The sequence below is a fragment of the Myotis nattereri genome, assembly GCF_964212035.1.
Source record: "Myotis nattereri genome assembly, chromosome: 2".
NCBI classification, from domain to species: domain Eukaryota; kingdom Metazoa; phylum Chordata; class Mammalia; order Chiroptera; family Vespertilionidae; genus Myotis; species Myotis nattereri.
The window spans coordinates 88,302,918-88,762,963 of record NC_138076.1 but is presented as its reverse complement, the minus strand read 5'-3'; the positions used below and the strand labels follow the sequence as shown (position 1 = coordinate 88,762,963).

The 460,046-nt window shown below is 41.2% G+C and overlaps 4 protein-coding genes and 1 pseudogene across 14 annotated transcripts; 3 read left to right on the top strand and 2 right to left on the bottom strand.

Annotated features, from left to right (window-relative positions):
* Positions 1-26,153: 26,153 nt before the first annotated feature.
* LOC308513767 (SIN3-HDAC complex-associated factor-like) lies at positions 26,154-27,082 on the top strand (annotated as a pseudogene). Its single transcript has 2 exons — positions 26,154-26,445; positions 26,658-27,082. The product of its transcript is annotated as an SIN3-HDAC complex-associated factor-like (transcript).
* Positions 27,083-37,272: 10,190 nt separating this feature from the next.
* RCBTB1 (RCC1 and BTB domain containing protein 1) lies at positions 37,273-105,700 on the top strand. The gene is made up of 12 exons (XM_081082790.1): positions 37,273-37,385; positions 57,583-57,749; positions 58,119-58,269; positions 68,677-68,843; positions 72,136-72,294; positions 77,453-77,560; positions 77,950-78,092; positions 81,409-81,599; positions 89,819-89,945; positions 94,669-94,820; positions 95,372-95,502; positions 103,257-105,700. Exons 2-12 carry the CDS (start codon positions 57,624-57,626, stop codon positions 103,395-103,397), a joined length of 1,596 nt encoding a protein of 531 aa, XP_080938916.1. The 5' UTR covers positions 37,273-37,385; positions 57,583-57,623; the 3' UTR covers positions 103,398-105,700.
* Positions 105,701-107,075: 1,375 nt separating this feature from the next.
* On the bottom strand, positions 107,076-211,467 carry LOC308513013 (histone-lysine N-methyltransferase SETDB2). The gene is made up of 21 exons (XM_081082789.1): positions 210,052-211,467; positions 200,295-200,654; positions 193,219-193,344; positions 191,550-191,615; positions 185,385-185,481; positions 172,704-173,267; positions 163,144-163,260; positions 162,183-162,352; positions 160,234-160,453; positions 158,599-158,698; positions 156,980-157,073; positions 134,244-134,365; positions 130,235-130,342; positions 125,918-126,048; positions 119,241-119,284; positions 118,980-119,051; positions 116,502-116,566; positions 115,201-115,267; positions 114,401-114,532; positions 109,487-109,558; positions 107,076-107,306 (listed from the first exon to the last, which is right to left on the bottom strand). The coding sequence occupies exons 2-21, from the start codon at positions 200,308-200,310 to the stop codon at positions 107,170-107,172; spliced, it is 2,520 nt and encodes an 839-aa protein (XP_080938915.1). The 5' UTR covers positions 200,311-200,654; positions 210,052-211,467; the 3' UTR covers positions 107,076-107,169.
* Positions 210,772-362,639, top strand: CAB39L (calcium binding protein 39 like). 8 transcript variants are annotated; one of them, XM_081082799.1, is made up of 12 exons: positions 210,786-210,821; positions 232,540-232,618; positions 233,743-233,816; positions 252,075-252,211; positions 272,765-272,906; positions 276,310-276,474; positions 306,385-306,503; positions 313,521-313,689; positions 325,600-325,659; positions 327,842-327,907; positions 342,860-343,003; positions 360,524-362,633. In XM_081082799.1, exons 5-12 carry the CDS (start codon positions 272,796-272,798, stop codon positions 360,701-360,703), a joined length of 1,014 nt encoding a protein of 337 aa, XP_080938925.1. In that variant the 5' UTR covers positions 210,786-210,821; positions 232,540-232,618; positions 233,743-233,816; positions 252,075-252,211; positions 272,765-272,795; the 3' UTR covers positions 360,704-362,633. The 8 variants fall into 8 exon arrangements, with proteins under 8 accessions (XP_080938922.1, XP_080938924.1, XP_080938928.1 ...); XM_081082798.1 differs by lacking the exon at positions 232,540-232,618 and having other exon boundaries at positions 210,774-210,821; positions 360,524-362,639; XM_081082800.1 differs by lacking the exon at positions 252,075-252,211 and having other exon boundaries at positions 210,792-210,821.
* A 22,224-nt stretch (positions 362,640-384,863) lies between these two features.
* CDADC1 (cytidine and dCMP deaminase domain containing 1) lies at positions 384,864-456,264 on the bottom strand. 3 transcript variants are annotated; one of them, XM_081082787.1, is made up of 10 exons: positions 456,061-456,264; positions 455,049-455,146; positions 447,081-447,155; positions 435,657-435,834; positions 424,206-424,775; positions 419,558-419,607; positions 410,842-411,011; positions 406,528-406,717; positions 396,747-396,807; positions 384,864-385,302 (listed from the first exon to the last, which is right to left on the bottom strand). In XM_081082787.1, exons 1-10 carry the CDS (start codon positions 456,122-456,124, stop codon positions 385,229-385,231), a joined length of 1,530 nt encoding a protein of 509 aa, XP_080938913.1. In that variant the 5' UTR covers positions 456,125-456,264; the 3' UTR covers positions 384,864-385,228. The 3 variants fall into 3 exon arrangements, with proteins under 3 accessions (XP_080938913.1, XP_080938914.1, XP_080938912.1); XM_081082788.1 differs by lacking the exons at positions 384,864-385,302; positions 396,747-396,807 and adding an exon at positions 404,633-405,320; XM_081082786.1 differs by lacking the exons at positions 384,864-385,302; positions 396,747-396,807 and having other exon boundaries at positions 406,273-406,717.
* Positions 456,265-460,046: the final 3,782 nt, after the last annotated feature.

The following is a 460,046-nucleotide window of genomic DNA, read 5'->3' as shown; positions in this document are numbered from 1 at the left end:
ATGAACTAGGAGGTCACGGTTCCATTCCTGCTCAGGGCACATGCCTGATTTGTTGGCTCCGTCCCCAGTGTGGGGCGTGTAGGAGGCAGCTGATCAATGATTTTCTCTCACCATTGATGTTTTTATCTCTCTTCCTCTTTGAAATCAATAAAAAATATTTTTTAAAAATGATATTTTAAAAGGAGGGTAAGGAGGAAATATAATTTTCAAAAAATTGTTCCAATGAGAAGCTGTTGATTCTGTAGTGATCTGATTTGGATCTCGAGTTGCAGTGATTTGGCTCTTGTAACCAGTAACATTTGTGTAGCACTTTCTGCTTTCCACACATCATTTCACTAAACCGTCAAGAACCAAGTTGGAGTTATAATTCTCCCATTTTACAAATGAAGAAACAGGCTCAGACAAGGTAAACAATTTGCTCATGATCTTGCTGGGATTTCTAAGTCATCTCTTTCTCTTTGAACATGAGCTACTCACTGAGCAAGTGCTTTGTAAACAGCAAACACCCTATAGCAATTGTTGTTGTCAGGCTACTGTATTTAACAGAAGGAAGCAATTAGGAAAAGTCAGAAACAGAATGTGTTGTGCATACCACTGTGTTTTGCTGTTCTTGATGTTATGTTCTTCTGTTCTTCTGAGTGCCTGGTTGTAGGCTGTAGTCCTTTTGCAAGGGCCAGGGTGTGTGGTGAGAGAAGGGAGAATGGGGGTGGAATTATTGGCAAATAAAAGCCAGAGTTGGAGAGTAGCTGAAGCCCTAAAAACATATTTTATTCAAGACTATTGCAATAGGGGGAAACAGACCTCACTGTAGAACTGGGCTCAATTTTGAGTACAACATGGGCAAGTAGGGATTTACAGCCAAGGAGTAGGATGGGGTCAGTGGATGAAAAATTACTAAGAGGAAATATCAGGGATGGGGGGGGGGGTGGCTAAACTGAATAACAGGATTCTTGCTGAAGGCAGGCCAGGGTGCTCAGACATCACCTGGGAAATGATGGGGGAAGAGGAACCTGACCAGATATAGAGGGTGGTCAGATATCAAGGATAGGGTGTCTGGTTATACTGACTTAGCAGGGTTCTTGCAAAACTGGATTTTATAAGGAAGTGCTCAGATGGAGCTAAGAGAAGGTCAGGAGCCTGACTAAAGTTTGGTTAAGCTGAGAATCTCTGTCATTATCCCAGGAAAGCCTCAAAGCAAAAAGCACGGTCTGGAGGAGGGCTTGTCCTTCTCCACGGGACCAAGTTGGGACTCAGTCCTACCCAGGCCTAGCTGGCAAATTGGGGGATCCTGCCAGGATGTGATTGACAGGAGGATTGGGGTTGGCAGAGGATAGGAGGCAGCAGGCTGAGGATGAAGTGTGTTTGGAGCCTGGGGAACCAGAGGCTGCTACCCTGACTGTTTCCCCATGTCTGAGCTCAGGACTGGAGGGGAGGCAGGCAGAGGCTGAAGGGACCGTTGACTTGAGGGGCTCAGAGGCACCAGACCAGGCTGTTTGGGTGCTGAGTGACCCCCAGTGACACAGTTAAGGAAGGAGCACTCCCCACCCTCCTGCCCCAAGGATTCCAGGGATGCCTGGGGTCACATGGCAGCATACAGGGCTCTGGAGGCCCCTTTGTGACACCCATGGGCTCTTAGAGAGGCCCTGCCCTCCTGAATGCCAGGGCTACTCAGGCTCTCCCCGACATAGAGGAGCCTCTCCTGAGGCTGAGGCCCTGTATTAGCTGGAGAAATGGGAGCTGGGAAAGCAACAATTACTGTGAATACGACCCAAAGGCCACGGTGGCCTGAGTTACCCTGTCCCTTTCTTCACTCAGTCCCATCCTTGCAGCTCAACAAGAAGAGGAGTTTTTCCTTGGACACCCTTGTGTGCGGGGCTTTAGAAGGGCTGCTGTCCGCAGAGGCAACGAGGAGCAGAGGGTAGCAGTGTGGGCTTTGATTCCGGCTGCCTGGGGGCTTGGCCTGTACTACTTAGTTACTATGTCACCTCAAGTTTGTTCTTGAAGTTCTCTGTACCTCGGCTTCTTTTTCTGTAAAATGGAGATGATGATATTAATAATAGCACCTACCTTGGAGGGTTATTGGGAGGGTTAACTAAATTAAGCCACATCAGATACTTAGCCCAATGCACTGCATGGTATCTGCATTCAGTAGTTTATTCCTGCTGGGGGTTCAAAGGACAGTGCAATATAAATTCAGTCTCTGGCATCGTTGGTTTTCTTGGCTTTGTGCAGGTTAAACCTGGTATTTTTATTGAAACATTATTCTTACAGTTCTTACTCTTCAGTTAGACATAAGTAATCCTCAGTAGGAACTAATACTTGTCTTTTTCTAGGGTGTCTGAAATTAAAAAACCAGGCAGATCCATCTACTCAGACCCTAACCATGGCCATAAAGTAAATTGCTTGAAGAAATTAGTTCCCAACGATTATAGGTGCAGAGTTTTTGAAGTATGTCCATATTCAAGTGTAGATCAAAGAAGCTCAACTAAAAGGATTGTGGACTGACTGAAATGACATCAAGATTGAGAAAAAAAGGGAATAAGATGATTAAGACTCAAACTCTGGAGGAACTAAGGCAGTGGAAGAACTCAGAACATGTGAAATTCCTTAAATAAAAGTTCATCAACTTTAAAAACAACAACAACAACAAATACTTAGCCCAAATCCAGGCACCTAGTCCCAGGTTACTAGTATGAAATGAGGAAAGAGGTATGGCCCCGGCTGGGTGGCTCAGTTGGTTGGAATATCATCTCACACACCAAAAAGACTATGGGCTTGATGCCCTGTCAGGGCACATACCTGGGTTGTGGGTTCGATCTCTGGTTGGGGTGCGTCTGGGAGACAACTGATCAATGCTTCTCTCTCTCTCTCTCTCTCTCTCTCTCTCTCTCTCTCTCTCTCTCTTTGTCCCTCCCTCTCTCTAAAATCAATGAACATATCCTCAGATGAGGATTAAAAAGAAAAAAAGGAGAGGTGTGTTTGGTAAGGGACACAACCTTTGTAAACCTGTGGCTGCAGCTACTGGAAGAGGAGCTCTGCTACACTCACTGGCACCAGGAGAGACCAGGGTCTTGGATCCCATCTGTACCATCCCCAGGAAATTAGGCTTCCCAAGAGGGCCCCTGAGCAGAGAGCCCCGTAATTCAGACTGTAAGTTTACAAATAAACTTTTGCCAATTCTCATACAGGTAGTCAGGTCTGGAGGATCAAGGCATACTCATTTCACTCACAAAAAAACCCCAACCAATTTATTAGCCAAAATACAACTTTTCACATTTCCAAGGAGATCCATTTAGGCCCTGAAGTATGGTACCTATTTGCTTTGTTTAACAATGGACAGGTTACTTTGATTTTCTAAATTGTATAAGTCATCCCATTCGATTGAATGCCTTATCGATTGAATGACTATTCCATCTATTGTTATCATACTGGTCCTAGAGAGCACATTCTACTGTACCTGGAAACAGGACAGCACAATTACCCTAAATTGTTTTAGTGGCCACAGGTGGTGCATTCCAGCTGACTCAGTGGTCCCGAGACCAGGACAGCACAATTACTCTAAATTGTCCTGACAACTCAGTGGTCGGGAGACCCGAGGGCTCTAGATAATGTGTTCCTATCAACTCAGTGATCCGGAGACCCAAAACTGTAATTTAGATAACATGCCTAAATTTAACCCAGGTTACCCAAGGACTCTAGATAATGCATTTCTGTCAATTCAGTGACCCCGAGACCCGAAACTGTAATTAACATGCTTAATTCTGCATCTGTAATCTGCTTTTTTGCAAGCCAGGTGCCTCATTCCAAACCCTGAGATGTAATCAATACCTTTGTGATTTTTGCCTATATAAGTCTGGTTTTGCCACCATCTTATGGCTATGAGATTTGGGAATGCCCCCTCATAGTCCCGGATTGCAATAAATGTGACTCTTTAATTCGACTTCTTGAGGCGTCCTTCTGTGATTCGCGGGGTACATTACAACAGCCCAAGATCAGGAACCAGTGTTCCGTGGAGCACCCCCAGAGCAGGCAGCAGGGGGAGGAGCACCACGTGGCAGGCACACCCGACACTGAGTAAACGAACCACGGAAACCACGTGCAAACCGGCTCTTTGGAAACAATGGAAAGTTGGTGGTTTTGAAGGATTGTTTATCATGGAACAAAGCCTGGTGATCACTTTCTTTTCTCCTTTCTACAGATAGGTCCTAAGGAGGAGAGGGCTAGAGTCAGAACTGTGTTCCCTGGAAAGTGCTAGCAAAATGCTGACATATTCCTCCTTCCCAGCCCCCTTTTGTCTGGGCTCCATAGTCCCCCTGCCTGTCTGTCATTTTGTGGCCTCATCTCTAGTCTATCAATTTCTCAACTTGCAATACTCAAGTTGATAACTTACCAACGACTGTGTCTATTAATAATCAGGTGTTATTTATATTTCAAATTATCCCTACACAATTCAAAAGGTACAAAAGGGTAGAGAGTCAAGGGAGTTCTTCTCATGCCTGTCCTCCAGCCGTGCAGGTCCTTTCCTGGAAAACAACCCACACCATCAATTTCTTAGGTATTTTCCCAGAGATGGTCTGTGCATATGTAAGCAAGTTTGTCATGTTCATCTTTTTTCCTCCCCTAATGGTAACATACTTGGAGGAATTTAATCACTTTAGTAAGTCTTTCAATTAGAATTTCTCAGCCACCTGCTCTGTCAAGGATCGGTGGCAGCAGCCCAGGGATTACCCAACTTCCCCAGCCTTCACCCCCTCTCCTCCCGCTCCCCCAGTGAGTGATGAGAGGGAGCATGCGCAATGTGCAGGTTGTCTTTGGGAGGTATTGTGGTGAGAATCAACACTTTAATCACGCTAACGTTTAACATTCTCTGAGACGTTTAACTCCATCTATCACTGTCATTTATTAGGCAATCCCGGGGACCCTAAGCAGTACAGTTGATCCTTGAATAGCAGTGGGGTTAAGGGTGCTGACTTCCCATTCAGTAAAAAAATCATGGATAATTTTGCTCCCCAAAACGTGGAAACCTTATTGATAATATAAACAGTCGATTAAGATATATTTTGGGTTTTTTTGTTTTTATTGATTTCAGAAAGGAAGGGAAAGAGAAAGAGAGATAGAAACATCAATGATGAGAGAGAATCACTGATTGGCTGCCTCCTGCATGCCCCTTACTGGGGATCCAGCACGCAACCCAAACATGTGCCCTGACCTGAATTGAACCCGGGACCACCTGGTTCATAGGTCGATGCTCAACCACTGAGCCACACTGGCTGGGCTAAGATATATTTTGTATGTTATCTGTATTATATACTATATTTGTACAATAAAGTAAGCTAGAAAAAAGAAAATATTATTAAGAAGAAAATATTATTATAAATATATTAAAAAGAAAATATTATTATTATTAAGAAAATCATAAGGAAGAGAAAATACATTTGCAGTACTAAAAGTATTTATTGAAAAAAATCTACATACAGGTGAGTGGACCCTCACAGTTCAAATCTGTGTTGTACAAGGGTCCACTGCATACCAGAAGCTGGACGGCTGCCACAGGTGCAGCTTACGGTGCCTGTCTTCAGGGACATGTGTCTTTGGTTAAGCTTTCCCCAGAGAGCACGAGGTCAACTCCAAGATAATTCTGCAAAAGAAAGAATGTTTCTTGAATTTGAATTCACCTTTTGAATGACCCAGACATTCATGTAGTTTTTTAAAAGCTCACTCTTTAAAAATTATCTGATCCTAGAACCTAATTTTGTTTTACCGTATATGTAAACCCAGACTATTTTCTGCATAGTTTCACATACATTACATTTTCCAGAAATGAGACTTCTATGTGAACTGAGGAAAGCTTGCACTGTTTTGTTGGGAGCTTTAGCATGAGCTGTTCCCCATTCTAGAAAATCACATCGCTGACAGCAGCACTGCCTGTGGCATTTAAGTTGCTAATAATACCCATAAGAATGCTGTATCAGGCCCCATTGTGGCCACATTGATTCTATTTGACATTATAGGGATAAATAGATTCTATTACTTATGATTTTCATTTCTAGATTTAAAAGTATTTGTTATATTTGGGGGGAAAAGTGGTGAGTTGCTCTGTTTTAGGGCTCCTCCTAGAGGAGGAGATAGTTGGGTAGAGGAAAGGATGAGTAAGGGACCAGTAGTAGCAGAGCCAGTGGACCTGGGAGTTGGGGAGGAGGGCAGCTTATAATGGAAAAAATAAAATCCAGCGTGTCAGTGCTGACAATGGGAGACCTCGAATTGGAAGCCATACCTGGTGACAGCCAGAGGTTTCATCTTCTCGCTCTCTGAGTCAGGGAGGTCTGTTTCTTCACGGGAGCATGCAGTCTCATTCCTACATGGAGCCTGGCTTCTAACTACATCCTATGGACTACCTTGTAGCAGAACACAACTTGTCAATGTGTGCAATGATTGCATAGGGCCAGATGCAAGAGCTGCTTACAAAATGGCAAGACGAGCACCAAAAAGAACACCAAATTGTAATAGCTGTATGCCCTTCCATGCTTTTCCGAGGCAATTGGTTTTACAAAATTTTACTGACGTATTGCTTTGCACAGAAAACCTGAGAAAAAGGAAATCTATCTGCCTACCTATGCTTTTCTAGTGCCCGGTCATGCAGCACATAATGGACTACATATACAAATGTGGTCCCATAAGATTATAATGGACCTGAAATTTTTCTCTTGCCTAGTGACACAACAGTCCTAACACTGTAGCATGCTGTGTTAGTCCTGTGTTTACAATGATGCTGAGCTTAGTATTGAGCTTCCCAGTTGTGGAAAAGCATAGCCCATACAATTGCAGTAGTCGACTATCCCGTCTAGGTTTGTGTAAGTGCATTTTGTGATGTCCGCACAAGGGTAAAATGGCCTAACAATGCATTTCTCAGAACTTATTCCCATAATCCCCATAGTTTAGCAGTGCCTGACTATACTCTGGCCACAAACAAGATCCCCAGTATAGAGAATCAATAGAAAATATTCTACAAGGACTACTTATCCTGCAAATGGCATGTGGAAGCTGTTTCCCAGTGTTTTCTAAATTCCAGGTTTTGGAAGCTCTTTACCTCCCTCACAGTGTCTGGAGAGCTGAGACGTCTCCCTCATTCATCTCCCCTGCTGTCGCAGCTGCTGGCCAGTCTGTACCTTTGCTGTCCCGCCTTCAGCTCTGTACTCAGCTGCCTGGACTATTTTGAAAACCACCTAATGGCCTTAGTGGAGAGAAAGCAACGCCCTTTGTGTGCCCCACTATTATCATTGTCATCTTATCTTTCCTGCCCTCTCTGGCCAGAGTGTCTTCAACGATCCTCAGCCCCCTTATTTCCTGTGTTCTGCCAGATTAGTTAACTATGGTTTGCCAATTACAGTCCAGCCTAAGAATAACTGTGTTCCACGTGGTTGTAACCAGAGTGTACATACACTTCTATACTCTGATTTTTTTTTTCATTTAAACGTACGTTGAAATTACACTGTCTTACTCCAACATAGTCTCCAATAAAAAATTTTGCGTTGGCTCCAAAATTATATTACATCAAGGGGGAATATTACGATTTACTTCCACAATAATGCTGAATTAAATATTGTGGAACTAAAGCTTTTCTCTTCATTTGGATTATTTACATGGGCCAGATTGCCAGTGTTGGGGTTTCAAGGACAGAAGAAATGAACACCCAATGGCTTGCTCAGAACTTTCAATATGCCATCATGTTACAAAAGTTGTGCTTTTATTTTACACGCTGGATTTTGATTTTGATTTTTTCCATGATAAGCTGCCCTCCTCCCCAACTCCCAGGCCCACAGCACCCGTGCCTTGAGTTCCTCAGCATTCGGAGAAGAGATAGCATTGGGGTGTACCGTCCCCAGACCTCTGTTGTAGGGAAAAGGTTCCAGATGCCATGGAGATTGTGGAGTGGAAAAAACATTCCCACTGTTGGGGATTTTGATGTAATATAATAATTATAATCATTACTAGAAGCCCAGTGCACGAATTCATGCATGGCTGGGAACCTTGGCCTGGCTGGCTATCGGGCTGATTGGGGCCGCAGGAGCTTGGGGGGCGGGGCGAGGCTGCGGGAAGTTGGCTGTGGGAGCGCACTGACCACCATGGGGCAGCTCCTGCGTTAAGCATCTGTCCCCTGGTGGTCAGTGCACATCATAGTGACCAGTCGACTGGTTGTTTGGTCGTTCAGTCGCTTAGGTTTTTATACATATAGATGATATTGGTAGCTATCAGTTATTGAGTTCCTTTATATTAGACATTTTATTATCTCATTTCCTCCTCAAAATCACCCTGTCAGGAAGGTCTTGTTATCACCATTTTATAGAGAAAAAGCTGAGGCTAGAGAAGCAAAGTAACTATGCTTTCGGCTACCAGTTACAGAATAGCAGCTGTAGTGGCTGAAGCAGCAAGGTCTTCTTCTTACCTCACATGACCCCAAGGAAGGAGGGGGGTGCTTCCAGGTTGGTTTGGCAGCTCAATAGTGCCATCAAGAAGCCAGTCTCTTTCCATGTTTCTGCTTCAGCATCAGCAACTTATGGGTGCTGCTTCCTTCCCTCGGTGCAGCAACATAAAGTATCTGATTCTCACAAACTGAATGAAAAGCGGGAAGAAGGGAAAAGGCAGCAGCCTTCTTGTGTGTTTGTGTACATGTGTGCACATTTATTTTATCAGGAAGGAAATATTTCCCCAAAGCCCCTCAACCAATTTCCCCTTATATCTCATCAGCCAGGAGGAAATGATTTGGTCTGACCAGGCTGAGTTAATCTGTGAGCATATTGCCTCCACCTCCCAATTGCTGACTAAAAGTGCATATTCTTAGCAAGAAGAAAGTGGGGATAGTGTTGAGTGGGAAACAATGTCTGCTAATTCCCTCAACATTCCATGGTAGATGGTTCTCTTCTCACAATACAATGCTATCTTCCAAGACCTTTGTCTTCTATGTCTTTTAAAAGTAAGAAATCAGAGGAAATGCTGCAGTAATTCTTGCTGCTATCTTGCAAATGAGAGACAGGGCAGGATGGTGCGGCTGGGTCAGTGAGGCACCTTCATAATGACGAGGAAGGCAGGTTAAGAACTAGGAGATGTGGACTCTAGCCCCAGGTCTGCTATTTTCTATCTGTTACCTTGGGTAAATTACTTAATCTTTCTGAACCTTAAGTTCTGATCAGTAAAGCAAGAAGGTTGAACTAGGTGATCTCTAAAGTTTTGTTCAGCTCTAATATTTTACTGGTAAAATGCAATTTTTATTGAGCAGCTATAAGCAATGCTCTACAGTCTATCATTATACAGTGGGGCCTTGACTTACGAGTGTCCCAACTAACGAGTTTTTCAAGATACGAGCCGTCTCTCGGCCGATTTTTTGCTTTGAGTTGCGAGCTAAAATTCGGGTTACGAGCCAGCTTCAGATACCCCACCGCTAGTTGGCGCAGCGAATGTCACAGTGAACACCACAACATCAGCCCAGCATCACGTGTCTCACTCGTTCACTTTATGATTTGACTTACGAGTAATTTGAGTTATGAGCTCTGTCACGGAACAAATTAAACTCGTAAGTCAAGGCCCCACTGTATTTTTAAAAACACTATTCAAGATGCATCTGCATGCCATGTGAATGTGTGAAATCAACATTATTCTTATATATGAAGATTAGGATATCATACAACAGCCCAGTGACCGCTATGGGAGAACGACCAGAACCACCGGAATGACTGGTGGCTATGACACACACAGGGGCAGCCAACCAGCCTGATCCGGGCTGATGGGCCCCTCCCACCCGCGGGTCCCACCCCCAATTGCCCTCCCCCCCCCACCACCTGCTGGTCTGGGACACAGGGAGCACATGACTGAGCTGTCCGCACCCCTTCTGAGGGGAGACGCCCACCAGGTATACAGAAGGTATACAGAAAGCACTCAGCAAGGAGTCCCCGGGTGATGTTCGCACCTTCATGCTGTCCCCCCCACACCACCACCACAATGCCGAGGAAGCCTGATTCAGGAACCCCGTGCTGACCCCACAGAGAAACAGCGTGTATGAACATCATGTCCCCCAGACGCCTGAATCCGCCTCAAGAGGAAGATGGTACAGACGCTGAGCGGGAAGATCCGGACTGAGACCCAAGGTCTGGGAAAAGCAGGGCTGTGGATGGCCCTGTTCTGCATTTGCTGCCCGACCCTGCTCCCTGGCCCCCTCTGTGTGCGAAACACCTGCATCACCGCCCTGGGATGGAGGCCTGTGAGTGAGTGAAGAACTGTGGCTGTGCCTGTGGCTGCGATCAGCCTCCTGCCCGCGTGGAAACACATTTACGTGCCAGAATCTAAAACCCTCTTTATCGGTAACAGCGCAAATAATGCAAGACCCACACGTGTTTCTAAACAGGACTCTGTCCGGCTGCGTGTGAACCCAGATGAAGGTGTGCTCTCTGCCGAGGAGGCTGCAAAGTCTATTCCTCTCTCGAACGCACACAACCTGGAGAGGTTTAACGGGAAAAGGAGATTTAAAAAAATAGCAACAAGCTCTGAAGCTGCTGCCGATGCCGTCAAATCCTCCGCGGTGGTGATGTCAGAGCCCATCTCCCCACGCCTGGGGCTCAGACAGCTGAGCCGTTGACACCTGCCAGGTCGCCTGGCCTCATCGACGCGGCCACTTTCAACCTCCCGCCAGCTCCTGGAGGCGGGTGGGCTTGCGATGGAGGCTTCAGTTTTAAAGCAACCCTGTTGGTGTAGCACAGACACGCGTGGGCTTTTTGGTGAGAGAGAACCCATAACATCCCTGTATGAACGTGTTTTTAACTGTTCTGAGATCACCCTCCCAGCCTTGGTGACTCTCAGATAGGCCTCAGCGATTCCACTGGCCCGATGGAAAGACTGACCCGGGTTTCAAAGAAACCAAACCCTCGCCCCAAGCAGCCTCCTCCTTTCAAAAGGAAGATCACCCTGGCTGCAGGTCCTTGCTCTTCCTTACTTTGAATATTTCTTGCCACGCCCTTCTCTACCCAGCAAAGTTCATTTAGCATTGAAGGCCAGCTAAAGAGCTTCACAGACAAGGAAAAGCTAACTGAGTTCATCACCCTGATCGGGGGCGGGGCCCACAGTCCTTCCCCTGGCCAGCCCAGCCCTATCGTCCAGATCAGGCAGCCAGCTGGACCCCACCCGTGCACGAATTTGTGTACCGAGCCTCTAGTAGAATATAATATTGCAGACTTTTAAAATATCTTTATTTTGCATTACAATTGTACTTAGAATTATTATCACTTTAAGTGACTTGTGTTTTACATTTACAGCACAGTTTATCTTCCAGAACTTTCCTGCTATTTCCAGTTTTCATTTTATTAGAGATGCCACCTCCACATAACTGAATGAGGAACATGGCAAAGCTGGGGGAAATTTCTGTGCCTGTCTCTTTTTGCTCTTTCTTCCTCTGAACAGAAATAATATCTTGGCAGCGTATCTCTTTGTCTGTTAAAAAAAAAAAAAGGCAGGAAAAGGAAACAGCAGTGGCTGGTCTGCTTTCTGAAACAGTTTAAGAAAGATCTGGAGGATGTTTGCTTTGCACTGAAGCAGCTTCAACTTCTGCTTTTACAGTATCTGCAGGAACTTTCCCGAGACTAAGGGGGGAGCAACAGCGGCCAGAGACTGTCTCCTGCAAACGTGAGATGAGTGTGAGCCGAGCCTCAAAACAGGAGCTGCTGCGCGTGAGCTGTGCTGTTTTCCTTCCACAGTTGTTTCCATACGCAGAGGAGGTTCTCTGCGGCAGCCGCCACTCAATCAGCCACATTTTCGGAACTGGATAGTGTATTCTTAGTTGACAGGAAAGTAAACACTTGGTTCAGAAGGAGGTTGGAAGGTCGCTTAGTAGTTAGAAGCGGAAATCAGTACTTTTCTCCATTTTCCAAAAGAGTTCCTGTCTGTGGGCAGCAGCGAGCAAAGTGGTTACTTCCATGCTCTCGCTCTCTCTTTTCAATCCTTACCCGAGGATACGTTTATTGATTTTTTTTAGAATATATTTTTATCGTTTTCAGAGAGGAAGGGAGAGAGAGAGCTAGAAACATCAATGATGAGAGATCACCATTGACCGACTGCCTCCTTCATCGACTGGGAATTAAACCGTGACCTCCTGGTTCATAGGTCGGTGCTCAATCAGTGAGCCACACCAGCTGGACCGTTTAGAGGGCGAAAGAGAGAAACATCGATGTGAGAGAGAAATATTGCTTGGTTGCCTCCCATACAAACTCTGGCCAGGGCCTGAGCCCACAACCCAGGTACGTGTGCCCTGACCAGAAACTGAACCTGAAACCTCCTTGGTGTACAGAACGATGCTCCAACCAACTGAGCCGCCCGGCTGGGCGCACGGTGAACTCTGTAAGCAAAGCTAAGCGGCCTCTGTCCCTACGCCCACATTTATCACCTCGGTGATAAGGAAAGATTGGTCTGGAGCTTATGGGCCAAAGAGAAGGACGGGCAAGACCAGAACATGTGCTCCAATTGTTGGAGCCGAGCTATTGGAGCCCGTGCAGGAGAACCTGCTAAGACAGAGAGTGATGCACTCTTCCCTGGCTGCATGGGGAGTGGGAAGAAGGGAAACCAATGGGCACTCTAGAGGGAAGGCAGAGCATTCCTCCAAAGGATGAGTGTTTACATAATATAGGATGGTTCATGTATGTTCAGCCACTAGAAAACATAGCTCAAGTAGTGTTCTTTACTGTGGTACACACCCATACTTGGGGAAAATGTGGAGGCTGGGGAGATGAGAAGGAGGGGAGCAATCTGGAGTGTAAAGAAGCTTTGGATGTCCATTGGTACTCCTTCTTTTCCTAAAAATACTGACATTCAATCACTGGATTAAATTCATGTTCCCATCTCAATGACCTCACTCATTAGGTGGGAATAACAAGTTTACATACCACTGTGTGGGCTTATCCTCCTGAACCTCCCACCATGGGGCCAGAGGTGTGGATGCATGGAACAGAATAACAGATCCCAGTGTACAGGGCGGAGGAGGGGGGACAGGAAGAGGTTAACCAAAGAGCATATATGCATATATGCATAATCCATGGACACAGACTGTTATGCCCAGATTTCAAGATTCCCAATAGACCAACAGGGAGCCAGCCAAGTCCGATGCAAAAGCAGAGAATCTTTTATTATTATTACAGACTCAGGTCTGGCTCCCAGCCTCTACCAATGCAATGGCAAGATGAGAGAGCCCGCCCGTGGGAAAAAATGGGGTTTTAATAGGGGGGTGGAGTGAGGGGAGGAGAGATGACTGTGGGCCCTGCCGATTTTCTAGGTGCAAGTCGGGTCTTGTTACACAGGATGTGGTCATATCCATGGCATGCACGTCCCCTGATTGTCATTGGTTAGTTTAAAAAGATTCTGGGCATGGCCAGCAGAGGCCTGGGCTTCCGGGAAGAAGGTACTTTCCTGAGCACATGGCTGCTGCCCCAACATGGAGGATACGGGGCAAGATGGAGGGCATAGCCCTCGCCCTTTCACAGACAATAAATAGCATGGGGAAGACCTGGGGTAGGGCAGGGGTTGTGTGGAGGGGGGCAAAAAGGGAGAAAATGGGAGACATCTATAATATTGTCAACAACAACAACAACAAAAAAGGAAAAGAAAGGATGATGTAGAGTTTTTTTCACCCTCAAACATTTAAAAACTTTTTCCCCTTTAATTGCTTTCCCCAGTGACTTCAGGTGAGTTATATGTAACACGAATATTTCAGATTTTGTAGTGGTAGAGAAAGAAAGAAGTAGGAATAGGGCCAAAGGAAGGGAGAGACATTTAAAAACTATATCAGAATATGAGTTGCCAATGCCCTGCCCCCAATCATTTGGATGTTTTATCCATATTTGAACAGTCCTTGATATGCCTATTGTATGATTGGGAATCTGCCTTCTAAGCTGGCTCATTAACTTCTGAGTTTTGTTTTTTCTTGTTTATGAGGTGCTGAAGTAGTGCTCTTGTGAATGTCCCTCGGCTACATTTTGAAAGTTGGTTACCCAGTGGCAGTGTTATTGGTGAAAGTGAAGTATTTACCAGTGGAAGTGGGTTTTAAAAGTCCCATTTCCCTTAATTCAGAACTGGAAGAGGTGTAGCTGGGGATTCAGCAGAGCTAGAAGCAAAGGCAGGGTCCAAAGTTTCCATCCTATGGTGACCTGGGTCTAGTTTAGCATTAGGCTAGTTACAGTCCATCAGTCCATTGTGTGTGGGAACCTCATGGCTGTGGACCATGTGGGCAAATGCAGGGGAGCCAAGAGCATACAGCCTGCAACAAGAGTCCCAAGAATGCAAGAGGCAAGGAAGCAAGAGAGAGAATTTCTTTGTTTAGGAGATTAAGTATCTCAGATCTTCCCACCCTTGCAGTGGCCATGCCTACTCTGGTCAATGACCTGCTCCCAGGTGTGACTGATAGGCAAGCACCTTCCCTACCTCACCCAGACTTTACTGGGCATGCATCTGTTCTTCCCCTGTCCAGTGCCTTCCCCCAGATCAACTGGGGAATGTCAAAGCTGCACAAATGAATGCCTATATTTTTTGGCCTTTCCTTCACTACTTTCCAGTTATTAATAACTGGGTTATTTAGCCCTACCTGGTTTGGCTCAGTGGATAGAGCTTCGGCCTGCAAGCTAAAGGGTCCTGGCTTCAATACTGGCCAAGGGCACATGTCCGGGCTGCGGGCTCGATCCCCAATAGGGGGCATGCAGGAAGCAGCCAATCGATGATTCTCTCTCACCATTGATGTTTCTATCCTTCTCCGTCTCCCTTCCTCTCTGAAATGAATACAAACATATTTTTTTAAAAAAACTTGGTTATTTACAACAGTATCAACAGGTTCAGAAATATTGCAATAATTTTAGAATTGGATACAGGAATGTATCTTGAGCTCTGGTCCGTGTTCTCAGTGGCTAGAGCATTGGCCCGCAGACCAAAAGCTCACAGGTTTGATTCCTGGTCAAGGGCATGTACCTGGGTTTCAGGTTTACTCCCCAGGCCCCTCCAGGGCAGGAGCAAGAGGCAACCAATCTATGTGTCTATCTCACATCGATGTTTTTCCCTCCCTCTCTTCCACTCTCTCTTGAAATAAAAAGTACTCGGGAGCATTTGAGATCTTGCTCCCTGACATATCTCATCAGTTTGGCTCAAATAAACTCATAAAAATTTCCTACAAGCTTGGACATTTTTTGTTGTTGTTAATCCTCACCAGAGGATATTTTTTCCATTAATTAAAAAAAAATTATTTTATTGATTTCAGAGAAAAAGGGAGAGGGAGAGAGAGAGAGAAACATCAATGATGAGAGAGAATCATTGATTGCCTGCCTCTTGCATACCCCCTACTGGAGATCAAGCCTGAAACCCAGGCATGTGCCCTGACTGGAAATTGAACTGTGACCTCCTGGTTCATATGTTGACACTCAACTGCCAGAAGCTGGTCCATTCTTGCTGTTGACACAGTCGCTGCAGGGAAGAAACATCTGCACAGCATATGTTTCAAGGGATCTGGCGTATATGGCATACTGTTCTTAATATGTTTGCTCCCCTTCTTAGCGCTATGTGTTTTAACCAAGGTCACCTCTCCAAGAAAGGTTGTTTCCCCAGGTAGGGATTTTCCCCTGGAGTTAGGGATTAACAGGACTAAGGAAGGGAATAAATCAGTAAAACCCCTTAACTAAGTGCCAGGCGGGTAGTTAATCACTTTAACTATGAACAATCACGCTTAAGCTACATAATCTTTACTTAGGAAAATCTCCTTCGGTTACTTCCTTGTAGTTTAACAGAACAATAGAGTAGTGACCTTGGAATGGAGATAACAAATGCCCTAACCTTTGGAATAGAATGGATAGGATTAAAATCAACTGGTATAAATACAGATGTAACAGGAGAAGAAGACAGAACCTGGCTGGAGAACCTGGCTAGAACCTGGCTAGAGAAGCTGGCTATGCTGATTAACTGAACACTGTCCCCGTGTCCTTCCTTCTTCACCGACTCCGTCCACACCTTTGGGAACCCCTGGACCTGCTGGGGCTGGAACCCAACACTCAACCACTGCGCCACACTGGCCAGGCCATTGATTATTTTTTAGAGAGAGTGGGAGGAAGGAAGGGAGGTGGGGGTGGGAGAGAGAAACATTAATGCAAGAGGGGCACATCTATTGGTTTCCTTCCGTGCATGCCCCCACCAGGGCTTGGATTGAACCTGCAACCCAGGTACATGCCCTTGACTGGGAATCAAACTGGTGACCCTTTGGTGCATGGACAGATGCTCTAACCACTGAGAAACCAGCCAGGGCAGCAGTTTGGAATTTTATTGTTGACATTTATTTGACACAGTATGCCAGGATTCTAAAAAAAAAAAACCCCACCCAGGACTACCCTACCTATCTGGACCCAGTGGTGCTAGGTACAAGCACGGGCCATTGTGCCCCACTAGTTCCCTGCTTTGCATCAGGTGAACTTGGGTGAGTTTCTCTCAGAATTCTGCTTCAAGTAGCAGGCCATGACTTTATCTGAGCTGTCCTTAGAAAACCCTTGGGGTAGATAAGGGTTGAATTAACCCAGGGAGAGGGAAAAAAATGGTTTACTGCTTTTATTTTGTTTTTCCAATTCTTTTCTTTTTTTTAAATTGAATTTATTGGTGTGACATTGGGTAATAAAATTAGATAGGTTTCAGGTGTATGGTTATATAATACATCAACTGTATATTGTATTGTGTTCACCACCCCAAATTGAGTCTCCTTCCGTCACCATTTATGCCCCTGCTTTTAATCTCAGCTTTTTAATTGGATTGCTTACTGAGACTATGAACAAATTATTTGCTGGTTAAATGAGAGACTGAACTCTCTTTAGCTCCAAAAAAGAAAGGACACTTGCTTCCCCATCCCGAATAGCCAGTGGGGTGACGACAGCTGTTCAGACATCCAAAATCAGAGTGACAGAGATGGGTGCGGAGAATCGTCCAGTGCAGTAGCGCAGCTGGCTCTGGAGAAGCCGGCGGAGCCCCAACAGGAAGGGCAGGGTGCCCCAAAATGGGTTCACCCCAAAGAGGGGCCCGAGAAAGGGGCCTGTGCCTTGGAAAGAGTCACAGGTCCCATGGATCAGGTGAGCTCTTGCTGGCCCTTGCTTGGGTATTCTTAGGTAACTAAGAGTCTCTGTGGGGTTACCTGAGGAAAAACTTCCTCCAGGGTGTAGAGCAGTCCTACAGGGATATTCACTGCATTTAGCTTCTCCAGAGACCTGCACGTCAGGGCTGCTTTTCCCTGGAAGTTTCTGAAGACTCCACAGATCTCAGCATTAGCAGGGGGAGTCATGCCTCTGAGGCCAACAAGCCCCATGATAGTCAGCCTTCTATTTATGTAGCTACGACCGCCAAGATGAGGATCCCCCGATGCCTCTAATCTTTTGCACTCACCATTAGAAAAAGCCGGCTATGAAACTAGGCAAAAATAATGGAAAGCACATTTAATTGGTCTCTTAAAGCTTCAAAAAAAAAGGATTTACATAAATGGATCAACCTATGATGTCATTTAGGTGTCAACCCAATTTTTTGAGGTATTAAATATGACTGTCCTTATTTTAAAAGGGGAAGGTCATTTGGAACTTGACTTGCCAAGCTAAAGAAGATATATAAAATAACGTGCAAGATCCTTTTCATATGTTATACTAGATACCAAATATGAAAAAATGAGACAGTAGTAAAACTCAGATCATGATAGTTTACAGGATAGAAATGATCCATTTACCTGCCCTTCCCTTTTTGAGAAAATTTGGCTGCAATTCATATCCCATGGTTACAGTATTGCCCCATCCTCAATGGTCAATAAGAACATTGTTGCCTAGCTGGTTTGGCTCAATGGATAGAGTGTCAGACTGCGGACTGAATGGTCCCGGGTTTGATTCCAGTCAAGGGCACATGCCTGGGTTGCAGGCTTGGTTTCCAGTGGGGGATGTGCAGGAGGCAGCTGATCAGTGATGAATCATTGGTGTTTCTATCTTTCTCTCTCTCCATTCCTCTCTGAAATCAATAAAAATATTTTTTAAAAAGAACATTGTTTATACTGATATTTTTTCATTTAATGTTTATTGTTGAAAGTATTACATATGTCCTCTTTTTCCCCCCACTGACCCCATTTACCCCAGGACTTCACCACCCTATTGTCTGTGTCCATGGGTTATGCATATATGCACACAAGTTCTTTGGTTGATCTCTTCCCACCCACCCACCCTCCTCCGCCTTCCATCTGAGACTCCACAGTCTGTTCTTGCTTCTATGTTTCTTGGTCTTTTTTGTTCATCAGTTCATTTTGTTCATTAGATTCCACATATGAGTGAGATCATGTGATACTTGTCTTTCTCTGACTGGCTTATTTTGCTCAGCATAATACTCTCCAGGTCCCTTTAATGCTGACTCAAGGGGTAAGAAATCCTTCTTTTTCACTGCTGCATACTATTCCATGGTGTAAATGTACCACAGCTTTTTTATCCACTCATCTGCTGGGTACTTGGGCTGTTTCCAGATCTTAGCTATTGTAAATTGTGCTTCTTTGAACATAGGGGTGCATACATTCTTTCTGATTGGTTTTATGGGTTCCTAGAGGTGGGATCATTTGGTCAAATGGCAGTTCCATATTTAATTTTTTGAGGAAACTCCACACTGTTTTCCATAATGGCTACGCCAGTCTGCATTCCCACCAGCAGTGTACTAGGGTTCCCTTTTCTCCACATCCTTTCCAGCACTTGTCATTTGTTGATGATAGCCATTCTGACAGGTACAAAGTGATACCTCATTGTTGTTTTAATTTGCAAATATCTGTTGATCAGTGACTTTGAGCATTTTTTTATGTCTCTTGGTCATTTGAATGTCCACTTTGGAGAATTGTCTATTTAGATCCTTTGCCCATTTTTCAATTGGATTGTTTGTCTTCCTTTTGTTAAGTTGTATAAGTTCCTTATATATTTTTGGATATTAAATCTTTATCAGATGTATCATTGACAAATATGTTCTCCCATACAGTGGGCTCCCTTTTCATTTTGTTGATGGTTTCTTTTGCTGTGCAGAAACTTTTAATTTTAATGTAGTCCCATTTGTTTATTTTCTCCTTAGTTTCCTTTGCCCTAGGAGATGTATCCATAAACTTATTGTTATGAGAGATGTCTGAGATTTTGTTGCCTATGGTTTCTTCTATGACTTTTATGGTTTCACAACTTACATTTAAGTATTTTATCCATTTTGTGTTTATTCTTGTGTATGGTGTAAGTCTAGTTTCATTTTTTTTTGTTTTTGCATGTATCTGTCCAATTTTCCCAACACCATTTATTGAAGAGACTGTCTTAACTCCATTGTATATTCTTGCCTCCTTTGTCAAATATTAATTGAGTGTAATGGCTTGGGTCGATTTCTGATGTCTTTGCTCTATTCTATTGAGGGTGCCTACATTTCCAGCCGTCTCTGACTGGCAGGTAGCAACCCTGCTGCTTTTCATAGCCAGGTGTTTTGCGGGCACCTTTCTCAGTTCTGGTGCTCTGGGATGGAGAACCCAACTTGAGGTTTAGATCCCTGAGTTCTCAGTGGAAACCCCCCACAGTTGAGGTATCTCTTCAGAACTTAAGCTGCTGTCTGTGGGAGCCTGGCCAACCCTTTCGCACCTCCGCTCTTCCTACCAATCTCTATGCCAGTGGCTCTCAACCTTCCTAATGCCGCGACCCTTTAATACAGCTCCTCATGTTGTGGTGACCCCCAATTTCATTGTTACAAATTGAACATAATTAAAGCATAGTGATTAATCACAAAAACAATATGTAATTATATATGTTTTCCGATGGTCTTAGGCGACCCGTGTGAAAGGGTCGTTCGACCCCCAAAGAGGTCGCGACCCACAGGTTGAGAACCACTGCTCTATGCAGTCTCTGCTTTCTGTCCTTGCTAGTCTTTAGTTGATTTTTCAGAATGGTATGTTTGTATTTTAGTTGTATTTCCAGTTTGGTCCTGGGAGAGTGTCAGTGTAGCTTCCACTTCACCACCATTTTTAATCCCCTATTATAATGAGACTTCTTATAAATGAGCCTTCCTAGTACTGTGAGACCACACTATCTGACCAAAGGGTTGGTCATCAATGCATTCTTTGGATTGATTTATGACCAAAAGGGGAGACTGTGGATAAAACAGGGAGGGGGCTAACCAGTTTGGCTCAGTGGATAGAGCATCCACCCGTGGACTGAAGGGTCTCGGGTTTGAGTCCTGCCAAGAGCATGTACCTCGATTGCAGGAAGGTTCATTCCCTGGCCCCGGTCAGGGCACATGCAGGAGGCGACCAATCAATGTGTCTCTCTCACATTGATGTTTCTCTTTCTCTGTCTCCCCAACCTCCACTCCCCATTTCACTCTCTCTAAAAATCAATGGAAAAATATCCTTGGGTGAGGATTAACCATACAAAAAAAAGGATGGGTGGTTCTGTGGAAAGTAGCCTCATAGGGTGTTCTGATCATAAATTTTTTTTAAATATATTTTATTGATTTTTTACAGAGAGGAAGGGAGAGAGATAGAGAGTTAGAAACATCGATGAGAGAGAAACATCGATCAGCTGCCTCCTGCACATCTCCCACTGGGGATGTGCCCGCAACCCAGGTACATGCCCTTGGCCGGAATCGAACCTGGGACCTTTCAGTCCGCAAGCCGACGCTCTATCCACTGAGCCAAACCGGTTTCGGTGTGATCATAAATTTTTAACCAGGCAGGTCATGGTGAGTAGTCATACCTCAGGCATATAAATTCTTTACTAAAAGGTTTATCTTTGCCTTAAGCAAGGCCTGTCCATCATTTTTTTAAAATATATTTCTTTATTGATTTCAGAGAGGAAGGGAGAATGAGAAATAGAAACATCAATGAGAGAGAATCATTGATTGGCTGCCTCTTGCAAGCCCCCTACTGGGGATTGAGTCTGTAACCCGGGCATGTTCCCTTGGCTGGAATCGAATCCGGGACCCTTCAGTCCACAGGCTGACACTCTATCCACTGAGCCAAACCGACTAGGGCCTGTCCATCATTTCTGTGCATCTAGGTTAACATACCTTTGAAATAAACTATAACTACTCTCAAGAGAGCAAATAATCTTGTTGGCTATCCTGTAATCCAATCCCCACCTTACTTTCTTCAATTTCCATGTAATCTTCTTTAATTCCCTCCTAAATTTCAAATGCATAAGAGAACCTGCAAACTTATTCTTGGGAGCACTTGAGATCTAGCTCCCTACTGTATGCCATCAGTTTGGTTCAAATAAACTTTTATAACATTTTTAAAAAGAAATTTAAAAGTACAGAAGCCTATAGAATTGACCATAGCTGGGTGTGATTTTCTTTTCGGGCATTATCAAATCTAGGTTAGTAAATAAACTAGAAGCAAACAAAATAAATGGGACTAAAACATCAGTTTTGGCCCAGGCCACATGGTGGCAGGCTTACTCTGTGTTGTGCTTCCTTTTCAGGACCAAAAAATGAAGAAGAAAAAAAAAAGTGGGGAGGAAACAAACTTAATTAAGAAATAAGTCTTACTGGTTGGATTTAACTGCATTAAGCCACATCTTTGAGGGACTTAACTTTTAGAAAAGATGACATAACTGATTAGTTTTTCAAGATTATATTTTTTTACAAAATTGTTCTTTACATTTTATGGTACCTGAGCAGCAAAGATTTGGTCTTCAATAGGACATTCTGCTTCTAGATCTCAATTTCTTTATCAATAAAATGATGATTTTGGATTACTTACAATTCTAAAATCATCACACCTCTCTTATAACTAACAAAAAAAAAAGCTTAAATATTCTTCTTCAGTAATGAACTTCAGTCATATTGCAGTTAACTTGGTAAGTAATATGATTTTCAAATTATATTGCCTAGGTTTGTGTTTGAATTCTGCCATTCATTAACTGAGATATCAGGCAAGGGATTTAGCTTATCAAAAATGTTAGTTTCCTTATCTATAAAGTAGTACAAATTATAGGACATATTTTATTGGGTTTGTTAGAATTAAAAGGGGAAAAAATGTGTGACCGACTGGCAAATTGCTCACCAAACTACTGCTTTTTTATTCAAGCAAAAACAGCTAAATCACATTTTTCATCCTCACTTGTAGTTAGTTTGCCATGTGACTGGATTCTGGCCGATGTGAGAGGAAGAGAAGCATTCTACTTCTGGGCTCAGCTCACATGAATCTCCCATTGTGGCCCCAGAATGGAAAGAACTGTGGCCCCCGAATCATGGCTTGGTGGAGAGTTTTATGCCTATTAGGAACACTTGTTTTGGACTTTATATGAGTAAGAAATAAACTTCTGTTTTGTTAAATCACCGAGATTCCGGGGTTTATCTATTATGGCAGCTGGCATGAACTAAAATAGCATGTAAGGCACTTAGTACAATAACTGACACAATACTGCTTAATAAATGTTAGATGTTATAATATAATTGAAAAGAATTTTAGAGACAAAACAGGCAGGTTTAGGGAGCCTTAGAGATAAAGAGGGCCCATGGGAGAGGAATGCATAGATGGGGGCTTGAAGACGCCAAAATGCTTATCTTACTTGTACAGAGGGTAAAGAAATGCCACAGGAAGCGGGGGTCCAGGCAGATGGAAACATTTCTGGCCTGAGCAATTAAAACAGCCATTACCCAAGGACAGAGGTATCTCTGGCCTGAGCAGCTGGGAGATCAAAGGCAACTCCAACCAGCAAGATAAGGGGGAGAGAAAAAGGGGCACCACCTGGGCTTTAGATTTTGAAACTAACACTATGTAGCAGAATGACCAATGAGGAAAGCACGAGGGTCCTAAATTTAAAAAAAGGGTCCAATTAGAAAGGGTCAGGCTCAGACAAAGAACTGCAGCCTTTATACATCTGGAGACAAAGAGAATCAGCAGATTTCAGATTTTACAGATTCAGGTTATTTAGATTTTTTTCCCATTAGAGAGAGAGAGAGCAGGCTTTTCCCATTTGGGGGCCCTGCCCAGGGGTCCTCTTTGGGAACACCCCTGCCCAGAAGGAGTTTATATCTGCTTCCAATAAGCTTCTACATTTTTTTAAATTAACAAAACCTTTTTATCTATGAGTTTATTCTTCAAACTTCGTGAGGACAAGGACCCACAGGAAAAATCTGCACCCCAAAACCCATGATTTCATCATGATTCTTCATAATACAAACCGAGAACTAAACCCCTGAGCTTGACACACAAGCAGTAATATGGAATCCTTTCTGCAGTATACAAGATTTGGCCTTTTTTTTTTTTAAAGCTAGAAATAGTCTAGAAAATAAAGTTGTGTGTGCAAATAGTAAAAATCTGAGCAGTTCATGTATGTAACTTATAAAAAGCCAATATTTTGTATTTATAGTTGCTACACTTTTAAAACATTAACAAAATATAAATAAGGAAAAAAACAAATTAAAATACTTTAAATTATTTCTTCTGAGGATTTCAGTCTGTGTTATGATTCATTCAATGATTTCTCTCAATATTTCCCACAATGCTTAGCCTTTTTTCTGTGGACGAAAGGGGCCACATGCTGACCTGACAGGCTCAGGGGAGGCCTGCATGGTGGTCTTGCAAACTCAGAGACCTAAAGTAACCACAAAGGATGGTCTGAAATTAAACTTTAACTAAAAGCAGTTATGGTGGGTAGTTACATCCTAGGCCAGTATCTTCACTGACCTTTACCTTAATTGAGCCTATCTGTCTTTTTGCATCTATAACAACATACCCCTGAAATGTCTGGGTAACTTGTAACTTCACTTTTTGTGGACTCCTTGGGGCACAACCTAATGTGCTGGGCACCAGGACAGATACCACAAATTCCTTCATTATCATGTTAATTGTTCCTGCACCCACCTAAGTATGTGTCCATCATTTTACTTTTTATCCAATCCCAGGGGTTTCCCTGCTTTGCTTTATCCCACCTCCTTAATCTATCACCAATGGATTTCATGTAACCCACCTACCTCTCTTCTTTGATTACAATGTGTAAATACAGATGTAACCCGCCAATCTCCGGAGCATTATTTCAATTCGTTGAGGTACTGCTTCCCGGTAGATGTCGACAGTTTGGCTCAAATAAACTCACAAAAATTCTTTACAGGTTTCACTGCTTTTTTTAACGTTAACCTTTCTTTAAAATGTCTTCTTTTTCGGCTCCTACACCTTTGTATATTTTGTTGCTTTTGCTCAGGCTTATTCCCAGTTTATCTAATGAAATTCTACCTTACAGCCCAGATCAAATTTCACATGTTCAGTTAAAGCCTTCCAACTCATCCTGCTTGGAAGGGACCCCACTTGCACTTAACTGTAATATTTATACAATCGAAGGCTCTTAGTATTTGCTGTCTTCTACCCCACGGTTTATTCTCAGGTGGGTTTATATAGCTTGCTTCTCCCTACTCAGGTTGTAAACTACCAGATCACGGGGACTGTGATTTTTTATTTTGTATTCCCCACAGAAAATAGAGTTTTGTGCAAATAATTATTGATAATTGATTCATTGGTTTGAAAACCCCAAGTATGAGATTTCAACTAACATTTTAATATCTTTCTTTCCTAGAGTTTTATAAGAATGAAGAACAGCTCTCAAAGTTTTTCTCATAGATGAATAATAATTTTGTTGTGCCCAGATTTCAAGATTCCCAAGGGCCCACCAGGGAGCCAGCGAGTCCAATGCAAAAGCAAAGAGTCCTTCATTTCAAGCTAGCTTGAGCTCCCCGTCCACCACATTCACTGACACAACGGCAAGCCAAGTGGCCGAGAGAGCAAAGCCTGATGGGACTGTGGGTTTTATAGGGGGGTGGAGTGAGGGCAGGAGAGGGGACTGTGGGCCCCGCCGATTGGCCAGGCGCAAGTCGGTGTCTCATTACACAGGATGTGGTCATAGTGATGGCGTGCACTTCCTTTGATTATCATTGGTTAGTCCAGAGAAATCCTGGGTGTGGCTAGCAGAGGCCTGGGCTTCCGGGAAGAAGGTACTCTCCTGAGCACATGGCGGCTGCCCCAAAAATGGAGGACCCAGGGCAAGATGGAGGGCGCAGTCCTAGCCCCCGCCAGGGCGAGCTGAGCCCGGGCTCCAGGGGCCAGTCCGGTTGCTGGGGGTCCAGCAGATCGACCAGTTCCAGCCCAAACAGGAAGTCCACGTCCTCCGTCTCGTCCCCGGGGGCGCCGGCGATCGCCTCCTCCTCCATCTCCTCAGGGAGGGCACGCGCCCCGCTCCGCCGCCGCCGCCGCTACCTCGCGGGTCCGGTCCGGGGGCGGCGGGTGGGTGGTGGCCTGCGCCAGGCTCCCGTCGTGGGCTGGGCAGTCGGTGCCCGAGGCCGCCAGCAGCGTGGTCAGGCTGTGCCTCATGGGGCCCGGCGGCCGGCCCACATAGGCCCCGCGACGACTTGCCCTTTCAAATTTATGGTTGGGGGACCTTAGTGGCAAAGTGGTATTTTATGGTCAGTGGTCTGGTAGAAAGAATAAATCAGTGCCCAATTTTTCATATTCAAATGAGGACAATTTTATGTGCATAACCAGTAACACTTATTTTGCTTTTGGGGAGAGGGGTCTTTCATCATAATTACTCACTTTCTTTTTTGGGGGGTCTTTCATCATAACTATTCCTTTCTTTTCTGCATAATTGCTTAATATGTTTTCCTTAAAATATTAAAAGTTATAGCTGAAAATTTTAAAAAACATTGTATATTCAACGTAAGTACCTTGAAGTGTTTTAACTCTGAATCCTGTCTTTCATTTTCAGCTGATTGCTATGCAATACTCTACTTTCACCCTATGTTTATCCTCTAAAAATTAATAAATTTTTTGGTCAATATTTACTTAGATTTACTAATGTGTCTACTAACTTATTTGTTCATCATTGATTCTTGCATTCTAACCTTTCCTACTGGGTTTATATTTCTTCCTTCTGCAGGGTCTGTGTGAAAGAAATTTTCTTAGTCTTGGTTTAAAATGTCTTTATTTTGAGAACTGCAGAAGCAACCTTTCTAGGCAAGGCAGTTGAGAAGGAGGGAGCAATTGAAGAGGTGAGGGGTTGGCCTGGAGTGCACTTCACACCTCGGGAACAGTATTGCATGCGGAATGACTGCTTTGGGAAGACTACTGCCCAGAAGCAAAGATGTTTGGTTTTCACAAGCCAAAGATGTTCCCAAAATATAGAGGGATGATGTATTTGCAGAGCTAAGTCCTCCAGTTCCTGATTCACTGACAGTAAACACTTTAAGAACTGTTTTGGGTTGCATAAGACTCCTTCAGGAGACATCTATAATGCCTGTGTCCTGCTTATGAAAAGATAAATGAAATTGCTGGCAGGATTAAGCGCGCGCGCACACACACACACACACACACACACACACACACACACACCCTGGAATCATGTAGTAGATGCAAGGTCAGGACCCAGTTTAAAGACTACATTGAGTCACTGACCAGGTAGCTTAGTTGGTTGGAGCATCGTCCCTATGCTCCAGGGTTGCAGGTTTGATTTCTGGTTGGGGCACAAACAGGAATCAACCAATGATTGTATAACTAAGTGTAACAACACATCTATCTCTCTCATTCTCTCTCCCTTCCTCTCTCTCTAAAATCAATCAGTAAAAAAGATAATAATAATAATTTTAAGACTACATTGAAACCAATGAAAGGGGAAACTCTATCTGGAAACAGGATAAAAAAGCAATCAGATCAGCAAACTGCAGAAGTAATTTAAAGGTCGCAATTTCAATGCTCATAGTACCACTTCAAGTGCCTCCCCAGCTCAATCTCCTTGTTACGGTAACTAGTCAGATGATGGCTCAGATACAGAGATGGCTTCTGGCTCTAACAGAATGCCAGGTTTTTATTTTCTTTTTAGATCTCACATACTGGAAAAGAGAGAAAATATGTTGAGGGATTATCTATAAAGGCCATTTTGGGGAAGTTTGCAGTGGCACACATCTATTGAAGCCTGGTTGCAGCAATAAGAAAGCAGCTGTTAAGAAACGGGAGGAACGGGGGCCAGAACCTTTGCCCATCTCCACTCAGGAGTGGTGGCTGAGGTTTATGTAAAAGAGGAACAAAAATGATTTAAATTTTTTGGGAAAAAAAGCAACAAAATGACCCTTCTATTTTTAACTTGGATACCAAAAGACAATTCTGCCAAAAGACAATTTCTAGAACTGTTTTGAGTGTATTATTTTTCTTTCAGTGCCACAAGTTCCACAAACTCTTTCTTTTAGCTCACTAAAAGGGAAAAGAGGGGGTACATAATATTTAATATGCTGAGTATTTCATAGAAAAACTGAGTGCTGCTGTGAAGTGCTCTTTAAGTCTTTTTAAACCCCCGTCTACTGCGTGAACTAGGGGATGTCAGGGGACAGGGGCTGGATTTGGTGTGTGATGAACCGATGTAGTTTTAGTCCTTCTATGTGGAAAAGCAGTGTTGGGGCATTTTAAAGATTGCTGGCTACACCTGTTTTCCTTCACGATAATAAATTTGTCATTACTCAGAAACATGGACTTGCCCCTACAGGCAGTTGTTAATAATTTTGAAATATTATGGTCTTGCCAAAGTTCTAATGTTTCAAACCTGAATATTAAGCAGGACAATCTAAACTCTCTGGTGTAAATACCTTGAAGGAGTAATTTCTAAATATAAAAAGAGGTAACTGGACTGTATATGTTGTACTACGGATCACTCTCCTCATATTAGTACTTAATAAAGGTTTTAATGTATATGAAACTTTTAAAGCAGAACCAAAGCTCCTCTTGTGGAAATATCAAGTCCGTAAGATACGTATTCTTGCATGAATAGTACCAACGTTTTACCACATGGTAAAGAATGCACTCTATTAAAAATGTTAAATTATCTGAAAATAAAATGTGCAAGTCTTCAGGATGGCATAAAAAAACCAAAGGTTAATGCTTCGTGGGGCACATTTCTCAGAGGACTTGCGGAGTGTGTAAATAATTGACTTTCTGTTTGTGTTACATAACTGGTGACTGCATTGCAAATCTGCACAATTCAGTTTTAGCTGTGGATTACTTCAGTTGACCTTTGTAAAGGCTTTATCTGTAGAGTGGTGATTTGACTTGCTTCAACCTATTAGAGTTTTGGGTTTTATTTTTTCACTATATTAAAGTAAAATTCTAATAAAAGAAAAGAGGTGTGCTAATGCTGAGTGGATTGGTTTGGGATTGGCTTCTTTCAGTCAGGCTTTCTGAACATTGAGATGTTACATGATAAATCCACAATGTGGAGCCCTTCAATTCTAACATTTTTATGAAAAGACTATTACTTGAACCAAAGCCAAAGTACCCTCATTCCGTCTTTTCTAAAAGTTCACGAAAGATATTACCAGTTCAGACTTTTCATAATGAAGGAGGAGCATTTGCCTACCTTAGAATAAAACTCAGTTCTTATTTTTAAAGATGGACTTTAAAAATTGGATAGTAGAAATAACAATAAGGAGTGAACCACTTTTTATGGGCACCCTGTAGTTTACAGTTCTTAATCTAAACGTACAATTTTATACGCCTTCGGAAGAAGCTACAAGCCATCCCTAGGCATGCACTAGACAATGAGTTGGGTTGGCTCTCCCACAGCCTTTAAGGTGTATTACAAGAGTCCCAGACATAATCATCTTCCTCCTGAGTTATTTTGAAATGGCTCTTTTTTATTTTTGTACATTTTGGCTGCAGTATTGGTAGAATATAATTATTGGTAGAACTATAACATGGATCATCTCTACTTCTATACTTATTTATTTATTTATTACTAGCCCTCAATCACAGTCTTCTTTCCCCCCTCCACCTCTCTTTGCCTGTAGGATGTACTGCATGTGGTCATGCACTTTGTATTACTATATTAGAAATTTACAAGTCTGTTTTATACGTTTTATACTGTTGGATACTTATAATCAAAACTTTTACTAGGCTATGGAATAAGTTTAGTCTTATTAGAAATTTTTTTATTTATTTTTATTTACTTTTTATTTATTTGAAATATATTTTATTTATTTCAGAGAGGAAGGGAGAGAGAAAGAAACATCAATAATAAGAGAGAATAATTGATCAGCTGCCTCCTGCACGCCCCCTAACTGGGGATCGAGCCTGCAACCCAGGCATGTGCCCTGGACCAAAATCGAACCTGGTACCTTTGAATCCGCAGGCTGACACTCTATTCACTGAGCCAAATCAGCTAGGGCAGAAAATTTTTTTTTAAAATGTCTTTATCTTTACCTTTGAATGCTAGTTTGATTGGATAGAGAATTCTAGATTAATAGGTACTCCTCCTATCGTTTTGAAGATATTATTCCATTGTCCTCTGACATCTACTGCTTGTGATAAGAAGCCAGCTTTGTCTGTATATTATTTCTCAGTAGGTAATGTGATTTTCAGGCCATCCCTAACATTTGTAGAACCTGGGGCAAAATTACAAATGGAAGCCCATATACCATATGTCTAAAAAGGTATAAGTTAAAAATTAAGCCAACAACTACTTAAATAATAGGTTCTATCCTTCTATATTTATAAATATAGTTTAAATGTAGCATTTCAAAGACCTAGATGGCCAAGCCTTGAATTTAGGATTCTTGGAATTCTTGGGGTTCCATACTGGAACTTGGCAGGGTAGGGAGAACTTACCATCTGGGCTCCTGCCCTATAGCACATCTTCCTTTCTTTTTCCAATCTGGCTTCATCAAACACTGGGAGGGACTTCACACATGTACTGTGGACACTACACTTCCAAGCCCCACAAACAGTCACTCCCTGGCCACTCCATGACTCTAAGGCAGTGGTTCTCAACCTGTGGGTCGCGACCCCTTTGGGGGTTGAACGACCCTTTCACAGGGGTCGCCTAAGACCATCGGAAAACACATATATAATTACATATTGTTTTTGTGCTTAATCACTATGCTTTAATCATGTTCAACTTGCAACAATGAAAATACATCCTGCATATCAGATATTTACATTATGATTCATAACAGTAGCAAAATTACAGTTATGAAGTAGCAATGAAAATAATTTTATGGTTGGGGGTCACCACAACATGAGGAACTATATTAAAGGCTCGTGGCATTAGGAAGGTTGAGAACCACTGCTCTAAGGTATGCAGTCTGTTCTTGGGGAGATGGGCATAGGGAAGAGGCCAATGCAGGTCCTGGAAGTGAGCTGGGAAGCCCAGGGTTCTGGGCACACAGGATGTGGTTTGGAGGGAGTGGGTTAATTTTGGGTGGCTTCTTGATGTTGCAATAACCTCAGATAGGTTCACACTGTATCACAGAGAAGTTTTTAAAAATGCAAATCACAGCCCTATCCATTTTGGCTCAGTGGCTAGAGCTTCAGCCTGTGGACTGAAGGGTCCCAGGTTCAATTCTGGTCAAGGGCATGTACCTCGATTGCACCCCAGACCTGGTTGGGGCACATGCAGGAGGCAACCAATCAATATGTCTCTCTCACATTGATGTTTCTCTTACTTTGTCTCTCCCCTTCCCTTCCACTCTCTCTAAAAAGTCAATGGAAAAATATCCTTGGGTGAGGATTAACTAACAAAAAAGTGCAAATCACAGCATTTTATTCTCGTGCTTAAAAAGCTATAAAGATCTCCCATTACATCTATATGAATAAAAGGCTAATATGCAAAGTGTCCCCTCAGGAGTTCAACCAGGAGACCAGGAGTTCAATCACTCGCTATGACATGCACTGACTACCAGGGGGCGGTGCAGAACGAGGGAAGGCCCTGACCAGCAGCCGGAAAGCCCTGATCATCCCTGATTGCCAGCCAGGCCTAGGGACCCTACCCTACGAATTTCATGCACCAGGCCTCTAGTTTGAAATAAAACTGTTAACATGGCTACAAAGGTCTTGGTGGTACTTCAACATTGGAAGCTCTTTGGGAAGAGTTTGTATCCAAGATTTTTCTCTTTTTGAAACATACTCTCCTTCCTACTCTTCACATGGCTGACTTCTATTATAAAATTCTTAGCTTAAAGGTCACCTCCTCTATAAATATACCTTCCCGGTTATTTGCTATCACTGCATTTTGTTCATTTCCTTCAGGGTAAAAATACAAATTTATTTTACTTGTTTGATATTTCTCCCTCCAAATTGTCATCTACACTAGAAAGAACGTCACAGATAAGATTTCCTGAGAAGTAGAGTCCGAAGTGGAGATTAGCTTAGGAACTTTATTAGGAAGTACTCCAATCAATACCTGCTGAGCAAATGAAAGGAGGACTGGACATCAGTTAGTCAGTGAACACTGGCTGCCCAGAAGGGGCCTGACTTTGAACAAAGCAGTTCTATTTAGTTGAAGCAATTCCTACGAGGGCTGACAACTATGGTCTAGGCAGGGCAGGATAGCATCCAGGATGGCCCATGCCTTGTGCCCTCAGACCCTGTTCCTTATGAGTCCTGGGAGTAGCTCCTTCAGGACACTACTTTTCTTGGGGAAACTTGTTAGTAAAGTGAACTACAGCCCCTGCTGCTGTTGCTGTTCTTGAGACTGTAACTTATAGTCATCCTTTCCCTGCTCTGTTGTCCATTCTAGATTCTCCTCACTGTCAATTAGTGCCTTTAAAGGTTTAGAAAGGTTTAGCTGACTTATCTAGTGGACTAAATCAGACTCTCAAATCTCTCAGGTTGCATCTGCTTCACTTGCCCAGTTGCCATCAGAATTGTACAAGACAGTACTTAAAAGATGTCCAAATTGTATATCTAGGTGCAAAATATATGTCTCCGTGCCTCTATTGTGTAACAATAGCTCTACTGCCTCTTGATGATAAGAGTCAATTAACCCCATCAAGATCTTTTTCTTGCCTGTTGATCCTTGCGTGGCTTGAGGGGCCAAAAAGTATTGCATGGTGGGGTAGCTTAAAGTTCAATGAAGACTCTTGCTGTGTTCCTGAGTAGAAATGTTACTCCTTTGGGAATCAAGACCTTTAAACCTGGGTTACAGTTGCGAGGATGAAAAGCCTAAATTTCTCAGTGGGGCGGATGGTAAATAGGGACACTCCTGCTTCCACACCGTGTATTCTCCTTTTGGGGATGCAGCATCATATAATAGTGATTGATTTAGAGCATTACTGTATCCTGCAGGGTAGCCCTTTGTCCTCACAGGGCACCAGCTTCAAGCTGGCACTTCATCCAAGCTTTCAACACGCTGCTCCATTTCTTAAGCCAGTGGCTTCTGGGTGTTATGCTATGCGAAAGGTCCAATGGATTCCATGGTCATGTTCCCACTACTAGTACGACATCTCTTTTGCTATAAAGTGGGCTCCTTGGTTGAATGCAATAATATGTGGGGTATCATGCTGGCGTACCAAATATAATATAAGCCCTTGGATAGTCATGGTAGTTGAAACTCTGCAGGCAGGAAAGACAAACCCACAGAATATGTATCTCTTCATGTTAAAATTAATGACCACCCCATCCAGGGCAGAAGGAGTCCAATATGGTCACCTTTCCACCAAGTGGCTGGTGTCTTTGATGGAGAGTGTGGTGATGGGTCTCAGTAATGGTTTTTGTTGTTGGCAGGTTGGTAATTTGGCCATAGCACTAGTTAGATTAATCTTGGTGAGTGGGAGCTAATGATGTTGGGCCCATGTATAGCCTTCCTCCTTGTTATGATGTCTTTTCTGTTTGTGAATCCATTGTGCCAATAGTGGGGTGGCAGATGAAAAAGCTGAATGACACCAACTGGCTGAGTCATTCTACGTGGGTGTTTGCATGGTGAGAAAAGGAAAATTCATCTTGTTCTTGGGGTGAAGGAAAAAGGAATTAAAATAAAATTTTTTCAATTTTCCATTACCACTTCTTCCATTATTTTTCCACATTTTATATTATGTTTATTTATCCCACTATAAGAGCAGAAATTATCCCCAAAGTAGATTTTTAAATTTTTATTGTTGAAAGTATTACAGATGTCCCGTTTTCTTCCCCCACTGACCCCTTCCCCCCACTCCCTCCCTCTCCCCAGGCCTTCACCACACTATTGTCTGTGTGCATGGGTTATCTTCCCACACTCCCTTCCCTTATCCCCAAAGGAGTTTGATCCATAATGATTAAAGTTGTAAAACTTACTGTGACTGATCGTGTTTAACTTGTTTAGCTAAAATCAAGGAATCTCCCTCTAGATAGATTCTATATTTTATTACATCTGCAAAATGCTAAAGCAGTTATGTCAACCTCAATTCTCAAAATAAATTTTATTATCTTTGAGACTATTAGATTTCCTGTTTGTTACAAAAACAGGTAAGCAATCTTAAATAGTGACCTAAATGTTCCCTATTTACTAGTAACCATTGTTGGTGGTTCTCCAGCTTATTTCTCCTAATCTTTTTTTTAATACTCACTCGAGGATTTAAAAAAAATATATTTTATTGATTTTTTACAGAGAGGAAGGGAGAGGGATAGAGAGTTAGAAACATCGATCAGTTGCCTCCTGCACACTCCCACTTGGGATGTGCCCGCAACCCAGGTACATGCCCTTGACTGGAATCGAACCTGGGACCTTTTAGTCTGCAGGCCGACGCTCTATCCACTGAGCCACACCGGTTAGAGCCGACGATATTTTTTTTCCATTGATTTGTAGAGAGAGTGGAGGAGAGGGAGGAGAGGGAGAGGCAGAGAAACATCGACATGAGAGAGGTATCGCTGGGATGTCCCCCACTGTCCCCACTGGGGTTGGGGAATCCGTAATGAGGTACGTGCCCTTGACCCAGCATCAAACCCAGGACCCTTCTTACGCTCTAACCACTGAGAAAAATGGGCCAAGGCTATTTCTCTTAATCTTGACCATCCCCAAGAGGAGGGAAGGAACAGAGAAGATGAAGATAATCTGGGTTCTCCCAGCTATTTCTCTGTGAAGAAATAATATTCAAGCCTTTGCAGAAGTAACTGAAATCTCTTTTACTTTTGCTCCCCCAATATCAACAACCTTGCAGTGGCCTATGCAAAACAACTGTCCACGTAAGGGACCTTTAGATTTTCTTAGCAAAGAATATTGTGTAAGAGGTGCATTCAATCAGAGGTTCAGGGGTGGGGAACCTTTTTTTCTGCCAAGGGCCATTTGGATATTTATAACATCCTTCGCTAAATATAACTCACTGAATATAAATTCATGTTGCTATGAAAAAAGCTCCTAGATTTATTGAATTTCAAGTCCCACCTGCAGTTGCCTTGGCAGGGCCAGACCAAATGATTTTGTGGGCTGGGCTGGACGTCCCCCACCTTGGGTGAGATAGTCCAGCTGAAGGGAGTAGGGCTGGATTGGCTGACCCACAATGGCCTAAATTGACATTCACAGAAGAGCATAGTGGAGAAAAAGGGAGCAAACACAAGACAATGTTTAATTTTCCATTTACTGAGAGATTAACTTTTTAAATAAATATATTCTTATTGATTTAAGAGAGGAAGGGAGAGATAGAAACATCAATGATGAAAATCATCCATAGGCAGCCTCCTGCAACCCTACCGGGGATTGAGCCTACAACCCAGGCATGTGCCCCAACCAGAAATCAAACCGTGACCTCTGGTTCATAGGTGAACGTTCAACCACTGAGCCATGCCAGCTGGGTGAGAGATTAATTTTTGAAATGTAATTCTGAAGTCCCCAAGAGTGATTAGATTTGTTCTCTTATGTCCCATTCCAACTTAAACTTTACATTAATTGTATTTCATTAGGTTCTTGGCAGATACTTTTTACTAGCATAGTCATCTATTAGCATGAACATAAAGAAGAGTAGTCCTTCCCCAACTCTGGAGGTAGAGTCCAGTTTTTTCCTTAAAGTAGTGCTTGTAACTTGAATTCTTTTGCCCTGTAGAAAAAGTTCATTGTTGGAACAAATAATTTTGTTATTTTTTATATAAGATTTATAGAGAGCTTTTGGAACTAAAGAAAAAAAAGGTAAAAAAAAAAAACCACCTATCATGAGTCCACAGGCCAATTTTAGGTGAAGAGCTTATAATTTGTCTGATGGAAAGTTACTCAGTCCAATAAATAATACTAATTGATATGTCATTCTTTCAAGTTCATCAACATTAACTAAATAGGCCTTTGTTGTCCCAGAGGTAAATAAGGCCACTAAACCCAGCCATACAGTGTTACTTGCTTATCCCAAATAAATAACAATGATTCATGCCTCCCTACCTTTGAACACACTGCTCTCTTTCCTGGAAGGCCTTCTCCTCCCTTCCTAATCTACCTATTATTTGTCCTCTATCAAATACTTGATTACTCAAACCCCAAACCCTCATTTTTTTCTCTTACATAAACATGTTTTACAGAAGTTCTATTGATCAGGTTATAGCCTAAAGAAGTTGACTTCAGTTTCTTTGAGCAAACTAGACCTTTTTTTTTTTTTTTTTGGTATTTTCACTGAACTGCTATGATCTTGGTCAAGCCCCTACATTTAGTGGGTATTGAGGGCACTGCACTAAGCCCAGACGAATTTATAATCCAAGGAAGACGACAATGATAAATAATTTACCCCTTACAGGAAATGCACAGTACATTTTTGGGCAATGTGAGATTTATGCATCAGACTATGTACAGCATCCTAGAAATCAGGGAAGTTACAGTTGACAGTGTCGAATGAACCTCAATCGATGATGCTGTTGGATCAGGGAAGATGCAGGGGAGACAGAAGTGGTATTAGACCTGGATTTTTTTAAAAAATATGTTTTTATTGCTTTCAGAGAGGAAGGGAGAGGAGACAGAAATGTCAAGGATGAGAATCATTGATTGGCTGCCTCCTCACGCCCCCTACTGGGGATCTAGCCCACAACCTGGGCATGTGCCCTTGACTGAACTGAACACAGTCAAGGCTGACGCTCTATCTATAGAGCCAAACTGACCAGAGCCAGACCTGGATTCTTAACAATGACTAGGAGACTGATGTGTACCTGGGGGTGATGTTAAAGATAACCAGAGTCTGACAGTAGTTAAAGCTGTAAAAACTGTATTTCATTAGGTTCTTGGCAGATACTTTTTACTAGCATAGTCATCTATTAGCATGAACATAAAGAGGAGTAGTCCTCCCACAACTCTGGAGGTAAAAACAGATTTTATTCAGAAACTTAGGGGAAAAGAACCCTCAGTATAGAACTGGTCTCAATTGTCCTATTGCAATAGTTTCTGATAAAAATGTTTTTACAGTTTTAACAATTGTTTGGTTCTGGTTTTCTTCAAGGAGGGAGAGGGGAATGATTCCAGGTATTTCAGACAGAGGCAAAAGAATGAACAGATGCAAAAAGGAGTAGAGCAGCTTAGGGAAAAAGTAAGTAGTAATCCGAAGAAAGCTCAGTGGTCAAGGAAAAGAGGCATTCTCTGCAGCCAGAGCCTCTAGACTACCGTTGAGGAAGTGCCGAAGAGGAGGAAAAGGAGGCTTCTTTCAGTAGACAGTGGAACTGTTTGGTGATAACTAGAAAATGAAGTGTTTTTCTGTTTATTCATGGGAGCACAAGGGGAAAAGTAAGTTTAAACAAGATTACTTGGAAAGTTACGCCAAGAAGTTTGAACTTTATCCCGCGGAGCCCACTGGGACTTTTCTGAAATAACTTTTTTTTTTTATGAAGGTGCTTTGGTCTCCGCAGATAATAGGCTGGAATGGCATGAAGCATCCTTTCTCTTGGCCTTGGTTTACTCATTTATACTAAGAAAAGACATGTTTCATTTGCCGTCTTAGGTCCCTTCCAACTTGACAGCCAGGTTCCCTGACTTCTCCCATGACCTGGGCCTGTGCTCCACTCCCTTCTCCTCTTGGTGCAGGTGTCACCTCCCTCCTCCCTCCATTCTTAGGTGCTTTTTAGGCCGGTGTGCAGGCAGGGATGCGGGGGCACGTCTCTGGAGTAAAACAAGCTCTCCTCCTGAGGCCCTTCATCCCAGGCAGCAGCACGTGGAGAGAAGTTGCCAGCCGCTTTTCTGCCCTGATCTCTAGGGGTGGCTGGCCGACCCACCCCGGGCCACGCCACGCCATCCGGGCGGACAGCCGGAGTCCGCCCCTCGCGCGTCCCTGGCTCCCTGCCGGACCAAAGGCTGTGAGCTCCGCGGCCACCAAGCTCCACCGCGACCCTCCGGAGGGCTGGGCTCCCAGCCTACCGGCTTCCGCGGACGCCGCGGGCCTGCGGGCCCACAGCCAAAGAGGCGGCAAGGCCAGAGGGGCAGCTCCACCCGGGAGCTCGCCGGGCGCGCGGCGTCGGTGTCACGTGAGGCGGCCTGGCCACGTGACCCAGAGGCCCCGCCCCGCGCCCCCAGGCGGCCCTCGGCAGTGAGTCTCCTGCAGCCGAGCTTCCGAAGTTCCCGCGGCGCTCCCGGCGGCTGGGCCCGGCGGACGGCGAGCGGCAGCGGCTGGCCTCCAGGTAGCGGGTGAGTCGCGGGCCGAGCTCGCAGAGGCCGCTCTCGCCCCTCCCCTTCTCTGCTGCGTTCCCCGCCGCCGCCGGGCCGCGTGCCCCGTTACTCCCGCTCCCTCCCTTCTCCCCTCCGGCAGCGGGTTCCGGCCCGCGCGTCCGCGCTGTCAGCACCTCCGCTGGCGTGTCTTCCAGGTGGAGGAAAGGGGTGCGGTGAGGGAAAGTTTTCCTGGAGCTGCAGGGACGCGGTTTTGCTCCTAGTTGGAGGCTGTCGCAGCTCTGACAGACACCCGCCTCGACCCTCCGCGTCCCCCTTCGGCCCTGGCTTAGAATCTAGTCTAGATCCGAGCATCTCCGCCTCCGCAGGGGCGGGTAGTGGTGTCACGGAGCATAGTCTTCGCTTTTTCCCGTCCTCCACAACACGGACTCCACGAAGGGCCGTTCACACAGTAGGGACCTTTATGCAGGCGTGCGGTTAGCGGAGTGAAATGACATTTCTCTAGTCCTGCCTCAAATGAACTACCTGTTCTATCGAAGGGAGGCACGCTCTGTTCTGCTTTCGGAAGTGGCCTTTGTTTATATTTATTTGCACGTGAGACACTCCGAAGTCATCTGCTGCAGAACTTTCTGCAGTTGGGGTTTGCAATTTTGTAAGTCAATATTGTAATAATGCTTGAAAAACCTAGATTCGTTGTCTTATTTGTCTTTGGCCTATTCTTTTTGGGGAGAGAATTATAGCCTTTGGAGGCAAAAACTGAGTTTCTGAAACTGGTGTGCATTGTGGGATCATAGCATCAAAACATCCAGGTAAATAATGCTGAAAGGAATGGAAAAATGATTCAACCCTGACGGTGGTTTACAGTGTGCTTTAAACTTCAGTAAGTATCCATTCGATGTGAGCACTGGCTAAATTTCACCTCTTCGAACTTCTCTCGGGTTGAGTATGTAACTGTATATTTAGATTCTATTAATATAGCAGTTAATCTAGGGCCCAGATATCTTTTAATCCATTGTGTGAATACCAGTCTATTTATTAATACTTTTAGACAGTCTACCCTCTAGTCTCTTTCTCTTAAAGAGGAAGGATATTAGTCATTAAAAAGATTTCCGCAGTGATTGAGTGTGATCCAAGTGATCCAGTTCTGAGAGCTTCAGAAAACAGCCATAAAAACCAAAGTTATCAAGTTTTCAGCTTAATTTAAAAAAAAACCTTTATTTTTAAATTAAAGAGTGCCTGCACCTTCCAGCAAGAGCTTGGCTCCATCTTAATAATCAGCAGCTCAAGCTGGAAAGCCTGAGACAGTGTTCTCCTTTAACTGAAAGTCAGTGTGGTGATAAAACTGAAGGGAAGTCAAAGACCTTTATTATTATTATTATACTATTACTTCTGTGTGTACTACATTCAATGTCATCCATGGAAACAAGCTTTGGGCTCTTAAGGAGTCTAGAGTCTAGGCTGGGCATTAGAACACACTTTTTAGATACTCTGTGGTTTAAAAAAAGTCTAAAAGTGTTTCATATTGTGTATGTGTTGAGGAATTCACAGGAGACACGTGATGACTATTGTCTGCATTTAACCAGAATAGACTTCATTGAGGAGGTCAGTTAATCAAATAATTATCTAAATCAATTATGTAGTTGATCTACTGTATGAACTTAATTTTTAAAAATTTCCAAGTACATTAAGTCCACAATATAGACTTATTTTTTTTAATTTTGGAAAGAAAAAATAAAATTTAGAAAATATGAAGCAGAAAGAATGTACTCACCTGTGATTATACTATCTAAAAATAACAACAGTTAACATTTTGGAGTATAAGTCCTTTTCACTATGCATATTTAATGGGTTGCCATATTCAGATAGTGAGATTTCAGATTATAAGAGATACTGTGATATCCAAACCAAACTTATTCCTGAGTCTAGGAGAGCCAGTAGCAGAAGTTTGAGTATTGAAGAACTTAGCCAAATCTCTTTGATTCTTGAGTTTTGATAGATTTTGGATAGCAAGAGTTCAAATAGCTGGAGATACTTCTATATCTTTTTTAGTGTTATATACACTTTTAAAAATGAGATCATACTCATGTACACATAATAATTAAAAAGTGTTAAATCACTTCTGGAGATGAGGAATCCCTTCCAGGTAGACTATACTCAGGCCACTCTTGCAGGGTAGCATCTGTCTTTCCCACAATCCCCAAAAAGGTTTCTCAGATTAGCAGGGGAAAAATCTTTGCTGAGATATGCTTTTCAGTGCTTAAGGAAAAATTCTAGTTTTGGAAATAGACAAAGCCTATCCTCTCTCTAGTGCAGTGGTTCTCAACCTTGGCTGCACATTAGAATCACCTGGGAATCTTTTTAAAATCCTGATTTCTGGGCCTCATCCTCCGGAAATTCTGTTTCTTTGTTACTAATGTTGTGGCCTCACCCCATAACAAAGAAACAGAATTTCCGGAGGATGAGGCCCAGAAATCAGGATTTTAAAAAGATTCCCAGGTGATTCTAATGTGAAGCCAAGGTTGAGAACCACTGGTATAGAGGCTTGGAGGCTTGGGCTAAACTAGGTGCAGAGTGAGATCACCTGAAGTGGCCCAGAGAGCTATGCCTGTTTCAGCCCCAGCTAAGTTCCCCCAGTGCCTGTCACCTGAGGAGTAATCCCAGCTGAGTCCAGTCAAAACACAGGACTGAGAGATATAACATTGTTTTAAGCCACTGAGTTTGGGGATGGTGTATTATTTAGTAAAAGATAACTGAAACAGAGAACCAAGATGGTGGCATAGATCAATGCTGGTACTTGCTGCCTCCTACAACCACATCAAAATTACAACTAAAATACAGAACTGCCTGAAATCTGGCTGAATGGAAGGCCTTCAACTAGAGAAGTAAAGAAGAAAGTACATCAAGATTGGTAGGAGGGGTGGAGGCACAGGAGGGGCTAGTCCCACACCCATGTGTGGTGTTTTTTTAATTGGGAGGGATATCTCCAAGCCCTCCTGTGAGAAGCAGAGGGTCCCAGCCCCACACCAGCCCATAGTCCAGGGTTCCAGAGCTGGGAAGAGAAGTCCCTGTAACTTTGGACTATAAAAACCAGTAAATATTGTGGTTGAGTGACACGGAAGCTGCTGGAGTCCCAAGTGTTCCTCTTAAAGGGCCAGAGCACAAACTTGCATGATCCCGCCTCCTCTGAGCTCCAGAGCTGAACGGTGACATTGGGAGAATCCAGGGACATCCGGGGAGGAACTGAACTATCTGGCATCAGGACAGGAACTTGGGGGTGGCTTTCTCCCACATAGGGGTACTCACAGGATTCATTGTTCCTGTGCTGGGACCTCCACCATCTGAGAGCTGACTGGCAGTCATATCTCAGTTTCCATCAGTGTGGCTCACACTGTTCACTCTTGTGATTCCCTGAGATCCCATCCCATCTTATTTGCAACCACACCCAAGCTGTTTGCAGCGGCTTTTCCATATGAATGGCCTGTCCTGGCTCAGACTTCAGACTTTTCTAAAATCTCTCAAACAAGTAGCAGCTGGCATCAAACCTATCAATAAAGGCCCAGGACTAGGCACTAGCAGTAGCCTACCTTGCTTCACAGCTGGGCCTTGCCTGGACACTTCCTACCCCAATACAAGTAGCAGCCATCTACGTATCTCTCTATAGCTCCTGCCAGGTGGCCCCAGGCAGTGGCTGACTTTGCACCTCCTGGGATGCACCAGAGCCAGTACATCTATTGGGCAGCTTCAGACTATACCAGGTTGCAACTTTACACATCCACACTCAAGGCCCCAAGGCCCCATTGAAGCAAGTCCTGCTCCATAGGGATGTCTCCTGCACAGCAGCTCTCCTACTGTAGTCACAACTGGTCCTCACATCCAGTTGGCCTGGAGGTCAACTCCTCCCAGTGATGCCAACAGCAATCAAGGCTCAACTACAGCAAGACTGTGCACACAGCCCACATAGGGGCACACTTAGAGTGTCTAACTCAGGTGACAGGAGGCTGAGCCACTAATACACAAGGCCACTCTACCAATTCCAGGAAACATAGCAGCTCTACCTAGAAATACATAGAAACAGCCAAAATGCAGAGACAAAGAAACATGTCACAAATTAAAGAAATGGAAGCAAGCAAAATATTGGATACAGAGTTCAAAACAATGGTTGTAAGGTTACTCAAGGGTCTTAATGAAAGCTATAAGGGACTTAATGAGAGCTTCAAGGAATTAATAAGAGCTTCAAGGTACTTAGTGAGATTTTCAAGGATCTTGTGAGAATGTCAAAGACATGGAAAAGGATCAGTCAGAAACAAAGTATATACTAACTGAAATCCTATATTATAAAAGCCTAATATGCAAAGTGTTTGGTTGACCGGTTGGCCGTCCAACCAATCAAAGCATAATATGCTAATGATATGCTAAGGATGCTCAACTGCTTGCTATGATGTGCACTGACCACTAGGGTGCAGATAGTGAGTGGGTCAACCAGTTGCTATGATGTGCACTGACGACCAGGGGGCAGATTCTCCAATCAGTAGGTTAGCTTGCTGCTGGGGTCCAGCCAATTGGGACTGAGCGAGATGGGCCAGATACACCCTGGAGCTCTCCTGTAGTCCCTCCCTGGCTGGCCAACCTCCCACATTCCTCCCTGGCCCCGATCGTGCACCAGTGGGGTCCCTGACCTGGCTTGTGCCCTCTTGCAGTTTGGGACCCCTTGGGGGATGTCAGCCAGTTTTTGGCCTGATCCCGCAGGCCAGGCCGAGGGACCCCACTGGTGCACAAATTTGTGCATTGGGCCTCTAGTAAAGAATAATTTACAGGGATTCAGTAGTAGAGTGGAGGATTCTGAGGACCACATAAACAATTTGGAATATGAGGAAGCAAAAAACATCCAACAGAAGAGCAAAACGAAAAAAAATCTAAAAATATGAAGATAGTGTAAGTAGCCTCAAGGACAGCTTTAAGCATACCAACATTCGCATTATAGGCGTGCCAGAAGGAGAAGAGAGAGAGCAAGATATTGAAAATCTATTTGAAGAAATGACGAAAACTCCCCCTACCTGGTAAAAGAAATAAATTAACAAGCCCAGGAAGCACAGAGATTCCCATACAAGAGGAACCCAAACAGGCCCACATCAAGACATATCATAATGAAAATGCCAAGGGTTAAAGACAAAGAGAGAATCTTAAAAGCAGCAAGAGAAAAGCAGTTAGTTACCTACAAGGGAGAACCCATAGACTGTCAGCTGATTTCTCAACAGAAACTTTGCAGGCCAGAAGGGAGTGGCAAGAAATACTCAAAGTGATGAATAGCAAGAACCTACAATTAAGATTACTGTACCCAGCAAAGCTATCATTTAGAATTGAAGGTCAGATAAAGAGGTTCACAGACAAGAAAATGCTAAAGGAGTTCATCGCCACTAAACCAGTATCATGAAATGTTGAAAGGTATTCTTTAAGAAGAGGAGGAAGAAGAAGATGGAGGAGGGGGAGAGGGAAAAGAGGAGAAGCAGGAGAAAAATATGAACAATAAAATGGCAATAAATACATATTGTCAACAATTGAATATAAAAATCAAACAAAAAAGAAATCGAACAGAAGAAACTGATGTATACTAGTAAATAGAATCTGAGGCATAGAAACATGGAACAGACTGGTGAATCTCAGAGGGAATTGGTGAGGGGGGTGCAGGAAGAGATTAACCAAAGATAAGACAATAGGGTGGTGAAGGCCTGGGTTGGGAAGGAAACCAGTGGAGGGAGGCAATGGAGGGAAAAAGCAGGAACTTATGTAATACTCTCAACAACAAAGATTAAAAAAAAAAAAATACAGTGGGGCCTTGACTTACGAGTGTCCCAACTAACGAGTTTTTCAAGATACAAACTGTCTCTCGGCCGATTTTTTGCTTTGAGTTGCGAGCTAAAATTCGGGTACGAGCCAGCTTCAGATACCCCACCGCTAGTTGGCGCAGCGAACGTCACAGTGAACGCCACAACATCAGCCCAGCATCATGTGTCTCACTCATTCACTGTTGATTTGACATACGAGTAATTTGAGTTACAAGCTCCGTCACGGAACGCATTAAACTCCTAAGTCAAGGCCCCACTGTAATTAAAAACTAAAATAACAACTAGTGCCTTGTGCCATAAAATCCTTGATTTAAATCTGGTTCACATATAAGTCAGACCCAAGATGTGACCCCTGAGCACAAAACTGATATGCAGCAGCATGCTTTATTGATATATTTTTAAATTAATTAAATATATTACATAGGGATGTACTTATTGAATTAGTTAAACCAGACTGGCTATGTCTCATACTCCTCAAAGTAAAATAAGTAAAATATTATTTTCTTTTATGTAATTGTTCATTATTTGTATACTAGGGGCCCAGTGCACGAATTCGTGCACCTTGAAAGGAACTGTAGGCCACAAGGCTGCGGTGGGCACAGGGGCAGGTCTTGGCCCATCCTCCACACCCCTGCCTTGCACCTTCCGCAGTGGCCCCTGGTCCCCTGTCTGCCGGCAGCCCCACTCCCATGCTGCTGCTCCCACATGCTGACAGCGCTGGTCCCACTCGAACCCGCTGATGGCGCAGAGCGATTGGGGCCGGTGCCGGCAGCGGGTGCGAGCAGCAGCTGCTGCCCCAATCACCCCTCAGGAGCAGGGGGAGGTGGAAAAGCCCTCAGGGGCGATCGGGGCTGGCAGCCACTGCTTGCACCCACTAATGGCGCCAACAGTTGGCACCGGTGCCAGGTGCCGACAGCAGGTGCGAATGGTGGCTCCAGCACCGGCTGTGGGTGCGAGCGGGGCCGGCGCTGGCAGTGAGTGCAAGAGGTGGCTGCCAGCCCCAGTCGCCCTTCAGGAGCAGGGGGAGGTGGAAAAGCCCTGTGGGGCGATTGGGGCTGGTGCTGGCAGTGAGTGAGCGGCAGCTCCAGTACTGGCAGCGGATGCGAGCGGGGCCAGTGCTGACAGCAGGTGTGAGTGCCGGGCAGGACCATGGTGCGTGGGAGCAAAGAATTTTCAGTAACTACCAGAGGCTCACCCCAGTGACAGCAACCGATGCCCCACCTTGGTCTGGCTCCCCCACTCACCTGTTCTACCATCCCACCGCGGCTGAGCGCCATGTTCTGCACTCTGCTGCCTGCTGCTGACGCCTGCTATGTTCTGCGTGTGCCCCCTGGTGGTCAGTGCATGTCATAGCGACCGGTTGTTTGGTTGTTCGGGTCTGCCGTTTGGTCCTATTAGGGTTTTATATATATATAGATATGATTGTTATTATCAGTTTTAAGTTAGTGTTTTGTGATATGATTCTGACATGTTTTAAAGGAATTACTCATTGTAATGACAGATGTGTGGTGTTTCTTTCAGTTTATATTTGATGAATTTAGCAACTGATGATTTTAGACTAAGTACAAATGTCAGATCTGCTGCAGAGGACACATGTGGTCAAGGAGAGTGAATCTGATGTAAACTTTCACTTCCAAAGTGTATGTTACAGGACTTTAAACACAAAAATGATGGAATTTTTAGGTGCACTTATGTCATTACTTCTAAATGAGAAAATCCTCTGAGCAACTTCCCATTCAAATTCTGGTTAGATCAGTTAAAAACAAACAAGCCATGACCAGTGTGGCTTAGTTGTTTGGGCATCATCCCATGCACCAAGGGGTTGCCGATTCAATTCCCAGTCAGGGGACATGCCCGGGTTCCGGGCTCGATCCCTGGTTGGGGGCATGTGTGAGGGAGCTGATCAATGCTTTGCTCTCACATTGGTGTCTCTGTCTCCCTCTCCCGTTTTTTCAATCTAAATATCAATTTTAAAAAATCTTTAAAAATAAAATAAAATTTTAAAACGCAACAACTCTTTCCTGGAGAATGAAATCTCACAGGAGTTCAGATGGGTAGGATACCTCTACATACTTATGGTCTCCTAATTTCCACTGGGTTTCACTGGGTTGTCTCAACATATCTTCAGGTTTCCCAGTGCTCTTTCTCATCCTCCCTGGTGACTGCTTCAGGCTTCACCACCTCTTTTTGTTGCTATTCCACTCCACTTTCTATTGCTACCTCCGCTCTTACCATTAACAGGAAACTTGCTTCACTGGGAAAAATAGGGGATGTGCCCAAATGCAAATCAAACCACTAGAATGACTATAATAAAAAAGACAGTGTTGGTGAGATTATTGAGAAATTGGGACACTCATAAATTGCTGATAGAAAAAAAAAGCAGACTCAGTGGACTATCATTAGATGGTTAGATAGGGGGGCCGGGATGGGGGGAGGGAGGAAGGAATTGTTCCAACTTCTGGCTCCCCAACCATTAAACTCATTTTCATTCATATCCATCCTTTCCTTTTTCTTGTGTTTTAATGGAATATTTACCCCATCCCCCCCCTTTCTATGGCTTACCTACATTTCTGCTTCAGATCCCATTCCCTGTTACTTTCTCAGAAACCTTATTTAGTTGTCTTCTCTCTCTTTCTACTGGGTCCTTTCCATTGACATTTAAACATTTTCACATCTCTAACATGTTTAAAACAAAAAGATCACCTAAAGTGTATCCTTCAACCCTAGCCCATTTTTCAATTACTACCCTATTTCACTTTTTCCCTTCACTTGAACAAGTTGTTTATACTCTTCTGCACTTTCACACGCTCCTCATCCTGTTGCAATCTGGCCTTGTCCACCCACAACCTCCCTGAAACTCTTCTAGTAATCTCCTTTGTGTGATGCTCATGTCCCTAGGCTTCCATGGCACTCTTCTGGTTTTCTTCCTACTCTGCCTGTTTCTGCACAGTCTCTTCTATGGAATATCCTTGTCCCTTTGCTGTCGGAGTTTCTTAGAGTTCTGTCCAAGATCATCGTCTCTTCTTATTCCACACACTTTTCCAGATTTCCAAATCTCCAATCCATATCTCTTTGTTGATCTTCATGTTTATAAATCTATCTCTTGGACATATCTACTTTGATATCCCACAGGTAGCTAAACTTAAAATGTCCAGAGAATCATTCCCCATTTCCCTTTGAAACTTGCTGTATTCTCTGTTAGAGTGAGTGGCATTACAGTTCACTCAGTTACTTAATTTGACAGTCTGTGTGTAATCCCTTGGCTCTGCCTTTCTCTTATCTAGCTCCTTTCTCCCATTCAGTCAATTACCCTTGAGTCTGTCTCTTGTCCAGTTTTCTCCATTTCCCCCATATAGGCTTCCATTCTTTCGTGGCTTACTGCAGCCACCTTAGGCTCCCTCTAAGCACTCCTACTTCATCCCCATCTAATCTCTACATTCAGCCAGAATAATCTTTAACAGACATACATCTAATCATGCCAGTTCCCTGCTTACAATCCTCCAGTGATTACATGTTGCTCTTAGGATAAAATCTAAGCTTTATGGCTGCAGCCCTGCTAAATTTCTTTCAGTTCCTCCACCAGACCTTTACCTGGCATGTATATTCACTATTCCAGGTGCCTGCCGTCTTTTCAGGTAGTTGACACTTCCCATTTCTGATACTTCTATAGCACCCGAACTTCACCATTGTAGCACTGGCCACACTGTGGTGAGCATATGTTTATGTCTAGACCCCGTTACTGCATGTAAGTTCTGCTGGGGGTTCAGGTGGTGGTAGTGGTGTTGGCTCTGTGTTCTGTTTACCTAGAGGACATTCGGTAAACATTTCTTGAATAAATACAGTATGGTTCTGCATGTCTGTTGCTGGAATTTTAGTTTGGTTTTAGGCCAACATAGGGTACAGCTGGTACTTTTCATACAGCAAAAACTAGTAGATAAAATCACTTTAGAGTGATCCATGTAGAAAAGGTTCATAATATCATAAATAGATTTGAACTTAGGCCCCTCCATTCCAGCCTTGGACTCACTAGAAAAATAAAATGATGTATTCTTGTGTTCAAGTCATTCCTTTAACTTGTTGACCCATCTATTTTTATTGTGGACTATTTTGTGGCCCCTGTGTGTTTGGTGCAACAAAAAACAAAATTGTGGAAGAACATTATTTTGAATGATGGTGGTTTTTTGTTTGTTTCCTTTTGAAAATAAAAGTATCTCATAAAAGCAATTCTTTTATAAGATCACAGTCAGCTTCACAATCCTGGATTGTTATTTTTTGCTGCTAATACTATTGCCATTTGGTTTGTTTGCTTTTCTAACCTGAGCACATAGCTTCTGTAGAATTATTTCTTCACTTACAATGAGCCGTCAAATTCCCTATATACTAGAATTGCCTAAAGTTTTTGTGCAATGAAATGAAAACAGTCCCTTGGATAATGGGGCTGAAGAATTGCTTCCAGAGGCCGTTATTACAAATTGTGCTTCAAGTCAAGCCACCTACTGGCAAAGGAAGTGACAGTTGTCCTTTTAAATGAGTGATGACTTTGAACAAAATTAATGAGACAAGGAGCAGTCACTGTGTTAGGAAATTCTAAAACAAGCAGTGGTGCTGTTTTTAAGTGAAGATAGGATAACTTTACCTCCTGTACAGCTACATCTTTATGAAGGTTGGCATAAAGTCTTGGAGAATGTTACATCCTCAGAGCCCTTTAGTCTTTGTGAAATTTGACAAATATTCAGGACATTCCTTCTTTCCCTTTCATTATTTTAGTATGGTTAGTTTGCAGAAAAGAGAAGTGGATGACAGCTGTTTTAGCAGCTGGGGCAGTAACAACATTACTGTCTTAGCAAATCTCTGAAACTTTGTTTCTTTGTAGTACTTATACTATAGAAAGGGTGAGAATTTTGAGGCTGATCCTATCTTAAGGGTTTGTCTGGTCCTGGGAAATACATTTTGTGTCTAAATCAGTGGTGTAGCATCTGCTCATTCTCAAAAAGCTCATCAGAATAAGTATGGAAGAGATCCATAAGAGTAACATTTGGCTCTTCTGTGATCTGAGAGGTTTTTTGAATTGCTTTTGCTGTAACAAGTTGTAAAGTTGTACCCAAAATTTTACCCCAAACCCTCGAACTCCGCTATTTGAAAGTTTTCCTAGAATTGAAATATCATGCATTCAGAAACAGAAAAGATCACCACAGCCTTAAGTCTTTTTTAAAAAAATTATTGTCTAAAGTTTTACATATGTCTCCTTTACACCCCCCCCCCCCTCATTGACTTCCCCCTCCCCGCTAGCCATTCCCACCTTGGGCAAGCCCCCACCGCCCCAGTGTCTGTGTCTATTGGTTATGCTAATATGCATGCATTCAAGTCCTTTGGTTGCTCTCTAACCCCCCACCTCCCCTGCCATTTGTCTCTGCATCTATTTTTGTTCATCAATTTATGTTGATCATTATATCCCATATATGAACGAGATCATGTGATATTTATCTTTCTCCAGCTGGCTTATTTCGCTTAGCATAATGCTCTCCAGTTCCATCCATGCTGTTGCAAATGGTAAAAGTTCCTTTTTATAGCAGTATAGTATTCCATTGTGTAGATGTACCACTGTTTTTTAATCCACTCATCTGCTGATGGGCACTTAAGTTGTTTCCAAATCTTAGCTATTGTGAATTGTGCTGCTATGAACATAGGGGTGCATATATCGTTTCTGGTTTCTTGGGATATAGTCCTAGAAGTGGGATTACTGGGTCAAATGGGAGTTCCATTTTTAACTTTTTGAGGAAACTCCATACTGTTTTCCACAGTGGCTGCACCAATCTGCATTCCCATCAGCAGTGCATGAGGGTTTTTCTCCACATCCTTGCCAGCACTTGTCGTTTGTTGATTTGTTGATGACAGCCATTCTGACAGGTGTGAGGTGGTATCTCATTGGTTTTTTTTTAAAATATATTTTATTGATTTTTTACAGAGAGGAAGGGAGAGGGATAGAGAGTTAGAAATATCGATCAGCTGCCTCCAGCACACCCCCTACTGGGGATGTGCCCGCAACCAAGGTACATGCCCTTGACTGGAATTGAACCTGGGACCCTTCAGTCCACAGGCTGATGCTCTATCCACTGCGCCAAACCGATTAGGGCTCATTGTTGTTTTGATTTGCATCTCTCGGATGATTAGTGACTTCGAGCATATTTTTATATGTCTCTTAGCCTTCTGTATGTCCTCTTTCGGAAAGTGTCTATTTAGGTCCGTTGCCCATTTTTTTTTTTTAAATATATATTTTATTGATTTTTTACAGAGAGGAAGGGAGAGGGACAGAGAGCCAGAAACATCAAGGAGAGAGAAACATTGATCAGCTGTCTCCTGCACACCTCCCACTGGGGATGTGCCCACAACCAAGTACGTGCCCTTGACCGGAACCGAACCTGGGACCTTTCAGTCTGCAGGCCGACGCTCTATCCACTGAGCCAAACCAGCCAGGCCGTTGCCCGTTTTTTGATGGATTGTTTATCTTCCTTTTGTTAAGTTGTATAAGTTCTCTATAAATTTTGGATATTAAACCCTTATCTGAAATAGCATTGGGAAATATGTTCTCCCATGCAGTGCTTTCTTGTTGTTTTGTGGATGGTTTCTTTTGCTGTGCAGAAGCTTTTAATTTTTATGTAGTCCCGTTCGTTTATTTTCTCCTTAGTCTCCATTGCCCTAGGAGCTGTGTTGGTAAAGATATTGCTACGACATATGTCTGCTATTTTGCTGCCTATGGAGTCTTCTAGGATTTTTATGGTTTCCCATCTTACATTTAAGTTCTTTAGCCATTTTGAGTTTGTTTTTGTGTATGGTGTAAGTTGGTGATCTAGTTTCATTTGTTCACATGTATCTTACAAAATTTCCCAGCACCATTTATTGAAGAGACTGTCTTGACTCCATTGTATGCTCTTGCCTCCTTTGTCAAATATTAATTGAGCATAATGGCTTGGGTCGATTTCTGGGTTCTCTGTTCTGTTCCATTGGTCTGAACTGTGGCTTGGTAATACAGTTTGATATCTGGTATTGGGATCTCTCCAACTTTGTTCTTCTTTCTCAGGATTGCTGTGGCTATTCAGGGTCTTTTTTTATTCCAGATGAATTTTTGGAGAGTTTGTTCTAGATCTTTGAAATATGCTGTTGGTATTTTAATGGGGATTGCATTGACTCTGTAGATTGCTTTGGGTGGTATGGACGTTTTAATGATGTTGATTCTACCAATCCATGAACATGGTATGTTCTTCCATTTGTTTGTGTCTTCCTCTATCTCTTTTTTCAATGTCCTGTAGTTTTCTGAGTACAGGTCTTTTACCTCCTTAGTTAAATTTATTCCTAGGTATCTTAATTTTTTTTGGTGCAATGGTAAATGGGATTTTTAAAAATTTTTCTCTTTCTGTGAGTTCATTATTGGTATATAATAAGGCCCTAGATTTCTGGGTGTTAATTTTGTATCCTGCTACATTGCCGAATTTATTTATTAGGTCTAGTAGTTTTTTGATGGAGTCTTTGGGGTTTTCTATGTACAGTATCATGTCATCTGCAAATAAGGACAGTTTTACTTCTTCTTTTCCAATTTGGATGCCTTTTATTTCTTCTTCATGTCTGATTGGTACGGCTAGCACTTCCAGACTATATCAAACAGGAGTGGTGAAAGTGGGCATCCCTGTCTTGTTCCTGTTCTTAGGGGAAATGAGTTTAGTCTTTGCCCATTGAGTATGATATTGGCTGTAGGTTTGTCATATAGTCTTTTATTATGTTGATGTATGATCCCTCTATTCCCACTTTGCTGAGAGTTTTTATCAAGAAAGGGTGTTGAATTTTGTCAAATGCTTTTTCTGCATCAATTGATATGATTATGTGATTTTTGTCTCCCAATTTGTTTATGTTATGTATCACATTTATTGATTTGCGGATGTTGTACCAGCCTTGCATCCCTGGAATAAATCCCACTTTGTCATGGTGTATGATCTTTCTAATGTAATGCTGGATCCGATTTGCTAGAATTTTGTTGAGGATTTTAGCATCTGTATTCATCAAGGATATTGGCCTGTGTTTCTCTTTTTTTATGGTGTCTTTACCTGGTTTTGGTATTAGGGTGATGCTGGCTTCATGGAAAGAGCTTGGAAGTGTGCCTTCCTCTTGAATTTTTTGGAATAGTCTGAGGAGGATAGGTTTTAGTTCTTCTTTGAATGCTTGGTAGAACTCCCCTGTAAAGCCATCCGGACCAGGGCTTTTGTTGGCTGGAAGATTTATGATCACTGCTTCAATTTCTTTCGTAGTTATCGTACTATTCAGCTTTTTCAATTCTTCCTGATTGAGTTTTGGGAGCTTGTGTTTTTCTAAGAATATGTCCATTTCACCCGGGTTGCCCATTTTGTTGGAATAGAGTTGTTCATAGTATTTTTTCACAATCCTTTGTATTTCTGTGGGATCGGTTGTTACTTTACCTCTTTCATTTCTGATTTTTGCTTCTTGGTGAGCCTGGCTAGAGGTTCATCAATCTTGTTTATCCTTTCAAAGAACCAGCTCTTGGTTTTGTTGATCTTTTTTGTTTGTTTGTTTGTTTTTGGTCTCTATGTCATTTATTTCTGCTCTGATCTTTATTATTCCCTTCCTTCTGCTTACAATGGGCTTTTCTTGCTGCTGTCTTTCTAATTCTTTGAGTTGTAGGGTTAGATAATTTATTACCATATTTTATTGTTTTTTGAGATAGGCCTATAGAGCTATGAACTTCCCTCTCAAGACTGCTCTTTCACTCTATTCCATAGATTTTGGATTGTTGTGTTTTCATTGTTGTTTGTTGCCAGAATGCTTTTTATTTCTTCTTTGATCTCTTTGGTAACCCAATCATTGTTTAATAGCATGCTATTTAGCCTTCAGATGTTGATTTCTAATTTTATGCCATTGTGATCTGAGAAGATGCTTGATATGATTATCTTCTTGAATTTGAAGAGACTTTACCTGTGCCCCAATATGTGGTCTATCTTTGAAAATAGCCTTAAGTCTTATGTGCTCAAATGGGAACTTCCATTGGTGAAAAAGGAAGAAGGCTGTGAAAAACACTTTTTCCTGTAGGAAACTAGATGATGTTCAGAGGAAATGCTTATATTTTGTCATCTGTTAGAGTTCTGAGAATTTGATTTCTTGAATTGCATATAACAGTTTTCTGGGATATATAATGTTTATATACTTGTAACTTGTTTAAATAATTTTTTCCATTTACACAGCATGTATCACATGAACTATATATTTGCATGTTGTATCCCATAATTTACTTAGGTATTCCACTTACACTTGAATTCTAGGTTTCCCCTTACTAGGAACTAGCTTTTTATTAAACCGTAAGTTCCTCAGAAGCAGGGGTCATGATTGTATTGTTCTTTATGCTTTTCCCCAGCATTCTTGGTATTTGGGGTCATCGTCAGCAAAAGAATTAATGTGCTTTTATTTTGTTTGCATTATCATACATTTGTTATGTACATTTGATTAGGTAGTACTCTTTATCATTTTGTGGTAGAGAGTCAAATAGTAAGAGTAAGAAGTTGATAGAATCATGATACTCAGTATGATTTCCTTCTTTTTTAAAAATTGTTGACACTATTACAGGTGTTCCCATATTCCCGCCCCCTTTGCCTGCCTCCACACAGCCCCCACCCCCTATTATCTCTGGCCATCACCACACTTTTGTCGTGTCTATGGGTTATGCCTATATGTTCTTTAGCTAATCCCTTCACCTTCCTTCATACAGTCCCCTCTCCACCTCCTCTCTGACAGTTGTCGATCTGTTTCCTGTATCCATGCAGTATGATTTTCTAAACACTGCCACTGCCCCCAGGAAAATGGAGTAATTAAACATCTCACCACAATAATTTACTTATAATGATGATGGTGGTAATTTTGAGTTAATTAGAAAATTTTGGTGGTATGGTATTTATGCTTACATTTACACTGTGCTGCCTTACTAAAGATATGCTATATGCCCAAGCTCAAGACTGTGATCTGTTGTTCTGTACATAGCACATCCTGGGTTTTAATACCTCCACAGAACTTCTTGGAGAACCTTGTCTGAATTCTGAGGATCCCTTGTTCATGTCATCACTTGCCAGGCTGAGCATAGTCTAATGAAGACATATTTTGTACCTTAGCAGTCTCACACAGTGCCTTGTGCTCACACAGTCCTGTGAGCTCCCTGAGGACCTGGCCTGCCTCACAGTGGCTTTTGGAAGAATGAAGGAATGAATAACATTTGTGAGGCTTAACCAGGCAAATTTAGACAGAGGCGCATTTGGGGGTGTTTTTTGGGAAGTGCTTTTTATATTTGAAGCATTTTTAAAACACTTGCTGGTATACATTTATGAGACTAGATAAAATCAGACAGAAATAATGTTGGAGAAGGTTAGCCATTGGAAAGGCCAGGACTGATGTTTCTGTAAGAAGAATCAGAGAGGTGGGAGTTGAATCCTGGCTATGCCACTTACTTCCCTGTGTCCTTGGGAAGTCATTTCACCTTTGAGTCTCATTCTTCATCTGCTGCTAAGAATGGGTTATGGTCTCTTCCTTATAAGAGTATTGTGAAGATTAAATGAAATAGTGTATGTGAAACTACCTAACACAGTGTCTACAACAAAGCAGGTTCTTTTTTTAAAGAAAATTTTTAATTGATTTTAGAGAGAAAGGGAGAGGGGGAGAGAGAGAGAGAGAAAGGTCAATGATGAGAGAGAATCATTGATTGGCTGCTTCCCACATGCCTCCTACTGGGGATCAAGCCTCAAACCAGGCATGTGCCCTAACTGAGAATCGAACCATGACCTCCTGGTTCATAGGTTGATGCTCAACCACTGAGCCACACAGCAGGGCAACAAAGCAGGTTCTTGATCATTGTTAGTTTCTTCCTTCCTGCTCTTTATTTGCTTGTGTTGCTAGGAGTAATTACTTGCTTGACCAACATTATTGCTTTTGTTCTTAGGCTTTCAAAAATCCCCCATAGCTTCTTCATTTCACCTTAAACTTAAAATTATAGATTTTTACAGAAGATAATTTTTAGAAACCCAGGCTCAAAAAGATAAGTCGCATGCCATTCTGATTGATTACAAGTAATTAAAAGTAAATCTAGAGCTTAAACACAGGACTCATTCCTTTCCACCATGCTACTGGTGATGCTTTCTGCTTTTATGATGGGTGCAGACGTGGTGTAGGTGGAGGACTTGGTTTTTATATTGACTCTTAAATTACAAGTCTTTGGAGAAGTATCTTGTAAAATAAAGCTTCGAGTAATTTAGCAATGTGGGTAAACTCAGTTCATATAATAAGCCATCATTATGAAAGTTAGCTTGAGTTTTCTGTAGATTGCCACACCCTTGGGGCAGAGTTGCCCTGTAACTAATTAATAATTTCAGAATAATTATACTGCTGTCAGGACATTATATAATTTTGAGTGGTAATAAAACTTTGTATTGTAATTTTAAAGATGGCGAATCATATATTTTGGCTAATTAATTTCCCCCTTCCTCCCTATTTATTTATTTAAAATTAAATTCTATATTACATTAAATATTAAATTTTGAAGACTAACTTTTTAAAAAGAATATGTTTTTATTGATTTCAGAGAGAGGACGGGAAAGGGAGAGAGAAATAGAAACATCAATGATGAGAGAGAATCATTGATCGGCTGCCTCCTGCACACCCCCTACTGAGGATCGAGCCCACAACCAGGGCATATGCTCTGACCAGGAATCCAACAGCGATCTCCTGAGTCATAGGTTGACGCTCAACCACTGAGCCACACTGGTTAGGCTTGAAGCCTAACTTTGATATGGTTTATATTCTAGGAAAATTTGCTTCTGGATTTTCTTGGAATTTTTCTACTTTATAGACATCTACACTGTTTTACTTCTTGATACTCCTTGTCTGTTTTGTATGAGGCACAAAGTCCATGGTGGAGGGCATCTTTTTGTTACTTCTAAAAGCATTTAAGACAATCTTCTTATACAATGAACACTTATAATAAATGTAGAACAAAGAAAAGAACAACAGTCTAGTAGAAAAAAAAGGGACTTCATGTAGAAGGATGGTATGCGGGCCCTTAAGCATCTGAGACTGAGAGGTGAAGAGTACACATGCTGGCTCTGGACTGCATGGCTCAGGGCCTCACTCTGCCACTTGCTAGTTTGAGCACATTCTTAATATCTCTTTGCCTTGGTTTCCTTGTCTCTGAAGTAAGGATTAAATGAATTAATAAATGTAAACTATTTAGAACAGTGCTTGGTGCAGAGTACTCAGGAAATGTCATTTGTTATTGTTGCTATAATTGTGATTATTTCTAAAAATGATGCCCTACTTCACTCATCATAAGAGGAATTCAAGTTTAAACAAAACTGAGACATCATGATAATACACTGTGTAGTAAGGGTGTGGTAAACAGTTGCTGCCATACATTGATGGTTATCTTATATATTGGTACTACTTCAGTAGAGGACCATTTGAAATAGCTATTAAAGGCAAACTGGCTGTTGAATTTTGAACTGGCAAGTACATTTTTAGGAGACTGTCTTAGGAATTTATGTATAAAAAGACATGTATATTCAATAATATGTGCAAACAATAATTGCAGTATTGTTCATGTTAGCAAAGGCTGAAAGTGACTTAAATGTCTCAGTGGAAACAGGTAAATTGTTATCCTCTATAGTACCATCAAAAAGTGAAGTAACTCTACAGAATGATCTGTAAGATGTGCTGTTAAGTAGGGTGGGAAAGCTTCCACACATACTTACATATAATGCTCATGTAAGTATACACTATCTTTGGAGTGAATTAAAACAGCTACTAACAGTGATTGCCTTTGAAGAGACGGTCTAGAAGGGGAGGATAGGGAGATTTACTTTCCTATACTGTTTTGTACTATTTGAAACAAAATTTTTTAACATATTTATATATTAGTTTTTACCCTTTCCCACACCCTTTACCTTTTCCCGCCAACATACACACATATGCAAGTGTGTGCGCACACACATACACACCCTTGGGTGCACAATTTTCAGAATATTCAAATGTCATTCCAGGAGTCTGGTTGTGCAATGACAGGTAATAGTGTTTAAAGCTTATTGACTATGTGGTGTGATACTTGGGGCATAACTGGAACCCGATCCTTGTCATCCAAATTGATGCTGATGGAAAATATCACTCTGGATCGTGGAAACTGAGGCCTTGGCTAAGCGTGCTCAAGCTCTGAGGCTCGCTTTATAGGTGCTGTCATAGGTGCTGGAGCCAGAAAAGGACCTTGGTCTTGGGCCTGCCTCTCTTGGCTATATTTAGAGGTCTGAGAACAGAGTGAGTAGGAAACTGTGGTTGTATTTATCAACTGTTTGGTTCTATTTCAGTTTCCAGAGGTGAGAGCCAAAATGGAAATTCACTTGGTATGATAGGGTTTTGTGCTCGTGCAGCCCCCTGGAATTTGTAGAATTACTTTTTAACCCTAGAAGAATTGGAGCCATGACCAGGATTCTTTGTGTAAAACTCCTTAAAAAGATCAACTTTAGTTTTATACATCTCTCTACTTTTTATTGGGATTGGGTATTTTTAAGCTAATTGCTATTTGTATAAAGGCTATAGTCATCACCTCTAGCACCAGATTTAGGGCAAATTGTCTTGTCTGTGTTCAAATAATGTTTCTCAATGTGAAATGAAATATGGTCTATATATAATGTAGGAAATGTGGTCATGTAAATTAGGATCAGAACATAATGCTTTATTTTATGGTTTCATCCAGTAAATGTTAAACTAGTGTTTCTTAATATTTTTGCCACTCTAAACCATATGAGGGATGTCCCATTCCCTTTATTAACAGTGGCTAGATGTGGCAGTGATATTCCACACGGGGTGGGGTCTTTTAGTGCATTCTGGCAGAGGTAGTGGGAGAGTGAGGAGGTAGAGATAATGATTCTCATTTTCATAACACGCACACACACACACAAACACAATCACACACTCACCATGACACTCATCCTCCTGGAGAAAATATACCCGATGAGAAACCCTGGTTTCATCCAGTTTGCATGTCTTCCCTCCATTATTGCTGTCAGCTTGCATGTAAGCATGTATGTAACAGATTAGCACTGACTTATATAAGTCAACTGGTTCTAGCAAGTTTCCCTCCCATCATAGGAAAAGGCCCAGGTCTGAAGGTGCAGGAAGGGTTACACACGTTGCTGGGGTAAGCGAGCAGTCTGTTTAACCAAAGGTAGGGGGACAGTTCATTCTGGAATTAGCTTTTGTTTTATTTTATTAACAGTGTCTTTTAACAATTAGTTTAGTGGTTGTTTAATTTTTTTTCTTGGATTCCTTTTTGTTTGTTACAGCAGAGATGCCAGCATATTTATAGGAATTGCTTGAAGCCAGAGTCATGGTGGATGTAGGAAAGTGGCCAATCTTCACTCTGCTCTCACCTCAAGAAATTGCATCTATTCGGAAAGCCTGTGTCTTTGGCACCTCAGCCAATGAAGCACTGTACGTTACTGAAGATGATGAGGTAAGAAAGAATCTCTTAAAATCCAGAGTTTAATTTTAGGGCTTATTTTGAGATTGAGCTTTAAAGTTGGAGAAAGGTCAGGGATAAGAGAACCTGAAATTCAAGAAGACTGTATCTTTGATATAATTTGCCTTTTCTTTCAGTTTCTTGATTTAATACCACTCCACCCCTACTACTCTTTGGTTTTCATAGTATAGCCAATATCGTAAACATCAGCAGAGGTTGACTTTTTCTTAATAACTTTTTTAGTCTCTTCCCACCCACCGAGCTGTCAAACTAAACTTGAGTGTGTCTCATTTTCAGGGTAAAGAAGGGAGCCTTTGTGTAACGTTAGGCCAAACATCTCAAACAGAACTATTTGTTTTCCAGGTCTTTGTATTTGGACTGAACTATAGTAACTGTCTAGGAACTGGAGATAACCAGAGTACACTTACACCCAAAAAGCTAGAAGCCTTATGTGGAAAGAAGATTAAAAGCCTTAGTTATGGCAGTGGACCACATGTTCTTCTCAGCACTGAAGGTAAAGAGGGAATAAGTCCAGCTTTTCAGTTTGTGGAAAATGGAGCAGTTAATTCTAAGCTAAAAGGAGGTAGGGCTGGGTCAAATAATTAATTTCTCATGGTTTGTTCATTACTTTCTGAGTGGTAAAAATTAAACACTTCAGGCTAACTGGAACAGCCATCGGATGACTTGCAAATTAAGCAAACTTCTGAGGTTTTAGGCTACTTATGTACAGTTGTGAGAGATTAGTTATAGCAAGGAAGTGGTCCTTGCAGCCTAATTTTTCAATAGATTTGTGGTAACAAGGCAACTTTAAGGTTTTACTTGGTACATTTTTGTAAATAAAGATAAAACTGGTTTTCCTTTCTTTGTGTAATTCCTGAACCTTGAATTCAATAAATCTTAGTTTATTCCCTGGCATTCCTGTGGGTGCCTTATGGAAAAAATGTGAGATAGAGTCCTCTCCCTTTCTCTCTGCCTCTCCAAGATCACTAAAGAAGGAGACTGTTATTTGTCTTTGGTCATTTATCTCTATTGTGGGCAACCAGAACTCTGAAAATCTGTTATTTATAATTTAAGTTCTTCCTTTTATATTTTAGGCACACTAGCGTGCGTTCTCTCTCCCCCTGCCCCCATCTCTCTCCCCATCTCTCTCCCCATCTCTCCATCTGTAGCAGAGGTCCTTAGGTTTTTGTTGGGTTATCCTATTGGGTGGCATTTGGGAGACAGTTTACTCCTTGCCTTTTTGTCTCCAGACTAGGAGCTTCCTTGGATGTTGCCATAGGTCTTCTTGGTATTGAGCTTTTTAATTGCTTTTAACTTATATCTGAGTCCACTCCAGCTTGTCTGTGTCTTTCTCAAGCTGTGAGATCCAGATCTGAGCATGATTGTTTAGTAAGAGTATAATGTGTTGAGCATAATGAGGTGATTGTCTCACTTCCGTGTTATGTAATCTTGCCTTTCTAGAATTACACTGGCTCTTTCAAGCAGTTACAACTTTGCTGACTGGTTCAGCCTGTCATCCATTGTGACCTAATGTTTTATTTTTTTCCGAATGCATATCAGTTTTAACTAGTGATTGATTTTTCACCGTAAATTCCTGAGCCAATTATTTAGAGCAAATATACTAAAACATGTACATTCATATTTTTTGTTTTTTTTTTCAAAGTGGTGACCTTAGGAAATTATAACTCTTCTTTTGAATTATTTTTAGCATCCAGATCATACAGTTTTAACTATCTTGAATGTTACAGTTGAGATGTAAATATCAATAAACAGGCCTGGCTGGTGTGGCTCAGTGGTTGAGCATTGACCTAGGAGTAAGGAGGTCACGGGTTTGGTTCCCAGTCAGGCCATATATCTGGGTTGTGGGCTTGATCCCCAGTGTGGGTCATGCAGGAGGCAGCCGATCAATGATTTTCTGTCATCATTGATGTTTCTATCTCTCTCCCTCTCCCTTCCTCTCTGAAATCAATAAAAATATTAAAAAATAAACAATAAACGTAAATATAAATATCTGATTTTCTCATGGGCATGTTTTTCATTTTGTTTTTAATTTCGTTTTGATCATTATAATACATTTTACACAATATACAGTAAACATGCGTGTATTATGTATCTCTATGAATATATATATTTGTGTGTACTGTATGTTGACAATCATATAGTTTTAAAAGAATTTAACAAAAACAATAAAACAATTTAACACTCGAAATCCTCAAATAGTTTATGGCTTTTCGTAAAAAGCAGGATCTTTGTCCTATCCGTCTTCACTCTTAGAAACTGCTCTTCAGAAGGAACCACTTCTAACTCTCAGATGTTTCTTTTGATATTTAACTCAAATTTTTAAATTGACATGCTTATACTGCTATTTCCAAATTTCTCATTTTAGATATTATCATTTGACATTTATAATGGCAGATAGAATTTAGCTCTCTTTCCCTTCCCTCTCTTCCCTCTGCTTATCATTTCAATATAGTGATATCATCACCATTTTGGTGAAATCGGTGTTCAATGTTTACTTAGAACTCTATAAGCATTATTTATATCTGAGCCCACATCGTTTCTTATACACTGTTTGTTTTCCTGGAGTTCTTTTATACTTATCATTAACATATTCCAAAGCTCTTCTACGGAGCAGTCTTGCTTTACAGTACATCTGAGCATATCAGGTCATTTCTGGAGCCCTCTGTCCCCCTGCTGCAGCCTGGTCTGTCACTCTAGACCCAGCCGTGGGCAAACTACGGCCCGTGGGCCAAATCCGGCCGTTTGAAATGAATAAAACTAAAAAAAAAAAAAGACCATACCCTTTTATGTAATGATGTTTACTTTGAATTTATATTAGTTCACACAAACACTCCATCCATGCTTTTGTTCCGGCCCTCCGGTCCAGTTTAAGAACCCATTGTGGCCCTCGAGTCAAAAAGTTTGCCCACCCCTGCTAGACCAGTGGTTCTCAACCTTCCTAATGCCGCTACCCTTTAATACAGTTCCTCATGTTGTGGTGACCCCCAACCATAAAATTATTTTTGTTGCTACTTCATAACTGTAATTTTGCCACTGTTATGAATCGTAATGTAAATATCTGATATGCAGGATGTATTTTCTTTGTTACAGATTGAACATAATTAAAGCATAGTGATTAATCACAAAAACAATATGTAATTATATATGTGTTTTCCGATGGTCTTAGGCGACCCCTGTGAAAGGGTCGTTCGACCCCCAAAGGGGTCGCGACCCACAGGTTGAGATTCGCTGCTCTAGACCTTCTGCACAGCTGTCAGCCTAGAACTTCATTTCACCACTATCCCTGGAAGTCTCCTCACCTTTGTCCTCTCTGAATCTCCTATTGTTTGTGTCCTATAATCCTCCTTGGATTATACTCCCATTTGGGTAAAACACGTTCTCTAGTAGTTTACCAAGGAAAGGGTGTGAGAGAAGTCTTTGAGACCCTGTCTTAAAAGGTCTTTATTTTACGCTTGCAATTGAGCAATGGTTTTGGGGGATCTTAGAATTCCTAATTGGAAATCATGTTTTACAGAATTTAAAAAATTTTATCTTTATTGTTGAAAGTATTACAAGTGTCCCCTTTTTCTCCCCTCTAACTCTAGCCCACATCTGCCCCCCCCACCCCAGGCCTTCACCACACTATTGTCTGTGTCCATGGGTTATGCATATATGCATATAAATTCTTTGGTTAATCTCCTCCCACACACCACACATTCCCCCCCCCCCCCCCCCCCCCCCGCCTTCCCTCTGAGATTCAACAGTTTGTTCTATGTTTCTGTGTCTCTGGATCTATTTTGTTTCTCAGTTTATTTTGTTCTTTAGATTCCACATATGAGTGAGATCATGTAATACTTGTTTTTCTCTGACTGGCTTATTTTGCTTAGCATATTACACTCCAGGTCCCTCCATGCTGTCTCAAAGGATAAGAGATCTTTTTTTTTTTACTGCTGCATAGTAGTACTCCATGGTGTAAATGTGCCACAGCTTTTTTTTTTTTTTTTTAATCTACTCATCTGATGGGCACTTGGGCTGATGAAAATTGCACTACTAGGGACATGCAGGTGAATGCATTCTTCCTGATTGGTGTTTTGGGTTTCTTAGGATATATTCCTATAAGTGGGATCACAGTTAATATTTGACAAAGGAGGCAAGAGCATACAATGAAGTAAAGATGGTCTCTTCAATAGTGTTGAGAAAATTGGACAGGTATATGCAAAAAAATGAAACTAGACCACCAAATTACATCATACACAAGAATAAACTCAAAATGGATAAAAAACTTAAGTGTAAGTTATGAAACCATAAAATCCTAGAAGAAACCATAGGCAGCAAAATCTCTACATATCTCAGACCAATATGTTTGCTGATATATCTCCTAGGGCAAGGGAAACAAAAGAGAAAATAAACAAATGGGACTACATCAAAGTAAAAAGCTTCTGCACAGCAAAAGAAACCATCAATAAAACGAAAAGGAAACCCTCTGTATAGGAGAACATATTTGCCAATGATACATCTGATAAGGGGTTATTATCCAAAATATATAAGGAACTCATACAATTTAACAAAGGGAAGGTAGTCCAATTTAAATATGAGCAAAGGACCTAAATAGACACTTCTCTAAAGTAGACATACAGAAGGCCAAGAGACATATGAAATAATGCTCAAAGTCACTGATCATCAGAGAGATGCAAATTAAAATGACAATGAGGTATCACCTCATGCCTGCCGGAATGGCTTCCATCAACAAATTAACAAATGAGAAGTGCTGGAGAGGATATGGAGAAAAGGGAACCCTAGTACATTGCTGGTGGACATGCAGGCTGGTGCAGCCATTATGGAAAACAGTATGGCATTTCCTCAAAAGATTAAATATGGAACTGACATTTGTTTCAGAATTTTGAAGTCATTTTACCTTTCAAGTTTCAAGGGTTGCTCTTGAGAATCTGATGCCATTCTGACTTTTGCTCTTTTGCTAAGACTTTTTTTCCTCTTTGGAAGCCATAAGGATCTTTTCTTTATTCCAAGTGTTCTGAAATAACCATGGTTATATATTCTGGTAGGGGTAGTTTTTAATTAATGGCATTGATTATTCTACTGGTCCTTCAATCTGGAAATTCTTTCATTTCTAGAAAAATTTCTTGTAATATTTCATGGACAATTCCCTTTGTTTTCTCTGTTCTTTTCTTTCTGGAATTTTTCTTAGAAAGATGTTAGAGATTCTAGATCTTTCAGGGAAATTTCTTCAACTTACCTTACAAATTCTAACATTGTCAAATTTTAATATTTCTGCTATTAGATTTCCAAGTTCTCTTTCTTGTTCTGTAAATGTTCTTTTCCAGAGCTTCCTGTTCTTGTTTTATGAATTCAGTATCTTTTCCTTGAGACTATACTAACTATACATTATTTTAAAATTATTTTCTGTTCTCTGCATTGTTTTATTATTATTATTATTATTATTATTATTATTATCATCATCATCATCTCCCTAGTTTCTTGTTTTTATTTGTTTTGGTCTCTGACTTTTAAAAAATGTTTAGTTAATTTATTTAAAAATGTTTTTATTGATTTCAGAGAGAGAAAGGAAGAGGGAGAGAGAGATAGAAACATCAGTGATGAGAGAGAATTATTGATCGGCTGCCTCCTGCATGCCCCACACTGGGGATTGAGCCAACAGACTGGGCATGTGTCCTGACCAGAATCGAACTGTGACCTCCTGGTTATAGGTCAACACTCAACCACTTAGCCACACCGGCTGGGCTGGTCTCTGACTTTTAAGTTGGAGGCTTTCTTGAAAAGTTTAATGATCTGTCCTGTCCAGATGGCTCAGTTGGTTGGAGCATCTCACCTACACCAAAAGGTTGCGGATTCAGTTCCCAGTCAGGGCACATTCCTAGGTTGTGGTTCCATCCCTGGTCTGGGCGCCTCCAGGAAGTAATCAATCGATGCTGCTTTCAGAGCCTCTCTAGATTATTTTTCCAGCGCCCTCATTCTAATTTTCTTTGTTGTGTTATGTGGGGAAGGGAAGGTAGCAGGTTTGGGCAAAGGGTAAAGTTGGGTTACTATAAGAAATTCACATTAAGTAAAATACTGTAAGTCTCTTGTCTTTTTCCAGGGTTGAGGAGGGGTAGTTGCCTGACCCCATAGGAAGAGGAGGAGATTTAGGGACTAACTGCTGCGGTTTTCAGTTGACCCTGCCGTTGTATCTCCTGTGGTCCCTGGGCCTTTGTGAGATTTGGTGCTGGAATTGGCTGCTCCTTTTGCTGCTATAGGTGTCACCTGCTCTGATCTGCTTTGCTTCTTATTACATCCATCTGCTTTCCAGTTCCCAAAATTTTGTTGACATGTCTCCTGTTGTATTTTCTTCTTTGTTGTTCTTTTCCTTGAGTGTTTATGCCTTCCTCTGACCCCTTACTGTCATTTCAGTAGGATTTGGGGAGTGAATGAAGATAAAAACTTGTTTTCAGTTTTTATTTGCCTATGTGGTATTTCTGAAGGGCATTTTAGGAATATTTCAAATAATGATATGTTATTAAATTGAACATATAGCCCCACCTGGTGACAGTTCTGAACATAAGTATTCATTTAGTATCATTACTTCACATATAAACCTAGGGCTTATGGATTTCTCTTTGTCTTCTGAAACAATATTAAATTAGGTTACTTATAAAATTACTAGAGGCCTGGTGTATGAAATTCATGCACTCAGGGGTGTGGGTGTCCCTCAACCCAGCCTGCGCCCTTTTGCAGTCCAGGAGCCCTCAAGGGATGTCTGACTGATGGCTTAGGCCCTCTCACCCCAGGGAGTGGGCTTAAGCCATCAGTCGGACATCCTTAGCGCTGCCGCAGAGATGGGAGAGGCTCCTGCTACCACCGCTGCGCTTGCCAGCCGTGAGCCTGGCTTCTGGATGAGCGGTGCTCCCCCTGTGGGAGCGCACTGATCACCAGGGGGCAGCTCCTGCATTGAGTGTCTGCCCCCTGGTGGTTAGTGCACGTCATAGTCACCAGTCGTTCTGCCATTTGGTTGATTTGCATATTAACCTTTTATTATATAGGATTTCTTCTGGTCACTTCTTCAACCCAGTGTCCAGTCTGTGAAGGCTATACTGAGTTTCCTTGAAAGTCAGAGATTTGTGGGATGCTTCTTGGTCTCCCTCTACACTCTCCCTTACCCACTCCCCACTCTTCCTTCTAGTTTGGTATTGTTTCACTGGCACATCCTTGGGTAAATTTGCTTGTCTCTTAATCCTCAAGAGATCCTGAAGCTTCATCCTTGGTCTGTTAGAGGCAGCATGGCAAGTGGACAGTGGCATCCAGTTGGATTGATTGGGTTGCTTTGAATATTTCCTAGGAATTTTTACTAAGAGCTATCCCATGAAGGAATTAAATTTTCCTATGCTTCATCAAGTAAAAAAAGAAGAAGATGTATGTATACTATTTTAAAGAGTAAAATAATAACAAGAAAGTAATTGCCAAGGGCAAATCTGGAGAGTACTTATAGTAGCACTGTCAGCGTCTGGGAAGTAAGACCTTAATCCTGAGGGACACATGGATGACACAGCACAGCTTTCACTAGGTCTCTGTCATGTACTGCCAGACCTTCAGGATTCTGGTGGGCCTCTTTTCTTAGGGAAAATATATAAAAAGATCTTTACTGGGATATATTATAACCTCTGCACTGTAGCTGGTCTGTTGGCCACAACTGATTCTCATCACCTTTTTCCTCGAACCTCTTCTAGATTTTTTTCACACTTGGCTAGCACCTGGCTTGGGTGGCTCTCCTGATTGTGAGACCCAGTCTCTCATCTCTAAGGAGTCCTAGCCCTTGACCATGTTGTACTCTGGCCATGACTGCTGCACATTTCTGTTTACTGTCACTATGGGGCAGGTAAAAAAGGACTGCCAAAGGACTGCCATGTGTGACCTGGGTGCCAAGCCAGCTTGTCAACGCTATCTCAGCCAGCAGCTCTTGGATGCTGCAGTGTATGACAGGACCAGTGAGCCCTGCTGCACCGCTTTTGCTATGAAGTGAGTCTGATCAGATGTTTTGTGGGATCCTCTATCAGTGGATTACTCTGTAAGCCCTCATATAGTGGTGCTGGCTGGGGCCCTGTGTGCAGGAAATCCATATCTGGGTTAGATGTTGATTACTGTCAATGTGAATGGCTGCTCTTTCCAGGATAGAATGGGTCCATTTGGAGTCATCTTGCTATCAAATAACTAGTTGGTCTCCTGAGGGGTGGTGCTGTATCAGGAGCTCTGCAGTGGTTCTGTTACTGGCATAGTGGGCATTCAGCAATGGTAGTGGGTAGGTCAGTCTTGGTTAGTGGAGTCTGATCTTCCATTATTTGCATTTTCCTCCTTATGAATGAGGTTGAGCATCTTTTCATACAGTTAAGACCCATTTACATTTCTTTCATTGTGATCCATCAATGAAGTATATACATATATACTATAGTATAGTATACTAGAGGCCCAGTACACGAAATTCGTGCACTTGGCGGGGGGTGTCCCTCAGCCCGGCCTGTGCCCTCTTGCAGTCTGGTAGCCCTCAGGAGATATCCGACTGATGGCAGTTGGACTTCCTTAGCCCTGCCACAGAGGCAGGAGAGGCTCCCGCCACCGCTGCTGCTCTCACCAGCCATCAGCCTGGCTTCTGGCTGAGCGGTGCTCCCCCTGTGGGAGTGCATTTACTGCCAGAGGGCAGCTCCTGCATTGAGCATCTGCCCCCTGGTGGTCAGTGCGCATCATAGCGACTGGTTGTTCCATCATCTGGCTGACACCGGCTCTTTGACATCCCCTGAGTGGTCCGGGATGGCGAGAGGGCACAGGCCAGGCTGAGGGACCTCCACCGGTGCATGATTGGGGCCAGGGAGAGATGTGGCAGGTTAGCCAGCCGGGGAGGGACTGCAGGAGGGCTCTAGAGTGTGTCCAGCCCATATCGCTGAGTCCTGATTGGCTGGACCCTAGCAGCAAGCTAACCTACTGGTCAGAGTGTCTGCCCCCTGGTGGTCAGTGCACCTCATAGTGAGCAGTTGAGAGGCCTTAGCATATCATTAGCATATTACGCTTGGATTGGTTGAACAGCCGACTGGACGACCGGACACTTAGCATGTTAGGCTTTTATTATATAGGATATGTATACAAAAAGTACACCTCTTAACTCATACATAGATTGTCCTTGGTTATTGTTGTTGCCAGACAGGTGGTCCTTAAAAAGTCAGGATGTTTTATTACCATGAGAAAGACATGAGAAAAGTGTGTAACTCTGGGATATCTCCTCTTGATACTATTCATTTTTCTATAGGGGTCTTGGTTGTTTTCTTTTGTATTTTTTGAAGCTTTTTTTATATTAAAGATTATCGCTTAGTAATAGAAATTGCAAATATTTTTTTCCCAATATTACCGTTTTTCTTTGCTCATAGTGTTTATTTCCTTGTAAAGTTTTTTCAAAAATATAACTAGATTTATCACTCTTTTTATTGCATCTGGATTTTGTGTTATAGGTAAGTTTTCCCTACTCCCTGGTTATGGAGGAATTTACTAATTTTTCCCTTCTAGTTCTTGTATGGTTTTATTTTTGTACATTTAAAAATGATTTATTGGGAGGTTATGATACATGATGTAAGGAATGAGTTTAATTTTTCAGTATGACTGCCCAATTACCGTATATCAGTACAACTTGTAAAAAGTCCATTTCCCCCAACTGACATAGCTTTCTTTTCCATATACAATTGGTTTATTTCTAGACTTTGAATTCCATTTCATTGGTTGGTTTGTCCATGGCCTAGTATTAATTTTAGTTTTAGAAACTTCTTATAGCTTAATAACTGATGGAGCTAGCTACCTTCTAGGTTCTTTTTAAAACGGTGTTTTTTCTTGTTTGTTCTTTCCATTGAACTTTATAATCAATTTGTCTCACTCCAGAAAGTAACTTGAAGCATTTTACTATCATTATGTTACATTTACAAAGGAAAAATTTGTGAGACATACATCAGAGGTTCTCCAGATCTGGCTTGTACTGGAAGAGAACTTTGACTTTGTTGAGTTATAGTTCCTCTAGAGTAGATAATAAGAAACCTATGAGTGCCTGTCCTTGATTGCTTGGGGACTGTTGTCAGTGAGTCAGCAGCCTGACAATAATACTTGGATTTCTGCTGTCTCTCTTGGATTTTGTGGTTGCCAGACATAGATTGTCCTTAAAAAGTCAGGATGCTTTATTACTATGGAAAGACATGAGAAAAGTGTGTAACTCTGGGATATCTGCTCTTGATACTCATCATGCTGTTGGAGGAAATGCATGGAACAATGATACTTCCAGAGTGGGACAGATAACAGACAAGTGACCTCTATCAGAATCCCCAAAAGATAAAGTAAAAAAAAAAAATTCAGTCAGATTTTATGCCACTAGTCTGTTTGAGAGAAGCCTGTGATTTTTATGTATAGTTTATACAAAAAGTACACCTCTTAACTCTTGTAAGTAGTACACCTCTTTCCTCTATACTTCGTGAGTGAGTGACACACACACATACCCCCCGACAGTTCCATGAAACTTGGCATTTGGTAAAATGATGGTAAAGATTAGTATTGAACTTTCCTGTGTTTTCCCTTTTGCTTGGTACCTGACACAGAAACTATTGAGATGATTCAAAGTGTGTAGAAGATCAAATTTTTTAATATATAAACTGACTTCTGACCACAAAGCTGATCTTCTTTCTATGTTAGTCCTTTCTTTAACAATTTTGCATCTGTCTATCCTGTTTTCTCTTTCCCTCACTCCTCATCAGTGGTTACTTTGTAGGGAGAAGGGCAATGTGAAAAAATTAAGGTAGGAGAATGAGTTGTGCAAAATCTGGGGGAAAAGTACGGGGATGCTATTTCTTCTTGGAGCTGATTCTTTGTGTGTGGCCATCTTCTATAGATGGAGTTGTTTACGCCTGGGGCCACAATGGATATAGCCAGCTTGGGAATGGGACAACCAACCAAGGCATTGCTCCCATCCAAGTCTGTACCAATCTCTTGATCAAACAAGTGGTTGAAGTAGCTTGTGGCTCCCATCATTCAGTGGCTTTGGCAGCTGATGGAGAGGTAAGTACCTTGCTTTTATTCTTTATTTTCTAAATTGTGCTAAAATACACATAATATAAAATTTGATATCTTAACCATTTTAAGTGTACAGTTCAGTGCCATTAACTACATTTACATTGTTGTGTAACCATCACCGCCATTCACCCACAGAACTCTTTTTATCTTGCAAAACTGAAATTTTATACCTGTTAATCATTAATTCTCCATTTCCTCTTTCCTGAGCCCTTGGCAATCACTTTCTGTATCTATGAATTTAACTACTCTAGGTGCCTCCTATGAATGGAATCTATAGTATTTTTCCTTTTACGACTACCTTATTTAACATAGCAAAATGTCTTCAAGATTTATCCAGGTGGTAGCATGTGTCAGAATCTCCTTCCTTTTTAAGGCTAAATATTCCATTATATTTATATGCCACATTTTGTTTATTTGTTTATCTGTTGCTGGGTATTTGGCTTGTTTCTACCTTTTAACTATTGTGAAAGTGCCAAAAATATAACGACCACATTGTATTTGGTATAGTGTGAACATAGTAGCTCTGTGTGTGTAGCTAAACACAATGTAGGAACATACTCTTTTTCTAACACATCCTGTATTATGTGATCAGGAACACTCTTTGATGATGGTAGATTTCAGTCTTAAAGCAGTTGCGTCTCGTGCTGTTTACTAATACTACAAATTAGAGGTGTATGACAGTGTTCTGTACTTTCTTTTTTTTTGAATTACCCCATCCCTTAGGGTGTATTTTTTTTTTTTTTCAGTAAATGTAATGATGTCAGAAAATAACTTTACCAACATTCCAGTAGGAACTGTACTATTTGTTTACCCCACAAGTTCCATGTTTATCTTAAAGGTTACTCATCCTGTTGACTCTACTTTCTAATCTCATATCATTTTGTTCCTCTCCGACTCCATAATCTTAGGTCAGGCCTTGTTACTCTGATGTTTTATTCCACAGCTTTTTCATTGGTCTACCTGTCTAGTATTATTTCTCTACCTCCTGTGATTTCTAAAACACAAAGCAGGTCATATTGTTCCCTGTTTAAAGTTCTTCAATTGTGTTACAGTGATTTTACTACATAGGATGTGTTATGCATGGAGAAACCAAAGAAGCTCAGGGAGATCAAGGTTTCATAGCTGGGATGGGGTGGAGCCAGGCTAGCATCTAGGCATTATGCCCCGGAATCCACTGTTTCCTAGTCTGCTTCTTGGTTAGTAGAACTACAATCCCCATCTCTATATATAAAAGCCTAAGCAACTGAATGACCATTTGACTGGTCACTATGATGCGCACTGACCACTAGGGGGCAGACGCTCAATGCAGGAGCTGCCCCCTGGTGGTCAGTGCATTCCCACAGCAGGAGTGCCGCTCAGCTGACTGAGGGACGCCAGACGCCGGGCTCACGGGCTCACAGACGGTGAGCGCAGCTGCGGCGGCACGATCCTCTCCCGCCTCCTCAGCAGCATGCTGCCAAGTGGCAGTGGCGGTGGTGGCAGGCACCAGCAGGGCCGGGATGAGCGGGAGCGATGCAGTGTCCGGTCTCCTCCCCAGCTGCCTGCTGCTTCGCACACTACTACATTCCTCAGGGGATGTCGGACTGCCAGTTTTGGCCTGATCCCCACAGGTCAGGCCGAAACTGGCAGTCTGACATCCCCCGAGGGGTCCCGGATTGTGAGAGGGCACAGGCCAGACCGAGGACCCCACCTGTGCACGAATATGTGCACCAGGCCTCTAGTTTTTAAAGTAAAAGACAGTCGCATTGCAAGGGAACTAGAATATTTGAGAAGTGCCAGAAGAATGATTGTTGAAATTGGAACTTACTAATTTGTACAGTTTAGATTCCTGGTAATTTTTACCTTAAGCATATGTTACTTTGGATAATTGTGCTAAATATTTGCATTATTATCCTAGACTAGTAGTCCATCGTGCAATATTGCACGCAGTAGGCTGCCCGCCACTTCCGGGGGAGCCCATGGGAACCGCAGCGCTGCTTCCGCGGGAGGCGGAAGTGAGCTGCTGGCGTCCATGGGAGCCCGGAGGGAGCCCCCGTTGCTTCTTCGGGAGGCGGGAGGGAGCCGCACTGCTTCCGTGAGAGGCAGGCCCGCTGTCTCCTCTCCGGGCCTGCGGTCCTGTGCTGGACTGCGGAGGCTGTGGGCCGGCGCCCCTGTCCCTGTCTGTGTCCACTCCAGGCTCCAGCTCTGGGAGGCTGGCCTGAGCTGGGGCGCGGCAGCTTGCCAGTCTCCCTATCTCTGCGTCCGTCTCTGCTCCAGACCTCACCTGCCCACACAACCTCTTCCTGTTCGGTCCTGACCTGTTATGGCATCCTGGCCTAATTTGCATATTTCTTCTTTTTTTAATATGTATATGTATATTTTTCTGTGAATCTACTTTCAGGAAGTGTTCCCTAGTGTAGAAGTTTATTTTCTCTACTGCCAAAATTCCCCTTCCCCTAATTCTCCTCTCTGATCACACTCCTGTTTGATAGAATGTTTTGGTAATTAACCTGAAGTGATGTTTTGGTTATTTTTCATCTTTGTTACTAGATTTTAACCAGCTTAGAGATCTGTTTATGTCTCTCTCTTTCTTAGAAAGACGGTTTCAGGTTATGGCAGATCACAGGCCAAAATTAATAAGCAGAATGCAGAGGAACTGTTAGCAAGAACAGACTAACAGCTTGGTGTCATTTCTGTAGAGATAAATGTCTCCGCAGTGCTTCCGGTCATTTCTATGTTATGATGTGGAACTATGATTGATAATTATAATAATGATGGCCCTGGGTCATTGGGAAAGGTTATGAATGTCCAGTATTGGACAGGGAAAAAGCATAGTATGGTTTTGAAAGTTTCCATAAAAAAAATGTTATGACTAAAGAGTTAAGCAGGTTTTCTTCATGTCACAATACTTATGTAGCATATACTTCATTTTTAATTGATGCCAGATTAAAAAACATATATGGCTGCCATAATTATATAGACAATGCAGCGTAGTGGTGAAGAGCACAGCTGGACTGTATTGGGTTCAACTTCCACTTCTACTACTTGCTAACTCTGGAACCTCGAGCAAATCACTTAACCTCTCTGCATTTCCATTTCCATTTCCATGTGTAAAATGGGGATGGTAATAGTGTCTACCCCGGGGTCACAGTACAGGTTACTATGATGATTGAATAGGTTAATGCAGTAAAACACTCAGCCATTTAGCACATTGTAAGTACTTTGTTAAGTGGGTTTATTTATGATTGTAGAATTTTCACCCTTACCATTATCTCCCCCCCTCCCTTCTTTTGTGTAGGTATTTGCTTGGGGCTATAACAACTGTGGCCAGGTGGGATCAGGATCTACAGCAAATCAACCAACTCCTCGAAAAGTTACCAATTGTTTACATATTAAGAGAGTAGTAGGCATTGCCTGTGGTCAGACCTCATCCATGGCTGTTCTTGACACTGGTGAGGTGAGCTATCTTTGCATTCCCCTTTTTCCTCCCCCCTCTTCTTATAATGAAATGTCTTTTTTTCATAAGGTGAGTGTATTAGATTGTGGAGGCAAGAGTCCTTTTTTTTGATAACCCCATTGATAGCTAACTGGTTACTGACTGAGGAGTAACCAGAGAATGTTTGCTCCTCAGTGTGAATTTTGTTTCTAATTGATTTTAGAGAGAGGAAGGGAGAAGGGAGGGAGAGGGAAGGCAGGAGGGGGAGAGAGAGAGGGGGGAGGGAGGGAGAGAGAGAGAGAGAGAGAGAGAGAGAGAAACATTAATGCGAGAGAGAAATATTGATTGGTTATCTTCCACACTCACCCCAACCAGGGATCAAACCCACAACCCGAGTATATGCCCTGACCAGGAATCGAACCCACCGCCTTTTGGTGTACAGGACTATGCTCCAGTCAGATGAGTCATACTGGCCAGGGCTTTAGTGTGAATTTTTTAATTTATCTGCAAGTAAAGATTCTAATGTGTCTAAATTTTATTTTTGTGGAAGATCCAAGTAGCTTAATGTTTATAGATATTTGTTTGTGATTTAATCAGCCAATTAAAATTTTACATACCTCATTCTTCCAATGAAAAAATCAATTGTGCACTTTTTGAAGTTCGCTGGTGATGTTTATAGGCAGTTGATGATTCCAGTGGGCATGTTGTCTCTGTAGAACTACCTGCCTATATCTGGAATGTTCATTCACAGGAAGAAGCAACTTGCAAAAGCAGAATCTTTTTTGTCATGATTGTCGTTGGCTACTTTTAAAAACCCACCTTTCAGTGACCCTCTCTCATGGTCACCTTCGAATGAATGGTTATTTTTAAGAAATTATTCTGGTTGCAACTTCTACTTAAATGGACCAGTCACCACCTCTGCATGACTTAGTACACAAAAATTACCCAAAAATACATTTTTGGGCACACACATGTGGAATCGTGCCTTGGGTGATAGAGTGCTCCCCTGTGTTTATTTATTTTTGGAATCAACCCTGATATCCTGGATGACTTAGAATTCCTTGGGATAGTCATATGACATCTCCAATTCCAAGAAGGAAGTATTCTTCACTTCCTTTTTAAAAATAAATTTAATTTTAAGAAGATTATTATGTGGTTATTTTAACAAAGGAAAACAAATGAAATGAAACATATAAAGTAAAATGTGAATACCTTTTCTCCAATCTTGTTAATAGTTTGATGTATATCCTTTTGGACTTTCTTCTATAAATAATTATATATGGATAAATATAATTACCTTTTTAAAGAACGGGATTATTATGCCTACTGCTTTGCTCTGTTATTCTGTAAATCCCCTATCTAACAACATGTGTTATACCTGAATCTATTCTCAGACCATCTGTAGCTGCTTTTTATACACTAACTAGAGGCCTGGTGCACAAATTCGTGCATGGGTGGGATCTGGCTGGCCCTCCCTAATTGGGGCTGATCGGGCGGGTGACACCCCCTGCCCCTGATCAGGGTTGGGGGGGGGCCAATCAGGGGCGGGGCCGGCCGGGGGGCGGGGCCTGGAGAAGACCCACTGAGCTGGAGCTGAGCATGGGCCCCAGGGTTCCCAGGGAGGACAGCCTCAGCAAGGAAATGGAAACCACCAGAAGGCTCTGCAAACAGGGCCCGAGTTCCCTTTGGCCAGGTGGACTCAGAGCTGGTGTCTCTGTGTGTACCTTAGACATAGCCGGCACTTGCTTTGGTCTGTTGGTCAAATACATTGCATCAAAAAACTTGATTCCCTTCTTCTCTTTGGGCCCTTACAACAAATACAATGACCTGGAATTTAGGCCTAAGACAACTGGGTAGCAATCTCCACAGAACAGAACACACTGTTTTAGAGTCTTAATTCTCCTCTAAAATGTGCCCAGTTGCTCCTCTTTAGCTGGGATAGACTGAACTAAGGAACCAAAGACCGAGTTTCCTTTGAGGTGTGATCCACCGGGAGCCGGCTGGTGGCAAGGCCCCTCATAGGCGGCTGCCTTTCCTCCAAGCTTTGTGTACTCTGAGCCAGTCTGTTTCTGGTAGTGCTGGGTCCTGGGCTGCTGGTTGGGTGGCAGTCCACAGGGTTTCTCTCCACCACCTTCCTGGCCTCCCAAGCAGTACCCTCTGGCCCGGCGTGCCAGGTGGCTGTCACTAGACCTGGGACATGGAGAACAAAGGAGCTGGACCTGCAGGTGGCTAGGCCGCGCCCCCTCACCCCGCTTCTGTCTTGCTCTTGTGGATTGAGCCAAAGCCCACTGCCCGAGACTGGCACCATGTGGGGAAGGTTGCAGCAAGGAGAGGGGTGCCCTGACCTGCCAGCCTTGATGACGATCATCTCGGTGCCCAGCTGACTGAATTCATCCCACAGAGCCTTCATCCCACGCTGGCCACCTTCGTGTTCTTCTTTACTGGCACGTTGGTGGCGGCCATGCATCTGGCCCTGGGGTCCTTGGGCTCAGCAGCAGTGGTGGTGGTGGCCCCTGCAGCCGGTGTGTCATAGCAACCGGTCGTTCCGGTTGTTCTGCTGGAATGGTCACTGGGCTTTTATTATATAGACTAGAGGCCCAGTGCATGAATTCGTGCACAGGTGGGGTCCAGCCGGCCGGGCCCCAATCAGGGCAGATCGGGGCTGGGCCTACTGGGAGGAGGAGATGGTGGGAGATTGGCTGGCCAGCCTGCCCCGATTGGGGCTTGATTAGGGCCAGGCCGGCTGGGGGGAGGGGCCGCGGGTGCTTGGCTGGTGGACCCTGTCCCCTATTGGGGTTGGGGGACCAATTGGGGATGGGGCCGGCCATGGGGAGGGGCTGTGGGCCATTGGCCAGCTGGCCCTGCCCCTGAATGGGGTGGGGGTTGCCGACTGGGGGCCATCGGCCTGTGGGAGGGGCCATGGATGGTTGGCCAGCTGGCTCTGTCCCTGATCCGGGTGGGGGGCCGATCTGGGTTGGAGCCGGGTTGGGGGAGAGGCTGTAGGCTGATCAGGGTTGTGGGGGCCCATAGGGGGTGGAGCCGGCTACGGGGAGGAGCTGCGGGAGGTTGGCCAGCTGGCCCCGCCCCCTGATCGGGCCGGTTTGCTGGCCACAGTGGGCATTATAGCGACTGGTCATCCCGTTACAGCATTTCGGTTCCTGGCTTTGTATATATAGACGGCTGCTTAGTGTTCCTTGTATGGGTGACCAGAGCTCTACTGATAGACATTTCAGTTGTTTCTAATATTCTGTTGCTACAAACAATGTTGCACTGACTTTCTGTGTAACTCTGTGTGTGTGTGTATCTTTGTACACTTAGGCAAGGATTTCTATAGAATAAGTTCTCAGAAATAAGATTTCTGGGTCAGTGAGTATGTCATTAAAATTTTTGATGTCTATTGCCGTATTTATCTCCAGAAAGTTCAAACCTGTTGCACTTCTGATATTGAAAGTGCTTTTTAAGCATATGTTGCTAGTACCAAAAGTCCATGTTCCCTTGTTCCCCTCTGTCACATCGCCCTGAAAAGCCCTAGCTGCCCTGGTTGGTGTGGCTCAGTTGGTTAGTGTATCTTCCCATACACCGAAAGTTTGCAGGTTCGATTCCTGGTCAGGGCATATGCCTAGTTTGTGGGTTTGATTCCCGGTCAGGGTGCCTACAGGGAGGCAACCAGTCAATGCTTCTCTCTCACACTGATGCTTTTCCCTTTCCCTCTCTCTAATATCAATAAGCATGTCCTTGGGTGAAGATTGGGGGGGGTGGAGGGGGTACACGCCTCAGCCTATTCTTATTTGCCCTGCATTGCCATGGGGCGTGGTACCACCACGCATCTTGGGTTTCTGATTTGATCTAGACCCTTTATTGTTCCCTGGTCAATAGTTTCTCCTATGTCCCACGCTGGCTATTCTAAACTTCTGACAGTCCTGTCCCACCTATACCCAACCCTGCTACTTTCAGCTGATGACTCCCCTTTCACTCCACATCTCTATCACCACATTCTGTCACATCCCCCTCTTTAACTTAGTTCCTACCCATTCCCTCTCTCTTGATCCCTCTGCCACTATGTTGGTTTGGAATGCCATCAGAGCTCATCTGTTTGCTAAAGAGAGACCAATTTATCTACTGACTAGAGTCCTGGTACATGAGTTTATGCATGGATGGGGTCCGGCCAGCCCGCCCTGACTGGGGCCGATTGGGCCGGGCCAGTCAGGGGGAGGGTACACAGGAGGTTGGCTGGCCGGCCCTGCCCCCGACTGGGGTGGGAGGAGTGGTTGGGGGCGGGGCTGGCCAGGAGGAGGGGCTGCAGGCAGTTGGCGGGGCCAGCCCCGCACCCAGGTCCAACTCTGGTTGAACTCCCGGTTGAGGGGACAATTTGCATATTACCCTTTTATTATATAGGATTGGTCTTCCTGCCTCTTCCTTCTAACCACTCCAGTTCCCCTTCATGCTGCAGCCAGCATGATCTTTCCAAAATGAAAATTTAAGCGTATTAATTTCTGTTTTTTAAATATTTCAGTGAAAGACCCATAGAAGCATTCCACTTTCCCTGGTATGTTTTTTAACACTTTATCCCCTTGGCCCTTACCTTTCCTTCTAGTCTTTTCTCCTTCTACTATCCCATGTATGTCCAGTCAGGCCCACCTACTTGTCTTCTGAACCTGCCTCCAACACATTCTGTGTCCCTTCCCCCTCATCCGTCATTCAGCCCTGCCCAAATCTCCACTTTCTCAAAAGTCTTTCCTTCACTTTCTTTCTGTAGCCAAATCCTTTCTCCTCTCTGCTCCTACAGTGCCTAGATTATATCTCTGTTATAGCAATTGCCACTTGGCTACAGAAAATTTGCATAGTTCATCCCCGCTGTTAAACTGTGATTAAAGATGCATTCCTAGTACCTTTCACAAGGTCCTAGGTGCTTAATAATTGTTAATGAACCTCAGTTTCCTCACGTGTAAAACAAAGATTAATGACTTGCCCAAGATTATCCAACTAGTAAGTTATGGAGTAGGAACTGATGCAAAACTCTGTTCATTCCCCACCCCTAAAACATCTGTTTGGAGATCAGTGTAGAATCACACAGAGCAGAATATGGATGTTGGAAGTGAAAAAAGTGTAACTGATTTGTTTATTTGTTCCCTCTTATTAGCACTTTTAAAAGCCCATTCTCTCCCTTTTTCTCTCCAAGGTGTATGGCTGGGGTTACAATGGCAACGGTCAGCTGGGCTTGGGAAACAATGTCAATCAGCTGACCCCTGTGCGAGTGGCAGCTTTGCACAGTGTGTGCGTGAACCAGGTATGTGTGGTAGACTCTTGGCTGCTGGTCTCCATCTAGCTTCCCTGCTCTGACTTGGAGGAATATTGGAAATTTACTTCTCAATAAATATTTTAGGGTAATACTCTGTCCCTGAGTCTTTCACGTGCAATATTATATCTTCCCTAAATTCTGATGATGAAAAGGAACACCATGGTAGTAGCACATCAGTATTGATGAGTAAAAATAAAGATTGGAAAAATTCAGTAGTCTCAGGTTTAGGCTTTCCTAATGTTGTTTTAATGTTTCAGAGAATGTTACTCCTGATGATGAATTGGCATTCTGTAGAAGCTGGCTGTAATCTTTAAGTAGATGTTTTCCCTGTCCTTCCTGTTTTCCTGTTTATGATAATCATTTAAATTTACTTGCAGATTGTCTGCGGCTATGCACACACTCTAGCACTAACAGATGAGGGCTTGCTCTATGCCTGGGGAGCTAACACGTATGGGCAGCTTGGAACTGGCAATAAAAATAACCTGCTAAGCCCAACACACATCATGGTGGAGAAAGAAAGGTAACTTGGCTGTAGTGTGTCTTGGGGTTGTGTGTGCATTGTGGACTTAGGACTGTGTGTGCTGGAGCTGTGGTGTTTGGCTTTGTAACTCCTGTTTATTAACATTCTAATTTTGAACAAAGAAACAGAGTTGTAGTACCAACTAGAATGAGCATAAAGTTGATATGATTCTTATGAGCTTTCTAAAATAATCTCCTGATTGACAGGCATTAATACATCTGGTGTAATTCCTACAGACTTCTTGTTGCCCATTTAGTAGGGAAGTAAAATAATGTCTGTCACCATGTTGAAGTACAAACTTTTCTGTTGAGCCAACTAAAACAACATCTAAATAAATAAAATCTGCCCTTGAAAGGTCATTATCTGTTTAAATATTGATTTGATGTAATGTGTGTTACTGGAATAGATGCTTAGTGTTTATTCAGCCAAATTCTGAGGTTTTACTTGCTAAGTTTTAGAATGTCGACTTCTGATTCTGGGTCCCTGCCTAAGAAGCTGTCTGAGAAATGGAGTAGCTTTAGCTTGATGTCCATTTGGCTTTGGGTGTTCAGAGTTCATGACCCCTAGATCAGTGCTTATCAGCCTAATGAGTGTTGTGAGCTCTGTTAGGGATGAGAGAAAAAGTTGTATTTGAAAGGAAATTACCATTTCGAAGACAGTATTTTTTTTTTTTTTTTGCTACAGTTTAAGCTGCTACAACCGTCAGCGTCAGCACATTTTGTCAGAGTCCACTTTACTCATTTACTTTGGTTTTGTTAGGTCTGATCAAATAATTGAATCAATACTCTCTCCCCTGGGAACTGACTTTTAGGCCACTTCACAGTGGACATTGGTAAGGGATTATACATTTATTAGGTCATCTGGATACCAGATGGACTGAGCCCCGAAATGGTGCCAGCCCATCTGGTACCCAGATGACCTAATCCTATCTAATAAAAAAGAAACATGGTAGTTAGCGTACGACCGCTACCCTTCCCATTGGCTAATCAGGGCAATATGCAAATTAACTGCCAGCCAAGATGGCGGCCGACAGCCAGGCAGCTTGAAACTAACATGAGGCTTGCTTGCTTCAGTGACGGAGGACTCCAGCGTTCCCCGCCTGCCGCTGCAGGCCTCTGAGCTGCAACTCTAAGCAACTATGTTACAAATATAGAAGCTAAACAAAACCCCAGAAACATGCTTTAGTCCGTCCGGCTTCAGCCAGCAGGATCGCAACATTGTTTCAAATACAGAAGGTAAACAAAGGCCAGAAACCTGCTTTTAGCAGTGGAGGCCTAAGAGCTGGAGCCAAGCCTCAAAGCTAAAGCTGGCCCAGAATAAAAAAATAAAAAAAGATAAAAAGGAGTGGTTGGGAGCTTCAGTCACCCACCAGCCTGAAAACAGCCCTCAGCCCCTCACCCAGACTGGCCAGGCACCCCAGTGGGGACCCCTACCCTGAATGGTGTGTGACCAGCTGCAAACAGCCATCATCCCCTCACCCAGGCTGGCCAGGCACCCCAGTGGGGACCCCCACCCTGATCCAGGACACCCTTCAGGGCAAACCAGCCGGCCCCCACCCATGCACCAGGCCTCTATCCTATATAGTAAAAGGGTAATATGCCTCCCAGCACCGGGATCAGCGGAGCTGAGAGGCCTCCCGGCACCGGGATCAGCATGACAGGGGGCAGCGCCCAAACCTCCTGATCGCCCTGCGGCTCTGTGTGTGACAGGGGTCGGGGCCACAACCTCCCTATCCGCCCTGCTCTGTTCGTGACAGGGGAAGGCGGCCCAACCCCCTGATCAGCCCTACTCTGTGCCTGATAGGGGGGAGCTCCCCAACCCCCTGATCGCCCTGCAGCTCTGTGTGTGACAGGGTGCGGCGCCCCAACCCCTTGATCGGCCCTGCTCTGTGTGTGACGGGGCAGCGCCCCAACCCCCTGATTGGCCCTGCTCTGTGTGTGACGGGGTAGAGCCATAACCTCCCCATCGGCCCTGCCCTGAGTGTGAGAGTGGTGGCGCCCCAACCCCCTGGTTGGCCCTGCTCTGTAGGTGATAGAGGGCGGCGCCCCAACCCCCACCCCACGGGCCCTGCTCTGTGTGTGATGGGGTAGAGCCATAACCTCCCCATCGGCCCTGCCCTGAGTGTGACAGTGGCGGTGCCCCAACCCCCTGATCCGCCCTGCTCTGTGTGTGACAGGGGGCGGTGCCCCAACTCCCCTATCGGCCCTACTCTGTGAGTGACAGGGGGGAGCTCCTCAACCACCTGATTGGCCCTGCTCTGTGAGTGACAGGGGGAGGTGCCGCAACCTCCCCATCAACCCTGCCTTGAGTGTGACAGGGTGCGGTGCCCCAACCCCCCAATCGGCTGTACCCTGAGCGTGACTAGGGGTGGCATCGCAACCTCCAGATCCGCCCTGCTCTGTGCATGACAGGGGGCGGCGCCCCAACTCCCCAATCGGCCCTGCTCTGAGCCCGACCAGGGGCTGCACCTAAGGATTGGGCCTGCCCTCTGCCACCCGGGAGCAGGCCTAAGCCAGCAGGTTGGTATCTCCCGAGGGGTCCCAGACTGCGAGAGGGCACAGGCCGGGCTGAGCCCCCCCCGCCCCCCGTGCACAAATTTTTGTGCACCGGGCCTCTAGTCTATATATATAAAAGCGTAAGTGACCCTTATGACCGAACGACCGAAACAACTGGTCCACCAGTCGCTATGATGCACACTGACCATCGGGGGCAGATGCTCAACCCAGGAGCTTCCCCCTGGTGATCAGGGCACTCCCTCGGCCAACCTCCCGCAGCCCCTCCTGTGGCCCCTTCCCCACCCTGGCTGGCCAACCTTCCATGGCCTCTCTTCCTCAGCCAGCCAACCTCTCCCAGCCCCTCCCCCCAATGGCCAACCTCCCGGGGTCCCTCCCCCTGACAGCCGGCCCCCCGATAGGCTTCAATTGCTGGCCAGGCCAAGGGACCCCACCCGTGCATGAATTTGTGCACCGGGCCTCTAGTAAATATATAACCCCTTACCACTTTGGCCTCATGTGTGTTCCTCTTTTGGCGACCCTAACAGGTTTCTGTTCCCTTTTTCCAAGTTTTCCTCAATAGTTATGCATTATTTATCTTAGAAAGAGGTTAGGATGAGAAGTTAGGGGCACTCAGGAGAGGAGAAATACAGTACTCTTGCTCTGATCTTTTGGTTTTGTCTACAGGACATGATAGCTAATGTTTCTCAGTCTTGAGTTATTTTTTGAGGTGTTCTAAGCATGAACTTTTTATTTACTTTGTGTGATATGTTGTGGGCTTTTGTAGTATAGACGTGACATCCATTTTTCTTAAAATTTTTCAGAGTAGTAGAAATTGCAGCTTGCCACTCTGCCCACACATCTGCTGCCAAGACCCAGGGAGGGCACGTGTACATGTGGGGCCAGTGCCGGGGCCAGTCCGTGGTCCTGCCTCACCTCACCCACCTCTCATGCACGGACGATGTGTTTGCCTGCTTTGCCACTCCTGCCGTCTCCTGGCGCCTCCTATCTGTAGGTAAGAAAGCTCAGGGCTATTTCCACCCAGGAAAAATAGTCCTATCAGCTGACCAGTTTGCTTGCATATTTCCTGTTGTGGGCTTTTTTAGGTTCTAGAATGTTTTATTTTTTATTAAATTTAATATCTTTCCTCAAATTAGATTTGCATAATAAAATTTATTAATATGTTATGAAACATTTTATGGATTATTTTCTCCCCTTAAGTGCTTTCATTTTAATTGAGGTGAAATACATATACATAAAATTAACCATTTTAATTCAGAGTCATTTGTCACATTCACTGTGTTGTGCAACCACCATTAATATCAAGTTCTAAAACAGTTTTATCACCCTAAAAGAAAACCCTGTATCTAGTAAGCAGCCACTCTCTATTTTCCCTTCTCCCCCCAGCCATCGCCAATTTGGTTTTTGTTTTATGCATTTTTCTATTTTGGATATTTTATAATAGCATAATACAATATGCAACGTTTTATGTCTGGCTTCTTTTACTCAATGCTTTTGAGGCTCATTCATGTTGTAGCAATTATCGGTACTTCATTCCTTTTTATAGCTGAATAGTATTCCATTGTATGTATACACCACATTTCATGTATTTGTTTATTGATGTATATTTGGATCGTTTCCATCTTTTAAACATTGTGAAAAATGTTTTTATGAACATTCATGTACAAATATTTGTTTGAGTAACCTGTTCCTAAGTGCTTTTATTGTTATACTGGTACTTGATTTATTACATAATTCAATATAATGTGATACAAAATTGAATTTTTAAAAAACTGAAGAACTTGTGGTTTTTTAAGGTGCTGTTTTAATCTTTCTTTCTCCCTTTTTCTTACAACCAATCTCAAATACTTTTATTTTAGAAGGGCATCAAAACTGTGGTGTTTGAAAGGGTAGTGGAATTCAAGGTGGTTTTTGGTTACATAACCTGTCCATTTTCTGAATACTATTTCCTTTAAGAGTTCATTATTGGTTGAAAGTATTAAGCTGTCATAAATCTGAGTAGCTCTAAGATATTTTAATCTTTTAATTTTATTTTGTGTTCATTTCTGCCTTTTTGCAAATGTATTTCTTCTAAGTTATTCTATTGTTAAAATGAAGAGAAAATAAATAGGTCATGATGCCTCGTGTTTGAACATTAGCATAGCTCTTGACCACCAAGGGGTTTGGGTTACTCAGCAATTGATACTGAAGGCTAGTCTTATAACACATGTCATGTTGAGCTGTGTCAGACAGCTGGAGCTGTCCCATCATCAGGTGACCAGTTTTTAGGTCACCTGGATGCCAGATGGGTTGAGCCCCAAAATGGCGCCAGGCAGGAATATGTTTAAGAAGAGTTAAGCTGCTGCTCAACTTAAAGCGAAACATTGAACATTTTCATATATATTTTGTAATAAAGCAAGTTTTACAGTGAATATTGTGATTAGAAAAATTAAGTTCACCATAAATATCCTAGAAGAAAGCAAGCAGTAAAATCTTGAACATTTCTTGAAGCAGTATTTTTTTTTTGATATATAGCTTCAGGCAAGGGAGTCAAAATAAAAATAAACAAATGGGACAACATCAAAATAAAAAGCTTTTGCACAGCAAAGGAACCCATCAAAAAAATGAAAAGGCAACATACTGAATGGGAAAACATATTCGCCAATGATATATCTGATAAGGGATTAATATTCAAAATTTATAAAGAACTTACACAACTCAACACCAGGAATACAAACAACCCAAAAGAAATGGGCAAAGGACCTAAATAGACAGTTCTCCAAAGAGGACATACAGATGACCAGTTGAATATGAAAAAATAATCAATGTTACTAATCATCTGAGAGATGGAAATTAAAATGACAATGAGGTATCACCTCACACCTGCCACTATGGCTGTCATCTACAAATCAACAAAAATAAGGGCTGGCGAGTATGTAGAGAGAAGGGAACCCTGTTGCACTGTCGGTGGGAATGCAGACTGGTGCAGCCACTATGGAAAACGGTATGGAGTTTCCTCAAAAAATTAAAAATGTAACTGCCTTTTGACCCAGTGATCCCACTTCTGGGAATATATCCTAAGAATTGTTAAACACCAATCAAAGCATATATGTTCACCCTTATTTTCATGGCAGTATTATTTACATTAACTAAGATCTGGAAACAGCCCAAGTGCTCATCAGTAGATAAGTAGATAAAAAATCTGATAATTGATGGAACCAAGATGGTGGCATAGATAAATTCCAATACTTGCTGCCTCCCACAACCACATCAGTATTACAACTAAAACACAGGACAACCATCATTCAGAACCGCCTGCAATCTGACTAAATGGAAGTGCCACAACTGGAGAATTAAAGAAAAAAGCACATTGAAACTAATAGGAGGGGGCAGAGGCACGGAATGGGCTAGTCTGACACCCATGTGTGGCATTTTTTTAATCAGGAGGGATATCTCGACTGTGGAGGCCTCCTGTGAGGAGCAAGGAGTCCCAGCCTCACACCAGACCCCTCAGCCCAGGGTTCCAGTGCTGGGAAGAGAAGTCCCCTAACTTTGGGCTGTAAAGACAAGTGGGCATTTTTTTTTGTGGCTGAATGATGAGACTGCCGGAGTCCCAGTAGTCTCTTAAAGGGCTGGTGCATGGACTTACTTGGACTCCCTCTCTCTGAGCTTCAGCGTTGAGGCAGTGGCTTGAGGAATCCAAGGACATATGGGGAGGAAAACTGGATTGTCTGGCAGCAGGGGTGCTCATGGGATTCACTGTTCCTATGCTGAGACATCCCCAGTCATAGGGCTGATTTGCAGGTGCCACATCTGAGGCTCCACCAACCTGGCTCACACTTCACTCTGCCCTGGTGATTCCCTGAGACCCCACCCCATCCAATTTGCAGCCCCACCCAAGCAGTTTGCAGTGACTATTCCTTATGAATGGCCTGTCCTGGCTCAGGCTTTAGACTTTCCAAAAATCTCAAACAAGCAGCAGCTCGAGTGAGTGTGCCCCAAACCTATCAATAAGAGGCCCAGTCTTGGCACTAGCAGCAGCCTACCTTGCTTCACAGCTTGGCCTCTCCTGGGCACTTCCAAGCCCAACACAAACACAGCCATCTGCAGATTGCTCTGTAGCTCCTGCTGGGTGGCCCCAGGCAGTGACTGACTTTGTACCTCCTGGGAGGCACCAGAGCCAGTGCACCCAGTGGACAGCTTCAGACCATACCAGATTACAGCTCTACGCATCCACAAGTGACACATTCAAGGAGCAGACTCAGTGAGCACCAAAGCCCCACTGAAGCAAGTCCTGCTCCATGGGGTATCTCCTGCACAGCAGCTCTTCCATTGTAGTCGCAACTGTTCCTCACCGCCAATTGGCCTGGAGGTCATTTCCTCCCAGTGACACCAACAGCAATCAAGGCTCAACTACAACAAGACTGTGCACACAGCCCACACAGGGGTACACTTGGAGTGTCTAACGCGGGTGACTGGGGAAGCTGAGCCACTGGGCTCTACAGAACACCTACTACACAAGGGATTCTGCCAATTCCAGGAGACGTAGCAACTCTACCTAATACATAGAAACAAACACAGGAAAGCAGCCAAAATGCGGAGAGAAATAAACATATCACAAATGAAAGAACAGAAGAAATATACAGAAAAAGAACTAAATGAAGTGGAAGCAAACAAACTGCTAGATGCAGAGTTTAAAACAATGGTTATAAGAATGCTCAAGGGTCTTAATGAGAGTTCAAGGCGCTTAGTAAGAACTTCAGAGACATGAAAAAGGACCAGTCAGAAATGAAGCATAGACTAACTGTAATAAAGAATAATTTACAGGGATTTAACAGTAGAGCAGAAGATGCCAAGAATCAAATCAATGATTTGGAATATGAGGAAGCAAAAAACACCCAATCAGAAGAGCTAAAAGAAAAAATAATTAAAAAATATGAAGATAGCCGAAACCGGTTTGGCTCAGTGGATAGAGCATTGGCCTGCGGACTGAAGGGTCCCAGGTTCGATTCCGGTCAGGAGCATGTGCCTGGGTTGCGGGCATATCCCCGGTGGGAGATGTGCAGGAGGCAGCTGATCAATGTTTCTCTCTCATCGATGTTTCTGACTTTCTAGCTCTCTCCCTTCCTCTCTGTGAAAAATCAATAAAATATATTAAAAAAAAATGAAGATAGTATAAGGAGCCTCTGGGACAACTTCAAGCGTACCAACATTTGCATTATGGGGGTGCCAGAAGGAGAACAGAGACAGCAAGTTATTGAAAACCTATTTGAAGAATTAATGACAGAAAATTTCCCCTACCTGGTGAAAGAAACAGACTTAAAGTCCAGGAAGCAAAGAGAGGCCCACACCAAAAACATTATAATTAAAATGCCAAAGATTAAAAACGAAGAGAGAATCTTAACACATTTCGTACCGCTCAGGAGTTTTCTCATGTTTCGCGCGCCATCTGTTAAGGACCGCTCACGAGTGTTCTCGTTTTTCACGCCCATGGAAAAAGGAGCGAATCTAGATACTTATGTAAATTTTGTTTGGCCCCTCTTCATAGAGGAAAATGTTTTACGCAGTACCATACGTTAAAAAAGTACTAGGAACTTTAATTGTTTAATTGTTTTTGTAAATAAAAATGTTGTAATTGTTGAAAAACAACACCTAAAGTGCATTATGATGATTTAAATAACGTGCAGTTTGCCCAAAAACGTGTGGTCCCTGGCGTATGTCTTAGAGATTTCTATGCAGTACGCAATGTGTTAAAAGCAGCAAAAGAGAAAAGCAGTTAGTTATATACAAGGGAGCACCCATATGACTGTCAGCTGATTTCTCAACAGAAAGTTTACAGGCCAGAAGGGAGTGGCAAGAAATATTCAAAGTGATGAATAGCAAGGACCTATAGTCAAGATTACCCAGCAAAGCTATCATTTAGAATTGAAGGTCAGATAAAGAGCTCACAGACAAGATAAAACTAAAGGAGTTCATCACCACCAAGCCAGTAATAAATGAAATGTTGAAGGGTATTATTTTTTTCCCGTTTTTTAAATATATTTTTATTGATTTCAGAGAGGAAGGGAGAAGAAGAGAGAAAGAGAGAAACATCAATGATGAGAGAGAATCATTGATCAGCTGCCTCTTGTAGACCCCACACTGGGGATCAAGCCCGCAACCCAAGCATATGTCCTGACCGAGAAAACAACGATGATCTGGTTCATAGGTCGACACTCAACCACTTAGCCATGCTGGCTGGGCTTGAAGGGTGTTTTTCTTTTAGAAGAGAAAGAAGAAACGAAGAAGGAATCTAATGAACAAAATAAACTGGTGAAGAAAATAAAGCCAGAGGTATGGAAACATGGAAGGGACTGACAAATCTCAGAAGAAAGCGGGGTGGAAGAGATTAACCAAAGAACTTATATGCACATATGAATTACCTAAGGACACAGACTTATATGGTGGTGAAGGCCTGGGGTGGGGTGGGAACCAGGTCGAGGGGGGCAGTGGAGGAGGAAATGAGAGACTTGTGTAATACTCTCAACAATAAAGATTTTTGAAAAAGTGATGGTACATTTACACAATGGAATACTACTCAGCCATGAAAAAGAAGAACATCTTACCCTTTGCGACAGCTTGGATGGACCTGGAGAGCATTATGTTAAGTGAAATAAGTTCACTCGTGTGGAATCGAATGAACAAAGTAAACTAACAAAATAGAAACAGACTCATAGAGAGAGAACAGCCAAAAGCTGTCAGAGGGGAGAGGATTTTGGGGGATGAGTGAAAAAGTTGAAGGGATTAAGCAACAAACAAACTACAGCCCTTCCCAGTGTGGCTCAGTTGGCTTCGTCCCATGCACTAGGAGGTCTCCAGTTTGGTCAAGGGCACATGCCCAGGTTGTGGTCCCAATCCCCCGGTGGGAGGCATACAGGAGTTGGCCGTCGATGTGCTCTCACATCAATATTTTTCTCTCTCCCTCTCCCTTTCTCTCTCTCTTAAAAAGAAGAACAAAACAACAACTTGTAGATAAGGTGATTACCAGAGGGATAGGGCGTCAGAGGAGGTGAAAGAGGATAAAAGGGGGATAAATGGTGATGGAAGGGGACTTGACTTGTGGTGAATACAATACAGTATCCAGATGATGTATTATAGAATTATACACTTGAAACCTATATAATTTGTTAACCAATGTCACCCCAGCAAATTAAATAAAAAAGCAAAGAAAAATTTAGTTCACAGATGGGACTATTTGGCCATAATCACATATGTGTGTCACACCAAAGCACTCTGTCCACATCTTCAGATTCTCATATACTACTTAACCTGGACCTGTTATAAAAAGCTTCCTCAGGTTTTTGTATCTTAAAATCCCGATCCTGAAAAGGCATCCTTTTTAGAACATCCTAACATTTTTTAATGTTAAGCTTGGAAAAAAAATGTGGTCATTGAATATATTACTTTGATGACTTCTTTCCCTCTACCCAGTAAGTCTGAGGTTTTCTTTCCTCTCAGTTTATTATTTCAGCTGAGCGATAGGAAGAAAGTCAGTTGGTGAATTCACACGTCAGAAGAATATTTCTTCTGTGAAAGAAGGTATACTTGTTGCCAGGAATTAAGAGGAGGGAAGGTGTATTTCAACCCTGACTACTAGATTCAGAAGTGGAGGCATTGATAAGAAGCTCGTTTTGGGATGGGTGAAGTAGCAATCTAGACTACTGGACTCTCTGTCTATCTTAGTGATTTCCTCCCCCCCCCCTTTTTTTTTTTTTTACTCACTGTTATAGGGTCAAGGGCAACCTGATTTTTGAGAGATTGTTGACCTTCCCTCCATAGCCAAGAGAGCTCTGCATTATGTGTGTGCTAGGTTAAGGTAACAGGGCTCAGGCAAATGATATTTCCTTGGGAGATTCTGATGATAAAGCCCATGGATAAGCTCATTTGTTAGGTTTAGCCTAGGTTTTAGGAGTTGTCCCTCCTCTAAGCATTCCCTTGGTAACACCAGGCTCCTGAGAGACATAGCTCAGTTATTTGATGAAGTCACCATTCTTATCTTTGTGGGCAGTCAGAACCTGTCTCTGTCCATTGAACCTGCATTCAGTGCTGATGCGGGTCCCTGTTAGCCTTCTACTTGTTTTTCTTTGTCCATGCATATAAAACACAAGAAAGTATTACATGGATTTGTACAAGTGGCTTTATATATTTGTTCTTTTTTTCTTTTTTCTCAGGGGTGAGGGAGCTGGAGAGGGGCAAATGGTGATGAAGGGGGCTGAGGCCTTGGTGATTTTGATGGGAGCGGGGAGGTTGACAGATTCTCTGCCCCTTATTTAATTTATTTTAGAGAGAGGAAGGGAGAGGGGTAGAGAGATAGAAACATCAATGAGAGAGAAACATAGATCGCTGTCCCAAGCATGACCCCTGCTGAGGATTGAGCCTGCAACCCAGGCATGTGCCCTGACCAAGAATTGAACCAGCGACCTTGTGATGTATGGGACAGTGCTCAACCATTGAGCCACTCCAGCCGGGTCAAGTGCCTTTACTGTTTTTCCTTTATAATAATAGATCTACCTGTAATCATAACAGCACTTCTTCTCATCAGGCAATGAGATCACGTTTTTGTAAAACTGTTGCCTTTGAGTATGCATTGTTATTAAGTAAATTTGCTTTGTTTTTAGATAGTGTGTAAGGATTATTTTTTGTACATTAATTCTTATGGTTAAGAGGGATGTTTAGATTCTAAATACTGAAGAAAAGGGGTTTCTCTATGTAAGAATATGACTGCTTAGTATTACCACGTAATGGTGAGTTTGTTTCTTGGGATTCTTTGATTAGAATATAGTAACCCCTTGGAACTACCCCAAAGCTGGGCAAAGGTGTTCTTAACATTCCAGTCAAGGAAAATTGGTATGTTTTTAGCCCTGGAAGAGAGTCACTCAAGTTTTGACCAAATAGTTATGTAATCATGGACTACCTATAACTTTTTCTTTTTTTAAAAAAAGTATACATTTCTGAGGACTAATAGTATGTAAGACTAGTATTTGATCTTACTAAACATGTATTTTTTTGTAGTTTATACACTCAGATACTTATTTTCATACTGTGAAATTGATTTGTCAAGTAAGGCATGATCTCTTTTGAAAAAAAGGCAAATGGAATTATCCCCCTCGTGTTAATGATTATCTTTTGAAGTCTATTAAATTTTGAGTATGTTTCCTGAGTTTTTTGTATTTATAATGTGTTTGTTGCCTTCAGAGCATGAAGATTTTTTAACAGTTGCAGAGTCCCTGAAGAAAGAATTTGACAGTCCAGAAACTGCTGACCTAAAGTTCAGAATTGATGGGAAATATATCCATGTCCATAAAGCTGTTTTGAAAATCAGGTATTTTTGCATGAGCTTGAGATATCAATAACCTTCTTTTCTTTTTATAATATCTGTTCCCTTGTTACTCCATAAAATGGGGACTAATAGGAAACAGCCTTGGCAATAGAGGGAAATGACACAGCTTCATATTTTTGCAGATAGCCTCAATCCATTCATTATTGAAGAGTTTTGCATGCACACATGTGTGTGCATGTGCACATGTCTTTTTTAAAAAGCATAATGTAGTAGTATAATTATTTGTCTATATATATTTTTATAAATATATTTTAATTGATTTTTTTAGAAAGAAAAAGGGAGAGGGATAGAGAGATAGAAACATGAATGAGAGAGAAACATCCATCGGCTGCCTCCAGAATTGAGCCCACAACCCAGGCATGTGCCCTGACCTGGAATTGAACTGTTGACCTCTTGGCTTATGGGCAAATGCGCAACCACTGAGCAACACTGGAAAGGCTGTCTATATTGTTTTTAAATGAAGGATCTTGTGAATATTTATTTCCATCAAAAGCCTTATTTACATGGTCAAAAACCCCCATAAAAGATTGTCAAGGAAAAGTATATATATGCCTCCTTTTGCTGTTAATTAAAAATTTATTTTTCTCAAGCAGGAAACTCTGGAATTGTGGTCTTCTGGCTCGAGGGACATCTAATTCCCAATTAAAGACGTGTTGTTTAGCTATATGTCAGGAGTTCTTTGTATAAATGTGAGGGAACTTTGTATTTATTAGTAATTGTTTGGACTGTTGCTCATTAAGGCTGCCTTTACAGAGACCAGCGCAAACAAAGTCAGTCCATTGAGAATTGAACTGGCCACTTACATGTCTTTTTGTAAATTTAGTCAAAAACCTATTTACAAAATAACGTTAAAGGGAATTGAAAAGTCCATATATCATTCATTACTTAAGAGGTAAATATCTGCACCAAAGTATTAATTGAAAGATGACCTGGAAATGTTTGTGTCTGTGAACCTGTGGACAACCAGTCTATTCCTTTCATGTATAGTTTTCTGATCCATTTTATCTACTATTCCTTGCTTAGATACCCATTTCTTTTTATTTCTCAGATGAAGTAATTTTTTAAAAATGTATTTTATTGATTTTTTACAGAGAGGAAAGGAGAGGGATAGAGAGTTAGAAACATCGATGAGAGAGAAACATCGATCAGCTGCCTCCTGCACACTCCCTACTGGGGATGTGCCTGCAACTAAGGTACATGCCCTTGACTGGAATCAAACCTGAGACCTTTCAATCCACAGGCCGACGCTCTATCCACTGAGCCAAACCAGTTAGGGCAATTTTTTAGGTAAATGGCCATTTTTTTTTTAGTATTCTGAATGGATTTTGAAAGTATTTTGTGTTTATTTATACTGTATCTCATTTTAAAAGGATTTTAAAAGATGGTTTTTTAAACCTATAAAGTATGTCATACTTTAAGAAAATCTATATTCAGAAATCAGTTCTTGAATTTATGGGTAGATTTGTACATGTTATACAATACATATTTCATAAAACCCCTTAGGTTTTCTTGAAATATATGACTATAAGTAAACTAGTGTCTCAGTGCACAGATTTGTGCACATTGAAGGAAATTAATTAGAATAAATATTTTAATATTGCTATTCATATCTTGCTAATGAAAAGAAAATAGATTCTACCGAGTCTCCTATCTTCTTACTGCAGGACTTCTGTGAGGATCAAATGAGATGAGGTACAGGAAAATGCTTCACAAACATTTGGATAAACTGTAAAATATTTGCACCTGGCTATAGAGCAAGTCAGGTTCCTGGGCTGAAGAAACTCCAAGGAGGCTAATTGCTATGTGACGTCATTACCTGGCACCCACAGCAACTGTTTCTGGGCTGGGCTAGGCAGTGGGCCGCATTTTGCGCCATGGGTTCTTGGCAGCGTTGGCTGCGGTTTGGTGGGGTGTTGCTCTGGGGTGGTGGCGGGGCCTGTGTCCCACTCGGGGGAAGCCGAGTGTTGGTTTGTCAGCGCCAGGTCCGTGGTGCCATTTATTTTTAAATGGCCAGTGTGTGTCACGGTAGCTCCTACGTTGAGCATCTGCCCCTGGTGGTCAGTGCATGTCATAGCTACCAGTTGGATGGATGGACACAGCCTTTTATGTACATAGATTGGTAACAGCTTGGAAAGAGAGGAAAGGGGCAAGGCAAAGCAAAGAAACAAAATAGGAGTGGTAGCCATTTTGAAGACTAGTCAGAAAGAGGATAATTGTCATGTAAGGTAATGGAACAATAATCAGTTTAAATGCAATGCAGTTAACATTTAAAACAGTTTTAAGAATATGCTGATTAGCATTGTTCACAGTGGCCAAGACATGGAGACAGCCAATGTGTCCTACAATATTGGATAAAGAAGATGTGGTACATATTATACTATGGAATACTACTCAGCCATAAGAAAGGATAAAATACTGCCATTTGTAACCACATGGATGTACCTTGAGAATATTGTGCTAAGTGAAATAAGTCAGGCAGAAAAAGCTAAGCACCATATGCTTTCACTCATATGTAGGATATAAAACTGAAAATCATAGACATAGACAACAGTATGGTGGTTGCCAAAGGGAAGTGGGTAGGGTCCTACATGGTAACAGAAGATGATTTGACTTTGGTGGTGAGCACACAGTGCGATATACAGATCTTGTAACAAAGAAATGCACACCTGAAGCCTGTATGCTCCTATTAACCAATGTCACCCCAATAAATTTGACTTAAAAAGATTAAAAAATGAATATGATGATTATATTAAAAACAACAACAAATAAATGGCCTAGCCCAGTGGTCAGCAAACCGCGGCTCACGAGCCGCGTGTGGCTCTTTGGCCCCTTGAGTGTAGCTCTTCCACAAAATACCACATGCGGGTGCGCACGGACAGTGCGATTGAAACTTCGTGGCTCATGCGCAGAAGTTGGTTTTCGGCCTGGGCGAGTCTATTTTGAAGAAGCGTTAGAAGAAGTGGGGGGTGTCGGTAGGGTGGGTGATGGGAGATGCGGGCGCCGTTGGGCTGCGGGATACGCAGTGTGGGGGAGGTAATTGTTTTGAGGTACGTTCGCTGAGGTCGACCCCTTCCAACTCTCCCATGCACACTCGTCTATCTGAAACAAGTAGCCAAGACGAGTGTGGATAGGAGAGTTGGAAGGGATCAGCCTCAGCGAACATAGCTCAATCAGATTGAGGACGTTTTTAGCAAAGGCCAGCTTAGGAGTACCCTAATTAAGTTAATAACAATGTACCTACCTATATAGTTTAAGTTTAAAAAATTTGGCTCTCAAAAGGAATTTCAATTGTTGTACTGTTGATATTTGGCTCTGTTAACTAATGAGTTTGCCGACCACTGGCCTAGCCGGATTGGCTCAGTGGATAGAGCATTGGCCTGTGGACCAAAGGGTCCCAGTTTCGATTCCAGTCAAAGGCACATAACCTCTGTTGCAGGCTCCTCCCCAGTCCGGACCCTGGTCAGGACTTGTGCAGGAGGCAACCAATCAATGTGCTTCTCTCACATCAGTATTTCTCTGTGTCTTTCCCTCTCTCTTCCACTCTCTCTAAAAATCAATGGAAAAATATCCTCGGGTGAGGATCAAAAAAACCCCAAAACCCACAAATGAATCATTTAAATGTGTTACTTTATAGTGATATGTTTGAACTCTTATTTTTTAATTTCCTTTAATTTCCTTATTTAAAATGCATTCCTATACATTTTTAAAAATATATATTTTTATTGATTTCAGTTAGGAAGGGCGCGAGAGATAGAAACATCAGTGATGAGAGAGAATCATTGATTGGCTGCCTCCTGCACGCCCCCCTACTGGGGATCGAGCCCACAATCCAGGTATGTGCCCTTGACTGGAATCGAACCTGGGACCCCTTAGTCCCCAGGCTGATGCTCTATCCATTGAGCCAAACCAGCTAGGGCTCCTGTTGTTTTAAAAAACAAGTGAGCAAGATGTCTTGATATGAATGGGGATTGTCAAATGGAAACAGCAGTAATGCACAAGCACTAGGCACTCCTAGGCTCTACATAGAATTATTTTTTAAAATATATATTTTTTATTTCAGAGAGAAAGAGAGAGGGAGAGAGAGAGATAGAAACATCAATAAATAGAATCATTGATTGGTGGCCTCCTGCATGCCCCCTACTGGGTATTGATCCCACAACCCGGGCATGTGCCCTGACCAAAGTAAAAATGTGAGCTCCTGGTTCATAGGTCGATGCTCAATCACTGAGCCACACTGACTGGGCTACATACAATTCTTAATATTTCATAGGAAGCATTCATCAGAAATGAAAGTCATGCCCTGGTCAGGTGGCTCAGTTGGTTGGGGTATCATCCCATACACCAAAAGGTTGTGAGTTTGATTCCTGGTCAGGGCATATACCTAGGTTGTGGGTTCAGTCCCTGGTCGGGGCGCGTACCGGAGACAACCAATTGATGTTTCACCTCACATTGATTGTTTCTCTCTCTCCCTTCCTCTCTCTCCCAAAATCAATAAAAACATATCCTTGATTGAAGGTTTAAAAACATGAAAATGAGTGTACATAAAAGGCAAATATAAAAATTCTTGCACATGGAACTTTTTTTAGAGTGCTAGCTAAAGATCCATGACCCTGGCGTGTGGAAGCCCAAATATAGTAGTTAAAGATACCTGTAGTATTTGTTTAACTGATTTCATCAACTGAATTGACTTCCTGTTCCATTTTAGGTGTGAGCACTTCCGATCCATGTTTCAGTCTTATTGGAATGAGGACATGAAAGAAGTGATAGAAATAGACCAGTTTTCTTACCCAGTGTATCGTGCCTTTCTTCAGTTCCTCTACACAGACACGGTGGACCTGCCACCTGAAGATGCTATAGGTACTCAGCCACATTGGGACTGGCCATATCATATGGTCAAAAATATAGCTCCTCATCTTTTTATAGTATTGAAACATGAAGAGTTTCAGGTTTATTGGCTTTTAAAAAATATTTGAAGTAAATATCTTTAAAATAATATTGTATAGTTATGATTAATAATTTTGGACATAAGTCCAAAATTATTTTGTGGACTTATTTTAATTTTTTAATACTTAAGTATAACTTGATAATGGATTTATCATGTCATTTTAGAAAAAAATGAGTGGGAAATTTCATTTTTTGCCTTTCTCTGTACTGTAGAAGAAATTGTATAAAGTGAGTAGAAGAGAGGTTTGTTTGGGGAGTTGGGGAGGTAAGGAGTAACAAAGAGAACTTAATAAAATTCAAGTATTATTCACTAAGAAACTTCTGATTTACCTACATTACTCTGTGCACCAGAAACAAAATAAATACATATACATATACACACACACACACACACATATGTATATGTTTAAATTATGGGACATTATCGTAAACTTTATTAAAACTGCTATACTTTTAACTTGTAGGTCTTTTGGATTTGGCGACATCTTACTGTGAAAACAGACTGAAAAAACTTTGTCAGCACATTATTAAGCAAGGAATCACTGTGGAGAATGCCTTTTCATTATTCTCTGCTGCAGTCAGATACGATGCAGAGGTAATGTAAAACCACAAACAGAAACTCAAACCACCCCTCACTCCCTGTATGCTCCTTTCTCTCTTTTTTTTCTCACTTCAACAGGACCATGATGAGTAACTTCCTTTCTACTAGGAATCAATGAAGTGACTGATCCCTGAACAATGAAATCTGGCCTTCTTTATTTTCTGTTCTTAGTTTCAAAATTATTATTCCTTTCTTTTCCTTCTTAACTAAGATAAGAAATTGAGGTCCCAGCAGCTGTACTGCTGGTTGGAATATGAAGTGCACACCTAATTGGCCTAACAAACCACATATTTTAGTTCAGGTATTTCTCAAGGTCAGCATATATGTTTTTTTAAGACCACTTTGCTGTCCCTCCGCTCTACCATGTCGTACGCCATGGATGCCATATGATTTATATCTGTTTATGCTCTGAAATTCTATCATTGTCTAACTATAACAGTTATTCGTGTGTTAAGAACTTGCTCTGGAATCCTTTTTGTCTTTTTTATTTACACTGGATTGAATTCTTAATTTTGGGATTCATGGATCTCTTAAGAGTGTGATTGAAAGGGCTTTGGGAGTCTGACATTTTGTATTCATGTGCATTTTCTTGAAGTGAAGAACCATAGCTCCTCATGAGCAGGAACTGGGTCTTACTCATCTGTGCACCCTGTGGTGCCTGGCACATCGTAGGCTCTGGATGGTAAATGTTTGTTGAACCACCCAAAGGGAGCTTTAGGGATGCTTAGTGAACTAAAGGTTGGTATGGTTGGTTTTACAAATTCACAGGGAATAAAAGGTAGAGAGCAGTAGCTTTGGAGTTCGCGACGTCTAGTTAAGATCTCCACCCTAAGGGGCACAATTTGTCTAGTATTGTAAGTATTCTGTCATCATATTATGCGACAGAATACCTGGTTCCAGGGAATTTACCAAACACCTGCAAGGACCTGCAGCTGTGGCCTTGGAGAGGTGGTGGAGGACAGACTTCCTCCTTACCACACTTAGGGATCGAAGTGCGCCATTATGTCTTGTGTTTTCAAAATGTGTACTATTTTTATTTGAGATTATGTTACTATTATAAATATTTGATAAGGTCAAATATAGCTGACTTTCTCTGTAGCCTTTTCAACAGATGGAATAATGATCAAAAGATATTTCTAATAGAAAATGGAAGTATAGTTTTTCCTCCTGCCCTTTCTTTGATAGGAGCTTCTTTATTAGAAATGCTATTTCTGCCCTGGCCAGCTTGGCTCAGTGGATAGAGCGTCAGCCTGCAGACTGAAGGGTCCCAGGTTCGATTCTGGCCAAGGACACATGCCTGGGTTGCGGGCTCGGTCCCCAGTGGGGAGTGTGTAGGAGGCAGCCGATTGGTGATTCTCAAATCATTGATGTTTCTATCTCTCTCTCCTTCTCCCTTCCTCTCTGAAATCAATAAAGAAATAAATATATTTTTAAAAAAAGAAATGCTATTTCCTTAGATTTAATTCCCACCCAATGATCTAATTTTAAATTGCCAGTGTCTTTTCTCTCCATGTTGTGATTGATTTTTAAAATCTTGTCTGTGTCTCTCCATATTCCTCCCCATTGCTAATGAGTTCCACATTTTGGGGGTGGGATCTTGCTGACTAAAACCATCTGGACAGAGGTAAACATCTCGGCTCTAGTTGCTGAAACTTTCTTCCTCACTTCTAGCTAACATGTATCCCAGAAAGTTTATAGAAAAGTCTTATGTTAGCTGATCATTTCCTTGACTATTTTTTTTCTTAATTAAATATAAACACATTAAAAATAAAACCCATTATTTGAGACCACAAATGCATGGGATCTCCCAGAGTCTGCCACAATATGGGCATATAGTTAGTATTAAAAAATATACATTGAGTTAAATTCACGAATGAATGTATTTGAAACACGTAATCATGAAGATGTGCTTATTAAAAAACTTTAAAAAAATATACAAATATAACACATTCAATATGGAAAAATTATAAAATAGAGAGGAGACAGAAATAAAAAGAATCACCCTTTTTTCTCCCTGCGTGATCTACAATAATAATCTGCTTTGTGTTGATATTTACTGCTGTGTTGCTAACAATTACCTGAAAGAGAAGTTGGGGTGCTTCACTGGGCTGGAAAAAGTTTAGCTAAATCAGAAAGCAGGTCTAATTAAGCAGGTTTATCTATATATATATATATAAAAGTCTAAGTTGACTCGCACATGAGCAATATATATAAAGCTCTCGCTGGCAACAGTCTTTATTGAAGCATGCATGTGTTTCAATCTGTCATTGTCAATCATGAATTTGGTTGACACTTCTATTATAGAGAAAGGGCGAATAGTGATATTAAAATATTTCTTCTAATTAATTTCCTTTAATGTGCACGAATCCATGCACCAGATCACTAGTACAAATATAACACAGTCAATATGGAAAAATGATAAAATAGAGAGGAGACAAAAATAAAAAGAATCACTTTCTTTGGTGGTTTTTGTTGTTGTTGTTGTTCTGATAGGAGTTACATAATTGACAAATTTAATTTTTATTTTCTTAATGTTATTGAACGTAGTAAATGAATAAATGAAGTCTTTAGAATATAAAAATAAAACACACTTACTATATCTGAAATTAGCTGCAAAAACTGTTATTTTCAGAAGCTCAACTTGAGGATACTAGATGCCTTTGCCTTCATTCTGTGGGTTGAAATGCTAGGAAGATGGAGACCACCTGCTTCTCATGTTTCTTCCCTTTTCTATAAAAGTTATTATTGTTCCTCCATACACCCTTTGACAAGATAATCTTTAAGCAAATGTGCACACATAAAAGCAACAAAAATGTATTGACTCACTACTTATGAAGAGTTTTTAAAATTAACTGTTGTGGGGTCCTGTCATTATGAATGAAACTTTCTATAAAGTAAAGAGGGACTTGGAGAAGGAGCACTTAAGTAATCCTCTAGCATAAATCTGAATAAATACTGACATCAAGGGAGAAAATGTGAGTAAAACATTGTCTTGAGGTACTTCTGTGTCACATTATAAAAAACTTGAAATGTTTCTGTTTATACTGTTTCAGGAAAGTTTTGTTTTCTATGTATATTTGAACTTTAGGAGGAACAGTTGGGAAGTATTATTTGTTTAATCAGATTAGAGAATTTTCCAGAAAATCCTACTTGTTGAGTAACTTGTATCTTAGGATTTTGTTTTTGTTGGGAAGCCATAAATATGAGCCCAGAAATGTAATTCCAAAAGTGGTTTGGGATGTGAGTATTGGAAAACTTCACGCTAAAGTCAGATGGTCAGCATTTTTCTTCTTCTTTCTAAGGGCCAGATTACAAGTTTTCTATGACCAGTAGACTGTAAAATATGTTTGGGGTAATGGGAGAAAGCATCTTTCTCTATTTTTCCATATGGTAAGATATTTAAATACATTCTTAGAAAAAACACCCACTTCAATATGAAATATTTTGTACTTGACATATAAAGTGAATTCCAGACTTACGGTTTAGGGGCTTTGTTTTACAATTATTTTAACAAGTTTGGACAGTTAGTTATGGTTCGCCATCTCTTGTCACTTGCATGTGTCTCAAGGGTGGCTTGTGACATGAAGGCAGCCTGTCTTACTGTGGCCAAGTGCCCTTCCACAGGAAGTCTTAGCATTCAGCTATTTTAGTTTTGGTATTTTAGGACTGAATAACTCCATTAAATAAAATTGCATTTTTAAAATGTTGATATTAAGCCATGGCTAGGTAGCTCAGTTGGTTGGAGCAACATCCCGATATGCCATGGTTGTAGGTTCGATCCCCAGTCAGGGCACATACAAGAATCAACCAGTGAATGTATAAATAGGTGGAACAACAAATTGTTGTTTTTCTCTCTGTCTCTAAAATCATAAGTAAAACATTTTTTTTAAATTGATATTAAGACCATCAATTCTCTTGTTACTAAAGAAAATCTGTGGGAAGGAAGGAAAAACAACTTGTTTTTTGAGTATGTATAGTGACTGAAATAATTAAATCAAGTATTAAAAATTTGGAATGAAATTATAAGTTATTTCAGTATAGCAGTTTTTAATTTTGATCTTCCTTGCTAATTGTGCTAGGGGCAGGGGCCTGACAAAGAAGAATTACTAAGTAGGCTGAGGGGCAGGGACCATGGGAGAGAAAAATTGCTAATTATCTCGCTAGAAAAGCAATGTGTTATGATTGAACCCAGCCAGGTGTGACCCTGCTTGTAAATTTTATGTAAACTTTTTACCCTGCCAGTACCAGGAACGGCTAATGAACCACTTTGCAGTTTGTTTTTTCTTTTTTTAAAAAAATACTTTGTAGTGTTGCAGATAAAAGGTCTTGCTGTACTCTCAGTCGGCACTGCAAGCTGTGGGGCTCTTACGGGAAGGGCACGGCTGGCAGTCAGCTGACCAGCTTAATAAAGGCTCTTAAAATTTAAATTCTGAGTCGGTGGTCTATCTCGCTGAGCTAACCCATAACACCAATTACAACAAATCTGATGTTTTATGCTATTTGCCTTTATAACAATTTCACCACAAGATGTCATAAACATGGACGTCAGTTCTAAAATACTAACGATAACACCGTGTTAGATTTTGCATCTCCCACTTCCCTATTCAATGGGCCTTGAGAAAACTCTTTCATTCTGTCATTCTTGTCCTTGGAAAGGTTTTATTTAAAGCCCAGCAATCCTGTTATAGTTGCTATATTGATTGGGTAAGAGTTGCATTTTCTTTTCTAAGCAATAGAAGATCTGATCATTTGCAGAATGCGATGAACAGATCATGTAGGTTCTTACAGTATTTAAGAATTATCAGAAAGATGTTTATCTAATTCACACATTTAAGGCAAAGTGGTTCAGGGCATTGGTTGCTCAATGAATTCGCTTGGCTATGCCACTCTCAAATTCATGCAAATGAATTTGCATATTCCAGTTTCTCTTTCCAAGTGCTTTCAATGCTTCCTTTTCCATAGATCTGCCTTCACCAAGGTTCAATTAGTTTCTTAAACAATGGATATTTAGATTATTTTCAGTATTCCCTAGTTAGACTTTTGTTTTTAAGCCTCACCTGAGGATATTTTTCCATTGCTTTTATATAGAGTAGCGGGAAGGGGGGGGGGCGGAGGGGGGAGAGAGAGAGAGAGAGAGAGAGAGAGAGAGAGAGAGAGAGATTGATTGAGATTGATGTGTCCGCAGATTGCCTCCTGCACACTCCTGGACTGGGACTGGAGAATGAACCTGCAGCCCAGGTACTAGTATGTGCTTTTAACCTGGAATGGAACCTGCCACCCTTCGTGCGCGGGACCAATGCTCTAACCACGGAGCCCTACCAGCCAGGGCCCTAGTTAGACTTTTAATGTTTGAAACTGTTAAACATATGTTGAATATTGAGAAATCTCACCAATTCAAAGGCAGATTGATAGAACTATTTTTATTGATATATGAACTGATTTGTAATTAGAAGCACAGTTTGCATTCTTTTTTTTTTTTTTATGTTTCTATTGATGAAAGAGAGAGACAGACATTCAGACATCGACCTGCTGCCTCCTGGATGTCCCCTATGGGGAGGATTGAGCCCACAACCTGGGCATGTGCCCTGACTGGGAATAAAACATGACCTCCTAGTTCACAGGTCAACACTCAATCATTGAGTAACACTGGCCAGGCTTCTTTTCCTTTGAATTTGAAATTATATAATTAAAACGTAATATTTAAAGATCCTTATCTGATATATTACATGATTTGAAGAACTTTCTTGCTCATGACTGGCTACTTCTTCCTAAGTTATGGGTAAACTAGTTTTCTATTTTTGATAAATAAGATCAAAGTATATCTTCCTGTGGAATAATTTAGTCCCTAGAGCTATTTATTAAACTTTGGGTTATAAAATACCAGGAGTAGTGCTTTTTCTTTAATATTAACGTTAGAGAGAATGTTTTATATAGTTTAGCATTTTAATTTACTATAATACTCAGAGCATTCAGTTGTACATTTATTCAATCCACTCGCTATCTCTTATTAAAAATATGGATTCAGCCGAAACCGGTTTGGCTCAGTGGATAGAGCGTCAGCCTGTGGACTGAAAGGTCCCAGGTTCGATTCCGGTCAAGGGCATGTACCTGGGTTGCGGGCACATCCCCAGTAGGAGATGTGCAGGAGGCAGCTGATCGATGTTTCTCTCTCATCGATGTTTCTAACTCTCTATCTCTCTCCCTTCCTCCCTGTAAAAAAAAATATATATATATCAATAAAATATATTTTTTTTAAAAAAATGTATGGATTCAGCCCTGACCGGTTTGGCTCAGTGGATAGAGCGTCGGCCTGCGGGCTCAAGGGTCCAAGGGCATGTACCTTGGTTGCGGGCACATCCCCAGTAGGGTGTGTGCAGGAGGCAGCTGATCGATGTTTCTCTCTCATCGATGTTTCTAACTCTATCCCTCTCCCTTCCTCTCTGTAAAAAAAAATCAATAAAATATATTTAAAAAATATGGATTCAGAGATTGTGCTAACATTTTAAATGCATTTTGAATTATCTAGAAAATAAAACTCTGGCAGTGGCTGGCTGGTATACACTAGATGGAGTTTATCTCCTACTGGTTATATTCCTGGAGGGGAGTATCCTTCTTTCAGTGGAGACAGAGGCTCCTCAGGATAAAGGGAGTCTTTATTCGCAGAGGTCTGCACCGAGAGAGCAAAAAAGGTGTGTGTTCATATATTTGTGTGAGTCCTTCCCCATTTTGCCTAAAATTCTCATTTCATGGTTGCTGGAAATGTGAAGTCAAGACTGTACCATTTAAATGTTGTTGAATTCCCGGTTTGATAGGACCCTGAGTACCTCCACAGTATCCAGCAAAGTGATAAAAGTCAAGCTATTTGTGATAAAAGTTATTAGTGGGATTTGCTTTTATATACTGAGTCTTGGTATATATTCCTGGTATCTCATTGATTTAATATCTGTTCCAACATACGAAGGAACAAACAACATTAGAGTCTTGCTGGGGATGACAGGTTGTACTAGTTAGGCAGAAATCGATTTTTAAATTGTTCTGGTTTACCATTTGTATATATTACTTTCCCGAATGGTGGTGGTTGGTTACTTCCATTTGTCTGACTGAAAATCCAATCTCTGAATATTCTTCTTTCTGTTAACCATCTATCTAAGAAATTGGTGTGATGGAAGTTGTTGAGTATTATTCTTGAAGGCATTTGTATTTAGGAGAGCAGGAAAGTAAATTCAAGGCCCTTGGAAATTTTTTTAATGCGTCACTTTAGGTTGACTGCACCTCTCCACCGCTTTTCTAATTCTTATCTTATAGTCTCCCCCCCCCCTTTTTTTATTTTTTGTAGTCTCTGCCTTAAATAACCCATATCTTAGTTCTTTTCTCTGACTTCTTGAATGTGGTAAAACATATGATCGGGACTAAAGTTGCATTAGCTTTTTAAAATCATGTTAAGTATGACTAGACTGTGTGATAACCATGAGGAAACGTCCCTCATGGACTGTGTGTGCATGTGGGTATGTTTTGAAGAGTCAGACGAGATAGGGAACCGTTGCTTTTACTGTGTTGTGAGTAAATAGCATGCGCTTTTCTGACACCTATCTGTGGCCACTTGTTTGCCTAATTTGAGGTTTCTGGACTCAACTATCCTTTCTGGGGGAGGGGGAGGTACTTGGGGTGAAGGGTTTGGAGAGAGTAATTCAATTAAGGTTAATTTAAAAAGGCCTCTTCTTGTTTTTATTTTTGTTGTGTGTGTCCAGGATTTAGAAGAATTCTGCTTTAAGTTTTGCATCAATCATTTGACAGAAGTTACACAGACTGCAGCATTTTGGCAAATGGATGGCCCTCTGCTAAAGGAATTCATTGCTAAAGCCAGTAAATGTGGAGCCTTTAAGAACTGAAGCCAAGGCTGCTGGGCTATGTGTGAGTGCTCTGGGCACTGGTGATGGTGTGTCTTTTGTGCTCTGCTGGTGATATGCTGCAGGTAAAAACCATCAGGTTGTCCTTTCATATCTGGGAGACAGTTCTCTGTGTAGGAATATATGAAGGATATACGGCTTTTCCTGAACTTATTTCTTTTCATATCTGAGACACAATTCTCTGTGTAGGAATATATGAAGGATATATGGCTTTTCCTGAACTTACTTTAAACAACTCTTGTTTCCAGACATGTATATTTTAAATATGACTATCGGTTTGTCTGGAACACTATAAAAGTGTGAAAGTTTAGCTGGTTGTTTTTTTGTTTTTCATTAGAGGAATTTATGAACTTGGAAAGGGGACGTTTGTGACAACTCTCCTGGCTCACTTATCAACAATCCGTTTGACACTAGGGGTGGTGATAGTTAGTGAATTGTTAGACATAGAGGCCCCGCCATGAATTAAAGATGCTGACTTTGGGGCTTACTGAATTGCTGCGTTAGTTGCTAGCTCAACTGCCTTACTGTGAAAGAATAGCTGAGATATTTTGAGGCTTTTTTGTGTGTTTGCACTGTTGGACTTTTTCTTAACTTCATGGTGTATGAAAATAATATTAAGTTTAATATGAGTTAAATCTATTGAAATGATAATTATGTTAAGATAAATTTTTAGATTAGCCAAGACTTCTCTTAAGACTTAAGCACATAAAGAGTAGTAATTTAGAACTGTCTGTGAAAAGTTGATAATGAAAGAAATTTGGACAAAGGTGAATGTTTTATAACTTAGAATCTCCACTACTATTTAACGATGTTTTATTTAAGATAAAATTTGAGAACTCAAGTTTAAATTGCCCCTTCCTCCACACACTTTTTCCCCTATAAAAATGACATATTCAGTATACTCTTGCCTTCCTAAATTGTGGCTGCTAAATCATCAGATCTGCTACATATGATTCAAAGAAAAGGTTCTTAAAACCAACTCTCTTACAGGACTTAAAGGAATTAGTTTCATCTCTTATCTAGACCAAATCCATCACCAATTCGCTTATTTGAAACTTTGCCAGCTTTTACTTTTGGTTTTCCTCTCCTTTTAATTGTGTTAGGTCTAATATTTAGCACAATTGGACCTTGAAAAAGGATCAAAATTATGGGATTTTTTGTTTTGTTTTTGGGGGTCTGGTTATGAAGTGTGATTTGGAAGGTAAGAATATTCAACTCTTAAGCTTTGTCGTGTGTGTCAGTTGCTTTAAGAACAAAGCTCTGTTCTGCCCTCCAATCCACGGACTCATTTCCATTTGTGGGAGTTCTCTTAGCAAATTCTGTTTCTTGCCTAGAAGGTCCTCCCATCTGAACTTGGAGCCTAAATACATTTTCAGATCAAATGTATTTATAAATTAGAATCTCCACTACTATTTAACGATGTTTTATTTTATTGAGATAAAATTTGAGAACTCAAGTTTAAATTGCCCCCTCCTCCACACACTTTTTCCCCTATAAAAATGACATATTCAATATACTCTTGCCTAAATACATTTTCAGGTTAACGAGAGGGTGAAGAGATGCGGCAGCTGTTATTTTTAGCAGTGTTTCTGAGTGTGTGCGGCAGGGAGTGAGGGCCCGAAGCCAGAAATCCATTGACAGGTAAAACACATGCAAATCCAGAAGTCCCAGCCCCCTTTTCTTGACCGTGTTGCTAGTGATTGAAGCCAGTGATTAGGTTAGAACTGGATCGGTAACATGATAGAACTCTTCTTACTAGGTTGATAATAGATATTAATTTGATTCATTATGGTGGGTAGTGTTTTTAACAATCACTGTTCTGTAGGCTTATTTTGATCTGGACAAAACATGAACTTCAGTATGTTTACTATTGCTCTTACTTGAAAAAAGGACTATGAAAAGCACAAATTAAAGTAGTAGGTCCATTTCCATACATGGTTCATTCATTGAACAAATATTTGTGAAGAACCACTTCTCATATTATTGAGTAACTTGTGTGAGTATGTATGTAGTGAAGAGATCAGGAATAAGTCCTTCAAAATTGTTTATCTTTTTTTAAAAATATATACTTATTTTTCTACTTGGTTTTGTTGTTAATCATAGAGATGAAAACTATTCTTTGAATTGCTTTTTTCATCTGATGTAATAATGCAAGCCAAAGTATTCATATTTCCTAAAATAGCCCTAAATGTACTGTTGATCTTCTTACTGGAACAATGTTTGATACTCTAATGTATAGGTTGTATTTATGTAATGTTTAGAATGACATATTAATAAATAAAGCTGTCTGTTAAAAAGAGGCGTGTAGTTGTTCCACCACTCCCCTCAAAAATCAGTGATATGCAGCCATAAAAAGAAAGTCTGACACATGCTGCAACTTGGATGAACCTTGGAGACATTACACTAGGTTCACTAAGCCAGTCACCAGACGACAAAGACTGTATGATTCCACTATGTGAAGAACCTGTCACAGTCAGAGACTTTCAGAAAGTAGGTTGTGGTTGCTAGGGACTCCAGGGAGGAGGAAATGGGGAGTCACAGTTAACAGAGTTACAGCTGTGCAAGATGAAAAGAGTTCTATGGATGGACAGCAGTGGGGGTAGCAAAACAATGAATTTACTTAACGCTACAGAACTGTGCACATAAACATAGTTAACATGGGAAATTTTACAACTTAAAAAAATCCGTACTGTGAGTCTTAGCAGGTATCAGGCTAAAAATAGATACCACCATGAACATGTGTCAACTGCGTCTAAACTGCACACACACCCCTATAAAAATCCTTTGATTTATTTCTGCTGAAAGATAGTACAGCTGAACTGTCACAGCAGAAAAACCTGAATCCTTTGGGGTACTTATAAGTGAAGGGAAAGACATAAATAGTCCCTGTTTATTTTGAAGATGATGTATTTCTATGTGATGACTATGGCTGAGAAGAAATTTAAAAAGCAGACTTTGTGACAAGAAGACAGGCAAATTTGGTACAAGTAAAATAAAATATTCAAATTTATTATATCTAAGAGGCATTATGGGCTAGAAATAGTTTCAAAAGATAAAAACAGTTTATTTATTGAACAAACATTTATGGAGCATGCTGGGTGCTTGGGAATGTGATAGTAAGCAAACACAGAATGGTTAGTTCCTGCCCTCAGAGCTGGTACTCAAGCAGTGTGATGTAAGTACAGTGGATTATACTAGAAAGTGTTAGGAAGGAAAAGTACTCTCAGATGGAATAAGTGGGAGGAACATGTATAATAAGATCTGCAGAGGGAGCAGTTAGAGGAAGGCAAAAGAGCAGTTAAGACTTCACAACAGGATGTGCTAAAGGCCCTGGGGGCAGGGGCACCTGGTGTGTTACTGGAATCAACCTAGATCAGCGGTTGCCAACCAGAGGTCCGAAAGGTTGGCGACTGCTGACCTATTTCACTGGACACGGGTGGAGGCAATGTGTCAGCAGGAAGCCACAGAAAGGGTTTTAGTACAGAGCTTGGGAGATATGGGAGGCATGATCCAATTTACTCAAGTAGAATCTGAGAAACATTTTGTCAGAGGAGAGGTAGGAGAAGTGAGATCATAAGAGGGAGCAGTAAACACCCAGTTAGGCATGAACAGGTTTGAGCTGGTGAGGATCAAAGTGTGCAGACGAGAGAGAATGAGACCTTGTGCTAGAGATGTGTGGCTTTCCCAGGCCTGGCCTCTAGTTCTCAGCCTGCTTGCAGCTATGCCCAATTTCTGGCTTAGGAAATGGGAACTCTTAAGAAGATAAAGAAGATACTGAAGCACTGTTTTCTTGAACAGAGCACAAAGTTTGTTTTAAGTCCTGAAGTAGCTCAATCTCTTCCTTCATCTGCTGCCATTTTTCTTCGAATTGCTGAATGTTAGTCTCTAATGCTGTGTGTGATAAGAAATAAAATGATTTCAGGTTATTCAGAAGTTATCTAAAAAATGTTAGGATATCTAGCCCCTATTATTTGCAAGAGCATACATAGTACATGATGCTGTGCCCCAAGTGAAAAGAATCTAGGATCTTAAGAGGAACTGGTTCTTTTGTTTGCTTCCTCTTCTAATTCAGGATAGAACTCTAGTATTTTATTTCACATAAAGCTGATCAGTAAATCTTTAAGGTTTTGTACATATTTGTAGCAGAAAAAGGCACTCTGTGTATCTTTGAAAACTCGAAAGCAGCCACTGTATAACCTTCATGCTACACTATATACATCTGTTGAGAGATGATTAGCGAGAGCATGTGATTATAATATCAAGGATCAGGGCAAGCCTTTCATAAAAATGCATCCAGTTTTTAATGTTAAAAGATTTTGATTTTATTTAGAAATAGGAAGGCTTTTAATGTGGAAATTTAGGAACATTACTCAGAGGCAATGTCATTTTTTAAAAAAACTCAAAACTGAAGAATAGTAACATACACAATCTTAGAATACCTACATACCTGTAGTTAATGTTCTGGAACATTAGAAAGGCTATGTTAAGTCAAAGAATCTTTATTAGTTGGGTGTCAAAAGTTAAAGCCTTTTGCCCTGACCAGGTAGCTCAATTGGTTAGAGTGTTGTCCCAATGCATCAAGGTTGCGGGTTCGATCCCCAGTCAGGGCACATACGTACAAGAAGCAACCAATGAATGCATTACGTGGAACAAGCTGATGTTTCTCTCTCTCTCTCTCTCTCTCTCAAATCAGTAATTTTTTTTAAAGTTAAGTCTTTTAAGTTGGTTCTCATGAGATTTCAAATAGTGTCTCCTCCTAGTGCCCCACCCCACAAATATTACACTATAACCTATATACTCCCACTCATCCACCCAAGTAGTGACCTGTGTCATGTTCCAAAGATGTAACCTTTTATACAAAAAAATAAACACAGTGAAAGTCCCCTACAAAATAAAGCTTTTTAGAAAAATATTTAAAAGGCTGCTTAAAAAACACACACGGATATTCCCATGAGCAGTCTACAGACATCCTCAAGAGACTGTTAAAAGATACTCTATTTTTGGTAGACGTTAAGAAATATTTTTTCTGCGGATTATAAATGTAATACAAAATTCAAATAGAAATATGTAATATGAAAACAAAATGAAAAGCTTGTGTATACTGAGACAGGGATATGAACTACCTGGTAATATTTTCTCCACAGGGAAAACCTATTGTCCTAATACCATTTGCTGGATAGACAAATATAACTTCAGAGAAGCCATTTGCAAAAAACTCTGTGTGACTCTGGTCGCCCCCCCTGCCCCCCATACCGCACCTAAACACACACACTGGGATGTGCAGTGCACCCCTCCCAGTTGCGTGTGGCAGCCTTGGGGAGAAGTCAGATCAGACTCACAAGTGAAAATTTAGCCTTGTTTTGAAGGCATCTTAAACAATGGCAAAAGGACCTACTCAATAAATGGTTGATATTTTACAGAAAAGTTAAGTCTCTGCCCTCACAAGGCTTTTTTCTTTTTCAAAAATTTCTTAGCTATTCTTGTTCATTTTCTTTCTCATAAGCTTTACAGTTGATCTAGAACTGGCCATTGGCTTTGCAGATTGATGTTGGGAAATTAAAATATGTGTACATCATACCAGGTGAGAGGGAGGCAAACGGCAGCTGGAGTTGTCGCAGCCTGGCTGCCTGAGGGCAGTGGCCAAAGAACGGTTCATCTGTTCCTGCGATTTCTGAACATGGTGCCCAAATGTTCTGCCATTTTGCAATCATTTTTTGTTGTTTCTACCTAAAATATTACTATATGTAGGCTGGAGATTGTGGAAAATACAAAGAAAAACACTAACCCAGCCGCCTACAGATAAATACTGTTTCCATTTGGTTCAGTTTTTCTGTGTGCACATGTGCCTCTGTATTTATGTATTTTTTTTCTTGTGTGTGTGAGAGGTCATACTATTTTGCAGTGTCGCTTTTTCATTTAATAAAACTGTGTCTAATATGTAATACTTTCAATAAAGAATCATAAAAAATAAAACTGTCCATTGAAATATTATTTTTATCACCTGAATAGTATTACATTATTTCAATATTGACAAATATTTGTAAACTTGGCTGCTTGATTCTAACTCATACCTTCTTGAAAATTTACAAATGCGTCTTCAAACAATCTACAGTCAAAAAGTGAAGTCCCGATTTCTTCATAGTCTGGAGGGAGAAAAACATTTTGTTTTAATTTAAATATTTTATGTAGGCAGAAACACCTCACAAAATAACCCTCGAAAATGAAAAGTAAACAGAGCAGTTATCTACTGGGAACTTGTTAGAAATGCAAATTCTTGGCACCTCTACTGAACAGAACCTCAGGGGGGAGGCCCAGCTATCTGTGACTTAACAAGCCTTCCAGGTCAGCTGTTGCCAACCTTTCAGACCTCAGGGACCACTGGTTGGTGACCGCTGCTCCAGGTGATTCTGAGGGGCATGCTCAAGTTTGAGAAGTGCTTGGTCTAGACCAGGGGTGGGCAAACTTTTTGACTCGAGGGCCACAATGGGTTCTTAAACTGGACCGGAGGGCCGGGACAAAAGCATGGATGGAGTGTTTGTGTGAACTAATATAAATTCAAAGTAAACATCATTACATAAAAGGGTATGGTCTTTTTTTTTTTAGTTTTATTCATTTCAAACGGGCCGGATTAGGCCCGTTCGGCTGTTCTATCCGGCCCGCGGAGCAGGAAGAGCGGAGGGTTCTCTTGCTCTCCCCTCCACTCCTTCACCAGCAGCAGTGTTAACATGGCAACGTCGGGAAACACGGCCGCAGCTCCTTCTTCTGAGTCCATTCGGTAGAAGGAACAACCTCTCAATCTTCCAGAGGCTCCTTGTAATGCCCGCAGATGCGTCTCCCGACATCACCCTGGGAATGCGTAGACACGTTATCGCAGTGATGTAGGGAGACACGCCCTTGGAGAGCACAGTATCAGAGCCTTTCTGAGGTAAGATTAAGAGCTCTACTCAAACACAATTTTTTCCTGTTCCCACATTCTGTACATCACAATGACTTGTTAATAAAACAACAAAGACTTTCAGCTGTAAAAATGCGTGCTACAGGGCATTTGTGTTAACATGCACCACTGCACATTAGCATCAATGCAAACATGATGGAAACCTGTGTACCCTGCATTAACCCTAGCTGCGCTGCATTGCAGTACTGCACCACACTGCAACGGCAGCACGGCTAGTGTGAACGGACCCTAATTCAGTGGGTTGAACAAAAAGATTGTATAGAAATGTGATGAACTAAAGATTTTATTACAAAATCGCTTAATTTCAGGGTTTCAGAAGTAATTGGACAAATGAAAAACTGAAAATCAAATGTTCATATCTAATACTTGGATGAAACCCTTTCCTGGTAATGAAGCCTGAAGTCTTGTACTTATGGACATCACCAGATGCTGGGTTTTCTCCTTTGTAATGCTCTGCCAGGCTGTCACAGTAGGGTATATATATAAATATCCTGCCATTTCCAGCTTTTAATAAGAAAAACTGTTGCAATGGGCATTTAAAAGTGGCACTTGGTTGTTTTTATAGAGTCCAGTGGATGCAATCTGACATTGATAATGGGCTCTTTCACACTATGTGCACTGCGGCTGTTTTTTGCCAGTAACGGAAGTGCTAGTGGTAACTACTGGTTACCCATGTTTTGCACTGCCCTAGCACCTCCCATACAAGTGTGTCTGGAAGACACAGCAATGTGCAGCTATGTGTGTTACCATAAACAAAGGGCCTGTGTGAAAGATACACAGGTTTCCTATGGAGGAAAGGGGTTGTTCTCTATGGCAGGGTGTGCCTCTGTCCCATGTCTGAACTTTTTCAGATGATTTTGTTATATATATTTTTAGAAGACCAAAAATGTTATAGTAGAGCAAATTTAATCACTTGTTTTTATACTTTACTGTCTTATTTTAGTAAAGAATTTAATAAGAGAACGGTACTGCTGGTTTTAGCCCAGTATTAAACATGAGTGGACCAAAAAAAAAGGAAAGTGGACAGTGAATGCCGAGTGTTTAAGAGGGAGTGGACAACAAAATATTTTTTCACCGAAGTCCAATCAATGCTGGTATGTCTGATATGCCAGGAAACACTTGCAGTCTTGAAAGAGTACAATCTCAGCCGTCTCTTTGCCACAAAGCATGGCAACTATGCTAGCAAGCAGTCACCTCAAGAACGGGAGGCTACTGCACAGAGGTTGATGGCTAAATTACAGGCTCAGCAAAATGTCTTTCACAGACAAACTGCAAGTCAAGAGACAACTACCAAAGCAAGTTTTATGCTATCATTCAAATTAGCAAAAACTAGCAAACCTCTCTCTGAAGGCGAGTGTTTGAAAGAATGTATGATAGAGACAGCAGGTCTCTTGTGTCCAGAGAGCAAAGGCAAGTTTGAAAAACTCAGCTTATCGCACAGGACAGTGACTCGTCGAGTGGAACTGATTGATGAAGACTTGGCCAGCAAGTTAAATAGTAAGGCAGCGTTCTTTAAATTTTATTCACTAGCATTGGATGAAAGTAATGACGTGAAGGACACTGCTCAGCTCTTAATTTTTATCCGAGGGATTAGTGACAATTTCAAAATTACGGAGGAGTTTTTAGCCATGGAGCCACTGAAAGGAAAAACACGGGGAGAGGACTTGTATGACCGGGTGCCTACTGTCATCGAGAAAATGAAGCTACCATGGAGTAAACTTGCTAATGTCACGACAGATGGATCTCCAAGTTTAACTGGAAAAAATGTTGGACTGCTAAAAAGAATTCAGGATAAAGTGAAAGAGGAGAACCCTAACCAAGATGTTATTTTTCTTCACTGTATTATTCACCAGGAATCATTGTGCAAGTCTATATTACAACTTAATCATGTTGTTAATCCAGTCGTAAAGCTTGTTAATTTCATTCGAGCAAAGGGACTTCAGCACCGTCAGTTTAAGTTTCTGGAGGAAACTGATGCAGATCACCACGACTTACTTTACCTCTCGTGTCCGCTGGTTGAGTTTGGGCAAAGTTTTCCAAGGAGTGTGGGAGCTCAAAGAAGAGATTGGTGCATTTTTGAAATTAAAGGGGAAGTCTGACGAATTTACTGAGCTGAGTGACAAGAATTGGGTGTGTGACTTTGCATTTGCTATAGATATATTTTCACATTTGAATGAGCTAAATGTGAAGCTACAGGGAAAAGATCAGTATGTACATGACATGTACACTAATGTGAAAGCCTTTAAATCGAAGCTGATTTTCTTTTCCAGACAAATTTCAGACAAAGTCTTCACTCATTTTGCCACACTAGCCACACAGAAGGAGACCATCCAAAACGTGAATAAATACCGAAATCACTGGATGACCTGCATGCAGAATTCTATCGTCGGTTTTCTGATGTTGAAAAAATTGACCAGTCACTTCAACTGGTGGCCTGTCCTTTGTCACAAAACCCTGAAACAGCACCAGAAGAGGTGCAACTGGAACTCATCGATCTTCAGTCTGACTTTGTCCTAAAGGAGAAATTTAGCTCTCTTGAACTAAGAGACTTTTATGCTTCACTTAATGAAGCCACTTTTCCAAACATCCGGAGGATGGCACAGAAGATACTGGTGCTGTTTGGGTCAACCTATGTATGTGAGCAGACATTTAGCGTCATGAACATCAACAAAGCCCCTCACAGATCCAGCTTAATTGACGAACACCTCAGATCTATCCTGAGAACAGCCACAACAAAACTAACTCCAGACTTTGATGCATTAGCTAAAAAAGGAGACCAACAACACTGTTCCCCAAAAACCTTCCAACCCAGTCTACATTGCCATCTACATCTACGTCCCGGGCATAATTTGGAAGTTGCACTAAAGAAAATGTTTAATTTACTGTTTACACATTTTGTTCTTTCCTATTTGTTTTAGTTTTAAATTATTTTATTATATTTAAGTTTAATTTGAAAGGCTTTTGTACCTTTCCTTTGTTAGGCAATTTTATTTTGCCTTTGCCATCTTCAATATAAGGTATGTTATTGTGCTATGATTCCTCCATTTTTTGAAGTTTCAAATTATAATAATTAGTGTTTACATTTTTCTTGTTAAAATGTTTGAAATGAATAAAACTATTGAAATAAAAAAAAAAGACCGTACCCTTTTATGTAATGATGTTTACTTTGAATTTATATTAGTTCACACAAATACTCCATCCATGCTTTTGTTCCGGCCCTCCGGTCCAGTTTAAGAACCCATTGTGGCCCTGGAGTCAAAAAGTTTGCCCACCCCTGGTCTAGATAAAAGAATGCATTGAATGAGCTTTAAGATATGTTTGCTCTTAATTTCATTTTTTGGTTTTGTCCTATAGAAAATAATCCCTTTCAAATAACCATTTATTTTATACTACTGCTTAAAATATAGACGATCACGCTTTTTCTTACAAAATAGCATTATTTATAATAAAGGTTTTACGCTCATAGGAGAAATGATAAGAAGGCTAAGTGGCTATATATCTGCACATACGAATGGAACTTCAGCTTTCCAAAGAGTTCCTAATGAAAGGTCACATTTAACTAAGTCAAACATCAGTCAGAACAGTAAAATTACTTCCATACTTTAAACTTGAACATACCAAAAAAGATACTTGGTTTACTAAGGAACAGAATTTGAGTCAAATCAAAACTAACATAATGCCATTCTCAGATCTTAGCAACAAGTGTGCTCATCTGTGGGGGTGGATGTGTGACTGAGTTTGGTTCTGAAGTGCCCATCTCTTGCTGGTTACTCTCCGCTATGCACACCTTTGGAAAATACTTTAAAACCTTCATGGCATCAGGATACTTTTTACAAAATTAATGAGTTTGTGAATTGCCCACATCCTGTAGATTTGTAAAAGACAGGAGATCTGGAACAATGGATTTTATTAAAGAATGAAAAAAAAAGGAAAATAATACTTCAGATAGAAAATGTGTACAGGTTTTTGGTTTTGTTTTATATGTAGGTCTGTGAGAAGTCTCTGTATAGGAATTTTGCTATTTTAGTACCTGATTCTGAAATATTCTCATCCATGAGTCTTTCCTGAATCAAATGAAGTTTTTGTGATATTTCTTCAAATAAATCATTAAGAAGTCCTGCTTCCTTACATTTCTTGAGAAAAGCAACTTTCACAATTGCATCTAAGAATAAGAAAAACATTTTAGAAGGAAACAGTGTTAGGGAAGCTGTTATAAATCACTTCATAGTCTTCTTAAGACATTGCCTAGTGGTAGATGAGCATAATTAGTTAACATATACAGTACCTTTAGGTTGTCTATTAATTGTAATTTCATCAAACCTCATTTTTTCTAGCTGAAACAATGAATGAAATGTTATGAAAATGTGAAAAACTTTGTTTAGAATAATTATATGAAGCAAGACAATGTTCTCAAATTTAGCTTCAACTCTTTTGAGATGACAGCCTTTGTTGTTTTTCTGTCACAGTGACTTGTTATAGAACATCTATCTGCTTAAGAACAGAAAGCTGCCAGTACTGGCTCCCGGGGAGCAGGGAATCTCAGTGTGAGGGTGGCACATTACTGTATTCTAAGCTCACACTATCTTGCCTTCTTTATCAAAGACAATATCCTCTCAATACTGAAGAGTGATGGACTGTCCCAACCTAAGTTATTTTGATCTGCTGGGGTTATGATAAAAAGGATTATTAAGACAAAAAATTTTATTCTTATAAATTAGTTATTACAGGTCTAGAAGAATAAAGTGGGATACCAACTTTGAAACACATGGCTCATCTTTTTTTGTAAGTATTATAGGTCGTATTTGTTACAGAAAAAAACTTATAGCAAACCTGTGTGTCTGCTATCCTCCTCTTCCATTTGTTTTTCGGGCCTGTTTACTGTTGTTAGTTTAGGTACCTAGAAGGAGAGAAAAATCAAGGTTACTTTATACTGATTTTACAGGGCACTGAATTGAAACAGAAATTTTAGGGCTAAAATAAGACAGGTTTAGGAAATTTTAGGGCTAAAATAAGACAGGTTTAGGAAATTTTAGAAATTTTGGAAATTAAGGGGACCATGGAGAAAGCAGAGTTGCAGAGCAGCAGCAGGTGTATTTCCATAGAATGGGGAAGCTGAAAAGCTGCAACAGGTACATTTCCATCGAATGAGGGTGGGACCAGCAAAAGGTCTATATTTACAAAATAAAGAGAAGGAAGCCCTGCATTCAGGGGAGAAGAAAGCCCAAAGGGAATAGGAAACCAATAAGGAAGGAGGGGGGGGGGGAGAACCTCACACTTTTGAGCCTAGGAGTTACTATAGTAACCAGTCTTAAGGAAATAGTGACCAATCGGAGGGGATATCAAGGCACCAGGATCTGCAGCCTTTATAAGCCACAGGGAAAGGAACTCAGTGGAACCCTTCATTCCTCCCGTGGGAATCCGTTCTGTGGGACTCTCCCCCTTCCCTACGTGGAAGTCTGTACTTGTTCTTTAATAAATTTCCACCTTTGCTATACCACCTTCTGTCCGTGGATTCATTCTTCGACTCTGGCGGACAAACAATCCGGGTTCCAGTCCAAAAATTCCATTTCAGAATGTTGTATAAAATGCAAACCAATCTTTTTTGTATAATTCAGTGATATGCCTATGGTGAAAATCATGCCCCATATTCATCTGTTGATGTAAATATCATATGTATTTTTGTTTTGTATGACAAAACATCAAGAGTTGTGACAAGTAACTCTTATATAAACAGGAGAAAGGTGAAGGTTGCTTATATGACCTGGTGCATAAAAAACTTTTTGAAATCCCCCAAACATTTTCATATGCTTTACACACAACAGTAATCCAGAAAATTATAAGTTACAAATTAGGTCAAGTATGGAGCATGCAGCTGGGAAATACTTGGCCAGGTAAGGATGCTCGACCTTACCTCTAATCATTTTAAGATCATAAGCACTATACGGGTTCAGATTCTTCTTACTAATTTGGTACCAGGGGATGTGTTATAGGAGCTATAGGACTGTCACATCTAACTTCTCTTTAATATTCATTTCATTAAGGTTCTATCATTTCACCTGAAATCCAGAATGGTTAAAATGAGGACTTTGTAAGCAGAAACTTAAAGCTATAATAAAATTAAGTCAAAGTACCTGTACAGACATGCTTGTTGAGTGATCTGCCTTCTTTCTTTTTCTTTGTACTCCTGAAAAATGAGCTGAAAACGTAAATCATGTAGAAATCAGAATCCATAAAGGAAAAGACTGATGCTTGATTACATAAAATGTAAAACTCTTACATGCCAAAAGTTATTACAAAGTCAAAAGATATGCCAAACTTGGACTAAATGTTTGCAACATCTATGATAAAAGGCCAATTTAAAAAATATAAAAAGATCTCATAAATCAATACCAAAAAAAGACACTGGAGTAGAAAAATGGGCAAATTGGGAGCCCTCTGGGGAGAGGGTTCATTGAATAGGAAAACAGACTGGGTGACAGGAAAATAAATATAATTGATCAAAAGATAGGGGAATACACTCAATTTCACTCAAGTAAAGATGCAAAGTAAAAACAGACTGACAAAGACGAAGGTGCTCAGTATCTAATGTTTGCAAGGATTTGGGTAACTATGTGCGGCTGGTGCAGCCTCTCTGGAAGATAACTAACCAACAGTTACTCAGTTTCATTTTTTATACTCTTTGACCCAGCAATCTACTGAAAGAAAGTTTTCCTAATAGTATAGTTCATAAAGGCACGAAGTTGAATGGAGAAAAATGCTAACTACAGTATTAAATGTGGTAGAACAACTGGAAGTAACCTAAATGCCCATCACACAGAGACAGTTCAGTTATGTGACTAAATAATGTACACAGTGGGCCATCATGCAGCCTTTTAAAAGTGAGGCAGATCCACTTGTGTTGCTATGGAAGGATCTCTAGAACATATTGAGTGAAAAAGCAAAGTAGAGTAGTAGGTAAGTTTGTATACACAGACAATTTTGGGAAGAATTCAAAAGACAATCTTCTGGGGAGAGGATTCACTACCAGTGTTATAATCTGCTTTTTAAAACTAATACATTATTGTTACCTTTCCTGTCAATAAACAGTAATTGACAACAGGGTTTTTCATAGTATTTCTTAATAAGTTAAAAGAGTAATGTTTTCAACAAAAAAAAAAAAGTAAAGAAAAGGATATTGTATTGAAATGGCATTTAGTTCTGAACAGATTATTTTATTAATACCCAGTAATTCCTAAGAAGTGTACTTTATATGTCTCTAGTCCACCCTCATTGGGACCTAAACTGTGGGCAATGCTTGCTACATATGAGGTGTACCGAATTCCTGCTAGCAACACATATTTCAAAATAATGTAAATTTATGATTTTTTATTCTTCCCCAAAAGATCAATCCATTCTTTTTAAAAAAAGGTACTCAAACAGGAATTTTTAGGGGTGAAAAAACAGGTTTTAGGAAATTTTAGAAATTAAGAGGACCATGGAAGAAGCACAGAGTTGCAGAGCAGCAGAAGGTATATTTCCATAAAATAGGGGAGCTGAAAAGCTGCAACAGGTACATTTCCATAGAACAGTGATGGTGAACCTATGACACGCATGTCATAGGTGACAGGCGAACTCATTTTTTTGGTTGATTTTTCTTTGTTAAATGGCATTTAAATATATAAATATCAAAAATATAAATCTTTGTTTTACTATGGTTGCAAATACCAAAAAATTTCCCTATGTGACATGGCACCAAAGTTAAGTTAGGGTTTTTCAAAATGCTGACAAGCTGAGCTCAAAAGGTTCACCATCACTGCCATAGAATGAGGGAGCAGGGAACAGCAAAAGGTCTACATTTACAAAATAAAGGGAAGGAAGCCCCTCATCCAGAAGTAAAAGCCCAAAGGGAATAGGAAAACAATAAGGAAGGAGGGGGGAGAACCTCACATGTTTCATGTGAGGTTCTACCTTTGAGCCTAGGAGTTACTATAGTAACCAATCCAAAGGAATAGTGACCAGAGGGGATATCAAGGCACAGGCTCTGTAGCCTTTATAAGCCACAGGGAAAGGGAACTCAGTGGGACCCTTTTCCCCCCTCCCGACGTGGGGTTTTGTACTTGTTCTTTAATAAATTTCCACCTTTGCTATACCACCTTCTGTCCGTGGATTCATTCTTCGATTCCGGCGGACAAAGAATCTGGGACATCCTGCCCAGGGAACAAACACCGTGTGCTCCAGCCCAAAAGTTTTGCTTCAATAATGACTCAAAAATGAGGGTAATGATATTGGTTGGGTAAAATGAAGTTGGCATGACAAAGAATTGAGTCTTTTCCAAATAGGTCCTAACTCCAGTCCACAAGGAGCATTCCAGATTCTGTGCTAGAAAGATACTGCTTTTTCTGACAGTACGTGGAAACCATTCATGAATGAATGTCCATCCCATACTTCCATTCAGACAGGGTCCAATTTTAGAACTTAATTGCTAACCATTAATTAGAACTGAAATGCTAACCATGCATTCTTAGGACACTTTCATTTAGGGGCCATGCAGCACTTTATCAATTTTATCTACTAAAAATTCTGATATTCTTTTAGAAGAGAAGCAGTCACAAAAAGGCAGAGCTTTTTACCTTGCTGTGAGACAGTCTTCTGAATGCAGTGAGGATGGAAGACACGAGACAAAGGCTTTACAGAGAGGAGGCCTAGTTCACAAAGAAAGCTTAGTACATTATATGATACACTGTACAAAGAAAATGACAATTTTATGTGTAAAATTTTTAATTCAGAAATTTTTATTTTAATTCAGTGAGGCTAGTAAATCAGGTTATTTCATGTCTTACCTAAATGATTACTTTTCTTTAAACCCACGATACTAAATTTTAGAGACTTACCAGATTGAGTTTCTCTCGATGGATCATGTTCTTGGCAAAACACTCTGAAAATGCAATTTCAAAGAATTGTTAAATATTTTTACTTACACTTTTCAAATATTATGCCTATTTTCGTGATTTAAAAAGGAATTAAACTATCTTTATGATAGTATTGCCCTAAATATTTGTTAAAGAAAAATGCTGTTTGAGACTTCCAGTCAAGATGAAAATATAGGTAAACGCTGTGCTGGTCGCCTCCCATGGCCACATCAAATTTACAACTAAATTATAGAACAACCACTCCTGAGAATCACCTGAAAGTCTTAGCTGAACAAAACTCATAACTAAGGATATAAAGAAAACCCATGTCAAGACTGGTAGGAGAGGCAGAGATATGAAATGCGCTATGCCCACACCCATGTGTGGCTATTAAGAACTGGGAGGGATATCTTGGCTGTGGAGGCCCCTCACTCCTTAGTCCCACACCAGACTCTCCAGCCCAGAAGACCAGAGCCAGGAAGAGGAGACCCCACCACGTGTGGCTGTGAAATCAGCAGGGACCCAGTCTGGGTGTGGAGGAGGGCTGTTATAAGACCCAGACAACCTCTTAAAAGACTTGAGTACAGACTCACTCACCCTAAGTTTTAGAGAAGGGAAAGAAGCTTAAAAAGTGCCAGGGACATATGTGGAGGAACTAGTCTGGCTTCAAGTAAGACCTGGAGGAGTAGCTCTCTCAGGACAAAAGTGCCATCAGGCACCATTGGTCTGTTGTTGACTCCTCCCCACATACAACCTGCAGGTGCTGGTGGACAAAAAAATCTGAGTCAACCTGGCTAACAGAGTTCACCCTGGCCTGGTGATTCCCCGACACCCCGCCCCACCCAATTCCCACACCCACCCGAACACCTTTCAGAGGCTAATCCACGCAAGCTCTGTGGAATTTCCTAAAATTCCTAAAAGATCCACAAACCCCAAATGAACACTGACTGGCCTCAGCTTTCCATGTACCTCTGGCCACCAGTCCCAAGCCTGGCGCTAGTAGAAGCCAGCCTCTTTCCACAGCATAACCACTATCACGTGCCTCCACTCCCAGCACAGGCAGCTACCAAACTCAGGCCACTCTGCAGCTCCTACCAGGTGGCCTCAGGCCAAACAGCAGCTGACCTTGGCCTGCACAGGAGCCCCTCCTAAGAGGCCCTGGAACCAACACACCTGGGGGCTGGCTTCAGACCATACCAGAGCACCACCAATTAGTGCCACAAATGACACCCAAATAGTGGTCTCAGCAGGCACCAGAGCCCTGCTAAAGGAAATCCCACTTTGTGGGGTCAGCCCCTGCACAACAGCTTTGCTGTAGTCATTGCCAGTCCTCACAATCTGTCAGCCTGAGGATCAATCCCACCCACTGATGTGCCAACAGCAATCAAGGTTCAACTCAATGGAAGGGCACATAAAACCCACACAAAGGACACCACTGGAACACCCAGTTCAAGTGAACAGGGAGACTACGCCACAGGGCCCCACAGGACACCTTCTACATAAGGCCACTCTGCCAAGACTGGGAGATACAGCAGTTCTACCTAATACATACAAGGAGGCAGCCAAAATGAGAAGACAAAGAAACAGGTCCCAAATGAAAGAACAGAACAACATTCCAGAAAAAGAATTAAACAAAATGGAAGCAAGCAATCTACCAGATGCAGCATTCAAAATAATGGTAATAAGGATGCTCAATGAACTTAGGGGAAGAGTAGATGGTATCAGTGAGATGTTCAATAAAAGATAGGAAGCTTAAAAAAAAAAAGAGATAGAAAAAATAAAGAACCAGTCAGACATGAAGAATACAAGAACTGAAATGAAGACTACATTAGATGGAATAGCAGATTAGATGAAGCAGAGAATTAAATCAGTGATATGGAAGACAAGGTAGCAGAACAGCAAAAAGAAAAAATAATTTTTAAAAAATGAAAATAGTTTAAGGGACTTCCAGGGCAACATAAAATGTAATGACATTCACATCACAGCAGTACCAGAAAGAGAAGAGAGAGAATAATGGATTGATAATTTATTTGACGAAATAAGAAAACTTCCCTAATCTGGCAAAGAAAATAGACATATAAGTCTAGAAAGTGCTGAGAGTCCCAAAAAAGATGAACCCAAAGAGGCCCACACCAAGATGCATAATTAAAATGCCGAAGGTTAAAAGGGGACATCTATGATACGTTCAATAATAAAAATAAATAAAATAAAACAAGAGGCCCGGTGCATGAAATTTGTGCATGAGTAGGGTCCCTAGGCCTGGCAGGCAATCAGGGCCTTCCTTTGTTCCACGCTGCCCCCTGGTGGTCAGTGCACATCATTGCCAAGCAGTCAAACTCCCGGTCAGCCGAACTCCCAAGGGGACAATTTGCATATTAGTCTTTTATTATATAGGATGCGAAAGGTTAAAGACAAAGAGAGAATCTTAAAAGCATCAAAACAAACTGTTAGAAAACTAAGGGAGCTCCCATAAGACTGTTAAATGATTTCTCAATAGAAACTTTGCAGGCCTGAAGGGTTAGCACAAAATATTTAAAGTGATAAAAAGCAAGGACCTACAACCAAGGTTACTCCACCCAGAAAGACTATCATTTAGAATATTAGGAGCGATAAAGAGCTTTCCAGCCAAGAAAAAGCTGAAGGAGTTCATCACCACCAAACCAGTATTACAAGAAAGGTTAAAGAGAGAGAGAGAGAGAGAGAGAGAGAGAGAGAGAGAGAGAGAGAGAGTTGAAGGAGGAGGAAAAAAGGAGAAGCAGCAAAAAATACGAGTAATTACAACAGTTAAATCAAGGGACACACACACACACACACACACACACACGAAGTAAAAAAAAAAATGATGTAAAAATAAATGTGGAGGTGGAGAGTAAAACTGGTTGTGACTTTAGAATGTGTTCAAATTTAAGCAACCACCAACCTAAGACAGACTGCTGTAAACATAGCTTGGGATATATGATGCACAAACCAAAAGCCTGCAAAAGATATACAAGAAATAAAAAGAAAGGAATCAAACACAACACTACAGAAAGTCATCAACATACAAGAGAGTAAGAGAATAACAAAGGAACAGAGAAGAATTACAGAACCAATCAGAAAACAATAATAAAATGGAAATATCTATATGCCTTGCAATAATTACTTTAAGTATAAACAGATTAAATAATCCATCAAAAGACAATGGATAGTTTCCTCAAAAAAATTAAATATGGAACTCCCATTTGACACAGTGGTTCCACTTCTAGGAATATATCCTAAGAAACCAAAGCCAATCAGAAAGAATGTATGCATCCCTATGTTCATAGCAGTGCAATTCATAATAGCTAAGATCTAGAAGTAGCCCAAGTGCCTGTTTCATCAGATGAGTGGATAAAAAAAGAGTTGTGGTACATTTACACCATGGAATACTATTGCAGCAGTAAAAACTGAAGGATATCTTATCCTTTGAGACAGCATGGAAGGATCTGGAGAGTATTATGCTAAGTGAAATAAGCCAATCAGAGAAAGACAAGTATCACACGATCTCACTCATATGTTGAATCTAATGAACAAAATAAACTGAAGAACAAAACAGATCCAGAGACAGAAACATGGGAAAGACTGTCCAATCTCAGAAGGAAGAGATTAACCAAAGAACTTATATGCATATATGCATAACCCATGGACATTGACAATAGTGTGGTGAAGGCCTGGGGCAGGGGGCGGATGTGTGCTAGAAGGGGTCAATGGGGGGAAAATGGGGACATCTATGATACTTTCAACAATAAAGATCAATTTTAAAAAAGGCAATGGATAAAGAAGTTGTACAAACATAATGAAATATTACTCAGCCATAAAAATAATGAAATCTTACCATTTGCAACAACATGGATGGACCCACAGGGTATTATGCTAAGTGAAATAAGTCAGACAGAGAAACACAAATATAGATTTCACTTATATGTGGACTCTAAAGAACAAAATAAATGAACAAACAAAATCGAAAAAGACTCATAGATACAGAGAACAAACTGATGGTTGCCATATGAGAGTGGAGCTGGGGGCTGGAGAAAAAGATGAAGTGATTATGAAGTAGAAAACAGGTACAAAAGAGGCACAGGGACATAAGGTACAGCATCGGGAAATAGTCAATAATATGGTAATAACTATAAGGGTGCCAGGTGGGTGAAAAACTTATTGAAGGAATCACTTCATAAATTATATAAATGTCTAATCACTATGTGGTACACCTGAAACTAATAAAATATTGAACGTCTCTAATTGAAAAAATTTTAAAGTTAAGCCAAAAAAAAAAAATCTGTTTGAACCTGTGTAAGTTACTGACCCACATCAAGACAGATGGAGCCTCTGCCAGGTGTTCTCCATGTTCTTGGGCCTCAGAAATGTCAGGATGCTCTCTTGAAGGGTTTAGCCCTGACTAGATATTCTGAACATACTAGTTTATATATAGTAATCAGTAGGTTTTTACTGAATAAAGACACCTAAGGAACCAACATCTAAGATACACAAAATTTTATCTGACTATACAAAGTTCTGATTTTCAACAATAAATATTTAGCACAAAACTGCATGTATTAATTTGGGAAGCACAGTTTTCTAACTCTACAGGCATCTCGCCTAAATTTTAGATTTGAACTGCATGAATCTAGAATTGATCAGTGCCCCAGAAGAGAAGTAGCAAAGTTATGAAGAAGAAATGGTGAATTTTAAGGATCTGCTCGAGCCGCATTTTCTTTCCATCCTTTCTTCCTCCTCAGTCCCTACCTACATCTCCTTCCTTCCCTATGGTGCTGACCCCTAAGATGCAGGGTCCCCTCACCTACGGGAATGAATGAATGCTTCCTGTCTCACACCAGTTCCCAACTCCTCCATTTAGTTTTTCCAGCCACCTCACCTCTTCTCCCAATCAAAATTAATCTCCTCACCCTTTGGATTCTGGTATCTCTGAGCACTTTCATTTGCCAGGTACTTAATTTTTTTTTAATATGAAAATTTTCAAACATATATAAATGTGGAGGAGATATGATGAACCCTCATGCCCTCAACCATCATTCAGTTTCACTCAACATCATTAATCGTCATGAAATGCAAATCAAAATCACAATAAGATATCACCTCACACCTGTTAGGATGGCTATTATCAGAAAGACTAGAAATAAGAACTGTTGGTCAGGATGTGGAGAAACCTTGTGCATGATTGGTGGAAATGTAAATTGATGCAGCCATTACAGAAAACAGCATGGAAATTCCTCAAAAAATTAAAATTAGAACTACCATACAATCCATTTCTGGGTATTTATCTGAAGAAAACAAAAACACTTATTTGCAAAACTATATGCACCCCTATGTTCATTACAGCTTTATTTACAATAGCCAAGATATGAAAACAACCTAAGTAGCCTGAATCAATTTAGTTAACAGTTGGCTTACTGTTTTTACTAAATTATATAATTATTTAACTGAACTGAAACTTTTCATCGAAAGGGAGCTCAAGTTTCTCCCTGGATAAAATAAATATAATTCTATTGGACTTGAAATATGCCTTATTAGGCCCTGGCCAGCGTGGCTCAGCTGATTGGAGCATTGTCTCATACACCAAAAGGTCATGGGTTCAATTCCCGGTCAGGGCACATACCTGGGTTTCGTGTTTGGTCCCAGGTTGGGGCATGTATGAGAAGCAGCCAATCGACATTTCTCTCTCACATTTATATTTTGTTCTCTCTCTCTCTCTCTCTCTCTCTCTCTCTCTCTCTCTCTCTCTCTCTCTCTCTCTTCTTTTCCTTTCTCTCTAAAATTGATGAGCATGTCCATTGGTGAGGATTAAGAAAAAAAAAGAAATATGCCTTATTGGGTTAAAATTAACATTTAAAGAATTATTAAGGACATGACGCAAGATTTAAAAGTCAAAAGCAATACAAACAAGGTAAGTTTCTTTAATAACTGAAAGACTGATTACTGTATTTGTTGCATAGTTCATAATTTTTAGAAGTTATTTATAGGTATGATAGTGGTGACCATGGTGGGAAAAGGTACTTATTGAGCAGACAAGATGGATAAACAATAGACCTGTGGCTAACAAGTAAGGCTCCTTTCCTGTTTATAGGAAAGAGCAAATGTAAACTGGTTCCATCTCACGGCTACCCATTATGTAGATCACTAGGTCACTCATGCCACTCTGACAACCAATGCTTTCTTTCCACCAGAAAAGAAGGAATGTAGGAAGATTACAACCAAAACCAAAAGCAACCCTACTTATTTTCTTCCCATGATATATGGAGAACGTGTTGTGAAGTCAGATTCCCAACCAGGGACCCCAAACTAAGTTCTTACTTAGAAATAATTAGCATAAAATTAGTTTTAAAAATCTCTTTGCACCCTAGCCAGTGTGGCTCAGTTGGTTCGAGTGTTGTCTTGTACACTGAAAGGTTGAAGGTTAGATTCCCCAATCAGGACACATACTTAGATTGTGGGTTCAATCCCCAGTTTCTCACATCAATGTTTCTTTTTCTCTCTTACCCCCTCCTCCCCTTTCTCTAAAAAAATAAACATCTCCTCGGGTGAGAATTAAAAATATATGTATCTTTGCCTTAATCTTAAACCATTCCTTATTTTATTCCAGTCCCCCCCAACTGTGGCTCTAAAACTGTTTTATTAAATACTTATAAATTCCTCCAGATCCAGTGTGTAGAACAGCACGGTCATTCTTGGCACAGAAAAAGTGGTAATTCTTGGGACAGGATTTTTTATCACATCCCACGGTGGCTCCTTTTTCATCACAAAATGTGCATTTCTACAGAAGAACAGATATTACTGAGTAAGCACCTGTTCTCATAATCTTTCTTAAAATTTAAAATTAAACATGTTATTAAATATTATTTTTAAGTCAGTAACCCTAATGTCCTGAGGTACAACATTACTTACATTTGGCTGGTTCGCTAACTAGAACACTTGGCACAGACTGTTTTGTAATGATCTGATTAAAAGCAGAAAACTGCTCTGGCTGGTTTGGCTTAGTGGATAGAGCATTGGCCTGCGGACTGAAGGGTCCCAGATTCGATTCCAGTCAAGGGCACATGCCTGGGTTGTGGACTCGATCCCCAGTGGGGGGCGCGCAGGAGGCAGCTGATCAATGATCATCTCTCATCATGGATGTTTCTCTCTCTCCCTTCTCTCTTCCTCTCTGAAATCAATTAAAAAAAGCAGAAAAACTGTTTTGTTTCAAAAAACTAATCTCAAAAAGCAGGGTTGGAAAATTGTCCAGCTCTAAGCACTGGGTCCTGTTACAGACACTGAGTCTGTGGCTGGAGCAGCTAGCTCCTGGTTGTGCCACTAAGAGCTGTGTGGTCTCCAGCCAGTCACTTCCTCTCTCTTAGACCCACATTTCTCCCTGTATATAACAAGGCCTGTTTTACAGATTGTGTGATAAGTAAAGGCCTCTAAGGAGGTGATATATAAGCTCAGATGTGAATAAGAGCTCCTAGCATGCAAACAACAACACAACCAGGGGGAAGGACATTCTACGCTGAAGGCCTTATGTTCTGGCAGCAAGAATGAGTTTCGACAATGGCAGGCTTTCTGGAAGGATGGGGCAGAGCTGCGAGAGGTCGGGGTGGGGTACGGGAGGGGGCGCTGGTGTAGTTGGAGCAGAGAGGAGGGCAAGGGAGTCTGGGACAAGACCCAAGGTGTAGTCAGGGCTGTGTCACGTAGGGTTTATAAGCCAGAGTAAAGAGTTGGGATTTTATCCTCATGCAAGGGGAGCATAACTGAGCAATATTTTTAAGACACTATGCTGGCTGCTGTGTGGAGAATGGGCTGGGGTAAGGATGGGCAGGAGAGAAAGCACGGTATCGGTAGTGCTCAGCAACCACCCAAAAGAGGCAGACCAGCGACTTCACTACAGTGGGTCACTGACAGAGAGAGAGAAGTGGAGGACACAGGGCTGTACTGACGGGCTTGATGCTCCGTCGGGAGGTTGATGAGGAGATGATGGCTGAAGGACGTGCTGTTTATTGAGGTGAGGAGTGAACAGGTTTGGATGGAGTGAGTGTGTGTGTGTGTGAGTGTGTGTGTGAGTGTGTGTGTGTAGCAGGGGTGGTGAACGTCTGGCCCCAGGGCCGTATAAGGCCCATGAAATCTTTCGGTCTGGCCCTGCCAAGACATTAGGGATGAGTTAATTAAATGTTTGACCAAATATAGCAGGCTAATTTTTAAGTTGATAGCTTTGTATAGTCCACAAATGATGTTATAAATATCCAGATGGCCCTTGGCAGAAAAAAGGTTCCCCACCCTGGTGTAGAGGATGGATTTTTGGCCAGTTTAACATGAGATGCTGTTCGATATCCATGTAGATATGCCAGGCTGGTTGTCAGGGTTAGAGATACAGAGTCACTGGCATAAGTATGGTAAAGCCATGAGAGCTGCATGATGTCACGTAGGCAGGCTGTTCCCACATGATGGAGGAAGGAGCCCAGGGTAGAGCACTGGGCACCCCGAACTTTAAGGGTTGAGCAGAGGAGGAAAACAGCTCAAGGCACCAGGGAGCAGCAGCCAGCTTACAGGTAAGAGCTATACTACCAGAGTGTATCCAGGAGGTCAAAGAGGGAGGTCAAAGAATAAAGTGCTTCAAAATGCAGGGCACAGACAACTGCGTGATGCATACTGCTGAAAGGTCAACTAAGGACAGAGAAGGAACACTGCCACTGACAAGTGTCTTGTGTAAACGGGAGGGTTGTTTTTTAAGATGACGTGATCAGTTGCTCATGTTCACATGCTGAGGGGAATAATGTAATAGAAAGGGGATACTGATGTAAAGAGGGTAGAGGTAAATGCAAGGGTCTAGTCCTTAAGAAGGGAAGGGGACTGGCTCCAAAGCCCAAGAAGACGGTTAGCTTTCACAGGAGGGAGGTCCAGGTGGGGCAGAGGTTGGGGGGTGGGGGTTTGGATACTAGGAGTTCCATCCAATGGTTGCCATTTTCTCAGTAAAAGTCAGTCCAAGAAATGTACAGCACCAAGGATTAACCCTAATGTACACTATGCACTTTGGGAGTTTATAATCTGTCAATGTAGGTTCATTACTTTGTAAGAAATGTACTTTCTGGGGGGATGTTGATGGTGGGGAGAGGCTATGCATGTGTGGGTGGCGGGGGTTATATAAGAAATCTCTGTGCCTTCCCCTCAAATTTTCTGTGACCCTAGAATTGCTCTAAAAAATAAAGTCTATTTAAAAAGTCATTAACTTGGGGATGGGAAGATGAGGTGGGGAGAGGTTCTAAAGAGAGATGAGGGGGTAGGAAACAGTAACTGTGGTGGGTGGAGAATCCCTTTGAGGTCTGTGACTATGACTCTAAGATCAGTCAACACATTTGTGGGGTTATCGCCTGTTGTTCCCAACTGCTCAAGTGGGGGTGCTATTCAGCATATGCAGACAACAGACAGACGCAATTTCCCCAGGGTTGGGCTTTGCTAGGAGAGTAAGGATGTGGGCGGTGGGGAGAGCGAGGCCAGGGGTGTTTGGAAGAGAATGACCGCAATGACGGACCATGGCTATGAGGTGGGGCCCCTGTTTGTGAAGGGGTCACTGAAAAACTGCTGGAGCTGGGTGAGCTGAGCAGACAGGACATGCCTAAAGAAAAATAACCTTCATTGTCTCCAGGGATCAGAGAAATGCAAGATGAAACTTCCTTTCCGACTGGCAAAAATTAATAAAGTTGGATATTCATTTTTGTCAAGGGCTGGGAGCAGTGCTCTCTCATCCCCGATGTGCAGACACATAAAGTGATACAATCGTTTTGGGGGACAGTGTGTCAGCATGTTTCAAAAATTTGACACTCAGCCACTCCACTTCTGGGAATATTCTCTACAGCAACAAACAAATACACAAGGATATATGTACAAAGATTTGCTGCAGCTTTAGTTGTTACAGTGAGAAACCGGAATCAACTCATTACCTAACAACAACAGAATGGTTGTGTGCATTCTGGGACATCCTAAGGAATTCTATGAAGTCAATGCAGAGAATGGAGAGTCATATGCTCACAATTTTATAAACATGCCATGTCATTCTTGCCTTCCACATTCTGCACATCCTGTTCCCTCTCTCCGCATTCTCCTTCCTCGTCTTCATTTCCACCTACAAGGACTCCTGCGGCCCAAACGTGGTGAAGCACCTGCTTGCTGAGTGACTTGTGCTGACCCTCAAGCATGTCAGGCTGTGCGGAAACTGGCCATGTATGTGCTGACACCTTGCAAGGGCTAAATCAATGTTTCTCAGATTCATTAACCCTATCATGGTGGTGGCAAGGGCTTTAGGTACTTATACTTGCTGTACTGCTTGCTTGTTAAGCTGTGCAAAGCCTTTCATAAGGAAGTCTAAAGTAATGGACCCAGTAGGAACTGACCACAGCTTCAAGGGTAAACCCTGACGAGTTAGTCACCTTTAGCAATGGGTGCAGGAAAGGGGGGGCAGGCAATTAAGCACTCTGAGGGCTCTTATTCCATGCTTGGGGATGAACTTCCTCTTTCCCTAGATAGAAACGAGAAAGCCTGTGATGCTTCAGTTGGTGCCTGCAGCCACCCTATGACCACAAGGGAACCAGCTGATTTTGTGGCTAGGAGGGCAGAGAGGATGATGGGCCCTTGATGACATCATTGAGCCATTGAAACAACCAACCTTGAAGCCAGCTTCTCCTCTGGCTAAGTGAGAAAATAAGCATCCTTTTTGTTAAAGCCATTTGAGTCAGCATTCCTCCTACTTACAGCCAAAAGCATTCTAAGGCATATATACTTTGCTGATGAAGCATTTGATAGTTTATTTTAAATTATTAAATGTTCAACCTGAGTTTCCAATACAGGTCCCACTTCCTTCAGCTCTCCAAGATGCATCTCTATCCTTGGTGTATTAATCAAAGAGACTTTCTTTTGAAGGCATCCCCCAAGGGTCTGTTCATCTTGTAAGTAATAACATAATTTATACTTACCAATCTCCTTCCTCTGAAGATTTCTTTCTTTACTGCTTCCACATTAAAACTTCTATAACCATGTTTTGGATCACTATCCTCACATTCCACAAGTGCTGAAGAATACAGCTGCAGATTGGGAAGAGAAGAGTATGCACAAAGGAATGGTGAGAGCTACAAGTCGGAAAATGGCACCAAAAGGAATCACCAGGCGTGGAAGATGATAGAGAAGTGACAACATTTTGGGGGTGTGAGCAGGTCACAAGCCACCCTGCTTTTCCTGGAAGTGGTCCCAATCCCCAGGCATGTTTTCTATTCCATAACCCTGACCCCCAATGGCTAACTGATCCTGGTTGGGGCTCTAACCCCACGCTGGACCAATCAGATTTTCTATCCTAGGAAAGTAGAATAGGCTCTGAGCCACATGGTCAGAGCAAGCCAGCTGTAAAAAGAAAAAGAAAACAAAAATGAGGCTAGAGAGGTTCCTGATGGCTTTCCAATGCCTGTTTCTTACACCGGCCTGCATGTCTGCCTTTAGGAGACATGAAATGCCCCAGCAACCTTATCACAAAGCCCCTTTGTGTTACTTGAAACCAAAAGAATTCAACTACCTCGGAATCAACGTAACACATATGCTCAAATAACAAACGGTATGAAAAACAAAAATTTGTGATACTGGAATATAAGCAAAGATTTCTTAGAAAAAGCAGAAACTATTTAGAAACTATATAGAAAAAGTTAGTAAGTTGGACTTTCTCAAAACTAAAACATTTTGCTCATTGAAAGAATTGATAAAAAAAAAAAAAAAGGCAAATCAGAGACTGGGAGAAAATATTCATAATATGGCCCTGGCAGTTGTGGCTCAGTTGGTTGGTTATCACACTGGGTACCAAAAGATTGCCAGTTTGATTCCAGGTCAGGGCACATGCCTGGGTTGCAGCTCGATCCTCAGCAGGGGGCATATAGGAGGCAGTCGAGTGATGTTCTGCTCTCACATAGATGTTTCTCTCTTCTCTCCCTCTCCCTTCCTCTCTCTCTAAAAAAAAATTAATAAAAAATATTTTTAAAAATTTTCATAATATGTATATTTGAAAAGTATATCAGGAATATAGGAAAAACTCTTATAACTCATCCTACATAATAAAAGCCTAATATACTAAGTGCACGACCATTCGTTCGACTGTTTGACTAGTCACTATGATGCACACTGACCACCAGGGGGCAGACGCTCCGAACAGTAGGTTAGCTTGCTGCTGGGTCCTGCCAATTAGGACTGGGTGAGATGGGCCAGACACGCCCTTGGAGCCCTCCAGCAGTCCCTCCCTGGCCCCGATTGTGCATCAGTGGGGTCCCTTGGCCTGGCCTGCGCCCTCTCGCAGTCTGGGACCCCTCAGGGGATGTCAGAGAGCCAGTTTAGGCCCGATCCCCCCAGGCGAGGCTGAGGGACCCCACCCCCACTGGTGTACAAATCTGTGCACCGGGCCTCTAGTAATAAGATAAAAAATTCAATTAAAAATGGGCAAAACATTTGAACAGACATTTCATAGAAAAAGTTACTAATGTTGAAGAAGCACATGAAAAGAATCTCAATATCTTTAAACTTCAGGCAAATTAAAACCATACTAAGATACCAATATACACTCACTAGATTAGCAAAAATGAAGAAGCCTGAAAATACCAAGTGTCGATGGTGTGGATCAAATACAATTCTTACACATTGTTAGTAGTGTAAAACAATGCAATTACTTTTCAAGTTAAACATACACTTAATTTACGACCCAGCATTCCTCTTTTAGGTATTCACCCAAGAGAAATAAAAGCTTATACTCACACATAAAGACTCATATTCATAGCAGATTTATCCTAATATCCCCAAACTGGAAATGACACATATTTTTATCAATAGGCAAATGGTTAAAGAAATTGGGATATATCCATACAATGGAATACTATGCAGAAGTTGAAAGGAAAAAAAAAAAAGAGATACATTCAATAACATAGAAGAATGTATACTGAGCAAAAATAAATAAATAAAAAATAAATAAATAAATAAATAAATAAAATAAAAGCCAGATATAAAAGAATACATGCTATAGGATTCCTTTCACATGAGATTCAAGAAAAGACAAGGGACTGGGCAGGGGCGGGGATGGGGGGGTGTTATTGCAAGGAGGTACAAGTGAACTTTTTTGGGTAATGGAAATGTTCTATATCTTGATGGTTGGTGGTGGTTACATTGGTAAAGAGATGTCTTAAAACTCTTCAAACTGTATACTTAAAATAGGAGCATTTTGTTTTATATATTAAAATTAACTAAAAATTAACAAATTAACATTCACAGTATATTAGAATAAAATCTCATGATCAAATAGTGTTAATCTCAGAATGGTTTAACAGCAGAAAATAAGTACGTAACATATTACTAACAAATTAAAAAGAGAAAATTGGAGACATGAAAACCATTTGGAACCCATGAATTAGAATCCTTTGTTATAAAGAAAGTTATTAGGACAACAGATGAAAACTTGAGTGATTTGAGTAATACATTAATAGTAATTTCATGATTTAAAAAATATATTTTTATTGATTTTAGAGAGAGGAAGGGAGAGGGAGAGAGAGAAACATCAATGATGAGAGAGAATAATTTATTGGCTGCCTCCTGCATGTGCCCCCCCACTCCCCCCACCATTGGGGATTGAGCCCACAAGCTGGCCATGTGCCGGTCCATGGGTCAATGCTCAACCACTGAGCGACACTGGCCAGGATAATTTCCTGATTTTGATGGTCATATTGTGATTATGTCAAAGAATGTCCTTGTTAAAATCTTAGAAACATACCATTAATATAAGAAATAAGACAAAGCTCCCTATTTAAAAGTTTCTATAAATAAATAAAATCTAATCACTATTATAACAGAATGATCTAGAAAAATGCAGTAAAACAAGAAAAAGAAATTAAGAAGCCCAAAAATTAAAAGAAAAAAAAGTATCTTTATTTATAGGTGAGGCTTGTCCAAATAAAATATCCAGGTGAATCTAGAGACTACTAGAATTAATATGAATTTGCAAAAATTATTGGACAAGATCAATTTTTAAAAATCAATAGTGTTTGAAAAAAAATCAACAGTGCTTGTATGTACCAATAATAGCTTATTTTAAACAGGTATTAAGAAAAAGTAACAAAACAAACTCAGGAATAAGCCTAACCCAAAGTTCTAGAACTACATAGAAAAAAATTATTAAACATTTCTAAAATTCATACAAGATCTGAATGACTGGGGAGACAGACCCTGTTAATGGATAGAAAAACTCATATATCATGAGGGTGTCTATTTTTCTCCCAAATTAAAATGTCTTTTAAAAAGCTTCTATAAAATATTTTTAAAATATATTTTTATTAATTTCAGAGAGGAAGAGAGCAACAGAAACATCAATGATGAGAATTATTGATCGGCTGCCTCCTGTATCATCACCCCTACTGGAGACTGAGTCCGAAACCTGGGCATGTGCTCTGACCAGCAATCGAACCAGGGACCTCCTGGTTCATGAGCTGACACTCAACCACTGAGCCAAACCAACCGGGCTAAAAAGCTTCTTCATAATTCTTGTTATAAATAAGATTTAAAGTAATCATAAGGTAATAAGATCCAAAAAATTAAAAAGTTAGAAAAACATCCTCCCAAAATCCCCACTTAAAAGCCCAAACCATGGCCAACTCATCATTCTTTGTACTTAAAGTACCATTTTTCTATTTTGGTATATCCTTCCCTAAAAGAACTCATGTATTTATTTATTTTATTTTTGTTAATCCTCACAAAAAGATATTTTTCCATTGGTTTTTAGAAAGTGGTAGGGAAGGGAAAGACATAGAGAAAAACATCGATGTGAGAGAGACACATCGATTGGTTGCCTCCTGCATGGGCCCACTTGACTGGAATCAAATCCAGGACACTTCAATCCAAAGGGCTGATGCTCTATGTACTGAGCCAAACAGGCTAATGAAAGAACTCCTGTATTTTCAAGTAACTTACCAAACAATTTTCATGAGCAGCTATGTCCTCTGATTGTGCACAGTACAGGACACCACACTCGAGGTCTTTGGGACAAAGTGCACATATCCTTCTTTGCATCTTTTTTGCAACCTGGAAGACACCTATAAGTAACATCCCTCATGAGAAATGGAAAAGTAAAATTTCTTGGTCTCAATAACACCTGCATTAGTTTTAAAGTAGAAGAAAGGCACTTGTTAGACCACCAACTTACACCATATATAAAAATAAACTCAAAATGGAAAGAGGACTTAAATGTAAGATGGGAAACCATAAAAATCTTAAAAGAACCAAAAGGCAGCAAAATATCAGATATATGTTGTAGCAATATCTTTACTGATATGGCTCCTAGGACAATGGAAAATAAGAAGAAAATAAACAAATGAGTCTACATCAAATTAAAACGCTTCTGCACAGCAAAAGAAATTAGAAAGCCCACTGCATGGAAGAACATATTTGCCAATGTTATCTCCGATAAGGGTTTAATCTCCAAAACTTATAGGGAACTCATACAACTTAACACATTGTATGTGGGAAACGTATTTATACGTTTTACGTTGACTGGTAGCGTTGACTGGTAGTAGAGTGCGGGACACGTATTATTATAGACTAGCGGTAGAATGCAGGTAACGTATAAATACGTAAACTAAAGTTATCGTAATTTTACTGAACATTGCCACTTGCTAAAAAAATTAGCAAAAATGGCCCGCGCCACCTGTTAGCGCACAATAAAAACTACCCGCAAACAATGTTAACAAAAGGAAAATAAACAAGTCAATCAAAAAGTGGGCAAAGGACCTAAATAGATACTTTTCAAAGGTGGACATACAGAAGGCCAAGAGACGTATGAAAACATGCTCAAAATCACTAATCATCCCAGAGATGCAAATCAAAATGACAATGAGGTACCATCTCACACCTGTCAGAATGGCTATCATCAACAATTCAACAAATGACAAGTGCTGGTGGGAATGCAGACTGGTGCAGCCACTGTGGAGAACAGTATGGAGTTTCCTTAAAAAGTTAAAAATGGAACTCCCATTTGACCCAATGATCCCACTTCTAGGAATATATCCCAAGAAATCAGAAAGGATATATGCACCCCTATGTTCATAGCAGCACAATTTATAATAGCTAAAATTCAGAAACAGCTTAAGTGCCCATCAGCAGATGAGTGGATTAAAAAACTTTGGTACACCCCTAGCCAGTTTGGCTCAGTAGATAGACTGTCGGCCTGCGGACTGAAGGTTCCCAGGTTCAATTCTGGTCGAGGGGACATGCCCAGGTTTCGGGCTCAGTCCTTAGTGGGGGGCGTGCAGGATGCAGCTGATAAATGATTCTGTCTCATCACTGATGTTTCTATCTCTCTCTCTCCCTCTCTCTCTGAAATCAATAAAAATATATTTTTTTAAAAACTGTGGTACAGCTACACTATGGAATACTATGCTGCTGTAAAAAAGAAAGAACTTGCCCTAACTGGTTTGGCTCAGTGGATAGAGCATCGGCCTGCAGACTGAAAGGTCCCAGGTTCAATTCCGGTCAAGGGCATGTACCTTGGTTTCGGGCACATCCCCAGTATGGGGTGTGCAGGAGGCAGCTGATCAATGTTTCTAACTCTTATCCCTCTCCCTTCCTCTCTGTAAGAACTCAATAAAATATATTTTAAAAAAAAAGAAAAAAAGAAAGAACTCTTACCATTCGCTACAGCATGGATGGATGTGGAGAGCACGTGAAATAAGCCAGTGAAATAAGCCAGTAGGAGAAAGATAAATATCGTATGTTCTCACTCATTTGTGGAATATAATGAACAACAAAACGGATGAACAAAAATAAATCCAGAGACAGAGAAGCATCGAACAGACCATCAAACCTCAGAGTGGTCCTAACCGGTTTTGGCTCAGTGGATAGAGCCATTGGCCTGCGAACTGAAGGGTCCCAGGTTCGATTCCGGTCAAGGGCATGTACCTTGGTTGCGGGCACAACCCTGGGGGGGGGGGGGGGCAGGAGGCAGCTGATCGATGTTTCTCTCTCATTGAAGTTTCTAACTCTCTATCCCTCTCCCTTCCTCTCTGTAAAAAATCAATAACATATATTTTTAAAAAACACACAAAAATACCTCAGACGGAAGGCAGAGGTGAATGGGGGGAGGGGTTCAACCAAAGGACTTGCATGCACGCATATAAGCATAACCAATGGACACAGACAGTAGGGGGGGGGGGGTTGGCATGTGCTGGGGGGTGGGAGAGGCCAGGAAAAGGTCAATGGGGGAAAAGGGAGACACATAATACTTTAAACAATAAAGAATTTAAATTTTTTAAAAAAGAAAGGCACTTGTTTTTAACAGAGATTTTCAACTCTCAGGGAAAAAGAAATCGGGACCCAAGTAGAAAAGCAACTTTTGTATTTTTTAAAAATATATTTTTATTGATTTTAGAGAGGAAGGGAGAGAGATAAAAACATCAATGATGAGAGAGAATCACTGATTGGCTGCCTCCTGCACGCCCCCTACTGGGGATCGAGCCTGCAAACCCGGTCATGTGCCCTTGACCAGAATCGAACTTGGGACCCTTCAGTCTGCAGGCTGATGCTATATCCACTGAGCCAAACCGGGTAGGGCTTACTTTGTGTTTTTTAATGGCTTAATTAAAGAAAACACTAATGAATTCATTTCAAATATCCAAACATGAGAAAAACTTTTATTCAAGAAATGCAAACAGGAATTTAAATAATAAGCTTTCAAAATTTTGCCTTGCCTATAGTAAACTCTCAATAATTACTATTGTCATTACAAATCAACAAGAAAACAATGGTGTATTCAAGAAACAGTGCTCAGTCCCTTGCAGGTGTGGTTCAGTTGGCTGGGTGTGGTCTTGTGCACTGAAGGGTTGCTGGTTCGATTCCAGTGCTGGGGGCATGCAGGAGGCAGCTTATTGGTGTTCTGCTCTCACCCTGATGTTTCTCTCTCTCTCTCTCCCTTCCTCTCTTCCTCTTCCAAAACAAATTTTTTTTAAGAAAAAAGGAAATAGTGCTCTAGTTAGCTACCTGTAAAAACATTTTTTTACTATATCATATATAATTCAAAAATAAATTTTGGGTGAATTAAAGAAACAAATGAGAAATGTACCTTAATATAAATGTTCTTTAATCTAGCATTATAAGATAGGAAAGAAAGATAATGAAGGAAAAATAAAAAATAAAAATTTTTTTAAAGAGGGAATGAAAGAAATGAAGGAAACCTAAGAGGTTTGAAAACAGCCTAAGTACCCATCAGCAGAGGAGAGCTAGGAAGAAAAGGGAAGAGGCAGAAAGGAAGGAAAAATTCACCTGTTCCCAATATGGCATTGGCCACATGTGTCCATTTAACATTTCTTTGCCCTTTTCAATGTTCATCCTTTTATTCACTTGGATTTATTTTACTACTTAATTAGAGGACAGGTGCTTGAAAATTCATGCACTCGGGGGCGGGGGTGTCCCTCAGCCCGGCCTGCACCCTCTCATAGTCCTGCACCCTCTATCTCCCCGGGGGATTGGGCCTAAGCTGGCAGTCAGACATCCCTCTGGGAGCCCAGTAGCCCTTGGGGAATGTCCGACTAAGCCATTAGCCGGTCATCCTTAGCGCTGCTGTGGAGGCGGGAGAGGCTCCACCACCACCGTTGTGCTGGCCAGCCATGAACCAGCTTCTGGCTAAGCGACGCTCCCCCTGTGAAAGTGCACTGACCACCAGGGGGCAGCTCCTGCGTTGACCATCTGCCCCTGGTGGTCAGTGTGTTGCATATTGACCAGTTATTCCCAGTTGTTCTGCTGTTAGGGTCAATTTGCATATTACCCTTTTATTATTTAGAATAGAGGCCTGGTGCAAGGGTGGGGGCCGGCTGGTTTGCCCTGAAGGGTGTCCCAGATCATAGTGGGGGTCCTGCTGGGGTGCCTGGCAGCCTGGGTGAGGGGCTGATGGCTGTTTGCAGGCTGGCCACAGCCCCTTCAGGGTGGGGGTCCCACCTGGGGTGCCTGGCCAGTCTGGGTGAGGGGCTGATGGCTGTTTACAGGCTGGCCAAGCCCCCCTGCTACCCAAGCTCCCAGTGGAGGCTGGCTGGAAGCAGGTATCTGGGGTTTATTTATCTACTATAATAGAAACTTTGTTGCCTTGAGCGGAGCCTCCATTGCTGGGGCAACCAAGCCTTCTGCTTGCTCCAGCTCCGTGGCTGCTGGCCGCCATCTTGGTTGGGTTAATTTGCATATAGTCGCTCTGATTGGCTGGTGGGCGTGGCGTGTGAGTGTAGCGGAGGTACGGTCAATTTACATGTTTCTCTTTTATTAGATAAGATGGTTTTAAATTTATATGAGGTTAAGCACTTAAGTCAGTGGTTCTCAACCTTGGCTGCACATTAGAATCACCTGGGAATCTTTTTAAAATCCTGATTTCTGGGCCTCATCCTCTGGAAATTCTATTTCTTTGTTACTAATGTTGTGGCCCCACCCCATAACAAAGAAACCGAATTTCCGGAGGATGAGGCCCAGAAATCAGGATTTTAAAAAGATTCCCAGGTGATTCTAATGTGCAGCCAAGGTTGAGAACCACTGACTTAAATGGTTCCTAAAAGTCCTTTTTTGTAATTCATGAGGGAAAGGGGTGAGGAGAGAGAGGTGAGAGGCGAGGGGCGAGGGGAGAGGGGAGAGGGGAGAGGGAGACTGTCTGCCTCCTGCACATGCCCGGAGCAGGGATAGAATCCAAAATCTAGTTATGTACCCTGACAGGGAATCCAGCAACCTTTTGGTGCACAGGGCAATGCTCCACCAACTGAGCAATACCAGCAAGGGTTTTTGGTCGCTCTTAAATTAGAGCTTCCATTTTACATTCAGAAGACTGCACTTTGGAGCTAACATTTATTTCACTTTCCAAGAATTTCTTCTTTAATTTGTTTCCTAAAACATAATTCAAGCTAGAAATGTGAGCCTCAGATACAGCATAAAACTTCTAGAAGCCTCATTAAAAATAGCAAAAAGAAACAGGGGAAAGTAATTTAAATCAACCAACTATACCCAAAATATTATCCTTCTGAGGAGACAGAGGGAAACTAGGTAGTCAGGAATAGGGACCATGGGGAAGTAAAACTGGGGAATCCAACTAGGTGGAATTGCTAAGGCAACCCAGCTGGGCATGGAAAGAAGGGCATACGAGAGAGACAGACTAAAATGTATGGATTGTTGCTAAAGACAAGCAAGTTGCAGATAACCAATCACAAGGCAATAAGACATATAACTCAATCTCAAGGATGTTGCTAAGACAAAATTCTTTGAAAAGACCAATCAAGAACTAGCAAGGCTGCATCCACCCTTAAATTAAGAAGTACGAGCTCCTCTTCTCCCTCTCCCCAATGTGCTAGGTTCTTGGGTTGATAGAAGGAGACATGTTCCCTTTGCCCACGTGGCTTATGGCCATGTGGGGCTCTACGCATGGACTGATAGACTTTAACACCCGACTGTAACATGGGAAGGAAGCTCTGGACACTGGCCTGCTCCTGGAACCCCAGCTGCACCTTTTCTAGGACTGGCTTCTCTCAATAAACTTTGCCTCCGTTAATTGGTTTTGTCCTCGACTTCATTCTTTGATTTCACGAGACAACAAACTCGGACTCAAACCCCACATTTTGGTTTCACTTTCAACATTTAATCAATATAAAAATTAATATTCTTTTGTACTGAGTCTTAAAACCCAGTGTACTTTGCGCTTACACATCTCAACGGATGTCACATTTTAAGTGCTCAATAACCATATGTGATGAGTGGATACTGTACCAAGTGGCACAGCCAACGATATAAAGAAATGTGAGCTAGAATTGTTGTCTGCAGGAAACTTACAAAATAAACAGGAGACTAAAAAGCAATTATAAAAATAAAATAATAAAGGTTACAAAGTAATATAACTTCTGAGTAGGAAATACAATACATACTATGGATGTAGGGGAGGAAGTGCTCCCTGTGGGATGGAGTCTTGTCAAGAACACGGGCCTTGATCAGGTACAACCTGGAGAGAAGCTTGGGGAGCCTGGGGGGAGAGGGGAGTAGGAGGGACGAGGACTTGGCAGACAGAGCAGTAATGTGGGAAAGCCAAGAGAGAAGTCTGACCAGAAGAGAGAAAATTAGCTGGCCTTAAGAAAAGAACCTGTGCTAAGAACTCTGGAAAAGAATTTGAAAAACCGATGGTGAAAGTCTGCCAGGAAGGATTTTTGAATAGGGGAATGACATGATGAAAGAGTTGTTTTAAGATCAATCTCAATATATGAAAATGCTGTGATCCTGGACAGGAAGGCTGAACATTATAATGCTGTCAATTCTACCACAAATAAGGTCTAGGTTTAAAGTCATTTCAACTTAAATCCCAAGGTTACTTTAAGATTATCTGGAATAAATGGGCATGGACAATGAAGAAACTTTAAGAAAAAAAAAAGAAAGAATATTTGCCTACCTGATTTAAAAAGATATAATAGTATAGATAGGACAGAAGATTAGATGACCACATTAAAAGAAAAAAAATGAAGTATAGAGAGAAGTGGGTCATAATCTATAATTATGAAATAATATACCCCACGGTGGCATTTGCATTTTTTTTCTAGTAATGTCCTTAGCCCATTTTTTTGTTGTATTGGGTTATTCACTATTTTCTTATTTATAAAAGCTTATCATGTATTCAGAACACTAACCCTTTGTTAGTCAAATATGTGGTCTTTTGTGGGGAAGCACGGGACTTGGTTGGAATGTCTGTAAGGAGGATTCTCTGAAAGGTCGGGGCCTCTGGGGGGACCTTGACGAAGGCAGCAGCCTCTACCTTGACTTTTCCAAACAAGTCTGACCCCCCAGGTGTTTTACTAGAATCTTTATGTTTAGACTTCAAAACGTCCTTGTTTAAAAGACACTACATTTGCAGGCACTTTCTCAAGGATGGTTACCCTGCTGATTGTATCTAAAGGTTAATTTTAGTTCAAGCTGTTGTGACAATAAAAGCCTAAAGGAGGCAGGTGAACAGGGCCGTTTGCTCCTAAAGCAAGCAGCCCCTTAGCCCTCTCTTTCACAGAAACGTGTGTCAGAGTAATCATTCATCCGTCATTCAGGGTCTGCCAGTCAGCTCTGGCAGTCTTTTAATGTTCTTTGATATACAGAATATTTAAATGTTTTATTTGATGAAATTACACCAACCTTTTATGTTACAGTTTCTACTCCTGAGTGAGGGGACATAACCTAGAAATACTTCTATTATATTCTAGAATTTTAATTTATTTTTTACATTAAAATGTTAAAATGAAGTTAATTTTATTGTAAAGGATGAGATGGAGCTGTAACTTATTTGCATAATGGTTTGCCACTGATTTAAAAACATCCTTTTCATATATTTAATTATTACATTTATTTAGGCTTGTTCCTATACTTCTTTTGTTCCACTGACCTGTCATTTTCTGCAACAATACCACACTTTACAATTTTTAACACTTTAGAACATATTTTAATATTTGACAACACAAAGCCCACGTCCTAGGATAAAAATGGGAAAAAAATTCCAATATTTTATTCACCTTAGGCCCACAGTCTACTTTGATAGAATACTGTGTTCTTATTTAAAAAAACACTCATATTAGAGTTTGTAAAGCACAGGCTAAAAAAAATGTGCCAAACAGCCTGGCTGGTGAAGCTCAGTGGTTGAATGTGGATGCATGTACCGAGAGGTCCCAGGTTCAATTCCCAGTCAGGGCACAGGCCTGGGTTTCGGGCTCCTTCCCCAGTATGAAACTGCAGGAAGCAGCAGATCAATGTCTCTGTGTCATTGATATTTCTCTCTCTCTCCCCCTCTCCCTTTCTTTCTCTTTAAAATCAATAAAAACATTTTTTAAAAAGTTTCAGTTAAATTATTAGTGCTAAAATTCTCTTATAAAATCATGTGATAATGTTTGACAGGATATACAAAACCCCTTGTTGTATAAGAAGAGCTACACATTGCCCCAGTGTTACCCTTTCCTGGGCAAAGCTGGACCTTCAGACTGATACACTGCACTAGGCTGAGCTGTCAGGCTGCAGATACCTGAGCATGTCCTTCTGTGCCTGCTCTGGGGACTCCGTGTCATCTGAGTTGCACTCCCAAGTCCACAGGCTCCCTTAGAGTCTTGGTACCTGGGAATACGGCGCTGGTAGCACACCCGCTGTGCTGTGACCTGGAGTTTGTTTCCAGTGATAGACAGAAACCCAAAGTGGGACACACAGGCTCCCCCTAATGGCTTTTTCCTGCTAAAACATCCCCTCATCATAGTTTCCCAAAAGATCTTGGCTCTTCCAACTTGTTTATTCTTCTGGACCGGAGGATGCACATCACTCTCTGTAGTTAGGGGAGTTATGGTACATTAGAGGCTTTTACATAGACAGGCATTCCTCACTGTCTGAGTGCTTGCTACATGTTACCTGAAACCCATGGACCAAATACACTTGGATAACTGACAGTCTTCACCATCTGAACTCGGAACTATAAAGACTCAGACAGTAAGGGAGCCATACAGTAAGGGGGTATCATGGGGGCTAGGATATTTTGGGGAAGAGCCCATTGGTCTCCATCAGTAGCCGAGATTAAGAACAATGAGGATAAGTAGGGCTTCCTAGGGTCCTTCTACTGGGTCTAGCAAGCCCGAGGACTCAGAGACTGTCCTGACAAGACCCATAAGGCATTGAGGGGGTGGCAGAATCAAGACGAATCAGATCAGATCAGGACATGGGTGCACTGTAAGCCAAAAAGATTATTCTGGGGGGAAAAATGAGGCTATTGGAGGGCTTTGAGTAGGAGAATCACATTTGTTTTGTGTTTTAAAGATCATTTTGGCTGCTGTGCAGATGAGGCTAAACTAGAAACCAGGGGACTAATAGTCCAGGCAGGAGATGATGGTGGTTTGGGATTGGATGGTAGTAACGGAGGTGGTGACAAGTAGTGAGGCTCAAGATGTATTCTGAAGACATACTGAGGTCTGACTAATGTATGAGATGGGAAGTGAGGAGGAAAGTGAGGCACTGAGCGTTCCTCTAGGTTTCTGGCCTGAGTAACTGGGTGAATGAAATGGGGCAGGCTGGTGGTTGAGCAGGTCTGGAGTGTGTGGGTCTAGAGGGGAAACAAGAGTTCTCTTTGGGACATCCTCAGTTTGAAATCACTCCAGGCATTGATAAAGTTGGTTATGAGAGTCTGGAGTCTGGGGAAAAGGTCAGAATGGAACTCATCTTGCACTCCGTATATACACATACCAGCTGAATGAAATGTTCAACTGCTTGACCTGTGGTTGCCACATGTTTTTGGCTGATGCTTTTGTTCATGTCACCCCCTGGCTGGAACACCCTTTCAACCTTTCTCTCGCTGACTGACTCACCCTTTAAAACTAAGATCCCCGTACTCGCCTCCGAAAGGCTTTCTGGGAACAGCAGGCTGTCAGGAGCCGCCCATCCGTGCCTGTGGGCTAACCAGGTCAGAAGCGGGCTGCCCACTCGGTGCTCTGTAGCCCCAGCTCTCGGTCCCGAGCTCGGCACGTGGTAGGAGCTGTGCTCCTGTTTGAGGGAGGGGCGCGCTCAGGCTTGCTTCCCTTCCCTCGCGGAGAGAGCCTCTGAGGCCTTGGCTCCTACAGGTAGAGGAGGGGTGGTTCCGGAGTCACATTCCTCGGGAAACTTCCCGAACCGCTCCAGACCTAGCGGACCACTGCCCCTGCTCCCCGCACCTCTCCGACGGTTTCACAGCCGGCGGAGCCGCGCCGGAGAGAAGCCCCGGAGCTCGCCTCGTCTGCCCGGGCGCCAGCACCCGCGTAGGGCAGGAGCCGTGCGCTGCCCCCCGCAGGGGAGAGGTCGGGGAGTTCTCCCGGCCACTGCGGAATTGCCCCGGGCCCCCCGGAGGTGAACGCCGGGGCGCGAACTCCGAGGGGCCACACGCTGCTGAGCCAAGACCGTCCGCGCGGCCTCGGCGGCTCGGGAGACGGGGTCCAGGCCCCCGAGGGGCCGCGCCCGAGTGAGGTCCAGGGCGGGACCGGTGTCTGCGGGCCCGCGGCCTGTCCCGCCCCCGCCCCCGCCCCCGCCCCCGCGGCATCAGTACTCACCGTTGGGGCAGAGCAACGCGTCCGGCGCCTCAGACCCCCGGGGCCCCTGGGCGTCGCCGGCCGAAGCAGGCCGGGGCGGCGGCGCGCGCTCCGCGGCCGAACTCTCGCCCATGCCGGCCGCTGCGCTCGCGCTGCCGGAAGCCCGCTGCCGCTCGAGTGCCCGAGTGCCCGAGAGCCCGGAAGGGCTCGTCCCCACGCCCGGGGGGTTTTCCCCGGCAGCGAGGAGAAACGAAACCCAGCCGGTCCCTGGGAGGAGAAACGAAACCCAGCCTCGGGTTTGCAGATCGGCTTCTCTGCCAGACAGGAGCCCTACCTTCTCCAGGTTCGAGTTTGAATATATATATTTTTAATCCTCCTCCCAGGACGCAAGGGGCCAAAGCTCCTGTGTTCAGCTGGAGAAATGACCGCTTTTCTGAGAGGTTCACCTTTCTTTTAACACTTTTATTAAATTGATATACTACACAGGTATATCATAAACGGACACAATTAACGAACCGTAACTGCAGTTACCAGTTGCAAGCCTTTATTTAGCACCCATGGGGTACACAGCACCATACAAGAGGAGGTTTTCAGTGCATGTTAACAAATATACCGGTAGAGAACATACAGTTGAAAGTAAGTTGTTCTGGAAAAGCACATAATGGTGAATTGCTGAGGAATTAAAACTTCTGGAGATCTTGCAATGTGAGCAAACTTTAAAGAGGAAAAGAGGCAAGTTGGGGACAGCAGAAAAGAGAATATTAAAAACGATAAGCTGGATAGTCTTGACAAATACATACATGGATTGCAGAAGCAAGAGCATGGGGCTGCAAAACACGAGAAAAAAAGGGTGGGACTCCTACAGCCAAGTTTATTGCATCTCAAGCAGGTGAACAGAAGAATTACAAGCACAACCCATTTTATTGCGCTTAGCTTTATTGCACTTTACAGGTGTTGAGTTTTGTGGGGTTTTTTTTTACAAATTGAAGGCAAGACCTTCCATCAGCAAAAAGATTACCACTTGCTTTACTATGATACTCGCTTCATTACGGTATATTACCAAACCGTAATATCTCAGAATTAGGCCTTTATTTCTTGCCAGGCAAACAGGAAGTCCTAAAGAAACTGAATTAGAGACTGAATAATTTAGCTAGCTAAGTCATTGTGAAGCATTTGAAAAACACCTTCCACCACTCTCAGTTTATCATTCTGGTGTTCTACTCTTAAGCAGTAGACCCTATCATCACTGAGGAAAGCCTGTAACACACACACACACAAAAACAAAGACCAAAGGAAACATACAGGGAAAACAAATAAATGAAACTTAGCTGTCACAAAAATATGCATGAAGAAAACATAAATGTATGTGTTCAAAGATATACTACAACCAAGAACCAAAAAAAAGATACTATTAAAGAACATTCAGGGAAGAAAAAAGAGCCCTAGAAATAAAAAAATCTGAGACCAGAAAAATAAAACATATTAGACTAATTAGAAAATTAAGTTGATGAAGTCTTCTAGAAAGTAGAGCTAGAAGACAAGAGCGGGAAATTAAGAGAAAAGATAAGAAAATAAGAGAACCAATCCTGGAGGTCTACCATCTGGGTAACAGGAATTCTAGAATGAGAGAACAGATGAGCAGTCATTAAAGAAAATATTTCCCTGAAGGACAATGTTTGAAAGACCCCACCAAGCACCCCATATAAGGGATGAAAATGAACCCTTACCAGGAACAGAACATTGGGACAAAGTAATACTATAAGCTTCTAGAGAGATAAAAACGGGTTGTATATACAAAAAGAACAGAATGGCATCTGACATCCAATAGTCACCCTGGATATCAAAGCAAGAATGTCTTCAAACGTCCCAGCAGCAACACTGAAAGTTTAGCAGATGCCTTCAAAATTGGGAATGGAGGCTACTCAAGAATTCTATACCTTGTCAAAATAGCAAACAAGTGTAGTGGTACAACAATATTTTCAAACATGCAAGGTCTCAAAATATTTACCTCTCATTTTTCCTTTTCAAAAGGTATTGAAGGATGTGCTTCACCAATATGTGGAAGTAATCCAAGGAAACGGGAGATAATGGATATAACTGGAAACAGATTTGACACAGGAGAGAAAAAGGGGGTCTCTAGGACACTGATGGAAGATGATAGCTGTAAACCAACACAGACTGAAGCAGATTAAGATACCAGGATTTCGACACAAAAATATTTCCCATGCTGATCAAGTGTCTTCATTTTAGTGCAATGCCTAAAATTCTTGCCACCTTTACTGTGCATAAATGGACTGCTCAACTTTTCTCATCAATCTACAAGCTGTTGAGTTATAATTTTTTGCTCTCTTTCTCGTTCTTTGGTTCCCCATGCTCTAAAACAATTTCAAGTTAAATTTTCACCTAGTTCAATATTTTAAAGAAATTAAATTGGGTCTAAACTTAGAATGAACTTTGAAAGGTAACCAAACTAAACCCCTCAAGTTCAGAAAAAAAAAAAAAAGAAAACCCAAAAAACAACATGATCTCTCAAAAACGAGACCTTTTAATTACTCCTTTTTGAGTTAGTATTCCCATCCTGGTTTTAAGGGGTAAGTTCCTGACAGCCGAATATACAGTACAGTACATCTTTGTTAAGGAGAAATCAGTTTTAACTATTGGAGATTTCCAGCCCCCTTTCCACTAGGCCAGCGCTAGGTAACCTTCCCTTTTTCTCTAGAAAACCAATTTGCACAACGTGCTCAGGAGAATGCAAAAGGATGTTTCAAACGTGAAGCTCAGTTCTGTTTTGTTTTTTAAATGAAACTCTTGCCCAGCACAATCTCTTCTAGTCTAAATAAGCCAAGTCTGACTAATTTCCTGTTTTCTTTTTCTATGGCTCAATCTAGAACAAATATCTTCCAATTCCTCTAGGTTTCTATTCCCTCTTTTCCTGTCTGTGTTTGTATTAAAGGAATAACGAGAATCTATTGGAAAGCAGTTTCACCTCAAAGAGTTTGCCAAACTCTTCTCTATTGAAGGGCTTCTCACCCTTTCTCACTCAAGTGGTTTAATGCGACAGTACTTCATGGAGCTATATTCCTCACGCTATTGTCAGGAATTAAACATAAATAAATTTTGTAGGTAAAGTCATGAAATGTGGCCATTTGGATCCATGAACTCAAAGACAATAATAAAAAACAATTAAGAACAACTTAATTATATTGTAACATTTGTTTCTCTTAATATATAGCTTACAAATAAATTACAAGTTATATAGCAGTATTTCATAGAAAAGACACACTTCCATCTTACTCATGTAAAGTTGAACAACGGTAAGAATCAAGAGATACCCTATGTGTATGAAACTGTCCTTATTTTGTTCCTAGCATTTCTAAGTCACACAAATGAACTCCCTGACAAGAGAAGACTGAGGAATTCTCTTCATGAATCAAAAGCTAAATTCCACTGACAACTGAGCATTCTTTTCTATGGCTCTAATTTCAGCTTGGAACAGCTAATTTCATGAACAGGCATTAGCTCCAACATTTATAATATTTTTTTCCTGCACTTATTAACCCCACATTGGCAGAGGATTTCTTTATCTGGCACAGTTCCAGGTTCATAACCATAATCCCATGTTAATTCTGTTCTTGCTTTCACATACCTAGAAAGTAGAAATTAAAAAAATAAATTACCCTGAATAAACCAAACTTGACTACATTAATTTTCATGTTAACATCATCAACCATCCTCAAAAATATGTTTATTCTCTCTGACACCCACCAATTAGGACTGCTCTTTCATTAAAAGAATAATCATTTGAGTTTTATTTCAAATGTGCTAAAATCCTAAGAAAGAAGAAATCTGTCAATATCTACGAAGAAGGAACCTGGTGATGTGATGAGGCCTGCAGTGTGGTATCTGAGTGTAGACATTATGCCCATGTAGCAATTTGCATCATTTATCCCCTGAACTGAACTGGGTGAGAACTGCCATCCTTAGCCCTTTCAAGCATTAGCTCTAAAAGGAAATAAGAATTGAAATTTCAGCTGTTTCAAATTTTGCTGAATAGGAAGAGTTTGGGATAATTGAATATTCTAGAGTACTAGATATTAGGGGCCATAGCACATATCTTTTCATATTTTCCTTTTCTTTTTTTTGCTTCCATCCCTGTCCCACTCTAGTTTCTTTTCTTCTTCTATTGTTGTTTTTAAAGTCACAATTTCATAGTTATATCATAAAAAATTTCAAACCTGTTGGTGAAGAATGCCACCAATGGAAAATTCCTGTCATGTGTTTCTACAAAAACATTCTGTACCAAAAGATTTGGGCAACAACTATGCTGTTAAAAAAAAAAAATTAAAACAGAGGTTAGATACAGCATACAGTGTGATGTCTTGTTCTTTGAAGCATTAGAATACCATTGTTTCCAACAAAGCTCGCTTATTTTTGTTTCTTTTGCTTTTCTGTTGACTAATATGTAAATTATCATAGCTCACTACAATCCAGTTAATATAATAGTAGGAGTCTATTCAGAAAAGCCTGTCACATTCTTATATCCTGCTGGTAGAAATGCAAAATGGTATAAATCCCTAAAGAAGATAATTTGTCAAGATTATTCAATATTATAAATGCATGTATCTTTTGATTCAGTAATCCCATATTTGATAATGTATTCTATAGATACAGCTATACATATACCTATGTGTAAGATTATTCATCAAGCATTGTTTTAACAGTAAAAGATTGAAAACAACCCCAAAGAATATCTATATATATAAAATCCTAATATGCAAACAGACCGAATGGCAGAACTGGTCACTATGATGTGTGCTGACCACCAGGGGACACGCGCAGAACATGGCGAGCGTCAGCCATGGCAGGATGGTGGAGCAGGTGAGTGGCGGCGCCAGACTAAGGTGGGGCACCAGTTGCCATGATTGGGGTGAGCTTCTGGTTACTGAAAATTCTTTGCTCCTGTGCGCTGTGGTCCTGCCCACTTGCACCTGCAGCCAGCACTGGAGTCGCCGCTCGCACCCACTGCCAGCACCTGGCGCCGGTCCTGATCACTTGGCGCTGTCAGCCGGTGCCAGCTCCAATTATTCCGCGCTGTCAGCCGGTGCCAGCTCCAATTATTCCGCGCTGTCAGCAGGTGTGAGTGGGGCCAACGCCGTCAGCACGTGGGAGCAGCAGTGGTGGGAGCAGAGCTGCTGGCAGAAAGGGGACCAGGGCCGCTGCCGAGGGGCTGGGCGGGGGCATGGAGGATGGGCTGAGACCCACCCCTGTGCCCACCGCAGCCTCGCAGCCCACAGTTCCTTTCAAGGTGCATGAATCGTGCACTGGGCCCCTAGTCTAAAGAGAATTGGTTAAATAAACTTCAGTATATCAACACAAAAGAATTCTATGCAGCTATGAGCAAAAAAAATGAGGAGCTCTCTCTGTGTAGTGATATGGAAAGATCTCCAGGGTACATTGTTAATTTAAAAACACGGTATAGGACAGTGACAACAATATGCTATCTTTTACGTAAGGACACATTTTTATATTTACTTGTATTTGCATGAAGAAACACTGTAAGAATGAAAGAGAAAGTAATACAAATTATTACTATAGGTGGCACGGTAAATGTGGATATAGTATTTCTCACAGTATGTTTCTTTTTCTAACAAAACATAAAAGTTTAATATGAAAGACTGTCTATAACCAGAGTTTTACATCATAGTGAAGAGGCCCTTTGGAAAGGGGACATGTGTAAGCACTGCTGAACATAACCATTACTTATACTTGTTCCAACAGTATCTACAGATGATGATGATGATGCTATTTCCTCCTATTACCACCCACCATTCTAATATTGTTCTATTGCCATCTCCACACATTCATCCATCACCAGATTCATAAAAGAATCAAATCCCCACAGTATTCCTTGGACATGTGGGCAAGCTTTTCATTTCAATGACAATAACTTCCTGTCCATACATTTTTAAATTTGAGCCAATGAGCTTCACTCATGGTGCTTACTTGGCAGGCTTAGAGCTACCTTGAAACAGAATTCTATTTAGCTATATGTATGTATTCTGCATGGCTTATTATTTTATTTAAATTTTTAAATCATATCAATGTATTATCTAGGTAGAAAAATTAGATTAAAAAAAAAAGAGCAAGATAAAGAAAAAAAGGAAGAGCCTGGTTTTGTTGTTTTTTCTCCTACAAACAAAGGAGGGACCTGGCTCATGTGCTGATTGGGAGAGGTGAAACCAACTCAATCGTGTATGTACAGCCACCATTCAACATAACTGATGGGAAATAAAGCCATGAGAGTCCTTTGCTGGGGATCCTTATTTAATGGATTTCCTGACATGTTTGGCAGCAGTGTAGAAGTAGTCAAAGTGGAATAGAGAACAGCAGTTGGGGGACAAAGAAGGGGAAGAGATCATTTTATTCCTTGTTAATCAAGTATTCTAACTAGGAAAGAAAAAAACAAACCAAATTAGCAGATTCACCTAGCAAGGAAAAAGTTCTTTGGTTTTATTTATTTTTTAAAATATATTTTCATTGATTTCAGAGAGGAAGGGAGAGGGAGAGATAGATAGAAACATCAATGATGAGAGAGAATCATTGATCGGCAACTTCCTGCATGCCTGACACTGGGGATCAAGCCCGCAACACGGGCATGTGCCCTGACCCGAAATGAACCATGACCTCCTGGTTCATAGGTTGACACTCAACCATTGAGCGACGCTCGCCAGGCAAGCTCTTTGGTTTTAAAGATTTCCTGACTTACGAATATTTTTTCTTCTGATGGCAGCTGAATTACATGTAAAATTATCAGTGCACATACATTTCAAACCATTCAAATGTCACATTTAAAGAGGCACTGAGCTTACCTTAAAGATGTCAAAGGAAATGCTTATGAGAATCATGGGCCATGCATGCTTTCCTTCCTTCACCTTTATTTTAGGGGAAAAGTCAAAGCTGCCCATCCACTAATCCCTTCCCACCGGGAGGAAGAAGAGCTCTGATACAGACAATAGAGAACAATTAAGGCCGCATCCAGGGGACAATGTTCTATAGTGGACCTTTCCAAAGGATGTGAGGAAGGATCAAAGTCCTTGTCCTCCTTCCATGACTCTTCACTCTCTTGGATATGATAAGCAGACAAAGTGGAGTCCAGAGATCAGGGAGCCATGCAGAAGGGCCTGGCTCAGCTCTCAAACAGATGGTTCAGGGTTTCCCCATGGTTCAGGCACTAAAGACTGGAAAGACTATATAGACAACGGGACTAAAGGTTGAAGGAGATTTCTTTCCCTTACAGGGTTCCTGGGACCATATAATCTTTGATAATGCCTGATAGTAGGAGGCAGGACAGCATAAAAGTCACAAGGTAACGTCAATTTCACCTTACACAAGAGATTATAACCAATAATACAAATTACTCCTCTTATCATGAAGATAACAGGAGTCTTAAGTGTTAATTAACCTTGAAATCAAAGGAATCATACATAATTCTCTATATAAATGAAATAAATCTTCTTACATATATCCCAAACATACACACAAACAGAAAATGACTATGGTTTGGGAATTTAAAAAAAGAGGATAGTTATATGCAATATTCTGATAAATGTACTGGTTTTCTACACTAAACCATGAAATCACTCAAAACTTACTAAAAGTAAGTAAAATAAATACCTACAACTGATTTTTTTGAACTATTAGAGGCATCTCTGAAGAAGAGCTACTGTATTATATAAGACTCAAAAGAGAAACTTATTCTATGTGTCCCACTGATTTTTTTTGGAAGTAATAAATCTTCCAATAAATGTAAATAATTTTCTTACATACCATTTATATAATTTTCTTAAGCAAATGTTTAACAATGTGCCAGGTACTGTTTAAACACTTTACATACTATATATAACTCATTTAATCCTATGAGTAAGTTATTATTATTATCCCCATTTTATAGAAGTCAGAAATAAGGTATGAGGTCAAGTAACATGTCCAAGGCCATACAAGTGAAAAACTGGCATCCTAATCCAGGTAATCTGGCATTAGAATTTGTTAACCATATTTTCCTTATAATTTTATTTAAAAGCACAAACACAAATGTTTAGAAATATAAATCTCAGCTGATATACTCACATTAAGAAAGCGGCCCACATTTCCTTCCTTTGTGGCATCCAATAAAAACACTCTTCCTTTACTGAACTTGAGAGATTCACATGAAGTATTATCCTTGGTTTCACCTGGCAACTCTTTATTACAAAAGACATAATGGTTTTGACACGCTGGAGAGTTTTCCTCTTGGGGCTTTAGTATCTGAACCTCAAACTTCTTCATAATATTCTGATTATCCAGTGTGGTTGCTTGGTTACATATGCCCCCTGGTGAAGTTTCTTCTCTACCTTTAGTTATATCTATCACATCTGATTCAATCAGCAAATTGTCTTCAGAATCTTCAACTTGATTTGAGCTTGAGTCCGCTAATAAACATTTTAAAAAGAATCGTCAGGAAATATACTTGGCTAAGCAATAGTGCTAAGATTAACAATGCTAATTAAATGCTAGTTGCTTTAATTACCACTAATCCTTAAAATGTGTTAAGTCAGCACTCCAATTTTATATATGAAAACTTTGAGCCTCTGAGGGATTAAGGGATTCACCTGACCCACAATAATAAAGAAATTGGGTAACAAACTCAGAAATGTCTGGTTCCAAAGTCTGCCGTCTTTCTACTACATAACAATGCCTTTTAATGAACTTACATGTTGCTTCCTGACTTCTCTTCAATTTTGGATTCCGAATTTAAGTATATTCTAAATTTTTAAAAATTGATTTTAGAGAGAGAGGGAGAAAGCAGGAGGGAGGGAAGCGGGAGGAGAAAGTGAAGGAGGGGGAGGAGAGAAAAGGGGGGAAGGGAGGAAAGGAAGGGGGGGGAGAGAGAGAGAGAGAGAGAGAGAGAGAGAGAGAGAGAGAGATCCATTTGTTGCCCCATTTATTTATACATTCATTGGTTGCTTCTTGTATGCGCTCTGACCAGGGATCAAACCTGCAACCTTGAGGTATGAGAATGCTCTAACCCAGTGGTCGGCAAACTGCGGCTCTTTGGCCCCTTGAGTGTGGCTCTTCCACAAAATACCACGTGTGGGCGCGCATGTACAGTGGGATTTAAACTTCGTGGCCCATGCCCAGAAGTCGGTATTTTGTGGAAGAGCCACACTCAAGGGGCCAAAGAGCCGCATGTGGCTCACAAGCCGCAGTTTGCTGACCACTGCCAACTAAACAATCCAGCCAAGGCTAAGTATATTCTAAACAGCTGTAACAGTGGTTTGTAGGGAACACTCCAGGCCTTTAAGACACCAAAGGCCTGAAAAGACCCTGTCGAAGTCATCCTCTACAATAACTGTATTGCTATAACTTTTGCTGGCACGCGAAACCCTCTCTTATAATCTTCCATTTACAATTTTTTTCTTAATATTGACTTTTTTATTTTTCAGATAAATTCAGTGTAGGTGTATCTTAGATAAATAAATAATTTTACATAACAAGTTATCTTAAAGACCATAGACATGGATTGATGAGAGAGGGGAAGAGCAGTTTCTATGTCTCTGCCTTAACTCTCCCTGCCTTCCTAGATCCGACCATTGTTTTGGTTTCGGCCACATACGCTTGTGAATCTTTGTTCTCAGTGATGAATTTTGTTAAGTCTCGTAATAGGAGTAGCCTGACAGATGAAAGTAGTAGCTCGTGCATATCTCTGAAGGTCACGAAATATAAACCTGATGTAAAATCTCTGTCATCAGTGATGCAGCAGCAAAAGTCCCACTGATAATATCAAACGGACTCATAAAGTTTTCTGTCGGACTATCAGTGTATATGTACACATTAAAAAATAAATGTATTTTTCATCATCATATACTGTGTTTTTGTCGCTCGAATGAATTTTATTATTTCTTCAAGGTTCTTCACATACGTACACCTTAAGAGATATCAAGTAGGCGTAACATGTTCTCAAAATATTAGGGTTGGCACGCAGAAGAATTTTGAGTCAAAGATTTTGCTGGTTTTGGCACGCACTCACAAAAAGGTTGCCCACCCCTGCTATAGGCTTTGTACACATTAGTGCTTGGTGTGTATTCTAGACACTCATTCAATAATCACACTTTTACAAACAATAATACTTTAGAAGATTAACTGCTTAATCATTTTTAGAAGTAATTTTTTAGAATATTCAAAAGTATGACTGCATGTCAAATGAAATCATTTATTTTTAATAAAACTTGTACCACATCAGTGGCATGAAGAAGTAGTATTTCTCTATGTTATTGATTTAATCATTATTATTGCTGGCTGCTGTTCCTATACGTACTCATACTTTAATCATAGATTACTTGTGAGCACTAACAGTAAATAACTATTTTTTTTCTTAGTGCCTCCTATATACATTGTAGTGATCAATGAAAATGGCAAAACAACCAAAAGCAATAGCACTCATTATGATTCACATGCATTAAAATGGTGAAGGAAATCAGAATATGTCATCCCAAAATATGCCGCTTTGACATAAGAATTATTTAAATAGCACATGTAGAAAAAGCTCTCTGCCTCCCCTATTCTGCCTAAAAGCAGGATATAAATTTACAAAGGTGTGCCTTCTCCTACTAGAAAGGACAAAAGTTAATCACCGGTGACAATTTTAGACCTTTATTATCCTTGAGATTGAACCAGAGAAATCTAGGAAACAAACTTTACTAACTAGTCTGTATCTACCATTGGTTTCCCATATATTTGCCTTCCCACAATTTGCCACCCCTAAAGACTAAAGGTCCTTTTCCTTTGTCTTGCTATGCCTCTAAAAATTTATTGTTCTTTGGCTAAGATTCTAAATAAGCAGGAATTCTAAACCACCTCTGAGTTACTCATCTCTGAGTATAGCAGTCCCTCCTTTACATGTGGGAAATACATTCCAAGACTCCTAGTGAATGCCTGAAACTGTGGCTAGTACTGAATCCTATACTGTTTTTTCCTACACATACATACCTATGAGAAAGTTTACTTTACAAATTAGGCACAGTAGGAGATTAAAAATAAATAGACTAATTATAACAATATACTGTAATAAAAGTTATATGTGTTCTCTCTCAAAATACCTTATTGTAATGTACTCCCCTTCTTGTGATGATTTGAGATGGTACAATGCCTATGTGAGGAGACGAAGTGAATGATGTGGACATTATGATGTAAAGTTAGGCTACTATAAGGTTTACTTGAACATAATCACTGCAATATTGCAACAGTCAATCTGATCAATGAGATGGCTACTGAGGCAAGTAGCATATATAGTGTGGATACTCTAGATAAAGGGGTGTCCTAGGTAGTATGGAGTGAGATGACACAAGATTTCATTATGCTACTCATAATGGCATGCAATTTAAAACTTATGAATTGTTTATTTCTGGAATTTTCCATTCAATATTCCTGGACTGTGGTTAATGTGGGTAACTGAAACCATAGAATGTGAAACAGTGGATAAGGGGGACTACTGTAGTCCCTTGTGTTACATGTACAATACACATGATGATAGTAATAAACTTCTGTTTTTTTTGTCAGTCTAATTTATAGGACCAGTCAACATAAGATAGGGAGAGGAAGAGAGTTTTACCTCCCCTACAAGATGAAATAATTACAATACATAAATGCCTTCTCTTGATAGGCCTTTTCAGTCAAGGAGTTTCCTTGCCTCCTCCAATCTCCATCCTTTGAGACCAGGCAGAGAAATGGGAGTGCAGACAGATATAAGGAAGCTCAAAAGAAGAGGTAATGAGTCATCTCTCAGCAATGTCTCCCCACTCAGGGATATAGTGAAATGCAAAAGGACCCAAACACAGGGTTGTCAAGTTGTAATATTAGCTATGGCAGGGTTGGTAACACTGAAATACAAGAACTCAGGGTAGCAATATTTTCACTTTTTGCTGAGCATCCTCAGCAGCAGTGTTGGCTGGAATACTGCAGTAGAATGCAGTGGGTTTTTTTTTTTTTCTTTTTCTTTTTAATGCTGTATATTTTTAAAGGACCCCCAACAAGTTAGGAAATGGCTGCTTTGGACAATGCCTCCAAAGCCACAGATAACACTGTGGACAATGTAAACTAAGAGTTGTGCATCCCACTCCTTCCTGCCATGTCAGGTCACGGGTGGCATCTAGAAGAGGGACCAGCAAACTTCTATACGAGTCTAAATAGTAAATATTTCAGGCATTTTTGGCCATATGGCCTTTGTCATGATTATTTAGCTCTGCTGCTATATAGTGTGAAAGTAGAGACAATATGTAAATGAATGAATGTGGTGGCTATGTTTCAATAAAAACTTTATGGATACAAATTAAAATTTCCTATAATTTTCAAGTGTCATAAAATATTATTCATCTCATTTTTATCAGTTATTTAAAAAGGTAAAAATCATCTTAGCTCATAAACAGATGGTAGTCTAGATTTGGCCCACAAACATAGTTGCCAACCTGTCAATTTTAGAAAAGCAGTAACTTTTGTGATGAATGCAGCATGTTTGTTTTGGAATCTGAGAAAATGAGCCACAGATACTGAGCAAGACAGACAAAAAGGCAGAAGAGACGGGCCGAGTTAAACAAAGCCTACTTTTCATCTCTTTGGCTTTAGAGTTCAGATGTACTTGGCTTGGTTTAAATCCATCATTATCTTCAAAGGTGACAGATTCTGAGGAAGCAAATCCCTTAAAAGAAAACAAGGAAGATGTTACCTCCTAGGTCAGGAAAAGGAATTTAATTTAGTGCTTAGGCCTCTTTTATCAAGTGTCAATCTTCATAGGCTGTAGCGACTACATTGGTTTTGAAAGCCGCACTCCTGATATCATAAGGAAACTTAGGAGTGATGGAGCCCTTTTGGCTGTTCTACTTGTAGGCATGTCAGTTAGGCTACAGCTATGAAGACTAGAAAAACAGTCAAAGCATTAAAACACAAAATAAAATTAAAATACATCTGTTGTATCTCTTAATTCTGATACCAGACTATGAATTTGGATAAAAACACTCTGGCTAGTTTCTACTTCCAAAAAATGGTTAAATAAGTTGCCTAGACACTGCAGTGACTTAAAATGGTGATAACTTTTAAAAAGTGTTATCTGCTTAGCACAACACATGACACAACTAACTGCTCAGTAAAAGTTGACCATTAATGTTATTCAAATACTTAAATGGTCAACATTTATTGAGCACTAACCCGAAAGTCAAACATGTTTCTGATGTTTACCTCACTTAATCCTCCTGACTTTAGATACTATTATCCTCATCTAACAGATAAAGAAATGTAGAAACAGAGATGTCACCCAGCTAGAAAGCAGCAGAACTGGAGTTCAAGCCCAGCTCAGAGAGATCCCCTGGCTCAACTTTTTTGTAATTATGTATGTGATACTGAGGATATTCCTACTGTAGGTTAGTAGGCAGAGGGCAAAATTTGCAAACTACCCAAAGCAGAGTTATTATCTTCATCAAAGCCCTATGTGAACTACCATTATGTCCGCCTCTCTTCTTTTTACTACATCTTTCTCTGTTCCTAAATTACAGTCTCTGACTAGTTATTCTAGATTGAAAACTACCTTCAGTGGCTATCCTGTAAAATGTTGCTTTCTGGATGACCTTTCATTAGGTTGCAACTCTTCTTTTTCATGCATTTCACAACCTTATCTCCTTAACCTAAATTACTCCATCCTTTTTCTTTTTTTAAAAAAAATAGATTTTATTGATTTTTTTTTACAGAGAAGAAGGGAGAGGGATAGAGTTAGAAACATTGATGAGAGAGAAACATCGATCAGTTGCCTCCTGCACACCCCCTACTGGGGATGTGCCCGCAACCAAGGTACATGCCCTTGACCGGAATCGAACCTGGGACTTTTCAGTCTGCAGGCCGACACTCTATCCACTGAGCCAAACCAGTTAGGGCCTCAATCCTTTTTCTTAATATTTTTCTTCTTATTATTATTATCAACTCACACACTTTAGCTTCTATAAATTCACAGTACAGGATGTCCCTCAGTCTCAGTGGAACACACTAACCATTATGGAGGATACTAAGTAAATAAAATGTGATTAGTAACACTTCAACAGTATACCCATTTCAAAACAGTAAAATAAATCCTACACATTAAATAGCATAAACAATTTGAACTAAGTAAAAGATAGAAAGGTGAGATAATAGTTAATATTCTCAGAAGGACCCCATCTACATTTTGCAGTTTTTACCATCTTTTTCCCATCGGGTTGAATAATGGCTATCTTGGCTTCTGGAGTTCTAATGACTGAATGACACTGAATTCTTGAAATATTGTTATATTTCATTTCTCTGAAAAGAAAAGAAAAAGTTATTCTAGATAATATCAATGTTATAGAAATATCCATTAGAAAATAATGTAAGTAATAATATCTACGCCTCACCCTTACCAGAAGAGAATATAATAATAATAATAGAGGCCCAGTGTACGGATTCATGCACTGGTGGGGGGTGTGGCCTGCGGGGATCAGCCTGCTGTGGGAGCACTGCTCATCCCGGTCAGCTGAATGGCTTGGACCCATCCTCTGAGCAGCTGCTCCCACTGTGGGAGTGCCATTCATCCTGGTCAGCTGAGTGGCTCCCACTGTGGGAGCGCAGAGTGACCACAAGGGGGCAGCTCCTGTGTTAAGTGTCTGCCCCCTGGTGGTCAGTGCGTGTCATAGCAACTGGTCACACGGTTGTTCTGGTCATTCCATCATTTGGTTGCTGGGCTTTTATATATATAGACTAGTGGCCCAGTGCACGAAATTTGTGCAGGGGGTGGGGGGTGAGGGGGAATGTCCCTCAGCCCGGCCTGCACCCTCTCCAATCTAAGACCCCTTGGGGTCACTCAGACATCCCTCTCGTAATCCGGGACCGCTGGCTCCTAACTGCTCACCTGCCTGCCTGATTGCTCCTAACCACTCTGCCGGCCTGCTCAACCCCAACTGACCCTCCCTGCTGGCTTGCTCACCCCTAACTGCCCCCCCTTGCTGGCCTGCTTGCTCCCAACTGCCCCCCTCCCCCCGCTGGCCTGCTCGGCCCCTGCTGCCCACCCCTGCTGGCCTGCTCGCCTCCAACTGCCCCCCCTGCCGGCCTGCTCACCCTCAACTGCCACCCCCCCCTTGCCGGCCTGCTCACTCCCAACTGGTCCCCCCTGCTGGCCTGCTCGCCCCCAACTAGCCCCTCCATACCGGCCTGCTCACCCCCAACTGGTCCCCCATGCCGGCCTGCTTGCCCCCAACTGCCCCCCTGCTGGCCTGATCACCCCCAACTGTCCTTCCCTCCTGGCCTGATTGCCCCTAACCACCTCTGCCTCGGCCCCACCACCACGACTTTGTCTGGAAGGACGTCCAGAAGGTCTCCTGGTCTAATTAGCATATTACCCTTTTATTAGTATAGAGTTTAAAGTCAATGACATTTTAAAATATGTCAAAAAAAGAAAATCATGAAAAAGTATTGGAAATAGATGGTGATAGAAAATAAACATAACTGCAAAGCACAACATCCATAAAGAACCTGATTAAAGTCATCAAGTTTTTAAAGGTTAAACTCCAGAAATGCAACACTGAAGAAATAGTGTGTTCACTAGATTTTTAAATCTCAGTGTCCTTGATTTCTCAGTGTTAAACTTACAACTGTGAAGCAAGTTTATATACAGGAGGGATATGGGAGTGGGGGGAAGGAAGGAAGGAAGGAAGGAAGGATGGAAGGAAGGAAGGAAGGAAGGAAGGAAGGAAGGAAGGGAGGGAGGGAGGGAGGGAGGGAGGAAGGAAGGACAGCTGAACAACCACTCTTGACCAATAATACAGATCAATTTTTGATTGGGTTCCTAAGATCTTACTTACATAACAGGCTCTTCTGGATTATTATTGAACTTAGGTGGACATTCTTCACTCTTAGCAGTTCTAGGACATGTTTCCAATTTTAAAGGGATAGCTTCAACTTCACAATCTGCAACTTCTATTTTCCTCTTTTTTGAAAACGTATTTTTCATAATATTGTCTTCTTCTCTATTTTCTCCAATAGTATCACGTTTCTCAGTGTTAGATCTACTTAGTAATCTTCCTAGCAGAAAGTAAGGGAGTTTAGCAGGACAAAAGATAATACAGTAATTGCTAGGCAACAAAAGGGCGTCTCTATTATTCTTCATTACTAAAGAACCCTGTGAGGTGTACCTTATTTCTAGAATGAAGATAAACACATGAATATCCTAGAAAACCTCTGCAAGAAATAATAAGAGACCAGTAAGAAATTTTCTATCTTCCAGTATATGAAAACATACAGTACATTTAAAAAAACAACACTTGTCTGTTTTGGTATAACATGAAAGAAAAGAGGTTCAGCTACAATAATATAAAACAAAAATATAGATCAGAAAGCATTTTACAAAATTAGAGCGGTGAACTCTAGCCTTGACACTACAACTTTGGTGTCTCATTAAAAATGTTTTATCATTTAACATCAATACTCTTTTTATAAAGTTACCTATTTAAATCTGCGGTGATATGTGCCTACTGTTCTCATATTAAGTCCTAGTGTAACATTAAAATTTGAGTCTAAAGTTTGTTTCTCCCCCTACCTCACCCCCCAGGGACTCAAAACTACAATTACTAAGTCAAAGTTAGTAGCTCGATCAGAGATTCCTTAGTTGCATTTTCTAACGAACCAGATAAAGACAATTCTTCCTGGATACTATTTGGCATTGTATAGACAGCAGACTTCCATCAGAGTTATTTTGAGAAATATGAGAAACAACTGTCTAGATAAGTTGTATGTCTATAGCGTGGTATGTGGCAAGGATCCAAGTGTGACTACTTTGAATTCTGATAATTCCTGCCCTCACTGAAGTGAACCTGGAAATTCAAATGAGAAAGTTTGCTCTGGTCCCTGCTGCCTAGTTGCAAAGACTCAGTCCAGCACATTTCCTTTAGACTGGTTAGAGCCACGTTTCCTCCACTCTCCTCACTTCTGGTAAATAGAGAGCTTGAGGATCCTTGCTGACACACTTGAGTAACTAATCAAGACCACTGGAGACTGACATGGCTGGCCTGGAGGTTGTGGACCTAAGGAATCAATAGCTGCGTGACGGTAACCCCTAGGGCAGTGGTTCTCAACCTTGCTGCACATTAGAATCACCTGGGAATCTTTTTAAAATCCTGATTCTGGGTCTCATCCTCCGGAAATTCTGTTTCTTTGTTATGGGGTGGGGCCACAACATTAGTAACGAAGAAACAGAATTTCCGGAGGATGAGGCCCAGAAACCAGGATTTTAAAAGATTCCCAGGTGATTCTAATGTGCAGCCAAGGTTGAGAACCACTGCTCTAGGTAGGGTCTCTGAAATGGAGTGTGCTGCCTGACATCACTGCCCAACTCACCACACGTAGGTATTTATTACAAAACGACCTTATTAAATTCTAATAGCCCAAAGCACTGAATAAGGCAGTCTCTTGATTGATAATTCAGTAATTTAGCTTTCCTATTTAAAAAGTTTTCTATCTTTATGAGTCCAAAGCATTTGTAGCCATGAAAACAAAATAAAAAAAATAAAAAAATGTGCCTCACACAATAACTCAGATTTTTATCTCTGAGCCTTTCTGAAACATCTGGTACCTCCTGAAGCATCTCTTCCCTTTAGAAGTCAATTTCCCAGTAACTTTCCTTACTCTGATGCTCCTCCTCTATACTGTTACTCTTGTCCTTGCTATAAGATCTCAATGGCCCTGTATAGTAAAATGGAGATTCAGAAGTGTAGATCTTACTCTATAGTAATCTGAAAATAAACCCTTGCGTTACCTGAGTAAGTGCAAACAAATGTCCCTCTGTCAATGTCGTCTAGGCAGCGTACTCCCCATCCCTTCTTCTCAGTTTTGAACACCTGTAGCCTCACTTGAAGTCCATGCTGAACTACTCGGTTTTGACACATTTGTCGATTACACTTGCACAACAGGCTGCATTCATAAATGCTGTCAATAAAATATCCAAGAGAAAATCAATCAGGCTTCCTTAATTAAAACAAAAAGCACATTATAGCGCTACCTCACTAATAATCACAGACTAAGAGTGAAGGAAGTTTCCTAGAGCTAGACTGCCTGGGTTCCCATTATAGCTCCAGCATTTACTAGCTGTGTGATCTTGGATGAGTTATTTAGCCTGTCTGTGCTTTAATTTTCCATTTTTAAAATGGGGATTATATGATAGTATATATCATATATATATACCTGAATATATATACGATATATAAAGTATCATAGGGTTGTTTCGTGAAGATTACACACAAGTCAACGTTTATAAGGTGCTTGGGACAATACCTGGCACATAGTAAATATCAGCTCTTTAAAAATGTCTAAGAAGTAAATGTATGGGAAGGCAATGTCTAGGAAGAAAAATGTTTTGTTTGTTTATTTTTTAATAACAACCTTGAAATGGTGAAAATTCCCAATTCTTAGAAGTGTTTTGCACAGGATATTTCTTAATGAGGAAAAGGCTGCCCTAGGTAGGCTAACTCTAGAGGGATAAGAGCTAGACTCAAAGCAGAGGAGTGTTCTGTTTGATTATACCCTTTATGATAAATATGTGGTCTCTGACTTTCATTTCTAAAAACAATATGCAGGTTTTTTTATTTTTAATTTCTTAATTTAGATTTTGGGTACAAAAATATTAAGATTTAACATCTATTAAGACTATAGACTACAATAGCAAAGTATCCACCTTTAACTATACAAACACCCTGGAACAAATCCTTAAGGTATATTACCCAGTAGGTATATGTCTCTGTAGTCTTTTATATTTATATCCAACGGCTATTTTATCTCTTGACAAGGTGTAAATCTCAGCATTCCTTGCTGTCATTTGAAGACATGCACATTTTGTTCTAAAAAGGAAGGCAATGAATGGATAAGTCAGAATTTAAAAAGCACCAAGTGAAGTAAAGACTGTCTTGATTAAAGTGTAAAAGTTATAGTAAAGGATGTCATTGTATTTATGACAACTGTTTGCCTCATGGACAGTTGAACTTCTTCCTAAATAGAGCTTTTTGAAAGAGAATATCTACCAAAAGTTTATAAATAATTATAAACTGTCCTATCTGCTCATGAAATAAATACTTAACTATGTAAGTGTTCTTTAACTTTTCAAAATGAATTCCTTTCATTTTCTGTTCAGCAGAAGCTTGTTTGTGAATATTCTCCCAGGTACACTCTCTTAGAATGGATAAATTTATGTGTGTCAAACCCAAAAGAGTGTACATAGTTTTGTAGATGTCTTAAGTTACCTTCCTTTCCAATGACATGAAAAGAGATTAGGGAAGCTGATACTGGGTATCTGGTTACCGCAGTTTGTTCTTTATAATGTTGCTAAACAAGAAAAATACAACCATAAAAGAATTTCCCCTCTATTTAAATGATTATCTAACATGACAAGAGACTTATAACTTGATAGGGAGTAAGGAACCTGGGTATCTCAGATGTAAACTGAGTATGTGACTACTGGTGGGCTGGTTAAACTCTCTGGATCTATCTCTTTTTTCAACAAGTGACTGAGGTCTTTTCCTCAATGATTCTCTTCTGTGTTTTTCTGTATATACATACATGCATAAGAGTGGTGGCTACTGTTTACAACAGAAAAAAAAATCAACAAAAAATTCATTAATTTGGATTCTATTTACAGATGTAGAAATCTAAAGATGCTTTTTTTTGATATGATTTTGTTTGCAAAGTTTAAAAGTACAAAAAAATACAAATAGTAACATAATTAACACTCACATTTCTACCACATAGAATTAACTGTCATCATTTTGTTTAGTCCTTCTTTTTCCTATGTATATAATTTAAAACATACACACTGTTTATCTGATCTTATTTAAACAATAAAAAAATTACACATTACAGATAAACTCTCAAGCGGTTTGGTGTGATATCCTTTATACTTTTAAACATATAGATCTATACACAATATACTGTACTGTTTTTAAATATTTACTATAGTTATTATCCTTCAACTTGCTTTTTCTTTCAATATTATTTTTTTGAGACCCAATCGTGTTTTATGCAAATCTAGTTAATTCCTTTAAACTTTTCCATAGCATTTAGATATACAATTATGTTGCTTAATTAAATTGCTTGGTATACAATTAAGTTGCTTAAAGTTTTCAATATAACCGATGCTGCAATGAACATCCTATGCCTATACACATGTGTAAGCATCTCTAGGGTAGTAACTTTCAAATATTTTTTACTATGACCCATGGTAGAAAATACATTTTCTTCATGATCCTATACAATCATACATATTTATGTATGTGTACAGGTGTATAAACTGCAACAATGGTGGCATAAACTTCACCCTTATTGTGTGGGATGCATTTGGGTATCTTTTTGTACTATTTAATTTAAAAAATGCTAGTTACAACCCCTTAAATGATTTTACATGCCACTAACTCTATAGCTTGGAAAACAATGCTCTGGATAAAACAATACTCTGGATATACTTAAAAGTACTATTGCTGGAAAGTAGGTATGCACTTCTTCAACTGCTATGTCATGGTTTGAACACCCCACTCTCCCTGAAAAATGACTTGGTATGGAATTCTAGTTTTATATTTATTTTCCTTCAGTAATTTAAGCTAATCTATCTCTTTTTTTGTTCTATTATTTCTGATGAAAAGTGTGCTGTCAGTCTGTCCTTTTTTCTGAGTTTTTAAAATTTACTCTTTACCCAAGATACTTTTTAAGTTGCATCAATATATTTAGATTTATCTTATTTTCAAAGGCTTTTTGACTCTGAGGATTCCTGTCTTTTTTCAATTTGGAAAATTCTCAGCTATTATTTGAGTGTTGTCCTTTTCTTCACTACATATGTATATTGCAGTTTTTCATTTTATCCTCCATATTTTTTTTTTTTACAAAAGTATGATTTTATTCACTTCCTTTAATAAATATTCTAAGTGCCAAAAACATTATGTCACCATCATTATCATCATCATGTTTGTTTGTTTTTATTGCTTAAAGTATTACAAAGAGTACTACATATGTCTCCTTTTTATTTCCCCCGCCCTTGACAATCCTCTGGCCTCCCCTACCCCCCAGTGTCTTATGTCCACTGGTTATGCTTATATGCATGCATACAAGTCCTTCGGTTGATCTCTTACCCGCCCCCCTCCTGCCCTCCCACCCTCCCTCCCCGGCTATCTTCCATATTTTTTAATCTGTAACTTATTTTCCCCATATCTTTATCTCTTTACATTCTGAGAGATCTTAGTTTTTGCCATGAAATTCACTTATTCTTTCTCCAACTATACCAATGCAAACATTTAGTGCATCTATTTCATTTTTTATTTCAATGACCATATATTTTATTTCCCATATTTCCAATGGTTCTTCTTCATATATACCATTAAAAATAGAATCTCCTTTTCTTGTCTCATAGATGCTAATATTTTAGCTTTTTAGACACTTTAAACACAGCTATTGTAAAGTATTTTTCAATCAAATTCTACATTTATCTCTGATTCTTCAGATGTGAATTTTATCAGTAGTTGTGACTGAAACTGTCTTCATGGTCCTAAACACCTTTGTGTGCTGTGACTGTCTGGATTTGATCCAGCTTAATCCTGTTTGTTCTAAAATTACATATAGTCAAGTTATTCTTTTTTAAAAAGTCCCTTAAACTGACTATAAAGTAAACACTGTCCAACAGCCAGTTTTTTCTCCAGCACTGAAAGAGATTGAGCTTAGCCAGATATAGTTGGGTTATACCTAGAGGCAATGTTTAAAACAAACTTATTTTTAAACAGAAGTAAAACTTGGGCCCACCTCAGAACAAAAGATACACTGAGAGTGAAGAAATGGGAAAATATGTTCCATGCAAATGGAAAGGAGAAAAGAAAAACAACAACAACTGGAGTTGCAACACTCATATCCGACAAAATAGACTTCAAAACAAAGGCCATAATAAGAGACAAAGTAGGCCACTTCATAATTCTAAAGGGAATGAATCAACAAGAAAATAGAATTCTTATAAACATATATGCACCCAATATAGGAGCCCAAGTACATTAAAAAAATCTTGATGGACATTAAGAGAGAGATCAACAGCAATACAGTCATAGTGGGGGAATTTAACATCCCAATGACATCACTGGATAGATCTTCTAGACAAAAAATTAACAAGAAAACAGGGGCCTTAAATGACACTAGCCCTAGCCACTTTAGCTCAGTGGATAGAGCATCAGCCTGTGGACTGAAGGGTCCCAGGTTCAACTCCGGTCAAGGGCACTTGCTCGGGTCGTGGGCTTGATCCCCAGTCAGGGCACATACAAGAGGCAACCAATGAATGCATGGACAAGTGGAACAACAAATCAATGCTTCTGTCTGTCTGTCTGTCTGTCTGTCTCTCTCTCTCATAAATAAATAAATTAAATAATTAATTTTAAAAAAATGACACACTAGATCAGATGGGTCTAACCGATATTTACAGAACACTTCAACCCAAACCAACAGAATCTGCATTCTCAAGTGCACATGCAACATTCTCAAAGATATACCACCTGTTAGGGCACAAAACAAGTCTATACAAATTCAAGAAGATTGATATAATACCAAGCATCTTCTCAGATCACAATGGTGTGAAGTTAGAAATCAAGTACAATTAAAAAAACAACAACCGCCGAAACCGGTTTGGCTCAGTGGATAGAGCGTCAGCCTGTGGACTGAAAGGTCCCAGGTTCGATTCCGGTCAAGGGCATGTACCTTGGTTGTGGGCACATGCCCAGTGGGGAGTGTGCAGGAGGCAGCTGATCGATGTTTCTAACTCTCTATCTCTCTCCCTTCCTCTCTGTAAAAATCAATAAAATATATTTAAAAAAAACAACAACCTCAAAAACACTCAAATACAGGGAGGCTAAATAACACGTTATTAAACAATGAAATGGGTTACCAATGAGATAAAGCAAGAAATTTAAAACTTCCTGAAAACAAATGAAAATTAACACACAACCACCCCAAACTTACGCAACACGGCAAAAATAGTCCTGGAAGGAAGTTCATAGCATTACAGGCCTACCTCAAGAAACAAGAAAAAGGACTAATAAACTATCTAATACTAAGTGAATTAGAAAGAGAACAGCAAGAAAAGCCCAGAGGAAGCAGAAGGAAGGAAATAATTAAGATCAGAGGAGAAATAAATGACATAAAAACTAAAAAAAAAAAAAAAAAAAAAGTACAAAAGATCAATAAATCCAAGAGCTGGTTCTTTGAAAAGATAAACAAAATTGATGAACTTTTGGCCAGACTCATCAAGAAACAAAGAGAGAGCCCTAACCGGTTTGGCTCAGTGGATAGAGCATGGGCCTGTGGACTGAAGGGTCCCAGGTTCGATTCTGGTCAAGGGCACGTATCTTGGTTGCGGGCACATTCCCAGTAGGAGGTGTGTAGGAGGCAGCTGATCGATGTTTCTAACTCCCTATCCCTCTCTTCCTCTGTAAAAAAATCAATAAAATATGTTAAAAAAAAAAAAAGAAACAAAGAGAGAGGACCCAAGCAAATAAAATTAGAGATGAAAAGAGGCGATGTAACAACAGACACCAAATAAATATAAAAGATTGTAAGCAAATACTATGAATTACTATATGCCAACAAACCCGACAGCCTGGGTGAAATGGACAAATTCCTAGAAAGATACAATCTTCCAAAACTCAATCAGAAAGAATCAGAAAACCTGAGGTCAATAACAACTGATGAAATTGAAGCAGTAATTAAAAAATTTCCAGCAAACAAAAGTCCTGGACTGGATGAATTTACAGGTGAATTTTACCAAACATTCAAAGAAAGAACTAACACCTTTCCTCCTCAAACTATTCCAAAAAATTCAAGAGGAAGGACCACTTCCAAGCTCTTTGTACAAAGCAAGCATTATCCTAATTCCAAAATCAGATAAAGACACTACAAAAAAAGAAAATTACAGTCCAATATCCCTGATGAACACAGACGCTAAAATCTTCAACAAAATATTATCAAATCAGATCCAGCAATACATTAAAAAGATCATACACCATGACCAAGTAGGATTTATTCCAGGGATGCAAGGCTGGTAGAATATTCGCAAATCAATAAATGTGATACATCACATAAACAAATTGAAAGATAAAAACCACATGATCATAACAATAGATGCAGAAAAAGCATTCAACAAAATATAGCACCCGTTTTTGATAAAAACTCTCAGTAAAGTGGGAATAGAGGGATCATACCTCAACATAATAAAGGCCATGTACGACAAACCTACAGCCAACATAATACTCAATGGGCAAAAACTAAAAGCTTTTTCCTTAAGAACAGGGACAAGACAAAGATGCCCACTTTCATCACTCTGATTCATAGTACTGGAAGTCCTAGCCACAGCAATCAGACAAGAAGAGATAAAAGGCATCCAAATTGGAAAGGAGGAAGTAAAACTATCATTGTTCACAGACTACATGATATTGTACATAGAAAACCCTAAAGACTCCACCAGGAAACTACTAGAATAAATAAATAAATTCGTCAAGGTAGCAGGATACAAAATCAACATCCACAAATAGATGGCATTTTTATACACCAATAATGATCTCAGAAAAAGAAACTAAAAAGCAATTCCATTTACCATTGTAACAACAAAAAAATAAGATACCTAGGTATAAACTTAACCAAGGAGCTAAAAGACCTGTAATTAGAAAACTACAGAACATTCAAAAAAGAAACAGAGGAAGATACAAAGAAATGGAACCATATATCATGTTCATGAATTGGAAGAATTAACATCATTAAAATGTCTATATAACCCAAAGTAAGCTACAGATTCAAAGCAATCCCTATTAAAATACCAATGGTATACTTCACAGAATTAGAACAAATACTCAGAAAATGTATATGGAACCATAAAAGACCCCGAATAGCTGCAGCAATCTTGAGAAAGAAGAATGAGGTAGGAGGGATCACAATACTGGATATCAAACTACAATACAAAGCCATTATAACCAAAACAGTCTGGTACTGGAATAAGAACAGGCATATAGACCAATGGGTCAGAACAGAGACCCCAGAAATTGATCCACACCATATATGGTCAGTTAATATTTAACAAAAGAGGCAAGAACATACAATGAAGTAAAGACAGTCTTTTCAATAAATGGTGCTGGGAAAACTGGACAGACACATGCAAAAGAAGACCATCAACTTACACCATACACAATAATAAACTCAAGGTAGATAAAAGACTTAAATATAAGGCATGACACCATAAAAATCTTAGAAGAAAACATAGGCAGGAAAATCTCATGACATCTCATGTAGCAATATGTTTACGGATACATCTCCTAGGCCAGTGATGGCGAACCTATGACATGCAAACTAAATTTTTGGGTGATTTTTCTTTGTTAAATGGCATTTAAATATATAAAATAAATATCAAAAATATAAGTCTTTGCTTTACTATGGTTGCAAATATCAAAAAATTTCTATATGTGACATGGCACCAGAGTTAAGTTAGGGTTTTTCAAAATGCTGACACGCCAAGCTCAAAAGATTCGCCATCACTGTCCTAGGCAGTGGTGGGCAAACTGCGGCTCGGCAAACCGCGGCTCGCGAGCCACATGTGGCTCTTTGGCCCCTTGAGTGTGGCTCTTCCACAAAATACCACGTGCGGGTATGCATGTACAGTGCGATTGAAACTTCATGGTCCAGGCACAGAAGTTGGTATTTTGTGGAAGAGCCACACTCAAGGGGCCAAAGAGCCGCATGCGGCTCACGAGCTGCGGTTTGCCGACCACGGTCCTAGGGCAAAGGAAACTAAGGAGAAAATAAACAAATGGGACTACATCAAAATAAAAGGCTTTTGCACAGTAAAAGAAACCACCACCAAATTGAAAAGGGAACCCACTGAGAAGGAGAACATATTTGGAGATGATACATCTGATAAGGAGTTAATTTCCAAAATATATAAAGTACTCATACAACTCAACAAAAAGAAGACAAACAATCCAATTAAAAAATGGGCAGAAGACCCAAATAGACATTTCTCCAAAGAGGACATACAAATAGCCAAGAGACACATGAAAAAATGCTCAAAGTCACTAATCATCAGAGAAATACAAATTACAACCACAATGAGATATCACTTCATACCTGTCAGAATGCCTACCATTAAAAAAAAAACCCCAACAAACAACAAGTGCTGGTGAGGATGTGGAGAAAAGGGAACTCTAGTATACTGCTGGTGGGACTGCAGATTGGTGCAGCCACTATGAAAAATAGTATGGAGTTTCCTAAAACAAATTAAAAATGGAACTTTGTTTGGATCCAATGATTCCACTTCTTGGAATATATCCTAAAACCCCCAAAACATCAATCAGAAAGAATATATGCACCCCTATGTTCATAGCAGCATCATTTACAATAGCTAAGATTTGGAAACACCTCCAGTGCCCATCAGTAAATAAATGGATAAAAAAGCTATGGGAACTTATGTAATACTTTAAACAATAAAGAATTTTTTAAAAAAGCTATGAGACATTTACACTATAGAATACTATGCACCTGTAATACTATGCAGGGATCTCTTACCCTTTGGGACAGCATGGACGGACCTGGAAAATATTATGCTAAGTGAAATAAGCCAAACCGAGAAAGACAAATATCACATAATCTCACTTATTTGTGGAATCTAATGAACAGAATGAACTGACCAACATAATAAGACCCAAAGCAGGGAGGCATGGAACAGATTGACATACCTCTATGTGGGGTTGAGGGGACGAGGACAGAGAAACCAAAGAACTTATATACTTATACGCATAGCTCATGGACACAGGCAATAGGGTAGTGAAGACCTGGTGGGTGGTAGGAGTTGGGTAGAGGGAGGGAAGGGGGGGAAAATAGGAGATATCTATAATACTATCAACAATAAAAAATGCATTTTAAAATGAAAATTAAAAAAGCACAATGACAGGTTTCCTCTATGACAGGCCTAAAGGAATGGAGTCAAAATCTTACATGACTTTTGTAAGATTTATACATCTCTTCTCACATTCCAACTGACAGGATGGTGAAAATTACTATCCATATTATTTATTTCTTTTTATCTCTCATGTCATTATTTTGCCTAGTACAGGAAGGTATACTGGCATTAAATTAAATGTACATAAAATGCATTCCATTTTATGTATGCATAACCACAAAATCATGTATATTACACACCCATAAAACAAAATGATTTCAAAGTCCTAAAATATTAGAACATGTCTTCATTTTTTTTAATGGGAATGTCAATGTTATGATCAAGAGAGTACTAATTATAAGCACCATTAGCTTCCTAAAAAATAGCAAGGAAATGGTTTGTAAAAGTAAAACATAACGCCCTGACCAGTTTGGCTCAGTGGCTAGAGCGTCGGCCTGTGGACTGAAGAGTCCCAGGTTCGATTCCGGTCAAGGGCATGTACCTTGGTTGCGGGCACATCCCCAGTAGGGGGTCTGCAGGAGGCAGCTGATCGATGTTTCTCTCTCATCGATGTTTCTAGCTCTCTATCCCTCTCCCTTCCACTCTGTAAAAAAATCAATAAAATATATTTTTTTTAAAAAAAGTAAAACATAACATATAGTGGTTAAAAGCATGAGTTAATATTGTAGCTCTTTAATTTGTTTGCCCTATGATTTCACAATTGGTTTCTCAATTTCCTCATTTGGGACATGAAAATTCTTTTGTGAGAATTAAATAAGAAAATGTATGTAAAACAATTGTCACAGTGTCTGGCACTGTTACATGGCATTAGCTGTAATTATGATTATGATACTAGCTTAAAGAAAATACTCATCCTTGAGAAAATAATTTTCAAATTACAGTGGAGTCTTGACTTACAAGTTTAAATCGTTCCGTGACGGAGCTTGTAACTAAATTACTCGTATGTCAAACCAAAAAGTGAATGAGTGAGACATGTGATACTGGGCTGATGTTGTGGCGTTCACTGTGACTTTCGCTGCGCCAACTAGCGATGGGGTATCTGAAGCTGGCTCGTAACCCGAATTTTAGCTTGCAACTCAAAGCAAAAAATCGGCCGAGAGACGGCTCATATCTCGAAAAACTCGTTAGTTGGGACACTTGTAAGTCAAGGCCCCACTGTATTATAACTGGTAAAGAATTTTCTTTCCCATTGCTAGTGAGACAGTGCATTTCCCATTTTAGATTCCTGGTCAACAGTTTTAGATAGACAAACTGATACATTGCAGGACGTAATAAGTACCCTTAACATTCAGAAGATTTTTTGAAATGTCAGGTTATTCTACTCACATGTCTATGCAGCCCTCAGAACAGTCACATGAATCAGTAAACATGTTGGAAAAGCTGTTTAGATAATATGCTCGTGGCCACATAGTCTTTCTGTACTTAAAGTGTGGAAGCTTGCTACTGTCAATTTCATTACAGAAAGAAATGGGCACCAATTCCACTCCATTGCTAATATCCAGAACAGAAACAATTTCTTCTTGCTTTGGGTAATTCCGAGTCAACTGAACATAGGTATTAAAAGAAAAGTTATCTGTAAATAAAAAGTTACACTCTGTCTCAAGCAGGTAACGAAAAACTTCCTCCATGTTTCGTAGACTCCTTCCACAAGGGGTTTTATAACTCACGTGGAGTGCTGAAGAATGAGAGTTTGTCTTTGCATGTCGTCTTTGGAAGTGGCACGTAATTGGTAGCTGCAGAGGGTTTTCTCCCTTGAAGGTTAGTAGCATTTTCATGAGACAGGTACCAGAGCAGTCATGACTTTTGTAAGATAAATTCAAAGATGATTCTTTTTCTCTAAAGTCTGCAGCTTTACTTTCCAGAGGGGGAAATTCCTCATTTTTTATAGATCTGTTTAAAATTAATTACTTATTAGTATCTCAAATTTATAGTACAAATCCCCATTAAAAAAAATAACACTGCACATTAAGGTGGTAATTAGTTCCTATTATTTTCTTCTTAGATAACACAAAAATAAGCCAGGCTCTGAGTATACTATATTCTGCAGCCATATAAAGATATGCCTCAAAGGTTTTTCTTTGCCCTCCAGACATCAAATAAGTGGTGTTTTTTTTCTAGCACTTCTCCAGTTGGGTGTCCAATAATTAATTCAGTTCAATTTTGACATTACCTACCTGGGGTCAGTATCATATCCCACAAATTAAAGAGCTCAGTCCCACAAGACTGTCCTCATTTCAGATGCAAAATACAAATCCCAGGTATCCATACTTCTGACCTAGCCTGGGGTTCCCACAACCTACTCCCTCAGGTTTGATTAATTTGTAGAAAGACTCACAGAACTCAGGAAAACACTTTAATTACTATTACAGTTTATAATCCTATATAATAAAAGCCTAATATGCTAAGTGTCTGGTTGTTCAACCAGTTGGCTGTTCAACCAATCAAAGCGTAATATGCTAATGATATGCTAAGGCCTCTCAACCACTTGCTATGACATGCACTGACCACCAGGAGGCAGACAGTCAACCAGTTGACCAGTCGCTATGACGTGCACTGACTACCAGGGGGCAGACACTCTGACTGGTAGGTTAGCTTGCTGCTGGGGTTCAACCGATCTGGACTGAGCGAGATGGGCCAGACACGCCCTCCTGTGGTCCCTCTCTGCTAGCCAACCGCCCGTGTCCCTCCCTGGCCCCAATTGTGCACAGGTGAGGGCCCTTGACGTGGCCTGCACCCTCTCACAATCTGGGACCCCTCGGGGGATGTCAGAGAGCCGGTTTCGGCCGGATCCCTCAGGCCAGGCTGAGGGACCCCACTGGTGCATGAATTAGTGCACTGGGCCTCTAGTAAAAGATAAAACTCAAGAACAGCCAAATGAAAATGATGCATAGGGTAAGATAAGTGGGTAGGGGCATGGCATGCCCTCCCTCTCCTAGCACTTCTAGGTGTTCACCAACCAGGAAGCTTTCAGAACCCTAATGCTTAGAGGTTTTTACATAAGCATGACTGATTAAATCACTGCCCACTGGTGATTATCTGAATCTCTAGCCATTCTCTCCTTGGACAGAGTTCCTATGCGCCAAAGATTAAGTTCTCCCTGGAGGCTGGAATGTAAGACTGAAAGTTTTAAGTTTCTAATCAGGGTTTAGTCTTTCTGGCGAGCAGGCCCCATACTGACACTAGGAGCCCCTCACCAAGGGTCATTTCATTAGCACACCAAAGATACCCTTGTCAGGAGTTCCAAAGGTTTTAAAAGCTTTGTGCCAGGCACTGGGACAAAGATCAAGTAACTTCTTGTATCACAACCTAATTTCAAAATATTCCAGAGAGCTGTGATTATAGCTGTAACATTTAGAGTTATTTAGAGCATGCACTCGATAAATAGGTGAGGAAGGTTACATAGCATGCCTGATTCAAGCCTTCTGCATGCAAAAAGACTAGTAAAGACTAGTCAAAAAATCATTCATTCATCAATAATCCTTTATACTGTACAGACAGTCCTCGGGTTACGTTGGACTCAACGTACATCGTTTCATGGTTACGTTGCCATCTCCCATTTATCTATAAAAAAAAAAAGTTCCATCATTTCGACATATGTACATATGTGCTTTATGTGTTTTATTATTTATTTACCACAAGTAAAGGTCAGGAATTGTTATCTTTCTTTTAAATTTTTTTTACTGTTTCACTTCATTACTGCTGTATATGTGCTCCATGTGAGTGACGTAGGTGCTTATATAGGTGGGTTCTGACTTACGGCGAAAATCGCGTCACGTCATGCTGTAGTAACGGATCTCCGACATAACCCAAGGAGCTGCTGTATTTGCCTTAACAATTGCAACCAAGTGAATTTATTCCATAATATGTAATTTATCTGGCATCATAGCGATACATCTGAAAATGGTAACTTGACAGAAGAAAACAGGGCAGGTACTAATTCAAAGAAAAAAAAATATCTGTGAAAAGATTACATATGTATTTGGAACTCAAATTTTAATCTTTCACAAAGAACCTCAATTTTGTTTTATGTAATATTTTCCATCTTTAGATGTCTTTATTATGAAAGTAATACAGGTATCTTAGAGATATTTTTATACTTACTATATAAAGCAGCATTGTCCAACAGAATTTTCTGCACTGATGGAAATGTTCTATATCTGTGCTGTCCAATTGGGTAGCTGCTAGCCACATGTGGCTACTGAGCACTTTTAAATACGGCTAGTGCACAGTTAGAGAAAGACAAGTATCACATGATCTCACTCATATGTAGCATCTAACGAACAAAATAAACTGATGTACAAAATAGATCCAGAGATACAGAAGCCTGGAACAGACTGTGGAATCTCAGAGAGAAGGCGGTGGAGGGTGGATGGGTAGGAAGAAATCAATTGAAGAACTTGTATGCATATATGTATAATCCATGAACACAGACAATAGGTGTGAAGGCCAGGGGTGAGGGCGGGCTAGAAGAGGTCAATGGGGGATAAAGGGGGACATATGTAATACTTTCAACAATAAAGATTTTTTTAAAGAGAATGAATTTTTAAAAAATGTGGCTAGTGCAACCAAAGAATTAAATTTAAAATTTTAAATTTATTTTAATTAATTCAAATTTAAATAGCCATGTATAGCTTAGTGGCTACCATATTGAATGCATAGATATGAGGTTCCTCATCCTTTTTTCTGGCTGTATAGTAATCCTCTGCATAAACTCTACAATTTATTCAGTCCTCTATTATCTCCAATCTTTTGCTATTATAAATCATAATGTAACTAATAACCTTGTACATAACAATTTCATATATGTAAACATATCAGTGCAGAATATACTACCAGAAGTGGAAGTATTAGGTTACAAGGTAAACGGATTAGTAATTTTGTTAAGATTGCCAAACTGTTCTCCATGGGGTCAGCACTCCAGCAATTTATGGATACCTGCTTCCAAAACCTCATCAATCATTGGCTCTTGATGCTTTTGAATTTCTGACAATCTAATAGGCTAATGGATATAAATTTATTTATAAATCTTTTAATGTTGGAAACATTTGTTACCAATTTTTCTCTATCACTGCTTTGATAAATATCCTCACACATAAAAATCTTTGACCAAATTCCTGATTATTACCTTAGTATACATTCCTTTAAGAGGAATTACTAAAAAAAGAGGAATTACTAATTCAACAGGAATATACATTTAAAAATAAGTTTTTATTAATAAAACTTTCAAAATACACATAAAAGTGTATTTTACTCATAGAAAAAACTGATTGATATATTGGATCCCCCACGTACTTGTGAGAACTGCAGAATCAACCTTTGGCGCATAAGGACTCTGTCCAAACCTCTGCATCAAGAGAAAACCAAAATCTAGCAAGGCTTCTAGCAGCATAAGGCCACGTCTCTAGGACAGTGGTTCTCAACCTCCCTAATGCCGCGACCCTTTAATACAGTTCCTCATGTTGTGGTGACCCCCAACCATAAAATTATTTTTGTTGCTACTTTGTAACTGTAATTTTGCTACTGTTATGAATCGTAGTGTAAATATCTGATATGCAGGATGTGTTTTCATTGTTACAAATGGAACATAATTAAAGCATAGTGATTAATCACAAAAACAATATGTAATTATACATGTGTTTTCTGATGGTCTTAGGCGACCCCTATGAAAGGGTCGTTCAACCCCCAAAGGAGTTGCGACCCACAGGTTTGAGAACCACTGCTCTAGGACAGTGATGGCGAACCTTTTGAGCTCGGTGTGTCAGCATTTTGAAAAACTCTAACTTAACTCTGGTGCCGTGTCACATATAGAAATTTTTTGATATTTGCAACCATAGTAAAGAAAGACTTATATTTTTGATATTTATTTCATATATTTAAATGCCATTTAACAAAGAAAAATCAACCAAAAAAATGAGTTCGCATGTCACCTCGGACACACGTGTCATAGGTTCGCCATTACTGCTCTAGGATGACCCCAGACCCCCAATATAATGGCTGCCTGAGAAAGCTTGAGGCTCCCAGGAGAATTTACTGTTTCTTCTAGACAACAACTGAAGATAAACCCCTGATTTTCCTTTCTTAGAGCATTTACTAAAAAGGGCTTAAAACTGTGAATCATTCCTACCTGCTTCTGAAAGGTGGATGTATTTCCTACAACTTGGGAATGTGTTTCTCAAGGACCTGAAAGCCATTCCTTTGAAAGGCAGTCATCAGGAAGGACAGGGCCTCTGTCCTCCAGTCTTTGTAGAAGGACAGAATCTTAACTCGGTAATTGCCAGCTCGCACACTCAGCTGGTCTCAAGGGTACTCACACTCACCAACCCTTTTATAATTTTTCACTTGAGCCCCTACTCTTCCTCCCTCCTTCATACCCCTTAAAACACCAGTCACCTCAGCAGCATAAATTGGAATGGAGCTTAACTTTTTCCCCTATTGTCAGCAGGTACTAAATAAAATGTTTTCACTGCTTTAACTGTCTTTATCTTTGCCAGGGTACCAAACTTCATGAATAGCCAACATTTTGCCCATTTTATTTCATCTATTCTCCCCACCTCTTGCCCCATCTTGAAACATACAGGAGTTTTAAAGCAAATTCTACACATTACATATTTCTTTTAACTTGAAATAATTCAGTAATGATTTCTAACAAATAAAGCTTTTTAGAAATATGTATTCTCCTTTCCCTGATTATCTTAAAATTTGTTTGAATCAGAATTCAAACAATCTCCACACATTGTATTTGATTCAGATGTGCAGTGGGGCCATGACTTACGAGTTTACTTCGTTCTGAGACCGAGCTCGTTAAGGAAGCTGTTAACTCAAATTACTCTATCAACTCAATGCAAAAAATCGGCCGAGAGACAGCTGGTACCTCAAAAAACTCGTTAGTCGGGACACTTGTAAGTCAAGACCTCACTGTATTTTATGTCTCTTTAACCTTCAAACAGTGCATCTTCATTTTATGACATTTGTTTGTCCAAGTTAAGTAAATTGTGTCACTTGTCCTATAGCTTTTCCTGAATTCTGGAATTTGGCTGATGCCTTTATTGTGGTGTTGTCATTTAACTCATTCCTCTATCCCAGTGGTTGGCAAACTGTGGCTCGCGAGCCACATGCGGCTCTTTGGCCCCTTGAGTGTGGCTCTTCCTAAGCCTTAGGAGTACCCTAATTAAGTTAATAACAATGTACCTACCTATATAGTTTAAGTTTAAAAAATTTGGCTCTCAAAAGAAAATTCAATCATTGTACTGTTGATACTTGGCTCTGTTGACTAATGAGTTTGCCGACCACTGCTCTATCCCTTCTATTCCTGGTAGATCAGTAGTCAGTTCTAGAAGCTTACTAGATTCAGGATCAATTTTGATGGTGGTGGTGGCGGGGGGGGGGGGGGGGTATAGTAATTCATAGGTGGTGCTATAAATTTCCTATTGAGTCAAATAAAGTGACACACAATGTCCGATTATTCTCTTTTAGTGATGTTAAGACTTGTAAGTAGGTTAGGGTGTTTTCAGCCAAATCCATTCATCTGAAAGCTCCTCACAAATCTTTCACTTAACAGGTTTGTCATTTACTCATGGTGGTGTCAGTCCCCAATGGGACTACTAATTTATGGTAAGTACAAAAATTGAAAGTTGGAAAAGTTTAAAAACTTGACAGTAATTTGCCATTGTCACATTTTATTATATTTTATAAGAGTATTGCTCCTCAATAAATTGGAAGTTTAAAATAAAACACTTGTTCTCACCACAGTTACAGAGCACTGTCCTAAGTCCACTGTTTCTTGGGGGAGTGTGGGGGGGCGTTATAAAAATAACAATCTTCTTATTCGATCATTCCCAGAATTTTCTGGATGGATTTTTTTTTAAATATATATTTTATTGATTTCAGAGAGGAAGGGAGAGGGAGAGAGAGATAGAAACATCAATGATGACAGAGAATCATTGATAGGCTGCCTCCTGCATGGCCCCTACTGGGTATTGAGCCCACAACCTGGTCATGTGACCTTGACTGGAATTGAACCCGGGACCTTTCAGTCCACAGGCCGACGCTCTATTCACTGAACCAAACTGACGAGGGCTGGAATTCTTTTATAAAGAAGAACTTTTCTTTTTTCTTTTTTTAAAATATATTTTATTGATTTTTTTACAGAGAGAAAGGGAGAGAGATAGAGAGTTAGAAACATCGATGAGAGAGAAACATCGATCAGCTGAGAGAGAAACATTGATCAGCTGCCTCCTGCACATCTCCCACTGGGGATATGCCTGCAACCCAGGTACATGCCCTTGACCGGAATCGAACCTGGGACCTTTCAGTCCGCAGGCCGACGCTCTATCCACTGAGCAAAACCGGTTTCGACAAGAAGAACTTTTCTTTATCAACTAAGGTTATCATGAAACACAGTATTGGTAAGGCAGAATAAATGCTTGATTCTTTTTATTTCCTAGCATTCAGAATGATGATGAATAGTATCCTAGCAACTACCAATGTGACTTAAAATTAAAATTAGTACTTTAATTTTTATATTATTATGAACCCATGGTTTTTTTAATATATTTAATGTGTTTAAATCATTACAGTGATTATTCCTTTTGATGTTGAAATTGAGTCATTTTGGCCAGTGGGAGCTCCTTCAGGTTTGGTCCTGCATCTTCAAAACACAAATAGTAGTGTTGGATAGCATTTCTGCTTTCCATCACAAGATGTCGCTGGTTTGGAATCCACCATTTCTCTACTGCAGCAATTTTCAACCTTTTTAATCTTAAGGCACACATAAACTAATTCTGCAGCACACAAAAAAATATCTGACAAAAAAGTAGGTATAATTATGATTCATTCATAGTGGACAGCTATTGTTATGTTGGCTGCTGTCATTTTTTTCATTTGTCAATCTAAGGGAAAGGAGGTCAGTGTCACTGACTAAATAGTTAGGTATTGCATGTTTTAAAACACTGGTTGAAAATTGCTGCTCTACAGGACTAGCAATCCATTTAATGAGATATGACATTTAGAGATTACAATCATGGTGCTAGGAGATATACACATTTTAATCAATACAGATTGCAAAACTGCTTTCCAAAAATGCTGGGCCAGTTACACTCCCAAAAGCATATATGAACAATAATCTAATTAAATCTTATTTTAAATATTTTAATCAATTTGATAGATGAACATTGTATTTTATTACCTCTTAATTTGTTTATTGCCACTAGGGAGTTTATTAATAATAGGGAGTTTGAACATAAGTTCATGTTTATTGGTCTTTTATTTTTCCTTTGGTGAACTGTCTATTCATATGCTTTGTTCCTTTTTCTATGCAGGTTCATTCTTTCATTCATTCTTCCTTCAAAGATTTCTTGAGTGCCAACTATGTAGCAGGTGTTATGGAAACAATGAGAACTCAATGATCTCAAGGAGCTTACATTTTAAGCAGAGAATTAAGTATTTACTAGTAAAATAAAGTATAGATAATGTTATGAATGAAGCCAGGATACCTAATGTCATGGAAAGAGATCTAATCTTTATTTTACTGTGTTGTTTTTTCTAAGGTTCTAAATTAATTTTTCTATAGTTTGGAAGTCCAAATCATCTGAAATTTTAAAAAAATATTTTTATTAATTTTTAAAGAGAGAAAGGGGGAGGGAGAGAGAAACATCAATATGAGAGTGAAGCATCAATTGGCTCTCTCCTGCATCGATGTGGGAGGCAACTCATCAATGTCTCTCTCTCACATTGATGTTTCTCTCTCTCTCCCTAAAATCAATAAAAAAATATTTTTTTAAAAAGAAATGAATGTAAACTATATTCATCTTAAAGACTGCAGTAAACATTTGTTTTCTGTTCAGTTCTTGTCGGAAAGATGGCCATTTTAATTTCAGTAAAGGCAAATCTGTTGGATCATGTATTCATACTGGGCTATTTATAATCTCTCTCAAAAAGTTAAGATATAAAATAATATCATGAAGTAACATGCGCAGTAGATCACGTAGTGTTTAGCTGGGGCAGATTTTATGGGAACATAAGGACCAATTGATACCATACAGAGAGAAACTGATCTCAACAATGTGGACCCTCAGGCACTGATTTCCAAGCTTCAAATCCAGTCCCCATATGGCCCGCTGTGTTACAGTTTCTGTTCTTGAACACCTATTTTACTTATATGTGTGTGTATGTGTGTATGTAAATACATGGAGGTTAGGAGTGTGTGTGTTTTCTTTAAAAAAAAAAAAAAAAAGCTCTTTTGGGTGTTTATGTGCACGTGTTATAAAAAGTCAAATGGCTTAAATTCAAACCTGGGTCTTTTAGCAGTGGGGCAAGAGCCCACTTTCACCATGTATATTAGCCAAAGCTATACACCTGGTGTATCTCTAATGAATACCACTACTTAAGCTGGCTGTATGTTCCTACAAAATTACTCAACTAAGAAAAAGAATAAAGCCAGGCTTCTTAACAACACAAAAGTAGGTATTTTTGTAAAAATTATCATTAAAATAACTTTTTTAAAAGTCTTTCTTATTTTTTGAGAGAGAGGAAGGGAGATGGGAGGGAGAGAGAAACACTGATGTGAGAGCAGAACATTGATTAGCTGCCTCCTGCATGCCACCTACTGATCGAACCTGAAACCCTTCAGTGCATGGACAATGCCCAACCACCTGAGCCACACTGGCCAGGGCTAAATTTGTTTTTATATGTACCTATGTTATAGCTCACTTATATGGAAAAGAAATTAAATTAAACTTAGGAATAAAATTTAAAAAGCCAGTTTCCTATCAGATCTAAGATTTTCATTCTGGTTTTCCATTGACAAATTATATGACATTGAGCAACTCAGTTAGGGCCAAGAACTGCTGTCTTAAGTTATTCAACATTTAGTTTGCCAGTTTGCCTATGTGACCACTGACTTGCTAGACTCCAGAGGCTTAACTAATAACAGCAAAACAAATAATAAACTCATGATCTGCAGAGGAAATACAAAATAATTCTTTAAACATAATTCTGGTCAAGAATGAAATGTGGCCTTAAAATTCGTAATGGTTAAGGAAGAAAATCCTGAGCCTAATTAGACACATCCCTTCGTATGAAAAGATCTCAGTCAAGCTACGTTTGAAACAAGACAATCAGTTGGGGAAAGATCCTATAAAGTTAACTGATTATAGAGAGAAGGGGAGGCTCAAAAACAATTTGCTTTTGTCTTTTCTACCTATAACTATCGCTGCTGCCCTCAAGTTGGAAAGACCAGACAAAAATGAAAAGAAACTGAAGTCTGTGACAGTTTAAAAGGGGTCCTAGAATGCTACTTTATTTAAACATATTTAAGATTCTAGACCCAAATAAATTAAATCTCAAGACCCAAATAAATTAAACATCAAAATTTTAAATAGAAATAAAAAATAGAAAAATACTGCCCTGATTTTTAATTTTTTTTTAAGGGAACCTTCCAGCCCTGGCCGGTTTGGGTCAGCAATTAGAGCCTCAGCCTGCGGACAGAGGAGTTGCTGGTGTGTCTCAGCCCCTGCCAGGGCACATGGGGAAGGCAACCAATTGATGTGTCTCACATTGATGTTTCTCGCTCTCTCCCTCCACTCTCTCCCTTTCCCTCTTTTTTATTTTTATTATTATTTTTAATATATATATATATATATATATATATAATTTTTTTTTAGTATTTGGACTTTTTAAAAAAATATGTTTTATTGATTTCCTACAGAGAGGAAGGGAGAGGGATAGAGAGTTAGAAACATCGATGAGAGAGAAACATCGATCAGCCGCCTGCTGCATGCCCCCCACTGGGGATGTGCCCACAACCAAGGTACATGCCCTTGACCGGAATCGAACCCGGGACCCTTGAGTCCAGAGGCTGACGCTCTATCCACCGAGCCAAACTGGTTCTGGCCCCCTCTTTTTTTAAAAAAATCAATGGAAAAAATAACCTTAGGCCCTAGCTGGTTTGGCTCGGTGGATAGAGTGTCAGCCTACGGACTGAGGGGTCCCAGGTTCAATTCTGGTCAAGGGTACATGCCCAGGTTGCGGGACGTGCAGGAGACAACCGATCAATGATTCTCTCTCCATCAGTGATGTTTCTATCTCTTTCTCCCTCTTCCTTCCTCTCTGAAATCAATAAAAATATATTAAAAAAAAAAATAACCTCAGGTGAGGATTTAAAAAAATAATAATAAAAAAGGGAACATTCCAGAAAGTACAGAATGGTCAGCTTACTATTGATCCCTAAACAATTCTAAAAGAGAGAATCAGGCCATGTGACTTTTAAATACTTATGATTTAAAAAGCCAACAAGGACTAGTTTACAAAAAAAAAAAAAAAAAAGTGCAAATAAACCTAATCATACTTTTTGATAGGGTTGATAAAGTTTGATAATAATATAGAATGCTACAGCAGTGAATCCTGATTTCTCATAGTCTTATGAATAAGAAAGAGAAACATAGGCAGGACAATGATAGGGGTAAATAAATTCACAACTGGTTAAACAGTTGTTTATGAAGAGTAATAAAAAGGTCTCTAGCAGTAAGCTTCAATAAAGACTAGAAAGCTTATTTAAATATTTGTGCAAGATGAAAGCTAGTAAGAAAATATAACATAAGAGTTTCAAAATTTGAAAGGATTATGATAAGCTAGGATAACAGGACACTTAAGAATGAACCAACTCCTGCATTTAAGCTTAAAATATAATTATCTAAATATAAGGTGGAGAACAGTTTGTCTGGAGGCAATTTATATAAAAACAATCTATTTTAGTGATTTAGAGTGATTTACCTTTTTTAAAAGGTAATAAAACTTTATGCTGTATATAAGAAAGTCAGAATTCAGCTACTGAAATGGCCAGTGAAAGTGTTTTAAAACTGTGAACTTAGCTTTCTCTGAGAGTTTTTTATGAGCCTTTTAGACTCAAACTGCAATGACATCTCTAATATTTGTAAATGCAAATCATATGCAAAAGTGTCAATCTACAACTCTCATAAACACTGAAAAGAAAAAAAGAATTCTGTATTGACAACTTTTTTTGTTACTTTACTATGTAGCTGAAAGGACAATCAACTTAATAACTTACTTTCTAAAGACACTTTTTGGTTTTTTGAAATTCTGTTCCCTACACTAGCACAAAACGTTTTCAGAAACTTCTCTTTAACTAGGACTTGAAAATTTTAATACAGGCATTACCTACTAAAAATAAAGACTAAATGTCAGAGTGTCAGATTTCCTCTTATACAATTCTATTGAGGAATTCTGCTGAGGAATCTATACTGAAATTAGTGGTTAAAGAAGAAAAGGTCAGCCCGGCTAATGTGGTTCAGTGGTTGAGCATCAACCCATGCACCAAGAAATTGCCAGTTTGATTCCCAATCAAGGCACATGCGCCGGTTGAGGGCTTGATCCCCAGTGGGGGCCATGCAAGAGGCAGCTGACCAATGTTTCTCTCTCATCAGTGTTTTATTTCTTTCTCTCTGCCTCTTCCTTCTTCTCTCTAAAAATCAATAAAAACATTAAAAAAAAAGAAAAGGTCAGAAAAATATAGCCTAGTCTTATAAAATTTCTGATACTAATTTAGCGCTATTATGCATTTTAAAAACTGAACTGATACTGAAAGAAATAATTTTGACCCTTTTAAATACTCCACTTTAAAAGAAAGCATCCAAGTAAAACAATTTTCTAGTTAAAAAAACAACAACTATCAGTTTGGTAGATTTCAATCTAATAATATACAAAGACATCCTAAGCTAAATTTTATTAAAAGACTTGACTATCTAAGGATATTAAAAGTAAATAAACTAAAAAAAAAAAAAAAATAAATAAATAAATAAATAAATAAACTACTAAGGGACTCATGAAATTTTATCCTACCTAAAATACTAAAATTTACAACTTTTAATGCTTTTAGTGGGAATCTTTTTTCATATATTCTATCTACTCTTCCGTAAAATGAGTAGCAAGAGTAAATCTCTTTCTGGGAGCAAAACTATTAACAACAAAATTAAATTAAACGGATATACATACAGAACTGTACTGTCTTCTGGAACAAAGTCTTCATATGATGTAGATGGCAATGAACCTGATTTGTTTTCCTGTTCATTCTCGGTCAAAGATTTATGATCTACATTAAAAACAAACAAACAAACAAACATGAGTAACAAGTACACCAATTTAAACATCATTCACAATAATATCTAAGTAATATCTTTATTAACTAGAGATATACTGAGCCTTTAAATCTGCAAACATATTAAGGTATCAAGATTGAGCCAAAAAGTTAAGTGTCAATATTTTTGAAAACATCAAGAAAATAAGATAGGATGAAATAAAAGATAGGATAAAAGAGATTTCTAATGCAGAAAACTCTAGTTTGGCCTGAACTTTATTTGAATTTGAATCAACCTTTAACGTGAACATCAAGTATCCCTACTTTTGTTTGTATTATATAGAAAAAATAACATAAGGCTTTATAAAAAGGCTACAAATAAAGAAGTTTATGTGTCTTTTCTTTTCTCATTGTTTTACTATTACCTATTTTATAGGGGGAATTGAGTAGGATATCTGGATACCTCTTTTTGTCTTTCCATTTGTCTTTTTATATTTCTCTTCGTCTCTCCTATATCTTTCTGCACTTTGTTTATTGTCTCTTTTTCTACTCATCTATTCTTACTCTGTAACATGATTATAATATAGACATAACTGTGTATTTAATGAAATAAATTAGTTTTCTGGTTCTTATTTTGAAAAATGGTACGTGGAATATTCTATAAGTTTAGTTTAAAGAGGTGTTTTTTTTTAAATGCACTTTTTCCTAGATAATGATGAACCTTAAGAAAAAAATGATTTTTCATCCTGTCTTGGATTATTAGCTTACCCTGTCCTTTAGTGCAAACCAGTCTTATAAAAAAGAAAAAAAAATTTAAGTCAATAAAAGATTAGATTATAATCCAAGGCCACTCCTTGGCCCATTGAAAAACAAAGATCCCTCTTTAATTATCTAGGTGAAGAAAGAAAGTTTAAAATCTGATAGCTGCAGTGAGTTATAATAACTGACTAAAAATAAATAAATTTTACAAATTAAGAATCTCTGATTTTAACAGAAAACTTCTTTGCATGAGTTAGTGTAAACCCACACTAAGAAATATGAACAGACAAATGTATATAAGCATAGTTAGAAATAAGATTTACTGAAAAACATGGAGGTTTAAAATTAATCATTAGTTAAGGGGTAAAGGGGAAATAATAATTTCTCTCAAAAAAATATCTAATCCTTTGTATGGGGACACAGCAAATATTTACAGCTTATTATACACAAGCAAGGAAAATAAAGGTGATTTTTAGTGATTTGTGGAGCAAAGGCTGGGTCTGGGATGGCTTGTTTTGACCTCAACACCAAATCATTTTGTTTCTCCCATCTGTTTGTTTGTTTGTTTATTTATTTATATTTTTAAAATATATTTTTACTGATATCAGAGAGGAAGGGAGAGGAAGAGATAGAAACATCAATAATGAGAGAGAATCATTGATCTGCTGCCTCCTGCACGCCCCCGACTGGGGATCAATTTTGTCTGGAATCGAACTGGGACCCTTCAGTCCATAGGCCGACGCTCTATCCACTGAGCCAAACCAGCCAGGGCCCAGTCGCAGTATTTTTTAAAATACTAACATGAAATTTTATTACTAGAAAGTTGTTAATCCTTTTATTTGCCATATATAACAAATCTATGGGCAAAAACTAAAAACACTTTCCCTAAAAACAGGAACACATAGGGTTGTCTGTTTTCATTGCTTTTATTCAACATAGTACTGGAAGTCCTAGCCACAGCAATCAGACAAGAAGAAAAAAAAGGCATCCAAATTGGAAAGAAGGATGTAAAATAGTCATTATTCGCAGATGACATGATATTATACATAGAAAACCCTAAAGACTCCACCAAAAAGTGCTTTTTTTGGCAATGCAGCAGAATAAAAATTATACCTAGAATTCGTTGGCATTTTTATACACCAATAATGAACTCTCAGAAAGAGAAACGAAAAAAGAAAATCCCATTTACCAGGGTAACAAAAAAATTAAAATACTTAGGAATAAACTCAACCAAGGAGGTAAAAGACTTATACTCAGACAACTACAGAAAGTTGAAAAAAAAGATACAAGAAGATATAAACAAGTGGAAGAATATACCATGTTCAAGGACTGGTAGAATTAGTATCATTAAAATTTACATGCTACCCAAACAATCTATAGATTCAATGCAATCCTTATTAAAATACCAACGGCATGTTTCATAGATCTAGAACAAACACTCCAAAAAAAGACCCTCACTAGCTGAAGCAATTTCTTGAGAAAAAAGAACGAAGTTGGAGGGATCACAATACCAGATAGCAAACTATACTTTACAGCCACTGTAATCAAAACAACCTGATACTGGCACAAGAACAGGCATATAGATCAATGGAACGGAACAGAACCAGAAATCAACCCAAGCCATTATGCTCAATTAATATTTGGTAAAGGAGGGAGGCAAGAAAATACACTGGAGTAAAGATAGTCTCTTCAATAAATGGTGTTAGGATAACTGGACAGATACATGCAAAAAAAATGAAACTAGACTACCAACTTACACCATACACAAGAATAAACTCAAAATAGAAAAAAGATGTAAATGTGAGCCGTGAAACTGTAAAAATCCTTGTAGAAAACATAGGAAGCAAAATATAAGACATCACACGTAGCAAAATTTTCACTGATACAAAACCTAGGCCCCAGGGCAAGAGAAACAAAGGGAAAAATAAACAAATGGGACTACATCAAAATAAAAAGCTTCTGCACAGCAAAAGAAATCAGCATCAAAATGAAAAGGGAACCCACTGTATGAGAGAACATATTTGCCACTGATACATACATCTGATAGGGGGTTAATATCCAAAATGCCCGACTGATGAGGGTCAGTGGTTGAGCAACGAACCTATGAACCAGGAGGTCCTGGTCAGGGCACAGGCCCAGGTTTTGGGCTTGATCCCCAGTAGGGAGTGTGCAGGAGGCAGCTGATCAATGATTCTCTCTCATCATTGATGTTTCTATCTCTCTCTCCTTCTCCCTTCCTCTCTGAAATCAATAAAAATATATATTAAAATAAAAACAAACAAAAAACATATATATAAAGTACTCATGCAACTCAACGAGAGGAAGAAAAACAACCCAAACAAAAAAAATGTGCAAAAGACCTAAAATGACACTTATTTCTCTAAGAAGGACATACAAATGGCCAAGAGATACATGAAAAAAATGCTAAATGTCACTAATCATGAGAGAGATGCAAATTAAAACAACAATGAGGTACCACCTCACATCTGCCAAAATGACTACCATTAACAAATCAACAAACAAGTACTGGTGAGGATGTGGAGAAAAGAAACCCTTAGTACACTGCTGGTGGAAATGTAGACTGGTACAGCCACTATGGAAAATAGTGTGTGTTTTCTCAAAAAATTAAATATGGAACTGCCGCGTGACCCAGTGATCCCACTTCTAGGAATATAACCTAAGAAGCTGGAAACGCCCATTAGAAAGAATATACGCACCCCTATGTTCATAGCAAATTTATTTACAAAATCTAAGATCTGGAAATTGCTCAAGTGCCCATCAGTAGATGAATGGATAAAAATATAGTGGTACATTTACACAATGGAATACTATGCCACTGTAAAAAAAGAAGGATCTCTTACCCTTTGAGACAGCATGGAGGGACCTGAGAGCATTATGCTAAGTGAAATAAGTCAGTCAGAGAAAGACAAGTTTCACATGATCTCACTTATTTTTTTTTTAATGTATTTTATTGATTTTTTTACAGAGAGGCAGGGAGAGGGATAGAGAGTTAGAAACATCGATGAGAGAGAAACATTGATCAGCTACCTCCTGCACACCCCCTACTGGGGATGTGCCCACAACCAAGGCACACGCCCTTGAATGGAACTGAACCTGGAACCCTTCAGTCCGCAGGCCGATGCTCTATCCACTGGGCCAAACCAATTAGGGCCACATGATCTCACTTATATGTGAAATCTAATGAACAAAATAAACTGACAAACAAAATAGATCCAGAGACATGGAAGCATGCAACACACTGAGGATCTTTAGAGGAAAGGGAGAAATCAACCAAAGAAATTATATACATACTAGAGGCCTGTTGCACGAAAAGATTCGTGCAATAGGCTTTCCCTTCCCCTGGCTGCTGGCACCGGTTTTCCTCTGGCACCCGGGACCCAGGCCTTCACTCCGGTTGGAGCCACTTTCAAGCCTTCACTGCCCCGCCCGGCCGCCCCGGGTTGGGTCGCACACGGGATGCCCGGATGGTAGCCAGGTGGGCCAGCCAATTGCTGCTGCACTGCCCGGCCGCCCCAGATCGGGTCGCACATGGGACGCCCGCCGCCCCGGGTCGCAGATAGCAGGCCCGGACGGTGGCAGGGCAGGCGGGTTGGCGCTGTTCCACCCCACCGCCCCCGGTGGCAAATAGCAGGCCCAGATGGCAGCGGGGTAGGCAGGATGGTGCTCTCCCACCCTACCTGCAGTATGCAAATTAGCCACCATCTTTGTTGGTAGTTAATTTGCATATCGTGCTGATTAGCCATGGTCAATTACCATGTTTGTCTATTATTAGATAGGAGGATATGCATAACCCATGGACACAGACAACAGTGGGGTGAAGGCCTGGGGAGGGGTGAGGAGTGGGGAAGAGGGGAGTCAATAGGGAAAAGGAATGGGGACATCTGTAACAAGAAAGATAAATTTAAAAAAAAATTTTAAATGTCAATTATATAACTCCCCACTTACTTCAAAACACTGCTCTACCACTGGCAAACACATACTTTTATATTAATAAGTTTATTTTAATAAGTTCATTGCAACTCAGATAAACTACTAAAAATATTAAATTACAATATTCAGCATCTCGACTGACAAAATTACTACTTTAAAAGAACCAAAACAAAACCCCAACTTCTTTTTTAATTAATCCCCACCCAAGAATATGCTATTTTTTAAAACTGATTTTAGAGAGAGAGGAAGAGAGACAGAGTGAGAGGAAGAAAAGGGGAGAGAGAGAGAGAGAGAGAGAGAGAGAGAGAGAGAGAGAGAGAGAGAAACATCTATCGGTTGCCTCCCATACACAACCCAACCAGGGATCGAACCCGCAATCTAGGTATGCACCCTGACCAGGAATGGAACCCACAACCTTTTGGTGTATGAACTGATGCTCCAGCCAACTGAGCCACCAGGGCCACTTACTTTCTTTTAATAGGAAATATATTGTCTCCAAAATAAAAAAAGAATTGTTAAATTTAGTTATCTAACCACCTCCTGTATTTAAAAGCTTTTCTTCAAAACTACTATAAAAAAAAGAAAAAAAAGAAAAGAAAACTACTATAATCCTTTAAGGGTGTGCTGATTCCAAGTGCAACTGAAGGATGCTGCAAAAGGCTGTTTTCAGACAGAATCTATTATTATAAAAATATATGTTAGCTACCGAAATAGAGAATACTTTTGAGCAACAAAAGATTTCTTTAAAATATACTGATGATGCTAGGCTATATTTTCAGAGATTTAAAACCTTAAGGCTCCAAATTACAGCAGTTAAAATTATAATTTATTGATAATAGTTAGTAGTAACTTACATCTAATAAATGTGCTTCCCAAACACTTTAGCAAATCAGGGATAGACTAAGATTTATAGGATATAAATAGAATATATTTATATATATTTACAGGATAGTGATTCTAATAAAGCAACTTTTAATATTTCTTTTTCTAGTCCTGGTATGTAATTTCTGATTAACTGTAACATAAATTTGTTTAGAGTTTTGAAGACTGACACCCATCTATCTATACCAGAATATTCCTTCCTAGTAGTGTTCTTCACACAAAGCTGGTTTTTGGTGGTTTAGAGTCTTAACATTTTATTTGCCCTTTTTATACAAAAAGCTTTTATGAAGAAGAGATACATTTGTTCATTCCTTCCCTAGAAGGCTTTGTAGAGTATGCATTTCCTTTATCTGGATGGGTAGGAATTTTCATTTAATAGAGAAACTAAACTGATTTATATAGTTTAATTAGTCTGACATAATTAGGTGGGCCTGCTTCAGATCAAGAAAATACCAGAAAATACTCTAGATTGGGATTAGAAATGTACATACCTTTTATCAATGTTAAATTGTTATTTATAGTTGCTTCATTCACTAGAATCATTGCTTGAATGTACTCTGTTAAGGAAAGGAAAAAAGAATGAAAGCTATCAGCAGCAGCATCACCTTTATTCAAGGTCCCAGCTACTGTGCAATTTACATATTTTATCTCATTTAACCTCCACAACTCTGAGAGGTTCTTCTGAGTATCTGTATTAGAGACAAAGGAATTGAAGCTTAGAGGTTAAGCTATTTATTATAGGTTATTTAGCTAGGAAGTGGTACTGGATTCAAATCTAGGTGTATCAGACTCATAAAGGAATGGGGAGGAATATGAACCAGTAATTTTATTGCTAGCTTTACCAAGTGGCCAGATAAATTTCTATTGAATGAATACAAAAAGCATTTTACATAAATGTTAAAGGCACACTTTAAAATTAAATACCCATTGCATTTTGAAGTTATTTATTACATGTTCTTACAAGCTAACATCTTTTTAAAGTATGATACTTCGTAAAATACTGTGTAATATGCAGTGAGAATTCTCGTGTTAAAATTTTTCATTTTAACAGTACTAATTTTTTTGACAAGCACATAGTAAATTAATGTTATAAGAACACCCAAAAGTATTCAGAATAGTCTGAGGAAAAATATATAGTCTGGGGAAAATTTGCTTGAAAATCGTATGTCCTGATGGAATATGGAGGTTTCCACATAAAAGTCTTATGTTCTACAAACAACCAGAGTTGAAGAAAAATAAATAGAAAACAAAACCCTTGGATGACTGAATGAGTGCCTATGCAGAATGCATGTTTTGCTTTCACAAGACTAGTAAGGCAAGTTCTGCTTAAAGGAGGCAAAATACAGTTATATGTATTTTTATATTAAAAAACAAACACTAGCTGTCACTGTATGATGGAATGGGTAATTTTTGTTATGTTTTCTATATATACCAAATGTACAATAAGCAGACATTATGCCTGCCCCAAAGAAAAGATAAAAAGACAAAAAGAAAATGGGGGGAGGGGAGTATAACAGGTAGCCTGAGATAATGAGATAAATGCAGTAGCTATTATCTATAATAATAAAAGCATAATATGCTAATTAGACCAGACAGCCAAACGACCTTCCGGACATCACTCCAGACATCCTTCCGGACGAGCCATGGCAGCGGGGGCTGAGGCAGAGGAAGTTTGGGGCTATCAGGCAGGCAGGCGAGCCGTTAAGGGCGATCAGGCAGGCAGGCAAGCGGTTAGAAGCCAGCAGTCCCAGATTTCGAGAGGGATGTCCAACTGTCAGTTTAGGCCTGATCCCGCAGGGGGATTCCTGCAGGATCGGGCCTAAACTGGCATCGGATATCCCCTGAGGGGTCCCAGATTGCAAGATGGTGCAGGCCAGGCTGAGGGACCCCCCCCTCCCATGCATGAATTTTGTGCATGGGGCCTCTAGTTTAAAATAAGCATCTTCCCCAGTTTTACAAAATAGCCATTGTATGGTAAAAAGCAAGTTTTTATAGAAGCAGAGCATAGAAACATACTAAAAAGCAAATAGAACTGATGTTAGGTTCTTAAAAAGAAAGAAATAATTTGAGTGTTAAAACAAACTACTGGAAATAGAATTATACTGTACACCAATGGGTAACATTAAGCATTAAATGTACTAACTTTTTATTGCTTTGTACCTTTATTTGTGGCAGACCCATCTTTGATCTTCTGCTTCAGTGACTGCAGCACATTTTGCACTTGCTCAAATATGATGTCCACTTTTCCATCATCCTCCAGTTCCATCCAGAAAGTTTTTGCATCCCCTAAATATAAATCAGTGAATAGTCTAAGACCTCAATAGAAATAAATTGTAGCCCTGGCTGGGTAGCTCAGTTCGTTAGAGTACTATCCCAATATGTCAAGTCTGTGAGTTCAATCCCCAGTCAGGGCACAAACAAGTATCAATCAATGAATGCATAAATGGATGTTTCTCTCACTCCCTTCCTCTCTCTCTCTCAAATTAACAAATTTAAAAAAACTTAAAAATAGACTGTAATTTCCCCATGGCACATGTTACAAACAGTCTGTTTGGTTTATAAATAAAATCAAGTTTTAATTATCTTTCACTTTCTTTGAGGAAGATGATTTTGGTAATTGTTTCTTAACAAAAATCTAGATACAAGGAATATGATCTAAGTATGTCACTTGTTTCTGCTACCTGGAAAAATATGATAACTTTGGTGACACTATTTCATGACTGGAAAACAAAAGGAATGACTTCAAGGGTGGTAGTGGACATTCACAGACACATTCATTTAAAAACTTTAAAGAATATAACATCCACTGAGTATGGAGGTGGATGGCTTCAGAATGAAACATCTCGACAATGGCTAAAATAATTAAATGTCCAACAATAATGCTTTTTAAAATGACTTTTATAGTACAGCTGGTATGGCTCAGTGGTTGAACATTGAACTATGAACCAGGAGGTTACGGTTCAATTCCTGGTCAGGATATATAGAAGGTTTCAGGCTTGATCCCCAGCAGGGGGTATGCAGGAGGCAGCCGATTAATGATTCCCTCTCATCATTCATGTTTCTATCTCTCCCTCTCCCTTCTTCTCTGAAATAAAAAATTTTTTTTAAAATATATTTTATTGATTTTCTACAGAGAGGAAGGGAGAGGAATAGAGAGTTAGAAACATCGATGAGAGAGAAACATCGATCAGCTGCCTCCTGCACAACCCCCACTGGGGATGTGCCCGCAACCAAGGTACATGCCCTTGACTGGAATCAAACCTGGGACCTTTCAGTCCGCAGGCCGACGCTATATCCACTGAGCCAAACCAGTTAGGGCTGAAATAAAATTTTAAAAAAGATTTAAAAATAAATAAAATGTCTTTTACATTACTTTAAAATAATAACATGAAACAAAATGTTTAAAAGTTTTTATAAAGTTATATAGATGATCCAAAATTTCATATGCCCAGCAACCTAACCCCTTAACAACTTCCTAGAGAAATAATCCTTTCAAAGTTAAAAACAAGAATATGAGAAAGGCAATTAAAATAAATTGGCAGAAGCAAAATCTCATTTAAACCAGGTTTACAAGTAACAAAAATATCTTAAAATGTATTTGTAAAATGTTAAAATTAATTAATGAAGACTTAAGGAAAAGAGGAACAAAATAATTGCACTTCAGAAAGGTCGCTTGAGAAGCTATGATGATTAATGAAAGCCCAGTAAGTTTACAAAAAGCCACATTTTCCTTAATAAAAATTAAATCTAGAACCTCTAAGTTTGGCCATGGAGTGAGACTCTTCATAAGAAGCTTAGGCCTCAGAGTTCTAACCCTTACTGGCAAAGTCACCTTACCAATAAAAGATGTCTGGCTAATTGGGACTGCCTCCACAGAAGCCTCAGGGGGGGTGCTGTTTCTGTGTTAACATTTTGCCCTGATGTGTACTACCCAAGACTGCCCAGCTTTAATTCCCATTGGTACAACTCAGACAATGCTTCAACATTTAAAACAATGTGAGGACAAAAGGGATGAGAAATGATGCTGTAGAAGCATGCAGGAGCCATAACATGGAGGGCCTTGTGTACAATGCTAAGCAACTTCATTTTTATACAGAAGGCTACAGAGAGCCACTCAAGAGGTTTAAGCATCTTATAATGTGATTAGATTTGTTTCTTATAACACTCATGTGGCAGAGAAAAGAAGGAAGAGTCAAGAATGATTTCTAAGTTTCTGACTCAGGCAACCATATGTATACTAATGGTATGCATTGAGGGAATCAAGGTAGAGGCACATATCAGAAATTCAAATAGGGCGAGTAAAATGGATACACAGGCTTCAGAGAAAGATCTGCTCCATATATACAAACTTTGGAGTCAATATCACACAACTGCTTGCTGAAGCAGAGTAGATGATTAAGAAGACTGTATAGGGAATGAGAAGAGGATCTTCTGTAGAACATCAACATGTAAGGGATGAGTACAAGAAAAGGAATCATGGAGACTGAGGAGCAAGGAGATGAAAGAACAGGAGTGATTAACAGTCTGTGCTTTGGAATTCAGATGTATGTGGGTTTGAATCCAGCACAGCCACTTAATTAGATGTGTGACTACATCTATAAAATGGGAAAAATAGCATCTACCTCAGAGTTGATGTACACAGATAAACACATGACAGCAAGAAATTACTGTATATAATTTAACAGGGAATACAGTCTTAGACAAAAGAAATTAATCTTTAAATGTGGAATTTTAGAAATCATTCACTAAGTGGAGAAAATATTTTCTGAAGCAGGGCGTTCTCAGAATCCTTAAAATCATTAAGTTTTTACTGACAGATAACCAAAAAAAATCATTGCTTTTAGGTAAAACTATTTGTAAAAGCACTTAACTGATTATTGTTACCATGTTTCTTTTCATGGATAGGACTCAAAACTTCATATTAGGGATTTATCTCTATTGAGGTGGACATTTAAAAGAAGGGTTTTGAAAGGTATTTACAAAGAGCTTTCTGTAGCATAATAATCCTCTGGCTTGAGAAAACAAGCAGTGATGCTGAAAGACAGCAATCAGGACTTACATGAATTTTTGTTTTTCAGTGACTATCATTTAAAGCTGTTAGAAATGGCAATACATGATACCAAATTATTCTGACAGGAAGCATGTACAACAAATTACTTAAAAAATGAACAGGGTAGCGCTAGTCAGTTTGCTCACTGGTTAGAGCATTGGCCCGAAGACTGAAGGGTCTTGGGTTCAATTCTGGTCAGGGCACACACCTCGGCTGCAGGCTCAATCCTAGATGAGGCACATGCAGAAGGCAACCAATCAATGTGTCGCTCTCTGTTTCTCCCCCTCCCTTCCACTCTCTCTATAAATCAATAGAAAAATATCCTTGGGTGAGGATTAACAAAAACAAAACAAAACAAAGTGAACAGGGTAAATGCTTAGTCTTGGAATAGATTAATAAAGAGGCCACTGACAATATAAGAAAATAAAGCCAATCAGAAAATACGGAAACTATTTGCTTGCAGAATAAATAAATGTAACTAAGCAATTCATATTTATTTGTTCTAAGTTTTTAATATATTGATCCTATGATATCCTTATTATCTCAAACTGCTAAGTTTATTTCTCATATTTCAATGGCTCTTGCTCCTCATGCTTCTTGATCATTTTTCTTCATCTTCTTACTGCGGAAAATTTAACCACAGTAATATTAAGTAAGAAAAGAGGTAACCAACCTCTCTGATAAATGAGATTAAGAGATTCAGTTAATAACTTTTTTGAACAGAGACTAAATGAGTATCATACGAAGAAACATCTGACTGACTTCCATTTCAACAGCAGACTGTATGGTTACTACAATGTAAACAATTTTAGTCTCTTGCTCCTTATTTGTGCATTGTATGCATGCTGAGGGTTATCATCTAAAACAAATATTTCAGTATATTTTGCTAGAAAACAGTTACAAGGAATACAGGAGCAGGTACTTGAATTGAAAATCAAATTAGTATATTAACATTGCTGCTACTTGCCTCCAGAAATGAAGGCTGGTATGGCTCAGTTGGTTGAGCATTGTCCCAAGTACCGAGAGGTCGCTGATCGATGGTCAGGGCACATGCCCAGGTTTTGGTCAGTGACATGCGAAGGCAACAGATCTCTCTCTCTCTCTCTCTCTCTCTCTCTCTCTCTCTCTCTCTCTCTCCCCCTCCCTTGCTCTCTCTAAAATCAATAAAAACATATTTAAAAAAATATATCCACAATTATCAAAAGGCTATTAAAATATTCTTCCTTTTTCCAATTTCTTGTCTGTGTGAAGCTTCATTTTCTTTACACATTTTAGCCAAAGCAATATATTTGAATAGATTGAATGCAATAGATATGAGAATCTCTCTTCTAGTAAGCCATCTATTAAAAATTTATAAAAGTGAAAAACAATGGTTTCACTAATTTTTGTTTTTAAAATGCTTATTTTTCACAAAAATATAATTCATGTTAACATGCTTATTATTTTTAAATGAGCCAATTAACTTTTTTATTTTAATCCTCATCCAAAGATATGTTTTTTAAATTGAGTTTAGAAAGAGAGGAAGGGAGAAAGAGAAACATTGATGTGACAGAAACATAAATCGCTTGTCATCTATACGTGCCCTAACCTGGGATCGAACCTGAAACTTAGGTATGTGCCCTGACTTAGAATTGAACCCACAACCTTTTTGGTATACGGGACAATGTTCCAACCAACTGAGCCACCTGGGAAGAACTAAATTAACATTTTGAAACATCTCGGTTTCAATTTCTAATACAGTAAATATGAACACGTATTATTCACATAAACAAAAGCTGTTTAGGGTTTTAAATACTTTTAAAAGAGTATACAGTAGTCCTGAGAGCAAAAGAAAGTTTAAGAATCACTGTGCTAGCCGAGACCGGTTTGGCTCAGTGGATAGAGCGTCGGCCTGCGGACTGAAGGGTCCCAGGTTCGATTCCGGTCGGGGGCATGTACCTGGGTTGCAGGCATATCCCCAGTGGGAGATGTGCAGGAGGCAGCTGATTGATGTTTCTCTCTCATCGGTGTTTCTGGCTCTCTATCTCTCTCCCTTTCTCTCTGTGAAAAATCAATAAAATATATTTAAAAAAAAAAAAAAAGAATCACTGTGCTAGATAATGGCCCAGTGAAATCAGTACTATATATTCTACATAAAAATTCATATGCAAAGGGCATTAAAACAATTCTATATAACACTGTAGTAGTACATAAATGACACTATGCATTTGTCAAAACCCAAAGAACTTTAAAGCACAAAGAGTAAACTTGAATGTATGCAAATTTTAAAATATCATTTAAGAGGTTAGGGATCCCTGAAAGGAATGAATGTAGACTGTGACAAGAGAATCTAATTGTATTAAAAATGTATAGACAATCTCCCTGAAGAGCTGGGTGGAAAAGGTACTGACCTAAATAACTGGAAATAAGTGAAGTCTAAAAGTAACAGTAACTGTGCACAGCACTGCTGTTTCCCACCTGGGAATAAATTTACATTTCTGATACTCCTATACATACTAGTATACAGGCATACCTTGTTTTATTGTGCTATGCTTTATTGTACTTCACAGATGTTGCATTTTATACAAATCAAAGGCAAGACCCTCCACCAGCAAAAATATTACAATTTGCTTTGATATTTTTTTGTGGTGGTCTGGAACCCAATCCCAATATCTACAAAGTATGCCTGTCTACTGAAATTGAGCAATTACGTAAATGGATCAGATGGTCAGAGCCACATTTCTCAATGTTGGAATGGAAGTTTACAGATAAGCAAGGAGTAGGCTAGAATGATCCACATAGTAATGGATTAGAGTCGGACAAATCAATACAGTCACATTTAGCTTAATATAGACTCACATGGTTACATATAGAAATACATATAGGTATGTACATACATATCTTTCCATGCTCTGTCACTGAGAGGGCCTAAACCAATGGAACTCCAGTACAAAGAGCATACCTATTGACCATATCTGGGTTTCTAATACAATTTTCCAATGAAAGGAAACAAAGTATATTCAAGAAATGGCTGATTCTAGGACTGGGACAGGAAATATATGTGAGCCTGGAGCATCTTCTAATACCATAAAATAAAGAAGTACTAAAAAACAAACAAAGTGAAACAAAACCCACCTACATTAATGGGAGTATGTTAAGGGGACACAGAGCCAACTGAAAAGAGCTCCCAATGGCCAATCCTGGGACAATTTAAGTAACAAAATAAAGCAGTACTAGATTATAACCCAAAGTATAAAATAAGTATCCATTAATATATAAATAAATGACTGAATAAATACAAAGGTGGGGGAAAGGAGACAAATCTCCCATATAGAACAATTCCAAATAATTAATGTAAATATTCTGTTCTGAAAGAAGAGGAGCATAAAATCCCCATGGATTAAATGTGGGCTGCACATAGTGACTATCCTGTCAAAGAGTATAGTAAGGAAAGGGAGATTTTTTTAAAAAGTCATTTACAGTAGAGAAATAATATAACACTGTCAGCCAGGTGATCAAGCTCAGTATCAATAAGTGAGAAATCATGTTGATAAATATACCCTTGATATGATACGGTAAAATAGCGCTTTACATCCCACAACCTTCTAACCCTACTCACATGAGGAAAAAAAGCAGTCAATAATTCCAATAGAGGAGCATCCTAAAAAATACCTGGATACAAAATCAAAATCAAAGGAAGTCTGAGGAATGTCACATCTAAGAGGATCCTAAGAAGATATGACAAGATAATGTAATGTGGTATTCTGGATGGGATCATGGAACAGAAAAAGACGTCAGGCAAAAACTAAAGAAATAGGAATAAACCATGGACTTTAGTTCATAATAATGTGTCACTTCTGGTTCATTAATTGTAACAAATGTACCAGCCAAATGTAAGACATTAATCATAGGCAAAACTGGCTGCAGGAATATGGGACTCTCTGTACTATCCTCTCAATTTTTCTGTAAATCCAAATGTTTTCTAAAAAACAAATATTTTTTAAAGTAACTTAGAATACTGACTTAGCATTATAGATACATAATTATAAAGAGAGCTAAAAATGTTGGCTAGGTCATAATAAACCCTTAATTCCTCCGAATTTAGAACAGGCAATTGCAATTAAACACTTTGAAAATTCCACAATTCAGCTTCATTAAGTAATCTACATACTTTTAAACAAAGTTTAACAATGGTTTTTCAACCTACCATTTTTTTCTCCCATCTTTTGGCGTCGTTTATAAAGATAAAACTCTTCAAAATTAATTTTATCAAAGGACTGAATCACTTTGATTGGAGAATGTAACTGGAATCCAACTGTAGTCTCTATGAAATTTGCAGTCCTCAGAGAAAATACATCATTGTGGCATTCTAAACCCAGAATTCTTTGATACTTGAATGTTCAAATAGAAATTCTGGTTGAAGAAACTTTCAGAAATGACTAGTCCAACATAATGACATGTCCACGAATCTTCAATCAAATATTTATAGTTGTATCAGATCACTGACAATACCTTTATAAAAATAAAAACCAACTCCATCTTTTGGTTCATAAATGCATAAAACATTCTGTAAAGAAAACAATAAAAAAGTTGCATATTTGTAAAGAATAAAATATGTAAGAAGAGAATGTCATATACTAATAGCTCTTTTAAAACACCATGAACTATTATGAAAACACTATGAACCAGAAAAGTGTATAAAATATCAAAATTACGAAAATTACAGAGAAATTCAGAATTGCCAGTATCTAATATATTTTTAATTGACATAAACTATCCCCACTTTATAAATTTTATACTTCATAAAAACTTTTAGGATGGATATAATAATGCTAACTACCCTCCTAGGGTTGCAGTGAGAATAAAACTTAATTACTTAGAATAGTCCCTGAAACATACAAAGGACAAAATAAATGCTAGCAATAATGATTGCTTTTTCAGTAAATATATTTTAAAAACAAAATTTGGATTTTAGTATATATAATTTTTTATAATCTTTCATTGAAAACATATTATACACTTTCCCCTAGTCATTAATATTTTTCTACAATATGACTTTTAAGTGACAATATAATGAATGTACTTTGGTCAGTAATACATATATTAAAATACACTAAAAAAATTTAATAACTAAAATTTAATAAGTTATTAATTAGTACTATAAATAAACCTCTATATTGAACATTTAGATTGTTTCTATTTTTTCAGTAATAATTAATGCTGGAATCTGCTTTATGCATATCTATGTTTATTTCCTTAAGATATGCAGCTAGAGGTGGAACTAAGAGTCAAAAAGATATCAATAATTTTCAACCTCAAGATGTTAGTCAACATATGATAAATTCTTCTCCCAATCCCAAATGCAGAGAAATATTAAAATATTTTTAAAAATTTAAGAAGATGTAATCATGCTGCGAACAAAAAGGGAATTCTCGATGGACCAAGTCTGTGAGACCTCTCTGGGGAAAGAAAACAGAAGAGAAGCTGTAGAGATAATGCCAACTACTATCATAACATAGTAAAAGGAAGAGCAAAATCTCTCAGAGGAGACCAGGACACAACCAAGAGTCATTAAACATCTGAGGAAAGCTACATGATGACAGAGACTTAACAAGCCCACAAACGGATGGACTTAAATTCAAGAGAATAGAGCATCCTGAAAATAATTTAAAAACAAATGTTATTGTTTTTAATATCCTCAAAGAGCACAAGAAGGAAACCTCAAAAAGTGAGGATATTTTTCCCACTGATTTTAGAGAGAGTAGAAAAGAGGGTGGTAGAGGGAGGGTGAAGAGAGAAATATTGATGTGTCTCTGTCACATCAATTGGTTGCCTTCCACACATGCCCTGCCTGACTCGGAGCAGGGATGGGATCTGCAACCCAGGTAAGTGCCCCTGACTAGGAACAGAACCCACAACCCTCTTGGTGCCACCCCAACCCTCTAACCACTGAACCATGCTGGCCAGGGCCAAATACATACAACTTTTAAAACACCCAATTAGATTTCTTGAATGTAAAAACAGTTGTTGAATAAACTCAACAGATGACTGAATAATAGCACAGACTCAGATGAAGAGCTATTTAGTAAGCTGGAAGATTGACTTAAGCAAAGCACTCAAAACACAGAGCAAATAAACAATAAGTGGAGGAATAAAATAGGGAGAATGAAGAGGCAATAAAGACCAAGAATTTCTCAGAACTGTAAAATACGCAAGCCCACTAAGGGCTCCTTGAGTACCAATCAGGATAAAATTTTGAATGTACACTGCTAAACAAACTGTGGATAAACTTCAGAATATCAAGAATAAAAACATGCCCCGCCAGCGTGCTCAGTGGTTGATTCCCAGGTCAAGGCACATGCCTGGGTTGCAGGCTCAATCTCCAGAAGGGGGCATGCAGGAGGCAGCCGATTGCTGGGAGCCGGTCCATCCTTGCTGTTTCAAGGGACCTGGCATATATGGTATACTGTTCTTAATATGTTTGCTCACCTTCTTGGCACTATGTGTTTTAACCAAGGTCACCTCTCTGAGAAAGGTTGTTTCCCCAGGTAGGGATTTTCCCCTGAAGTTAGGGAGGGAATAAAACCCCTCAACTAAGTGCCAGGCGGGTAATTAATCACTTTAACTATGAACAATCATGCTTAAGCTACATAATCTTTACTCCCTGGAATGGAGATAAGAAACGCCCTAACCTTTGGACTAAAGACTGATAGGATTGGAATCAACTGGTATAAATACAGATGTAAGAAGACAAGATACAGAACCTAGACACAGAACCTACACAGAACCTAGAGACAGAAGAACTTCGCTGGAGAGAACATGGCAAAAGATCCTGGACAGAAACTGGCCACAGAACCTAGAGACAGAACCTAGTGAGAGAACCTGGCTGAAGAACCTAGAGACAGAACCTGGCTACAGAACCTGGATAGAACATGGCAAGAGAACCTGACTAGAATCTGGTGACTGAACCTGGCTGGAGAACCTGGACAGAACCTGGCTGGAGAACCTAGCGAGGGAACATGGACACAGAACCTGGCTGGAGATCCTGAACAGAACTTGGCTGGAGATCCTGGCTAGAGATCCTGGCTAGGCTGCTGATCAACTGAACGCTGTCTCCGTGTCATTCCTTCTTCGCCGACTCCGTCCACACCTTTGGGGACCCCTGGACCTGCTGGGGCTGGACCCAAGCAGCCGATCAATAATTCTCTCTCATCATTTTAAAAGTAAATAAATAAATAAACAAACAAAACAGGTATAACTAAGAAAACTTAGAGCTAACCTCAATTTAAAAAGAGAAATAAAAAAATAAGAAATAAAAGATATAAAGAGAAGCATGGTAAATAAGCTGACAAGGAAAAGTCCAAATATGTTAATAATCAAGTGAATGTGTTAACCTTACTATTAAAAAGGCAGACTCTCAGAATGGATTCCAAGCATGACCTAGCTATGGTATTTTAATTTTTATTATTTAAAAAAAAATACTTTTATTGATTTCAGAGAGTAAGGGAGAGGGAGAGATAGAAATGATGAGAGAGAATCAGCAGCCTTCTGCTTGCCCCCTACGAGAGATCGAGCCTCCAACCTAGGCATGTGCCCTGACCAGGTATCGAACCTGACCTCCTGATTCATAGATCGACACTGGTAGATGCTCAATGACTGAGCGACACTGGCTGGGCAAGCTATGGTATTTTCAAATAAAGAGACCCACTTAAATCATACAAAATATCACTGAAAGGTTGAACGGAGGGAATGTGAAAAAAAGACATACCAGCAAAAATAAAAAAACACATCAAACAAAATAGAATTTAATATGAAACAAAAGAGACAAGGAAATATTTTACACTGACAGAACAATTCACCATGACTATGTAATTGAAATTGATTTAATACAAAGTAAGCTCAAGAAGTAAAAATCCCAATTAAGGAATAACTATAAAAAAGAAATTTTAAAAGAATAACTGAAGATCTTAGCAGAGCTGCATGCCACACATCCTCACCTCTCACTCCCAGCATACTATGTCCATAAAGTTTCCTAGATGAATTCCATACAACTTTCAAGGAACATATACTTTTTATAGTATACAAAAATTCCAGAGCAGGAAAAATAGGGGAAGCCATCAAACTTTTTTTTAGATTAGTACTAGTATAACCTTGACATGTAAAAAAAGAAACTCAAGGCCAAAATCACTTATGGACATAGAAGCAAAAACAGTAAGTAAAAGCATGCATCAGTAGACTAAAAGTATGTCATTCATGTAGGGTTTACGCCAGGAATACCCAGAAAGTTCAACATTGGAAAGTTTCTAAATGTAAATTTTTATATTAACAGATAAATGGAGGAAAACTCATCTCAGATGCAGAAAAACAAAATTTAAAAATTCAATGAAAATTGACAACTATTGAAGGGAAGAAGGGAAATTGTTAGCGAACTAATAATAAAAAAGAACTCTTTAATCTGATAAGGATGATTCTAATAAAATCTTGCATACTCAATAATGAAATTTCAGAGGCATTTTCATTAAAGTCGGGCACAGGATGAGGATACTTGCCACAGCTGCCCTTATTCAGCATTATACTGAAAGTCTTAGAAAAAGGCAGTAAAATAAAAAGAAACCTAAAAAAGCCTGTAAAGAAGAAAAAAAATCTGCAAATAAACAAAAACAAAATAAAGTTAAAAGCCAAGCAAAGGGTTGGGAGAAAATGTAACATATTTTCACAATAGTAACAAAAAAAGGATATAGCCATTAGACACTGAAAAAAATTTTAAAAATTATACAGGATACACAGTATCCAGGACACATAAAGAACTCCTTCAATCATTAAGAAAAAGATGACTAAATATAAAATGGGTACTCTATTAAAGAAATCATATAAATTTACATAAGTTGTAAGTCAATAAACATGAGTAGATACTGCAACCTTATTAATAATCAGAGAATGAGATCTTTAAAAAACAAGTAAAATTTTATCCATCAGATGGGCAAAAAGTAAGATAATATCTCGTGTTGGTCTAGATCAGTGATTTTCAACCTTTTACATCTCATGGCACACGAACTAATTACTAAACTTCTGCTCCACACCAAAACATACATTTTTTGCCAATCTGACAAAAAACAAAAAACAGGTATAATTTTGATTCATTCGCAAAAGATGGCTACTGTTGTATTGGTTGTTGTCATTTTTTTATTTGTCAATCTAGGGGAAAAGAGGTCAGTGCCCCTGACTAAAAGGTATTTCATATTTTAAAAATTCTTGCAGCACACGGATTGAAAATTGCTGGTCTAGATTATAAGGAAACTGAATTCTAAAAACCTACTTATGAGATGTGTAAATTAGTAGAAATATTTTGAAGACAAATTTGGCAAGACCTATTAATATTAAAAATGTTCATAATTTAAAACCAAGCAATTCCACTTTTAGGTATATATCTTGAGAAATACCACATGTACACAAGAAAATACATACTAGGGTTTTTCTGCAGCATTATCAGGTGAAAAATTGGAAACAACCTAAAGTTCATCAAAAAGAGAATGACAGCCCTAGCCGGTTTGGCTCAGTGGATAGAGTGTCGACCTGCAGACTGAAAGGTCCCAGGTTTGATTCCGGCAAGGGCACGTGTTCGGGTTGTGGGCTCGATCCCCAGTAGGGGGTGTGCAGGAGGCAGCCGATCAATGATTCTCTCTCATCATTGATGTTTCTCTCTCTCCCTCTCCCTTCCTCTCTGAAATCAATAAAGAAATATATTTTTTTTAAAAAGGAGAATGACAAATAAAATGTGCTATACAGTAACACATAAAACAAAATAGATTTTAATATGGAAACCAATAATAAGAGAAAAAGATAAATAATTTACATTAACAAAACAGAAAACCAAGATGGTGGCATAGGTAAACACCAGAGATTGCTGCCTTGCACAACCACTTCAAAAATACAACTAAAACATGGAACGGACATCACCCAGAACCACAGGAAGGCTGGCTGAGGGGAAATTCTACAACTAGAAGGAAAGAGAAAAGCATACCAAGACTCAGAGGAGGCGCGGTGTGGAAGTAAAATACAAAGGTGCAAAGGTGCGCGTGGAGAGGGCTGGCGGGCTGAGGGCGCGGTTGTCTATTTCAATCAGGAGGGAGTCTCAAGCTCAGAGCTCCAGTTCCGGGAGAGTCTTTGGGGTCCCAGACTCATACAGGAGAAGTGGGACTGTCTGGCATCGGTCGGAACTCGAGGGCAGCTTTCTCTCCGAGGTACTTGCAGCGGTTGCTGGGACACTGAGAGGCAGAGCCTCTGGGGATGGGACTGAGAGCAGCCATAACTGCTCACTCCACCAGCCCTGTTGATCCCCTGGGACCTGCCCCGCCCAAGCCCTGCACAGAGGCATTTGCCCGATAGCCTCAGGCAAATGCCAGATTAGTACCTCCCTAGAGGACAGAAGTTCTCCCACTGCAGACACACCTGATTCTCACAGCCAGTTGGCCTGGAGGTCAAATCCCCCCAATTATTACCTACAACAATCAAGGCTTAACTACAATAAGACTGCGCACAAAGACCACTTGGGGGTGCACCAAGAAAGTATAAAAAAATGCAGAGACAAAGAAACAGGACACAAATGTCAGAAATGGAGGATATAGAGTTCAAAACCCCACTTTTAAGGTCTCCAAGAACTGTCTAGAAGCCACCGATAAATTTAGTAAGGCCCTTGAAAAGACTGGTCAGACCACCGATAAATATAGTGAGATCCTCAAGAAATCTAATAAGACCCTCGATGTTGTGATAAAGGACCAACTAGAAATTAAGCATACACTGACTGAAATAAAGAACATTATACAGACTCCCAACAGCAGACCAGAGGAGCGCAAGAATCAAGTCAAAGATTTGAAATGCGAAGAAGCAAAAAACACCCAACCAGAAAAGCAAAATGAAAAAAGAATCCGAAAATACGAAGATAGTGTAAGGAACCTCTGGGAAAGCTTCAAGCGTACCAACATCCGAATTATAGGGGTGCCAGAAGATGAGAGAGAGCAAGATACTGAAAACCTATTTGAAGAAATAATGACAGAAAACTTCCCCTACCTGGTGAAAGAATTAGACTTACAAGTCCAGGAAGTGCAGAGAACCCCAAACAAAAGGAATCCAAAGAGGACCACACCAAGACACATCATAATTAAAATGCCAAGGGCAAAAGACAAAGAGAGAATCTTTTTTTTTTTTTTTTTTATATATTTTATTGATTTTCCACAGAGAGAAAGGGAGAGAGATAGAGAGCTAGAAACATCGATGAGAGAGAAACATCGATCAGCTGCCTCCTGCACATCCCCCACCGGGGATGTGCCCGCAACCCAGGTACATGCCCTTGACCGGAATCGAACCTGGGACTTCTCAGTCCGCAGGCCGACGCTCTATCCACTGAGCCAAACCGGTTTCGGCAAAGAGAGAATCTTAAAAGCAGCAAGAGAAAGAAACTCAGTTCCCTACAAGGGAATACCCATACGACTGTCAGCTGATTTCTCAACAGAAACTTTGCAGGCCAGAAGGGAGTGGGAAGAAATATTCAAAGTGATGAATACCAAGAACCTACAACCAAGGTTACTTTATCCAGCAAAGCTATCATTCAGAATTGAAGGTCAGATAAAGTGCTTCACAGATACGGAAAAGCTAAAGGAGTTCATCACCACCAAACCAGGATTATATGAGATGCTGAAAGGTATCCTTTAAGAAGAGGAAAAAGAAGAAAAAGGTAAAGATACAAATTATGAACAACAAATACTCATCTATCAACAAGTGAATCTAAGAATCAAGTGAATAAATAATCTGATGAACAGAATGAACTGGTGATTATAATAGAATCAGGGACATAGAAAGGGAATGGACTGACTATTCTTGGGGGGGAAAGGGGTGTGAGGGATGCGGGAAGAGACTGGACAAAAATCGTGCACCTATGGATGAGGACAGTGGGTGGGGATTGAGGGCGGAGGGTGGGGTGGGAACTGGCAGGAGGGGAGTTATGGTGGGAAAAAAGAGTAACAAATGTAATAATCTGAACAATAAAGATTTAATTAAAAAAAAAAAAGAATCCAAAAAGGTGATCTAGGGTTTTTCACCACATTCCTGGCGAAAAAAACGAAGGTCCGCTGCTGGAGGGCTAAGAAATGTAATATCCTGCCCTAGCTGGTTTGGCTCAGTGGATAATGCCTTGGCCTGCCGATGGCAGGGTCTGAGTTCAATTGTGACCAAGGGCATGTTGCAGGCTCCTCCGTGGCCGGGGCCCAGGTGAGAGCTCATGCAGCAGGCAACCAATCAAAGTGTTCCTATCACTTCGATGTTTCTCTGTCTTTCCCTTTCTCTTCCACATTCTCTAAAAATCAATGGAAACATATCCCCAGGTGAGGATAAAAAAAATAATAAAGAAATTATTTTTATATGAAAGACACATCTTGAAAAAAAAAAACAACAAACAAAAAAAACAACAGAAGAAAAAAACAATTATTATACACTGGAACACTAAAAGAAATGAGCTATACATAACATAATGAGCTATAAGTAACATTTACACACTGCAGAAACATTGTCAAGTGAAGAGTTATAGAATTACATAGTATACTATTTCCCTTTTTAAAAATTATAAATGCATACATGCACCTATTGAGACTGTTAAGTATAAAAAAAGGACTTGAAGGCTCTGCACCAGTCTTTGCTGGAGGGGGGTGGAGGCGGGCGGGAATTCAGGGACTGTAGATTGTTCTCTTTATCCATCTGTAAAGTTCTAATTTTGTAAAAGAAAATGTAGTGTACTTAATTTAAAAAGTATATAGTTTTCAAAAGGGACTGTCCATTTTAAAGCTTTCCGGAGCATATTGCCAAACTGCTTTCTAGAAAGGTCCTACCAATTTATACGTCCACCTACAGCATATAAGCACACTCGGTAATAGGTAATAGGGTTTTGGGCTTGATCCCAGTGGGGGGTGTGCAGGAAGCAGCCAATCAATGATTCTCATCATTGATATTTCTATGTCTCTCTCCCTTTCCCTTCTTCTGAACTAAAAATTTAAAAAAATAAAGATTTTAAAAAATAACTGAACTTTCAAAGGTAACACATGTTTAGTAGAGAAAATTTGCAAAACATAGTAAAGCATAAAGAGAAAACTTTAGTTTGGCTGGTGTGGTTCAGTGGTTAGAGCCCCGACCCATGAACCAGGTCATGGTTAGATTCCAGGTTGGCAAATGCCTAGGTTTCCGCAGCGTGCAGGAAGCCTTGAATGGATGATTCTCTCTCATCCTTGATGTTTTTATCTCTCCCTTCCTCTCTCTGAAATCAATAAAAACATATTTTCTTAAAAAAGAAAATTTAAATCATTCACAGTTTCACCATCCAGAGACAACCAGTGTTAATATTTTGGAGTATAAGAGGGATTTTAAAATTTGTTGATATATTTCCGCTTTTCCATTTTGGCAGAAAAGTAGTTCCACTTCAATTTACGGTTCCTTCTTTTTAAAAATAGGGTCTTATGAAACTGTGACCATTTCCTGTGTTCCTTGTTTTAATTATATAACACTAATTAACAAAACCTGTGTATAAGTCATGTATCAGGCACACTACTTCCCTTGTTTTTATTCTGCATAACAATCAGATAGATTAGCATGTCGGTTTTTCTATTGAAAGTGGCAGAAACAAAATAAAAGGAACCAGGTGGTATGGTTTCAGAGTTCGCTTTTTTTTTTTTTTTTTATTCCATCTACCGCCTCAGTTACCCCTTTCGTTAGCCTCATTCATCAAAACATACAGAACTTACTGCAGGTTTCCACAAGCCGAAGAGCACAGTTAATCCCAACTGTTCCTTATTTTCATCACTCACTGATTAACTACTTACTCACTGGGTGGTGGTTAATGAGTCAGGTGCTCCTACGATCGGATCTTAACCGCGTGAAACTGGATAAATGGTTTTACTTACTTAGGGCTTGTGTAGTCTTACCTGTGAAATGGGTCAGTGGTTAAACGTCAAGTTCTGCTTCTGGGTTTTACACTGCAGTCCATGTCCTGCAGCCCTTTTACAGCCTCGGGTCCCGGCTGCTTAGGAATCACCTCACATGAAGGTGTAAACCGCAAGATCTAGACTGGAATGGGGGTCGGGGACTTGGTGCGTCCCAACTCCCCGCTCCGGCCCGGGACGCGACGGCACGTGGGTGAAGGAAGGGAGGTGGCCAGGGCTCCCCGGCGTTCCGTTCCCAGGTCCTGGGCCGCAGGACCCGTCAGTGAGCCACCCCCGGCCGTGCCTCGCCTACACGGGCGCCACTGCGTTTTCCTGGCCGCCCGCCAGACCTGAAGGCAGCACTCCGCACGCGAGGCTGGGTTCACCGCAGGTCGGGACCCTCTCCGACTCCACTCCACCAAGATCGCACGGCCCCAGGAGCCCCCTGGCCGGGAAGTACTTCACCATTTACTAGCTCGCATCGCGGCCGGAGGAAGGACCGCCCCTCCGGTAACATCAGGCCTACCACGCGCGAACCTGAAGGGGAGGAGTCGGACACCTCCCGGCCCGCGGCCCTGTGCTCGCACCGCGCACTGCGGCCACGCCTCCGACAGCCGCGCGCGAGCCGCCGGCAACGCGGAGGCGCCGAAGCGCCGCCGGCCCATTTGCTGACGGCGCTCTCGCGTGGTCTCGCGCTCTCTCGCTGGGCCAATGGGGATGCCCGCAGTCGAGAGGCCGGCTTCACAGGCGTGGTGGCGCAGCTGTTTCCTCCGGTAGGTGCTTGGCTGCCATCTTGTGTGTGGCTGAGTCTGGGCTTCGCGGCGCCTGAAAACGTAGTTAGCGGCTGGAGGTGTAGAGGGGTCCTGAGGGAGCTGTGGAGGGCGGGGCGGGGTGTGGGTGTGAGGGCACAGACCGGCGCCTTCGCACTTCCCCGGAAGGGAAAAGTCTTCGTGGCCCGGTTCTCGGCCCTGGCTAGAGCGGGAACGGTAGTGGTGGCTTCGGTTGGCTCGTCTCTGCGAGGGCTTGGTGGCACCCGTGATGCCCTCAAATCGAGTCCTGGAATTCCAGGACGCTGTTCCAGTCATGGTTGCCTCGGGGATTCCGGCCCTCCACCTTACTCACAAAGGAGGCTGGCTGGTGGCCTGTCTGGTACAGAAAGGAGCAGGGCTGGTAGGTAGTGGAAGGGGGCGAGAGGGAGCGCCTCGCCGTGATGCTCAGGTTGGAAAGAGTCGTCTTCGTTTCCGCTTCGGCGAAGGAGCGGCCGCCGAGGGGTGTGCTCTTCCCCGCAGTTATCCTTGGACTGAGGCCAGCACTTGGTCCCGGGGGCGTCAGGGCCTGCGTTCGGGCAGTTGTTCGTTAGTGTGCAGCGGGCACCCCGGCAGCGGCCTTTTTTAAACGCCGGAAGGTGCTGGTCTCTGTGGAATCTGTGGGAGCGCAGGCGGAGTTTGGTCAGATCTTGGTTTCCCTGGTGACGATCGGGAGGGTGAGCCGTGCGTGGGGCGGCCTGGCCGCGGCGCCGTGCGCCTGGGCGGCTTTCCTGCGGGAACGCAGCCTAATGTCTGGGCTCTTTCGGTTGGAAGGAAGGACACCAGAAGTACCCCTTCCCCCCCCCCCTTTTTATTTTTTATCAAAGTAGGAAACACGCGTTGTCTAATTTGACGGGGAAATTTTATCAGATTTGAGAACCTAGCCGATAAAAGGCTGAGATTTGGTGATTACCTTTAGCAGTTTTGACATGCATGAGAAGAAAGCAAAGCTATTCACCTTACTGCCTTGAGTTTAGTTTTCAATTGTTCAAGGTTAACTGGTGGCCCAACAGAGTCAACAGTACCGTGTGTTTTGTTGCAGGAATACCAAAGAAAACAGCAGTAAAATAATTAAATATTTTATTTTAAAAATTTGCTTTTTAATTCGAATTTTATAAAACATAAATTGCAAGGGTTCCGGGATGAACAATTTATATTTTTATTTTTTTACTTACTGATTTTACAGAGCGGGAGGGAGGGAAACTGATTTGTTCCACCTATGCATTCATTCATTGATTCTTTTTTTATTTTTACTATTTTATAAAATATATTTTTATTGATTTCAGAGAAGAAGAGAGAGGGGGAGAAACATCAATGATGAAAGAGAATCATTAATTGGCTGCCTCCTGTATACCCCCCACTGGGGATCGACCCCTGCAATCCCTGGCATGTGCCCTTCACCAGAATCGAACCAGGAACCTTGAGTCCACAGGCTAACGCTCTATCCGCTGAGCCAAACCAGCTAGGGCTGTTGATTCTTTTTTTTTTTTTTAATTTGATTTTAGAGAAAGGGGGAAGGGAGAGAAACATCAATTTGTTGTTCCACTTATTTATGTATTCATTGGTTGATTCTTGTACGTGCCCTAACCAGGGATCAAACCCTCAATCTTGGCATATTGGACTATGCTCTAACCAACTGACTTACCCTGCTATGGCCTCAAGTATCAATAATTTAGTGTTGAATTGGAAGCCTAAGGTATGTTAGAAATCTGTTAACTTAAGAAGAAAACATTCAAATTTGTAAAGAAATTTTGCGAGTTTATGTAAACCAAACTGTCGACAGTTGTCAGGAAGCAGAATCTCAATTAGGAGAATGCTCCAGAGAATGGCGATTTTTTACCTTGTTTTATACATTACAACCAAAAGAGGAGATGTAAGTGGTTTACATGACATCCATTGCTGATAGATTAGGGGAGTGGGAGAAAGCAAAGCAGGGATTGGATAAAAAGTAAAACGATAGACACATATTTCCTTTACATAGGTGGGTGCAGGATAGTTAACAGTCAACAATGAACTCAGTAACTGAGGGGATTTGTGGTCTCCGCACAGTGGTGCCTGTGCTGTGCTTTAGGGGTCCAGAAAAAAGGAAAATTACTTTGACATTCCGACTACATGTGTTGTAATGTACCCCGAGAATCACGGAAGGACGCCTCAAGAAGTCGAATTAAAGAGTCACATTTATTGCAATCCGGGAATATGAGGTGCCATTCCCCAAATCTCATAGTCACAAGATGGTCGCAGCTCCAGGGTTACATAGGCAAAAATCACAAAGGTATTGATTACATCCCAGGGTTTGGAATGAGGAACCTGGCTCGAAAAAAGCAGTTTACAGAAGCAGAATTAAGCATGATAATTATAGTTTTGGGTCTTGGGGGTCACTGAATTGACAGAAATACATTATCTAGAGCCCTCAGGTAACCTGGGTTAAACTTAAGCATGTTATCTAAATTACAGTTTTGTGTCTAGAGCAGGGGTGGGCAAACTTTTGACTCGAGGGCCACAATGGGTTCTTAAACTGGACCGGAGGGCCGGCACAAAAGCATGGATGGAGTGTTTGTGTGAACTAATATAAATTCAAAGTAAACATCATTACATAAAAGGGTACGGTCTTTTTTTTTTTTTTTTTTTTTTAGTTTTATTCATTTCAAACGGGCCGGATCTGGCCCGCGGATCCGGCCCGTAGTTTGCCCAGGGCTGGTCTAGAGCCCTCTGACCTTGGAATAACTACTGTCCTTCCCAGGTGAAGGAAAAATGTGCTTTCTAAGACCAGTACGACCACAACCCATGGGATACTCACATTACAATCAATAAGGCATTTAATCGAATGGGATGATTTATATAATTCAGAAAGTCAAAATAACCTGTCCATTGTTAAACAAAGCAAATAGGTACCATACTTCATATGTTATCATAGATGCAAAAAAGACAAAAGACTCAGTTAAAGTAAAGATTGACATTTGTCAGGGAAGATACCAGCCTAGGACATGACTAAACATGATAACTGCTTTTAGTTAAAGTTTTAAATTCAGACCTTAGGTCTTTGAGTTTGAAAGACCAACACACAGGCCTTTCCTGAGCTTGTCAGGTTAGCATGTGGCCCCTTTTTATCCACAGATTAGTGGCTAAGAAACACAAGTTTTCTAGAAAACGTGACTTTTAGTTCATTTGAACTATATTTTTTGCTTCCAATTTGTACATATAAATATTAAGGATTAATTCATATCCTTTTTGTGAGGTCTGTTTGTGAACTATAGAGAAATTTAGATAATGAAGATGAGCCCTAAGTGAAAATGCTCTATATGCCATTTTTTTTCTTGAAAACATGCATGAATACCAAAATTATCAGTGTCATAGATCTCTTACTGCTTTTCTAGTTTCTTTTTAACACAAGTCAAAAATACTTCAACTTTAAAATTTACTATATTGTATAAGTATATTTTGTAATTTTAAGCAGATAAATAATCTCTATATATAAAAACCCAGGGGCCATTATGGCAGAATGACTGGTCACTGTGACGTGCACTGACCACAAGGCGCTCAATGCAGGAGCTGCCCCCTGGTGGTCAGTGCGCTCCCACAGCGGGAGCGCCACTCAGCAAGAAGCCGGGCTCACTGCTGGCCAGCACAGCTGCAGCAATGCTAAGGAGCAGCTAGCCAAGCAGGAAGGAGCAAGCAGGTGGGCAATTAGGAGTGCGGGGTCCTGGATTGCAAGGGGGCGCAGGCCGGGCTGAGGGACCCTTCCCACCCTCGTGCATGAATTTCGTGCATTGGGCCTCTAATTTGAAAATAGGTATCTTCAAATTTTTCTTTCATTAATATAGTGCTATAGACATAATAACAATGGGATGATTCTTAGAAATTTTTAAAATACCACTTTTGCATGAACAATATTAAGTAACTTTAAGTAAAAGTGATTTAACTTAGATTGGTATGTTAGAGATTACTTTTCATAGCAATCTCATAATATATACAAGTTTAGATTCTTTTCCCAATATCGTGATGTACGCTGTGTAATTTTTAAAATTTTTTGATAACTTTTAAATGAATGTGCTATTTTGTGACAGAATATAGATTAAAATTTGTCTACCCCGGCCAGTGTGGCCCAGTGGTTGAGCACCAACCTATGAGGAAGTCAGGTTGCAGTTTCCAGTCAGGGCACATGCCCTACTTTCAGGCCTGATTCCCCAGTGTGGGATCATTGATGTTTCTGTCTCTATCTCCCTCTCATTTTCTCTCTGAAATCAAGAAAATAAAATTTCTCTAAATCAGCATAACAATAAAAACTGCTCTCAGAAAGTGTTCAGAATTCTAACATTTGATACTTTAAAAACTCATTTAAAATGTGATAGGTTCCCTACCCCAGTAACTGAAAAGCCAAGTTGCAAATAATAATAATTCTTTTAAAAATCACTTTTGAAATCTAGAAATACCTTGTGCTTTATAATGTAGGCAGACAGACATGAACAGAGCAAGAATGATGGGCCAGGTACAAAAGGTCACCAGGTGGGAAGCCCTAGGTGCCTAGGAAAGGACAATCCTAGGGTAGAATCTTGCTCCCAGGGTGACCTTTCCTCCCTTAGAATATCTCTTGTCCTGTAGTTTGGACCCCCCCTTAACCTTTCCTCCCGAGAGATAACATCTAGGCCTTAGTTGTATTTCAGTTTCAGGGTCAGAAAAGTAAAAAAAAAAACCAAACCAGCAATCCCATGTATGACCTCAGGACCAGCTGCATTGGATCATGACCCCCTGCTCTGGTGCCAACCAATCAGTGGAGACTTAGACCCTGAAAGGACACACCCAGAAAGCTGCTGAATAGTCCATTGAGATCTTCCCTTGGGACCTCCCCTAAAATCTCCACCCTTAAAACCCTTAGGACAGAGGACCCAGTGAGCTCCCCTTCCAGGGAGCATGCTCTTGCCTTTCCCTCTGCACTCCCCACCCCAGGCTCTTTACCAGCTTCCTCACTCCTAAGCTTCAAGGGCCCTTCTTTTGCTTCTATAACTTGTTTCCTAAGCCCATTTCTTCTAGGAATTACTTTTTCTACTTCTGTGATTAACCAAGTAAATATTCTCTTATAGTTTGGGTCTTGGCTCTGAATTCTTTCCTAGCTAGAATTCAAATACTGAGGTTGCTGAACCCAAGTCTGGTCTGACCCCACTGATCTAACACCTGATGCCATTCCTGATGCCTACAACAGAGTTATATATATATATATATATTAGAGGCCCGATGCACAAAAATTTGTGCACTCGGCGGAGGGGGTCCCCTCAGCCCGGCCTGTGCCCTCTCACAGTCTGGAACCCCTTGGGGGATGACCACCTGCAGTCTTAGGCCTGCTCCCCAGGGGATTGGGCCTAAGCTGGCAATCAAACATCCCTCTGCCTGGCAGCCCTTGGGGGATGTCCACTTGCCAGCGGGGAGCAGGCCTAAGCTGCAGTCTGACATCCTTAGTGCTGCTGAGGAGTTGGGAGAGGCTCCCACCACCACCGCTGTACTGGCATCCGTCAGCCTGGCTTGTGGCTGAGCAGAGCTCCCCGTGTGGGAGTGCACTGACCATCAGGGGCATCCCCTGCATTGAGTGTCTGCCCCCTGGTGGTCAGTGTGTGTCATAGTGACCAGTCATTCCCAGTCTTTCTGCTCTTAGGGTCAGTTTGCATATTACCCTTTTATTATATAGGATAGAGGCCTGGTGCATGGGCCAGCCTGGGTGAGGGGCTGATGGCTGTTTTGAGGCTGGCCACACCCCCTTAGGGTGGGGGGGTCCCCACTGGGGTGCCTGGCCAGTCTGGGTGAGGGGCTGAGGGCCGTTTTCAGGCTGGCCAAGCCCCCCTGGCAACAGAAGCTCCCAGCCTCTCCTTTTTTTCTTTTTTTCTTTTGGGATTTATTTACCTTCTATAATTGAAACTTTGTTGCCTTCAGTGGAGCTCAGAGATGGCCGCAGCAGGTGGGAAGCTTGGCTTCCTCCATCACTGGAGCAACCAAGCCTCCTGTTCACTCCAGCTCCGTGGCTGCTGGCTGCCATCTTGGTTGGGTTAATTTGCATATCATCACTCTGATTGGCTGGTGGGTGTGGCTTAAGGCATAGTGAAGGTACGGTCAATTTGCATGTTTGCTTTTTATTAGATTAGAAGATTCGTGCACTAGGGGTAGGGGCCCCTCAGCCCAGCTGCCTCCCTCTCACAGTCCTGGAGCCCTCAGGTGATGTCCTACTGATGGTTTAGGCCCCCTCCTCCTGTCTGCTGCCACCGCCGGCCAAGGTGGCTACGAGGCCTGAGCCCCGAGCCTCACTGCCTGAGCCCCAGGCCTGGCAGCTTCCAGGGCTCAAGGCTGTCTGAGCCACAGTGGCTTCGAGGCCCCGGGGCTCAGGCAGCCTTGGGCTCAGGCAGCCTTGAGCCCCAGGGTCTCACAGCCACTGTGGCTTTGTCTGGATGGAGGTCTGGAAGGGTCTGTCCTAATTAGCATATTACACTTTTATTAATGTATTAGGAGCCCAGCACCATTTGAAATGGCGTGGCACCGCCCTGCCTTGACACAGGAACCTCTCCATGCAGAGCTCTAGCACACTTGGCCCAGCCCCCAAACCCTCTGACCTTGTCTGGCGGCGTCAAGCCCTGCCCTCAGTCCCTCCTGTCGCCTAGGGCTGGTCCCGCCTTCTCTGGGCGCCTCCTGGCTTCCGCCCTGTCTCAGGGGCAATGCAGAGGCTCCTCCCTGTCATGGTCGCCAGAGGAGAGCATGGAAGCCTCCCGCCTGCTGCGCTGTGCTCCTTCCCCTGGCAGGTGGGCCACAGGGCACTCAGTGCGAGCGGTGGGTGGTGAAGGACTGATGAGGGGGGCGCTATGCGTTCTCACCCCTGCCCTCCCTGGCACAGGATGGTCCTGCCTCCCCAATTCCGCCCAGTCTCCGGAGCAATGCCCCAGCTAATATGCTGATGTCCTGGTTATTACTGTTATGGTGTATCGACCATTAGCATATCAGCTCTTTATTAGTGTATATGCTAATATACACTAATGTGTGTGGGTGTGTGTGTGTGTGTATAGATAGATAGATAGATGTATTTAATTTAAATACTTATCCGAGGATATGTTTTTTATTGATTTGAGAGAGCGAGAGGAAGGAAGGGAGAAAGAGAAAACTATTTATGTAAAAGAGGAATAGCAATCCATTGTTTCCCCATGTGCCCTGGCCTTGGCTATGTGCTCTGACCAGGAATCGAGCCTGTCAAACACATTACCTTTTAATTTTTGATGTACAGGCTGATGCTCTAACCAGCTGAGCCACATCAGCCAGGGCAAGTTTTGATCATATACTAGTATATGTCATTCATTAATTTTGTGCATTTTGCCATCACTTTCTGGTTTTGAACTGGTATGGTCCATTATGGGGACAAATTAAACAATGTAACTAAAAACTTTAAATGATTTAAAACAATGTAAAGGTCCAAATGACCACTGTAGTTTGTGCTGTTCAGTTGATCAATGAAATTGATTGAATTCCTGAATCATGAGGATGTCCCTTAGCTGCTGAAAATGTTTGTGAGATAAACTTGTAGGACATTCAGGTTACTTCACTTAAAGGAGAAACATTCAAAGTATTATATGTTTAGCGTTTTAAAAAGATGAAGGAATTGAAACATTAAAAGATTGCCTTTATTATGTGACTGCTCCCTTTTGTAATCTCGTTTGTATGTTAATTTTGTCTCTCAAGTACTTAACACACATTACTCAAAGCCTTTGGACAGTTAAATCAACTTAATTTGTGTACAACTCTTACTCTTATGTTTCCTATCTTGGTTAAGTGGCTCAGATTTAAAACTTGGAATTGTTACTTCCTTTTGCCCAACTATACTAGTATAATCTGTTGCTTCATCCTCCAAAAAGGCTTTTCTTCTCAATTTTCTGCTCTCATTGCTACTGCCCTAATTTAGGCCCGTGTGTGTGTGTGTGTGTGTGTGTGTGTGTGTGTATGTCTCTCTCTGTGTGTGTGTGTGTATGTGTGTGTATTTATTTCAGAGAGGAAGGGAGAGAGATAGAAATGCCAATGATGAGAGAGAGTCATTGATCAGCTGCCTCCTGCAAGCCTGTAACCTGGGCATGTGCCCTGACCAGGAATCGAACTGTGACTTCCTGGTTCATAGGTCAACACTCATCCACTGATCCAAGCAGGCTGTAGTGTTGTGAACCAACATTCGCGAGAATAAGACCACCAACTCCAATTAGGTCTTAAACAGCAAGCGAGGATTTATTGAAACTGGCCAGTGACTGCCACAGGCTTTTTCCTGTAACAGCCCCAAGCTTTCTGTTCTGCAAGCTTTTATCCCCAGAAAACACAAATGTCCTTGATTTACAGTTACAAGGGTCTAATCAGGACCTTGACGCTGTCTGGGAGTGGCAGACTTGGAGTTATGCCTGGTTACCTATCCTTGACCCCATCCTTGTTTACTGACATTCAATTCAGCACACTACCTACTGGTCATAAGAGACGAATTCAGACCCTGGATTTGTCGCTAGTATCCACTAACTGAGAGTACTGGGTGTGCAGGACCATGAGTTTGACAGCTTGGATTCAGTCTTGGATAAAATTGAGGAGACACCTGAGCAGGCAGGGTCCGAAAATGAGACCTATTAGGAGGAGGAGGGACCCTGCCACAGTGGATAGGAGGGTTGTGAGCCACGGGGACCAGAAGAACAGATTCTCATACCAGTTCCCCTCTGCCTTATGGGCCTCTTCTTTGTCCATCAGCCGTTTCCTTAACTGACTTAAACTTTTTCTGATTACCCCGGAGTGGTTAGTGTAGAAGCAGCACGCCTCCCTTAATGCTGGGCACAGTCCCCCTTGTTTCAGGAAGAGTAGGTCGAGTCCCCTCCTGTTCTGTAAGACTACTTTAGCTAAAGACCCACTGATTCCTCCAACTGTCCTATGGATTTTTCTAGGGTACTCAGGTCTTGGTCAATTTGATTACCCAATTCTTTGTAATTTTGATGTCCTGTCACTAGGGCGGCTGTCCCTACCGCTGTGGATCCTGCAATTCCGAGTCCTACGAGTAGGGGAACCAGCACCAGGGCTCTCTTAATCCACTGAGGCTCTATGAGGAGGTGCTCCCTTCCTCCTTCCCCTTGCAGCAGGATATGAGTTAGGATGCAGAGCCCTGGCTCGGGCCCCGTCTGGAAGTATAGGGAGAGTATGCAGGGGGTGATTCTGGTGATGCATGCCCACCAGGTACCATTTGGGGCCACCAGGTACCAGGGGGTCCCGGACCCTGGTCTCTCCAGAAGTCGGAGTGTCTGGTTAAAATTTTCTGCATAGGGGGAATCGAGGAGGGAGTAATTGACAGATGCGACACACAGCCCAGCTCTAGTAATATCTCCTAAAGTTAATCCCCTCCTCCCATTTCCCCATGCACATAGTCCCGGGGTTTCTGCATTCGTGGACGTGTTGCGGACATGGGCTGCACTTGCCCCAAATGGAGCCCAAGCTCCGATCCCTACGTAATAGGGGGGCTCGGGGCTCACTTGGGCACATGCCTGGCATCTCTGAGCCACATCCTTGGCCATCCTCTGTAGTCCCGGAACATAGTAATCCTTGCGAAGAAGCTCAGCCAGCTTGGTGCCTCCGAGATGGGTGCCCCTATGAGTCTGCTCTACGATGATTCTGCCCAGGCTTTCTGGGAGGAACAGACGGTGGTCCGGGAGTTTCAGCCATCCTCCCCTGGTTACCTGGGCCCCTAGTCCTTTTGCTTGCTTTTGTTCCTTCTTGGTGTAGGTTGGGGTGTCTGGCAGCTGGCAGTCTGGGAGGGTCACTAAGACCTGTAAGGGCCCTACTGGTCTTTTGGTGGCTTCCTTTGCTGCTTGATCAGAGCACATTGATTGGCCAGGTCCATGTCTTCTTGAGGATGATCCGCAGCGGGTTTGTCTGGTCAGAGGTCTCCTTCTACTCAGGCTCAGCGTCACTCGGCTGGTGGGCTGCTGCCACCCAGAGGCAAGTAGGTTACCTAAATACTCAAATGCAAAGGGGTTAAGTCTTTTGGACAAATAGTCTACCAACCTTTTCTAGGGGCTGAGACTTTAGGTGAGTACCTCTTTGGCTATGCACCTTGTCTCACATACCTAGAGGTGGAAATACTTAGTTACATCTGGTAGCACTAGTTGGCCCATCGTCCTTGCTCTGCTCATGCGTATCTAACTGCCTAATATATTACCTCAAGGATCCTGGCTCTGAATTCTTTCAGGGAAAATGGGCGTTGGATTCCTCTTCTGTAACTGCTTCGTGCTGAGGAGGGATGGAGTTTTCTCTCAGAGCCAAGAGATGCTTGCTCTCTGTCAAAGGGACGATGAGGCCTGGGCACAGAAGGAGGTGGGCTTGTGACCTGATGGAAAGAAAACATTTCAGTTTTAATCTTTATTGAAATAGAGTTTTTCTTCTTAAAATTACCTTTGTGTTTATCAGAAAACCAAATTAAGAACAATTTATCTATTGTATTCAATTTGGCCTGATGTTTGCATAAGCACAACAAGAATGGTAAGTGATTATCTTTGCCAGAATTTCATGATTGACTATTAATGTGCCCCATAGGGCCAGGAAGCCAAGCCATCCAGCTGCCATCAGGCCTGCCTACAGTATTTGCTGAGTTAGGTGAATCCCTCACCTGTAGCGACTCCATCTGGGCCCATGCTCTAGGCTTTAAGGCCCATCTCAGTAGCCTTCCTACTCATCGTGGCCTAGAGTGCGTGGGGGTTCCGCAGGGACGCAGAGACGTCCTTATTGCTCCCCTTCTACTCTGACCAACTGCCAGTGATGGTAGGGCATGATGCTCCAGCGCCAGCCATCTTCAGGGCTCCCAAGCAGGATACCAGGCTTTTCCTGTGGCACTCTTATTGGCTTCAAGTCTTCAGAGTCTAGACAGGTCTCTTTAAAACATGATACTCCAGTCAAAGTTTTTGGTTAATAAAACCACTATTAGGAACCAGTCTTATTAAATTTATGCAAAGAAATGTATTGCCTTGATTTATTAAGCATTGCTAAATTTCGGAGGAATTATATAAGGTGAAAAACATACTGACCTGCTCTAAGATTTTCTGATTTTCCTGCCAGTCCCTTTTCATGGACTCTTCAGAGTAATTGTCTTTAAATGGCAAGAAGAAATTTACAACGTGTCTGTATTCAGATAGACAGTCACACCTGTCCCTGTAGTAGGGTTTCCCTTACTTGACTTGTTCTCTTGGAACGGACTAAAGGAGCTTTATTTCTTTACAGGGTTTTACATGTCACAGGACCTCACAGGGTCGGTAATTCCTGTAACAGAGGGCTAGTATTCACCACTTTACTAACCTCCTCTGTTCTAAACAGGCCTTCCCCAGTTTCCTACAGTTGAGGTTTGTGCCACCCCTGACATGGGCATGGTCACACAGGCCGACAAGACAGTATACAGGTTGCTAACTGTCAACTGTCTCTCAATAGAGACCAAAACCTAATGGGTATTTTTCTTTGCCCAGTTGGGCACTTGCCCTCTCGGCAGCTAGGCACCCTCTACTTTTGAGGTTCACCCCACATAGCCCGCTTCTAGGACAGCTAACACATAGCCATAACAATGGCCCTCAGCGTGGGAATCTGGACACTTGCCAGTTACTCCTAAAGACTACCAAAGACTGTAGACCCGTCACCGGTTTACAGCAACTGCTGGCAGATACAGCTACATTCAAACCTGTAAGAGAATCAAAGGTTAATACAATATATTAATACAATGAAACATAATATTGGCACTATGGCCTCTTCAGGCAGCTAAATCTTCTGTTATTATACAGTTTTTTGCAGGCCACTGTCAGGGCTGTGCATTGCGGCCAGTTCTTCTTTCTAGCTATAAACTCAGTCTGTCCAATTTCCTTAAAATGTATTCTGGCACAGGAGAAAGTTGTTTTGCTGTACACAGGTAGCTTAACCCCTATACAACTGGGCTTGGACCTCTGCCTAGCAAACTGCAGTCTATAAGTTCAATATGCAGCCTCCGGTCCTCCTAACCCAACAAGGTTCCAGCCAGTCTCTGAGTCAGACTCCTCCGCTCTTGGAGAATTTCAAAGTCCTGATGGCTCCCAGGTCCATGGAGAGTGCCCTTTTCTTTGCCCTTTTGTTAACCCTGTTTATTAGTTACAGGGCCCAGCTTTCCTTGTCTTCCCACCAGTCTCCTCTATGGCAGAGCAGCGACCAGGCCTCTTCAAAGGGAGTGCACTGGAAGGGGATATCAGCCCCTTCTCTTCCAGCAGCAACAGGTTCTAAACCCTTTCAGCACATTTGCAAACAGGGACCTTTTACTAGCTCTATCTGCAGCTTTCATAGATCCCAGGCTTGCTGCTCTATTCCTGGGGCTGTAGGAAGGCTAGTACCTGTCACTGGCTTCTGGCTTAACTGCTGTAGCCTGCAAGCCAAGGCCCAAGTCTTGTATTGCTTGTTGTAAAACACTCATTACTTACTGGGCAGCAGCAGGGCAGCTCTAGTGTCAGGTAAATTTCTGCTGTCCCCCACTTTCTCGCTGCTGCTGCTGCTTCTTTTTTCAGGGCCACTACAGGCAGCTTGGGCATCCATCCCCCCTTCTTTGTCCTGGCTCTCAGGGGCTGAGTCTGCCTAGCAACCAGTTCTAAATCACCAGGGCAGCTGCAGACTTTAGCTCCATTTCTCCTCCGCTTTGCTCCTGGGAGTTTAGTTGTTTTTAATGTAATAAACTAGGGCAGAGAAAGATTAATTGCGCTTACAGAAAACTTGTGACCTTGAAGTCAGTTGATAAGGCATCTGCTGGTAAGCTACAGACGAAACCCTTACGCCTGCATAGTGGTCTGTAGCAAGTAAAATAACTGCTGACACTCTGCCCCTATCTCTCAGCCCAGGGCCCGTTGCTTTCCCCCACAGATTTTTTCTCTTTTGATCTCTTCGACCAATCCCCCTGTCTCCCAGTCCAATTGTTTGTCTCCCTTTAAACAGTGGGAGTTTCGGAGAAAAGCAGTCCTCCCTACCTCCGCCTTCACCCTCTCTCTCTCTCCTCTGAGGTGACGAGGGTCTGCAGTAACTGCTGGCAGTCATCCCACGTGGGTAAAAAAAAAGACTGATTCCAGCAGAGAGATCAGACCCTGAGGGTTCTGAGAAAAAGAGGGATTTGATTCTTCCAATTATACAAATCACTAGTTGAGAAAGGGACATAAATCATGAAAGGCTGGCCGTCCGGGCCCAGGTCCGGTGGCCCAGCCTGCCTCAAGGGCAGGAGAGGCGCTGGGGCCGCTGGCCCAACACTCCCGGAAGCTCCATATTCCGTTCCCTGTCTAGTATGGGACGGACTGAAGATGTTGGAGGATGACAAAGCCCCTCCCGCCGGTGGGTCCGAAGGGAAGACAATTGGCGTCGGGGGAGGCAGGGGCTCCAGGTCAAGAGCTGGTGGCGTGGCCTGGGCCTGAGGCCGGGGCTCACCCGGATCTGGTGCCAGGGGAACATAGCGGGGCGGCAGACTAATGGGTTCTTCCTGCTCTCCCTAAAGGACCGGGGGAGCCTTTCCCTTCTGGGGCCTGGCCAAAAGAATTGTCTGTCTCTGTCCTGATTTTCCCCTCGGGAGGCATGCCCTCATCCACCGGGGTTTCTTGGACAATATGTCAACCCAAACCTGAATATAAGGAATTTGATCAGGATGCCCCGGGCAGCCATATATGACATAATGGACCCGGTAGGCAGTGGTCAGATCAAAAGACCCTGCATCCGGCCACCCCACCTGGAAAGTGGGCCACTCCCGTTCACAGAATCACTGTAAATTAAAAGCATTAACATCATATCCGTAGCCTCCGGCTCTCTTCTTGAAGTCCTGAAAATTCTTAAGAAAACATTGCAGCGGGGAGCACACAGAAGCAGACGACGACTGTCCCATTTTGACAACAAACATCAGACAACAAACACCAGACAACAAACACTAGACAACAAATACCAGACAACAAACACTAGAAAACAAACACCAGACAGACAAGTCCTGTGCCGTGGCCACCGTGGTGGCCACTGGCTGGAGTCAGGAGGTAGTGCTGCATCCAGCCCTCGCCTCGACTCCCCTGTGAGATCTTGCCCCAGGCGCCTCCTTACCTCCTGCAGGATTTTTTCAATAAGTCCTCGCTGCTTGCCTGGTGATGGATGGGGGAGAGCCTCCTGTCCTAGATGGGGGGTCCCTCTCTCCTCTACCGCCAGGTGAGAGCCTCCTGCCCTAAATAGGGGGTCCCTCTCACCCCTCCGGGTATCTCTTTTGGACCAACATTTGCGAGAATAAGACCACCAACTCCAATTAGGTCTTAAACAGCAAGCGAGGATTTATTGAAACTGGCCAGTGACTGCCACAGGCTTTTTTCTGTAACAGCCCCGAGCTTTCTGTTCTGCAAGCTTTAATCCCCAGAAAACACAAATGTCCTTGATTTACAGTTACAAGGGTCTAATCAGGACCTTGACGCTGTCTGGGAGTGGGAGACTTGAAGTTATGCCTGGTTACCTACCCTTGACCCCATCCTTGTTAAAAATTTTTACTGACATTCAATTCACCACACTACCTACTATTAGAATTATAATTCAAGAACACTTGATGTTAGAGAATGTTTAAATCTGTATATGTTGAAATACACTGTGAATCTGGAGAATTCAACCCAGAACAGTTAACACTGAGATGTATTTTTATACAATGCTTTTTAGAAACACAAAAATTCCTTTTGTATCCATGGAAAAAAGACCAATTCAACTGGGAAAGAAAATCAGATTGGATTAGATTTTTAGCAGTAACCTATTTTATGCCAGATAATAAAGCAATATTTTAAAAATATCCTAGGAAGTAAATATTTTCTATTTCGACTGTCTTTCAAGAATTCAGGACATTGTCCAATTGGCATGGCTCAGTGATTGAGTGTTGACCTATGAACCAGGAGATCAAGGTTCGATTCCCAGTCAGGGCACATGCCCAGGTTGCAGGCTCGATCCCCAGTGGGGTGGCGTGCAGAAGGCAGCCAATGAATGATTCTCTCTCATCATTGATTTTTCTATTTCTCTATCCCTTTCTCTCTGAAATCACTAAAAACATTTTAAAAAAATTCAGGGTGCTATAACCGGTTTGGCTCAGTGGATAGAGCATCAGCCTGCGGACTGAAGGGTCCCAGGTTCGATTCCGGTCAAGGGCGTGTACCTTGGTTGCGGGCACATCCCCAGTGGGAGGTGTGTAGGAGGCGGCTGGTCGATGTTTCTCTCTCATCGATGTTTCGGACTCTTCTATCCCTCTCCCTTCCTCTCTGTAAAAAATCAATAAAATATATTTAAAAAAAAAATTCAGGGTGTTATGCCCAGATTTCAGGACCCCCAAAGACAGACCACTAGGGAGCCGAGTCCGATGCAAAAGCAAAGAGCCTTTATTCAGGCCCAGGCTTGGTCCCTCTGCCTCCATTGCCGGCACAGCAGCAAGATGAAAGAGAGAGAGAGAAACGAGTCCCAAGAGAACAAAGAATTTATAGGGCTTGGGGTCAGGGGGTGGGGGCACACTCTGACCACTGATTTGGCAGATTCTGGTTGGTTGAGTGGGGGCCGGGGGCTAGTGACGCAAGGGCAGGGTGCAGCTAGGGTCTGGTTACACAAAGACGGGAGGTGGCTAGCATACTTTTGGCCTTGGGCTAGTTTCCCTTGCATTCCCATTGGCTGAGATAAGGGCAGGCTGAGTAACTGATACATTCTGCGGCTTTTTCTTGGAAAAGGAGTTAGGGACACAGCTATCATTCCCGTTCTGTCCTTTCACAGGGCATCAACAAACATTTATAAACATGAGAAAATTCAAGGAATATTGTTCCTATGAATCCTTCCTGAAGAATATACTAGAGAACAGATTTCAAACAACCAAGAAATGATTTCAGAATCTTCAACATTAGGTCAAGTGGTGATCATTGAATATGTTTTTCGTAGCACTAAGATTAAAAGATGGAAATGATGATAGAAAGTATGTGTTATGTAGTCTGACAAGATAGAAATACTATAACCCACACAAAAAAATGGGAGGGGAAAGGAGAGTAAATGAAAAGTAGAGTATAATGGTGGTTTTCCTCTTAAGAATTAGTTGTGAGGAAAAGGGTAGTACTTGAAGTTGATTGATGGAAACTTAAACATACTTTAAGTATACATACTATGACATATAAGATAAAACACTAATAAAAATTATACCAATGATCAAAAGTAGGTGGCGGGGGAGAAAGAAAGTAATAGAAAGTTACTAATTTTGTTACTGCTAATAGCAGGGAATTAATACTACCTTAAGAGGGGGAGGGAATGAACAGTATTACATAAAGATGTCACTATAGAATTAACCCCAAGAACAAAATACACAACTAAACACTAAAAGAAACCTCTCCTAAAAAGAGCAAATAAAACAGACCACATAGTGATATACACACATTCTCTATACTTACTTGTGTGTACACAGACAAAAAATTAATAGGACATGAAATATCACAACACCAAGAATACCAGGTTAATAAACAAATGGGCTCAACATAATGATTGCTGTATACAGAAGACACAGCTGTATAAAGCATAAATAATAAAGTGGATTAATAACTTTAATAATAAAGGGAAGGGTAAAGATACCAGATAAAGGCAACTTTTTAAAAATCAGAGTTCATCATCGTGGTATCAGACAAGGCAGAATTTAGCTCAAAAAGTTGAAGAATATTTTATAGGTTAAGGGCTGCATTCACAATATTTTTTTTGAAATGTCTATCAAATGAGATATCAACAGCTCTCATAAAATAAAAATTACAAGAGATGTATGAAGAAATAGAAACCTGCTAAGGGGACTTTAACACCTCTCAAAAATAAGTCCAGTTAAGTGGAAAAAAAATTAGTCATAGTACATAAACAGTAAGGTAGTTCTCACATATTTATATTAAAGATCCACAAATAGAGAATACATATGTTCAAGTGCACAGGGTAGTGTTATAAAAGTCAATTGTATGTTAGACCACAAAGAAAACCTCAGTTCCAAAAACTAAAATAATCAAACGAAATTCTGACTACATGCAATAAAACTAGAAAATGAATTTAAAATATAAAAATTGACTCCAGGTTTCTGTAGGATGATGACAACTCACCTTTGAAATACCATACAGATCTATAAAGGAAGCAGATAAAAGCACCACCACCCTTGCCTAACAATATCAAATTATGGGTATTTAGGGAAATAAACTGAAATGTAGCAGAGCAAGCTATGGAACCTATGCTGAAGTGGCAAGTGAGGTTGAGATTGTTCAGAACAGGAGAGGTAAGCATGAGCTAGGGTCAATAGAATGCAGATTAACTCAAGAAAAAGAAAACTCCACCCTAAGGTGGGAAATACCAAGAGGTTTGGGAGCTGTTAAACAAAAGGAAGGGACTTGAAAGTGCATGGGACCAAAGAGGCAGTTTCAGAAAGGCACTGCTTATGGGAAAAGAGGATGACTTGGAAGAGGCATCAGTTACCTAGAGGCTTGGTGGTAAAGAGAAAGAAGAGGTAGTAGAAATTGGAGAAACAGAAGATAGATCATCCTTTCTCCACCCCCACACCCAAAAGGAGTCACTGATTTAAAACACTATACTTTTATATACCAACACAAAGTGCTATTGAACTAAAAAGTCCACTAATTCTTCCAAATCCATCACTCCTGTTTATGTACTACTATTATCTGGTTTAGGAAAATAAAAACACTCAAAATGAACAGAAAATGGTAGACAATATCCATGTAAAGTTACTTTAAGTAGGAAACACAAAATGAGAGTCAAAATATTTCAGTTGATGAAGTCTCCCCCAAAACATCCAACTACAGAGCTAAAGAAAACTACAGAACAATACTATTAAGCAGTAAAAAGAAGGCTCTATTACCCTTTGAGAGCATGGAGGGACCTGGAGATTATTATGCTAAGTGAAATAAGCCAATCAGAGAAAGATAAATATCATATGATCTCACTTATATATAGAATCTAATGAACAAAATAGGTCCAGAGACATGGATGCATGGAACTGAATGACAGATTATACAGGGGAGGGTGGTGGAGCAGGAAGAAATTTAAAGAACATATGCATATATGCATAGCCCGTGGACACAGACAATAGTATAAGGTAGGCCTGGGGTGGAGCCTGGGTGGAGGAGGACAAAATGGGGGGGAATAGGAGACATAATGCTAACAATAAATTTTTTTAAAATCGTCTTTTAAAATGAAGCTAACATTTAAGGTACCTGAAGAAGAATAAATTTGATTGAATATAAAGGGCATTGAGGAAAGACAACCAGAAGAATGAAAATTAAATGAAGAAAGGTAAAAAGTGACAGAAAGTGATTGATATAGACAATATGTAAAATTAGAGTTCCTAAGAAGAAAAACAATAGTAGAGCTAATCTTTAAACTTCAATCAATGAAAACATTTTGGAAGTAACAGAAGACTTACATCTACATATTGAGAAAGCTTGTTGTGTATTGGAAAAGTTGGTCCAGAATGGTCAACTCTATGAGTCATGTCCTGGCAAAACTATTGGACTTTGAAGATAATGAAAAATTCCTCTGGGTTTCCAGTCATAAAGAAGAGGTTAGCAACAAACTTCTCAACAGCAACATACAAACAAGACAGTTATGGAACAAATTTGAAGTCTATGGAATTGTAAGCCAGTGATTTTATAACTATGATTCATTCCCAGAAAAAAATAACAACCATGCTAAATGCCACCATATTAACAAAAATTTCATGATGAAAATGCCATGACAAAGTGGAAAGACATATTTAAACTTATACCACAAAGAGGTAATCTCAATGAAAATAACCTAAAAATCAAGGCAAATGACTATCAACCCCATAGGAAAGTGGGGTAAAGAGATGAAAATAGAGTTCACGAAAAAAGAAATGCAGATGACACACATATAAAAGATGTTGAACTTAAGTCATACAAAGAGAAATGCAAGTGAAATCTATGCTAAAAATTATAGTTACACCAAAGCCTTTCTCACCAAAATCCAAAAATATACAATAGGCTCTATAAATTATGAGGAAACAGACACTTTGAGGCATTGCTGGTAAGGATATAAAAGTCCAGGAGGGAATTTGGCAATATCCAGCAAAATTTTGTATGCATTTATCCTTCAACCCACCATTTAACTTCAAGGAATCTGTTCTAAAGATACACTGGCATCTACACTAATAAAATACAAACATGCAAATTGACCGTACCTTTGCTACACCTTAAGCCACGCCCACCAGGCAATCAGAGCGATGCTATGCAAATTAACCCAACCAAGATGGCAGCCGGCAGTCATGGAGCTGAAGCGACAGGAGGCTTGGTTGCTCCAGTGATGGAGGAAGCCAAGCTTCCCGCCTGCCGCGGCCGGCTCTGAGCTCCACTGAAGGCAACAATGTTTCAATTATAGAAGGTAAATAAATCCCAGAATAAAAAAAGAAAAAAAGGAGAGGCTGGGAGCTTCCATTGCCAGGGGGCTTGGCCAGCCTGAAAACGCCCTCAGCCCCTACCCAGGCTGGCCAGGCACCCCAGTGGGGACCCCCACCCTGAAGAGGGTGTGACCAGCTGCAAACAGCCATCAGCCCCTCACCCAGGCTGGCCAGGCACCCAAGTGGGGACCCCCACCCTGAAGGGGGTGTGACCAGCCTGCAAACAGCGATCAGCACCTCACCCAGGCTGGCCAGGCACCACAGCAGGGCCCCCACCCTGATCCGGGACACCCTTCAGGGCAAACCAGCTGGCCCACACCTGTGCACCAGGCCTCTATCCTATATAATAAAGGGGTAATATGCAAACTGACCCTAACAGCAGAAAGACTGGGAATGAATGGTCACTATGATACACACTGACCACCAGTGGGCAGACGCTCAATGCAGGAGCTGCCCCCTGGTGGTCAGTGCACTCCCACAGGGGGAGCTCTGCTCAGCCACAAGCCAGGCTGCCAGCTGCCAGTACAGCAGTGGTGGTAGGAGCCTCTCCCACCTCCTCAGCAGCACTAAGGATGTCCGACTGCAGCTTAGGCCTGCTCCCTGCTGGCAAGTGGAGATCCCCTGAGAGCTCCTGGGCTGCCAGAGTGATATCTGACTGCCAGCTTAGGCCCAATTCCCCAGGGAGCGGGCTTAAACCAGCAGGTGGTCATCCCCCAAGGGGTCCCCGACTGTGAGAAGGCACAGGCCAGGCTGAGGGACCCCCTGGAGTGCACAAATTTTTGTGCACCGGGCCTCTAGTAAAATATAAAAGGTTAGTTATAACAGCATTACTTGTATTAGCAAATGATTAGAAATAACCAAAATGCCTATTAATGGAGAACTGATTAAAGTACATGCAACAATGGAACTATCTCCAGGTAGATGGTGTCCCTTTCAGGTCACTCTTTTCCCCAGAAGTCATAAAGAGATATAGAAAGGTTCCATATACCAATATAGAATGACCTGCAGAATATATTATGAAGTAGAAAAAAACAAAGGCACAGAATAATATATAGAGTCATCTGTGAGTATAAAGAGGTAACGGGAAAGGTGCCAACAATGGAAGAGAGATTGCTCTAAATATAACTTGTTTATATAGTTTTGATATTAAAATCATGTATATTTACATATGCAAAAATAAAATTAAAAGGTAGAAGAAAAATCTAAAAAGGAACTGAAACACATTTACAGAACTACAGTATTTTGGTGACATAGCACATAAGAAAAGGAACAATTTCTAGTGATTTTAGAATATAGATTTGTGGCTGTGCCTTAATGGAGTATATTCAGTAATATTGTTGTATTGCTATTTTTAAAGTATTTTATGTATATTTTTGGGTAAAATAAGTTGCAAAAATTTGGTAATTGTTGAATAAAGTCTTAGAAGTTTATCAACTTTTTATTTGATATATCAACTTCTATATCAACTTTCTTATAACTTAAATTTAGTCTGGAAAGTCCTTTGACAGATTGAGTAAAGTGGGAATGAAGTACAAAATTACATAATAGGACAGCTAACATGATAGAGTACATGTTATGTGCCAGGAATAGTGCTGTTCCTGCTTTATAGTGATACTAGAGGCCCAGTGCACGGATTCGTGCACATTGAAAAGAAATTAATTGGAAGGTGGCCGATGGGACGGGACTGGGTGAAAAGGGCTGGACATGCCTGGAGCCAACCTTCCTTGGTCCCTCCCCAGCCAGCCGCACCTGGGGCAGCACTGGAACTCAAAGGGTGTCTGCAGAGTGAGCAGGTCCCTCCGGCTGGTGTGGTCCCTCCGCCTGGCCTGTGGGGATTGGGCCCAAACCGGCTCTCCAACATCCCTTGAGGGGTCCCGGAGTGCGAGAGGGCACTCTGCAAAGTTGCTGTCACTCAGCAGCTCCTGCGTTGAGTGTCTGCCCCTTGGTGGTCAGTGCGCATCATACCCACCAAGCTGTCGGCCAGTTGGTTGGTCACTCAGACTTTTATATATATAGATAGCTCTTGCTGCTATATCATTAGGCTTTTGCTGCTACCCATTAAGACTCATAATATTGGCCCTGGCCAGGTAGCTCACTTGGCTAAAGTGTTGTCCCAATATGCCAAGATTGCAGGTTTAATCCCCAGTTGGGGCACATACAAGAACCAACCAATTAATGCATACATAAATGGAATAACATTTATGTTTATTTCTCTCTCTCTCTGTAAAAATCAATTTAAAGGTGGAAGGAGGGCGAGAAGAGATTAATCAAAGAATTTATATGCATACATGCATTGCCCATGGACACAGACAATAGACAGGTAAAGGCCTGGGGTGGGGTGGGAGGCGGGTGGAGAGAGGTAAAGGGGGGAAAATGGGGACATCTGTAATACTTTCAACAATAAAATAAATTTTAAAAAAGTTTTTTCAAAAGGTAAGTAGAAATTTTTTAAGTTAATTTAAAATAAATTACTATGCAGCATGAAAAAGATAACAGAGAGCCTCATATATTGATATGGAAAGTAGTTAATATATATTGTTAAATTAAAAAAGCAGGTCATCAAGCAGTATAAAAAAGTCAGTTAAAAAAAAAGAGACTCCTGATATTTTCCTATGATGTTTAGAGCAGTTGAGATTTAAACGAGATCTATATGATTCCAAAGCCAGTGCTTTCTCTAATACATTATTGCAGGATGTACATCATATATTGAGAAGAAAGAACATCAAAAACTAAATGTTCTATTTAAACCTGTAGTTGCTGCTCAGAAAATAAAAGATGCAGAACCAAAGTTAGTGGTTTGTCGTTCTTCGTGCAAGAGCAGTGAACTAAAGGAGAGCAGTGTATGTTTTCTCTTGTTTCTGATGGGAAATTGTAAACACACACACTGACACACACAAGTCCTTATATTGATTTTAGAGATAAAAATTTTACAAAGATTTTATTCATGACTGAAATTATTAAAAGATATGAACTAAAAGTATGACAAAGCAGAAAAGGAAACAAAAACCAGTGGGCATGGGTTTTCATGATGTTGTTAAAAGCAAAACACCCTTCAAAACTCTGTGTGACACTTCAAAGCTCTTCTAAGCTTTGCATATTCTTTTCATACTAGTTTAAATGTGTGTTTCCTCCTGTAGAAGATGAGGGCTATGTAGACTTGAGAGGTGCTAGAGTTTCCCTCACACAGCCCACACCTTCACATTTCTGCTTCCTCCTGATGATAAAATATTTGCCTTCAGTTTGCGTACTACTTTTTAAAAGATCTACCACTGGAAGTTGTTGGGGTAGAGAGATATTTCTATTTTAATTTGATTCATCTGAATAAGATTATGATAGAAATTTAATTTTATAATTCTACTAGTATATACCAGATAACAAAAAAAATTACGATGAATTTGCTGTAAAGGTTTTCAAAATTAATTTTGAACCTTTTTCTTTTTTCAGAAGCTGTGTTGGTCAGTGACTTTGTTGAAGGCTGAGAGTTGAAATGAATTTGCAGATGACACACAATTTCTAAGGTAAACTAATACAATAGTTGAATCAAGATTGTAAGTGCTCTTGACAGACATGTAGACTGTAGTAACACACTAAAATAAAATGTATCAAGAATAAACATAATACCGATTTAAGTTTTACAAAACAATTGCAGAAGTATTAAATAGACTTCCATTTCTGACAATATGATAGGCTACAGATCTGTAAACTACTGATTCAGTTGATTCAATATTTTAAAAACACTTTATAATAAATAGATGAACATATAAGAAAATAAGGGAAACTTTCTGGGGCTAGAAACAAAACAAGTACATTCTGTGAGGTAAGCAAGTGCTAAAGTCACTGAATACTTTGGCAGTACCCATGGATTTCTGTTGGCATAGAAACTTGTACATGGAGAGAAATGGGGACTGGTGAAAATTCCTTAGATTCTATAAAGTGTAGGGGGCCTGATCAGAGACCGTTTTAGAGAAGTGTACAGCCCTAGATAGAGTTAAAATCTCCCTAAAAATTCCTGGTTACCAGCTCACAGTAAACTCTACAAGTAGACTTTTAATTTAAATTGGACTTGGGTCTGTAATGCTCTTTGGTACCTGGCAGGAATTATCACAAATTAGCATTACAATAGGTTCACAATACTTTTCAGCATCCTATAACATACAGGGTGGGGCGAAAATGGGTTTACAGTTGTGAGTACAGGAAAACGCAGTTTATTCTTGTATTACTATTTATTAATTATTGTATTCTTTTTTTTTTTCTGGTACAGGTTATTATATACTGTTTTTTTTGTTTTTTTTTTTTTTAATATTTTTTATTGATTAAGATATTACATATGTGTACCCTCTACCCCCCCTCTCCCCGCTCACCCCCTCACCCCCCCCCCCCCCCCGTTGTCCGTGTCCATTGGTTAGGCCTATATGCTTGCATATAAGTCCTTTGGTTGGTCTTTCCCCCTTGCCCCCACCCTCCCCTACCTTCCCTCCAAGGCCCGACAGTCCAATCAATGCCTCTCCGTCTCTGGATCAGTCCTTGTTCATCAGTTTATGTTGTTCATTATATTCCACAAATAAGTGAGATCTTGTGGTATTTATCCGCTCTCCAGTTCCATCCATGCTGTGGCAAATGGTAAGAGTTCCTTTTTCTTCTTCCTCTTCTTAAAGAATACCTTTCAGCATTTCATATAATGCTGGTTTGGTGGTGAGGAACTCCTTTAGCTTTTTCTTATCCGTGAAGCTCTTTATCTGACCTTCCATTCTGAATGATAGCTTTGCTGGATAAAGTAATCTTGGTTGCAGGTTCTTGCTATTCATCTCTTTGAATATTTCTTGCCACTCTCTTCTGGCCTGCATGGTTTCTGTTGAGAAATCAGCTGACAGTCGGATGGGTACTCCCTTGTAGGTAACTGACTGTCTTTCTCTTGCTGCTTTTAAGATTCTCTCTTTATCTTTTGCTCTTGGCATTTTAATTATGATGTGTCTTGGTGTGGTCCTCTTTGGATTCCTTTTGTTTGGGGTTCTCTGCGCTTCCTGGACTTGTAAGTCCATTTCTTTCACCAGGTGGGGGAAGTTTTCTGTCATTATTTCTTCAAAAAGGTTTTCAATATCTTGCCCTCTCTCTCCTTCTGGTACCCCTATAATTCTGATGTTGGTACGCTTGAAGTTGTCCCAGAGGTTCCTTACACTATCTTCATATTTTTTGAATCTCTTTTCTTTTTTCTTTTTCGGTTGGGTATTTTTTGTTTCTTTGCATTTCAAATCTTTGACTTGATTCTTGGGATCCTCTTGTCTGCTGTTGGAGCTCTGTAAAGTATTCTTTATTTCAGTCAGTGTATGCATAATTTCTAATTGGTCCTTTTTCATGACCTCCATGGTCTCACCATACTCCTTGAGGGATTCATTAAATTTATCGGCGGTTTCCATAAAATTCTTGACAAACCTTATAAACGTGGCCTTGAACTCTATATCCAGTCGTCTGGCCTCCTCCGTTTCTGCCAATTGTGACCTGTTTCTTTGTCTCCGCATTTTGGCTGCTTCCCTGTGTTGATAGAGTGGCCTGCGCGCCAGGTGTCCTGTAGGGCCCAGTGGCTCAGCCTCCCCAGTTACCTGGGGTGGACACTCTTGGTGCACTCTTGGTGCCTCGCTTGTTGTAGGATCACTGGGAGGAATTGACCTCCAGGCCAATTGGCTGTGGGAAGCAGCTGTGTCTGAAGTGGGAGAATGGTCCCCCTCTGACCACTGGGTACAGTGGCTCCTGGATCTAAGGAGGTGCTAATTCAGCCCCTGCCTGAGGCCTCACAGCTGGGCGAAGAGGCTCAGCTGTGAAGCAATGCAAGCCGCTGCTGTGAAGCAATGCAAGCCGCTGCGGGGCCTTGGGCCTTCTCTTGGAAGTTCCGGGTCTGGCTGGCCCGGCTGCAGTTAGGCAATTATCAGGTTGCAAAGTTCTGGGGCATTCACATGTAAAAGCCTCTGCAGCAGCCCGGGTGGGGCGGGGTCTCAGGGAGTCAAAGGGCCTAGAAAGAAGCAATGGCTGATTCTCCGCGCCCGGAGCGGAGTCGCGCGTCTCAGTGTCCTGGCAATGGCTGCAAGCACCTCCGAGGGAAATCTGCCCCCAAGTTCGCCCGCTGCCGCCTGAGAGAGCAGCCTCTCCCTGTATGAGACCTGGGTCCCCAGAGACTTCCCAGAACCGGAGATCAGAGCAGTCGGGAGCTTGTGATTCAAAAAGACAGCCGCGTCCTCAGGTGCCACCCCCTTTCCGCGCGTGCGAGCCGCCGCCGTACCTCTGCACTCAGCCTCCGCAGCTCCTCTGGCTCTCAGCGTGCTTTTCTTTTCTTCTAGTTGTAGAAATTACACTCAGCCAGCCTTCCTGTTGTTCTGGACGATGTTTGCTCCGTCCTTTGGGCTAATTTTCAATTGTTGTGTGGAGCGACTATTTCCCGGTGTTTATCTATGCCGCCATCTTAGTTTCTCAATTATTGTATTCTTTTCCATATGAATAATTGGAAGCCTACTATTTCCTCACCCTGTGTATATATACATATACATGTATTTTATGATGTAAAAGTAATAGTCATTTCTGCTATAAAACTTGTTTTAAAAACAGAAATTTGTTCTAACATGATTAATATGTTAGGGAACAGTATGAGCATAATGCAGATTTCTCATTTGCCCTTGTGCAGTTTCATTCATGAGAAACACTACATGAATGCAGAAAACCATCCAATTGAACTAAGCCACAAGGAATACACAAAATACCCATATGCACACACCTACAACACCTACTAGCCATCTCATTGTACCACATATTAAATGTTACATCCATCCATATTTGATGTTAAAACTTTCCAGCTGATTTCAGATAACCCTATTTCTACTGTTTCAAAATAACACACAAGCTACAACTCTTCTAATACCCACTTTTACAAGCAATGTCAGGTCTATTTCAAGATGAAGTGCCATACTTATTGTAGTATTTATATATTTTCTGACCATTTAACATGTGTAAAACTTTGCTACTGTTTTTATTGGTTCCTACCTTTTTAAAAAATATTTTTATTGATTTGAGAGAGAGAGAAACATCGATGTGAGAGAAATATCAATCTGTTGCTTCCATCAGGCACCCAACCCAAAACCTGGACATGTGCCCTGACCAGAAATCAAACCAGCAGCCTTTTGGTGCATGGTATGATGCTCAACCAATTGAACATACTGGCCAGGGCAGGTTCCTACCTTTTATAAAAAACTAGAGGACCGATGCACGAAATTTGTGCATGGGTAGGGTCCCTAGGCCTGGTCTGTGATCAGGGCCGATAAGTGGGGCAACCAGCGTGGCAACCAGGGGGCCCCCTCTGACACCTGCCTTGTCCGGCCTGTTGCCACCCACTCGCCAGCCCCGCCCCCCACCACTGCGGTTGGTCGCCTCCCTCAGCAGGGTGATTGGGGGGCCCCACTGGCATCCACCTTTGCTGACCTGGGGCCTGCAGGCTGGGGGCAACTCCTGCGTTGAGTGTCTTCCCTCTGGTGGTCAGTGTGTGTCATAGTGACCAGTCCTTCCACCAGTCATTCCACTCTTCGGTTGATTTGCATATTAGGCTTTTATTATATAGGATGTCTCTGACAAATTTTTTGAGTATTGAGCTCTAACCCTGTATACCCCTTAATTCCTTTGGTTCGTATTGCATGATTTTATGTAGCATGGTGATTTTTGGCAAAACCTGACTATACATGTTAATTATAGATCATTTGAGAAACATACATGAATACAAGAAGGAAATAATCACCAATGATCCAACATTAACATTTTTGTAATCTTTCCATGTTCATATGGAAGGAAATGTTTATGTAAAAAAATACAATAAAAATTTGAGGCACATATTTTTTATTAAGTTTAGCATCTTGGATTTTTCTAATGAGATATTTTATAATAAACATATCCTAATTTCTTTAAATATTTTTAAGAACATGATCATGATATTCTATATAGATGAATGAGCTACACTCAATGTTTAGCAGGTATGCTTAATGCCCTATGCCTGTGCTGGTTGTGTGGACAACTGCTTTGTCTGGTCAACGCTCATGCCATATATAATCCTTCAGAGTATTATAGTATGATCCTTTGTATATCTGTGATGTCTGTGGTGACTTCTCTCTCATTTCTAATTTTGTTTATATGAGTCTTTCCCCTTTTTTCCTTAGTCATGGGTTTGTCAATTTTATTCATCTTTTCAAAGAACTTGTTCTTTGTTGTATTAATTTTTTGTGTAGTCTTTTTGTTTTCTATTTCAATCAGTTCTACTCTAATTTTTATTATTTCCTTCCTTCTGCTGACTTTGGGTTGCTTTTGTTCTTCTTTTTCTAGTACTTTAAGATGTAAAGTTAGGATGTTCACTTGTGATTTCTCTTGTTTCTTGAGATAGGCCTGTAATTATAGAAAACTTCCCTCTTATTACTGCTTTCACTGCATCCCAGAAGTTTTGATATGTTGTCTTATCATTCTCATATATCTCTATATATCTTTTGATCTTACCTTTTATTTCTTCTTTGACCAAGTTATTTTTTAGTAGTATGTTGTTTAATCTGTAAGTATTTGTGGGGTTTTTTACTTTCTTTTTGAGGTTGATTTCTAATTTCAAGGCATGTGGTCAGAGAATATGCTTGTATAATTTTAATCTTCTTTAATTTGTTGATGTTATTTTTGTGACCAACATATGGTATATCCTTGAGAATGTTCTGTGTGCACTGGCAAAGAATGTATAATCTAATGTTCTATGATGAAAGGCTTTGTAAATGTGAATTATGTCTATTTGGTCTAGTGCCATGGTCGGCAAACTGCGGCTTGCGAGCCACATGCGGCTCTTTGGACGCTTGAGTGTGGCTCTTCCTAAGACTTAGGAATACCCTAATTAAGTTGATAACAATGTACCTACCTATATAGTTTAAGTTTAAAAAATTTGGCTCTCAAAAGAAATATCAATCGTTGTACTGTTGATATTTGGTTCTGTTGACTAATGAGTTTGCCGACCACTGGTCTAGTGTGATTTGTTGATGATAGCCATTCTGACAGGTGTGAGATGGTACCTCATTGTTGTTTTGAGTTGCATCTCTCGGATGATTAGTGACTTTGAGCATGTTTTCATATGTCTCTTGGCCTTCCTTATGTCTTCTTTCGAAAAGTATCTATTTAGGGCCATTGTCCATTTTTTGATTGAGTTATTTATCTTCCTTTTGTTAAGTTGTATGAGTTCCCTGTAAATGTGGAGATTAAACCCTTATCGGTGATAACATTGGCAAATATGTTCTCCCATGCAGTGGGCTTTCTTGTTGTTTTGTCGATGGTTTCTTTTGTTGAACAGAACCTTTTTATTTTGATGTAGTAAAAACCACATAGTCATATCAATTGATGCAGAAAAAGCATTTGACTAAATCCAACACCCTTTCTTGATAAAAAACCCTCAGAAAAATGGGAATAGAGGGGTCATATTTCAACATAATAAAAGCCTTATATGACACATCTACAGCCAACATCATACTCAATGGGCAAAAACTAAAACTATTTCCCCTAAAAACAGGAACAATACAGGGATGCCCCCTCTCACCACTCCTGTTCAACATAGTTCTGGAAGTGCTAGCCATAGCAAGTAGACAAGATGAAGAAATAAAAGGCATCCAAATTGGAAAAGAAGACATAAAACTGTCCTTATTTGCAGAAGACATGATACTGTACATAGAAAACCCTAAAAACTCCATCAAAAAATTACTAGACTTACTAAATGAATTCAGCAATGTAGCAGGATACAAAATTAACGCCAAGAAATCTATGGCATTTTTATACACCAATAGTGAACTTACAGAAAGTGAGATTAAAAAAACAATCCCATTTACCATCGCACCAAAAAAAGTAAGATACCTAGGAATAAACTTAAATAAGAAGGTAAAAGACCTGTACTTGGAAAACTACAAAACAATCTATAGATTCAATGCACTCCCCATTAAAATACCAATGGCATATTTCACAGACCTAAAATGAACTTTCCAAAAATTCATTTGGAAAAAAAAAAAGACCCCAAATAGCTGCAGCGATCCTGAGAAAGAAAAAAGTAGGTGGGATCTCAATACCAGATATCAAGCTGTATTACAAAGCCACTGTTCTCAAAACTGCCTGGTACTGGCACAAGACAGACATATAGATCAATGGAATAGAATAGAGAACCCAGAAATCGACCCAAACCACTATGCTCAATTAATATTTGACAAAGGAGGCAAGAAGATACAATGGAATAAAGACAGTCTCTTCAATAAATGGTGCTGGGAAAATTGGACAGATACATGCAAAAAAATAAAACTAAACCTCCAACTTACACCGTACACAAAAAATAAACTCAAAATGGATAAAGGACTTAAATATAAGACAGGAAACCATAAAAATATTAGAGGAATTCACAGGCAGCAAATTCTCAGACATATGCCGAAGCAATTTCTTCACTAATACAGCTCCTAGGGCAATGGAAACTAAAGAGAAAATAAACAAATGGGACTACATTTAAAAAAATAGTATGGACATTTTAATGATGTTGATTCTACAAATCATGAACATGGCATATTATTCCTTTTGTTTATGTCTTCCTCTATCTCTTTTTTCAATGTCCTGTAATTTTCTGAGTACAAATCTTTTACCTCCTTGATTAAATTTATTCCTAGGTATTTTAAATTTTTTTTGTTGCCATGGTAAATGGTATTGTTTTTTTACTTTCTTTTTCTGTGAGTTCATTATTGGTATATAAAAAAGCCATTGACTTCTGGGTGTTTATTTTATATCCTGCTACATTGCCAAATTCATTTAGTAAGTCTAATAGTTTTTTGATGGAGTCTTTAGTGTTTTGTATGTATAATATCATGTCATCTGCGAATTATGACAGTTTCACTTCTTCTTTTCCAATTTGGATGCCTTTTTTTCCTTCTTCTTGTCTGATCGCCATTGCTAGTACATCCAGTACTATGTTGAACAGGAATGGTGACAATGGGATTTCTTTCTTGTTCCTGTTCTTAGGGGAAATGATTTGTTTTTGCCCATTGAGTATTGATGTTGGCTGTAGGTTTGTCATATATGGCTTTTATTATGTTGAGGTATGATCCTTCTATTCCCACCTTGCTGAGAGTTTTTATCAAGAAAGGGTATTGGATTTTGTCAGATGCTTTTTCTGCATCAATGGATATGATTATATGGTTTTTATCTCTAAATTTGTTTATGTCGTATATCACGTTTATTGATTTGTGGACAGTGTACCATCCTTGCATCCCCGGAATAAATCCCACTTGGTCATGGTGTATGATCTTTCTAATGTAATGTTGGATTTGATTTGCTAGAATTTTGTTGAGAATTTTGGCATCTATGTTTATGAGGGATATTGGCCTGTAATTCTCTTTCTTTGTATTGTCATTATCTGGTTTTGGGATTAGGGTAATATTGGCTTCGTAGAAAGAGCTTGTAAGTGTTCCTTCCTCTTGAATTTTTTGGAATAGTCTGAGGAAGATAGGTTTTATTTCTTCTTTGAATATTTGATAAAACTTCCCCATGAAGCCGTCTGGTCCAGGGCTTTTGTTTGTTGGAAGTTTTTTGATTACTGCCTCAATTTCCTCCATAGTTATCGGCCTATTCAGATTTTTTTATTCTTCCTGGTTGAGTTTTGGAAGGTCGTATTTTTCTAGGAATATGTCCATTTCTTCTAGATTGACCAGTTTGTTGGAGAAGAGTTGATCATAGTATTTTTTTTTTAAGTTATGTTGGTTTTTGTTTTTTTTTCCTAAATATATTTTATTGATTTTTTTTACAGAGAGAAAGGGTTAGGGTTAGAGAGTTAGAAACATTGATGAGAAAGAAACATCGATCAGCTGCCTTCTGCACTCCCCACTGGGTACGTGCCCGCAACCAAGGTACATGCCCTTGACTGGAATCGAACCTGGGACCCTTGAGTCTGTAGGCCAACGCTCTATCCACTGAGCCAAATGAGTTAGGGCAGTCATAGTATATTTTTATGATTCTTTGTATTTCTGTGGGGTCTGTTGTTATTTCGCCTCTTTCATTTCTGATTTTGTTTATTTGGGTCCTCTCTGCTTCTTGGTGAGTCTGGCTAGAGGTTCATCTATCTTGTTTATTCTTTCAAAGAACCAGCTCTTGGTTTCATTGATCTTTTGTATTGTGAGTTTTGTTTTTTTGTTTGTTTTTGTTTTTCTGATGCAAAAGCAAAGAGGCTTTATTCGAGCTAGCTCGGCTCCCCAACCACACTCACAAACACAGTGGCAAGCGGCAGAGAGAGAGCTGTATTGTGTTTTTTGTTTGTTTGGTTGGTCTCTATGTCATTTATTTCTGCTCTGATCTATATTATTCCTTCCTTCTGCTCACTCTTGGCTTTTCTTGTTGCTCTCCTTCTAAATCTTCAAGTTGCAGAGTTAGATGGTTTATTACCAGTTTTTCTTGTTTTTTGAGATAGGCCTGTAGAGCTATGAACTTCCCTCTCAGGACTGCTTTCATCGTGTCCCTTAGATTTTGGATTGTTGTGTTTTCATTGTCATTTGTTTCCAGGATGCTTTTTATTTCTTCTTTGATCTCTTTGGTAACCCAATCATTGTTTAATAGTATACTATTCAGCCCCCAAGTGTTTGAATTTTTGTGATTGTTTTTATTGTAGTTGATTTCTAATTTTATGCCATTGTGATCTGAGAAGATGCTTGATATGATTTCAATCTTCTTGAATTTGGAGAGAGTTTGCCTCTGTCCCAATATGTGGTCTATCTTTGAAATGTCCCATGTGCACTTGAGAAGAATATATATTCTGTAGCTTTGGGGTGGAATGTTCTGAAGATGTCGATTAAGTCCATCTGATCTAGTGAGTCATTTAGGATTGCTGTTTCTTTGCTGATTTTTTGTTTAGAGGATTTATCCAGTGATGTTAATGGAGTATTAAAGTCTCATACTATGATTGTATTGCTGTCAGTCTCTCCCCTGATATCTCCAGAAGTTTTTTTTAATGTATTTGGGTGCTCCTGCATTGGGTGCATATATGTTTACCAGAGTTATATCCTTTTGTTGTATCAATCCCTTTAGAATTATGAAGTAGCCTTCCTTGTCTCTTGTTATGGTCTTCACTTTGAGGTCTATTTTGTCAGATATAAGTATTGCTAATCCGGCTTCTTTTTCATTTCTATTTGCCTGAAAAATGTTTTTCCATCCCTTCACTTTCAGTCTGTGTGAGTCCCTTGTTCTGAGGTGGCTCTCTTATATACAGCATATACATATATGGGTCATGTTTTCTTATACATTCAGTCATTCCATGTCTTTTTATTGGAGCATTTAACCCATTTACATTTAATGTTATTATTGACTAGAGGCCTGGTGCACAAAAATTTGTGCACTGGCGAGGGTTGGGGTGGGGGGGGTGTCTCAGCCCCATTTGTGCCCTCTCAGTCTGGGACCCCTCGGGAGATAACCACCTGCTGGCTTAGGCCTGCACCCCGGGTGGCAGATGGCAGGCCCGATCCCTCGGTGCCTGCCCTGCCTCCCTGGGCCGCGCACACAGCAGAGCCGATCTGGGGGTTGGGGCACCGCCCCGGATCCCGCACACGGCAGGGCCGATCCGGGGGTTGGGGCGCCGCCCCGGGTCGGGTTGCACACAGGACGCCCGGATGGTGGCCGGGCAGGCCAGCGGATCGCTACTGCCCCGCCTGGCCATCCCGGATCGGGTTGCACACTGGACGCCCAGGCAGGCCGGCAGATTGCTGTTGTCCCGCCTGGCCACCCCGGGTCGGGTCGCACACGGGATGCCCAGATGGAGGTCGGGTGGGCTGGCCGATTGCTGCTGCACCACCCTGGGTCGGGTCGCACACGGACGCCCGCCACCCTGGGTCGCAGATAGCAGGCACGGATGGTGGTGGGGCAGGTGGGATGGCACTGTCCTGCCCTGCCTGCAGTATGCAAACTAGCCGCCATCTTCGTTGGCAGTTAATTTGCATATCACACTGATTAGCCGATGGGAGGCATAGCGAAGGTGCGGTCAATTACCATGTTGTCTATTATTAGATAGGATAGGTACTTGTTTGTAGCCATTCTATTCATTATGCCTATGTTCCTTCCTCCCTTTCTATTTCTTCTTTTTACAGCATTCCCTTTAGCATTTCTTGCATTGCTGGCTTGGTTGTGATAAACTCCCTTAGCCTTTTTTGGTCTGCAAAGCTCCTGATTTCCCCTTCAATTTGTTTTATATATTTCAGTGCTTCCTGGTTGGGTGCATATATATTAAGAAGTGTTATGTTTTCTTGATGTATTGTCCCCTTTGACCTTATAAAATGTCCATCTTTGTCTCTTGTTATCTTTAATTCTATTTTGTCAGATATAAGAGTGGCTATACCTGCTTTTCTGTGGATGTTATTTTCTTGGAGAATCATTTTCCACCCTTTTACTTTGAATTTACCTTTGTCTTTGTAGCTTAGAAGTGTCTCTTGAAGGTAGCATATTGTTGGGTTTTGTTTTTTGATCCACTCTGCCACTCTGTGCCTCTTTATTGGTGAATTCAGACCATTTATATTTAGGGTAATTATTGATGTATGAGGATTTCCTATAGCCATTTTATCTTTTGTTTTCTGGTAGCTCTGTGTATCCATTGGTTCTTTTCTTTTCTTTTTTTGTCTGTTGTTTCCCATACTCCTTTCTCTTCCTCTTTTTTTAAAGCTATGCTTCTTAATTTGGGGAGTTTTGCATGGTTACCATTAAGTTTATGAAAAATAAAGTTGTTACATATAATTTTTTTTCTTTTGAGTGTGTCTAATCTCAATCCACATTTGCCAGTTTGGACCTTTAACCCCTCACCTTTTATGTTTTTGTTTTCCTGAATTATCCGTTTTTATGCTGTAAGTTTTTGGTGATCTTACTCATAGTGTTTTGACCTTATGCTTTTTGTTTCCAGTAGAATAACTCCCTTGATTATTTCCTGCAATAGGTTTCCTGGTGATAAATCCCCTCAGCTTCTGTATGTCTAGAAAAGTCTTTATTTCTCCTTCATATTTAAAGGTTAACTTCACTGGATATATATATATATTTTTTGGCTGATACTTTTTTGCTTTATTCATTTGAATATTTGGTTCCACTCTCTTCTGACTTGTAGAGTTTCTCTTGAGAAGTTGGATGATATCCTATAGGTTTTGTAAGTCACCTCCTTCTTTTCCCTGGTTGCTTTGAGAATTTTTTCTTTGTCAATAATTTTTGACTGTTTCAATACAATGCACCATGGAGAGGGTCTCTTTGGATTGAGGTAACTAGTTGTTTTGCTTGCTTCTTGGATTCAGGTATCGTGTGTGTGTGTGTGTGTGTGTGTGTGTGTGTGTGTGTGTGTATTGATTTCAGTGAGGAAGGGAGAGGGAGAGAGAGAATAGAAACATCAATGACGAGAGAGAATAATTGATCGGCTGCCTCCTGTACACCCCACACTGAGGATTGAGCCCCCAACGGGGCATATGCCCTGACCAGGAATCAAACCATGACCTCCTGGTTCATAGGTCGATGCTCAACCACTGAGCCACACTGGCGGGTCTCAAAGGATCTAGTTCTTCCCATAGATTTGGGAAGTTATCATCCACTATTTATTTAATAAACTCTCCATTCCTTTTCCCCTCTCTTCTTCATCGGGTATGGCTATAGTTCTTATATTGCTTTTCCTGATGGAGTCAAATAGTCCTCATAGAGTTCTTTCTTTCTTTGTGTTTATGCTCAAGTCTCTCTCCTTCCCTTTGCATCATTTCTAGATTCCTGTCTTCGATGTCACTAATCCTTTCCTCCATCTGGTCTGCTCTCCTTCCTATGCTTAGTAGTTTGCTCTTAATCTCCTTAATTGCGTGCTTCATTTTCAAGAGACCTGATTGGCCCATTTATTTATTTATTTATTTATTTATTTATTCATTCATTCATTCATTCATTCATTCATTCATTCATTTTAATCCTTACCCGAGGATATTTTTTCTCATTGAATTCTAGAGAGAGTGGAAGGGAAGGAGGAGGGAGGGAGGGAGGGAGAGCGAGAGAGAGAGAAACATTGACATGAGAGAGACACATTGATTGGTTGCCTCCCGCACTAGCCCCTACCCGGACTGGGTTACCTGCAACCAAGGTACGTGTTCTTGAACAGGAATCAAATCCACAACCCTTCAGTCTGCAGGCCAACAATCTAAGCACTGAACAAACCAGCCAGGACTGATTGGTTCTTTTTTAAAGTTTCAATCTTTGCTAAAGTATTCATTTTTTTCATTAATTTGTTTTCTGAGTGCATTGAACTCCCTTTCTGTATTTTCTCACATCTTGTTAAGTATTTTCAGAACGGCAATCTTGAATTCTCTGTCATTTTATTCATATGTTCCAGCTTTCTTTCTGCAGATTTTTCATTTTCTTCCTGAGCTTCCTCATTACTGTGGTTATTCATGGTATTTGCTGGTCTCCTTTGTCTAGGCCAGTGGTTCTCAATCTTTTTTTGGCCATGCCCCACCTAAGCATCTCTAAAATCCTGATGCCCCCCTGTGACATATCATTCTCATTATTCAAAAAGTGAACTCCTATTCATGTGTAGGAAGCCTTAAAGGCCATTAACTTGGTCTAAACAAGCTTCCAAAGAACATGGCATCCATGAAAGAGAAAAATAAAAGAACGAAAGGACAGTTGAAGTACTGAGGAAGAAATCACTAAGAAGTTGTTGAAAAAATAATAATATGAAGTGATATCAAAAAATTGCAAATAAAGTTTCAAAACATATAATAGACAAATGAAATGTATAAATATGTCACAATATATATTTATATAGTGTATATGAGGCCCCTAGAGCCATAAGAAATGCAAAAAATTCACTGTTAATAACTCATTCTTGAATTTCCCCCCTTAAAATTCAAATTGCCCCCCTGTGAGGCGTGTGCCCCACGTTAGGAACCACTTGTCTAAACATACTAATATATTATATTGTATTATTGTCCTTTATCTAGCAGCTTTCTCCGAAGAGGTCTTTCTATTATTTTTCCAGTAGGTGGTGCTGAAGCACAAGATTTTTACCTCTGTGACCTACCAGAGTTGCTCTCCTTAGCTTCTGTAAGATAGTACAGCCCCACTGCTTTGGGGTGGGGTTTGTTTTACACTCACTGTAATGGAAACCCTGTAGAGTGCCCCCCACGCACCCCACCTAGGGATCAATCAGAGAGGGAAACAATTGCAATTGCAATTCTATTGCAGTAACTGTCAGTTAGCAGGTAATATGCTCCTCTACCTGACACCAAGGACAACTAGAGGAGAGCTTTGGGAGTCTAAGGAGTGGCAGTGCTCTGTGGCTCCATTTCTTTGTCTGAAATACCACCACCCAATGGCGGACAGCCACGGCAGAACCCCTATGCTGTGTCCTTGCCCGGGTGACTCTGCTGACTTAGCTGCTGTTCGCACTGCTCACCCTGCTGGAGAGCCCACTGAAACTCTCTGTTTCTCCCAGCCCATGGAAGACCTGCTACCACTGGTTTCCTCCCCTCTCCGGCCAAACTGATTGCCAGCTCCTGGTCGCAGGGCTGCGTAGGTGGCCATTTGAGTTCTCCTCCCTTCTTGCCTCCCTGTTTATTCCTAGTTGCCCATCTTTAGATGCTTCAATGCATGGGTCTCTCAGGCCTGCTTCTATATTGACAGGGAGTCCTTAGTTGAGTTATAGTTGATCAACTTGTTGAAGTTTCAAAGGGAGAGGCCGAGTGGATCTCTCATGCCACTATTCCTCTGACCAAGGTTCTTTAAAATATATATATATATATATATATATATATATATATATATATATATATATATATATAATTTCAGAGAGAAAGGGAAAGTGAGAGATAGAGAAACATCAATGATGAGAGAGAATCATTGATCGGCTGCCTCCTGCATGCCCCCTACTGGGGATCAAGAGCGCAACCGGGTGTGTGCCCTTGATTGGAATCAAACCCGGGACCCTTCAGTCCCGAGGCCCACACTCTATCCACTGAGACAAACTGCCTAGGGCAGGGGTGGGCAAACTTTTTGACTCGAGGGCCACAATGGGTTCTTAAACTGGACCGGAGGGCTGGAACAAAAGCATGGATGGAGTGTTTGTGTGAACTAATATAAATTCAAAGTAAACATCATTACATAAAAGAGTACGGTCTTTTTTTTCAATAGTTTTATTCATTTCAAAAGGGCCGGATCCGGCCCGCGGGCCGTAGTTTGCCCACGGCTGGCCTAGGGCTTACCAAGGTGTTTTGTTTTGTTTTTCATTTTCAAGTATTATGAGGGTTTTTTTTTTAAAAAGAACCTTTACTTATCCCTTGAAGAAATTTTAAGGTATTTTATCATCTTGCGTCCAGAAGATGAAGCTTGTACTATGTTTCCTTTGATAATTTATTGATTTCTTTGTGGTCTATTATAAGGTCACTTTTTGTAATTCCTTTGTATGCATCTTAAAAATGGTGTTTAGCAGGTATCAAATATAAACTGTACACAATCATAGGTACTCAGTCTTATTATATATTTTGAATACCATGCCTTTATTTTGTGGCTTAGAATCCTAGTAAATATAACATCTCCCAATTTGAAAGTGATTTATGAAAATTAACCTTGTAGTTATTCCAAGTGTCTATACCCCCATTACAAATTCTGAATTTCTTCAGTTATTTCAGAACTCTTTCAGTGTAATTTTAGACTCAGCAAGATACTGGGCATTTAATTCCTTTTCATGATTTGGGATTATCTCCATTTCTTTAAAAATCCTATATAATAAAGAGGTAATATGCAAATTGACCATCACACCCTCACACAAGATGGCCACCATAAGATGGCCTGTAGGGGAGGGCAGTTAGTGGTGACCAGGCCAGCAGGGGAGGGCAGTTGTGGGCAATCGGGCCGGCAGGGGAGGGCAGTTGTGGGCAATCGGGCCGGCAGGGGAGCAGTTAGATGTCAGTCAGGCTGACAGGGGAGTGGTTAGAGGGTGACCAGTATGGCAGGCAGAAGCAGTTAGGGGCAATCAGGCAGGCAGGCAGGTGAGCTGTTGGGAGCCAGCAGTTCCGGATTGTGAGAGTGATGTCCGACTGCCGGTTTAGGCCCGATCCCTGTGGGCAGTCGGACATCCCCTGAGGGGTCCCAGATTGGAGAGGGTGCAGGCTGGGCTGAGGGATACCACCCCTCCCCCCAGTGCATGAATTTTGTGCAGCGGGCCTGTAGTAGGAAATAAAACTCTAGCCTTTGCCAGTGTGTCTCAGTTGGTTGGGCATCGTCCTTGCATGGAAAGGTTGCCAGTTTGATTCCCTGTCAGGGCACATGCCCAGGTTGTGGGCCTGATTCCTGGTGGGGGCATGCAGGAGGCAGTCAGTCAGTGTTTTGCTCTCACATTAATGTTTCTCTCTCCTATCTTCCTCTCTCTAAAAATCAATAAAAATATTTTTTTAATGAAAAAAAAATCTCTAAATTTTACAAAACTACCAAGTGAAGGAATAATCAGCAGACTAATCTCTAGTCTTCTTTGATGACTAGTTCTTATGTGTTAAGATGTGAATTACCTTATAATATATTTAAATTTTAAAAGTCTAAATGAACTAGATTAAGAAACGTGTATATAAATAAATAAATCTGCTTATACCATTCATGTGCATTTAAACAAAAGTGTGCATATTAGGAAATACATATTAAATGTATGCTATATAGATTAAGAAGTAATCCACACTGTATTTTCTTGTTTTTCTGAAGGATTGTAAACAACTGCTTAAAGATATTTATCTTGCCCTAGCAGTTTTGGCTCAGTGAATAGAGTGTTGGCCTGCAGACTGAAGGGTAGCAGACTTGATCCCCAGTTGATGTTTCTATTTCTCCCTCACCCTTCCTCTCTGAAATCAATGAAAATATATTTTTAAAAAATTAAAAAAGTGAAGATATGTACCTCTTACTTTATTTAAGCTCATATTCTTAGACATAGTTCAGTTCTTCAGAGAGTAGGATTAAACTAATAATAGGGCTAATAACTAATTTTATCATGTCTATAATTGGGGCATAGTATTGGTCATTAGAAGAACCCAAGAATGTTGATTGGTAACACACAGTAGGAGACAGAGTACCCAAAACTCTCTGGAGCTAAGGAGTTAGGACAGAATACTCTAAAACAGGCTCTCACGAGCATTCTCAGAGACCCAGCACATACTCCAACCTGAGTACATCGCCTCCTAATTCCAAAGACTCCGGCAAATGCTACCTACACCTGTCACCAACCATCTCACTCAGCTTTCTACCTAATTCCTCATTCCCAAACCTTACAAAGAGATCCATAATTTTAGGATATTTTACTCTGTAATTATATGTGTATAATAATGAAAAAAAATTTGTAGCCTTTAGCTTTTTAAATTTTCATTGAAGAGGTATTATACATCCTGACCAATAATGCTTATATATGTGTGATGGGCGGTAGGGGGAGGAGACTTTCTAAAGTTTAAAAAAGTAGAGATATGTACCTTTTACTTTATTTAAGCTCATATTCTTAGACATATTTCAGTAACAAAGTAATTACATTAGGTTTGCACATGAATGGTATAAGTAGATTTATTTATTTATTTATTTATTTATTTATTTATTTAAATCCTCACCCAAGGACATCCCTATTGATTTTAGAGAGAGGGGGAGGGAAAGAAAGAGAAAGGGAGAGAGAGGAGGGGGGGAAAGAGAGAGAGAGAGAGAGAGAGACAGACATTGATGTGAGAGAAACATCGATCGGTTGCCATCCCATACATGCCCCAACCAGGGATTGAGCCTACCGCCTATGTATGTTCCCTGATTAGGAATCAAACCCACAATTTTTCAGTGTATGGGACGACACTCCAACCAACTGAGCTACACTGGCCAGGGTTAAGCTGTTCTACTTATTACCTTTAGTGTCAATATTTTTTATATTCTCTATAATTTTCTCTTTTATAATCTCAAATGTTGATTCTAAATTTCAAAATATACCCTAAAAATATATATACCCTATTTAAAAATACATTGTTTTCACAAAATTAATCTTTAAATTATGAATACTCTAATTCTAAAATCTCCTTAGGTTTTAAATCTCAAGATTAATTTTTTAAAGTATTTTAATTTCAAGGTGAAATATTTGAATACTTACTTGCTACACTTTCTTATTATGATTGGGAATAACATCTTCCCTAAGGAACTAGTATATTGGCAGATGAATCTGTTATTATCACTTTCAACATACCTTTATTAGAAACCTTTATTTACACTTTTAAACAAGATGGTCAGACCAGTTTAATCGGTTGACAAAACCCCATGCATGAATAAGTATAGGACTTAAAGGGGAAAAAATGTAATGAGAAAAAGGTTTTGTCTATCCCTAGACTCTTTTTTTGGCAAAGAATGAAGGTTGCCTCAGCTTAATTGTCTTATACACATTCTTGTGACGTTGCAAGATTTGTTCAGAGGAAGAAAAAGAGGGAGGTATGACTGTGTGGTTATGTTTCTAAAAAGGGTGTTAGAGAGGGAGAAGAGAACACATAAGCAAGCTGGTTTGACCAGAAACAGAACTGCCTGTGACAGATTAAAAGCAATGCTTGGAATCTGAGAGCAAGCAAAGAGAGTGGAAATTTACAGCTGCCTTGTGTGAGTGTTCAAGTGATCCTATTCTGCTAATGTTTTTCGGTGGTAACTGTTACTCTTCAAAGACAGAGGCAGAAAGTCAAGACTGGATTGTGGAAACTCTTTTCTCTGCCATGCTTTGGTAATAGGAATCACTCTGTTTTGAATGGAAGATAAAGGCTACTTCTTCTGAAGTCCTTTTAGCCCACGAGAGAGCTGTCTTCAGCACCTCACCATGTGTCTACTTGTTGTTGCTTAGACAAGCCTGGGATTTCTATAACATTTGGTGAGTATCAACCAGGTTATCTATACCAGCTCATAGAAATGGAATTGATATGGTAAACTTCAGTTTCAGTTAAAGTTTTACAGTTATTGCTTATATATTCATTTTAAATCATGTTGTTACCTTGTTTCTTTGTAAATGATAAACTGCTGTTACTAGGAGAGGTTTAAAAAAACAAAGACTACAAAACAATACTCCTCTGTTGCCTAAGACACTTGAACCACTACCAACTATTCTCTGTCTGTGAAATATCTTATTTTGGAAACGGGTTTTTATTTACAGGTTTCCAAAAATAAAATAATGGCAGTATATCATTTTTCACCTTACTCTTTCAACTTAATGAAAATTCAAAAGTTATATTTTTCTGCCTAGTGTCAGTAAATTTAAAATTACCATTGTGATATTTGGTATTTTCAGTTATTAAATTACAGAATTCTCATGATTCAAGTGGCACATGACCCTTGAAAGTTCCATAATAAAAATAAAATTAGACAATTTACATGTTAGATTTACCATTTGTTACAAAATGAATGCACATGGATTTTAAATTAAGGAATAATGCAGTTGTATTGTTCTTATAGCTGATACCAAGCTCTCACATAATGGTCCACTGGAGAACTAGAATAACCAGATGCACATATATGTAAGAAAGCAATAGAGCAGAAAAAAGAAAAAGAAACTCTTAAAATATGTATTCACATTCTGATATAAACTTAGCATAGCAGAGTGTATGCTAATTTTACATATCTCATTTTAAGGGCATCAAGGGAAGGCGTGTAATCATTCTTCTGCTGGAGGAAGGAAGTATATATTGTTAGCTGCTAAACTGAGTCATTGTGTAAAGATGTACCATTCTAAGCAAAGTTTCTAATCTGCACTTTGCCAGCCTCAAAAAATGTCCTTACTGATTCAAGTAAGTTCTTTTAACAGAACAACTCAGCTGAAATGAAAACTTCAGCAGACTGTCAGTACACATATTAAAAGGATTTGTACCCTAGACATAATATAAAATGGCTATCCTTTCTCTAATATTTCCTCTATGTATATGGAAGCCAGTAGAACAGGTTTTGTTTTGTGGGATTTTTTTTTTTTTTAGCTTGTTGATCTATGTATAATAAGAAGCTCAGCTAGTCTGTGGAAACCTTTTCTGGACAAGGATCTTGCATTTAAAGTCAAAAGTAAATACAATAGAGATAATATCACAAACCAACTTTTACTTCTTTACAGAATTTCCCACACTCAGTCCTTCTTGGACTGATAGAAGACTGGCACACAACTTCATAATCTTGAAAATTATTTTAAACTAACAATTCATTGTTATTATGTTAGTGGTGGCACCATTTCTTAAGCTCGTATAGAAATAAAGAATAAGTTATGCCCAGTTTACAAATATTTTGTATTTGAGAAGTTTTTTTGTGAGTCGGTTGTTGAGAATTTGGGACCCATGTTCCTTGGGAATCAATTTAACAAATTATTGTTGGCTTTTATTATAGCCTAAGAATATGTTTTACTCACATGGTAGCAAAACCATTGCCATCCTGAAAAATACTAGAAAATTAGTTTTAGTGATGAAACTAAATATAAAAACAATTATGTTGAATGAGACATTATCTTTATCCTAACTATTAATGCTTGAAGAAAAGCAAGTTTACTAAGAGATGGATGGATATTTGGAAGAATGCTTATAAATTGGATTTCTAGCTTCAAGAGCTTTTCAAGATTAATTGCACTGTTTATGAGATCTAAGCTCATGTAAAATCAGTGATTATTCTTTTCCTTGCTACAGAAATATTTCTAGCCATTGCTTTTATGCTTATCATTTATTTCAGCGGTCTAGCCCAGTGTTCTGACACATAAGTAGGTATCTAATAAATAGATACAAGATGAAGACTAAACTCTTTATTTATTTCACAAAAAATGGAACGGAGTAATTTTTCCAGATTATTCTAAAAAGTAGAGGGGGTTAAGGGCACATAGTTTTCATTATGAGAGAGATGACCTGACAAGAACTGATTGAAATGTGAGACTCTAACAAAGCAATGTACTAGTAATACAGAATAGACCTAACTATTAAGCGAAAAAGAAAAGAACGTAGGATAACTTGTTGGTAATCCTGAATGAGTAGGGATGCTGATGAGGGAAAGCAATTTACCAGCTAGGTATCTTGAGTACATAAGACATTCTGAAGTAAGGTATCAACTTTAACTCAAAAGAATTATGTATTTGCCTGTGTGTACTAGGACCCATAAGAAGAAATGTGGCTTATTTGGAAAATTCCAATTAGGTTGCAAATTAAGGTTAGTTACTCTAAAAGTTCCTCTAAAGTGCCAAGATATAAAATTTTTAAATTAGTAATGCAATGAACAGATATAAAAATCAATAACAAAATAAATAGGCAATGAATGAAGATTACACTTATATTGTATGATCCTTATATTGTACAGAAAGACTTTTCCATTTGATTAAAAAACACTACACTTTCTTTGTTAATTTTTTATAAATTAAAATAAACCTACCACTACATGAAAAAAATTCAGAGAAGTTCAGGAATTACAATTCTTTTATGTGGCAAATTATTTAAAAAGTAATTCTTTTGAGTATTCCTAAATGGTATACAATAGTTGCTTAATAAATATTGATTGATTGATTGAATAAAATAAGGTGAAATAGTTTAGACAGTTTTTCATTTCTAAGATATGGATCTCTGTTTACATATACATGTACATATGTATTTAAAATGTAGCTTAAAGATAATATTTACTGATATTTCTTTAGCAAGCGGAAAAAGCTATCAAATGCTTTTTCATTGTGGTCCTACTTAGTATTCCATCAGTAATGAAAATAATTGATTTAAGCTGAAATCTTTACTGCTTTTGAATGATATAATATACTTTTCAGTTTTGTGACGTATATGTCTTAAGCTTCTAGCAAAAACTCTTCTAGGCTTTTGCACCTTTGGAAATATGAAAGTCTATATTAACCTACCCAGCCAGAAAAACTACACACCTGGAAATCTATAGGATGCAAGTTATCTTCAGCTAAATTACTTTCATCTCTACTCTCCCATGTTAATGTTTTTATAGATTGACAGTTCATAGACAGGCACAAGGGCTTACTGAAGCTATGAAATAGTTATATTTCACACTATAACCAAAAGCCTTGCCTTAATACCAATAACAGTATCTAGTCAAAATTTGGTGATTGTTATGTATGTACTTAGAGTAAAGACTAAAAATAAAAGTGAATTTTGAGTTTCCTTTGATAATTCTGTTGTGAAGAATAACCATTGTGAATTTCAGAGATCTGATGTTTGATTACAGTTACTAGTTTTTATTTTGTTTTAATTTTTAAAATATTTTTATTGATTTCAGAGAGGAAGGGAGAGGGAGAGAGCGAGAGAGAGAAACATCAGTGATGAGAGGGAATCATTGAGTGACTGCCTCTTGCACACCCCATACTGGGGATTGAACCCTTAACCTGGGCATGTGCCCTTGACTGGGAATCGAATTGTGACCTTCTGGTTCCTAGGTCAACGCTCAACCACTGAGCTACACCAGCTGGGCTACAGTTACTAGATTTCGAGAATACTAACCTAGCTTCAGATCTCCGCTATAAATTGAGATTATAAAATTTGAATGTAAAATTATTATTTATTGACAATCATTAATATCTAATAGGTGTAGAAAATTTTAGCTCCAACAAATGACTGGAGCTGTCAACAGAAATGTTACTAATGAATGAAAATTACTGGTTGTTTTTTCTGGAAAAGTCATCATAGCAAGTGATTGAACTCCCCATCTCCCGGTCGAACTCCCGAGGGCACACTTTGCCAATTAGCCTTTTATATATATAGATTAACCCTCTACCGTTTATATTCATATCACAGAATTTCTCTTATTTGCCTATAATTTTATTTCATCCATAAAAATTCAAAAATTTTATTAGATTTGTAGCATATTTATATGGACTCTGACATGTCAGTCTTTTTCTTTGAGATTATTTTATCACTTCTAAAAATAGACAATTTTACATCAAGAAATTTGGCCTGGCCTGTGTGGTTCAGGGTTGAGCACTGACCTATGAACCAGTCAGGGCACATGCCCTGGTTGTGGGCTAGATTGCCAGTAGGAGGGCATGCAGGAGGCAGCCAATCAATGATTCTCATCATTGATGTTTCTATCTATCTATCTATCTATCTATCTCTCCCTTACTCTCTGAAATCAATGAAAATATATTTAAAAAAAAAGAAATTTGACAGTCACTTGTAACTTATTTTAACATCTGTATCTGGGCTCTTTTGTTCTATTGGTCTGTTTTTCCTGTGCACGTTTTACTTAAAATTTGTTGTCCTTGCTTTTTGGTATGCCTAATATAGTTACCAAAAAATTTTTTGACTTGCGATTGGAATTGTATCAAACCAAAGGCTTGTGGAATAATTGACATTTTAATGATATTTAATTTTTCTATTTAAAACAAGATAGGTTTTTCTGCCCAGCTGGTGTGGCTCAATGGTTGAGCATAGACCCATGAACCAAGTTTGATTCATGGTCAGGGCAAATGCCTGGGTTGCAGGCTAAATCCCCACTGGGGGGTTGGGGCGGGGCTTTGCAGGAAGAGCTAATCATTGTTTCTATCTCTCTATTCCTCTCCCTTACTCCCTCTCTAAAAATTCAATAAAAAAATATCTTTTTTAATAAGATAAGTTTTCCTACTGAGATCTTTTCTAGCTTAGTTATTTGGGTTTTTCCTCAAATCTCTTTATTGTTTCAGGAAAGAAGAAATGTACTCATAAATAATGCAGAAAAACACCAAGATAGAAAAAATTTTAATGTTTTACAAATTTCATAATTCAGATAATACCATTAACATTAGCTGAGCCACATTCCAGAAATTGTTCTGTGGATATATACAATTAAAAGGATGGCTTGGTGAAGGATTGAATCCTTCCTATATAATAAAACCCTAATATGCAAATTGACCAAACAGCGGAATGACTGGTGGAACCACCAGCTATGATGCACACTGACCACCAGGGGACAGACGCTAAATGCAGGAGCTGCCTCTGGTGGTCACTGCGTTCCCACAGGGGGAGTACCGCTCAGCCAGGAGCTGGGCTTATAGCTGGTGAGCACAGTGGTGGTGGCAGGACCCTCTCCTGCCTCCGTGGCAGTACTAAGGAGCAGCGAGCCGAACGGTAAGGAGCAGCGAGCAGGCGGGTGATAAGGAGCGAGGGATCCTGAATTGCGAGAGGGGTCCCAGACTGTGAGAGGAATGTCCACCGGGGGCGGGGGAGGGGGGGTCAGGGGGGATCAGGCCTAAGCTGGCAGGCAGACATCCCCAAGGTGTTGGGCTTGGAGGTGTCCAGGAGAGGCCAATCTGTGAACCGTGGCAAGCTGCTGCTAGTTCCAGGCCTGGCGCCACTTATCCAGAGGTATGTGGCATACCAAGGCCAAATGCTGCTTGTTTGAGAGATTTTAGGAAAGTCTGAATCCTGAGCTAGGATAGGCCATTCATATTGTAAATCCACTGGAAAAAGCTTGTGGGGGGCCTGCAAATTGGGTGAGGTGGAATCTCAGGGAATCACCAGGGTGGACTAGATTAATGGAAACTCAGATATGGCACCTGTCTGTCAGCACTGTGATGGGGCGATCTCAGCAAAAGAACAATGTCCTCTTCTAGCACTTTTGTCTGGGAAATAGCTGCTCCCAGTTCTTGCCCTGATGCCAGATAAGCTGCTACCCCAGCACTGGAGCTCAGAGGGAGGCTAAGTCCATGCATGGGCCCTTTAAGAGGGACTGCCTGCAACTCCAGCAACCCTCCATGTCACTTAGTCACAATACCCACTGATGTTTATAAACTGAAGTTACAGTGACTTCTCTTTCCAGCACTGGAACCCTGGGCTGAGAGGTCTGGTGTCGGGCTGAGATCCCTTGCTCCTTACGGGGGACCTCTGTAGCCAAGATATCCCTCCCTGATTTAAAAAAAAAAAAAAAAAAGGGCCACATGTAGTTCTTGGACCAGGCCATTCTGTGCCTTCACTCCTCCTATTAGTCTCAACAACAGGCCATTCTGCACCTCCACTCCTCCTACTAGTCTCAACATGGCTTCTTATTTAATTCTCTAAATGTAGGACTTCTGTTCAGCCAGATTTCAGGCAGTTCTGAATGATGGTTGATCTGTGGTTTAGTTGTAATTTTGATGTGGTTGTGGGAGGAGACAAATACTGCATTTACCTATGCTGCCATCTTGACTCTCCTTCTCTCTATAGATTTTTATTTTATTTATTTATTTATTTGTTTATTTTTAGATTTTTATTTTATTGGATGGCTTTTTATCATCATCTGAAATATTTGATTTATTTATATAATTTACAATTATTAAATAATGTGATTTGATATATTGTTCTCTAAACATTCTTTGATTTTATTGACAAGAATTTACTTAGAGCCCTGGCTGGTTTGGCTCAGTGGGTAGAGCATCAGCCTGTAGACTGAAGGGTCCTGGGTTTGATTCTGGTTAAGGGCATATGCCCGGGTTGCGGACTCAATCCCCAGTGTGGGGCATGCAGGAGGCAGCCAATCAATGACTCTCTCTCATCATTGATGTTTCTATCTCTCTCTCCCTCTCCCTTCCTCTCTGAAATCAATAAATATATATATTTTTAAAAAAGAATTTACTTAGAATCTACACCAGGGGTGGGCAAACTTTTTGACTCGAGGGCCACAATGAGTTCTTAAACTGGACCGGAGGGCCGGAACAAAAGCATGGATGGAGTGTTTGTGTGAACTAATATAAATTCAAACATCATTACATAAAAGGGTACGGTCTTTTTTTTTTTTAGTTTTATTCATTTCAAACGGGCCGGATCCGGCCCGCGGGCCGTAGTTTGCCCACGGCTGATCTACACTGAACATTTTAACTGAAAATAATTTAAATTACTTCCCTAGTAACTTCTGTTCCCATTTCTATCAGTAGCTTTTCTAAACTTTTATATTTCCTTAAAGTCCCTATAATACTTCCCTGTTGTTCATCTCTCTCCAGCAGCGGCTTGTTCTACTTAGCAGAGAAAATAGAAGTCACAAAATAAAAATCCTATATAATAAAGAGGGAATATGCAAATTGACTGTCACTCAACCACAAAGATGGTGGCGCCCACAGCATAGGTGGGGTTTCCGTAACACAAGATGGCTGCATCCACAGTGGAGGCCGAGTTCCCATAACGAGCCTTAACGAGCAATCAGCAGGGACCTGAGGCCACGCCCCTCAAGGTGCGCCTCCAGCCCTGGTGCTGGGCCAGGGGACCTCAGGTTGCTCCCCCCGCCCTGGCGTAAGGCTGGGGGACCTTAGGCTGCGCCCCCTGCCCCAGTGCCAGGCCGGGGGACCTCAGGCTGCACCCCCCACCTGGTGGGGCTTGATGGGGGACCTCAGGCCGCGTCCCCTGCCCTGGAGCCGGGCCATAGGACCTGAGGCTGCACCCCCTGCCCAGCAGGGCTTGACAAGCGTGGGACTGGCCAGGTCTGGATCTAGCCCAATGCGGGGGGGGGGGGGGGTGGAGGGGGCTGGCCAGGTCTGGGTCTCATATGATTTTGAGGCGCACATGGGTGGTCAGGGACTTGACTCTGGGTCCCGTGGTGCACCGCAGACTCTGACAGGAGGAAGATTTTCATATACATTTTACTAATTTTCTTTCATCTCTGATACTTTCCTTATAGAGAAAGAGAAAATGGCATTATTAAAATATTTCCTCTAATTAATCCCCACCAGGCCACTAGTAGATATATAATATAGTCTTTATTTTACCCAACATGTATAAAACGTTATTCATTTTATAAAGGAAATTGACAGATGTTATATGTTATATGTAATCTATAAATATATTTCCTATTTACAATAATAATTAGATAAAATATCTACACTATATAAAGAGTAAGGCAAACGTAGGTTTATAGTTCATATGGAAAAATAATACAGTAATTAATAAATAAAAATAAATTCTGTTTCATGTACTCACAATTATAAACCTACTTTTGCCCCTCCATGTATATATATAAAACCTATACTACACACACATAGAAAAACTTTGTGTTGTCTTATATTCATGTAATATTGCTTGGCATATCTTTAGGCATCTCTTTATTCTCAACATTTTTCTATCATTTTGTTGTTTTATGTCCCTTGGGAGTTTATAGCTGAATTGTGTGTGTGTGCACTGACTCAATTTGAGTCTTGATTTTTAGTAGTAGAATTTAACACATTTGCATATAATTACTGTTGTTTGCTCTTATTCTTTCCATATTGCTTCATATTCTCTCATTACTATTTGCTTGTTCTTTTATTTTTTCACTCCTGATTCTTACTGATTCAGTTAAATTATTTTTGTTCTTTTTTCACCCTTTTGATAGTTGCAAGTTCTGCATCTTAACATCTGTCATTGTTCCTTGAGCAAAGTACAAAATCTATAAAAGAATTTTACTTATTTGCATTATTCCAGGTTACTGATGTTAGTTTTTGTTACATTTTGCCTCTAACAGAATACTGTAGGAATACTTTTTTAACAATTGTATTAAGCTTCACACACACATATTAGCCTTCATTTAGACTTAACTTTAAATTTTATCAGTTTTTTTGCTCAGCTCCATGTTTTTCAAATATTATTTTCATTTGCCTATTTCTTTTCCATTTCCAACCTTAGGTAATTTCACTTTGCCCTCACAAGTGCATAATATTTTGACAGAGTACAGAACTCTAAATTAAAAATCTTTTCCTCTAGAAGCTGTGCTGGGGCTGACTGGCAGACCCTGAGTGACAGATGAATGGGTTACTCTGGCACAGATTTCTGTGAAAGAGAGGGCTAAGGGACTGCTTGGTTATAGCAACCAAGCAGCCTCATTTGCCTGTCTCCTTAGGCTTTTATTGTAACAACAGCTTGAACTAAAATTAACTATTAGATACTGTCAGCAGAGGTAAGCATCCTTGAGAAGGCACAAGCTTCTACAAGGTCATGTCTAAAGATTAAACATAGAGATTCCAGTAAAACATCCAGACTTGTTTGGAAAAATCAAGGCAGGGTCTGCCACCTTTGGTAAGGTTCCCCTAGAGATCCCCAACATTTTGGAGAATCCTCCTTACAGACTTTCCAACCAAGTCCCGTGCTTCCCCACAAAGCTATGTAAAGAAGGTTTCACTGTTTTTTTGACATTTGATTTCAAGTTATAAATCTTGTTTCTTCTGTTAGAGTCTGGTTCTTAGGTGCTACTCTCTTTTGGAAGTTTGTAGGATTTCTCTTTAACTTTAGAGTTCAGAAATTTTTTAATGTACTTAGAGTGAGCCTTTTCATATTTCCCCTGTAAAAAACATTAGTTTGCATAAATCTGGAGACATGTACCTTTATTCACTCAAGTAAATATTTTTTCTTTGTTGATTTATTTGTTACTCTCTCTTCACCAATTATCTGTTTTTGTTTTTCTTTAAGAATTCATATTTGATCAATATTGGTTCTCCAGACCTACCCTGTTTATTTCCGACCTTTCTCAATGTGTTCTTCTTTGTTTTTCTTTGTTTGCTCTCCTTTTTAGGAGATTTCCATGGCTTGGTCTTCAATTAGCTTTTTGTTTTTCAATTCTATGCCATTCTGCCAGTCAGCTATTTTACTGCATTTTTAGTTTTAAGCAAGTTTTTTTGTTCACTGTTTACTTCTTTTGCATGGCAGCCTGTTCTTATTTTATGGATGTAATAGCATAGTTTGGGGGGAGGGATATTAAACATATTTTTTTCTTGTTTTAATTCCTTTCTTTCCCCTTTCCCCAGGGATTTGCTCTGTTTATATTTAGCTTGCATTTCCTTGACTTTCCTCAAATGCCTAGTGATTCTTGATTGTGATTTATATTTTTAAGCAAGGGACTATATTAATTGGATGTTGGCATAACTTTCTTCAACTACCTAAAGAAACGGGCAAAATATAGAAATGGGAAATTTACAGAAAAAGAAAGTTAAAATGCCAAGTAAAAATATGAAAAAATGTTCATTCTTGTTAGTCATTGAAAAATACAAATTATAATAATAAAGGAGTAACCTTTTATAACTGTTATATTGGCAACATTTTTACATTGTTGGGAAGAACGAAGCACAACTGGGACTCATGCCAGTGAGAATATAATTAGTCTAACAACTTGGGAATGTAACGTGGCCATTTCTAGTAAAGGTGATCATACTGTTTGTGCTCCTTGAATCCATTTTAGAGCAGTGTTTTTTAAACTTGAGCTTGTAACTCATTACCAGGTACTGAAATCAATTTAACAGACAATGATCAGTACTTTTTTAAAAAATATATTTTTTATTGATTTCAGAAAGTAAGGGAGATGGGGAGAGAGAGAGAAACATCAATGATGAGAGAGAATCATTGATCAGCTGTCTCCTGCATGCCCCACACTGGGGATCAAGCTCCCAACCAGGCATATGCCCTGACTGGAATCGAACCCTGACCCCCTGGGTTGATAGGTTGACACTCAACCACTGAGCCATGCTGTCTGGGAGATCAGTACTTTTTTTAAATGATGTAAGATAAAACAGGTAGAATAGATTGGAAAATATTCAGAGAGCAGGTATTGTTTCATGAAATAATTATATAATCATTTATACATTACTTGTTCCAGGTCACAATGTAAAATGCATTCCTAAGTATAAATCACTCTAAAAAAAGGGGTGAATCCACTGCCTTAGAGACATTCTCCTACAAATGTACAAGTAAACATGCAAGATAATCTGTATTACAATTATGTTTGCAACAGTAAACAATTGAAAATAATTAGAACTCAGAGAATTAGTAAATAAATTGCAATATAGTCATACAATGGGATGGTATACAGTAGGTAAGATGAATAAATTAGAGATTTCTGTATCAATACAAATAAGTCTCATAACATAATGTTGAGGGAAAAAGGAACTAATGGTATGATACCATTTATATAAAGCTAAAGCATACACAATATCTCATATTATCTATAAATGTTGGTAAAAAAGTGAAAACATATATAGGAAAGATAAATGCTAAGTAGGCATAGTATGAGCCAGAGGGGAATAGGATCAGTGAGACATAACCAAGGGGGTTGCTTCAGTTGTTTTATTTTTTAAGCTAGGTGGTAAATATTGAGAAACACATTACATTGTTCTCTATCTCTCCTTCTGTATGTCCAAATATTTTATTTAAACTAAATTAAATTAAAACACATAGGCAGAAAAGTCCTGTTGAAGTATGATTATCTTGACCTTGTCATAATTTTGTGAGTCAATTGTTATAGCCAGGGAAGTGGAAGAAATACTCTGGCTACACCTGGGTCCTATTCCCACCCTTTTGGTAGGGTCGGGTGGGAAGTAGAACCGACATGTCTTATCACCAGAAGAAACAAGACCAAACAGTTACCAGAGATTTTCTTTTTTTGTTGTAATTTTTTAACATCGTTATTGTTGAAATTATTACTTACGTCCCCCTTTTCCACCCATTGACCACTTCTAGCCCACCCCCACCCCACCCCCTACCCCTACCCCAGGCCTTCACCACCCTATTTTCTGTGTCCAGGGGTTATGCATATATGTATACAGTTCTTTGGTTGATCTCTTCCCACCCACACACCCTCCCCTGCCTTCCCTGAGATTCCGCAGTCTGTTCCATGGTTCTTTGTCTCTGGATCTATTTTGTTCATCAGTTTATTTTGTTCATTAGATTCTTCATATGAGTGAGATCATATGATACTTGTATTTCTCTGACTGGCTTACTTTGCTTAGCATTAAAAAAAAAGGCTGTGATACATTTATACCATGGAATACTATGCAGCAGTAAAAAAGGCGGGGGGTCTCTTACTTTTTGAGACAGCATGGAGGGACCTGCAGAGATTTTCTTTTACTTTTCTGATTCAGTTGTTTTCATCCTTATTTTCTTAGAGATTTTTGGGGTAGTTTCCTTTTTAACTTATTTAGTTGAGTTCTTATTTATTTTTATTCCCAGAGGTTTTAATTATAATTGTAGATTCTCACCCTCTCACATGTCCTGCCAACAATATCAAGGCTCCCACTCAAGAACTATTTCTGAATTTTAGCATTTATTTTATTGAACCCTTGTGTGCTTGATTCATCTCATCTTTTTGTAAAAGTTTTAGTAACTGTACACAATTTATTAATACATAAGTAACACATAATTATGAGGTTATAGACTTTCCCTCTCAGAACTCTATAGATTGTCTTCATGGTCCTACGACATTTAGTTTTATGGAAGTCTAAAAACAACTTAATTTTTGGCCCGTTTTTGTTAAGGTCATTTTGTATAAACGAGCTTTGAAAGAGGAATGTTTGTTTCTTTTTAAAGCTACAAGAAGCTTAATTTGGGGTCTCATCATTTATCTCAGTGAGAAAAATCCTTTAAATGACCAGGTTTAGATTTTTTTTTCTCTCTCTCTTTGAGTGTTGCTTCTGCTCCATTTTTTAGTTGCCTTTATTTTGTTATTGGCTTCCTTGACCTTTCCCTATTTTTATAATACCTGTTTTTATTGAATAGCACTTTATCTTCTCTATAGCTCTATAATATATATATATACTATATATAATATATACATCTCTATATATATGTATACATATATACACATATATATACATATATATGTAGTGTATGTCTATATACAGACACACACTTAATATTTTAGTTTCTTTGACTTTTTCTGGCATTCTGGCTAAACTCTGTATGTGTCTGTTTCCCACTGTATTTTGAGCCCTGTGAGACGTGTTCATTTTGAATTTTCTAATTCAATACCTGGTACTTTAAAGGGGCTCAGTAAATATTTTCTGAACGAATAAATGTAGACTGGCCAATTTTGTACCTTTTATTTGTCGTCAATTCTCTGTGGGGTCAATTCTGCTCTATGCAGATTTGGACTGTCTGCTGCATTGGCTGGGAGGGGGTAATATGTATGTTTATGTGTTTGATTGTTTACCTTGGCCAGCTTTCTTTTTGCATAAATCTCCCCCCCCCCACCCACCCCCTACCCCCGTCTCCTACAAAAAAATTAATTTTGGAAGCAACCTTCCCTGTCCAAAGCCCATAGGGCATTTCTCTCATTTTCATGTGCTGCTTCTCCCCTGCCCACCCCCACCCCCCATTAAATAGAACTTATATTTTGTGTTGTTTATTCTGTTTGTTTATTCTTGAAAGTGGAAAAGTACAACAGGGCCACTGTCAGTTCACTGGCATCTGTGTGCTGTATGGCCCGCTGTCACCACTAATGCTGGAGGGCAGGTTTTGTATGACGCCCTAACACAGTTTTCAGTGCCCGGGAGAAGTTCATCTGGTGTCAGTCTGTTGGCCTAACATAGCATCTTTTCTTGTCCGTTTTTCCTGCTTTGCTGAAATATAATGTATGTTCTAAAAACTCTAAGGTACACTTTATGAAAAAGTACTACTATCAACTTATCCCCAGAAGGTACCATTTTCAGGTCTCCTTCATGCCTTTTGTCTCCATCTTAAGCATTTTATTTTCAGCCATGATTGATAGAAGGAGTTAAAAGATTCAGAATGAATATGGATAAGCAATAAATAACCTACAGCTCACTGTACATGGCCTATCTAATTTAAAAATATTTTATTCTATCTTTTATAACCCCCCCCCTTTACATTATGGAAGTTCCTCTAAAATTTAAAAATAGAATTATCATATGATCCAGTAATTTCACTTCTGAGTATTTATCTGGAAAAATAAAACACTAATTCAAAAATATATATATGTACTTCCATGTTTATTGCAGCATTATTTACAATAGCCAAGATATAAAAACAACCTGTATCCATTGATGGATGAGTACATGTTGAAAAAAAAAAAAAAAAAAATATATATATATATATATATATATATATTTAAAAAAAATAAATATATATATATAAATAAATATATATATATATATATATATATATATATATATATATATATATATATATATATATTAGAGGTCCGTTGCACGAAATTCATGCATGGGGGTGGGTCCCAAAGCCTGACCTGCACCCTCTCCAATCTGGGAGCCCTCAGGGGAGCCCTCTCCAATCTGGGAGCCCTGACGGCATAGGCCCACTCCCCGTGGTTCTCTGCGCTCTGTGGGGCCTGGCCACTCCACGCCCGCTGCCCAGAGGCTCTCCGCGGCCCAGAGGCTCTCTGCGGCTGGGGCGGGATGCTTACCTTGTCGCCACAGCGATGACGCAAGCGTCCTGCCCCAGCTGCTCTGCGTTCACCCACGCTGCCCAGAGGCCCTCCGTGGCCAGGGCGGAACACTTGTCTCAAAGCAAGCATTCCGCCAGGCCGCTCATGCTGCTTGCTCTCAGTGGCCACCCCCCCCCCCCCAAGACTGGGGGACTCCAGTGGGACTGAGGGGACTGGGTGCCGCCACCTTGTGGGTATGGGTGCTGTCATCTTTGTAACGGAGTGACAGTTAATTTGAAAATTACCCTTTTATTAGGTAGGATATATATTAGGTGTACTGGTTACGAATAGCGAATTTTGTAAAAGAAAACACGATAATTTCAAGAGAAACATCGAAAGTGCTTTATTCAAAGTAATGTCCATCACTAGCTACACATCTCCCCATCTTTCCGGTAATTTGTGGATACCGTCCCAATAGAACTTTTCTTGTTTTGAGACAAATTATTCAGAGACCCAATTTCTCCTTCTTTGTATGTTGTTTTTTTAAATATATTTTTATTGATTTCAGAGAGGGAGAGAGAAGAAGAGGGAGGTAGAAATATCAATAATGAGAAAGAGTCATTGATCGGCTGCCTCCTGCACGGCCCCCATGGGGGGTCAAGCCCACAACCCAGGCATGTGCTCTTGACTGGAATCGAACCTGGGACCCTTCAGTCCGCAGGCCGACGCTCTATCCACTGAGCCAAATCAGCTAGGACTCTTTGTATGTTTTGAAGTGCTGCTCAGAAAGTGCATGTGCCATCGATCTGAACAAGTGGTAATCTGAAGGAGCAAGGTCTGGTGAATATGGCGGGTGGGTTAATACTTCCCAGGCAAGATCTTTTAACATGTCTTTAACTTGTTTTGAAGTGTGTGATGGTGCATCATCATGAAGCAAAATTACTTTGCTGTGTCTCGTCTGGAACATTCTGGTCGTCTCATGACCAAAGTATGGTTCAAATTGATTATTTTTGTCGGTAGCAATCAGTATTAATGGCTTCACCTGGTTTTAGAAGTTCATAATACACCACACCTTCCTGATCCCACCAAATGCAGAGCATTGTCTTCTTTCCCAAGGGATTTGGCCTTGCAGTCAATGTTGATGGTTGACCTGGATCAACCCGTGATTTTGTGCATTAGGGATTCTCAAAATAAGACCACTTTTCATCGCCAGTCACAATTCGATGCAGAAAAGACTTTTTTTCATGCTGTTGCAGCAACATTTTACTGAGGACTTTTCAGTTTTCCATTTGTCTTTTGTTCAGTTGATGTGGCACCCATTTTCCTTCCTTTAAAATCTTTCCCATTGCTTGTAAACAATCAGAAATTGTTTGCTGAGTAACGTTTAATCTTTCTGCAAGTTGTTTTTGAGTTTGACACGCATCTTCATCCAATAATGCTTGTAATTGTTGGTCTTCAAACTTTTTCAGTTGACCTGGACTGTCTTTCACATTGAAATCATCACTTTTAAAGCGTTTAAACCAGCGTTCACACGTATCTTGAAATGGAGTATGTTCACCATAAACTTCCTGAAGTTTTCAGCAGCACTTTTCTTCAAAATAAAGTAATGAATTATAACTTTCCACAAATGCTCTTTTTTGGGCATGAAATTCAACATTTTTAAGTGTAAAAATACCTATGATGTTAACACCTTCAGCAAATTTGACATATGAAGTTTTGAAACTTGTCAATACAACAAAATAGCATACATATCAAATCGCATATATATCAACATATGTGTAACTCCCTCTATTGAAAAAAATCCACATTATTAACCGGTACACCTAGTACACACACACACGTACACACACAATGGAATATTATTCACTCATTAAAAAGAATAAATTTTTGTCATTTGTAACAACATGGATGGACCTTTAGGGCATTATGCTAAGTGAAATAAGTCAGAGAAAGATAAATACCATATGATCTCACTCATGTTGGATCTAGAAAACACCACTAAAACAAAAATAAGTTTATATATTAAAGAGAACAGATTGGTGGTTGTCAAAGGCATAGGATGCCAGTGGATGAAATGGGTGGAGGTGGTCAAAGGTACAAACTTGCAGTTATAAAATTAGTAAGTCATGGAGATGTAATAAAAAATAAAATACAGTAATCAAACTGGTGTAAACAAATAAATATAATGTATCTGAGCTTTCCCGGTGCATTTGGCAAATTTTTTCTTGATATCTTCATGAATGAAATGGAAAATTATGAATTAAATGATATGATGAGGTGAATTCACAGTTAAGCTAAAAAAAAGGTGCGTCACCCCAAGAAATTCAATAAAAAGAAAAAAGAACCCCTGAATTTACAGACAGGAGAAATGATACACACATAAGGGTGATAACTTCTGAATCATAATGATCAGTTAACAACAACTCAGAAATAGATGAGGGTTTAGGTCTGATTATTAGCAGGTAGTGTTGAGTGCTGGTTGACTCATTTATTAAGTAAAGGTGCAGCAGTGAATGATATGATTAGGGTGGGTGCACATGGAGTGACCATCACAATTGCTCAGATTATGGAAAGGGCAGCTTCAAATTTAAAATTATAGAGACAGGTGTTCAGTCTGGGGGTGAGATGGAGCTGGCCATGGTCTGAAGAGAACAGTGTAGAAAAGAGAGCTTCACATTAATTTGTAGGAGACCTGGGGGGCTGTAACTGCATGGTTTGAAAGTATGGATTTTGATTTTCCTCAAAATAGGCTCCCCAGAATTGAGGACTATTGATCCCATGAGATTTTAGAACATTATTAAACTAAGTTTATGTTAGAGTTATTATGATAATAGGTACATTTAAAATATGAAAATAATAAATTCAAAAAAGGGAAAACTATATTAGAGGCATTATATATATTCTATGTTAATTCCCACTGTTATTAATTTCATTGCCCCTAAAATATTTGCTTTTCCAATTAATAATTAGCTCCAAAGAGCAGGGCTTGTGTTTTTCTATCCCTATGCTTAGTTTTGTTCGTTGAGTACGTGAATGAATAAATGAAGAAACCAACAGGCAAATGAACAGTTGGGCTACAGTGAATCAGGAAATGCTGGCTAACTATTATATTAATACTAGAGGTCCAGTGCATGAAATTCGTGCACTCGGGGAGGGGGGTCCCTCAGCCCGGCCTGTGCCCTCTCGCAGTCCACGAGTCCTTGGGGGATGTCCGACTGCCATGAAGGCAGGAGAGGCCACTGCACTCGCCAGCTGTGAGCCTGGCTTCTGGCTGAGCAGCTCTCCCCCCGTGGGAGTGCACTGACCACCAGGGGGCAGCTCCTGTGTTGAGCATCTGCCCTCTGGTGATCAGTGTACATCATAGCGACCAGTCGTGCCACCGTTCAGTCGATTTGCATATTAGCCTTTTATTATATAGGATAATGTCCTGAAAATGTTTATAATTGTAGTGGAATTAGCATTAGAACTAGCTTGTTACAGTGAGAATTGAGCAGAGCAATGGGTAACTGACAAAAGTCATGTCATATCATATATATATACCATATATAATTTGCACTCTGTTTTGATGTTAGGGAGTACATATTTAGTTGAAATTCCTATAGTTGACTATCTGTTCCTTAGTGCAGTAGAACTACATAGAGAAAGATAATACACAAATACATTTAGCCATTAAAAATGTGTTAATGTTAGCTCTAGTTCAGTAGATAGAGCGTTGGCCTGTAGATCAAATCCAGGGTGTGATTTCGGTCAAGGGTGCATACTGTTGCTCTCACATCAATGTTTCTGTCTTTTGCTCTCTCTTCCAGTCTTCCTAAAAATCAGTGGAAAAATATCCTCAGGTGAGGATTAACAAAAAATAAATAAAAATTTGTTAATGTTAAATATTTGAACTCTAGAGGCTCAGTGCACGAAATTTCCTAGGTGTGACTGGCGATCAGGGCTGATGGGGGCCTTCTGGCTGCCGGCCAGGCCTTCCTATGTTCCATGCCGCCCCCAGCTGGTCAGCGCACGTCATAGCAAGTGATCGAACTCCCAGTCTCCTGGTTGAACTCCTGAGGGAACAATTTGAAAGTTAGGCTTTTATATATATAGATTGAGTATTTAAAATTCAAAAAATAAATTTATATTTTTAAAAAATGTGTAAGTGGCTCAGGAATTTAGAAGTGTCTAGGACACAATAAAGACAAAATTATATCTCAATTATTATGTCTTTCTGTGTAGTGAAATAATTCATTAACTATTATAGAACATTTTGTAATAATGGCAGCTAAGCATTATAGAGTACCTCACATCTACTAGGCCCTGTGCAGGGTGCTCTGCATGCCTTTAATCCTTACAACAGTCCTGAGAAGGAGATGTTATTATAACCATTTACAGGTAAAAACACAGAAATTGGAGCGATCACATACTGTGCCCAAGAGCACCGAGGTAGTAATCAACAGACTGTTTACTTTGCCCAACCATCTAATGATCATTTCAGCACCTACCCCACTTCCACATTACATACACTTTTTAAATATACTTTGCCTTTATTTATGTTTAGGCCTGATAATTAAAGAAAGACCTAATGCATATTTATCATTTTGTTCTTGTATTTTATAAAGGGACAGGACACAATGTTCTTCCAATGTTCTTTCTTTTTTGCACCTGAAACCACCCACTGAGTCTCACAGTGTGATCTTCACATACTTTATCTTTCAGTGCTGAGTCAACTTTCTGAATCAGTTTTAGAGACTGATTTGGGTCCTTTAACATGCTTTTAAAACTTATTCTTGCCGAAACCAGTTTGGCTCAGTGGATAGAGCGTCGGCCTGCGGACTGAAGGGTCCTAGGTTCGATTCCGGTCAAGGGCATGTGCCTGGGTTGCGGGAACATCCCCAATAGGAGATGTGCAGGAGTTGGCTGATCGCTGTTTCTCTCTCATCGATGTTTCTAACTCTCTATCTCTCTCCCTTCCTCTCTGTAAAAAAATCAATAAAATATATTTAAAAAACAACAACAACTTATTCTTGCCCTAAAAGTGGACAACTTCCCCCTTATATTTACCCTCCCACATTGGGAAGTTAAGGCATCCCTACTGAAAACATGAAATAATTTTTAAGTCTTTTGTTTATTGTCAAAATTTATACCAACAGTTGTAATTTATACTTCATAACATATACTAGTATGTATCCCATTGGAATTCTTGATCACAGTCAATACTGAATGAATTTATTAGAAGGATATAAGGTAACTCACAGATCTATCAAATACTAGGGAACCAGATTTAGGAAGTAGGAATCTAGGAGGATGAGGGATTTAGAACCATAGCCAAGGTTACACCACAGGAATAGCTGGTTAGAAGAGTGCTATTATCAACTGGTATACATGTTTGTGTACACATTTACATATAATATTCTTCACTGTTAATAAGAAAAATATTAAGAGAAATTGAATTAACTCAAAATACATCAATAGGGTATTGGTAAAATAAATTATAATAATTAAGAACTTATCAAATAATTATGTAATGTATCTGTATAATGGAATACTATATTGCAATAAAAATATTACAGACCTAAACATGCACTTATAGAATGATATTCAAGATATAAAAAGTTTGGAAAAGTTACAAAATACTATATTTAGAACTATTCTATTTTTATTTTAAAACATGGTTACTTTTACATGTATAGAAAAAACTCAGGAGTAGTATATTCCAAACTGATAATTGGTATCTCTGGGTCATTTGTTATAATGGAAGCCTCTGATTTATTATACCATATTTCTGTAATGCTTGAAATATTTTTGCTAATACATGTAAAGTAAATGAATATAAGACAATGATTGCCACATTTGGCTTTCTCTGCTGTATGTAAATTGATGTTCTCAAAATCAAGAATTGATACTCCTTGCCCTTCTCTCTTCACCTTCTGCCATGGTAGCCCTCATTTCATCAATGAGTATAGTCAGCTGAATATTTAAAGAGTGAAGAACAGACTCTACATTGCTGTTGAGTGGAATGCTTTTAAATATCGCCTTACCATAGTATGTGGATCTTAATTCCACTTTAGTTTTATATGTTTTATTTTATCTACTATTATTATTAGCATCAGTTTTTAGTCTAACTATCAGGTTATTCTCTAAAGGTATTCTTTTTTCCATTCTTGCATAATACTTGTATTTCTACTATAAGAAAAAATTTTAACTTAGAGAAAAAACTTTTAGGTAAAGTTTAAAAATATTTTTCATGTGTTTAAATTCGGCATAAAACTTGATGAAACTCATTTTAATTGGATTTTAATATAGCAAATTACTGAATTGAAAACAAGTCATTTTAGTATAACAATTTAATCATGTTAAGAATAAGTTAATGATTTTTATTTTTTTTATTTGTTTTTAGCATTCCATATTGGAAGAGGATATTTCTAAAGATGAAAAAAATGCCATTGTTTAGTAAATCACATAAAAATCCAGCAGAAATTGTGAAAATTCTGAAAGACAACTTAGCCATTTTGGAAAAGCAAGACAAAAAGACAGACAAGGTATGAGCTAAAACAATAACATTATTATTAAAATATATTTATTCCAAGACCAAAAACCAACATAAAAGTTTAATGAAGTACCCAAATATGGTCTGTGATTTACATAGGGTCTCTGTAAATACATTTAAATTTATTTTAGGTTTTATGCATCTGTTAATTGTTGAGTCTATTGTCTTGAACTCTTGGTATATCAGGACAACCCTCTAATCAACTAAAATTTCTTTATTAAAATTTTTTTACTGATTTAGAGAAAGAGAAGCAGGAGAAGAGAGAGAGAGCGCATGCAAGAGAAACATTGATTTTTTGTTCTACTTTTTTTTTAAAATATATTTTTATTGATTTCAGAAGGGAAGGGAGAGGGAGAGAGAGAAACATCAATGCTGAGAGAGAATCATCTATCAGTTGCCTCCTACACACCCCACACTGGGTACCGAGCCTGCAACCCGGGCACGTGCCCCCAGCTGGAACCAAACCTGGGACCCTTCAGTCCACAGGTTGACACTCTGTCCACTGAGCCAAACCAGCCAGGGCTGTTCTACTTCTTTATGCATTGGTTGATTCTTGTATGTGCTCTGACTGGGGATTGAACCTGAAACCTTGGTGTATCAGGACAATGCTCTAACCAACTGAGATACTTGACCAGGGTTGTCTTGAGCTCTTGATTCATTATCTGGAGCCTCTGACCAACCCTGGATTCCTCTAGACTACATAGCTTAAAAATCTAAGTGGTTATCTATATATATAAAAGCCTAAGCAACTGGCTGACCAACCAACCAGTAGCTATGATGCGCACTGACCACCAGGAGTCAAATGCTCAACACAGAAGCAGAAACCACGGGCATGGAAACATGGAAGAGACTGATGAATCTCAGAGGGAAGCGGGGAGGGAGGAGTGGGGGAAGAGATTAACCATAGATCTTATATGCATACTAGAGGTCCAGTGCATGGATTCGTGCACTGGTGGGGTCCCTTGGCCTGGCCTGCACCCCTCTCGCAATCTGGGACCCCTTAGGGGATGTCAGAGAGCCAGTTTTGACCTGATCCCCTCAGACCAAGCTGAGGGACCCCACCACTGCACAAATCCATGCACCAGGCCTCTAGTACTGGTATAATATATTGGCATGAAGGGTAAAAAGCTTTTATTTAAAGGTTAACTGATAGTTTCTACTGCAGTGCAACCTCATTTTAACATTGTTTTAAAATCCTACCATGTAGTGCTTCCGCATTGAAAGGACTTTTTAGTATTAGTATCTATAAATTAAATACCCTTGAGTGCAAAGTATATTTTTGTCTCAGTGTCTGATACAATCTTGTGTTCTTATAAGGATGTAGAAGTATATTTTTCATCCTACATCTTGTAAGTAATATAGAAATATATTTTAATCCTAGTGTACTTGTAATATTGAACCAACTATTGGTCCAAGTAGAAAAAAAGATCTTTATAAAAGAGTGATTCTAAATGACAAAAGAAAGAAAACTTTTTAAAAAACATAAAAAGATACTCATCTTCATAAGTAATCAGAAAAAGTCCAAGTAACTGCAGTATATTCATAATATACATGTTCTACCTTGGCAAAATTGTCTAATGGTGTTAAGTATTTACAAGTATGGAAAGCAATAAGAACTTTGACTCCCTATGAGTATAAAGTATAAATTGGTTTTTGGAAACAAGGTTAGTATATTATCTGTTAGATAGAAAGTCATGCATGTTCTTGCTAGATATAAACTCTAGAGATATTCTTGAACATGGTCTCAGACTACATGTACAAGAATGTTATAGTATTGTGCTTTGCATAATAACCTCTCAATGGAAACAACCCAAATGTCCAACAACAATAGAGCTGATAGTGAAGTGGTGCCACCATCATTGGAATACCATAGAAAATGAAAATTGAAGAACTGCTGCTTACATGCAGCAGCATGAATGAATCTCACAAATACAGTGTGAAGTGAAAGAAGCAAATTTTAAAAGAGTACAGGTATTATTCTAAATCAGTAGAACTAAACTATATTGTTTAGGCTACAAACATAGGTAAGAAAACTGCAAAAATGTAAATAAATGTTTATCATAAAAGACATAACAATATTTACTTTTAGGCTGAAAGAGAGCCATTCAGGTAACTTCTGGGGTACTTAAATGTTTCTTGACCTGTGGTATAGTCACACAATTTAAGAAACTTCCAATCTCTAATAAATAAGGATTGCTTCAGTCAGATCATAAAATGTATATGGAAATTATTTTTTTAAATAGTGTCACATTACTATGTATTATTTTTATATTACCTTATTCTCTTTATTCCCTTCAATTATAATGATTAGAATAGTATACTTTAAATTTTAAACTTTACATATATATTTTTAGTGGTCAGCAAATCAAATTGTTAACTAATGGTCTGTTCTTCTCTCCTCATCTGTATTAACTTTTTTTAAAAGTTTTCATTGAGATATAATTTGCATACCATATATTCCACCATTTTAAAATGTACAACTCGGTGGTTTTTATTATACTCTCAAGGTTGTACAGCCATCACCTCTATCTAATCCCAGAACATGTGTATCATCCCAAAAAGAAACCCTGTACCCTATAAGCAGTCATTACTCATTCTATCTCAACAGGCCCTAGTACACACTTACCTACTTTCTATCTCCATGGATTTTCCTATTATTCTTTATATATAGTGAGGGATTTTTTAAAAGTTTTACAGATAACAAAAAAGATAATGTCTGTGTGAGAGAAAAGTGTATCAACAAAGTTTATGCGTTTTAACAATTTATGATTTTATACCTAGACTACTTAAAAAAATCAGAAAAACCTTAGCAAATGTTTTAAAGACTAGTAGCTACAGATAGGTCTTTAAAATAGAGTCATTTTAATTTCAAGAGTTAAATTTACAATTAATTACTATCAAAATGGACTGTGTCTGAGTATGGTTTAAGAGAAAATATTTTTTTTAATATATTTTATTGATTTTTCACAGAGAGGAAGGGAGAGAGATAGAGAGCCAGAAACATCGATGAGAGAGGAATATCGATCAGCTGCCTCCTGCACATCTCCCACTGGGGATGTGCCCGCAACCCAGGCACATGCCCTTGACCGGAATCGAACCCGGGACCCCTGAGTCCGCAGGCCGAAGCTCTGTCCACTGAGCCAAACCGGTTTCGGTGAGAAAATATTTTTTTTAATTATGCTGGCTAAATAGAAATACTAGAGGTCTTTTTTAGATACAAATTTTAGTAACTTTTTAAAATAAAAAAACCAGTGCTTACTAAAAGGTTTTTGTTTGTTTATAACTGTACAGTGTTCTTTGATCATAAATATATAGGGATTAATAAGTGGTTTTTGTTTGTTTATAGCCTGAAAATTTTTATTCACTTAAGTCTTAGCATACTTTTTGGTCACTAGGCTTCGGAAGAAGTATCGAAATCACTGCAAGCAATGAAAGAAATTCTGTGTGGTACAAATGACAAGGAACCCCCAACAGAGGCTGTGGCTCAGTTAGCACAAGAACTCTACAATAGTGGGCTGCTGGTGACACTGATAGCTGACCTACAGCTGATAGACTTTGAGGTAAACTATCTGAAAGAGTATTATATTTCTGCTTTTCAATTTTAATATGTATGACTATTAATATTTGATTTTAATTTTTTATTACTGTTTATTATTTTAAAAGTTTTTCTAAAACTCTAAAATCATTTTTTAAATTAAAAAAAATTTAAATATATTTTTTAAATTGATTTCAGAGAGAAAGGGAGAGGGAGAGAGAGATAGAAACATCAATAATGAGAAAGAATCACTGATTGGCTGCCTCCTGCATGCCCACAACCTGGGCATGTGCTCTGCCTGGGAATCAAACTGTGACCTTCTGATTCATAGGTTGACGCTCAACCACTGAGCCACACTGGCCAGGCAGTTTTTTTAAAATTACAGTTGACAGACAATATTAGGGTCTACAGCAGAGTAATTAGACATTTATATAGCTTAATGAAGTGATCACCCCAATGAGTCTAGTGCCCATCTGACACTACACATAGTTATTACAATATTATTAACTATATATATTGCTATGCTATACTTTACTTTCCCGTGACTGTTTTTATAACTGGCAATTTGATCATCTCATTCCCTTCCCCTTTTCACCCATTACCCCCAATTCCCTCTCATCTGGCAACCATCAATTTGTTCTCTGTGTCTGTAAGTTTGTTTCTGTTTTGTTTGTTAGTTTATTTTGTTCTTTAGATTCCACGTATAAGTGAAATCATTTGGTATTTGTCTTTCTCTGTCTACCTATTTCACTTAGCATAATACCCTTTAGGTCCATCCATGTTGTCACAAATGGCAAGATTTCATTCTTTTTTATGGCTGATCAATATTCCATTGTATATATATTGAGAATATACCATATATATATATATATATATATATATATATATATATATAACTTTTTTTTTCTTTTTTTTTTAATAAATTTTATTGATTTTTTACAGAGAGGAAGGGAAAGGGATAGAGAGTTAGAAACATCGATGAGAGAGAAGCATGAGAGAGAATCATCTATCAGTTGCCTCCTGCACACCTCCTACTGGAATTCTGCCCACAACCAAGGTACATGCCCTTGACCGAAATTGAACCTGGGACCCTTCAGTCCACAGGCCAACGCTCTCTCCACCGAGCCAAACCAGTTAGGGCCTCACTTTTTCTTTATCCATTCATCTGTTGAACACTTAGTTTGCTTCATATCTTGGCTAATATAAGTAACGCTGAAATGAACATAAGGTTGCATATGTCTTTTCAATAAGTGTTTGGGATTTCTTTGGATAAATACCCATAAGTGGAATTACTGGGTCATATGATAGTTCTATTTTTAATTTTTTGAGGAAACTTCATACTACTTTCCGTAGTGGTAACACCAATTTATGATTCCACCAACAGTGCACAAGGGTTCCCTTTTCTCCACATCCTCACCAGTACTTGTTTGTTGAGGTATTGATGACCATTCTGACAGGTGTGAAGTGATATCTCATTATGGTTTTAATTTGCATTTCACTAATGGTTAGTGACATTGAGCATTTTTTCATATGTCTATTGGCCATCTGTATGTCCTGTTTGGAGAAATGTCTATTCAGGTCCTCTGCCCATTTTTAAATCAGATTGTTTGTTTTTTTGGAGTTGAGTTGTATGAGTTCCTTATATATTTTGGATATAACCCCTTTTCGGATATATCATTGGCAAATATCTTCATCCATTTAGTTGGTTGTCTTTTCATGTTGTTGATGGTTTCCTTCACTATGCAAAAATACTTTAGTTTGATGTACTCCCATTTATTCATTTTTTCTCGTATTTCCCTTGTTCAAGGAGACATCTAAAAATATATTACTAAGAGTGATGTCAAAGAGTAGCATTAGCTACTCTTCTATGTTTTCTTCTAGGATTTTTATGGTTTCAGGCCTTACATTTAATTTTTTAATTCATTTTGATTTTATTCTTGTATATTGTATAAGAAAGTAATCCTGTTTCATTCTTTTACATGCCTGTCCAGTTTTGTTAACTTCATTCATTCATTCATTCATTCATTCATTTTTATTGTTGACAGTATTACAGGTGTCCCCTATTCCCCCCTTTTTAACACCATTTATTGAAGAGACTGTCTTTACCCCATTGTATATACTTGCTTCCTTTATCGTAGATTAATTAACCATATAGGTGTGGAATTTTTTCTGGGTTGTCTATTCTGTTTCATTGATCTATGTGTCCGTTTTTATGCCAGTACCATGCTATAGTATACTAAGTAGTTTGATATCAGGTAGCATGATACCTCCAACTTCTTTTTTCTTTTTTTTTTTTTTTTTCAAGATTCCTTTGGCTATTCAGGGTCTTTTGTGCTTCCAGGTATTTTTTAGGATTATTTGTACTAGTTCTGTGAAAAATACCATTGGTATTTTACTAAGGATTTCATTGAATCTGTAGATTGCTTTGCGTAGTATGGACATTTTAATAATGTTAATTCTTCCTAACCATGAACACAGTATATCCTTTCATTTATTTTTATCTTCTTCAATTTATTTCTGCAATGTCTTATAGTTTTCTGAGGACAGGTCTTTTATTTTCTTGGTTGAATTTATTGCTACATACTTTATTCTTTTTGATGTAATTGTAAAGGGGATTTTTTTCTTAATTTTTCTTTCTCTTATTTTGTTGTTGGTGTATAAAAATGCAATCAAATTCTGAATATTAATTTTGTATCCTGCTACTTTTCTGAATTCGTTTGATTAGTTCTAATAGGTTTTTTTGTAGACTCTTTTTTTTTTTAATATATTTTATTGATTTTTTACAGAGAGGAAGGGAGAGAGATAGAGAGTTAGAAACATCGATGAGAGAGAATCATCGATCAGCTGCCTCCTGCACATCTCCTACTGGGGATATGCCCGCAACCCAGGTACATGCCCTTGACCGGAATCGAACCTGGGACCTCTCAGTCCGCAGGCCGACGCTCTATCCACTGAGCCAAACCGGTTTCGGCTTTTTGTAGACTCTTTAAGGTTCTCTCTATATAGTAGTATGTAATCTACAAATAATTATAGTTTTACGCTTCCTTTCTTTTTTTTAAAAAGAAGTTTTAAATAGTATATCATTTAGATACAGACTTTTCCTTTTATAAAAAAAAATATATATTTTATTGATTTTTTACACAGAGGAAAGGAGAGGGATAGAGAGTTAGAAACATCAATGAGAGAGAAGCATCGATCAGCTGCCTCCTGCATACCCCCTACTGGGGATGTGCCTGCAACCAAGGTACATGCCCTTGACCGGAATCAAATCCGAGACCCTTCAGTCCCCAGGCCAACGCTCTATCCAGTGAGCCAAACCGACTAGGGCTTATGCTTCTTTTCTTATTTGGATTTCTTTTATTTAAAATAGTTGTATACTTTAGATAGCATTATCATCAAATGCCCAGATGATTAAGTTGATGATATTTCAGGATATGGCTGAAAGGTAAGGGATGGAACTTAGTGCACAGAGATTTGGCCATTATTTCTCAGGAAAGGTTGTTCCCTTTGCTTCATGGTTGTTCGTGCTTCTCTACCTTCTCAGAAGCTTCCCTGCATTATTTGAAGTTATGTTTCAATTTTCTGGAAATCTGTTCATTTCAACTGTTACTAAGGCATCTGTTTGAATAAGTCCATTACCATTTATTTTCTTTTTTAAAAATATATTTTTTTATTGATTTCAGAAAGGAAGGGAGAGGAAGAGAGAGATAGAACATCAATGATGAGAGAGAATCATTGATCAGCTGCCTCCTGCACACCCCACACTGGGGATTGAGCATGCAACCCAGGCATATGCCCTGACAGGAAATTGAACTGTGAACTCCTGGTTTATAGGTTTAACGCTCAACTTCTGAGCCACACCAGGCTAGCACCATTTATTTTTTGTGTACATGCAGCTCATGAAAAACAGAATTTTGTAGTTGGAAGGAGCTACATAAATAAACATCCTCCTAGTTCTTTTATGAGGAAACTGAGATTTGCAAAAGTTAAATTACTTTGCCTCCAGAGCACTCAGCAAATAAATTGCAGGGATAGTATTGAAACTTGTGAACACTGACAGTCTAAACCAGCCGTGGGCAAACTATGGCCCACGGGCCGGATTCGGCCCGTTTGAAATGAATAAAACTAAAAAAAAAAAAAAAAAAAAGTACCCTTTTATGTAATGATGTTTACTTTGAATTTATATTAGTTCACACAAACACTCCATCCATGCTTTTGTTCCGGCCCACCGGTCCAGTTTAAGAACCCATTGTGGCCCTCGAGTCAAAAAGTTTGCCCACCCCTGGTCTAAACGTATGTTGTTTTGTCAATCCTCACCCAAGGATATTTATATTTTTATATTTATATATATATATATATTTCCTGCATAATAAATAGGTAATATGCAAATTGACCATCACACCTTCACACAAGATGGCCACCCCCATGTGGTCACAAGATGGCCAACAGGAGGGCAGTGTGGGTGATCAGGTCAGCAGGGGAGGACAGTTGGGGGCGACTGGTCGGCAGGGGAGGGCAGTCAGAGGTGATCAGGCAGGCAGGGGAGCAGTTAGGCATTAATCAGGCTGGCGGGGGAGTGGTTAGGGGCAATCAGGCAGACAGGCAGGCAAGCGATTGGGAGCCAGCAGTCCCAGATTGTGAGAGGGATGTCTGACTGCCAGTTTAGGCCCGATCCCACCGAGATTGGCAGTCGGACATCCCCTGAGGGGTCCCAGAATGGAGAGGATGCAGGCTGGGCTGAAGGACCCCCCCGCCCCCACCTCAGTGCATGAATTTCATGCACCGGGCCTCTAGAGTGTGAGTGTGAGAGTGTGTGTGTGTGTGTGTGTGTGTGTGTGTAGTTATTGGTTTGATTTCAGAGAAGAAGGGAGAGGGAGAGAGAGGCAGAAACATCAAGGATGAGAGAGAATCATTGATTGGCTGCCTCCTGCATGTCCCCCACTGGGGATGGAGCCCACACCCGGGCATGTGCCTTGACTGGGAATCAAACCATTACCTCCTAGTTCATAGGTCAATGCTCAACCACTGAGCCACCCCAGCCTCCATAGATTTTTTTTTTTAATTTTTATTTATTTATTTTTTTTGAGGGGGGTATGGGGGTGCTGGAGACGGGCGGGAGCTGGTAGGGTCGGGATGGGAGAAAACCTTTCCATAGATTTTTAGAGAGAGTGGAAGGGAGGGAGAGAGGAGGAGAAAGAAAAAGAGAGCAAGAGAGAGAGACATCAATTGGTTGCCTCCTGCACACGCCCTGACCAAGGCCAGGGATCAAACCTGCAACCCAGATACATGCCCTTGACTGGAAATGGAACCCCCAACCCATTGGTGAGTGGGCCAATGCTCTAAACACTGAGAACACCAGCCAGGACTAAATGTGCCCTGTGTCCTTTTCTTTTCTTTTCTTTTTTTTACATTTCTTTTGTTTTTAAATTTATCTTTACTGTTGAAAATATTACGGATGTCCCCATTGTGGTGGTGGTGGTGTTTTTCCCATTGACCCCCTTCTCCTTGTACCCACCCTCTCCCACCAGGCCTTCATCACACCAATGTCTGTGTCCATGGGCTATGCCCCCTCACCCACTCCCACTTTCCCTCTGAAATTCATCAGTCTGTCCCATGGTTCTATATCTCTGGATCTATTTTGTTCACCAGTTTATTTAGTTCATTAGATTCCACATATGAGTGAGATTATGTGATACTTGTATTTCTCTGACTGGCTTATTTCACTTAGCATAATACTCTCCAGGTTCCTCCATGCTGTCTTAAAAGGTAACAGATCCTGCTTTCTTACTGCTGCATAGTATTCCATGTTATAAATGTACTACAGCTTTTTTATCCACTCGTCTACTGATGGGCACTTGGGCTGTTTCCAGAAATTCGCTATTGTAAATTTTGCTGCTATGAACATGGGGGTGCATATATTCTTTCTGATTGATGTTTTGGGCTTCTTAGGATATATTCCTAGAAATGGGATCACTGGGTCAAATGGCAGTTCCATATTTAATTTTTTTAGGAAACTCCATACTGTTTACTGTCGTAAATGTTTCCTTCCACATCCTGCGTGGTTCAGGGTTCAATATCTAGAAGAGGAGCCGCACACAAATGAAATAGAAAAGACAAGAGATAATTTGGAAATATTGGGGGACCAGGCGGGTAAGTCCAACTCAAGAGGAAGGACTTCCACCCTGCTCAGTCCGCATCGACCTTTTATAGTCTGAGGTAAACAATGCAGTGGTTACCATAGTTACAGTTCTTGTGAGTTTCACCTGTTTTGATCATGTTTACACTCCCTGCACTTCCCTCAGCCCATTAGCTTCCCAGGTAAGATCTGGGGAGTGTTATAAGGTCAAGCCTAATTATGCTAAGAGGACTGAGCCCTCTAAGCTGGGACTTGTTTGTGACTTTGCCAGCAGGTCAGTCCGAGGCTCAACCCTATATCAGTTTCCCATATTTACCATAGTGGATGTACCAGTCTGCATTCCCACCAGCAGTGTACTAGGGTTCCTTTTTCTCCACATCCTTGCCAGCACTTCTCATTTGCTGATAGCAGCCATTCTGACACGTGTGAGGTGATACCTCATTGTCGTTTAATTTGCATCTCTCTGATAATTAGTGACTTTGAGCATTTTTTCATATGTCCCTTGACCATCAGTATGTCCACTTTGGAGAAGTGTCTATTTAAAACTACAGGACATTGAAAAAAGAATTGGAGGAAGATATAAACAAGTGGAAGAATATACTGAGTTCATGGATTGGTAGAATTAACATCATTAACATGTCCATATTACACAAAGCAATCTATAGAGTCAGTGCAATCCCTACTAAAATACCAATGGCATATTTCACAGATCTAGAAAAAATATATGGAACCAAAAGAGACCCTGAATAGCTACAGCAATCTTGAGAAAGAACAACAAAGTTGGAGGGAACACAGTAGCAGATAACAAGTTATACTACAAACCCACTGTAATCAAAACAACCTGATACTGGCACAAGAACAGGCATATAGATGAGTGGAACAGACCCCAGAAATAGACCCAAGCCATTATGCTCAATTAATATTTGGCAAAGGAGGCAAGAGCATACAATGGAGTCAAGACAGTCTCTTCAATAAATGGTGTTGGGAAAATTGGACAGATACATGCAAAAAATGAAACTAGATCAGCAACATACATGATGCACAAGAATAAACTCAAAATGAATAAAAGGCTTAAATAAAAGTTGTGAAACCATAAAAATCCTAGAAGAAACTATAGGCAGCAAAATCTCAGATATCTCTTGTACCAATATGTTTGCTGATACATTTCCTAGGGCAGGGGTCCTCAAACTACGGCCTGCGGGCCACATGCAAATACAAATATTGTATTTGTTCCCGTTTTGTTTTTTACTTCAAAATAAGATATGTGCAGTGTGCATGGGAATTTGTTCATAGTTTTTTTTAAACTATAGTCTGTCCCTCCAACGGTCTGAGGGACAGTGAACTGGCCCCCTGTTTAAAAAGTTTTAGGACCCCTGTCCTAGGGCAAGGGAAACAAAAGAGAAAGTGAACAAATGGGACTACATCAAAATAAAAAGCTTCTGCACAGCAAAAGAAACCATCGACACAATGAAAAGGGAGCCCACCGTATGGGAGAACATATTTGCCAATGGTACATCTGATAAGGGGTTAATATCCAAAATATATAAGGAACTCATGAAACTTAACAAAAGGAAGACAGAATCCAATTTAAAAATAGGCAGAGAATGATTTCTGAAGTAAATTGCTTTTGGTTTTGTCACTGAGGAAGTGAAAGGAAAACTAATTATAGTGATTAGACCAAGATAAGGTCAGGGCTCTTGGGGAATCGTGGAAATACTAGTCCCAGGCTCTCAGACTGCTAAATAAGGGAATGTTTTTGGCTGACTGGAGCCAAGGAGGAGGAATACAGAGCAAGACTGCTCTGGAGATGTGACACCAGGTGTGTTGGGTGGAACCAACACTGACTGAGGAATCTCCAAGGCCCAGACTTCAACTCATTCTTCCTTTCAGATACACTGGTCTTTTTCTCTCTTTTCATCCTGTATCCGTTTCTCTAGCTTTGACATTTTTCTGCCCAATAATGTATTTTCCTACTTTATCCTCTTGCTGGGCTTGCTCACTCTCACTCCCATCTTAATCCCCATGTTTTAAAAAAGTGGTCATATGTTGAATTTAAGTGGAGCTTTTTCATTGTGTTTATATACTCTCATGTTTCTCTTATTTAATTTAAAATTAGTTATTATGAACATTTTTAGGAGCTGTACCTAGTGAAAAAATACCTGACATATTAGAATTGTTTAGAATCCTTGACCTGTCATTTGATAGTAACAAACTTTTTTTTCTGTTGTTACTCTTCACCCGAGGATATTTTTTCCATTGATTTTTCTAGAGTGAAAGGGAAAGGGAGAGACAGAGAGAAACATTGATGTGAGAGAGACACATGGTTTGGTTGCCTCCTGACACGCCCCAACTGAGGCTGGGGATCAAGCCTGCAACCAAAGTAAGAGGTGTGTACCCTTGACTGGAATGGAGCCGGTGACCCTTCAGTCTGCGGGCCGACACTGTAACCACTGAGCCAAATCGGCTAGGGCTAGGTTTTTTTGTTTGTTTGTTTTTTGTTGTTTGTTTTTAATATGGAATGTTTCATGATTTGGGTGTCACCCTTGGGCAGGGTCCATACCAACCTTCTTTGTATTGTTCCTATTTTAGTATATGTGCTGCTGAAGCAAGCATGAGGTTAATTTTTTTTATTCTATAAAATAGGACTATTATGAACTTTTAAATATTAAAGTAAATAAAACATACATATATATGTTATGAAAGAACATTAAATACATGTGCAAACTATATACAAATGTAAGTTAGTATACTTTCATTTTCTCTCTCAGACTAAAGTTAAAATATGTAAGCTATCTTATTTTTGTTATAACCCTTTAGTGTTTGCTTGTTTTATTTATTATTTTAGTTTGAGATTTAGTTGGTCCAGTTATTACAAATGGGAAAAAGACCCATGTTCTTGGATTACAGTATTATATTTCTATATATCTAATTTTTGCACATTTCTCTGAGAGTAGCAGTGCAGTAAGCTATTATCATCATTAATTAATATGTTAGCTTGAGTTAATTTATGAAATTAGCCCAAATAGCAATTGAATGCTGGGAAGAATATGACTCAAGGATGGATATGTTTTGAAAACTGAGTCAGGGTGAGATGTTGTCAGGTTCAGTGACCTGGCAAAACTTTGAGCAGCCACAGAATAGCCTACATTCAAAGTGCTGTCCAATAATTGGAGAGGCAGGTATAAAACTTTGTTCAGCATTGGGTTAGAAAACAAAACACTTAGAAAGTTTTCCTTATTTTACCTGGTATACTGAAAATAAATCAATTTAAAGAGGATGTTTAAAGAGGATGCTTATTTGGGGATTAAAACACTTGCCTGAAAATTGACTTCTATTTATCAAGTGAAAAAAACTTTTATTCTCTGGAATTCTTGGGGAAAAGAAGTATCTTTCTGAATATTTGAATTTTACATGTACCTACAGATTAACTCTTCAAATGCAGAGTTAAATAGATTATTTTTATAAATTACTTTATATTATATTTATGAAATGATTATATTATTCCCCTCCACAATAGCATTCTATATATAATAATTTCTACTGATGAATCAAAATTATCATTAGGAAGATCTATCATTGTGATAGTAGCAGACAGGTCCTCCCTCGCCCCCCTGAACTTTAAGGCATAAATTGACCAAACAGTTCTTGACTTTGTTCATTTAACTGATGTAACACAATGCCTAGAGCCTAGTTATAAATGAGTATGTTATTCAGTAGATGAAGCTGTTCTTTGAAAGTCCATAGAACATATGTACTTATAAATACTTCTTGGTTAAATGTATAAATGAAAAAGTTAAAATTCAGGACAGTTTAGTATTAAATATTCTACCAATTATGTACAGTGTTTTTAGGAAGGAGGCAGCATTACTAGCATTATTAACCTACTTACAGGAATATGCTGTGTATCTCTTTGAACTGGAGACATGAATAATGCGACCAACTTTCCTTCTCGGTCCTAAAGTACCCATATAAACTAGTGACAGCTTAATAAAATTCCTCCAAACTTCAAAACTCAGTCTAATCACACAGAACCCCACCCTCCTCATCTTTTGCTTCATATGTAGCACTGGTACAGCCCCTTCTAAATTAAGAATATCTTAAATGATAGGACTGCATTTCCCACGTCTAATGCCATGTCTATTGGTTGGTTGAATGAATAGATAGAGGAATGAAAATGAGAGATAGAAGTAAAAGTAAGGGAATTGGACCAAAGAAAGATGTCCTGTGGCACAATAACAAGCCACTTTTCTTAGTAAATTGTGTAGAAGATAAATAAGAGTAATAATAGTATCATTTCAGTAAGTGAATAACCTTTCCTGAGGCTCCTTTCAAGAACACAAGTCATTTGACTATAAAATTTCTGGTATGTTTTTATAATAGGAAGGAAAAATTATTACTTTAAGAATGGGCTGCAGCTTTTTGCTAGATAACCTAAAAGAATGGAACATTCCTTACAGAGAAAAAAAGTGAACTTTTGTTTAGAAGCCACCTAGATGGACTTTTTGTTAGTTGTGAAAGGTGGGGTGTCTAGGCAATGTTTGGACAGAAAAAACTGAATGGAAAGAGCTTAGATTCCCTTTGCAGAGTAAAGTAACAGAAATTTGATAAATGCCCTCTCTTGAGCTAAGTTTGATAGGAATAGGAAATAGAAGAGATTTAGAAGGGTTTGGAGTGAGGGAGAGAGAAAGCTCTTGGAACCATGACAGAGGAAAGGTCTTAAGGAACAAGATGATCAGGAATGCTAAGGAATCCTATCTAATAAAAGAGAAACATGGTAATTGGCATACGACCGCTACCCTTCCCATTGGCTAATCAGTGAGATATGCAAATTAATTGCCAGCCAAGATGGCGGCCGGCAGCCAGGCAGCTTGAAACTAACATGAGGCGTGCTTGCTTCAGTGACGTAGGACTCCAACGTTCCCCGACTGCCTTGCCGGCCTCTGAGCCTGCAGTTTAAGAAACATTGTAACAAATATAGAAGCTAAACAAAACCCCAGAAACCTGCTTTCAGCGAGCCAGGATCTCAGAGCTGGAGTTGATACAGAGTTTCAATTATAGAACAGAAACAAACCAGATACCTGCTTTCAGGAGCGGAGGCCTAAGAGCTGGAGCCAGAGCTAAAGCTGGCCCAGAATAAAAAAAAAAAAAGAAAAAGAAAAAAAGGAGCAGTTGGGAGCTTCCGTCACCCGCCAGCCTGAAAACAGCCCTCAGCCCCTCACCCAGACTGGCCAGGCACCCCAATGGGGACCCCCACCCTGAAGGGTGTGTGACCAGCTGCAAACAGCCCTCAGCCCCTCACCCAGGCTGGCCAGGCATCCCAGTGGGGACCCCCACCCTGATCCAGGACACCCTTCAGGGTAAACCAGCCAGCCCCCACAAGTACACCAGGCCTCTATCCTATATAGTAAAAGGGTAATATGCCTCCCAACACTGGGATCAGCGGAGCCGCGAGGCCTCCCGGCACTGGGATCAGCGTGACAGGGGGCAGCGCCCAAACCCCCTGATGACCCTGCGGCTCTGTGTGTGACAGGGGGTGGGGCCACAACCTCCCTTTCGGCCCTGCTCTGTTTGTGACAGGGGAAGGTGCCCCAACCTCCTGATCAGCCCTGCTCTTTGCCTGATACGAGGGAGCTCCCTAACCCCCTGGTCACCCTGCGGCTCTGTGTGTGACAGGGTGTGGCGCCCCAACCCCCTCCCCCCAAGGGCCCTGCTCTGTGTGTGACGGGGTAGAGCCATAACCTCCCCATCAGCCCTGCCTTGAGTGTGACAGTGGCAGCGCCCCAACTCCCCAATCGGCCCTGCTCTGAGCCCGACCAGGGGCTGCACCTAGGGATTGGGCCTGCCCTCTGCCACCCGGGAGCAGGCCTAAGCCAGCAGGTCATTATCTCCCGAGGGGTACCAGACCGCGAGAGGGCACAGGCCGGGCTGAGGGACCCCCTCTCCCCCCCCACCCCCCGAGTGCACAAATTTTTGTGCACCGGGCCTCTAGTCTTTAATAATAGCGCTGTGTAGGATTCAACTTTTTTTTTATATTGTTGACAGTATTACAGATGTCCCCCATCCCACCCCACGTTTGCCCCACTCTACCCAACCCCTACCCCATCCCAGGCCTTTATCACAGTATTGTCTGTGACCATGGGCCATGCACATATGTATGTATATAAGTTATTTGGTTAATCTCCTCTAGTCCCGTGCCCTCCCCTCTGAGATCTGTCAGTCTGTTCCATGCCTCCATGCCTCTAGACCTGTCAGTTTATTTTGTTCATTGGATTCCAGTATGTAGGAATTCAATTTGAAGTTATTTCTGCACTGTGCTATAATTATCCTTTGTTACCCGACTTAAACCTTTGATAAAAGAACTATTAAGTATATGTTGATTGAAGGAGAAGGGGCGTTTTTCTATACTTGGGATAAACAGGGTGTTGAGAAAATAATGAGTTACAGGAGGCAAGACAAGGAGCAGGGTTGAGGACGTAGGAGTAGGGATTTGCCATAAATTTTTATTTAAGCTTTAAAATTCCTGGCAAAAGAACCACTTCAGCATATTGTTAATGAGGTTTAAAAAAAAAAAGTGGCTGAGATTTCAAGGCTTCTGATTTTGTGGGCTCAGGATCAAACTCAGAGCTGTGTTTGGGCACTGTTCAAGACACAGTTTTAAACTCTTTGATGTTTTGAAACACAATGTGATAAGAGATCAAAGGATGGAAAATTTATTGCATCTAAGAGTTGATGCATTCATTTTAAGGGCAGGTGTGCCTTGCAAAGCTAGGGTGATACAAAGTCAATTGTTCAGGTTGAATTAGAAAGCAGCTCAAAGAAGAAGAAAACTTTCTACAGTGATAATTTAATTTCTAGTGATTATTTCTTGCTACATTAAAAAAATCAGCAAAATAAGAACTCCAGAATCAGCTTCTTAATAAGCCATTTTATGGTACTAAGTTTTTGAAAATTTCCATTCCCTAAAGATCTTTTTCTGTTGCCTGGCCCTGACAAAAGTGCTCCTTAACCTTTGGTTTTATTAATATAAAAATGGGAAATCATAAAGTCTTAAGATTTGACAGTATTTCATGCATTTAACAATTTGAAATGCTTACTATATGTGTAGGGCATTGATTTTATTTTGTTGTTTATATATTTTTCCACCCTGTCATTAGACAAATTCAGTTCAAGAATTTATAATCTCAGGTGGGGAAATACTTATATCATATTAAATAGAATGTTATGTTATTGTTACCCTACTATTCTTTTAAAACTAATGAATATAAACTTTAGAAGTATCATGTCCTTAAACAGAAGCATAACCTGTTAATTGTTTGCATGCCCCCTGTAAAAATTAAGACAATGACCATTGTAGTTTGACCTTACCATACTTTTTAAGGAGGGTAACCTACCCTAAAGATAAAGCTTGCTCAAGCCCTCTGCTGTCTGGGAAAAGCTCTCTCCCCAGCCCACATGGTGATAGTGGAAGCAACCATTTTGTGCAACATAACACCCTGCCCAACACACAGCTGACTAGACTAGCAGTGGACAGCAGACCAAAGTAGGACAAAGTATTTCTGCAGGATTCTGGAACTGGAACTGAGACACAGAACCCTTTCTGTAATCAGGAGGTAAAGACGTTACAGTCTCTCCATCAATGGCCAGGTGTCCTGCCATATAAACTAAAGAAGTAGAGAAGCCAGTCTACATAAAAGACAGAAAAATGAAAAAAAAAAATAGGCAGAGAAATGGTGGGGGCAGGGGCTCCCTGATGGAATTCATGTAATACATAAGTTTAATTTAACTTAAAAAATTTTGAGAGCAGCTAATTCTGAGCTAGCCTGTGCTTGAGTTCTCTGAAACTTTCCCAGTATCTAGAAATTAGCTTTGTAATCAGCTTCTTCACTTACCCCAGCCTCTGGCAACCAGTAATCTATCTTCTGTTCCTGTATTTTTGCCTTTGCAAATGTGTAAATGGAACTATACAGAATGTACCCTTTTGCGTCTGTCTTCCTTCACTTAGTATAATGCATTTGCCATGTTGTTGCTGTGTATAATGTGTTTGTCACTCTTTATTGCTGAGTAGTATATCCCTTTATATGGATGCACTACAGATCATTTATCCATTCCCCAGTTGAAGGATATTTAGGGCATTTTAAATTTTTAGCATTTATAAGTAAAACCTATAACCATTTACATGCATTTTTATGTGAATGTAGGTTTTCATTTCATTTGGATAAATACCTAGGTGTAGGATTGTTGGGTAGTGTTGGATTTTTTTTGTTTGTTTTGGCTTTGTTTTTGTTTTTTAAATTTTAGCCATTCTAGTAAGTTTTAGTGTTTTCTCATTGACGCTTTAATTTTTATTCCTGTAGTGACTGATGTGGAATATCTTTTCCAGTGTTTACTTGCCACCATATCTCCTCCTTTGTGAAATATCTATTAAGAGCTTTTGCCCTCCTTTTATTTGGTTGTTGAATTTTGAGAATTCTTTATATAGTCTGTATAAAAGTCAGTGGCAGCAATTTGTTGTAGTTGTTGTTAATCCTTACCTGAGGATATTTTTTTTCCATTGATTTTTTTTTTTAGAGAGAGTGGAAGGGAGGAAAGAAGGGAAGGAGGGAGAGAGAGAGAGAGACACCTCAATTGGTTGCCTCCCACACTCATCCAGACGGTGGCTGGGGAACAAACCTGCAACCCAGGAATCGAACCCACGACCCTTCTGTCCACAGGTGGACACTCTAACCACTGAACCACGTGGACCAGGGCAATGGCAGCAATTTTAAAGTGGATGTTTTTTCCTCCAAATTCTATCCTCTTTTGATCTCTCATTTGCCTTTTCTCACTTCTGTTACCAATCAGTGAGGGAATGCTCTTTATCAGCAGTTATTTTTAATTGCTACTCAGTACTTTTTTCTTCCCTCTTTTTATCATTTTTTATTTGATTCCAGTAGATACTCCCATATATACCATTCATTCAGCAAATAAGCATTGAGCATCTCATGTCAGGGCTGACCATTTTTGAATTTGCCAGCTAACACAAGTGCTTCTTCAGCTGTGATATCTAATCAGTTACATTATATGTACTCTTAGAATTACTGGCTAATTTCAAACAAATTTGTTCATTTCTAAATGTTGCAGAAGACTGGTTTTGAAATAGTTAAGGTTTTATTCCAATTATATATAGTATGCTTAGTGGGTATCCACAATGGTTGCACTTAATGTAGAGACCATCATTCATCTGTACTTGTTTAAATTTTCTGTAATGCTTTCCATTCTGGTCATTTCCTCTGTTTGGAGAAGCTGTTCCTTGTAGCAGAACTTGTTTTTGTTATTCACAGGGGTTTTCTTTGACTTTGCACATATTTGCTAATGAAGTAGAAGAATGTTTTCTTCTATGTAAAAGTTGGATAGAGTTCTATGGAGCATCATTTCTACTGTTCACTGGAATGCTGTATGGAAATGTTCTTGTGGCATTTTACTGGGAAGTATGAAAAACACGCTTTCATGACATTTCAAAGAAGATTAATATTCTGCAATATTACTGTGGAGTCTAGAAAGACTTGAACAAACCAGATTATTTCTTTCATTTACTAGTATAATTACCGATATAGCTCTTTCACACAATAAATATATTCTTTAACGTCTGTATAAATGAAATTTATGTAGTATGAACCTTTATTTTAGTATTTTAAAATCGTGAGAATAACTGATTCTAAAGTATCCTTTTAAATTGAAGACTCACCTCCTAATTTTTCTGTTAAAATTTGGATTTGTATAGTGCTTTTTCATAAAAGAAGATATAATTTGCTTTCTTGTGTACCTATCTCACTTCCTTTAAACCCTTCTTCCTTCCTCCATGGCTTTCTTTCCTTCCTTCTTCTTTACTCTCTCCTCTTTCTTCTTCCCTCTCTTTTTTTTCTTTTTTTTTTTGGAGGGGGGTGCAATGGGGTATCAAATTACTTTATTTGAAGGAATGCTACAAATGAAAGAATGTAAGTGGATGATTTGTACAACTTACAGAAAAAGTGAAGGTAAGCAGTACCTCCAACATGCAGGTACTGCTTTGGTGACCAGGGAAGTCACCACTGTGGCTGTGGGGAGCCAGCTTAAGACTTAACTCTCATCACTATCTCCTAGGGTGTGCTTGTCAAAGAGATACCTTGCCGTGCCAGATTCAGGGGCCCTCATCTTTCATAAATTAGTTATTCCACCTCTCTTTGTTTTTCTCTATGCAGTGATGTGAAAGCAATGGATAGTCATAGGTATTTCTTATATTTAATCATTTCAACATTTTGATGTTCTGCTTTATTTTTGCCAGATATACTATAATTTATTTAAACATGCCTAATTCTGGATATTGCTTGCTTCCAACTCTTTATTATCGTCACTACGATAAAGATCTCTGTGCCTGTTATTTTTTTTGCTGTACTTAAGGGTGTTATTTAGGACTTTTTTCTCAGGCTAGATTTCCCATTGGGGGATTCTAGGACATCACAGGTATTATTGCATTGCTTTACATCCTCACCAACAATGGATGATTGAAATCATTGAATATTACCATTTAAAAAATTACTGGATCAATTTATATTTTCCACCAGCAATGTACAAGGATTCCATTTTCTCCACATCTTTTTCAGCACTTGTTATTTTTTATTTTATTGATGATAAGCCATTCTACAGGTGTGAGGTAGAATCTCATTATGATTTTGATTTTGCATTTTCCTTATAACTAATGCTATAGAGCATGTTTTCATCTGTATGTTTTCCTTGGAAAAGTGTCTATTTAGATATTCTGTACATTTTTAAATTGGATTGTTTGATTTTTTTTTTGTTATTAAGTTGTGAATTCCTATATATTTTGGATATTATTAGCCCCTTATCAGAGGTGTCATTTCCAAATATCTTCTCCCACTAAGTTGCTGCCTTTTTGCTTTGTTGATGATTTCTTTTGCGTGCAAAAGCTTTACTCAAAAAAATTGAAAACACCTACTTATAAAGATATATGTACCCCTGTGTTAATTACAGCATTATTTTCAATAGCTGAAACAAGGAAACAACCTAGTTGTTTTTCTACTGATGATTGGATAAGGAAAATGGAATACTACTCAGCTGTAAAAATGACAAAATCTTACCATTGGGGCAACATGGATGTGTCTTGAGATTATCATGCTAAAAGTGAAATAAATCAGATAGAAAAAGACAAGAACCATATGATTTTAGTGATATGTGGAATCCTCCTATGTAATAAAAGAGAAACATGGTAATTAGTGTATGACCGCTACCCTTCCCATTGGCTAATCAGGGCGATATGCAAATTAACTGCCAGCCAAGATGGCGGCCGGCAGCCAGGCAGCTTGAAACTAACATGAGGCTTGCTTGCTTCAGTGACGGAGGACTCCAAACTTCCCCACCTGCCACTGCAGGCCTCTGAGCTGTAACTCTAAGCAACTATGTTACAAATATAGAAGCTAAAAAAACCCCAGAAACCTGCTTTAGTCGCTGGGCTTCATCCAGCAGGATCGCAACATTGTTTCAAATACAGAAGGCAAACAAAGGCCAGAAACCTGCTTTCAGCAGCGGAGGCCTAAGAGCTGGAGCCTCAGAGCTAAAGCTGGCCCAGAATAAAAACAAAAAAAAAGAAAAAAAGGAGCGGTTAGGAGCTTCAGTCACCCGCCAGCCTGAAATCAGCCCTCAGCCCCTCACCCAGACTGGCCAGGCACCCCAATGGGGACCCCCACCCTGAAGGGTGTGTGACCAGCTGCAAACAGCCATCATCCCCTCATCCAGGCTGGCCAGGCACCCCAGTGGGGACCCCCACCCTGATCCAGGACACCCTTCAGGGCAAACCAGCCGGCCCCCACCCATGTACCAGGCCTCTCTCCTATATAGTAAAAGGGTAATATGCCTCCCAGCACCGGGATCAGCGGAGCCACGAGGCCTCCCGGCACCGGGATCAATGTGACAGGGGCAGCGCCCAAACCCCCTGATCGCCCTGCAGCTCTGTGTGTGTGGCAAGGAGCGGGGACACAACCTCCCTATCCGCCCTGCTCTGTTCGTGACAGGGGAAGTCGCCCCAACCCCTTGATTAGTCCTGCTCTGTGCCTGATAGGGGGGAGCTCCCCAACCCCCTGATTGCCCTGCGGCTCTGTGTGTGACAGGCTGCGGTGCCCCAACCCCCTGATCAGCCCTGCTCTGTGCGTGACAGGGTACGGCGCCCCAACGCCCCCCCCCCCACGAGCCCTGCTCTGTGTGTGATGGGGTAGAGCCATAACCTCCCCATCGGCCCTGCCCTAAGTGTGACAGGGTGCGGCGCCCCAACCCCCTGATCCACCCTGCTCTGTGTGTGACAGGGGGCGGTGCCCCAACTCCCCTATCTGCCCTACTCTGTGAGTGACAGGGGGGAGCTCCCCAACCCCCTGATCCACCCTGCTCTGTGCGTGACACGTGGGAGCTCCCCAACCCCCTGATCCCCTTGCGGCTCTGTGTGTGACAGGGTGCGGCGCCCCAACCCCCTCTCCCCCACGGGCCCTGCTCCGTGTGTGCCGGGTTAGAGCCATAACCTCCCCATCGGCCCTGACCTGAGTGTGAGAGTGGCGGCACCCCAACCCCCTGATTGGCCCTGCTCTGTGTGTGACAGGGGGAGCTCCCCAACCCCCTGATTGGCCCTGCTCTGTGTGTGACAGGGTACGGAGCCCCAACCCCCCTGATGGGTCCTGCTCTGTGCATGACGGGGCAGCGCCCCAACCCCCTGATTGGCCCTGCTCTGTGCGTGACAGGGGGTGGCGCCACAACCTCCCCACCGACCCTCTCTTGAGTGTGACAGGGGGCAGTGCCCCAACCCTCCAATCAGCCCTGCCCTGAGCGTTACTGAGGGTGGCATCGCAACCTCCCAATCCACCCTGCTCTGTGCATGACAGGGGGGGGCGGCACCCCAACTCCTCAATCAGCCCTGCTCTGAGCCCGACCAGGGGCTGCACCTAGGGATTGGGCCTGCCCTCTGCCACCCGGGAGCGGGCCTAAGCCAGCAGGTCGTTATCTCCCGAGGGGTCCCAGACTGCGAGAGGGCACAGGCTGGGTTGAGGGATCCTCCCTTCCCCCCGAGTGCACAAATTTTGGTGCACCGGGCATCTAGTCTAAATATATAAAAGCCTAAACGACTGTTATGACTGAATGACCAGAATGAACAGTCGACCAGTTGCTATGACGCGCATTGACCACCAGGGGGCAGACGCTCAACGCAAGAGTTGCCCCTGGTTGTCAGTACCGACCCACAGAAGCCGGGTTCATGGCTGGTCAGTGTAGCTGAGGCAGTGGGAGCCTCTTCTGACTCTGTGGCAGCACTACCAAGTGGCAGGCACAGCAGGCCGGGATGAATACGAGCAGTTTGATGCCCGACCCCAGTTCAGGCTCTTCCCTGGCCGCCTGCCGCTTGGCACACTGCTGTATCCCTTGGGGGGATGGATCGGGCCTAAATCGGCAGTCGGACATCCCCCAAGGGGTCCCAGATTGCAAGAGGGCACAGGCAAGGCTGAGGAATTCCCCTCCTCCCCACCCCCTCCCCGCTCCATGCACAAATCCATGCATTGGCCCTCTAGTATAAAATAAAAAACAACAAACAAATAAAAACTAAACTCATAGATACAGACAACAGAATTGTGGTTATCAGAGAGGAAGGTAAATTGAAGGAGGATGAAGAGCGTAAAGGGATTGACAGAAGGAAGTAGACTTCATGTGGTGAGCCATAATATTGTATTATAATGTTGCACATCTAAAATTTATGTAATGATATTAACCAGTGTTACATCCTCCCCCACAAACAAATGTAATGTTTAAAGAATTACTGGGACTCTGAGCCAAATGACAACGTAGGAGGCTCCTGAATTTCCCTACTCGTGGGGAAGCAGAGAATGTACAGTTACATATGGAGGAAATCTCTCTGAGAGAAATTTAGAAACTAGGTGAGTGACTCCTGCTTGTTAGGTGACTGAGATAATATTTACATCAAAATGGGTAGGAAATGCTGAGACACACTCACCATAAACCTCAGCCCTGGCACAGCACCATACAATTGGGAGGGAACCCTCAACTCCTAGGTTCTCCCTAAGAAGGAAAGGGTTTGAACCGCACATCTAGTCCCCCAACTTTCCAAGCTGCCATCTAAGAAAGAGGCACCCAAATTACCTATCTGTGAATCTAGTTGCTGGTTGGGATTCTCCCAGGAGCCCAAATGAGGCAGTGGGTACTTCCCCTGCTTTCTTTTTTCAGCTTGGTCCAACAAGAAAACCAAGTTGCCAGTATCTTATTGGAAAGAGCTTGAACACACATCTAGTGCCCCAACTTTTATGGCTGCCACTTGGAGGACAGACCCCCAAATAAACTAGGCCTGATAGATAATGGAGCTTGCATTCATGAGTCTCATAGGAGTACAGTAAACAAGGAAGCACTTTTTAAATGGGCATAGGAACACCCCTCATGGTTATACACCCAGGCTCAGTGCAGAAGAAATAGGCCCAGTTTCTCTGTGGAAGGGATTTGAGTGCATCCTTTCCCAGCTGCTGTCCAAGGATTCAACTTTTAATCAGTTTGCCATCAAAATACTGTCTGCAATTCTCCCCTTTGGGACACTGACAAGTCTTGACATACCCTTAACTACTGGGAGCCACTAAGAACAAAGATGATGGGTTAGACAGATACAAATGTTTGGCAGGCACAAGGAACTTAGGCTGATTGACAGGGTTCATCTCTTACATGAGATCATTCTGTCCAGAGTAGGAGAGATGGCTGTTTTACCTAATGTGCAGAAACCAACACAGAGAATTAAGGAAAATGAAGAAACAAAGGGAAATGTTAGAAACAAAAGAATAAGATAAGTCTCTAAAAACCAAGCTTAATGAAGTAGAGATCAGTGATTTGCTTAATAGAAAGTTCAAAATAATAGTCATAAAAATGCTCACCAGGTCAGGAGAGCAATTCATGAACAAAGTGAGAATAACAGAGAGATAGAAAATATTTAAAAATACAGAAACCACAGAGCTGAAGAATACAATAACTGTACTGAAAATTCAACAGAGGGCTTCTACAACACACTAGATAAAATGGAAGTAAGGATCAATAAACTTGAAAACATGATAGGGCAATTCATGGACCAGAGGAACAAAAAGAATTTTAAAAAGAGTGAAAATAGCTTAAGAGACTTAAAGAACATCACTATGTGGACTGATATATGCATTGTAGGGGTCCCTAATGGAAAAGAGAAAGAAAAGGGAAGAGAGCTTTTTGAAATAAATAATGACTGAAAACTTTTTTAACCTGGGGAAAGAAACAGACATTCAGGTTCAAGAAGCACAAATTTTTACAAATAAGAAGGATCCAAAGAGATTCACACCAAGATACATTATAATTAAATTATCAAAGAGATAATGTACACAAAGAGAAAATCTTTAAAGCAGCAAGAAAAAAGTAACTTGTTACGTGCAAAGAAAGCCCCCATAACACTGTGATGGGGGAGAGGGATGACATATTCAAAGTGCTGAAAGAAAAGAACTTCATATAAAATACTATGCCTGGCAAAGTTGTTGTTCAGAACAAAATGAAAGATAAATTATTTCCTAAACAAACAAAAGCTGAAGGTGTCTATCACCACTAAAGTGGCCTTATAAGAAATGTTAAAGGCAGTTCTTCAGGCTGAAATGAAAGGATGCTAATTAGTAACAAAACATGAAAGTATAAAACTTAATGGTAAAGGTAACTTATAGTTAAAGAGAATAATACTGTGAAGGTGGTGGTGAAATTACTTATAATTCTGGTATAAAGTTTTAAGGCAAAAGTATTAAAAAATACAATTACAATAGTTTGTTAATGAATACATAATTTAAAAAGATGTGAAGTGACATCATAACATAAAATGTTGGACAGGGGTATGTAAAATGTAAAGGTTTGTATGTATTCAAACTTAAGTTGTTATCAGCTTAAATTACACTATTATAAATATAACATATTTTCTGTAATCTTCATGGTAATCACAAAGCAAAAACCCATTGTAGAAAAACAAAAGAGAATGACAAAGGAGTTGAAGCATAGCACTATAAAATAATTAAATCACAAGGGAATAGAGGAAGAAAGAAACTACAAAACAGCTAGAAAATAATTAAGAAAATGGCAGTAATAATTCCACACCTTTCAGTAATTACTTTAAATATAAATGGACTAACTTCTTCAATCAAAAGACACAGAGTGGCTGAATGGATAACAAAACAAGATCTAATTATATTCTACTTAGAAGAGAATCACTTCAGCTTTAAGGATATACATGGACTGAATGTGAAGGGATGGAGAAAAAATATTCCATGCAAATGAATTCTAAAAGAATGCAGGAGTATAACAGACAACATTGACATTAAGCCAAAAACTGTAACAAGAGACAAAGAAGGTCTTTATGTAATAATAATACAGTTATGTGCTTCATAACTATGTTTTAGTCAACAATGGACTGCATATGAGATGGTGGTCCCATAATATTATCATGGAGCTGAAAAATTCCTGTCTCCTGGTGACATGGTAGCTGTCATACTGTTATAGTGCAATGCATTACTTATATGTTTATGATGATGGTGGTGCAAACAAATCTACTGCACTGCCACTTGCATAAAAGTATCCTATCTAATAAAGAGGGAATATGCTAATTGACCCTCACACTGTCACAAAGATGGCGGCATTCACAGCCAATAAGGAGGGAATATGCTAATTGACAGCCCCACCCTCAAAGATGGTGGTGCCCATAGCCAATAAGGAGGGAATATGCTAATTGACTGCCATGCCTCAAAGATGGCGGCACCCAGTCCCCTCACCCCTGCCAGGGTGGCAGGTGTGTGGCAAGGCTGGGCCCACCCCCAGGCAGGCCTGGCCGCTCCATGTGCCTGCCTCTGGAGACCCCCAGTCCCCTCAGCCCCCCAGCTGCCCAGGGCCGCCCGAGGCTCAGGTAACCAGGGCCGGCTGAGGCTTGCGCTGCCGGCAGTGGCAGCAGCAGAGGTGTGATGGGGACGTTGCCTTCCCCTGATTGCAGGGTCGCCTCCTACCCCTGAGGGCTCCTGGACTGTGAGAGGGGGCAGGCTGGGCTGAGGCCCCCCCCACCCCCCATCCAGTGCATGAATTTTCATGGACCGGGCCTCTAGTAGCACATATAATTACAATAGTAGATTATAGCATCTAGGTTTATGTAAGTACACACTCTGATGTTTGCACAATGATGAAATCACCTAATGATGCATTTCTCAGACCATATGCCCATTGTTAAGCACCACACATGACTGAAATGGGAACAGTTATTCCAGTTGCTATAACAATCCTATATAATAAAAGGCCAATGGCCGTAACTACCAAAATGACCAAATGAACGGTCACCAGAAAGTGCATGGAGCACCTCTCAGTCCCTTCCCTGTGGCCCACAGGCACCTATCACAGCAAGGCTGGCTACTGGTGGACAGGCGGGTGTGCGTGGTAAGGCGGGCACAGCGAGGTCATTACACCTCTGGCCCAAGGGCGGGGCCTCTGGCCCTGGGTCTGGCCTCTGCCGTAGCCCTGCGGCCAAGCCAGAGGCATAATGACCTCGCTGCCACCACGGCGGCTGCGGATCAGGCCCATAGATAGGCCTGGAGAGAGAGACAGCTGTCAGCAGGGCTGTTCTGGATTTTCCAGAGGAGCCAGTGGCTGCCTATGAAGTGGAGTAGCTGACTGGCATAGAAACCGACCAATCAGAACCTAGTCTGCCTGAACAGCGAAGGCAGAACCTAAGGTGGGGCTGAGGAAGGGTTTTAAGGGCAACAGCTGTTTAGTGTAAGGTATAAGAAAGGGGTTCAATTTGTTAATAACGGGTTTGACAGTATAGTGCATATGGCTGGCTATCAGTCCAGATATAGGGGTTATGTATTTTTGTCTGCCAAAAGCATCTCCTCCTGCTGAAAAAGGCTTCCCCCCACCCCCATTTAAGCAATCCTATTTTATATAATCTATACTAATAAAAGGGTAATATGCTAATTAGAGCAGGTCGACCAGCCATCTTCTGGACATCCAACTTCCTTCTAGACAAAGCCATGGTGGTGGGAGCCGAGGCAGAGGCAGTTAGGGGCGAGATCAGGCTGGCAGGGGGTTAGGGGCAATCAAGCTGGCAGGGGAGGGCAGTTGGGAACAATCAGGCCGGCAGGGGAGGGCAGTTAGGGGCGAGATCAGGTCGGCAGGGGAGGGCAGTTGAGGGTGAACTGGCCTGCAGGGGAGGGCAGTTGGGGGCATTAGGCAGGCAGGCAGGTGAGTGGTTAGGAGCCAGTGGTCCTGCATTGCGAGAGGGATGTCCAAGGGGTCCCAGATTGGAGAGGATGCATGCTGGGCTGAGGGACACCCCGTTCCCCCTGTGCACAAATTTCGTGCTCCAGGCCTCTAGTTATAAATATTCAGCCAACATTGGAGCACCTAAATATATAAAGCAAGTAGTAACACATTTGAAGGGGGAAATAGGCAACAATGAAATAATCCTAGGGGACTTTAATATCCCACTTTTTCTTTTTTAAGCAAAAAAATGGGCAACACACCTAAGTAGATACTTTTGAAAGGAGATGTACAGAAAGCCAAGAGACATGAAAACATGCTCAAAGTCACTAATATCCCGCTTTTGACAATGGCTAGATGATCCAGACAGAAAATTAGTAAGAAAACATTGGACTTACACTTCATGTTAGATCATATGGATCTAACAAACATAGAACATTCCATCCACCAGCAGCAGAATGCACATTCTTCTCAAGTGCACACAGAAGGCTCTCCAGGATGGTTATATGTTTGGCCACAAAACAAGTCTTAATAAATTTAAGATGATTGAAATCATATCAAGCATCTTTTCTAACCACAATGGTATGAACTAGAAATCAATTACAAGAGAAAAACTGGAAAATTTTCAAATATGTAGAGATTAAACCTTACGCTCCTGAACAAATAATTAGCCAAGAAGAAATCAAAAGAGTAATAGAAAATGTGAGACAAATGAAAATGGAAACACAACTTACCAAATTTATGAGATGCAGTAAAAACACTTCTAAGAGGGCAGTTTATAGCAAGAAATGTCCACATTAAGAAAAAATATCTAAAATAACCTAACTTCACACCTCAAAGAACTAGATAAAGAATAAATTAAGCTCAATGTTATTAGAAGGAAGGAACAAAGATCAACAGAAACAAATAAAATAGAAACTAGAAAGATAAAAGATCAATGAAACTAAGCTGGTTTTTTGAAAACATAAAATTAACAAACCTTTAACTAGACTGAGGAAAAAAGAGAAAACTCAAATATAATAAAAAATGAAAGTGGAGACATGACAACTATAATACAGAAATACTAAGGATCATAAGAAACTCCTATGAACAATTGTACACGAACAAATTGGACAACTGAGAAGTGGGTACATTTCTAGAAACATACAAACTACCAAGATTGAATTATGAAGAAATAGAAAATCTGAACAGACCAACAACAAGCAAGGATATTGAATCAAAAATCAAAACACCTCCCAACACAGAAAAGCACAGGACCAGATGGTTTTACAGGTTAATTTTACCAAACATTTTTTAAAATATGTTTTTATTTATTTTTGGAGAGAGGACAAAAAGGGAAAGAGAAATATCAATGAGAGAGAGAAACATTTATTGGCTGCCTATTAGGGATCTAGCCCAGAACCCAGGCCTGTTTCTGAACAGGAATTGAACCAGTAACCTCTTGGTACATGGGACAACACTCAACCATGTTACACTGCCTGGGCTTTACCAAACATTTAAAGAAGAATTAATGCTACTCCTTCTCAAACTCTTCTAAAAACAGAAGAAGGATCATTTCCAAACTATTTTTATGAGGCTAGTATTACTCTGATACCAAAGCCAGATAAAGACACTGTAAGAACAGAAAATTATAGGCCAAATTTCTGTGTTTTTTTTTCTTTTTCTTTTTTTAATCCTCATCTAAAGATATTTTTTCCACTAGAGGCCTGGTGCACGAATTCATGCATGGGTGGGGTCCCTTGGCCTGGACGGCGATTGGGGCTGATTGGGGCTGTCACGCCCAGTCCCGATAGGGGCTGATCAGGGCCGGCCGGTGGGGGGGGGGGGGGGGGGAGGGGGAGGAATGGTGGGAGGTTGGCCAGCCGTGGGAAGTTGGCTGTGGGAGCACACTGACCACCAGGGGGCAGCTCCTGCGTTGAGTGTCTGCCCCCTGGTGGTCAGTGCACGTCACAGTGATCGGTCAATTGGTCGACAGGTCATAACGGTCTCTTAGGCTTATATATATATAGACTAGGGGCCTGGTGCACGAAATTCGTGCACTGGGTGTGGGGGGTGGGGTGGGGAGAGTGTCCCTCAACCCAGCCTGCCCCCTCTCACATACTGGGAGCCCTCAGGCGTTGACCCCCATCACCCTCCAATCGCCTGATCGGCCCCTTGCCCAGGCCTGATGCCTCAGCCAGAGGAGTTGACCCTCATCACCCTCCGATCACCAATCACCAGATCGGCCCCGTGACCAGGCCTGAGGCCTCCAGCAGAGGTGTCAGGCCTGGGCAGGGGACCCCAAGCTCCCCGCGGTTACAGGCTCTGCCCCTGCCCAGGCCTAATGCCTCTGGCCTAGGCGTCCGGCCCAGGCAGCGGGGACCCGCAGTGGCAGCGGGGGGTGCCGCTATCGTGGGCTTCGCTTTAGGCCCAGGCAAGGGACCCCTAGCTCCTGGGACTGCCAGCTTCGACCGTGCCCAGCTCCCATCGCTGGCTCCACCCCTACTTCCTGCTATCACTGGCCAGGGCGGCAAAGGCGCCTGATTCTCCGATCATGGCTGGGGGGCAGGGCAATGGCGGCCCCAGGGCCGCCTTTGCCCTGCCCCCCAGCTCTTAGCTCCCCACTGGGTTTCCGATCACTGTCAATGACAGGGGGCTTCTTCCTGCTTTCCCTTTTGCCTCCCTGCATTGTGCCTACATATGCAAATTAGCCGCCATCTTGTTGGCAGTTAACTGCCAATCTTACTTGGCAGTTAACTGCCAATCTTAGTTGGCAGTTAATTTGCATATAGCCCTGATTAGCCAATGAAAACGGTATCGCCGTACGCCAATTACCATTTTTCTCTTTTATTAGTGTAGATTGATTTTCAGACAGAGTGTAAAGGAAGAAGGAGTAGAGGGGAGAGAGAGAGAGAGATTGAGAGAGAATTATTGATATGAGAGGGACATACCTACTGGTTGCCCCCTGTATATGCACTGACTGGGGCCTGGGATCAAATCTTTAAGATCAGATACAAGACAAGGATGCCCATTCTTCATTCTTGCCACTTGTATTCATCTGAAAGACCTAGCCAGAGCAGTTAGTAAATAAAGAAGAAAGAAGTCTATATTTGCAGATGAGATGATATTATATACAGAAAACCCTAAAGACTGCACCAAAAGATTGCTAGAACTTATAAACAAATTTAGGAAAGTTGGAGGTATAAAATCAATATATAGAAATCTGTTGCACTAACAAAAAATTATCAGAAAAAAATCAGACACAGTCCCATTTTAATAACACCAAGAAGAAATATTTAGGAGTAAATTAGCTATGGAAGTGAAAGATCTATACACTGAAAACTATCAAACATTAATGAAAAATTGAAGAAAACACAAATAAGTGGAAAATATTTTGTGTTCATGGATTGGAAGAATTAATAATGTTAAAAGATCAATACTACTCAGAGTTCTACAGATTCAATGCAATTCTTATCAAAATTTTTCACAGAAATAGAAACAAAATCCTAAAATTCATATGGAACCACAAACGATTCCAAATAGCCAATGCAATCTTGAAAAAACAAAAAAAAAGCTGGGCACATCACACTTCCTGATTTCTAACTATATTACAAAGCTATAGTAGTGTGGTACAGGTAAAAATAGATACGTAGATCACTACAACAGAATATAAACCCAGAAATAAACCCATGCATATATGATCAATTAATTTTGAACAAAGGAGCCAAAAATATACAATGGAAAAGAATAGTGGTGTAGGGGAAACTGGATATTGATATCTACATGCTAAAGAATTAAAATGGACTCCTATTTTGCACTGTACACAAAAATCAACTCAGATTGGATTAAGACTTGTATATATGACCTGAAACCATAAAAGTCCTCGAAGAAAACATAGGGGATAAGCTCCTACTCTTGAGAATACCTATAGCTCAAGGGAATCTAAGGGGGAGGGTGCCATCTTTTCCAGTGTTGATATTGCTGGTTCAACTCCCATCCTGATTCTACCCTGCCCCTTAGTCATCATAGAAATGCAAATCAAAACCACAATGAGATGCAGCCTCACACCTATAAGGATTTTATTATCATAAAGAAAAGATGTAACAAATGCTGGGAGGATGTGGAGAAATGAGAATTCTTGTATACTATTAACTTTATTAAAAATTGGCTCAGCCTGGCTGGCATGGCTCAGTGGTTGAGCCAGGACCTATGAACCAGAAGCTCACAGTTTGATTCCGGGTCGGGGCACATGGCTGGGTTGCAGGCTCAATCCCCAGTGTGGGGTGAGAAGAAGGCAGCTGATCAATGATTCTCTCTCATCATTGATGTTTCTATATTTCTCTTATCCCTTCCTCTCTGAAATCAATAAAAAAATATTTTAAAAATATTGGCTCAAATGGATCACAGATATAAATGTAAAACATAAAACTATAACACTTTTTTAAAAATCAAGGAAAAACTTCAGGATATAGAGTTAGGCAAAGAATTATTGAACTTGACACTAAAAGTATAATCTATAAAACAAAAATTGATAAATTGGATTCTATCAAAATTCAGAACTTTTCCTCTGCAAAAGATCCTGTTAATAGGATAAAAAGTCAAGCTACAGATTGGGAAAAAAATACTTTAAACCACATATGTGACAAAAAAACTAGAATATGTTAAAAACCCTCAAAACTTAATAGTGTAAAAAAAACAAACTATCCAATTAAAAATGGGCAAAAGACATAAAGAGACATTTCACCAAAGAGGAGTATGTACAGATAGCTATACATGCTGTTCCCTAGCCATTACAGAAATGCAATTGGAGACCAACATGAGAAATTACTACATACTTATCACAACAGCTAAAATAAAAATTAATGACAACGCGAAATGCTGGTAAGGATGCATAAAAACTACATTGCTGATGGAAATTAAAATGGTATAACCAATCTGGAAAACAATTTTGTCAATTTCTTAAAAAACTAAACATGCAACTGTCATAGAAGCAATTACACTCCTGGTATTTATTACAGAGAAATGAAACCTGGTTATGAATGTTCACAGCAACTTTGTTTTTGTTTTGCCATTGATTTGTAGAGAGAGTGGAAGGGAGGGAGGGGGAGAGAGAGAGAGAGAGAAACATCATGTGAGAGAGACACATCCATGGGTTGCCTCCTGCATATGCCCCGAAGAATTTGGTTATGTCTATAGACTACTATTTTATAACTACTATTTTATATTCCCCATGTGCCACTTCATTTACTGCTGTGAGAAGTCGACTTCTAATTGTCCAAATTTTCCACAGTGCAAACCCTGTGGAAAGGAACTACATCTACTAGTATTTTGTAGGCTCTATGTTGAATGTTTGAGAGCACAACTGACTAAAGAGTAAATTAATGGTTTCACATTATGAAGGACAGTGCTATTTGCATGTATATGTATATGTATATAAACAGCCTTTGAAATATAATTCACATGTCATATAGTTGACCCATTTCAAGTATATGATACAGTGATTGGTTGTTTCTTTAACAGGGCAAAAAGGATGTGACCCAGATATTTAACAACATCCTGAGAAGACAGATAGGCACTCGATGTCCTACTGTGGAGTACATTAGTGCTCATCCTCATATCCTATTTATGCTCCTCAAAGGGTAAGTACATGGTTTCCTTCAAAGTAGGTTTGAGTTTAGAATAGTTGTTAAAAGTAGAACTTATATGCATAGCCCATGGACAGATAATAGTGCGGGGAAGGCCTGGGGAGGACAGGGAAGCGGGGAGACAGTCAATGGGGGGAAAGGGGGACATCTGTAATATTTTCATCAATAAAGATAAAATTTTTAAAAAGTATATAGCATTAGCCTCATTTTGAGATATGATGGGTTCTCTTTTGTAATAACAGTAAAGGTATTTGCCATGCTTAAGGTCAGTCTTCCAAATCAGCATCACCATAATTACTTAGACCACAGCAAAATCCTTTCTTTACATCTTTATATTCCTTTTTTCAATATTAAATTTATTGGATGATATTGGTTAATAAAATTATATAAGTTTCAAGTGTACTATCCTATATTACATCATCTGTATGTTACATTCTGTGTTTACCACCCAAAGTCAAAACTCTTCCTGTCACCATATTTTGACCCCCATACCTTTACTACCTCCCTCCTCCCCACCTTTCCCCTCTGGTAACCACCATACTATTGTCTGTCTATGAGTTTTTGTATACTTGTCTTATTTGTTCATTTGTTGTTTTCAGTTTTCTATCCTACATGGGTGAAATCATATGATTCTTGACTTTTTCCATCTGACATATTTTGCTTAGCATGATATTCTTAAGATCCATCTATATAGTTGCAAATGGCAGTATTCCATCTTTTCTTATGGCTGAATAATATTCCATAGTATATATACCCTATCTTCTTTATCCACTCCTCTATCGAAGAATACTTCAGTTGTTTCCATGTCTTGGTCACTGTGAATAATGCTGCAATGAACATGGAGGCACATATATCGTTACGAATAAATGTTTTCAAATTTTCAGGTAGATACCCAGGAGAGGGATTGCTGGGTCACATGGTAACTCTAGTCTTAATTTTTTGAAGAACCTATTAAACATAGTATATACTGTATGTCCTAGCCAGAGTAATCAGGCAACAGAAAGAAATAAAAAACATCCAAAAAAAAAAGACTTCCAAATTAGGATTGAAGAAGTAAAATTATCACTTTTGGTTGAAGACAGGATTCTTTATATAGAAAACCCTCAAGACTCCCTTAAAAAACTATTAGAAACAATAAACAAATATAATAAATTTGCAGGATACAAAATCAATGTACAAATATCCATTCCATTTCTCTATATAACAATGAAATTTTAGAAAAAGAAGTGAAAAAAATTCCTTTTGCAATTGCAACAAAAATAATAAAATACCTAGGAATAAAATTAACAAAAGATATGAAGGACCTATAACTGAAAACTATATTATAAAGAGAAACTGAATAAGACAAAGAAATGGAAAGATATTCTGTGTTCATAGATTGGATGAATCAACATTGTTAAAGTGGCCATATTACCCAAGGCAACATACGGATTTAATGTAACCCCCATCAAACTCCCAATGGAATTTTCTCTTTTTTTAAAAAAAAAGAGTTATGATGATATTATATGGAGCTTTAAAATACCCCAGTCAAAAAAAAAACGGGGGAAAGGGGCATTAGGGAGATAGATGAAAGAAACAGAAAAATATTGACAGTTGTTAAGGCTGGGTGATCGGTACATTGTGTTTTTTTTGTACTTTCTACTTTTTTACTTTTTTATACTAGTATGGTTTAATAAAAACTTTTAGAAATAAGATTATTGGGAGGAATTTATGATTTTAATATTAGAATTCTGGCACATCTTCCACTGGTCATGATTCGTTATGGATCACTGAGAGAAGTTTAATAACCTCATCCTCAGGTTCTCTCACTACCCTGGAATGTCACTTATCTGGGCAAGGAGAAAAGGCCATTTAGAGAAAAGTCTTTACTCATAGTCTTTTCATAAATTTGGGCTCCAAATCCTTTATACCATATTTTATATCCCATATCCAGATTAGTCTCTTTGGTGGACAAGTATTAATTTCTTTCTGACTTGTATTCTTTATGGTTAGACTTAGGTTGAATATGGTATGTTACTATCATATATCTAAAGACAATTCAGTAAAAAAATGCTGTTCTTTAACAAACTGTTAATTCCCTAGGATTTCAAGCTAAACTAGAAAGAAAATGGTGACAAGTAAAGTTGATTCTGATACAACTATTCCACTTAGGGCTTCTTGTTATCTGCCCTGTCTTCAGAATCTCCTGTAATTCCCTCTTCCTTCACACTTAAACAGTCCTCAAATCTCATTAAAGATATTAATGGTAAAACAAACAAACAAAAAACCCCCACAAAACATGAAATTTAGAAACAGATCTGGGTTAAAAACTTGCTTCTGTCGCTTACTAGCTGAATAACCTTGAGAAATCTAGCCTTATTTTCTCTAAGTTTCAATTTCATCATCTATAAAATGTTAAGAATAATACCTGGTTCTAAGTATTATTAAAAGGATTAAATGAAATAACATCAGTAGAGATACTGAATGCAATACCTGGAACATAACAAGTATATAATAAATGGTATCTACAAAACAGAAAGTGAAAAAATGGATTTAAAGTTTGGGTTAAAACATAAAAGAAGAAAAAAAAAGAAAAGAAAAGCGTAAAAGGAGAATCACTATAATAGAGAATAAAAACCAGAGGAGTCATCACCAAATTGTTCATAATGGTTTCTTTGGGAGATATGCACTCCCTTTCTATATTATGCATTTCTAAAAATGTTTGAATTTTTAAATAATAAATATGTTATTACTTTGAATTAGAAAAAATTGAAATATTTAAAATATATATACTCTCTTCATTCTCAAAATTACCACTAAAGTTCTGACCCTACTTATCTCCTCTTGGACTCTTCCAAGCTGAAATCTCAGTTCCCGTACTCTCCAAGCCATTTTCCTCATTGCCACTCAACTGATCATATCTAGTTCCTGGGTAGTCTCCAAAGTCTAATATTTTGTCATGGTTCCTGCCCTCAGGAACCTTATCTATAAGTAGAATAAATGAGATAAATATTTGTTCTTTACCAAACCTAAGGTTATTGTTATTGTGATTTTAAACTTAAGATAGGCTTAACTTGTGGACCACCTCTTTATATAATAGGCAATAAGCTTTCGAAAGCCAATATCCTGGAGGGTAGTCAGATTAGAATGATATATGTTTATTATAGATCCCTTAAACCAGGAGTGGGAAACCTTTTTTCTGCCAAGGGCCATTTGAATATTTATAACATCATTTGCAGGCCATACAAAATTATCAACTTAAAAAAAAATTAGCTACTATATTTGGTCAAACATTTAATTAACTCATCCCTAATGCCTTGGCAGGGCCAGACCAAATGATTTCACAGGCCTTATACGGCCTGTAGGATGGATGTTTCCCACCCCTGCTCTGAGCCAACAGTCTTTATATTTTCTTAAGTCCTCTATGAATAAATGACAATGCTTTTCTCCTTCAATATTGTTCATTTTCTTAAAACCTTATTATACACTGTAGTATAACTCAAACCTAGATTTATTTCATTGTTAAATTTGACACTTAAAAAATTGTTATTAAATTAGAAATCAACAGGTCTAGTATGCTATTCCTGAATTGTTCCCTACAATAGACATTGTGTTTTTCTAGTGGAGTTTTTTCTGTGAGCTGTAATTCTACTTCATGATTATACTGAGTCAGTCAATCCAAAACTATTAATTACTGGTTATCTATTATATGCAAACTAGGGGCCTGGTGCATGAAATTCATGCACTGTCGTGCGGGGGCGGGGGTGGTCCCTCAGCCCAGCCTGCCCCCTCTCACATACTGGGAGCCCTCAGGGGATGTCCTAGTGACGGCTTAGGCCAGCTCCCTGCTCCCCTTGGGGAGCGGGCCTAAGCCGCAGTCTGTGGGAGGCGACTGGGCTAATCAGGGGAAGGCACCAGCCCCATCACACTGCTGCTGCAGCCACTGCCAGTCACCGCAGCCACCAAGGTGTTTTCATTAACATGGACTCCAGTCCCTTCACCATGAAAAATGACAACTTTCTTTAGGCATTTTCAAGATGTGTCTTTCATAGGATATGACATTTCTTTATTATTTTTTTTTATCCTCACCTGAGGATGTTTCCATTGATTTTTAGAGAATGTGGAAGAGAAAGGGAAAGACAGAGAGAAACATCAAAGTGAGAAGAACACTTTGATTGGTTGCCTCCTGCATGAGCGCTGATCTGGGCCCCAGCCAGGGAAGAGCCTGCAACCTAGGTACATGCCCTTGGTCAGAATTGAACCCAGATCATGTGATAGGCAGGCCGAGGCATTATCTACTGAGCCAAACCGGCTAGGGCAGGATATGATATTTCTTAGCCCCTCCAGCAGCAGACCTTCGTTTTTTTCTCCAGGAGTGAGGTGGAAAAACCCTACGTCACCTTCTTGGATTCTTATTACCCAAGTTACTAAGAATATTACCAGTGGCATACAGGGAGCTTAGCCAATGAGCGCTCAGAAAAGGTGTTTCCTCTGTAGTTCACACTGATCTCCGGCTCGGCCCCTGCCCAGGCCTAAGGCCTTAGGCCGGGCGTTAGGCCTGGGCAGGGGACCCCCCAGCCCTGTGCAATCGCCAACTCCGCCCCTGCCCAGGCCTCAGGCCTCTGGCTGGGGTGTTAGGCCTGGGCAGGGGACCCCCAGTCCGCTCTGATAGCAGGCTCTGCCCTGCCCAGGCCAGAGGAGTGTTTGGCCTGGGCAGGGGACCCCCAGTCTGCTCCGATCACCTGCCCAGGCCTAAGACCTCTGTCCGGGACCTTAGGCCTGGGCAGGGGACCCCCAGCCCGCTCTGATTGCAGGCTCTGCCCCTGCCCAGGCCAGAGGGCGTTAGGCCTGGGAAGGGGACCCCCAGGCCGCTCCGATCGCCTGCCCAGGCCTAAGGCCTCTGGCCCGGGTCTTTGGTCTGGGCAGGGGACCCCCAGCCCGCTTCGATCACAAGGCTCCACCCCTTCCCAGGCCTCAGGCCTCTGGCCAGGGCCTTAGGCCTGGGCAAGGGACCCCCAGCCCCGGGCAGTCGCCACCTCCACCCCTGCCCAGGCCTCAGGCCTCTGGCCAGGGCATTAGGCCTCGCAGGGGACCCCCAGCCCCGGGTGATTGCCGGCTCCGCCCCTACCAAGGCCTCTGGCTGGGGCGTTAGGCCTGGGCAGGGGACCCCCAGCCCCAGGCAATTGCTGGCTCCACCCCTTCCCAGGCCTCAGGTCTCTGGACGGGCATTAGGCCTGGGCAGGGACCCCCAGCCCGCTCCGATGGCCCGCTCCGCCCCTTTCCAGGTCTCAGGCCTCTGGCCGGGGTGATCACCAGCTCCGCCTTCCCGGGTGGTGTCTGTCACTGCCCGCCCCACCTCCCCAGTCCCCGATCTGTGGCCCGGATCCTGCGGGCGGTGTCTGGCGCTGCCCACCCCACCTGCAGTATGCAAATTTAATGGCCAGCTTTGTTGGGTTAATTTGCATACTCTTCTGATTGGCTGGTGGGCATAGCGAAGGTATGGTCAATTAGCATCTTTGTCTTTTATTAGTGTAGATTATTTATATATCTGTCCCTTATCTTTTTTCTGAACTCCAGATGGGTATATACTACTGCAAAGGCGATATCTCTAACTAGATATCAGGCATCTCAGAGTTAACATGGTCAAAGACAATCTCTTAATTTCTAACCTGTTCCTCGACTAGTTTATTCATTTTTAATGAATGGCACCACCATCTACCCAATTATATTTAAGCCCAAAACACAGAACTCATTCTTTAATCTTCAGTTTCACCCCAAATTGACTCCCCTGCCCTAGCTACATCAGCAAGTCCTGTTGACCCTTCCTTCAAACAATATGCATGACCTGAACCACAGCCAGCGATTTTACTACTACTACCCCAGTCCAAGCTACCATCATCTCTAGTTGGGCTTTCTTGCTTTAAACTCTCCAAAGACTTCCTATTGAAAGTCCTGTAGGTTATCAGGCCCCCGCCCTTCTCTGCACTCCTGCCTCATTTCACACCATTCACTGCTCTTCCACTTGCACTTCAACTACACTGGCCTTCTCCTCTAACTCATCAAGCTGGTTCTTGCCTTAGAGCCTTTGTACAGTTAGTTGCCTTTGCTTGGAATCCTTTGCCTATTCCCTGGCGACACAATCTAAAGTAAATTAAATTAAGTAGTAGTTACACTCTAAATATACCTGTTGTTACCAGAGCCCTGGGTTCTAGGCTAGAAATAGAGTACCCACAGAATCATGACTCAGGTGAAGGTTCATTAAAGCTTTGTGCACAAAGGGAGACAACACTTAGAAAACAGGAAAGATGCTACTTTTTGAGCAATGGCTGGGGAGCAGTTTTAAGGGAATTTAGACAGGAAAGATGACATCTAAGTATAATGTCTAAGCATGTAGTGGTGGGGCTCTTTGATGCTTGCACAGTATATCATGTTTCTTCATGTGTCACATTTCTCATTAGCGTATTAAATCTCTACCCAGGGTGTGTTTTTTACTGTTATAATGTCGATAGGTCATGCAATAGTTGTTCTGGGGCTAAACTGCGCATGCATTAGGATTGGGATACTTTCCCCCAATAAAGCAGATCTCTGGCATTGCTTTGTCTGGCCTGTAATTGGGTGCAGGGTTTGAGGGGCAACCAAAGGAAATGCCAATCTTATCATGACAGGCTCAGCCTGTCACACTATTTTTATTCTCTTTAGTTTAAGAGCACTTCTCAGAAAATGAAATTATCTTTTCATTTTTTATAGCCTGCCTCTTCCCCCACCAGATGTAACCTCTATAAATATGGAACAAGTGACCTTGACTAGGAAGCCAGTGACCTTGTCTGCTTACTGATGTACCCCCAGTACCTGGAATAATACCACACACATCATAGATATTCAGTGGGCATTGGATGAATGGTGTTTGAAAGAACTATGACAAGTGCTATCTATGCCTCCATTAACAGCAGTATTGAAAAGGTTCTTTTGATACTATTAATATTATTTTGTTAATAGGATAACAGAGTTCTCTATCTCTTGTTTATGCTTTAGATATGAAGCCCCACAGATTGCCTTACGTTGTGGAATTATGCTGAGAGAATGTATTCGACATGAACCACTTGCCAAAATCATCCTCTTTTCTAATCAATTCAGAGATTTCTTTAAGTATGTGGAGTTGTCAACATTTGATATTGCATCAGATGCCTTTGCTTCTTTTAAGGTAATTTTTTTTCCTTAATAAAGTAGATCACTTAGTTTCAGCATTTAGAGTCACGTGGCCTCTGAAGAAGCAATTTAATTTTAAAAAGCAGAAAATTCTATTCTTTGGCTTGGGCATAGACAAATGTGTATGTTGTGGATCATAAGAGGCATTAGAAAATAGACTACAGTCTATTAGGCCAGTCTGCCACATCTCAACATACTGCCACAGCTAATACAGAATGAATTCCAATATATAAATAGGAAAAAACAGTACTCTATGTATGTCATACTTTTATTTATGTTAAAAACAAAGTGTATAAGCTTCCACTTAACGTGTATATGTATCAAATGCCTCTGGAAGGGTATCTGGGAAATAGAGTGTTTGCCTCCAAGGAAAGGAATTGGGTAGTGAAGGGAAGTGGAGAACTACATCTTTGAAAATGAAAGACATAATATTATTTTTATCAGTGTACTTTTAAAGTTCCACATAGTGGAACAAGCACTAATAAATTATATTGTATGTTTTTTATAATCTTACATATTCTTAGAAACTTTTTATATACTTTGTTATTATGTTGGTGTTAAGTTTAATCTAACTTAGTTTTTAAATTAAAACATATTTTTAATTGTGGTAAAATGCACATAAAATTATCATTTTAACCATTGTTTAGTGTATACTTTAGTACATATGTATATTCATATTATCATATAACCAGTTTCTATTAAATAATTTTCCATTTCCCTCTTCCTCCAGCCACTGGCAGCCACTTTCTACTTTCTGTTTCTATGAGTTTGATCGTCAAAAAGATGTTCAGAGAGCATATTAGAAAATACTGTAGCTAGTTTGCAAACTAAAATACTAGCACTTATACATCCAATGAATGATATCCCCTTCAGGTTTCTATTTTAGAAAGCCAGGTACTCATTCTTATGATTCTGTCATTGTTTAGTGTATTTGAAACTGGTATCAATGTTTGTGGCATGTTCATTTTTCTTTTTAAAAAATGTTTTTATTGAGTTTTAGAGAGAGAGAGGAAGGGAGATGAAGAAAGGAATAGAAACATTGATGAAAGAGAAACATCATTGATCAGCTGCCTCCTGCACACCTCCTATAGAGGATCAAGCCTGCCACCTGGGCATGTGCTCTGACCGGGAATTGAACTGTGCCCTCCTGGTTCATGGGTTGATACTCAACCACTGAGCCATACTGGCCTGGCAGCATGTTCATTTTTCAATAATGGCAAATATTTAAAAAAAAATACTTTTATTGATTTTAGAGAGGAAGGGAGAGGGAGAGAAAGATAGAAACATCAATGATGAGAGAGAACCATTGATCGGCTGCCTCCTGCATGCCCCCAACCATGGTTGAGCCCGCAGCCTGGACATGTGCTCTGACCGGTAATTGAACCGTGACCTCCTGGCTCATAGGTTGATGCTCAACCACTGAACCACGTTTGCAGGTTCAATTCCCAGTCGGAGCACATGCCCAGGTTGCGGGCTCATTCCCCTGTAAGGGGGCGTACAGGAGGCAGCCAATTGATGTTTCACTCTCACAATTGTGTTCATTTTTCAGTAATGGCAAATCTTTATGCTTTGAGGGCAGATAAAAGTTTTAGAAATAGCAAATAGCTATTTGACTTCCAGGTGGGGTAAAGTGGCCAATCAAATTAGTTAGAACTGTATTGGGCTTTGGTTATAGTAATTATTGTGATAATAAAAAACAAATTTTAAAATAGCCAAAATGGAGCCTGATTTTCTTCATTGTCTAATAAATAGGCTTTCAATAGCTATATTAGAAGAGGAATTCCAAACATATTTTAAGCTGATGACATAACAGCATCATTGAAAAAAAAGACTTTAAAGAAAGTTGATTATAAAATAGACAAGATCATTTAAATATACATATTCAAATTTGTTTCTTTAAAAGCATTTCAGCAATTTACTTGTTCTGTTTATATAATTCCAAACTACTTTTTTTTCAGGATATAACCATATATTTTAACTGTAATCCATATGTGACTTTTGATTTTTTATATATTATCATAAATACTGTTTCAGCCCTGAGCAGTGTGCCTCAGTTGGTTAGGTGTCAGCCTGTGCACCAGAAAGTTGCAGGTTCAATTCCCAGTCAGAGCACATGCCCAGGTTGTGGTCTCATTCCCCTGTAAGGGGGCGTGCAGGAGGCAGCCAATTGATGTTTCGCTCTCACAGCTCTCTCCCTCTCCTTTTCTCTCTCTCTAAAAATTAATTTTAAATCTTTCAATAAATAACTACATACATACATATTTCAACAATATTGACATAGTTCATATACTAATCTATACTAATAAAAGGGTAATATGCTAATTAGACCAGACATCTTCCGGACAACCTTCTGGACGTCCTTCTGGACAAAGCCACAGTGGTGGGGCCGAGGCAGAGGCAGAGGCAGAGGCAGTTAGAGGGATTAGGCCAGCAGGCAGAGTGATTAGGGGTGATCAGACAGGCAGGCAGGTGAGCTGTTAGAGCCAGAGGTCCCAGATTGCGAGAGGGATGTTCCTGAGCGGTCCCGGTTTGGAGAGGGTGCAGGCTGGGCTGAGGGACACCCCCCCCCCCTTGCACGAATTTCATACACCAGGCCTCTAGTCTATATTAATAAAAGGGTAATATGCTAATTAGCCGGATGTCTTGCGGTCATCCTTCCAGACAAAGCCACAGCAGCTGTGAGGGCTGAGGGCCAGTGGTGCAGGAGAGGCGGTGGCCGCAGGCCCGGTCCAGTCCCACCCGCGCCGCCGCCCCTCCTTCTGCAGAGGCGGCACTGGGAGAGGCGGCAGCGCCATGGTCCCAGAGCCTCTGCAGAGACTGGACAGGTTGCGACCACAGTGCCTCAACCTCCCCCAGCCCCTCCCCCAGCCAGCCTGGCCCCAGATCACCACCCTACAAGTGGGCAGGGGGGCGGGGCCAGCACTAAGAAGCAAGGGCCAAGGGCCCGCAGCCACGGAGGCCGGCTTTGGCAGCAGCAGTGGGATGATGGGGGTGGCACCTTCCCCTGATCCTCCTGGTCGCCTCCTGCAGAGGGAGGCCAGAATGCAGCTTAGGACATACCCTGAGGGCTCCCACACTGTGAGAGGGGGCAGGTAGGGCTGAGGGATCGCCCCAAGTGCACGAATTTTCATGCACCGGGCATCTAATATTAACATATTTTAATCTTGTTACTGTATGTAAACAATTATGATAAATAGTACTTTTTAATATCTCCCCACAGCCCTAGCCAGTGGATCATGCATCAGCCCGTGGACTGAAGGGTCGTGGGTTCGATTCCCAGTCAAGAGCACATACCTGGGTTGCAGGCTCAAACCCAGCCCTGGTCGAGGTGCCTGTGGGAGGCAACCAATCCATGGGTCCCTCTCACATTGATGTTTCCCTCCCTCTGTCTCTTCCCCTCCCTTCCACTCTCTCTAAAAATCAATGGAAAAATATCCTCAGGTGAGGATTAATAACAACAAAAATAGCTCCCCAGAGGTAGAGAAAGGTGAAAGCAGTCATTGCTTGTACTGAAAAGTATATATTATCTATAGACTAGGAATTTACTCAGCCTCCTCTGAGAAGGTTCCTTAAATCTACTAAAAAGTATATTAGCTCACATGATGGCAGAGAGAATGTTAGAGGGAAGAAATAGAGGGAAGATTAGAGTGGAGCAGGAAGAAGGGGAAACTTCAGGAGAAGAAGAAAGGACCTGCAGTCTGGGCAGGGAGAGGGGCTTCCTGTGCCAAAGAAAAGAGAACGCTAGTGAGTGGACTTCACCCTGAAGATCGCCTGGTTAAGGGGTAGGCAAGGCTGGGTGGCTGCCTGTAACGCAATCTATGAAGGGAGCCACGATACCTCCGGAAATATAATGAAATGAGGAAAATTGAATTCATATGAACGGTCAGGGAGAATCCAATTTGAGGATGACAGTTTGCTGTGGTAATTTTGTTTTAAGACAGGGTGTGCAGGTTTGTTTGGGACCAGGGCTGAATTGCCTGAGACAGTAAGTAGAGCAAAGGAGCTGCAGTACCGTCATCTCTAAAAGCTTGAGCCAAATCTGAAATAAAATATCAATCTAGGAGGAACTAAGATGGCGGCATAGATAAACACCGGGAAATTGCTGCTTCCCGCAACAATTGATAAATGCATCAAAAACACAAGGTGGACATCATCCAGAACTACAGGGGGGCTGGCTGAGTGTAAATTCTACAACTAGAAGGAAAGAAAAGCACACTGAGAGCCAGAGGAGCTGCGGAGGTGGAGTGCAGAGGTACGGGGGCTCGCGCGCGGAAAGGGTCTGGCACCTGAGGGCGCGGCTGTCTTTTTGAATCCGGAGAGAGACACAAGCTCCCGACGGCTCTGAAATCCCAGTTCCGGGAAGTCTCTGGGAACCCAAGACTCATACGGGGAGAAACTGGACTGTCTGGCAGCGGGCGAGCTTGAGAGCGGCTTTCCCTCAGAGGTGCTTGCAACCATTGCCGGGACACTGGGACTCGCGACTCCTTAGGGCAGGGCTGAGGCTCCGCCATAGCTGCTCTCTCCGCCCTTTGATTCCTTGAGACCCCGCCCCGCCCAGGCTGCGGCAGAAGCTTTTGCATATGAATGCCCTGGCCATTTGCAACCTGTAATTACCTAACAAACTGCAGCTGGGCAAGACAGACCTAGAACTTTCAAGAGAAGGCCCAAGGCCCCACAGCGGCTTGCATTGCTTCACAGCTGAGCCTCATCAGGGCACCTCCAAACTCCAAAAAAGGAAGGGGAATCTGCAGTTCTCTTCATAGCTCCTGCTGTGTAACCTCAGGCAGAGGCTAAATTAGCACCTCCTTAGATCCAAGAGCCACTGTGCCCAGTGGTCAGAGGGGGGCCATCCAGATCACAACTCCTCAGATCCATAAGGGACACACTCAGGGTGCAGTCTCAGTGAGCACCAAAGCCCCACTGAAGCAAGTCTTGCCCCAGAAGGGTGTCTCCAGCACAGAAGTTCTCCCAGTGCAGACACAGCTGATTCTCACTGCCAATTGGCCTGGAGGTCAATTCCTCCCAGTGATCCTACAACAACCAAGGCATAGCTACAACAAGACTGTGCACAAAGCCCACAAGGGGGTGCACCAAGAGTGTCCACCTCAGGTAACTGGGGAGGCTGAGCCACTGGGCCCTACAGGACACCTAGCACACAAAGCCACTCTATCAACACAGGGAAGCAGCCAAAATGCGGAGACAAAGAAACAGGTCACAAATGGCAGAAATGGAGGAAAGCAAACAACTGGATATAGAGTTCAAGGCCACGTTTATAAGGTTTTTCAAGAATTTTATGGAAACCGCCGATAAATTTAATGAGTCCCTCAATAAGTATAGTGAGACCATGGAGGACATGAAAAAGGACCAACTAGAAATTAAGCATACACTGACTGAAATAAAGAATAATCTACAGAGATCCAACAGCAGACAAGAGGATCCCAAGAATCAAGTCAAAGATTTGAAATACAAAGAAACAAAAAATACCCAACTGAAAAAGAAAAAAGAAAAGAGATTCCAAAAATATGAAGATAGTGTAAGGAGCCTCTGGGACAACTTTAAGCGTACCAACATCAGAATTATAAGGGTACCAGAAGAAGAGAGAGGGCAAGATATTGAAAACCTATTTGAAGAAATAATGACAGAAAACTTCCCCTACCTGGTGAAAGAAATAGACTTACAAGTCCAGGATGCACAGAGAACCCCAAACAAAAGGAATCCAAAGAGGACCACACCAAGACACATCATAATTAAAATGCCAAGAGCAAAAGACAAAGAGAGAATCTTAAAAGCAGCAAGAGAAAGACAGTCAGTTACCTACAAGGGAGTACCCATACAACTGTCAGCTGATTTCTCAACAGAAACCATGCAGGCCAGAAGAGAGTGGCAAGAAATATTCAAAGTGATGAATAGCAAGAACCTGCAACCAAGATTACTTTATCCAGCAAAGCTATCATTCAGAATAGAAGGTCAGATAAAGAGCTTCACAGATAAGAAAAAGCTAAAGGAGTTCATCTCCACCAAACCAGCATTATATGAAATGCTGAAAGGTATTCTTTAAGAAGAGGAAGAAGAAAAAGGAACTCTTAGCATTTGCCACAGCATGGATGGAACTGGAGAGCGGATAAATACCACATGATCTCACTCATTTGTGGAATATAATGAACAACATAAACTGATGAACAAGGACTGATCCAGAGACGGAGAGGCATTGATTGGACTGTCGGGCTTTGGAGGGAGGGTAGGGGAGGGTGGGGGTAAGGGGGAAAGATCAACCAAAGGACTTACATGCAGGCATATAGGCCTAACCAATGGACACGGACAACGGGGGGGTGGGTGAGGGCATGAGCGGGGGGGGGGGGGGGGGTAGAGGGCAATGTGGGGACAAGGACACATATGTAATATCTCAATCAATAAAAATAAAAAAAATAAAAAAAATATATCAATCTAGAATCTGAGATTGAAGGAAGGATGGTCACCAGCCTGCTCAGGTTTTCCACAGGTCTCCATCCAGTGCTGCCTGCTCCCCAGATTCTCCCTGAGAAAATGGGAGAGAGGAAGAGCCCTTACCTGGAAGTCTGCGATAGATGGAAAAGAGCAAGGGAAAGAGAGAAGGGAAGAAGGAGAAATTAGGGAGAAGACAAGATGTAAAGAAAAGAAGAGGAAATCTAGAAAGAACAGCAGAGTGAGTGGAAGGAAGGAAGGGTTGGGGAGAGAGAGAGTTGACTGGTGGGTAGAGGGAAGGGGAGGGGGAGGAAACATGGACATGTGTTCAGAGTGCTGTGAAACCCTAGGAGTCTTTTCATTTCACAGGCCTCTCAGACTCACCTGGCAAAACAAAATGGTACAGTGACTACAGATGAAACCCCACCTCCAAAAGAGTATATCTAGAGCACATGGTGAGAGCGGCCGTGGGGCATCAGATACGAAGAATGACATTTAACACAGAATATGATTTAATTTTTTTCCAGCAAAATATCTGTGCATAAGCATCTTAGGAAATTTTTTTCTATTAATAGATACTGTAATCCTATTTTTCCCTTTTCTATCTGATGATGGACACAGGTAGTTGCTTTAAAAAAAAACATAAGTAAGACTACACAAATAATTGTAAACATAGTACAAATTTTAATGCAGATAAAAGCAAATACAGATGAATATGTATTTTTGGAAGTTTCCCCAAAGATTTTTCAACATTTAATAGAATAAACTATACTTGATAATAATGTCTTGTTATCATATGTTCAGCCCACTTTAATTTTCAGCACAATATTGACTCGCAAAAAATTCTGATGTTTTGATTTTTATTTCAGCATATTGTTTTGTTGAACTTAAAATTTAAATAACCGCCGAAACCAGTTTGGCTCAGCAGATAGAGCATCAGCCTGCGGACTGAAAGGTCCCAGGTTCGATTCCGGTCAAGGGCATGTACCTGGGTTGCGGGCACATCCCCAGTAGGAGATGTGCAGGAGGCGGCTGATCGATGTTTCTCTCTCATCGATGTTTCTAACTCTCTATCTCTCTCCCTTCCTCTCTGTAAAAAAATCAATAAAATATATATATTAAAAAAAAAAAAACGAGGGTAGGAAAAAAAAAATTTAAATAACCAAAAAATTTTTCTAGTATGCTATCAATATTGGAAATACCAATTTTCTATGTTTTTCTAAAATTCTATGGTTAATATATGTAACAATGACCTTAAGTCACTTTTCTTTTTTAAAGAAGCTTGTTTTAAGGGATATTGTTTATTTGGTTTGGTTTAAGTTCGGTTCTACATTAGTTTGGGCTTTGTGTTGTTGTTGTTTTTTTAAATATTCTTACTGATTTCAGAGAGGAAGAGAGAGGAAGAGATAGAAACATCAATGATGAGAGAAAATCATTGACTGGCTGTGTCCTGTATGCCCACACTGGGGGTGGAGCCCGCAACCCAGATATGTGCCCTGACCTGGAATCAAACTATGACTTCCTGGTTCATAGGTCGATGCTCAACCACTGAGCCATGCTGGCTGGCCTGGGCTTTTGTTTTTAATCTCTTAGACAAACCTCTTTTGTTTTGAGCTCCAAGATGACTGTTGCCCAATTTAGTCATTCATGTTTTAATGTTGTTAGTTTATGTTTTTGTCATGGTATTGTCTATAAATTGACCTTCCCCCAAAACGATTTCTTACAACCATGTTTTTTTCCATCCCCCCTCCAAGAATCAGGATGATTGAAGTAGTTTGAATTCCATCTCTCTGCCACCTGACTAGCTGTATGTCCTTGAGCAAGTTCATGTTTCTTATCTGTGCAATGAAGAAAATACTTCCTGCTTTGTGGAGTTGTGAAGATTAGAAATAATGTGTGTAAAGTACTCGGCACCCTTCCTTCCCCAGGATGTGGTAAACCCTTAACAAATGCAGCTGCTGCTGGTGGATCTAGTATCATGCTCATTCCATGATGTGTCTCTTAATTCCACCCACCACTAAAATATCAACATCCCATTTGTTTTTAAAGCATAATACTGATACTATGCAAAACTTAGATCTGTTAAACAGAATTGTTAGGAGGTGGGATGAAACAGTATATACTGTTTCAAATTTTTAAATTTTAAATTCTTTAAAATTTGAACTTTATTTTTATTTGCAATTTTCTGCTTTTTCCTTTTTGGGTAAAATCCTAGCTAGTTTCTTTTTCCCCCACTCATTATATGCTCTATAATAATGCTGCAATTATATTTGTCTATGTATTATGTGTATATATGCATGTGTTTATGTTCAGCAGGTTCTCAAATAATGTCACCCATATATATAATCTATATATATAAAAGGCTAATATGCTAGGTGTCCCTCTGCCCATCTGACTGGTCACTATGATGCACACTGACCACCAGGTGGCAGATGCTCAACCCAGGAGCTGCTGAGCTGCAGTGACTTTGCAGCAGCGGTTCTCAGGTGACACACCCCAAAACCAGAGAGGAGGAAGCCCGATTCCTCGTGGGACTGTGTAATTCCAACTTCGGCCGTGGTTTATGTTGTTGCTGGGGCACTGTTGGCCTCGAATCTGGTTTACCGCACACTTGTGTTTGCATTCCACACCCTGTACGACAGCAACTTTGCAGAGTGCCCTCTTGCACTTGGGGACCCCTCGGGGGATGTTTCAGCCCGATCCCCACAGGCCAGGCTGAGAGACCCCACCTGCCAGAGTGACCCCACTCCACAGATGCCAGGGAGGGACCACGGGCGGTTGGCTCCAGGGTGTGTCCAGCCCATCTTGCCCAGTCCCACCCTGCCAGCTACCTTCTAATTAATTTCCTTTCAATGTGCACCGGGTCACTAGTTTCATTATAACATTGTTGAGATGCTATAGGAACTTAACTCTTACTTATGTCAATTAGCCTATGGTAGAATTGGTTGGTTTGTTTTTTTTTGTGTATGGGTTTTTTTTTGGTGGGGGGAGAGGGGGCTTGGTTAATCTTCACCAGAGGATATATTTTTCATTGATTTTTTTAGAGAGAGACACATTGGTTTTCTCCCGATCAGGGCTGGAGAATCAAACCTGCAACCCAGGTATGTGCCCTTGATTGGGAATTGAACCTGAGACCCTTCAGTGCACTGGCCGATACTCTATTCACTGAGTCACATCAGGCAGGGCAAAGTTGGTTTTGTTTCACTTAAAGTTACAGAACTTAATGGCAATGTTAAGTGAGGACTTACTGTATATACATAGTATAATCCCTCCAGTTTTGTGCATACATTTATTATATACATAAACTAGAGGACTGATGCATGAAATTCGTGCAAGGGGCTCAGCCCTTGCAGCCCCAACTTTATCTGGAAGGTCGTCTGGATGGTTGTTCTGCTGTTTGGTCTAATTAGCATATTAGGTCTTTATTATATAGGATGTTAGGGTATAGCTATGAATATATAATATATGCATACTCAAGTGTAAGAGCATGTGTGAGAAAGAATACAAATCATTTAATGGTCGTATCCATTATATACATGTGCTGGAGAAATTCTATCCTATCATATTCTTCTATTATTGAATTTTTAAGTTATTTCAAATTTTTTCCCCTTAGAATTTTGAAGAATCCCTCTTGATTCTTTGGTGTATTACTAATGTGTAGTGAACAGAAAATCTTTCCAGGCAGTATGCAGTGGCAGAGTGCTTTTTGTGTTGCTACTGTTGCTGCATGTGCAGGCTCTGGGGCAGAGGGAGGACATGGGCCAAACTCTCAAGGCTGACAACTTGTGGCGGGTGGAGAACTCCCATGGTGCATCAGTCCTGGGTCAGCTCAGAAAAATCACTGATACTGCTGAGGAGCTTTAGGAAAGGGGTTGTCTGCAAACTAGGTATTCCAAATATCCATCTAGGAAAAGATTAGGGACCCCAAAGGAGGCTGTAGGACTACCTTACTCTCTCAAGGGTCTGTGATAGAGGAACAGTTTGAATTTCTACTTCAGACAGGCCATGACTGAATCTCTGTAAAAAATCCCCCCCATTTTTTATCCTCACCCAAGGGTATGTTTTTTATTGATTTTTAGAGAGACAGAAAAAAGGAGAGATAGAGAAACATGGATGTGAGAAAGAAACTTCGATCAGTTGCCTCCTGTACACGCTGTACCTAACTGGGGAATCGAACCTGAAACTTTGGTGTGTACCCTGATCTGGAATTGAACCCATGCTCCAACCAACTGAGCGACCAGCCAGGGAAGTTTTCAACTTTGAAAGGGTGCATTGTGCTAATGTGTAACTCACAGCCCATTAACCCCAGAGCAGGACAATATGAGATGGCCCCCGTTTTAAAAATTACAGTTCCAGAGCAGCACATTTGTTTGGCTTCAGTGTTCTACAGGGAAAAAGTACCACATTTCCACTGATAGGCCCAATGGTCAATCATGAAATGAAATTAAGTTAGTCTCATTGTTTTTGAACTTGAAAATTATAATACAAAATGCTTTAAATATTTTAATTTTTATTAAAATAGAAATATATGGGTTTTACCATTGCTGCTGCCTTCTTTGTGAGATTATTGTGTGTATCTTCTATATGCTTTTAGGAAGTTTTAATTAAATATGTACTAAAGTATAAGAATTTATTTTGGAAAATTGTGAAATTCTTGTTAGGTTTTTAATTAAATTTTGAATGAAACCTAAATAGGGTATTTAGCCTCTAAGCTTATAAAAGGGATTAGGTGAAGCTTGTTTTCTTTCCACATTAAGGTGAATTAAGGATATGATTTAGGTGTGATTTGAAAACAGTCAAACGTTCCTTTATGCTTTTGTCCAGTTTTCTGAGAGTTATGTCTGTAATAAGATCAGGCTGCTTGTCTTCAACTTTGAAAGGGTGCATTGTGCTACTGTGTAACTCACAGCCCATTAACCCCAGAGCAGGGAGATATGAGATGGCCCTGCTAAATGTCATTCTTGTGCTTCCCAGCATCCTAGGCAACTCTGTTTTAAAAGTGGTTAAGAAAAAAACTAAAGCTTAAAATCCTTTAAAATCTGTTAACTTATGAGATTTGGTTTTAGTCCATTAAAAAAATGATTAGTTATTAATGATACTTTTAAAAGATCATAAACTTTATTTTGATGCATGAATATTATATCATATGCACAATGTAGAGTTGTGGCTTGAAGAAATTATACTGTAAACTCATCTCTAAAATACCATTTGTTTTAGTAACTAAATTATTTTCATAATTTAACAATAATATAAATTTAAAACACTTGTTTTTAACATGAAACAAGCTTGTGTTTCACATCTTAAACTAAGAATGGAAATAATTTTGTGATATAAACAAAAAGTTTCTTCTGAAACTTACATGTTTCAAATTAGTGGACTTATTAAATCTTAGAAGGAAAAGACAGAATTTTAAAAAACTTTTTAGCTATGATCATTTTGTTTCACTTGTTTCTTCTTTCTCTAGGATTTACTAACCAGACATAAAGTGTTGGTAGCAGACTTCTTAGAACAAAATTATGACACTGTAAGTAGAAGTTATTTTTAAGTCTTACCTTATTCTCTCCTCCCTTCCTCCCTCCCTTCCTCCCTCCCTCCCTCCTTTCCTTTCTCCCTCCCTCTCTCTCAAATTTATGAGCACTTATTCCTGTTTATGATCCACTATAGAAATCCACCATGTCAACCATACATCCAATTGGTCTTTTACCCAGAAGCCAGGTCATCAGGAAACCTTATCGAAAATTGGCAATGGCAGGAGATCAGGGCTTTCTCATTTTTCATATCTCTTCCTAGTGTTATGCTCTGGAGCTCCAAGAAACAACTAGCACCTGCTCACCTTGATCTAGACTTAAGAGCATCCATGTTGCCCTTAAGAGCCAGTAGGTAACTCTTCCATATGGAAGAACACCCAACCCTTACTAAGATAAGTCATTTGACCTGGTCAATAATTAGTTTTACTTACTAGTAGAAATACCAAAATATTTCTATTTTCTGACTCCCTTCTCTAATGGTGAATCCAGCTCATCCTTTTGTCATTTGGATTAATGTGACACTTCTAGCAAGCTTTCGCTAACACACCCTTACACAGTCACACCCTTACGCGCGCGTAAGCGTGCACACACACACACACACACACCCTCCTGACCTCCCTCCCCTGCCCCTCTCTCACTGTTTACCGTGTATTATTGTGTTGTGGCTGCATCTAACTAGCCAGTCCTTGAGCTCCCTGAGAGGCAGAATTTTATCTGTTGGACACAAAGGTTCAGAGCACAATATAGACTTTAGAGTCTGCTTGTTTGGCTTCAAGACCCAGCTCCCCCGCTTACTAATTGCGTGACCCTGGGCAAGTTCCTGTAACTACTTGAAAATAAACATTTTAATGCCTACCTCATAGGGCTGTGGTAGGAATTTGACAAGATTTGAAGTTTTCAAGATAGTACCATGGTAAGCACTCAGTATTAAGTTTTATCATTATTACTTGTATCCCTAATACCTAGAATAAATAATAAGTCCTTCATACATAATAAGTCTAGTTACTGTGACTTTAATGTGAACTACATGCTTCTTTTATACTTTTCACTTTCTTAATTCTCTCAGTAATTATCATCAGTGTGCTCAGCTTGCCTTCATCTCACTCGAGCACACACGCATTCCTCCCACTTGGCTCTCTGAGGACCAGAACTGTTTTGTACCTTCTTCAGCCTCTGAACACTGTAGCTTTCAATTCTATGCTGGTCTTGCTCCTTCCACCTTAGTAATCCCTGAGTGCATCAACACATGGTGGGAAGTTGACACTGAGCTTCCTCAGCTGCTGGCTCCCTGAATTGATTGAAGGGCCTAAGTAATGATTGATGTTCGACCACAATAGGAAACAGGGGCTCCAAACACCAGTGTCCCCCAACCTCTGGGGAGAGTAGAGGTGCTCCAGAGAGGCTAGTTGGGATTGGCATTGCCATCTTGCAGCAAAAGTAGCCCTAGTTCCTCTACATCAGTTGTTCTCAGCCTTCCTAATGCCGCGACCCTTTAATATAGTTCCTCATGTTGTAGTGACCCCCAATTTCATTGTTACAAATTGAACATAATTAAAGCATAGCAATTAATCACAAAAACAATATGTAATTATATATATGTTTTCCGATGGTCTTAGGCGATCCCTGTGAAAGGGTCGTTCAACCCCCAAAAGGGTCACGACCCACAGGTTGAGAATTGCTGCTCTACATGTTCATGCTATGAATTTGACAGTTTGATTTTTAATGAGTTGCCAGGTGAAACCCTAAATTATTTAATCTTTCTCAAATTATTCATAGACTACCAGCAAGTCTACATAAACAGATTTCTTTAATATGGCATAAAATGCGTTGTCTTGCAACTCAATAGATGTTTTATTCAAAATGATTTATTATGAGTATTCAATTACTACATTTTTCTACCCTATTTATAATTTGCAGAACTAAAATAAAATAGAGAAGTATGTCTCTTGTATCACTTGACCTTCCCACTCTCGATGTCTTTATGTGCAAAAGAGGATGGGGAAAGGGGAACCTCCCAGTGGACAGTGGTGGTCAGTCGTTAAACACACAGAGAAAGCACAGCAGCTGGGCTGCGCTGGACTCGGGGATTGGGGATTTACTTACTTCTGAAGCAAGTACGCAAACCTAACGCAGAGAAATAACTATTAGTTTTACACTGTAATATTTTTTTTTCATTAGATTTTTGAAGACTATGAGAAATTGCTTCAGTCTGAGAATTATGTGACTAAGAGACAATCTTTAAAGGTAATATCAAATTTAACTTAGAGTCTCCATAAATTGATGTCTTGGTATTAAATGATTGGTTTATTTGTAAGCAAGTAAATATAGAAAAATTTAAGTATCCTTTTTGTAACTTGAGAAATAGTTTATGTTACAACTATACTTTATAGCAAAATAATGTGTCTTGCCTCAAATACTTTTTAGAAGTAACTATAAATAATAAGTATGTGCTACTATACAAAAAGTGTGTTGTGTGTGACCACAACTTGAGATTACTAGTATATCTCAATTTGAGATTATATCTCCTATGAAATTCCTGTGGAAATGCCATTCTCCCTCATCAAACAGGGAGCCCAGCAGAGCAGGGCTACATCTGTCTGTGAGTGGCCTTCCCTCCCTCAGTGAAAAGTGCCTAGAAGCAGCCATTTATCCAGGAGGGACATTTCTTGCGTATTCTACCCAGATACAGTAAACCCTTAATTTTGCGGACTTTGATTTAATGAACTTCAGATTTAATGGATAAAATTTCTGGTCCATATGTCATGTGTGAAAATTAATACCCTGATTATTTTAAAATGCTTTTAACTAAGATTTGCTTATAATTAACAGGTTATTTTGTTATTCATCCACTGGTATTTTTAACAAATTTTAGTGAATAGTCCATATGTTGGGAAAAACACTAGTAATTTTGTTGAAATAAATATTATATACCTACAATTATAGTCTACATATTTAAATCCAAGAGTCACCACACATAAACAGTGTTCAGCGAATGATTAGCATGTGATCACACCTCATGCATGGTCAATGGTTCTGTTGTCCAATGGCATGACTTTCTGCAGCAGCTTTAACTCCACCGATGTTCCCACCTGTGCTAAGCCACACCCCACCATGTGCAGTTGTTTACTTGAGGTGACTGGTGAATGCATGCATTTACTAGATCTATTCAGTATAAATTTAAAATTACAATAATACATATAGAAAACTTCTGTGAAATTAAACTCTTCATGCTTACTTAATTTTAGTTACACAAACATCCTATCTAATAAAAGAGAAACATGGTAATTGGCGTACAACCGCTACCCTTCCCATTGGCTAATCAGGGTGATATGCAAATTAACTGCCAGCCAAGATGGTGGCGGGCAGCCAGGCAGCTTGAAACTAACATGAGGCTTGCTTGCTTCAGTGACGGAGGACTCCAACATTCCCCGCCTGCCTTGCAGGCCTCTGAGCCTGCAGTTTAAGAAACACTGTAACAAATATAGAAGCTAAACAAAACCCCAGAAACCAGCTTTCAGCGAGCCCGGGATCTCAGAGCTAGAGTTGATACAGAGTTTCGATTATAGAACCTAAACAAACCAGATACCTACTTTCAGCAGCTGAGGTCTCAGAGCTGGAGCCAGAGCTAAAGCTGGCCCAGAATAAAAAAAAAAAAAAGGAGCGGTTGGGAGCTTCAGTCCCAGCCTGAAAAAGGCCTCAGCCCCTCACCCAGACTTGCCAAGCACCCCAGTAGGGACCCGCACCCTGAAGGGTGTGTGACCAGCTGCAAACAGCCATCATCCCCTCATCCAGGCTGGCCAGGCATTCCAGTGGGGACCCCCACCCTGATCCAGGACACAATTCAGGGCAAACCAGCCAGACCCCACCCATGCACCAGGCCTCTATTCTATATAGGAAAAGGGTAATATGCCTCCCAGCACTGGGATCAGTGTGACGGGGCAGTGCCCAAACCCCCTGATCGCCCTGCGGCTCTGTGTGTGACAGGGGGCGGGGCCACAACCTCTCTATCGGCCATGCTCTGTTCCTGACAAGGAAAGGTGCCCCAACACCCTGATCGGCCCAGCTCTGTGCCTGATAGGGGGAGCTCCCCAACCCCCTGAGGCTCTGTGTGTGACAGGGTGTGGCGCCCCAACCCCCCGCACCCCACGGGCCCTGCTCTGTGTGTGACGGGGTAGAGCTATAACCTCCCCATCGGCCCTGCCCTGAGTGTGACTGTGGCGGCGCCCCAACCCGCTGATCTGCCCTGCTCTGTGTGTGACAGGGGCGGTGCCCCAACTCCCCTATCGGCCCTACTCTGTGAGTGACAGGGGGGAGCTCCCCAACCCCCTGATCGGCCCTGCTCTGTGCGTGACAGGGGGCAGCGCCTCAACTCCCTGATGGGCCCTGCTCTGTGCGTGACAGGGGGCAGCGCCTGAACTCCCTGATTTGCCCTGCTCTGTGCGTGACGGGGTGGCGCCGCAACCTCCCCATTGACCCTGTCTTGAGTGTGACAGGGGGTGGTGCCCCAACCCCTCCAATCGGCCCTACCCTGAGCGTGAATGAGGGTGGCATCGCAACCTCCCGATCCGCCTTGCTCTGTGCATGACAGGGGGCGGCGCCCCAACTCCCTAATCGGCCCTGCTCTGAGCCCGACCAGGGGCTGCACCTAGGGATAGGGCCTGCCCTCTGCCACCTGCGAGCAGGCCTAAGCCAGCAGGTTGTTATCTCCCGAGGGGTCCCAGACTGCGGGAGGGCACAGGCCGGGCTGAGGGACCAACCCCTCCCTGCTGAGTGCACAAATTTTTGTGCACTGGGCCTCTAGTCTACATTAATAAAAGAGAAACATGGTAATTAGGGTCACTCCGCTACCCTTCCCATTGGCTAATCAGCGAGATATGCAAATTAACTGACAGCCAAGATGGTGGCCGGCCGCCAGGCAGCTTGAAACTAACATGAGACTTGCTTGCCTCAGTGACGGAGGAAACCAACGTTCCCCGCCTGCGGCTGCAGGCCTCTGAGCCTGCAGTTTAAGAAACTATGTAACAAATACCGCCGGGCTTCAGCCAGTAGGTTTGCAACATTGTAAGCAAAGCCCAGAGACCTACTTTCAGCAGCGGAGGCCTAAGAGCTGGAGCCAAGCCTCAAGCTAAAGCTGGCCCAGAATAAAAAAAAAAGGAAAAAAGGAGCGGTTGGGAGCTTCAGTCACCCCCAGCCTGAAAACAACCCTTAGCCCCTCACCCAGACTGGCCAGGCACCCCAGTGGGAACCCCCACCCTGAAGGGTGTGTGACCAGCTGCAAACAGCCATCAGCCCCTCACCCAGGCTGACCAGGCACCCCAGTGGGGACCCCCACCCTGATCCAGGACACACTTCAGGGCAAATCAGCCGGCCCCCACCTGTGCACCAGGCCTCTATGCTATATAGTAAAAGGGTAATATGCCTCCCAGCACCGGGATCAGCGGAGCTGCGAGGCCTTCCGGCTCTGGGATCAGCGTGACAGTGGGCAGCACCCAAACCCCTTGATCGGCCCTGCTCTGTGTGTGACAGGATGCGGCACCCCAACCCCCTCACCACCCCCACGGGCCCTGCTCTGTGTGTGACGGGGTAGAGCCATAACCTCCCCATCAGCCCTGCTCTGTGTGTGACAGGGGTGGCGCCCCAACCCCCTGATCCGCCCTGCTCTGTGGGTGATAGAGGGCGGTGCCCCAACCCACTGATCCACCCTGCTCTGTGTGTGACAGGGGACGGTGCCCCAACTCCCCTATCGGCCCCTACTCTGTGAGTGACAGAGGGGAGCTCCCCAACCCCTTGATGGGCCCTGCTCTGTGCATGACAGGGTACAGAGCCCCAACCCCCCTGATGGGCCCTGCTCTGTGCATGACAGGGTATGGAGCCCCAACCCCCCTGATGGACCCTGCTCTGTGCGTGATGGGGTGGCGCCACAACCTCCCCATCGACCCTGCCCTGAATGTGTCAGGGGGCGGTGCCTCAACCCCCCAATCGGCCCTACCCTGAGCGTGACTGAGGGTGGCATCGCAACCTCCCAATCCGCCCTGCTCTGTGCATGACAGGGGGCGGCGCCCCAACTCCCCAATTGGCCCTGCTCTGAGCCTGACCAGGGGCTGCACCTAGGGATTGGGCCTGCCCTCTGCCACCCAGGAGCAGGCCTAAGCCAGCAGGTCATTATCTCCCGAGGGGTCCCAGACTGCGAGAGGGCACAGGCCAGGCTGAGGGACCCCCCTCCCCCCCAAGTGCACAAATTTTTGTGCACCGGGCCTCTAGTCCTATCTAATAAAAGAGAAAGATGGTAATTGGTGTACGACCGCTACCCTTCCCATTGGCTAATCGGGAGATATGCAAATTAACTGTCAGCCAAGATGGCGGCCGGCAGCCAGGGAGCTGATGCAAACAGGGAGGCTTGCTTGCTTCAGTGATGGAGGACTCCAACGTTCCCTGCCTGACTTGCCGGCCTCTCCGCTGCAACTCTAAGCAACTATGTTGCAAATATAGAAGCTAAAAAAAACCCAGAAACCTGCTTTACTCAGCCGGGCTTCAGCCAGTTGGACTGTAACATTGTAACAAATACAGACAGTAAACAAAGGCCAGAAACCTGTTTTCAGCAGCCGAGGCCTCAGAGCTAAAGCTGGCCCAGAATAAAAAAAAAAAAGAAAAAAAGGAGTGTTTGGGAGCTTCAGTCACCCATCAGCCTGAAAACGGCCCTCAGCCCCTCACCCAGACTGGCCAAGCACCCCAGTGGGGACTCCCACCCTGATCCAGGACACCCTTCAGGGCAAACCAGCCAGCCCCCACCCATGCACCAGGCCTCTATTCTATATAGTAAAAGGGTAATATGCCTCCCGGCACTGGGATCAGCGGAGCTGCGAGGCCTCCGAACACCAGGATCAGCCTGACAGGGGGCAGCGCCCAAACCCCCTGATCGCCCTGCAGCTCTGTGTGTGACAGGGTGCAGCGCCCTAACCCCCTGGTCAGCCCTGCTCCGTGGGTGATAGAGGGCGGCGCCCCAACCGCCCCCCACCCCCACGGGCCCTGCTCTGTGTGTGACGGGGTAGAGCCCTAACCCCCTGATTGCCCTGCTCTGTGGGTGATAGAGGGCACCCCCCACCACGGGCTCTGCTCTGTGTGTGGCGGGGTAGAGCCATAACCTCCCCATCAGCCCTGCCCTGAGTGTGACAGTGGCGGCGCCCCAACCCCCCTGATCGGCCCTGCTCTGTGAGTGACAGTGGGGAGCTCCTCAACCCCCTGATCAGCCCTGCTCTGTGTGTGACAGGGTACGGAGCCCCAACCCCCCTGATGGGCCCTGCTCTGTGCATGACAGGGGGCAGCGCCCCAACCCCCTGATTGGCCCTGCTCTGTGCGTGACAGGGGGTGGCACCGCCACTTCCCTATCGACCCTGCCTTGAGTGTGACAGGGGGCGGTGCCCCAACTCCCCTATTGGCCCTACTCTGTGCATGACAGGGGGGAACTCCTCAACCCCCTGATCAGCCCTGCTCTGTGCATGACAGGGGGAGCTCCTCAACCCCCTGATCAACCCTGCTCTGTGTGTGACATGGTACGGAGCCCCAACCCCCCTGATGGGCCCTGCTCTGTGCATGACAGGGGGCAGCGCCCCAACCCCCTGATTGGCCCTGCTCTGTGCGTGGCAGGGGGTGGCACCGCAACTTCCCTATCGACCCTGCCTTGAGTGTGACAGGGGGCGGTGCCCCAACCCCCCCATTCGGCCATACCCTGAGCGTGACTGGGGGTGGCATCGCAACCTCCAGATCCGCCCTGCTCTGTGCATGATAGGGGAGGCGCCCCAACTCCCCAATCGGCCCTGCTCTGAGCCTGACCAGGGGCTGCACCTAGGGATTGGGCCTGCCCTCTGCCACCCGGGAGCAGGCCTAAGCCAGCAGGTTGTTATCTCCCAAGGGGTCCCAGACTGCGAGAGGGCACAGGCCGGGCTGAGAGACCCCCCTCCCCCCTGAGTGCACAAATTTTTGTGCAGCGGGCCTCTAGTCCTATATAATAAAAGAGAAACATGCAAATTAACCATCCCTCTGCTGTGCTTAAGCCACGTCCACCAGCCAATGAGGAGTGAGTATGCAATTTAACCCAACAAAGATGGCGGGTAATTTGCATGCACAGAGCAGAGTGGGAGAGCCAGCAGCTTCGGGGGCATGTGGCTCCCTCGGTCGGTCCCTTGGCGGGACATGGCTCCCTTGGTCACTGGATGGAGAGCAGAGCATGGGATCCGGAGGCTTGGGGGGACGTGGCTCAGTTGGTCCAGAAAACCCAGAGCATGGAGAGCACCAGGAATTCTGGGAATAGTAGTTTTGGTGGCAGCCCCAGTTCTGGAAGCAGAAGCTCAGAGCGCGGGGAGCACCAGGAATGCTGGGAATCATAGTTCTGGTGGTAGACGGATCTCCTAGACCAGTGATGGCGAACCTGACACGCGTGTCATAGGTGACACACGAACTCATTTTTGTGGTTGATTTTTCTTTGTTAAATGGCATTTAAATATTTAAAATAAATATCAAAAATATAAGTCTTTGTTTTACTATGGTTCCAAATATCGAAAAATTTCTATATGTGACACGGCACCAGAGTTAAGTTAGGGTTTTTCAGAATGCTGACACGCCGAGCTCAAAAGGTTCACCATCACTGGTCTAGCCACTAGAGCAAAGTGAGCCTGGAGCAAGTTCCTGTTGCGGTGGGGGTGGAGGGAAAGCAAAGGTGAGAGACATAAGTAAAATCAGAGTGTCTAGGAAAAATTATAGGGAAGATATCCTAAAACTTCCAGGAAATCTCCACCAATGGAGCAAAGAAAAAAAAATGCGTCTATTATTCTGTGAGCAGCAAACCGGGTTGGGGGTCTCAAACAATTCGCTCATATGATTGCAAAGACAGACAGAAACTCCCAGATTGGAGAGGGCTCCCCTGAGGGCTCCCAGATTGGAGAGGGTGCAGGTCGGGCTGAGGGACCTCCCCCGCCCCCCCCCCCCCCCCCCCGTGCATGAATCTTCATGCACCGGGCCCCTAGAATCTATATAAGTAAAAACAGGTTAACTAATTTGTCAAATTTTTAACATATGCATTTGGAAAACCTACTTTATTATATAATAGACTTTCAGCTTTAATGGACATCCACACACCTGAATTAGTCTATTATGTCGAGGTTTTACTGTATTCAAAAGTATGTTTTTGACAGATAATACTTGGTTGTTTTTTGTCAAGAAATTTGTATGATGTTTGAACTTACTAAATATCATTCATTTTATTTTTATATGTTTGGGATGACATTCATAGAACAATGCAGGTGTTTCTAAATATCGTATAGTTTTAAGCTTAAGCCATAAATTAAATGTTTTGTACCATATTTTTGTAAATTCACTTTAATCGTGATTTTGCATTGGCCATGACCTGCTTTCCCCTGTATTTGTGCCCTCACGTTCCAGCTTCCACCACGCAGGAGAGGTCAGTGGACTGTTTTCTGCCAGTCACTCAGCACTCTTTATTGAGTTTCCCTTTGAGTGGAAACCCGTACAAGGTGATCCCTGTAGGAAAGATACCATGCTGCGTTCCTTGCTGGAGCTTGCTGTGATGAGACTGAGCTCTAGGCAAAGGCAGTAACACCAATGCTGGGCTCTCCAGTCGTTAACGCAGTTGAAGATAAAGTGCATCCTTTTGCCACAGCCATGTACCTGAAGAACAGAATTGCTTATTTGTGAAGGGCTCCACAAGGACAGCCAAAGCACAGCTGTCCATGTTTACAAGAGGTAGTCTCCCTGGGAGGGAAGTGGAAATTGAAACAGTAAACAGAGGTGACAGTGGTCTGAAGGGCCAGAATACAGGAAATTGCTTATAAATTTTCAAATCTTTACTCTTTTCAGTGGGAATCTGTCAGATATTGGACCAAAGTAGAGACATTGTTACAAACTAAGGTGACAACTAAATTTAGGGGGCAAAAAAGCTGCGGGTCATAGACTTTAGAATTATCCCTGTTCCATTTCAGCAGTGACAAGAACTTGTGACAGAAATTTTTCCCTAGCTAGGTAGGGTCTTAGGCAAAGTTATAAAACTGGCAGTTTTTTCAAACATCCCCCTTCTGGTTTTCCTTTCCTACTATCCTATCATCTTCTTCTACCCTGTACCTATTGTCTCATTCTCTTCTCAAGATATTTTCAGCCCCACCTTATCCTGTTCCCTTGTTAATATTTGAAAAGTGGTTAGAGCAGAGCCTAGCTCATAGATATATTTGTTCAATAAAATAAAAAGAAATTTTAAAAGTTAACTAGAGGCCTGATGCACGAAATTCATGCACGGGGAGTGGGGGTGTCCCTCAGCCCAGCCTGCACCCTCTCACAATCCGGGACCCCTTGCTGTTAACCGCCTGCCTGCTCACTCCCTACCGCTTGGCTCACCGCTCATTAGCACTGCTGCGGAGGTGGGAGAGGCTCCCACCACTGCTGCTGCGCTCGCCAGCTGTGAGCACGACTTTTAGCTGAGCGGCTTTCCCACTGTAGGAGCACACTGACAACCCGGGGGCAGTTCCTGCATTGAGCGTCTGCCCCCGGGTGGTCAGTGCACGTCATAGCGATCAGTCGTTCTGGTTGTTCCATTGTAATGGTTGTTGAGCTTTTATATATAGAGATATTCATCATTATCCCTAGAGTTTAATCTCTGGAAGGTGTTGATCAGTTCTAAATAAGTAATTGGGACTAGGATGTGAATTAGACTTATTCCTACCAGGATGCATTTGCATTTAAAAATAGAAGCCTGTTAATACAGTGGATGTGTGATTGGTATGTTATGTCATACAAATTTGGTGTGTAGCAAAGGGAAGGGAGGAAGATTCATTCCTCACTGCTGTTTGCTGTCACCCAGCTCTCCACTTCCCAGCCTCCCTCTTCACATGGTTCTCCAGGTAGAGACCTCTGCAGTGTTCCCAGTGACACCAGCAAGAAGCAGCAGAGTTTGTACCTGGTATTAAAACACCCCCTTTTTCAAACTGATTATGTTTCCTATTCATTTACAGATACCTCAGCTGATTCATAAGACCTCTTTCTTACTATTTATTAATTCATGCAGACATACTACATCGGTTGCTATTCCTGCCTAAAATTCTTTACAATTGAGTGTCTTGAAAGTATTTGATTAAGAATATGGTAAAACCAAGCACTGGTTGAACAGGAGAGAGAGAGAGAGAGAGAGAGAGAGAGAGAGAGAGAGAGAGAGAGAGAGGGAGAAGAGAGAGAGAGAGAGAGAGAGAGAGAGAGAGAGAGAGAAACGAAACTAGTAAAAGGCAGATAAAGCATATCTGAGAATGCAGAAATTGTTTAAAAGGTTACCAAAGAGTTGGCTTATTTGAATGCCACATTATAGGCAGAGACTTGCTAAGATGGTTTTGTATCACTCTATTCAAGGAAAGAGCTCACTAAATATTGTTTATTGTTTTCGTCAACAGAAAAACATTGTTTTGAAGAGCTCTGCTAGCGTGCTGTTGGTTTTTCCTTTTGGAAATTAGATGTGTGGGTAGCAGCAGTATGTTCTATTTTAACATAACCTTGTTTATGTCTCTGGATTATGTAATATTTTATATATAGATGTTTTATAATTATAGGAAACAAGAGATTAAATCATTACAATAGTCTACTTACAGTATTCTTCAAGTAATGAATTGTATTAAAGCTAGGTGTTTTGTGGAAGGGCAATGTATGAAAGCAGCTCCCCAATGCTAGAAGGAACCGACATGCCAAAACATGAGGCCAAGTCCAGTTTGTCAGTTATAAAAGCGAGCTTAAAGGAAGCAGCATTCTGCAGTAGCAACACAACGATTCTGAGCCCTCCACCCCCACCCCTCACCCCCGCCAGACTCTGTATGTTATGAGAGCAGTGAGAATGCATGGATGAGCAAAGAGATCAGGTGCCAGAGGCTTCAGTGCAGCGTGAGGTAAGAGAAACAGGGAGAGTGTCTCTCCCTAGAGAGGGAATTGATATGAATTGTGATCAGCCCAGAGCTCTGGTTCCTGTTCCAGAGCCTCCCAGGGAAGGGGAGGGATTAGGGTCCATCATCACCCAGATGTCAGGACAGCGGTTAGCTTTAAGATGGGGTCACTTATGTTCCTCACACTAGGCTATTTTCTGATTCCAAAGTAGTGCTACCTGCTCCCTTTTGTTAATCATATTCTAAATTTTCCTGAACTATTTTGGGGAACTTAGTTTCCTAGTGTCAATAAAAAGTAATAAACAGAGAAATTCCTTTCACTCATGTGACAGAGTTTAGAAATTTATTTCTTGTCTTCTTCAGGGCCTGACATTTAATTACTAGCTAGAAAGATTATAATTCAAAAGAACCTTGGTGGAATTTGGGAGGGGTTTGGACTCTGATCAATTTAATTAAAACCCTAAGTTAAGAAACACATTCATTATATCTACTTGATGTGCATGGTTTTACTATATAGTACGAAGCCTGTAAAATAAAATTTAAGGAAGTAAAAATAGAACTTTTTCCATGAAGTGCAGTATTTTGTCATTGTCAGTATTAATTAAAATAGATTAGCACTTACTGGCTAAAAGATTTAGTGTTGTTCACCAAGTGATTTAACACAATTGTTTCAGAAAAGTAGTCAAATTATATTAGCAAAGGTTGGACATCCCCATGTAATAAAAACTGAAGTGACTTAATCTGAATAACTCACAAACGTCAGCAATGTTTATTGAATGTGTGTGTGCACATTTTAAGGGTTAGTGTATTTTTTAAATGAAATTGTTGCTAAAAGTCCTTTTCATATGTATATGTGTGTGTGATGTATATGTATTTTAACATGTGGTATAGATTATATTTGATTATATATTTTATAGAAATACATTTTTAGATATATATCTATATACAAGATATATCTATATAGGTATAGATAGGCCTGTAAAAAGCAGTGTGTGTGTAGTGTGTGTGTGTGTGTGTGTGTGTGTGTATACACAAACATATATATACATGTTTTATAAAGATATATTATATATATATATATATATATATATATATATATATATATATACACATACACACACACACACATACATGTATATAACTTAGAAGCCTCTTATCAGCTCTACAACCCAGAAGTGGTTGGGTTTCTTTGTTTTGTTTTTTGAACATCTGGGAGCCATCTCACTGTCACCAGGGGAGTTTAACCTTGGTGCTTCTCTCTAACCCAGGGGTCCTCAAACTATGGCCCGCGGGCCACATGCAAATACAAATATTGTATTTGTTCCTGTTTTGTTTTTTTACTTCAAAGTAAGATATGTGCAGTGTGCATAGGTATTTGTTCATAGTTTTTTTAAAACTATAGTCCCGCCCTCCAATGGTCTGAGGGACAGTGAACTGGCCCCCTCTTTAAAAAGTTTGAGGACCCCTGCTCTAACCTATAAACATTTCTTGTTAGAGAGGTAAGAAAGGTTTTTTATGCTTGTTATTTGTTGGATAAAGGCAATTAGCTTAAACGAAGAACTACCCTAATGGTCAGGTGATTTTAGAGTGAACTATGAAAAGGTGCACAGCAAGTAACGCTGGCAAGTCCTCTTTCCGGGGGCAGATTACCTTTTCTGTTGAGGATATATGTATGTAATGATTGTAGCTCCTTGGCTGTGTAAATAAATGCGGTTTTATCTGTCTTTTTCATAGATTACCTACAGTGTTGTGCTTTGACTATGCTTATCTCTCTATATATAAAAGGCTAACATGCAAAATGTCCCCTCAGGAGTTCGACCGGGAGATCGGAAGTTCGATCACTCGCTATGACTTGCACTGACCACCAGGGGGTGGCACAGACTGAAGGAAGGCCCCGGCCAGCAGCCGGCAGCCAGGGAAGGAAGGCCCTGGCTGGCAGCTGGCAGCTGTAAGGAAGGGCCTGGCCAGCAGCGGGAAGGCCCTAATTGGCCCTGATCACCAGCCAGGCCTAGGGACCCTACCTGTGCACAAATTTCATGCACCAGGTCTTGTTCAATAATAAAACTGCTTTCCTTCTACATTTTGTTGGGAAGATTCTGTGGTAATAGCACCTTATTTCCCCAACACTATCCACATTCATCACACAAGCTGTGAAGGGTACAAACACAAACAAGATTTGATGCATGCCCTGTGGAACTTATATTCTAAAGAGACTCACAAGTAACTCTGTACTGCAAGGCAGTGTGAGTACTGCTGGGGAAAAACAAAGAGCATAGAGGCAGTAGAGGAGATTCAGCCTGGGAGAAAGTCAAACTCACAGAAACATAAGGTAGAATGGTGGTTACCGTGGGCTGGGGCTAAGGAAAATGGGGAGAAATTGATCAACAGGTATAAAATTTTAGCTATAGATAAGGTTTGGGAATCTAATGTACACTATGGTGACTATAGTTAACAGTACTGAATTGTATACTTGAAAGTTGTTGAGAGTAGATATTAAGCATTCTCACCACACACACATACACACACACAGATAACTGAGGTGGTGGATGTGTTAACGTGATTGTGGTAAATATTTCACAATGTATATGTATATGAAATCATTATAATGTACACTTTAAGTGTGTACAGTTTTCTCAATTATATATAAACTAGAGGACTGTTGTACAAAATTCGTGCATGGGTAGGGTCCCTAGGCCTGGCTGGTGATCAGGGCTAATCACCTTCTGGCTGCCAGCCCGGGCCTTCCTTCGTTCTGTGCCGCCCCCTGGTGGTCAGCGCATGTCATAGCGAGTGATCATACTCCCGGTCTCCCGCTCAAACTTCTGAGGGGACACTTTGCATATTAGCCTTTTATATATAGATAAAGCTGGGGTGGGGAGATAGAGCAAGGAGTATAAGGCCACAGACCCAGGAATAAGGAAGACTAAGTGAGGGAGCGGAGGAGAGGAAGCAGTAGGAATGACTTCAGATCACAAAAGGCTTTGAGTGCCATCCATAGGAAGCTAGACATTTGTTTGTTTATCCATCCACTTTATAAGTGGAATTAGTAACATGAATAGGTCTGATCTTCGGGAAGGTTTGTTTGACATAATGTACAGAATGGATTGGATTGACTGAAGACTGCAGAGGAGACCATTTGCGTGCTGTTGTAGTCGTCCAGATGAAAGGCAGTGAGGGTTTGGATGAGGGTACTGGCAGTAAAAATTGAATGAAAGATCTTTGAGGCCCTTAGAAACAGAAAATTGGAAGATCTTGGATGTAGATTTTATGTGAGGAGCAAGGGAAAGAAAGGAGCTGGGAAGATTTCAGCACTCTGCCCTAAGGCACTGGAAGATACGATGTCATTAACAAAGAGAAAAGAGGAAAGAGACATTGAGTGTGATAGGCCAGGCAGCTGGCGTTGCCTGGTGGACAGTTAGAATGTGTGCATGGAGTTTAGGAAAGAAACTGAAACTAGAAATGTAGATTTGAGAGACACCTTCCCAGATGTTAGAGTTGAAGCCATGGACTTAGATGAGACTGTTGGGAAATAAAAGCTAAGTGATTCAAATATATAGCTTGGAATGAATGAATGAATGAATGAATGAATGAATGAATGAATGAGAAAAAACAAGTATACAACTTGGAAAATTCCTGCATATGTGGTGCGGAAGGAAGGCGAGTCAGTAATAGAGGCAGCAAAGGAATACGCTGCAAGGGGTAAGAAACCAGTAGAATGAAATGGCCTTGAAATCAAAAGCAAAGAAAGTTTTCGGAAGAGTGTTCAGTTCGCTTTAGATGCTGCAGAGAAAGACTAAGGAAGATGAAGATCAATGATTTACATTCTTGCCATTCCATATGTATATGACTAACTGGTAACCATCTGACACGCAACTATGGTCATCATTTTCTGTTTAACAAACGTTACTTTTGTGCACTAAAATTACTTCAAGGTGTGTACTTCTCATTTGTTAAATAGACAAAAGATGCATCGCAGGCAAAGTGGTTGTTCCCCGGCTGCCAAACACACAACGTATGCACACACCCCTACATACACACCTCTACATATACACCTGGGGTTATGTTGCTAGACTGTATTATAAGACAGACAGTTTCATGTGCTTTCTCCTTCCATCCAGAACTTAAACATCTATGCAATGTATTACTATCCTGGGACATCCAGAAAAATTCCAGTAAATAGGAGATTTGGAAAATAAATATATCACATATAAAATTACGTTAAGGGTACACTTCAACTGCCTGGTTGCCAAAGCTTTAGGATTGCTACCACTACAGTGAGAATACAAGTTTATGAGATGGAGCAGCAGCACATTAAGTTGTGCTGTTAGAGTCTCTTCAACTGTTCCCACTTTTGGTATTTTTATTTTATTTTGAAGTGTCTTAGTCTGTTCTGGCTGCTATAACAAAATACTGTAGACTGGGTGGCTTAAATAAGAAATATTTATTTCTTGTAGTTCTGGAGGCTGGAAAGTCCAAGATTAAGATGCCAGCAGTGAGAGAGCTCTCTGGGGTCCCTTTCATAAGAGAACCAGTCCCTTTCATGATGTTTTTACCCTCATGTCCTAACTTCTTAAAGACACCTCCTCCTAATACCATCACGTTGGAGGTTAGAATTTCAACATGTAGATTTTGGAGGGGACACAAGCATTCAGTTCATAACATGGAGTAATGCTGCATTTGGGGAACTATTAATTTGTCACCAGAAAATGTTTTGCTTTACTTTTTTATAAAAACGTGCTGCACATGTTAAACTTCATTTGGAGTCAGAATCAGTGATTTTTTTTTTGCTGGTTATATATCAGGGTTTGTAATAAAAATTTGGGGGAACATGTAAATCACTTTACATAACCTATTTTTTTCCCCAGTAAGCTACTAGAGGACATTAATTTAGGTAATGGGGGTATAATTGTAGTCAATTTTGTTATTCTTATCCTACCTCAAGATAACGTAAGCAATGGAAATAATAAATTAGTTTCTCGCCAGCTCTTGATTAGAGCTACAGAGTGAGCTTTTTAAAGCTGCAGCAATGATTGGCTTAAAAATAGATTCAGAAATGCATTAAGTATGGACTTTAACAAAACTGTAAAAAGCTTAAAATAACTACTGCTTTCATGCCGTGCTTTAAGATGTGCTTAAGGACTCTCCGTTTTTTTCATGTCAACATTCTAAACTCACATTTATATTTTGTTTTTCACTGGGAAGCAGTGAGGTGTATTTTGAATAAGATGGCTCTCAGATTATAGCATTGATATTTTGTTTTATTTGTTTATAGCTGCTGGGCGAACTGATCCTGGATAGACACAACTTTGCCATTATGACAAAGTACATCAGCAAGCCAGAGAACCTCAAACTGATGATGAACCTCCTTCGAGATAAAAGTCCCAATATTCAATTTGAAGCCTTTCATGTCTTTAAGGTAAAGTGTAAGCTACAGAAATAAAGTGGGCATTTGTTTTCCAGTTCCAAGTGGCAAACTCCCTATTTTTTATTCTCTTTTATACTTGAGAAAAAATTAAATAGGCAGTCTTTTGTTTTGCATGACTTAGGTGAAATTTTAGAGTTATATTAATGAATGCCCATTTCTTTCTAAAAGGTTTCTAACTAATCCATATCTCTAAATATTTTCTTTTTTTTATTAAGAAAATAGGTAGATACTGTTTCCTAAAAGTTACTAAAATAATCAGTGACTGAGCTAGAACGCAAATCCTGAGTGTGAGAATTTGAATTCTTTGCTTTCTGCCTTAAGTGTTTCTCTGAACCTTAAATGAAGCAATGAAGAAATACTTGCATACTACTCACTTTTTTTACTTATTCATAAATATTTTTGTAAATGCATTTACCTATGAAAGAAAGCTACCCCCGGTAATACCTGCTATCTCTTCCTAATGCTTTTTTCATTAGCATCCTATATAATAAAACCCTAATATGCAAATTGACCAAATGGTGAAATGACCAGCAGAACAGCTGGTTGCTATGATGCGCACTGACCACCAGGGGACGACTGGAAGCGGCATTGGGGGCCAGGGCCAGCCAGTGGGCAGTGCCAGGCTGCCGGCCAAGGCGGGTGCCAGCAGGGGCGCCCTGATCGCCACGCCCACCTGTCATCCCACAGAGCAGCAATGATCGCTGGCCAGGCCTAGGGACCCTGCCCAAATATTGGGAATAGTCTCTTAGATTTAAAAATTAAAACCTGGCAAGGCTACTCTAACACTGAAAAAACAGGATGATGCAGTGATGACATACATGGACTCTGGCTTGCATATTTTGTGGTCACTACTGATTCTGACACTTATAACTGTGTGACAAAGCCAATTATTTAACTTCTCTCTGCTTCAGTTTTTCCACCCATAAGATGGGGAAAATGGTACTACTGCCTCAGAAGGATCATGTTATGTACTACTTTTTATAATCAGGGCAAAAAAATGTAGCTGCCCATACAACAGCAAGATGCCTTTCACCTGTATGAAAGTATGGTCACTGGTGCATACAGCGTCCTAGATTGTGAGAGAGATGTCTGACTGCTGGTTTAGGCCTGTGGGGATTGGGTCTAAACCGGCAGTCGGACATCCCCCAAGGGCACAGGCTGGCCTGAGGGCCCCCCCCCTCCCCGCAAGTGCATGAATTTTGTGTCCTGGGCCATTCATAAAATGGCCTCCTAGAAACTTTAGACAATAGATTTTTATAGATTATGGTTAATGAGAAAAATCTAATCTGTAATCCCATACTCCTAACTATTGTAAAGATTTTAGTAAATTTTATTTTCCTGTGCACATATTTGAAGGTTTTTTTTTCTACAGCTGTATTCACATTGTATACAAAATTCATATCCTGATTTTATCACTGAATGCCATAACATCAGTAAACATTAATTCATTACCATTATATGTCATTTTTAAAGCTAGTAGTTTTATTGGTATCATAGTTTATCATTGGGTATATTTATTTTAGTTTACTTAAATATTCCTACAGGCTAGGTGGGTTTTTTTTTAATCTTTATAATGTATGTTCATTAATTGAATTTATCAGTCTATACATGGACACATGGCAGTTTATAAGATACTAGAGGCCCGGTGCACAAAATTCATACATAGGTAGGGTCCCTAGGCCTGGCCAGCAATCAGGGCTGATCTATGGGGTAACTGGTGGGGCAATTGGGGGGAACCCCCAGCTGGCACCCACCTTGGCTGGCCTGGCGCCGCCCACTCGCTGGCCCTGCCCCCCACTGCCACCGCTGGACAGGGCCTGCAGGCTGGGGGCACCGCTCCTGCATTGAGCATCTGCCCCCTGATGGTCAGTGCGTATCATAGCAACTGGTCGTTCTGCCAGTCATTCCACCATTCAGTCGATTTGCATATTAGGCTTTTATTATATAGGATTTAATTGTTGCTCTGAGAGGTAAAAAAAAGTTTTAATCCATCTTTCAGCCAATCTTCGTTGTCCAAAAAGTCACTAGAGCAATTTAAACCCAAAATTAATTTATAAATTCCATTCAATTACATTCAAAATTCCAACAGGAATTTTCCTGGAACTTAACAAGCTAATTCAAATTATTAGCTTTGTTATTTTTGTGTGTTTTGGGGTTTTTTTTGTTACTTTTGTGTGTGGGTGTGTGTGTTTGTTACTGTTGTTTGCTTTTTAAAAATTTATCTTTATTGTTGAAAGTATTACAGATGTCCCCTTTCCACCTCCCCCCCCCCCCCCTCATTGACCCCTTTCACAAGTAATGGCTTAGGATTATCGATGGTAATTTTGAAGAACAGATAGCGGAATCCTCCCTACCAGATTTTAAACTTATTATTCCCAGTCAAAATGGCAGAGTAGGAAAATGCTATGCTTGCCTCCTCCCGTGACCACATCAAAATTACAACTAAACTACAGAACAACCTTCATTGAGAACCACCTGAAATGTAGCAGAACAGAAATCCCATAACTAAGGGTATAAAAAAGAAGCCACATTGAGCCCAACCAGTGTGGCTCAGTGGTTAACATGAACCCATGAACTAGGACAGTGGTCAGCAAACTGCGGCTCGGCAAACTGCGGCTCCCGAGCCACATGTGGCTCTTTGGCCCCTTGAGTGTGGCTCTTCCACAAAATACCGATTTCTGCACATAGGCCATGAAGTTTCCATCGCACTGTACGTGCGTGCCCGCACATGGTATTTTGTGGAAGAGCCACACTCAAGGGGCCAAAGAGCCACATGTGGCTCGCCAGCCGCAGTTTGCCGACCATGGAACTAGGAAGTTTGATTCCTGCTCAGGGCACATGCCTGGGTTGCGGGCTCAATCCCTAGTGGGGGGTGTGCAGGAGGCAGCTGATCAATGGTTTTTCCTTCATCATTGATCTTTCTATGTCTCTCTCCCTCTCCCTCTCTGAAATCAATAAAAATATATTAAAAAAGAAGCCACATTGAGACAAGTAGGAGGGGCCTTCGCACAGAATGAGCTGGTCCCAAACCCATATGTGGCAGTTTTCTCAGTATGAGAGGTCCCAGGCCCACATCATGCTTCCTAGCCCAGGGTTCCAGTGCAGGGAAGAGAGGTCCCCATAAATTCTAGCCGTGAAAACCAACAGGGACTGAGGCTGAGAAGATTCAATCTGGAGGGCTGCTGGAGTCCTAGGCATTCCTTTTAAAGGGCCTGCGCATGGACTTACTCGCTGATGAACTCGACAGCTCTGAGCTCCAGTGCTGGGATTGTGGCTGAAAAAGCACCAGGACATTCTAAAGGAACTTAATTATCTGGCTCAGGGTGAGGACTGGAGAGGCGGCTTTCTTTCAGACAGATGTGCTGGCAGAGGCCATTGGTCCTTTGTTGAGCCCTCTCCCACCTAGCCTGCAGGCTCAGGCTGAGACCAAGTCTGAGTCTCCATCAACCCGGCTAAAACCATTTGCCCAGACCTGGTGATTCCCCCACCCACCCAACTTGCTGGCCTACCTAGGCCACTTCCAGTGGCTTTTCCATACAAACAGCCTGTTATGGCTCATGCTTCGTACTTTACTAAATTCTCTCAAAGGTTCACAAACCTCAAGTAAGCAGTTTCTGGCCGCATTGTGCCCATACTTCTTACTAAGCAGCCCCAAGCCTGGCACAAGCACCAGCTATCTGCAGATCATATTAAGTGGCCCTGGGCAGGGCACAGGCAGTGCACCTGACCCCCTCCTAAGAGACCCCAGAACAAGCACACCCAGGGGCCAGCTTCAGACCACACAGAGCACCACCCAACCATCTCCACAAACAACACACCTAAAGGATGGATTCGGAAGGCATCAGAGCCTTGCTGAAGGGAATCCTACTTTTCCGTAGAGTGAGGCCCTGCACAACAGCTCCTCCACTATAGTCATAGTCAGTCCTGAAAGTCAGTCCCTCTCATTGGCATGCCAATAGCAATCAAGGCTCAACTACAGCAGAAGGGCACACACAAACACAACCCACACAGGGAAACACCTGTGGTACCTGGCTCAGGTGACCAGGGAGGTTGCAACACTGGCATTACAGGACACCTACTACATAAGACCACTCTACAAAACTAGGAGACAGCTTTACCTAGCACAGGAAAAAACACAAGGAGGCAACCATAATGAGAGACAAACAAATATGTCCCAAATGAAAGAACAGAACAAAACTTCAGAAAAAGAACTAAACAAAATGGAGACAAGCAATCTACCAGATGCGGAGTTCAAAACATTGGTTATAAGGATGCTCAATGGACTTAGGGGAATAGTAGAGGAAATCAGCGAGAACTTTAACAAAGACATAGACAACATGAAAATAGAGATAGGAAACATAAAAATAAACCAGTCAGAAATGAAGAATACATTAGAAGGAATCAACAATAGATTGGATGAATGAGTCTATTGAATCAACAATTTGAAAGACAAGGTAGCAGAAAACACACAATCAGCACAGCAAAAAGAAAAAATAATCCAAGGACATGAGGATAGTTTAAGGAATCTCTGGGATATCAAGTATACCAACATTTGCATTATAGGGATACCAGAGAAAGAAGAGAGAGAGCAAGGGATTGAGAACCTACCGAAAGAAATAGTGACAGAAAATTTCCCCTAACCTGGCAAAGTAAATAGATACATGTCAGGAAGTGCAGAGTCCCAAACAAAAGGGGCCTACACCAAGATACACCATAATTAAAATGACAAAGGTTAAGCATAAAGAAAGAATCTTAAAAGCAGGAAGAAAAAACCAGTTAGTGGCATATAAGGGAGCTCCCATAAAACTACCAGCTGATTTCTCAACAAAAACTTTGCAGGCCAAATGGGATTGACCAGAAATATTCAAAGATTCAATATTCATATTCAAAGTGATGAAAAGCAAAGACCTCTAACCAAGATTACTCTAGCCAGCAAAGCTATCATTTAATATTCAAGGACAGATAAAGAGCTTTCTAGACACAAAAAAGCTAAAGGAGGTTGTCACCACCAAATCAATATTGCAAGAAATGTTAAAGGGACTTCGTTAAGAAGAAAGAGATAAATATGAATAATTTTAACATTTTTCTCCAAACAAAGGACATATGATGTCTGAATGGATAAGAAAATAAGACCCGTATGTATGCTGCCTACAAGAGGCCCACTTCAAATCAAAAGACATGCAGGAATGAAAGTAAAGGAATGGAAAAAAATATTTTATGAAAATGGAAACAAAACGAAAAAGAGTGGGGTAGCAGCACTTATATCAGGCAAAATAGACTTTAAAACCCTGACCAAATAGCTCAGTTGATTAGAGCATCATCCTGATACACCAAGGTTGCAGGTTTGATCCTCATTCAGGGCACATATGAGTATCAACTAATGAATGTATAAGTAAGTGGAACAACAAATTGTTTCTCTCTCTCTCTCTCTCTCTCTCTCCCTCTCTCTCTCTCTCTCTCTCTCCCCTTTCTTCCTCCCTCCCTCACCTTCTCCCTCCCTCCCATCCCTTCCCTCCCTGTATAAAAAACTCAACTAATAAATAAAAATTTTTAAACAAAGGCTATAAGAGACAAAGAAGAACCTAGCAATTTCACTTCTTGATATTTTTCTGAAGAAACCACAAACACTAATTCAAAAATTCATATGCATCCCTATGTTCATTGCAGCATTATTTACAGTAGCCAAGATATGGGAGCAACCTAAGTATCAAAAGATGAATGGATAAAGAAGTGGTACATATATTCAATGGAATATTACTCAGCCATAAAAAAAAAGAATCTTGCCATCTGCAACAACATAGATGGACCTACAGGGTATTATGTTAAGGGAAATAAGCCAGACCGAGAAAGACAAATGTCATATGATTTCACTTATTTGTGGAATCCAAAAAAGCAAAATAAATGAACAAACAAAACAAACAAACAAATAGGTACAGAAAACATTTTGATGGTTGCCAAATTGGAGGTGGTTGGCTGGATGAGCGAAAAAGAGGAAGGGAATAAGGTGTGAAATTGTCAGTTATAAAAACAGTCACAGGGATGTAAAGTACAGGATTAAGAATATAGTCAATATTGTAATAACTGTACAGTGTCAGATGGGTACTAGACTTATTGGGGTGATCACTTTGTAAGTTATATAAATGTGTAGTCACTATGTTGTGTAGCTGAAACTAATATAATATTCTATGTTAACTGTAATTGAAAAATTAAAAATTATTTAAAAAATAAAACCTGAAATGCCAACAGTAACAAAAAAACATACTATGAATTTGTAATAAATGAAGACAATATTGTATTGGCACAGAATAGACAAATAGGACAACAAAACATAGTACAGGGCCCAGAAATAAACCTTAGTAAATATGAAACTTGATATTTGATAGTGGAAAGATTATAAAAAAAATCAGTGAAGAAAGGGTTCACTATTCAATAAGTGGTCTAAGGTAAAGGATTATCCATACAGAAAGTTCTATGCTCCATTATACTCAGAAATAAATTCTAGGTAAAGACCTACTACACTTGAAAAGCAAAATTTTTAAACTTTTAGATGAGAAAATAGGAGACTGTCTTTATGATTTTAGAGTGGGAAGAATTCCTTTAAAAAGAAATAAAAATAATAAAACATAATAGAAAATATTAATAAATTTGATCACATTAAAATTTAAAACTGATGAAAAACACATAAGCAGAGTGAAAAGACAGGATAGAATGTGATACATATCTTATATAATAAAAGCCTAATATGCAAATTATCCCCTCGGGTGGTTGTTTGACCGGGAGTTTTACCGCTCGCTATGACATGCACTGACCACTAGGGGGTGGCGTGGAACATGGTGGGCGTTTGCAATGTGGCACTGGCAGCAGGCTGCAGTGGAGGCGCTGCCGGCCCCAATGGGTCCCAATGAGAGCGGGACCACAGCGGGATGGTGGAGCAGGTGAGCAGGTGGCGCCAGGCCTAAGCAGGTGCAAGCAGGGGCCCAATTGCCCCACCAATCACCCCACAGGCACTGAGGGAGCCGGGCAGGGGGCCCGGCCCAAACTGATAGCCCTGCAGATGGCAACCAGCAGCAGCGGCAGGGGGTGGGGCCACCTCTTGGCTCCCAGATGCTGAGGGATTCAGGCAGGGGAGGGGGGTGTCCCTACTAATTGCCCCACAGGCAGGATGGTGGAAAAGGTGAGGGGGTGGCACCAGGCCATGGTGGGGTGTCAGGCAGGGCTGCAAGGCTGGGGCTGCGAGCCTAGGGGAGCGAGCTGGGGCCCCAATCCCTGCAGGCTACCCCGAGGGACCCCACCTGTGCATGAATTCATGCACTGGGCCTCTAGTAACTTATAAAAAGACAAACAGTTCAATAGAAAAATGGGCAAAGGATACAAGTTGATAATCACAGATGAGGAAACCTATTGGCCAATAAATAGTTGAATATACTCATCTTACTAGTAATCATGGAAGTGGCCATTAAAATACTGATGAGATACCAGTTCACATTCTTTATATTGGCAAACATGTCTAAGTCTGACAATATCAAATTTTGGTAATGTTGAAGGCTATGAGAACTCTCATACACTGTAAATTGGTACAACTACTTTGGAGAACAGTTTAGCAAAATTAAGAACTGAAAGTGTGCATAAGGAATCATGTACAAAAATGTTCATTGCAACATTGTTTAGAATGGTGTAAAATTAGAGAAAAAACATAAATGGCTGGGGAAATAAAAATTGTGGCATAGCCATATAACTGTATATATTAATGGGTTAAAATTAAGAGAGTTATATGAATCAGTGTGGATAAACCTCAGAAACATTGAATGGGAACAAACATTCAAAGGAGGTTATTTAAAGTTTGAAAACATGCAAAAACAATACCATATGTGGATTCGGTTATGCAGTTATAGTCTAAAAACCTGCAGGGGAGGGTTAGGGAAGAGAATGGTATCATGAAGAAGTGTCCAATAGACTTTAATTATATCTGTAATATTTTATTTTAAAAATTTCAATTATTCCTATACTCTTCTCTGTTATAATTATTTCATAAAAAATAAACACAAATTTGATGGAACAAAAATAGACTGCTGTGGACTAGAAAATGCCTATGTTGTATAAAATGATTGTCCCTCTTACGACCTTTTTGACGGTAAGACTGTATGTCATGTCATTCAGTTTCCATGGAATTTTAATATCTCATCCTAGAAGAGAGCAAGTTTTATATAATTATGCTAGAAATGCATAATTCATTGAGTGGCAAAATAGAAATAACCTACTTTTATCCTTTGAGATCAGAATTTGGATCATCTAATCATTGGACAGATTAGGTACATTTAAAAATAGTTGACTGCTTGTTTACTTGCATATGTGTATAACCCTAACCCTACCCTGTACCCCAACTATGCTCCTTCCACTGAAATGTGAACGGAATTGTTTACTTGTCAAAAATAGTATCTTATTATTTAGAAAAAGTAACAGCGAAGGCCTGGAGTTTTTTCACAGTCTTTATTGATAGTTTTTCCCCCAAAGCACCTTCCATAAGGTGCAGAAAATGTGGAACACATGAGTAAAAATGTCTTTGCCAAATTATTAGCGTCTCATTTTCATTAACTTGCTGATAAGTTCAGGGACTGGAATAAGATGCCATTTCACATGTTCTCCTGTTGACAGCAGGATGGTGTGGTGACAGCAGGAAAGAACTGGATGGAAGTCAGAAGCCCTAGGTTTTTGTTCTGACTCAGTTGCCAGCAGTGACTTTGGGCAAATCCATCTGGATCCATCATTTCCTCACTTACAGAATGAGTAACATTAAAGTCTAGGTCTAAGATACTAGGTTCAGGTGACCTTTGTCTCTGTCATCTGGCTCTCCCAGAGAAGTGTCCATTACGAATGTAGGAATCAGCTATGAGCTAATCTTCTTCCTTTCCCTTCTCTGTTAACATCCTTAATGGCAAAGGACATGTTGCCACTTCCCACCAAACCTTGCAGGGGTGTGGGTGGTCTCTGCCTTTTGACTCACCTCTCAGAGCTGCTGGAACTTGGGGATGACTCATGCCAAAATTTGTCCTAAGTGTATTTGCTCTGTCACTCACATCCAAGCAGTTGGCCACAATAGCCATTTCTATGAAAACAAGAAGCTCTATCCTAGCTTATTCCAAAACTCAAAGGCCAGCTTGATAATTCATCTAAAAAAAAAAATACAGAACAAGAAACATCCTAGTTGAGAATAATTTTAATGTGTTCTTACTGAAAAGCATGCAGAATTAACATTAATTTGGTGAAAGACTAACCCTAAATTACCTACTTCCTGAAGGACCCATTTTTTAACAGGCCAACTTCCCCAGTCATGATGCACCAAATCTAAGTCTACTGATGGAGAAAGCGATTGAGACCAAATGAATGTAGGAGTCAGCTATGAGCTGAACCTATATTATAAAGATGTAATATGGAAATTGACCCTCACTCCATCACACTGTCACAAGATGGCTGCACCCACAGCAGTGGTGGGGTTCCTGTAAGGAGCTGGAATGAGCGATCAGCAGGGACCTGAGGCTGTGTGGTGCTGGGCTGGGGCAGGTGACCTGAGGCTACGCCCCCTGCCCAGCGGGGTTTGACAGGAGACCTCAGGCCGTGCCCCTCCAGCTTGGTGGGGCTTGACAGGGGACCTCAGGCCTCACCCCAGACCCGGCAGGGCTTGATGGTGGACCTCATGCCGTGCCCCCGGCGCCAGGCTGGGGGACCTGAAGCCACATCCCCATGCCCTGGCGCCAGGCTGGGGGACCTGAGGCTGCACCCCCTGCCCAGCGGGGCTTGACGGTGGACCTGAGGCTGTGCTCCCCACCTGGCAGGGCTTGACAGGGGACCTGAGGATGCACCCCCGCCCAGCGGGGCTTGACAGAGGTGGGGCTGACCAGGTCTGGATCTCGCCCAATGGGGGTGGGGCCGGCCGGGTCTGGGTCTTGCGCGATTTCAAGGTTCACACAGGTGGGCGGGGACTTGATTCTGGTTCCTGTGGCGTACCCCAGACTCTGACAGGAGGAAGATTTTCATATACATTTTACTAATTTTCTTTCATCACTGACACTTCTATTATAGAGAAAGGGCAAAAAACAATATTAAAGTATTTCCTCTAATTAATTCACTTTTAATGTGCACAAATTTTGTGCACCAGGCCACTAGTTTAATAATAAAACTTTTTCTAAAAATTTTAATAGTACACTGAAAAAGTGTTTATATCAACTAATGTTTCATCAACTACTTTTAACTAGTGTCAAAATAATCTAAATATTGTATTCATTTGGGAAGGTGAACCTGTAGAATAAATAGGTCTTATTCTACACTTGCACAGATGAAATTTTCTTTTTAGTAACTTCTATGTAACTATAACAAGAGCCCCAATTTCAAATCCATGTACAAAGCACTCCAGGCTTACAGCATGCATTACAGATGGTAAGGTTCATAAAGGAGAAAACTAGCTTCCAATATTCTAGCACAAATTCCTCTTGGCAAAATAGAACTTGAATAGAATGAATGAATATGTTTGTAAAATAAGAATTTTTTGTTTTTCATTTTAAAAAGTACTCAGGCTTAAAATATTCTTAGTTTTCTGAAATATTTGAATTGTGGTCGTGATATTTGTCTTTCTCCATAAGTCGCATTTCTGAAACATGTTGTATAAATTTTTTAAAATATATTTTATTGATTTTTTACAGAAATAGGAAGGGAGAGGGATAGGGAGTTAGAAACATCAATGAGAGAGAAACATTGATCAGCTGCCTCCTGCACACCTCCTACTGGGGATGTGCCCACAACCAAGGTAAATGCCCTTGACCAGAATCGAACCTGGAACCTTTCAGTCCACAGGCCAACGCTCTGTCCACTGAGCCAAACCGGTTAGGGCCATGTTGTGTAAATTAAGGGATACAGACAATAAGACTTCATTCTAAAAAGAAAAATCACAAGTAGTTTCATTTGTATAACTTTTGGGGGGATTGAAAATAGCATTTAAAAATGGGTGCAGCAGAGAGAACCAATAAATGCTCTATCTTGAACATATATTCAAATGATTTGGTTTTGCCCTGGCCGGTGTGCTTGGTGGTTAGTGTGTGTCCTTGACAACCCGCCCACCCCCCCCCCCCACCACACACACACACACACACACACACACACACACACACCAAAAGGTCTCAGGTTTGATTCCTGGTCAAGGTCACTCCCTCCCTCTCTTCTATTCTCTCTAAAAAATCAATGGAGAAAGTATCCTTGGGTGAAGGTAACAAAACAGAAAAAGTTTTGGTTTCCCAGTCCTTGACTTAGAAGTGCATTCCTTATGAAATGGTTCACCTCAAGCCTTGACCAGGGCCCTTCAGTATCCCAGCTGCCCTGAAGGAGTCCTGCAGTATTGCATTAGTTGCCTCAAATCAGCATCTACCTTTAGAGGCAGCAGAGTTCAGAACCCATACAAAATAAAAATAAGGAAAAATTTTAAACTTGAAAACAAATGTAACCATTTTAGGCCTATTGTACAGTATATGGATTGAATGGAGTTGATCCAATGATGCCTGTATGCAAATTCCAACACATTTTACATTTATTTCAGATTGATACAGAGAAGCATAGTTTGCCCAGTATATGTAATGTTCTTCTTAAAAAGAAAGACTGTTAGGAGTTACTTACGTAGTTACCACAAATGCCAGACTATTTCTTTTTTTGTTGTTGTTAATCCTCACTCAAGGATATTTTTCCATTGATTTTTTAGAGAAAGTGGAAGGGATGGGGAGAGACTGAGAAAGAGAGACATCGATGTGAGAGAGACACATTGATTGGCTGCCTCCCGAACGCCCCCTGCCCCCCGCCCCGCCCCAGGGGTGGAGATCAAGACTGCAACTGAGGTTTGACCAGAATTGAACCTGGCACCCTTCAGTCTGTGGACTGATGCTCTATCCACTGAGCCAAACCAGCTAGGGCCATGCCAGACAATTTCTAGCTAAAACTTCACAGCATGGTAATTAGAAGAGCCACAGTTGGCTCCAGTATGTGACTTCCTAGCATACTAATACATCAGGCATTTTGTGTCACATTGTAAATGTCACTTTTTTAAGTAAGTAACAATTGTAGCTCATTGTAGTAAAATTCACATAACACAAAATTCACCATTTAAGTGTACAATTCAGTGACATTTAGTCTATTTCCAGTGTTATGCAGCTATCACCACTATCTAGTTAGAACAGTTTCATCACCAAAAAGGAAACCCAGTACATATATTAAACAATTACTCCTCATTTGGCCTTACCTCCAGCCCTGGCAACCACTAATCTGCTTCCAGTCTCTATGGATTTGCCTATTCCAGATATTTTGTATAAATGGAATTTCACAATATATGGCCTTTTGTGCCTGGTTTCTTTCATTAGCATCTCTTCAAGGTTCATCCATGTTGTAACGTAATCAGTACTTCATTCCTTTTTATGGCCTAATAATATGCCATTCTATGAATATATCACAATTTGTTTATCCATTCTTTAGTTGATGGACTTTGGGCTATTGTGAATAGTGCTGCTGTGAACATTCTTGTCCAAGTTTTTGTTTGAGCAAATGTTTTCAATTCTTCGGGTATATACTCAGGAATGTAATTGCTCAGTGTTATGGTAATTCACACAGAGGCTACACCATTTACATTCCCACCAATAATGTTCAGGGCTCCGGTTTCTCCCCTTCCTCACCAACACTTGTTATTGTCAGTTTTAAAAACTGTAGCTGGCCTAGTGGGTGTGAAGTGACATCTGTGGTTTTGATTTGCATTTCACTAGTGACTAACGATGATGAACACCTTTTCATGTGCTTATTGGCCATTTGTATATCTTCTTTGGAGAGAAGTGTCTATTCAAGTCCTGTGCCCCTTTGTAAAAAGGCTTGTTTTTTGTTGTTGTTAATTCTCACCTGAGGATATTTTTCCATTAATTTTTAGAGAGAGGGGAAGAGACAGAGAGAGAGAAACATTGATGTGAGAGAGACGCATCGATTGGTTGCCTCCCACACATGCCCCAACTGTGGCCTGGGATAGAGCTTATAACCGGGTATGTGCCCTTGACTAGAATCGAACCTGGCACCCTTCAGTCTGTGGGCCAACGCTCTACCTACTGAGCCAAATCAGCCTCAGTGCTTGTTTGCATTTTTGTTATTGACTTATAAGAGTTCTTTATTGTATTTCGGATGCTAGACACTTAAATATGACTAGAGGCCCCGTGCACAAAAATTTGTGCACTCGGGAGGGGAGGTAGGGGTCCCTCGACCCGGCCTGTGCCCTCTCGCAGTCTGGGACCCCTCAGGAGATAATGACCTGCTGGCTTAGGCCTGCTCCCAGGTGGCAGAGGGCAGGCCCAATTCCTAGGTGCAGCCCCTGGTCGGGCTCAGAGCAGGGCCAATTGGGGAGTTGGGGCGCCGCCCCTGTCATGCACAGAGCAGGGCGGATCGGGAGGTTGCGATGCCACCCCCAGTCACGCTCAGGGTAGGGCCGATTGGGGGGGTTGGGGCACCGCCCCCTGTCACACTCAAGGCAGGGTCGATGGGGAGGTTGCGGCGCCACCCCCTGTCATGCACAGAGCAGGGCCCATCAGCGGGTTGGGGAGCTCCCCCCTGTCATGCACAGAGCAGGGCGGATCAGGGGGTTGGGACGCCACCCTCTATCACCCACAGATCAGGGCCAATCAGGGGGTTGGAGCGCCGCCACTCTCACACTCAGGGCAGGGCCGATGGGGAGGTTATGGCTCTACCCCGTCACACACAGAGCAGGGCCCATGGGGTGGGGGGGCGTTGGGGCGCTGCACCCTGTCACACACAGAGCAGGGCCAATCAGGGGATTGGGGTGCCGCACCCTGTCACACACAGAGCTGCAGGGCAATCAGGAGGTTGGGGAGTTCCCCCCTATCAGGCACAGAGCAGGGCTGATCAGGGGTTTGGGGTGCCTTCCCCTGTCATGGACAGAGCAGGGAGGATAGGGAGGTTGTGGCCCCGCCCCCTGTCACACACAGAGCTGCAGGGCGATCAGGGGGTTTGGGTGCTGTCCCCTGTCACACTGATCCCGGTGCCGGGAGGCCTCTCAGCTCCGCTGATCCCGGTGCTGGAAGGCCTTGCAGCTCCGCTGATCCCGGTGTTGGGAGGCATATTACCCTTTTACTATATAGGATAGAGGCCTGGTGCACGGGTGGGGGCCAGCTGGTTTGCCCTGAAGGGTGTCCTGGATCAGGGTGGGGGTGCCCACTGGTGTGCCTGGCCAGCCTGGGTGAGGGGCTGATGGCTGTTTGTAGCTGGTCACACACCCTTCAGGGTGGGGGTCCCCACTGGGGTGCTAGGCCAGTCTGGGTGAGGGGCTGAGGGCTGTTTTCAGGCTGGTGGGTGACTGAAGCTCCCAGCTGCTCCTTTTTTCCTTTTTTTTTTATTCTGGGCCAGCTTTAGCTCTGGCTCCAGCTCTGAGGCCTCTGCTGCTGAAAGCAGGTATCAGGTTTGTTTGGGTTCTATAATCGAAACACTATCAACTCTAGCTCTGAGATCCCGGCGGGCTGAAAGCAGGTTTCTGGGGTTTTGTTTAGCTTCTATATTTGTAACAATGTTTCAAACTGCAAGCTCAGAGGCCGGCAAGGCAGGCGGGGAACGTTGGTTTCCTCCGTCACTGAAGCAAGCAAGCCTCATGTTAGCTTCAAGCTGCCTAGCTGCCGGCCGCCATCTTGGCTGGCAGTTAATTTGCATATCTCCCTGATTAGCCAATGGGAAGGGTAGCGGATGTACGCTAATTACCATGTTTCTCTTTTATTAGAAAGGATTTGCCGGTATCTTCTCCCATTCTATGCTCTTGATAGTGCCCTGTGATACACAAATTTTTAAATTTTGATGTTCAGTTTATTTTTTCTTTTGTTGCTCTTGCTTTTGGTCATAGCTAAAAAACATTGCCAAATCCAAGGTCATAAAGTTGTACCCCTATATTTTCCTCTAAAAATTTTATTAACTCTTATTTTTAGGTCTTTGATTGATTTTGAGTTACTTTTTACTTATGGTGTGAGGTAAGGGCCCAACTTCATTGTTTGATGTGTGGATAGCCAGTTGTCCCATGTTGAAAGTTTTAGGTTGTTTTAATGAATAGATGTTGGATTTTGTTGAATACTTTTTTATATCAAGTGAAATGATCATGCGGTTTCTTTCATTGTATTAATGTGATATATTCGATTCCTAGAGCTATAGTAACAAAATACCATAGGCTGAGTGGCTTAAAGCAGCAGAAAGTTATTTTCTCTCAGTTCTGGAGACCACAGTCTAACATCAAGGATCAGCGGAGTTGCTTCCTTTGGGAGGCTCAGGGAACATGCATGCTATGCCTGTCTCCTACTTCTGCTAGTTCCCAGCAGTCCTTGGCATTCTTTGGCTTATTGTGTAACTCCAATCTCTGTGTTTATTTTCACATGGCATTTTCTCTCTACATCCCTGTGTCTCTGTGTCCAAATTTCCCTCTTCTTAAAAGTTATCGGGTTAAGGGCCATCCTAATCCACTGTGACCTCATCTTAATTTGATTACATCCCTATTTCCAAATAAGGTCACATTCACAGATACTGAGGGTTGGGACTTGAACATTCATCTTTTGAGGGGACTTTTCACCTTTGCCCTTTTTTAGTTCAACCTAGTACATGTGGTATATTACATTGATTTTATTATGTTAAGCCAACCTTGGGTTTCTGGAATAAATTCTAGTTGGCCATGGCATAGCATCCTTTTTCATATGATGATAGACTTGATTTGCTTGTATTTTGTTGAGGGTTTTTGCATCTTTATTCATAAAGGATATTGGTCTATTGTTTTCTTGTGATATCTTTATCTGGTTTTGGTATCAGAGTATTGCTGGCCTCATAGAATGAGTTAAGAAGTATTCCCTTCTGTTTTATTTTTTTGGAGAATTTTTAAATGAATTAGTGTTAATTCTTTAAAATTTTGTAGAATTTACCAGTAAAATTGCCTGGTCCTAGGCTTTCTTTATCAGGAGGGTTTTGATTACTGATTCAATCTCCTTATAGAATTTTTAAAAATAGTATAAAAGAATAATATGAATAATTGTACATCAAAAAATTAGATAACCTAGATGAAATGGGAAAATTACCAAAGAATAAATAGAAAATATGATTCATAGACTAGCTCTCATGTGACCTACACCAGCGGTTGCCAACCGGTGATCCGCGGACCACTGGTGGTCCATGAGGTCTGAGAGGTTGGCGACCGCTGACCTACACCATGAGCCTTTCCTGTTCCAAACGCAGAAATCTAATGTAATCTCCCCCTCCTTTGAATCTCTGCAGTCTTTCAGAACCGCATTGGTTCTTATCTTTTTAAAAGATTCATATTTTTATTGATTTCAGAGAGGAAGGGAGAGGGAGAGATAGAAACATCAGTGATGAGAGAGAATCATTGATCAGCGGCCTCCTGCATGCTCTACCCTGAGGATCAAGCTCGCAACCCAGGCATGTGTCCCTGACCTGGAATTGAACCATGACCTCCTGGTTCATAGGTTGATGCTCAACCACTGAGCCATACTGGCCGGGTGGTTCATAAAATCTTTGTGTAGTTTTCTCCCTCCCCATAACTGCTGGGTTGGGGGATCCTTTAGGGCTCAACCTTGTGGTCCCCACTGTCATAGCAATCCTATTCCTAGCGTGTTGAGAGTAGAGTGCACTGTTGGAGGTACAGGATGTGGAGGCAGGGGCTGAGGGGCTGGTGGTGAAACACTGCATTTTTAAGTGTGAGAGAACATGAGAGAGCCCAGAGAGCTATAGAGGAGTTGATACCTTTATGGGTATTCTGGTCATGTAGTCATATATGTAGCCTCTAACAAGGAAGTATGTCCATTGCAAAATATTGTACCAATTAATATTATAGTTTTGAGTGATTGTGTCTTACAATTATAGTTTTTGCTGCCTTTTATAGTATGCCTAAATTATTTGTCCAGGATCACAGTTTCAACCAGGAGTACATATATTTGTGGAACTTTATAAAAATACAGAATGCCAGACCTGCAGCCCAGGCTAGAATCTCTGGGAGAAAGGGCCTGGGCAGTTGTAAATTATAAATGTCCACATACACAAGAAAACAGTGGTGACCTCTGGGAGAGGGAAGGTGAGAGGAAGACTTTACACCTTTGCCCTTTTTAAATTTTAAGCCAGATGAGTATATTACATATTAAGTATATTAAATATATTATATATTGGATATATTGTCTTAAATACATGTTGAATATATTATTGTTGATATGCAATTATATATTTAATTATAACTTAAATATATAATTATAGCATATAATTTTAAATATATCAAATATAGTTTTATGTAATGTATGGGAAATGGGTATGAATGGGGAATTACTGATTTTCCTTAATAAAGGAAGTATGACCCAGGCTTTCTCTGTTATACTAACACAGGTGCCACATGATCAAGTGGGATCCATGCTGTCCCTGGCGTGCATTGCTTATCTCCATATTTGTTACTTTATGTTTCAGGTATTTGTGGCCAGTCCTCACAAAACACAGCCTATTGTGGAGATTCTGTTAAAAAATCAACCCAAACTCATTGAGTTTCTGAGCAGCTTCCAAAAAGAAAGGACGGATGATGAGCAGTTCACTGATGAGAAGAACTACTTGATTAAACAGATTCGCGACTTGAAGAAAACGGCCCCTTGAAGCCTCACCCAGTTCCTGGCTAGTCACCGTCTCATGAGAGGTGCCTGTTTTTCTCAATTTATTGTTCAGTGTAGATGGAATATAAACATTTGAATGAAAAGAAACTAACCTAGAACTATATATTCAGTTTAATCAAGTCTGTGATTATGTGAAATCAGAGCCATTAATAAAAGCAATTGTAATTTTTTGTTGATGAAAAGCAGCCCTGAGCTCTTAGTCCCTATGAACCCCTAAGGAGGAGCCCAAGTGATGGGTCACTGAATCCCCAAAGAGGGTGGAATTCTCAGGGGAGCTGGGCCTGGGCAGAAGGCACAAGAGTGTTTGACTTACCTGCACTTGGGCTAATTCCTTAAGGCACTGACAGGTCTGAGAAAATAAGATCCATGTTTTCAGTCACTACGTATTGTTGTTGCCTGCCCACGTCTTTTAACTCTAATTGGTGGTTCCTGACTTCCTAGGAAATCGATGCCCACCCCCCTGCTCAGCCCTCCTTTCTGCTCACTGTCCCACATTCCATCACGAGGGATGTCCTCAGCACTCCTGACTCCTGGCACCCCTCCTCCCGCCCCCCCCCCAACACACACTCCACCTGCAGTAGGGATAGCTCAGAACCAAGGATTTCCAAGGGCACAGTGGCATAGCAGACCTGGGTGGTATGACCTGCTCACTTGAAAACTCAGAACAGGCGATTCAAAACCACAGTTCTAGCTATAGTCATGGATGTTTCACACTGACTTCCATGGCGTTCATGAACGTTTGGAATATTTCATTCATAATTATCATGGGGAAAATGTTTTGTGGTGAAAGTGTTTCAGAGCAGGAATCATTGCATTAGGATGCCTAGAATGTACAAAGCCATGAGTCCAGAGGGTCACACAGCTCTTTAAACCACTTCTATAAATAAAGGAACATTGTCATTGGGAGTGCAGATGATTAATGTATAAAAAAGTGTCAAATGACTAAAAAATTGTTCTGTTTATTTTCTAATAAGCTGTCACTCTTAATTTCCTATTAAAATATTCAGATATTCAGTGAAAAGGTAGAAAAAGTGTAAAATGTTGGTCCCAAGTACTCTCTTGCAGTTTCCAAATCACGAGTTACTGTTTTCTGTAGGAATCTTTACTTCTTACAATATTGGGTGTTGTGTTCTTCAACCAGATGTTTCTCCACCCAGAGAGGGATACATCCCTCTCCAGGCTCATGCCCTTTGTAGACTTGGCATCTGAAGAAGTACCTGGCAGGGTTTCACCCTCCTTGGCTGGGACACAGGTTCCTGTTCTGTGTGCAGCATGGAACCCTGAGGCGGATGGTGTGGGCCCTGGGGGGCCTTCTCACAGCAGCTCTGGCCAATGCTGGCGTGGGAGGGTCAGCCAGCAGCCCATCTGATGCCCTTCATTCTTTAGTCTAATTACGTGTATAACATTCCCAGACAGTCTGAAGTCTATTAGAGTTTGTCTTTTCTGGTTTTGCTTATTTGATTAGAAGAGATGAGTGTAAATATATTTTTAAAAGCAAAGGCACAATAACCATTGGAAATTTACTTGGTTGCGTAAATACTGTCCCACAACATCACGGGACACATGTTTTCAGTTGCAAATAAAGGCCTTGGTTTAATCCTTTTTGATAAGTAAAACATTTTATTTTCTCTGGGTTTGAATTAGCTCTTACCTAGCAACCCCTTATCCTAGTTTGGTACCTCTCAAATAAAACTGGGCTTAAGAGACAATAAGTGAAGTAGCTGGGGCTTTGTTGCAAAACAGATTTGTAAATTATTAATGTGAAAGAGGGAGCCAGAAGCTCACAGTCAATATATACTTGCACAAAATTCACTGTAAATATTGTGAGAATTGAATTTTGAAAGGTCATATTTAATAAACTATTTCAAAAGCACACATTTAAAATAAAGGCTGACTAAATAAAAAGGTCCTGCATGCTCCATGGTTGGTTTGCGTGTCCTGTGTCTGTGTCTCCTCAGCACCTTAAACAGGAAAGCCCCAGGGGAGCACGGGCGGCCTCCTGGTGGGGTGGGCTCTGGAGGCCCCGCACCGTCATCCTGGGCACTGCACTGTCCGCGCCATCTGTCCGTGGTGCTAACTACCATTAACCGAGCGCCGCATCCAGGCACTGCACGTACACATCACATTATTGCTGCCTCACGACAGCCAGAGTCATTCCCACCTTCTATTTGAGGAAACTGAGGCTCTCTCTGATCAGCTTAACGATCCCAGACAGCATGGGCTAGACCTGGAAGACAAACCTACAGTGGCCTGAAGCCAACTGCTGCTCTTCCCTCTCTCATCCTCAAGGCTGAGAACTAGGGACCGTCTAGCACAGGGGTGGGCAAACTTTTTGACTCGAGGGCCACAATGGGTTCTTAAACTGGACCGGAGGGCCGGAACAAAAGCATGGATGGAGTGTTTGTGTGAACTAATATAAATTCAAAGTAAACATCATTACATAAAAGGGTACGGTCTTTTTTTTTTTAGTTTTATTCATTTCAAGCGGGCCGTAGTTTGCCCACGGCTGGGCATGTCAGGAACTATGTGCCTTGCCCGACTGCTGCCCAGGGGGTGTCTGGGGTTAAGGTCCTAGCGTGAAGCCAGCAGGAGTTGAGATCATAATGTTCTTGGACGAGGCTCTCGGCTGAAGCCAGGCATCTGCCCAAACGTTAGGATTACCCTTGGAGAAAAGGCCAAGTGGCCCTCAGCCCTTATCCAGCTGTTCCTGACTTCCAGCCTCCACAGGTTCATATCCTTGGAGGACTCTGGGGGGAAACAGATGCTGGGGAGGGGCGGCGAGCTTTGCCAAAACTCTGTCACTAGCCAAACCGGTTTGCTCTGAGCCAGTGTGCAGCCTGGAAATTTCACAAGACCCGGAAGTGATTGTAAAAATGTGAAGGAAAATGAAATAGAAAAATTGCTAGAATTTTTTAAATAAGAAAGACAGCGGTTTCAAAACAGATTTACAGATTTTTCTAGACTATTGTATTAAAAGAAATTAAGATTTTTATATATTTTACATGTCTTTTCTGTTGTATTCTGGCATGAATAGTCACCTTTTCCTCCGTGTTCTTTCAGGAGGCTTGGTGTTGGAGTGAGGGGCCTGTAGCTGGATAAAGGTCTGAAACATATAAAAAGACCTTGAAGAGCTAGACTTGGAAAGATCAGATGAATGTGAACAAAATTACTTTGTTTTGAAACATGGAGCGGGCAGTTATGTAACTGCTGGAATGAAAGCAAAGTAAAACAGAATGACCAGCCTGGCCTGCACTGGGCCTCCACAGACACGGCTCTGAGCAGGGTCCCTCTCCGCTCTGCGCTCTGTGGAGGGCAGCGCTGGCTCCGACAGGGTGCGTCACTTGCTCCAGGTCAAGCAGCTGGCAGCACTGGCAGGATTTAGGGCCAGGCCTGACCCCAAAGTCCCTATCTTTGCAAAACGGCTGCATGTCCAGCTGCCTCCCCGAGGCATGCTCTCCGCCCCAGGGGCAGACACTTTGTTCATCATGGCTGCCAAGGAAAAGAGTAATTCCTGGCCCCCAGTGCTAAAGGATGACTCATTGGAAAGAATTCAAAAGCTAGATTCATGTAAGGGGTGGGGGTGGTGACTGCTCCACTTGGTTGTCTGATGTTTGGAAGAGCAAATGAGACAGATGTACAGGATAGGGAATTCACCTTCGAATTTCTCCATCACCTTGAGGAACCCCTTGACTACCCAGATATTGATTTCAAACTGCAGTTTTGCACCTGATTTTGTTTACTTGGCCTGCCTTTTCGGTTGGACATAATATTAGCTTAGATTTCCCGATAGGATCGGTTGCTGCGCAGCCAGTCATTCCTGCGCTTCACATTCCTCAGTGGCCCACCACCAGGGCGTTACCGTGAGGCAGAAGTTCTGATGGAGGTCCGTCTGGTTCCTGTTGGGATTGCCTGTGCCTCATCACTGCCTCCCAGGGGGAGTGTACAAGTAGCAATACTCGCAGAGTCACAAAATCACACAAAAAGTCACAGCCCCTTCACCATTAATTCAATGTCAGTTGTAATTTAATCACCACACTGTGAGCCATTACATTATGTTATTTATTTATCCTCACTCAAGGATACTTTTTCCATTGCTTTTCAGAGAGAGAATGGAAGGGAAAGAGGGAGGAGGGTAGAGAAAGAGAAACATCGATGTGAGAGAGACACATCAATTGGTTGCCTCCTGCACATACCCTGACTGGGATCAAGGATGGAACCTACAACCCAAGTACGTGTCCTTGACTGGGAATCAAACCCATGACCCTTTGGTGCTCAGGCCAATGTTCAAACCACTTTTTATTTTATTTTTGTTTTATTTTTTATTTTTTGTTGTTAATCTTCACCTGAGGATATTTTTCTATGGATTTTTAGAGAGAATGAAAAGCAGGGGGAGAGGAACATTGATGTGAAATATACATATCAATTGATTGCCTCCCACATGCTCCCTCACCAGGGCCAGGGAGTGAATTGAGCCTGCAACCGAGGTACATGACTTGACTGGAATCGAACTCGGGACCCTTCAGTCCACAGGTCAACACTCTATCCGACACTCTATCCTCTGAGCCAAACCAGCCAGGGCACCATTTTTTATTTTTTAAAGCTGTGAACATAGGGGCCCTTTGGGAGAACCTGTTTTAATACTCATTAATTTATCCTTTAGTGAAGGTCAAAAAAAATGAGTTCCCCTGGTTTTACTTCTGAAATTTAAAGCCTAAAGCAACCAAAATATTAATTTATTCAAATGCTTGTTTATTCGTTTAATCCAACACCCATGAACTGATTCTCCATGCCCATGAGGGTTGGCTGGGATTAGAACCTCAGATGACATACCAGGACTGGAGGGTGAGACCTTGAGTGCCTGGGAGCTGGGTGAGCGGCCTTCCCAAGTCCATCCCCCGGGCTTGAGTGGCAGGGAAGGGAAGGCAGACTTGAAGTGGGAGCCCAGGAGAAAGAGCTGGAATCCATGGAGATGGTCTGCAACCCACACCCCCCTCGTCCCCTGGCCTCCACCTTCCAGGGTGTGTCATCACAGAGCTCCCCAGGTTGAGCCCAGGAGAGGAGAAGCTGATGGGGCAGGTGCAGCTGGGCTGTCTCTCCCCGCCCAGGAGGGTGAGCCTGCAGGTCTGCACCAACCCCGCAGCGTGAGTGTGACGGCCACTCCCTTCCCCTTGCCACTCTGACAACTTCTCTTGAGACCAAGCCAATTTGTTAGTTCTGGAAACGTGTTCTAGCTGAGCTAGAGCGACACCTCACAAACCCACCATGTTCCCCACCGAGGGAGGGAGCCGTGTCCATGTTCCCCACCCAGGGAGCCTTGTCCATGTTCCCCACCCAGGGAGCCGTGTCCACAGTCTCTCATGACCGCCCCCTCTCGAAGACCTTTTTCCCCTAAAGTGACACGAGCTTTGGAACCATAGGGACTTTGGGGACGTCCACATCTGGACTTAATCCCAGCTCCCTACTCATGTTTCACCTTGAGGATCACTTGAGCTTCTGTTTCCTCCTGGTCACATGAGGCAAAAAGAGGACTTGTCTCACAGGGTGGTCGTGGGATCACTGAGATACACAGTGTGTGACTTGCCGGCCCAGGAGGTGCTCCCATGCCCTCCTCAGCCACCCCAGGGGCTCACCACCGACGGCAGGAATCCCACTGCAGTGTAGGATCTGGACAGGAGTCACAGGATGAAGCGCAGCGTGGCCAGAGAATGACAGGCATGCACCCTGCCTGGCGGCATGTGGACAAGAGGAGGAGAGGGGGTGAGGGGGGGGGGCCTTGAATGCCGTTCTAAGGGCTTAAAACCATCATCCAGGCAGCTGGCCTTTGAGCAGGCAGCGAGGTGCAACTTGCTGCCTGGGCACGGAGGCCCTGGTGGGAGCAGCCTGAGCTGGCAGGTGGGATGCTGAGGGCGGGGCCCCGAGGAGGCCCCTCTCAGCACGGCAACTGCTGCCTTAGTCCTGCTGCACGAGGCCCTTCTAGATGCTTCACAAGCACTAGGCTCAACCCTCAGCACCACCCTGTGAGGCACACACTCTCCTTGCCCTGATTTTACAGTTGCCGAAGCAGAGACCCAGATGGCCCAGTGCGCACAAGGCAGGGCACAGGTCAAACCCGGGCTCAGAGGCAGGAGCCACAGACGTGTGAGGCATTGAGGACTTAACATTGGCCAGACTTAGCACCACAGCATTTCTCCAAGGTAAGGGCAGGGCGAGCCCTGTGTCCGTGGGCTGTGCTGCGTGAGGCGGACCACACATTCCTCACCGGCCTCAGGCCTCGGAACTGCACCCTTGGACCTGTCTCCCTTTGCATTCCCGCCTCCTCTGCAACCGTCTCCTACTTGCAGGCTTTCTCCTCACCTCCCAGTGGAGGCTCAGGAGGAAACCATGTTCCTCCCCTGCAGCCTCGTTCTCGCGATCAGAGGGGTGAGGGCTGCTGGGCCGTGAGAGGTTCAGCCATGCCTTCTGCCAGCCCCTGCGTCCTTCCTCCCCGATGGCCATCAGGTTCTTCCTAGGTCTCCACAGGCCGGACATGGCAACACTGACCCGGGTCTGTGAGCCCGGTAGCCATGTCGGCCAGAGCCGGTCATGGTTCCATTCCCGTCAGGGCACCTGCCCAGGTTGCTGGCTCCATCCCCAGTAGGGGGTGTGCAGGAGGCAGCCGATCAGTGATTGTCATCATTGATGTTTCTATCTCTCTCTCCCTCTCTGAAATCAATAAAAATATCTTTAAAAAAATAATAAAAAAGAGGTTACCCCAAAGAACAGGCTGACACAGCGTTTAAAAGTGCCACTGGGACAAAGGATGGTACCTGCCCAGCCAGGGCCTCGCTGTTTCCCAGCCCCTGCCCTCCGGAGGGCCTGCCTGGGGCCCCAGCTTCCGGGCAGAGGCAGGGCCCTAAGGCAGGCCATTGCCCCCGCTGTGGGCGAAAGGAACCGCTGCCATTTCCGGGCACAGAGCACGACATTCACATGGCCACGACCTGCCCACTGTATGGATGAGACTCTGTGCTGCCCAGCAGGTGGGAGGAAGGGTGGCCGCCCACTCAGTTCTAGCAGGCTCTCCCCGCTGGGCAGGTGGCCACCTTCGCCCTGTGCTCTCACTCGGCCTCCTGATCAGTGCCCACCTGGGACCTCATTGAACCTCAAATATTTCCATGAGGTCCCATCTCCAAATACAGTCATTTCAAGGTTTAGGCTTCAACATATACATCTTAGCGGGGAGCCCTGGCCGGTTTGGCTCGGTGGATAGAGCATCGGCCTACAGACTGAAGGGTCCCGGGTTTGATTCTGGTCAAGGGCAACACATGCCTGGGTTGTGGCCTCAGTCAATTATTCTCTCTCATCATTGATGTTTCTATCTCTCTCTTCCTCTCCCTTCCTCTCTGAAATCAACAAAAAATATTAAATAAAAATAAATCTTAGGGGACAAAAATATTCATTCCATAACAATATTCTCCTGCTTAAGACACTCAAAATCTAGCTCAGAGTAAACTAACCACCTGAAGAGAGAGATTCTGTGTTTTGGAAGAATGATAACTAGGCAACAAGTCACAAAAAGTAACAGACTTCAGTTGCAGCAAGATTTTGATGAGTTTCCTGGAAGAGTGGGAGGATGGTTAACATTATTTCTGTCTTGCAGGTTTCCTCGTGTGTCTCCTAACCCACACCCCTTAAAACCCTCAGTCCTACTTCGCCTCAGACCAGGCCACACTTGAGATGAGGACTCTGGTTTCTATATATTCTCTGTGGACGTTGAACCTTTAAGCGAAACCTTCTTCCTCGTCCCTGTCACACCCAAGTGGTTTCTTTTCCTCCAGACTGGGGGAAACGACTCCCCAACATTTCCAAGATCAACCATCTGCCTTTGCCTTTATATATATGTATGTGTATGTGTGTGTGTGTGTGTGTGTGTGTGTGTGTGTGTATATATATATATATATATATATATATATATATATATGATTGATTTTTTACAGAGAGGAAGGAGAGGGATATAGAGTTAGAAACATCGATGAGAGAGAAACATTGATCAGCTGCCTCTTGCACACCCCCTATTGGGGATGTGCCCGCAACCAAGGTACATGCCCTTGACCGGAATTGAACCTGGGACCCTTGAGTCCGCAGGCTGACGCTCTATCCACTAAGCCAAACCGGTTAGGGCAATCTGCCTTTGCCTTAAAGGCCTTTCCTACATCTCTTCCGTCAGTAGCTTATCCCCAGTACCAGAGTCCCCCTCTTCAGTCACTTTCTCCATCATTTTTCCTGCTCTGCCATCCACCTGGACAGGCTCCCCTACCTGAAAAAGCCAGCATTTGACATTTCAAGCTACAGTCTTTTCTCCTCTAATGCTTTGCAGCCCATGAGTGTTTATACTCTAGTCTAGAGGGTTTGTTTCTCTTCAAGAAATTTCTTTTCTTGGCTCAAGATGATCAAGTCATAGGACTGGAAGAGACCTGGGTCAGGACCTCCTCAGTTGCAAGGGACAGAAACACATTTCTAATTAGCTTAAGAAAAAAACAAAACAATGTTCACATACTGAGAACTCCAACAGAGAGTGCCAGCTTCAGGCAGGGATGGATCCAGGAGCTCAAACCATGTCATCAGGGCTCTCTGTTTCTCCACAGCCCCCTGTGTGGTTTCATTCTCAGGCAAGATGTGTTGATATGGCGAGAACCTGGCCACTGGTGTTCCCAAACCAATAACCGCTCCTGCTTCCCGCCTACCTCCCCTCACCCAGGAGCCCCGCAAAGCCGGCTGCTGCTCAGTTCCTGCCCCGGGCTTTTCCCCCAGGCTATCATTTCTGCCGGGAACTATCCTCCCAGTCTGACTGCCTCTCATTCTTATCCCTTATCCTTCAGCTTAGATATCCAGCCCTGGCTCCTGGCCTCCCGCCATGTTATGGATACCTCCCCAGCTCGGGCGCAAACCCCCAGAGCGGGGCACTGTCTGTTTTTCACCAGCACATCTGCAGGGTCCAACCCGGTGTTTGTGCCATATAAATGCTCAGTGGACATTTTTAAATGAGTAAGTGACTCATTCTTCTTTTTAAAATTCTCACCCAAAAATATTTTTGGTGAGAAAATATTTTTTTTATTGATTTCAGAGAGGGGAAGGGAGAGAGAGAAACATGATGCAAGAGAGAAACACCAATCAGTTGCCTCCCATTCATGACCCGACTGGGGTTCAAACCTGAAACCTAGGTATGTGCCCTGGTCAGGAATCAAACCTGCGACCTTTTTGATGTGCTGGACGATGCTCCATCCAACTGAGCCACCGGGCCAGGCGAGTGACTCATTCTCTGAGTCATAATTTCACTTGTGTCTTTCCCTATCAGATCCTGCTAACTCCCTGCGACCCGGGCCTTCTTCCTGCTACTTCAGTCACATTCTTCTGTCTTCTCATTCCTCACAAAGGTCACCATTGCCAAGACCCTCATCACTTCTCATTTTGAACCAACAGCATCCAGTCCCCCCTCTTGCTCTCTCATGCCGCACTGACGGTTTCCACACTGGTGCTGGAGTGCTCGGTTAAGGGTACACATGTTTGTCACTCCTCTGCTTGACCCCCCACCCCCATGCCTCCTTATTGTGCCTCAGAATTACCACTGAGTTGCTTCCTGTTTTCACTGTCCCCTGTCAACCTCCTACTCCTTTCGGCTGATGCTACAACCATATGCAGCTCCCAACAGCCTATGCTCTCCTTCCATGCTCCCTCCACACTCAGTTCCAAAGCCCATCGAACCCAACAATGCTCACATTCTACTTTCACTTATCAGCTGGGCCTGTGCCAATTTCTGGGACAGGCAACCACCTGGTCGTTAAAACAAGTCTTTCCCGTGTTCTTTTCCCAGGCCCTTTCTTGTCCATGTTATCTGTGACTTAGGTGGGAAAGAAGGAACACACTGATCAGATGACTGAGTGACACAAGTCCAGGCAGGGACGGATGCCTAATATTGGATGTAACAAAACTAACAAGGAGCATGGCTGGCTGCAGTCCTTGGCTAGATCTAACCATGGCTGGACGTACAAGGATAGGTGTGAAGTCCTAGCCACGTCCAAAAACAAAACTCCAACTCTGCAAGCAGGAGCGTGGGTGCTCAAACGAGGGTTCTGGTAACCCCGATGGCCCAGTCCGGCCACGTAATGTTTTGTTGGATTCTTGTGGTACATTCCTGTCTGCAGCCCGGCCACTAGTCTCTCCCCATGCAGGTCCTTCCTCCACTTGACCTGCAATAATTCCTTGGCTAAAATGGGCAAGACCTTCCAGGGCAGCTGTCAAGTGAACATGCACACAGTTGGAACTTTGAAGAGATGTGTTGTTGAAAACAGCTATCAAAGCTTTGGTGGTCCCTGAGGTCACAGGAGAGGATGGTGTCCTGGCAGAAGGAAGTAAAGTGAGATGCCAGAGGGCGCAGGGGAGAGGCCCCTGGAAGGAGAGAAGGGGGCTGAGAATCATGGGAAATGTCACGAAAGCCAAGGAAGGAGTGTCAGAAGTGCAGGATGGTATGAGGCAATAAAGGCTGCAGGGACCACGCTGAATCCGGCCATTAGGAGTTGGGAGCGCCTTCTCACAGGAGAGTGGGCAGACAGGTATAAATGTGTGGAATAAATGAAAGATCAGATGTTGACAAAACTAGTATAGGCTTCTAGGTAATGAAGGGAAAAACAATGGCTAAAGTGAAGTCTTTGTTTTCTGAAGGTTGGAGAAATGTGTCAGTTAGCAACTACTGCATAACAAATCCCCCAAACTTGGCAAGTTAAATGAAATCAATTGTGGTTTTTTTGCAGGTGTGTGGGTTGGCTGTGGGTCACCTCACCTAGGCAGGGCTGGCTGAGATGGCTCTGCAGTTTGTGTCTGGTGATGGCAGAAATGCAAAAGAACAAGTGGAGACACACAAGGATTCCTGGGGCCTGATACCAGAATTGGCATAATGACATTTTCACTTCGTTCTATTGAACCCCAAATCAAAGTGGAGAAATACACTCTACCTGCTGATGGGAGGAACCTGCCAAGCTATATGGTAAAGGATGTGAACAGTGAAAAATTGGGCCCACTGATTCCTCCTACCTTGGGAGACAAGCAGAGTTGAAGATAGAAAGGAAGGTGACATTGGAGAGAGAGTGGGGGAGAGAAACTGAACAAAATTTAGTGAGTATTGTGAAAATTGTGACAGGCACTGAATTTTAAGAACTAGGGTCAGGTGTGGCTTTGCCAATACCAGCGATGCAGCCGTGGGCAAGTCATTGAAACCGAGACTCCATTTCATTATCTGTAAGTGGACACGGTCACCCCGACATCACAGTGTGACAACGAAGTGAATATGCGTTACCATAAAGTGCAAATTTGTGTAAATGACACAGCAGGTTTCCAAGAGAGTGGGAGGCTGTCACCACACGCAGGAACACAATGACTCCTTTCAATACTGAAGGGCATTCATGTGGAAGGAGATGGGGCACAAAGAAGCCTGTGTTACAGACAAGGATGATGATGGAAATGAGGGGGCTCTGCTGGGGCTGGGGCTATGCCATAAAAATAACATTTTAGTCATAAGTAGAGTTCAAATGTGGCTTTAGGAGGCGGCGATCTCTTCATCACTGGGGGTGCACGTGCAGAGCCGGCTGACCTATCTCTAGAGGACACTTGAAGGGGTGCAGCCATTCACGGGTGTAGGACTGACCAGCGATTCTCAGTCAAGGGCGGTCCCCCCACAATGCCCAGGGGTGTTTTGTTGTCCAAATTTCTGGGTGATTCCAATGGCATTTGGGCCAGGGGTACTAATGCTCTCACAATGCTCAAGACTGTCCTAAACAGTGGAAAATGATTGCATTCGAAATGCCATCTGTGCCCGTTGGTCACAACTGGACGAGGTAATTTCAAAGTGCCAGTGTTGAGACTCCAAATAAATGCATGTCCCATTTGTAGCAAGCCCCAACCCATCATTTCCCCACAGTGCCTCACTGCACTAACTGAAAAAGTATTTGATTTCAGAAGACTCTTAAATATGCCTGAAGAAGCACAGCCACAACAGCAAAACATTATAGCCCATATTAGAAGTAAAATTATACTCAAAGTTTTATAAGACAGTCATCAATATCCATGATTGTGTTAAGGGATATTAAAAAGTTATCAGGCAAATAAATCATCAATGATTCTAGCATGTAAAGACAGCCAACTCCCCTGCGTGGAGACCCACATTACCTATAAAGTGAACGTGCTACCTGAAGTAAGCAGTACACATTTATGAACTGTTATTCTGTTTACCACTTACAACACAAAAGGCTCTTTGCAGATCTGTTTTCTTTTTAAAAAAAAAATTTGGGTAGGCAGTTTGAGCTGGTATCTTCTGTTCCATCAGCATTCACATTTTTCTTGATTTGGGGACTTGGGTTAAAGTAGTAGATTTAGTAAATACAGTATTTGCTGTTGAAGATGAGGCATCTTTTAAAGAAAGGGCTGGCCTGCATTCTCAGTGTCACCCTTTGTGCCCCTGAGCTTATCCAGAATCCATGTCACCCACGGTTGGCCAGAGAATGGCTAGAGGAGTGGTTTCCCTTCCTGCAGGGTCCAGCCACTAGCAAAGACTTCATAAAAGTTCTCAGAATGCACAGCCTACAGAGGCCCCTCTGGCATCAATTCCAGCCATCCTGGGGTGGGTGGGCTGGAGGAACTGAGGTGAATTTGTCATTCTGGCAGCAACCTTGGCAAGGAAAGGTGGAGCCTCCCTGCCCGTATTCATCTTAAAATGTGAGCCTCCAGCTGTCAATTAGGGCTTGGAATTATTATAGTGCTCATAACTGTGGCTCTCCCTAGCAAGTCACATTTTAAAATAAATTTTCAGAAACACACTTGTGCAGCAAAACAAGCTGAGTATTACCCAGAATCCTCCTCTCAGATTTACCAACTACAATTTGAGTTTCTCAATGCATGGCCATTGATGTCAATTGAACACCAACAGGAGACCCCAATTTAGGAAATGGTGGAGAAGAAAACTTTATTCAGTGCAAACAGCTCAACTGTGAGGCAGCACCATGTGAAACAGCACAGCCGTTAGGCAGCCCGGGGGCAGAGTGGTCCTGGGGACAGGCCCCTCTCCAGCCAGCCCTGGTCTACTCTGCTGAGACAGCTCCAGCCAGTAGCTCCAGCCAGGGAAACACAATTTTTAGTCTTTGGTTTAAAGGAAAAGTTTACTCCAAGAGCCAGAGGAGAGGTGACTTACATAGACAGAAGTCACCCCCCCAATCCTTGACTGGTTCATCCTCATGCAAATGAGGAACCCAAATCCTCAGTTTGATTGGTCCACAGGGCACAGTCTTGATTGGTCATAAGAGAGCCACTCTGATTGGTCAGTGACAAAACTGATGGGGATATAGCTGTGAAGCTCCAATTGGCTGGGGAAAGTCTCAGTCCTATTGGTTGAAATAGGATTCCAGGAACTCTTTTATAAGGACTGGCTCAGCTGGCAGAAACACCAGCAGATAGTTCAGTGCAGATTTCTTCCTGAAGTGTAGTTTGCATGAGAGGCCCCTCTGCAGAAATGTTACAGATCAATGAAAAGCTAGGAAAACTCGAGGGCAAGAGGAATAGGAAAACTGAGATAAGAATGTTAAAACAAGGCCAAACAGTGTGGGCAATTTGCAGAGAGCTTGTAAATTGCAAGCCCTTATCTTTCCCAAGGACCCTTGAGAGCTAATGGTTAAAAGCCTCCCTAAGAGAGAATGCAGGAAAGGAGGGGAGAAGTGGAAAGGAAAAAAGGGCAGTTTTATTTTTTACTCCCTAAACAGAGAAGCCAGTAGTCTCAAGGCTTGGCAAGATAAAATTGCCAGGTACTTCTCATAAATTCTGGGAAGGCCACAACAAATTAAAAAGGGACCTAGAGGATTTATACCAAAATAGTTAGCAGAGCCTGGCCGGCGTGGCTCAGTGGTTAAGCATAGACCTATGAACCAGGAGGTCACGATTTGATTCCTGTCAGGGCGTATGCACGGGTTGCGGGCTTAATCCCCAGTGTGGGGCTTGCAGGAGGCAGCTTATTAATGATTCTCTCTCATCATTGATGTTTCTATCTCTCTCTCCCTCCCCATTCCTCTCTGAAATCAATAAAAGTATATTTTAAAAAATATTCAGCAGAGGAATTTTGAAACCTATAGACAGGTGGGTATAACTAACACCTCAAATCCCCGCCCAATTAACGTCACAGTGGCTCAGCCTCCCGTCACCTGCCTGATGGCCATCTGTGCTCTAAGCTGGATGAACTGATTTGCTTGCCGTGCTTCTTTTCTTTTTAAAAAAATCTTCATTGTTGAGAGTATTACAGATGTCCTCCTTCCTCCCCGCATTGCACCCCTCTGCCTGGCACCTGCCCTGCCCCAGGCCTTCACCACCCTATTGTCTGTGTCCACAGTAATGCATATATGCATGTAAGATCTTTGATTAATCTCTTCCTGCCAACCCTCCACCCTTCCCTCAGAGATTCCTCAGTCTGTTCCATGTTTGCAGGCCTCCGATTCTATTTTATTCATTCGTTTACTTTGTTCATTAGATTTCTTGTTTATTTTGATTTTTAGATTCAATTGTTCATAGATATGTATTTATTGCCATTTTATTGTTCATATTTCTGATGTTTTTTTCTCTTCCATTTCTTCTTCTTCCTCTTCTTAAAGAAGACCCTTCAACATTTCAGGTAATGCTGGTTTGGTGGAGATGAACTCCTTTAGCTTTTACTTATCTGTGAAGCTCTTTATCTGACCTTCAATTCTGAATGATAGCTTTGCTGGGTAGAGTAATCTTGGTTGTAGGTCCTTGCTATTCATCACTTTGAATATTTCTTGCCACTCCCTTCTGGTCTGCAAAGTTTCTGTTGAGAAATCAGCTGACAGTCACATGGGCGCTTCCTTGTAAGTAACTGTTTTTCTCTTGCTGCTTTTAAGATTCTCTTTGTCTTTAACCCATGGCATTTTAATTATGATGTGTCTTGATCTAGATCTCTCTTTGGACTCCTCTTATTTGGGGCTCTCTGCACTTTCTGGACTTGTAAGTCTATTTCTTTCACCAGATAGGGGAAGTTTTCTGTCATTATTTCTTCAAATAGGTTTTCAATATCTTGCTGTCTCTATTCTTCTGGTTATCCCAAAATGCAAATGTTGTCCGAGGCTCCTTACACTATTTTCACATTTTTGGGCTTTTTGCCGTTCTCATTGGGCGTTTTTTGCATCCTCATCTTCCAAATTGTTGATTTGATTCTTGGAATCCTCTACTATACTGTTGAATCCCTGTAAATTATTATTTCAGTTAGTGTATGCCTAATTTCTGACGGGTCCTTTTTCATGTCTTTGACATTCTCAATAAGATTCTTATAAGTCTCTTTAAGTAATTTGAAGCTCTCAGTAAGATCCTTGAGCAAACGTATAGCCATTGTTTTGAATTCTGTATCCAGTTGTTTCCTTACTTCCATTTGTTTCATTTCTTTGTCTCTGCATTTTGGCTGCTTCCCTGTGTTTGTTTCTAAGTACTGGCTAGAGCTGCTATGTCTCCTGGAATTGGTAGAGGGTCCTACTAGGTGTCCTGTAGGACCCAGTGGCTCAGCCTCCCCAGTCACCTATGCTGGGCACTCTAGTGCACCCCTGTGTGGGCTGTGTGCAGTCTTTTGTAGTTTAGCCTTGGTTACTATTGGCATCACTGGAGGGAAGAATTGACCTCCAGATCAATGGGCTGTGAGGACCAGCTGCAAGTACAATGGGAGAGCTGCTGTGCAGGAGACATCCTTATGGAGCAGGACTTGCTTCAGTGGGGCTTTGGTGCGCACTGAATCTGCCCCTGAGTGTGTCCCTTGTGCACGTGTAGAGATGTAATCTGCTCTGGTCTGAAGCTGTCCATTGGGTGCACTGGCTCTGCGGCTTCCTTGGAGGTGCAAAGTCAGCCACTGCCTAAGGCCACAGAGAGAGATCTGCAGATGGCTGCTACTTGTATTGGGCTAGGAAGTGCCAGATTAAGGCCCAGCTGTGAAGCAAGGCAGGCTGGTGCTGGTGACAGGTCTTGGACCTCTTATTGATAGGTTTGGGGCATGCTGATGCCAGCTGATGCTTGAGAGATTTTAGGAAAGTCTAAAGCCTGAGCCAGGACAGGCCATTCACATGGAAAAGCTGCTGCAAACAGCTTATGTGGGGCTGCAAATTGGATAGGGCAGAGTCTCAGGCCATCACCAGGATGGGACAAACAGTGTGAGCCATGCTGAGGGAAACTCATATATGGCTGCCAGTCAGCTCTGTGATGGGGGAGATCACAGCATAGGAACAATGCCCCCTGCAAGTGGGAGAAAGCTGCCCCCAAGTTCCTGCCCCAACGCCAAATAGTCCAGTTCCTCCCCGTATGTCCCTGGATCCCCCAAAGCCATTGCCCCAGTGCTGGAGCTCAGAGGAAGCAGGACCCTGTAAGTTCATGCACTGGCCCTTTAAGAGGAACTTCCTGTATCTCCACAGCCTGCGTGTTACTCAGCCTAAACTGCTGCTGGTTTTTATAGCCCAAAGTTAAGGGGACTTCTCTTCCCAGCTCTGGAACCCTGGGCGGGATCTTGTGTGGGGCTGGATCCCTTGCTTCTCCTGGGAGGCCTCTGCTGCCGATGGAAAGAAATGACACACCTGGATGTTGGACCAGCTCGTTCCGTGCCTCCACCCCTCTTACGAGTCTCCATGTACTTTCTTTATTTCTCTAGTTGTAGGACTTCCATTCAGCCAGGTTTCAGGCAGTTCTGAATGGTGGTTGTTCTGCATTTTATTTATTTTTATTTTTTTAAATATATATTTTATTGACTTTTACAGAGAGGAAGGGAGAGGGATAGAGAGCTAGAAACATCGATTAGAAACATTGATCAGCTGCCTCCTGCACACCCCCCACTGGGGATGTGCCTGCAACCAAGGTACATGCCCTTGGCCGGAATCGAACCTGGGACCCTTCAGTCTGCAGGCCGACACTCTATCCACTGAGCCAAACCAGTTAAGGCTTTTCTGTATTTTAGTTGTAATTTTGATGTGGTTGGGGGAGGCAGCAAATACTGGCTGTTCACCTACAGTGCCATCTTGGTTCTCTTGCCTTGCTTCTTTAGTAAATTTGCTTGCTTTAAGAAATTGGCTTTACCACAACACAATCAGGTCACTTCTTTAAATTCATTTATATGAGCCTAGCCAAAGTGGCTCCTTGGTTAGAGCTTTGTCCTGTGCAGTGACGAGTCACAGATTCAATTCCTGGTCAAGGGCACATACATGAATTGCAGGTTCCATCCCAGTCCCAGGTCAGGATGAGTGCGGGAGGCAACTAATTGATGTGTTTCTCTCATCTCTCTCTCTCTCTCTCTCTCTCTCTCTCTCTCCCCCACCCCTCCTCCACCCTCACTCTCTCTCTTCTTACCTCCCTCTCTGCCACTTTCTCTAAAAATCAATGGGAAACATCCTCCAGTGAGTATCAACTAACTACATAAATTTATTTATACGTGAAGACAAGAACTGAGTGGGGACAGCCCCTGCCGACCCCGGAGGCTATCCGATAGTACGTTTCCTGGGCTCTCTGGGCTGCCTGTAACAGAAACGGCTGCTAGGCTCTGTGTGTTTATTCATTTTTTCACACATTAAAACAATTATTAGTTTGTAGGAGAGCTTTAAGTCTGTCATCTCAGAATTACATACAATTCTAAAAAGTATTGTATTTTATGTAAAAGCATGACAAATCTGAATAGGGTACATGGGCTTCTTTCATAGCTACACAAAGAGTGAGCTGACAAACTGAAAATGAGAGTTACATAAAAATAGTGGGAAAAAGCAAGCACAAGACCCTTCAAAACAGAGCAATTTCAGGTTATTTAATAGAGGGACGAAAGGCTCACTTACTTAGGGCCTAAAGGCTTCATTGCATTGAAGCTGCCAGAGATATTGATTCTGAGTCCATAAGAAAAAAACAACTGCCAGTGGTTCTCAACCTCCCTAATGCCACGACCCTTTAATACAGTTCCTCATGTGGTGGTGACCCCCAACCATAAAATTATTTTCGTTGCTACTTCATAACTATAATTTTGCTAGTTATGAATCATAATGTAAATATCTGATATGCAGGATGTATTTTCATGGTTCGTCACCTCACAGGTTGAGAACCGCTGGTAGACCATAGCCTATTTAACAAGACAAAAGTGTATGGAATTCTATTTAGAAATGTTTCCACTTCCAGAATAATTTAAAATGAAAGTGTTGCCATTACAGACTCACTCTGTCTAAAAAAGACGTAAAAGGCAGCTACTTTATTGAACACCTATATTGTGCAAAGAATGTCATACATTAATTCTAGCCCTTTTAATAATCTTACAAAGTATTTATTATTATCCTCTTTTTTTTTTTTTTTTACAATTTTATTTTGTCTTGGTTTCAGGTTAGTGGTTAGACAATCATATATTTTACATAGTGTCCCCTTGATATTTCCATTACCCCAACTGGCACCATGCATACTTATCACAATACTGACTCTGATCCCTGTGCTGTTCTTACACCTGCATGACCATTCGTAACTGCCAATTTGTGCTTCTTAATCCTTTCTCCTCTCTCACCCAGTTCTCCAACCCCTCTGCCCTCTGGCAACCCCCCGTTTTCTCTCTGTGGAGTGCCTGGCATGCAGTGAGCACTCAGAAACATGCTAGTGAGCTGTGGGATGTTCAGATGAAGAACCCAGAGAACAGCCACTGGTTATCATCATAGTTGATATGATGAAACCAAGTTGGTCAGAAGCTATGGTATGCAATAGGAGCGCTCCACTCACTGGCTTACATTTCTTGAGATTTAATGGCAGTACATTCGAGTGTTTTGGCTTAACTCCTGCTTTTTTTAAACCCTGGGATTGTGCACATCAGACTGCACAAGGTACTTCAAGCTATTCAAGCCCCCCCCCCCCGCCCCTCCCCCCCCTTCCCCCCCCCCCCCCCCCCCCCGGCTCACCGGGAAGAGCCTGTCCTGTTTGCACGTGCTCTGTAGCAAACAGGCGCCTTGGCCACCTTGGGCCCTGGGGGTCTGCCCTTTAGGTGTGGGCATTAGCACTGCCATGAACCAAGGCTTCTCCCTTGTTCACCTTGACCCGGACCTAATTGCTGAAGGAGAAACTTGCAATAACATAACTGCCTTAACATCTAACGTGGATGGGGGGGTATGTGTGAGGAGAGATATTCCAGGAGAGTCCTAGCTCATGTCCTTCTGGGATACATGTGTTTTCCTCAACAAATTACCCTGTGCTACACTCACCAAGGGGCTTCTGTCCCCACAGGGGCTCCCTTCCTTCTCTCTCCTACGTGTTAGAGGGGTTTAGAAATAAACATTCAGGAAAATTAGGAGCAATGCGTGTGTCTTAGTGTCACTAAAGATAAAGTTCAGGTTTATAAAGAAGAGCCTTGGTACCATTCACTGCTCCATAAATAAAGATGACCAAAGTGAAAAGATTCGGCCAAGACAGGCGGGAGGGGACTGCAGGAGCAGTTACTTGCTGGGCTATAGTCACCCTTATAGAAACAAAGGTTGTAACACTAAGTGGTAAAATAAAATTAAAACTCTGCTACATATTGGTATGTATGTAAACTCACTAGTCGTTTACTAATGAGTTCTTTCTATCATCACATAAGAAACAGAGGCTTGATGGTACCTTTGTAAAACCAGACAGACTATAGCTCTTCACTACCTTTCCACTGTACATAATCTTTACAGATAACTAAAATTTCATGAATTTGATTTTTGCATATTGAAACTACACTCAAATGTATCATAAAAGATTTTTAAAAATTTGGCAGCAGCCCCTTACCAATGATATTTTCATATTTTGAGTTATTGTCAAAGATGTTCATAGGATAAATAATTAAGCGCCATGGGGAGCTCAGTAGGCAATGCCCAAGGTAAACAGTTGGGAGGTGCTGGAGGAGCCCTCCGCACCCAGGTTAATAAACTGAGTCTAAATTAAACTTGATCTTGAAATCGCCTAGTGGACCACTGCAAGCAGAGATGAGAGTTAAACACTAGAACCAAAATACACAGTAAGCCAGGTAAATAAAGCCTTTAAAACATGAAATCAGAAATAACAAATGGAAAAACATCTAAATGCCATAGTGATGTCAAACAAGATTTAACTCTTTATCCCCATATGTTGTTTTTCAGAAAGCATGCATTTTTTAAGTATTCCTTGTCTCCATCAAATCTTAAAAACCGCCCGTGGCAAGAACACGTACTCCTCTGGCACAACATTTTTGGGGCTTATCCCTAAGGAAAATACGCATAGTGACATTATGAGGTGGCTGTTTGCACTAAATATATGATTTACAATGTTTAAAATAACCACGGGAAAAGAATTGGATGCTTAAAGCCAAAACATTACAGAAATTACAAAAATGGAGAAGTGAGCATATACATTTACCTGTTTTCCCACAAAAATCATTATAATGAAAGCTGAGGATTTCTGTTTTGTTTGAAACATAAGCCTACAGGCAAAGAGAACAGAGGGCGCAATGGCAGCATTTGGGAAGCTGTGCTTGAGAATGTGAAGCCCCAGGAGGCTCTGCAAGTCCCAGGAGGCCACACCGTCCCAGACTACCTAGTGCTGAGGAACTCACTCTACGTAGGGTTTCAACCCAAACCTTGGAACTCATTCTAGTAGAGTAACAACAATCATAAAACAATGCCTTCACAATTCGGAGGGAAAATTATTCTCAATCTACAATTCTATAGCCAATCGAACTACCAATTAAATGTGAGAATAAAATAAAAACTACAGACATCACAATATCATAACTGTTCCCAATAATAATCTTATCTGAAGGACATCCTACCACCATGTGCCCTTTCTCAGGAATCTTCTGAAAGGTATGCCCCACCAAACTGAGAAAGAAAAAATGGATCCCAGGAAACAGGGATCCCCAAGATACGTATGAGGGAGAGCCAGAAGACACCTGTGCACCAAGTGTAGTAACAATCAGTCCAGACTAGAGGTAGTCAGAGGCTTTTTTAGATAGAAGGTACAAGGATTTTTTTTTTAGGATACCTAATGTATTGAATGCACTGAGAGAAGGTTACACAATTGGGAGAAGAGTTTGGCTATAGATTAATAATACAATTTTAAAAACCCAACCCCTACCGCAAAAATACAATTTTTAAATTCAGGAAAATAAGTTCAATAAGGAAAGGAAAAATAATCATAGTGCACAATATAACAAACTGTGAACAGCATTTACATTGAATATTGATGCAACCAAAATAAAAGTGTAACAATAGTCGGAAGATGGAAGTGTGTGGAGAGGAGACTGAAGTGAAAGAAAGCCTTCCACAATGGAAATTCAAAATATAAAAGCCTAAAACTGAAAAACTACTAAGGGAAAATATAGACATTATTTGGAGTTTTGGAGATAAATACAAAAGAATCAGCTAGAATAGTCAAACCTGATTGCCTCTGGGGAGGGTTGGGGTAAGGGGGGGACTATTGTTTCAAAGTTAGGTTTAATGAACTATTTGATCATTTTAAATGTGTAGGTGTAATTTTACTAAAATAACTAAATTTTCAATAATGGAAATCCTTGAATCTATTACTACAACATACATGTTAAAATCAGCCACTCTGTCAACAAGTGCACTTACATTAAAAGCAAAACTAAAAATGGAAAAACTTTTGCTAGTCCTGCTTGACGAGGCCCTGGCACTGCTCCTTACCTACATCCACTGGGTGGTTCTCAGCCGTGAAGCTCATCAGAATCACCTGGAGGCCCTGCGAAGACAACAGACTGCCCGGCCCCACCCCCCAGCGTGTGTCTGATTTAAGGTCTGGATGAGCCCTAAGAAGGTGCATTTCTAACAAGTCCCCAGGTTATGCCAACCCGTTGGGGCAGGGACCACATTCTGATAATTGTTCTCTATTACTTGGTCACATATTTGTATCCTTCACTAGACTGTGAGCTTCTTGAGGGCAGGGAGAATTTCTTACACATCTCATCGCCAGTCTGGCCAGTGTCCAGCAGTCATTCAATCAGTAAACAAATACTGAATGCCCATTATGTGCCAGGCACTGTTGTAGGCACTGGATTCAGCAGTTTAAAAAAACCCTGTATCTATCATCTATCTATCTATCTATCTATCTATCTATCTATCTATCTATCTATCTATCTATCTCCCTGCCTCATAGAGCTTACCTTCTGGTACTACATAGTAAATTCTCAATAAATTCTGAAGTCTGACCAGTTGTACAGAAAAAAATGGCATTATCATGACCATTTTAATAGTGCTATGGAAATATCAATTTTCCATTTCCGAATCATAGCTTTTCCCTTTTGTATGTTTCTCCCATTTGTATGTATCTTCTGATATCCACCCCCCTCCAACACCCAACAATAAATCCATAAACCTGGCAGTATTCCAGGCTTTTGGTTGGGTCTTACAAAATACTGACTGATTAATAAAACATTTGATGGAGGTAACATATTAGTAAAACAACAAATCCAAGAAAACTTTTAAGTACATCTAATTAGTGTACGAAAGCAACTGGGGATATAAACAAATCTGTTTGCATATTGATAAATATTAAAGAAGAGCTTAACCAATGGTTATCTCTAAGGGCACCTCTTCTCCCTCCCGCCCTATTCCATGCCCTACACCTTGTGTAAAAATGCTGACAGTTCTCAACTGCCTGCTATGACTTCTTTGAACTCCCAGTGGAACTAAACAGCCTTCTGTACAAGCAAGAGCATCTGGTCAGGATTCGGATTGTCCTGTGCAATTCTGAGGAACCAGCAGAGGCCTTGTGAAGCCACGTGGGGTCATGGACAGGAAGGGACATCAGCAGAGCCAAGCCTGGTTACCTCTCTGTCGCCAGGGGAATAGTTCCTCAGCACGGCCTGCCACGGGCCTGAGGGCCACGGGCCACTGCAGCTCCCTCTCTAACTGTAGGAAAGTACAAAGCAGGAACCTTCATCTTTGAAGTAATTTTCTGAAAATTTCTTAGAGAGAGAGAGAGAGAGAGAGAGAGAGAGAGAGAGAGAGAGAGTTGATTTGATTCCTGAAGAGCAGTTGGAATGATGTAACTGAAATGACCATAAGTTTACTTTCAGGACTGTCAGTATGCTTAATGATTGCAAATGTTTTTGAAAGGCCTTGAATTCAAAGCCATGAGACACTTGGTGTTAATTATGTGGAGGGAAAATGGTCATTATTATGAACAGAATTCTAAAAAGCTAGTTTCAATATTCCAAACTATTTCTTCTCTGTTAAAATCATAACCAAATTGAAAATTCATTGCTAGTGATTTCAGGAATAAGTGCTATCAAATAGTAATACTGTCTCAAAATAATATTTTCCTATTGCTATCCTAAATCAGTAATATACCACTGTAGTCCAACAAATCACTATGATTTCTACATATGAAAAACTTAAGAAAAATTAATAACCTTTTAAAAAATATACTTCTAGTAATGCAGACAAGGTCCACTAACTTCATTTATGTGATTCAATCTTAAATAAATTCTGGTTATTAGAAAGCTTTGGGTATAAATGTGAACTTTTAGTGATTCATACAATGGCTCTTTAAAATGGCCAGGTTGGCCCTGGCTGGCATGCCCAGTGGTTAGAATGTCAACCCTAACATCGAAGGGTCACAGGTTCAATTCTCGTCAAGGGCACATACCTAGGTTACAGGTTTGATACTTGGTTGGATATATCAATGTCTCTCTCACATTGATGTTTCTCTCTCTCTCTCTCTCTCTCTCTCTCTCTCTCTCTCTCTCTCTCTCTCTCTCCTCTCTTTCTACTCCCCACTTCCTTTCCACTCTCAATGGAAAACATATCCTTGGGTGAGGATTTTAAAAAAATTGATTTTAATGGCCAGGTTGGCTCAACGGTTGAATGTTCATCCATGAACCAGGAGGTCACCAATTCGATTCTCGGTCGGGGTACAGTTTGCAGGCTCGATTCCCAGTAGCAGGTGTGCAGGAAGCAGCCAATCAATGATTCTCTCTCATCACTGATGTTTCTACTCTTCTCTCTCCCTTCCTCTCTCTAAAATCAATAAAAACATACTTAAAATAAAATGGCCAGGTTGTTTAAAATAAAATCCTTGGAGCATTTTATGATTGTCACCGTTGTAATCCAAGGGAATTAATGTTTCTTAAAAGATGTGTATTTCTCTGCTGAGATGTGACCTCCAGTGAACCACAGCCCCATTTAGACGGGCGAATATAAAGCAAACAGGGAGAAACCAGTCCCGTGGGCAATCAAGCTGGTCTCACTATGCCTCTACTACTGGTACCCCATTTAGTGTAATAAAAGAGCACAGAACTATATTCCGGAAAACAAATCTCAAAATATTATCATTAATGTCATTCATATGCTAGTAATAAATTAGCATTCCCAGATTCTTTTCAACTACTTGCAAAATCCGCCCTTATTGTCTGAGTTAACAAGGCTGACTTTTTAAAGTGCAATGAAAATTCTTGACGTCTTCACTCCAGTTCAGACAGGTCTCCTCAGTGGTTTCCAAGACACAGCTTCTTGTGTGGGTGCATTTCTTCATTCGGAGGGATGGGTCGCACCACACCATCTGGTGTTCAAGAATAATAACGTCAGGAAAACTTCACTTCAAATATGTTTGCATTCGTTAAAGTCATATAGGTTGCAAGATCAAAATAATGCTTAAGTTAAAAAGGAATATTCATTATCTTAACATGCTCAACGGTTGAAGACGGATTCCAGATAACTCACTCAGGTAATACAGTATCTAAGCTTTAAAAAAATGGGCTCACAACAGTGTAAGGCCAAACATCCATCAAACATTTTTGGGGGAAAATTTGTTCCTTTTATTAGCTGGGAAGAAACAAAATGCACCTCCTTCTCCTTTAAGGAGGTGAGGGAACAGCCTGTGGAGCACAGAGTACGAGGGAAGGCTCCGCAGTTCCCACACTCCTCCACTGGAAGGGAGTCAGGCCGAGCTCGTTGCTCGGATGGGAGAAGAGGTTGGCTTCAACCTCTCCCCGTCTTTTGATTTTAAGAGCGTAATTGGTATGAGAAATTGCATGTTTAAAGAGTACAATTTGATAAGTTTTGATATTAGTATACATCCCAGAAACCATCACTTAATTCAATGTGGTGACCATATCCATCATCTCCAAAAGCTTCTCCCGCCCCGCTGCTTCCCGTCTTTCCAGGGACCTGCTTGCCCTCCAAGCCTGTGTTTTCTGCTCTGCTCTGTTTTCTTAGCCATAAGGACACCTGATCAGGAGGGCGCAGTCTTGCCGTCTGGAGGCAGATTGGGAAAGCCTACCCCCTCTCTTAAAAAAGAATATATATAACACAGATGGAAATTTTAATGCCTAATAATAAAATGTATATTCAAGACCACCCCCCAAAAACTAAAACAAAATTACTTCTGTATGCTCCCCAATCTAATCCCATCCCTCTTTCACCCCATTCAAAAGTAACTGCTATCCCGAATCCTATTTCCCATTGCTTCTTAAAAGTAATTTTACCATATATACTAAACAATACAGTATTGGCTTCCTTTTTAAAAAATATTTATTTATTTATTTTAATCTTTATTGTTGAAGGTATTACATAGGTCCTCCTTTCTTGGCTTCCTTTTTTTTAATTAAAAAAATGTTTTTATTGATTTCAGAAAGAAGCGCGAGGGAGAGAGAGATAGAGACATCAATGATGAAAGAGAATCATTGATCGGCTGCCTCCTGCATGCCCTCAACTGGGGATTGAGCCTGCAACCCGGGCATGTGCCCTCCTGGTTCATGGGTCAACGCATGGGTTGACGTTCAACCACTGAGCAACAACCAGCTGGGCTATTTGGTTTCCTTTTAAACATTATATAGGAAACCGTATCCTAATGTATTTTAGTCTTCTGCAACTTGATTTTTCATTCAACATTCTATTTTTAAGATCCATCCATGTTTAAGTGTGGTAGGTAGTTAGACAGACATGAGTACAGCAAGGACGATGGGCCAGGAATAGAAGATCACCAGAGTGGAAAAGCCTTGGGTGTTTAACAACTGACAATTGTAGGGTGGGACCTCTAAAATAAATTACACACACACACACACACACACACACACACACACACACACATATATATATATATATATATATATATATATATATATAGAGAGAGAGAGAGAGAGAGAGAGAGAGAGAGAGAGCGAGACAGAAAGAGTAAATGGATGGAGAAAAATATACATGGTAACACTACTCAAAAGAAAGCAGGAGTAGCTACATTATTTTCAGACAGAGCAGACTTAAAAGCAAGGAAAGTTATCAGGGATAAAGAAAGGTATTACATAATGATAAAGGCATTATTTTATCTTCTCTAAGAAGACATAATAATCTTTAATGTATATCCACCTAATAACATAGTATTAAACTACAGGAGGCAAAATTAATAGAATTGCAGAGGAAATTAAAAACGGCAGCGGAGTAAGTGGATGCTACACAGACATGCTTCCAGGACCAAACCAGAATTACAATAAAATACAGAAAAACTTCATGAATAATCAGCAGAAGACATGCTGGAAAGAACCCTGATAACCGAGGACCAAAAGTGGATACCGCACAGAGACTAGTAGGTGGGGCAGAGGTGTGAAAGGGCTGGCTGGGCTCCCACAGCAACTTAAGTTCCAGAGGGATATCTCAGCTGTGGGAGGTTGCCACTGAGAACTCTGGGATCTAATCCCCAAGCTGAGCCCCCCAGCAGAGAGCACCAGAACTGAGAAAGGTACCCACATAACATCTGGCTGTGAAAAGCAGCAGGGTTATTGTCTGCCAGGGAGAGATGGCTGGAAATTCAGGCATTCTCTTTTAGCCACCCCCAAGTTCATGCCAGGCAATCCAGTGCCTCCCTGTGTGTCCCTGGATCTCCCAAAGCTGTCATCCCAGTGTTGGAGCTCAGAGGAAGTGGGATCATGTAAGTTCATGTGCCAACCTTCTAAGGGGAACTGCTGGATCTCCAGGAGCCTCCATGTCACTCAGCCACAATCCTCACTGGTTTTTACAGCCCAAAGTTACAGGGATTTCTCTTCCCACCTCTGGGACCCTGGGCTGGCAGTCTAATGTAGGGCTGGGATCCCTTGCTTCTCATGGGAGGTCTCTGCAGATGAGATATCCCTCCTGATTAAAAAAAGAACAGACCAGGAGAAACCAAGATGGCTGCATAGGTAAACACCGGAGTTTGCTACCTCAAACAACCACTTCAAAAGTACAACTAAAAGACGAAACGGACATCACCCAGAACCACAGGAAGGCTGGCTGAGTGGAAATTCTACAACTAGAAGGAAAGAGAAAAGCATACCGAGACTCAGAGGAGGCGCAGGGTGGAGGTAAAATACTAAGGTGCGGAGGTAAAATACTAAGGTGCGGAGGTGCATGCGGAGTGGACTGGTGGCTGAGGGCGCGGTTGTCTTTTTCAATCGGGAGGGAGTCTCAGGCTCTGAGATCCAGTTCCGGGCGAGTCTCTGGGGACCCAGACTCAAACAGGAGAAGCGGGACTGTCTGGCATCGGTTGGAACTTGAGGGCAGCTTTCTCTCCGATGTATTTGCAGCAATTGCTGGGACACTGAGAAGCAGAGCCTCTGAAGGCAGGGCTGAGAGCAGCCATAACTGCTCGCTCTGCCCACCCTGTTGCTCCCCTGGGACTCGCCCCCCCACGCCTTGCATGGAGGCATTTGCTGGTTAGCCTCAGGCAGAGGCTAGATTAGCACCTCCCTAGAGATCAGGACAGAAGTTCTCCAACTGCAGACACAGCTGATTCTCACAGCCAATTGGCCTGGAGGTCAAATACCCCCCAGTGTTACCTACAACAATCAAGCATTGACTACAACAAGACTGTGCACAAAGACCACAAGGGGGTGCACCAAGAAAGCATAAAAAAATGCGGAGACAAAGAAACAGGACACAAATGACAGAAATGGAGGAAAGCAAACTGCTGGATATAGAGTTCAAAACCACACTTTTAAGGTGTTTCAAGAACTGTCTAGCTGCCGATAAATTTAGTAAGGCCCTCGAAAAGACTGGTGAGACCGCCAATAAATGTAGCAAGATCCTCAAGAAATCTAGTGAGGCCCTTGATGTTGTGATAAAGGACCAACTAGAAATTAAGCGTACACTGACTGAAATAAAGAATATTATACAGACTCCCGACAGCAGAACAGAGGAGCACAAGAATCAAGTCAAAGATTTGAAATGCGAAGAAGCAAAAAACACCCAACCAGAAAAGCAAAATGACAAAAGAATCCAAAAATACGAAGATAGTGTAAGGAGCCTCTGGGACAGCTTCAAGTGTACCAACATCCGAATTATAGGGGTGCCAGAAGAAGAGAGAGAGCAAGATGCTGAAAACCTATTTGAGGAAATAATGACAGAAAACTTCCCCTACCTGGTGAAAGAAATAGACTTACAAGTCCAGCAAGCGCAGAGAACCCCAAACAAAAGGAATCCAAAGAGGACCACACCAAGACACATCATAATTAAAATGCCAAGAGCAAAAGACAAAGAGAGAATCTTAAAAGCAGCCAGAGAAAGAAAGTCAGTTACATACAAGAGAGTACCCATATGACTGTCAGCTGATTTCTCAACAGAAACTTTGCAGGCCAGAAGGGAGTGGCAAGAAATATTCAAAGTGATGAATGTCAAGAACCTACAACCAAGATTACTTTATACAGCTAAGCTATCATTCAGAACTGAAGGTCAGATAAAGAGCTTCACAGATAAGGAAAAGCTAAAGGAGTTCATCACTGCCAAACAAGTATAATATGAAATGCTGAAGGGTATTCTTTAAGAAGAGGAAGAAGAAGAAAAAGGTAAAGGTAAAAATTATGAACAACAAAGTGACAATAAATGCATATCTATCAACAAGTGAATCTAAAAATCAAGTGAATAAAGAATCTGATTAAGAGAATAAACTGGTGACTATAATAGAATCAGGGGCATAGAAAGGGAGTGGACTGACAATTCTCAGGGGGAAGGGAGTGTGGGGGGTGCAGGAAGAGACTGGACAAAAATTGTACACCTACGGATGAGGACAGTGGTGGGGAGGGTAAGGCCAGGGGGGTGGGGTGGGAACTGGGTGGAGGGGAGTTATGGGGAGAAAATAGGAACAACTGTAATAATCTGAACAATAAAGATTTATTTTTTAAAAAAACCACATAAAAAAAAAAGAACCAACAAAATTTTTTCCCATAGATTTTTAAAGAGAGTGGAAGGGAGAGAGAGGGGGAGAGAGAGAGAGAAACATTGATATCAGAGAGACACATGGATTGGTTGCCTCCTACATGTGCCCCCATTGGGACCAGGAGTCGAACCTATAACACAGGTACATGCCCTTGACTGGGAATCGAACCCATGACCCTTCAGACTGACACTCTAACCACTGAACTACACTGGCCAGAGCTGTAGATATTCTTTATTCTTAATTTACTGAGAGTTTTTATCATGACTCTTTGGTGTTGAATTTTGTCAAATGCTTTTCTGTATCCATATGATCATAAGATTTTTGTTTTTTTAGCTTGTTGATGTGGGTGCTCACAGGGGTCATTGTTCCTGTACTGGGACCTCCCCTGCCTCAGAACTGACTGGCAGCCATATTTGAGTTTCCATCAGCCTGGCTCATACTGTTCACTCTGTCAAGGTGATTCCCTGAGACCCCACCCCATCCAATTTGCAGCACCACCTAAGCTGTTTGCTGCAGCTTTTCCATATGAATGGCCTGTCCTGGCTCAGGCTTTAGCCTTTCCTAAAAATCTCTCAAACAAATAGCAGTTGGTGTCAGCATGGCCCAAACCTATCAACAAGAGGCCCAAGACCTGGCACTAGCACCAGCCTACCTTGCTTCACAGTTTGGCCTCACCTGGGTACTTCCTAGCCCAATACAAATAGCAGCTATCTACAGATCTCTCTGTAGCTCCTGCCAGGTGGCTCCAGGTAGTGGCTGACTTTGCACGTCCTGGGAGGCCCCAGACAGCTTCAGACCATAACAGATTACAACTCTACTCATCCACAAGTGACACACTCAAGGGGCAGATTCAGTGCACACCTAAGCCCTACTGAAGCAAGTCCTGCTCTATAGAAGTATCCCCTGCACAGCAGCTCTTCCCTTGTAGACATGGCTGGTCCTCATAGCCAATTGGCCTGGAGATCAATTCCTCCCAGTGATGCCAACAGCAACTACAACAAGACTGTGCACACAGCCCACACAGGGGCGCACCTACAGTGCTCGGCTCAGGTGACTGTGGGGAGGCTGAGTCACTGGGCCTTACAGGACACCTACTACACAGGCCACTCTACTAAGTCCAGGAGACATAGCAGCTCCACCTAATACTTAAAAACAAACACAGGGAAGCAGCCAAAATGCAGAGACAAAGAAACATGTCACAAATGAAAGTAATGCAAGCAGGCAAACTACTGGATAGAGTCCAAAACAATGGTTACAAGGTTGCTTAATGAGAACTTCAAGGGATTTAATGAGAGCCTCAAGGGACAGTGAGACTTTCAAGGATCTTAGTGAGAATGTCAGACATGAAAAAGAACCAGTCAGAAATTAAGCATACACTAACTAAAATAGAGAATAATTTACAGAAATTCAACAGTAGAGTAGAGGATTCCAAGAATCAAATCAATGGTTTGGAGTATGAAGAAGCAAAAAAATACCCAATCAGAGCAACTGAAGGGTGTTCTTTAAGAAGATGAAGGAGGAGGAGGAGGACAAGGATGAGAAGGAGGAGGAGGAGGAGAAGAAAAAGATAAAAAATACGAACAATAAAATGGCAATAAATACATATCAACAATTGAATCTAAAAATCAAAATAAATGAACAATAAATCTAATGAACAAAATAAACAGATGAATAAAATAGAACCAGAGGCATGGATACATGGAACAGACTGACGACTCTCAGGGGAAGGGGGAAGGGCAGTGGTGGAAGGGGTTAAACAAAGATCATACATGCATATATGCATTACCTATGGACACAGACAACAGGGTGGTAAAGGCCTGGGGTGGGGCGCGAACCAGTAGAGGAGGGTTATGGGGGGGAAAGGGGAACATGTATTAATATTCTCAACAATGAAGATTTTTTAAAAAATTTCCTTGGGTGTTAACAAAAAACAGAAATAAAAATAATATCTACAAATAACATCATACTTAATGGTGAGGCACTCTGAGCTTTCCAACACAATCAGGTACAAGGCCAGAATATCCTCCTCTCTCACCACTCCTTCTCCATCAGGGTGGAAATTCTAGCTATATGCCACAAGACAAGGAAAGGAATACAGCTTGGGAAGGAAGGAATTAAAGATCTTTGTTTACATAATCGAAAAGAATTGAAAAAAATACCTCCTGGAACTAATAAGTGATTTACATCAAGGTTGGAGGATACAAGGTGAATATCCAAAAGTCAATATGCAATTGAGATATGCAGATGGAAAATAAGCATATGAAAGGATGTACCACATCATATGTCATCAGGGAAATGCAAATTAAAACAAGATACTGCCCTGGATGGGTGGCTCAGTTGGTTGGAGCATGGTCCCATACACTAAAAAAGGTGGTAAGTTTGATTCCTGGTCAGGGAATATACCTAGGTTTTGGATTTGATCTCCTGTCTTGGCTCATACAGGAGGCAACTGATTAATGTTTATCTCTCTCTCTCTCTCTCTCTCTCTCTCTCTCTCTCTCTCTCTATTTAAAAAGTCCTTGAGTGAGGATTAAAATAAATAAATAAAAGACCTACCTACTAACATGTGCCTAGCATGGACTAAGTGCTTACAATTAGCCCAATGCCTTAAGAAATGCTATTAAACACACTGGACAGTTTACCACCAGTTCATTTAAAAGAACAAGATACCACTGTACACCTATTTGAATGGCCAAAATCTAGAACACTGACAACACCAAATGCTGAGAGGATGTGGAACAATAGGAAGTCATATTCATTGCTGGTGGGAGTGCAAAATGATACAGCCACTTTGTAAGACAGTTTGGCAGTTTATTACAAAACTAGACATACTCTTTACCATATGATCCAGCAGTCATGCTCTTTGGTACGTATCCAAAAGAAGTGAAAATATGTCCACACACAAAAATATACACAGATGCTTACAGCAGCTTCATTCATAACTGAAATTATTTGGAAGTAATCAAGATGTCCTTCAGTAGGTGAACAGATAAATAAACTATGTACATCAGACAATGTAATCGTATTCAGCACTAAAAAGAAATGGGCTATAAAGCCATGAAAAGACATGAAGGAACCTTAAATTCCTATTACTAAGAAAGTAGCTATTCTGAAAAGGTGACATACTGTATGATCTAATTATATGACATTCTGGAAAAAGCAAAACTATGGCTAAAAAAAAAAAAAAGTGGTTGACAAGGGTTGAAGAGAGGGTGTGGGAAAAATAAGTAGAACACAGAAGATTTTTAGGGCAGTGAAAATACTCTGTATGATGCCATAATGATACATACATGTCATTATATATTTATCCAAACCCATAAAATGTACATCACGAGTGAATTTATAATGTAAACATGGACTTTGCGTGGTTATGATATGTCAAAGTTGGTTCATCAATTGCAACAAATGTACCACTCTGGGGAAGATCTGGATAATGGGGGAAGCCATTCATGTGTAGGGGTAAGTGGTATATGGGACTCTCTGTATCTTCCCCTGAATTTTTCTGTGAACTGAAAACTGTTCTAAAACAGAAACCCTTGATCTAAAAATTACCTTTTCTACTTAAGTTTTTAATATTTTTATAATTGATTTTTATATCATGTAAAGCAAGAACCCAATATTGTTTTTCTATATGCATTACCATTTTTTCAGCATTATAAATTGAATAGTCGATTCTTAGCCTGTGATGTGCATTGTCATCTCTGTCAGGGAAGCTAAATGTTCCACCACTCATGGGTCAGTACCCCATAAAGACTGTCCCACTCAAAAAACCAATAGCATGCCATTAATAAACAGTGCTTTAACTCAGCCACTGAGTTTTTTTAACAAGTATATTTTTATTTCTCTAAATTCTGATTCTTTTCAAATCTGCCTGGTCATTTTTTATAATTGCTTGTTCTGTGCTTTTTTAAATAGCATATTTTACTTCCTAAACATTTTATAGCCTCTATTTCATAATTCCAAAACATAAAATCCTTGGGAGTCTATGCTGTTTGTTATTTCTGTTCACCCTTACTCATGGTGGCATATTTCCCACTTATTTTTAAATTATGAGCTCATATGTTATTATATCCTGTGGGCCTGTGTTGGGATCACTTCCCTTCTGAGAAAATTTGCATTTGCTTCTGCCAGGAGGTGTACCTGAGTGGGAGCCTTTTAGCTTCCCTGGAGGACGCCCAGCTTCATGTGGGAGCCTCAGGCTTAGTTCTCCACTGCAGCAGGCCATGGACTTACTTATTCTCAAGATCCCAACTTATATGGACATTTGTCCCCAAGGTAACCTGGCTTTGTGTTTACTGACTGTTGCTATTTAATTCTATTAAACTGTTCCTCTTATTTCTATTTTCCCCAAGGAAACAGGAGTACCTGGAAATTTCCCTTATTTTCTTCAAAGCCCTGTGATTTCTTAAAAAGAATGTTATGGGTTATTTGAGTTCCAGTTATACAGATTGGAAGTAATTACTCACACTACCTGCCTCCCTTGTCTTTTGTCCCTACTGCTGGATCTGAGAGGGTATAAATCAGCAAGTCTCCTCGGAACTGGACAGACTCTCCCTGAGTACTTTTTCAAGGTCTAGACTTGGTTGGGGTGGGTAGGTCGGAGAGTAAGGAAGGACAAAATACCATAAAGCCTGATTTGGGAGAGTCCAAGCCTCAGTCTTGCAATAAAATTGGTGTTTTGATTTTCATCTGTTTGAGTCCTGTGTCTGTTTCTCAGCTGATTCCAAAGTTAGAAAGCAATCTACTTATATGAAATGGTCAGAATAGATGATTTTAAAAAACAAAGTAGATTAGTGGTTGCCTGGAGATAGGGGGAGTGAAAATGGGAGTGAATACAAATGGAAAGGTTTCTTTTTGAGATGATGAAAATGTTCTGAAATTAGGTTGTGGTGAGGTTGCACAACTCTATGAATACACTAAAAACCATTGAGTTTTATATTTTCAAGGGGCAAATTTATGGTGTGTGAATTATATCAATAAAGCTGTTATAACATTGAGAAAGACAGGGATATTATTTATTTTTATTTATTATTGTTGTTGTTATTATTATTGTTAATCCTTACCCGAGGATATTTTCCCCATTTATTTTTAGAGAGAGTGGCAGGAAGGGGGAGAGACAAGAAGGAAACATTGATGTGAAAGAGACACACTGATTGGTTGCCTCCCAGAAGCACCTGGACCAGGGTGGGGGTGGAGCCTGCAAACGAGGTACACGGTATGAATAGAACTAGGGACCCTTCATTCCACGGGCCAATGCTCCATCCACTGAGCCAAACTGGCTAGGGCGACAGGGATATTATTTGTTGATATAAAACACTTCTTAAAAAATACATACAAAACATGAACTTAACAGTTCAATGAACTGTCACAAAGCAAACATACACTTAACCATCATCCCGTCAATAAATAAAAAACTGCCAGCAGCCAGATGCCTTTCTCTTGTTTTCTCCTAATCACGAACCCTCCCTCCAATCTTGGGACTGCTAACCATAGCATATCTTCCTTTTCCTTAATGATCTAGGAACAACAAATCCTGGATACAAGTCCTTTGTTGATGATAAATGGTAAATATCTTCTCTTATTCCATGGCTTGCCTTTGTCCTCTTTCAATGTATCTTTTGATGAACATATATTCTTAATTTTATCATAGATAAATTAATTCATCTTTTTACAGTTAAGGCTTTTTGAGTCTTTTCTCTAATAACAGGGAATTATTAACTGATCCCCTCAAGCACTGTTATTGAATATATATCCTTTAATCAGATCCACATATATGATGGGTGGGGCAAAAGTAGGTTTTTAGTTGTTCATATGGAAAAGAATACAATAATTAATAAATAATAATACAAGAATAAACTGTTTCACGAACACACAACTATAAACCTACTTTTGTCACACTCTGGGTATATCTTTTTTTTTTCCTTTTACTTATTTTTCCTGATAAATTTTAAAAAAGAAAGCTGAAGCTTAAATATGTATTTTTTTCCAGATTACTATTTGAATAAAATAAAGTTAATTCAGAACAAACAAAATCAAGAAATTTACATAGAAATTATTTTCATAAAGATATTTATATTTCCTGATTTTTCAGGATAATCAAATCATTGTTATTATCAAGAAAACTTTACCTTATAAACTTCCACTTACCTAGAATACAAACAATCAACAAGCTAGCATAGCTAGTATTTAAAAATAATATTGTACACCAATAACTAATGTTCAAAATTAATGTGCCTAAGGAATTGTAAATCTCCCAAAGATTCCATTACTTTCAAAATATCTGTGTCAGTATGCAAATAATAAAGCTTTGAAGACTAGCAATTCATTTATGGTAGGTGTGATGACTGATAGTTAATTAGAATATGCAAATACCCAGAACATTTCTAGTCTCTGACAAATCTGAGCAAATGTGGCTTTACTCTAATAAGAATTCATACATCCTCATAATTTGGCCCTAGATCCAGCTGTATTACTTATATGCAGTTTTCCTGTCAAACCATCCAAAAAGCTTTTGTTTTGGTATGGAAGAACACTGTTGTTTACTATTTCATATAAATTTAATTTATGAAATCAATTTGTATATGATTATTTATATTAAAGTGCAGATCATGCAGGACTAATTACTAGCCAGCACTTTCCATCACACCTAGTATATGGTAAACAAATGCTTGTGAGCAAACTGAGTGGCAAAAATCGAACCTGGAAAAAGAGTATCCTCTGTCTAAGACTACAACAATTTCCAACAATTTCATTAAAATTCACAATGCATTATTTCTTCTCAGCAATAAAGTTAACCTCAAAAAGGACTTGTAAATACTTACTCTCTCTGCTTTCAGGCTCATTTCGTTCAAGAACACAAGTTCCTGCTGGATTCAGCTGCCACTGCAAAAGGGCACAAGCATTTTATTTATATGTTTAAGAAGGATTTAATACATAGTATTTTAACACCCTACTCTCAAATATCAAAACAATCTTTAAAAAAAAGCCCTAATGACCCTGAAGGACTTGAATGATATGACTTCTGGGATCAAAACCAATATTCGTAAAGAAGAAATGAACTTTAAAGAGTCTTTACTTTCATTTTATAGGTAAGAAAATGGAACACCAGAAAAGTGTAGTGACTTGCCCAGGGTTACACACTAACTAAAGGCAGCAATAGAATTAGAATCTGGGTTCGCCAATACTATAGAATTTCCACCACCTCATACTCTATCTTCAGGTCCTTCTCATCTTATAATAGCTAGAGAAGGCCCAGATATTAAAAAATGAAAATATGGCCAAGATTATCTTGCCTTTTAATATAGTTATAACATCTACACTAATAAAAGAGAAAAACAGTAATTGGCGTACGGCGATACCTTTTTCATTGGCTAATCAGGGCTATATGCAAATTAACTGCCAACTAACATTAACTGCCAACAAGATGGCGGCTAATTTGCATATGTAGGCACAATGCAGGGAGGCGAAAGGGAAAGCAGGAAGAGGAAGAAGCCCCCTGCCACTGACAGTGATCGGAAACCCAGGGGGGAGCTAAGAGCTGGGGGGCAGGGCAAAGGCGGCCCTGGGGCTGCCTTTGCCCTGCCCCCCAGCCATGATCGGAGAATCAGGCGCCTTTGCCGCCCTGGCCAGTGATAGCAGGAAGTAGGGGTGGAGCCAGCGATGGGAGCTGGGCACAGTCGAAGCTGGCAGTCCCAGGAGCTAAGGGTCCTTTGCCTGGGCCTAAAGCGAAGCCCACGATCGCGGTGCCCCCCGCTGCCACTGCAGGTCCCCGCTGCCCGGGCCAGACGCCTAGGCCAGAGGCGTTAGGCCTGGGCAGGGGCGGAGCCTGCAACCGCGGGGAGCTGGGGGTCCCCTGCCCAGGCCTGACACCTCTGCCGGAGGCCTCAGGCCTGGTCAAGGGGCCGATCCGGTGATTGGTGATCGGAGGGTGATGAGGGTCAACTCCTCTGGCTGAGGCATCAGGCCTGGTGGGGGGCGGAGCCGGGGATTGGGGGGATATGATGGTTCCCTTGCCCAGGCCTGAAGCCTGGGTCAGAGGCATCAGGCTTGGGCGGGGGGTGGAGCAAGTGATCAGAGGGAGATGGGGGTCCCCTGCCCAGGCATGATTCCTGGGCCAGAGGCCTCAAGCCTGGGCGGGGGCCAGAGCCAGTGATCGGGGGGAGATGGGGGTCCCCTGTCCAAGCCTGACACCTCTGGTGGAGGCGTCAGGCCTGGGCAAGGGGCCGATCAGGCGATCGGAGGGTGATGGGGGTCAATGCCTGAGGGCTCCCAGTATGTGAGAGGGGGCAGGCTGGGCTGAGGGACACTCCCCCCCCACACACACACCCAGTGCACGAATTTCGTGCACCGGGCCCCTAGTCTATACTAATAATAGAGGAATATGCAAATTGTCTGGGACACCGTCATAGTAACAGTAAAGAGCAAACAGCAGGCTGCTTGGGGTGACAAGGCCACCACGGGGGTTAGTGAGGGACGACCAAACGACTGAACAGCAGGCTGCGTGGGCGACCAGACTGGCAGGAGGGCAATTGCGGGTGACAAGGCCGGCGGGGGAGGGAGTTGGGAGTGGCCAAGCTGGCAGGGGGGCAGTTGGGAACGAAAAAGCCAGCAGGGGAGGGCAGTTGGGTGCAACCAGGCCAGCAGGGGAGGGCAGTTAGGGGTGACCAGGCCTGTAGGGGAGGGCAGCTGGCGGTGATAGGGCCTGCAGGGGAGGGCAGTTGGGGGCGATCGGGCCGGTAGGGGAGCAGTTAGGCATCAATTAGGCCAGCAGGGGAGCAGTTAGGGGGCAATCAGGCTGGCAGGCAGAAGTGGTTAGGGGCGATCAGGCAGGCAGGCGAGCAGTTAGGAGCAAGCAGTCCTGGATTGTGAGAGGGATGCCTGACTGCTGGTTGAGGCCTGATCTTTGTGGGATCAGGCTTACACTGGCAGTCAGACATCCCCCAAGGGGTCCCAGATTGGAGAGGGTGCAGGCCAGGCTTAGGGACACACCCCTCCCATGCATGATACTAGAGGCCTGGTGCACGGATTCATGCTCTGGTGGGGTCCACTGGCCTGGCTTAAAGATCGGGCCAAAACCGGCAGTCCAATATCCCCCGAGGGGTCCCAGATTGCAAGTGGGCGCAGGCCAGGCCGAGGGACCTCTAGTATGCACATAAGATCTTTGGTTAATCTCTTCCCGCCCTCCTCCCTCCCCGCTTCCCTCTGAAATTCATCAGTCTATTCCATGTTTCCATGCCTGTGCATTGAGCATCTGTCCCCTGGTGGTCAGTGCGCATCATAGCTACCGGTTGAGTGGTCACTTAGGCTTTTATATATATAGACAAGAGGCCTGGTGCACGAAATTCGTGCACTGGGGGTTGGAGGTTCCCTTAGCCCAGCCTGCCCCTCTCACAGTCCAGGAGCCCACAGTGGATGTCCTACTGATGGCCACAGTCTGGCAGCAGAGGCTCGGAGCAGGCATCCCGTGTGTGTGTGTGTGTGTGTGTGTGTGTGTGTGTGTGTCCCCACTGGGGGTCTGTCCCCAGCCACACTGGAGGCTCAGAGCAGGCACTGTGTGTGTGTGTGTGTGTGTGTGTGTGTGTGTGTCTGCTGGGGGCCTGCCCTTAGCCACACCATGGAGGCTTGGAGCAGGAGCCCCTCTGTGTTGATCTCTCCGGCTCCTGGCCTCCACTGCATGTTGTACTCTCCCTTGAGCTATGGCCAGGATGGGGTGCTGCTTGCAAGCCGGGCTTTCCTGCTCCAGGATCGCCATGGCGACGGGGGAGCAGGCCCAGCTGGGGGCTGCCTGCAGGCCGGGCTTTCCTGCTCCTGGATCAGGCCCAGCTTGGGGCTGCCCACAGGCCAGGCTTTCCTGCTCCTGGATCAGGCCCAGCTGGGGGCGGTCTACAGGCCGCACTTTTCTACTTACCGATGGCCGGATCACCACAGCGACCCAGGGCCCAGCGGCACTTTCCTGCTCTCCAAGAGTCACAGGGTCCAGGCTGGGGACGGGGCTTAGCAGTGCAGGGCTTAGGTCGCATGGGGGTCCTGGCTGGGGTCTCAGGTGGCACATAGGGGTCCCGGCTTCGGGCGGGGCTTATGCCCCACTGCCCAGGGCTGCACATGGGGCATGGATGACAGCTCGCGCTGTCCCACCCTGCCTGTAGTATAGGATAGAGGCCTGGTGCACGGGTGGGGGCCATCTGGTTTGCCCTGAAGGGTGTCCCGGATCAGGGTAGGGGTCCCACTTGGGTGCCTGGACAGCCTGGATGAGGGGATGATGGCTGTTTGCAGCTGGTCACACCCCCTTCAGGGTAGGGGTCCCCACTGGGGTGCCTGGCCAGTCTGGGTGAGGGGCTGAGGGCTGTTTTCAGGCTGGCAGGTGACTGAAGCTCCCAGCCTCTCCTTTTTTTCTTTTTTTTAATTCTGGGATTTATTTACTTTCTATGGCTGTCACTGGAGCTGAGAGCCGGCTTTAGCTCTGAGGCCGGCTCCAGCTTGAGGCCTCGGCTGCTGAAAGCAGATATCTGGGCTTTGTTTAGCTTCTATAATTGAAACTGTGTTGCCATCACTGCGGCTCTAAGCTCTGAGCCCGCTGCTGGCTTAAAGCAGCTATCTGGAGCTTGTTTAGCTTCTATAATTGCAACATTGTTGCATCCGGAGCTCAGAGCTGGGCTGCCGCAGGCCGGGAACCTTGGCTTCCTCCATCACTGGAGCAAGCAAACCTCCTGTTTGCTTCAACTGCCTGGCTGCCGGCCGCCATCGTGGTTGGCAGTTAATTTGCATATCCTGCTGATTAGCAAATGGGAAGCATTCGGGGGGTATGGTCAATTTGCATGTTTCTCTTTTATTAGATAGGATTATTTATATCATATCACATCATCTCTCTAACTAGTTTTCCATCTTAACTATTCAGAAAGAAATACAGAAGCCTGAAGATTCACGGATATTACAGAGAAGATTGGAGCAGCAGATAAGAAAAATGAGTGTAATCAGGATCTCATAGCATAGCCCTTCCTTATTTCCTGGGCTTGAAATCCTCATCATCAGAATCACTTGATGACTTAACCTAAAAGACCCCACTAGGGAACTACCTCCAGAAAGACACAATTAAATGTTTAGTATCTGGGAGCCTCTCCCATAGCATCAGTTGGTTCATCAAATAAACTAACTAATATCATGGGGTAAAGACAAAAGATAAACATTTTACCAAGTGGAAAAAAGTCCTTGGAAAGGGAGGACATGAAGAACTGGTTGGTTGCCTATAGAAATGGGATGGTTATGGTTAGCATGAGGAACAGAGAATTTATAAAAAGTGAGAAGTTCTGTATAAAAATTTATTTTAGAGAAACCAAGATGGCGGCATAGGTAAACACCGGAAATTGCTGCCTCGCACAACCACTTCAAAAATACAACTAAAAGACAAAACAGACATCATCCGGAACTGCAGGAAGGCTGGCTGAGTGGAAATTCTACAACTAGAAGGAAAGAGAAAAGCACACTGAGACTCTGAGGAGGTGCGGAAGTAAAGTGCAAAGGTACGGAGGCGCAAGTGGAAAGGGCTGGCAACTGAGGACACGGTTGTCTTTTTTAATCAGGAGGGAGACACATGCTCCTGCTCTGAACTCCAGTTCTGGGCTAGTTTCTGGGGACCCAGACCATATGGGGAGAAACTGGACGGTCTGACATCAGTTGGAACTCAAGGGCGGCTTTCTCTCAGAGGTGTTTGCAGCGATTACCGTGGGACACTGAGACCTGGGGCCTCTCAGGGCAGTACTGAGGATCAGCCATAGCTGTTTGCTCCGCCCTGTTGATTCCCTGAAACCCCGCCCCACCCAAGCTGTGTGCAGAGGCTTTTGCATATGAATGACTTGGCCTTTTGCAAACTAAAATTACCTAACAAACTGCAGCTGGGTCAGAGAGACCCAGAACATCCAAAAGAAGGCCCAAGGCCCCACAGCAGCATGCATTGCTTCACAGCTGGGCCTCATCTGGGCACCTCCAAATCCCAAATAAGAAGAGGAATCTGCAGATCTCTCCTTAGCTCCTGCTGGGTAGCCTCAGGCAGAGGCTAAATTAGCACCTCCTTAGAGATCCAAGATCCAGTGTACCCAGGGGTCAGAGTGGGACCATCCAGATTACAACTCCTCAGATCCATTACAACACTCAGGGGGCAGACTCAGTGAGCACCAAAGCTCCACTGAAGCAAGTCTTGCCCCAGAGGGTGTCTCCAGCACAGAAGTTCTCCCACCATAGACACAGCTGAGTCTCACAGCCAATTGGCCTGGAAGTCAATTTCTCCCAGTGATACCTACAACAATCAAGGCTTAACTATACAACAAACAGTCTTAACAAGACTGTGCACACAGCCCACAAAGGGGTGCACCAAGAGTGTCCACCTTAGGTAATTAAGGAGGCTGAGCCACTGGGCCCTATAGGACACCTAGCACAGAAAGCCACCCTATTAACACAGGGAAGCAGCCAAAATGCGGAGACAAAGAAACAGGTCACAAATGACAGAAATGGAGGGAAGCAAATGACTGGATATAGAGTTCAAAACCATGGTTATAAGGTTTTTCAAGAATTTTCTAGAAACCGCCAATAAATTTATTGAGACCCTCAATAAATCTAGTGAGACCCTCAAGGATATCAAAAAGGACAAAATAGAAATTAAGCATACACTGTCTGAAATAAAGAATATTATACAGAGATCCAACAGCAGACTAGAGGATCACAAGAATCAAGTCAAAGATTTGAAATACGAAGAAGCAAAATTCACCCAACCAGAAAAAAGAAAAAAGAATCCAAAAATATGAAGATAGTAAGGAGCCTCTGGGACTTCAAGCATACCAACATCCGAATTATGGGGGTGCCAGAAGAAGAGAGACAGCAAGATATTGAAAACCTATTTGAAGAAATAATGACAGAAAACTTCCCCTACCTGGTGAAAGAAATAGACTTACAAGTCCAGGATGCGCAGAGAACCCCAAACAAAAGGAATCCAAAGAGGACCACACCAAGACACATCATAATTAAAATGCCAAGAGCAAAAGACAAAGAGAGAATCTTAAAAGCAGCAAGAGAAAAATAGTTAGTTACCTACAAGGGAGTACCTATAAGACTGTCAGCTGATTTCTCAACAGAAACTATGCAGGCCAAAAGGGAGTGGCAAGAAATATTCAAAGTGATGAATAGCAAGAACCTACAACCAAGATTACTTTATCCAGCAAAGCTATCATTCAGAATTGAAGGTCAGATAAAGAGCTTCACAGACAAGGAAAAGCTAAAGGAGTTCATCACTGCCAAACCAGTATTATATGAAATGCTGAAAGGTATCCTTTAAGAAGAGGAAGAAAAAGAAAAAGGTAAAGATAAAAATTATGAACAACAAGTACATATCTATCAACAAGTTAATCTAAAAATCAAGTGAATAAAAAATCTGATTAACAGAATAAACTGGTGAATATAATAGAATCAGGGGCATAGAAAGGGAGTGGACTGACAATTCTTGGGGGAAAAGGGGTTGGGGGGGGTGCAGGAAGAGACTGGACAAAAATTGTACACCTATGGATGAGGGCAGTTTGGGGGGGTAAGGGCAGAGGGTGGGGTGGGAACTGGGTGGAGGGGAGCTATGGGGGAAAAAGAGAGGAACAACTGTAATAATCTGAACAATAAAGATTTAATTTAAAAAAATAAAAATTTATTTTAAAGTCATGTTTCAAAACTTGTCAAGCCACTAATATCTATTAATTTGGGCAAAATAAAAATTAGTAATCCTGAGTTTACATTTAAGGATAATCATAAAAAGACTATTTCCAACTGTAAAAATTTAGAAGCAATGTAGGTGTCGAACAACAGAACAATCGTTAAATAAGGTATGTCTATAGATTGAAATGTGTAATTATTAAAAATTATTTTCCTCGCTCATTTGTGGAATATAATGAACAACATAAACTGATGAACCTATATAGAGCCAGAGAAAAAAATATTTTAGAATATAATAGAAGTAATCCTGTTATTTACAGATTTTTAATATTTCCTACAATTTTGGTGATATTATACTATGTAAGTACAGTGTTGATAATATTATTATATTTAAAATTATTTTTCTTGAAATATTAATGTATATTGCATGTAAAAAATTATTTTTGAAGAATTTTCATTGACTGAAAATATAACATGTTAAAAACAGTATCTATGAGTTATGGGATAATATAAGTCCTTTTTTATTTTCTTAGTGCTCTACAATGAGCATATGTTACTTTTATAATTAAAAAAAACACACATCGCCGAAACCGGTTTGGCTCAGTGGATAGAGCGTCGGCCTGCGGACTGGAAGGTCCCAGGTTCGATTCCGGTCAAGGGCATGTACCTGGGTTGCGGGCACGTCCCCGGTGGGGGATGTGCAGGAGGCGGCTGATCGATGTTTCTCTCTCATCGATGTTTCTAACTCTCTATCTCTCTCCCTTCCTCTCTGTAAAAAATCAATAAAATATATATTAAAAAAAACAAACAAACAAAAAAACACACATGACCTAACAGAGAAAAATCTACATGAGAAAGAGTTTATGAGTAAATGGACATGGGTTTATACTGGCAAAATCTATTTTTGACAGTACTGTTGCCCAGCCCTAGCCTAACTAGCAATAACCCCACAAAACAGAACCACTGACCTTAAGGTATATGGGGATACTTCAAAGAGAAAAGCAAACATTTTTCACACAAAGTTAATTTCAATATGCTTTAATCTTTTAAAAATGCCAAATTTATTCATATTCTTATACTACTTTTGACAGTCTAAAAATAAATGATTATTAAAATTCAAACTTAGAACAAATACTAGTTCATGTCAGTTGCTGGTATTTACAAAACTAGGTGTTTAGCTCACCAGGCAGTTTAAACCATTTATATAATATTGTAAACCAAGCCAGACAAGGGAAAGGAGCAGAGGGTGGAAAGCTAATGTTCACTGGAAGTACAGTATACCTGAGTGAGGGTATTCTGGGTGGATCTTGGCCAAATGGGTGTTTCTGTGTCACATCTGTGCTCAGAGAGCCTTCACTCCCTTTGTTTTCCTGGCCCCTTCTGCTTCTCTTGCCCTATCCTACATTCTTCTGATCTCTTCATTCTCTGTACAATTGAAAAGCTACTAAAATCCACCAGTAAGCAAGATATTTTTGAATTCACTTCACCCATCATACACAGTCCTGAATGCTAGGTTACTTAATCTTTATGAAGAAAATTTGAAAAATTCTTCCCACTGTCAGGTGGAATGAAGAGATAGAAAACAAAACCACAGAACTGGAGATTTATCCTTGACTTCTTGGATGTAAGATTTTCTTAGTTTTACAAAAGAGGAATCTTTCCCATCTCTCTTCTTTTAGAGCCTCCGCTTCTCTTTTTAAAGTAGTGAGAAACTTTAAATAAAACGAGATAAAAGACAAAAGTATAGGACAAAAATTTAACAAGTAAAAATTTATGATACTTCATACACAGAGAGAAATTAGATAGTATGTTGTTATATTTTTTAAATTTTAAATATGTACATAGTTTAATTAGTATCTTTTAGGTGCTTTACAGAGGGAGGCAAAAGTAAGTTAAATTATCAGTCATTATTACCTAAAAGATAAATCATAAGTAAGGATATGAAATAATAATAATAAATAATACAATAATTAATAAATAATAATACAAGAATAAACTTTTTCAGGTACTCACAACTGTAAACCTAATTTTGCCCTCCCCTGTATACATTCCAGGACCCTGGACTCAAAACAGAAATGAAAAGTTGAAATTTATAAGCAATTCTATTACATGTCTTTTGTACCCACTGCAAATTCTAGTATATAAATGTTACATTCAATTCCAGAATTATCATTAAAAAGCAATACATGATTCTGGACAGGACCCTTTTGCTATATAGAACATTATTGGGACAACCGGTGAACGCTGATGAAATCTCCAGCTAAAATGGAAGTAAGGTGTCAATAATAATTCCCTGAGATTTGTGGTTAGATTATGGTTATGTAGGAGAAGATAGAGTTTAAGAAAATATACAATAAAGTATTTAAGAGTAATCTGGTATCATGTCAACAACTTATTCTCAAATGTTTCTGGAAAAAAAGTTTCTAGTAGAGTTTTTGAACTTTTGTGTATATTTGTAATTGTTCCTAAATAGTAAAAAAATATAAACAGTTAGAGTTCTGAGTTTTGCACGAACTACCTCAGTACTTTTTTTGATATATCAAATATTAAATCCCCCTCCTTATCTTTTCTGTAACCTTAAACTATTTTCACCTTGTTTACTGCTCCATCCAAGCCAGAAAGAAGGGTGAGGAAAGAGGTAGTTCAGAGATTTTTTTTTTTGTTACGCACCAAAGGGTCTGCTAATTCAAGATCTGTAAGGTCAATACAACTCTCTCTACAGAGATATAAATTCATAAGACAGAGATCCTAAACTGAAAATTTGTAAGTAGGCAAGTGCTTGCACATAAAAATAAACTGTGATAACAGTTTGTTGAAACTCTTTAAAAGGGTGGGAATTATTAGGTTAAAATATGTGGCAGGGTACCAAACAACATTAATAGGAAGCATATTTGAAAAAAAAATGTGTGTCTTACTTACTGTAAATTTGCTAACACCCTCAAGTTCTCCAAATCGCATGTAAGAGATGTCTGCCTTCTTTCTTCCAACATCTATATCCCCTGTATAAATTTGTTTTATGCCTGCACCTTTAATTAAAGGTACACACTCATCACATGGGCACTTTGTCACAAAAATCATACTTTTTTCTTCTGGTTTTATTTCTTGACACCTACAAAAAGTGTATAAAATATTACAAGGGTAGTTTCTGAAAGGGTAAGTTATATTTCAGAGAAATCTTTAAAAACTAAAATGTCTGCTTTAAGAGCAGATTTATAACATTATAAACAATAATAAGTGAAACTTATTCTTTCTGAATTAGTGTTCAAAATCTAAACTCATAAATGTTAAAATATAACCTGAACATGACAATTATTATAAGCAAAATTTACTTATTCGAAGCCATCTGGCAAGTTTTCAGTATTATATTACAAAGTAAATGAAAACAGTAAAAGAGAGAGAGAACACAATGTTCTCTAAGTAAGTACTTCTCTATAATGCCAAATCAGGGGCCAGAACTAACACCCCCTTAACAGTTTATGATGTCTAATTAGACATTAACTCATGATAGCCAAAAGAACTATCCCCTTATCTGGTACCTAATGGATATTTAATAAATGCTTACTAAAGTAATAAATTACTGTCATCCCTTGGTTTTGCGAACATCAATTTAACAGACTTTGGATTTAATGTACAAAATTTCCATTAAATCTCTGTTAATTTTAAAATGCTTTTAACCAAGATTTGCTTATAATTAACAGGTTATCCTATATAATAAAAGCCTAGGTGGTGTTGCACAACGTCATCACAAGATGGCCATCCCCATATTGTCACAAGATGGCCACCACAAGGTGGTCACCACAAGATGGCCGGCAGGGGAGGGCACTTGGGGGTGATCAGGCTGGCAGGGGAGCAGTTAGGCTTCAATCAGGCCAGCAGGGGAGAGGTTAGGGGGCGATCAGGCAGGTAGGCAGGCGAGCGGTTAAGAGCCAGCAGTCCCAGGTTGTGAGAGGGATGTCCCAGATTGGAGAGGGTGCAGGCCGGGCTGAGGGACACCCCTCCCCCCCTCCCCTCCCCCCCCCCGCACAAATTTCATGCACCAGACCTCTAGTTTGCTTATTATTAACAAATTTTAGCAAATAGGCTATATGTTGGAAAAAACATTGTAATAATTTCACCAACATAAATAAATATTACATACCTGCAACTATAGTCTACATATTTAAATCCAAGAGTCACTGCTCGTAACAATAGTTGGTGAATGAATAGCACATGATCACACCGCATAGCACATGGTGGTTGGTTCCGTTGTTGTGTGGTGTGACTTTCTGCAGCATAACATGTGCTAGCTGATGTTTCCACATGTATTAAGCCACACCCCAGCTGTGTGCATTTGTTTACACTCGGTGACTGCTGAATGCAGGCATTTACTAGACCTATCCAGTATAAATTTAAAATTACAGTAATACATATAGAAAACTTTTCTGTGAAATTAAACTTTCCACATACTTAATTTTTAATTATACAAACATATCTACATAAGTAAAAATTGATAAACTAATTTGTCAATTTTTTAACATACACATTCAGAAAACCTATTTTATTATATAACTAGAGGCCCAGTGCATGAAAATTCATGCACTGGAGGGGGGGTCTCTCAGCCCGGCCTGCCCCCCTCACAGTCGGGAGCCCTCAGGGGTGGGAGACCTGGCCATCAGGGGAAGGCAACGTCCCATCACACCTCTGCTGCTGTCACTGCCATCAGCGCAAGCCTTGGCCAGCCCTGGTTACCTGAGCCTCAGACAGCCCCAGGCGGTTGGGCAGCCGCCATCTGAGGCTTGCCTGTGCCTTGGGCCAGCCCTGGGCAGCTGGGGGGTTGAGGGGACTGGGGGACTCTGGAGGCAGGCACGTGGCAAGGCTGGGCTCACCTAGGGGCGGGCCCGGCCTTGCTATACGCTTGCTGCCCCGGCAGGGCTAAGGAGTCTGGGCACTGCTATCTTGTTGCTATGGGCACTGCCATATTTGAGGGCATGGCAGTCAATTAGCATATTCCCTCCTTATTGGCTGTGGGCACCACCATCTTTGAGGGAAGGACAGTCAATTGGCATATTCCCTCATTATTGGCTGTGGGCACCGCCATCTTTGCGATGGAGTGAGGGTCAATTAGCATATTCCCTCATTATTAGATAGGATGGACTTTTTAAAAAAATTTCTTTATTGGTTAAGGTATTACAAATGTGTCCTCATTCCCCTATTAACCCCCAACTTCCCCCCCCCACACACACACACTCATACTCTCATTCCCCTGTTGTCCATGTTCATTGGTTTGGCTTATGTGCATGCACACAAGTCCTTTGGTTGATCTCTTCCCCTTACCCCCACCCTCCCCTACTTTCCCTCTGGGGATTGATAGTCTGATCGCTGTTTCTCTGTCTTTGGGTCTGTCCCTGTTCATCAGTCTATGTTGTTCTCTATAATCCACAAATGAGTGAGATCATGTGGTATTTATCCTTCTCTGACTGGCTTATTTCACTTAGCATAATGCTCTCCAGTTCCATCCATGCTGTTGCAAATGGCAATAATTCCTTCTTTTTTACCGCAGGGTAGATTTCCATTGTGTAGATGTACCACAGTTTTCTAATCCCCACCCCTTGCCAATATTAGTCTGTTACATTGAGGTTTTACTGTAATATTAAAGTTCTGGATTGAATTATAGTTCCCTTACCCACTTCCCTAACACAGGATATTTTATTTAAGAAACATTTGGATTTAACATATCCATATCTCCATACAATCTTTAATGAAGAGCACAAGGAAAAGAGAGAGGAGTTGTTTGAATGGGGGTAGTTTAGGACTAAGGGATGCTCTCATCTGAGGCTACAGGGGTTGTATTTCCTGGTTCCATGGTTCACTCTGCTCAGAGTCAGCCGTCTTCCACCACCACCAGTCTTCCATACCCATCTTTCTAGTTCAGACTCTCATTTGTTCACCCGGACTAGGCCAACACAATTTTATGCACCTAACCTTTTCAAACAATATACCCGTAATGTAAGCAATCAGTACTGTAAATCTCTCAATGCCATTCCATTTTCCCAAATGAAGTCTAACCTCACAGTCTTCCCTATACAGTGGGGCCTTGACTTACGAGTTTAATTCGTTCCGTGACGGAGCTCATAACTCAAATTACTCGTATGTCAAATCAATTGTGAACGAGTGAGACACGTGATGCTGGGCTGATGTTGTGGCTTTCACTGTGACGTTCGCTGCTCCAACTAGCGGTGGGGTATCTGAAGCTGGCTCGTAACCCGAATTTTAGTTCGCAACTCAAAGCAAAAAATCAGCCGAGAGACAGCTCGTATCTCGAAAAACTCGTTAGTCGGGACACTCGTAAGTCAAGGCCCCACTGTATAGTCCCAACCTAATCCCAGGAGCTCCATGGTCCAGCCTAACTGGAGCTGCATGTTCCTACACATAAGCTTTTCTCCTCCTTCTAGACCACTGCTATGCCCGAAGCAAGAATGACTTCCCTGTAAGTACCTCCAATTGTCACAATCCTACCAAAACCTACAAAGCTCAGCAGAAATGCTAGCTTCTCCATAAAGCTTTTCCCTCCCAATCCCCTCCATCCATAACAGCCCATGAATTTCTACAGCACTTGGGTTGGGTGAATGCACTATCACATTCCCTGTATCACATACTGTGTTATAAGCTCTTAAGGATAGGAGCAATATTTTATTCAATTTTGAATACCCTAAGTTCACCCCCTTCATGGTTAATGCTGAGAAATGTTTGCAGAAATAATCTAAATTAACATCAGAGGAGGAGGTAATGCCAGTTATAACCTCTAACAAAAACTATGTTAAAGCAATTTAGTTCATAATAAAATCTATATAGTCATAAAAACAAAATATGTGCTTTAGATTTTGCAAACAAAGGACAGCTTACATTCCAGAAATATACAAGACCCTAAGAATACACTTCATGCCATTTTATATTAGAGAGTAAGGAATAGGAGGAAAAAAAGATTGCTCAATAAATCTGCCCGCAGTATCTCTGATGATGGCCTCAGGCCAGGCAGCAAAGACCAAGTATAACCAAAGTTATACTTCTAAAGAGTATTTCTTGGAATAATAAAAATTTTAAAAAGGAAATAAATTGCAGCTAAAAGTAAACTAAGTTCAGCCCTGGCCTGGTGGCTCAGTTGCTTGGAACATTGTCCCATACACCAAAAGGTTGTGGGTTCAATTTCAACTAACCCTTGCTACATTTTAATGAAAATGCAAAGGAATTTCATACCTAAAGGTCAAGGCATTCTGTTCCGCATGGACAATGTATCTGAATTTTCTTATTTCTCTGTCTTTCTGTTTGTCATCCATGTTTGGGAAGTCAGCATACTCAGATCCAACAGGAAAAGCATTATAACCACATCCTACGAAGTACATCATGCCTGTCCCATCGCAATTTTGCTACGAAAGGGAGCAAACCAACAAAACTTAGTTTTCAACAGTCTGAAAAGGCAGTTTAGTATCATACTTTGTATAATGAATTCAATTTTCTATGAAAAACTGAACCATCAAAAAAAATATTAAGTCCTCCAACTGCAGTGTGGTCTTATCAAAGCTAAATTTCAAGAAGGCTGATCATCTTTCTAACATATAATCTCAAGGCAGAATTGGTTTTAGCAGTTAATTAAATACTAGCTTGTCTAATTCACCAATTGTTTCATTTGATTCAGACAGCTCTCCTAGAACAGGTTATAAGATGCTGGAAAACAGAAATCATGCTTTCTTCTTTCTTTATCTCTTAGAGTACGCCTATTAGAGTGCTTTGCATATTAAGAGTTACTCAATAAATGACTGTTAATTTCTTATATGCTCTGTGCTGTTACTGGTTAGCAAGCCAGAAATTTAAAAACATATTTTGAGCAATTTCTGTTGTTGGGCTAAAAATGTGCCAATATGATATAGTTGGAAAATAAAAATTTCAGTTTCTCATAATCTTCAATTATTATTGAGCCCTATTATATGTGTATGTGTTATCATAGGACTTCTTATTTCACTGGTTCTTCTTTATTTCTCCTGGTCAATGGCATATCAGGTATTAATATGAATGTTTTATCAATTATTAGAGTGAAATACTTTATAAATCACAAGTATTTATAGTAATTTGGAATATGCTATAATAAACCTCACTAAATTTCAATATATTATAATTACTCATGTGAAAGTATCAACAGACTTATTACTGTAGTAGCTTGATGAAAATCACTGTTACAGTGAGCAAACAAAAGCTTACAAATAAGTGATCTCATTAATAACAAATTATTATTGAGTACTTACTGTCAACATCATGCTGAGTTTTTTTTTTAATATATTTTATTGATTTTTTTACAGAGAGGAAGGGAGAGGGATAGAGAATTAGAAACATTAATGAGAGAGAAACATCGATCAGCTGCCTCCTGTACACCCCCTACTGGGGATGTGCCTGCAACCAAGGTACATGCCCTTGACCGGAATCGAACCTGGGACCCTTCAGTCCTCAGGCCGAAGCTCTATCCACTGAGCCAAATCGGTTAGGGTATCACGCTGAGTTTTATATGTATTATTTCATTTAATCAATTTCCACAACCTAGAGAACAGCAGTACTACCATTATTCCCATTTTGTGGATAAGGAAACTGAAGCCATGGTCACAAAACCATTAACCAACAGGTGAAATTCAAGCTCAGGTTGACTCCAAACCCACATCTTTGCACTTTACCATGCTGTGTACACTATAGGTAATTTGAAAGGAAACTTAAATTCTCCACAAAGTAGTCAAGAACACTCAGATCTTAAGCTAGAGGCTGCTGAGCATTCACATAAACAAGACGGAGAATTCCTGACATCGTGAACCTTACAATCTTAGAGATGATAAGAAACTGGACGCATAATTTTAACTGTGATGAGTGATACAAATGAGCTGTACAGAACACTATGAAGTTTTTGGTAGAGGAACCTATCTAGTAGGTTTTAACAGCTGAGTAGAGTTAAGAGACATTTTGAAGGTGGAGCCCACAGTACCTGGTGATTAATTGAATGTGTGGCATTAGAAGGAATGGGATGGTGACCATTGATGAAGAAATAGGTTAGCAGGGAAAATACTAGATGTACTGGCTATGATGAACTTAAAGGATTTATGAAACATCCAGGCAAATAGTCCAATTACTTGCTATAAAGTCTATGGAAACAAAATTTAGGCTCCTACACATAATTACTAAGAACTATCTCTTGATTCTGTGCTCTCCTAACCCATCCCCCATAATTCTAAGCCCTCATCATCTGTTATATGAGTGCCCCTATTTCCTGTCTAGCCCCACCTCATTATTATTATAATGCAAATCTAAACCAAACATTTTACCACTTAAAAGATTCTTGGATTGGCCTGGCCACCATTGCTCAGTGCTTAGTGTTGGCCTTGCACCCAAGGTTCGTGGGTTCAATTCCTGGTCAAGGAGATGTACCTGGGTTGCAGGTTTGATCCCTGGCCCATCAGGTGTGTGTGGAGACAGCCAATCTCTTTCTCGTCCTTCCTCCCTCCCTCCTTTCTACTCTCTCTAAAAATCAATGGAAAAAATATCTCAGGTAGGGAATTAAAAAAAAAAAAAAGATTCGTGGATCACACTATTCAATATGGTTAGCAGCAGCCATGTGTGGTTAGTCTGAATTGAAAGGTGTGGTAAGTGTAAAATACACACAATATTTTGAAGACTGTAGTGCCCCAAATGCAGGATATTTTATTAAAAATCTTATTTAAAAAAACCCTTTTAAGCCTGGCCTATGTGGTTCAGTGGTTGAGTGTTGACCCATGAACCAAAAGGCCCCCAGTTTGATTCCTGGTCAAGGCACATGCCCAGGTTGCAGGCTCAATCCCTAGTAGGGAGCATGCAGGAGATGGCTGATCGATGTTTCTCTCGTTGAGGTTTCCATCTCTCTATCTCTCTCCTTTCTTCTTTCTCTAAATAATCAATGAAAACATTTTTTAAAAAACTTTTAAAAATTAAATGTATTGATGTTGACACTGGTTAACAAAATTATACAGGTTTCAGATGACCAATTGTACAACACATCATCTGTACACTGTATTGTGTGTTCATCACCCCAAATCAAGTCTCCTTCCATTAACATTTATCCTCCCTATACCCTACTCCATCTCCCCCCGCATCCCTTCCATAGGCAATCACCACACTGACGTCTGTGTCCACGAGTTCTTCCTCTTTTTTTCTTTTTTGCACAATCCCTCCACCCCCCAAATCCCCTCCCTTGACCTCTGTCAGCCAGCTCTGTGCGTCTGTCTCTATTATCCACTCATGTGCTGATGAACACTTAGCTATTTCCAAATCTTGACTGTTGTAAATGACGCTGCAATGAACACACGTGTGCATATATTCTTTTGAAGTAGTGTTTCAATTTTCTTTGGAAATATTCACAGAAGCAGGATTGTTGGATAATAATTAAATTTTTATTTTTTGAGGTAACTCCACACTGCTATCATCTGTGGCTCCACCAATCTATATTCCCACCAACAGTACACAAAGGTTCCCTCTTCTCCACATCCTCACCAACACTTGTTTGATTTACTGATGATAGTCATTCTGACAGGTGTGAGGTGATATCTCTTTGTGGTTTTAATTTGCATTTCTCTGATGATTAGTGACATTGAGCATCTTCTCATATGTCTATTGACCATCTCTATGTCCTCCTTGGAGAAGTATCTATTCAGGTCCTTTGCCCATTTTTTAATTGGATTGTTTGGGGGGGGGGGGTTTGGTATTGAGATTTTTAAGTTCTTTATAAATTTTGGATATTAACCCCTTACCAGATATGTCAGTGTATATGTTCTCCCATTCAGTGGGTTGTCTTTTCATTTTGTTGATGGTTTCCTTTGCTGTGCAAAACGTTTTAGTTTGATATAGCTGCACTTATTTGTATTTTCTTTTGTTTCCCTTGCCTGAGTAGATATATCAGAAAAAAAAATATTGCTATGAGAAATGCTTGAGCTTTTACAGCCTATGTTTTTTTCTAGAATTTTTATGGTTTCGAGTATAACATTTAAGTCTTTAATCCATTTTGAGTTTATTGTGTATGATGTAAGAAGGTGGGCTAGGTGTTTTTTCAGCTTCATTATAACTTTAATTATTTATTATTTTCAGTTATAATTTTCTTTTTCCAGTTATGAAAATCCTACCCATTCTTTGAGACATCCCAAATAATAATAGCTAACATTTATTAAGCTGCTGTTATATGCCAGCACTGTTCTAATACTTGTTGGGATTATTCCATTGATTTCTCATGAGAAGTCTGTGAGATCCATACAAATATTATTATCCCTACTTAAAAAGTATGGTTATTTATTTCAGAGAGGAAGGAGAGGGAAAGATAAAAACATCAATGATGAGAGAGAATCATTGATCAGCTGCCTCCTGCATGCCCCATACTGGGGATTGAGCCCGCAACCCTGGCATGTGCCCTGACTGGGAATCAAACCACAACTTCCTGGTTCATAAATTGACACTCAACCACTGAGCCAGGCCAGCTGGGCTTATCATTTCTATTTTAAAGATGAGCAAATCGAGGCTAAGTACATTGCCCAAGATCATATAGCCAGTAGGTGATAGAGCCAGGATTCACATCCGGGCAGTTTAATTCCTATGTGTTCCAAGATTTTTTTTTTTCCTTAACTATCATCTCCTTCCTGAAGTCTTTTCTGATCCTAGCTCCTTTTCCTCCATTTGCTGGGTGGGCTAGTTTTATTTTATTTTTTTTGCATGAGTCTGTCTAATATTCCCAACATCATTTATTCAATAGACTATCTTTACCCCATTGTATGTTCTTGCCTCCTTTGTAAAATACTAATTGACTATAAAGGCCTGGATTTATTTCTAGGCTCTCTATTCTGTTCTATTGATCTATGTTTGCTTTTATGCCAGTACCATGTGTTTTTTTTATTACTATGGCCTTGTAGTGTAGCTTGATATCATGTAGTGTGATTCCTCCAACTTTCTTTTTTTCTCTCTCTTAAGATTGTTGTTGCTATTTGGGGTCTTTTGTGGTTCCATATACATTTTTGGCATATTTGCTCTAGCTCTGTGAAATATACCATTGGTATCTTTTAGTCTGCAGGCCGACGCTCTATCTACTGAGCCAAACCGGTCAGGGCACCATTGGTATCTTAATAGGAATTGCACTGAATCTACAGATTGCTTTGGGTAATATGGGTATTTTAATGATGTTAATTCTTCCTATCCATGAACATGGTATATGCCTCCATTTATTTGTATCTTCTTCAATTTCTTTCTTCAGTGTCTTATAATTTTCTGAATACAGGTCCTTATTCCTAGATATTTTATTCCAGGGGTCCTCAAACTACGGCCCATGGGCCACATGCAAACACAAATATTGTATTTGTTCCCGTTTTGTTTTTTTACTTCAAAATAAGGTATGTGCAGTGTGCATAGGAATTTGTTCATAGTTTTTTTTTAAACTATAGTTGGGCCCTCCAACGGTCTGAGGGACAGTGAACTGGCCCCCTGTTTAAAAAGTTTGAGGACCCCTGTTTTATTCTTTTTGAAGCCATTATGAATGGGATTGTTTTCTTAGTTTCCTAGTTCATTATTGGCCTATAAAATGCAACTGATTTCTGGATATTTATTTTGTATGCTTTTACTTTATTGAATTCATCTATCAGTTCTAGTAGTGTTTGGTGGAATCTTTAGAGTTCTCTGTATACAGTATCATGTCATCCACAAATAGTAAGTTTTACTTCTTCCTCTCCAACTTGAATGCCTTTTATTTGTTCTTCTTGTCTGACTGCTGTAGCTAGGACTTCTGGTACTATCTATATATATATAAAGAGCCAGGGGCCATCACTTCTGAAACAACCGAATGGACAACTGAACAGGCTGAGTGGGTTACCAGGCAGCAAAGGGGGTTAGTGAGGGATGACCAAAGGACTGAGCAGCAGGCTGCGTGGGGCGACCAGGCCAGCAGGGGGGGCAGTAAGGGGCGACCAGGCTGGCAGAGGGGGGCCGTTGGAGCAACCAGGCCAGCAAGGGGGGGGGGCATAAGGGGTGACTATGATGGTGGATGGGGCATTTAGGGGTGACCAGGCCGGTGGTGGGGGCAGTTGGGGGTGACCAGGTTGGCGGGGGGGGGGCAGTTGGGGGTGATCAGGTCGGCAGGCAGAGGCAGTTAGGGGTGATCAGGCTGGCGGGGGCGGGGGGGCAGTTAGGGGCAATCATGCAGGCAGGCAGGTGAGCAGTTAGGAGCCAGCGGTCCTGGATTGTGAGAGGGATCACAGATTGGAGAGGGTGCAGGCTGGGCTGAGGGGACCCCCTCCATGCATGAATTCTGTGCACTGGGCCTCTAGTCTATATATATAAAAGCATGACATACAAATTGACTGGACAGCAGAACAACCAGCTATGATGTGCACTGACCACCAGGGGGCAGACGCTCAATGCAGGAGCTGCCCCCAGCCAGCAGGTCCCAATCACCTGATCAAGGCCTGCTGGCCAACATGCATATAAGCATAACCAATAAACACAAGACACTGGGGGGTATGGGAGGCTAGGGGAAGGTCAAGGGGAGAAAAAAAAAAGGAGACATATATAATACTCTTTGTAATACTTTAAGCAATAAAACAATTTAAAAAAAAATAAAGAAAGATGGCATCTGTGGTATAGGCCAGTGGTCGGCAAACTCATTAGTCAACAGAGCCAAATATCAACAGTACAATGACTGAAATTTCTTTTGAGAGCCAAATTCTTTAAACTTAAACTATATAGGTAGGTACACTGTTATTAACTTAATTAGGGTACTCCTAAGGCTTAGGAAGAGCCACACTCAAGGGGCCAAAGAGCCGCATGTGGCTCGCGAGCCGCAGTTTGCAGACCATGGGTATAGGTGAATGATTCAGCACAGGGATTCTGGTGGCTGTCCCTTCAGCTCCCTCCCCAAAGCCACTAACCCCACTCTCCTCATGGGACTTGTCACTGTGAATGACGTTTTATGCATTGGCCCTTTAAGAGGGTACCGGTATCTCTAGCCATCTCTCCCCAGTGAACAGAAACCCTGGAGCTTTTCACAGCCAGATGTTATGTGGGTGCCTCTATTTAATTTATTTTTATTTTTTGGTTAATCCTCACCTGAGGATATTTTTCCCATTTATTTTTAGAGAGAGTGGAGAGGAGGAAGGGAGGAGGGAGAGAAACATCTATGTGAGAGAGACCATCGATTGGTTGCTTCCTGCATGTGCCCCAGTTGGGGCTGGGGATCAACCCTGAAACCCAGGTATGTGCCCTTGACCAGGATTCAAAACTATGACCCTTTGGGGTGAGGACTGAAGCTCTAATCACTGAGCCACAATGGCCAGGACTCTGGGTGCCTCTTCTCAGCTCTGGTGCCCTAGCCTGGGGAGCCCATCGAGGGGTGTAGACCCCACCCTTCTCAGGAGAACTGCCCCTCACGGAGCTGGATATCCCTCCAGAACCTCGGCTGCTGCCCCTTTTTTGTCTCCACCCTTCCCACCAGTCTCAATGTGGGCTCTCCTGTGAGTCCTTGGTTATAAGGTCTTCAGCTCATCTTCAGTTGGTTATTCAGGGTGATTCTTATATAGTTTGGTTATAACTCTAATTTGGTCCTGGGAGGAGGGGAGTTTAGCTTCCACCTACTCCACCGCCATCTTAGATCTACTCAAAGCTCTGTAGTCCAAGGTCAATGGCAGGGTTGGTTTCCTGTAAGACTTCTTGCCTTGGTTTGTAAACAGACATCTTCTCCCTGTGTCTTCACCTGACCCTCCCTCTGGAAGCCACTGTGGCACTCTCTTGGCCCTCTGTGCAAGTCATTAATAATCTTTATATGGATTACATGTTGAAATGATATTTATGGATAGATTAGATCAAAATATATTCTTAAAATTAATTCACCTTTTTCTAAATATGTCTTCTATAACATCTAAAATTTAGTATGTGGCTTGTCTTTTATTTCTGCTGCTTAGCACTGTGCTAGTGTATTCCACTATCTAAAGGATAGAGTCCAAACTCTCTACATGAAATACAGAGTTCTTCAGGGTCAAGACCAATGTCCTCTGCCACACTATTAAGCATAAGACTCTGTACTCCAACATGCCAAATCACTTCCATTTCCCAACTCCCTCTCACACCCCTCACCTCTGCATGCTATCCTCCTAGTCCAGCGGTTCTCAACCTGTGGGTCGCAACCCCTTTGGGGGTCGAATGACCCTTTCTCAGGGGTCGCCTAAGACCATCGGAAAACACATATATAATTACATATTGTTTTTGTGATCAATCACTATGCTTTAATTATGTTCAAATTGTAACAATGAAAATACATCCTGCACATCAGATATTTACATTACGATTCATAATAGTAGCAAAATTACAGTTATGAAGTAGCAACGAAAATAACTTTATGGTTGGGGTCACCACCACATGAGGAACTGTAGTAAAGGGTCGCGGCGTTAGGAAGGTTGAGAACCACTGTCCTAGTCTCACGAACTTGCTCTGCCTGGTAAATTCCTATTCATTCTTCAAGACAAACAACATCTTATCGCTTCCAAGAATATTTTACTCATTTCTCCAAGCAGAGTTAAGGTTGATCCTCTGAGCTTTCATGGTATCATCTTATAATCACTCTTACATACCAGTCTCTCTTTCACTTCTCTGTCTGTGTGAATAGATTACAGAAGGCCATGAAGGGCAGGAAATGTGGTCTTTAACTCCCCCCGGTACACTGTGGCACAGTGACAACCCTGTAGAAGGTGTTTAACAAATGTTTGCTAAATAAATGAATCTATACATAAAATTGTTGAGGAAATAAAGAAATGCTTACAGGACATAAAGTCACCAATATAAAATATTAATGCCTATGGGTCAACAAAATAATGTATTTAAGGTTGAAATATATATAAAGAAAATCAAAGTTAAATGTTTAAACAATTAGTTTAATACTTACAGATTTTTTTTCTGCCCAAATGACTGCTCCAACTCCTATTTTATGATCCTCTGAAAGATAAATGGCATTTAACACAGTAAAAAAATCAATGATTTCTTAGTTTCAGAACTATATTTTTCTAAAAATAATATAAACATATTTATTGAAACATAGTTTCTAAATGTAGCAATTCTTGACATTTCACAAATTATAGAAAACCACTAAAATAATACTTTTAAGCATGCAATATGGGAAGTAGATACTAAATAACTAGACACTGTCACTACCAGCCCAGTCACATGTGATCTTTATGTGGAGATCATTACAATGGCAGTGTCCAGGATCAGGTCACTTCAGAGCTCTAACCAGAATTGACTGTAACTACTGATTCTCCACCAACAAGTCAGTTTCTAAATGACTATTTCTAACGGATGATAAAGTTGTTTGAAAAACAAATTTCTGAACTAATGGATTTAATGTAATAAACAGTCACACAACAATCAAGTCTGTCTTCTAGAATTTTTTATACTCTAATCATGAAAAATACATTTCATGCAAATGTTCTTGCTATGAAAAATGTTCAGATGTATAATACAAACATAAATAAATATTTATGGGCTTCCATATATTTATATTGCTGGAAAGGTCCATGAAGGGGATTTTGATTTGAACACTATGTTGTCCTTTCCCTGACCTTCATAATTTGCCTTTTGGAGGTAGGATAGCCCAATTAATTACATGATGCTCATTTCTAAATCAATTTTGAGACTATAATTTTCCTGCAGAACCAAAATGCCTGCAATAAATAAAGCTGTATTTCTTAAAACCATTAATATGAAACAAAATTTTAAAACCAAAAGAGAAATTCTACACATAAAGGGTTGATTGACTTTTTCCTTCTACTAATACAAGGGTGAGTACAAATTTCTAAGAAAATTATACAGTAATTATGAAAACCATAGTATTTATCAAACTCTTAATAAGGGACGAATATAGTGAAGTAGGTACATTTACACAAAATAACAATCATCTATGATCTTGGGCTAGAACATTTTCATACTGGTGAGGATTAAATAAAATTGTGGCTTCATCCTATAATTTCCTTACAAGTAGTCCTTCCAATGATAACATTTAAATACTTAATTTTTTAAATAAAAGTATAGAGAGACACTTTATTTCACCTATGTATTAAAAATTAGGATGCCTCATAAATAATTTTTGAAAGTTATGATACTATAATAAAATTCTCCAACTTTAGTTAAAGCAAACTTAGGTTTTTAAAATTATCTTATAAAGCATTTGCATAATTTATTTTAAGCACTTTTTACTCATTGCCTCATTTTTCACCCTAACGGTAAAGCATATAAAATTTCCTTTTCTAGATGAGAAAATAGGCAAAGAAATTAAGTGACTAAAATTTAGCCATCTGAACCATCTGAACCTAAGCTACTTTGCCTTTCCTCTACCCCTCCTTTGACATTAAGAATTTCATAAGAAACATTTCCCTTCATTGAGTGCCCGAGTATACAGTGGTGAGGAAAACAGAAGTCCTTATATTCATGAAACTTACAGTCTGTCTGATGAGGAAGGAAGACAGGAACAAGGAAACACCTCTGTGCTGTGCTGTGCAGAAATGTAATACAATGCTAAGGAACAGAGTGCATGGGAGGGGGAGGGCTTACTCTAGAGTGGGGACTGTCATAACAGGGATTTGGGTGTAACCAAAATAGACCCTCAGAATAAAGCATGAGGGGAAGAACATAATTATGGCTTTATGAGCATTTCTAAGGCAAGTGGCAGAAGTCATAAACATAAGAGTATATTTGTCTACAAAACCTATACTGGAAGTAAAATTATACTTAATACATGCATAAATCTGAAACAAAAAATAAAAAACTGAAATAGAAATTCTTCAGATTAAGAGACTACTTTTGCTACCTTCTATACTGAGTAATTTTCATGTTGTGTTTTTTTAAACTCAGGAGCCACTTTTGTTTCCATTTGGGGACAAACTAAACCTTGTCAAGAGGGGCCTTTCCACCAGCAATGCAACTCTATTGCCTGAGGTCAGTCACACCACGAGGACATTCTTTACTTTGCATATGTTAAAACCAAAATGAGCCGAAGCCGGTTTGGCTCAGTGGATAGAGCGTCGGCCTGCGGACTGAAAGGTCCCAGGTTCGATTCCGGTCAAGGGCATGTACCTTGGTTGCGGGCACATCCCCGGTGGGAGATGTGCAGGAGGCAGCTGATCGATGTTTCTCTCTCATCGATGTTTCTGACTCTCTATCTCTCTCCATTCCTCTCTGTAAAAAATCAATAAAATATATATTTTAAAAAAAAAGCAAAAAAAAAAAAAAAAAAAAACCAAAATGAAATTTCATCTATATTAGATTGAGTAGATTTCACTCAGCCCTAACGTTGGCTGACAGATTAGGTCATTTCTCAGAAAGCTTTCCATGTCTGTAATTTTTACAGAAATTGCTCTAGTCATTCACAGTGTCTTCATGTACACTTTTGAAGGAATGGTCAACTTCCAAATTCCCGAGACTCTGAACACTAAGAGTCAGATTAACTAGGGTTCTAGAACGCAGGCATGGTTACTTTAGCTCCCAGTTCTGTGGTCTTGTCAGAGTCTGCTCATGTGGTCTCCAGGCCACTTGTGTCAGAATCACCGGCTGCTTGTTACAAAGGCAGCCTCCTGCCCCCCATGGAAACGCCCTAAATCAACCTCTCCACGGAAGGCGGGAAGACAGAGGAATCTGTATTTCTCATAAGCATTCCCTCTGTTAAAAGTTGAGAACCAATGAGTTATAGTTTGAAACATTAAACTTCCTTGGCTACTCCAACCTACTTTTGTCATCAACATTGTGGTTCAGGAGGAAGGTATAATCTTCAGCTTTGGAAAATGCTTAGTCTAATGGGAAAGCAGGACCCCAAAAAAGCAATTTAAAAAATCACACTTAAACCAGGTGGATAAGATGTAATGGCTTCCTAACTCTTCAATTGGTTCCCTCCCCCATGTGCCCTGACAGGGGCCAGGGATCAAACCTACAAACCAGGTACATGCCCTTGACTGGAACCCAACCTGTGATCCTTTGGTGAAGCACTGGCCCTTGCTCTAACCTCTGAGCTCACCACCCAGAGTTCTCTTTTTTTAATCCTCACCCAAGGACACCCTTAGAAAAAGGAAGGAAGGGGAAGAGACAGGGGAGAGGGGGAAGAAAGAGAAGGATCGATGTGAGGGAGAAACATCAATCCACTGCCTTCTGTATGTGCCCCAACTGGGAATCGAACCCTCAAGCCATGTATGTGCCCCGACAGGGAATCGAACCAGCAACCTTTCCGTGCATAGGACTATGCTCCAACCAACTGCGCCACTCCAGCTGAGCTAATATCAAATTCCTTAATAAGAGCTGAGTGCTTATTAAACCGGCTGCATGTCAAAGTTCCTTGCAGAACTTTAAAAACTTACAAGCCTTGGCCATACCCTTAGGGACTTGGTTTAGTCTGGATTGAAATGTGAACATTTGTTTTTTAATAAAATTTCAGGGATTCTGATAAGCTGCCAGATGAGAGCTTCCATTCTACTGAAATTACTTTGACCTATGGTCTTTGTTTAGAATACATTGCAGGCCAGTGAAATTTATATGAACCTTTTCTTTCAAAAAAATGTTTTTATTCATTTTTGGAGAGAGAGGAAGGGAGAGGGAAAGAGAGATAGAAACACAGATGAGAGAAATATCAACCGGCTGCCTCCTGCACACCGCCTTCTGGGGATCGAGTGTACAACCTGGACATGTGCCATGACCAGGAATCAAACAGCGATCTCTTGGTCGATGCTCAACCAACTGAGCCACAACTGAAACTTTTCTGAAGACTTCCTGTTTACCTTCTTTCTTGAGATAAATTAAAATTTTGTTTTACTATATTCCACTCATCAAATCTTACTCTATTGCTCCTCCTGCCTGTATTTTTTTTCCTTATTTCCAAGTTGCATTTTAAAAAGTGATGATTCTTCTATTTTGAAATATTTTACATCTGATGAGATGTAAAAACAGTATTCTATAATTGGGAATAGAGATGCTATCTTTTATTACAATAAAGAAAGTCCCCAGGAAATATTTTCTGTTTTCACATATATGGCCATGCATAACTTAAAAAAAGTAAAAATGTTTGATTTCTCTACTTGCGACATACTAATTAGCAATTGGAAAAAATATGCCAATATTCTTTTACTTTGATTCTGTTAGTTATTTTGAATTCATATATTGTAAAGATTTTTAAAGTTTTTATTAATATTGAACACATATAAAATATTGAAGCGTTAACAAAAATGAATGACTTGGTTCCCTCTCTCTTTTTGTTCCATCTCTAGTGGAGGGATCAATGAACAGTGAAATGATAAAAACAAGAAGCAGAAAGAAGGGCCTAGATAATCAGGGCATGTAGCACCAAATTATAAGGCCACAAGGAATCCTAAAGCCATTCTGAGGAAGAGTTGTCTACTCAAGGGTCTCACTAATTTCTATATGTTGTACATTTGACCAGCAAAACTCCGTATCTGAGAATAAATGAGTTCTACCATAGATGAGATGAACCCCTTTACTTCTGAGATAAATACAACCAACTGATAAACCCCAATTCACGAACTAAGCATATAACTTACCAGTTCGATAGGCCAATAACCTGGCCTGAACCATGCAGTGCCTTGCAATGTCTTGTGGCAAACTCTGATTGTGAATTTCATTACTCTGTTCAGTCTTGTCACAATAAAATCCGTAGTGGTTACAGATGGGAACACTGGAAGCTACTGTGGCCAAAAGTAGAATAAGGTCTTTCATGTTCTGCCTTAGGTTGCTAAAGTATGGATTTTCACAGAGATTCTCCAAACCTATAGTCATCAGAATCTGCTTATGTAGGTCTTCATTTGAAACAAAAAATAACAACTCATATTCTTTTATTCTTTCTTGTCTACATTTGGAATAAAAGTCAATGTTAGTATCTGGAAATGTTCTTGCCATTTTTTGAATAAAGTCACATTTATAAGAGGTTTCTTCTACAAATTGCATCATACAACACACCAAAGGCTGAAGCAAGACACACACATGGGCCCTACTGTTTGATTTCAATCTTTCCACTGCTTTGGCATCTAACTTTGCATCTTCAGAAGTAGATGTCTCAGAAAGCAAACTTATTTCTGGATCAGCAGGCCAATATGAAATTCGGTTAACTCCAGCTGAAATACAAAATATGAAAGGTAGTTATCATACACATTCTGAAAGTAAGGGCTTTCTTGATAAATTTACCATATCACTGCAGTAGATCCAGAGATCCCAATATAATAAATGCCTGTTACCAAGTCACCAATGACATAGCCTATTGGCAAACCATGGCTCCCAGGCCATATTCAGCCCACTGCCTATTTTGGTATGGCTTGCAAGTTAAGAACATATTTTATAGTTTTAAATAATTGGAAAAACAAAGAACAAGAATATTTTGTGACACATAAAAATTATCTGAAATTCCAATTTCATTGTCCGTAAATAAACTTTCATTGGGACACAGACCCAACCATTCACTGACACAATCTCTGGCTGCTTTTGCACTACAGTGGAGTAGCTGAGTTGAGAGCTGAGTAGCTGTATAGACATCATGTGGCACACAAAGCCGAAAATATTTATTATCTTGACCCTTTATAGAAAAGTTGGCTAACCCCTCACAAAGCCCAGGGGAGGTATTTTGGAATCACTGGCCTTGCCAAGTGTGGTCCCAAAGCCCAGTGCTGGAACTATATATATACCAGAGTCCTACAAGTAATCAAATGGCTGCTTTTAGAAACACCACAGCCGACAGCTAACAGTGTCTAGAGTTTTGTATCTGAAATAAACTAATCAACCATGCATTAATAATGTACCTATACTCTGAATTCTTTCTCTAGGAAGATATTATATGAAAATAATCTAAATGGAGACTAAAAAAAAAAAAAGCATGGATACCATATATAGTGCAGCATTGTTTAAAACAGTAAAGACATAGAAAAAACTAAACAGATAGAATAGGGGAATGATTACACAGAGTAGGGTCTTCCTCATAAGAAAATATCATACAGTTATCCAACATTTCCACAAAGAACTTATAATCTGAGGACAGCAGTGGGGGAAGGGAACAATATTCATTTTTTAAAAAATATATTTTATTGATTTTTTACAGAGAGGAAGGGAGAGGGATAGAGTCAGAAACATCAATGAGAGAGAAACATCGATCAGCTGCCTCCTACACACCTCCCACTGGGGATGTGCCCGCAACCAAGGTACATGCCCTTGACTGGAATCGAACCTGGAACCCTTCAGTCCGCAGGCCAACGCTCTATCCACTGAGCCAAACGAGTTAGGGCAATATTCACTTTTTTAAGTGCACAAAATTAAAGACAGAACAACAACTTAGAAGGAACATTTTTAATCAATGTGATAGAGGAAAGGTTAGTAATCTTTAATATACAGAGAAGATTTTAATTTATTAAGAGCATATACAAATATAAATTGATAAGAACAAGGCCTCAAAAGAGTCCAAAGATATGAACAGACAATTTACAAAAGAAAAAACAAAACTGGATAAGAAACATAGGAAAAGTATTTTAATTTGTATTTCAGAATGAACGATGCCTTATACAGAGGTAAGCACTGAATTGTCCATCAGTTAGTGTTTTACAACAAAGACTGCTTTGCTAGTATCTCCTGTGATTGCAGCTAAGAGAGACATTTTTTATGGCTGTGTCCAGAAGTGGCTAGACGGTTGGCCCACAGGGTGTTGTGCATTCAAAGTAGTAGATGAACCAAATAAAGTCTTAGTTGAATAAACACACATTTATATCTACTCCCCGTTACTTCTAACTCTTATGTGATTTGGGCTATAAAGCAATTTTGAAAGCCTCAAAGCTAATATCAGAATGTTTCCTCTGGCTGCATTTCACCTACTCTCTCTTGAAGTTCTCAAAATCCATTTCCTAACCAGCAGTGCTGGTCAATCTTTCATCTAAACATCCTGGTTGCTTCTAGTAAACCTGATTCAAGGAGAAGAGGGTATGACCAATCTTTAAACAAATATTCACGTACCAGTGGCAAATGCTACTGCAGAAATTTTCCAATTTTGTTGACTCAGACTCAATTACACTCTTTAAAATTAATGAGGACCCCAATGAGGTGTAGATTGTATCTACTTATATTTACTCTATTAAAAATTAAAACAAAAATGTAAAAATATTAATTCAGTAAAAAAAAATCCACACACACAGTAAAGAACCTATGATACATTATTATAAACTAGCGGCCCAGTGCACAACATTTGTGCACTGGGGTGGGGGGGGTCCCTCAGCCTGGCCTGTGCCCTCTTGCGGTCCAGCAGTTGGACATCCTTATCGCTGCCGCTGCGGCCATCACCACTGCACTCGCCAGCCTTGAGCCCAGCTTCTGGCTGAGCGGCCTCGCCCTGTGGGAGCACACTGACCACCAGGGGGCAGCTCCTGCATTGAGCATCTGCCCCCTGGTGGTCAGTGCACATCATAGCAACCTCAGTGCACATCATAGCAACCTGTAGTTCCTCCTTTCAGTCGATTTGCATATAAGGGTTTTATTATATAGAATAACATAGTTTAATGAAAAATAACTATATTTTCCAAAACTGCAACAGAAACTAGTATAGGAGAATTACACTGCTTTAAATTTTAATATCTCTTTATTATCTGGCTTAATAGAAGACATCTGGATTCTCAAATGTGTTGCTGCTTTCAATCTGCTGCTACAGGTTGTTTTATTGAAGTATATGAAAAGTATCCAGCCTCACACAGATGTGTAGTTGGAAAAGGAGTATTTTAACAGCTATTTCAGATAGTTGTCAATATTCTTCTTGAACACTACATAAAATTTTAAGGAAGGATAGGCCCTAAAAATCATAAATTTTTTGTACTCTTATTCTATTCATTAATATTACCACCAATCTCATCCAGAAGAGTCTTTAAGTCTGGGAAGCTATAAGATCATGATGCCAAGTTTTTCAAAATTTTTACTTGAAGGCTCAAATTTTATCATTGACAACAAATACTATCAGTTGTTTTCCTGGAAGTGGAAGGTTCACTTAACTCATTTTTGAGATAATGTCTGGCAAATATCCAAGTGTTTATAGCTTGTCAGATCACAGTGATCCATGAAAAAAGTGGATAATTCAGTTCATAACTCAAACATTTGCATAGGTAGTTTTCCATAAGGCAACCTTCATACTTAAGTTTGCAGCAAAAGTGCTTTATATTTATCTCCTATTTTCTCACACAGAATATTATAAACATGTGTACTCAAGGGTTGGGATTTAATAAAAATAATTTTTACTGTTTCACCAAAGATTCTTACATGAAACCTTTTTTCCCCCCAAGTATGTGACCATGAAGAGTACAATGACTACTAGTGCCTTGTGTGTTATTGGGCAACAGCTTTGACAGATCAAAACACACGTGACTAGCGCCAGCAAGAGCTTTATATGTATCGTGCATGCGTGAGTCAACTTAGCCATTTATAGATATAGAATAAACTTGCTTAATGAGACCTGCTTTCTGATGTAGCTAAACTTTTTCCAGCCCAGTGAAGCACCCCAACTTCTCTTTCAGGTAATTGTCAGCAACACAGCAGTAAATATCAACAAGTACATTATTATTGTAGATCACACAGGGAGAACAAAGGGTAAAACATTTAACTGCAGCAGTGTTTGACTATATTCTGCACAGTGAGAAAACCTGAAGTCATTTTCAAGGTCCACCATTTCTTACTTCTTTTCAGTCGGGTCAAGTTTCTAAGCTTTCTAAATTCCGTTTTCCGGCTAATGAAAAGGAAATAGGATTCCACTGAGTCTCCTACCTACCTACTCCAGGAGTTCTGTGAGGATCAAATGAGATGAGGCACGGGAAAACGCTCCAGACATTTGGTTAGTGTGAAATGTTTGCACCTGGTTATAAAGCAAGTCGTATTCCTGGGCTGAAGAAACTGCAGCCTAGTCGCTAGGGAGAGGAAGCCGGGCATTGCTACGTGATGTCATTACCCGGTGCCCATAGCCACCGTTTCCGGGTTGGGCTGGCTGTGGGCCGCATTTTGCGCCATGGGGTCCTGGCAGCGTTGGCTGCGACTTGGTGGCCTGTTGCTCCGGGGTGGCAGGGCCTGTGTCCCCCTTGGGGAAAGCCAAGTGTTGCTTTGTAGGTGCCAGGTCTGCACTGCCATGTCTCTGTAAATGGCAAGTGCGCATCACAGCAGCTCCTGTGTTGAGTGTCTGCCCCCTGGTGGTCAGTGTGCGTCATAGCGACCGGTCAGACAGTGGGAAGGACACTTAGCATATTAACCTTTTATATATATATACTAGAGGCCCGGTGCACAAAAACTTGTGCACTCGGGGGGAAGGGGGGGTCCCTCAGCCCGGCCTGTGCCCTCTCGCAGTCTGGGACCCCCCAGGAGATAACGACCTGCTGGCTTAGGCCTGCTTCCAGGTGGCAGAGGGCAGGCCCAATCCCTAGGTGCAGCCCCTGGTCAGGCTCAGAGCAGGGCCGATTGGGGAGTTGGGGCACCGTCCCCTGTCATGCACAGAGCAGGGTGGATTGGGAGGTTGCGTAGCCACCCTCAGTAACGCTCAGGGTAGGGCCGATTGGGGGGTGGGGCACCGCCCCGTCACACTCAAAGCAGGGTCAATAGGGAGGTTGCGGCGCCACCCTGTCACGCACAGAGCAGGGCCGATCAGGGGGTTGGGGAGCTCCCCCCTGTCACGCACAGAGTAGGGCTGATAGGGGAGTTGGGGCACCACCCCCTGTCACACACACAGCTGCAGGGCGATCAGGGGGTTGGGAGCTCCCCCTATCAGGCACAGAGCAGGGCCGATCAGGGGGTTGGAACGCTTTCCCCTGTCACGAACAGAGCAGGGCCGATAGGGAGGTTGTGGCCCCGCCCCCTGTCACACACAGAACTGCAGGGCGATCAGGAGGTTTGGGCGCTGCCCCCTGTCACACTGATCCCGGTGCCAGGAGGCCTTGCGGCTCCGCTGATCCCGGTGCTGGGAGACATATTACCCTTTTACTTATAGAATAGAGGCCCGGTAGATGGGTGGGGGCTGGCTGGTTTGCCCTGAAGGGTGTCCTGGATCAGGGTGGGGGTCCCCACTGGGGTGCCTGGCCAACCTGGGTGAGGGGATGATGGCTGTTTGCAGCTGGTCACACACCCTTCAGGGTGGGGGTCCCCACTGGGGTGCCTGGCCAGTCTGGGTGAGGGGCTGAGGGCTGTTTTCAGGCTGGGTCTGAAGCTCCCAACTGCTCCTTTTTTTCTTTTTCTTTTCTTTTTATTCTGGACCAGCTTTAGCTCTGGCTCCAGCTCTGAGGCCTCAGCTGCTGAAAGTAGGTATCTGGTTTGTTTAGGTTCTATAATCGAAACTCTGTATCAAACCTGCTCGCTGAAAGCAGGTTTCTTGGGTTTTGTTTAGCTTCTATATTTGTTACAATGTTTCGAACTGCAGGCTCAGAGGCCGGCAAGGCAGGCGGGGAACGTTGGTTTCCTCCGTCACTGAAGCAAGCAAGCCTCATGTTAGTTTCAAGCTGCCTGGCTGCCAGCCGCCATCTTGGCTGGCAGTTAATTTGCATATCACCCTGATTAGCCAATGGGAAGTGTAGCGGTCGTACGCCAATTACCATGTTTCTTTTTTATTAGCTAGGATATATATATAGATGGGTCTAACACAGCAGTGGGCAAACTACGGCCCACGGGCCGGATCCGGCCCGTTTGAAATGAATAAAACTAAAAAAAAAAAAGACCGTACCCTTTTATGCAATGATGTTTACTTTGAATTTATATTAGTTCACACAACACTCCATCCATGCTTTTGTTCCGGCCCTCCGGTCCAGTTTAAGAACCCACTGTGGCCCTCGAGTCAAAAAGTTTGCCCACCCCCTGGTCTAACACTAACAAAAGCATTTCTATTGTAGGTTCTTCCTGATTTTCCACACTTTCATTATCTCTCTTGGCAGGTTCAAATGTCTTAAAGACATCAAGCAGTAGTCAGTAACTCGTACTTCCCTACTTTTCTAATTCTTGGCGCTGAGGCTATTAGGAGTGCTTACAGCAAACATGTCAAACTTGTGGTCGGTTTGACATGCTTGGAACTTAGCACGAAACACAAGACAAGAATCAAGGTCTCATCTTCCTCCAGTAACACTTTCACAGTCTTCCTTTCTATATCAATGTCACTTTGAATCCTACTTTATACCCTGCCTAATGCAGCAGTCTATTAATCATGCTCTAATTCAATAACAACAACAAATATATATATATATATATATATATATATATATATATATATATCCAGGGGCTGTCACATCTGAAACAACCAAACGAACAACCAAGCAGGCTGAGTGGGGCGACAAGTCTGGCAGGGAGGTTAGTGAAGGATGACCAAACGACTGAGTACCAGGCTGCGTGGGGCAACCAGGCTGGCAGGGGGGTTAGTGGGGGTCGACCAAATGACTCAACACCAGGCTGTGTGGGGTGACCAGGCTGGCAGGGGGGGCAATGAGGGGCGACCAGGCCAGCAGGGGGGGCAGTTTGGGGTGACCAGGCCAGCAGGGGGGGCAGTTAAGGGTGACCAGGACGGCAGGGGGGGGCAGTGAGAGGCGACCAGGCCAGCAGAGAGGGGCAGTGAGGGGCGACCAGGCTGGCAGGGGGGCCAGTTAGGGGCAATCAGGCAGGCAAACAGGTGAGCAGTTAGGAGCCAGGTCCTGGATTGTGAGAGGGATGTCCGACTGCCGGTTTAGACCCAGGATCAGGCCTAAACCGGCAGTCGGACATCCCCCGAGTGGTCCTGGATTGGAGAGGGTGCAGGCTGGGCTGAGGGCTCCTCACCCTCGTGCATGAATTTCATGCACTGGGCCTCTAGTATAAATAATAATTTCAATCATATTATTCCTGCTCAAAAATCTTCAGTGGCTGGCTCCACATTATCTTATATAAGATTTATAGGTCAATTAACAGAAGTGATAAAGTAAATATCCAATCTGCCCAGTTAATTGGGAAAAGAAGAAAAATTGCTACCATCATCTTACCTATCTTCTCTACTGTAACTGCAGGGTAAAGACTATGGAATCTAAAAACTATCATAGATATCCTACAGCTTAAAATACTTGTTGCAGGCCAAGAGACTCTACCACTTGTAGCTCAAAGGCATTGCCTTCACCAGGGACTAATCATTACTTTTAAGACTTTGATGTAAATAAAAACAAAACTAGTGAAATAAGCCAGTCAGAGAAAGACAAGTACCACATGATCCCTCTCACTCATATGTGGAATCTAATGAACAAAATAAACAAACAAAATAGATCCAGGGACATTGAAGCATGCAACAGACTGTCGAATCTCAGAGGGAAGGGGGGCAAGGGAGCAGAAAGAGTTAACCAAAGAAAACACACACACACACACACACACACACACACACACACACACACCCGTGCACGCGCGTGCACCAGGCCCCCTTGGGACTTCTGTTACAGGGGCTGCCAAGTGGGACTCCCACAATGGATTAATGGACTAAATACTAAAGTATACTCCACGGCAACATGGAAAGGAAGCTCTGTACACTGGACCTGCTTCTGCTTTGCTGAACTCCCAGCTGCCCCTCTTTCAGAACTGGCTTGGGGAAATGGGACACTGCAACTTAAAAAATGTAACCTCATACAAATAAAGCCTTCTCCACATCCCATCCTCCCAGGGGGGCTTCTGAAAATGCTTACTCCAGCAATACCCCAAGAGCCTCACTCCCACTCATGTAGGGAAATCTGGCCACTAATTCCTCCTGTAACAGCAGCACCTATGTAAAAGATGTAATATTTTTGGTCTGGCTGATGTTGCTCAGTGGTTGACCATTGACCTATCAACCAGGAGGTCAAGGTTTGATTCCTGGTCAGGGCACATGCCCGGGTTGCAGGCTCGCTCTCCAGGTAGGGGATGTGCAGGAGGCAGACTATCAATGACTCTCACATCATTGATGCTTCTCTCTCTCTCCCTCTCTCTGAAATCAACAAAAACATATTTTAAAAAGAAGATATATTTTAAATAGCAGAATGGTCTGAAACTTACCTGGGGGCAAAAAAGAATCATGATTACAAAGAGTTTTAGTGAGTAGCCCTGTATGACAGAGATGGAAAGCTATCCTATGTAATAAAAGCCTAGGTGGTGTCACGCCCTCGCGCGTTGCTGCCACAAGATGGCCATATGCACAGTAGAGGCGAGGCCCGGCGGCCGCTCTGCACGGTGAGGCCTGGGGGTCCCACAGCTCTGCGGAGCACAGAGGAGGCCAGTTCCAGAGTCTCCACCGCTCGGGCAGAGGAGGTGGGTCCTGGTGGAGGAGACAGGTTGTGGCAGGGGAGGGTAGTTGTGGGAGATCAGGCCGGTGGCAGAGGGCAGTTGGGGCAATCAGGCCGGCAGGGGAACAGTCAGGCATCAATCAGGCTGGCAGGGGAGCAGTTAGGGGGCGATCAGGCAGGCAGGGGAGCAGTCAGGCATCATCAATCAGGCTGGCAGGGGAGCAGTTAGGGGGCAATCAGGCAGGCAGGCGAGTGGTTAGGAGCCAGCAGTCCCAGATTGGAGATGGTGCAGGCTGGGCTGAGGGACACCTCCCCCCCGCGGCAGGAATTTTGTGCACCGGGCCTCTAGAATATTAATAATTTGTGTTTATCCTTTCCAAAATGTAGTCAATGGGAAGCAGCTGCCCAGTCAGGAACTACAGTTCCCACAATGAATATGAACAGTAATGATGCATGTGACTTCCCAGCCAGGATTTGTTTGTTAGTTAATCCTCAGCTGAGGATATTTTTCCATTGATTTTTAGAGAGAGTGGAAGAGAAGGGGGGAGATAGAGAGAGAAACATCAATGTGAGAGGAACACATCAACTGGTTGCCTCCATACATGCCCCGAACAGGGCCAGGGATGGAGCCTACAACTGAGGTGTGCTCCGGACCAGAATCGAACCCAGGACCCTTCAGTCCGCAAGCTGACACTCTATCCACTGAGCCAAACTGGCTAGGGCCCAGGCCAGGAATTTTAAGAGCAGGTATGCCTTCTCTATTTTCTTTCTCAGTCTGGATGCAGAGGACTAGGGATGCAGGGTCGTTGGCAATGACAGCAACAATACCACAGAAGATACCTAGGCCCATGAATCAACCACACGGAGAAATCTGTCTGCTGTTCAGCAACAACTGCATTGGGATATTACCGTAGTGCCCCCTTATCTGCAATTTCGCTTTCTGTGGTTTCAGTTATCTACAGTCAATCATTGTCTGCCAATATTAAATGGAAAATTCCAGAAATAAACAATTCACAAGTTTTAAATTGTGCGCCATTCTGAATAGTGTAATGAAATCTCTCCATCCCACTCCATCTCATCCCAGACATAAATCATCCCTTTGTCCAGGATCTCCACTCTGTTTTGTTTTGTTTTTTGTTTTAATATATTTTATTGATTTTTTACAGAGAGGATGGGAGAGCGATAGAGAGTTTGAAACATCGATGAGAGAGAAACATCGATCAGCTGCCTCCTGCATATCCCCCAATGGGGATATGCCCGCAACCCAGGTACATGCCTTTGACCGGAATCGAACCCGGGACCCTTCAGTCCGCAGGCCGACGCTCTATCCACTGAGCCAAACCGGTTTTGGCCAGGATCTCCACTCTGACCGTTACCCGCCCACTAGTCACTTAGTAGTCGTCTAGGTTATCAGATCTACTATTGGCAGAATCATTGTTATCTATCACAGTGCTTGTGTTCAAGTAACTTATTTTTACCTATTAATGGCCCCAAAGCACAAGAGTAGTGATGCTGGCAATTCAGTTATGCTAAAGAGAAGTGGTCAAGTGCTTCCTTTAAGTGAAATGGTATGTCTGCATAGGAAAAAAACAACATATATAGAGTTTAATATGGTAGTTTGAGGCATCCACTGGGCATATCCTCCATGGATAAACTACTCTATAGGGGTTATAAATGCCTAATATATTAAGCCACTGAAATTTTAGTGTTTTATTTGTTACTAGAGGCCTGGTACATGGATTCATGCACTGGTGGGGTCCCTTGGCCTGGCCTGCAGACATCCCCCGAGGGGTCCCAGATTGCAAGAGGGCGCAGGCCAGGCCGAGGGACCCCACCAGTATATAGTTGGGGCCGGGGAGGGACCAGGCTCCAGGGCATGTGCGGCCCATCTCGCCCAGTCCCGATCAGGGCCAGCTGGCCAGGGAGGGACCACGGGAGGTTGGCCAGCTGGGGTGGGACCGCGGGAGGGCTCCAGGGCATGTCTGGCCCGTCTCGCCCAGTCCCAATCGGCTGGACCCCAGCAGCAAGCTAACCTACTGGTTGGAGTGTCTACCACCTGATGGTCAGTGCATGTCATAGCGACCAGTTGAACAGTTGAACAAACGGTCTGACACTTAGCATATTTGGTTTTATTACATAGGGCTAGAGGCCTGGTGCACAAGTTAGTGCACGGATGGGGTCCAGCTGGCCCATCCTGATCGGGGCCGATAGGGCCGGGCCAACCAGGGTGTGGGGACGTGGGAGGTTGGCCAGCAGGCCCCCCACCCCCGATCAGGGTAGGGGGGCCCACGGGGGACCAGGCCAGCCGGGGGGAGGGGCCGCGGGTGGTTGGTGGGCCGGCCCTGCCCGATCAGGGTGTGGGGGCCGACTGGGGGTGGGACCAGCTGGGAGGATGGGCCGCAGGCAGTTGGCCAGCTGGCCCCACCCCCAATTGGCTGGAGGGAGGGGCCGTCCCCGCCCCCTGGTCAAATTCCCAGTTGAACTCCTGGTCGAGGGGACAATTTGCATATTAGGTATTTATTATATAAGATAGCAGCTCATTTCAGTCTACTATTACATGAAGTATCATCTAACTAGTTAGTGACAGAGCTGAGACCAGAATACAAGCTGACTTCTTATAGTATATAAAACTATCTTTAGATATATATATATTTCTGAAGTACCTCTGTGGTACTTATGCAATTTGTTTCCACTGACTGTTCTCAGATAAATGTTTGTAATCCCCAACAAAGCCTTATCTACACTTACCATTTACAATCATTTTCAAACAAGCAGAACATGGTTTTCTGGAAAAATAAAGATCACAGTTTTTCAGCCTTGACCCATGTTTTATAAGAGCAATTTTCCCAGCATGTAACTCTTCACTCGAACAGTGAAGATCAACAATTTTCATGTTTTTCACCACCACAAGACCAGTTTTCTTCACCTACATTAAAACACAAAATAATAATTTATTTAGTTATAAATGCTAAGGATGATAGCATGGATTATACTTTATTTAGTAATATCATAAAAATCTGTTTCATTCATTACTTGAACAGGTTAAACAAACGCATATTTTTCATTAGGTCCCCCAAATTTTTTGAATATTTAATACTAGCTTTATACCAGAAATGTTCTAAATTTACAATTTCTTAATCAAATAAGCATTTAATTCTCATTAATAAAGTCCTAGTGAGAAATGAATACATTTTGACCTAGTAAAAGGCAAGACCCAAGTCAATTCAACTTTTTTTTCTTGTAGTATCTAGTCTAGGACTATTTTTAGTATTAAGCTTCTAGATGGTCATAAAATAAATTTGGAAAACTGATTTTACACATGAATAAGTAAATCCTGGAACATTTACATGACTTTCTGAAAGACCCACAGATGGTAAACAGCAGAACTAAAGGAGAGGTAGCCCTAATTTTTAAAATATTTAAAATACTAATTAAAATTCTCAACTTCTTTCATAAAAGCAATTTTTAACACTATGGCAGTCTAGATAAATGTGGTTCCACTTCCAACAAATATATTGATTATTTATAATAAAGAATGTTTTTAAATGTATAGTCAAGCTCAGAAGAATAAAAAACATACTTCGGGTATTAGAAAGGCAGCAAGAGCTCAAAGGCAGAGCAGTAACCGCAGCATTATCCCACCCACAGGTGGTGGATGGGGCTAACTCTGCTTTTGTCCTGAAGGCTGCAGCTCTTAAGAGTTGTTACTTTAACCCTAAAATGTTCTAATACAGATACTAGTCAGAAAAGCTGGTGTAACAATATTACTATCAGATAAAACAGGCTTCGGTAAGAATCAGTCCTATGCAAGGCACAAAACAGTCTCAGCTGTTCTCAGTGTAAGACTGCAGTTAGGCAAGTAAACCTGATCCTTGGGTTCTGGACTAATTGTTACAATATGAGGGGAACTTGTTTCCCGACTCCCTTTCAAAGCAATTTTACTCTCAGTTATATCCAATAGGACACATTTTAAATCATTTTAAACATGAGACCAACGTTATATTAACTAAAATAGTCAAGTTTCAGTTTCAGCTATGAGTATAAATGTTTGACACGATGGAGAATATTTTGTAAAATGCCTTTAAAAAGGTATATTTAATTAAGATTTTATAGAATTCCATTTCTAAGTTAACCAACCATGTCCTAAACTATAGCAACATTTAAAAGGAATACAAAAATCTTTCAGTTATAATATTTATAACCAAAATACATCTATTATATTAAAGATCTACCTATATTGGCTTTTAAAATAAGCTTCAAATTTACCTTGAATTTGTGAACTCTTTCCCTTCCCATCCCAAAACTTTCTGGAGTTTCATGTTTCTCACTTACAAAGTATATGTTAAAATCTACTTCTGAATACTTCCAGCAAGTGTTTTTGGGTTTTTTTAAATTGTAACTTAGGAGCCCTAGCAAGTTTGGCTCAGTGAATAGAGTGTCAGCCTCTGGAAAGAAAGGTCCTGGGTTCAATTCCAGTCAGGGGTGCATACCTCAGTTGCAGGCTCGATCCTAGCCGTGATTGGGGCATGTGCGGAAGGCAACCTATCAAAAGTGTCTCTCTCACATCGACATTTCTCTCTCTAACTCTCCCCCTCCCTTCCACTCTAAGAAAAAATAAAATTGTAACTTAGGAAAAGAACTGGTGAGGCCTTATCAAAAGATGTTACCACGCAAGAGCTCATTTTATTAAACTGAACCAATTGTGACCAATGCAAATAGCTGCCATTAAGTGATTTTAGTTTTAGGTTTTCTGTTAAGTACACAGAAATAAAGCCAGAAACCTTGACCACAAAAGACTTCTTTAAAAATTGTTACTCATAACCAATTTATTTATTTTTATTAGAACAACCTTTTAAAAGACCCAAGTTTATCATTTTTTAAAAATATAACTTTATTGTGGAAAGTATTACAGATGTCGCCTTTTTTCTCATTTACCCCCTCCTCCCCACTTTACCCAGGACTTTGCGCATTATTGTCTGTGTCTAGGGTTACACACATATGCATAAAATTTCCTTGGTTAATCTCCTGCTCGCCATGCCCCCTCCCCCCTCATCTGAGATTTGACAGTTTGTTGCAAGCTTTCATGTCTCTGGATCAATTTTGTTTGTCAGTTTTTGTTCATTAGATTCCACACATAAGTGAGATCATGTGATACTTCAATTTCTCTGACTGGCTTATTTTAATTAGCTTAATACTCTCCAGGTCTCCCCATGCTGTATCAAAGGATAAGAGAAATACACGCATACACACACACACACACACACACACACTTATATATATTAGAGGCCCTGTACATGAAATTCATGCATGGGAGGAGGGGGTCCCTCAGCCCAGCCTGCATCCTCTCCAATCTGTGACCTCTCAGGGGATGTCTGACTGCCTTTCGCAATCCAGGACTGCTGGCTCTTAACTGCTCACCTGCCTGCCTGATCGCCCCTAACTACTCCCCTGCTGGCCTGATCGCCCCTAACCACCCAGGATTCCCTTCTCTGACCAGTTGCAGGTACCTGGGACCCGGGCTTCCCTCCCTCTGGCCAGCCACAGGCACCCAGGACCCGGGCCGGCTTTGCCCGGGCCAGCCACATCCGCAGGGGACCGTGGGTGGGCGGCTTCGCCTGGGCCACAGCTGCAGGCACCCGGTACCTGGGGCCTGGCGGTTTGTCCCTCTTCCGGGCCGTAGGCGCAGGAGCTGGTGCCCAGGACTGCAGGGCAGGCAGCTTGTCCCTCTCCCGGACTGCAACCTGGCTGGTCGCCATTCTTCTCTCCCCAGTGTTGAGTGTTTGAGCCCTTAGGGTGTGATGGCATTAGGGCGTGATGACCATGTGCATATTAGCTCTTTATTATATAGGACTGACTTTAGAGAGGAAGGGAGAAGGAGAGATAAAAACATCAATGATGGGAGAGAATCACTGATTGGCAGTCTGCTGCATGCCCCACACTGAGGACTGAGCCTGAAACCTGGACATGTGCTCTGACCCATAATCAAACTATGACCTCTTGGCTCATAGGTAGACACTCAACCCCTGAGCTACAACGGCCAGGCAAAAGAAACTTCTTTTTTATGGCTGCATAGCGTCCCATTGTGTAAAATGTACCACAGGTTTATAAATCCACTCTTCTACTTATGGGCACATGGGCTGTTTCCACATATGAGCTATTGTAAATAGCTTGGCTAAAAACACATCGTGCACATATTCTTTCTAATTGGTGTTTCGGGTATCTTAGGATATATTCCCAGAAGTGTGAACAAACAGCAGTTCCATTTTTAATTTTTTTAGGAAAATCCATAGTGGATGCACCAGTCTGCAATCCCACCAGCAGTGTACAAGGCTTCCCTTTCTGCATATCCTCTCCAGCACTTGTCATTTGTTGATGGTAGCCATTCTGACAGGTGTGAGGTGATCTCATTGTAGTTCTAATTTGCATCTCTATGATGATTAGTGACTGTGAGCATTTTTTCCTATGTCCCTTGGCCATCTGAATATCCACTTTGGAGAAGTATCTATTCAGGTCCTCTTCCCATTTTGTAATTGGATTGTCTGTCTTCCTTTTCTTAAGTTGAGTTACCGGTTAATAATGGCAGATATTGTAATCAAAGAAAACACAGTAACTTCCAGAGAAGCATCAAAAGTGCTTTATTTAAAGTAACGTCCATCGCTAGCTACACATTTCCCCATCTTTCAGGTAATTTGTGGATACTGTCCCAATAGAACTTTTCTTGTTTTGAGGCAAACTATTCAGAGTCCCAATTTTCCACTTCTTTGTACGTTTTGAAGTGCTGCTCAGAAAGTGTGTGTGCCATCGATCAGAACAAGTGGTAATCTGAAGGAGCAAGGTCTGGTAAATATAGCGGGTAGGTTAATACTTCCCAGGCAAGATCTTTTAACGTGTCTTTAACTGGTTTTGAAGTGTGTGATGGTGCGTCATCATGAAGCAAAATTACTTTGCTGGGTCTTCTGGAACATTCTGGTCGTTTCATGATCAAAGTATGGTTCAAATTGATTATTTTTGTCGGTAGTGATCAGTATTAACAGTTTCACCTGGTTTTAGAAGTTCATAATACACCACACCTTCCTGATCCCACCAAACGCAGAGCATTGTCTTCTTTCCCAAGCGATTTGGCCTTGCAGTCGATGTTGATGGTTGACCTGGATCAACCCATGATTTTGTGCATTTGGGATTCTCAAAATAAGTCCACTTTTCATCGCCAGTCACAATTCGATGCAAAAAAGACTTTCTTTTGTGGCGTTGAAGCAACATTTTACTGATGACTTTTTGGTTTTCCATTTGTCTTCCATTCAGTTGATGTGATACCCATTTTCCTTCCTTTAAAATCTTTCCCATTGCTTGTAAATGATCGGAAATTGTTTGCTGAGCAATGTTTAATCTTTCTGCAAGTTGTTTTTGAGTTTGACATGCATCTTCATCCAATAATGCTTGTAATTGTTGGTCTTCAAACTTTTTCAGTTGACCTGGATGTTCTTCGTCTTTCACATCGAAATCATCACTTTTAAAGCGTTTAAACCAGCGTTCACAAGTATCTTGAGATGGAGCATGTTCACCATAGCTTCCTGAAGTATACGATAACTTTTTCTTCAAAATAAAGTAATGAATTAAAACTTCCTGCAAATGCTCTTTTTTTGGCACAAAATTCAACATTTTTAAGCATAAAAATATCTATGATGTTAACACCTTCAGCAAATTTGACATATGAGGTTTTTGAAGCTTGCTGTCAATACAAAACAGCATACATATCAAATCGCATATATATCAACATATGTGTAACTATTGAAAAAAAATCCACATTATTAACTGCTACACCTAGTATTTTGGAAATTAACCCCTTATCAGATGTATCATTGACAATTATGTCCTCCCATAGAATGGGATCCCTTTTCATTGTGTTGATGGTTTCTTTTGCTGTGCAGAAGCTTTTTATTTTGAGATAGTCCCACTTCCCCACCCCCACCCCCTTTCTTTCCCTTGCCTTAGATGTATTGCTATGAGAGATGTCTGGGATTTTGCTGCCTATAGTTTCTTCTAGGATTTTTAATATTTCATGACTTACATTTAAGTTTATCCTTTTTGAGTCTGTTCTTGTGTGTGATGTAAGTTGGTGGTCTAGTTTTTTTGCGTATACCTGTCCAATTTTGCCAACACCATTTTTATTGATTTTAAAAAATCTTCATTGTTGAAAGTATTACATATTTCCCCCTTTTCCCTCATTGACCCCCTCCAACCCACCCTCACCCCCCACCCCAGGCCCTCACCACCCCCGTCTGTGTCCATGGGTTATGCATATATACAAGGTCTTTGGTTAGTTACCTCTCACCCACCCACCCTCCCCTGCCTTCTCTCTGAGTTTCTGCACTCTGTTGCATGCTTCCATGTCTCTGAAACCACTCCGTTCATCAGTTTATTAATTAAATGCCACATATGAGTGAGATCATGTGATACTTGTCTTTCTCTGACTTTTTTCACTTAGCATCATACTATCCAGGTCCTTCCATGCTGTCTCAAAGGGTAACAGATTATTCTTCTTTACTGCTGCATAGTATTCCATGGTATATATGTACCACAGCTTTTTTATCCACTCATCTACTAATGGGCACTTGGGCTGTTTTCAGATCTTAGCTATTGTAAATTGTGCTGCTGTGAACATAGGGGAGCATACATTCTTTCTGATTGGTGTTTTGGGTTTCTTGGGATATATTCCTAGAAGTGGGATCACTGTGTCAAATGGCAGTTCCATATTTCATTTTTTTAGGAAACTCCATAGTGTTCTCCATAGTGGATGCACCAGTCTGCATTCCCCGCAGCAGCATACTAGGGTTCTCTTTTCTCCACATCATTGCCAGCACTTGTCATTTGTTGATTTGTTTTTGACAGGGGTAAGGTGATACCTCATTGTCCTTTTAATTTGCATCTCTCTGATGATCAGTGACAGTATTTTTTCATATGTATCTTGGCCAACATCATTTATTGAAGAGACTGTCTTTATTTCATTATATATTCTTGCCTTCTTTGTCCAATTTTTAAAAATATGTTTTTATTGACTTCAAAGAGAAGAAAGAATAGGGGGAGAGAGAGAGAGATAGAAACATTGAAGATGAGAGAGAATCATAGATTGGCTGCCTCCAGCATGCCCTCTACTTGAGGATCAAGCTCATAACTCAGGCATGTGCCCTGACCGGGAATCCAACAGTGACCTTCTGGTTCATGAGTTGAAGATCAATCACAGAGCCACACTGGCCAGGCTCCTTTGTCAAATATTAATTGAGAGTAATGTCTTGGGTTAATTTCTGGGTTATCTGTTGTTCCATTGATCTATATGCCTGTTCTTGTGCCAGTACCAGGTTGTTTTGATTACAGTGACTTTTTTGTTTTTGTCTGGGAAGCTTTTTATTTCACCATCTATTTTGAATGATAGACTTACTCATAGAGTACTCTTGGTTTCAGATCCTTATTTTCATTACCTTGAATACTTCAGCCATTCCTTTCTGGCCTACAGTTTCTGTTGAGAAACCAGCTGACAGCCTTATGGGAGTTCCTTTGAAGGTAACAAATTGATTTTCTCTTGCTTCCTTTAAGATTCTCTTTTTGTCTTTAATTTTTTGCATTTAATTATGATATGTCTCTTTAGGGCATGGGTCTCTTTAGGTTCTTCTTGCTTGAGACTCTCTATGCTTCCTAAACTTCTGTGAGTTTTTCCTTCACCAGGTTAGGAAGTTTTCTGCCATTATTTCTTCAAACACTTTCTCCATTCCTTGCTCAGTTTCTTCTCCTTCTGGCATTCCTATTATGCAAGTATTGTTACATTTCATGTTATCCCTCAGCTCCTTAAGTTGCCCTCCTGTTTCTTTGTTTTTATATTTTTATTGATTTGAGAGAGAGAGAGAGAGAGAGAGAGAGAGAGAGAGAGAAAGATAGAAACATCAACGATGAGAGGGAATCATTGATCAGCTGCCTCCTGCACACTCCCTACTGGGACCAAACCCAAAACCCAGGCATGTGTCTTTGACCGGAATCAAACCTGGGACCCTTCAGCCTGCAGGCAATGCTCTATCCACTGAGCCAAACCAGCTAGGGCTGTCCTCCTGTTATTTAATTTTATTTTTCTTTTTGATCCTCTGATTGAGTGATTTTTTTCTACCCTGTCATCCAATTCACTGATCTGATCCTTGGTTTCCCCTAATCTGCTGTGTATTCCTTCCAATGTGTTCTTTTTCTTTTTAATTTTATTTATTAAATTGATTGCAGTGACATTGGTCACCATGAACATATAGGCTTCATGTGTGGGTTTCTATGCCAATGTGTTCTTTATTAGTGCTGTCATCATATACGGCTGGTCTTTTTTCATGGTTACTATGGAAAGGTCTTCAACAGATAGGGCAACTGCCTTCTCCCAGGAATAAACCACCTACATAGCAAAGGTTCATGGAGAAAGATGTCCTCCGCAGTGTGAGGGAATGACTCAGCACAGGCAAGTGGGGTGGCTGCCTTCCAAGCTCCAACCCTAGAGCCCCCCACCATGGACTCTCCGCACACAGCTCCAGTCCACTCTGCCCTCCCTCACTCAGCACAAGGTGAGTGGCTGAGCATGAAATTTTGTGCACTGGCACTTTTAAGTACAGGGCGTCTGCATCTCCAGCCATCTCTGGCTATCAGAGAGCAACCCTGGTGCTTTTCACAGCCAGATGTCCTGTGGGCACCTTTCTCAGTTCTGGCTCTCTGGGCTGGGGAGTCCAGTTTGGGTTTTAGACCCTAGAATTCTTAGTGGGAACCTCCCACAACTGAGATATCCCTCTGGACCTTCAGCCACTGTCTGTGGGAGCCCGTCCAGCCCTTTCGCATCTCTGAACTTCCTACCAGTCTCTATGCAGTCTCCACTTTCTGTCCTTGGTTGGTTATCAGGGTTCTCACCAGCTAGTCTTCAGTTTATTTTTCAGGGTGCTTTTCTTTATTTTAGTTGTATTGACAGTTTGGTCCTGGGTGAATGTCAGTGTAGCTTCCACTTACTCAACCACCATTTTTAATCCTCTCTGGTGTATTCTTTATTTCTACTATGTCATTCTTCATTTCTGACTGGTTGCTTTTCATAATTTCTATATTTTGTTTATGCTGTTGAGCATCCTTATAATCATTACTCTAAATAGAGTTCAGAGTCTTTGCTTATATCCATTTCATTTAGTTCTTCTTCTGGAGAATTCTCTTGTCCTTGCATTTGGGGGTTGTTTCTGTCTCCCCATTTTGGCTGCCTGTTGGGTTTGTTTCTATGTATAGGTTAATCTGCTATGACTACCAGTCTTGGTAGGGTGGCCTTATGTAGTAGTTGATCTGTGGAAACCAGTAGTGAAGTCTCCCTGATCACCAGACCTGGGTGCTCTAATGTTCCTGTGTGCGTTGTGTGGGCTCTCCTGTTGTACTTGAATCTTGATTGCTGTTGTCTCATTCATGTGTGGGTTCGACCCTCAGGCTGGCTGAGAGTGAGGCCCAATTCCCAACACAGCACGCAGACTGCTGTGCAGGTGCTTATCACATGAAGTAGCATTCACCTCAGCAGTGTTTGGAGCCTGCCAATATCTCCCTGGTGATATGAAGCTTTTTGAATCCTGCTCTGTTGTCTGAAGCTGACCACTGGGTTTATTGGTTTTGGACCTCTTCAAAGAGTCTCTGGTACAGGCCCATGTCAGACACTATTTGTGACTAGCCCTGAGTACCCTATTTGAAGCTATCAGCGATCCACAGCTGTGATTCCCTCTGCTGGGGCTGGGTGCATTTGGAAAGGACCAAGATGCACACTAAGGTCTACTTTTGCTAGCCCCACGTCCAGAAACAGATCCAGCACAGACTCAAAGCACCCAGAGATCTGCTCCTGCCTGCAGGTTGATTATTAGTCTCAGTCACTTAATGAACCTCAGGCTGTAGACCACAGGGTACAGTGAGGGTTTCCAATGGCTGGGGCAATTGCTTCCCCCCACGCTATAGCTGCCTTGGCAGTAAAGTTCTGCGTGAGAAAGATGGCCTCTGAAGTATGGAGGAATGACTCAGCACAGGGATCCAGGCGGCTGTCCTATCAACTCTGTACCCTGAGCCACCAACCCCGAATTCTCCTCACACAGCTCTAGTCGACTGTCCTCCCTCTGCTGAAGCCCAAGGTGAGTGGCTGCACATAAAATTTTGTGCATTGGCCCTTTAAGAGGGTGCCTGCTTTTCCAGCCATCTCTCCCTGGTAGACAGAAGCCCCATGGCTTTTCACAGCCAGATGTTATGTGGGCACCTTTCCCAGTTCTGGTTCTCTGGGCTGGGGAGCCTGGTTGGGGGTTTAGACCCTAAACTTCTCAGGGGAAACTCCCCACAGCTGAGATATCCCTCCCGAACTCAACTGATGCCTGTGGGAGCCCAGCCAGCCCTCTCGCAACTCCACAATTCCTACCAGTCTCGATGTGGCCTCCTCTTTACATCTTTGGTGATAAGGGTTCTCTTCAGCTAGGCTTCAGTTGGTTATTCAGAATGATTTTTTCTATATTTTAGTTGTAATTCCAGTTTGGTCCTGGAGAATGTCAATGTAGCTTCCACTTAATCCACTGCCATCTTGGAATCCTCTATTTATCACATTTTTGTCTAGAGTTCTTTTTACCTCAGGAAAAAAAGAATATTTTTTTTCATTCTGTTTCTAGCTAAGGCCAAATATCAAGTTTGAGACAAAAAAAATTTTTCCATCTCAAACTTAAAACAAAGCAAATAAAAGGCTAAGTTGCATTCCATTTTGGTACCTTCACTTACTACAACTCCCAGAAACTCCCAGAAGACTAAATCTTTTGAGTGAATCACTATTCTGCTGCCTGATTTTAATTCACCTCACTCACATCTTGGCAAGTCATCTATTAGCCCTAGTCACAGAGTTTTATATTAACACATAGATAAAAGAGGGCAGTCTGTTTTGTATATGAACTTAAAATGGTGAGTCACTACTTTTTACCTTTGGTTTTCTTATAATATAATACATCTAAATATTCTGAGACAAATTATTTCTATACTTTGTTAGGCATTTTAGAAAATCCCAGGAATGTACATCAGAATCATCAAGGTCTTTTAAAAATATACGTTTTTTTCTCCACTCCACATCTGATGAATCAGGATCTCTCTGGAAAATGCAAGAGATTAAATAACAAGGAAAAACTATACAATGTTAAAAAGAACAGGTTCATCTTGTCAGGTCAGGGCTTTGATTCGATCCCACCTGGAAGCCAGTAAGTTAGCCTGCTACTGTTTCATGGATCCTGGCAGAGACACGAAACTCAGACAAAAGATTATATCACTCATAGCTAAGCAAGCAGCATGAGCATCATGTTTGTGATGGTTTCCTCTGCCCGCAAATCCCATGTGGGTCAGGCAGAGCAGCCCAGGTAGATTCCTGGACACAAAGTAGGTTATGTTCTAGGAGAGGAACACTGCGCTTGGGGATTCTGTTGTTTTATCCAGACAGCAAGCAAACACACACTTGTACCAAGAGGGAGACATTACCTCAACCCTCAAGGTCGCTTGTTGCAAATGCAACTCCTAGAAATGAACGAGGTAAAGAGCAGTTTGGGCCTTGAATTATTTAAACCAGCAAGATGTGGGAATTTGAAAGAACCATGGAAGTGTCTCAACACATGAACTATTATGGGAATGTGTCAGGAGTTAAAGATGGAAAATTTTGTTGAAAAGGAAGGTGTAGGAGCATACTATAGACCAGTGATGGCGAACCTATGACACGCGTGTCAGAGGTGACACGCCAACTCATTTTTTTGGTTGATTTTTCTTTGTTAAATGGCATTTAAATATATAAAATAAATATTAAAAATATAAGTCTTTGTTTTACTATGGTTGCAAATATCAAAAAATTTCTATATGTGACACGGCACCAGAGTTAAGTTAGGGTTTTTCAAAATGCTGACACGCCGAGCTCAAAAGGTTGCCATCACTGCTATAGAACAATGTTTTTTACAAAATAGACATGTATAATCCTGTAAATGCACAAAACATTTTTAGAAGAGTATACAAGAAACTCCTTTGGAAGTGGTAATAGGGAATTTGAGTATAAGAGGAAGTTTTATTCCACTTTATACCATTCCTTTTGCTTTATTATGAACATATATGTCTTATTTAGAAATCATAAAAATTCACCTGTTTTTTGTCAGTAGATACTCTGGCCATCTCTTCATTATCTCCTAAGTGTCCACACTTTCCCTCTTCCTTTTCCTAATTAAAAGCAGATTAAGGGGGGGGGGGGGAGGTTAATACATAAGATGTATGATTAATTCTATATATTCTATTTCAAAGCCAGTTTCCTTGCCTTTGGACCATTCTTTTTATTTTCTTTTTTTTCCCTTTTTCCTTTTTTCCTTTTCTTTTTTTTTAATTGATGAAACTCTGCATTGACTTCCTGCTTTATTCAGGTTCATGTTCAGACTACTTAACCTAATAAGCTAGGCCTTTTTATTCTGGCCCCTGCATGCTTTTCCAAAACATTGAAGGACTGGAAATTGTAGTCAAAAAATACAATTCTGTAGTTTAAAATTTTAGAGTTGGACAGTTTTGAGCAATGGAAAAGTCCAGAGTATGGCCATGGCTAAGCAGGACTAAAGGGGAATAGTGGAAAATTAACTGGATCTGGGAAGAAACTATGTAACAAAAGCATTAGATGTGAATTATGGTAGATGGAATAATGATCACCCAAAGGCCTTCCTGTTCCAATCCCTGAGCCTGTGGCTGTTAAATTACCATGGCAAGGTTGCAGATGGAATTAAGGCTGTTAATTAATCTGACCTTGAGATGAGGAGATTACCCTGGATTATGTGGGTAATAACAAGGATCCTCATCAGTGAGAGGGAGGCAGGAGAATCAGTGTCAGAGTGGTGCAACATAAGACTTAGCCTGGCCTCTACTGGTTTTGAAAATGGAGGAAAGGGTCCATGATCCAAGGCATGTGGCAGTCTCTAAAAGATGGAAAAGGCAAGGAAACGAATTCTTCCAGAGCTTCCGAAGGAATGCAGCCTGCCAACATTTCTATTTTAGCCCAGTGAGACTCATTTCTGACTTCTGACCCCCAGAACGTTAAGATAATAAATGTGTGTTGTTTTAAGCCACCAACTCTGTGGTAATTTGTTACAGCAGCAACAGGACTAAGGTAGAGATGTCCATAAATCTAAAAGTAAAACAGTAGAAAGTTTTGAGGCCCAGCTGGCATAGCTCAGTGGTTGAGCACCAATCAGGAGGTCACAGTTCCAGGGCATACTCCTGGCTGCAGGCTCGTTCCCCCATGTGGGGGGTGAAGGAGGTAGCCAATCAAAGATTCTCTCTCATCATTAATGCTTCTATCTCTCTCTCCCTCTCCATTCCTCTCTGAAATCAATAAAAATATATTTTTAAAAAATGAAGTTTTGAGCCAGGGACCAAACTCCTTTATTTATAAGTCAATTCAACAAATATGTATTGAACCCTTGCTATGTGTCAGCCACAGACCTAGTTGCTCAGCACACAGCCCTTACAGAGCTTATGATTTATGAATACAGGTACCGACTATGAAGTGAATAGATAATTAAGCCAGTGTGATAAAGCAGAATTCTGTGAGCCCCAAAGTAGGGGAGATGTGTAAAAAATTGGAGAAAGTTTGAAAGTTGGAATGGCAAACTTGGTAAATATTAACATCGTAGTCTATGAAACAAACGCTGGATGCTAGAAAAGGAATGGCATCTAAGAAGTTTACAAGAAAAGCCATGTCCTGGGAATGGGGTTTGTGTTCAAACAGGACAGAAAGTAGAAGTGATGATATTGGTAGTGAAATGGGGTGTGGATGGTAGGAGTGGTGATGATTATATGAGTGACAATAATAACAGTACCTAACATTTGCTGAGTGTGTACCACATACCAAACCCTATATCATCTCGTTTAATCCTCACAACTTTACAAAGTAGCTACTATTGTTCCCATTTTACAAATGAAAAAATTGTGACTGAGATTAAATAACTTGAACATAGTCACACAGCTAATAAATAGATAACCCAGGATCTGAACCCCAAATCCATTCTCTTAATCATTATGCTACACTGATTCTGTTCTGGAAAAGTACAGTAAGACCATTAATAATGAAAACAGGAAGGCAGAAGACAAAATGGGAAGAGATGGGAGAAAGGGACAATATGAATTATGCAGAGAAAAAAAATGAGAACACTGCAGTTATTCTAATTCTTATACTAAAGTAATAATCAGGTAATTAAATACTTTAACTTAACTAAAATGAAAAACTATGAATCAAAAGGAGAGGTAATTTTTTTTTAAATGACAGCCATTTTCAATAGTGCTTGATTTCTATTCCAAACTTTTGTGTTTCTCCCTCCTCCCCCTCCAGAATTCTCATAAACAATACTTTCTCTCCCACTCATTTATCTAGTTTTGGACTGGATTCTTTTTTCTTTTTTTTAATCCTCACCTGAGGATATGTTTTTTATTGATTTGAGAGACAGAAACATTGATCAGTTGCCTCCCATACATGCCCTGACCAAGGATTGAACCCACAACCTTTTGGTGTTCAGGACAATGCTCCAACCAACTGAGCCACTGGCCAGGGCTGGACTGGATTCTTAAAAAGTATTAGTTTTCATACTTGATATATATACTTCGCTGAAAATCCCCAAGGAGCATCCATACAGTATATATATTTGACAACCTAGAAAATCTCGATATCAGCTATCCTGTAGTTCACCTTTTATCCACAGGGGATATGCTCCAAGACCCCCAGTGGATGCCTGAATCCACAGAGAGTACCAAATTCAATATTTATTATTATGTTTTTCCTAAATACACATACCTATGATAAAGTTTAATTTATAAATTAGGCAAAATAAGAGATTAATGACAATAATAAAACAGAAAAATTATAACAATATACTATAATAAAAATTATGTGAATATGGCATTAAATAAGGGTTATTTGAACACCAGCACTGTGCTACTGTGATAGTTGATCTAATAAATAAGTTGGCTAATGGCTAACAGGCAGGTAACATGTAGCTTGGATTCACATCCAGGGCAGGATAGAGCAGAATGACATGAGATTTTATCACACTACTCATAACAGCATGCAACCTAAAATTTATAAATTGTTTTCTTCTGGAATTTTTCATTTAATATTTTTGAGCTGGGACTGACTATGGGTAATTGAAACTATAGAAAGCACAACCGTGGGTAAAGGGTGACTACTGTGTTTAGAAGTGGTTGTTAGTTAATAACACACTAAGGCTAATACAAATTACAATTTAAACGTCCAGTAATAAGGGAACAGACATGGTACATTGATACAGTGGACTGTTAGGCAATCATTAAAATGGTAATAACAAACACATACTGAAATATAAACATACATATATAGTACACTAATACATATTAAAAAATTAAAATGAGCTCAAATATTGATATAAAAAAAGCTTCTTCAAAATAAGTACTCGCTCTGGCTGGGTAGCTCAGTTGGTTAGAGCATTGTCCCGATATGCCAAGGTTGCAGGTTCTATCCTGGGTCTGGGCACATGTAAGAGTAAACCAGTGAGTGTATGAATAAGTGAAGAATAACAACATCGATGTTTCTCTCTCTCACACACTCTTTCTCTCCCTCTCTCTCTCTAAAATCAATCTATAAAAATTTTTGAAAAATCAAAATTGGTGCTCAATCTCTAATGAAAAGATTCAGAACATACCTCCCCGAGGTGTGACACTTTGGCATGTAAATTATTCTGAGCTGAAAGCAATCGAGACTCTCATGAGAAACGTTTACCTCACTCCTGAAGAATTTAAAATAGGGGCCCTGTCCATACTACAAGTTATCACCAGAAATAATTGTTATGGCCAATCCATAGGCAGTGCAAACCTCTATTACTGAACATCTCTTACCATTCCGAGAATGACCTTCCTCCCCTCTAAAGACCCAAGGTGCCTTAGGGCATCCTTAGCTGAGAGTATCATATATACCTCATTTTCCTGAAACTCTCAAGTATGTGGGGTTCTCCTATATATGTAATTAGATTTGGCCATCTTCTCTTATTAACCTGTCTCGTGTCATTTGATTAGAACAGCTGAAAGAATGTAAAAGGGCAGAAGAAAGTTTTTACCTGCTTCACACTAACAAACCCAGCTGTTTATATGCATTTTTAAAAGTCTTACATTTTTAAACACTTGTTTATAATCTGTTAAAAACAAATTTTATTTGCAAAAAAAACCAACAACACACAAATAAACAAAACAAAAACCCAAAAACCAACAGCCTGACTGAAAATCTTCGACTTACACAAAATAATAATAAGCTATCAAGAAGTAAAAAGAATAAAGGACTTCAAAACCATGAAGAAAATAAAGAGCATTCTCAAAGCCATAAAGGATATGTAGAGCCAGGGCAGAGGTTGGGGGAGTGGTTGACAAATAGGGAATAAAAATTCATAACATTATTAATAATGTCTTACTATTTATAAAGCATTTCACATAGAAATTAGAAAACTATTCCAACTATATTTTATCATAAAAAGCAAATTCCCTGTATACACACAGACCTTACACCCTTCACAAAAGCTAACTCAGAACGGATTATAGACCTAAATGTAAAATGCCAAACTACAAAACTTGAGAAGATAACATAGCAGAAAACCTAAATGACCTTGGGCATGACCATGATTTTTTAGATACAACACTAAAGGCATGATCCATGAAAGAAACTAATGATAAACTGGACTTCATTAAAATTATAAATTGTACTACAAAAGACAATATCAAGAGAATGAGAAGACAAGCCATAGACTGGGAGAAAATATTTGTAAAAGACACATCTGATGAAAAATTGTTATCCAAATATATGAACAACTCTTTAAACTCAACAACAAAACAAACAACCTGACTGAAATATAGGCCAAAGACTTTAACAGGTATCTCACCAAAGAAGAGATACGGATAGCAACTGTATCCACCACAACATATAGCGAGGAAATGCAAACGAAAACAACAATAAGATACCACTACAAGCCTATTAGAATGGCCAAAATCCAGAACACTGACACCAAATGCTGAGGAGGGTCTACAGCCACTTTGGAAGACAGTTTGGCGGTTCCTTACAAAACTTTACATACTCTTACCATACAATCCAGCAATCATGCTGCTTGGTATTTACCCAAAGAACATGAAAACTTACGTCCACACAAAATCTGCACACAGACGTTTATAGCAGCTTCATTCATAATTGCCATAACCTGGAGGTAACCAAGATATCCTTCAGTAGGAGAATGGATAAATAAACTGTGATACATCCAGACAACGGAATCTTATTCAGTGCTAAAAAGGACATAAAGAAATCTAAAATTCATATTGCTAAGTCAGCAATTTTCAACCATTTGGCATGGGCATAGTTACCAGGAACACAGCTGGAAAAGGAAGTTACCTAAGCCTTAAAATGGAAAATTCCAAAAGCCTACCTTTTTCAAAAAGCCCACCTTTTCACACAAGCCTGCTTTGTCCCCAGCTTATAAAAGGAGCCAAGCAGAGATCCCCCACACCACCACCAAACCCCAGTCAGTTCAGAGGACCTTCCTTTCCTCTGTGTTGTCCACCTTGTCCTTAAGCATAAGTTTAATATGATCTGTCTGGAAATTTCCTTTTGATTTCTAGCTTGGGGAACCCAAGAACCCCAATGCTGAAAAGAACTCCACCCAACTTCACCTTCTGACATGTGAACCACAAATTCTCACTCCTCCAAGCTTTTCCATTTGGAGTCTCCTGGCTTGGCAAATGTAGAGGAGAGACTAACCCATGACATGTCAGAAGACTGCCTGACGGTAACTCATGCTCATGCTACATAATAAGCATCCCTCCCCTGCCTTCTGCTACATGCTGGTTCCTGGAACAGGCTGTTGTCCTGACCAAACATGTAATTTCCATACCTACTTGTACCTATAGCTATCACCCCTTTACCTTATATAATTCTCTGGCACCTGCCAAGTAAAGTAGCGAGGGGACTCATTTTGTAGCGCAGTCGCCCAAGACATACCTCATATGTATGTTTCCCTTAATAAACTCTCCTAGTTACCAGACTGGACTGACCAGCCTCTTTCTTCAGTCTTTCCCTGTTCTCTATTTCCAGAGGTAGATTTTCAGTCTCAGGGTTTTCACTGGGTCTGCGTGTATGAACAGTAAAAACCTACTTACTCTTCATGTCTCAGTACAAATGCAACCTGCCCGATGGATCCTTCCCTCACTTCCCTATTTAGAGCCCGCCCCCCTCTTCAGTCTTGGTAGCATGTCTGCTGGTATTTTGTACTTGACTCCACCATCTAATTGTACCTTCACTGTTTAAATCCCTAGTATTTGTCCCCATTAGAAAGTAAGGACTATGTTCTATTCTTTCTGTATCTCCAGTGCCAATACACAACTTCATCCACAGTAAAAAAGACATCAAAAAAGAAAAAAAGCCCGACCAGTGTGCTCAGTGGTTGAGTGTGACCTATGAACCAAGAGATCACAGTTCAATTCCTGGTCAGGGTACATGCCCGGGTTGTGGATTCGATCCCAAGTGGGGGCAGGAGTCAGCCAATCAACGATACTCCCTCATCATTGATGTTTATATCTCTCTCCCTCTCCCTTCCTCTCTGAAATAAATAAAACATTTTTTTCAAAAGAAAAAGAAGATGGTTATGAATGACCTCATGAGAGTACTGTGGGAATTTAAGGATTTGCAAGTCTTTCTATGGAAAACCTGAAGCAACCTTTTAGCAGAATTATTGGCAAGTCGGAAACTTCAATAAGCATTGCAGAATACAATAATTTTATAAAGGGGGGGCTGATGCTTAAAAAAAGATTGAAGGAAAGCACCAAAATGTTAAAACTGATGTGGTTAGAATGGTGAGAAACCACAGGTAATCTCCCCCCCTTTCCTGTTTCCAGAAATGTTTTAAATACTTAACCTAAACTATTTCCATAATGACTGTGGCTCCTTAAAAATTAATGACAACATTCTAAACTTCCAAACCTACCAAATCAGAATGGTGAGAACCATGCCACTCCATACATAGAGGAAAATGATGAGAACATAGCACTCTGCGACACTCAGGGTAGGAGAAAGAAAAGATGGAAGCTGTATATACTTATAACACATTGGCTTGACTTACGAGTTTAATTCGTTCCGTGACGGAGCTCATAACTCAAATTACTCGTAAGTCAAATCAAAAGTGAACGAGTGAGACACGTGATGCTGGGCTGCTGATGTGGCGTTCACTGTGACGTTCGCTGCTCCAACTAGCGGTGGGGTATCTGAAGCTGGCTCGTAACCCGAATTTTAGCTCGCAACTCAAAGCAAAAAATCGGCTGAGAGACGGCTCGTATCTCGAAAAACTCATTAGTCGGGACACTCGTAAGTCAAGGCCCCACTGTATATGATTACTAGAGACCCAGTGCACAAATTTGGGGGGGTACGGGGGGGGGGGGTTTGGGGGTGCCCGACTGGCCAGGGGGAGGGACCACGGGAGGCTGTCCAGCTGTGGGAGGTTGGCTGTGGGAGCACGCTGACCACCAGGGAGCAGCTCCTGCTTTGAGTATCTGCCCCCTGGTGGTCAGTGCACAGCCTAGCAACCGGTCATTTGGTCGACCAGTCGTAACAGTCACTTAGGCTTTTATATATAGAGATTCTTACAATATATTCCTAACCTGTTTTGATCATCTCTTTGGAGATCCAAAATAAGAGACTACTTACTATTAAATGGAACAATAGGTAATTCATCAATTACCTTTTACAATAGTAGATGCTAAGAGTTATACCAGGTAAAATAAGGCATGGTCTCTATCTTCAAGTAATTTACAGGTTGGTGGGAGAGGGGAACTACCCAGATGAAATGGGAACAGTAATTGTTCTATTTATAGTCATAAACAGTAACTGTTCTATATTTAGATTGGAAAGATGAGCTGTTAGAGCTACAAGTTACAAATGTCACACTAAATCACAAACATATTTTGCAAACTAAGTTTTTTTTAGTTTTGTTTTTAAGTGTGACAGAAACTGGAGCAAATCACATCTGAGATCATAGCTTTTCTAAATGGTTGGAATTATCTAAGGAAAAAAAAATATACCTGAGATTTTTGTCTTTGGCCTTCAACTGCTGGGAAGAGCTCCATCCAGAGGCTGAGCAGGGTAAAAAGGTTGACTTTAGAAAGCCTTGGTATTTGACCTACAAAAGAGACAGCAGGCACTTTAAAATGTTGCTGATGAAAATATGAACTAAGCTCAATGCCACTGGGGTGCTTGAAGCTTTATCTCAACTGCTTTAGCGGGAGGAAAGGAAAAATAAGAGGACAAGAGAATCCAAGTGGTTTCTTAACAGGAAACCCGCCACCATCTCACTTGAGATGACCTCCGCCAGCACTTTCCAAAGTTGGGGCCTCTTTCTCCAGCCCTCACACAGCGGGGGTGGGGGTGCGAGCTTTGGGAACAAGCCAAAGGGAGTTATGACAAGTCCTTGCATCTAATGTCATCACAGATCAAGCTTTTCTTTGGATTGTGGCGTTGCAGCAAGGGCAGTGGTTACAACCTGGTACTGAAAACGCGGTGACCTTTGAGGGTAAAGCAGTTGAAGCAGTGGTTCTCAACCTTCTGGACCTTTAAATACAGTTCCTCTTGTTGTGACCCAACCATAAAATTATTTTCGTTGCTACTTCATAACTGTAATGTCGCTACTGTTATGAATCGTAATGTAAATATCTGATATGCAGGATGGTCTTAGGCGACCCCTGTGAAGGGGTCGTTCCACCGCCAAAGGGGTCGCGACCCACAGGTTGAGAACCGCTGATAGGAAAGTGTGACATGTGGTTAATTTGGAAATCAAGTCAAAAGCGCGGCTCGTCAGGCCTGGAGATCCCAGCCCTGGGCCCAGGGAGGAAATAACGGAGGGAGGGAGGCGGGCGCGCGACTTCCGAAGCGGGTGCAGCCAGGCCCGGGATCCCGCCGACCAAGCAGGGGCCGCCAGCAGGCACGAGACGTCCCGGGGCAGAACTGCAGCGACGGGAGGGCAGGGACCTGGAGCCGATCGGCCGCAGCCACACCGGGCAGAGCAAACCGCGCGGAGGGGCGCGGGCGCGCACTCACCGGTCATGCTGTCAGTCTGGGTGCTGACTGACCGCCCGGCCCCCGTGATCTCCAGGTTTTGCATCTGCCCTGCTTCCTTCCACCCAAGCCCCGCGGCCTCCGCAGCCCCGAACACCCTCGCGGTTAGGCATGATCTTGGCGCCACATACTCCACCCCCCTCCCCGGCGCAGCCCGGCAGCAGCCCGCTCGCAGCAGCCGGATGACGCAGAAGCCGCCCGCCACTTGGGGCGCTTCTGTGACGTCAGAACAAGGCGGGGACATCGTGACGCGGGGCTGTCCCTCCAGTGCCCACCGGGTGGGTCGGAAGCGCGAAGCGGTCACTCTGTTGAGGCCGGCTTTGGCTGTCTCTTCGGTATTTGGCTGCCTTGGTTGGTTTTGCCGAAGGAAGGTTGCTTGAGGATGTCTTGGTTTGAAGTCGCAGCTGCGTCATGGGCCGGGCTCAGGCTTGAGATTTGGGGTCAGAGAAGTTATAGAAATGGAAACCTCCCAAGGGGGGGGGGGGGTACAGGGGGGGCGGGAGGGTATTTGTCATTTTGCAGAGTGGTGCCTGTGCTTAGAGGGATCTGGCAAAAGGAAAATTACTTTGAATTTCAACAACATGTTACTGTAGATGCAGTAGATGCGGGAGAAGGAGGCTCATGGTTGAGCATCAGGACCTATGACCCGGGAGGTGGAGGTTGGACTCCCAATCAGGGCTCCATCCCCAGTGTGGGGTGTGCAGAAGGCAGCCAATCGATTCTCTCTCCTCATTGTTTTTATCTCTCCTCTCCCTTCCTGTCTGAAATCAATAAAAATACATATTTTTTTTTTTTTAAAAAAAATGGAAACCTACTCTGCTCTATCTGTTATGGTCAAGGTCTTAGAGAATCACCAAAGTGAAAGGGGTGGGAGCTGGGGGTCCAGATAGTTGTTAACATCAGAGATTGGCCGGTGCCAGGACCACCCTTGGGATGTTCCGCTTTGTGGACCTTGAGAAGGAAGAACCTATAGAGAAGGGCTCCTGGTGGCCAACTGGGCTTAAATTTAAAAGCAGAGCCTAGCAGCCATTTCCAAACAGGGGCTGCTTGGGGGGAAGCCTGCACTGAACTGCCTTCCTACACTGTGTTCCCACCACCAGAACCAGCCCTTATAAAGGAGTTCCTGGAATTGTATTTCAACCAATAGGACTAAGACTTTCCCCATCCAATCAGTGCTCTGCCGCATACCATTAGCATCTTCACTGTCCAATCAGGACATTACTTTTTGGGGATAATCCAACTGTGCTGATTTGAAGTCCTCATTTGCAATCAGGGACCTGGGGCAGGGACTTCTGTCTATGTAAGTCAGCTTCCCTCTGGCTGAGAGTGCACTTGCCCTTTCCACGGAAGACTGAAGACTGATTTTTTTTTTCAGCTGGAACTGAAACACCTTGCCACTTCATAATTGAGCTTTAATGCTATTGACCTGTTCCACAGCACAGCTGTATTGCAATTGAGCTATCTGCATTGCATAAAGTTTCCTTGAACACACCTCAAATTGGAGATTCCTGTTGACATTCAATTGGCATCAAGAGACGACACTGATTATCAGGAAGTTAAGGGTAGGCAGTAGCAAGTGGGCCCTGGAAAATCTGAGAAGTACTTGACGTTGTAGATTTGTGCCCTAAGCATTTTATTTTACTTTATAAGTGTCCCAGGCCCTCCCTCCTCGCGACTCATTCTGTTATCACAACTTGAAATACTGACAAATAACATGGCATTACAACTGATTTTTTTTAAAGAAAAGTTGAATGCTATTAAAGTACTTGGTAAAGGACTGAAGTGAGACTCTTCAGTGTTGATGGGTATGGCTGTGGTTCATTAATTTTTACAGCTGTAGAATACCACAATTTATCCATATTTGAGCTGTGGATGAAAATGGGCCACGTGCTAACCTGACTAGCTCAGGGAAGGCCTGTGTGGTGGCCTTGCAAACCAAGAGCTAAAGTAACCACAAAGGATGGTCTGAAATGAAAATTTTAATTAAAAAAGTTTATGGTGGGTAGTCATATCCTAGGCCTGTATTTTCCCTGACAAAGGTCAATCTTTACCTTAACTGAGCCTATTATCTTTTTGTATCTACAGTAACATGTTGTTGAAATTCAAAGTAATTTTCCTTTATCCAGACCCCTAAAAGCACAGGCACCACTCTGCAAAATGACAAATACCCTCATTATTATTGAGTTAATTGTTGACTTTTAACTATCCTGCACCCATCTAAGTAAAAGATGTATGTGTCTATCATTTTACTTTTTATCCAATCCCAGAAGTTTCTCCACTTTGTTTTCTCCTGCCTCCCTAATATATCACCAGTAGATTTCATGTATCCCACTTACATCTCCTCTTTTGATTGTAATGTACAAAATAAGATGCAAAACTCCCATTCTCTAGAGCATTATCTCAATCCATTGAGATTCTGCTTCCTGGCAATTGTTGACAGTTTGGCTCAAATAAACTCATAAGAGTTCTTCACAGGTTTGAATGTTTCTTACATTAACAGAGCTAAGAGACATTTGGACCATCTCAAGCTTTATGCTATTGCAAACAATGCTGCTATACACATGTTTGTACATGTTTCCTTATCCTATATTCCTATATAATAAAAGGCTAATATGCAAATTGACTGAACGGCAGAACGACCAGTTACTATGATGTGCACTGACCACCAGGGGGCAGGCGCTCAATGCAGGAGCTGCCCCCTGGTAGTCAGTGTGCTCCCACAGGGGGAGCGCTGCTCAGCCAAAAGCCCTGAGCTCTTTGCTGGTGAGTGCAGCAGCAGTGGTGGGAACCTCTCCCGCCTCCGCAGCAGAGCTAAGGATGTCCGAATGATGGCGTAGGCCCGCACCTCGGCAGTCAGACGTCCCCCAAGGGCTCCCGAACTGTGAGAGGGTCCATGCTGGGCTGAGGCACCCCCCCCCCCGTGCATAAATATCATGCACCGGGCCTCTAGTGTTCTTATAAAAGAGTTTCTTTAGAGACTATACTTATAAGTAGAATTTTTGTGTTGCTATTATCAATTTATGAAATAAAGCTGAAAAGCTTTTCAAAGAGATTAGACCAATTTATATAGCTTATGTCCCCATGGTTCAATTCCAGGTCAGGGCACATGCCCAGGTTGTGGGCTCCATCCCCAGTGTGGGGTGTGCAGGAGGCAGCCAATCAATGACTTTCTCTCATCACTGATGTTTCTCTCTCTCTCTCTCTCTCTCTCTCTCTCTCTCTCTTTTCTCTCTCTCCCTCTCTGAAGTCAATAAAAATATATTTTTTTTCATAATGGGCAAACAACTTGAATAGTCACATCATAAAAGAAGGTATACAGATGACAATTGAGCATATGAAAAAAAAAAGGTTCACCATCATTAGTAATTCAGGAAATGCAAATTAAAACCATGATGAGATACCACTGTATACCTATTATAAAAGTACCGACAGAACCAAATGCTGGCAAGAATGCAGGGCAGCTGGATCTCTCATATGCTGCGGATAGGAATATAAAATGGTATAGCCACTCTGGAAAACAGTTTGACAGTTTCTTATAAAGTTAAACATATGCTTATCATATCACCCAGCAATCACATTCCTGGGTCTTCATTTTAGAAGAAGAAAACTTATGTTCACATAAAACTCTATACATAATAAATGTTCATAGAAGTTTTATTTGTAACTAGAGGCCCAATGCACGAAGATTCGTGCGAGACTGGGCCTTCCTTCCCCTGGCTGCTGGCACCGCCTTTGCTCTGGCCCGGAGCCACTTTTCCACCTTCACTCCGGCCTGAAGCCGCCTTTCTGTCTTTGCTTCAGCCCAGAGCCGCCTTTCTGCCTTCTCACGCTGCCCAGAGGCCCGGAGCAGCTGGGGTGGTGCAGAACACCTGTGTTATCGCCATGGCGACAACGCAAGCATCCCGCCCCACCCCCAGCCACTTGACGCCTGTGTATGCAAATTAACCCACCATCTTTGTTGGGTTAAT

What these genes read in the sequence shown, in the direction of transcription:
- RCBTB1 (XM_081082790.1), top strand. Translation starts at nt 57,624, where the DNA reads ATGGTGGATGTAGGAAAGTGGCCAATCTTCACTCTGCTCTCACCTCAA. An exon ending in ACGTTACTGAAGATGATGAG is followed by an intron (nt 57,750 to 58,118) that starts GTAAGAAAGAAT and finishes TTTGTTTTCCAG; the next exon opens with GTCTTTGTATTTGGACTGAA. An exon ending in CTGTTCTTGACACTGGTGAG is followed by an intron (nt 72,295 to 77,452) that starts GTGAGCTATCTT and finishes TTTCTCTCCAAG; the next exon opens with GTGTATGGCTGGGGTTACAA.
- LOC308513013 (XM_081082789.1), bottom strand. An exon ending in TGAGAATATTTCAGAATCAG is followed by an intron (nt 109,559 to 114,400) that starts GTACTAAAATAG and finishes TTCTCCCTCCAG; the next exon opens with ACTATGAAGAAATCGGGACT. An exon ending in ATTTGTAAATTTTCAAGAAG is followed by an intron (nt 107,307 to 109,486) that starts GTATGAGTTAGA and finishes TATCACACACAG; the next exon opens with CATTAGAGACTAACATTCAG.
- CAB39L (XM_081082798.1), top strand. Translation starts at nt 272,796, where the DNA reads ATGAAAAAAATGCCATTGTTTAGTAAATCACATAAAAATCCAGCAGAA. An exon ending in AAGACAAAAAGACAGACAAG is followed by an intron (nt 272,907 to 276,309) that starts GTATGAGCTAAA and finishes TTTGGTCACTAG; the next exon opens with GCTTCGGAAGAAGTATCGAA. An exon ending in TAGAACAAAATTATGACACT is followed by an intron (nt 325,660 to 327,841) that starts GTAAGTAGAAGT and finishes TTTTTTCATTAG; the next exon opens with ATTTTTGAAGACTATGAGAA.
- CDADC1 (XM_081082786.1), bottom strand. Translation starts at nt 456,124, where the DNA reads ATGCAAAACCTGGAGATCACGGGGGCCGGGCGGTCAGTCAGCACCCAG. An exon ending in GCCAAAGACAAAAATCTCAG is followed by an intron (nt 447,156 to 455,048) that starts GTATATTTTTTT and finishes GCTTTTAATTAG; the next exon opens with GAAAAGGAAGAGGGAAAGTG. An exon ending in TTTGAAAATGATTGTAAATG is followed by an intron (nt 424,776 to 435,656) that starts GTAAGTGTAGAT and finishes TTTGTATTTCAG; the next exon opens with CTGGAGTTAACCGAATTTCA.